The following is a 576,716-nucleotide window of genomic DNA, read 5'->3' on the forward strand; positions in this document are numbered from 1 at the left end:
AGCCCTTTTAATTACCTCTTCCGAAGTCCATTCTAGTTTATCGATGGAGACTTGGCAAATCCCAAGCCTCTAGGACAAACACGAATCAATCAGAGACATACGCAGAGTGAATTTAAAATGGGAATGCACTGCCATTTCCAAGAACGAAACCGAAACACTACATAAAACCATCAAGAGAAATCTTAGGCACCGCTTCCCCCTCTCTCCAAAACCTGGGTGCCATTCAACCCCTCAGCATTAGTGGCTTTGCACCTTCCCCACATGGGCCGCTCACATTCATACCCCGAGTCATTGAGCTTCTGGTCGCCAGGATCCAACTCAGTCTCAACCCTCTAGGAGCTACAACTGACCCCAGCCCAGACCAGAGGGTCTGAAATGGGCTGTTCTGATGCAGACAGCCCCGAAACCATATCGAGTGCCCTACCCTGGAGTCTAGAAGGTGGGGTGTTCCCACAGAGCTCAGTTGGGGTGGGGGTGCGTAGAGGCCCTCTTGGATGTGTGGCCGATGGTATCAGGGACACACAACCCAACAGCAAGGCTTTACTCTCTGCAATTCCTAAACAAATTCTTAGCAGCAGAGAGCTTGCTTCAACCACAAGGGGGCTTCTCCTGCTGACGGAGTGAGTGAGGCAGGGGGGTGAAGGCTTGCTTTGCAACATTTATCCTGTTTAATTCTCACAATGGTCCAGGCAGAAACCCTTGTCCCTCACTTCACACGTGAGACCTTAAGTAATTGCCCAAGGTCACTGCTGGGCAGGGCCCGAGCCAGAGGAGTTTGAGCGACATCTCTGACCCAGCTTCCCCACCCAGGCTCTCTTTTGTAATCCTGTAGGGTCACCAGCCAGGGCAGCAACTATTCTTTACTTCGTCCCTTGTCACTCTTCAATAGCCAGCTCAAAAGCCACCCGCTCTGAGGACGGCCCCCTCCCCCATCAGCCTCCATCCCGTCCTCAGCATAGTCCTGCCCCTACTCCTACCAGAGCCCTCTGAGTTGTACTGTGTTAATCCTCTGTCCTGAGCTTGACATAGCACCCCCCACAGCACGTGCTCCATCATGCCTGTTGAATGAATTAATGAGTGACTTTTCCTTTTTTTTTCCCTCTTGGGGCTTTTGCGAAAAGGGACACACACACACACAACACACACACACACACACACACACACACACGTCTTCTCTGGTTCAGTTTGATGAAACAAATCATCACCAAATATTATTAGACGTGTTTGGGCATGGGGTGGGATGGAGCCAGAGGAAGGTACCATTTGAATCAAGCCTTGAAGGGCTGAATTAATTCTTTTTTGTTGTCGTTGCAGTAAAATATACAGGAAAATTTACCATTTAGACCACTTTTAAGTGTTCAGTTCAGCAGCATGAAGTCCATTCACGTTATGCAACCATCGGAACCATCTACCTCCAGAACACTTTTTATCGTTCCAATCTGAAACTCTACCCATTAAATAATAACTCCCCATCCCTCCACCCCAGCCCTGGTAACCCCTAATCCACTTTCTGTCTGTATGGATTTGGCTATTCCCGGTGCCATCTCATATAAATGGAATTATATACAATATATGACCTTTCATCTGTTTATTTCACGTCCTGTAATGTCCAAGACTCAGGCATGGTGTAGCATGTATCAGAATCCTTTCCTTTTTCCTTTTTAAGGGCGAATAATATTTCATTGTATGGATATACCAATGTTGTTTACCTATTCATCTATCAATGGACATTTGCGCTCTTTCGATCTTTTGGCTGCTGGGAATAATGCAGTTATGAGCACTGATGTATAAATATCTGTTCAGGTCCCCACTTTCAAGTCCTTTGGGTGTATAGCTGGGAGAATTGCTGAGTCACGTGGTAATTGGTTTTAACTTTTTGCGCAATCACCATCCTGGTTTTCCACAATGGCTGCACCCTTTTACATTCCCACCAGGAGTGCACAAAGGTTCCAATTTCTCCCCATTCTCTCCAACATTTGTTGCTTGCCAGTTTTTATTCCCATCTTAGTGGGTTCTTTCCCATTGAAGACTCTGAAGTCAATATAGCATAAAGTTAACACTTCTTAAATCTGCGTGGTCGCTACACGAGTGTGTTTGATATTATATAGTGAGGGACCCCTGGTGGGGGTCTGATCCTTTCCGAGTGTCCACTTGAGGAAACAGAGGCCGGGATCTCGAAGATGGAAGTGTTCCTTAAATACCCAGGTGATGGCCCCCCCAGCATGTTTGAAAAACTCCAGAAAAACACCAATAAATATTTGGCTTAAAGAAAGAAAGCAAAGGCTGGCAGGAAGGGGAGTAGATAGATGGAGGAGAGGAGAACAAGGAGGCCGGAGGAGGGGGCTCCTGGACGACCCTCTGAGTTGGGCTCTGCACCAGAGCCTACAGTGGGGGACAACAGGAAGAGAAACATGGGCACCATTGTCACCCCTCCCGGCATCTTTACCTGCACATGTCCCCAGGTCTAGCTGGCACAGTCGAAGGTCAGAAGTCTACAAATAATCGCTTTTAGCTGCATCTCTAGAAAAACTTCAGTGTAGACAAACACCCCTAGTCTATTCTGGGTCACTATTCTATAATGATAGAGTTTATGTAAGGGACTATTTATCTTATACATTTCCTTTTTTTTTTAAATGTTTATTTTTGAGACAGAGAAGAGAGAGCATAAGCAGAGGAGGAGCATAGAGAGAGGGAGACAGAATCTGAAGCAGACTCCATGCTCTGAGCTGTCAGCACAGAACCCAATGAGGGGCTCGAACACACAAACTGTGAGATCATGACCTGAGCTGAAGTTGGATGCTTAACCAACTGAGTCACCCCAGGTGCCCCTCTTATACATTTCCTTAAAATACTCCTATGAGGTAGAGTAAATGAAAGGTGATGCTCTAAAGACCTACATAATGAAATCAAAGCATCCAAGGATGTTGGTTTGGGGAGCAGTGGACACGGGACGCCCCATTTCCTACGGGGACGACAGCGATTCCAGGAATGAGTATGCTTGTCCGGGCTACAGTGGGGCAGGCGCTCACAGCCCAGAGTCAAAGGCTCCAGTGGGTTCCCTCCTGTGGCCTGAGCGTCCTGTCCCCTCCTTGGTCCCCAGGACCATGGAAGGGCAGGGCTGCTGGGTTTCCTAACTCTGTACAAAGGCTGTGCTCTCTTCTCAAAGCTCTGCACTGCTAACTAGCTCCCACCTTTTCTCTCCCACTCTAGAAAATCCCACCAATGTTACTGCTGCTCCCCACCACCCTCAGATGCTGATGTGTCTCCCCCACTCTCCGGGAGGGACCAAGGATCGGCTCCCTCATCACCTTTCTCACCTTCCTCCCCAAATCACACATCTTAGTTAACATGTAGGAGTCTGCAGTGCTCTGTCGGGGCTTCTCTCCAGTCAGCTGGGGTCAGGGAGAGCAAAAGCACCGGTTCCCCATCATCTTCTCACCCGGATCAGAGGCTCTGTAACTCCATGGACAAACGCAGCCCTGTTCTTTGTCTTGGCCCATTTCCCTTTTGTCTCTGCCTAACACGTCCCCAGCCTACCTCCAGGCTCTTTGCCTCCCATTTTCTGCCATGATCCTGAATCCATCCATGTAGAAGATTTCAGAGCTGTTTGGAAACTTGGGACCAATAGCGAATCCAACCGTGTGACCTGATGTTAAGGATGCAGCGACCCAGAGAGATGCCAGCGCCTGCCCAAGGGTCCCCGCAGCGGGTGGGTGGCATCAGAGCCCAAACACAGTCTCCAGCAAGAGCTGTTCTTCCAAATGCTTCTCCCCAGGGCTCAGCTAGCTGCCTGTGCTCCCTGGGGGAGTACAAGCCGGTGTCATCCTGAGTGAGTCATACAGTGCTCCTGCAGTTTGCCAGCATTCTAGCCTCTGGGGCGGTTGCCAGGGTCTGAATCTTCCTTGATTGTCTTTGCTGACTTTTCTTGAGATTGCTCAGATCACCACTTCCCAGAGGAGGCTCAGGCAGAAATGCAGCCGGACCAGATCTGGCAGCCCCACCGGCTCCACGGACCCCCAGACAAGACCTTGGAGAGGAATCATTCGTTCATGCCTGGAAGCAGAAAGCGCTTCCTGTTTTCCCCCTTCCGGAATGCCCTTCCCTACCTGGGCAGAGTCCCAGCGGGTCCTTCCGGGCCCAACCCAGACGTCTTTCTCCTCCATCAAGGCTTCCCAGAACGTCTTGAAAGGATCAGAGAATTGAAAAGGATTCTCACAGTCCTGCAACACTTTCCCCTAAGAGTCGTTTCTCATTTAATAACAGAAAATAATGGCCATCGTTTTAGGTCTTATCTCTCCAAATAGACTCTAGGATCACGTGAGCAGGAGCTCAGTAAAGGCCCCTTGGTAGCCCGTCAGGGCTGGCAAGCCTCGGGTGTTTTGGTTTATAGGTTTGTGGTGGGTCCGTGGACCCCCGCTGCAAGCTGGCAGCGCTCACACTGAGCCATGGGCCTCTCTGCCCTGGGTGCCTCCCCGGCGCTGAGCTGACAGCCAGGTTGGCTCCCCCACCCCCCCCCACCCCCCGGGTCTCTTGAGGCTGCCTGGGTGCCTCAACAGGCCAGAGCAGCCCAGCCTTAGTCCCTTGTCCATCCAGCATGGCTGGGCTTCCTCCAACCCTCATTCTGAGGGTCAGAACCACCCGCTGCCTCCTGTTTGCCATGCCCGGCTGCTACCTCTTCCAGCTCCTTGACACGCTCCTCTTGGGTCCCTTTCGGGCGGTTGGATGGATGGAGTGGAAACTGATGTCTCTTCCCCAAAGTCATTGACTGGGAGAAGGGGTGGAAAGGGGAAGAATTATTTAGGGATTGACCAATCTTGCAGGAACAAGATTTTAAAAAATGGAAATATAGTTGACAAACAATGTTATATTAGCCTCAGGTGTACAGCTTAGTGAGTCAACAATTCTACACATTACTCATGCTCCCCACGAGAAGTGGGGTCACCACCTGTCACCGTACAACATTATTACAAGATTACCGACTATGTTCAAAACAAGATTTTATTAGTATCCAAGGAAAATTGAGGTTCCTGGCCAAGCAGCCCCTGGGGCAGGCAGGGGTGAGGTGGAAAGCTCTGGAAGGCATGGGGTGATGGGAAACATAGGTCCTGTGTGCTATTTTCCAGCTCACGGATCTGCTCCCCTTGGAGTCACAGCATGATTTTTCTTTAAAAGTGCCAATTCAGTCCAAAACCCCTCAGTTTCAAGTCTGGAAACAGAGGTGCTGAGAGATGGAATGACTGACCCAGAGCCATGGGAACAGGTAGTGGCAGAACTGGGGCAGGACTTCCGGTCTCCTGATTCACCCAGTCCGGGCTCTTCCTGTAGCAGTCACTGTGCTCAGGGTAAACCCAGGCTCTCCATGACGGGAGATGTTACTGCATCTGGCCAAGACCCCTAAGCCTGTTCTTTTGCTCAAAACCAGGCTTTCTAGGGCCCCAAAGACTACACACCTACTATGAGGACAGCTTAGCACATAGTAAGTGTCCCACAAGTTATTCATAAAAAATGGAAGCAAGGGGCGTCTGGGTGGCTCAGTTGGTTAAGCCTCCGACTTCGGCTCAGGTCATGATCTCGCAGTTCATGAGTTCGAGTCCCACATGGGGCTCTGTGCTGACAGCTCAGAGCATGGAGCCTGCTTTGGATTCTGTGTCTCCCTCTCTTTCTGCCCCTCCCCAGCTCGCACAGTCTCTGTCTCTCTCAAAAATAAATAAATGTTTAAAAAAAAAAATGGAAGCATTTTCCACGGGAGTGATCGTATCCCCCAAGGGGACAAAAGTTGGTTCTTCAGGGAGAGTGAAAAAAAAAAAAAAAACGTACATAAACACACACACAGGGAGAATATAAACAATACAGTATGTCCGTGGCATTAAAAATCTCTTGGAGGAGTAAGATCCTGGCCACCAATTACAATGTGTATGGGGTGAGGGGGGTTCCCAGCCCCCACCAAGTAATTCTCAGATACCAGCTGGGGGTCCTACAATTCACCTCCATTCTGACAATATCTCTCCGGAGACAGCATCAGATCCCACAGGTTAAGGGCTCAGGCCTGCAAGACTGTCCGAGCCCTAGTCCCCCTTCAGATGCCAAACCCAAGACCAGGCTGTCACCTGTGCTTCTGACCAACCTCCTCAGGTCTGATTACTTTGCTAGAGCAGCTCACAGAGCTTAGAGATACATTTTGCTTACTAGATTACTGCTTTATCATAAAAGGACGTAATTCAGGAGCAATCATAAGGAAGAGATACACAGGGCACGGTTTGGGAAAGGAAGGCATGGGAGCTCCATGCCCCCCTCCGGCCACTCTCCCCAAGTCTTCACTGACCTGGAAGCTCGGAGAAATCGCTCCTTTGGGGTTTTAATGGAGACCTCGTTCCGTAGGCAAAGTTGATTAAATCACCAGTGATTGATTCCACGTCCAGCCCCGCTTCTCTCCCCAGAGTTCAGGAGGGTGGGACTGAAAGTTCCGAGCCTCCAATCACAGGGTGGTTCCCTTGGCAACCAGCCCATCCTCAGGTGCTTTCCCCAAGTCACTACGTTAACTGAACTCAGGTGTGGTTGAAAGAGGCCTATTATGGATCTGGACACCTTGATTGCTCTTATCACGTAGGAGATTCCAAGGGTTTTAGGAGATTGCTGCCAGAAACAGGATCCAGACCAAAGATCTATTTCTTATTATGAATCACAACGTCACCCGGCAGCAATTGGGACAAAATGCTTAAAAAAGGCTCCTGGAGGGAGGTGATAATAAATGTGGTGAGAAACACCGGACTATAGGCTCTGGCCAGACTCTCCCCTCCATCCTGTTCTAGCTGGGTGACCTTGTGCCGCTTACTTAACCTGTCTGGACCCCACTTTCCTCTCAGTCAAGTGGGAACAAAAATTATATTCACCTCAAACAGGGCTATCGTTGTTTCTGCAATCACTCTACATGCAGAAGGGCCCTAGTCGGTGCCAAGGATTGGAATTGATGTTATGACTTCAACCACCTACCCTCTACCGGCTCACCCACTCAGGGCTCCACTCCCCGGTGAGCTGGTACCAGGTGCTTTGTTGGATAATAAAGTGCACAAAGCCCTTAAGGGCCCTCGAAGGGGAAACCAAAGCCTCCGTGGTTCCTGGCAAAAGAGCCTAATCTACTGTTAAACAAAAAAATTCAACTGAATAATTTAAAGGATTAAATTGGCTTTATTGAACCATTCGCGAATCGGGCAGCATCCCATCTAGCAAACAGAAAGGAGGTCTGTTGAGCTGTAGAAAAAGAAAGGTTTTAAAGGCAGAGAGGGAGTGAAAAAAAGGAAATTATTAGCAAAGAATGTATTGTTTTAGGCAAGGTCGCCCTCCTAAGGGGAGAGGAAGGGGTCTATCAGTAAATTTCCTAATGCTGACCAGGAAATTCCATGCTGATTGGTTAAAGGTTACATTCCTGGGGGAGGGGGTGGTGGTGAAACTGCAGTTAGGTTAGTTATCAAGTCTTGGTTTGCCGATGTGAGGCCTTAATGTCCGCGAGTCCATTTTGGATCTGTGGTTTTCTTTATAGTACTAAGCCTGTGCTTTCAAACATTAACATAGGGCTCACCTGGGGATCCTGTTAACATTCATATTCTGATTCAGCAAGTCTGGGGTGGGACCAGAAATTCTGCATTTCTCTTTTTTCACTTTCAAATTTAAATCTTTGTTTGTTTTCCAGCTTTCTGCATTTCCACCAAGCCCCCCGGGTGCCCCGAAGCCACTGGGCCAGGACCACAAATCCACAAATGGAAGAGCCACGTATTAAAGAAGCTGCTCTTTTCTTTCCCACAGTCAGCTGAACTGAGGAAATGGCGTTTCCCTTTCTCTCCTGATGGCTGCACCTTGCTTTGCCGTCTTATGGGGCCCACAATAAAGGGTGCAGACGCGCTTACGCTGGTAAATCCTGGAAAATCGTCAAGGCGGGTTCATCTTGCAACCTGGGGTCACGGCCGGTCTCTGAGTATTTTGAACGCCGTGTTACAAGGAGTTCGCTTCAGTGCTCCTGCTGGATCACACAGAGGTAACTTGTTTTTCTTTCATGATCAAAATACTTAAGGGAGAGGGAGGGGGAAAAGACAAAGAGGCCAGGAGAGAGAAGAGGATCATTGTAATGCAGCTTCCCGACATCCTTTTGGAAACGGCCTCAGGTAGCCACAATTTCTCCTGGCAGAAACAACTGAGAGAATGTAAATGGGAATCCTTTGTAGAGGAACCTCGGGCAGGACACTTGAAATCAGGCCACTACAATCATGCAGTGTCTGGGGATCTCGGCCCCGTCACTCGATTAGAATTTTAAGTGTAACTCAAGTAATGTTTATGGAAAGTCCCAGAGCAGAAGGGATTGTGGTGTGGAGTTCGGAGCCAAGAACAGACAAGTCCTAGATGGCAAAGAACAGCGATCTTTTATTATTAATCATTATTGTTATTACTAATGCATTTGCAGAGCAGTTTGCTCAGAAAAAAAGAGGAACCTGTTAACACAAAAAGATGTGGCCACGCGGAGCTTTCAGAGAACCAAGTTGCAAGTGTGTTTGACTCGTGGATTGAGGGCTATGGGTAGCATCCCAATCTTACCGCACACAACTATTATTGCTTGGTTCCAACAAATCAAGCCCTCGAATCAAACTGGGAACACCAAGCCTGCCCTAGAATCCCTGGTCTGGTCGACACATGGGCATCCTCCAGAGGGTGCTGTACAGGTGGGACAGCTTGGGAAGCTATGAGAGAGGTTTTCCCGAGCAGGGTCCTGTCTTGATTCCAACATGACTTAAGGGTGCTTAGCTGGCCCAGTTGGTAGAGCTTGAGACTCATGATCATGGGATTGTGAGTTCAAGCCCCACACTGGGCGTGGAGACTACCTGAGCAACAAAACACATGTCCTTCCGGCTGAAGACTGGAGTGTCCGGGTTCGAGTCCCAGAGCCATCATTTATGATCTGGACACCACTGGGCGTGGTTCTTCATGTGTAAGATGGGAATGATAATACCTACTTCATACACACGTCGTAAGGATGCTGCGGGATGAAGCGCACAACATACGTGGCATTGAGTGAGTGCTCAAAGAACGGTAGTGGGTGCCTTCAGAAGTGCTCAGTTCTTGAGGGTGGTGGTGAAGGAACAGGTGGAAGAAAGAGCTAAGAGCTTAGAAATCTGCTTGTCTAACACCTTCCTCCGTGCGCAGAGGATCAAATTCAGCACCCCTCACCCTAAGCCATATATGTACCTGCCACCTGCCTGAGCTTCTAGCCCATTCTCCGTCAGGGAAAAAGCCAACACAGCCACTCCTGAGCCTTTCACGTCAGAGCTCTGGACACGCCCTGGCCTTGCTCCTGGTTTCCACCTTTGCCAATATCCTCCCCTTTGTTCATCTCTGGCTGACACGTGGCTGGATCTCGATCTCCTCCAAATCGATGGCACCTTTCTCCACTGCATAGATTTTGTTGTTTACAATAAAATAAACTTTATTTACATCTTTCCAAACTAATTGCCCTTCTTTGTCATTGGATGTGTTTTTGATTGTTTTGTCCATTACATCTTGAGATGTCATAATTTCTATAACCATCCTTCCATGAAGGGATATTTCTAGATTTCGAGATTCTAAATAGAGCATCTCAAATATCTTTACATATCTTTCTTCCTTTTTAAAGGACAGTTTTATTGAGCTATAATTGTCATGCCATACAAGTCACTCATTTAAAGTATACAACTTAGTGGTTTTGAAAATATTAACAGAGTTACGGGGCGCCCGGGTGGCTCAGTCAGTTAAGTGCCCGACTTCGGCCCAGGTCATGATCTCGCGGTTTGTGAGTTTGAAACCCGCGTCGGCTCTGTGCTGACAGCTCGCAGCCTAGAGCCTGCTTCAGATTCTGTGTCTCCCCCTCTCTCTGCCCCTCCCATGCTCACGCTCTCTCTCTGTTTCTCAATAATAAATAAGCGTTAAAAAAATTAAAAAAATATATTAACAGAGTTGTGCAACCATCACTACCATTAATCATTCAAAAGTCTTCATCGCTCTGAAAAGAACGCTCATATCCATTAGCAGTCCCTGTATTCTCCCCGTGTCCCCAGCCTTAGGCAACCTCTAATCTATTTCCTGACTCAATAGATTTGCCTATCCTGGAAATGTCATATAATACAACATTCCTAAAGACCGTTCCATTCCATGGTCTTTCGTGTCTGGCTTCTTTCACTTAGCATTATGTTTTCAAGTTCACCCACGTGGTGAAACGTATCAGTACTCCATTCCTTTACGTTGCCAAATAATACTCCATTGTATGGATAGCTCGCATTTTATTTATCCATTCATCAGTTGATGGACATTTGTTTCCACTCTTTGTCTATTATGAATAATGCCGTTATAAACATTGATGTACAAGTGTTTCTGTGGACGCACGTTTTCATTTCTGTTGGGCCCACTGCATGGTTTTGCTCTTAATCAGGTGTTTCCTGCAGCCTCTTGTTCATACGCTGAATTCGTGGTCTTCCTCCCTGCCCCAAATCTGCTCCTTCTCCAAAGTACACTACCCGTTCCGCCATCTATCTTGTTGCGCAATCCAGAAACTTACCAGCCATCCTTTGCACCGCCCTCAGCTCCCCCAGCCTCCACCCCACTGCCGCCTCTGTCCAGTTCAAGCAACTCAGAGAGAAGCGTTCCCCAGAGAAGCCTTTGCTGACCTTCTAGAATCAATCGGAAATTAATCAGTTCTTCACGCATTTGTACCCCTCCACTTCCATTTGTGGGATTATTAGATCAATATCTGTTTGCTCACTATTTTATTTCAAGAGCTTAGCATAATGCCTACTTTAGAGCAAGGCTCTCAGCCTCTCACGATTGGATGTGGATCACATCTCTTTTATAACATCTCCCAGATCCCAAGACAATATTATTGTCAATGAACACTTGTTGACTTGAACTGCTTTTCCGTCTTTTTTTTTTAATTAAAAAAATTAAGTTATCATTTATATACGGCAAAGTTCACCCTTTTTGGGGTACAGTTCTGTGAGGATTGATTTCAAGTAGGCTCCACGCCCAATATGGGGTTTTGAACTCACGACCCTGAGATTGAGTCACATGCTCTACCGGCTGAGCTAACGAGGTGCCCCCTGTTCTGTGAGTTTTGACAAATGTCTACAGTCAGGTAACCACCACCACAGTTAAGATGCAGAACATTTTACCACTCCCCAAATTTCCATGTGCCCCTTTGTAGTCAACCCTTCCCCTCCCCTGTTTCCTGAAAATGTCTGATTTGTGGGGGTTTTTTGTTTTTTTTTTTTTTTTGTTCTTACAGCTTTGCCTTTTCCAGAGTATCATACCGATCTAATCATATGTTATGCAGCTTTTATGATTCTGGCTTTTCTTTCACTTGGCATAACGCATTTGCACTTCACCCATGTTTTTGCAGGTGGCTTATTCCCTTCTATCGCTGAGTACTAGTCCACGTACGGATGAACTATCGCTTGCTTATCCATTTCCCAGTTAAGGAACATTCGGGGTGTTTCCAGGTTCGGCAGTTTGAATTAAGTCAGTGTAAATACTGATGTACAAGTTTTTATGTGAAGCAAGACATTTGGTTTTTACTTGGACAGATACAGTGGGACTTGGGGGTCATGTGATAATTGTATAACTTCATAGGAAGCTGTCAAACTATTTTCCAAAGTGGTTGTATCATTTTACATCCCTGCCAGCAGTGTGTGAGGGGATCCCGGCTGCTCTGTATCCCCACCAGTGCGTGGCATTGAGAATTCTCAATTCCAGTCTGGATTCCAGTCCTTTTTCAGATATGTGATTTGCAAGGTTTTTTTTTTTTTTTTTTTTTTTTTTTTTCCCCCACCTGAGGCTTGTAATTTCATTCTCTTTAGGACATCTTTCCAAGAGCACAAGTTCTTAATTTTTTTTTTTCCCCACACACATTGGTTCTTCCTTGGAAAAGGTGGCTCAGACTCATTGATATATGCAAAAGGGTAGGAGGGCAAAATATGTGATGGGCCAGAAGTTCCTAATTTTGATTAAGACCAATTTATTACTTTTTAAGCTTTTATGCATCATGCTTTTGACGTCACATCTAAGAGGTTTTTTTTGGCTTAACTCGGGGTCGCGAAAATTTTCTCCCAGAAATTTTATAGGTTTAGGTCTTTGGTCAATTTTATTTCTTTTTTTATATCTTGTGAACTTTTCATCTGCTCTAGGTCCCAAATCTAAGCTACGGTTTACTCCTCTATGTTGCTCTCCAGCTTTAAGCTTAGGGAGGGGAGGGATTGAGTCTTCTCGGGTGGCCGGTGCATGACCCTGAGAGGAAGCCCTTCTTAAGCTGTGAGTCCGGCTGCTCAAGTGACTCACCCTCGTCCCGCCCCTGATTTTATTCAAGTTCATATTTTCCACAACACCAAGCATTGTATCTCTCACTTTAGATACTCAATAGATGTCACTGAAATTATATATATATATATTTTTTATATATAAATTTTAATATATTTATATATATTTATATAAATTATATATATAATTTATATATAATTTATATATATAATTTATATATATAATTTATATATATAATTTATATATATATAATTTATATATATATTATATATATATAATTTATATATATATAATATATATATAAATATATATATTTGGAGCACAAGTGGTGGAGAGAGGGAGAGGGAGAGAGAATCCTAATCGAGCTCCATGCTCAGCAGGGACCCCAAGGCGAGGTTCGATCTCATCCTGGGATCATGACATGAGACGAAATCAAGAGTCAGATGCTTAACCCACTGAGCCACCTAGGCACCCCAATGTTACTGAAACTTTATTTTATTATATATTTAAATTAAAAAAAAATTTGTTTTTAATTTTTGAGAGAGGGACAGAGCATGAGCAGGGGAGGGGCAGAGAGAGAGGGAGACACAGAATCTGAAACGGGCTCCAGGCTCTGAGCGGTCAGCACAGAGCCTGACGTAGGGCTCGAACTCGTGAACTGTGAGATCATGACCTGAGCCGAAGTCGGATGCTTAACCGACTGAGCCACCCAGGTGCCCCTGTTATTGGAATTTTAAAATGAGATATTAGGATGGCTTTAGGGCTGTTTATGCCATTGACAATTCAGGAAAATTAGCACAACTAGTAAAATCATTTCTAGTCCTTCAACAAGCACTGACTGCATTGGGCACCTACTATGTGCCAGGTACTTGAACACCTCCCGGTGGCTCAGACCTCCAGGAAGTTATTTCATCCTAGGTGACCTTCTTATAGCAGTGTTTATCACATTACCCAGAAACCAGGAATACGAAGTTGTACGACCAACCAAAGTGCCCTGATAGGACGTTTTTAAAATCTGAAATACTTACAGGTAGAAAGTAGCAATGGATACGGAAATAATGTGTGGGCCCTAAAAGTGGAGCGATAAGGGCCCGGCTTTCAGGGCCACTTCTCACCAGTTTTCCCTCTATTGCCCCACTCGTTGCACTTTTATGCCCCCAACACGAAAGAGTTTTCATGTGCCATCCACTTTTTGGCTACATGGGGAAGAGGGAAGGAAACTTCTCCGGTCAAGGGTCGCAGATTCACATTTATTCTCTTACACGGTTCTAGAGTCCAAAAGTCCAAAATCAAGGTGTAGGTAGGGCCGTGCTCCCACTAAATCCTTTGGAAGATTCTTCTTGCCTCTTCCAGCTTCTGGTGGTTCCTGGATTCCTCAGCGTGTGGCCACACAGCTGGAATCTAGGCCTCTGTCCTCACACGGGCTTCTTCTCTGCATGTACCTGTGTCTTCTTTTCAGTCTTATAAGGATCCTTATCGTCAGAGTTAGGGCTCACCTGAAGCTAGAGTGATCTCATCTCCAGATCCTCTTCATTACATCTGCCAAGACCTTTATTCCAAATAAGGGCATATTCTGAGGTTCCGGGTGGACATATCTTCTGGGGGTAGGGGTCACTATTTCAACCCACGATAAATGCTTTCATATGTTAGGGTTCAAAAATAAAAACAACCGGGGGCACCTGGCGGGCTCAGTTGGTAGAACATATAACTCTTGATATCGGGGTCATGAGTTCAAGCCTCATGCTGGGCATAGAGATGACTTGAAATATAGACCATACATATACACATACATACTTACAAGTGCTTTCATGTAAAAGAAGAATCTTGTAATCACAACTCCTGGCTTCCTGGTTCTTATTTCCACTCCAGCCAGGTCCTGAAGAGAGTTACTAAATTTCTCGAAGTGACTATCTCGATAGAAAATTTAAGAGTGGAGTTCTTTCCACTCTCTCCCTAGCACACAATAGGCTGAAGAAACAGTGCGCACACTGGGGAAAAAAAATACGTCTTCTGATTACAGTAACAGGATTTCTAGGTCATTTTTTCAACATTCAGAGGTTTCTTAAAGTTGTGAGTGGAGAAAGGAGAATGGATGACAGTGGATTGTTTTCCCTTTGAGCACAAGTGAGCCTGACTGCTTCCCTCCCATCTCATGCTTCTTTCAGTCTTCTTTCAGCCTCCTTAATCTCCTTGCAAATGAGGCGACATCTGAGCCGGTTCTGATGTAATCTGTTCAGAGGACTGGGATGTGGATGACTTGGGGACTCTGTGGGAGGCCACCAGGGACTGTCTGCCTCTCTGTAAGGGCAAACTTCCAGGCCTCGTCTGACTGCTGGTTCCATGAATTAGGGTGACAATGAGTAACAAAGACTGGTGATAGATGCTCCTTTAGTCATAGACCAGCTCCGATCTTGACCTGAGACTATGCCGCCATGTGAGGCAGGGTGTTCCCAAAGCTGGTTGATCATCAGAATCATATGGGGGACGCCTGGGTCGCTCAATTGGTTAAGCGTCTGACTTCGGCTCAGGTCATGATCCCACGGTTTGTGGGTTCAAGCCCCGTGTTGGGCTCTGGGCTGACAGCTCGGAGCCTGCTTCGGATTCTGTGTCTCTTTCTCTATGCCCCTCCCCCACTCACACTCTGTTTCTCTCTCTTACAAAAATAAATAAATAAACATTGAAAACAAATTGCACAGAGGCTTTTCAATTTGGTTTAAAGATACAGCTTCCCAGCTCCCACCCTAGAACTATGGAATCAGAAATCTCCTTGTGGACTGAAGCATGAGCTTTGCAGTTAGACCTGGGCTAACCTTGGCTCCTCCCCCCGCCCGAGAGCCTGGGCAAACCAGGCAACCTCTGATCTGTGTATCCAAGGTTAACCCTTACCCGGATTGCTGGTGGGGAATCACTGGAAATGCATGTAAAAGTGTGCATCTGGTGGAAGGCATTTGATTATGATTAAGACATACCAGCGTTTCACTCTGAGTTGCCTGCAACACCTTGTTTTTGTGGGAAGAAGTAATTGTTCTATTAAAACAAAAATGAAAACAACAACAACAAAAATCCCCAGGAGAATCCAGCTGATTTTTGCTCCTATCTGATGGGAAGTCACTGCCACGAATATTTTCTCGCTTTCATTAAGAAAAGTATGTTCCGAGACAAGAGCAGGAATGGAAGGACGTATACTCTTTTCTGTGCCAACATCTGTCCGGTGTAGAACAAAATGTTGTTCACGGCCAGGCTCCACTTTGCGGAGAGAGGCTGGTGTCTGTCTTTGCAAAGATGGTCCTTTTGACAAATCGTCAGAAAGTCGCGTGTGCCAACGTGGACACCCCAGAGAACGATGGCAGCCTTCAGAGGAATGTAGCTTTTGGACTTGATGGGAGGGGTGAGAAGCCTACCCACCTGCCAGAGTCTTGGGTTTACCTCCACAGATTAAGTGAAATGCTCTACACAAATGCTCTACACAAAAAACTCAGGAGTTCCAAAGGCCTTCACCAATGTCTGCTGCTGCCACCATCCGTCCTTTCCTTATCATCTGGACTCACGTGCACTTGAGCTAGATTCCCCAGGTGTGTGTCTAGAAGCCACCCAAGTCTTTGCCCTTTGGGATGTTCTGGGAGGTCCCGCCACTAAAACATGCTGTGGGCAAAGCAGAAACTGCCTCTTCTTTGGAGGAGAGGTTTTCCCAAGCCAACTTTTCTTTTTAGCTGAGGGAAGGGCTGAGGTAAGAGACAGCCACAGGGGGACAGCACAAATAAATACGGAAAACCCTCTCCAGGGGCTGCCATTGTGCTTAGTACAATGGTGGGCCCCGGAGAGCATTTTTATCCAGTTGAGATGAGAAAGTAAAATAAATGTAGACATACTACACCCTCCTCCAGGGGCCTGACTCATTACAGCCCACCCCTGAAGGCTGTAGAAGTGAAAAGGGAGAACGCTCTGAGTTTTTGTCAGAGTCCTGGCCTACCGTGGGGGAGAAGGAAATCTAGGGTGTGGAGGTAGGTTCTCAAGCCTGGGGTTGGGATTCCCAGAAGCTTTGGGCACCGGTCCTCTGACCACCCTGGGCTTTCTCAAAAGCTGCCAGCACCAAGTCTCCACCCTTCCCAAGGCTTTCCGGCCAACAATGAGCACGTCCAACAGGGCAGGGCTGGAGGCACACCCAGGCAAGGCTGGCCTGTAGGGAGGAGATCCCCCCCCCCCCCCCCCCCCCCCCCCGCTTCCAGTGATGGGCAGGAGGGGCCGAGGAGGACCGGTGGCTTTCTGGAACTGAGGAAGTATGCTCAAACACTGGAAGGACTGGCAGCTCAGCCTTTGCTGCCTTGGTTGTTTTGAAGTAAAACAGAAAGATCTTTCCGGAAACAAAGCCATCTTTCATGAAAACGAGTCTCTGCTCTTCTGCAGGTGGAGTTTCTAAGCATCCCTCAGGTAGCTGAAGAGAATTGTCCTGACCGAGGAAACACTGGGGCCCAACAGCTATGAAACCCCTCGGGAGGAGCTGAGTCCCGAGCTGACATCTTCGGATGCTTCTACGTTGAGCACCTACCACCCTGGCTGGCCACGGTGCCTGTGGGGCCCGTAAGCCTTTCTCTGCAGGACACTTGCCTACACGCTGAACTTGAAACTGGGGAGTTGGGGACCGAGGGTGGCAGGGGAAGGTAAAGAGCAGCCTGGAATAAACCACATAATACACTTAGCTTGGGACTGGGCACATAAAGGTCTTTATTACACGGCAGCAACTTTATTAATAAAAGCTTATGTTTATTGGTGGAGCTGGAACTCAAACCCAGACAGTTTGACCCCATAGCCTGCACTTAACTGCCGTGTAATCCTTTCTGTTGTTACGATGCCTTGGCACATCTTCAGAGGATCTCAATCTTAGACTATTATTAGACAAAGAGAGGGCTGTTTTTGAAGCGTATAAAAGAAGTTGCGGGCTTGCTTTCATGCTGCAGTATTCATATAAAGGCTGGGGGAGAAAAAGCCCAGAACAAAAACTAAACTTCTTGAATGATTGAACTATTTAAAGTAGTACCTAGAAACTCTCCATAGCCAATATCACCTATCGATACAATGCTTTCCTGTGCCTGAGACTAACAAGCCCAGAACGTAGCCAGAGAGCAAGTATTCACTCCTAATTTATTGATGAGGAAACTGAGGCTCAGAGTGTATGGGGGTCTTGAAATCGAAGTGGGTGACTGCTCTTAACAAAGATCACTGATGTTTTTGAGTAATTACTACGTCCCGAGTGCCGTGCAGTGCTCGACGTGCGAGGAATAATGTAGCAATGATCTTCTGATGGGTGCTAGTATTCAGTCCATTTTACAGATGAACAAGTTGAGGCCTAGGGAGTCTAAATAATTGGCTTTAAGATACAGAGCTAGTGAGCACCTCCCAACCGTTGCTCATAACAGCACCTTGGCGGGCGGTGCTGGGGCTCACAGCCTACTGGAGGGAACTGGCTGGTCTCACGGGGAGACCCTCCTCCGTGCAATGTGCCCTGGGGAATTTAGAATGTGGGAGACGCAGTCCTTGCCTTCGGGAGGTCATGGAGATGGAAGCAAACAGTGTGGGATTTGAAGACGGGCCTCAGGAATCCCAGTTTTGCCCCTTACTGGCTGGTGATCAAGAATGTTTCATTAGCCACGGACTGAGTTTGCTCTCCTCACCTGTACGGTAGAGCCACAGTGATCTGTCTTTTAGGCCGGACATGAGAAATTCGGTTAACTTAAACCCTGGCACTCAATACAGAGGCCTCATTACAGTTGACCTGAAGAGCAGAGACACATGCGAAGCTCATAGTACTAGGCAGCGTTCGAACGGCGTCACACATGATGTTCAACCATAGGCCCTCGAAGAATTTTCTGGGGCAGGTTGGGCTGGGCCCATCAAGGAGGTTCTTAGAGAGGGTGTGAACTCAGGGCAAACGGAGCCCCTGGGAAATTCCCACGGGCCACTCCAAGGAGCTATGGACGACTGATCTCAAATAGTTCATGTTGCCATTACCTCTCGTTCCTGGGGCCAGATCCTCCTGCTCTCTACCTCCTTGAAGAATTGGACGTTGACAATGAAAGCCATTGTCAAGGCTGCAGAGGTAGGAGACAGCATGGTGTGTTCAGGGAAACTGCAGAGGTTTGGGAGAGCCGGAGGGCAAGATTCGAAGGCGGGGCATCGTGGGAGGAAAAGCTGAGCAGTGGGCGGGGCGAGGCAAGTGCCATTACGAGAGGCCCTGGACTCCCGGCATAGGCTGTGAACTTGGCTGTCAGCGTGTGAGGGCTAACCGCTGACGCGACACAGGGAGTCAGTCTTCAATGCAATGGTGATCACAGTGGCAAAAGCCACAGAGAGCTCAAGATAAGGGCTGCAGGTAAACGCTGGCTGTGGTAATCAGCCCAGAGAGGTGATGCCGGTGCAGGTGGAAACAGAAGCGACCAGAACACAGACCTCAAGCTGGACCTCCTGACCTGTTTTCTGCACTAGTACACTCAAGGTACCAACTGTCTGGAGCACAGTCTCGGTTTCCAGCTTGGTGATGAGGGTCCGCGTGAATGCTAGGGTGACTGGCCCCTGCACAGGTGTTACGGGTGGCACGTTTGTGTCCCCCCCCCCCCACCCCCCCCCCCCCCCCCGTGGCTCTCCACGAATTTATACACTGAAGTCCTAATCCCCGATGGCATGACCTCAGGAGGCGGGGCCTTGGGTAATTAGATCACGAGCACAGAGCCCTCATGATAGGATTAGCATTCTTCTTATTTTTTTTAATGTTTTTATTTTTGAGAGAGAGAGAGACAGAGCACAAGTGAGGGAGGGGCAGAGAGAGAGACACACACAGAATCAGAAGCAAGCTCCAGGCTCTGAGCTGTCAGCTCAGAGCCCAAGGTGGGGCTCAAACTCGTGAACTTCGAGATCATGACCCAAGCCGAAGTCGACGCTCAACTGACCGAGCCACCCAGGTGTCCTGGATTGGCACCCTTATAAGAAGGGACATGAGAGCTTGCTTCCTCTCTCCCTGCCATGTGGGGACACAACCAGAGATGGCCATCTACAGACCTAAGCAGATTCTCACCAGACACCAGATCTGCCTGGATCTTGGACTTCCCAGCCTCCAGAACTGTATGAAATGAATGTTTACTGTTCCAGCCACCCAGTCTATGGAACTCTGTTAATAGCAGCCTGAGTTGACTAAGACAACAGGCTTGACAGACCCACAGTAGAATGGCTATGGTCAGAATAGGGCATCTCGAGTCTACATCCTTGTATTTTCCAGCGAGCCCCAAATTGTGGCAGTGAGAACAAGTAAATCAAAATCTAGAAGACTTTCTTCACTTAAAGTCGGTGCTTTGAAAGATGGGTTTCTACCAATGCACTGCAGTTTCTTAGTAAATGGTGAACCACTCACGCTAGTTCAGAAGCTCTTGTCCTCAAGGTTCATCAATCCCCCTTCTTGTCCAGATGATGAGACTGTCACTGTTCTTTGTCACAAAACCAAATACCAGGTAGACCAGCACAGCCCCAAAGCTCTTTTCAATATTTTTCCTTTAGTCAACTTGGCCAATCCGGTCTGGATTCCTGGACTGTCCTGGAACACACCATTGCTATTCGTTGCATTCCCCCCCCCCCCCCCAAAATGGCCTTCCTATGTGACAAAAATGCATTCCTAAAGCTTTGGTATTCTGACTTTGTTCTGGTCATAAGTCAGTCTGGTACTTGTTCAAATGGGACAGACCTTTCAAGGGAGCAGGGGAGCAAGAAAGGCAACACGGCGTGGAGGCATTTATGAACAGAATAAAGCACACACTTTATTCACTGAGTGGCAAGTGCACAACAGTGACACAGAGTATGGGGCAGGGAAGCGGCAAGTGCTGCTTGCGACAGGAGCGTGGGGCAGGTCGGGGCCATAAAGCACAGCGACGTGGGGCCAGCTGGCCGCCCCTGCCTCTGCATACTAGTATGTGGTATTCGGGGCACAGACGGACACCCACTCACTTTCACGGGGGACACGACACATCTTTCCAACAGCAGCTCTTCCAAATATTCACTTTCATATTTCTGAAAGGGAGGGAAGAACTGGACATCTTTTGACACTTGCAAAAAAAAAAAAAAAAAAAAACTCCATTAAACCAAACTCAAAAGGAAAGGATGGTAAGAGATTTGTCGGCCACTCACAGAAACCACACACATTTGTTACCGGACGGGTCTGTACACGGAACCCAAGAGGAACATCGATATCGTGGACAACTGTTTTCTCTTCCACAGGATAAAGAAACATGGGCATAGACCATCATCAAGTGGCTCATCACCTTTCTGGATGTTGGCGTAAATAGTATTGTCTCCTGCTACCTTTGGTGAATAGGTTCCAAAAGTGACTCATGGGATCTCCACTCTTGAGAAAGACACTTTGGGGAAGAATTTTATTTAATGATAACAATTGCCAGCCGATTACATCAAGCGTCAGAAAATGTTGGATTCGATTTTGTTGTGTCTGCATACATTGTTTCGAAAGTTTCTTTCAGCTTAAACGGACCACCTCCCCCTTTCTGAGTTTGCCATAAGTTACATTTGCCCAAACGAAAACACAAAAATCCACATGCAAAGCATATCCATCACCATCTCCTCATTGCTTCCTGGGCAACAAATGGAAAGCGATTTTTTTTTTTTTTTTTAAAAAGGCCAAAGTCAACGTTTCGCTTTCTTTCATTACGACACAGTCGGGTAGTTTCCTTAATGTACATTCACTCTAAGGTGGGGTCAACTGTAAATCTCAAGCCTGAAATCATCTTTTTTTAAGAGAACATTCTTCAAAAGGGAGTACAAATGAGTGAGTTGTAGGGGCTTACTCACAAACACTTGGTTTATCAAAAGAAAATAATTTCAAAGATCAAGAAGGTCAAGGCTGGCCGAGGAAGTGTAGACTGAACAGTGACCAGGAATGCAGAAGACGTGATCTAAAAATCGAGCTTGCCTCAGAGGACACAGAAGGGGGGACGACACGGAGTTCCTTTCCTTCCACCATCTTTCCTGACAGTCAGAGAGAGGGCTCACCTGCCCCTTCGACGCGCAGGACACTAACACCAAGCTTTTTGAAAGAATTTTTAGAAAGACCTACCTAGTCAAAAGTAGTGAATTTGAATTTTTTTTTTTAACTTGCAAAAGCGTATATATTTGATATAATCATCTGAGAAGCAATTCTTTAGAAAAAGGTGTTTGCTTTCAAGTGTAAAGAAATTAGGTGAAAGTTTTATAAACATTTCCAGCAAGACTTCTCTAGGTAGAGTTGACGGGCACAACCAGACTGAGAACGTGAGCTGCACGGGGAGTGTGGGCCACAGTGCCCATGAACTCTGGCTCTTCTGCGTGAGGTTGCACAGAACAGGCAGTTTACTGCTAGTTATTGAACGAGTCACATGAAGAACATTTCCTAACTAACCCAAACCAAAATGTGGGTGCACAGCGGGCTGTACAAGTTCCCAAATGATCTTCACGTCTCCTCTTACACCACACAGGAAGACTAAATGGTAACCTGGCTCTCCTGGGAGAAACCATAAAGGAAGCACTGACTTTCATGTTGCCAGAGGCCTCTTTTGCTTCATGCAATCGATGTGTGCTTAAGGAATTGCAAGTAGGCCCAACCCTCAAAAATGGAGCCCTTGGGGTATGTGCCAGGAAAGTTTGCCAGCTGTGGGAGTCCTTCCCTAGAGGGAACAATCTCTGTTCCTTTGGCTGCGTTAACAAGTGGAATTTTTATGTGCGGTGCAGAGTGGGGTTCAAGCAGAGAACGCGGATGTCCTGCACGGTGGCCTGGACGTGCCGAGGACAAGCATGCTGAGCCCGGTTTTTAAAAAAAACGGAGTGGCCATTGTAGCCTATAGAATAGATTTGGCAGTTAGGAGAACCAGGTTGCCCCACGGCCCATCCCTCCAGCTGGAATCTTCTGCCGGGAGTGGAGTTGGGGAACCCGCTCTACGTTATGGTTGTCTACAACCCCTCCCCAGAGCACAGCACTGCTCTGCCCGCAGACGGGAAGCTACTGACGTTTTCTGGTAATGCATTTTTGCATGGTGCAGTTTAAATGAGCTAGTATGCTCAATACGGAAAGAAGCTTCCCACCCCCGATCCCCAAGTTGGATGCAGAATTGAATTCAGAAGATACAACAGAAGTAGAGTTTCATTGGTGGGAGGTTTTGGTTCGGATCTTTAACTACCACTGCAATTTTTCTCCCACTGACCTTTGATCTATGTGCACAAGGGTCATAATTCATTAACCAATGAAAACATGGAGGGCCCTTTCTTATCCCCGTAATGAAAACTTCTCTCCACCAGCCTAGCACGGGCACCCATTTGGCCATGCTTGTGACTGATTACTGGGAATACCCTCTGGTCTCCACTCCTCCCACTGGGCCAGGGCAAAGCAAGGACTAGGATACGCGGGCCTGAGGCGGCAGGTGCAGGAGAGGTCGGAGGGAAGTTGGGGCGGCAGAAATACTGAACGAGGCAAGAGGCACTGAACTGCGAGCTGCGGTCCGGAGGCTTCAGACCCAGGAGGAGCCGGTCTTCTTTCGTCCACTCCATCAGAGCCACTTGCAAAACGCGTTAGTAGGTCCAACACACGCGCGTGCGCGCACACACACACACACACACACACACGCTCCTATTTGTGAGAACAGTCCTCAAACATTCAGTGTCTAGCACTGAAAGGACAGGTGGCTTTCGATCCCCTTGGGGAGGGTGCAGGACAGTGCTACTGAGCAGGCCCAGAGCTCAGCACAGCACCCGGGTGATGGAGTGCGTCACAAGTTAGAGGTTCGCAGTACAGGTCCTGGAACTAGTTTCCTTGCTTTTTACCACGGGAGTCCGTTACCAACTAGTTCAAATACTTGGTGCCAGCAGGAAGAACTTCTGAGCCTTTATTATCACAGGCATAGGAAGAGAATTCGCATGATTTCTCCTTTGGCTTTAAAACAGAGTTTCAATTCCTAGGCAGAGCCCCCAGCGCACACGAATAAATGTGAAAGCCTCCCGTGTGTGGAGCTGGAGAGACCCTCCCTCATCCGACTCGCAGGTCATTTGAGCCACGGCCGGAAGCTGCCGGGAACCGTGATGCGGTCTTACACGCGCGTTTTGGTGAAATCCTAGGCCCCGCTTTAAATCTCGTGGCGCCAAATTGGTGAACTCTGGTGCGATGCTCCGAGCTCCACACACAGCCCGATCGGAGGTCTGTTTCCTCCTCGGCGTGCTGACCTGAGCTCCATCAATCACGGAGGATGCTGGCTTCTGACACCAACACCCTTCCACGAAGGATGCCTTGTTGGGTGCGGCGTAGCCTCACTCTTGCCCTTTGAGTCAGGCGCACGTGTGCAAATGTTCCTTGGAAAAGCTGCCGCCCGGCCGGACAAACGTTCAAGCAGAAATGAGATGTAAAAGTACACGCAGACTCCCCAAACTACCCTGGGTGCGTCCACGTCCACACACACGCGCACACGCACACACACACACACACACACACACACACACACACACCATGAAGTCAACAGAGCTAGGCAAAGAAGGAAAGCTGAAAAGGCCAAATTAAATGAGTCTGAAGCAATGTACCCTGCAGTTGCAGAGATTGTAGAGAGAAAAGCGTGCCCTTTCCTTAGCCGACTACTGAAAAGACCTCAAACCCCCCCCCCCGCCCCAAAACGCCGGTGGGCTTGATCGGATTCAGAGGATGCTGGGTGGAAAGAAGGACTAGCGTGGGCGGGACACATTTCTTTGTTTTTTTTTGTTTTTGTTTTTTTTTGCCATGAGTGCCGCGGCCCCCTTGGGCAAAAGTCATCTAACAGCACACAACCGGAGAGAACCTCTCCCTTTCCTTTCTGGGCGGTGGGGCCCGGGGGGGGGGGGGGACAGCTGCTGTCCGTGGTGGGGAGGCTGAATGAAGCACACAGTCTGAAGCAGGAAAAGAATGAAGGGAGATATTCCTTTCATTCCATTTCCCTCTCTTTCTCTTACAAAAAAAATATTTTTTTTGTTTTTAAATAATAGCTAAGTAATTTGCCAACCAGGTCCTAGCACACAGTAGAGAAAAAGGAGCCTGTTAAAAATGACTCTGGCTGCTATTCAGCCCCCTCAGAGCAGAGCTTGCCCGGTGCCCCGACTCTGATTTCCATCCTGCTGGGGGGCGCAGGTCGGGCTTCGCGAGGCCAGTGAGGACAGGGGTGTGCAAAGTGGTGTGCCCGCATGGATATGTCCCTCAGGCTCTTCCTTCTTAGCCACAGTGCTACATAATAAATATATTCCTACCTCGGAATTACTACAGCTGCTTTTTTTCCATGCGGCGTCCTAAGGGCACTTGCTGGCTCTTACCCATACGGTCAGCACTATTGTGACACAACAGTTATAGGAACTGTTGCGTACATAAGGTGATGGAAAAAGGTCACGAGTGTGGGGAACACAGAAATTTCTATCCTGTTGCTTCTTGGCAAGTGTTGCCGGTGGTGGGTCCGAAGTTTGGCTCGTGGGTGTTTTCACCAGGTTTCCCCTTTCGTCGTTGCTGAGGGACAGTAGCTTGCAAGTTCTCCAATCAAGTTTGGGCCTTAACACAACATCTTATGTGTCACTGCCACGTCAGTCCTTTTTTTACCTGCTGTCTACGCGGGGCGGGGGGCGGGCGGGGGGGGGCGGTGGGGGAGGCCTAGAAGAGCTTCGCTTTCTTCTTCATGTCGTTGCGTCTCCAAAGAGGTAACTTGTCAAATTCCTGTATGGACATTCCAAAGATTTCCCGAAACACTTCTGGGGCTAAGTGGCGCTGTGACGGGAGAAAAGATCAGTGGTTAAGTCCTGATGGCCACCCGGATGGCCTTGAGCCTTGAGAGTTGCTCTCAAGTCTACAGGGGATCATTGTGAAGAGCAAGACAGAATGATGGCAGAGGAGTTTACTTCTTGAGCTTATTAGCAGGCCCTGGCCTCACTGGATCCTTACCTGGTTGGCCCAGGGGAGGCACCCTCGCCAGGAGACAAAAAAGCTGGTGGAGTATTGATGGTTATTGAATATACTTAATGGTGATGGGACATAGGAAGGTGACCCATCACCCTAGAGGCAACTCCATTTCAGGTCGCTGGGATGTTGAGGAGATGCAGGGAACATGGACCATAGTAATAAGAAAGCCAGAGAGAGACTTCCAGAATGGTCTCCGGGGAGCCCAGGGGCTCCCTCCTGGCTCAGCGGCAGGAGTTTTGGTGGATGCCTGGTCTGTGAGGAGAACAGACTCCATCTGTTGTCTCTCCTAAAAAGTTCCCTCAGGATAGTAGAGCCTTTATTCTCTGTGCCAGACTGACTTCACATACAAAGGTACTGCCTTTTGTCAGGGAGAAGTAATGATTCTTTTTAAGACTGGCAGCCAGAGTTTTTCTTCATTAAAATCACTCAGATGGAAAGTATAAAGATCAGCATTCCATGTCTAAGGAGGTCTCGGGTGTGTGCACCCAGAGAACCCTTCAACAAGGAATGTGGGGACAGCCGAGAGAGACACTCTTCGTCCAGCACTCCCTTCCCTCTCACGATGAGCTGGACCCAGGCTCAGGGAAAGGTTAGGCTCTAGGGTATCTGAAGAAGGATGGATTCCACTCTACAACCCCGGCCACCATGATGACGACATCGTTTCCACAAAAAATGACTAAAATCATACTGTGCCTCCTGGGTCATCTTTGGGGTTTCACCACACATTTAGGCTGATCTCTTAAGTGTATATTTGGGTTTTCATCCCAAGTTATCGTAGTTCCACCTAACATATGAGGTTGATTCTTTTCATTTTTTTTTTGCCTGGGGAAAGTTGGGGGAAGTGCACAGGTATCTGCAGTTGGGATAGTTATTTATTTATTTATTTAGTTAGTTAGTTAGTTAGTTAGTTTACCTCCAGCCTGGTTCTGTCCACATCTCTTAGGATTTTGTTGCGCCCTCTGTTGGTCACCATCAGCATTTCATATGGAAATATCTGAGAAGCAAAGAAAAATACCTCTTCTAGAACACCGTTGTCCATTTTATTAACAAGCAGAATCTACCTAAAATCTAGCACTCCCAAGACAGAGCTTCTAAGACATTGTAATTATAGAATCTGAATGATGGGTGTTCCTCAAATATCCAATGGACAGGGACCAGTTCTCATACATTCTCAACTGACCATGTCTCATGTGACCCTGTGCCTTTGGAGGGCTTTGTAGAGTGAAAGAATACAAACCTATTATGTCTTGGGGGTAAAGGTAAAAATTAGAAGTGAAATGATAGGAATGTGGTTTATATGACAGGGTACCCTTGCAGGGTTCAACGGTCTTGTTCCATGACCGGCTCATGATTCCATGCAGCCAGGCAGGCCCAGAAGCCCTCTGGTGGAGGCCACTGAGATAAGTCCCAGTTATGGTCACCAGGGAGCATAGCCTTGGACACCTCTGGAGTTTCAGGATGGTCTGGAGCTGGGGTAACCAATCATCCCAGTTTGCTCGGCACTGAGGGGGGTTCCTGGAATGCCAGACTTTCAGGGCTCACGCTGGGAGAGTCCTGGGCAAGCGGGAGGTGTTGGTCACCCCCTCTGGGGTGGTCTGTGGGTGTCTGACTTTGCACTGGGCGTGCCTCGCAGTGCTTGTACCAGGGCCAAGTACGGAGCTCGTAGGAGAGGTGTGCTGTATTTCACTGTGAATACATCATGCCGTACCCAGTGAGGGCTTAAACCTGTTGACTCAGTGTGACAGAACCAGTGGAGAGTCAGGGTACTCTGTGATGTGGCTTGTGTGATGTATCAGCCTGGAAGCAAGTGGACCCCAACACTGAGTGTGATGGAACGGCAGAAAACCAAGTCTCTTCAGGGTGATGGCCCGGTGTGCTATTCCCGTATGAGAGCCGGGAGAACGGCTACACTTGCCTTTGGTTCCAACATGTTGGGCATGGACACCCCCCGGTCCATTCTTGTCCCGGACATGTGGCCATCTGGGAGAGTCTGCAACAGAAAAGCCGCTTTAAGGAGCACATGACAGCGTGGGGAGCTGAGGGGGGAGCCGTGTGGCCTCCCCAAACTCCCTGTTTCTGTCTCAAATCCTGTTTTACAGATGTGCCATTGTGATCACCATAAATATTTCAAAAATGAAATCCTTTCTGCATAAGAGCAGGGATACTGGGAATACTGTTCTTCTGTCATTAAGTGGGGAAAGACCCTGGCTTAATAACTATTGAGGGGCCCCTGGGTGGTTCAGTCGGTTAAGCATCCGACTCTTGATTTCGGCTCAGGTCACGATCTCCTGGTTCTTGAGATCAAGTCCCAGGTCCAGCTCTGCACTGACGATGCGGAGTTTGTTTGGGATTCTCTCCTTCTCTCTCTCCACCCTTCCCCTGCTCATGCTCTCTCTCTCTTTCCAAATAAGGAAATAAACTTTAAAAACAACAACTATTAATTCCTAATTTAGGCTCCACACATGAAAGTATACAGTATATTAAAAAATTTCCAAGTCTGTGATTATTTTCTTACTTTACTCTGAGTTTTCTTTGCATTCCCCCCCGCCCCCATCCTCCACCATGATTTTATAAGGCTAGGGTCTAGGAAAAAAGAAATGGTACCAGACAGGACAGGAATTTCTTTTCATTTGGGACCATGGGAAGGAGGGGAGGACCCAAAGCTCGGAGTGGTTAAAACTGAAAGGGAAAACTGTATGTGGGCAGACCCTTGATGTCGGTCCACTTCTGCCACAGAGAGGATGCTCTGAGGCCAGAGCAAGAGTCCTCGGACACCTGGCCTGGTTCATGCCACGTCCCCAAGGCCTGCGGGGCCAGCTGGACGTGGACATCAGGCATTCCTGATCCTTACGGCTCCTCACATCTCCGGGCTAATGAATCAGACCAATCAACCCAAGTTAAGAATCTTCTCGACAGAAACCCTTCCCTCGAGCCGCCACACGAGTCTAGACTGGTAAATGGCTGTTTTGCTGGCGTGGTCAACAACTTGAGAAAGACAGTGTTCCATACCTGGTAGTCTAGAAAGGAAAGAAAAAGAAAATTTCAGAAGAGAAAGATCAGAGAAAAACACGACACATTAATATACAATATTCTACTGCAATTCCGCAGACATTCTACAAGGCACCGCGTTCTTCTCTCTGCTGGGGTCTCTGGACACGCTGTCTCCCTGAAGCTAGGAGATGCCTACTCCTGTTTCAGTTATCAGTTAAAAACACCCTTTTTTCACGGAGGCTTTCCCCAACACCCTGAAGGTATTTCTGCCTTCTCTGCTTACAGCATGTATCTCTGGAAGCTTCTCTCTTGTCACCTCAACCTGTCCCTGTGTCTCACTCAGTCATGTGCATTTTTTTTAAATAATTTTTTTTAATGTTTATTTATTTTTCAGAGATAGACAGAGTGGGGGAGGGGGATAGACAGAGGGAGACACAGAATCTGAAGCAGGCTCCAGGCTCTGAGCTGTCAGCACAGAGCCCGACGCGGGACTCGAACCCACAAAGTGCGGGATCATGACCTTGGGCTGAAGTCAGACACTCAACCGACTGAGCCACCCAGGTGCCCCACTCATGTGCATTTTTTTTTAATGTTTATTTATTTTTGAGAGAGAGAGAGAGAGGCAGAGCGTGAGCAGGGAAGGGGCAGAGAGAGAGGGAGACACAGAATCTGAAGCAGGCTCCAGGCTCTGAACCGGCAGCACAGAGCCTGACGCGGGGCTCGAACTCGTGAACCGTGAGATCATGACCTGAGCCGAAGTCGGACGCTCAACCGACTGAGCCACCCAGGCGCCCCTCATGTGCATTTTTGACAGGAGGGCCGTGTCTTGCTTAGAGTGTGCCGTAACTCCAGAGATCTATGTGGTGGAGTGCTCGGCACATGGCAGGAGCAACGAATTCATTCTTACAAACTCTGCTTCTCTGGTCTCATTTCAGTGGTGACGCTTTGCGATTTTAATACATGCTCCGTGAGCTCCCACAGGCTAGCTGCGATCCGACTTTCGGAGGGCAGACTGCACGAACAGAGACCATGTATTTGTGACTGCACAGCCAGTCAGTCAGCAGTGTGACCGCGATGGCCTTACCTCGGACTCCGCCGCTGACGTCCCCATAGCTGTTGTACTGAGCAAAGTCTGTGGAAACAGGCTGAGATGAGGAAGAACAACACATCGTTAGAAAATCCACTCCACCGTGACGGTTTTAGAGCCAGGTGAAAAGAAAGAAAGGATTTACAAAATCCTAAGAGTTCTTCCCAAGCTGAATTCCCGGGCCCTTGTTATTTTTCGTCTACTATTATGGAATCTCTTTGTCTTTCGCGATGCCTCCGATGGCAGCAGGACCTGGGTAAGCAGGTTATCTTTTGCCAATAAATAAAAATACGTTTCTTCACACAGCTACGCAATTACATTTGTCCTATGCTTTGGGGGGAGGGCGACTGCAAGGAACTTTCCTGTATCTTTTCACAGCAGAGATAAGGGCTCAAGTTATTACTTTTAGCTTGAAATATTTGCCACACGATCAATTAATGTAGTCTTCCCACGAGCTTATAGAGGTTATTTTTCCATCTACAGTCAATTTCTCTTTCTCTCAATAGAACTATTTTATTCTGCCCGTAACTCAAAGTGATTTGCCACGATATCAGAGATTATAATTTTCTTCATATCCTAGGACTGAGATCATGTTATCAGACACACTCAGACACTATGTCAGCACTTCATACCAGGTCTGAAGAAGGAATAAACTCAGGAACAGTTCATTGAGAAATCTTACCCGGTGAAGCCCATTTTTTCCATAGCCTGGGAGAGATGAGGTTTTAGATGATAGAGCATGTGAAGCTGAATGAGAAAAGGTAAAAAAAAGAAAAAAAGAGGAAATCAGAAGTCCAATTCTTAAAAGCTTCTTTCTTTTAAAAGTAAACTCTATCCCTAATGTGGGGCTTGAACTCACGACCCCAAGATCAAGAGTCGCATGCTCTACCGACTCAGCCAGCCAGGTGCCCCCAGAAGTCCAGCTGTAATGAAACTGACAATTTATCTTCTACCTTAAAGAAGAGAAGATCCATAGAAAAATGGAAAAAAATAACCCAGAAATGTTCCTGAAAGGCCACCACATTTGGGTGATGCAGGGAATGGATGGAGAAGGAAAGAGTTGCCTGATGCTGCTTTATCTCCGAATCCTCAATACAACCCTAATAATACCATTATTATTTCCATTTCATAGGAGGAGAAATAGGGGCTAAGAGAAGTTAAGTATCTTGCCCAAGGTCGCTCATCTTATAAACCGCTAAGCGATGATATGAACCCAGGGCTACTTGGATGCATACGTTCATGCCCCCTTGGTCTGGCAGCAATAAGTGACCTGAAAGCCAACCGTGTCAATGTCATGCTCTCCTGGCCCACCAGGAGAGGCGTGGGATAAGCCACCCCATTAATGGAGTCTCCCCATTAATAGCCCATTAATCAACAGCCTCGCACTACATCAACTATGGGGCTTTCGGGGGAGCAGACCTGGGTTTGAGTTCTGGCTCTGCAACTTGGCACCTCTCGGGATTTCATCTCTGTTAGTCTTTGTTTCTTGACTCATGTAGATACAGTGCTATATATTCTTATAGAACAGGGCTATAGAGTTAGACGGAGCTCTGAAGATTAGTAAACCACTCAGTGCAAGATGGATGCCAGTGAGGCATCTCGGAGAGGCAGCCGGGCATTCCCGTGCACTCTGGGGTTATAACACTTGGACTCCTGAATCCTAGTTTTGCTAGTTACTAATAATGTGACATTGGGTAAGTTACTTAAATTTCCTGCTCCTGTCTTCTGATCTATGAAATGGGGATGATAATAACATCATCGACTTCATTGGCATGTTGTGAGAATAAATGAAATGATGTTTAACACAAGGGCTTGAACGTAGTAAACACTAAACATACTGTTAAAGAGACTTTAAGAGGGACAAGTACACACTAGTTCAGAACACGGGAGAAGAAATATTGTGGGTTAAGAGGGCACTGACTTATGACAAATATAAGCAGGGGGAAATATACTGATCACCTCTTTCAGCCCAGTGTGTAAGTAATCTCCTTCAAAAGTATCAAAAACAACTCTGCTTGTCTTCAGCTCTTTCAGTGAATATCTGAATGTAAAATCACAACGTCTTCAAAATGTTGTTCAAGGTCTCTATAATCAAAAAGCATTCTATTCTCTCCCTCCCTTTCTTTTTTTTAAAGTTTATTTATTTTGACAGAGAGAGAGACAGAACAAGCTGTAGAGAGACAGAGAGAGGGGGACAGAGGATCCAAAGTGGGCTCTGTGCTGATAGCAGAGAGCCCGATGCAGGGCTTGAACTTAGGAACTGGGAGATCATGACCTGAGCCGAAGTTGGACGCTTAACCAACTGAGCCACCCAGATGCCCTGCCTTTCTCTTTTTTTAAAGAGTAGAATAGTCAAAATGAAATGAACTATAAGGGCTTGATTCACATTGTCATACGGTGTTCCAGATTAAAAGGGTAAATCAATTTCATCAAATGTTAAGAAGTCTCTTGCAAAATCAAGTTCCCTTGAGCCAAAAATCATAGTTCTTCTCTAACGGAAATAAGGTAAGAGGAGTTGAAAGTACATGGGTTTAGAAAGTCTGAGACCCTTTCTAGGGTAAGAGAATATCAGTGGCTACTTCTGTGTATGTGGATGTCCTCCTCTCCCAGCAGGGGGCATAAAACCCAGAAAGACAGAAGATCCTGATTATGTACCTTCTTCCTTCCCTGCCTGATCTAGACCTCTCAGTGATTGAGCTTTCCCTTTATGTTTACTTCTAATTGTGTGTGTGTGTGTGTGTGTGTGTGTGTGTGTGTATTCCATACATTACAGATATACGTGATACACCCGTGTCTCTAAATGCTCCAAAAGCATTTGTTCTCTGTAAGGATTTCCTTTCATGGATTCTCTCTAAGATGAGTATTCTGAACAGACCCTCAGAAAATCCTCCCAGGGCCCCCCCCCCCCACTTTCATCATGAAGAAGATACACATTTAAGGAAGAACTACGGCATCCTCGTAAGCTAAGCTGACACGCAGTGGGTTTCCTGTACTTCCTTTCACGGAGAACACACCAGAAGCGTCCCTGCCTCTCCTGGAACAGGCCAGCCAGGCTTCCTGCAGGCAGGGGGCCGGCTCCCGCTGGGAGAAGGCAGTGGGTCCGCTGCTCACCTGAGTTGATGGGAGAATCGTAGCGACTGGCTGACAGGGACGACCTCTCCCGGCTCTCCTTCTCCATCTCCTCTTTCAATATCAACTGCCCCAGGCCTGAGTTGAGCTATTCACAGAGAAAAGACACATAAAAGAGGAGTCCACAATTATGGTCAGAGAGGGCAGTTTCTGTTTGAGAAGGTCCTGCAAGAAGTTTCTGACTCTACAGTGAACCACCCAGAGGCCGGTGGTTCCCCAGCGGGTAGGCCAGGTTTTGAACTTTGAACCCCTCTTAGCCTTTTTTAATATCAAGATACCATTCCCCTAGGCCATGTCAGAAGAATGTTCTCTCTCCTCCGCCCTGCCCAGCGTGCCCTGAGGTGACCTCAGGAGGCATGTGCCTATGCCGATTTTTGAAGCACAGAGGGGAGTTTGGGGAGAGTATCTTTAAAAAAAGAAATTACGCTGATTTGTTTAAAAACAAGAAAACACAAGTAATGTATGCTCGTTGCACAGACTTTAGAAAATCTAGAAGGAGAGAAGAGTAGCCCATAGTCCACCACTCAGAGATAACCACCATTTACGTTTTGATTTCTATCCATCCTGAATTTTTCAATGCGCATATTATACAAAACTGGGCTCATGCTGTAAGTACAAGTTTGTATCCTTTCCCTCCATACAACTAGTATCTTGTGCGTTTCCCATATGCTTAAGTATCTTTGGAAAATGTCACTGGAGCGGATTCATTAGTTTCTTATTGGCGGGAGAGTATATAATTTCCTGGCTCCCTCTACCCCAGGCTATAATGGACTATCCTTCTTTTGGTCTTCTGGGATGTTGTGGGAGGGGTATAATGCGGGTTTCTTGGTGGCAGCCCATTTTGTCCCTTCCCTCCTGGCCCACATCAACATATTAGGTCCTACAAGTCCTGAGGAAAGACTTGGACAAATACTCAGTCCCGAGGGAATTCCTTCGGCAGAAGCTGCCCTGGGGGAAGGAAGGCAGGTGTTGCACCACATGGGTGACAGCTTGGCTCCACCTGGCCCTTCGGCACCCTTTCAACGCGTGCACTGCACACACGTGCCCCACGCGGTCACGCTCTCCTCACAGAAGCTCGAACATTCCACGTGCCCCTGACCTCCAGCTTCCAGGCCATCTCTTCCGGAACCCACTAAGTACCCTGTCTTATAGTCACCTGAGGCCCGTCTTCGGTCGCCTACCGGATCTCGGGCCCTTTGAGGGCCGGGACCACCTCTCACTCCCTTGGTGGCTCACCCCTCGCATTCACTGAAACTTCCGGGTCTGTGGAACTGAATTGGAGACTTTGCAGCAAAGTAGCTTAAGGACAAACCTTCATCAGTTGCTCTTCCTGCAGCTGCCGGCGCCTCAGAAGCTCCTCGTCATCTTCCTCTCTGCCACTAGATCTGCGTCTCATGTCGGCTCCTAATTCCACAGCAAAGACAACTTCTCACATGAGCCCCATGGCAAGGGGATCTTAAGGCACTAGCCCACCTGCGCTCAACTTGTCCAGATGGCAAAATCGGCAGCAGTCTTTAACGCTCACGAACAACGCAAGGAAAAGAGGGCCCACCGCCGACTGAGCCCTGCGGGTGGGTTTCTGGCGACGGGGGCCTCCTTTGACAGGCCAGCTCAACGCGTGATCTGGTAAGGCATGACCTTTGGCCTCCCGACAACTGATCTGCTCAGTTAGAACTTGGCGTGCCCTTACGGCTGGGGCTCAGCCATCCCATCAGCCACTGGCCGCAGCCCTCTGTCATAGGTGGGAAGGCATCTAGAGTTATTATTTGGATCTCTCGGAGGTCAATTTTCAAAGAGGGGAACCCAAGTTCACGCACATACCACCCAATAGGTAAGATCGTCACTCTCTCGTGTTCTCTTTTTCTGAACAGACTTGTCATACAATCACCCTCCCTCTGCCCTTAAATTCACTAAAAAGCATGCTTTTATTTTCCTTTTAAGGGATGAGTCTCCAATGTTTTCCTTCCCTCAATCCTTGGCAAAAATGGTCATGAGAGAGTTTTATGCTAATAGGTCAATAAAATAGCATTAATACAGCTAAAAAGTTACTTATTTCATTCCAATCTAGCAAATCACTTACAATTTTTAAGCTTCTTGGAAAAGGGGAGACAGGGAGTGAAAGGGAGGAATCTGTCCAAATGGTTGTAAAATTAAGATAATTATTGTTTTTCCTAAATTGCTTGGATTAATCTGGCTGTGGGAGGAAACAGGCAAGCTTGCTAATCTAATCAAAATAAACTTTAACCTATAGTCTCAGTTTTCATCCTTTTGATTAATGGGCCAGAAATTTTCTTCACTTTGGAACCCAAAAACTATTTAGTGGTGATGATTTTAATCACAAAATATTCTTCTTCCTCTGCCCCAAATTTAGCTGTATGTGTCCCCACAAAGCAACATGACTGAACTGAACCTCAAAGGCCACAAGAACTGCCTGCAGGGCACAAACTGGCAGGGAAAAGCTGAGGATTGATTGATTCTTAGTTCCTAAAATCATAAATGTCAATGTGAATTTACTCTCTTTAATCTATGCTAATAAAAATGAAAAGACACAAGTTTGCAAGAATTAAATAAATCTTAAGTCAGCATAATATACAGAGTACTTGGGAATAATGAACTAAGGAGGGAGATTTTCCCTCAAGTATTTCTGTAAATATAGATTGCTTTAAAGTCCACTTATACTGTTTGTAAAAATTATTCCGGAAAATGGCTTGATGAGAAAAAGCATGATGAAGAAAATTTGGAAAATTGAAGGCCTTTTAAAAAAGGTTGTCAACAGACATGTGAGAAGATAGTTCTATCTTTGCAAAACTGACTCACTAAATCTTCAGTATTAGCTTCTGTGTTTGCTAAATACCCCTTTTTAGGCCAAGTGATTTCACAACTTGCAAAACAGGAAAGACACAGACACGGTTCTAAAGCATAAATTTGTGGTTCAAAGCAAAGAATGAAACAGCTCGAACGTGACATGTTAGCACAGAATTCATGGAAATGAGATGGAAAATCACATAACTTCATATGAGTGGTTATTCCAGAACACCTACTACTCGGTGACAGCCTTTCTTAGTAAAGGAGAACGTGATCTCACGAGTAAGGTAGAAGTGCTTCAGTGTTAGGACTGGCTGTTAAGAGAATTGTAACTTCAACCCAGAAATAACCTAAAACAAATGTCACTGAGAGAAGTCACACCTCTGTGGACACTTGGTAAAGTCACCCACTAGACTCTACTTATAAACGGTGTTCCTGGCGGGAGGCTTTGGTTCAACTAGTTCAAAAGTTACTGATTCTGCAGTAACTCTGAGAGTCCCTGCATATCATCTGTTTCAGACCAGTTCTGGCTGTCTCTCAGCGGGTTGGTGAGTGCAAGGCTCTCGTGATTGGGTTTTTGTAATTTTGAAGCATTTGGCACCCAAATGCTCTGGTCATACTTTTCCTAAATGTCTTTACGATAGGACACATTTTTTTTTGCATAGTTTTAAGCATTTCGTTTTGTGATCTCCTACCAATTTGTCCATTTTGGCTTAGCCACAGCAGTTGCATACCTACGGCGGCAAGTGAGGGGGGCCCAGGCCAGTGATCCGTCTCAATCTTTGGTATCTCGCTGGGATCTGGAGCTTGGGCTGCTGGGAACTTGGAAAACTTGATGATGTCTTCTGAAGACTTGCTCTGGGCTGCTAAGGCAGCTGCATCTAGGCGGGAATCGGGGGGGGGGGGGGGGGGGGGGGCGGAGCTTAGCTATCGGTCTGCAAGGCCATGGTGGTACAACCCACTTCCATAGTTGTCTTGTTTTCTGGCAAAAGTTTCAACTCCAGAAAGCTGTTTATGGCTCTTAGCAATTGCCCAGTCACTCAGTGGTGCCTAGTGACAAGTGATTTTCCTTATGTTCTGTTGGATGCCAAATTTCATTCTACATCTGAAATACCTTATTGTAGAGCTGGGCCATCCGATACTAGCTCTAGCTACGCATGGCTACTTCAATTAATAAGATTAAATGAAACCAGAAAATGAATAAAATTAAAATCCAGTTCCTCAGTTGCACGAGCTACATTTTAAGCGCTCAATAGCCCCGTGTAATGAGTGGCCACCATATTGGAAGCACCATCGTAGAACAAACATTTCTGTCATCACAGAAAGTTCCATCAGATGATACTCTTCTAGAGCAATCAGAAATTTGAATTAGTAGTTTGAAATTAAAGAGCTAAGTTAAAAGCATGACGCCGTCCACTGACCGTAGTTGTTAACCATAAGAGGGCTGGCTTTGTATGTTTGTGTATTTGTATCTGTTCATTTCAGCGATCATCTGTCTAGTTCATTCTACTCTTTACATATTATATATGTGTCTGGAGTCCTAGGAGAAATGGCAATGGGAAAATCCTCGCTTAGCTTCTAGGAATTTAGCATTGTGCCTTGTAGGAATTTAGCATTGTGCCTTTCGTATGTTGACTTATGAATGTATGCAAAACACTCCTTATTTCCCTCAAGGGTCTGCACGCCTAAGTGAGCCTTCCAACTTCAAGACAACAAAAGCCAGACTAACGATGGCCTCAGTTCACAGGGTTCTTAATGGCTCTGCTTAGAGTTGTCGCTGGCTTAGAACTCCAAATCTAATCACAGAGCTGCAACAAAACAAATCAGGCTAAATGGTCAGACCCTGATTCTGGCTAATTTGGCAGACTGGCCTGGGATGCTACTAAACATTTAAAATATAGTCATAACGCTTTAAATAAAAACTATCCCCCCCTCTCTGGGCTCACATATTTTAAAATCTGGAAATAATTTTTTGAACCCTTAGCTCAAATTCCCCGTTCTTTTAGTAACCCTCTGGGTCTCGTTTTCCTTAAGTGACTTGACCACGGTCACCCTATATGCTCATAAGGGGTGAAGTGTTGGCCAAGCACGGGGTAGTGCTTCTGAGTCTCTAACCTCATGAGAAAAAATAAAAAAATTCAGCTGGGAAAACAGTGCCTACTACATCACCTTCTTAAAGATGTGTTAGCATATTAAAGACTGAGATGTTCTGCGTTACAAAACAAAAAAACAGTGACTGTATTTAAGTCTAGCATTTTCCAAATGCACTGGGGCCCAGACACCGGGTTTGATGTACCTTCTATTTCTATCACATGGGACTGCTCTTTTGCAGAATGTTCTTTGGGAACTGCCACTCTGGCTGTGCTATTCTTAATTACAACAAACTGAGAGTCAAGTCAGACTACATTTCATTAAAAAAAATAGCCAATCTCTTTTAAATAAATAAGCCAACCCTATCCAATCTCTTTAAATCTTAATCATTTGATTATTTTTGTTTAGAGAGGCAGGGCCTTAGAGATTTTAGTAATAAAAACAGTTTCTACATTGATAAATCAAACTCTTGGAGTCTCATTTGTAAATTTAGAAAAAAAAAGCATGACTTCAAACATAAGTACTTACGCATTAGAATTGGTGAAGTCAGTAAACATTCACATGTTAATGAGTGGGTGAGAAGACATTAAACCATAAAAAAACAAACAAAAACAATGTTAACAAACTTAAAAAAGCGAGCACACGGTGTAAAATCTTAAAAAAAAAAAAAGAGAAAAAAAATCACAGTGGTAGAACCATTACAATATGTACAATCTTTTTTTTCCCCCTAGAATGTTGGCCTCAATTTTTTCTTGTGTGCATTTTCAACTTTCTTTGCTTTTCAGGTCATCCTAATCCTTAAGGACTCATTAATGTCAACTAGATTTTAATGGCAGCCTTCAACTTTCCAGGCATGTTATGTGTATAATTTTCTGATGTCACCTGAAGACCAGTCTTGGCTTTCTATCCATTCACAAAGATTTATGGCATCTAATCTATAGAGACCTAATGATGGTGGAGGGAAATGTGATCTACCTATAGTAATATGATTTCCTGGGTTTAAAAATTCTCTATTTCCAGAAAAGGAAAACACAGTTATAAATCCGTTATTAGGGATTTTCATTTGCAGGAATTTCAGAGAGTGGCTGGCCTAACTTACTGGTTTTTGTCTAAAAGAAAACTGAGGGGCAGAGAAATCATGTCCATGATATCATAGAGCCATTGAGGGGAAGGGCTGGGGACCAGGGCCTTGGTCTTGGGTGTGTCCTATCCATTCCACTGCAAGGTGCAGACATCTGGGGAATTGGACAGTCAAGTTAATGTAGACTTAGTCCAGCTAAGTTTTCTAGGTTGCTGGCCTTCACTATTTTAATTACTTAAACTAATTAGAAGCTCAACAAAATTACTATAGAGGCTGGTTAAATTATTTGATGGCACATACAAAAAACCGGTATTTGTGAATTATTGTGTGAGCAGTACCTTCCCTTCTTTAGGAATGCAACGATACATGGTTTCATGGGCTCAAAGATTGCCTAGGAGTTTCCTAACCAAACTAAGCGTTCTCCATCTAGGAAAACCAATCTCACAACATTTGCGTGTTAGGGAACCATAAAGGCATAACACGCTGGGTGCCCCAGTTTGATTCTCAAAAGCAGCAGCAGGGAAGCCTTTCAGAGGACAGACAGCAGAGAGTTCAGCTGATATCACTACTTAAAAGCTACGCGGAGGAAAGAGGGTTTTACCATGCTGTTTGTAGATGGGTGGTTTTCGGTAAATGTTGATCCCTTGATCTGTGGAAATGAAAAGCAAAGGTGTGTGATTATGGGAACCGGTTCAGCGGTGGGGAAAAATAGATCAACCAAGAGGCAAACCAAACTGAAGACTCTTGAACAAAATCAACCCAGAAGGTGAACTTTTGTATTACAAAGATTAGGGTTACTAGAAGAAGAGGTCACAGGAATGAGTGAATCACTATAGACAAGTGATATGGAATCCTTTGTAATACATCTTAGGATAGATAGAGATGCAATTCATTCATGAGCCATTTATTGCAAATACACACTTCACTAAAAGTGAGATTAAAACAGGAAGAAACGCAAGCAGTGGAAGGGACTCTAGTGGTGAGGAAGACATAACCAGTTTGGGGAAGATCCCCAAATTGCTACTGTCTAGAAATTGAGCTCCCAGTAGATACCAGGGGCTCAATTTACTTTTTAGCTAATGAGTGGAACAGTGGGAAGCAATGTCATATAGTTAAGAGTAGTTATTTTAAAACATAGAAATAGTTCTTATGTGCAAGGCTAGTCTGATGTCCTGACAGGATGAATGTCTGAGAAAATTCCAACTTGTAGAGGGCAAATTTCAAAAGAAAGAAAGAAAGAAAGAAAGAAAGAAAGAAAGAAAGAAAGAAAGAAAGAAAGAAAGAAAGAAAGAAAGAAAAAAAGAAAGAAGCCAAATATTATTCATTTGTTATACAGGACTGCATCTGATTATGCTACCATTTCACTTTGACTGCAAATGCTCAGGAAATTTCAAAAGGTTTGCTTCCTCAGAATCATGGCCACTGTATCTTGGTGGGGGCATTCTTCATGCAAAAAAAGTTGCAAATGTACACAACACTGATTTTAAAGTTCAGTGAAGCTTTATTTTAAAAGGCAGCTCTATCTTAGTGGTATGAATCTCATTGAGCTTTCCTCTGTCTTATCAGGTAAGTTTGGAATGCAAAAGACAAAAAAAAACGATTATAGATTCTGAATATGTTATCCCTAATGGGTAAGGTATTGAACCACTTTCAGTAGCTAAAGAAGTAAAACAATGTACTTCCCATAGAAAAATAACATCGTGACCTTGGATGGCCAATCTTGCCCTTACAAATTGAGCTGACCCTAAACATTAAGAGAATGATGGGTCCTGAGATTTCCAGTTCTTGATGGCAAATTACCATTTGCACCGTGACAGCAGATGCTTATGACTTCAGCAAAGCTTACAGCACCAAGCCTAAATTGCAAGATATCATTGTGGGCTAAGGAGGTAGTCAGTTGGTTACGCACTGCAGAAGGACCATCCAACTAACTGATCCAATTTTACACCTCTCTGAAAAGTCCATAGAAAGATTCTCCGCATGGGAGACAAACAGGAAAAAAAAAACAAAAGTATTCTCGAGATGTTGTGGTTCACCTAAAGGTTCACCTTTAGGATGAGAAGGTAACTAGGTTGCCATTGCGAGAATTGTCAATGACACCAAACCACAGACTGATATCTCAGGAGGCACTAATATAAAGGTAAAATTAAAATCTTAGTCCAAAAAAAAAAAACCCAAAGCAACTCAACCCTTCTTCCTTCACCCTCTGCCTCCGACCTCCCTTCAAAAATTTTTGAGAAAACGTAAACCTTCCATACAATCCTGGCATTTCGCATCCAAAACTTCTGAAAGGCCCTCTAGGTCAGATCGTGCAATTTAGGGTTTGTCCACTGTGTGCATCCCAATGACGAGAGCATGAGAAATGAGACGAGACAGGTAACAGGGCTACGTTCTACACCGTGACAGGACACCCCAACAAAGACCGTGTCAGCTCCTACCTGGAACATGGAAATGTTTAGGGGCCTGAGCGTAAGTTGGAGTGACAGGGCGGCTGTCTGGCCGGGAAGGGAGAGGGGAGTTCCGGCCGCTGGACGGCTCATTGCCTCCAATGAGAAGAATGGAGAAAACAAAATGAGGGAAGGGACAGCAATAAAGAAAACAGAGCAAGCATAATCAAACTTCAACACGACAGACCGGGAGGAGGTATACCAAAAAGGAGAAACAAAAGAAACAAACTCAGTTTATCAACTTGGCTCACAAGGTGATAGAAGGTTACGTTTTGGGGCAGGAGAGACTTGAGCTCACGTGGGACTGGGTTAGAAGCAGCTAGCGGTAGGGGGCGTCATTCCGATGGCATGCGGTTGAAGGCCGTGAGCTAGCAGCAAACTGATTAGATGGGAAGTACATGAAGAGTCATGGAAGGTCACTTGCTAATGATTCAGGATCAGTTGTCGGACGACTAAATCCCAAGCACGTGAAGGGGCAGGATAGGCAAACCCAAATACGATCACTTCCAGGCATGATGGCAGAGGCTGGCAATTGCAATATATTTCTCCAAACGGAAGGCCACGTCTGGGAGCCCGCGTGGCCACCCAGTCCCTCCCCTCAGCAATGCAAAGTGCCTGCACTACAGCAAACGTTTCTGTTGCCTCACTTTGAAATACACACCACGGAGACAGAGCCCTTTCTTTTAGGAACTTCAGGACCGCTTATACCACTCTCCGCCTTTCTCTTTAAAGGCTCCGCTCCACTCAGATGCCACTCAGTCCAGCAATTCCCCTCTGCGAATGGACAGCTACCGTGGCTGGGCACTGAGCTCTATGACTGGGGACACGCAGGTGACTGAGACGTCATTGTGGTGGGGAGTGGGGCTCAGAATCTACCTAAGGAGACCGACTATGACACATAAATGCATACCTAGGGGAAGGTGCCCTGAGTTCTTTCAGAAAGCTGAGATATTAGACGGAGTGGGGCGTCAAAGAGTAAGCCCACCAGGTGGGTGGGGGGGTGGGTCAAGGGATAACCAGACCCGGATTCCAGAGGGCTTGAACATCACGAGGAAGGAAGGGCCATGGTGTGTGGGAGCAACACTGTGGCTGGACAGCAGGCTGCTCTTGGATGGGAGAATAGCGAAGGGGCTAGAAAAGATGGCTGGCAGGTGGCTGCAAAGCCTTGAGTGCCACCAAAGCCACCATCGCTCCCTTGTGACCAGGATGAACTGAGACCTGGGCTCAACTGGCCAGAGATCAGCTACTGCCCTAAATTGTCCTCCCACCTCGTGTCTGAGTAAACATCGGCCCCGAGAATACACCAGAAGATGTACTAGCAAAAATTAATGGATTACAATGCAATTACTTTTGTTACTGAGTTATAGGACTGCTTTATATATTCTGGACGTAAGTCCCTTGTCAGATGTTATGATTTGCAAACATTTCCTCCCATTCTGCGGGTTGTCTTTCACTGTCTCGATAGGGTCCGTTGAAGCACAAAAGTTGTACGTTTTGATAACGTGTAATTTATCTATCAGTTAAGGCTAACAGTTTGAAATAACTCTAGATCTTTACAAAACAGAGCACGAGCCGATTTCTTTAAATAAGCCACGCCGTTCTAAATCTGGCCGGCAAAGTATGAAAGATGTCATTTGCTGGAGTTTTAAAATCACGTGCTTACTAGGGTTTTAATTTCTTAACACGTGTATTTTTAGGTAACCAGAGCACATATCTGGACTGAATGGGCAGTGCGATCTTTCCAATACGATCTGAATTTGTCCCTGGCTTAAATGCAGATGCCAGGTTTTTAGTTGTTATGGTCTGAAGCCTTTCTCTTTTTTTCCTCAAGAGTCACTTTCACATCTAGCTCCCGATTCATTATAATGTAGACTTTATTTAAGTTAGATATCAGCTTCCAAAAATGATGATGCTTCACCCCAAACTTCTGATCGATTATGGTTAATTTTTTAAAGTTATTTTTTCTTTTTCTTTTTCTTTTATTTTTAATTTTATATCTATTTTATTTTCTTAAAGTTTCATTTACTATCACTCTCCTAACGAGAAATAACCAGCTCGTGTCTGAAAAAAAAAAAAAAAAAGAGTATAAAAGACACAGGTAGAGGCAAGGAGGGGAAGGAAGAATGTGGTTTTACATTTAGAAGTAAATCCTGTTTTCAGTCGCAGGGTGGATTAGAACTAGGTCTCATTCATCTTCGTGGGCTGAGTCTAGTGCGCAGCCTAGAAGTCGGTCCTAATTAATGTCTGCAAATGAATGACCGAAGTCGCCTGCTAGAGAATTCTATAGCTATTAATGGCCTAATTTAGTCAGGCACCACTGCAGGATTAACCATCATGCTGCTCTTGATTAAAGGCAGCCAAATGTTTGTATAGAACCATGGGGTCACAATAGCACCCCCTTTTTATAACTTTCCCACTAGATCCTCGATAACCCCCATGTAACCATTTCACTGCAGAGGGATTATTTACTCCTGTAAACATCAGAAATTATTCACAAGAGTAATCCAGAATTGAAAACCAGAATACTTCTTGTGAGCTGTTCTCAAAAGAAGGTCTAGAAAAACGGTTTTCTCGCCTAATTTGAGGTTGCCTTTTGAAGACTCTTTTTGCATATCCTGAGCACTGGCTGCTATGGCTTCTGAACCACCCTGCTTCCTGCCCGTCAACTCTAACCTTCCTGTACTTGTAGAAGAACGTCAGATATCTCAGGGAAATGTTCTCACAGATTTGGGTTACAATACCCAATCGGATGAGACGCCGTTACATTTGTTTTGACAGTTATTAGCCAGTGTCATGCACACACAAAAATATCTGCATATGTGGGGTGCAAAGGCTGAAGGGTATCAGAATCAGCATTTGCCCAAGCATTAAAGTCTATCATGTGGAGGCTGTGATGAGTGGTTGTCTGAGCTCCGGATGGGGGAATTCGGGCCGAATGCTGTCTCTTGTTGGGCATAGTTCTTTATTTGGCTGCATATTTCAGTAATTAGTGACCTTTCTAGTTGCTTAAAAAAAAACAAAAAACAAAACCCTTACTCCTATGTTCAAGTCCTTGTAAATAGATTTAATGCTAAAATCACTTAAAACCTCCCACGAAACATTTTAAAACACTAGGTGAAGAGAGACTCAGCAACACATCCGTTTAAGGGATTCTGTGCAGTATGATTTCCACATGTCATCATGGCTCATTAGGGACAAGGTTCTCAGAATACTCTTGCTAGATACCAAATTCTTAGCCCTTGAAATACCAAAGGCATTAAACATTTTTTTTGGTGATTTTTAAAAAAGCAAAACTCTCAAGATGAGTCCTCTTTCCTTATTCTAACTTAAACACCCTATCTTGAAGTGGTAAAACTTTATTCTGGAAGGAAATAACTGATAAGGGCCCTAAAACAGTTATTTGTACGCTTAGTTCATTACTTAGGCAAAGTAATACATGAGGTGTTAGATGAAAGATGATATACGGAAGGTATTTCCATCATCAACATTATCATCACCATTAGCTTGGGATGTAGACACTGTTTAAAAATTATATAATAGCGTATCTATCGTAGAATATTGTTATGTATCACATTCATAGCCATTTTGTTCCTTAAATAAGTCCTTCCTTGTACTGGATTATTCTTGGTTGTGAGTGATCTTAGCTACTATGATGAGAATTTACCACGTGGGTCACCTGGGTGGCTCAGTCGGTTGAGCGTACGACTTTGGCTCAGGTCAGGATCTCGTGGTTTCGGAGTTCGAGCCCCACGTCGGGCTCAGTGCTGTCAGGCTGTCAGCCTGTTAGCATGGAGCCCGCTTTGGATCCTCTGTCCCTCACTCTCTGTCCCTCCCACGCTTGCACTCACCCAAAAATAAATAATGAAAAAGAAGCTACCGTGTATTTATGTTTCTTAGCCTTCATTTTTAGCTCCTTCCGTATCAGCCTACTAAGCCAATTTTTCAGTCCTTGAGAGATCAATCACTTACAGGATTCTCACTGTCCTTAACACATTCAAATGCTCTGTCCTTATTTTCAATCTTTTTTTTGGTACCTGAGAGCCCAAGTGACAAATCCTAAGACAAGTAGATCAAAATGGCCATGCATGTGTCTGCTACGGGAACATGCTAGAATGCTGCCTAATTTTCTGGACTCTAAGTGCTTATATTCCAAAATATAAATGAGTCCTTTGAGGGGACCTTAAAGTTGGCAGCATCTAGATTTCATGACAGAGTTTCAGGATTGCTGGTTCTTGTCTAAAGTTTCAATAAGCATCATGGTTTTCTTGAGCAAGTGTCAGATATTTGCATCACAGTAAATCACTTCTATGGTGAAACAGAAAAGATTCCTTTCAAAGAGACTGAATATATGTAGCCCTCCTGTTCACAAATCTGATTTATACTTTGTGGACACAGAACGTAATGTCTAAGAGTATTTCAAAGGGGAGGGAAGAGGAACTCAGCAAACATAGCACAGACCAAGCCCAAAACAAAGTGTTTCCAAATCTCTAAGCATGCACTTGTCCCAATGGCCCGACAATGACAGACCAATACAGAATGCGGCTGCAGGGAAGGTTAGAGAAGAGACACAAAGACACACCGGAAAACAAGATGGACGTTACAGAAAATGGATGGAGAAGCCAATGAAATAGAAAGACAGCCTGTGATGTGCATCTCAGCTTTCCAACATGCAGCATCCCCGGTGCCATGAACCCTGGGGGCCGGGGCCCGTGCATCAGCAATAAGGACCAGGAAGTGGACTTGGGAATTGGGGGGCTGAACTTCTGGTTGCCAGAGTGGTGCTTCTAGTGCTCTGAGATACACATTCCTGCGGTGGACATCCTATCCTGGCATCCTCAGACTGCCCAGATTACATTGGCTTTGTAAGTAACTGCCCCGAGACCATAAGGCGAGCTCCACGATAAAAAGTGAACGTTCCCATGAAGGGCCCTGGAGGACTTGGTTCCATTTTAAAGATGCCTTAGATTTGCTTCTCAAGTGGTCATAAGTTCCCTCTGTGCTAAATTTTCCAAGTGCTGGAGAGGCCTTCCTGGTCTAATGGATGGATACGTGCTTTTCAGAATCACTAAGAAGTAATTCCTTAAAGAATCAGTATTTAGCCAATCGACTATATTAAGCTTTTAGAGCAGTATCTTTAATATACAAATTCTCCATGATTTATTTTGTAGTTTAGCAAAAAGCTCATCTGATTTTGAAACTAAGCATTGTACTGTTATGTACATTACATTTCGCATCTGATGTATGTAGACTATTTTATAAGAGCGGACTATAGACATATGGAAATGGACCATTAGATGCCTTTTAAGTGTGAGGTCAAGTTCAACCTAATGCGTCTTGGGCTAATGCTCTCTACAACTTAAACCTAGAATATTTGTGTCAAAAAGTTCAAATTCAGTCTGAAGACAGAAAAGAATGGACCTCTGACCCTTGAACGATCCAGGTTTGAATGGCATGGGTCCACATATGCGTGGATATGTTTTCACTGTAAGTTATCTTCCTTTTCTCTAGCTTACTTTACTGTAAGAATATAGCATATAATACATATAACATGTGTGTGTATGTGTTAACTGTGTTAAACGCGTTAATTGACTGTGTTATTGGTAAATGTTCCAGCCAACAGTAGGCGATTTGTAGTTAAGTTTTTGGGGAGTCAAAAGTTATACAAAGATTTTTCCACTGCGTGGGGCGGGGTGGTCGGTACCCCTAACCTCCACGTTGTTCAAGGGCCGACTACATATCTACATTTTTAATAAGGTGCCATTTAGGCACACAAAGGTACTGTTGAGAAGTAAAAATTTAAGTGGCTGAAAGCAGCTGTTTGCCTTAGGCTCAATAAGAATGCAATTTGCTAGTTAAATAGAGATGGGAAAAAAAGTTTGCTTTAAAAATGGTATTTCATGTATATTTATACTGAAACAGACGCCCCTAATATGAGTGAGGGATGGGGGGGCCCTGTCGCTCCATCGGTGTGACCCTTGACCAGGGCCCCTTCACCAGAGAATGGAGTGAAACAGCACAGTCAAAGGTGCTTTAAGGGCACGAAGCCGAGGGGGAAACCGTCACAGACAAGGCGAGCCGAGTGCTTGTTACACACCAGGGCACTTGACCTCACGTACCCCCAGTGACCTAGGAGAGGTTTCGTAGATGAGGTAGCAAGTGACATTCCAAAGGTCAAGTTGACAATCCAAGGTGCCACCGCAGACACAGGGCACAGATAATATTTGAACCTAGGACTCCGGCGTTCATTTGCGTATCCCAACTCTCCATAAAGCTGCTCACAGACACAAGATGTTGTGTCTCGCTATCTCGTGATGTGTGTATTTGTACAGACTTTGTGTAACTTTACAGGGCACGTGGCGTTTTTCTTCCTACGGGAAGCATCTCTTTTGAAAGGTAAAACATGTAATAACCAAGCAAGGCAGTTTACCTCTCTGAATCAAAAATCTATTTTCTCTGGCATATTCGAAGCAAACAAGTCTTAGTTTGGCCAAGGGTTTCTATATTAAAGTCTCTTTAAAATACATCTCTGAAGTTTTTCAGTAATTTCTTACGGCTTTATAAACATCCTCTAAAGTATTTTGGTACCTAGATAACAAAAGGCCCCCCAAATACTAATTAGCAATAATAATTTTAAGTAATCTGTCAAGAATTTTAGAAAGTGCTGCTCCAACTGGAAAATGCTCATCTCTTTGCTAATGACAAAGCGTGTGTGACTTCAACAAGCATGTCAGCAACATTATTTTTACAGCACAGAGAATGCTAAAGTGGCACACATAGGATAACTGCATGCGGATTAAGGGCAGTGCATCTATATTTTAGGACTCGGTGGCTCAAAAATCCAAGTGAGCCATAAGAAAATAGCTTGGGTAGACGGTAAATGAACGCTCGGTCAGCTGGATCAGCATTTTGGCTACTCAGTAGCCGCGCTCGTGATCTGAGCACTTTGGAACACCGAGTTGGGATCTGTTAGGTCTGCCTCAAGCCTTCTAACAAAACACTTAATATAACAGTCCGGTTATAACAATGTACTGGCCTGGCACTCCCTCCTTCAGCTACTGTCATTGGTTACTTGGGTTCAAATCAAGACTATGGAAAAAGTTAGCATCCTTCTGGGAGCTCATACTTATTTTAAATGATGGCCCCTTTGAAGCCCCTTCAAGGCTCTCGGATCCCCCAACATACGGAGGGGAACAAGGGCCCCAGTTGAGGACTGCTTCAGAAGCATAACGGGCAATGAGGAAAACGATGGGAATGCCATAAAGGGAATGGGCAGGAATGTGGGGGCAGAAACAGAAGACAGAAGGCACGGCTTCTCTTCAATGTCACGCAGAAATCAGGACCAGTCAAAAGAGGATTACCCTTAGGGTTGGCTCAAGGGGAGACATTCAAGTTACACTGCCATCGATCTTTTTATACTCTCCAAGTGTTTCAATACCACCGAGTGGTTAAATGGCTTCTTACCATTAAGACAAGTTTTGGAGATTTGTTGCTAAACAGTGGTACATTTTGCTGAGCCATGTCACGCATCAAAACCAGGAACATACCCCAACTATATATTATATTTTGCTTTTGACACACGGAAAAACAAAATGATAATATATGGGGTTTTTTTTCCCCCCTAAGCAGTAGATAATGAATCTTCTGGTCTTAAACATACTTCCTGTTTCTTCATCTAGAGCCCTTAGAAATGACATATTTCTCCTACTGAGAGATGCCATGCCAGTTCTAAGACGCTGGGTGTAGTTACGACACACGCAGGCATGCGGAGAGGTCGAAAGCTGGGAGCTAACTCTTGGAGATCCACCTTATTAGCCTTCCCAGGGTGCTAATAAATCTCCACTATGCGGGGTGCCGCCTGGGGAAGCCTGCCTCCTTACCTTTGATATGGGGAATGAAGTGGTGTCGGAAGGGGGAGTTGGGGCGGGAGTCGCTGTGGGTGGAGCTGAGGCTGCTGGTGCGCAGGCGCACACCAGGAGACAGCAGCTCTGTGCGGCAAGGAGTCAGGGGCAGGGCGAGGTGGAGACAGAAAAGAAGAACAGAAATTAACACAGGAGCAGGGACAGCATCCTCGTTCCAAGGGAGGGGGCGGGGCGGGAAATAAAGAACGTTAATCAGGAGTCTGAAAAAGGAGGAAGGCAAAAGGGTTAAGAACGCACCTGCTAAGGGTCAGGCAAAGTGGGGAGAATGTGCAAATTGGTTCAGGTCGGTAGAGAGTCACTCTCTGAGAATAAATGGCTTTATCAGAAGGAATGGCCACCGGGACATTCTCTGTCAGGATGACACCAGCTACTGTTGAGCCAGTACCGGTGCATCATCTAGATTCAGAAATAGCTGCTTTTAAAAAAAGACACCTGGCCAAACAGAACCCCCCTGACGCACATGTGAAAAAAAAAAAAGAAAATTATTTCAAGAACCTTGAAAAGAAGTACTTATCGGTAAGGGTCAGATTCTTTTTGTTTGTTTGTTTGTTTTTAAGCTGCAAACTTCTCCCATTAGAAGTTTAATTTTATTCTGCCTGCGGAGAAGGAGGGACCTGTTCATGCTCCCCAGGTGGCGGAGAGCTACTTAGGATCCTGCGAATGGCGTGGTGGCGGCCCTGGGGGACCGGCGGCTTCCTGATCTTGGAAGGAGAATGGGCCATTAAAACCAAACCCGGCCCTGGGCGGGGGGGGGGGGGGGGGGGGGAGGGGGTGCGCGCGCCACCACCTGGCATCTAGGACCCACGGAGTGGATAATCAGAGGTATCCTACACCGACCATAACTCTGCTGTCAGAACCCTGCCGACTCCACGTGACAAGGACAGATCTTGAAAAAATAACCGTAAGCCCTAATAATCAGATGTCCATAATATACTGTGGAGAGGGGGAAGTGCACTTAGAATGGGGAACGTCCTAAAGGCTGCTAACATCAGAACCACGGCTGGAACAGACAAAAACTTTCAGTGCTGAACAATGACATGATCTTTTAGGGAAATAATTTCCCTGGCTGACCACCCCCTCGCTAATCGGGGGCCTACGGAACAATAATTTCCCTGTAGCCCCACGTCATCCTGACAAGGTCATGGCCATGGCCTCAGTGACCTCAACATATGCCCTATAAGGACAGGCAGTCACATAGAGGATTTCTTGTCCCCCCCGTAGACAAGGGCTTAAATCTAGACCCAGGTCCGGGACATGAGTAAAATGAACATAGCTGCAGACCAAAAAAAAAAAAAAAAAAAAAAAAAGAATCCATTTCCTGAAAAATTCTCATGTAACATAACTCAACAAATACCAAGTACTTATGACTTAGGGGGAACTATACATTACTGAAGAATCATATACTAAAAATTCGGTCCTCTATGAGGATTAAATCTATAGCCTTAAGGAAAAGACTGCAGCCTTTTTATATTCTGTTCATTTCCTCTGGTTTTATTTTATAAAATAAGTTAGCACATGTCCTGTTCTCATCAGCCTGTGCAGAACAAGAAGCTTAACATGAAGTCTTCGAAGATGTACATGGCCACCAAGTTTGTCTAGAAGGCCAGAATCTCCCTGTGGGAATCTACTTCTCAGAGAACCCTGAATCCGTGCTGCGATCTCCATTCTTCTATTCCACACATGAGACACCCACTAATAGTCATAGGGACTACACTGTGCATAGTCACCTGAAGTCCACACTATTTGATACTCTCTATCATAATATAGCCATAAAGTCTGGCTAAAAATCTCAGGGCTAGAATGGATCTGAAAAGTTATCAAATACAACCCTGAGGTTGTATATAATACTTCCTTCTAGAAGGTGCTTACCCTGACATGCTTAGTAACACCGTGTGCCTGGACCAGGGAAACACAATAAACACACCAGCAAATGGCTAATGCTGGATTTTAGACGATGCTGATGTGCCTAAAGGGTGCATCAAATTATTTTCTTTGGAGATCTTCATTCTAAGTCTCCAAGTGATGGGATCTTCTTCAAGTCTAAAAATATTTTTTAAAAAGGCTCCCTTGCTTCTTGTTGTTCACTGTCAAAATGTAATTATTTAATAAATCATAATGAATAGAACCATAAAATAACACAAATTGTAGTTGGATTTAAGTGTTGTTTTTGTTTTTTTTTTCTGGGAAAAGAAGAGATCTATTTGGCAGCTAGATTCTTAACGCACTGTCAGTGGTGGGGAAAAGAAAAATCACACAGCCAACACAGACTATCATAGAGAGTGAATCTCGGGAACAGGTGCCCTTACCAGGTCTGTGAAAATGCTGGGGAGAGCGAGACGTGGTTGGAGTGTAGCTATGGCGGCTGTAGACGGGGGAGTTGATGGAGCCCTGGCTGGTGGACCGGTGGATCACCCGGTCCCGAGCATCCTGGTAGCCCTGGAAAGAGAGTACGAGAAAGCAGGAGCGTAAGACACTCATTCAGGCTATCATCAGGTCCAAGGGAAGTCAAGTTCTACAAAGGCTGCCCCGGAACTATCATGCCTGTCTGTTCATGTACACATTTTAGGGCCATATCCTTAACTACGTAGGCAGAGGAGCATTCTGTGGTTAATGCACTTTGTTTGAAACCAGCAGTACCCGCATTCGGCCAACTTTTAAGAAGGAAAACGATAAATCCCAGTGTCGACAGAGCTCTGGCGAAAGTAACTCCGATGGTCACGTTTATACTGTGCTTTTCGGTTTTACAAAGTGTGTTCACATACGTCATTTCATCTGATTTGTGTAACAAGGAAGGTAGAACACAAGGGCTGACCTCCCTTCTCCACAGAAGCAGAATGTTTCAGAGCAGGCAGGAGACCCCTGTGTAGGCGTGTGGCTCGTGAAGGCAGAGCCCGCTTCAGGACCAGCCTCCCGGCTCTCATCTTACTCCTTGTTCTGACTGCCAGCCCACACTGTCCCTGACATTGATCTGGTGACACTTTAAGTTGATTTGCCTGGAGAACAAGCCGGTAGTGGCCTCAGACCCAGGAAATTCTACTTCCCACTTAGTGAAACATATCCCCAGGAAAAACAGAAAGGGATCTTCGAATGGAAAAATGCGCTCAAAGATATCTATCATACCACCACTTACAAGGATAGAACTTCCTCAACAAATCGGGGAATAATTAAGTGAATCAGTCATATCAATTCAACGGAATAATATACCACCACTAGTATTTTACAGACTAGTGGTATTTCTGCTGTGGTTTCGTTGAATGTCCTCCTTCAAAAATTCCAGTCTAGGAAAAGTCCAAGTTATTCCCCAAATCCCACCCGTTACAATTTTCAAAAACGGTACTTACTTCTGCTGATGGAGTCGGAGATAAAGTCCTTGGAGACTGGAAGAAGAAAAGAGAATTTAAAGTCACAGCGCGTGTTAATTCGTTTTCAGTTTCCTTAGCTGTTTATCAGACTCACCTGCAAACAGTATTCAAACTCCAATGCCAGCTCCCTTTGCCCATCCCCTCTTCTGGTTCAGTGAGTTGAGAATGGGGCTCAGACAGGGGCACGGAAACCAAGATTCTGGGAGGCTGGCGCACATCCCTGCCTAAGAACGGTGGGGTCCTGATAAATACATTATCGTGCTTGAGATGCTTAAGCTACACAGATTGGAACGATTTTCCCCTCTAGGCTCAAACTATGCTCAATTTACTAGTATGAGTCACCGTGTCTGCCAGAACACAGACTTCTATAAACGTTGGCTGTCGACTGAGGTACAACCACGGCAATCATGTAAAACTGTTTGCTAACCGGCTAGTAATAACCAGGTCTGTGGCATCCAGCCCTTTTTCTTTTGGACACCTGTAGGACTCACTCCCCTTCCTCGTGAGGTCTCGACTCACATGTGGTGCCACACAGTGCTTTCTGTGACTCCTATTTAAAGGAGCGAGCCGGCCCCACGTGCTTGTGCCTCATTCTATTTCATTTTTCGTCTAGCACGATACCCTGTACGCCTGTATTAGGTATCGTTTGTTGTCTGTCTCCCACATTCCGCTGCAGGCTCCACGAGGGCAAGAACTCTGCCCCTTCACGACCAAGTATTCCCAGTGACTAGAGAGGCTCCTGGCACGTGTGAGGTGCTCAACAAACATTTCCTAAATGAATGAATGAAACGTTTACAATTAAAATGCCAAAAGTATTCAAATAGAATGAAATGTAAACGAAGCACCTGGCCAGTGGTGGACTTCTCGGCTTCCGAATTTGCCTCTTACGCCCAGTTCACAAAAAGCACTTGGGCTCTCTTGCGCTGTAGATTCTTCGAGCCCCGCGGTCTCGGCTGCAGCGACAGCCTATCCCTGGGGCGTCTTAGCTGGGTGAGGATGGGCCCCGTGAGGGCAGGAGCCAGGCCTGACCCTGCTGACAGAGGCTTCTGGATCTTCCCTACTCATGCCTTCTGAAGGCACAAATGGCTACACAGAATGTCAAGTTCATTCCTCCGGTGCTTCTAAATTGGCACCATAGGGATTCTTTGGGAAACGTGTTAATAACAACTAAAGGAATGAATAATCACATAGCTTGTAAAGTTTTCTAAGTCGCAAGATTCATGTGTTGGGGAAGAGTTCCCCAATATGTCTGATTTCTGATCCGGGGCCATCCTCCCACCGAGATTCGGTCCTCAGAGAAACGCACAGGTCACCACACCAGGTAAGGACCTGAGATCCCCGCTATGAGAGAAGCCAGCATTTCTGTTGAGCACGTACGTGCCGGGTGCTGTTCTAATCGAAATATTTCACTTAATCCTCACAGAAGTCTCTGAGGCAGGTATTAATTACTATCGTGAGTTTACACGTGACACTGAAACACGTGCTTTTCCCAAAGTCGTACGGTTAGTGAATATCGGAGTCTGACTTGAAACCCTAAAATGTGCGCTTCAAAGCCCAAACTTGTAGTGCTTGATGTTTTCCTGCTCAAAACGGAACCACTGGGAAACACACACACATACCCCCAAAACCTAAAACGCCATAATACAACTCACCTCCCCCCACTTATCTGACTTGAATATTAGCAAATTCTCATCCACTTGCTCCAGGACCAGCTCCTGCGCACTCTGTTCAGGAACTTTCCTTTTTCCTTTATCCCCCTATGCAACTCTCCAGGGGCCAGGGGGACCTGGACAACCCAGGCCAATCAACCTGCATTTGAACAGCTGTAGATGCAGTTACAGACATGTGACCACTAGGGGGAACTACACGAAAATGGATACCCCTCCTGCCCCCGGGGCCATTTCAAGGCCGAGCTATGCTCTGGAATAAAACCCAAACTGAAAGATAAGTAAATACAAAGAACAAGATATATTACAGTTATGGATAAATATAAGCATCGTATAAAACAAATACTCTATATGGATATGACTGAGAACAAATTAAACAGAATCACCGTGCTTTCACGGCTTTTTTTCATCTAAGATCTCAAAGCGCCGTGTGCTGTTAAATAGTTTACAGTCTGTTTTAACCTTGGTTGAACAGCTAATTTCAGTTCGGTACTCGGGCAACATCTCTCTGATTGGACTCAAAAGAGTCTACAGATGATTCCAATTTTCAAAATAAAAAGGGAAACAAGTTTAGATCAAGTTGAAAATGCCAGAGGAAACAGACCAGAGCCCACATGACTCAGGCAGGAGGTGAGAGCAGGGAGCCCCCAACCCTGGGAAGGGATGGGAAGGACCCTAAGGGGCTGAGAGGCTGTGCTTCAGCCTCTGGACCATTGATGTTGGGAGAGCATTAATAAGCCCCAAGGCCACAGGTAACGACTTCAGTTGTAGCTGTCATTTGCTGAACATTTACCAGGAGTCTGGCTCGGCTAAGTGCTTTAATAGATGAGTTTAGGGGCGCCTGGGTGGCTCAGTCGGTTGAGCGTCCGACTTCAGCTCAGGTCCCGATCTCACGGTTTGTGAGTTCGAGCCCCGCGTCAGGCTCTGGGCTGATGGCTCAGAGCCTGGAGCCTGCTTCCGATTCTGTGTCTCCCTCTCTCTCTGCCCCTCCCCCATTCATGCTCTGTCTCTCTCTGTCTCAAAAATAAATAAACATTAAAAAAAAAATTAAAAAAAAAATAGATGAGTTTATATGGATTAGTTTTAATAGATAATAAATTATCTAGTTATTATATAGATATTAACCTTTAACAGACAGTTTATTTAATCCTTACTAACATCCTATGAGGTGAATTCTGTCATCCTGTTTTATAGATGAACAAACTAGGGGTCAGAATGGTTGTTACATGGCCAAAGTCATACAAACAGCATGTGGGAGTTCCCAGGTTGATCCCAGGTAATTCGATTCCAGAACCCTGGCTCAGGTCACTGTGCCATACCGCGGTCTCCACCTCTCTACTCTTCCTGTTCTTGCACATTCTAACTGTCTTAAGGTGCTGCAGACTGTAGCTGTCATAATTTAGGGTGCGTGCTCTCTTTCCTCATGAGCCCCGTGAAGAGGCTTCAGTTTGTCCCCAGATCGAGACCCCAGAAGACTCTCCCTCCATTATTCCGTCTGCCCAGCTCACAGATTCTCCCCTGACAACTTTGACTTCCTCCCCAGCTTGCCCGTTCTGCTATCCCACAACCTAGTACTAACGCTTATTCAATCTTCACTGTTTTCTCTGGCTGGCCTACTCTTTCACTCCTCTGTCACCTCCGGAGCCCAGGGATGGTGTGATAGGTTTTTGGGTACCTCAAAGCTGGTAGGGAAGTCTGTAAATACTGGGCAGTCCAAAGGACCCTCTGCCTTATTTTGATTCCAATCAGTTTTTCTTACACACGTGATAAAAGAGAGGTTGTTGTATAACTCACAGCTTCTAGAATTTATTACCTCTCCCAGGCTCTGCCTCTCCTGTTTGTCCTCATAGCCCGAAGTGTAGAAAGGCTCATAGGTAATGAGATCTGGACGTTCGATATCATATATTGCCTTGACCTTGGGAATGGCTGCTAAATCCTTATAATCCAGGATTTCATTGTCCACCTTTGCCTGGCAAAGTTAAACAGAAAGAAAAATTCCTCTTCAGTCTCATTTCTTTGGGGAACTATTGTTAGTACATTTCACATCCTGCTGAAAAGGTGAAGACCTTAAAAATAAACAAAACCCAAAACATTTTGCTTAGTTTTAAGAACAAAAGCATTCTGCTTTAGAAAGTTGCCAATTTATACCATATATTAATCACTTTTTTTTTTTAAGTCCTCAGAAGCTTAGGAAAAAGTCTATGCAGAATAAACCAAGTAGAAAAGCCTAAAAACCTTCAGGATAATTTTCCTAAATTTATTACAGAGATGGAAAAGCTCAAACAGATGGTCAAAACAAATCCTCCCAGATGGCTAAAAACAAGAACTGCATATTTGATAAACTAAATATTTAAATACCTTTGCGGCAGAATTTAAGAATACTCAGTATCAGCATTCTGGAAGGTATAATTAATCCCCAAGTATCTATACCCCACTTAGGCACAGCAATTTTTAAACTCCTGCATAGCATTGTTGCATTTTATGGGTCACTGACATTGATGGCCACATTCGCGTATCAATTTAATTACCCAAAGGAAAACATGATTGAGAAGGCTGATCTTCAAAAATGAAAACTAGATCTCATAACAGAAACAGAAGTCATTTCCAATTATTCTATTTTGGATTACCCCCTCCACTATCACAATCTGCTACTTTACCTGCCCCGGAAGCATCTTTTCCAGAAGCAAATACTTACATAGATAGTATGACCTGGGGAGCCAGGGATACTGGAACCTGGTCTAGAATAAATGCTTTCAGAGGAAGTCCTGGTGGGCTGTAAAATAAACGGCACCTTGTAAGATTTCACACCGTGGCTTCAGAATCAAGACTGGCCTGCATCCCTAGCATTTACTGAAAACTAAGCTGGCTAAAAAAAGATCTGTGACTATTCTGAAGAAGGGAAAATATAACCTAGAAAGACAGAAAAAGGAGAACTGGCTGTGCAATCAGCCTTGAAAATGCATTTGGGGACTTTTCTTTTTACCGTCTCTTCCTGGTCCCCTCCAGTGCCTTCTGGCTCTACCGTCAGGCACACACATTTCCCTCCACCTCTGTCGCCACAACCCCAGCCCCAGTCACCACCTCCGCTCATCTGGACGATTCCAATGACCTTCTCTGCAGGTTTCCTGCCTTTGTTCTTGCCCTCTTCAAATCCCCTGGAGCCCAAGGGCCAGAGAACTCTTTTAAAAACAGAGTTTAGATGGTTACTACCCTGTTTTTGGCTTCAGCAACCATTTAGAATAAAGTCACAACTCCCAGGGCCTCAGGGTTTTGCTTCTGCCTTCCTCTCCCTTTTCTCACCCACTACCCACCATCACTCATGGAACATGGTGCACGTCCCTGCTTCAGGGTTCTTATCTCAGCTCTTCCCTCTGCCTGAAATGCTCTGAGCCCCAGTTTTACTGGATTTTTTTTTTCCTCCTTCAGTCTTGGCTTTAAATATCACCTCCTCAAAGAAGCCCTCCCTGATCTTTCAATCCAGAATGGTTACCCTTATCTTCTCTCAGTGTCACTCTTAGTTTTCCTTCATGAATACAATTTATAATTCCCATGTTTTTTGCTGGTGGGTTGGTTGGTTTTCTGGATCATGTGTATTTTCCTTATGAACTTTAGTTACCACCTCTGACCTCACAGGATATGCCTAATGTTTCATGCAGGTAAGTAGAAGGCGTAAATATTAGTTGAGGGAATGAGCCAGAATTTGTTGTCTGTAAACACTCAGTTTGTGGATACTTGACTCACGTTAATTCCGTGACTCCAGCCTATCCCCACAGTCACTGAGTCACTGAGGTAAGGTTAGTGGTTGGCCACTCAGAAAGAGAAAAGAAACCAGACTTTATAATATATGCCTTGAGGACCCTGAGAGTGAGTGGTGGTGACGGTAGTGGGCTGGAAATGTATAAAGTAGGGTTAACTGCCTCCCACCCTGCCCAGCACATTCTGGAAAGCTCTGCAAAGAAAACCCAAGGACTAGTCTTGAAAGACTTGCTGCCCTCTGTACAGCTACTTCTTGGAGATGAAAATTTGCAGTTCTACATTAGAAATAGGATTTTTCCTCTTCGGTACTGTTTCTACTGATATTTGTCACCTTGAACATGAGTGTGACTGAGCCAAAAACCTCCCCTAAAAATAAGTATGTTGCATCACTATGTAATTCACGTCTGAAATAATGAGAGCAAACCCAGCCGGCCAATTCAAGTCAGGCAGTGATTAGACTCTAATAGAATTCACTTGAGGGGTGTGAAGTATCATTCTCATGTCTTTGAGATACACAGGGTGGAGAGGGGTTGGAGAAATCACATTGTGCACTGGCCCACTGCTTCTGGTCCCCTCCCCCCAAACCTGCCACATACAACTACCTTCCTCCTAGACTTCAATTTTCAAATCACGTGCATATCTCGATAATGAGGAAATTCTCAATACTAAGTATACAGAGAAAGGAAGGATTCACATAACAACGCTACTCAAGAAGCCCAGTTCCTCGATCTGCTTCCCAATGAAATGTAAGGGTGACTCAACCAAAGCGTCGCCCTTCTTTAAAAAGAGAGGCCACCCCTTGATAAAGTTGAGCCAGGATGCCTCTCTGTGGGGGAACTGTTCACTACAGGTAGCCCTTCAGCTTCAAGTGGCCAGGAGCGAAGACGTGCCAACTCAATATCAGAATGAAACCTGGTAAGTAACCACCCAAGAATATTAACAGGCGCTAACGTGGGGCGTCTGCTTACTATGTGGCAGGCTCCGTGCAGGCTTGATCTCACTTCAGTCTCCTCCATAACCCCTTGAGGAAGACATCTGTTTTACAGATGAGGAAGAAGGACGCAGGCCCCAGGCTCCGCAAGTCCTCAAGTGTCCGGATATGAAGCCAGACACCCTAGAGATGGAGCCCAAGCTCTTAGCCCCTGCACTACAATCTCCCCCCTATTGGAAGGTAAATGCCGCCATTTATTCCTCATTAACACAGCTATGGGACAGATGAGAAAAAAACAGAAAAAAACTGGAGATCAACTACCAGAAGAGCCTGCCAACTGAAAATGTTTTCATTGCCATTAACACCAGAGGAACCCTGCTGTGGCTCACCGTGTCGGGGTGCGACAGGAGAGGGTGCAGTATGGGACAGCCAGACGTCTTCAGTCTACTGGCGTTGCTATGACAAAGTATTGTTTTCATTAACAATTAGGACATTGTGTGAACAGCCAAGGAACACGCTGAGCTTTGGGGTCTCGCCCATGTCAGTCACCCTACCTCTGCCAAACATGGGTCAGGGGACACTTTCTGCCTTTCCCGTAGTGATGCACCTGGGGGTGGCTCTGAGGTCTCTTGCTCCCTCGTGTACTGCGCATACGGAGAGGAATGTCGCTGGAGAGCCACGTGAACACATGCCCCGGACGGGGTCTGTAATGCTCTCTTCCGGGATGAGGAACTCCATGGAAGAGAAACGTCCCTTGGCCGAACCAGCCTGTTTCCATTCAGGCTCTCTTTCCATTCTTCTTCACCAGATTAGAGTGTGAGCTGTGCAGGTTCCATTCAGCTGGTTCATTTGCACCATTAATATGGCGGAGCTCAAGGTTTGAAGGGTTGTCGGTCGATCTGATTTCCCGTCAAGTCCCATTTCATTCCTCGGGGTTTTCAGATCTGAACCACCTCCATCTGGCATACACCTGCCCTGGGTTCTCTGATTCTAAAATACATATTTTAGATTTTTATAGGCAGACAGTGTTCAAAATCAGTTCGGCTACTCGCCAAATCCAATGATGTTCTGGCTCTTGTGGAGAGACCAATTTTCCGTGAGTACCTTCAGACCATCTAGCACTGGGAAATGCTCAAGATGTCTCCTGGAGGTTCAGAAACTTCTCCTTGTTTCATTGCATTTACTGTTGCTGCTTTTGCTTCGTTCTGGTCTCCTAACCTTCCTGTAAACTCTATTTCCATAGGAATCCTGCTTATGGGTTGAGTTACATCCTTCTTTTCTTACAATGGCCCTTCTTCCGTCTGTTTTCCTGTCTAAAATGAAATAATGGGAGAAAACACAACTCTGTGTAGTATAGGACAGGGGGGGTGAAAAGGCTAGTTTTGGGTCAAGAAATTTGGTTCAAATCCTGGCTTCCCTACTTGTGTGACACCAAAGGAGTTTTCCTTTTTCTTTCCTTTCTCGCGTTCTCTCCATTTTTCTTTGGACTTTCTTGAGCTTCAGCTTCTCATTTATAGAATGGAGGAGAGGGTACTAATGCCTAAGAGAGGGACAAAGGAATCAATAGCTATAAAGCTTCAAACACCTTGCCCAGCATACGGCAAGTACCCATTTTCAGCATTTTCCGGACATCGGACATTAGACGGGATTTCCTCAGTCTGTTCATCTCACATAGTTTAGGAGAGCACTGCCCGTTTTGCTCTTCACGATAGAATAGTCCTTTCAAATCTGAGCTACATGGACTAGATGTCTCTAGAGCTGTCTACGGCTACTGCACTTGCATACTTTCCCATCAGAACTCTGATGTGTGAAGTATGTCGGACGAACAAACTGACAAATGCCCTTCCCCTTTTCTGAGAGCTCTGTGAAGTGGCTGTACATCCTTCCGCGATGGTGACTTCCTGCTTAGGTCTCAGCTTTACCGATCAATGCCCCTTCCATGCCTGATGGCAAAGACCTTGCACAGGCCTGTCTTATCTGCCAGAACGGTTCTTGGTTTGCGGCTTCTTCAGCTATGCTCAAGGCTTAAACAGCACACGTGGATTCTTGCCTGTTTTGCCACAGTTCCTAACGGCTCCTGAAGCGTACGTGCTCCACCAGCGGAGGTTAGAGGTCCCTCCTTTACGAAGATAATAAGATTAGTTTTTAAAACTGAACTATTGTTTTGGGTGTTTTTACAGGGGGTCTTTTAATCTTAAATATTTGGAATTTTACATTTCAATGCTAAATGTCTCGAGTTTGAAACAGGTTGAACTTTTTATTTTTATTTATTTATTTATTTTTTTTCAGGTTGAACTTTTTAAATGAACATCTTTATTTTTAAAAGAAACCCTTTTGGGGTGCTTGTGTGGCTCAGTTAAGTGTCCGATTTTGGCTCAGGTCATGATCTCACAGTGAGTGAGTTCTAATCCCACGTCGGGCTCTGTGCTGACAGCTCGGAGCCTGGAGCCTGCTTCCGATTCTGTGTCTCCCTCTCTCTCTCTCTCTCTCTCTGCCTCTCCCCCACTTGCACTCTCAAAAATAAATAAATGTTAAAAAAAGAAAAAAAAGAAACCCTTCAATTCTTTCAGCTGTATTCTGCCCCCGGATTAACCGATAAATAACTTGCTGGGCGTCTCTGACGGCCGAGACAGGTTCAAAAGGCACACAGCTATCTTCTAATAGAGCAGCCCAAATCTACTCCAATTGAAACTCATTTCACTTGAACAGCGACACCTTAACCACCACGCTTTCCCTCTCTCAAATCCCGCTGACGGTTTCTTCTTTACCTGGAACGGAACCCTAGTGTCACCGTGCTGGGCTACGGCAAAGTTTTACAAGAGGATCCCCATTTCCACAGATGATCCTTATATGCAATTATTTAACCTACGTTACTATTTCAACCTGTTCTGGTACCCAGGGTAACAACAGTGACCCAGCAATTACTAAACAATAGCCCAATGGGTCAGCAGGCTTTGTAAGCCTCTAGGAGAGTTATGAGGAACTGAAGTACTCTCTTGCCTATACTGCTCTCCCTTGAACAGTGCCCAGGTTCACAGCATCGACCCACTGTGCGGTGGAAAATCCACGTGTAGCTTTTGACTCCTCCAAAACTTAATTACCAATAGCCCACTGTTGGGCAGGAAGCCTAACTGAGAACGTCAACAGTTGAATACGACATGTTTTGTATGTCATATGTATCACATACTATATTCATACAAGAAAGTAAGCTAAAGAAACGCAATTAAGAAAATCCCAAAGAAGAGAAAATACATTTACAGTGCTGCAGCATATTTATGCATTAAAAAAGTGTATGCGTGTGCCCATGCAGTTCAAACCTATGCTCTTCCAGAGTCAGCTGTATTATAAATGAAGGTAATTTCAAATGTTTATCCTCAAAGGTATGCCCATTTCTGTCCTACAGAGGAAGGAAGCAGGATCTGTGATTAAGCTATTAGAAGCTGATGCAATTTACTTATTTTCCTTTAAGCACCTTTTCCTTCATGCCTTATGGAAAAACCCAATTTGAAAGCACTGTAGGAAAATTCGATTCTTTTTTTTTAATGCCATCTTTGGAAAAAAAAATGCAAGGCAAGAGTGGAGAAGGGACAGTAGCGAAAGGATTATAGACTGGCTGTGATGTCTCGAAGTATTTTTCTAATAAAATTAGGCAAATAATTGAATCTTTATTTTGGCTACAGAAGGAAAGGAACTTCACTAAGAACCTTCTGTTGTACGTGGTTGTCCGCACTCATACTCAGCAAGCAAAGGGTCCATATGACCTACATTTATTTCCCCAGCACATGTTCAGGGACTCACTTTTGATTTCAAAATAGTTTTTCATTTTTCTCAAAAAAAAAAAAAATCAACCAAGAGAAGTCTCACCAGAAGACTAGTAGTTCATTCCAATGGGGAAGAGAAAAACCCCACGGCCTTTGATCACTTATAGTAAATACACGTCTTTTGAAAACACACGTCTTTTTGTTTTCTGCATGAAATCTTTTTTAAAAGCCCTCTAACTACCTTGCAGCTGACTTTTCCTCTATGCCTTGACGTGGTCCATCTGTCCTACCATTAAAAGGCACAGTCACAAAGTGAAAATCACCCTGAAGACATCTTTTTATGTTCCCATCCGGCTCTCATCATTCTACTGACTATGAAACACTTACCAGAGCTCTGCCTGGTGAAGAAGCAGATAAATTATATTTTCCATTTACTTTCAATATGGGCCACCATAATGTCTGGTCCCTTCTCAGTTGGGGGGTGCTGGAAAAGCTCTCTGCTTCCCTGCCCTCCCCCCACCCCCTTTCAGCAGGAGCAGGGGTGCAACGACTACCCATCTACTTTGCATTCCCCCAAAGCCATGCTCTAAGAAGGGAGAGAAACTACAGGCAACTGGCAGCCAGACGGGAAAGAGTTTATGACCACCTAGGGGACAACTAATGATATAAGGTGACTGCCACCTTATACGAAGTGCTGCTGTGATTGACAGTACCTGCCTTGGGTTTTTGTCCCAGTTCACTAGACAAGGTGGTGATAACAGCTGCAGAAGAAGGAATACTTTTAAAATCTACATACATTGAGCGTTCACTGCTAAGTCAAGAAAGGGTGAAATTAACTCCTTTGGAGAAAGGAACTTTATGTTTCAGAGGAAGCAGGAAGGACTCGTGGGCACACATTCCCTTCTCTGCAGTGTGACAAATGCCATCAACCTTTACTATGGCCAAGAGCCTCAATGTCTTTTTGTCATAAGTCATAGCCCCTAAACATACTCATGAATTATAAAAACACACCAAAAAAGAATGAAATATTCGAATAAAGTGAAAGCCTGGAACGAGGAGGCGGTATGTTATCGTAGTGATGTTAATAAGACAAAAACCAACATTATCCCTTTGAGATATATGTACAGATTCTAATTAGCTCTTTTTTAAAAAATATACACACACGGTACATGTTTGGTATATTATAGGTTTGCAGGTGCATACGTTATGCTAGTGAATGTTAGTTTCAAAAGACAAAAATCTCATGCCCATTTTGTACGGCAGTCCGTTCATGCTTTAGTCTCCAAAGGCACATCAGAGAAGCTCCTTTTAAGAATATAGCAAATGATCCACTCCAGATTATTACAAACTGAGTCCTGGGAATATCATGTGCTTTGTCTATAATGAATTACAGCAGACATTACAAAGGTTAGTACTGAGTTTTACCTATAGACAAAATTTGCTATTCATATACAACTTTTCCAAGTAAATAAGACTGGAACATGTTTTCCTTAGGTAATTTTCTTTTCATCATTTTCTTTTGCCTATACCTCAGCATGAGGAAAGAAGGAACAATAATGAATATAACAATTCATTATTATATAAATAATGAAATGTCTTTCCTCCTATAAATTTCCTCCCGGGGCACAGGGTGCTGACTATCCTGCAGGAGTACAGTTGGTTTACCTAATAACTAAAAAGGTTTGATATTACTTGGTGAAATGAGCCGCTTGTATAAGGCAACTAAGATCCACATATCTGTGTGACTTGAGTTTCCAGGCTTCTTCAAAGTGCTGGTGAGCTGTTCCTCAGTGGCCAATGGGTGAAGGGAGACCTTGTCAAATGGCCTATTTCTTTGCCAGGTCCCAAGCTGTTTACAACTTTCTGTGATGGAGCTCAAGCTGACTTCATTGAGATTTATGGCTGGATAATGGGAATCAGATGTCCCTTTTGAACAGGATAGGAAGAGAGTGGTTATTAAAAACAGAGCTCTCTCTCTCTCCTCTAACTCACCACTGCTTACGATGCGCCCCATCTTTAAAATTTAAGGGTCTGGAGCAAACCAAGAATTTCACACTTGATGATGGTATTTTTGTTCAAGTCGTGAAAATGCATCATTTGGCTATAGCCTTCGGCTAACAAGATAGAATCCTATTTGAGTTATAACGTATACTTTTGGGAAAGAGACCCCAAAACTGTTGAAAAAGCAACTTCCTGCCAAACAGAGGTACTATTTGCAGTGGGGGCAATCTTTGGCTGTTGTGCTAGATTCATGAGACCATAACTTCATTACGTGTGAAAACCCTGCTGCTGGAGCTGAAGCTTTAAGACAGAATGAAGATCACGTGACAAATGCAAGTTGGAGGCAACCCGGTATCATGGGCCAACACCACATAGCCGAGGCCTGGAATCTGCAGTTAAATCTTGCCCGCTGATGCCCAGGGAGCCTTGGGCTGACCTCCTTCTATAGATGAGGAAACTGAGGGGGTTGATGTCTAAATTAGGTTTCTTTCCACTCTAAAAATATATACTTCTAACTATCTTCCAAACCATTTAATAAAAGAAGGTAAACTTTTAATAAAAGTAGACTGAGCAACACCTCTCAGCCTTAGTGCCGTTCTGGCAGGCATACACGGAGCCCAGGCTAAAATGCTCTAGTGTAACCTTGAACTGTTAGCAGAGCTAAAGACTGGGTTTCATCCGGGCAGAGAGAGGATTGTGGAAAGTTATTATAATTTCACAGCTTTCAGTGGGTTCTCAAGACCCCCAAGGAAGATATTGTGTGTGTGTGCAGGAAGCACAGTCTCCTGCCTCACTGCTCATCTGGAGGGCTGGCTGAGCTCTCGCCTTGCTTCTGCGTCGTCCTGCGGGGCATGCTGCTCTCCTTCCTACCCCCAGCGGACTTAGTCCGTGTGTAATGCTCCTCTCCTTCTGCCTTCCTGACTTCCTCTCTGATGCCCGGTGGTGTGCTGGAAAGAGCATGAGTTATGGGCTCAGAGACCCGGCTTCCAATCTCAGCTCTACCCCTGACCAGTGGTGTAACTCTGGGGAAAGTACCTGTGATCGGTCTCAGTCTCTCCATCTGTAAAATGGGAGTGAGGATAGCTACTTCCCAGGGATTCTTAGGGAGAGCAAATAGAGTACATTTAAACCCTTTGGCCTCTGCAGAGTAGGTGCCTGGTCTCTTGTTTCCTTTCTCCACTTCCCTGCTGCTTTCTTGAGATGAACCACTCCCTACGCAGGCATTGTGTTCCCCTAGTTCCATGCTTCTGCGATCCCCCTCAGCAGCCCCACCTTTCTCATCATGTCCATCCAGGCTCCAAAATTCAACTCAAGGACCACTGTTCCCAGGGAGTGCCCCTTGGGACCCTTTCTCTCACCTGACATTCCTTGGTCTAGGTGATGTGCTTCTATACCATTTTATAAGGACGTATCTGTCTTCCCTGCTATTCACCAGCATCCAGCCCAGCACTAACTATACCTGGGTGCCTGGCAAACATTTGTTCAACGAACAAATGTGTGAACCCGGGACCCAAAGGGGAGCTTCTAATGTGCTCGCTTTAACGAAGGTGACGCTTTAGCCAGTACTCTAAATGAAAACAATAATGAGAGAAGAAAACAGCCAGAATCGGAATGTGAGATGCACTCTGTGGGGTGAGAAAAAGCATCTGCCTCTGCAGGAGCCGGAGAAGTTATGCGGGACGAGCAGCACGAGGACGGCAAGCCACAGAAGCCTGGGGCCAGGACAGCGGCTCTAAGCCTCAGCCTTAGACACAGTGCCAACCTGCAGAGACGGAGACCGTCCTGTGCGTCGAACCAGACTTTTGGGATAAAAGAAATCGGATGAAGAACGATGAATGTTTGGCGGCTGCCACAAAACATGAGAAAAGGAAAGAATGAGCAAAGAAATATCCTCCATTTAGAAACACTGCACAAAAAACAACACAACACAAAACCTTTGGGAAAACATATTTGATGATAAACATCAAGTGGCATCACTTTAGAGTTGGGGTGTGTGTGTGTGTGTGTGTGTGTGTGTGTATGTGTGTGTGTTGGGGGGGCCCATGTTTAAAAGCATATTAACTGGCCTTCAAGTTACAGTTTATTTACCCACATTCTAACTTCCCATGATTTCTTTCCATTTATTTTGGCTGAGACATTTTTATATATGAAGAGTAAGGAACCAGTGGAGCCATTGACAGATGTCTTTTAGAATCTGTCATTACAAACGCCCTGTGAGTTCTTAAATACCAAGAATGTGGATTACTCAGTGGGGTGGCAGAAAGAGTCTTAAAACATTTTCATTTTGCTATGGTAACTGCACTGATGTGACACCCTGTGAAAGGCTTGGAGATCTTGGCTCAAGGTCTGTGATTTGTAGACACACCCTTAAGAGAGCACAACGTTTACTCCCTTATTCAAAAACTGATTCCTCTTTCAGCCCCAAGAGCATCAGTCAGCAAGTGCCCCACTCCGGGCACACAGGGACCTCCTCCCCTCTGGAATGCTCCATCCTTCGCACTACTGAGCTTCCCAAAGGTGAGCGAGCTGAGGGCTGGCCTGACCGCCCAAGTGGTTGAATGTTGGCTTTAGGAGAAACGTTTTGGAATTTTCTGGAAAACTTTACTAAAGGAAGAAAAACTAATAGCTCTTCTTGGCCAGAACGAGTAGAAATATTTCACTAGTTGTTTTCATAAGCTTATACAGAGAGTTCTATCAAGATGCAATCAAGAGTGTTTTTTTCTTTTTCTTTCTTTTTTTTTTTTAAATATTATTTTAGCAACACTATCTGCAAACTCAAGCAATCCTTACAGAGAAAAGACACACATTCCATGTACTCTGGTCTCATTGACATTCTCCTCCTCATGTCCCAAAAGAGTTCATCAGGGATGAAGTGAAAATGATTATTCAAAAAACTGAAAATAACACTGCAGAGATAGTATAAAGTCACTAGCTACTTGGGTGGTTTCTGGGCAGCAGCCCCAAGCTATGCTATGAATTTTACATTCTTATGATAAAAGTGACAATAACTATCTTTCACGGTCCAGGATTTTATAAAGATAACCCATTTCCAAAGCACCCATGGTTCCTCCAAACTCGCAGACTCTGGTGCCCAACATGGGTGACCATTCCAGCGGGCATCAGCCTGGTGGATGCACTTGAGGGTTACACGCACGTGTTCAAGCTGGAGTTGTTTTGTAGAAACAGAGACCAAAGCCATCCTGGTATTGGTGGACAAATTCCTTTTCAGTTTGTCTGGTTTTTACTCAGTTATTCTGAGAAAAGGTGGGGTTTTTTTTTTTTTTGGTTTTTTTTTTTTTTGTTCTCCTCCATAAAGGTATGATGCTGATGGGATTACAATGCACAGCTGCTGATGCCTACTAATGGCAATTCGAGAAGACGTGACACCACACGCTAGAGTTTGGCTTCCAAAAGCAATTCAGACCATTATTTTCCCTGAGATGCCAAGTGTAGCAGAAACTAGTTTTTCCAAGGGTTGGCCAAACCAGGAGGCCGTGGACTGGGATCCAGTGTGATTATTACTCAGGAAATATTTCACAGTCCAGGGGAAAAACTAGGGGCCTCCGAACAGGCTACAGACAATGATGATGCCTTACACGTGTGCACAGCTCTTTGCTTCTGAAGCAGATAAAATAGTGTCACCTAGAGGTGTTGTCAGGCTTGAGCAAGGCCGGGGAAAAGGTTCTAGAAGGGAGAGATGAAGAGGGTCTACCCTTTTGCCCGTGTGCTTGGTGTTCAGGGATAGTTACTAAACCATTCTGATGTCCCCTAAGAGTTAAGTTACAAGACCATCCAGGATGCTTATTCACACTGACCCTTCTGGGCTCATCATTATTTCCCCAAAGGTTTTATCCGACAAGCCGTCAGCTTCTGGAGACAGAGGCCCTTCGGTGAATTTGGATTTAAGAGGTCAGTAAAATGCACCAGGAGCTAGGCACGGATGCAGAATTTGGGTTGAGGTGGTACATTATGGACCGAAGTACAAAAAAGTCTGGTGAGGTCACCAGATGTTGGGCCTAGAACTGGATGAATCATTTTTTCACGTGCGTATGGTTTGATTTTTCCCTTGAATGCTTTCCTACGAACCGGACTAGTGAGGCTAGGCTTACTTTCTCCAACACGAGCGTTTGGAATAAAAACCACAATCGATTTAACAAAGGAGGGAAGGGAACTTCCTTCTCTGGCTAAATGGTCTTTCAGCTTGGTTTGTTAATGAGAGAAAAAAAAAATCATGAGAAAGTAATTTCCCCCCAAATTCCAGCCCTGAAAACTAGTGACTGTGACACAGACGGCCAATAAATGCAGCTGGCATTACAGCTCTAATTGTCTCCTTACCCGCAGCTTTTCCTCCGTCTTGGTAGATTGCTTACAGTCGGGATGCCAAACGGTGGAACCTGGAAAGACACAGTGCCCCGCAAAGAGTTAAGGGAAATGGAAAGAAGCCATAGTCCTATTAGATAGAACTTCAGAGAATGGTTCAGATCCTTCTCTCCCTAACACAGGGGAGTGTTAAAACCCTGTGCCCAAGTGAATTATGACAACTCCAACCTCCAGGTGAGTTTTCCTCATCCAGTCTGAGCTTGCTCTATAAAGGTCAGAATTCTAGACCACAGAGACCACTACCTGGGCACAAGTGTTTTGATGTAAGAGATGTTTAGTTCTTGACTGAGTGCTGTTCTTGTTTTGGGCCATACTATTATCCTTTAAAAGTCATGTCTGGGGGCGTCTGGGTGGCTCAGTCGGTTAAGCGTCCGACTTCGGCTCAGGTCACGATCTCGCAGTATGTGAGTTCGAGCCCCGCGTCGGGCTCTGTGCTGACTGCTCAGAGCCTGGAGCCTGTTTCAGATTCTGTGTCTCCCTCTCTCTCTGACCCTCCCCCGTTCATGCTCTGTCTCTCTCTGTCTCAAAAATAAATAAACGTTAGAAAAAAAAATTAAAAAATAAATAAATAAAAGTCATGTCTGTGTGCTTACTATAAGCTGTGTTGAATTTAAGTCTAAGTAATAAGCCATGCTTCTAGAACATCCAAACAACCGAGCAATTTAGAGGGGAATAAAGTCAAACCATATCCAGAAGCAAAACTCACTGAATTTTTTGTTGATCCAATTATACATAGTCATCTACAAAGATAGGGAAAATCAAGCCAACTAGTAGAAAGGTTGAAAGTTATGGTACAAATGCAGAAGTTTCCTTTAACTTTTAACCCTTTAACTAACCAAAAAAAGCCTTCGCTCTGAAATGAGTGGAAATACTACCTGTCATTTTCTGTTTCGGTGTCAATGCCTCATGTTCCCAGGGTACGAAGCTCTTCCATGGATGGTACGAGTATCACAGAACTAAGCAAAACACTTATATCCAATAGAAAACTCTAGTAAGAATCCACGCCCGCCTACATGATTTTGTATACCTAGATATATATGTCATTTATCTGGTTGTGGCAAAGACCTGTATTAAATCCTGTGTTTACACAAGGCTACAGGCAGATATGAAGGAGCACTTAAAAAGACTTGAGCAGGGGTGCCTGGGTGGCTCAGTCGGTTGAGCGTCCAACTTCGGCTCAGGTCACGATCTCACAGTTTGTGGGTTCAAGCCCCGCATCAGGCTCTGTGCTGACTGCTTGCTCAGAGCCTGGAGCCTGCTTCAGAGTCTGTCTCCTTCGCTCTCCGCCCCTCTCCCACTCACACTTTGTCTCACTCTGTTTCTCAAAAATAAATAAAATGTAAAAAAAAAAAATTAAAAAAAATAAATAAAAAGACTTGAGCAAATAAAGTTACTAAGGTGACAGCAGCGAGTAAATGATACGAATCTGTTCAGTCTTGGTATGAATATTAGACTTCCCACATTTCACCGTTAAATCTTTCTCTCTTCAAGCAACAAACTGTGTGTCCTCGAAGTCACTAAAGTACCTCTTGAGTCATTTTATACCACTGAGCTAAAATAGCTAAAATAATATTAATGACAAGGATAATACCCTTTATTATCAGAGGACTACTTTAATCCCTCTTTAACAATCATTTCTATCTTGCTTTATTTACCCAGAGCCAAAAAATAAACACTAAAATAAAATAAAATAAAAAGAAGAAAACGAAACAAGCCAGATTCATAGTCCCGTCAGCATTAACATTTACTCAGAGGCTGGCCACAAAGCGCAGGAAAGCCGCCCAGTGTGGAGAGCTAAGGGGCAGGGGTGGGCTCATGGACAGCATTCGCTGTGAAGGTTCTACCAAGCGGGAGTTGTTGGCCAGAACACTGGGTTTGCACACAGCGTCACATTGTTCTCCAGGGGTCAGACACACAAGGAACGTGACTCAGGGAGAGTATGAGATACTGAGGAAGACGAACTACTCATTCGCCAAGGATGCGTCGAGAGGGCAGGCAAAGAGCGCCAGAGCCCAGCTCCAGAAGATGTTCAGGACGACCGCTGGAGTTCTGAACACAGCCCATCTGGACGGGTAGTTGTTTATTTGTAGCACGAACGTGCTGTATTTGTGCACAGCTTGAACCCACTCCCTATTCAGGTTCCAGAACCATGTGCACGTGCAGAGCTGTGCCCAGAGCCTTTCAGTCTTCAGTGTCTCGCGGACACGGGGTTGACACCCACTCGGTGTCTTTGTTTTTGCAGGCTGCAATCGACACACTAAAATCTAAAACAAAGCCTGGACACCAAATGGAGAATAAATCTGCTCCATGCTGAAAATGCAAAGCGACACCTGCCTATTGCTACACAGATTCACAGCCTGCCCCCGGGGAAATGTGTCATATAAAGTCCACATGAGACCAGGGATTTGAGAGCTTGTCACTTGCCTTCATCGGGCCCTTTAAAATTCAGTGGCTTCTTAAATCAAGATTTTCCAGAGTGATCATTAAAACGAAGGGATGTTTGGGTTGTCCAGTTCTCCTACCGTGAGCACTTTTTAGAGGACGGTAGCTAAGGCTTTGCTTTAATACTCAAGAATCTTTTCTGTAGACTTTTCTTAGTTGTATAAGAACAAGACAGAGAGCAAAGCAAACCATTCATTAAAAATACACATAATGTTACGTGCAGAGAAACAAAGAAATGAATGTGAAGGCAGATGAGACCCAGTAATTACCAAACCGAATGAGTACCAGCTCTCATGGTTCTTGCTAATTTTACTGATAAGCCCTTGTCTATTTAATGGCTCTTTTTCCAGCTAAAAATAGAAAAATGTTTGTGCAGATGGTGCCGTTTGACTGGAAGAGAATCCTTCCCTAAGCTTCTCTCTGAGAAGTTTCAGCATTTTAGGGGAGATAAAAACTAGTCATGGTTGAACACTGGCAATGTTTCTCAAAATGATTTTCGATGAAAAAAAACATCTAATGGCCCTCTGGTAATACATATTTCTTCGCCACCAGAAATCTCTCCGTTTCTCTTTCAGGGACTCTGGGTATGTTCTCTCTCCTTCTTTTGCCGTCTCTCTTTCTTTCAGGATGAGAGCTATGCTATCTTAATGGGATGAAATACTTCTGTGATGCAATTCACCAAATATTAGGGTTTTCTTCTTCCTGAAAGCGTGCATAAGAAAGAGCCGCCTGGAGGGGCGCCTGGGTGGCTCAGTCAGTTGAGCGGCCGACTTTGGCTCAGGTCACGATCTCGTGGTCCACGAGTTCGAGCCCCGCGTCGGGCTCTGGGCTGATGGCTCAGAGCCTGGAGCCTGCTTCCGATTCTGTGTCTCCCTCTCTCTCTGCCCCTCCCCCGTTCATGCTGTGTCTCTCTCTGTCTCAAAAATAAATAAACGTTAAAAAAAATTAAAAAGAAAAAGAAAGAGCCGCCTGGAGCTTGCAAAAAAAATAAAATCCTTCTCGCAGGACAGTGAAAGAAGCAAAGACCAAGTAGCATCCAGAAATGCTTTCTTTTTGCCTTTTTTCCCAAGCCTATTCCTGGGGGGGAGGGCTGGAAGGAGGTGTCGCTGATTTTCATCCTTGCCTCACCTCCACGGCACCAAACATCAAGTCCTATTTGTTCATTCCAGAAGCATCACATTCCTTTGTTTAACAGACTCAGGGGCTCACTGCCAGCATGCCCACTGCTTGGCTGATGAATACTAATTGCTGAGGTAACTTTTGGCCACGTTCATTTTGGATCTGGGGAGCCTTGCGGCTAACGAAAGGCCTCCTTCTCTGAAAACGAGCAGACAGAGCAAGGTTTTCTTTCCTCCGGTGGGGAGAACTTACTGGCTTCTCGAGCCCATCTTACCTTGAAGATACATTTCCTCTCCTTCTGTGAACATCTGGTTGCACCTGCTGCATCGTGCACAGCTGGGGTGGTAATGTTTGTCACCTGCCTGCAAGAGAAGAGGTAGGGGTTCTTAGTTTATACCTTATCACAGCTCTCAGCCTCTTTTCTGGATTCGGGGATTTGGAGGAAAAAAAGAAACAGCTGAGGCGGGAAAAGTAAGTGCCCAGTTGACCAACGCCTCCTACATCAACAGCCCTGGAAGCTGAGGCCGCCCCATTAGAACGGGAAGGGGCTCACAGACCAGCTACTTGTGCCTGGATGATGGGGCAGCTTTGCTTCTCGGGGTTTCTGGAGCCCGTTTGTCCCCTGGCCTGGGTACTCATGGATGGTTGCCAGTGACTCACCATGTGCCTGTGATAAGCCCACTCCATCTCCAAAAAACCCTACCCCCACAAAACAACACCCAAATGGATGCGAAGACTAATACTGGTTTGTATTAAAGAAATAAAAAGACAGGATTCTCATATTTAGCAGGTTTTTTGCTTCCTTAGCTAAACTGTCTAAAAATAATAAAATCTAGCTTGCATCAAGAGGAGAAAAACCATGGTAAGAGGCATCATCCACAACTTTTACCTCGGAAGGACCCCAAAGTCTCTTCTGTGTTGCTTATAACGATCTTTTATCAAAGTCGTACATTAAGTGTTTTCTGAAGAAGGCACTTTACTGAGGTTGGCCCTGCATTATTCATGAGCTTTTCACATTCCTAAATATGACAGATGCCAGCACAGCAGGTGTTGACTTCCCCAAAGCAAAATGTCACTGGACACAGGGACAATTCTCCAGACAGGTGCCAAGTCACATTAGAGTCACGCTCCAAATGCATGCCTGGCAAAATGGAATCTTTTTTATCACTTAGCAAAAAATCCTTACCACTTAAAAGTCACCAAAGGTACTCTGCGATGAAACCATTTTCTCAACCAACCGTGCAACACTTCTTTCGCATGGGCCACATGCAAGGCAGGGCTGAGAGCACAGAGTCAGAAGTGGCTGCACCCTGCGCCTGCATGAAATCTCAACAGGAAACCAGAGGTCAGGTAGTGATTCCTTTCTCACACCCTCCAGTAGAAACTGCAAAAGCCACTTAGCAACCAGAGCGTGAGATGCTGGTTGGTTGCTTAAGACAATCAAGTGGAAAAAAAAAAGGAAGTTATTTCAAAATAGAAGCCAGGAATGAAATCTGGCCAATAGTGCCCAGTCAGAAAATTCTAGAAGAGGCATTCTTGTTTTGGTTCACACTTACTTACTTACTTACTTATTTATTTTTCCCTCAGGGGATGAAGGAAGCATAGGAAATGTCACACAAAGTAGCTCCTTCCCTTAGACCATCCAGGGTCAAATGTGAGTGAAAGAAGGCACCTTGACAGGAATCTTGGGTGGTCTCCAGCGAAAAGCACACTCCTCAGTAAGCTGGGAGTGGGAAGAAAGTTCTCCAAACTGATATGGTGTATCTATCCTATTTAGTGGTACAACATTAGGTGGATTCTCAACAAAGATAACACCAAGACAATGACTTACACTTTCACCAAAGGTTTTCTACCTTGGTCTAGTCCTAGCCAACGTGATAAGAGACGTATAAAGATTACTAATGAAAGAGTTCCAAGAGCTAGATTAAAAATTAACACAGAAAACCCAATAGCTTTCCTACTGACTAGCAATACAAATTCGGTCAGCATAATGGGAAAATGGGACTCCGTTTCTAAATCACAACAAACAAAGCCTTCAACGTGAGACTGATATAAAGAAAATGGTAGAACCTAGTTGACGGACATAAAAGGCGAAAAAACATGCAATATTTCTGGATGAGAAAACTAAATATTTAAAGATGTCAATTTATCTAAAATTATCTAAAATAAATCTATTATTGCAATGCATTCCCAATTAAAATGATCACAGGGGTTTTGTCTATAGACAAGCTGATTCTGTAAGTTCATATGGAAAAAAAATACACAAATATACAGACATTTTTTGAAAGACAGAGAATCAATAAAGATTTTCCCTTCCTGACACAAAAAGTTATTCTTAAAAAAATTTTTTTTAATGTTTTTTTATTTTTGAGAGGGGGCCGGGCAGAGAGAGAGGGAGACACAGAATCCAAGGTAGGCTCCAGGCTCTGAGCTGTCAGCACAGAGCCCAACACTGGGCTCAAACTCATAGACCGTGAGTTGAAACCTGAGCTAAAGTCGGATGCTTAACTGACGGAGCCACCCAGGTGCCCCATGAAAAGTATTCTAAAGGCGCAAATAATTAAAGTGCTTCAATGTTGGTACAGGAATATAAAATAAATTGGTGAAACAGATAAGTCACAGGAACCCATTGCACACTATACACAAGAGAATTTAGTCTGTGATTATGGTGGCATTTCCAATGAGTTACAGAATGGATTATTCCATCAATGGTGAGAACAATGGACTCTCCATGTAAAGAAAGGTAAATCTAGATTCCTGACTCATAACTTATCCAAAAAAGAATTCTAGAGAGTTACAGAGCTAAACAGAAACAAAAATGTAGAAATCTTAGAAGGATATATAGGAGATAATTTAGGAAACTTGGGGTAGGAATGCCTTCCTGAACAAGGCAAAATCTAGAAACACAATAAACACAAATAATGACAGTGCACACACAGGAAAATGTCTAGACATAAAGTTAAAAGAGAAGTAACAGGGAAAAAATACTTGGCACACATTTCAGATACAAGCTTATTACCCGTAATATATAAATAGTGTCTCTAATAAAATTAAGTGGCAATAAGGGCAAAAGGCAATTTCCAGAAGACATGTAGATGACCCCTCAAATAAAAATTAGCTCAGCTCCACCAGGGATCAGGGAAACACAATTTAGAAAAAAAATATATTTTTCTTCACCAAACTGGCAATGACAAAAAGACTAATGTCAGGAAATAGGCTTCTCACACACTGTCGGTGAGCAAAATTCTTTTTGGAAGGAAACTCTGGCAATATTTATTAACATTTAATATGCACAAACTCTCTGACACACAATTCCATTTCTAGGAAGCCATCCTACAGAAATTCTCATACCTGTGCTTAAAGGTGTTTGTATCGACGGTCTTCAGTATTATTTACAACAGGAAAGAACAAAGAAACAGAAAGCAACCTAAATCAGAAAGTAGTCAGACAAAACATTCAATCCTACATAGCCATTAAAAGAATGAAATAAACTTACATGGAAAGAGTTCAAAACTAACGTTACCAAGGGAAAAAATCATGCAGAAAAGGAATGCCTATAATGTAGACGCATAAAGCCCTAGTTGAAAGTGTGGAGACGCTGGGGTAGGTGGGACTGGATTCAAATCCAGTTTTGGCACTGTGGGGTCTTGTGAAGGTTGCAGCCTCTCTAACCATACAGCACCACACTGCTAGAACTACCTCGGAGTGACGTTGCGAGGGTGAGCGATGATGTAGTATTTTGAAAATGGTGTGGCACGCTATCATAATAAATCACAGAAACAACAGCAGTAATCCTCAGCACAGAGGTGGTCTCAGGGCCATTCACAAAAAGGCTTCTTAGTGCAGTTTGGGATGCTGGTAAAAGGCCTTCTCGGTGCCTGTTCTTGCCCAAGGACAAGCACAGAAGAGTAATGGTGCCACCTGAGCTGTCACACAAGGTGGATGGAAGATATGCCAAGGCCCCATGTGCCAGGCTGTGGTCTATGAATTATTGGCAGAAAGCACTGCTAAGAAACAATACTATCGTAATGCCAGGGACACTGGTCTTGACTCATGTACCTGCTTCGTCTCCCAATGCTGAACATGTCAAGTAATGCGGTCGGCCAGACTCAAGGGCCATTTCACAGCCATTTAAAAGTCTGTTTTTGTAGCAGTGCATCCTAGGGGACCACGGGGCCAGAGGCTCAAGGCCAAGGGAGCCTCTGCTTTGCATGTGTGAGCCACCTCTTCTCTTTCATTTCTTCTTATACCGGCACCATGACGGTTCACAGTCAAGCCCTGCGCACAGGGCCAGGAAAAGGATCAGAGCTGAACAAAGACGCGGGCTCATATGCAAACTAACTCCCCAAACGGACACAGTTGAATCAAAATCGTTTACACTGCAGTCGTTTGTAGAAGAAGGAAAAGTATATCGGATCATGAGTAAAATGGAAGGGTATATAGTGCCTACGTTAGAACAGATAGTAAACGTACGATTCATTGTGGAGAGGCGGCTATTGATCATCAAGTTTTACAGCACAGTGTGGGCTTTGTTATGACAGGTGACTTCCTAAGTGACAGTTAACCAGGTACCTGGCCCCAAGCGCACACCCTGCAACTCTAGCTGTGCCTGAGCCTGTGGGACCAGATGTGCCGTGGGGCTCACCAGAGCTCTGCAATCACTGTTCTCCGCCCGTCTGTGTATCCCGCTGTGTAAAAAAACTTATAACCTATTTTCTTCTTTTTCACATATTCAAAGTGCACATGTTAAGCATCTACATTCTGGCTGGCATTAAACTCTCTAGAAAATAGACAACTTGCTTATGTAGCTGAGTTTTATAAAGCACCTGCCTGCACATTCAAAGTGCAAAAAACTCCTTTGCCTTTCATAGTGCTGATTATGTCAGATTTCTGTGGTAATTATTACTATTTGGTTAATCTCTGAATTGGAGTAGGAACTTTAGCATACAGACTAGAATACCATCTGGAGTAATACTATCTACTATAAGGCAGGATTTAGCTTAAGGCACCACGCTTTTGATAAAATCCATCGTCTAGCAGAGCAGATAGTTCTGAACTCCTTGTGGATGAGGGGGTCCCCTGGGAAAGGGTTACCATGTTTGGAATCAAGAGAATGGGTGTCATTCTTTAATGTGTTACCCACAAGACCTCAATGATGCCACTACATACCCTCTCCAAGCCCCAGGCCCCTCATCTGTAAAAAGTGAAGGGTTGAACTGAACAATTTCAAGTCCCATGCAGCCATAAAATTCTGTGATTCTGTGTGAAACCCCATAGCTCTACGAGCTCACACAACAGTGTTAACAGAAAAGCGATTTGGGTAGAGAGAGGAAATTCTTGATGGTAGGGAATGGAGTTTAAGCAATGACTCCATAGTGCCTTATACCCAGGAGGATTTCTGGATGCCCTACGCCCTGTGCTGACTGTAACAGCCCTCTGGGAGTGGCGAAAGAGAACTGTAATTACAGAACCCATCCTTGGACAGATAATCTGCTTGCCTGATAATCTGCTTAGCTCCTGGATGACCAACTGTCCTTTTTAGTTTTTCTTTACCCTCTTTCCCTCAGAGTGCCCTACTCCCGACACGAGCCTAGGCGATGTGAATGATGGCTCTTGAAGTCAACCTTCAGCCATTTATAACTTATGCCCTACCTTCTTCCAAAAAGGACTTGCAGATTCTTATCGGAGAAGGTCATGATCTGTGAACAACTGGACAAAAACCTTAGAGGAAAAGAAAATATCAAGGCTCCACACTCAGACAAACCTACTGTGATCTGAGTTTCTCACTAGATGAAGACAAAAGGGAAAATGAGCCACAAAAGTCTCACTGTGTGAAAAAAATGGCCACATACAACTGTGACTAGAGAGGTGAGGTTTCCTATTCTAAATAAACGAACAGTCATTGTAGGCTGAACTGCCATAGGGTCTTACTCTGTGCAAGGCATTGCATCAAGGACTTTAAGTGACTGGTCTCACTACACTCCCGTGATGTAGGTGTTATTTTATTGTCTTATACCGGTAAGCAAAGAAACTAACGCTCAAAGTGGACAATGTCCAACACTCAAAGTCCCTAAAGTAGAGCTCGGCTTTGTGTCCAGGCCTCCCCTCTAAAAGCACCAAGAAAATTCTTATGGAGGACCCTGGCTCTGGAATGGAAAATCATCTTCCACACTAATTTTGCCGATGGTTGGAAACATTCAGGTAGTTTCTTATATAGACCCCTGAGAAAAACCAGTGGTGTGGAAATATAGTCATTTCCCTATGGGGAAGTTAAACTATCAAGGTCTAGGTTGCCGTTTCTTCTTAAAGATCTAACTTGATTTACAGATGATTTGCTTAGAATACCCAAAGGAATAAACAAATTGCTTTTCTGTCCCCAAGACTCTTGCAAATACAGCTCTGATTGACAGTGACTTTAGATGAAGGACATATAAACACGTGAGGTAAGTATGTTGGCCTAGATCAGGAGTTTTCTAATGGCACTGTGCATAAGCAACACCCAAGATTCTTTTAAAAATGGGTTCAATGGTTTTAAGGCAGGGGATTTAAGAAATCACCTTCTTTTTTTTTTTTTTTTTTTTTTTTTTTTTTTTTATAAGCACTGAAATGAGTATACAAATCATCAAGAACTCAGGAAACACCAGTCTGGGTGGTCCCCAAACCCTAAACCTGATGGTAGATGAAGAAGCCAAAGGTGTAACAAGGATTTATTGCTTACATGGCAGGTGCACGGGTGGGGAGGGAGAGGCAGAAGCACGCAAGTTCCGTGTTTTACTCCTGCAGAAGGGCAGTGTGGGGGCTGACTCAGCCATCTTTAAGTTTGCTGGTTTTTTCTCTTGAAATGGGAGAGGTTTCCAATGTGACTGGACTGGCTTGATCTCCAAGTTGAACACTCACCTGTTCCAGGAGGGTGTTTCCCATAATGCAGCACCCCGAACAGGCAGGACAATGAGGGTGTGCCCTGGCCCAAATTTTGTATCCTGGGCAAAGGTGAACAAATTAGTTTGCCCAGGCAGCTTTCCCAAAGCCCGGAGGGTTCTACACAAGTCTGTGCAAAGCCAACCTGCACAGATGAGAACATCCTGCAGCCAGACGGCCTTAGCCACCCAACTGCGGCTGCAACCGTGTGCTGTGTCAGAGGGAGGGGTCACAGCTCATCTACTCCAGTGAAGATGCACAAAACAGAGCAGAGACAAATACACCACCGCCTCCCAATGATCTGGTTCCCTTTGACCAGCTGCTCAAAATATAAAAGAACACCAACTCCCTTCTTTTAATGAGGGGTAAAGAATGAAAAAAGTGGCAACATCTCAGTGTAAATGCATATTGGATTTTTTGGAGATGGTTAGTGCTTTCTCATCTCCTTCCAGGGAATCAAGTGTAAAAACTTTAAAGCAGTCTTTACAATTTAACAGTGCTAGATACATGTTATCTGTAAATGTGTGCATTCCCACGGGACATAACCAGTCTCTTTAAATCGACCTATAGGTTCAGTGCAATCTCTACAAAATCCAAGCCGGATTATTTGTAGAGATTGAAAAGCTGACCTACGATTTATGTGGCAATGCAGAGGACCCAAGAGAGTAAAAAAAAAAAAAAAATTTAAAAGAATAAGATAAAGTCAGAAGACTTAAACTATATGATTTCAAAAGTTACTATAAAGCTAGAAGTTATCAAGATAGCATGGACTGGTATTGGGATAGACTTATAGGTCAACAGAATAGAAGACAGAATTCCAAAATAAATTGCCATATTCATGGTTAATTAATTTTAAATAAAATGCCAAGGCAATTTGATGGGGAAGGCGTAGTCTTTCCAAAAAATGATGAGGGGACAATTAGATCTATATATTCAAGCAAACCCTACCTCACACCATAAACAAAAAATTAACTTAAAATGAATCACAGACCTAAATATACAAGCTAAAAAAACTATAATGCTTCTAGACAAAAACATCAAAGAAGAATTTTGTGACCTTGGTTTAATATTTCTTAGTCTACAAAAACATAATTCATAAAAGAAAAAGATTGATAAGCTGAATGTCATCAAGATTAAAATCTTTTTCTCTTCAAAAGGTATCATTATACCTCTGAGTCACAGATTGGAAGACATCGCTGCAAATCGCATTTCTAAAAAAAAGACTGGTATCTAGAATATACAAAGAACGATGACAATGCAAAATAAGTGGCCAAGCAACTCAACTGAAAAAAATGGGCAAAGATTTAAATAAACACTTCACAAAAAGAGATATATGCATGCTGAATAAGCACATACACACTGGTTACAATGGCTATAATTAAAAAGACTGACCATACCAAGTGCTGAGGAGGATGTGGGGAAAGTGATACACTCATCCACTGCTGATGCGAATGTAAAATGGTACAGCTAGTTTGGAAACTTCTGGAAGTTTCTCAAAAGGTTGAACATAAATATACCTTGCGACCCAGCATACCACTAGGTTTTAAACTAAGAGAAATGATAACATAGGTCCACACAAAGGCTTCTGTGCAAAAGTTCACAGCAGGGTTATTCCTAATAACCCCAAATTGGAAACAATCCAAATGGCTCTCAGCTGGTGAACAAACAAAATGTGGAGTAATGGAACACTGCAAAGCTATTGTTCTTATTGAAAGGAACAAACTATCGATCTATGCAACAAACAGATGAACCTCAATGACATTATGTGACATGAAAGGAGCCAGACCCAAAGGACTATGGATTGTATGGTTCCATTTATGTGAAGTTTCTAGGAACGGCAAGATGAAGGCAATATAAAGTAGGTGAGTGGTTGCTGGAAATGGGATTGGGGTAGGACGGGAGTAGGATGGACTGCAGATGAGCAGTCGAGATGGGGTGACTGAAAAGTCCTAATATTGCATTATAGTGATAGCTGCACAACTGTATACGTGTAATAAAAATAATCAGACCACACACTTACAATGAGTGAATTTTATGGTATGTAAACTATTCCTTGATAAAGAGACATGCCAATAGAAATAAAGAAGGGAAGGGAAGGGAAGGGAAGGGAAGGGAAGGGAAGGGAAGGGAAGGGAAGGGAAGGGAAGGGAAGGGAAGGGAAGGGAAGAAGGAAAACAGTGAACAGTGGAGTGGGGGGCAAGGGACCTGACTGGGAAGATAGGAGGAATTGTTCTACTCACTGTCTGCAATGACACATGCCTTCGTTCCTTTTGGGGTGGGGGTGGGGAGTTCAGATTCTTCTGGAGAGTTGTTGAAAGGAATGGATTCTTTCTCCAGAATCAAATGTGCCTTTATATATAGAAAGCTAGATATGCATACATAATATTGCATTGTTAGCAATTATCTGAAGATTTGAATGTTTACAAAGGGCTTACAAAAAAGTAGTTCACTAATCTAATTATTATTTCTCTGTCTTCAGAAGAAGTACCATTCTTCTCGTATAAGAAGAGAAAGCAGACTACAGACAGATGAAGTAATTTCCCCAGAACCACATGAGAAGGAGAAATGAAAACCTGGGTGATTCACCTTAGCGTAGCTCCTGGGACTCTCCCGGGTTGGCTCTTTGGCTGTGTGCTTTCACACACAATATCTAATTGGATTCTTTTCTGACCCTTTGAAATAGACGACATCATTCTTTTTGTTTTATGCTGGTTAAACAGGCTCAGAGGACAGATGATGTGCTGCACCAAGGTCACACGGCTAAGTGTCAGAACTGGGAAATATCCCCGATCTTAGGATACAAATTCGACTCTCTTGGATCAATACCATCACAACACCTACGTTGTTTCTTTTTCAGAAATCTTAGGCAACTAGAAAAGTGATTCCTGTATGATGCAAAAAGATGGTTAAGATGAGTGGTAAGAGACACCTTACTAACATAACATCTATCTTGGCTATTTTGCCAAACCGAAGGCAGAGCAAATAACTACGTTGACGACAAAACGCAAATCTGAAACTAATCAAGGGAGTGTCTACATTTGAACCTCACCTCTCCCTGATGTTCCCACGGCTCTGTGCTTCCACTGTCAGACGTATTTAATTTTGCCACTAGTTATTATGGCTGGACTGTCTGCCCCACCCCACTGTGCAACACGGAAGGGAAAGAGATGGGCTTTGGCATCAAGAGAACCCGGAGGTCTGCCTGCTGGTCTTGCAAACACTGTGGCCTTGGGTTCTCCTCTGGAATCATTTCTTTATCTGTACAAACTGGCATTAGAAAAGCGGCCAGGTAGGATTATTATGAAAATGAAACAACCAAAGGTATGTTGATCACCGAGTACCTGGTACCAGTCGACGCAGGTGAGATTTTTCTTTTTCTTTCATGTTGGATTATGCATGCCTTTGAAGACATCGGTCCCACCGCTATCTCCATAACTCTAGGATCGCTCTTGCTTTCCGCACAGCAAGTGCTCTCGCAACGTCTGGCGAGTTAGTATCAGAAACCCTATCAGAAAACCTCTACGTTGATGAGCCTTCTATTCCCCGCACCATTACGGCCGCCCAAAGAGAAGTGATGGATGCACTTCAGTGCTTCAGCTATAATTTCATTATTTACTTGTTTCCAGACACTGTGCTGAGCACCCCATAAGCCATATCCCTTCTGACACTCCCTGCAGCACTGTGAGGTAGGTGTTACACCCAGTTTAACAGGTGAGGAAATCAAACATTAGCAAGACCAAGAAATTGTCCGAGGTTACTTGGTTAGCAAGGGATAGATCTGTCATCTGAATTCAGGTCTGTCCAACTCCAAGCTGTGTAGAACCCCCAGGTCCTGCAGCTTTCCTAGCCCTTGGTTGTTCAGGTTACAAGGGAGGCCCCCGCTGAGGTCCACCCTGGCTCTTAGGATCATCTTTCAACTGCCTTTCCTTTCTCTAAGAATACAAATAATAGTGCATCATACAAAATTAAGGCCTTCGCATTTTACAATTTGCTAATGCTAAAGAAAGACTAGATAATTTAAGTTCTTAACAAAAACTTTACTTCCACTGTCCCTCCTGCTCCCAGCCATCAACAGTGTGATCAAATGTTATCTATTTATTTTTTATTTCTTTCTTTTTTCACTTAAAAAATATATATATATATATAATTTATTGTCAAATTGGTTTCTATACAACATCCAGGGCTCATCCCAACAAGTGCCCTCCTCAATGCCCATCACCCACTCAAATGTTATTTTAAAAAAACACCATAAATGGGGGCACCTAAGTGGCTCAGTTGGTTAAGCAACTGACTCTTGATTTCAGCTCAGGTCAGGATCTCACGGTTCATGAGATCAAGCCCTGTGTCGGGCTCTGTGCTGACAGCGTGGAATCTGTTTGGGTTTCTCTCTCTCCACTCTCTCTACACCCCCCCCCCAAATATATTAAAAAAAAAAACTTAAAAAAAAACACTGTAAATAATACCAAGGCCTTTAAGGCCAACTATCCTAAATGTTATTTCCTGACATAGGCGATCTTCACGGTACGGGACAGTGTGACCCTAAACCTTTACAAAGCAGGCCTGGTAGTTCCAGCCTGCCTGTCGTTTTCAGATTCAATAATAGCAAGGTCATGTCTCCCAGGTGCCAAACTTCCTTGAAACTGATTAAATAGCATGGAACTGATTAAATAGCATGGAAAACATCATCCCATTATTCTCTTCTGGTAAGTAAGTTATTAAGAAATAGAGCATAGTTTAGAGGGTAACCAGTGACCTGAGGATCTGGTGTTGAATTTCCTTGGGTGTTAGCTGAATTTGGTATTCCCCTACCAGGTGCTTTGTCAGCAGTTGGTACAATCTAGTCTATGCTTTGTTTTTCTTAGCTATCAAAAAATGCCATTTTATATATCATATCAGATTGTTCTCCCTTACAAGGTAGGTAGGAAGTCTTGAATATACTTTCCCGCCTCTTCTTTGGAGTAGGAAGGAGGAATGCCTTTATTTTTTCATTTAGGTAGACTTCTTTGTTGAGGTATAACATGCACTAAGACAAATGCCCCAACTGTGTACATTTGAGTGAATTTTCATAAATGCATCCAAAGCAAGAAAGAGAACGTTATCTGCAGGCAGAAGCCCCCCTCAGGCCCTCTCCTAGTCCTATGACTCCTATTCACTATGCTGACTTCTAACTCCATATGCTAGTTTTACCTGGTTTTGAAGTTTACGTAAATGGAAGCAAATACGTCTGGCTTCTTTTATTTGATTTGCTGCGAGAATTATCCATGATGCTGTATGTAGTTGTACCTCACGACATCTCATGCTTGCATAGTGCTCCCTTATGTAAACATGCTACATTTATTTACCCATTCCACTCCTGATGGACATTTGGGTGGTTTGAAAGTGTTGGCTGTTTTAAACACTGTTGCGGTGAAAATTCCTGCCCACGTCTCTCGCTGAATTATATACAAGTTCCAGTTGTGCTTATACGTAGGAGCAGACGGCATATGGCAAGGTCACTGGGCATGTTTATGCTGAACTTCAGCAGCCACTGCCAAACAGTTGTCCAGAGTGGTTTTCCTTTTATTGCATTTTTAATCTGAGAGGAATTTGAAGGAATTAAATAAGAAGAATCAAATTAAGAGCTCTTTGCCAAATGGATTCCCAAAGTGTTTTTCTAACCTCTGTGAAGTGAATGATCTTTTTTTTTTTTTTTTTTTTTTTTTTACATAAAATGGCCTCTCAGTCGAAGCTCTGAAGCTCTGTAGCTTAATCCCCTCAGGTCTCCATTATTCCAGGCCCTCCAGAGTGCCACTGAGCCATTTTCAATCCTTCTTTCATCCTTGTCCTTCTGTCTGCTGTATCCTTTCAACTGATGGGGACATGTGGATGGAATGCAAATAATGCTTATATTTCAATCCTAAACTGACTCGAAATCAGCAAACAATGGCTGGTGTTGCCTGGATCGTTTTGCAGAAGGCTTTACCTTAAAGCCTCAAGAGTGGCTTCTAGTTAGGGCCAAGGCACAGTGGAAAGAGTAAGCAGAAATTGAGTTTGGAAGGTTGGGGACTTCAGTGGCTACCAAAAGATCTAAGTTTTCCTCTCATGAGTTTAAATATTTCTTATCCATTATTTTTACTGTTAATAATACCCTTTACATCTGTTCTATAGCAGAACATTTAGAAAGCATGTTCCCATTTAATTCACCCAGTGCTTTGGAGGGTATCACTTTTATGCTTCATTATGGGCTCAGAAAAGTTTTCAAGTGACAGAGCTAGTGTTCAAATCTATGTTTTTTTGGTTTTGTTTGTTTGTTTGTTTTATTAAGTCTACTCTTCCCTCCTCTCCCCCCCCCCCCCATCCTGCTATATTTCAAGCGTCAGAAACACTGAAAATTACTTTGGTAGCTTGGACAGCTTAAAAATAAGAAGCTTCTATCCTCCCTCCTTTTCACAAATTACCATGAAGGCGTCCAGAAGCTAACCACCCAGGTAAAATCCAGTGGAACTTCGTAAGTCTATCCTTCACACAAATAGCAACTCACTTGAGGATGATAATTTGAGATCATTGACAAGAAAGGGATCTTGGTTCCTATAGACTCGGTAGGAGCGAGTCAATTGGCCTGTTTTAGACATATTATTAGGCTGCCTCAGTTTCTATGTGTGCAATGTCAGGAATGATTAAAAAGGTGGATGTCTGAGAAATCTGTTATATTGAGCTTTCAGAATGAATGGATACACTGGGCCCCAAATGCTCATGTCCCTCAATCCTGTGTACTTTCTGAAAAGATTTGTATGTTCTAGAGTGTTAAAAAAGGTGTCAGAGGCTGGTTCTACCCAGCTTGCGAGACTGCTGTGTAGGTAAAGAAATGTTAATTATACATAAATTCACTTTGAGCAATATGACACAGGGAAGGGATGGACAGGGTTCCAAAACACCGGATGACTCTGGGCCATTTTCTTTCCAAACACTATACCTTGAGGGGAATTTTAAAGGGGTCTCTTCAGGAAGCTGAACCCCAGAGGGAGAGACTCTTGGAATCCGATGGAATGTTACCGGAAATATGTAGTAGGATAGCAAAGTCAGGTGCCGCTCTGCATGTGGTAAAAACTATTAGCATAGTTCCTGGGAAGGAACAGTGAAAAATGCATCATGCTTCCGGCTCAATACAATTCACTCTCCAAACTCAGACACCACCCTACAGTCAAGGTCAAAGGTTTTACATCCTTTCCTTTCTTAACACCAGAAGATAAATATTTGCCTTCAAGTTCAACACTCCTGAAGCCTACTCCCAACTGGATAATTTTTTGTGTCTTGCGCAAGGGCAAACACTTAAGGTTCCTTATTACTCATGATCTCATTCCTGGTCTCCTTTCCAACACCAGAGCATGTTGGAGTCAGGAATGTACAATAATAGCAATCCAAAGGGTCTCTTCCATGAGAGCTGCTCCAGGGGAATCAGTGATCAATATGCATGTCCTGGCGGCCAAATGGCACAATTAAATGCATGGAAGGTGGGTGGGAAGAAGTATGGCAGTATCAGATTACAGGACTGGTACCCTTTATTTAATGTCTTGGTAATGACTTTATGACCCATAGGAAACATACAGAAGGCAGGAGGCTTTTTTTTTTTTAATTATTATTATTATTATTAAAACTTTTAAGTTTGTTATATAGCGCACAGCAAATGTGTTATCCCAACTCAGCAAGATTCCAGTTCGTCAACTGCTTTTCTTAGCCAAGTTGCTATCTCTAAAATACATTCCAGGGGCTCCTGGGTGGCTCAGTCAGTTAAGCGGCCGACTTCAGCTCAGGTCATGATCTCGCGGTCCGTGAGTTCGAGTCCCGCGTCAGGCTCTGTGCTGACAGCTCAGAGCCTGGAGCCTGTTTCAGATTCTGTGTCTCCCTCTCTCTGACCCTCCCCCGTTCATGCTCTGTCTCTCTCTGTCTCAAAAATAAATAAGCGTTAAAAAATAATGATAAAATAAAATACATTCTGGTTCTGTCATTTCTTTCTCCAGGAATTACAACGGATGCCCCGTCCCACCCCTCTCCTTTTCCTTCCTCAGTATTTCTATTCTAAAACAATTCTTAAAGTACTTTGTAGAAGTTGGGTAAGACACAGAGCGTTGTACGTGGCCCGTGCCTCAATTTGGAGTCCTGGGTGATCCCTTACATGTTATTTCCACTAAAACCATTGCTCTGAGTTATCAACTCCTGTGCAGATGGTTCAGCTCTTGGGCTGCCGAAAGCACGCTATCAGACTAAAAATATTTTTTCCTCCCCAGGGTTAGAGGAGCCTTCAGGGTGGAAACCAATACTGGAGCAGTCAGAAAAACACAGCTTGCTTTGAAAAACATCCTTGTCTGATTTCTTATCCCGTTGTCGCTGGACTTCACCCCCTTTAATAAACAACCCCGCCTTTCAGCCCCGAATCTACGGAGCCCAGGCTCTGTCATTTCGCTGGGAACAGTAGGGGTGCTTCTACCCCTCACCCCATCACTGGGTGTCAGTTCTAATTGCCAGGAGGAAGAAAAAACAGGGTGAGAAGTAAATTCTAAGAGGGGAGGCATATGAAAGAATTCAGGACCCCCGGGTTTGGAAATACCACAAATCAGAGCCCACTGAAGGCAAGGCTCCTACCTCTGGATGACCACTACGGCATTTCCGCATCCCGCAAAGAAACAGACACACAGGTCTACGTTCCAGAGTCTACACGCCGGCCGCGTGCCTTCCCTGTGCTGAGTCCTCTGGATTCCTCTGGAAGGGCAGGCCTCAGGGAGTGGAGCCAGGATAAGTGGTGAGTGCTGTGCAGCCAGGTTGCCCCCCAAAAGTACCCACCACACCTCAACCAGTTGTGGTCAGGTGACAAGGGACCTGCCAGGAGGAACCAGTGACCGTGCCGTGGCTGGATGCCGGGACCCAGATGACAGCCGGAGCCATATACATCACCCAGTGATTTGGTGCACTCGGGGTTCCACTCTGTGTAGTCCACACAGCTCTGTAACACTCTAAGTATCAGACTGCACAGCCAGAGCTGATGTAAGCCTGCATTTTGGCCGCAGGGCAGCAGACCAGCCTGAGTTCTTCGGTGCAGCTCTCTAAGTGCTCCTTAGCAAAGTCTACCAAACGTAAAAGTCAGAGCCGGCCAGCTCCTCTGATGACAGACAGACAAACAGACAGAAAAAGCCCCGCTGCCCAGGTGTGCCGCTTGGGTCAGTCCTCTCTCCCCACTGCTAACCCACATAGACTCAGAGGCCTTTTACTGAGCTAGGGACATTTAAACACCAGGTTAACTTTTATTAAACATCCCATGGATCACAATACACAATTCTTAACTCTAGATAAGAAGCCTTTAACATTGTCCATTGCCTACTGTCAAGGTTAAACGCCCTAACTCTGGCATTCGACACCCTCTGCAATCTGGTCTCAGCTACCTGTCCAGCTGTCAAAAGTTACAGGGAGCCCTTGAGACAGATGGAGTAGGTCTGGGGAAAGGCTTGGGCATCAGCACCTTTAAAAAGCTCCCCAGGGGGTCAGATTCTGTCCCCGTCCCTCTCTGTCCCTCCCCTGCTCATGCTCTCTCGAATATAAAATAAAATATTTAAAAAAAAATTTTTTTCAACGTTTATTTATTTTTGGGACAGAGAGAGACAGAGCATGAACGGGGGAGGGGCAGAGAGAGAGGGAGACACAGAATCGGAAACAGGCTCCAGGCTCTGAGCCATCAGCCCAGAGCCTGACGCGGGGCTCGAACTCACGGACCGCGAGATCGTGACCTGGCTGAAGTCGGACGCCCAACCGACTGCGCCACCCAGGCGCCCCTAAAATATTTCAAAAAAAATTTTTTAAAAGGGGCACCTGGGTGGCTCAGTCAGGTGAACGCCCATCTTTGGCTCAGGTCACGATTTCACTGCTCATAGGTTTGAGCCCCGCATCGGGGCCTACTTCAGATTCTGTCTTTGTCTCTCTCTGCCCCTCCCCTGCTCATGCTCTCTCTTTCAAATATAAAATAAAACATTAAAAAATATTTAAAAAAAAAAAAAAGCTCCCCAAGGGGTGCCTGGATGGCTCAGTTAACCATCTGACTTTACCTCAGGTCATGATCTCACAGTTCATGGGTTCAAGCTCCATGTGGGGCTCTGTGCTGACAGCTCAGAGCCTGGAGCCTGCTTTGGATTCTGTGTCTCCCTCTCTCTCTGCCCCTCCCCTGCTCACACTTGGTCTCTCTCTCTCTCAAAAAATAAGTAAACATTAAAAAAAAATTTTTTTAAAAGCTTCCTGGGGTGCCTGGATGGCTCAGTCGGTTGAGTGTCTGACTTTGGCTCAGGTCATGATCTCACGGTTCGTGGGTTCGAGCCCTGCATCAGGCTCTGTGCTGCCAGCTCAGAGCCTGGAGCCTGCTTCAGATTCTGTGTCTCCCTCTCTCTCTGTCCTTCCCCTGCTTGTGCTCCCTTTCTCTCTCTCTCTCTTTCAAAAATAAATAAGGATTAAAAAATTTAAAGAAAAATAATAAAAAATAAAAAGCTCCCCAAGTGATTCCTAGGTGTGCCCAGGTTGAACACTTACAGGTTAGAATGAGCCTTCCCCAGCTCCCTCAACTTAGGCACTCCCTTCTATTTGCATTTTTTCTTGTTCCAAATATATACTTTTTATACATTACTATGAAGTAGACACACATTTATCTAATACAATAAATTATACCGTAACTGCTGGTTATGTAACAGGTTTTCCTACTAGACTTTAACTTCTCAAAAGCAAGGACACTGTAGGGTGCCTGGCTGGCTCAGTCGGTAGAGCGCGACTCTTGATCTCAGGGTTGTGAGTCTGAGCCCCATGTTGGGTGTAGAGATTACTTAAAAAAATAAAATCTTCCAAAAAAAAGCAAGAACATCGCCGTGTTCAATTTTGTATTTCCAGAGTCCAATAGATGTTGAGCACCTATTAGGTATTTTTCGTAAAAACAGTGTATTTTATATGATAGAATACCAGTGTTCCAAGCTTGCTTTGAATGCTGCCTTTTCTAGGGACTCTTTCTCATCGGTCTCACCTGGACATGATCCCTCCCTCCTCTATAATACTCTGATGGCATTTATCTATTCCACTCAAATGGCCTTGAGCTTGTAGATATTTATGTGTTAGGCAGTGACTGTGTCTTTTATAATTGCATATTATAACTATAATTATGCAATCAGCTAGCATAGTACAAGTATGAAATGTTAAGTTCTTGTTTAAAGAACGCATTAGACATCAAACTAGTAGACCAAAAATATGTCATCTAAGTATAGTGTGGGGAAAAACTATAGCACCAAAGAGTAATCGCAGAGTACATTTTTGAGAGCGGGTTATTCTGGCGAAGCCACATTAGGATTTTGTTCTATTCTAAGCTGTTTTCCTTTTAAAAACTCTTTTTAGACCTCCTCACCTCTTTCTAGAATAATCCTAGCTCCTGTAAATTTTCTCCTCCTGCCCTTCCTGGAAAAGAGTCATTCGCATGCTTCCAGTAAGCAACAACTAGGTCACCTGCACAAAATACTCACAACTCGCAGCGGAAAAACCACCGTCTGTAGTCTCCAATATTCCCCTCCCGCTACCCGGGACATCATAAAATGTAACGGCCTCCCTTTCATATCGGACCAAGCAGGTCTCCCTCTGCCACTGTCTCAAACTTGACCACGGTGGCATCGCTTTTTAGCGACACACTATCCTAGGTGGACAGATGCTCTCTCAGTGTCTTTCTGGAGCAGAAAAGCCAGCTCAGGCGATCCTCATCCAAGACAAGTCAGTTGCCTTCTGTCCAATTAGGACAGTACAGCTGTCCCACTTCCTTGCTGCAGGCCGGCCGTGATGAGCCCGAGATGACTCAGATGAACATTGTAGGGAGGCGGGGAATGCTTATATCAAAAGCGATCAGGCTATTAGAGGCAGGAGTGCGGACAAAAGGCCGTTTTCTCTTGTGCGTAAAGAGGGCCAGTGTTAGCGAGCTGAGGAAAGAAAATGCACTGCAACCCAACGCAGCACACCCATGCTGAATACCTTATGTCACGCTACCTCCTCTCGGGCCAGAGGCCTGTCCGCAGGAGGCCAAAAGCCTTTAGGCAGGAGCCTAATTCGTCTCTGCCCCCCCTAACTTGTGCAAACAAGAAGTGCTCAATAAGCATTCACTGAATGGAGGACTCTGCCGGCGGATCAAGGAGAGGGGACAGTGGCTCATTACGGCTCAAGAGGTCAGAGCAGGCTTCATGGAAAGTAGACCTTTACACGGAGATTAGAAAGAGAAGCAGACTCTCCCTTTCATTCTATATGTACCGAAACACTGCGATTTTTTTCCTATCACTTGTGTGGTAGTCAAGAAAATACCACCTGTAAAAAGAAAAAGAAAATATCACGCGTACTGTGGTGGGGTCCCCTCCCTAAGGAGAGAGAAAAAAAGGGAGAGAAAACTTCAAGGTAACCTGGCCGTGCGCCTACGTGACAATATCCCTCGTGACCTTGTAAACTGAGACTGCTTAATCAGACTACATGTTTGTGTGTGTTACCATATATGGGAGACAAAGAAATAGAAAATGTATAAAAAACTAGGCCACGTGACGTTCGGTGCTCAGTTCTTCGGGTACGAACCCCACTGAGCAGTGCCGGCACGAATAAAGTTGCTTCCTGGAAATTAAAAAGCCTCCGTGCCACGACTCTCTGTGTGGGAATCCTGCTACATTGCTATCCCATTCACCCTCTGTTTCCCCAACCAACAAAAGTGGACCCAGAAAGCCAGACATTTCTTCACCTAAAGTTCCTTTTCCATGGACAACGATCACCTGCAAGTTCATTTCTTACCCCTTGTACCTTCAACTGATAAACGGGATGATTTACAAAACAAAAAATTAAAGAAGGGATAGAAAGAGAAGACAGAAGAATACTGGTTCTTTATTGCAGAAAAGCAGCTATCTTAGGGGGAAACTGTATTTCCAATGTCACTACCATACAATATAATGCCTGAGAACAAGAAGAAATTAGCTTTATTTCAGTAATAGCCTGTTTTCTACTGCTTCTTAAATCAAGGTAAAGCAATTCTCTCTCTCTCTCTCTCTCTCTCTCTCTCTCTCTCTCTCTCTCTCACACACACACACACACACACACACACATACACACACACACACACACACACACACACCACCCACTGGCAGGCAACATCTGACAGTAATGGTTTCACACTCAATTTATCCTGAGCTGGTTTATACCACCTCACAGCAATTTCGTCAGGTCAACACACTTCAATTTACCCCCTCCCCCCCAACCTACAGTAAAGGACCAATAGTAAAAGTCCAGCCCAGCCTGTGGCACCTGTGTGCTTACAGTCAAGGTGAATTGAAAGCCCTTCACTAATTCCGGTGGCTGGCGAGAGCAAAGGGTGACCTTCATTAAACAGGAATGAGAAAACCACTGAACAGTTCTTAGCAATTCCTGCCTAGTCCAGAGCTCGTAGGTATGAGCAACCGGTTTTTCCCTGCGAAGTGATGAACCTGATGGTACCAAGAAATATATCCCTTACCAAAGAGACAGTAAGGATTAGTGTCCTGGTGGAGTCTACTTAGTTACGGGGATGCTCACGTTGGGGTCATGTTTTAAATTTAAATTTAAACTCCTGAAAATGTCATCACAAGCCTGAAAAGTTTTCAAATGATGCCATCCCTCAAATGATGATACCCAAGAAGTTGCTATGTCTGGCCTGTAGGCTGTATGGACGTTTCTGGGATTGCCTACCGATTGTTTATCTCAGGTGGCTTTCTCTACGCTGATCACAGGGGACTCGGAATAAAAGTTATTTTCCGATATCAGCTAGAGGCAAACATAATGAAGAAGTGAAATCAGCTTTCTGAATTACGAGCTCTTTTGATAATTTATGCAGTCATTCCTCTGAATTAATTTTAATAGTTGAAACGGAACAGTACCTTTTCTTCCCACAGGCCATTTAGCAGAGTTTAAAATGGTTGCTGCACTAGTGTGATCCTATTGAGAAGTTTAAAAACTAAAGAGACAAGAAGTACCTGTTGTGGGTACCTCACACCGTCGAGTCCTTAGGGATTAAAGATGAAATTACTAGTCTCAGTGTGCTTTCTGCTTGAATGCAAATGAACTGACCTTTTAGAGAAATTAAAAATCTAATAATACATCTGAGGACATCTCCCAGAACCCGAAAGTGGGTTAGTCTAGGTTAATGCACAGGGGATGAGAAAGAACAAATCCATGCACAAGATCACATTAACAGCAAGGCAAGACAAGGGTCGTTATAAAGTAACACGTGACTACAGCTACACCAAGCTCACAATCCCCCCGTGGTCACATCAAGGCTACCCTGCTTTTTGAGGGGAGCCTCATTCCTCCCCCAGCTCCCGACACAGGAGCTGCCATTTTCTCCATGACGGCCTCCGGCCATGATGAATGGTCAGGGCTGGACAGGTGACCACACTGCAATGGCATCTTCCCCAGGGCTTCCCGATGGGAGCAGGGGAGAGAGGTGCCACCACCACAGGAGTAGCACAGCTCTGAGCTGCTGCAGCCTTGCCCTTTCCACGCAGGGGGCACGAATGCACACTCAGACACAAGCTGGCAAAGCTGAGGGCACGCCAATGGCGCCTCAGGGCCCGGCTTTGGTCCTTTCTGTCCCCCACAGCTTGGTGATGTTAGTCCCTTTCTGCTCTAACTGATGTTACGGGTTGAACTGTGTTTCCTGGAAAGATAATTTTGAAATGCTAACCCCCAATACCTCAGGATGGGACCTTATTTGGAAAGTGGGTTGTTGCAGATGTAATCAGTTAAGAAGAGGATGTTCTAGAGGAGGCCCTGATGCAATATGACTGATGTCCTCATAAGAGGAGGGAGGAGAGCTCGACAAGGAGAGGATGCCAAGTGACAAGAAGGCAGAGACGGGAGCTAGGTTGCCAGAAGCCAAGCAACGCCTGGGGCTATCAGAAATTGGAGAAAGCAAGAGGGATCCTCCCCGGGAGGCCTCCGACAGCCCGGCCCTCCCAAAACCTTGATTTCAGACCTCCAGCCCCCGGAATGGTGAAAGAATACACTTCTGCTGCTTTAGAGCCACACCCGCTTTGCAGTACTTTCCTGCAGCAGCCCCAGGACACTAATTCAGCTGCCCTGAGAGGGAGTTTCTGTCACTTGTGACCAAAGGGGCCGTCGCCCAGTCTGAGGTGCGAAGGCATTCCTCGCTGTTAAAAATGAAAACGTTTTTGTATCCAAGTGCCTTGGGCCACCCGAGTAACAGCTGTTTCTTCAAACCCTCAAAAGCAGATCACACACCCAGGCACGGTCTTTTATTTCCTCATTAATATAACTTTCTCCTGAGAAGTTACACACATAAAGTGTATGCACAAACGAGGGGATTGGTTATCCAGGCCCCACGCTGGATTCAGACTTCAGAACCCAACAATTAGTGCTGGTGAATTCCAGGGAAAGGCTGGCACCCACTGAACTAAGAACCCCTGGGGATTACAAAAGACAGTTTCCTTCTGCTTCCTTTTCAGTTAAACTAGCAGGCATGCAAACACTTTTCTCATTAGCTTCTCATTTTGCTAAACTCTGTAAGAAAATTCCTAGAAGCCTTGCAATTCTGCCTGGTGGTGTTTTGCAACTGGGTTGAGATTTGTAAATGACTGACAGCAGATGCCATCCCCTGGACTCCCAGGGCTGCTTACGAGGATGAGAATAAGGCTTTTGCCCTTTTCCTCGCAAACTGGAGGAAGAGCCTGAGGGGGACGAACCCCAGTTTTCAGATAGAGAGCATGCGGCGGGTAGAATTGTGGTCCTCACCAAATATGCCTACCTGGAACTTTAGAAGGTAATCTTGCTTGGAATAAGGGATTTTGCAGATGTCATTAAGGGAAGGATCTTGAGATGAGGTCATCCTGGATTCAGGTGGGCCCTAAATCCAGTGGCAAGAGAAGGGGAGACAGATGCAGAGATGCAGAGAGGAAGGCCAAAGACTGGAACGATGTGCCCGCAAGCCAAGGAACGCCCAGGATCGTTGGAGGCCATCAGGGGCTAGGAGAGAGCTGGGGATCGCTTTCCCATCAGAGTTTCCAGAAGGAACCAACACCTGCCTACACCTTAATCTCAGCCGTCTGGCTCCCAGAACTGTGAGATAATAAAGTTTCTGGTTGTTCTGTTTAAATTTTTTTTAATGTTTCTTTATTTTTGAGGAAGAGAGAGACAGAGTGTGAGCAGGGGAGGGGCAGAGAGAGAGGGAGACACAGAATCTGAAGCAGGCTCCAGGCTCTGAGATGTCAACACAGAGCCCGACACAGGGCTTGAACCCAGAAACCGCTAGTCATGACATGAGCAGAAGTCAGACGCTTAACCGACTGAGCCACCCAGGCGCCCCAAAGTCTCTGTTGTTTTAAGCCACCAGGTTTATGGCGCTCCGCTGCGGCAGCTCTGGGAAACAAACACAGGGCATCTCTAAATGCGCAGGCCTTAAAGGGAGAGCACAATGGGTGGTATGGGTTTCTCCCGCTCACCATGACCCACGGTCTACAGCATTACAAAACCCTTGGAATTTTCAAGATTTCACAGAAATCTCCCCATATTCAACGAGGATGCTGGCCCCCAAACTTGCTCTGAACCCTTCACAGTCACGCAAAATCACTTATTAACACACCACACGGATAGGGCGCTGGGCTGGGAGTAATTCGAGCTAAAGCCATCCGTCCCCCCTTCAGAAAGGCCACCGTGGAGTGTCCCCAAACACATGGGACAATGTGAAGCAAACAAGGCATCATCTTTGACCGTTGGCCAGTCATTATTTACATATACGGTTATTCTTTTGTACTTCTCGGCAGAAGATAAAGATTGAGGCCACGGTGTACCCCTTAAAAAGGAGTCACAAACCAGTAAGCACAGACTCTGAGTCACTGCCAAGAGAAGAAAAGGAGACTGTAGGAAAATATACACAACGTGGTCATATTTGTATACAAACGAATATATGCCCTCCCCTGTTGACAGGAGCAAAGCAAGATACAGAACTACATACTCTGTGGGACCGAATTTATGTGACAAAACCCCGTATCTGTAAACACCGTGATGCATGCCAGGGAGAACAGACTGGACGCTCGACAACAGCCACTTCTGGGGAGCGGGGTTGGGGAGTGAATGGAGGATGTTTGCTTTTACCTTAGACCAGGGTCAGCAAACTAGCCTGCGGGCCTAATCTGGCTCACAGCCTGCTTTTATAAATGAAGCTTCGTTGGAACACGGTCACGTGCATCTATTTACCTGGTGTCCACGGCTGCTCTGGCCGTACCCAGCAGACTGGAGTAGCTGAGACAGAAACGGTACGGTCCACGAAGATGAAAATCTTTACCATCTGGCCCACTACAGAAAGAGTTTGCTGCCCTCTGCTTTTTTGGGTACAGTGAGCAGAGAAGTTGAAGCGTGTCGCCCAGGTTGGGGGAGCACTGAACTGCTCTGAGGTCTACTCTTGGCTCTCGCGCCAGTGAGCTCGGCCTTCTCGTGTTTCTTAGGTTTCAGCGTCCTCAGTTTTAAGAAGGACGGACCAGATTAAATCTATGGGACTTCTTCTGCCATCATAGTTCGGTCTTGAGCAGGAATTACCTTTAATACAGAGAAGCGGTTCGAGAAGAGATCTTTCTCGCTGGTGCAAGGCCAAGTCTGGGAACCAGCCAACTGAGCTGCAGCTCATGTCGGTGTGAGTTCAGATTAGGCAAGGCCCCAATTACCAAGTGGCTCTGGTCTGGGCGTGGCATGAGTGAACAATTAACCAGTCAGAAACTGCTTTCTAATGCTCTCATCGCCCAGTAAGTTAAACTGCAAATCACAAGACATTTACTAGGGAGCGTATCCAAGGCCATTATGCCACTTGAGAAGCTGTACTAAAAGTCAAAGTCCCCCCCATCCCCCCTGCCCCCGCCTTGCTCAGGGATGGTTAAAGGGCCAGTAAGTGGCTGTTTTCTTTGGGATGGATAGAGAAGCTGGATGACCCATTGGGGTTCACCCACAGATGCCACACCCATGCCATAGCTGAGCACTCAGCGGTCCTATCCCAGTGCTGGAGGGCCTCTGGAGTTTTGTCCCATCCACAAATTGCATGTGGCACCACCTTCCTGCTTATCATGCCTCCCACTGAGGGAAATGGGAACCAGCTGGGTTGGCCCAAACCTGGGTGAAACCTGGTTATGTGCCAAGGAAAGCGTTGACGGACCAGCCTGACAAGGCTTCGGACTCTGAGCTCCTAGAGCTGTCATCAGGACTTGTCCCGTGCCGGGAAGTTCAGCCATCAGACAATGAGGGACCCGCACCTGACATGCCAGCACAGGCTACCCGTGTGCCAGCTGGAGACTCGCGCCACAGACGTGGAAACCTCTGGGCGTCAGCTCTGCGGAGAGACCACAGTTTTACCAGCTGAGAATGCGCTTAGAGAATTACATCTCTAGGTCAGCAAAGGCTTCTGATCTTGGCTTTCTACTTCAGCAGCGGAACTTGCTGGGGCCAACCCAACTCATAAGGACTGGTGTCCAGACCGGTGTTGAGGAAAACCAGACAATTGGAAGCACTTGGAGATGTGAAAAATACAGAAGAAATGCTGCTACTTTAAAAACTTTTAGGCTTTTTCCCAGTCACTTCCCCCCCAAATTTCTACCTGTGGTGTTTTTCTCAGTATAAGCTTTATGTTTTAAAGCTAAGGGAAATCAGGGTGATGTCGAGAGCCAAAGGGAGGAAAGCCGGTTCCCAGGGCTGCTCAGTGGAACCCCTCAGTTCGAGTACACACGTGTGACTCAATGGCAGCCAGCATTTTTACGAATAGATTTGCTCACATGAGAAAAATCAGATTTTAAACAACCAATTAAGTTGTCAGTTAAAAGGAAGTGACATGATCCACAAACTAGCTCCTTAGAGACAACTAAGCTCACATTTATAATATTTATATGATATTACAGATATTGTAAATGATACTTATAAGCTCAAACAATAAGGAAGGGAGGGAGAAGGTGAAGCCTTAGGTTTCCTTCATTGGGCAAATATGACGGACCTGTGAGCCAGATGCCTGATGAGGAGAAAAAGGCCATAGAATCCAGGCTTTGAAGGCAGACATCTTGGATTCAAACTCTGACCCTGCCAGTAATCACCGATATGCCATCAGGCAGCTGCTCTGAGCCTCAGTTTTGTCATTTGCAAAACAAAGAGGAGGGTGAAACTCATGGAGTCCCACGCACTGTGTTGGTAGAAGGGACTCATATGAGACAGGTTGATAAAGTACCAAAGGCAGTAAGGTTTACAACAGTAACTCCAGCCATAACCACCCTTCATTAGAAACTCCTGTCCTCAAGGAGCTCACCCTGCAGAGGGGTAGCTGAGCCGGAAACAAGTGCCTACCACAGGGTCAGACTGTTAAGTTATGCACCAAGTGAGGCGGGCGTCAGAGAGAAAGTTGTCCAAGGCTACTGTGAAGGGGAGTCAGGGAGACATCACAGAAGCGGGGCACCTAGACTTAAAGAGGAGTTAGGCGTCTACTAGGCAGAAAGCTCTTCCTCCCACTATCCCATCCCATCCATCCATCCACCCACCCATTTATGGAGCACCTACCTTCTGTCAGACAACGTTTTAGGTGCCGGGGATATGGCTGCACCTGTCATGAAGTTAACTACAGTATAGCAACAGGTGACAGAGAGTAGACATGTATGCAAACACAGATGAGTTTCAGATCGTTGGGGGGGAAAGTGCCATGAAGAAAATAAGGCAGGTCGAGGGGTAGAAAGGGACCTGGAGGTTGGAGGTGGAGGCAGCTGCGGACAGGGTGGTCAGGGGAGGCTTCTCTAAGGAATGGCAGGCAGGTTGAATAATGGGGACACCAAGACTTGGGGGAAGGATGTTCCAGGAGGAGGGACAGCGAGCGCAAAGACCCCGAGATGGAGACCGCAAGTGCTTGGGGCACAGAAAGAAGGCCAGTGGGGCTGGTGTGAATGAGGAGGACAGATGTAAGTGACCAGGAGCTTACTCACAGAGGGCTGTGTAAGCCGAGATAAGATTTTTCAGTATAATTCTGAGGTTAAAGTCAAAACAAAATACCCAGTCGATAGCATTTTTTTTTTAATGCTTTCAAACTCTTTAAAAAAACACAAAGGAAGCCTGGAAATCTACCCTCCCTCCCTGCCCCCCCGCCCCAGTCCTTAGGCCCCCAACTTTGTTACGTAAGAACCAACACCTTCTTTAATCTACTGCCAGAACCAGATACACTTTGCATCCTAAACAAGCTGCCAAAACAAAGCAGAAAGCTGGGCTTAAACTCTCTGTTAGAGGATGTTCTAAACTCTGCAAAACACATTGCTTTATCTTTCAAGTATGTTTATTTGGACAAGGTATACGGATATAAGCGGATATAAGCACGGATGCAAGGAGCCAGCTGCAGAGAAGCAAGACAAACTAACAAAATGATTATTTAGCAGGAGGAAAAGATAAAAGCAGTCTTAAGTATAAGCAAACATTTCTGCCTCATCTAACGTTTCTGAGCAGAACACGACCCCGATGTGACGCAGCGCTGAGGAGGACACAGACACGTATTTGCCCCAACCATTCTGGGCTTGACGGGCAGGAAGAGTGGCGGGGTATGCTTCCTTTTTTACTGGGGCCCTCTCTCCCCCAAGGCCACACCTTAAGCTGCTGACAAGACCCGTCCTTACTCATATGGGCTCATACCAGGGACTTCTCTTGGGAAAGTGGAGCCGGGGTCAATACACCCATTACAGCACGAAGACTACCTTCCGCTTCTTTATCTCCCCCATTTCAAGCCATCTGCCTCATCTGGACACCCCAGGTCCTGACATCTGGTTCAGGAAATGGAGGCTCTTTGAGCAAAACCTGTCCAATTTCTTAGAAGACACAGCCAATCCTCAAAGATGTCATGTTAGGATACACAGCGTAAAGCAGGTAGATTCTTTTCCTTTGTGACCTACAAGTTCTTTCTTTGGACTGGATAGTTTTCAACAAAGAGGCTGAGAATACCACGCCTTTGGGTCAAACCTCAGGGTTGGTCATGCTTTTTAGGCTGTTAAATCCATGTGGCAGCTTTTGCAGGTGGGATTTTAAATAATAGCAGAAGTTTAATTTCTAGGCCTCATGCAGAAAAATTTATAAGGCTCCCCCATTCCATATCCTGCAATAAATAGACCTGCTTTTGCGGTATTCTTAAAAGATTCCGCTGGTAGTCCCTCAAACGCTAAAAGCTGCTTTCACGGGGATTCTATTTGTCCTTTTGAAAAAAATACAGACAGACTATATGAACACGGCATGCGAGCTTCTCACAGATAAGCTCCTGGGTGGTCTTTCTATCGAAATCATTGACATTCACTTGTGTATTCATCAACTACCGAGCAGCCAATATGGATAGACACTGTGCCATATCTTGGGGATAAAGTGGACCTAAATTACTAGCATTCTCTGTGCTCATGGATCTCAGGTCTAGTAAGTGGGGCGGTGGGGGGGGGGGGCGGGGAGGAAGTGAATTTTAACAATGAGAAAATGTTTCCTCCAAGAGAGTACATGAGCATGATACACTGGCACCCCTAGGTAGAGGTAAAAGGAAGGTTTTGGAGATAAAAGGAAGGTTTGCTTTGGAATCGAAAAGCAGAAAACATAATTTGTTGATACCGCCATGGGCCAGTCCAACCATATCACCAAGAATGGACTCCGACTAGCAGAGGCGTTTCCTGATATTTTCAGCCAATGCCAAGTGCTGCCCCCTACCCCAGCTGGGCTTGAGGGGAGTGCTCCCCAGAGTAACCTGTCTCATCCTGTTTGGGTGACTTCCTCCTGGAAGTCATGGTGCTGAGTGCAATGTATCATGTTCTTGGAGAAACGCCCTGAAAATATAACACATATAACTTAACTATTTTGTGAGGTTATGAAGGTACACTTATGAAATTGAACATGGGTCCACCAAAAGAAGTAAAGGGGAACTATGGGAAATTCGCTGTTCTACATGTCTTATATCAGTATTTGTTTGCAACAGCTTCATTCATTTGGAAATCTGTTAACCTTTGGGAGCAAACAAGCAGCAGCTTACGCTAAAGTTTTAAGAAAAATTTTAAATGAACGGGCACCTGGGGGCTCAGTCCATGAAGCGTCCAGCTCTTGATTTTGGCTCAGGTCATGATTTCAAAGTTTGTGAGTCTAAGCCCAGCATCGGGCTCCATGTTGACAATGTGGAGCCTGCTTAGGATTCCTCTCTCCCTCTCTCTCTGCCCCTGCTCATTCATATTCTCCGCCCCCCCCCCTCAAAAATAAATAAATAAACTTAAAAAAATGTTTTTAATGAAGAGAAAATTCTAGCTATGGACTTTACTATTATCTTTGAAAGGGGAAAAGGCTGTGACTATTCTATTTCATCGACAAAAGAAACCTAATTTCTAGAAAACCAGAAGGTTTGAGACCCATTGGAACAGAAGGGGAAAGGAAAGAGAAACAAAAGCACTCAGCTGCAGGTTCCAAAAGAAAAACCCAAATAGGCGTGCCCAGATTTACTCAAAGCCCACATATCAAAAAACCTGTATTTGCAGACTTGATAAGTTACGGGTAGTTATTTGCTTTATAAAGTGGGCGATTACACGGGATTCTTTTTTAAAAAATAGTACATTCCTGGGATGCACTTAAGATGCAACTCACTTTAGAGAAGTCTGACTACTACGCAAGCAAGGCAGTGTATCAAACAAGGCCCATAAGGGATCACGAGGCGGGCGGCCAGGAGCAGAAGAATGTATATCCAGAACAGTGTTTAACCCCTGCTTCCCCACCCAGCGCAGGATGTGGCTTCAAACAAAAGCAGAACAAAATAAAAACCAACATGATCAGGGTAAAGTATCTGTCTTGTCATTCTTCGTTTGACTCAACCACCCTCCCTTGGGGTCTGCCCTTCCTCTTCAAAGCCCTCTCTTCCTCTCTGTGATAGTTGGCCTCGAAAGTGGTTTCTTTACAGCAGTGGTTCAACTGGCGGGCAATTTTGCCCTGTGGGGAATGCTTGGCAACGTCTGGAGACATTCTTGGTTGTCACAACTGGGGAGGAAGTGCTATGGCCAATAGGGGGTAGAGGCCAGGGATGCTGCTAACCATTCCATAGGACCGTCCTCTGCAACAAAGAATCATTCCGTCCAAAATGTCAATGGTGCTGAGGCTGAGAAACTCAGGTCTACAGGAGGCAAGATCACGATGGTCCCTCTATAGAGGTGGGATGCAGGTTCTAAGTAGTTCGGACTTTGCTCTCCTTTTAAGTGAGCTATTATTTAGCTGGAGGGGAAAACATGCAGAGCTGTTGTCTTGATACGATATGCCCTGAGTCCCCTGGATAAGGCACTGATTTAAGAGTTAGACTCTGTGACACATTAAAATGGCTAAGCACCCACTTGAAAACATTTGGTCAAAACATGCATTCAAAGAGCAACAATGAGAGGCTTGGCAAAGCCACATACTTGGTCTTAAAAAGCCTTTTCGAAAGTAATTTATACCAATGAGCCGTGGCAAATTCACCTATTCTCTAAGTACATCGTGACTCAACAAGCCTTTTGATCCATTATAGAATGGCAACAATTATAGTTTAATGAGTTATTTTCACTTACTTGTCAGAACCTGTTTGGATAATCTAAATAACTTCACATCCTCTTAACATTCCTTGGGAGGCAGTCTTAGGCAAAAGAGGCTCAGTTTTCTTTTCGATCCCCAATCCTGGTTAAGTGACAGATGTAGCTGCTATGGCGACCAGTCTCCTGTTGGGGTTTGAAACCTACTCTTCCCCCCCCCCTTTTCCAAAATCATAACTCTGTTTCTTTCACAGTTGAGATTTTTCTTGCCTCCTTCCTTCCTTAGAGCTAGTGTAGCATACTTTAAAACTTTTTTCTTTTTTTTTTTAAATTTTTTTAACGTTTTATCATTTTTGAGACAGAGAGAGACAGAACATGAACAGGGGAGGGTGAGAGAGAGAGGGAGACACAGAATCTGAAACAGGCTCCAGGCTCTGAGCTGTCAGCACAGAGCCTGATGCGGGGCTCGAACTCACGGACCGCGAGATCATGACCTGAGCCGAAATTGGACGCTTAACTGACTGAGCCACCCAGCTGCCCCTAAAACTTTTTTTTTTTCCTAAAAAATAAACTTCAGAGCATGGTTTAATAAACAGGAATACTGTTTTCACCCTAAGGGCAAGAAGCTCTAGGCAGCTCGCACTTCATGCTCAAAGATGGTGGGACAGGTCACCATCGAGCTTTTTCCATCTGTAGCTACAACAAAATAGGAATAATCCCCCAAACATTTTGCTTCCTCATTTTCATTCATGGGGGAACTTCTTAAAGAAAAAAAAATACCCACACATTTATAGTAACAGATACATCTACTCAATTCTCCATGCCACTAAATCCTCAAACAGGACTCCCAAGCCCTTTTCATCTCAAATATAAATCCCACAGAGCTCCACAAGCCACAGACCAAACACACACACACACACACACACACACACACACACACACACTCTGGAAGCCACACTCTCCTTTCAATCATGGGGGGAGTAGCCTGAAAAAACACACACACTGTTAAAAGGTCAATATACCAGAACTCTCAAATAACCTGCCTTTCCTGCTCTTTACTCCAGTACTGTACCAATGAAAAAAAGCTCTGTAGCTCATTTCGGATCCTAAGAAAAACAAGAAGTTTAAGTAAAATGTATCTCAGGCCAATGCAAAGTGGCTTCCGTCGCCAGCATCAAGCCGAGCACATCTGCGGGCCCCTCGGGGTCTCTGTGGTCACCGAGGAAGCCAGGAATTCCACGTGTGTCCTGCAAAGCCAAGGACCCCTCGCGCACTGACTGCTTTACCTGATGCCAGGGTTCCTTTTCTTCTATTTCTGTTCCTTGGCTGTGCTGAGCTGGGAACGCCTCCGGGCTTCAAACTCAGAACACGGGCGAGAGGCTTGCGAACGCCAGACCTCGGCTCCGACAGACCCGGGGGGTCCCTGCCTGCCTGGGTCACCTAAGCAGGCTTCTCTTGGAAGCTAGGCGAAGGCAGCCCGCATCTCCCTAGGGGCACACGCCGGAAAACAGAACAGAATGGGGCCGGCGTTCTCACGCCTCCCTCCCCGCGCTGTCCTCACTAGTTACACACACACCAGTAAACCACTACGGGCCAGTCCAAGTTCCCACGGAAAGGAGGGGGGGAGCTTTTCTTAGTTTGGAGGCAGGTTGGGGGAAAGTACCATTCCTTCACAGCCGCTGAACAATTGCCTGCACCACAAATCTGACAGTAATTGTCCCCAAGGCAGAGGCTTGCGCCGAAACCAGGTTCGTGGGCTTTGGAAGTTTCTTTCTTGGGGTCGGGAGGACAGAAAGGTGTTCAGCTGAACACAGCGATCAAACAGCTGGCAACCTGCTCCCTCAAGTCACTGCTCTGGAGGCCCATATTATGAAATCCTTTATGCGGTAAAACAGCAACTTGATTTGGGTTCCCATTAGTGATTCAGAATTTTCTCATTTTCAGGTTCATAGATTTTTCAGGGAAGCGTGGCCAAAAAACGACTGTGCTTATCGAGCTTCCCTGAGACATATTTTTGGTACATTTTGCATTGTGCTCTTTCTATGGCAGACAAAAAAACAAAATCAATAGATACCTTCTATATTCCAGGCACTCCATACCCACAACCTCACGGCCAACTAAGCCATTCTGCAGAAATCCTGGATGAGCCAGTGACAGAAGGTGAAGCCACAGGCTTCTCATATACGTGAACAGAGAGAAGGAGCCAGAAACCTTCTACTGTCATAGCACAGCACTTTTCACGTACCCCTTCCTCGGGACGAGGGCAGAATTCTGTTACAACTCTTGTCATTTTCAATGTGACTGAAGTGATTTAGGGGAAATTTTCCTGGAGATTATTTGCCCACAAAATCAGCTGGTAGAAAGACCCCTTGTGTATGTGTGGAATCTCTCTAAGCTGGTTTGAGCAATTCCTAACAATTCCTAACATTGCTCAAGGAATGTAAGGTGTTTAGCAACAAAACAGTGCTTCTAAATGAAGAGGAAGCTACTGGATTGCACACCATAATAATTAGCATTTTTTTAGTGCATTTTTCTTTCAAGAAGTCAAAAGCATCCATGATTGTGCCTTGACCGCACCCTTGCAGGGCCAGTTTCTCCCAGTGGGATCTGTTGCTGCCCTCCCACATGCTGCTCCCCCTACCCCCTGTCCCAAGTCACCCAGAGCAGGGCAGATTCCCGGGCCTGGGGCCTGGACTCCGGGAATCAGAATTTCTGGGTGAGGCCTGGGGATCCACATTTCACACCAAGTATCCAGATGATTCTTATGTACAGAGGTTTTAGGATCCCAGCCTTAAAACCTTGGCAGTCAGGGACTATACCTTTTACTTCTGTGCCTCGGAACTTTGTCCCGTGTTTGGGACATCAGCAGGCAGTCAACTGTTTGCCTGAGGAGTGAAGGAGTCCCTCCTTACAAAGGCAAAGGGGAAACTCAGTTGGGCTCTCAGTCATGGCTAGAAGTACTGGAACATCAGAACTGGGATCACTGATCCCCAGATTTTATCTTTCTACTCTCCTGTATTCAGAGTACTGGTCCCTCCTTCAGATTTTATTTAACTACCTCTATATCTTCCGGGATGGGGAAAGAGAAGGTGGTTCATCTTCAAATTTACCAAGCAAATTTCCAAACTGGTGAGTTTCCAAGTAACAGGGGCCCAAGATAATCCCCACGTGGAGTCAAGAGGTTTGAGAAGTCTGCCTGGTTGGACGGCCATTGTGGAGCGATAATGAGAAGGCTTTCCTGTTGACCTGCCTCTTGTCCATACACATGGATGTGATGTGGGAAAGAAAATAAAGAATCAAGAATCAAAGGAAGGGCACAGGGATCTGTTTGAGGTGATTCCAGAATCTATCCACGTTTCCACGATGCCTGCAGTTTTGAGTTTTGCGGCAGAGCCATGGAATAGGTAGTTTATAAATCGTTTTCGTTGGAAGGCCACTCCAAAGTGCCCTTTTGGGGGAGGAGTAACTGTACCAGTTCATTTCCGATGGGCTGTATGGGCCCCAGCCCTCACCCTCACTCTTCCTGACTAGCTGGCAAACCTAAGCAGGTCCATCTGCTGGAACTGGCATAACATCCCTCACAAGGTGGGAAGCCGTGAGGTTCAGGAAGCAAGCACATTCACGTGGAAAGCAGAAGAGAAGGAAGCCTGTTCCCAACAGGACAGGGAGGAGGGCAGCATTGCTGCTTGGGGCCAAGCGGACCAAATGCTCCCATGTCCCCTGGAGCACTCATCTCCTGGGCTTCATGGCAAATTTCACATCCTTACTTAGAGAAAGCTATGCCCAGTATGGAAGTTGTCCTGGTGACCTTTGGGTGGCGCCATTTTTCAGTGTATGCGCCCAAGTTCAATGCTCACTGCAAGAGGCTTTGTGGACAAAAGCACTAGGACAAAATAGAGCAGAGGTAGCTTGAGACGCCACCTTTTGTCTGAGTTGTCATGAATCCGGAAGCTAGAGAAGATGGCTTGAGACCCAAAGGACTGCCATAATGCCCACCAGAGGCACAACCCGGACTCCGGGAGAAAGGATGTGGAGAGCCACTGGGCTCTTTTGCCATCCACTACTGGCCGGGTAGGCAAATCCAAGGGATGGCAAGCACTTTCTCATAGGGATGATCTTTCAGGTGGACAGTGGGTCCAGGGGAGCCCACAAAAGCCAGTTTTCATCGTAACCAAACTCAAATGATGCTAGGCTGTAATGGAAAGTATTTTTTTTTAATTTTTTAAAATTTATAACCTGACTACATACAAACATGATTTGAAGTAGAAAACAGCATATTAAACCAAACGGTAAAATCAGATCATACGTTTAAACCAAAGAAATAAAGCTGAAAAAAAATGACCGAAGACTTCAATAACAACAGCAAACGGACATGAGCTCCCCACTTGCACCTGTCTGTAACTACCCATGCCTCAAAAGCCAAAGCTGACTGCTTTTCTAGTAGTTGACAAGAATTTCTTTTAAACCCAGGGCATTTACCGTGTGTTCCTCTTACTTGGCCCTCACGCTACTGTGGGTCCCCACTTATCTCTTGTGTGCTGATACACATTGCCCAAGATGAAGCTCTTTTTCTGCTCCACCAAGAAAAGGTCGCGGAAATTACCTTGGAATTCATCGCACGTCACCTGCGTAGGGCGGGTGAGGCACGTTGGAATCGATCACTTAGAAGAAGGAGTATGACAATCCTTGAGGTGAAGAGCGGTAAAAGAAGTCGTGAACAGGGTGGGGGGTGGGAGCAGGTGAGCACCAGCTGAAGCTCTGGGTCTGTGAGAAAGCAGACGCGTAAGCCCTTCTGAGGCCCAGGAAGGGTCCTGGAGAGTAGAAAGGACAACTCTGAGGGGTCATCACTTCTGTACCCAGAACACTGGCCACACCAGGAGACTCATCGCCTCACTGTGCTGGGTGGCAACCTATCTAGGAAAGCGGTCTCTCTGCTGTTGGATCCTAATCATTTCTCAAGTTCAATACCACTGCTGACAGTCATCCTCAGACTCTGAAGATGCTGTAATGGCCGTTGTCACTTGAGTGCTGGAGGGTTGCCGGGACACTACAGGGGGTATGGTTTTAGACTTGAACACCCTATTACTTTTAGAAATGCACATTTCATCTAAGAGCAAGTCCTAGGGGTGCCTGGGTGGCTCAGTTGGTTGAGCTTCCGACTTCGGCTCAGGTCACGATCTCGCGGTCTGTGAGTTCGAGCCCTGCGTCTGGCTCTGCGCTGACAGCTCAGAGCCTGGAGCCTGCTTTGGATTCTGTGTCCCTCTCTCTCTGCCCCTCCCCCACTCATGCTCTGTCTCTGTCTCAGAAATAAATAAACATTAAAAAAAAATTAAAAAAAAAAAAAGAACAAGTCCTAAATCTTACATTTTCTTCTGCGGCTCCCAATGTTGGGCCACCAGCATAACCTCAATACTACTTGTCCACTTCTCTGCAAGAGTTACATTCTGCCTCTTGGTTCAGCTGTCACTCCCTCCCACCCCCACCCCCATCTCACCAGCAATAAGCTAAACTCTCTGAAGTTAACGCTGCAACACAGAACATTGTTTGAACTCAAAGTACAAATTCTTTTCAAAATGTCATTTCCGGGTAAGGAAGCCCTCCTATTTGTGCTGACAGGAAATGGGGTGATTTTTTTTCATAACTATCGAAACTTTACTGCCTGTGAACATAGTCGTCTGTCACCCTAGCAATACATTTCCTTTTGTCATTAATGTAGGAGAAGGAGGATAACTTTGGGTGAATCAGATGGATTTTCCTCAAATCATTTGTTGTGTCAGTGTGTTTATGCCCTCCTGGGTCCATTCCAAATCTGTTAACGACGGAGGGGACAACATATAGCACCAGAGTTATTCTTTGCAAATAAGCAGAAACCATTCGATGAATTTAAACTTGAGGTCTCTCTCCTGCACCAGGAAGATTTTATATTAACCAACTCATACTTTGTCATCAAGGGCACATTTCTGCGCGATGGCGGCCTGTGGCCACGCAAGAGAACAAGTCCGAATGCTCAGGAAGGGGAAAGACCTGGCATACGATGTTGCAGGAAGACAGGTATTGACTGAATCCCCAATTCTTGTCCTTTACCTGCAGTTCTTCTATATAGTAAGTTAAACTGTCAAAGACTGGAAGGAAGGAGGAGAGAGAGGGAAGAGAGGGAGCTTCCCTGACTATGCCAGTGGTTTTTGCCTGCTTTCTTTTTTCCAAATCCTGCACCCCGAAGAGGCAGTGATTAGTGTTCTCATTTCACAGAGAAGGAAACAGAGTAACAGGATTCCAGCTCCCTATCACCTTGCATGTCTCTGCATAGACAGACAGATGCACATGTATATATGCATGTATGTTTACATTGGGGCATTACCCACATACTTTAAAATTCATCCTTTTAAAGTATATAATTCAATGGTTTTGAGTCTATTCAGAGTTTTCCAACCATCACCACTATCTACTTCTAGAATGTCTTCATCGACCCCCACAAAGACACCCTGTACCCATTAGTGGCCATTCTAGTCTCCCCGTTCCCCCAGCAACCACTAATCTACTGTTTCTGTGGGTTTGCCTATTCTAGATGTTTCATATGGATGGGATCATATAAATGAAGTCTTCTGTGCTTGGCTCCTTTCACTTGGCATCATGTGTCCGAGGCTCATCCCTGTGGTAGCACACTATTGGCACTTTTTACTGCTGAGTAATATTCTGTTGTGTGGATGGATGTACCACATTTTCCTTAATTCATATACGAAATGAGGCCATTTTTATAAATGTATTGTTAAGTTTACGTTTATTGTTAAGTTTTAAATTCGGAAAGATGACTGGTGTCCCTATATTGGTCCTGCTTCCCAGGACCTTCTTGTCTATCTACTGAGCTCTGGAGAGTTCTAGGCTAGAGCTCTTTGAGGAGCTAACCTGAGACAGCTTCATCCATCTATACTATTCTCCAAGGGCCATGCCAGGTGCCCTCGGGGAGCCAATGGTTGATTAAAGAAGACAAGACACTATGAGGTACGACTGCATAGATGAGACCCTGGGACCCATGACTCCATAGACGAGACACTGGGAGCTATGACTGCACAGACGAGACACCGGGAGCTATGACTGCCCAGAAGTACCACAGACTCCATGACAGGGGTCGCTGACTTTCAGTGGCATTTTATACTGGTAAAAAAGTAAACCAAACAAACAGCAAATGTGTATCACCCTGAAAATAGGTATAACAGGGCTGCTAGTGAAACAGACTTTCTCCATTTCACCAGGAATGATAAATTTTGGTCATTCGGCATGTTATTTCGGGAAGCAAATTAATTACTTGTGTTCTGCAATGATTACTGCCAGGTGGTTCATGAAGCAGTGTGCGTGTGTTCCTGTCTTCTGAGAACCGCCAGACCTGGCTTTTCATCGTGGTCTGTTACTAATTAGCCCCCAAGTTGCTGGCACTCAGTAGCCTCATCTATAAATGAAGGTCAGTAGTAACTGCCTTGACCACTTTATAGGCCTGTTGTGAGAATTAAGTATTTATGAGATCATTTGCAAGTGTTAAAAATATTATGCAAGGGGTGCCTAGGTGGCTCAGTCGGTTAGGCTTCCGACTTCGGCTCAGGTCATGATCTCACGGTTCGTGGGTTTGAGCCCCGCGTCGGGCTCTGTGCTGACAGCTTGGAGCCTGGAGCCTGCAGCCTGCTTCACTTTCTGTGTCTCCCTCTGTCTCTCTGCCTCTCCCTCACTCGCACTCTGTCTCTCTCTCAAAAATAAAATTAACACTAAAATTTTTTTTTAATATTATGTAAAAGCAAGATACCGTGGTGTTTCACTGTCCCTCCGGGACATGGACCATCTCAACCAAAACTACTAAGATTCCCTGATTCTTTTCCTCTCCCTAATCCTCAAAAACATTTGGGTTCAGAGTTAAGTGGAACAAAGTACGAATTCCTTTGAGCACAGTGGGAATGAAAAGGGTGCGTTCAGTTTTCGGTGGTCGTGGGTTGCTGCACCTGCTTTGCATGTATATGACATACCCCGAGTAAGGAAGGGGGAGTTGGCATTTCAGCCTCTCTTTTGCAAGTTAGATCTCTGGTGGTTACAAACAGACCATCGATCATGCAAGTGCCATGGAATAACGGCGTTTCTTCTCACTAGAAACCAGGTTAGCCCAGAACAAGACCGACCCCCCTGCTTGTGGCTAACACAGCATAACACGCTTAGAATACCTGCACCAAAAGTTAAGAAGGGGCCGAGGGCCTTCAATTTATGACATGAATTCGTTTCACAGGAATATTATAAGCATTTGTCCCTGGGCTTTATGAAAAAGCAGTCAGAAAGTTAAACAAAAAAGCCACTTGTGTTTAATCCCTCTGAGAATCAAGAAAAAGGATTTGGCTGAATCATGTTGTGATTCCATTTCCTCCACTGCAGGAGATCAGCAGGAGGGGTCTAAAGCAAGTCTAAGTCCTGTCCTTTTGTGTGTCCATCGTTCCCAAGCTAACAGAAAAGACGGGAGAGCGTCACCCAGGAGGTAGAAGTGGAAGGGCAGTAAAGGGACAGAAGAGCCACTCAGGTCGCATGCGAGGGCCTCTCTCTTACAGTACAAGGGTCTCTGCAGTATGCAGGCTGCACCATCACGCGCTTGTCCCCAGAGGGCCCCAGTAGCACCGTAAAGACCACGCCACATAAAGACATGTGCCACCAGCCTTTCTGGAAAGAAAGACACCCAGGGCGGAGAATGGATTTCCCGGGTGTGTGACATGGGGAAGAAGGGAAAGGCAAAGGATAGGAGACCCGAGCAAGAAAAGCAGAGCTCCGCCCTCCTGCTGTAAGAATGCAGACAACACAACTTTGCTTTGTCCCCGAGAGAAGAGTTGCAAGAGGAAGGCTCCGGGGTGGGGTGGCTTGTGGTCTAGCAGGTGTCTGCTCGGGGAGGCACCATCTGCAGAGGGAGCCGAGCTCCCTGGGGATGCAAGCATTTGTCTTGAAAGGATCAGTGGAGTGCTGGGTAAACATGGAGCCCCTGGGGGGAGGGAATTGTGCAAGAGAGCTGAGAGAGTCAAGTTCACCCTTGGTTTGCTGATAGAACAGCCCAAGACCAAGGGGAGGGACATGGGACAAACCCTTTCCTTTACCTTCCACACTTCTGTCTCCAGTCTGACATTTACTTTTCTTTCTTTTCTTTCTTTCTTTTCTTTCTTTTTTCCCAGTGCTGCCTTCATTTTGGAACTATTTTGCTGCTGTTTTCTTTCTTTATGAAGATGGCAGGTAAAAACGTTCCCATACCCAGGAAAGGGATTTTGCTAGAGTCAGAGATCTCTGAGGGCCATTCGGCAAAGACGGAAGGAAATTTATACCAAAGGGAAGCCCGATGTCTACTGACATCTGTAACCTACATCCAAAGTCTCGTGTGGCTTCCTGTACCATTAGTCTGCTAAAGCACAAGCAGGGGAGAGGAGTGGTCAGGGGTGGGAAGTAAAAGGAGGAGGAAGGTTGCTTCAGAGGAGAGGTTAGAGGTACAGATGGAGCTAGCAGGCTATTGGCAGACTCGAGTATTTCACACTAATTTGATTCCGGACTTAATTAGGAGGCAGGTGGCAAACATCTTCAGGATGCTCCTGAATTTATAGGTTAATTAGCATAAGCTTTTAAAGATGTGCCATTTACAGCAAGACCTCTCAAAAGAGAGACTCTTGTTGCTGAAAACAAAATTGAAAGCCAGCTGATGATAAATAAAGCTACACTTTGCATGCTGCATGCCAGCTTCCAGGAAAATCTCTCCAGGAGAAAGAAACGCTAACTCTGACTCCTTAGACCGAAGACATGAGAATTACAGAACTTGGGTCCTAAGAGCCAGAGAAACTTGGAGTCAAGCAGTCCAGGCTTGGATTTACGTATACATTTTTAATGCTTGTCTTGGAAAACTGAGGCTCAAAGAAGTTGAGAGATTGGCCTGAGGTCCCACAGCTGGGAGTTCCAGAGCCAAGAGCAGATCCCTAATTCCCTATCACGTGGAGCCCTCTGCACTAAAACACACGAAGGCTCTCTACCCAGCCTGTCAAGCCAACGTGATCGGTGGGGTTTATGGCTATTAAATTAGAAATTAGTGACATAGCTGAGCCCGGACCTTCTCGATCATTCCCCAGTGACCTCGTTCCCTCTCAAAACTTCCTCGGGTGTCTGCCGACATCTCAGGCGAAACCACCCAGACAAGAGGCTGTACAGCACCTGATACTTCGCGACAGTCCCTGGAGGACACTTGTATAAGTTCCCAGCTTTACTGGAGTGGGTTCGAAGGGTGGCCCATAAAATCTCTGGAGCCTGTGAACGTTTGGGAAAAGGGTCTTTGCAGGTGTAATAATTAAACTAAGGATCTCGAGACAAGATCATCCTGGATTATCTGGGTGAGCCCTAAATCCAATGACAAGTGTCCTTCTAACAGCAAAGCAGAGGGAGGGGCGATACAGAGAGAAGACACAGAGGGCAGGTCATGTGAAGATAAAGGCAGGGATCAGGGTCACAATGCCACAGGCCACCACAAGCGGGAAGGGGCAAGGAAGAGCTCCCCGCGAGAGCCTGGAGGGAGCATGGCCCTGCCGCACCTCAATTTTGGACTTCTAGCCTCTAAGCACACTGGGAGAGAATAAGTTTCTGCGTTTTTAAGCCCTCGCTGTTGGAGATGTAGGAAACGAATGCATTTACAATCTTTATGAATAAAATCAATCAGAAAAAAAAAACATTAACAACAAAAATAAGGATCATGGATGGACAAGCGAAATGTGGTATATCCATATAACGGAATATCACTCAGAAAGGAAGGAAATTCTGGCACGTGCTACAACATGGATGAATCTTGAGGACACTGTGCAAAATAACATAAGCCAGTCACACACACAAAACCCCAAATACCATATGATTCCACCTGTACGACATGCCTAAAGTAGTCAAATTCACAGAGACAGAAAATAGGATGGTGGTGGTCAGGGCGCGAGGGGGAGAGGGGAGTTGAGATTTGGTGTTACATATGGGGTTTCAAGGCTACAAGATGCAAAGCATCGTGGAGGTGAGTGGCCATCATGGTTGCACAAAATTACGGATACATTTAATACTACTGAAATGTACACTTTAAAACGATTAACATGGTAAATTTCATGCTACGTGCATTTTACCGCATTTTTTAAAACTGAGGGGAAAGAATCCCAAAAGGCAAGGATCACAGCATTTACAAATTCACAGTCACCATGTTGCAACAATGGGGTCTGAGAACAAAGGCACAGGAGGAGGGCGGAGTGTTGAGACCCGTCCTGTTTTATATTGGTAACCAAGCCAAGCTGACTCAGAGGCCGTCCCATGTCAGGGTGCTACACGTGCTTTACATTTTTCTAGATCACACCCATCGGCGGTCAGTACGCCCACTGGGTGGGTCTTGATTCTGCTATGAAGCCAGCGCAAATGACTCCCAGAAGTCCCGAATCTGAAGGCACCGTGCGGAAAGCCTCCACGACTTGCACCTTCCAGAAGGCTCTCGCCGAAACCCGAGGCCAATCTGGCGAGAGCCTCCAGCAGCCACAGCCAACACCCGCTCCGGGGAGGAACTTGACTAAGCAGATGTTTCTTCAAAATGGCATGTTCCTGGATCGGGTTTATTTTACATATCCCTTCTCATAGCTGTTGAACTAAACCGGAGGTCATCGACAGCGCCCCCGCCCTGCCTACTGCCTGCTCAACTCTTTTTGGGGAACACAGTTGCATACGTGGACCGAGACAGCGGTTTCGATCCGCGCCTTCCGTAAACGTGGCTCAAATCTGGGGGCTATGCTCGGGATCCTCCCACCGCTTTCCCTACAGCTGCACATCCGCGAGATGGTTCTGATGTTTTATTATTGCTCTTTCGAAATGCAATTTCCCAATTGCTCCCAAGTCAACAGGTTTATTTCAGTCCTGCACAGATCACACTTGGGAACCCCTATGGAAATGCCGTGGGCCTCTCCCCCTGGGCTCCGGGGAGGGACAAGGGACATGTTCAGGGGGCAGGTGGGGAGCACACGCCCGCTGCACTTTGACTCTTGTGATCTGACCACCTGGACTTCATGCTGCACTTTGGTTAAGCCACGACCGACTTCCCCAATAGCTTTCCTGCGACGTACTTCACGGAGGGCCGAAAACTCAGCACCGACCACACTTGGGCTGACAATGAAAACTATTGGTGGAAAGGCCGCGGAAACTCCTCCTGAGCCCCCAACTATGTGGGAGAGTGGGCCCTCCTCTCAGGTCTCCCTGCCGCCAGTGCTCCCATTGCTTTGCGCCCTGAGTCCTACAGTCGTCTCCAAACTGGCCTCCCTGACTGCGGCATTTAGGACAGGTACAATGCTGTGCATTTACCGCCTCTGACTTGTTCCAGAACACCTCATACCTCCAGTTGGGTACCAACAAGCTACTCTTATTCCCCCCTCCCCCAACCCCAGGCAACCATTAATCTGCTTTCTGTCTCTATGGATTTACCTGTTCTGGGTATTTCATGTACATGCAAGCAAACCACGGGTAGCCTTTTGTGTCTGGCTTCCCTCACTTAGCATGACGTTTTCAAGGTTCATCCATGCTGTAGCAGGTATCATAACCCCTTCCGTTTCAAGGCTGAGTATTATTCCTTGTCTGTATATACTACGTGTTGTTGGTCCGTTCACCCGTGCGTGGACACTGGGTTGTTTCCACCTGCTGGCTGTTGTGAACAGAGCTGCTATGGGTGTGGTTTTACGTGCATCTGAGGACTCCCGCGCATTCTTTATACAGCGATGTAATCCAGTCGCTTTCAGCTCCAGCCATCAGGGCTTCAATGGCTTCCCAGCATTCTTAGGATAAGGCCCAAATTCCTGAATAGGACTCTGGAGGTCCTCTTGCTCTGACCCCTCCCCACTCCTCTAGCATCATCTCTCACACCTGCGCTCCTGCCCATCTGGCTTTTTGTTTCACCCTCTGCTGTGCCTGTCCTCGCCTCTGGGCCTCTAGGGAGGCTGTTCCCTCTCCCTAGAACACCCTTCCCCTGGGTAAGAGGCAAGTGCGTGTTAACAGTCACTTCCTTATCACCCGAATCCAATTAGCTACCCTGGGCCCTGGTGCAGAGCCAACGCCGGCCCCTCCGTGTTTCCTGGAAAGAAAGGCACCCCAGAGCTTGCTGTGGGATTAGGAAAACTAAGCTAGACCTTGCTGTGCAATCCCACGGAGGCTGCCCAGAGACACTTGGGGGCCTCTCAGATTTAGGTCTCGGAAACGCCCCGCTGGGGGGGTTTGAATGTGGTCATGTGGACTCGGTGGCCTGTGTCTGTCAAAGCTGCAGGACCAGTTGGTGGCCTTCCCAAGCTGCTAGGCGTCCTGACTTACCTCTGCCCAGGACACATTCTCCACCCCGAAATGTGTGATGGTATGAGGCAATCTTTTCTTTCGTATCAGAGCGGGTTAACACCCCACAGGCCTGTAAGAAGCCGGGGAGGGGGGGGCGGGCAGTGACTCCCTCTGCCTCTGAACTCCGGCCCCTGATTCCACAGCACGGGCTCCGCTCAGCCCAGAGGCGGCAGCTGGTGGGGCCGCTGCGGAGAAAGCAGGAAGCAGGTTCTGTGGCACAAGGCAGACACACCTGAACCCGCCAGACTCTGGTTCGGCCCGAGCCGCAGGGAGTTCTGGGTCACGCAGGATGTGGTTTTCTTAAGGGTGGGGAGGTGTAGGCCTTCACTTTCCACCCGCCCTTTCTTTTCCTCACTTCGATTCTGAGCCCTTGCCCCCCGAGTCCGTGCACTCTCACGTGCACACGCGCACAGTGCAAGAGCACGCCTGTATACGCACACACCCCCCCGGACAAGCCCACACACGTGTGCTCCCACACAGGCCCACACACTGACACACAGGCGGCTCGAACGCGCTCTTTGTTTCCCATTTTCTGACTCCTAAAACCAGTCTAATATACCTCTTCCTTCTACATAGTTCCTAATAGTCCCCTTATCTCTTTTGATAAATTGTCCCTCACTCCAATTTCCACATGAACAATTAGCAGCAACCGCCTGAAAGGCAATACACGTTAAATCGCGAAGAGATCGGTCAGCTCCCAGTACTTTCTTTCCTCCACGGGTAAAGATAAAAGAAAAAACAAAACAAAACAAAACGGTGGAAGAGCCTCTTTTGTGGTTCTGCCGACCTCTGAGGAAGACGATGGTAGCTTCGAAGGCATCCCGTGTGTCACTTACCTCCAGGACTTTCCCTGTGATAAACTGGTGACAGGCTTCACATTTCACCCCAAAGAGCCCCTGGTAGTCCTTTTCACAGTAGGGAGCGCCGTCCCTGCAACACAAGAGTTCAGGTCCTGAGAGGGCCGAGGGGCCCGGAAGATGCCAGGCCCACACTTCCCGGGGCCCTTTTCCACAGAAGGTGGTAGGGCGTGATGCTCTCCCGCCCAGCACTCACAGGCCGGGAGATCTGGTCAGGCGTGATCAAAGTGCACGAAGCCACACGACGCGGAGGGACGGCTGTGGTTCTCTGGGCTCCACAGAAAGAACGGCCAAACCGCCACATGATTACCACGGCTGCTTCCCTGTTGTCTCGGACCCAACGAGCAAAACACGGGCGCCATTCTCTTTCACCACCAGGCCAGATGGGCTTCAGACGTGGTGTCAGCGTGCACCCTCCCCCCACCACCTCCTGGAGCTCACAGGCCGGAGCCTGGGACGCCAAGTCCTCAGCCCTCAGGAGGCCCCAGGGGCACAGGGCCTTCTCACTCAGCCTCTCCAACCCTCCTTATTTATTTACCTCTGAGCACAGAAAAAATACTGTTTTCTATGTGTGCCCTTGAGTGGAAAAGTTCAGAAGCACCACGGTAGACATCTCAATGACCTACCCCCCGCACAGCCTTCTGCGTTCGCTTAACAGCTGGGCATTTTTCTCTTTCTTCTTACCCTGGCTGTGTGTCAGAATCATCTGTGAAGCTTTTTCCTTCTGATACAGGCGTTTCAGCTTCACCCAGGACTACAGAATTAGATTTCTAGGCGGTGGGGCCCCCGCTACTTTTTTGTTTGTTTTTTGTTTCACTGTATTCTTAAATTTTTTTGAAGAGCGGATATATATTTACCTGGTTGGAGAATATTTTTTAAGCATAGAAAGGTTTAGTGAGGAAAATAAATTTTCCCTCATTGCCTTCGGACCCCCCCCCCCCCCACTCATTCTTCCCTCCTTCAATCAAAAGGGAGCCACTGTAGGGGCGCCTGGGTGGCTCCTGTCAGTTGAGCGTCCCACTCTTGGTTTCGGTCAGGTCGCGATCTCGTGGTTTGTGGGATCGAGCCCCGTGTCGAGCTCCACGCTGACGGTGTGGAGCCTGCTTGGGATTCCTTCTCTCCCTCTGCCCCTCCCCCGCTGTCTCTCTCAAAATAAATTTTACAAACTTAAAAAAGAAAGGTAACCACTGTAACTCGTTTCTCCAAGCTACCTTATAAAAACAAAACAAAATAAAACTTCACTTTAGCTGTTACACCAGCACCTGACTCTAACACGAACCCGTTCCCTGGTGGGTTGGATTATGCATTGGTCCCAATGGGCTCAGTGCTTAGACCCTGTGTGTTTTGTTTTTTTTTTTAGGGCAGGGCGGGGTGGGGAGAGGTGTCAAATACATTCAAGACCAGAGGAGGAGCAAGGTCTACTAGTTCCAAATAGGAAAAGAAAAAAGGTTAGGGAAAGTAAAATTACTAAAGAATTGATTATAACATACAGTGTAACATTATGTCAGTTTTGTTCGTTAAATTAGGCAGTGACTGACATCTCATTAAATTCATTGTAGGCAAACTATAGGGACGGCAGAAGAATAAAATTCCTTTTATAAAACCAAAAACGTAGCACAGTGAAAGTTCCCATTGATTATGGGGTGTGAATGCCTTTATGTCCAATGGGGTGGGGTGGGGGTTCCCCTCCCCAGAGCAGGCCCCACTGGAAGGATCCCACAGCCTGTGCCCCGATCTTACTTGCTGATGTACTCCCCGGTGAGAACCTTCCCACAGGACTTGCATTTAAAGCACCCCAAGTGCCACTGCTTCTCCAGGGCCAGCAGCGCCTGCCCGTTCTTGATGTCCCTTCCACAGCCAGCACAATCTGGAAAAGAGCAGAAGCCAGCAGTGACTCCCACGTTTGTTCCGCTAAGTCCACGCACGCGGGCCAGCTCTGAAGCCCAGCCTGCGCCCGTCCCACACTCAACAGATATTTACCGAGGCACCACGTCCTTCCCCTCTTTCCTGCACCAAGTCCTTGCCATCCTCACATAGCACGGAACCTTCACGAACCTCAGTGGATCCACGGGGAGGGATGTCCTTCATCCGTTTATTTCCTTGGGGATTATGTAAATACCCTCTGAGCTCCAGCTGGCCCAGAGGATATTTAATTACGTTGTCTTGGCCGTGATTTTTCAGGAAGCTCTCACAGGCCTTTATTAATTGAGGGCACGTGTGAGAAGCTAAAGATCTCAGGCAGGATGCCTCACTTCACAATATATATGCGATTCCTGGAAAGGAGCCCATGAATTTCATTCTTGTAAATGGGCCTCTCGACTTCCTTATCATCCTAAACCAGACTTTGGAAGATTTGTGATCACCAGTTTAACAGCTCTGAATGCCCTAGCTTTAAATTCTCCATGGCAGGCTCCTGTGAAGCAGAGGAAGGAGAAAGTGTTTCTTTGTGGGAAAGGGCGTGGGCTCTGGAAGGAGCAAGGTCTGGTTCTGAATCCAGCTCAGCAACTTGCTGGCTGGCCAGCCACGTGACCGGGCCGGTTCTCCCCCTCTCTAAGCCTTGGTTTCCTCGGATGGAAGCCGGGATGCCACTAACACGTGTCTCAAGCCTCCAATGAGGATTCGATGAAATAATGGAGTTAACGCAGCGGCTGGCACATGGCAAGTGGCCCTATAAACGTTTCCCAGTCTTGTAATTGCCATTATTCTGATTATTAAATACTTCATTGTTAGAGAAGTTGAGCATTTAAAAGAACCCAGGAGAACGTCAACTAATGCAACCTTTTTGAAAAGCAACATAAACGTCCACAGACATTTAAAGTCAATGTATCTGAGCAAATGAAACGGCGCATTGCTGGGAGACTGGCCAGCACGTCCCCCAGCTGATTGTAGGAAACACCCATGGAATGAAGCGATGCCCAGACAAGGCCACTCGGGCACACAAAACGATGAAACACCCCCCTCTTCCGACCACACGTGTGACTGCTGCTCCTTTGCTGGTGACACTCCTGACCCTACTTTAACTCTCCCTCCTCCCAGAAAAACTTAAGAGATGCCCACTGACCTGCCTCGGCATCTTGCCGGTACACGGCCCAGAACTGCTCCTGCGGCCCCGACTCCTCCCTGCTACCACTCAGCAAGAGCTCGCACCCTATGACAGTCCTCCGGGGATGGCTCGCCATTCCCCTGTGTTCTCCCTTGGAGCAGTTTCACTTAACTGGGCTTCTCCTCCTCCTGGTCCTCGTCCTCCTCCTCCTCTCCTCTCCTCTCCTCCTTTATCTTTGTGACTACAGGCGTGTTTCTGGTGATCTTGGCCAGTGGGTATTAACACACCTTTGGATCCGGCAAGTTCATGTCTAATACTTCAGTCTACAAATACGCTTGCAAATGAGCGTGCGTGCGTGTGTGTCTGGCGTGTATGTTTTCCCTGAAGAAAATAAACGTATTCCCTGCGGCACTTTTATAACAACAAAACCGAAAATAGCCTATATGGACGTTAATGACGAACTGGTGAAATTAATTATAGTACAGTCCGTAATGGAACACTATATCCTATTGAAAAGAATGAGGTTGATGTGTGTCTGACATGGAAACGTGTCCAAAACAGACGAAGTTGAAAAAGGCAACCTGTGGAACAGTATGCGTAACAGAAGCTCCTTTATAAAAAATTAGCAAACTGTACGTGTTTGTACACATGCCTGTATATGAAATAAAACATTTCTTGGAAAAAAAAAAGAAATTCCTAACATAGTTCCTTCTGTGGAGAAGGACTTTTTTACTTCACATCCTCTGTGTTGTTTGAATTATTATTTTTGTTACCCTGAGAATGTAAAAAAGAAAAAAAAAGTTAAGCAAATATTTATAAAGTTAAAAACATAATTGCTATACAAGTTCTAAATATTGCAGATTAGAATTTCTGTAAGTATAGCCCATTATTAGCTGAATGTGTATTATATGATCACAAAGGATTATTATTATTATTTTTTAAAGCAGGAGGAGTTTATAGGTTTCCCGGAAACTCCTGGTAGTTTACTGCAAGGATAAAAATGGAAGGCCATGATATTTGTCCATAAATACAATTTTTAAAGGTTAGGAGCACAGGATGAGTTTAAGATGAATTGACAGTTTTTAATCCAAGTTGAACTGAATTTTTCATTCCTCTGGTTAGATACGTCCACTAGGTGGCAGTAAAGATTTAAAGTACCAAGGAAGCTGCTGCTTGGTAGATTTTTTTTTTTTAATTCAGAAAATAAATTTTAGAGATGGCTTTCAATTCTACAAACTGAAGACAGTTGGGCTCAGGGGGGGTTGGTGGAGCCATATGGGGTCTCCTCTTGCGCAGCGCTGAGATCTTGGGAGACGGGAGGCCTGGAATGGTAAGAGTCCAGGCTTTGGAGTTGGCATCGACGTTAACTCGACGTTAAGTTGGGAAAGTGACAGTCTCTGAACACTCCCTTCTTCATCTGTGAAATGCTGGCCCTCTTCCTAGGTTGTAATGAGGACAAAGACCCTGCACTGGGATGTGCTTTGCACGACACTTGGAACCCTCGGTTCCTGTTAGCTTCTCAACGTGGCTCCACCTTTCCTTGGTAGGAGCGGAGCTGGGACTAGAAACCATGTTTCTGGGTTCTAAGTCTTGTTCTCTGTGCAAACGCATTAATGCCTAGATGTCTCGGAGCTCTGAAAGCAGATGAGACACAATTCGAGAGCAACAGCGACATCTCTGATCATTCTGCGTGGAGGGCTTTGGATGAACCAGGCACCATGTGAGGGCTACGGAGACCTGGTACCATTTATTATTCAATCAATTTAGTCCAAGTACCTTGCAGTCTGGAAGCCTCTGACCTCACAGGTGGTGTCCCATACCTCTCAGATCCTCTGTGCCCTGCAGTGTCCCATGGAAGGCAGATGTTCTGGAACTGATTTTGATAATGGTCTGTAGAAAAGCATTCACCGAATGCCGAATGCCTAGAGCCAGGCAGCTGGTAAAGCTGGGCTGGAAACAGAGGCTGGGGATGAGCCTCCTTCATCCCAAACCTTAAGTCATAAATCAAGCAAATCAAAGACCACCTTCTAGAAAGCAGAATACTGGTTCATATCATCTGGTTCAAAGGATTCTGGTACATGTCACAGAGGCTACCCATTCATTCCTCTCTGGGCAAAACCATAAACTCTCCACTTAAGCCTGATGTCACACATGGCCTGATGGGCAAAGTGGGAAAGATGCAGGGACAAAATGATTCGTGCTGGACTGTTCCCTTCTCCCATGCTCATCCCAACTAAGCTCTTTTATAAAGAACAAAATGTCCTACTCTGTATCTTCATGTTTTTCAGCTGTTGAGAAAATTGTTTCCACATCACTGAAGCAGCTGCCGATAAATATAGAAAGCTGGTGATTGGCGCTGGAATTATAGCCAAAGTCAGAAATAGGTGAATGTGAAGCAGCATCAAGGAATTCAAATCCTCTAGCAACTCGCCAATATCCCAGCAAAAGCAACTAATGACCAAACGTGGCAATAGAAAAAAAAAAAACCAACTGTAAATATTCTGCCCCAAGCCTTTCATTTTTGGCAATAAGAGCCAAGAGAAGAGCAAGAATTTGGCTACTTATGTCCATGTTAAACTAACATCCAACTACACACCTCGTTCCATATTTGTATCATTTTGTTCAAAGGCAATAAACATCCTTGAGAACAGGGGTCCTGTCTCTATTTTTTTTTTTTTTTTTTTTGGCATAGGGTCATGGACACCTGGGCTTCAAAAGTTTTGAAGTCGGAGAAGGTGACAAATGGCTCTCAGAAAATAAACTTGCATTCCCAAGCTGAAAAAGATGTCATCACTTGGGCAGCACTTAAGGTCCTATCAGATTGGGTACCTCTGATCTCCTTGAGAACTACTTCTGTCTTCTCAAGAATTCCTCACTTGGGAAAAGTAAGGGCCCCAAAGACGTCTTACTCTGTGAAGATGCCTCTCTGGAGATGACGGTTGAGGACACGGAGGTCTAGGAAAGAAAACCATGTGGTAACGAAATCCCCACCCCCACCTTCCTAGGCCTGCCGGCTTCAGTCATGCCCAGAACCATTAACGAAGCTGGACATTGCCATTCATAGTAGCTACGCAGCCGGGATCAAAACTTTTAGAAGACAGAATGGGAATTTTCCTAGTGTCTTGGCATCTGGGGCCACGGTCTCAGAGCTGAAGACGATGGTGATAAATATTCCATCTCCCAAGGAAGGGTGCCAGGAATCCCTACAGGACTTTCCAAAAGACAGCAGGATCCAACTGATGACTACCAACCCCTATTACCCACCTACCTCTGAAATCAGAGATTTGGAAAGGCACAGAGGAGTCAGCGGGGAGCTGTCCACACAGCAGGAGTGTGGCGGTGTTCTCTCCCCTCTGCTGTGACAGGGATTTAGAGGCCCCGGGGAGAAGGACCTAGATGTTTACTGAGTGGGAAAGCTCAGGCTCTAGTGCTGCTGTGGGTCCGAGAGAAGCTTGATGTTAGAGTTCTTAGAACAAACCGATTGGGGTGTCCCGGAGCCTGGAAGCATTCATAAACAAAAAACCTAGAGCCTGATGAATTTGGAAGATTTGGAAAGCAGGAAGCTGGTTGGAGCCCCCCCGAATGGCAGGCTAAGGAGAGGCTGGAGTGGGACTGGCATACACTGCCACCATTTGGCTCCCTGGGGATGCACTCGTGTCCTGTGGCTGGTGCCTATGCCCAAGCATCTGGAATGAACCCACAGGAGAAAGCTGTCTGCGGAGGGTGGGGGACTTCATTAGTAAGAGGCTAGGAGACCACTAGGCAGCAGGACCTGAGTTTGTTGCAAGAGGCTAACCAGAAATTGCATGCTTTTGTTCAAGAACTCAAATTGCACCCCATAAAAAAAGGTCTCCAACCGTGTTAGCGGAGACAGAAGCATGACCATACCAGATTTCTAACACCTTGTCCCTTCTACCTCCAAATCCCTGCCCCTGCCTGGTCCCCAAAGAGCCACAGGATAGGAAGGAGGTATAGAAGGAGGTAAAGAAGAGGTTGTGCCCACTGTAGGTCTCCGGTTTGGGTCGGATCTGAGCTGGGAAAAGGTGTGGCTCTGGGATGGATGAGAGAATCGAGTTTTCAATAGGTGAGGACTTCCAGGAGCCGAAAGTGACCAGAAAGCTATGGGATCTAAGACACGATCAAGGGTGGGAAAGGGAATTCTGGATAATAAAAGTAATGATAGGGAAAAAGAAGGCTGTTCACTGTTGTGTCCAATGTGTGCTTTGGCCTGTTCTACACACAAATTGTGCCTGTCCCAGCGGTCAAGGGCTTTGGAGGCAGAGAGACGTGGAGTGGAAGTCCAGCTCGGACGCTGAGCCAAGGGACCTTGGGCAGGCTAGGTATCCACTGGCCATCAGTTTCTTCCTCTGGAAAATGGGTAGGCTGGCAGCACCCGCCTTCCTGGGCCACCGTGAAGACTGGAGAGAGTGTGGGCACACGTAAACACTCAGCGTCTGTTCTCAAAGGTGCAACAGTCTCACAAAACCTGCATTTCATCTCCCCCTTAACAAACAGGCAAGGCCCACTGTCAGCCTCTGGGGGAGGCATTTTGGTTTCTCTGGATCCATCATCATCATCATATGAACATTACTATCATTGTAGTTATTGTTCAGCTCGTAACTTTTGAAAGGTCTTGTGCGTCTGTTCTCTCAACCCCCTCTCAGGGCTCACGCTCACCTAGAAGGGCGGTGATTATCTGGATTTTACAGATCACAGAGCATTTGAGAGCCGGAGGGACCTTCAAGCCCATGTGATGCAAACGCTTCACTTTACACACAGCCGACGAAGGCCCAGGGTGGCCCTTGGCTTTTCACGCAGCCACACAGCTCAACAGTGTCCGATTAACTGCACAGTGGGAATCTTCTATTTGCAAAGGCACATGAACCCAGGACTTTACAGTGGGCGGGGCTTCTCAGAACCTAGATGTCCAATCACAGGTTTGTTTTCCTGATTCTAGTCTCTTGTGCTATCAGTGGGCAAAACCAGCCAGGAGGGAACTGGAATACGAAGTGTTCACCGGAGGGGAAAGCCTGTGTAAGTGGAGAATTATTGTGAAAACGATGTAAATCATAAAAGGGACCAGAAAAAGACTTTCCCAATTTAACTGATGCTTGCTGAGATCCTGTGAGGTTATAAAAAGTCCACGGAGGGGCGCCTGGGTGGCTCAGCCGATTCAGCGTCCAACTCTTGATTTCAGCTCAGGTCACAATCTCACAGTTCCTGAGTTCGAGCCCTGCTTCAGGCTCTGTGCTGACGGTCTGGAGACTGCTTGGGATTCTCTGTCTACTTCTCCGCTCCTCTGCCGCTTGAGCTCACTCTCTCTCTCTCAAAATAAATAAAGAAACTTAAAAAAAATAATAAATAAAATGTCCGCAAGTATTTTGAGTCAGTTCCGAGTATCTCTTTCCTTTACTGAAAAAAAATTTTTTTAATTAAGAACGAAAGGAAATCACCTTCAAGTATTTAAACTGCTGCCCATGTAAGTTCCAGAAAATTCAAGCTTTCCCTGGAATCCTTTTTTAAAAATAATACTGGACAAGAAACTCGATTTGTCATCACCGAAGATTAGCACACAAGTTCATGGCTATACACGGGGAGGAAAAATAAACAGAAGCAAAATCATTTCAGATTTAGATTGTTATTATTAGAAAGTAGAGTAAGGCTTTGGAGACCCTATAAAATATTCAAGTGGTGTCCTTTTAATAGACTGCTAACTAGAGGCACTTCATCCCTGGGCCAGGACTCAAGAGCTCCGGGAAAAAGAAAACAAAAACCAAATTTAAGTTCCAGAGTTTGGCTAACTTCAGATCCTGAATTTTGATGACACTGGATCTTGTCATTCAACTGTTCCTACAGGACACGGATTTCTCATTATCTGTGTGATAACATGGTAACAGCAGAAAGCTAGAGAGCAGCTGTTCTATCCAAAACAGAGGCAAAGGGGGGACGCAACAGAAGAGTGACCTGATTCTCTTAGGTTAACAAGCTGCCTTCTACACAAGCCTTTAACACATGTCGGGTCAGCCTCTGACACGTGGGTTCCTTCATGGGAATAACACTTTGGAGGCCTGTGGCTCACTTTGCTAGGGTTTCCATCCCTCCACAGAGTCTAAATGTCAATTGCCACCTGTTGTCACTTTTGAACTGACACTGACTGAATCTGTGTTAATAGCCTGGCCTTTTTTTTTTTTTTTTATAGACCTTTCAGTTTGCAACCCATAGATTACAAAATGAAAACATCCAGATTCTCCTGAAGTTATTTTTAAAACTAAGAGTTGGCCTAGGGTTTAACATCTTTAAGATATAGAAGATTTGGGTATTTGAAAACACTTCTCCTTGACCAAAAAGGGCACATTATACTGAGTAGTGACAGGAATGTCAATCGAACACATGGATAGGGTGGAATGTTGATTTCCTTTCATCGTCTAGGCTGTTCAGTGTGGTCACGTTCCAGACCAGACCTCTCTGAGTAGACGGATGTTGACTGTCCACAGGCCAGTTTTGGAAAAACGACCAAGTCACAGAAATGAGCCCACAATTGACTTTTCTAGCATGTCATGGCAGATACCATGGGTGTGGGGTCACCGTAAGAAAGGGCAGGGAGAGGCCCAAACACAAGGTGAAACTGTGAGCATGTTAGGCTAAGCACTTCTCAAGAATCGGTTTTAAAAAGCACTTTCTGGGGGCGCCTGGGTGGCTCAGTCAGTTAAGTGGCCGACTTCGGCTCAGGTCATGATCTCGCGGTCCGTGAGTTCGAGCCCCGCGTCGGGCTCTGTGCTGACAGCTCAGAGCCTGGAGCCTGTTTCAGATTCTGTGTCTCCCTCTCTCTGACCCTCCCCATTCATGCTCTGTCTCTGTCTCAAAAACAAACGTTAAAAAAAAAAATTTTTTTTAAATAAAAAAATAAAAAGCACTTTCTGACTTTTGAAATTCTATGCTGCCAGTAACCAAAAAGCAGTATGAAGTCATAAGATAAATACTGGCGGGGGCAGGGGGTATGTGGGAAAGTTCAGGAAGGTACAACGTACTTGCCACTCTGTGGCCAAAGGGGTCTCAATGCCATAAGTAATTTACATCTCAAATCTCTAAAAATGAATTATTTTAAGAGGTGATGTGCTGCCTAATATGTCACCTTGAATCGGACTTTTCCATAATCTCTCATGTCCCTGCTTAGGTCAGCTGTGCCCTTTGCGGTCTCGATGGCCACGATGGAAACATCACAAGCCAGAGCAGCCTCGGACCTGCTATTTTAAGTGAAGGTTCTTGTTGTCTTTGGAAAACAATACCGCGCAACAAAACACGTTTTCATGGGCCATAATAGCAACACTTTGTCAGCCTTCCTCAGGAAAGCTGAAGACAGGCCTGGCAAGCCATTTTCCAAGTCCTATAAACCCTATCTTTCATTCTTTTAAACGGAGTGTCATATATGCTCAAGGAATTTCAGTTACTTGGCCCATAATCTTCATAAATACAGACCATTTACCCATTGAAAACTTCCAATTCTGATCCCTAGGCCAGCACTCACAGAATTCTGCGGGGAGTTATTATGGATTCTCAGGGTTAGGAAGCCCTCTCCTCTACCTAGTACCGTGTGTGTGTTTTTCCCATGTTCATGACCAGGATCTGAACAGGAAATTCAAAGGAGCCAGACCGTTTGCCTTTCTTCTCCATGGATTTGGCACCAGCCCAGACCTGCACCCCGAAAGCATCAGACTGGAGAGTCTGCGAATCTCCGCTAGTTGCCTTTCGATGATGGCTTTGAACGGCCCATAGACATGCCATGGCCCTCGGCACCGGGCTCAGCACTGGTTCCAACGGGCCTTATTTCCCACTGTGCTTCCCGTGGCCTGCTTGCCATGGGTGAGCGCTCCGGGTGCCTTACGTACAGGGAGAATGCCAGATATTTGAGACCATGCATATTCGAGACTGAGCATGTACTTCGGGAAGGGTATCGAAAGCTGGTTAGCACTGGTTAGGACGCTCACATCCGCTGCCTTGCATAACAATCTCCTGAACAACCCCTCTGCCATTCTCCAAGCTACGAATAAAAATTATCACATGCTTGTACTTTCCAGAGATGGGATGAGATTCTTTGAGGGGAAATAAAAAACGTGAGCATAAAATGTTAGTTCTGTTTGTCATCTACTCTAATTTTTAGGTTAAGGTCCTCTGAAAGAGAACTCGGCACGTCTGCGTGCGTGTTCCCACGCCCGTCTTCAGAACTCTAACTAAAAAATGGAGGGGGGGGGGGCTACGTTCATGGAGTAAACCATCACCCTGTTCGGTACATTCACAACTTCAAAATTCCTAGCTAACAATTTCAAAAGCCCAGCGGGTGGAGGACAGGCCCGAAGGCTCACTGCTTTTCGGGCCCGTCCCCTCCACTGTCAGCCTCCATTTGTCTCGTGTGGTCGCTCCGCGTCGTTTCTGATGATGCAAACATCACCGGGATTCACCGGAGATCAAGAGTAGGATTCTCTTTTGACTGCAGATGCCACCGGGACGGCCAGAGGAAATTGGGGCGTCATGGAAACAGAGCCGAACACTACCCGATCGTGGGACGCTCCTGGAAAAGGTTACGGTCACATGGCGGCCTCAAGGATACCGATTTCCAACCTGCACGGGTGAAGAGCTCAGGCCGTGGCTTCAGTGGAGTGGGCATCCTTGCCACGGGGCCTCCCTCGGGAGAGAGTAAATGACTGCTCCCCCAGCCCTCGGCTCCGTGGGCTTGTGGCAGTTTTTTCTGCCTACAGTGAATAATCCAGACAGGCCTTGTGAACACTGCTCGATCCCTGAGCCACCCCTCAAACGGGGAACGGTGAGACGGATGCGTGCGGGAAGACACAACTGACATGTCTGAAGTTCAAAACCTGAGTCCTCCGCACCGCTGATACTCTGCTAGACAGGGTTTAGAAAACTAGGGGTCAGACTTCCACCAGCAGGAGTAAGTAGTCCTCTGCTCAAGTTACGGCCAGCAATGGAGGAAGAAAACGAGTGGGAAAGAAGAAGAAAGAGTAGGAGAGGGAACAAACAAGGTGCCCAGACAAAGGCTGCCCCCTGCGGCCATTCAGCGGTGGTCACGCCTCAGCCTGCCACACTGTGAAACATTAGTGGACACCAGCCCAACACTCGCCAGGGGGAGATTCACTGTTTTTGATATTTGGGACAGTCCTCAGCCAACCCCTCTTAAAACTGTACAAGGAGCCACGTGAATTACAAAGAGGAGCTCAAATAATCATCCATGTATGTTCACAGCAGCACTATTCATAACAGCCAAAAAAGATGAATCTGACCTAAATGCTTGTTAACAGATGCACAGATAAACAAATCATGTTCTAGCCACATGAAGGAATATTATTCGGCCACGAAAAGGAACGGAGTACTGATAAATGCTACAACCTGTAGGAACCTTGAATACATTAAGCTAAATGGGAGAAGACAGAAACAAAAGGCCACTTAGGTATTCCATTTATACAAAATATTGAGAATCCATAAATATCCAGAAATAGAAGATTGGTGGTTGGCAGGGGCTGGGAGGAGGAAATGGGACTGCTTTATGGATATGGGGTTTTCTTTTGGGGTGATAACAATGTTTTGGAACTAGATAGAGGTTGTGGTTGTATAACATTGTAAATGTTTACTAAAATGTTCACATGAAAATGGTGAATTTTGTTATGTGAACTGCACTTCAATTAAATATGTACCAAGAAGGGTTGTTTTTGTACTGATTCCTCTAATTTAGTTGTAAACTTTAACCTGGTGAAGAGTTTTGTTTTTTTTTTTAATGTTTATTTATTTTTGAGAGAGAGAGAGAGCAGGTGAGGGGTAGAGAGAGAGAGGGAGACACAGAATCCGAAGCAAGCTCCAGGCTCCAAGCTGTCAGCACAGAGCCTGACACGGGGCTCGAACTCATGAACTGCGAGATCATGACCTGAGCTGAAGTCGGACGCTTAACTGACTGAGCCACCTAGGCGCCCCAACCTGGTGAAGAGTTTTATGATAAATCTTTAACTGGCTACGGTCACTCAGCCTACTGGAGCTCTTGCCAAAGAGGAAATCGCACTTGAGTTCCACGTCAGCTTCTAAGGTTCAATACTCATTAGCAAACATCAGCTCGTTCACTCCCTCCCAGAGACAGGAAGAAAAAAAGAAGGGGTAGGATGTCTGTTTCAGGACTTTCATTATGTGACCAATCACTTAATACAGACACACTGAAGGTCACAGCAAGGGCAAAATGCACTGAGACTTTAGTCTGGACTAGGTCTTTCATTTTACTTTATAAAATTAGCATTATTTTATTATTTATTCTACTTTGGTTTTAAATAGATAAGATATACACATGGTTACAATTTTTGCTTTCATATAGTAAAAATAATTTCCTTCCCTCCCTCCCTGCTGGAGACAAGTACTAATAGCAATGTCTCAAATATCCTTCTGGGATAATCTATAGGGACATACAACTCTAAGTACACACAGCTAGATTTTTACTGCTACTGAAAAATTAAAAAGAATCTGAAGAATGACTGCTGGTCCAATCATTAAAATCCTAGTTTTACTGACACATTGTTAGAAGGTGTGGATCTTATTATGTAAGAGGCATAGCTATTGAAACAAAGCGAATAACAAAATGTCATTGACTTTCCATTTGCTAAGAGGCTTTTGGTATTCACTTTCGCTTTCTTCCATGTAAGTTATACCCATTCCCTAATAAGCAGAGACTTCTCCTCCTTTCCTAAAACTAAGATGATCGAGGCTCTGGTTAAGTGAAAAGATGTGTCACTCTGGGATCTTTACGTCTGACTCATAATCGTTATAGATTTCAGTCTGAAAAAAGTCTGAATATTAATGTTCCTTTTTGCAACGTACTTTGCCTCTCTGCAATGACCCTCTGGCTACCATGTACATTCCAAACTCTCTCAACACCCTCCTCCATAGCCAGTAAAGCAATACGGGAACTGACACACGAGGTTAGACCCCTGCCCCTCGGGCCAGAACCCAAGACTGTCATCACCAAATTTATCTGAAGCAATAACCACATCCCCTTTTATTAAACAAGGGAGAAAACTTGTAAATAAGAACGTAAAGGTGAGTTTAAACATGCCATTATCCTTACTGCCCAATGCACCCAAGCTGTACCTATATGATTTCACCACATCACAAAAGTCATCTCCAGTCTTCAATTTCACGTATTCATTCAAACAGTAGTCAGAACTCAACATTCCAGACCTGGGAGCTGAGATTTACTCTCTCAAAGCCCCCCCCAGGGAAGGCATGGATTCACTCACTAAATGAACATTCATGCGTTTACTGTGAACCCAGGGAGATTCATAAGGACCAAAAACCAAAAAAACAAACAAAACAAAACAAAACAACTGTCCTTGTTATTAAGTAGCTCACAGTCTGGTGGGAGAGATAAACATACAAAGAACTAGCAGGAATCTAAGGTAATAACGGCCATAATAGAGAGGCAAAGCATCTTTGCCCAGGACACATGCATGCTAGTCCTGTTGCCAAGGGGCCTAAGCAAATTCAAGGCTTTCAGTCTTTGTGTGACAGTCAAAATAATAAATGGTTTTTGAAAAGACGACACGTGAACAAAATGCTATGGGACAAATTTATGTAAAATTGCACACATCTGGAGGACTTAGCAAAATCCATGCATGGAGATGATCTCTAGGTGATGGGATTTCAGGTGCTTTCTATCTCCTTCTTCGAACTTTTCTGTAAGATTTTTATTATTTTACGAGGAACACCTAAACCCCTTAAAAAAGAGAAGATTGTTATTAGCCCATTTAGAGAAAGAGATGGCTTTGATTCAGTTTCCAGGATGCTTATATAGGGCTTGACATGCTAGACCTTGTGGAAGACAGAGAAAATAGGGTCCTTGTATTAATGAGTTCATTATCTTGGTGCCGGAGGTGGGTGGGCACACGTCTAAATAACTAAAATGCAATAGGTTTTGTCCCAATGTTGGTTTCTCAGGTGGGACAACTGTCTTACAGTACTATGTTAACTATATAATAAAGAATTTGCCTGGTGGAACATTGTTGGTACTCAAAGAAATGTTTGTTGAATGAGTGACAACCTGTATCGTTCTTTGACATTGACATTCATCGTCTTTGTTCCCTGCTATTACCTCTACCCACAATCAATGGGTAGATCGCTGATCCCCAGGCATTGATTTTGCATGCCAAAATCATAATTTTGCACTGACTTTGCACTGATTTTGCACTACCACCATTACCATACTGATCTTTCTAGAACATTGTTTTCATCTGGTCATCCTCTAGATTAAAAACTATTCTCAGAAGTTCCACCTTGCCAAACTCCTCAAGGCCTCCCGAGACCTGGCCCTGTCACTCCATCTTTCCAGTTTCATGTCTCGGGACACAGAACAACAAGTCCTTTGGGGTTTGGGGTTCCCCCTGCAATGCTTTTACAAGAACCCTCTCCATATTTAGACTGTCCTCTCTTGCAGTATTTCATTCAACTCTCATAATAACCCTTAGAAGTAGTTATTTTCCAATTTTTAGATGAGGGTAGTAAGGTTCTAAAATGTCAGTAACTTGTCCAAGGCTCCCTGGTCAGGCAGAAGGAGGATGAAGATTCCAACCCAGGCTTTCTGAAGTGGAGAGGCCATATTCTTAACCATTATGCTGTGCCCTCTTTTTTGGTTCCTTTCTGGCTCTAAATATCTCTAAAGCTCAAGTTCTAGTCTTGTAACTTCCGTAAAGAATAATGGTTAGCATACAGATGAGCTTATTAAATGTCATGAATCTTTCAGACATGTTATTTATATGAATCTGCACAGTCCACTGAAAAAGGAACTATTATTGTGTCCTGTTTTGTAGGCAAACAAACGGAGGCAGAGACTGAACTCTCAAGGCTACACAGCCTGTGCGTGGTAGAAAGGGGTTAGAACCAGCCACCACATGCCCAGAACCCATACATCCTCTCGACAGGCAGTGTCTAAAGCAGATCTGATTTTGGAGACCCTGCCCTAAAATACATCACCAAGAGTCAAACTCCAAGAATCCAGGGGCTATCTGTGTTCCTACCTTCACTGGTTTTTAAACTGGGGCAAAGTATCAAATGAGCACATAAAGACATATCGTGAACACCAGAGTGAAAAAAGCAGGGTCACAAAAAGTAGTGATGGTCTGACACAAATATTCAAAAATAAATGCCCGAACAGTAGGTTATTGTCTTATAACTAAACAGCACTTTCATATATGTATCCGTGTAATCCTATAAGGTAGGTAACTATTACCATCCCATTTTACAGATAAGGCAGTGGGGGCTGGAGAGGTAAAGAGACTGCTAGCAAGTGGTAGAGCTAGGATGTGACCCAGGCAGTCTGAGGGCAGCGTCGGATTATCACCACCTGACCTATTCTTAGGTGTCTCAGCAGACAAGTCCCACTCAACCTGCAGATGATCTGGGGGAGAGAATTTAAGATAAAATAAAAATTACCTTGCAACTATCAAAAGCCACTGCACCGCACAGAAATGTAAAATAATGGAAAAGTTCTTCCTCCCCTTTGAACACATGCAGGTGATTCTTTATCTGAAATGACTTAAATTCGGGCCGACTAGAGCATTTGCCCCGATACCTGTAGAAGTCTCTACTGCAGTTGGAATCGTGACAATGCTGTGCAGAGGGGGAGAGAGAGGAAGATGGGCTGGCATGCCTTTGCGTGGGGGTGGTCGCCCCGTCAACCCACCAAACCCACACGCAATCAGAGGCTAGTCAGACACCCTTGGAAATGGAAAAGGTCATTGCAGACAACAGCCACTCCTGCTCAGGTGCCTGAAATAGACAGAAGCCGTGTGGGAAACGACGGTCCAAACCCGATTCCCTACACTCTAGGATGCCACACATGTACGTCCCCCCCACCCCAGGCTCCTTAACCTGTGTGAATCCCGTTCCCCAACTGCTGGCAAATACGTGAAGGCTGGAGAAAAATTAAGCCTCAGTGGAGTGCATGTGACCTTCTGGGAGGACTTAACGTCTCCTGGACGTCACTTTTTAAAGTGTGGATCCGCTAGACATGGGCAATTGATTTTTTTTAAGTAGGAAAAACAACTTAATTAACATTCATCACAACCCTCTGAGGTAATTTTGACCATCGCTCCAGGGTACGGAAGGTTTATTGCTTATTGAATTCAAATTGTAGCAGACCGGATGCCGCAAGAGTTTTAGCTAATTCAGGGGCGATCATCTTCAAGGGAAGTAGTTTGCTTCTGCGAATAACTTCCTGGTGGCTTCCGTTCATCAAACCTGGCTACAAAAGCAAGGCAGCTGTGCCGTGTAGAAAGCGCACAGCCCCTGGAGGCAGGACACTCAGGTAAACACACGGACGAGTCAGGCCATCGTTTGAGGCTCAGCAGAGAGTGAAGCCCATGCTGTGGAATATCATCAGGCACGCGGTACGGCATCTGGAGCCAGGCAGCCCAGGTCTGTAACTCAGCCCCACTGCTTACTGTCTGCGATCCTGGGTAAATTCACCTCCATGGCCCTTCGTTTCTTCCTCTGCGTAAAGGGGCTAGTTTTAGTGCCAACCTGGTGGGTGGTTCTGAGAATTACATGAGTTAAAATTCGTGGACCAGGTACACAGTACCTGATCCATAGTGAGTACCAGAAGGGTGTGTGATGAAGTAGACAAAACACATATAAAGGTTAAAAGAACGTAAGGTGGACGGGAGCACCGTGACGTCACGGGCATGCCACCGGGAGTCCTCTCTAAACCAGAGCAGTGCAGACAAGGTCTCCTCATCGGTTGTAGCAGAAACCGCACCTCTATCCAGGAAGCTCAAGCAGAAATTATTCTGCGTGAATTCTCATCGCATCATTGATGTCGCTTCTGTTGACCACCCTTCACTTCTTCTCTTCCTCTCCCACTGTCTTTCCCCTCCTGTTCAGTGATGATGGGAAACCAGCCACCGATAGTGAAATAAAAATTGCAGTTCAGAAGAGCAGATTCGTTTTTGAAAGAACATTTCGAAGGGGAAAGAGGACCTTGGCTCTCTGATCTACTTCAATGGCTCTGTGAACAGTTTCAAAGAGGCGTTTCATTTTTTGCTTTGATGTAGGGGAGATTGGCCCAGTTTAAGATTTTTTTTTTTTTTTAAAGTAGGCTCCACGCCCAGCACAGAGGCCAATGTGGAGCCCAACACGGGGCTTGAACTCACGGCTCTGAGATCAAGACCTGAGCTGAGATCAAGAGTCAGAGGCTGAACCGACTGAGACACCCAGGTGCCCCAAATTTAAGAATTTTTTCAAAATAAGAATTAAAGTCACACCAGGATAGTTTAACGTACATGACAATTCTTAAAAGAATTACAAAGAGTAAGCAAGTGTTTTCCAAGCATGCTCCAGTGAATTTCAGCAACTTGCTGAAAATTCCCTTGCCACATAGTATTTGTGTGCCCGCCCAGCTTGGGTATTTTGCATGTGTGTATCCATATATAAGAACTCTTTTTTTAACAGACACCCACATGCCCCATAAATGTTATCTGAGTACTGATCTAAATAGACCAGTACTTGTTGAAAATAAAACTGTTCTGATCAAGGCAGTTGCATAGAAAAGAGATTTCATCCTTTGAGAGCAAAGGAGAAAATATGATTTTGTCCAACAATCTGCACACAAGCAATTGTTATTACATCTAGCATTAAGGATATAATGAATTTGAGTAGGATACATTTTTACGCTTAGAATTTTTATTTCTTTATTGTGTGCATAACATGTATGTCATATAAGATGGAAAATACAGGTAAAGCAAAAACATGTTTGATAAAAATTGGAATAACCATTTTGGTAGCACTCTGATGAGGAAACCCATTCCCAAATTGCATGGGCAAAGAGGACAGGGGCCTTGAAAAATATGTATTTCTGTTTCTTTCTCTTTTTTTAATGTTTATTTATTTTTGAGAGAGAGAGAGCATGAGAAGGGGTGGGGCAGGGAGAGAGGGGGACAGAGAGGATCCAAAGCGGGCTCTGTGCTGACAGCAGCAAGCATGATGCGGGGCTCGAACTCATGAACCATGAGATCATGACCTAAGCTGAAGTCAGATGCTTAACCAACTGAGCCACCCAGGCGCCCTAAATCCTTTGCTTCTTAGCTAGACTGAAGAACTCCTCCAAAGTTTTTGGTAGTGCACTTTCAAAGCAGGCCTTCCCAGATAACGGGGTGATAACCTTCCCAGTGACCTTCCCAGATAACCTTCCCAGTGACCTGCTTGGGGCAGGGTAGATATGAAGAGTAAAGCACTACAAACTCCCCTAGGTGTCAAAGACCGGGGTCTACTTTATAGCTCTTGTCCTATTCAGGCTGCTCATATTTATCAGCAGGACATATAAATTCATGCTAAGGATCCGGTTGTGTTGAATCAGACGCCCTAATACATTTATTTTCTTCTTTCCTCCCAATGGTCAAATCTAATTTCTATGCAAACGCTTTGGTCAAAACATTCTCTCTTTCTCTCTCTTTCTCTCTAAGTATAAGGATTATTCTTTAACAAAAAGATTTAGAATCCCTGCTATAGATTGCATAGAATTCCTCCAGACCAGAAGTGGCTGAGTTCATTCTTATGTACCGAGACTGGGGGGACTTAGTGGAATAATTTATTCCAACCTCCCAAAAGACTGGAAAAATCCCCAGAAACTAAGGCAAACCTCTGGTCTACTTCCTAATGTCCCAGGGAGGAGACAGAGGTAGAGGTTCATTGATTGTAAGTAAGTTAACTGACTTACCCAATGTTATTTATCAGAAGAAAGAGTGTGACCGGCCTATCAGGGAAGTTAGCTGGGGGAAGGATTGGGGGCAAGTTAGTTTTCTCCAGATTCCCACAGGTCAGACAAGACCTCGTCACGAAGAATGATAAATCCCATGACACATATGTATCTCGTTCCCACACTTTCTTCAGATGCTCCTTAGGTTTTTAAGAGAGGTCTCCCCCAACTATCCCCTATGAATGCAGCCCCTTTACCCTGCTTTTTCTTCCTACTTTCCTTTTCTTCACATATTAAGTATTTGTGTGTATGCATTTATGGTCTGCTCGTTCCTGCTGGCAAGTAAGCTTCCCAAGGATGCTGAGTCTTTGTTCACAGCCTGTATCTCCAGTGGGAACAACACTACACACTGTAGGTGCTCAACAAACTATCTGTTCAGGGACGCCTGGGTGGCTCAGTCGGTTAAGCATCCGGCTCAGGTCATGATCTCACAGTTCATGAGTTCGAGCCCCGTGTTGGGCTCTGTGCTGACAGCTCAGAGCCTGGAGCCTGCTTCAGATTCTGTCTCTCTCTCTCTCTCTCTCTCTCTCTGCCCCTCTACCACTCACACTCTGTCTCCCTCTCAAAAATGAACAAAGGTGAAGAAATATTAAAAAAAAAACCTATCTGTTCAATGAGTAAGTGTCAGAAACCCTCTAAGTGAATACATATTTAAAGATAACAAATATAAAGAATTAAGGGTAAGGATAAATCACCGCTGGGGACAGCTTCTTTAACACACAGAGCTATCGATCACTTTGCCACCAGATGTCCGCACATCTCAACCTCCGAGACTAAGGGAATGGGCATTTCTCACGTAAAGTCTTATCATTCTTTTTCCTTTATTTACCCTCAAAATGCACAGTTTGACGTCCAGTTCTATTTATGTCTTTGAAATAAGGGAGATGCTTCTCACTCATGGGTTTTAGCAAAGGCTTCACGTTTTACGATTGCCAGTGCTTTAGACACGACTACGCTTGTCTCCAGCTACAGCAACTTCACAAAAAGGAAGGCACTTGCCTAAGCTACCTTTGAGCTACGAGGAGCTCAGGTCAACAGGTGGCCAGGGCACTTACTGCTGGGGCAGGAGGCTTCTTTAGGGCTGGACGACATTGGCTGCGCACACAGTTGACAAAGGCAGTCTCTCCCATTGAACGTGACTCGGTCTCCGGGTGGAAACGGGCGCCTGGAGACAGAAAGACATTGCCCTCAAGGTTATTCCAGCAATTTAATTTCTTTCCCTGCTCCTTCGGCTTGCTGCCCTCCGGTGCCAATCCATTTCTTTGAGGAGCACCAGCCAAAATGTCTGAAATGCGGTCCTAACCGAGCCAGCCAGCTGGATATAGTCCAAACAAATAAACGTGCCTCATTTTGAGAAGAAGCGAGAACGTATTGCTTCTGCCGGCAACCAGACAGTAAAATGGAATAATTTACCTCTACTCATTAGTGGAGGGATGTTCCAGCAAGTCACCTAGCCAGGTAAACACACAAAACTTTTCCATTTTCCAAATGGAAAATCCTTCAAGAAGAAATATTTTAAATGCCATAAATTCCTATTCAAGCGTAAGGCCCCTCCCCAGGAGAACTGGTTACAGGTCAAACATTAACTCCTTCAGTTCCCTAGAGCTACGGGGCCATGGTGCCCAACTAGACTTTGTCCTAGACATCTGAGTGGGTGAACTGGATGTCTCCCTCCAGAGCTGGAGTGCTGAAGACCCAGTGCCTCGTGGAGAAACACAACAGTGCTGTAAATACTTGTTTAAAAACCGTTAGCTTCTAAAAATTTTAAAAAAAAATCTGTTAGCTTCTTTTCAGAGAGATAATTTCCTTTTGCTTTAGACATTTATCAGTAACAGACATTTTCCAAACATGTTGCCTCTGCGTGTATGTTACCAGTCTCTTCTCCTGCCAGTTCAGCAGGCAGCTAGCTTTTCAAAAACAAAAGTCATTAACAAATAGGTATATGACCGTTTCCACACCTGCTTACTTGTAATTGGCAATTTGCCGATACTCTTCATTAAGAGGAGTTTTCAAATGTGTGATTCTGTCAGCTAGGAAATGCAAAACTCCCAAGCAAAACATCCCCCCACATGTGAGTCAGGAACAATTACTTAAGAACAAACTCCAGCTCCTTGACAGGAATATTACTTTCACAGCTGCGATCGCTCCTTTAAGTGGCCCTTCGGCTGCCTCACACTTGGTAATGAACCGTCATGCACACACAGGTAGTAAATCTGGACTCAAAACCATGCCACAGAGGTGCGTGGTGGAGCGTTGTTAAGTTCTTACGCTCCCCACCCCCCCCACCTCATTTTACAAGTGCTGAGCTGAGGCAGTCTCCTCCCCTCTCATGGTGCTGTGTTACTTTCCATTGTTCAGATAAGGCCCAGAGAGGTTAAGTGACTTCCCTGGATCGATCAGCTCGGGAGACTGGGCCACCGGCAGGTACAGGTGGCATCCTACTCAGGACTTCTCTATCTTTAACAATCAAAACTGCACTCTGGTAGATGCCAGTGGGCCTATTGCATCATTAATGAAACCTGAACAGGCCCCCAGTCGGCTCTGTGGGCGAGGCATCGGGAGTTGGGGGGCCATTTCAAAGCAAGCACAGGTTCTTTGCCTCCGATGAGGGCCAGGACTAGGGTGAGGCCAGTGAGGCGCCTGGGGCACAGGCTTTAAGGAGGTACAGGCCCCGCAATGCACGGCCCTGAGCGTGAGCACCCCCTCAAACTGTGCCCCCTAAGCCGCCTCTCTAGCCTCTGAGCCAAGCTTGTATTTTCAGACTTGAATCCCACCTGGATCCACGAGGGGATACATCCGAGTCCAGGTCTCAACATGAGGCCAGGTCTTTTAAATTTGGGGCTTTGTAATTTTATAAATGATCCGCATACCTCCCCCTTCTGCCCACTGGGTCCTCTGCCCACATGGGTTCACTTCCTTCTGTGTAAACACAAAGAGAACTGGATTTGGAGTCAGGAAACCTGAGTTCAAACCTTGCAGTGTTACCTTGGGAACGTCCGTTAAGCTCCGACACTCCGCGGCACTCATAATTAGGGACACTAATTCCTGGCTGACTTCACAGAATTGCTACGTGGGTTAAAGTTTGTAACCCACAAGGAGGCCCCTCCACTTCAGGTACAATGTTGTCGGGTCAGCGGTAGCAGCATTGAGTAGCTGTTCACGGGCTCAAACATCCAGAGACGGGACTAACACTAATGTTTTTCCTTCATCACCAAATTTAAAACAATGATCTCTCAAGGCCAGGATCGGGAGGGCTCTTAGAGTGTATCTGGGCCAGGGCCTTCCAACCTGGTGAGTTGGATGAGTACATCATACTTGGGAATCCTCCAGAAAGCACTAAGTCAGCGGGAGAGTTTGGGGGGGGGGGTTGGCGGGGGAAGCTAGAAACAGGTATTTGTAAAGAGACCTTCCCCACAGAAGAAGTCCAACGCTCATCCTAGCTTGGGGGATCACTCGGATCACGGCCTCCTATTTTATAGATGAAGCAATTGCCTTGGAAAAGTTACTTCACATAGGTCTCAAATCAGCCCAGGAAGCTGGACCAGAACTTGGGACTCAAACGCCAGGCAAGGGCTTTTAACCAGGCTGTGGGCTACAGTCTGAAAAGGGACAGGTCAAGAGGAAACTTTACTTTGGATTAAATGCAGAACAATTTTCAGCCCAATAATTCAGAATTTTTAAATTAGGATTTAAAAAAATATAATTGAGAAATGGACTGATGGCTATAAAAAGTTACAATAATAATTTCACCATGACTATGTCATTTGAATCTTAGGATTTGTCTCTGAGTATTACCTTGTTGGTTAATTATATAAAATTAAGTTTACCTTTTTTAGAGTTTACATCTCTCTGGCCTAGAAACCTGAAATGTTGGAAAACAAAGCAAATTCACCTCCTCTGAACTGTAGTTTTTAACAAAGCCATAAAACTGGACCACACAGCAGTCAGCACCACACTAAAAGGATCGATCGACTAGGATCGATCAATAAAGTAGCTGACCCTTGTTGGTGACTCTCCTAGCACAGGAATCAAAGTCATCTTAAGTTCAGTTATGTGTAGCATTCAACACAACACAACGATGAAACCACATTTCCCCACTCACACTTCACATACTTGCCTTCTTCTCTCTGACTGATCATTGTAACCAAGCTGGTTTGGGCAATTAAGATTTAACCTTGCGAGGTGATAGAAGCCTAGAGAACAGGGGATGGTAAACGTTTCCACCTGAAAGTTCAGATTGCAAATAATTTTTTAGACTCTGCAGATCCTATGGAGTCTGTCACAACTGCCCAGCTCTGACCCTGTAGCCAAACACAGCCCATCAGCAGCCATCTGGAAACAAAAGGGGGTGGCTGTGTCCCAATAAAACTTTATTTACAAAGACAGGTATTGGGTCTCATTTGGGACACGGGCAGAGTTTGCCTCGCTCCGCTATAAGGGAGACTATTTCAAACACACACAACCATATGAACTTCTTCTTCCAAATCAGCTTTATCTTTCCGAGCAGTTATGCTATTTCCTCCTAATGTTTTCACTGCTCAAAAAGCTTCAAGACCTAGGGGTGCCTGGGTGGCTCAGTAGGTCGAGCGTCCGACTTCGGCTCAGGTCATGATCTCACAGTTCATGGGTTCGAGCCCCGCATCAGGCTCTGTGCTGACCGCTTGCCCAGAGACTGGAGCCTGCCTCAGATTCTGTGTCTCCCTCTCTCTCTGCCCCTCCACCGCTCACGCTTTGTCTCACTCTGTTTCTCAAAAAAATAATAATAATAATAAATGTAAAAAAGTTTCAAGACCTAGAGCCGCTTTCCAGTTGCCTTCAAGCCCCTTAAAATCAGTCCTATTATTTAGTAGAGGACATCACGGGTAAAGTTTCCCAACTAAATTACTTTTTTGACTAAGACTGATATAATAATAGGAAGATTTTTTAAAAAACTTTAAGGATACATCAGAAAAAGAGTATGTCAAGACAGTACATCTCCAGACAAAAGGCGTATATCCCAGGCCTGAAGAGCAGAACCCAGCGCTTCTCCGTTAGGGGAGCCCCCACTTACTTGCAGATAGTACACGCAAAGCAGTTGGGATGATAGGTCTTGCCCAGGGCAGTGACCACCTCTCCTTCCACGAACTCCCCACAGCCATGGCAGCGTGTCCCATACATCCTCTGGTAGTCCAGGGTGCAGAGATACTCGCCGTTCTTGATGAAGAAGCCCCCTTGTGCCAGGTCACAGCCGCACACTGTGGAAAGACAAGTTCACATTTGGTCATCGTCTGCCACGCTGCCGGGCAGCAAATGCCTTCCACTGCGTGCTGCGAACTTACTCCATGATCTCAGTGGGCTGGGGTGAGGGGAGGGGACTGGTACAAAGAGCTATTTATTGTGGGGCTCTGAGTTCTCTCTTGCCTCCTTCCCATTTCGTATCCCTCCTTTCGGGAGGGATGGAATATCTCATATGAGTAAAATTCATTGGCTGGGTCTCAACAACTTGTGCGGTATGTCTAAGATTCAGAGATAATCCGTCTCTGATGGAAAGATGCCGTTGGTTCAGGCTGTCTCGAATAGGAACAAAGGTATCTCTGGCAGAGCGATTTAGGAAAGGGACCCACTGCTGGCCCACACAACTGTTTGCTTTGGGCCAAGACGATTACTGGGCTGAGTAATAAATTCCCACCATACCAAAAGCAGCAGCAGAAATGTCTGAGTCCATTTTTTTCACACTCTGGAAATACTTTGCCACAGCTATGAATAATTTGGACGTTTAATTTTCTCTTTGTGCGGTAAATAGGATAAGTCGATTGTTTATATATTATAGGGAGAGATAAAAATGAACAGGCAAAAGGGGGAAGAAAAGGGAACATGTCCAAGATAAAACCATCGTTCAGGACCTCAGTACACGCAAAAGGGAATGCTTTACTGCGTCCGGATTTTGGTGTCTCTTGCGCAGCTGTGGACCATGGACAGGGTGCAGAGAAGCAGGTCCCCGGGTGCCAGGGGCTTGGGCGTGGCCTACGTGTTGAGACAAGACCAGAAGAGGGCACGGCCACTTGTCCAAAAATAAAGCCCAAGGCTGACCCGGAGAGTAGAGTTTGCACTGTCAAAGGCCTGGGAAGCAGCAGCCATGGGCAGGAACCTCCAGTCTCAACCTCTCGATGCCCAGGGTTGGGTGACTCCATATAGTTAAGGGCCTTAGGCAAAGAATCCCGGATTCTTCCTGACTCTTCCTGCAAGCAGCTGGAACAGGCACCCAGTGGGCAGGGAGAAGGGGAGCTCGACCACTAAACTTGCTTTCCTAAGAATCCTGCTGGAACACCTCCAGCGTTCCTCTAATTAGTTCCCGTGACTCATCAATGCCTCCGGACGACCTAGTGCTGAGCACAGTGAGGTTCTGCCAGAATATGGTGCCTACTCTCCCACCCCTCCGGTAGCAACCTTTCCTACTCCGAGCCGTTAGAGATTTTCAAGGTGACACAGAAGCCACAAAGAAGCTTTCCGCTGTGGAATCATCAGCCTTTGTTTACATCAACACTCCACAGCTACGACCTCTTTCTTTGCAATTTATAATCAAGTAACCCAAGATGATGGCCTGAGTCCATCATGCCTGAAAATGACCACCCCTATAAATATGACTCTGATCACATTACCTGGAAAACAGCTCGTTCACCACCTGCTGCCTCCTCTAACCTGCCAGTGCCCCCACTGCTCACACACCTGCTTCTTCCTTAACAAACGGGTCCTTCGGGTGGGAGGAGCTCAGGGATGGACTGACTGCACTCTGACCGCCAATTCCTTCAACAGCAACAAACACAATCCTGGGGTTCACAGAACACCCCAGAGAGGTTTCTTCAATATTGCTCTACGTACATATCTTTTTTTCCCCGAAGATGACAGAGCATTTTATGGTAAGAGTCCTCATCTTCACTCCTTTTGATTCTTCTTCAGGAATCTTCAGCCGTGGTATCTAAGGTATTACTAGGAACATAGTGAATTAACTTGAATCCGGCATCAAACTTGGCAAGCTCCCTGCGATGTCACTCCTCAGTGGCATCAGCAGTTTTGATGACTCTCTTGCTCTTGCAAATGTGGGTATTTCTTAAAGCCATGAGAAGTGACAAAATAATGATTTTGACTACTGGTAACTCTCTCTATTTTCCCCTCCAATCACCTTGGGTAAGTTTAAAAATTCACAGGGGCACCTGGGTGGCTCAGTCGGTTAAGCGTCCGACTTCGGCTCAGGTCATGATCTCGCGGTCTGTGAGTTCGAGCCCCGTGTCGGGCTCTGTGCTGACAGCTCAGAGCCTGGAGCCTGCTTCTGATTCTGTGTCTTCTTCTCTCTCTGCCCCTCCCCAATTTGTGTTCTGTCTCTGTGTCTCTCAAAAAATAAATAAATGTAAAAAAAATTTTTTTTAATAAAATAAAATAAAAATTCACAGATCCTTTATAAAAAGAAAGATCCGGTGGCAACAGGGTGATCTTTATGCCAATCCAGATTGTGAGATAGCTTCAGAGCTACTTGTAAACGTTGTAGAAATTCACTGTATTTGGTGCAGCCTTTCTACGTCACATGGGCTTGTGAAACTGACACGGACCCTCCTTTAAAGGTCCTAGTCGATATAATCCTAATGTAGTCTTAAAAAATGACTTTGTAACTTCTGTTGAGAGTTGCCAAATTACAATTGAACTCTGAGCCCCTTTGAGATTTGATATGGCCTAGTTCTTAAATTCAAAGCAGTGGCCCAAACTGGCTTATCAAATCGTGCCATTGGTTTTGGTGGTTTATACACAAGGAAACCAGCATTTGAAGAAAGGCTCACAGGCAGGGGTCATCAAAGGTCTTTACTCGCTATTCCTCCTCTGACACAGCTTCTCAGTCCCCTTAGCCAGGCCTTTAGACGCAGGTAACTGCCATGAATGCTACTTCCTTCCTCTAGAAGAAGGCCACCCTGGGGACAGATCTCATCTACTCTCATAGGCTTCAACAACGACTTTGTGCAAAGGACCAATGTCTCTATCTCTGATGTCTTCCCCAAGCCTGTAGACCCTTATTTTTCACTGCCCAGTGGGCATGGACAGCATGCCTATCTCAAGCCTGGCATTTTAAAAACATACTCTGTGGGGCACCTGGGTGGCTCAGTCAGCTAAGCATCCAACTTTGGCTCAGGTTATGATACCACGGTTCATGAGTTCTAGCCCTGTGTCAGGCTCTGTGCTGACAGCCCAGAGCCTGGAGCCTGTTTCAGATTCTGTGTCTCCCTCTCTCTCTGCCCCTCGCCTGCTCATTATCTACCTCAAAAGTAAATAAACATTAAAAAAAAAATAAAACAAAGTCCATCCTCTTGCTTCTACGTCATCTCTCTATAACCTTTTGTTTTTCTTCTAGTCCTTCTTTCAGTAACATGCCAGCACTGTTCATTCTCCACTCTTAATACCAAAATGTTCAACTACCCCCCCGAAATCCTATTTGTTTTCCCAACAAAATGTTCCTTTGAACCATTCCCTCCTCTGCCTTCTTGCTGTCACTACTGAGATTCTGGCCTTTACCAATTATAAATAATTTTATAATACAGTGTACTAGCAAACAAAACACAACACAACTGGAAACAACCAGTAGGCAATAGTTGGTTCCATGTTAGTCAGGTTCCGTTATGCGTGGAGCCTGCTTCTCTTTCTCTTTCTCTCTGCTCCTCTCCCCTGCTCACGCTCTCTCTAAAATAACAATTAAAAAACTAAGTTAAAAAAGGAAAGAAAATAACACTTTGACAAAGGGATTCCTCTCTTTAGCCAAAAATATCCAGTGCTCGCTTCCACAGCATATATACTAACCAAAAATATCCAAAGCTTTAAGAACCCTTCGGTGTGTTTCATACTAACAGCTTAGCAAATACTTCTAACTGATGAAACAAAGCAAAACCTTCCCATCGAAATGATCACGAAGTCTCCATTAGGCAGGTCAAACTTCAGTAGGATATATTTAGATCTTTAGCGTGGGGTGCTCGATTTGTCTTCGTTCTAGTTGATAGTTAACACCGGCCCAGGGAAATGCACAGATTCGTTTCATTAAAAAGAAAGAGCCGCCAGTGAAAGAGATTAACTGCTTTTTTCTCAATGATCAATTATTTACGACACGCCCCAGTCGAGGCCCCACTGAACCCTGCCTGCTTTGCCGTCGCCTGGCATGGCCACCATCAGCCACGCGCCTTGTCGATCGTCCGCTCTTGAATTCACTGTCTGCAAACTACTGAACCCCATGAACTGGGTAAGAATATGTATGTCCAAGCAATTTCATATAAAAGCCGTGAAATTAGTAACAGGCATGTTTTAAGCTCTTAAATTTAAAAAAAACAAAAAACCCAAAAAACTAACGAGAGCTGCCCGGTTTGTAAACATCCCATGGAATAGGAGGGTAATAAAGTACGGAGGTGCCAGATAAGGGGGAAAACAGAACAGTAGTTTAGAGGCATGAACGGGGCTGTGGTAGCAACGACTACTTCAACTTTCTAAAAACAGCAGTTAACATTTTATGTTACAACGCATTGCAGTCACATTCCAACTGCCTGTCAAGCAGCTCACGTTGCCAAAAACTTAGAATAGGTAATACTTAAAACTCTACCCAAAGGTGGGCTTGGGGGTAAAATGCAAATGTTTGCTTCTTTTAGATCAGCAGACGGAGCATCTCTGCTGGGCTACTGCTCACATTGGGGCTTTAATCAAGTCATACCAGCAAGAGAGGGAGGGTTGTTAAGCAAACGGGACCAGTGTCTTCAATGTGGTGACACAAGAATTTTATTTGGGGGCCAGGAGCCGCGGGGGTGGGGTCCTTTCTTCTCGTTTTTTTAGGGCAGGCATGGGGTTTTGGTCTGGCACTCTGCCAGCGGTCAGTCCATCACAGGCTGTGTGGGGCCCCTCTGAACTTGCCAGCATGGCTGCTGGGCCGTGGCCGTGGCCTTTCATTTCTGGTGATCAAGACCATGTGCTCCAGAAGTGCTGCTTTACCAGTAGCACTCAAAACCCTGTCCTCAAAACCCCTCAAAACCCTGTCCTATCCTGCGTGGGGCAGCACTGCTCCTGACTCCTCCTAGGGCGCCATGCACTAGAGCTGGGGGTGGGATGGACGCGGGGTGTAGACCTCCCAAGCTCTTCATGGTGGATTAGTGGTGTGAATACCAAATACTTCCCGTTCTCTGCCTCTATCCTCTGCTCAAACTACATGTTAAAAGAATCTTTTTCATCCAAGATGTTATTCTATTCATTTCCATTTCCTCAAATCCTTTCTTCATTGAAAATATAAAAGTAGACTTCAACATAGACTCTTCCCAAACCACAAAAATTCCATTACAGTGTGGGGTCGCATTGAGTCTGCTTTTGCTCCGAAACGGAGAGCCATGTGTTTGAAAATACCATACCCTGAAGCTCAGAAGTACTATCTGCTGTAACCCAGAGCTCAAAATAGCAGAACAGAGACTCGAACAATAATGTGAGGGGGCAGATTCTCACCAGAAATAACTATTTGCTAATGCACCATCCTGGAAGCAAATACCAAGCCTCAAAAAACATAATTAAATAGTTTTTTTACGTTAATTTCTAAATGATCTTGGATTTTTTTTTTTTTTTTTTTTTTTTGAGAGAGAGAGAGAGAGCAAGCTAGAATGCAAGCAGGGGAGGAGCAGAGGGAGAGAGGGAGAGGGAGACAGTCCTGGGCTCCATGCCCAGGGCAGAGCCCAATGTGGGGCTTGATCCCACAACCCTGGGATCATGACCTGAGCGGAAATCAAGAGTTGGACACTCACCAACCGAGCCACCCAGGCACCCCTGCATCATATCTGAGAAAGAAGATAGTCACAGGTCGGTCCAGATAGCAGAATGAGTCCCCAAAGCAAGGCACTTGAGGGCTTGTATTTAATTCAGAGTCTGAACTTATAATAATAAGCCAAGAGCTTTAGATGGAAAGAAATGACTCTGGAACCTCTTTATTAATAAAATCTTTGACCATACTTTTTTTTTTTTTTAACATTTATTTATTACTGAGAGACAGAGAGAGAGGGAGACACAGAATCCGAAGCAGGCTCCGGGCTCTGAGCTGTCAGCACAGAGCCCGACGCGGGGCTCGAACTCACAAACCACGAGATCACATCCTGGACGCTTAACCAACTGAGCCACCCAGGCAGGCGCCCCTCGTTGAGTTTGTTTTTTTAACACTTGTGGAATTCCATGTGCAAACAATACTAATTATAACGAGCTCGAATAACACAGATGTTATTCAGAAACGTATTTCTCGCTCAATGTCTACCAAATGTTCATCTTCTCTCTTAACACCAGTGCTTTGCTCCAAACCGGGTCTCCCACGACCCTGCAGGACAGACTCCTCCCCTCCCCTCCCCTCCGGCCCCCCGCCCAGGGTCAGGCTCAACCTCCCGATGAGGCCTCCCTAATTCCCTGCAGCTGTGCTTCCTCAGGGCTCGGCGCAATTGCTGACATTTGATTCCTATTCAGTATTTATTGTCCTGTACCTTATACCTGCACAGTTACCTCAATTACAAGCTTCCTGAAGGCAAAGACCATTTCTCATGCCATTTAATGTCCTCCACAATACTTAGAGAGATGGCAAATTCTTGCCCCTTTCCTTCTATTGCATATTGCAGGTGTCTGGCCAGTGTGAGCAGAGCCAAATTGGCAAGCATCAGGAGAGATCACTTCAGCATGACTTTGAGCCAGCCAGCCCGTCTCTACTTCTTTTATTTTTTAATGTTTTATCTTATTTTTGCTGTCAGCACAGAGTCCAACGCAGGGCTCGAACTCATGAACCGCGAGATCATGCCCTGAGCTGAAGTCGGACGCTTAACCGACTGAGCCACCCAGGCGCCCCAGTTCACTATCCCTACTTCTGAAAGCACCTAACTGGCATCATGACAGTGGTGCCGAGATAGCAACCCCACCCTCCCCAACTTCTCAAGTGTTTTAAGACTCTGAACGTTCTTAGCAACTAATATTAACTGCAACCCAACAATCAAGAGACCTTCCAATGCACATGTGCTATATACAGGACCAGACCCTGCCCCACTTTGCATTTAGCAGTACCAGGAAGGACCCGATGACACAGAGTAAGACGGTGACTGGTTAAGCACTCGACCATCTCAGGCGCACGAGAAGGAACTGGAATGGGTTCACAGGGTGGCAAGAGGAACAATTAAAGGGCGGGGAGAGAACACTTAAGAAAGAAAACAAAGCAGATGAAACTGGGATTAGTCTAAAGAAAAAGAGGTCAGGGCAATAATGGTCTTTACGTGTACAGTGAGTTACTTTAAGCCAATCAATAATCAGCTCTTTTCCAGCTAAGGAGGACAAAACGGGGGGAAAGTTTGTTTTATATGTACCAAGAGATGGAGGTTAGATAAACTCACAGCTCTTGCCACAGAGGTGATGACAGCTATAGTACAGCTGAAGGAGGCTGTACTGACTCTACGGCTGGGAAATTTTTATGATGGAATAAATGGCCTCTCTATCCAGGATGGCAAACGCCCTTATTCTTTCGGATATGGACAATGTGATAGTATCACTTTCTCGGCCCTTTTTGCTAGGTCCAACCACGGGGATTACACTGGAATGGAAAGAGAACCGAATTCATAATTTCACCACTTCCTAAAGTTCCACTTTGGAAATGAGATATAAACCTAAAGAGTTAGTTCTTACAGCATATAAATTAGATGATACAATTCTCCTTTGGAAAAACTAAATACAGAAAATCCCGAATCTGTACATTCAACTCCCCACCTTACAATTTTCATCCATCTTACTCCATAAAGATCCTTGCATTGTATAAACGCACATATTCAACGTGGAATGATCCTGACCTGGGAAACATCTCCAAATCCTAAGATGGCAAATGTGGAAGGTGCTATTAGAGATGGGATGTTTATCCCAAGACCCTTTACAAAACCCAGGCTTTAAAGAGTAATTCCTAAAAAATGTATTGCAATTCGTTGACATTAGTTAAGAGTTGTAGCCTGAATTTTCTAATAGTTTCACATAACCTTTTTAAAAATAGTTTGATGTTGGGGAGCCTGGGTAGCTCAGTTGGTTAAATGTCTGACTCTCGACTTCGGCTCAAGTCATCATCTCAAGGTTCATGAGATCGAGCCCTGAGTCGGGCTCTGCACTGACAGCATGCAGCCTGCTGGGGATTCTCTCTCTCCGCTCCCCTCTCTCTCTCTTTCTCTCCCTCTCTCTCAATATATAAATAAATAAACAAAAATAAGTCTGATGTTTACAGGCTCTCTTGGTGAACTGACCATTATAGGGGCCAAAGGGTTTTTAAAAGCCATCAAAAGGCGGCATTTTCCATATCCTCTAACACAGAGCCGAGACTCATATTGCTATGTGGTAACGGTCTCTGTTAAAACATAATCCGATATGACAATTTCTGCAATGCTACCTTGAGGGAAGGGTTTACATGATCAGAGTTTAAAAATTTTCCACAGACACCCAATGTTCAGAAGTCTTTTTAAAGCTATGTGGCTATAAATAACATATTAACAGTAATTCCATTTTTGAAAAGGAATAGCTACTATAATTAATGTTTAAAAATGCCATCTTTCAAATGGCAATGGGAACATCGTGGTCCCATTTGCTTTTGTAGGCAGGTGTTCGCCTGAACGAAGGCCAGCGTCACCTCTCGCTGCACCCTCTGTCTTCACCATCCGCTGCCTTGAATAACGCAGCCCCTACCCCTGAACCAAACTGGCACGTGCCCCACTTCCAGTCCTGGGAAGGTTATTAAGTTTTCTGGAGGGTCCGTTCTTTATTAGATGCTGTTTCCTCCCTGGCAACATCCAGACCGCTGAGCTCTGGGTGGCCTCTGCAGCCCCCGACTCAGCACGCCTGGACCCTGGACCACTCGCTTGCACCTGTCTGTGGCCAGTGACAGTCCCATTAGTAGGCGCATAGCTTGCCACGAGATCGCAGGTTCTTTAGAGGTAGGTACCGTGTCATATATACCTCTCAACCCTCTACAGAATGGCACGCCAAATGGGTATGTGATAGATGCTCTATAAACATTTCACATGGTAAAGATCTGAAGGCCTCAAGCGTCAACATTCCTGGGTTGATTTACACAAAAGTCAAGGGACTTTTAGTAAGAAAAGAATGCAAATCTATTCTTTGGAATAATGAAGTCCATTTAGTTGACTTTTATTACTCGGAGGAATTAAGTGGTGGCTGGATTTTTAGCCATTATCTGTTGGCTCAAACTGCTCTTTTTCGAGAGGTGGGGGCGGGGGGATCGTTCCTGACCACCTGCCCCTCCCCCCACCACCACCACACCAAGATCGTCCTGCCGCAGGCTCGCGGTCTTTGTTCATGCAGCTCTTTTTATTTTCCCTTTGTTGGACTGATCACAGTTGGTAAGTCACATTGGTATGATTATTTGCATGTCTGATTAATGTCCTGTCTTCGTCCATTCAGGTTGCTATTGCAAAATACTGTCGACTGGGTGGGTGTCTTATGAACAACAGTTTTGCAGGCTGGGAAGTCCGAGGAAGCAGACAAACAGGTGAGGCCTGAGCATGAGGCGCTCTAAGGGTTCAGTGTCAGGAGATGAAAAGAACCACCATATAACTGGCTCAAGGCTTGCTTTAAAAATGCCTGAGGAGGGGCACCTAGCAGGGCCCAGTCAGTTGAGCATCCGACTCTGGATTTCAGCTCAGGTCACGATCTCATGGTTTGTGAGTTGGAGCCCTGAGTCAGGCTCTATGCTGTCAGTACAGAGCCTGCTTGGGATTCTCTCTCTCCCTCTCTCTCTCTGCCCCTCCCCTGCTCATTCTCTCTCTTTCTCTTTAATGTTTAACAAACATTAAAAAAATGCCTACGCAAAGTCTCAGTTTTCCTCCCTCCTCTATAAGCACTCCCATAACCTCTGTTGTACAAATCATTTTCTTAGAAATAGTCTACTTTTTCAATCAAGCTGGGTCAACTTCAGCCTACCCCGTCTCAAGAAATAAGTTTTCAAGGGGCGCCAGGGTGTCTCCGTCGGTTAGGCATCCGACTTCGGCCCAGGTCATGATCTTGCGGTTCGCGAGTTCGAGCCCTGCGTCGGGCTCTGTGCTGACAGCTCGGAGCCTGGAGCCTGCCTCAGATTCTGTGTCTCCCCCTCTCCCTCTGCCCCTCCCCCGCTCACTCTCGGTCTCATTCTCTCTTTCAAAAATAAATAAAAACATTTAAAAAATTTAAAAAAAAAAAGAAAGTTTTCAAGGACATGAACTGAGAGTTGTCAAGAACCGTAAAGAACATGAGATTTGCCTTAGACGCTAACAGATGAGCCTGCCCTAGTTTTATGGGTGCCGGCAGAAGACATCGACCCCTGGGTCAGAAGTGAAAGACTTCAGGGGCGCCTGGGTGGCGCAGTCGGTTAAGCGTCCGACTTCAGCCAGGTCACGATCTTGCGGTCCGTGAGTTCGAGCCCCACGTCAGGCTCTGGGCTGATGGCTCGGAGCCTGGAGCCTGTTTCCGATTCTGTGTCTCCCTCTCTCTCTGCCCCTCCCCCGTTCATGCTCTGTCTCTCTCTGTCCCAAAAATAAATAAAAAATGTTGAAAAAAAAAAAAAAATTAAGAAGTGAAAGACTTCAATACTTACAGCAGTCAGTGTAAGCTCCGTGTCCCTGACTGGTTTTCCAAGCCCCGTAAGTCCCCAGAAGCAAGAGAAGTAAATGCGTGTGCGATGAGTGTGTGTCACAGCTGAAGAATCGTGAGCTTTAGGAAATCCCAATCTTTTACAATGAGCTACAAGCAAACCTGTCCATGTGTCTATGACACGAGGCAGCAAACAAATCTACCCTCTGCTCCAGGCGGAGACACTATCTCTATCTTCCAAGGCTGTTGGCTGTACAAACAACCTTGAAAAGAAAATTCAGAACAAATGGCTACTGGCACCCCTGCTCACAAGAGGCCCCTGGATAATTCCGTCCCAGTAAGAGTCAGTTGAGCAGCGTATTTTGGAGAACTCAGGAGCGCTCATTCTGTTCCAGCTTGGAATTCAAAACCTCAACTCTTCAAAAAAATCTACCTTGTATTTACTTCATGGGTAACACTTTCAGATGGTACAAAATTCAAAAGGATTGTCCTTTATAAACAAAAGATGGCATACAAGTGGTTCCTCGTTTGCTGTGAGAAGGGACCATATTTGTAAAAGAATGATTTTCCTTGCATGCTGGTTAATTCTGCCTTTTAATCAATTTCTGAATGACTAATATTCTCTAAATAGGTATTAAAAGCCCAACCTCGGCTCTTAGGAGATACAAGAAACTGCTTCCATTCTACTCACTGGGGTTTCATCGGCTTTCTACTTGGGCCTGAAAATAACCCATATCCAGTCTGCCCAGGCAAACCCAGAGGGGAAAGCACAGGATCTAGAGCAGTATAAAAAAAACTCAGCAGCAGCAACACCTACGCCACAGCTGCCTGGCTGGAGCCTTCGGCACAGTCTCTTAGCTGTCCTACCTGTCAGCAGGCACGCAGCTCTGTCGTCAATGACAGAAAGCTGTGCTCACACCCCTTCTTTTATTGTATTATTTATTTAATTTACATCCAAGTTAGTTCGCATACACTGCACTAATGATTTCAGGAGTGGATTCCCGTGATTTATCCCCTATGTGCTCACATCCAGTGCTCATCCCAACAAGTGTCTTCCTTAATGCCCCTCGCCCATTTAGCCCAACCCCCCTCCTGCAACCCTGCCAGCAGCCCTCAGTTTATGCTTTGTATTTAAGAGTCTCTTCTGTTTTGCCCCCTCCTTGTTTTTATATTATTTTTACTTCCCTTCCCTTAAGTTCATCTGTTTTGTATCTTAAATTCCACATGAGTGAAGTCATATGATATTTGTCTTTCTCTAATTTCGCCTAGCATAATGCACTCTAGTTCCATCCACATTGTTGCAAATGGCAAGATTTCATTCTTTGTTATTGCTGAGTCATACTCCGTTGTGTGTGTGTGTGTGTGTGTGTGTGTGTGTGTGTGTATACACACCATGTCTTCTTTATCCATTCATCCGTCGATGGACATTTGGGCTCTTTTCCATACTTTGGCTTTTGTCGATAATGCTGCTATAAACATTGGGGTTACACCCCTTCTTTTTGGAAGATGGTGTTATTGTCTAATAACCAGGTGAGGACATTTATCACCTTAAGCACTTGATCAATCTCGTTGACTAGCTATGCCATTGGAAACACTTACGAATACTCATCCAAAGAAATACATGGTCATCGTTCTTTCGTTCATTCACTCAGTCATTCATTCCCCTTATTGAGCATCTACCATGTTGGGCATTGTGCGAGGCTCCGGGTATACGGCAGTGAACAAAACAGACCAAAATCTCTGCCCTCTAGGAGATTACTCTCTAGCAGAGGGTGAAGATAAATGAGTAATATATGTTACATAATGATGAATGTTCAGAGAGAAATGTGATATAGGGAATAGTTAAAATCTCATATAGGACAGTATAGGAAAGGCACACTGAAAACAAGATATTTGCCCAATGGCCCCTCTTGATCCCCTGGTCCTCAATCTTTTCTAAATGCTCTAGAACTTTGGGGCAGAAAAAAATGAATTCAGGGCATCACTTTAAACAAATGCTTGAGATAAATAATAAAAATTATAGCAAACAATGTATCAATATGATGAACTGTACATAGAATTATAATATTGAATATAAAATTCATTAAATATATAGTTAACTAAATATTATCTATATAATATTTAAATGGATTTCTCATTCTCTCATTGAGCATTATTACAACTATGATGAAGACAATGTGATAATTAAAAAAACTATCATGTCACTGGATCAATATCAGAATGAGCATTAAGGAAAAAAATCTCTAAGTTGGTGAGATGATCGCTGCTAATTGGAAAAGACGAGAAACACAACTACCGAGTACTGAAGACAGAGCACAGCACCGCCCAGAACCCTGCAGCTGTATTTTACTCCCATCGGGTTGTTACAAAGAATAACAGAAGCTTTGGGGATCTCCTTTTCTTTTAATTATAGAAACTATCTGTTAATTGAAACATTTTCCTCATCTCGTTAGCAGGTGGGTATGTTTCCCAAGGTTACAAATGGAAACTGGTTCTACTTCCTTCAGATGCTGGCATTCTTTATTGCCCTTTCTGAGGGCGATGCCACTCGCAATCATCTAGCTTCAGCCACTACCTAGATGCCAAAACATTGTCAAATCCTTCTTCCAGAGGAGCCTGGCTGGCTTGGTCAGTAGGGCATGTGACTCTGGATCTCAGGGTCATGAGTTTGAACCCCACGTTGTGGGTAGAGTTTACTTTTTTTATATACAAGGAAGAAACTTTTATTTATTTATTTTTAAGTTTATTTATTTATTTGGGGGAGTGGAGTGGCAGAGAGATAGAGACAGAGAGAGAGAGAGAGAGAGAGAGAGAGAGAGAAAGAGAAAGAGAGAATCCCAAGCAGCCTCCACACTGTCAGCACAGAGCCATATGCAGGGCTCGGACTCAAGAACCTGTGAGATCCTGACCTGAGCAGAAACCAAGAGTCAGATGCTTAACCAACTGGTCCACCCAGGCACCCTGGGGGTAGAGTTTACTTAATAAAAAGAAATAATTAAAAAAACAACAACCTTCTTCTCAACACAAACCATGATCTACCTCTTGAGTGCTTAATCTACTGGACTCTGAATGCACCACGTGTCTTCAACCTCAGTGTAGCCCAGAGAGGCTGAACTCTCTGCCTTGAACTACCCTGTCCAGGGCTCCTGTACTTCTTTAGTGGGCAGCAGCCATCTGTCCACACAGGCAGTCCAACTGGAACCCTGGATCCTTCTTCATTCCTCACATACGGTCACCAAATCCTATCAACCTTAACTTTCAGTGTCTCTTCAATCTCCCCCCATTCTCCTGCTGCTACCCTACACTATTTCCACCTCAACTACTATCCTCTCACCCCCATGTCTCTCTGACTCTTATCTATTTCTCCATCTCAGCACTTACTACCCAGTATCATAAATGTTGCTTATTTGTATGTCTCTCGAAATACCCTATGAAATCTTCGAGGACAAGCATGATATGCTGTCTCTTCCTATTTTCAGCACTTAAGCATAATATCCCACAAGGAGTATGTGTCCAGTTAACATTTTCTAATCGGATAAATAACTCCTACACCATCAGATCCCAAGATGTCAGACATTTTAGGGAGTGAGATGGGTTCACCAACAAAATTCCGGCTCACCAACCTTGATCCTGTTAGAGTTAACCCTGTGAACTCATGGACTGATCACTGGCTTAAGTCTGTGCTCTGAACTCTAGTTCCTCCAAAGTAACCCTTTCCTACCTTCATACACATCTGGCTCTCATGTAAGATGTTTGGTGTCCTCTTTCTCTGTCTCCTTTCAAAACCCAATCCTAGGGAAAGAGTTCATTTCTGCTTTTTATTCCCATAGGTATCTGCATTTTAGGACATTCTTTCTAATTGTGGAAGGCTACTTCTGGTCCCATTCAAGAACTATGAGGCTTTGGCAGCAAGGTATTTGAGTGAAGGAGAGTAGGGCGTGAGGGAGGGGAGAGAACTTGAGGGAGAAACTCTGCCTGGCCCCCAAATCACAGTCAGAACCTGAATGTTCTTCCTCTGCACTTGGCCAGCTCTCGCCCAAAAGCCCAGGCTGGTTTTAGCAACTTCTCTCTCCCCCAAATCCTCTGTCCTGGGATATTAGCTCACTATCTAGACATGGCATTTTTGCTTTAGATGTAATGGGAAGAAAGAAAAAAACTTGTTTTGAGACTTAGCTGCAGTCTGGGCCATGTGGGTTAAGAGGAAGACCACATTCCTTAAGGAGAAGACTTCTGTTTCTTCCGGGAAACCATCCTAATGGATTCATAAGAAGTAGAAACTCTAAGACAATGTAGAGTCAGCAGGGCAAGGGAGAAGGAAATGGGGGTCCCAGGGACCGAGGGGAGAAGGGTCTTTGTAGAGAGAGGAAGACCTACCAAGATGGTGGCAGGTGGAAGTTCTGAGTAAGTATGAGAAATGGCCCCGGTCTGTACTTCCTGTTCACTTTTTATGTAAACCTAAAACTACACCAAAAATCAAAGTCTATTAATAGATAGATAGATAGATAGATAGATAGATAGATAGATAGGAAGGGCACCAGCTAATGAGAAACTTCTTGTTTTGGACATGGCCTGAGAATATCAGGACAGTCTTGCCTGTTCTGGGCTATAACTTCCTTCCATTATCCCAAACCTTCAGTAAAGTCTGCCGCAAACAGCGGCCTTATGTTAGTGGGATCTTGGGAAATAAAGAGGCATGGTGGCCAGTGTGAGGTGAAGCAATGCCCAAGGAGCAGCATTCAAAAAGGGAGACCAAGAATTTGGTATTGGCAAGGAGTTGGAGCAAGAGGGGACCACAAGAATGCCAACCTCAAGGGCTCTCTAGAGCTGGGCTTCCCATACTATAGCCACTAACTACAAAGGGCTATTGAGCACTTGAAACGTGACCAGTCCAGACTGAGATGTGCGATTAAGCACGTATGAAAAAAAATAATGTCAAATATTTCAATAATTTTTATATTAATTACATGTTGAAATAACATTTTGAGTATGTAGAGATAAATAAAAGACACTACGAAGGTTCATTGCACCCATCCCTTTATGCCTTTTTAACACAGCTATTCAAAAATTTAGAATTACGTACATGGCTCGCATAGTATTTCTATTTGGGCAACATCACTCTAGAATCTTGGGGAAAAGGAATGGACTTGCTAGGGTATAAGGAATGAGGTGCATACGCCATTTTCTTTGGGTATTAAAGAAAAGGGTAACCCCAGGAATTGGGGACATAGGAAAATAGACACTGACCGATCAAGTGTGAGAAAATAGAAATTTATAGGAATAGAAGACATTTATTTTAGTAAAGATCTGTTAAACTAAAAATAGTTCCTACAAATAGCAAGTTCTCCTAAAGTATGATTCAATTTATATGAACACTCGACTTTTCAGGAACACATTTGTAGTATGAAATAAAGTATATGGGAAAACGTCCCAACATAAGTAACTTACATTCAGCCCTTGGGTTTAAACTAGAAAAGAAAAAAAAGCAAGGAAGCTTCCCATGGGGGATAAACAAACATGTCTTCTAATACCTTAGTGTGCTGAGCAGTGACAACCCAGACCTGAGACTAACGCTTTGTACTTTCCATTAGAAAGATAGAGGGCACCTGGATGGCTCAGTTGGTGAAGTGTCGACTCTTCATTTTGGCTCATGTCATGATCTCACAGTGCACGAGTCTGAGCCCCACGGTGGGCACTGTGCTGACAGCTTGGTGCCTGCTTGGGATTCTCTCTCACCTTCCCTTTCTGCCCCTCCCCCACACTCTTTCTCTCAAAATAAACATAAAAAAAAAAAAAAAAAGAAATACAGAATACATGCAAAGCCACCATTGTTTGTGGACCATATTTATTTCAAACCAAATCTAAATCTACTCCTTGCGCCATGTCTCAGGCAATTTATGAGCAAAAAATGAAACAGAATATAATGCCTGGCTCTCAGTTAACCAATCTGGATGTAACCAGAAAACACCTCTTCTCTGACATGGTAGGAGGCTCTAATTCAGGACCTCTGGGTTCTCTATTATACACATTGTTATGTGTATACGGAATCGGCAAACCTCGGACATAGGATGACTTAAATATCCCACGGTCTAGTCTCTTTATTGTACAGATAAGGACATGGGGCCACAGAGAGACGGAAGTTGCCTGAGATCACAGAGCTGCTCGGTGGCAATGGTAAGACTCAAGCCACGCAGAGTGGCAGCACGGTCAGCACCCTGGGTGAGACCGTGATGTTTCTGGATGGCCAACTTGAGTCATCTGAAAATGATATGTCCGGTACTTACTCCTAGGTGTTTGCGGAAGGACTAAAGAATCCTTCTCTATAGAATGCGCATTGCAGCCCTTTGTCATGCTCAGTGGGAGCTAAACTGATGTCCTCCCCGCCCCTTCCATCTTCTCACCCAGCCATTTGTCAGTGCTCTTTCTCCTGAAAAGTTTACCCACGGTGAAACAATCAGCTGTGGACTCCAGATAAGGCCCTGCCCCTCCTGTTTTCATGTATTTCATAGTCACTCGGTAGCCTGGAGTCCACCTACCAAAGATGGCCAAGGATGGATGGCTTATGATGACAATGCTGAGTTCATACCGTGAGAAGACACCAAGAAGGAAATGCTCATCCAGGGAGGAGAGAGGCCAGGGTGTGCAGAGGGCAGGGTGAGCTACAGAGCAGGCTCATGGTCTTGTCCCTCCTCCTGTACCCCTCAACCCAGCCTGAGCTCCCCACCTGCCCTCAGCTCAAACAAACACACAAAGCCACTCTCCTCTTTCTCTCTTTTCCCGCTCAGTCCTGCCCTGGCTCCGGAATAACAGGGCAGCGTATTTCATCCCAAGACGCCAACAGTTAGAAACCCCAAAAGGGAGACTTGTTAATGGAAATCAGTCTCAACTTGCTAGCTTCTTGGAGGCCTTCCAAGTGTTGTTGATTAATTCTCACTTCTCAATACACACACCCACACACACACACACACACACACATGCTCATGCACACACACATGCTCCCCACTTACCCCACAGGATCCAGTGGGTTAGAACCCTAATCTTACAAGCTTACCAGCCCTTCTGTAAATAATGGCTGTTGGGACAAGGTGACTTTGGGGTAAGAGTTTCTCATTTCAGGGGAAAAACACAAAACTGTTTTTACTGTTCTCCCTCTTCCCAGGATCAGGGCCCTCAGTTAACATTCAAAGGCCTGTGTACCATTAGTCTTTGGGGGACTTAGCCTCCCCCATGAGTCGGCTCCAAGCAAATTAGAGAAAATAAGTGATGCCCGGGCTTTTGAGCACTCACGTATCACCTGGTGGCCTGGCATGGGGTTAAAGGGAAGGGACAGATCCTGAGGTTGAGCACAGATTGTGACATGCCTTTAGACCAGGAAGCTGGAGGCACCATACCTTTGCAGGTGAAACATTTTATGTGGAAATGTTTGGTCTGGACCCGAAGCACTTCACCCTTGCATGGCTCCCCACATTTATGGCAGTGAATGACAGGCTTCTCCGATGGGTGGTGAGGGTCCTGAGGGTGTGCCACTGGAAAAAACCAACAAGAGACCCATGTGAGTAGAAAGCATTCCTACAAAAGGCGTCAATTACGGGCATACATAAATATCCGCATAATTATGTTACCCAATGAGCCACACGTTGATTCAAGAAGGATGAACTGAGCCCCTTCCCTGTGCCATAATCATGAGGATACACTGAAAAATAAGAGAGTTGTGGCTTTAACAGTCCAGGGGGGAAACACTTGACTTGTCCCTCTGGGAACCAGCAACCCTCTTTCTTCCTCCCAAACCTCTGTAGGACTACATAAATGGGCCATTAAATATATGATCTTGTATGGTTTAATATTTTGTAATATGTATTTGTCATATGTCTTTATTTTGGTCTAGAAACACCTTTCAGTAAGGAGTTCACTATTGACTGTAAGCTCCTCAAGGATGGGGACAATTTCTTACAATTCGTATTCCCCCCCCTCCCCCTCATTTTGTATTCTTCTTCCTTCCCCCCAGCTGGTCAGAGCACAGCAGAATGCTCATGCCCCAAAGGAGCACAGCAAAGGTTTATTGACTCATTAGACAGCATGTGCTGGCTAGTTTCTCATCTGGTCTACCAGAGTCACCCCTGACCTTCCTCTGGCAGCTCATTTCACCCGCTGGAGGCCTATGAGGAGCCTCCTGCCGTGTGCACATGACCTGATACACACAGTGTGGGCGCTAACTTTTAAAAAAATAAGTTACCAATAACTATGGGGGTCTCTCCGAACCTCAGTTTCGTTTCCTGTAAAACAAAAGCGATCGGTTGGACCAAGGGACTGCTAAGGTCTTTTCAGGCTCTAAAATCATATGCTGCGTCTCACTGGCATTGTTCTCCCCGTTTCCAGAGTTTAGCCTTCAGAACGTGGAAGTTATTGAGACTGTCCTGGCCCATAAAAGGCAGAGAGATGACACTGTGGCCTGGAGCTGACCAAGGGTCTTCATTTAACCTGCAATTTCTCCAGCCAAAGAATGCAGAGAGGCACTTTTTGCTAGTTTTTTTTTTCCCCCTGATTTGAGTCCTCGGGAGGAAGAACCATGGGATATACAGAAATGTATGACATAAGTATCCACAAACGCAGGAGATGGGATAGGAACAGCGAACCTAAAAATTAATCAGCCAACACAAAGAACAAAGATGACTTTTTTTCCTGCAACGGCAAAGCCAGGTAGGACAGGGGAGAGCTGTGGGCAGATATGCTGACACTTGATTTAGAGAGCCCGTTACAGCAAGGAGCTCGCAGGACACCACAAGTATAATGCTGTATTGTTTCTCTCAGACCACTCTCACGTTCTCATTTCACCTGGAAAGAGGAAGAACGACCCAGTCCAAATAATCCATTACTAGCTGAGTTCTGAGCAACAAGGTGGTCCTTGGGAGATTTTGACTAGGAGCAGGTGTGGTTTCAGGTTAAACACCTGATCCGAATTCTCTGCCCCGGACCTGGGGAGCGTCAGCAAAGGTACCACCATTGTGACATGCCTGCGTGGCCTTCTCTGCCCCCTGGGATCGCTCTTGGAAACGTGTATTTACACCAGAAGTCAGCGTTACCAAAGGCAATTAAGGAGGGGCATCGTTTCCAGATTGCTAAAAACAAACAAACAAACAAACAAACAAACAAACCACTGACTTTTAAAGTGATGTGTAACAAGGCCCCGAATCTATTTACCTGGGCATTAAAAAAAAAAAGTTTCGCTTGGGGCGCCTGGGTGGCTCAGTCAGTTAAGCATCCAACTTAGACTCAGGTCATGATCTCCCGGTTCATGAGTTTCAGCCCCCCATGAGGCTCTCTGTTGTCAGCACAGAGCCTGCTTTGGATCCTTTGTCTGTCTGTGTCTCTCCGCCCCCTCCCCAGAATAAATAAACTCAAAAAAAAAAAAAAAAAAAGATTCTCTAGCAATATTTGCTTTAAGTACTGGTGGAAAATATGACTATGAATTTTTGTTTTGCTTCTTAATCCTGCTTCCAGTGAGAATGGAGGAAAGGGATATTTATTGAGCATCCATCCACTAAATGGCAGGCATGGTGCTGAGTGCTGATGCACAAGTCATTCTATCCCATCGTCACCACCGCCCCCGCCTCTCGGTGATGTGAGTAATACTGTTCCCATTTGACAGATAAGCAAATGAAACAAGTTCTTGTGCAACCTGCTCAGGGAACAATAAGTAGAAGCTGGAAGCTCGACACCCAGGCCTTTCTGCCTCCCAAACTTGCGCTTCTCTCATACTATTTGTCTGAGTTGCAAACTGTTATGAGTCAGGCAAGGATTTATTTATCCAAGCTCCAGGGCGGTTCTGAAAGCGGCAACTAGGACTTGGCTTATGAAGGGAACGCACATAGTGTGCGTGATAAAGTATCGCTAGTGGGCGTGGCACCCCGGTGAGAATCTGCAAAGCAGCTCTGCGGACCCCCTGAATCAGAACCCCCGGGGCCATATATCCAAAAATTCCTCAGCCCCACTGAACGAGGGGTGGGAATTAGGGATCTATCATTTTAGTAAGCTCCTCAGGTGATTCTTATCCACCTTCTAGTTTCAGAACTATTTTCCTCTAGAATTGAAACAATACGGATAAGCAAGTTACAGGAAAGTTAACTGAAAAAAGCAATCCATAAGACCATCCTCCTCAGCAACAATACTGGAGCAGAGTGGATCTCTTGGCCATAAGGGAGAATGCATTTTTTGGATACTGTTGTGCAGTTTCTCTTGATGCTTGAATTCCTTATAGCTAAGCAAGTAAGCCGTGCTGAGTAATGATGAGGGAAGGAAAATATCATTTCACTTCTTGGCTTTCCCCTTTGTCTCAACGAAGGTGCCAGACCGACTGCCGGCACCAGCCACAAAGGTCAGAATTGGGATCAGCATCTGTATTTTGCAAGCGTTTCCCTCTGGAAATATATATTACACTATGTCCTCCTGCCCAGAGGTGACCTTTGTTCTCACCCAGAGATGAGCACAGCCTACATCGTGTCTACTTGCCTTTCCATCATACATCAGCCTCAGTAGGCAGACACATATCAGATCAACGCCCTTGTGAAGAAATGGGCTTTCCTTATTAGAGAATGACAGAATCCAAAGACCAGAAGAAGAGTGTTCATTTCACCCCAACAACATTGACAAAAGAATCTCGCTCCTTTTTAAAGAAGAATAAAGAAGTTCGTTTTACCCAAGTGCCTTTGGCAGTTTGGTTAATACCACACGTATGTTCGTTGGCTCAAGTCTACGCTTTTTGAAATACGCTGAGTCAGTCGCGATATGGCAATGACAGTAATTCCACCCTCCTCTTAACGCCTGCTGGCTCTGTTGCTAATTTTTCCGCCACTGAGCCATCTTTCAGAGCCTGGCTGGTCCCTTGTTCTACTGATAGGGAGACTGGGGGGCAAAGAGCTTACATCCCTTGCCCAAAGTTACTAGCAAGTTACTGGCAGAGTCACATCTAACAAGCTTCCTGACTCTTTCTACTGTACCAAGTCAATGATTTACCCTGGAACTTGCATGGACATGCTTAAAATCTTTCATGGCTCATCAGTTCGTTGCTAAAATAAGAATAGTACAGGGGCGCCTGGGTGGCTCAGTCGGTTAAGCGGCCGACTTCGGCTCAGGTCATGATCTCGCGGTCCGTGAGTTCGAGCCCCGTGTCGGGCTCTGTGCTGACAGCTCAGAGCCTGGAGCCTGTTTCAGATTCTGTGTCTCCCTCTCTCTGACCCTCCCCTGTTCATGCTCTGTCTCTCCCTGTCTCAAAAATAAATAAAATGTTTAAAAAAAAATTTTAAATAAGAATAGTACAATGAAATACCAAAAGCATGGTCGCATACTTTCTGAATAGTGAGGAAATATATATGAAGAGCCACGAGTCCATTTGCCCATAAAGGTAAAGGGATTCCTCCACTATGCGATATCCAGTTTGGAGGGATTCTGGCTACTCAGATAAATAGCCCACTGCAAGCTGAAAAGTTTCACGCTGCCTGTCACAGGGAGACAAGGCAAGTCAGTCACATCTCTGAAACTCCATTAAGGACAGAGAGCAAAGTGCCATTTTGGATGCATTACTTGTGAAAATGCCTATGAGGTATTGCAGGTGGTGAGGCTGGGGGACCGAGATCCGTAAGGCAATTCCAGTAACCTTCAGTGTCCCCAAGCAGAGGCCACTACAGGTATTAAGGCCACAAAGACTAGGCGAAGTCCTTCCTTTTAATCTACAACCAGCCTCGTCTTGCCCAACAGACCAAGGTACTAGACCCCCAGAAACAGAACATCTGAGAAAGCGTATCTGAAATAGAAATCTCCTCAGCAGGTGACAATCACAAACCCATGACAGAGTACGCAGCGTGAATCATGTTGTCCCGGATTATCTAAGACATTCAGAACCCTCTCCTGGGTGCCCTCCTCTCCCAAAGGCCCCAGCACTCCCTTAGCCAGCCTTTGAAACGACAACGCTTTGTGCCTGATGGCTTTCTGAGCGCTCACATCTGCATTTTGTCATTTCACTCTCAAAGAGCACTAGGAGGCAGGAAGGACAGGAACGGTCAACCCCGGTTAACAAATGGGCAGACAGAGACTCAGAGGGATGAAGTGACTCCGCCACGGTGACACAGCCAAGAAATGGAGTTGGCCGCCAACGAATGCAGTGCTCTCTACACCCAAACAGTCCCCTGATCACTGCCACTTGGAATCCTGTGATCATCCTTGATTCCAGCCTCTTTTCATGTCCCACTAAATTCTCTCCGCTGTCTGAGAGACAGTGCCTGAGCACCCCCTTCCTCTTGCCACCCAGATCCAGCCCTTCACCCCTTTTTCTCAGAGTGTGGAGAGTTTTCTACTCCCTGGTTCTTCTCCAATGTGACCTGCAAAGAGGTGGCACATAAATCCCCACTAAGTGTGGGCTGTGCTTGGTGACTTCTTCCAACGAGGGCAGTAGGGACAGGAGGGAAAGAGGAACCCTGCAGTGGGAAAATCTGGTGGGCACTACCTCAGCCAGGTGCTCAAGGTCAACATCAACAGTGACAGTCACAGTGATAGTCTGTACCTGTGAGATGATGTGGTAAAAATGGGCACTTTGCCTCTGTGATCTTCTTTCCAAAAAAACCCATAATCCTACCCTAAGCATGAGAAAATTCCCAGATTGACATTCTACAAAGACCTGACCAGTACTCTTCAAAATTGTCCAAATCACCAAAGACAAGGAAGAAAGTCCTCTTGTCACAGCCATAAGAAGCCTAAGATGATGTGGTAACTAAACCTAATGTGGAGATCCCAGAACAGAAAAAGGACGTTGGAGAAAAACTAAGAAAATACGGATAAAATATTGACTTTAGTTAATAATGCATCAATATTGGTTAATTACAATGCAAGGATCATATTAATGTAAAACGTTACTGACCTGGGAAATTTCAGGTATACAGAAATTCTCTGTACTAACTTCCAAATTTTCTACAAATTGAAAAGTGTTCTACAAAATAAAGTTCCTTAAAGTAAAAACAAAATACTTCCGATAGCTCTCTCAGTCCCAATCCATCAAGTCTAAAGTGCTCTGAGTAGCTTCAGAGATCTTCAATAACACGGTCCCCACTAGCTATTTAGATATCTAAGCTATTTAGTATTTGCAGAGTACTCAGCACTGTGAAAAGTGGTTCTGAACCAACCGCAAAGAATGCACACGATACTCTATTACTTGTTTATATAAATATGCCAATCCCCTTTTGGTTGGGCCCTCTGACCACTCCCTGGTCTACGATCTTCAGCATCCCCAGAGCCTTCACACATGGCTCTGTGCCTCACCTAGAACGCTTTCTTCTTTTCCCACTTGTCCAAATCCAACCTGACCCATGGGGCCGAGCCCAGCTGCTGGCTCTTCTCTGAAGCTGTCACTCTGGTCTGTGTTGATCCAATATTCCATTCTCCCCCACGTCCTCCCGCACTTAATACCTGTATTGTCACCCAGCATCTGACTTTCTCTTGTTTTGTGCTTATTTTGCTTTTGTCTCACAATGCGTCAACCCTGGCCTTATGCAACCGCAAGCTCAACAGTCAATTACTCCAAATTTCTGGTTACTTCTCACTTCACGCATCAAATAATCCGGGTTGCCATCTCTGGACTTCTCAGTTCAATTTCTGGATCAGGGAAAATATGGTTGCCACCCAAGACCGTTATTGGAGCATCTCCCACGTGAAGCTACGGAGTTCTGAATTCACGGCATCTCAGTAAATAACTCCACTCTATTATTACAGCAGGTACTATTTATTGAGGACTTACTATGTTCCGGGCATTAAGAGGACTAATTTATCCTTGTGATCACAGATAATTCTCACAGATGCCTTATGGGGGTGCTGTCTTCTTATTCCTATAGTGCTGAGGAGGGTACCTCCGCTGAACTGGATCCCTTGTTCAAGATCACACAGCTAAGAAGTAGTCTGACTCCAAAGCCCGTGCTCTGGAGCACTGCACAGGGGATTTCCACAGGAAAGCCGTATCCAGCACAGAAGGAAATGAGACCAGTGCAACGTACTAGCTAAATTCTGATTACACAGCTCACAGGCAGTGAACACCCAGCTACATCATAATCCCAAAGGTAACACCTGCTAGTAAATAAGCAGATGGGAAATAGCACTTCAAATATAAAAGGAAATTAGTCCAGGCTGCAGCAATTTATGGGAAAAGAACACTCACAGGGTGAGGGTGATACAGGGAGGAAACGCAGCCTGCCACCAGGACGGCCGTCCCTGTGGCCTCCGCCTTGAGCACGGGCCTGGATTGGAAAAGGGTCTCTTGTTAGGATTCATCTCGATCTGCAATCACAGAATGATATTCTGCTGGTAAGGTTGGTTGCCGCTTAAAGGTGGGCTTCCTATTCTCCTAGGAGTCTACGTTGCCGAGACTGTTGGATTACCTAAAATATTTTCTGAGCTTCTACCCCATTAGTTCCCATTTAATGGTAAACACACATCACAGAGATGCTCCGGCTTCTCTCCACCCCTACTCCCCGTCTTTGTGCTAGAAGGGCACTGCTATTGAGCCCAGGAAACAAGAAACTCAAGAGTTTACGTAAGTGCATAGAGTGCTTAATTTGCAGTTTACCTAAAAGTCAATTTCCTGCTGTGCCAAGTGGTAGTTCCTTGGAGCTACATACCGTAACCCTGCCATTAGCTGCTCAAAATGATCTTCCTCTTTAATTGGCTTCCACGACCTAATTTTTTTTTTATACCACGTTAGTTTGTTAATCAGGATTATTATGTGGGCACAAAACGCAGGGCTGCCTTGGCACTGACACTCCCGGCAGGCGGGCAGCAGGACGGCTGAGTTCTGGCTTCCCTGCCACCTGTCACCCTCCACTTGTAAGATGTCCGCACACTCAGTTCGCCTTTCTGACTCGGCGCAACAGGTCTTTGCTATTCCTCTCAACTAAAAGGCACAGTCAGCAACCGGTCAGCCGGGCTCCTGCTTATAGAAACATCCCAGGCTCAAATCCAGTTAATCTGATTCTCGCAAGGCAAAGAGGTCCTAGGATTATGATGATTCAGCCAGGAAGTTTCCTCCTTGTAAATTACATGACGCTTTGGCCCGGATGTGCTACACCTGCCTTCTGTAGAGGAAGGCAAATCTCAGAAAGGGACGTAAAAGTCACCTTGGTGCCCTCGCCGCCTCCTAAAAGAGTGAGTCCTCAGACACACCTCTAGGCTGAGATAACTCACTGAGGCAACACCCTTCTGTGACCTCCGCTAGCCTCTCTTTGACGCACTCAGTAATTTTACTTTGGGGTGCAGTCATTTGCTTAGAGTCCTGCCTCCCCTCCCTCACAGTAATTAGAAAGGACTTTGGATCAGGAGGCCGGATCCCTGCCTCTCAGGCCTGCGTTCCCGCCATGTGCTTCTCTTCCCCCAAGACGGTAAAGGGGGGCTAAGAATACAGGTCTCGCCTCCCAGGTGACCACATGTCGTCATCCCCTCCAGTACTACCCTAGCACACAGAGGTCCATGTCAGCAGAAACTGTCACCAGCCTGCATGAGCAGGCATGTCTCACGTATGACAAAAATCCCTTCTGAAATTTGATAGAGCCTTTTAAGGTCAGCCAGGAATCTCACATTGTTCCTTCCCCAGAAAGCCCATTTAGAAATGGATCAAGTCAGGGGCGCGTGGGTGGCTCCGTCAGTTAAGCATCCAACTCTTGATTTCGGCTCAGGCCATGATCTCACGGTTCGTGAGTTCCAGCCCCGCATCGGGCCCTGCACTGACAGTGCACAGCCTGCTTGGGATTCTCTGTCTCCCTCTCTCTGCCCCTCCCTGCTTGCTCTCTATCTCTCTGTCTCTCAAAATAAGTAAACATTTAAAGACATTAAAAAAAGAAAAAAAAAAAAGAAATGGATCAAGTCAAACCAGTGGGCAGTGGCTTCAGTCGGAACCGGGCTGGCAAAACCCTACATCTTTACAGGCTGCTAGAGAGTGACCTCCTTGCTGACCTAGAGACTGGGACAGACCGTGGTCCCCCTGGAGTCATTCTGGGAACACGAGTTTAGAGACAGGATCACGGTCTATTAGCATCTGGGCCTACGGTCACGGGACAGGGTTTAGCTTAGGCACGATACCAATATTGGCTTCCACCCCCACAACTCCAGACACCTTAGAGGGGTTAGAATGGAAAGAACCAAGACGTAGGTCCAGGCATCCCTGTGAGGTACAAACTGAAGTCTGACAACAGCACAGGAAGCTCCCGGCTGTCTTTGCCTTTTGTTTTGGCTGCTTTTACTCACGGCTCAGGATACTACGGGAATGACTGATTAAAAATAGCATTTTAGACAAACTAATGAAAATGACGGATATGTGCATTCGTACTTCACGATTTATAAAAGGGGTCCAAGTATATTATCTCCCTTGATCCCATCGACTTCAAATTCGCCTCATTCTACAGCTATGAAAAGTGGCCTTCAGAGACGCTAAGGGACTTGCCCCACGAGTGGGAAGCCGGAGCTGGTTTTGCTGTGGAGAGCCGCCTGTGCACTGCCCGCCCAACTGTGCGGCCAGTGACTTCACCTTGTAGTTTGAGATAGGCCGTGGGGGGAGAGTCGGTGGGGGGGGATTTGCACCGTGGTTATTGGCAGCCTTTACACATCCAGGCCTTCTCCTGCCCCCCTCCCAGAGCATTTACCAGCACACCACGGTGTCCAGGCTATAATCCTAGTAAACAGCAAGATGAGCCTTTTGGTTCAGGTAAATTCCAAATTCTCGAAATCAGAATTTGAACCCTTTCTGAAAAGGCACTCCCACTAGCACTTTGTGAACAAACACAGCAGCTCACCTTGCCCTGGTTCTCTCTGGTGTCTGCACCCACGGCGAGGCGGGGAGGGGGAGACAAACGCAAATAGTTCGTGTTCCCAGCGTCCAACACGCAAAATCAGACACGATTTTTACAAATGCTAGAACTGCTCTCTGGGTAGTGAGAAGAGATTCTCTTCCGGAGTTTAAGAGAGCACAGACTTCGCAAAGTCTATCACCGGGAAAGAAAAAATATGTTTGAAGTCCTACGCAGGACTGGGGGACAGGGAACAGAGAGACATTAAAAATATGCCTCCATGAAAACGAAATGCAACCTTAGCATCCTCGGGAAATAATCTCTCATCAACAGAGTCAACAAATGTTGACCCAGTGATTGCTGCTGCGTGTGCTGTGTTGTGCAGGCACTGTGGGGACTCCAGAGACAGACTAGCCAAGCCATCCCTGCCTCTGAAGGCGGGGATCCCAGACATGTGCACAGCCCGCAGCAAGTCCTACCTGGAGAGCCGATCAGAGCAGAGAGAAAACCACTCGGGGGCTTTCCTGGGAGATGGAAGGGTATAGGACGGGCACAGACAATATGTAAGGACTTCGGAAGAGACGAGCAAGCACTAGGCTGGGGCAAATGGGTGGAGAAAGTTCCGCTAGGGAGGAGAGAGTGTGATTTGACACTGGGGGGTGGGCTGCAGGTGACAGGGTGATGGGGAGGACAGTTCAGAGAGCAGGGGCGCCATGAGCCCTTCGGGCCTGAAGAGGGGAGAGCCCGGAGCATGCTGGGGGCATGATAAGTCAGGCCTGGCCATCTTCTGAAATAGAGGCTTCAGAAGGAGAAAGGGGCAACGTTTCTAAACCCTTGACATTCCTATAAACCCTAGATCCTTACAGCTTACTTAGTAGGGTAGCTAGAGGGAGATGGGAGGAAGAGGGTGGGGAGAGAGAGAGAGAGAAAATGCATGAGAATGAATGCATACGAATACAAGGTAGCAAATAAATCGTGTGCCAGAAGAAAATTATAAGAGGAGGAAAGAGAAACCAGAAAAATGCTTCAAGAAGGAAGCACTCCTATGGCTGTGCGTCAAAGGAAGGGAGGGACTTAAATGAGTGGGAAGGAAGAGGAAGGCATCTTAGACAACGAAGGGTGGGACAGGGTGTGTTTGGGGGAACATCTGGAAATCTGGTTTAGCTGGAGCACAGAGCGAAGGGCATCGTGGAATACAGGACAGTGAAAGACGTTTGCCCCTGTGCCTCCTTGGAGGGCAGGTTAAGGAACAAACTTTACAGTTCCTTAATTCTCTCTGGGTGGAGGTCTTGAGTGGAGTGATAGAATCAGAGAATAGTCTAGCTTATCTCTGACGAGCTGTGGTAGGGCTGTTTTTCAGCCCACAGTGTAGGCAAACTGGGAGCCCCCTGCCCTCACAGGATGGCGTGCAGGGAGAGGTCACCCCAGTGGGTGAGCCAGTCACCGCACAGGTTCTGCTCAGAGAGATTTGGTGTGAATCCCGGCCGCACCCCTCTCAGCAATATGATCTCGAAACAAGTTACCTTTCTTCCCGAAGCCTCAATCTCCCCTCCTGTAAAATGAGGATAAATCCTACTTTTGATACTTGGGAGGATACATGAGTTAATGTATGTAAAGTGCTCAGCACTCTTCCTGACGGCTCGTGAGTGTTCAAGAAATGGAAGCCATCGTTGTTTCCATGGGGTTTCAATGCAGCCACATGGTGGGTCACACCTTAAGCTCCTTGGTCATAAATACCCACGCACTCCACCTCAAAGTCAAATATGCTGAATTTCCTGTCCTGCTGTCTTCTGTGACTATTGGCAATGACACTTGCCTTTCTGCTGTGCGATACCCAGCGAATGGTCAATTCACCCAAGGAACCTTACGGCTTCCAGTGTATCCATTCCAGCTTATCCCATCGGGCTGTAAACAGTAGGATGTGCCTTATTAAATTCACATTTCATACAATTCACACAAGTCACCTGTTTAAAGCGCACGATTCGACGGCTTGGGGTATTATTCACAGGGCTGTGTGAGCATCGTCACAATCTAATTTTGGAACATTTTCATCACCCCCAAAAGAAACCTCATACCCCTTAGCAGTTACTCCCAGATCCTGCCCCTGTTCAGTCCTTGGCAACGACCAATCCATTTTCTGTCTCTGTAGATGTTAATCAGCAGGTTTGACTAGTGTGTGTTAGTCTCAGCTTTTCCACATTTGCTCAGCCATCAAAGGGAACGACTGTAGATACATAAGCAGCTAGGATCCACCCAAACCCTCTACACATCTCAGACCTTATTGAGGCACGAAATCCTCCCCACTCCCCAGCGCATCCCCACCCTAAAAAAAAAAAAGCCCTCATTATCATTTCATCTCCGCTGCCCTCTTGGGAAAGACCCCATGAAAAGAAAAAAAAAATATGAGCAAGATACCATCAGACCCAGTTCATGACTCATGTGGGAATTTTCACACTCATCGCTTGCCCAGAGGGATGTCAACACCAGTCTCGGCACCAGAGATGGGTCAGAAAATTAGAAACAATGAGATATGCCTATGAGTGATCGATCCCCTCACCAAGCAGGGTGTCTGGGGGGCTTACTGAACAGTTAGGGGGAATGTGTCTTCACTGTGGGTCCGTGACTCATTCGTGCAATCCCTGTGTCACACAGCAACCACAATGATAGTTTAGGACAAAATCTGAGCACATCGTTCCACTGACCAAGCCCTCCAAGTGCTTTCATCACACTGCCCAGGATGCCCCCTGTAGCCCCAGAGCCCTGCCCACCTCTTCAGCCTCCCCAGGAGTCTCCAGCTCCCAGGCTCCAGTTCCCACAGCTTCAGGATCTCCAGATGCCCCTATCCTGTCCCCAAAAGGCTCGTCCCCTAGCTGCTTCCTTCTTCTGGTCTCATCCTAAAGCAGCTTACAGCTCTCAGAGGGCTTTCCCCAAACTATCTACGTAAAGACAGTCTCCCTGCTTCCCCACTTACCCTATCTCCTTCCTTGCTTTATTCTCATAATCTAAACATCCTGTGTATTTTCTGTGCTCTCCACCACAAGGCAACTGCCACTGTGGCCCCAGGGTCTCGCACAGTCCTGGCATAAGGTCCATGCTCCCTAAATGTGTGTTCAATCCATTCATTCATTGAACATGAGTCTCGTTCTCTTTCTTCACAACAGCCTCCAGGGGAAACTGCAAGCAAGTTGAATACCTTGGGTTCACGACAGTGTCTATCCATTAGGTAATTCTGGTGATGTCAATACACTCAACTAATGACATAAGAGACAATGCTTGCTTAAGTCTCAGGCTCAGAAAAAAAAACAAAAGCTGAAGGGATGAGCTTACTGACGGACCAGTCTCAAATCAAGTCTGGCTAAGTTTCGGAGAACCACACAGCAAAGCACAATGGCCAACCGAACAGACCTTTGAGGAAGAACCGAGGTGGCACCAGAACCTTGGAAATGCTCCTTACAGTGTCCCCAGGGCATGACATGAGGCTGTGGAAGAGTCAGCAGGACCCCTGCATGCGGGTGGTCCACTTCCTCCAGGAAGAATCCGGAAGAACTTTAAAACCACTGCTTTTACTGGGTCCCCAGGGTCCTGAAACCAAGTCATTATTAGATACCTCATTTCATTCCACGGCAGAGAGACAGGGTAGAGTCGTCAGTTTGCTTGCCCAGGGCATGTGGGCATCACAAACCCAGCTGAAGAATTCCTGGGTGAAGTTCTATCACAGGACAGGAGGTAAGAGGCCAGAGGAAGCCACTCTTGTGGTCCTGGAGCAGCTTGGTATGACAAAGGTTTATAGTGTTGCTCTGCTTGAGGCAAACTGCAAAGAGATTGCCCAGCAGAAATGGGGGGGGGGGGGGCTTCCCTAGTTCCTTAATTTATCTATCTCAGTTCTGTTTATTTACCTTGAGTCCTGAAACCAATCTGATGACTTAACTCCACCACAACGAACGCGGTGCCCCTGATTTTACTCACCCAAGAGGTATGATAACAGTAATAGCAAGAACAGACCATCACGGGGCTCTTGCCTGTGCCAGGCATTGTTGTAAATGCTTCACACGTATCAATGGATTCAATTCTCACCATAGCCCTATGAAGTTGGTGCTTACAATATCTTTATTTTCTGATGAGGAAATCGAGGCACAGGGAAGCTAAATGCCTTGTCCAGGGTCACATAATCAGTAAAGGGTAGAGCTGGGATGTGACCCCGGGCAGTCTGGCTGCAAATCTCCCACTCGTAAACACAACTTGTTTCTCACGTAAACCTCTCAAATCCTGAAGGCTCAGGGGATAATTCTACAAAGCCACAAAGGCGAATGGCATGATAGTTATACCACAAGCAACAAATGAGAAAGAAACGGACATACACGGGGAAGCGTGCTGGAAGTTCAGGCTCTGAACCTTGTCTCCCCTGGAAATCCTATCCGAAGGCGGTGTGACACTGCCCTCCATCCATTGCAAATTTCATTCTTCTAACCACCCACGTGTTACTCTCATTTTCTCTGCAAGGGATCTTGGGCCATTCCCTTTCGCTCTGGACTGTGTACCTACCCTGCTACTTTAAAAAAAAAAAAACCTCTCCAGGTCAACTGACCTTCATTCACTTTATTGAGCACCTACTGCAAGATCCATGTTTGAAGCCTTTGCAAATATCATCTCATTTAAATTAATCCTGACAATAAAATGTGGAGATGGTCAAATGGTTCTTCTCCAGTGTTTTTATTGCTTTATCAAAGTTTAAGAGACTAAATACGCCTATATTCATAAAAAACCAAATATGTTTCCAATGCATGACAGCAACACTCTACTCCTCCTCCTGCCAGATGTGTTCAACGTTTGGTGTTTTTCTGGCCTTCAACACTACATTTCTTTTTTTTTCTCTTTTTTCTTTTTTTGAGAGAGAGACAGATTGTGAGCAGGGGAGGGGCAGAGAGAGACGGAGGCACAAAATCCGAAGCAGGCTCCAAGCTCTGAGCTGTCATCACAGAGCCCGATGTGGGGCTTGAACTCACAAACTGTGAGATCGTGACCTGAGCCAAAGTCGGACACTTAACCGACTGAACCACCCAGGCGCCCCTATTATTATTTTTTTAAGCGGGTTTTTTGTTGCAGACACAGCAATAAGGCTTTCCAATGCTTAAACTCATCAGATAGCTTACCAAACCTCCCCCACCTGGAGAGAAAAGGGGGCATTCTCAGTACCGTTGTTCACTGAAGAAAAAATGGAATCTCCGGCAGGGTAAGAGTTTGGCTCCCTGTCCTCTGGGAAGTAAGCAGCGGAGACGTGTTCATCTGATACTATTTGCCAGCATTCACCCCTGGGCAGCGCGCCGCCTCCAGGTAAATAAGATGTACCGCCTATGGGCTGCACAACGCCAGAGGGTCCTGCTCCACTACAGGAGGATCAGAACAGCGCCCTGGAGGGAAGCGACGCACAGGCTGTGTAACAAAAGGGCCTTCCCACCTCTCCAAATACCTTCAGATTGCTTGCACGGTACCGGCCCCCTACCTAATAGTTTGTATCGTCTTCCCTCTGTACTAGCAAGCTGCAGCTCTCTGTCTGGCCTTGTTGGCTTGATTCATGTTTCGGCTCTGCCTTCTCTGCCCACTTATTATGCAAACCCACAATATTAGCGCCGCCACCCTGCGGTCGTGTGGCTTTCGCGGTGGTCGTGGCCTTTCCCCGAGGGGTCTCCAGTCACACCAGCTCCCTCCGAGGGCAAGAGGCCACTCTTGGCCTCTTGTTTTGAAAGTCCCAGCTCACTGAGAGTCCTGTTGCACACTGCAGGGGTGCCTCTCACTCGAGACAGGAGTGATGGCAGAAGTGTCCTGAACCGGAAGAAGGATCACGACTTTCCTGCTATGCTGAAGGCTTGCTATCACAACTCAGCTCTCAGATGTTCCTGAGTGAGGGGTGACTTCTCTCCAAAGCCCCCAGACTACAGTATTTCTGGAAGCGCTCGGATATGTCAAACACGAATGCTATGTATATTGCACACGGTGCCCCACAGACGAAGCAGAAGAGCGGCTGCACTGATGGTGGGTGAGACCATGCCCGACAGGCTGTGCCAGCCCTGAACTTGCCCTTCTCTCCTTGGCTGAGATGCAAAACCAAGGAAACCCAGTGAGCAAGGTGACAGGAAGTGGTGATGTAGAAACATAGGGCTAAATGAAAAAGCAGTTCCAGAAATACCAGGCTTAGAAGCTGATGAGGCCTAAACAGGGGTTTCCTTTGGCTTTGCTGCTAAACTTGAGCCAAGTAGCATTTTACTCGGCATTTAGCAGCGGGGTCAAGTCTTAACTGTTTCAAGCGCCCAAAAAGAGGACACCAAATTCTGGCCAACGTCTGTTGAGGATAAAACGATCACTAAAAGATTCTACAGTTATTTTGTCAAAACTTTTCCAGCTGCAAGGGAAGAAACCCAACTTCACCAAAGCACACCCATCGTATGAGTATCCAAGATAGAAATGGGGGTATCCAAGATAGAATGGGGTGCCCAGGAAAGTACCTTATTCTGTCTTCATCCAACAAAACTTTAGGTTTTCAAACTTCACTTTGACCTAATGAAACATGAAATCGGTTCAACGGATCATGACCAGCGTATTTTAAAACTAGAAGAGAATAAGGTGCCTGGGTGGCTCAGTTGGGTAAGCATCCAAGTCTTGATTTTGGCTCAGGTCAGGATCTCACGGTTGTGAGATCCAGCCGGGCATTGGGTTCTACACGGACAGTGTGGAGTCTGCTTGGGATTCTTCCTCTCTTTCTCTGCCCCTCCGCTCCTCATGCACACTGGCTCGCGCGCTCTCTCTCGAGATAAACTTGAAAAAAGGTAAATAAAAAAGATAGAATATAGAGTAAATGTATCGTTTCACGTGACTTTTATTTTAGTCATTGCTATGCATATGCGCAGGAGTCCTGGGTCCTGATGTGTGCATGCCTGCTGTGGTTAGATTTGGTGAGTGGTGTTTTAAACCCCAGACCACAACCTGGAGGCCCTGAGGCTGAGTCCTGCCCACAGACGTGTTTCGTTTGGCCCACACAAAGACTTTTTGTCGTTGTTGTGTTTGAAGAGAAAGTTGCATCATCTGCTTGAAGGGCTGATCCTTTTACCCACAGAAACGGTGGATTAGCTAGACCATGTCCAAGTGTGGTCCCTGGACCAAGAGCATCAATACCGCCTGGGAACTGCAAAACCTCAAGCCGTTCTCCAGACCTACTGAATCAAAAACTCTGGGAGCGGGGTGCAGAAATCCGTGTTTTCATGATCTCTCCGGGTGGTTCTGATGCCTGCTAATGTTTGTGGACCACTGCCCTAGGCAGTAATTTGCCGGAAGTATTAAGAAAGCCAGGATCTTCACGGTTAAGTCCAAATAGTCAAACAAATCAGCCTGTTGGATTGCATTAGGGCATAGAAACTAGCTCCTTGTGCCCCCCCTAGGGCACACTGGGCCATAATAGCATTAATCATGTCAATGTGAACACAAATACAATGTTTCAAAGAAAAGAGGTCAGGCATACAAATATTCACCCTCCCCAGTGTTAACAAAATTTGCCCTTGAATACACAGCTCCTGCCAATTTGGGATAAACATACCTCTCAGTATGAGTCACCATCAGGCCAACACACAATGAAATAGGAAGCTGGCTGGTTTCTACTGTGGTGTGCCCAGATCAGGCTCAACCACAATGGGAGAAATCTGCACCACTCACCGATCACTGAACCTTCTGAAAAGTTCTCTGGCTCTCTAATGCTGGCTCAGGAAAACACTCGGCATTTTGACTTTGGCATACTAGAGACAATATCAGGACTCTCCTTCTTGCCCCCCAAGGGCCGTGAATATGATGTCACACAGAGGGTCCCCTCCTCCAAGTGAATCAGAGGAGATTTTCATCTTGGTCGGATGAGTCTACCTTAGGAGGCCGTTGCTGTGGGAATTTGGAAAAGTCTATTTGTTGTTCTGTAAAAGAAGGTGTTTGTGATGGAGTACAAGCTGTTTTATCCTTTCTAGCCACCTGACTGGGTAATTACAGAGGCAAGAGGCAGGGCCACCCAAAGTCTGGGAGTGGTTGGCTCAAGCTGCAGCGTAGATGCTCACTGTCTCCATGTTCTTAAGTCCACTCCCTCATCAAAAATTGTTCTCAAGAGCTCCAGGTAAATTTAAGTCACTGTGTTCCTCCTCTTAGATTTACTTATATGTGCAGCCTTAACTCTAATTATAGAAATGAAGTCTTCTTGAATTTCTGGGTAAACATCTTTTAGACATCTGTGAGTAAATGGCACAGGGAAATGGGTTTATTATTTTTTTAATGTGAAATTCTTTCCCGTAGCTTTGGAAGTCCCAGTATCTGGACAGCCCTACTGTAGTGAAGGTAGGCTGGGCAGAGTCTACTTCCGATGAGAGTAGCACTTTCATTTAGATCATAGTAAGAGCAGTTCACACTTGGATTTTTTTTCCTCTAAGGTGGAATATGACTGGAGCTTCCTTCCTTCCAAAGACGCAAAGTTCAAAACCGAGCTGCGTGCATAAGTCACCCATCAAGACCATTTATTCCAAAACCTGTAACATCAGGTTGTCTCCCTTAATAGACAGCTTCTCCTTAGACCTTGTTTAGGAAGTGTCGTTGTCATTGGTGAAAAGCTTGGGGCTTTTCAAGTTAAGGAAACAGTGAAGAAGCTAGACAAGCCCAGGAGTGGGGAGGGGAGGGGCATTAAGCATTAATCTGGGAAGCCGAGTTGGAAAACTGAACCGAAAAGAGGCTGTTAAACACCAAAGCGAGGCCTGAGGGGCAACTTGGACATGAGGAATAGCTACACCACAGAGAAAGATCTACTGTTCTCAGACCTCCCCAGAGATGGAACAGAAATGGATTTCAATTACATCAGGCAGTGTGCACGCACCTGAGTGGGTAGTGGCTGTGTGTTTCGGGGAGGGGTGGGGGGGCAGATACCACTAGAGGCAGCAACACTAGACGCCTGTAAAGGTTTTTTACAAGACTGTATACGAAGTCAACAAATACTCGAGGAGATAGCACTTTCTTAAGTCGCACAGGTGATTCAGCTGTTGTTTCATTTTCCGTGTGTTTACTTAGGTGTACAGAGTAATTCTAGAAGAATTTACAGAAGGGATGGGCCCTTGAGAAGCATTAGAAGGAAGCTGTACTTGAGTTAGGTCTTTGACAAATTCAGAAAAGGAGAATACAGGTATTTCCCGCAAGGGCCAAAGGGGCAGCGTGACACAGGCTGGAGGGAGGAAATGGCCTCCATGATGACTCAAATAGGACCAATGTGGGGAGAAGGGGAGCAGAAGTACAATTAGCAGAGGTTTGGGAGCCAGACAGGACTGGGTAGAAAATCAGCTTCTCTACGTTCCAGCTAAGTGATCTCTGGCAGGTTTCTAAACCCCTGCGAGCCTTCCCTTCCTCATATATTAAAGGGGAGGAATACCACTGACCTTGACGGTTGAGAGATTAGAGACCATGTATTTAAAGCTCTCAACACAAAGCCTGCCATTTAGTATGTGTTCAATAACCAGTGGATATAATAACATTAAAAATAATAAAACAAGACGGGCTTGGTCAGGGGTGTGGAGGAGGTAATTTAAGGACTGGAGGAATCCTCAATGATCGGTAGGAAGCTCTGAATCTTACCTTGTCACTCATTTAGGTTTTTGAGCCGGAAATATGAGGACATCGGTGCCCTGAGAGGATTACTTTGGTGCCAGTCTGTAGGACACATGGGAGACACAAACACCACTGTTCTCAGAAGCTACCAAGAAACAAGAAACAAGCGTCTCTACGTTCCAGCTAAGTGATCTCTGGCAGGTTCTAAACTGTGTGTGCTGTGTGTGTGTGTGTGTGTGTGTGTGTGTGTGTCTCCCGTTCACCTGAATGTCAGGTGGAGAGTACACATATCTCCCTCGAGGGTGGACTAAAAGGAGTTTCCCTGGGTCCCACTCTACCTTAAGAGCAGGTTGAGCCACCCAACAGTCTCAGAAACCAAACAAAAAAGGGTGTGCCCAAATGTAAAACTCTATTTACCTTGATGTGTCTCCCTCACTGCTAAATTCTTATTCTCTCACATGGTTTCCAAACCGTAAGCCTCCCTTATTATTTAAATCAGATGAGTGTTCACATAACTCAGTCTCTAGGGCGTATTCTTGTTTTCTCTGACAAAAACCATAAATCCCTTTCGTACTTTTAAAGCGGGCACTAGAACACACACAGAAGCTAGACAATTAGAGCTTTTAAATGAGGAGAGTGGGCCTCTGGAGTTTAGGTCGATGAGAGCGTATTCAGGAAGGCACATATTGACTGATAAACCCGCCAAACTCTCTCCTGCTCATCTGTCACAGGATGCAGCAAGGGTAAGACGTCCTTGAACACATCAGAGAAATAACCATTTCATCAAGATTCTGGGATCAATAAGCGTCTACAACTGGAAGTGGACGGGCGACCGGTTAGCAGAAGAAAAGATAGCGAGGGTCCAAATGTATCAGCAAATGCTATTCCACACTAGGAGAGGTATTATCTGCAAGCAACCTTTCTCTCCCGTCAGGGTCAACCCCAAACCAGATACATGCAAACTTTGCCCAGGAGAGAAAATAAGGGCTCGAACCAATGCGAGCTAAGCCATCCTACGTGGTGAGCACAACGCAGCATCCATTATCCCTCCTTTACAAGGGCCCCCGCGTTCCTCAGGACGGACGTGCCACGAACTAAACCCGCTCAGGGGAGACCTGCGTCAGCTCCGGGAGGAAGATGCGAGGCGTCTCTGGGAGCAAGAGGAAACGGAGAGGACTAGAAGAGTCCGGGGATGGAGAAGACAAAGGTTCGGGTCCCACCTCTGAGCACAAGCCAGTCTGTTTCAACTGTTGAGAATCTAGGATGGGCAGATACTAGGTAAGCTGTGCACGAGAAAATTACAGATGGAGACGCGGTGCTGCTTCAGAGGGGCTCACCATCTAGCGAGAGAGCCAGCGGACGTCCACACACTGTCCTAAGTGCAGTCACCGCTCCACGCACGCCATCTGATGGAACGCAGAGGATGAACCCTTGGTCCAACCACCCGCTGTGTGACCTTGAACAATTTCCTGACCCTTTCGGAACCCCCGTTTTCTCCTCTCCAGGATGGATGCCTGGACCACGTGCTCCCCCGTGCCCGGCTCACTTTAAAAGCTACGGTGGTAGCCTTCTTTCCACAGAATCTCTCGTGTACCTGCCCCACATCCTGCCTTCCTCCGTTGTTGGCTGAGGTTGTGGAGAGCTGGGAGGTGGCAGCACGGACTGGCACAGACCTCAAAATAAAAAAGGAACGGCCTTTAATCGGTGGCGAAGGGCAAAGATAGTACTCGTATGTGACCTCTCAGTGGCCCATCCCCACGTTCCAGTTAGAAAGTGGCTACTCACTTGTAAAGTGAGCGTGAGCCCAGCCGATCAATCTGAGTTTGGGGACACCTGCAATGACTCGGAAAAGGAGTTGCTCTTTGGGGATCCCTGATCCGTGGTTTAGAGCAGGTCTGGGGCTTCCCTGGGCTCCGTGGGAATGGAATCAAGAAGCGGCTTTTGTAATCCCCTTTCCCATCACCCACAAATTACTTATATTGGGGAAACAAACTCCAATCCATGAGCAACAGAGATCAGGGCTGGGGTTATTCTAGTCGGGTGGAAGGTACAAACGGAGAACCCTGGCCTTTATGAAATGTCAGCATCTGTATATGCTGCTCTGAAAGTTCCTGAAAACATCCCCCAAAGAGAGGGAACATCATTAGAAGCATCTTTATTCACACCAAAACATTTCACTCGATTACCACCTCCTCAGTGAAAGACCAAAGCTAATTCAAGGGATTATTAAAGACACACAGGAGCAGAATGGATAGAGCAGAACCACGTTTCTCTTTGTCCCAAGGTGCAGCTTTAGCACGGTTAGCTGTCATGATCCCATTTCTCCAGCCATCCGTCAGTATAACAAAACCAAACTGAGTTTCCAGCAACAAGAATCCATTTGCGTTTGGCGTGTTTACCTCAAAGTTACTCCGTGTAGGGGCTCTCAGTGAAAACGGATGCAGATACATCATTGAAATGGTTCAAGGAAGCCCCAAAAGAACAGACATCCGTGTTGACGGAGAAAGTCATGGCCCACAGCAAGAAAGCGTGGCAGAATAAATCCAAGCTTACCAAAGAGCAAAATTAAAGGGTGGTTACTCACATTTTAAAATCATGTGTTTAAGGTCCCTAAGACATATTATTAAGAGGGGGAAAAAAATCAAGTCACAGAAAAACGACAGAATGGTCCCGTTTTTATACTCCTTCTATCTCTCTCCCTCTCTCTCTCTTAACCTCTCTAGAAGGATACACAAGATTGACGAATGATAAGGGGGAATTGAGGTGGACAGGGTAGGGGCAAGACGCTTCCACTTTTCGCTCTCTATTCTCCTGTAGCATTTCACTTTCTTAAGATATATTTTATGTATTAGTTGGATCATTAAAACCAAGGATTGCTGTGTTCTTTTTACATTTTTCAGATAAGCTAATAATTTAAACTAGAATTCAATTCTGAAAAATTTACAATTCAGGACCACACCCAGTTCAAAAAATAACGCACACCTGCGCGGAGTGCCCCGCCTTCTCCCTTTTGACATTCTCCTCGCCACCTGATTTGCCACCTTTGAGAGCGCATCCTTCACAAAGGTGTCTGGAGGGGTGATCAGGGATACCGTGGGAATGCCAGGGGATTAAAACAGCACACCTGAGACCCTCCAAACAGCCCGCTTCTCTGCTCAGCCGGTCCCAGCTAGGCCGGGTCATGTCCCAACACGGCACAAATCTGGCAAAAGGACCCCTTCGTTACACATCGTCAGTAACTTATTGATTTGAGGGGGGCGGGTGGTGAGGAAGAGAATGAAGGCTCGCTAGGCTGGGGGGTGGGGGCAGGAAGGCAACTCTCAAACACAGCGAAACATTCAAGATGCAATTCCAAATCAAAAGAGACACACATTAAGGAGCTCAGCTGTACAAACACTCCAGAAATAGGATGCGCTTCAGACGCCGGCGGCTAAATTAAAGGTTCTTAATGACTTCACAATACAGAGGGTCTCGCCCCAAGAATATGTCTGCCTGGCTTTCGACTGATCGTCCCCCATGAGGTGGCCGAGCCCCGCAGCACCAATGCAACTCCTGCAACCATGCACAGGGATCGATATTTATAATTACCTTTCTCCTTCACCATGGCAACCGGGTCCTCTGGCGAGCAGCGCCGAAAGAAACAGCAGTAAAGTCTGGGAGCGGGAGCGCTCCTGGGCGGACAGATCCGCGGTGCAGACGCTGCGAGGAAAAGCCCCCCGCATCCACTCGCGGGGTCTGGGGCTTCTTTCTAAAATCCCGCCCCCATCCCGGGGGGCCGAGCTCCAGCGCCCGCCCCGCGATCGCCGCCGAGTGGCGGCCGCGCCCAGCTCGGGGACTCTGCCCTTGAGCCGAAACCTCTCGCTACAGCAGCTGCTGCCGTAACAAATGCAAAATTCCACTGTCCTAATCTCTGGTCACTGACACCACTTTGCATTCCTCGCGCCCAGGCCCGGGAGAACGGGCAACAAAACGCTCCCTTCCCGGAGCCTGATAAATCATTGCCAGAAGAGGGGGGCCGAGGAACGGCCAAGGGACTGTTTCAATAAAACTAGTCAATTGTTAGCTCATTAGTTGCCTATCACCGCTGCTCCCTATTCTTATTCCGGCTTCGTTCGGACACACGGAATAAATAAAATTAACCGTAGTAGAAAAATCGAGAAATAATGCTAGTGACTCCAAGCTCATTTTCTTCAACTTTGGAGGCTCAACTATAATGAGTGAAGATTGGCCCTGGCGCTCCCCGCCCCCGCCGCCCCCCAGCCCGGCTCCCCGCCCCCACCCCCCTCCTTGGTTTTCCTGAATGGGGGACAGAAGCCGGAGGGGATCGAGACAATGAGAGCCAGCCGGGGAAGAGGATCTTTCAGGATTCAGTTCCTTCCAGGATCATATTCAGGATCGAAGCAAAAATCTGACTTATCCAGTTAGGTAGGATTCCGACTTCCACCTTCTGCTTCATTAGCGTTTTCTAGACAAGCCCCTCGGATATGTGTATGCGAGCCGGAGGGACACTATCCGCAAAGTCGGCGGCCAACAGCCACACCCGCGCCCCTCAAGCCCCTGAGCCCGGCGCGCAGCCGCACTGGCTGCTGACAAGGCTTTGGATTTCTGACCCACGGGGTCACAGGTCAGTCTCCGAGGAGCAGGGGGCTTCTGGGTTCCCAAAGTCCACGCCCACCCCAATCCAGCACCTGTCTCCCGAACCCAGATCCTCCGGCCCCACCCCCAGCCCGGGCCCCACGTTACACATCTCCACCATGTGGGAGAAACGTGACGAGCAAGAGACAAAAAGGCAGACGCAGCCCCACTCGGGGAGAACAGCAGATGGCCAACACATCTTTCCCAACTGGAATGCACAGCCAGTATTAGACTGTATTTACTGCAAATATTGTAACGTGTTGGGTCTAAGAGAGCCAGGGTAACAGAAAGGAATGAAGTCAAGCAACCTGCCTGGGAGGTTGTTTATAGCCGACGTGAGGTTTAGTGGGGTGGGGAGGCCCTTTCCTGCTGGTTTTCTGATGGGTAACAGTAGCAGATCTCGAGCAGCTGTGACATTCCTACATCTGTGACTCAGGGTTTTACTATTAATAGCTTGAGTGTCTCAGCCGGGAAGGGCTAAGTCCCCTCCAACCCCTGAATCGTCTTTTCTACAAAACGTACTTTGCTCCCACTGCTCCCTGCCCCCGCTGCAGCCCCACGGGTCATGTTTTTCCTAAGTCAGCAGCCAGCTGGAGTCTAAGTGCTCCTTGAAGCAGCTTTACCAACCTCCATTCATACACAGGAGCCAAGCATTAGAGCAACGCCCCGCAAGTCCAGGGAGATGGGCGGGGCTCAAGAGCGGTGCAGGGAGCAGGGAAGGAGTCGTTGATAGTCCCCAGTTTTCATGCACTAAAACTTCACCTGTCTGCTCCTGCCCCTCTCCCCCCAGTCACCCCCAGAGCTCGTAAAGAGACGCTGACAAGCAAAATTAACCTCAGAGAAGTGGAGTTAGTTTGGTGCTGTGAGCCTAGCAGGTGAATTTATTTTATTGTATTTTTGCTGCATAGGCACCGAGGCACTTCTCTCCGAGGCTTTCATGTTATTCAGCTCAAAGCTGAGGGAACAGGGCTCTCTCATCCTTCTCCTTCCTTCTGCGGCTCACTCTGTCCCTCTCTCCCGATTGGAATGAGACAGAAAAACACCACTGGGTTTCTAGTCCAAATCCAATCCTACCTCAATGTTCCCGGTATTGTAAATGCAATTAGTTCAACTTCTCTCTTACTCGGGATGACCATTTTTAATCCTGAGATTTATTAACCAAACTGGCCCCTATTACAGTTCTGAACCTTCCTGTATACCTCGGTGGATAAAGTGCACAGAAAACCTGATTTAGAAAGGCTCTCTGGCAGCTTTAGAGACTAAGCTAACAGAGTGACAGTTGGTGCCTATTCATTTTCAGAGAAGCCTTTCCTAAAGGAAAATACTACATAGTGGTTCAGAGAGATTCCCTCCCTCCTGTGTTTTCCATGGAAAGAATTTTCCTGCACCACAAAGTGAATGAGTCACCGGGCATTTAGTTGCTAAATAGCAGTCATAAGTTCCCCCCAACAATCAGGCACTGCTACTTTAGGATAAAAGCATTCACTGGGTACTTTTAAGATAACCAAAGAGGGTATTACTAAAGTTATTTTTGGAATGTGGGAGAGTAAAACTAAATTGTTTTTGTCTCCTTGCCTCTGGCCGACTGGTTAAGAGCTTAGAGAACAGAACCAAAGCCTGGATATTTTCTCCTTTACCAGTAAAAGCTACAAGCGGTGCGGCAAAATAAAATGCAAGAAAACTATGAAAACTATAAGGTTCACAAGATGGCAGGCCCTTTTATTCTTATTTTTAGAGATGATTTCCATAGAACTTATCTCAATCTCATTCCACTCAAATGAGATAAGACTTCCTAATAACTGACACCAACCCAAGGTTTTATTTGTTGTTTTATTCACCCAAACTGACTCAGTGCTGTCGTCCTTTTTCATTCACTCACAAAATGAAGCAAGCGTTGTCTACAAGCGACCAAAGGACAGCAACCATTTTGTGGGAGAGAAAAGCCATGCTAGCACACAGCCACTCTTGGCAAAAATACAAGAGTGCATCATTTCAATAGAAGCCACGCCAGTCGAAAGGGAAATGTTGCAACCAGAAAACAGACAACCTGGCGGAGCCCTCTTCCTCGTTGTCTTCTCTATTGCCTATTGCTTGGGCACCTGTACGGCGGGAATTTCAGGACCTCTCTGTGACTCCTGGACCCCAGGCTTCCAGGGATCGCACATCCCTCAACACATCAGGACCCACTGGCACAAGAGTGTGCAGAATCCTTTCTAGCAGAATCCAGCTGAAAGAAAACTCAAGATGGAGTTCCTTATTTGCTTTCTGTTTGATGTTGACATCGATCAACCTCACTGCAGACATTTATGGAGCACCGCCTGTGTGCCAGGTACAATGGGGCTGGCAGGTCAAACACAAGAGGAGAGAAACCACTGCTCTGGGGTTGCTTAACATCTAGTGGAGGAAATGCACACACACTAATATTCTCAATAAAATAAGGAAGGTGTTAAAGATAGAAGTAGGGTGCAACGGCTTCCAGGCAGTGCTGAGCACCAACTGGGAGCCGGGAGAAGCTTCCAGAAAGAGTGAGAAGGCAAGCAAAAGCTGCCAAGTGAAGAAAGGGGGTAAGATCATTCATTCCAGGCAGAGGTAGCGGGGAGCAAGAAGACGTCAAGTAGCTCACTGCTCATGGAGAACAAGAAAAGGCTCAAGCCAGGGCTGGGATGGTAATTCAGAGAAGGCTCTGAATGCTGCACTAAGGAGGCTGGACCCTAGAATTGATGTGGTTACAGTCTCAAACCTGAGCTACCTGTTTCTTTCCAAATTAAGTTCAGAACACTTTCGCTTCATCTCAAAGTCTGCTGTGGTCTGTTTCCAACAACATTGCCCCCTTCCTCCAAATTAGGTGTGCGGGTGTATGCATATCCAGGGAATGTCTATGTTTACTAGTTTATTTAAATATTTCCCCGATAGAAATACAAATCAAAGCCACACTGAGATACCACCTCACACCGGTCAGAGGGGCTAAAATGAACAAATCGGGAGACTATAGATGCCGGAGAGGATGTGGAGAAACGGGAACCCTCTTGCACTGTTGGTGGGAAGGAAACTGGTGCAGCCGCTCTGGAAAACAGTGTGGAGTTTCTTCAAAAAATTAAAAACAGATCTACCCTATGACCCAGCAATAGCACTGCTAGGAATTTACCCAAGGGATACAGGAATGCTGATGCATAGGGGCACTTGTACCCCGGTGTTTATAGCAGCACTTTCAACAATAGCCAAATGATGGAAAGAGCCTAAATGTCCATCAACTGATGAATGGATAAAGAAACTGTGGTTTATATACACAACGGAATACTACGTGGCAATGAGAAAGAATGAAATAATGGCCTTTTGTAGCAACGTGGATGGAACTGGAGAGTGTCATGCTAAGTGAAATAAGCCATACAGAGAAAGACAGATACCATATGTTTTCACTCCTATGTGGATCTTGAGAAACTTAACAGAAGACCATGGGGGAGGGGAAGGAGAAAAGTTACAAACAGAGAGAGAGGGAGGCAAACCATAAGAGACTCCTAAATACAGGGAACAAACTGAGGGTTGATGGGGGGTGAAGGAGAGGGGAAAGTGGGCGATGGGCATTGAGGAGGGCACCAGTTGGGATGAGCACTGGGTGTTGTATGGAAGCCAATCAGACAACAAACTATACTAAAAAAATATTTCCCTGATAAATAGAAGGAAACGGTAGCCATGTACATCTCACACACAGCATTTTAAGTAACTCGGACCATATGGGATTGTAGTGATGGCTTCATGTCCATGGCTTCATGTCACAGCCATGTAGGCTGTGAGCTCCATGAAGGCAAGTAGGGTTTCACATTTTTCTCCCTTCCCAAGGGTACACCCTGCAGGCCTCCGGGGATAGAAATACTAGGGGTGCTTTGAATGTAAACACCAAGACATCTTGGTCCCCACCCAAGATCTGATGATTCAGATTCTCTGCAGAGGAGGCTGGAGCTATAGCCAGTTCTCTAAGTGACCAAGAATCACTGCCCTAGCACGCTGGCCTGTAAAGCAGGCGAATGTGAGATGCACAAACACAGCTACACACCATGCTGCCACATCTAAAAAGCAACAGCCCAGTTGGTTAAGCGTCCGACTTCGGCTCAGGTCACGATCTCACGGTTCGTGAGTTCGAGCCCCGCGTCGGGCTCTGTGCTGACAGCTCGGAGCCTGGAGCCTGCTTCGGATTCCGTGTCTCCCTCTCTCTCTGCCCACCCCCCTCCCCCTGGAGCTCTGTCTCTCTCTTTCTCTCAAAAATAAATAAACATTAAAAACTAAATAAATAGCAACAGTGCAGTCAGTTAACCATCAGACTCTTAATTTCAGCTCATGTCATGATCTTGTGGTTTGTGAGTTCGAGGCCCGCATTAGGCTCTGCACTGACGGTGAGGAGCCTACTTGGGATCCTCTCTCTGTCTCCCCCTACCTCCCCAACCCCCCGTGCTCTCCCTCTCAAAATAAATAAATAAAATAAACTTTAAAAAAATAAATAAAAAATAAAAAGCAATGCCTCTTGGTCAGCTAAAATAACAATCATCCGGACATTCACTGCGAACTTAATGGAAATTTATTGGAAGTGAGGATTCCAGAGTTTCTTATGGCCTGAGACAAATTCCTAAATGTCCAGGCCCTCTTGATCTTACTCTCATGTCCTCAACAGAGAATTCCGAGGATTTTTTCCACATGAATCTCACTGACTCGAGGCCCAGCAAAGTTCTTTTCCATGAATTCTTCAAGTCGAATTATTTCACATTTGTATGCAAAATTCCCCCCACTGTCCTCCTCAGAAGCCAATGTTGAATTTGGATCTGAGCAATAGTTTGCAGCTTAAGAAAAACTACTAAGGTATAAAGCTCCCTATAAATAATCCACTAAAGATATAAACTGCAGAGAGAGCATAAAACAAGCCATTTTCCTACGTGTGTCCTAGAACCTATTACCAGAATTCACAGGATCTCTTGATAGTAAAAGCGTTTCGCGGAGGAGTTTAGCCTAATGGAGGTATGTGAGAAGTTCACAAGAAATACAGAAATAGGTCTGAATTACTTGGGAAAAGACCCCTCAAAAAAAAAAAAAAAAGGCAGTTTGTTTTTAGCTTTATCTTCTTTCCTTAATAGTTTCTAGGTAGAAATACAATGAGTGGGCAAGAACAATCCAGATGCTAGATCATCTAGAAATCCAATGGCTTCCCTAGGAACGTTCTCTTTTTTCTGGTATTTAGTGCCGCCAGCGTCCTGAGCTTGACTACATTGCAGTGAAGGATTTACATGTCTATTTTTGCAAAAGGCTCTGGGCTTTCTGAGGGAAGGGGTCACCTGTGAGTATCTGTATTCACGTAGTGACAGGAGCAAAGTAGGAACGCAATATTTGATGAATATTAAGAATAAATGGCCCTAGCTTATCATAGTAAGTCAAAGTAAGTATTCATTTTATTTTTTTCAGTTTGATAATCAAATAGACTGATTTAAAAAATCTCACTGAAATACAATAAAAGTAAATTCGGTCTCATAGGTAAGTCAACCTAGCAGTTGCGTGAAAGATGCAAAGCCATAATTCACCTTGGAGAGAAAGCAAGCTGAAAAGAAATGTAACCAGGCAGTCGTCTTACCGAGTCCCGAGTCCCGTTAGTAACTAGCCCTCGATACCACTTTTGTCGCCATTTACAGAATGTTCGTAATGCGTCAGCCACCATTCTATCACCTCATTTAATCCTTGTAACAACTGGATGAGATAATGTTATTACAGCCTCACACATGAGGGAAGAGATTTGTCAGAATCCAAAGCTTTGTCGGGCCTTCCCTTCCACAGAGGTGGTGAAAGAGCCTTTCCTTCCCCGTCCCAACCACACACACACACACACACACACACACACATTTTTTTGAGTCAAGATGCTCTCGATGTACATTGACTTCTTTGGCATTTCCTTCAAACTTGGCACAATAGAAATGACGTTGCATTTTGCCTTCTTTGTACAGAACAGTCTTCCCTTGATAGCTTACCCTTTGTTAGCTGGACTTCTTATGAGACGATCTGCTAGGTGAACAGCATCCTAACCTTGGCCTGGTGAGCTCATCCTTGGCTGGCCAGGGGAGCACGGTGTACCCAAATCCACATATCACGTCTTTATTTAAAAATTTTTTTAGGGGCGCCTGGGTGGCTCAGTTTTAATGTTTATTTATTAAAAAAATGTTTTATTTATTAAAAATGTTTTATTTATTAAAAAATGTTTTAATGTTTATTTATTTTTGAGAGACACAGAGCATGAGTGGGGGAGGGGCAGAGAGAGAGGGAGACACAGAATCCGAAGCAGGCTCCGGGCTCCGAGCTGTCAGCACAGAACCTGATGTGGGGCTGAAACCCACGAGCAGTGAGATCTTGACCTGAGCCAAAGTCGGATGCTTAACCAACTGAGCCACCCAGGTGCCCCAACATATCACGCCTTTAAGGTATAATTCACTCACCCTGTGGAATCATTCTCAAGGACTAGCATTCCTATGGTTTCCGTAGAAAAAGAATTTTACAAATTTGTGGTGTGTGAGTGTGTGTGTGGGGGGGGTGGATCAGAGAATTTTTGCAGGGTTTACAAAGCCTACGTTTGCCCCCGACCCTTTGTTTCACCTTACAACTCTAATTACTCCCTGGCACGCTCCCGGAAAACAACTTCTCTCTCATTCTCCCCAGACATCTCCGCCATCATCTGTGGGACAGGCCAAAGAAGGCATGCAAAGTGCACAGCCATTAGCGCATTTGCTGCCACCAAAAAGGGTGACATTGTCACCCAACACACGTCTCAGTGGGTGTCTCCAGTTCTTGGTGCAAGGAGAGAAGGGGCCATGGGAACTACGGTGTAGGCAACACTAGAACACGTACGAAAACATAGGCATTAGTTTCACGCATATGTAAGGGAAAACGAAGTCCTGAGGCAAACATGCCCAAGGTTACACAGTTACTTAGAAATGGGTCAAGACTCCTGATGTCTTACCTCTCTCTACCCAGTGGCTAGTCTGCTATGTCACACCGGCCACATGGGCAGCCTGATCAGACACAGCCAGGGTTTGAATTCCAGCTCCGCCAGAGGCAGAGTGACCTTGGGCACAGGATTTTCTGTCTCCGGGTTTCAGCAGTCTCATCCGGGACTGGTAGTAATACGCTCCGCTTGTAAGGAGGTGAGAACAGGGCTGCTTCGAGGGCACGCGGCCTGTGCAATTACACAGGGCCCGGGCTCAGAAGGGCCCTCCATTTGGTGTGATGCTTTGATCACATCACACTGATGTCTTTAATAATTTTATCTCTGAACTTGTGTTTTACAGGTGACATCCACTGGGAGAGTGGAGCATGTGTGTGAGCAGAGGAGACAGACGCAGAATGGTAATGCCATTCCTTTGCATGTGGTGTTCGCAGGGCTCCATGAGTACAGAACTCCAGGGGACCAAGGTTCATGCTGGGAGCTCACGGAGACTCCAGGCGATGGCAAGGTAAGGGTGTTACACCCACCACCGAATAACCAGGGGTGCTGAGAGGTCAGTCTCCATTCAGATCGGAACACTCACTTCAAGTGCGGAAAGACGGCAACGGTGAATGGTCTTCTGGAAAACAATCAGCCAAGGAACCCTATCTCATCCTTTCCGACTCCTGTTACCTGTGTTAGCCAACCGTGTACTGAACATGATGACATCAAACAAAGGGAAAGGTAGGACGACCCATTTCCTCCTTCCCTCCGTCAACAAGCCAAAGACAGAGAGCGCTGGGACGTGCATGCATCACGAAGCAAAAGAAAAAACAGCTGAGTTAGTTGTGTGCAGAATTCCCGCTCTTCTTTAAAGAATGAAATACATATGTGTCTACGACCTACGAGATATAAATTGTGTAACTTTGGTGATTCTACCTCAAATTTGATTGTCTCCTACTTGCATTTAAAACGGGCACTGCACAATATGAACATGAAAGGTCCAATTCATGTTAATACTATAAAATTTCACTTGGGACATTAACTAGCAAAGGAAAACACTACACCAAGGTGAGAGAGAGGGTGTGAAATAAGGGAAAAGGCTTTATATTTTGGTCCCTTTAATGGGACTTTATTCCTGCACTTTACACAAGGGGCCCCACGTTTTCCTTTTGCACCGGGCTCCGCAAATTCTGTGCTGGGCTCGGGGTGAGGATTAGGGACACGAGACAGAAGAGCCCTGCGCTGAGACCCACTATGAGAAAAGGCAGTAACGGATGTTATTGTTTAGTTTCTCATTGCCTCCTCGATTGACAACAAAATAGGATAGGCTTGAAAACTGTAAAATTCCAGTTTTCAAAACCATTTGAGGATATCAGGAGCCTTTTGAAAACATCGAATCTGGGGGATTTAACTTACAACGCCCTGAAGGATTTTAGTACCTCCTGATGCCTCGGTGTATGACCTTTGCTGCCAAATGAGACAAGGCATGTGATGCCAACCATTAAAGAAAGAATGGGCATCGATGTAAGGAATCCTCCCAGGAAGACAAAATTACTCTCCTCAGCCCATGCACTCATTCAGCAAGTATTTACTGAATGCTTCCTAAGGGTCAGTGCCTGTTCTAGGAGCTGGGATATCACAGTGAACAAACCAGAAATCTTTGCTGGATGGAGTTTACATTCTAGTTGAGGAGGGGGAGGGGGGCTGATATAATAAAATATATACGCAAAAAATATATATAGGATATAAATGATAAGAACTATGGGAAAAAATCAAGACTAGGGGATAACGTGTTGGGGAAAGGAATTGGGGTTCCGAGCGGGTACCCCAAAAGTACCATTTGAATAAGCTGACGTAGGTAGGAGCGTAAGCAAAGTGTCATCTGAGGAAAGAGCATCTCAGACAGAGTGAACGATAAGCCCAAAGGCCATAAGGTCGAGCTCACCTGGTATGTTCAAGGCACTGAGGAGGCCAGCGAGGCTGGAGGCAGGGACCTTGCAAGGAACTTGGGCTTTAAATGTGAGTGAGGTGGAAAGACCTGGAGGGTCTGGGCAGAGAAAGTTGTACTGTCGACTGGTCATTTCCTGGCCAGGATGCTCCCGGCTTCTGTGTGGTAACCAGAGTAAAGCAGAGTGGGCACAGATGTAGAATGTCGAATTTGTGCGTGAGATTAAAAAAAGAGCTTAAGAATGAGAGGGTGATACGATACAATGAGATGAAGGAAAAGATTATAGAAATAAGGAATGAAAACTGAGGACCGAGAGAGTATCAATAGCAATGAATGAAACACTAAAGAACAGAACAGACACTGATAAAATATCTAATTCCTAGCCTAGGAAAAAGCTTGAAACGATCTCAATGGATGCAGAACAAAGCATCTAAAACCAAGAGAGAAAACCAATAGATGTTCGAAATAAAAGAAGACTTAAAAAGGAAACCAAAACTTTATGTCCTAGATGTGCACGTAAGAAGCAGAGGCTATATTCAAAGATGAACCCACCAGGACCTCCTAGAAATGAAAATAGGTATGAAATTGCAGATTTAAAGAGTATAGACATAATATTTTGGCAAAATTTGATACAGAATGCGACCTCCAAGTCCTAGCCCAAGCTTCTGAACTTCCAAGGGTATCATTCTCCATTTATCCAGGCAGAAAGAAACCTATAGGAAGAGAAAAGGTTGGGCTCACCTCAGATGTGTCAACGGCAACAGGGATGTGTCGAAGACCAGGGGGCAATACCTGGAAATCTTGAAGAAAGAAGGTGTGTATCCCAAGTACCTTCCACGCAGCCAAAATGTTCAGACAGAAAGGCAATGGGTAAAACCATCACAGACACAGAGGCGCTCAGGAGATACAACACCACACAACCTTCTTGAGCAAACAGCTTGACCACAACACCTAGCCAATTGAGAGATGAGTCCAAATAAACTCAGGGGTGCAGGTATTGTAGTAAAAGGACTGGCAGTGAGAAGGAAGTTCTAAGGGAGGTGACAAGGGCGCCCAGGTGGTTCAGTCGGTTGAGCATCTGTCCGACCTCAGCTCAGGTCATGATCTTCTGCTTCGTGGGTTCCAACCCCGCGTCGGCGGGCTTTGCGCTGACAGCTCAGAGCCTGGAGCCTGCTTCGGATTCTGTGCCTCCAACTCTCTCTGCCCCTCCCCACTTGCTCTGTCTCTCTCTCTCAAAAATAAATAAATGTTTAAAAAGAAAAAGAAAAGAAAAGAGAGATGGCATGCCTTTTTCCTTTTTACTGATTTCCCCCCCCCCAGATTATTAGCCCAAGAACCGAAATTATTGCTAATTTCTTTATATCTAGGATATCCATAGCATCTTTCCTCCAGAAAGATGACAAAGGATAGCCACGTGGGGGTTTTATTTTATCTTTCTAGTTATTTAGCCTACAAATTCATGAAAATGCCATGAAATTCCTCATGACAAGACTTTCATTTGTCAACATATGTCTAGGTGTAATGCTATGCCTTGGGGGACCTTGTCCCATCCATTCCCCTTCTGTTCCCATTCTCCCCCTCTTTTGAATAGGCACTGAGCCTTATGACTTCTCACCTTGGCCATGGCTGACTGGGTTATTAGTAGACTCTGGATGGGCAGGGGCGGGGGAGGGGAGTGGGATTGGGAAACCCATATACCAGCCGGCCAAACACTTACAATTTATATTCTGTCTGGAAAAAGATGAGCCGGGGGACACCCGGGTGGCTCAGCTGGTTAAGCATCCGACTCTTGATTTCAGCTCAGGTCATGATCTCACAGATCTATGCTCAGCCTGGAGCCTGCTTTGGAGTCTCTCTCTCTGCCCCTCCCCCACTCACACATGCACTCTCTCGCTCTCTCAAAATAAATAAAGCTTAAAAAAAAAAGAAAAGAAAAGAAAAAGATGAGCTGGGCTAACTGGGTTTTCACTCTTGGGAATCTGAACTAAGAGATATATAGAAAAGTTCCAATTAGAGGTGGGTACTTGCATTGAAAGGTCAAGTGAGGCCAGGCCAAGGGTACACATCGCAGAACCATGCGAATACCAAAATTCTGAGGGGTAGAACATCAGAGGAAGCCGACTGGAAGGGAGGAGAAAAGGACATTTCCCAAAACTCAGCTGCCGGTCCTGGAGGGGACTGGAACTTTATACTTCTGAGACCTGGCTGTTCAGCTTTCCCGGGTTCCTATGAAACTTCTTTCTGTTCTTAGACATATACATTCTCTCCTTTTTTGTTTTGCTCATTTCTCTTTGGCATTCACTTCTACAATTCAAACCCAGTTACTAGAAACATCTCAGTGATTTAATGCCCCTGGAAGCAGCTTTCAACAGATGACACATGGGGATAGTCAGCGGGACTGTCTCTGAGGTACGTTCTGCACTTATCTCCCCAAGTTCCCAAGTAGTTCAGCTTTGGCTGCCCACACTGGTTAGTAGTTTGATAATTCACCTTTTATTACCTTTACTCCCCTACAAGTGTTTCCTGAGATCACCTTCTTTTTTTTTTAATGCTTATTTATTTACTGTATGTATATATATATATATATATATATATATATATATATATATAGAGAGAGAGAGAGAGAGAGAGAGAGAGAGAGAGAGAGAGAGGTGGGGAGAGGGAACATGAAGGGGGGTGAAAGGACAGAGAGCGAGGGAAACAGAATTCCAAGCAGGGCTCATGACTGATGCAGGGCTCAAACTCATGAACCATGAGATCATGACCTGAGCCAAAATCAGGAGTCAGACACTTAACTGACTGAGCCACCCAGGCGCCCCTCTTGGGATCACCTTCTAAATAGATAACTTGTCCTCAAATTCTTGTCGCAGGGTCTGCTTTTAGTGGAGTTCAAAACAAAAGAGAATTTAAGTTATCCATTTCATCTTTTATGGTTAATGAAAAAAAATTGTCTCGATCCTCTGATCATTTTCAACTAGTCCTTCACTTTAAATCAGAGACAACTTCTAAATAAAACAATACCCTGAAGTAACCAGATATGCCCATCAGGCAGAACATATTTTTTTTTTCTTAAGAGAATCAATGATGAATTGGGTCATTTTGTTGTACAGACAATGGAATTTGTATGCCCACACACTGTGCTAATGCGTCTCTTCCTTTAAAATATGTAAATGAACCTACTCGGATGAACTCTGGTAACAACTGCCTCATAAACAAATATGACCCCAAATTTCCGTTAAGCCTGCAATTGTGTTGTAGGGGGAAGGATGTGATTTATAACCTTTATCAAGTTCTACAGAAATGAGTCATTTCATAATGATGTCCTATTATATTTACATATATCCATGAGCTCTCTTTAAAAATTTCTAAACAGCTGCACATTTCTACAATCCAACCAAAGTTTGTGCTAGTATTATATGCCATGTGTCAAGTTGGCTGTGTTTCTGAAAGAGGTATACAAAGTCGTTTTATTCCCTTCCTCCCTTCTCACTGCTCCCCAGCTAGACAGAAAACACTGCGTATATACTGGATTTCTTAGGGTTTGAGAAGACTAGAAGGGAGGACAGGAAGAGAAACATTTAGAACTTAAATTCTTCTTGCTTTTGGATCTGGATTACACAATATAGCTTTTCCCTTCCTAAATAAAATATACTAAGAGTGCTGAACATTTACCAGTATGCTTCACTGGCTATTGCATTTGTACCCAGAAAAAAAGCAGTAAGCCTCACGAGTAGCATTAAAGCATAGCATCCTGCGATTGAAAGCAAAGCGAGCAAAAATTGGGGAATACTGAGGAGAAATAAGTTAGAGTTGACTTATTAATTATGCTAACAAATATTTACTGAGCATCTGTAATATGCGTAACATCACCTCTGAGGGACTGAAAGAGGCTACAGATCAAGGATGCCTAGATTAAGCCCTCAGTGAGCTCACATTCTACTAGGCAAATAGCACAAGGACATAAATAACTCTAAAAAGAGGTTAGCAAGGGGTTGGAATCAGAAAGACTGAGAAAATCCTACAAATGCCGCATTGAGCTCAACATCTCACCAGCTGCTACACACAGAAAATCAATTAGACCACTCCCGGTACCTAGATAAAGAAGCTAACCAAAAATGTGTTGGAACCAGCTGCTTACATCCTCTTGAAACTCTTAAAATAGACCAACTGAACCATGATCTATGCTAGATCACGTTCAGCCGATAGTATTACTAAACAAATTAACAGCACCTAGTATTTCTCTCAAGGATAATACTGGACCCGTTGATGACCTCAACAATTAGGCAGTTATTTATTAAGCAGCCTGTACCTCTGCAGTAGCTGGCGACCAAGTGATTTACAGAGATTGACTGTACCCTTCAAGGACAAGTCTGGCCCGAGGAAAAGATAACAGATGAATGTACCCAGCTACATACTAGAATCACATGATAGCACTTCAGGGAAAATGGTGATAGGAAACAGAACTGGGAATTGTCCCACAAGAGGAGCAAATGTTAAACGCCCTGGAATATTCTGGTGATGTCAAAAATGACCTTAGAAAATGATCTGGGTTGTGATGGACAGAAAGGGAGGAGGAAGGGCTGGCAGTGGCCCCAAGTACTTGGCGTTTCTTCCCAAGCTTATCTTTTTCCCATAGGGACTCATTCTATGTCATGAGAATTCTCGCTCTCTGCTTGGCCGTACGCAGACCTTTGTGAGCTGGATTTTTCTGGGCACCGTGAGTCAGACCATCTCTGACGTCCTCTGATCCATTTCAGTTGCTATCTATGGCTACAGAACTTAGATGAGGAAAGCTCTCTACTCTAAACAGCAACCAAACAAAACTTGGGGGCACCTGCAGAATAAAGAAACCAGAGAATTAATGTCTCAGAGCAAAGATCCTACCTACCTGTGCGTCATGTGTCTGCAGACCCTTAAGTGGTAGGGATATAAGGGGTTTTGAAGGTCAAGACATGGGACGTAAACAGACATGAATGTCCATATGAGATTTTTTTATTGTAGTGAAAACTGGTTATTCCACTTTTGGGGAAGAGCTTTGACTTCATTTAGAATTGTATTAAGTGGAATGTTAATGCAAAACAGTGCAGTCACTGGGGAAAGTGGTTTGACAGGTCCTCAAAAAGTTAAACATAGAGTGACCATATGACCCAACAATCCCACTATTAGGGACATACCCAAGAGAATTGAAAGCATATGTCCAGGGGTGCCTGGGTGGCTCAATTAAGCATCCAACTCTTGGTTTTGGCCTAGATCATGATCTCACAGTTTGTGGGTTCGAGCCCCACGTGAGGCTACTTGCTGACAGTGCAGAGCCTGCTTGGGATTCTCTCTCTACCTCTCTCTGTCCCTCCCCCACTCACACGTGTGTGTGTGTGTGTGTGTGTGTGTGTGTGTGTGTGTGTACGTGCTCTCTGCCTCAAAATAAATATTAAAAAAAAAAAAAGAAAACATATGTCCATATAAAAACTTGTACTTATGTGTTCACAGCAGATTCATAATACCCAAAAAACAGAAACTCAAATGTCCATCATCTGATAAATACATAAGCAAAATGTATATCCATACAATGAAATATTATTTGGCCACAAAAAGGAATGAAGTACTGACACCTGCCACACCATGGATCAACCGTGGACACATGATGCTGAGTGAAAGAAGCCAGACACAGGAGGCCACATGTTGTGTGACTCCAATTATATGAAATTCCAGAAGAGGCAAGTCCACAGAGACAGAAAGTAGATCGGTAACCGCCGGGGTCTGGAGAGTGCTGACAACAGGGTGTGACTGCTAATGGATGTAGAGTTGTTTTAGGGGTGATAAAAATGTCCTGGGATTAGGCAGGAGTAATGGTTACACAACGCCCCGAATATCCTAAACAAGCCACAGAATTGTCCGTGTTAAAATGGTCTGTTTTCATGGCGTGCGAATTATACCCGAATTTTTAAAATGTATGAAATGTACTAAGCACTGTGTTACACGCTGGAAAAATGAGGCCATGTTCCTGCCTATAAGAGCCTTACTACCTGGTAGGGAGAGACACGTACACACATAACCATCTGCGAATGAGCACCTGTGTGGTACAGGAAGTGCCCCCAAAGAGGGGAGGTCTTATATGACAGACCTGGGAAAGTCGTTTCACTTCTCTGAGCCTCAATCTCCCAGGCCCTTAAGAGGGTGTTGATATCAGAGTTTTATTTCTACCTGTAAGAGGCACCTGGGTGGCTCAATCGGTTAAGCGTCTGACTCTTGATTTCAGCTCAGGTCATGATCCCAGGGTCGTGGGTTTTGGGCCCTGTGACTGGCTTCACGCTGAGTGTGAACCTGTTTAAAATCCTCTCTCTCTCTCTCTCTCTCTCTCTCTCTCTTCCCCCCCCACCCTCGGTCCCCCCACTCTTGTGCCCATGCTCACTCTCTCTCTCTCAAAAAAAAAAAAAAGCATCTAGAATTCTAAGGCACACCAGAGTCCATCTAGAATTCTAACATATTTAAATTTGAAGGTCCCATGAATTCTGATTTTGCAAAGGATTCCTCTACTGCATTCTGTGTGGTGTCTTCCCAAGGCTGACAAAGGAGGCCTCGCTCTCCTGGCTATCTCTGCATCCTAACAGCACGCAACTATGCTACCTTCGCGCTGGCAGCCTTCATCATGCATTCCAAGGACAGAGTCACTCCTGGGTTGTCTACCTGTCTACTCTAATGAATAACACATCATCTCCCATTGCTTTCCCATTGGCAGCCTTCGTCTTGCATCCCGGGGCCATTCCAGACTCATGTCTGACTCACTAAGTTAGCAGGAGTCTATAATCCTAAGCACTGGGCTATACCCCACAATCATTAGGATCGAATGATGCTAACTCAGGGGTTTCTGTGAAGGTAGGCCACTCTGAGTAAGAACCTTTTTTAAAAGTTTTTTAAAGCCAGGATGAAAACAAATTTTTTTAAAGTCAGTATAAAAACAATGCCAGACAATAAATTTAAACAGACTGCCTTATCCTCTGACTTTAAATAAGATTCATTTTTAAGTACATATAATTAAAATTAATGGAGCATTTCAGCATATTTAGTGACTCAAGGAAGTAAATTAGATGAGAACATCTCCTGTGAAAATAGTTACTTGTCCACATTCCTGAACGTGAATGAATGAATGAATGAATGACAAAGAAACAAAAAACAAAAAGGCTGGACCAAGCAGGGTCAGGCAGGGTAACTAAGTGAAAGATGTCCTCGATTTTTTTTCTTAGCACTTTCATACTACTGAGATGTTTCCCTTCTGTTCGTATTTTGGGTATATCTTTTCTATTTTCCAGCTCAAATCCTATGTCCTCTTGCCCAGGCCACCCCAGGCCTGAGTTACTTTTCCTTCCTTTGACAACGAGTAGTATTTATTACCTTGCCATTTATTTGGCTTCTCACACTTTTGGGGTTGAGAGACACAGAAAAGGGGGCAACACTGATTGAGAACCTGCTGGTATATTTTCTTCTTCTATGTTTATATTTTCTTTTAGTCTTCATAATATTACCGTAATGTAGGCAGGATCATCACATTTGCCACGTGATAAAGCCAAGGCTCAGAGATGTTAAATAACATATGGTCGCACATCTCATGAGGAGCAGTGCTGGACTTTGAACTTGGCCGGGCAGTCTGACCCCACAGCCCGGCATTCGCAGCCACTGCACCACGGAGCCTCACCCAACCTCAGCTACTTGAAGGCAAGGAGACAATTTTATGCCCCTTGTGTTCGAACGCAGTGATCTGATTTCGGCAAACGTTCATTCATTCGTTTACTTGTACACTTACGGACTCTTCCATGCCAGGTACTATAATAAAATAAAAATATGAATGTGGATCTCTCCCCACCCTCGGTGAGGAACTCACAACGCATTAGAAGAGAGGCTTGTAAATAGGCAACGCTAGCAGAAATCCACACAAGATGCCATGGAAGCACAGAGGGCGATGAGGCCAGAAGGAAGACAAACCTGCCCAGAGGAGGAAAAGCTTAAGCCCAATCTTGCTGGAGATTCCGAGGTACCAGGAAAGTTACGCCAGGCAGCAGAGCAGCACGTGCAGAGAGAAGCCGACGGGGAAAGGGGCCTTCAAACATCTGTGACAAGGATGTCTGATGTGGGCGTTTGGGCGTTAATGGTTGGACACGAAAGAAAGGCAGGGCCTGACCGTCAAGAGCTTAAAACTATGATTCTGGGAAACAGAATCAAACTAATGCAATAGGAAGCCTTGGGAGGCTAACAGGGGTCATTGAGAACTGTAGATCAAAGAAAGCTTTACCATACAGTAAAGACTGGAAATCTCCAGTCTCCTTCGGTGCCTTCCCGAGACAGAAGAAACTGTCCACCATCCATCATTTCCTTCTCCAAAAGAATAAAAGTCAAAGTAAGCCTGCTGTTGTAAGGGAACCACATCCCATCATCAAACTGGACGTGGCCCTGGTGGCCCGGGGTGGAGAGGAATTGAGGCCAGCTCCTGGAGAGCACCAGATTCCTGTTAGTATTTTGTGTTCAGGACAGCCCCTTGTCAAAGCCGCCAGACAGGAGAGCAGGGCTGAAGGGAGGAAGGAGATGTGCTTTCTTGCAGTATGTCTCGGGATACATTTTTTTCATGGCCAGGTCGAACACTTCTCCCAAATTGAAGGGAGGGTCTTTACAAATGAGTCTGAGGTTTGCAAAGTATTTAAAAAAAACCATTTTCCCAACATGGTGCCTCAGTATCACCAGGAAGATACAACTGAAAAGCTCTATAGAGTCTCGAGGGATATCTCTTTGAACTAGACAACAAAGTCCCTCAATACCTAAGCCCTTCCCCTGGCCATTTGACATACATGTCTGACCTATGGGGTTGGGATTAGTGACAGTAAATGGAGTGAGAAAGGGACACAAAAAGAAATGTTACAGAATCATAGTATTCTATGTCATGGTCAGTTTGAAAACAGGTTGATATCACTTTAAGAAACAAGAGTGTGCAAACACCCAGGAGGTTCTCTCAGTCATGTGAGTGTTTGAGTCTTGGGGAGACCATCCCAAGTGAAGACAGCCCCTAGGGCTCTAGTAAACATAATGAGGAGAACACAGCAGGTGCTTGAACCAAAGCAAAAACACCTTTCTATCTTCAGGGATACGAATTATTTTTCTGGGGAGAGGACTGCCAAGTCTACTTCGGTCCCTGGTCTCCAGTCCAGAACATTCTGCTTTGGGATTTGGACTCAGCTGACAACATAATCACTGAACCCTTTCCAGATATCCTTAGGGCTTTTGAAAACAGTGCCAGTCTCTTCCTGTTTGTCAAGAAGATACTTGCCCTAAATATGCTCCTTCGTTTTTACCAGACGCGGTAGCTCAGAGAGACAGAAAGAAACACAGGTTTGGGGCGCCCGGGGGGCTCAGTTGGTTGAGCGTCCGACTTCGGCTCAGGTCATGATCTCGCCGTGTGTTCGTGAGTTCGAGCCCTGTGTCGGGCCCTGTGCTGACAGCTCGGAGCCGGGAGCCTGCTTCAGAGTCTGTGTCTCCCTCTCTCTGCCCCTCCCCCCCTTGCGCTCTGTCTCTTTCTCTGTGTCTCTCAAAAATAAATAATAGTTTAGCACCAGACAACAACAGGATGCTGTAGCACCTTGAGGTCTTTCTGGCAGCTGCAGGAGGCCTTTGCCAAATACCCCGAGCATCCTGCCGGGAGCTGCCTGCTTCAGAGCACTTGGCTTTGCTAATACTGCTAATACATGGCTGCGGGAGGGGGCACTTCCTCCAAGCACCTGTCCTAGACGGGATATTCTGAGCACACATGGTGGCTTCTTGGGAATCTCACCTCCTGTACTGCCCTGGGCCCCACCAGCACGAAGTCTGGGCCTTTATTCCTTCACAGCAGTGGAAGACAAACAATAGCAATTATTTTTTAAATAATAAACTATTTTATCGTATTATTATCGTAGCTAAAATTTAGTGGATGCTTGTATGCGCCACACAGCTGGGAGATGCATGTGCTCATTGAATCCCCATAATCAACATTGCCCTTAGACCTGGCTCCTGGTCCCAAACCTCACCTCCCTCAAAAATGTCTAAGTCCCCATCTGGTGCCTGGGATCAGCTAGGGCCAGCAGTGATGTCCGGGTGGGGCATCCCAGCCTGCTCTGCTCTTTGGAGGTCTCGCTGATGATCCTCTGTCTCTACCATGCTGTGCAAGGGGGGGCGAGGGGGGAGGGGGGGGAGGGGGAGAGGTTGACCAGATGCCCTGGGGGCATCTGGAGGAGCTCCCGGAGGAGCTCTAGGACTCCTGTCAATGGGATTCTCATAGGGGCCTGGAGCTGACTTGATTCCAGGAAGGGATTTTGATGAGTGATCACTCCTTCAGGCTGGCATGATATTACTTTCCCATGATTGAACAAGATCAGGCTGTTGACACATTGATTTGCGGTGACTCAGAGTGTTCATGTACACAGGGGCTCCACAAAACACTATTTGCCCAGGGACTCATACACCCTAGAGGTGGACCTACTCACAGCATTCAGAAGGTATGCATTCTTCCTTCTAAAATAGAGAAACTGTGACTTAGAGACACGAATTTCCCCAAATAACACATTTAGTAAGTTGAAGAGCTGGGATTGAAATTCTGGAAGGTCCAACTCCAAAGCCACACACTAAACCGATCCCCCAGATTTCCTTATCTGCCTTCACTAAGATATGGATATCCCAATGATGGTTATTCTTTCCTCTACCCAGGGCTCTCTCTGATACGGTTTGTTCTCTTGTTCCCATGTCATCGAACCTACTGACAAGCAATTGTCCAGCACGCTCTCACTCAGCCACAGTTTACTGGTCTCCCCTTGACTTCCTGCCTTCTCCCACCAGCAGACCTTATCTCTTTCATGGGCATCAACAGCTCATTCCAAAATTCCGATTCCAATCTCTTTCAGGGGAGGCATTCAGTAGAAGCGCCAAACAACGTTCACAATAAAGTATTAGCTCCGAGAGAAACCTACATGTTTAGTTTTTATCCTTGGCTGTGGAATAGACTGGGTTTTTCCCTCAGTAAAGGGATTTGGGCGTCTGCCAGCGTGGAGGTGTGATATCTTGCAGTTCAGGGCACCTCTCTCAGCCTGAACTGCAAGAGGTGTGGTCCGCTGGTTCTGAATAAAGTCCTTCTAGGGTAGCTAATGAGGTGGCTGGGAGCAGAGGTCATGGTTTCTCCACCCCCACTTAGGCTCCCCTGAAAAGGATGAAGTGGAGAATGAGAGAACCAAGGAACCATCCCGTCAGCATCTGTCAGGTCCCCACACGGTCCTGCCTTAGCGCTGATCTGCTGGCCACTCCTCCCCGTCCCAGCCAACACTCAGTATAGCCACAGTGAAATGTCACTGCATCCCCACTAGGATGGGTAGAATCACAAGTCAGATAATTACAAGTGCTGGCAAGGATGGGGAGAAGTTGCAGCCATCATATGCTGCCGGTAAGAATGTAAAGTGGTGTAGCTGCTTTGGAAAACAGCCCGGAAGTTCCTCAGAAGGCTAAACATGGTTATCACGGGACCCACGCATCTCCCTCCTGTCTATACACCCAAGAGAAATGAAAACATACGTCCACACAAAAACTTGTACACGAGTGTTCATAGCGGCATTATTCACAAAAATTATGTGAATATGAATTCACATAATTCACAAAATTATTCCACCATTTCCAGCCAAAATGGTGGAAACCACCAGATGTCCATCAACTGATGAATGGATAAATCAAATGTGGCTTAACCGTGCAGTGCAATAATATTTAGCCACCACTATTGGCACAAAGCAGTGATATATGACACAACATGGATGGGTCTTGAAAACATGCTGAGTGAAAGAAGTCAGGCACAAAAGACCACATGTCATATGGTTCCACTCATACAAAATGTCCAGAATAGGGAAATCTATAGAGACAGAAAGTAGATTACTGGTTGCCTAAGCCTAAGGGTGCGGTTGGAGACGGGAAGGTGGTGGGATAATACCGAAAGGTCCGGTGTTTCTTTCTGAGACAACACAAATATTCCAAAATTCACCGTGACGATGGTGGCACATGTCAGTGTATATCGGTGAATATACTAAAATCGTGTATACTTCAAATGGGGAAATTGCATGGTGTATGAATTGTATCTCAGAAAAGCTGTTAAAAATTAATTGTGAAAAGCAAAATAAAACACCCCAATATAGGTTGACTCACCTACCTCACCTTGCCTTAATCCAACGCTGCCTTCCTCTTAGCTGGCCAAGAATCACCAGGTATGTATTTGACTTTCTGGCTCCTTTGGCTCATGTCCCCGTGTTTGCAGGGACCATGTCTAATAGCCTTTGCCTCCCGTACTGATTCTAGCCTGATTTTGACCAGGAGCGAGCAACTAGGTCACACAATCACACATTCCAAGTGTGCAAAGTCCCTGGTGCGGAAACTCTTGCCCATAGGCTACGTCTGCCCCATCTCTGGAGGTGGACGAGTGGCCCCGTTCTAACGCGCTTCCCTGAAAAGAAGCCTCCACGCGTTCTCCAAACATTACAGATCTTTGTTTCTAAACATTGCACAAGAGGAGCACACCCTGGGCGGTAACACAACTGCGATCTCGCCTTTACATAGGTCATCCTTTCCCATGGTCGATTGGCTGCCTCGGATGTATCCTTCCGATCCATGCCTTAACATATGACAGAACAGCGTGCGTGGATAGAGAGCTTTCCTTTTCCTCACACTTCCTATTATAGACGAACGGGAGTACCAAGTTTGGAAAGAGACACCCTGGTTACTGAGATTATAAAATCATAGACAAAAATATCCTCAGAACTTAGCTCTGCAGCCGTACTTTTGTCACATTCTCCTTTCCTCCCACCCTCACCCCATCAATTATATACAAGGGATAGTGTTTCTTTTGAGGAACACACTACCGAACGGCTCTACACGGTACTTCCTTACGGAAGCCAATCATGAAACACAAAGCCGTGAGCAGAGTGGGCTCCTTCACTTACCGGGAGGATCCAAGTTGCTAATCAAGTGCTCCAGCGTGCAGTAGGCCTCGGGGTGCAGGTACAACAAGTGAGTGATGGTGGCACGCCTGTGCGCAGGCTGGGGGGTGCTGGTGACACGCACATCCTCGACAACCCGCGTCCTTCTGCACGAGCCCGTGGTGCCGGCTCTCTCGGAGGAGGACAGGCCGCTCTTCTCAGAGCTGCACAGTTTCCCCAGACACTTTAGACCGAGGAAGGAGGGCATCTTGGCACGGGTTACAAATGAGAAAATGAGGGGCGCCTGGGTGGCTCAGTCGGTTGAACGACCGACTTCGGCTCAGGTCACGATCCCACGGTTCGTGGGTTCGAGCCCCGAGTCGGGCTCTGTGCCGACAGCTCAGAGCCTGGAGCCTGCTTCCGATTCTGTGTCTCCCTCTCTCTCTGCCCCTCCCCCGCTCATGCTCTGTCTCTCTCTCTCTCTCTCAGAAATAAACAGAAAAAAAAATTAAAAAAAAAAAAAAAGAAAATGGACACCAGGAGCCCAAGAAGCTGTGCTTGCCCTTCAACTCTTCTGGCTCCTTCTTGTTTTGTTTCGTTTTGTTTTTCAAACCTCACTGCCCGGTAAGGAAGATTAGGGGAGATGGATTTAAGTGATTACCCTCAGAGCTTAGGGCTGATCAGGTATCAAAACAGTCGCCACCGGGAACTCGAACCTAGGTCAGTCTGCAACGTGAATGCATATTCAAAAACCAGAGCAAAATGCAGAGCAAGAGAAAGGACAGTTGCAATATCTAGAAGAATTCACCTGTAACTATTCCTAGTATGGTAATATCTCCTGGCATTACTGTGCCATTACCGCAGGTACTGTGAACAGTTCTAAGCATATATGCACCTCTTGTATGTAATCTAAAAATGCACGGCAGAAAAAACTCAGACAATAATTCCAGATTCTTCAGTCTTTCACATCTCACGGAAGAGAGACCTCAAGGGAGATCTTCACGTTCAACTACCGGCAAATCTAGCTCCGGGCCATAGAAAACAATCCTTTCCATTGTCTTTTTTTTTTTTTTTTTAATTTTGAGAATGAGACAGAGAGAGAGAAAGAGAGAGAGGCAAAGGGAGGGAAAGAATCTTAAGCAGCCTCCACACTCAGTCAGTGTGGAGCCTGACACAGGGCTCGATCCCACGACCCTGGGATCATGACCTGAGCTCAACCGACTTAGCCACCCCGGTGCCCCACAATCCTTTCCATCTGCTACAGTGCCATGAAAATCTTTTTGCCTTGTTCCATTAATGCAATGCTAATAATATGCTTAATGTTGCTTCTTTGGTTGCCTGCTGTTGCCGAATCTCTAGCTGAATCACATAATGGAGGCAGAATTACCATGGAGGTAGCTGTGTGTTTTCACAAAGTGACAAGCCAGCTGGGCTCTCACTCAACTGGGGTGCTGATATATAAGGGCAACCCTAGTAAGGAGCATTTGCCCTCTGACATCCACTCAGGGATGTTAAGCGCAACGTATGACAGTCTGAAACCCCACACATCAGAGTGTCATTGGGCCACTGTGTTCTAATACCATTTTCTTTTCATTAAAACCCTTACACACTCTAAACAGAACAGAATTATAGAGCTGGAAAGGCCTTCAGAGATGATCTAGTCCAGTGCTTCTCAAATGTCATTGTGCCTAAGAATCTTCTGTTGAGCTTTTGAAAAACAAACTCTGGAGCACTAGCCCAAGACCTGTGAATGAGATGCTGCAGGGGTGAGGCCCGGGAACTTTATTCCTCGAAGTTCCCCAGACTAGGGCCAGCATTCAGGAAACACTGAATCTACTTCAGCCCTTTGACTTTAAAATGAGGAAGGTAAGTCTCAGAGATGCTAAGTGACTTGCCCACGACAATACAGCCAGCCCATGGTGGATCTAGGTCTCCTGACTCCCAGGTTATGATCGTTCCTACCAGGCATCATGTCCTTCCACAAAAGCTATAGATAGATGAAGCACAGAAAGGGCACTGGTTTTTGATCTTTAATGCAAGATTTGGCAACAGAACTCAAGAACCAGAGAATCCAAATTTGCTTAGAATGACTCTAGCCCAATGGAAGGCACAGGAGGAAGGGAGGGGTAGACTCAATCCCAGAGGTCTTCCAGATTAGGACGGACTTGGGAGGGTGGAAATACGGGAACTGTCTACGATCACAGTCATTTACTGAAATTTCTGTTCTCAAACTTGGGGAATGAAACCCTAGACCAACACTGCCCCCCAGAAAATAAATCCTTCCAAGGTCTCCCTCTAAAAACAGTTTACAGAGCAGGTAAAATCATCTGTAGGTGTTCTGTTTCTTGCTTGTCTATTTCAAAATCCTTAGGATATACAATGTAAGATATTTTAGCAATGTTTCCCTAAGTGTGGTTCCTCAGCCAATTTGTTTAAAACACAGGTGTCTGATGCCCATCTCAGACCTAGGTTCTTCTAGAATGTTTCTCTAATAAACATCATAGAGTGGGAACCTCTGCCCTATACCATTAATTGCTTCTTCCTATGGTTAGTTTCCTAGAGCCCTGCTCTTTGCAAACTGAGAATCCAAGCAGCTCTATCTGTTTAGGTATGTTCACATGGCTTGTTTGTGAAGTGTGTGTGTGTGTGTGTGTGTGTGTGTGTGTGCGTGCGTGTGTGTGTGTGTTTATAGAGAGAGTCTGGATGTAGAGCCTTTAAACACAGGCTCTAGTATACATTAACAATGTACCAACATAGACTTTGGACTGAGAAGATGATTGCTTTCTTCAAATCCAGCGTCTTCCTGACCAGGCTAACGTGTAACCATGGAATACTTATTCCACGGCAAAGCTGTCGTGCCTTCTTGGTCCCTAAACTTGTCAAGCACTGCCCCCTAAAACAAATTCTATAATATGGCCTCTACCTCAACACCTATCTGTTGTATCAGCAGAACATATTTCAGGCCACCCCCTACAGTTCAAGAAGCAACTGTGTTCCAATAGATTATATGAAGGAAAGCATTGAGTTCTTCTTCAATGAAAGAACTATATGTAAGAAGCTTGATCTATTTTACGAATCTTAGATCAGGGTGGAAAGTGAGCCATATGTGGCTGATGAAAATAACAGAGGCTTGTTTGCTTTTAAATGTTTATTTATTTATTTTGAGAAAGAGAGAAAGCACAAGTGGGGGAGGGGCAGAGAGAGAGAGAGAGCGAGAGAGAGAGAGAGAGAGAGAGAGAGAGAGAGAGGATCCCAAGCAGACTCTGCACTGTCAGCACAAAGCCCGATGCAGGGTTCAATCCCATGAACCATGATATCATGACCTGAGCCTAAACCAAGAGTCAGATGCTTAACTGACTAAGCCACCCAGGCGCCCCAAGGTTTGTTTGTGTTTAAAGATAGTCTGACTACGTGTAGATGACAGGGTGGCTCCTTTCTCGGGTGGTGGAGAAGGTAAAGCTCAGATGATGGGTGGTTGGGATTCAGAGTCAGTGCTGACATTGGACACTCACGAACTAATTTCCACTCACCAGGATGTCCGGAGCTCTTAATCTAACCTCATTTACATAGTTCAGGGTAAATAACCAATAGAGGCCAAGTCTCCTATCTGTTTTTTTTTTTAAAACAAAGACCTACACATTTTTTTAAATTAAAGTATAGTTGACATACAATATTATGTTAGTTTCAGGAGTACAACATGGTGATTCAATATTTACATATATGATGAAGGAATCACAATAAATCTAGCTAACATCCATCACCATGCACAGTGGTTGCAATATTAACTATATTCCCTATGCTGTACATTGTATCCTGTCTCTTATAACTGGAAGCTCATACCTTTTAATCCTTTCCCGCCATGTTACCCAGCCCCCTGCCCCGCTCCCCTCAGCCAAGCCTCCAAACTTAAAGATATGCTGTCAGAGGTATCTGCCTGATGGCAATGCCTTCAGCCATGAGAGCACAGGATGGAGAAGATCCCTGAAGAAACATCAGTGGATCCCTTTCTTCCACTGCTGCATGAATATCAGTCTCTTGCCACAGCCCATGGAAAATTACAGTCAGAGCATTTACGAAGAGGTGCAGTGCGTTTGGGGACATTTGCTATGGTTGTATGACAAAGTATCACAGGGCGTTACACGGCAAAGCTAGTGTTAATTACAAATGCTTAACATTCGCCCAAGATTTGGGTGGCCTGCATGTCTCATTGGGTGGGACATTTCTAATTCCTCTGGTAACAGTTCCACGGCACCTGCACAAGCCCTTCTTCTAAGATAAACTATGAAAAGAAACCATTAGTGGGCAAATTCTCCCAGTGGCTTCGCCCCGCACCGAGAGGCCCTGAGCTGTCTGCGTGCTACCGTTGCTCAACCACGAGGCGGACCCCAACCTCAGAGCCAGGCGTTTTGAGGCCACACAGTGTTCAGGGGACGGATGCCTTCATTACTGCTGTTAATGCGCCAGTCACAGGTCAATTCCCGCAGCCATGTTTTTCACAAATGAACCCTGACCTTCCTTTTGCTCTGTTGTGGTTTAGGTCTTTCCCACACCCCCCCGCTCCCAGACAAATGCCTACCTCTCCCTTGAAAATATCTGCTGAGATCCACCTGCTTCTTGCTAAGAAAGACAATTTTTTAAGAGAGGAAAATCACCACCTTCTAGCGTGACTATTTAGGGGATTTCGTTCTCTAAAGGAATGGTCTGAATTGGCAGCCTGTGGCTTCATCAGTGGTAAGGGGGTTCCTTGCTTTTCAGTTTTTGTTTTGCTTTTCATCAGAAACGAGCAAACAAAAGAGCTCAGCAAGCACACTGAAAACACCTGCAGTAGCTCCCAAGAATCAGGATGATCTTTGCTGCTGGACGGAACAGAAGAAGCGGAGAAACAGCTTTACAAGTGGGAAAGGTCCCCCGAGGGGGCACAGTGGGACTTTGAGATACGCCTCGACCCACCTCTCTCTGCTACCGGCCAGCCTCAAGTTTCGTCCTTCTCTTCATCTGCATTGTCAGCCCTGGGCATCTCTTGTGCGAAGCCCACTGTTGAAGGGGTCTTACCCTTTCCTCCAAAGCAGGCTGTGATTTTCTGAGCATACTGGCCCAGGCTCCCGCCTGGGGAGGGCTCCTCTGGAAGGCCTGCTTCTTCCCTCACTCTGCAAGTGGCTGCCTCTCTTCCCGTAATGCCACCCGCCCAGGACCTGCTCAGAACAGAACCAGCAGCCCAGCCCCCTCTCCCATATCATCTCCATTAATAATTCAAATACTACACAAAATCTGCTGAGCGTTCAGGATTGAGAGCACTGAGGCACTCTGAGGACTGAAGCATAATTAGTTGAACAGACAGCAAGCCTCTCAGATCACTCTCTGACAATACCCCCCACAGGCAAGATTTCCAAACGGCAATGAGAGCCGGGCTTGGAGGGCCTTCAAGGAAGAAGCCGCAGACGGGGATCAGCTCTGGGAGGGTCACACGCATCCCGGAGCTCAAGGCCTATATGTTAGACCGGGCTGCCCCATGAATCTGTTCCATAGGGTCAGAGGACCAAATTTCTGACCACTGTGGAATTTATTACACCCTGCTCTGTCATATGGTTACCTGTAGCCTGTTATTTCCTGCTAAGCTTCTAGAGGGCAGGAGTCTTGTCATCCTGCATCTGAACTGTATGCCCCACACACTAGGTGTTCAAAGCCTTGTAAAGAGAATTTGACCATTCTCGGTAAGAACTCTGAGTGAAACGTGAATATCCAATACTTGGGTCGAAGGCAAGTATCAAAGACAAAACACACTTCGGTCATTATTAACTGCTTAAATAGGGGAGGACAATAAAAACATTTTATACTGATTGGCCTAAGAACTCCTATTCCTACACAGGCAGGATGTGATTACCTTCCCGCAGATCACAGCTTATCAAAGTGCCACTGAACTGGAAGGCAGTAAGTGACGGGCACAAGCCCGGGAGGCCCAAGCCAGCTGTGGCCACAAGAAGCTGTCCCAGTGGTTGGTTATTAGGAGACAAGCTGTCCTTGCTGGTGGGATAAATAGATGAACGTGGACCCAGAAGCCCCAGCGTCAGCGTTTCTTGGGACCTCCTCTGCCGGAGGTGCTGGCCCTGGAGCAGGTGCACGGAGCCTGCCTGATCCTACTTCCCCCTCCACGGCCCTCCCAGAGGAAAATGCAGAGGGGACCGTTTCCAGTGACAAAGTTTGAGGTATTTATAATTCATCTATCTCAACACAGAATAGCTCCAGCTCACCCTGGCAAACCTCATGTTCACGGTCAGTTTACTAGAAAACGTCAACCATCTCCCAATAATCTATTTCCTGACTATGCTGCAATCAGGGCCTCTTGCTCCCCAGGGTCTTTTCTTGCAATCATTCACCTCTGGACCTAAACTTGGACTTCAAAGAGGAACTGCTTGTAGTTTATGGTCATAAGAAATATGCAAGACAGATAAGGAAGAGAATAGGAGACCTGATTAAAATCAGTGCCAGGTTTTTCTCCATCCATCACGTAAGGGAGCTATCTTCATTCTACAAATACTTACTCAGCACCTACAATATGACAGGTCAGGCATTAGCTGCCTTAATGGTGAATAAGACCGGGCACTCAAAGAGCACATAAATTAGTGGGCGATTCAGGAGATACAGGCCCAACTGTAATGCAACATAGTAAACACCACCCCAGTGTAGAGTTAATAGCAATAAAAAATAGCAATAGTTCGGGGTTGGCTTAGAGATTTTCGGATATGGTTGAGTGGTCCCTCTTAATTTTGTGTCTTAAAGAAAACGTGTTTCAGAAAGACAAGTGGTTTGTCTTTCACATCTTTTTTTTTTTTTTAATGTTTGTTTACTTTTGAGAGAGAGAGAGCGTGCTAGCAGGGGATGGGCAGAGAGAGAAGGAGACACAGAATCCAAAGCAGGCTCCAGGCTCTAAGCTGTCAGCACAGAGCCCAACCCAGAGCTCGAACTCACAAACCATGAGCTCATGACCTGAGCCGAAGTCGAACGTTTAACTGACTGAGCCACCGGGCGCCCCTTGTGTTTCACATCTTACATGGACCATTTTTATGTATTTCAATTACATTCCCAGCAACAGCACACAAAACGTGTTTCCCTTGGGGAGTCTGCAGGGGGTATGTGTCCAATGTGTTCCTTCAACCACGCTCTCAATGCCATGCTCTGACATTATAAAAACGCATGGGAGGGAAAGACTGAGTCAGCCTGATACTGGTGGGATTATGGAAAATATGAAGTTCGATCTGAACCTTGAAGAAGAAACTTATTAAGAACATAAGTGGATTGGGGGAAGGCAGAAAAGAACAATTCAAAGAGAGGATGCTCTTGAAGAAAGCTTTATTCAGATCACAACTGACGATGGGAAGGAAACTCAGGAAACTGGGAAGGTCTTAGAAGGAAGAACCTATCCATCCACATATGAACAACTCTATTGAGAGAAATGACACGGCATTACCTTTGAGCGAGCACCAAAAAAAAAAAAAAAAAAAAAAAAAAATGCCTCCCAACAACCTGCTCACTGCCATTCTTTCTTTAGAATGTCAGAATTCTGGGAAAACCTGGCACACATCCACAGATGCATTTCACCCTGATTCATTATCAACTGCGTCTCTCAGTACTTGTTTTTGTCCAAGTACATTATCACCACGAATGTGTTAATCACAGCAGCAGTCCTGACAGATGAAGGGTGGAGCTTGCCACACGAAGCCCCCACATCTCAGACTGAGAAACTGAGACCCGGGGGTTACTGCTCCCTTTGAAACTAAACCCGCTGTGATGGGCATTGAGGAGGGCGCTTGTTGGGGTGAGCACTGGGTGTTGTATGTAAGCCAATTTGACAATAAATTATATAAGAAAGAAAGAAAGAAAGAAAGAAAGAAAGAAAGAAAGAAAGAAACAAACTAAACCCACTGTCAGAATCAGATGTTTGCAGAGTAGCTACATTCCCCAAAGGCAAATCCGAGACCTTAATATGAATAAAGGATGCCTCTGGCTATTTGGAATTTCAGGATTTAGAATGCAGTGTTTCTAAGTGTGGCTCCAGACCGACAACTACTTTTCTAACAAAGGGGAATTTGCGCTTCTCGTCTCCATAGTGTGACCAGCTCTGGTGACTTTCGACCCCACCCTCGATCTGGAAGGGATGATTTCACTGGATACAAAATTGGGAGTTTCTGATGTGAAAGATGCTTTCAGGAAGAATCATCATCCAGGCGTCATTTTATATTTTATATATTGTTTGCCAAAACAGGCAATGGCTAAAAGATAACATCACGATATAGAAAGAAAATTGTGTGTGTATATATATATATATATATATATACACACACATATATATATGTATATAATCTTTTTAACATTTTTAAATGTGTATGCCTCTGAATGTACACAACATTAATGTAGTCAAGTGTATTATTTATCAGTAAATAATATACATAAATATGTGGGGGGTTTTCTTTTTTAATGCTAGGGATGCAATCAAGAGACTTTGGAGACCAAGTATTATTCTCTCAAAATAAACTGTAAGGAAACTTACAAGAATTTGACTAACCAGAGGTAAGTACGAAATAGTGGATGAATTAAAAATACATGAAAAAGGGGCGCCTGGGTGGCTCAATTGGTTGTGCGGCCGACTACAGCTCAGGTCATGATCTCATGGATTGTGAGTTGGAGCCCCGCATCGGGCTCTGTGCTGACCACCCAGAGCCTGGAGCCTGCTTCCGATTCTGTGTCTCCCTCTCTCTCTGCCCCTCCCCTGCTGGCTCAGTCTGTCTCAAAAATATGAAACATTAAAAATTTTTTTAAAAAATACATGAAGAAGGAGCGCCTGGGTGGCTTAAGCGTCTGACTTTGGCTCAGGTCATGATCTCGTGGTTTGTGAGTTCAAGCCGCACATTGGGCTCTCTGCTGTCAGTGGGGAGCCGACTTTGGATCCTCTTCTGTCCCTATCTCCCTCTGCCCCTCCCCCACTCTCTCTCTCTCTCAAAGAAATAAGCATTTTTTTTTTTTTTTAATACATAAAGAAGAACAACAACGTGGTGGGTAAACGCCTGGGCTCTGGAGTAAGAAAACCTCATTTAGATCCTGACTTCACTGCTTACTGCTGGGCAACCTCAGGTGAGTGTTTCACTTATTACCTTGATTACCTTGTCTGTAAAATGGATGTAATAATAGTATCTCCCTTTTGTATCTACTAAAGCCCTTAGCACTTCCTAGTACATAGGAGGGACTCTATACATATTAGGGCAAAGGCTGCAAATTCAAAGACTCACGGGGCTAAAAATAGAAATTAAAACAACGACTGAGGCTGTAGGTTGCTTCTGAGATACTTGAGTGGTAAGATATGTGTAAAGTACATCCCCTACTCAGATCCAGGAAATCATTGCTATTTTGGGAATGCAGCCCAAGAATTGCCAGCTGTTCAGATTTTTATGTGAAATCTCCCCAAATTTCAAACATTTGCAACTAAGTTTAAAAAAAAACAAAACCTGTCTACAACCATCCCCACGTCCCCCCACACACAAAGAAAGAAAAGATAACATGCTTACAGGCCTGCCGTGGCCTGTGGGCTACCGGTCTGGAACGTGTATGTAAGTTATGGATACCTGTGGTGTAAACCCTCCCACCCACCAAGCTTAGCCCAACAGCTGTGATTTATTTCAGGTACTGGAGGAAGGCAGTGGGGTGCAAAGTTTTGAGAAATATTGGAAATTTTCACAGAAGAGATTCATACCTTCTCGTTTGTAAAATCAGATTTTAATTACGACATCTCTGCTGTGAGCCACTCATAAGGGTCCACGTACCCCCCCAACAGCTAAGAATATGATCCTAGCTGGACTTTCAGAGCAAAGTTTATCTATCGCACTTTCTTCCTTGCCACAAATATAAGGACATGTCCCTTCTCCATGATATTATTTTGTTTATCTCCACATTATATAACCTTTTCTCTTTCATCACTAGTGGGGTACTATTATACATATTAATTTTTTGTTTCTTTTATACAATTAAGGTCTAACTCACACACAGTGAAAAGCATAGATCTTAGGTATGCAAGTCAATGAGGTGTGCCAAATGCATTCACCCTTGTAACCCACATCTCTGTCAAGATACAGAATACTTTCGTCACTCCGGAAAGTTCCTTTTGCTCCTTCCCAGTTATGCCCACCTCCACACCAGAGACAACCACCGTTCTGATTTCTAATACCATTTCTGCAGTTCTTAGAACTTCATAAACATAGATTATCCAGTTTGTACCCCTTTGCCTCTAGCTTCTTCTGCTCAGCACGTGTTTGAAATTCATCCAAGTTTCCCTGTGACGTTTTACCTCTAACATTTCTCTTGATGCAAAAACCATAGCTTCTCTCCAGTATGCCATAAATCATAATCTGGTGTTATTACCCCAGGGTAAACAGCCATCCCATGAGCTTTTGGAACTGCTAACAAATGCAATACCTACTTTTGGCATCCCAAAGCATACCGGTATCGATACCTTGTCACTGTTTGGGGCAGGCCATGATTTGGGAGGGCTGCCTGGATGGGCAGTATTTGGGGACGGGAAGACTTCAGACTGTGCCAAATTAGAAGGGGCAGTTCTTGGAGGAGGAAGAGCTGTCTGTCTCTGGAAATATTGAATCTAAAAGGAAGGTGGAAATGGGGAAGTAGTCAGTGATGTGTCAGCACGTGGGAGAAGGAAGCCGAGGGATAGTGCCAGGCTCAGGTTGAGATGGGAAGAGAGACAGATGAGCTTTGACAACCATGGGGCAAGTGGATTAAGACAAAGTTACTAGTAGCTAAGGAACACAAGATAGCTCTAACAACTTCCCACAAATATAGAGTACCCAATGGAGCCATCCCTTTCTTGCGTGGATTCCTACCCCCAGTCACACTGAGGATGGGCAGTGTTTATTTACAGGAGTTGACTCCAATGGACAGATGGCCACAATACAAAGCTATGGATACTTACAAAGGAGGAAATAAATCTGAGATAGAAGGGGTTTGGTTAGAGCTCCAAAGAATAGAGCCTGAGTGACTGGAAAAAAAAAATAGAGCTGTTGAGACAAGAAACACAGGAAAGAGACTGAATTTTGTTGACGATGAACTAAGTTCAGATATAATAATGAGTTCGAGATGTCACCATAATATCTCTGGAGTGGTCTCCTGCAGGAAATAGGACTGCTCCTCTGAGTCTCAGGGGAAAGGTCGAAGCTGGGGCTGTATCTTTGGCAATGTCCATCAAAGTGAAGACTGGGGCCATAGGGATAGATGAAAGAGAGGGGGGGAATATCACTGGACCATGAACTTCTTGAAGGCAAGGTAGCCTTCCATCTCTGTGTCTGCTTCTGCGGAGATGCTTCACAAATATTTATGAACATTGGACCCGAAGATGAATCTTCATGGAGGTTATCTGGGAAAAATATTAGAATTGCCCATCTAGACTCGAGTTACTCAAATTGACCCTCTGTGCAGAAATGCTTGACCCTCTCAGCTCATCGCATTAACAAAATGACCCAACTCAGCAGCACTTCCTAGCCTTCTAATTAAAGACACGTGCATTTTATTGATTAAAATTTCCAGTAACATAGCATAATGCTATTACTTATCTTGCCAAGAAAAGGAGAAAAGCAGTTACAAAAAAAAAAAAAAAAAAAAAAAAACCCGACTCAGACAAGGCTTCAGTTCATCCTTCAACTCATCACAGATCATTTGAAAACGTAGTAATTAAACTCACCTAAGAGGATATAGGTTTGCAGAGAACAGATGAGGAAAAATACTGGATTCTAAAAAATAGTACCCTTCCCACAATTCACTTCGTAATTATAAATGTGCACCCATCGGTGAAGCTGTGCCTGGGAAAATCCGAATGTAGCATAAACCATGATCTGTATAATGGCAATTCGATCAGCATTTATTGAACGTCTCTTTGTGCACAGCCCTGCAATAGGTATAAAATAGAAAAACAAAGTGCTTTGCTTTTCATTTTCTGGTGGACACCAAAGTCCTCTATAAAGGCTTCCAATATAGGAGCTCTCAAGACAGAGCAAACAAAAATAGCCTGCACCAGGATGAAGTGGGTGGTGAATATCTTCAACAGGACAGATGGATCATTTGGAGCTCCGCGTGTGTCTCTGTATGTGTGTGAGTGTGTGTGCGCGTTTCCGTGGGTCTTTTATTTATTGATTTTTTTCAGGAGGAGAGAATGGCTTGGCACAATTTTTAAACTCACATTGGCATATGGAGAAGCAGAGTGGGGGGTGTGGGGAAGGAGCCTCAAAATAGAGAACAGAGCAAATGGTAATGCCTAAGGATGTAAAAGGATAGAAAAAGAGCTTTTTAAGAATATGAATTACAAATGGTTTAAAAGATCATCACGTTAGAGTCGTAGAAAAAGCAATTACATACTTGAAGGTCCAGAGTCCACCAAGTGGATAGAAACAAAGTCAGACCAGGCTGAAAGAAACATCACACAAGGTTAACTGACCAACCACCATCCCTGATTTCAACCATACCCCTCCCTCAAAGCTGTTCCTCCTCTGTGGGCTTACTCCATGGCGAAGCCCTCTGTAACTCCACGACCCTATGAATTCACCCATCTCTGAATTGTTCATTCACCCCTAAAATTGCAAACTTCATTTATAATTGAGGGACAAGTTATGTCAAACATCTTCTTTAAAAATTTTTTTTTAATGTTTATTTTTGAGAGAGAGAGAGAGAGAGAGACAGCATGAGTAGGAGAGGTGCTGGAGGGGGGCCAGTAACGGGGGGACAGAGGATCCGAAGCAGGCTACGTGCTGTATGTCAAATTTCTTCCCAGCTATAGTTACTTCCGTTTCATTTTCTGATATTGAAGTAATATACTTCATTAGAGAAAGTTGGAGAAACACTGAAAACTATAAAGAAATGGAACTAACATGAACCCACCATCCAGAAACCACTGTTAATACGTCGGTACATTTTCTTTCAGTTTTTTCCCATTAATTTTTTACGAAGTTCAAATCACATTACATGTGCAACTTATAACTATTATCAAAAATGTCTCCCATGTCATTCAAACCTTTTGTGATCATTTCCAATGTTAGATTTTTCATTGAAATACTTCTTATGGTAAAGTTCATTAACTCTCAAGTACACAGCTCGGTGAATTTTTACATGTGTTCAACCATGTAATTACCTCCCAGATCAACATCTAGAACATTCCTAACACCCCAGAAGGTCCTTTGTGCCTCGAAAATATGCATTGTAATACTGCCATACTCCCTCCAGGTAACCACTATTATCATAGGAGATCCGTTTTGCTTGCATTTGAACCTCAAGATAATTCACACAGTGTGTACCCTTCCATGTACCCTTTTGTTCAGCATAATACCTGTTCATTCATCCATGTGTATCAACAGTTCTTCCCCCCGGGGTAATATTCCACCCAAATAGTACACCATAACCACAACTAATTCATCCATTCTCCTGTTTGGGGATGTTTGGGTTTTTCCAGTTTGGGGCTATTATGAATATTACTGGACGTGGCCATTTGTGGACATTCATGCTCATTTCTCTTGAGGATACACCTAGGGTATGGTCGGTGTGGATTAGCTTTTGAAGGTATTGGCAAACGCTTTTCCAAAGTGATTGCTTCAGTGCGTACTCCCATCAACATGGCAGGAGAATTCCAGTTGTCCCAGACCCTCGCCAAGACTTAGTGCTATCAGGCCTTTTAATTTTAGCCATTCTGGTAGATGAATAATGGTACCTCATTGGGGCTTTAACTTACATTTTGAAGACTCACAATGGTGAGACTTTTTCCATATGCTTATCAGCCATTTTGGATATCCCCTTTTGTGAAGTATACGCCTTTAAAAAAATTTTTTTAAATGTTTATTTTTTGAGAGACAGAGCACGAGCAGGGGAGGAGCAGAGAGAGGGGGAGACACAGAATCAGAAGCAGACTCTAGGCTCTGAGCTGGCCTCACACAGCTCGACATGGGGCTCAAACTCACAAACCATGAGATCATGACCTGAGCCGAAATCAGACATTTAACCGACTGAGCTAGCTAGGTGCCCCTGACATATATGCCTTTGTAAAGTATGGATTATCTGCTTTTTCTTTACTGATTTGTATGAGTTCCTTATACACATCAGATAGGAGTACTTTTTCAGGTAAACCTAATGCAACTACTTTCTCCTAGATGGTGGCTTGCCTATTTATTTTCTTCATGATGACTTTTGACGAACAGTTCCTAATTTTAAGAAAATTCAATTAAACAACTTTTTCCTTTTATGGCTAGTGCTTGCTTTTGGTTCTTTAAAAAAAAAGAAAGCAGCGTTGAGTGATGGTTACAAAGATATCCCATGTTTTATCCCAGAAGGTGTATTAGTTTTTATGTTCTATCTCAAATGAATTTTTACAAATGGTGTGAGGTAGGGATCAAGGTTCATTTTCCCCCCACATGAATACCCAGTGGCTCCAGCACCATTTATTGAAACGCAGTGGCCCCTTCGTTGTAAATCAAATGACCATGTGCGTTGGGGACTATTTCTAGAATCCATTCTCTCTCATTTTCAAAGATCTTTCCACCAGCATCACAATGCCTCTCAATGAACTTTTAATCACTTTCAAAATTAAAAAAAAAAAAATTAAAAAAAAAAACAAACGTTACCACATTAACTTGTACAGCAACCCTTCAACAGCTGGTCATTGCACAATGCAATCCAAAGCTCTTACTGTGGCATGCACTATGAAGTGTCCCTTCCTTCATCTCTTCATCCTTTCTCACTGTGCTACAGTCACGGAGGTTATCTTTCAGTTCTTTGAACAAGCCACACTTTGTTTCCACATCAGAGACCTCACACACGCTCTTCCCTCTTCCAGGCAATCTGTATGGTTCCCACCACCGCCATGCTCACTCCTATTTATCAGTTGGGCCTCAGCTTAAATGCCACCTCCTCTGTGAGGCCTTCCAGGGTGCCCAATCTACAATTGTTTTTCAATGTTTATTTATTTTTGAGAGAGACAGAGTGTGAGTGGGGGAGGAGCAGAGAGAGAGAGAGGGAGACACAGGATCTGAAACAGGCTCCAGGCTCCGAGCTGTCAGCACAGAGCCTGACGCGGGGCTAGAACTCAAGACCAGTGAGATCATGACCTAGGCTGAAGTCAGATGCCCAACTGACTGAGCCACCCCGGCATCCCAATTAAATTCTATTATACTATATATTTTCCCACAAAGGTCACCACTAGAGTAGGGACCACATCTATTGTATCTCCAGTTATCTAGCCACTGTAGTCTACAGCAGGTGTTCAACAGTTATTTAAGTCTATTTTTATTTTCATTAAAGATGAAATCCCTAGGGTCGTTTTTTAAAATTTATTGAAAAACAGGCATTGTGGACAAAAGTTCCCACAAATGTATTCAGAGGAAAAAAAATTTAAAGGTGAAGCAGCTTAGCTGGTTAGCAGATGTTGGTTTAGGAGGGGCATTCTATATGCCCCTTTGGCCTAAAAAGTAAGTGGAATAGTTACCATTTAAAATGTACACTGTAGCTATGAAAATCTTATACTCCTAGCCATTTCATATTTAGGGATTTGAGAGTTAATGAGAGAATAAACTTTACAATTAAACTTGGGTTCAAGGTCTGGGTCTGCCACTCACCGTGGTGTCGGACAAGATATTTCTGGAAGCGACAGTTTCCTCGTCTACAAAATGGGGATAATACTAGTGTGTCCATCCCAGAGTTGTTGAGACAATTAAATGAGATGATACGATATATAACCACTTGGCAATGCATGTGCCACACAAGAGGCACTCAAAACATTTTAGCTATCTTAATTCTCGTTACTCTAAACGTGAATATGGGTGTGAATGATGCAGAAAAGCAACAAACAGAAAACTTGAGAGCCAGAAATTTATTAAAATGCTCTGAGGATCATAAAGAGACTAAAACCAAATATTCCTTCTTCATAAAGACAGAACATCTGCAAGTTTATTGGAAGGCTAGATCCTAGGAAGTTTCTTGGCATATCCTTGCCCTAATCCTTCTTGTAGCCTCTCTGTGGCTCTCCTGCTCTCTGAACACACAGCTCCCTCCACGGATCTCACATGACGGCGGCGAATCCTCTTTATCTGCTTGGTGATAACCAGAGGTCCCCTGTGTCCCAGGGGGACCTAGGTATCCACAGTCATTGGAGAGCTGTCATCATTGGGTCGATGGCCCCATGTTGGTGCCACCCAGGCTGAAACCCACAGTGTCATAAAATAATACTGTGTGACAGCCACTTTTGTGCACATTTATTTACATACATTAACTCTGGAACGCTTACCACGACATTATGCATTAAGTAAAGGTTTTCGCTTCCTGGGGCTGCCTTAAGAAAGTAGCACAAATTGAACTGCTTAAATGACAGAAATGTATTGTCTCACACTTCTGGAGGCCACAAGTCTGAGCTCAAGGTATCAGCAGGGCTGGTATCTTCTGAGAGCTGAGAGGGAGAATCTGTACCCAGCCTGGCCCTTGGTTCACGGTGGCCTCAGGTGTCCTTGGCTTGTAAATGGCTTTCTCCTCCCTGAGGCTTCACATTGTTTAACCTCACTGTCTGTCTCTGTGTCCACATTTCCCATTTTTAGAAGCTCATCACACTGAATTAGGGCCCGCCCTAATGACCTCATCTGATCTTGACTATCTGCAAAGACCCTACAGCCAAATAGGGTTACATTCCCAGGTGGTAGGGGTTAGAACTCAACACCTTTTTTTTTTTAAGGTTTATCTTTGAGAGAGAGAGCATGAGTCGGGGAGGGGCAGACAGAGAGGGAGACACAGAATCTGAAGCAGGCTCCAGGATCCGAGCTGTCAGCACAGAGCCCGACGCGGGGCTTGAACGCATGAACTGCGAGATCATGACCCGAGCCAAAGTCAGATGCTTAGCTGACTGACTGAGCCACCCAGGCACCCCGAGAACTCAAAAACTTTTATAGGGTGACAATTCAACGCATAACACTAGGAAAGTGGCTGACTTAGCGGAAAGAGAACTCCCCAAGAAAAGAAGAAAAACATGTATATAAATGTATCTTACATAAAGATGTAAGATAATAATCAGTAACAGAGTAGACTTACATGATTGCGTTACCCTGGAAAATGGTGTTTTTCCAAGAAACTCACGGGATTTCAAGTTATTGTGTCCTCGAAACCTCCCGAGGTATTTCTTTTTAATTTTATCACCAACTTCAGGTATAAAGACTAGGAATGGAAAATTCTAAATCCTTTTTAAGGTGCAGTTTTATTTCAATCATCTGTATGTAAAATCAGGAGGGAGTTTATTTACCTGGGAAAAATCCCTCTTATTTCTGAAGGAGACCGGTTGCGTCCCCCTGGGACCCACGGGCACGTCTGACATGCTGCGGTCCACTTGTCTACAGCTACTGCTGTCCTGTGAGCACCACAAAGGTGGGGGGGGGGGCACTTAAGCTTTTTCCTTGTGATGATTCCACGTCCTAGGACAGTGACTGCCATGAAGCGAGAGCTCAAAAACAAGTACAAAATGACTGAAATCGAACAATACGGTCTAGTCCCTGTCTTCCTTGTATATTTTGACATCTTCCACAGGGAAAGAAAAACCAAGAAGCACCCAAGAAAGTATGAAGCTTTGGGAAACACTTAACGGAATTAAGACTCTTATCCAGGGGGCATTTCTTCTTCCCACCTTTCCAAAAGCTACACTCCAAGTTTCTGTATCTGGATTTAATGAGCGGAAATCTACCCAAGTACAGGCTACTGACAAGCTGAATGTAAATGAATAAACAGGTATTGAAGATTTTGAGAGAGGAAAAAAAAAAACACAAAACAAAACACAAAACCCTTTATTTCCCACAATATTCTGAGATTTTTTTTCTATCTTCAAATACGGGAGAAAACATGAATATTGCTAAGTAAATGCTAAGTGAAATACAACCGTGGTGGGAAAATGCCCACTTGATTCCTGCATATTCTTAACAGTTAAAAATAAACCATCTCTATTAATCCCCTTAGTTCCCTTCTACAAATCTAGGTCACATCGGTCAAATAAAATTTTCAAAATGGCATAAAGCCAAATCATTTTAATTAGGTGTTCCTGTTACTTTCTTTCTAAACCTTTTCCCCCCTCATTCTCCAGCTAAAACAAAAACATTAACATTCTTGGTAAGCGTGTTTTCAAACCGGCTTTTAAAAGCAGAAATGATTTGTCACAAGTAGTAACACTGTTGAAAAGTGTGGCCTTTTCACTCAGACTGGACCACATTAACCTGTTGGAAAATTTATCTATGGAATGACCAGACAGGTTTTACTGGCTTCTGTAAAGCATATCTTGCTAAGTTAAATTAATCTTTACGGCCTTTAAAATAGCTGTTCCTGGGGTGCCTGGGTGGCTCAGTCGGTTGAGCGTCCGACTTCGGCTCAGGTCACGATCTCACTGTCCGTGGGTTCAAGCCCCGCGTCGGGCTCTGTGCTGACAGCTCAGAGCCTGGAGCCTGTTTCAGATTCTGTGTCTCCCTCTCTCTCTGACCCTCCCCCGTTCATGCTTTGTCTCTCCCTGTCTCAAAAATAAATAAAACGTTAAAAAAAAGATTTAAAAAAAAAAAAAAAAAGAAGGTATGACAGATTGCATTAGTGACTCCAATGCGTCCCTCCTTGTGGCCAAGTCTTTTGCCACGTCGGTTTCCGACGCCCGCTCACTTTGAGACTGGGCTCGCCCACGTGACTTGCTGGGGCCTGAAGAGGAAGGAGAATGTGCCCCAGCGCCAGTTCTGAACTTAGGCCGTAAGACGTCATGCGTGTCCGTGCTTGCTCTCTTGTCCTTCTCCGTCACTGAGATGAGGACATGACTGGGATAACCTGCTGATCCCAAGAGGAGGGGGAGGGACGCACAGAGCGGAGCCAGCTCCCAACGTGCAAGTCGGCCAAAGTGCCCACTAATTCCACCGAGAGCAGCTGGTCCTCGGCCTGCAGGCTCGCCAAACATAACAAATGATTGTTGCTTTAAGTTTCTGAATTTTGGAATGGTTCTGAAACAGCAATATGTAACTGATAGCAGTTTACTCTGTCTGAAAATCCTTGCTGCTAACACTGACGTTTCCTTGGAATCTTAAAGGCAAAAATGAGAAAGTTGCAATTTTCTTGGTGACCTGGTTTTTATGTGACTCTACTGTTAAAGGTAGGATACATCAATGTCTCTTGCCAGCCCAGTAACCAAAGATCAATAACCAGTCAATAAGATTTGGTGAGCTCCCACCATGTGCTCAGTACTGAGATGTCTGAAAGACATAAAAATCACAGTTTTTCATATCCATGACCTTACGATTCTGCTGTAGGAAAGACCATTAAATGTGAGGTAGTTAGAGCATCAGACAGGAACTGAGTGCCCAAATCTACACAATCTACATGGTTCAACATGGTGCTTTGATCATGTGCTTATCTCTGCATCTTCACGGAGCCCCAAAAAGAACAAGAGAGGAGGAACTGCAGACGAGATCTCAACGCAGCTCTGGAGCCTAGAAACTCAATGAATGATAAATGCGAAGACGGGGAGGCTGTCGCTTAAGCTGAGGGGAGTGAAGTCAACTAGGGGCAAACCAGGAAGGGCCTGGATTGGGGGCACCAGACAACCGCTGAAGGCAGGATGAAGGATAAGACGGAGCAGACTTGACCGTCTTTGTGGGAAGGAGTTGAGCCCCCATTTCCCCTCCTCACCTTCTTTCTGCCTGGAGACTAATCCTCACAGGCGCCAGCCGAAGAGGACGTGAGACGCTGCGACAGGCTGGAAAGTCCTTTCCCCTGCGTGTGCAAATGGGGTAAGAGAGAGGGGGCTACCTATTTGAGCTCTTTTTCGCTATTTCGTCTGGTACTTAAATCCGTCTCTCTAAATAAGATGTTTTCATGGCCGTCTCTCGATACTGTTTTTTCATTGTCGACATTATCCGTTGATTTACTACAAACGCAAGGTTAGGATTAACTCTTCTCTACTCTTAACAATTGACAACGTCTGAAACACAAAGGCAAGAAATGGCACCCCCAACTTTTAAAAACCACGGTGTGTCCTGTGTCCAAAGAAACTACTGAAATCGATACACAAAGAGCTGAACTTAGGAACAGGGAGGGATGCGTCATCCCAGGAAGTCAGGCCGGAAACACGCTGGAATCCTTGGCTTTCATTCCTCTGTCTTCCGTTCATGGGAGAAGACACTATTTCATTTTTAAAACTAGGAGCATGAGTTACTTTGGTGAAAATAAAATAAATAAATATAACCAATAATCCGAGTTACCCCCTTGGTTTGGATGGTGGTCAAGGGAAGCTTTTGCCTTTCCTACACTGTTTGAGATGTTTACAGCAAAAGCTTCCGCTCGAACGATTTGCATAATTAAAAGTAAATAAAATAAAATGCACACATAAAAAATAAAACCAAACTAGAACCAAGGGCTTGGATTCCAAAGCACTATTCAACAAAATAAACAATTTGGAAGCACCTACATTTCTCAGGTGAAACTACAATCAGTAACCGTAGAAGTCAGTCATTATTATTTTTTTTTACATGTATTTATTTTTGATAGAGACAGAGCACAAGTGGGGGAGGGGCAGAGAGAGAGGGAGACACAGAATCCAAAGCAGGCTCCAGGCTCCGAGCTGCCAGCACAGAGCCCGACGCGGGGCCCAAATTCACCAACCTCGAGACCATGACCTGAGCCGAAGTCGGACACTCAACTGACTGAGCCGCCCAGGCGCTCCATAAGTCATTCATTATTACATGCAGGGCATTGTATTGTGGGTTTTATGAACATAAACATCCTCGTTTAATGCCCACAATCTTATAAAGCAGGTAGTACTATTAGCTCCATTTTATAGAGGTGGAGACTGAGGCTTGGAGAAATTAAGACATTGCTCAAGATAGTAGGTATCCAAGCCATGATGGGAACCACATCTCTCTGTCCCTAGAGCTCAAGAGCTTGACACTGTGTCCAGAAGTAACCTGCTTTCCTTCTGCAACTCCAAAATTATAGGTTTACGCTAGAAAAAATAACCTGGAAATTCAAAGAATACCACTTTTTAGGAAGGGGAAAATAAGTCCCCAATCCTTGCGGCACTGGCAGTAACGATGGGCACAGATGGTCCCTGAGAACAAGAGGCAAACTTCCCCCGTGCTAGAGCCATGGTGAGAAGAGATCTGTGGTCAGGTGGTGGCCCTTAAAACCACTGGACTCATCTCTATCCCAGAGAACCCCTGGGCCTTCCCAGGATCCGAATCTCCTTAGGTGACTCCCTCCCCTTTCGTCTTATATTCCAACACTTGCATTCTTCACCCTAATCAGGTACTTGTTAATTTATCATGTAGGTTAGGTGCCCAGCTCATCTCTGGCTCATAATGCCAGTGGTCCTTCCAAGGGTATAGATTCTGAATGACAGAGATTTATCCTGCACAGTACCTAGCCCCTAGCACAGTGCCTGCCACCTGCTGACAGATGCTTAGTAAATTAATGATAACACAGAGAACATTAAAGACCTGCTTTCCTGCCAAGTCCAGGGAGGGCTCAATGACACATCAGTAGACCCTCCTCGAGAAGGAAGAGCTACCAATTAGAGAGAAACCATTACAGCGAGAGTGCCTTTAAAGTTGAAAAAAAAAAAAAAAAAAAGAAAGGAGACATGGGTGGGGCCAAGAGCCTCAAAAGTAAAATGGCTAATTAAATTCATGAATCTGTACACCCATCTGAGGGTTCACATAGCCAACAACACCTGATATAGGGAAAATAGGGGAAACAGACCATTTGAGTCACTTAAAAATAGTCCAGAGATGTGCCTTCCACAAAATAATACACCCCACTAACACAGTGACCTTTTTTCTAAGAACACGGTGCAGCCCAGTTCACCTTCTAGCTCTCTCTACCACTTTAATCCATGTGTCAGCATGAGGTATGATTCTCGTGAAAAGTATTATAAAGAAGAGTAATACCAGGCTCAGGGAGTTTCTATTCTATTAAGATCTTCAAGATACGTGGTCTTCAAGGGCGGTCAAGGTAATGTGGTCCAGTCAGAAGCTAGGGAGCCTGCAAGCATCGAGTGCAGAGGGGGAGGAGAGACAGGGACAAGACCTCTCAAGGCCCATTCTGTTGTCGACTGTTCCATGAAAACCCAATCGCCAGTGTTCCTGCAGCCCGCTCCCACTGCTGGGGCACGTCCCTGGCAATGTCATGCTCTAACTGACCCACTGGTCACCGACCTTGGCAGAGCTCATTTGCTGTGGCAGCTGTAACTGCCTCTTAAAGCAGAAAAACCTGTCCAGCATTCCACCCTCTCAGATGAAATCTAAGAGGCGTGTTCATCAGCACGTTGCCCTTTCCCCCCTTTTTGGAAAGGAATGGCATTTAGAGACAGGCCCTGCAAAATCCCAATGTTCTGAATTGATATCCTGACTACCACCCCAACCTTTAAAATATGTTACAATGGAGAGGTACATGTCAACAAACAGATCTTTTAAAAGATTTAATTTCTAAGTCATCTCTAACCCAACATGGGGCTCAAACCAAACCCACAACCCCCAAATCAAGAATCACATGCTCCCCTGGCTGAGCCAGCCAAGTGCCCCAATGGTTAAATTTTAATATAAAAGAGAAGGCTGGGTGTCTCCAATGCCTAAAGTACTATTAATTGTATGCAAACACCAGCTGTAAGTGTATCGTTTAGAGCAGAAGGTAGTAAATCAAGTCATCTAACTAGCTAATGCTTTTAAGGTGTGCCAGGAGAGAAAGGACAGGATGAGGTACTCTTATTAAAGAGGGATGGGTGGGCAGGGAAAGCTTTGTTAAAACTTTAAAGCATCAGGGAGGGATCCAGCTATAAGAATAAGAGACAAAATTTAAGCATGGTTAAACTTGTTCATTACATAGCCATTCAGAATATCCTTCTCTTTAAAAAATAGGTAATTAAAATATATTATCAATTTTCCCAATGGAGAATACTTTTAAAACAATGCAGAGTAGTGAAACTCCTTCTGTTTCAAACATAAGGTGTGCCTGTTTTTGAGTCTCAGAATAATCTGCCAACCTTCCAATTTAATTATGACCGAGATTCAAGTCAACTGTTGAGTGTTCTAGAGATACACTTTCTGTAAATTCCAGCTGGCAGCCAGTGGAAAGACTCCAAATCCCTTAAAAATATGCCATGGAGTGGAAAGAGAGTAGTCAAAAAAAGGAAAAAAGAAATGAAATTCTTTTGAAGAAATTTCTTCCCCCCACCCCTCCCGCCAGTTTGACCTCAAAAAATATAATCAGATATATGGCTCACTCTGTTTACTTATAATCTCTCTATCATGTAAGATTTTCTAAAACCTGCCCTATCTTTCCTGGAAATCAAAACTAACATCCACTCTTCTTCCAGTCCAGGGAAAACAGAGGGCTTCAAGTTTATTCAAAATAGAGACATGCAGACATCTTGAGGTATTCTCATTTTATCCCTTTCGCTTAGGAGAAGGGATAGAATCCTAGTTTCCAACTCTGAATACTAGTAATACATTAATACTCATTAATATGCACGGTATCATCATTAGCGTTTAGATTCTATCTTTGAGGAGAGCCCAGAGATTACCCAAGAATTTAGGGGCCTTTTGTGACATCAGGTGATGTCACCCTTCAGAAAGAATAAGGGGGAACTAGTTTCGGCACAGCTGGCTTACCGCCCGCTGTCAGCTTTAAACGTTCTTATTCTGATGTGTGTCTACTTTTGTCTTCCCAGGAAAGGTCTAAGGCAGGTCAATAAAGAATATGAAACATTTCCAGATTTTTAAGTCAGCGCCGTCTTTCAAAATAATGTTCATTTGCCGGAGAGAGTTTCGCGGCACAAGAAGCCAGCACGAACACTTCATCACGTATAGAGTGTGCCAACCTGCGGTCCCTGTGTGTGTCTCAACAAGCGTGTACTTGTGAAGTGCAACGTAGCCGGGCTCCCCGGTCCCACCTGTCCTGGGTAGGAAGGCAAACCCGAGCTCACTGGAGGGCCTGGTAAACCGAGAAGAGCAGCGTGATCAGTGATCACAAGTGAAGGTGGGAGGGTCCAGGGCGTATCTGCCTTCCACGGATTTACCCACCAGCCTATTCGCCAGAAGCCAAAATAAGTCACCATCCCTTATCTTAAGGGGTCCAGCATCAAAAGAAGCATCAAATGAATCGACACAGTCTGCTGGTTTCGATGGAGCAGCCTACAAGATTGTGTCGGGCCGCCTCTGAAGTTGGGGTGTTGTCTCCCAGTCCCTGGCGAAGCTGATCAGGATAAGCTGGGTCACCCCTGAAGCCAGCCTCACCGGGGAACAAACTCCCACAAAACACAACTGTAAGGGGAAGCTTTCTAGAGATGGCCTCCAAAATCAAAGCACCTATGTTGCCTCAGGCAGGGGCAGAAAAACTGCTTCATAAAAAGGAAAGAATTCATCTCAAAGCTAGGTTAACACAGAAGTATTGTCATGGAAATGGGTTATAAAAGAAAAAGAGAGTACAGGAGCAGAAAGGGGAATCACAGATTTACTCACAGTCACTAAGGGCTCTTTTTAAAGTGCTCCGGGCACCTGGGTTGGCTCAGTCTTCAAGCGTTCTATCAGGTCATGATCTCGAGCCCTGTGCTGCCAGCTCGGAGCCTGGAGCCTGCCTCAGATTCTGTGTCTCCCTCCTCCTCTGCCCCTCCCCTCCTCACGCTCTGTCACTCTCTTCTCTCTCTCTCTCTCTCTCAAAATTAAATAAACATAAAAAAAATTTTTTTTAATAAAAAAATAATGCGCTTCAACAAACCAATCTAAAGTTAATTTAATTTAGCTGGATTCCTGCTACAAAATACTCATGTTGGTTGTAAAACCCCACTATATTAATAATATCTTTAAATATGCTGATATATATGTATTTTATACAAAAACATGTTATGCACATAAACAGAGTATTAACGTATTATAATAAGCATAAAACTATTTTAACCAATGGAAATGTCCCTGAATCTCTCCCTTATTTTTTTACTTTTCTTTTAATATTTATTTGAGAGAGAGAGACAGAGAGAGTATGCGCGCGCGCGCGCGCACACACACACACACACACACACACACACACACACACACGAGTGAGCGGGGGATGGGGCAGAGAGGGAGGGCGAGAGAATCCCAAGCAGGCTCTGTGCTGCCAGCAGAGTTCAAAGCGGGGCTCGATCCCGCAAACCTGTGAGATCATGACCTGAGCCAAACCAAGAGTGGGACACTTCACTGACTGAGCCACCCAGACGCCCCTGTCCCCATCTCTAAAGATGTGGTCTACCCCAGGCGGCACATGTGGCCAGGTTTACAAAATGAACAGTCAAACAAACCTTGGTTGTCTTCAACCGTTTGATGAGGATCCATGAACTCAGTTTGCTCCCAGGTCATTTACATGCACAAACCTTAGAGCTAAGATTTCAGCTTTTCTTCGCAAGGTGGCTGGGCACACGGAAGGACTACATCCACTCCTCAAAGGAAAGGCTGGCGCCCTGGCGTTCCTCCCAGGAGTTCGTGGGCTGAGCTGGACTCCAGAGAGGGGTGTGCCATCCAGAGGGTGTGCCGCAGCCAGCTCAGGAAGAACGAGAAGTTTCCTGCAGGATTCTAGCTCCTTCCTCCCATACAGAATCCTCACCCCCTTCTCCCTGCTCTGTCTCCTACCAATTCTAAAGACCAGTCTTAAGAACACATCCATTCACCTGAAATCACACCTGCAGAAAACCATCCTTCCTGGGAAGCCACCATTAAAACACGCCCGGAATAGTCCTCGGATTTTCCTCCACTCTGCACAATCCAGAATCCAGATTTTGGTCCCCATCATTTCACAATAACTCAAACACAGGAGGCCAAGAGAGAAAAGATTGATCTTCCCAAGCCTTCTGCCTTCTTTTTTCACTTAATGAATTATTATCTCACCAGATGGGCTCTTACTGCTTTTTTTTTTTAAATACAAGGATTTAACAAAAATACTATAACTCCGGGGGGTTCCTTTTACTAGCAGCCTGACTATTCCTCATGGCTTTGGATGTTGTTCCCTGATAAAACACTGGTATGAGGCAAGCCATGGACTTTGAGCCTGTTTATATTAGGTACAGGCTGTCTGAAAACAATGACCTCATCCGGAAAGGCTCAGGAAAGAGGCATTTTTCCCTTCAGTCCAGAATGCGCTGATGCTGGGTTGGATTACCTGCCACCCACAGTCCAGCCTTTTTTGAACACCAGGGCTTTTGCAAAATGGAAACGTTATGAGGAGACAGTTTAAATGGAAAAAGACACTTCGGATAAATATCCCCAGCGTCGGATACATTTACGGGGCTACGAGGAAGGAAACTGGCCTAATTGTTTTAAGCGTGAGGGTAAACATTTAATAACGGTCATAAAGACACAGGCACCAGCACCCATTCTGAGATATCAGGTTAATCGAAAGCCCATAATCTATCCACTGGAAGGAAAGACCACAGGATCACTTGTTTCAATGCAAAGTTTGATTAACTGCACGTCCCCAGCTTACTTTCTTCCTTGTGTAGGTGGCTTTTTGGTTTTGTTTTGAAACGGCTCTGGAGATAGCCATGCTCCTGGATTACCCCATCGGCCCTCCTCCTAGTCCAGGCCACTGCCTGGAACTCTGTGCCTTTGATAATGTCCTCCTGACTTGGCCGAAGCACCAGGCGCCCGACACGGTATCACAACTGGACCACTCTTCGATAAAATGCTTGGCATCTGCAGAGCTGACTTCTGTCAGCTGCTGCCGAAAGGCCAGTCACATTGATTGAAATCTTCTGATTATGCCTAATGCCTAACATTCTCATGACTGTGATTTCATGCTTCACCCGAATGTTTTTTTGGTGAGTGTCTTGGGATTCTACCAAATGATGGAACAAAAGTCTTTCATGACTGCATAAAAAAATTTTTTTTAATGTTTATTTTTGAGAGAGAGAGAGAGAGAGAGAGAGAGAGAGAGACAAAGGGAGGGGCAGAGAGAGGGAGGCACAGAATCCGAAGCAGGCTCCAGGCTCCGAGCTGTTGGCACAGAGCCAGACGCGGGGCTCGAACTCACAGACCGCAAGATCATGACCTGAGCCGAAGTTGGATGCTTAACGGACTGAGCCACCCAGGTGCCCCATGACTACATGTTTTTCTTTTTTAAATAAGCTTTATTTCAAATGTAATGGAAGCTGGTTTTTTCTACTCCCTTGAAATCTCAGATTCTGATTCCTACTGGATTTTAAAGGAAAGGGGGGAGGAGAAACCATGTGTACTGGGCGACCTGTTTTCTGGGGCCAAACCGGGACTCTAGTTGAAAGCAACTTGCATGGGTTCTTTCCTTTTTGCAACGCAAGGCTGGCCGGGGGTGGGGGGCAATCCAGTATTGAAACTTTGGCGTTTTGAACAGTTAGCCCATAAAGTAGCTCCTTCTAAGCCATGAACCCCCCAGATTTGGCTTCCGTTGTGATTTATTAGAATCCAGAAACCAATTGCTTAAAAACTGTTTAAAATGTTCAACAACAGGGGAGCCTGGGTGGCTCAGTTGATTAAGCGTCTGACTTTTGGTTTCGGCTTAGGTACTGATTTTGCAGTTTCGTGGGTCCGAGCCCCACATCGAGCCCTGTGCTGGCAGCACGGAGCCTGCTTGGGATTCTCTGCCTCTCTGCCCCTCCCCCACTCGCACTTGTCTCTGTCTCTCTCAAAGTAAACAAATAAACTGAAAACATAATAAGAAACTAAAATGCACAATGATTTTCTAATTAACATGGCAACAGTACTTCTACAAGGTCATTTCAAGATCAGAGATACTGCTGTGTGTTCTTTTCCTTGTATCAGTCATTTAGGAACCTGGAGTACAAGTGTCTCCCTCAGAACCCCTCGAAACTCTTCCCAGGAAAGTGGTCATCAGTCAGCAAAATTAATAAGTAAAAAACGCTTTAATTTGCATATTCACCTACAGTCAAGAAATGCTTGATTGTGCATCGTTAGACAGGTTTCTTAACCACAGGACTTCTCAGAGACATTAATAGGCATGTGTGCCTTGTTAACTCTGTAAGACAAGAATAAGGTAAGAAGCATTTCCTAAATTTATTTGGCCAGAGAACCTTAACCCCGGCACAAATCATAACTCAGCACAACACGCCGTTCATAGGAAGAATGCTAGATGGGATTTTGGAGATCACTCACTTCATAGCATCAGAGATGAGAAATCTGAAAGCCAGAGGCATTTAGGGACTTTCTCAAGGCTGCAGAGAATGTACAAGCAGGTCAATTCTGCCTGGGAATGTTCAGTGCTGCTGTCTGGGGGGCTTCAACGGGCCACAGTGCCTGGCTCCGTCTGCAGGGAAGGTGCGGTCCCCAGCCATGCTACCATGCTCTGGTGACAGAGATGCCCATGTTCTTAGGCAAACAGGACATCTGACAACAGACCACGTTAAAAGATCTGGCCAAGGAGATGAGGCCTACCATAATACAATTTACGACGAGAGCTGAGAGAGAAAAATAGCAGGTATCGGGAGCAAAACATTCACGGGGCCCTGACCTCACCTTTCAAACTCAGCAGAAGAGAAAGAAACATACTGCAAACTGAATTCCATACGAAAGCTGATTCCGTTGGGAAAGACGCAAACTACATTTCTTCAAAGGTCGTATTCAGTAACGAAGAAGGCCCTTCCAGACCCTAACTAGAAAGGCATAGGGAAAAAAAGTTAAGAACACTTGTCATTTCCCTTAGCTTGGATTCTGATGAGAACTCTGTTAGCAGCCCGGAGAGCTGGCGCCATTCCAAGCTCAGCGATGTGACTCCGTTGGAAGGATCAACTTTAAGAACTAAAAGAAGCCGCTGTTCGCTCAGCTCTTAAACACAAAGCGCTCTTGCTGGTGGCTGAATCTAGAAATGGTCTTGACATCACACGGCTGTCTCTGTGCTATCACGCCTAGTTTCTGCTTATGATCTCCAGGTGGATCCCATGCAATGATCGTCAGAACGGGAAACGAAATTTTACGGGCTTTACTAAAATAATATCAACGCAGATTACATATGGTCATGTCTATCAGCTTTGTAAATTGCAGATAGAACAGCCTCATCACTAGTCATAGCTCACATTTACTGAGCTCACTCTCTGCAGGCACTGAACAGAGACTCCCTCACGGATTTCTTCTAACTCTCCGAGGCAGGGCCCGTTACCATCTCCATCTCAAAGATGAGGCAACTGAAGCCGAGAGAAGTTCAAGAAATTGTCCAAGGTCACTCCCCCCCCCCCCCCCCCCCCCCCCCCGTGAGAGACACAGCTGGGGCTTGGGCACAAGGATTCTGAATCAGAGGCCATGCTCCGGATGCTAAAAATTTCCTCACAAATCCTAAAACAGCTCGGGGGCGGGGGGGGGGGGGGATCATTACATCAGAGAAAATGCCAAGCCATCTCCACACCTGAAATTATGAAGGGTTGATCCAAAACACGAGTTTAGCACTAGAAGAGTTAGCATAAACCCAATGGCTGCTAATGCTTTTTTGCAAAAAGTCTAAATATGGAAAAACGTGTGTGGTGGGGAACAGGGGACAGGGAGGAGGGGCATTCTTATTATGGATGTTGAAAGAATCATTTTTCTGAGCCATCTTCTGTTTTCATGAGATTCTCCTGAATTAATCTCATTCACAAAGAGACCCAGCCGATGGCTAGCGCTGGTCTCCGCTAGGGCTGCGGTGAGGGGAGAACCATCATGGCAGACTGCTCCCCACACCTTATGCCCATTAGCCTTCCATGTTCAGGTTGGAGTTGCCAACCAACTCACTAGACCAGGGGGAGGCAGAAGACCCAAATGCTTGACCTGGCTCTATTGCTAACTCACCAACGATCCTGGGCAAATCACCAAGCTGTCTTCTAAATCTAGAAAGCGGGCCACTAACAACCTGGTCTATCTCCTGGTCTATCTACATCAGAAGATGTGAGAGCTGACAGAGTTTGCCCATATTTTCTGTCAGCTTTTTCTTCTCTCCTTTCTCTCTCCTCCTTCCTCCCTCTCTTTCTTTTTCTCTTTTTATTTTCCCTTTCTTTATTCCTTTTTTTTTGGGGGGGGGCCACTATTTGTCAAAAAGGATTTGAGACGAAATCTCCAGCACACAGACTCTGGAGTCCCCACATGAAACAATACGCTGGATGGGACAGGGTAGTTAGTACGTGGGGCTCCGTCACCTGACCTTCTGCTTATCCCAATCACTGCGTGACGATGCCTCCTAACATCTGCTGCCACGACCCCGAAATGGGGCCGCTATCTTCCTAATGGTTATTCTGTCCCAGGGACTATGATAAGCATTTCTCACGTGCCTCTCTCAGTTTTTTCCTCACAGCAACCTTAGAAGGTAAGGACTTAGAAGACGGGTGTTACTAATTCCTCTTTAACAGATGAGAAAATGAAGCCGAGAGAGAAAGTAATTTTTCTCAAGACCGCGTGTAGGCAGAAGATCAGGGACTATGGTGAGATGTGATGCAATGACTCAGTCTGAACTTCTTTCAGCCTTTTCCCCGTTGTCCTGCTGAAAAAATCCACAATTACCACCTAACCAATATCAAGGATGTTGTTCATGCAAACCTTTTCTCTTTTTTTTCTTGATAAAGAAATATTCAATTTATTAAGGTTACAAATATTTCAATGGAGTTCTTCCTTTTTTATTGTATTTTATTTTTTACTTTTTAAAATTTACATCCAAATCAGTTAGCGTATCGTGCAACAATGATTTCAGGAGTAGATTCCTTAGTGCCTCTGACCCATTTAGCCCATCCCCCCTGCACAATCCCTCCAGCAATGCTCAGTTTGCTCTCCATATTTATAAGTCTCTTCTGTTTTGTCCCCCTCCCTGTTTTTATATTATTTTTGTTTTCCTTCCCTTATGTTCATCTGTTTTGTCTCTTAAAGTCCTCATATGAGTTAAGTCATATGATTTTTGTCTTTCTCTGACTAATTTCACTTAGCATAATACCCTCCAGTTCCATCCACATAGTTGCAAATGGCAAGATTTCACTCTTTTTGATTGCCGAGTAATACTCCATTGTATATATATACCACATCTTCTTTATCCATTCATCCATTGAGAGACATTTGGGCCCTTTCCATACTTTGGCTATTGTTGATAGTGCTGCTATAAACATGGGGGTGCATGTGTCCCTTCGAAACAGCACACCTGTATCCCATAGATAAATGCCTAGCAGTGCAATTGCTGGGTCGTCGGGTGGTTCTATTTTTAGTTTTTTGAGGAACCTCCATACTGTTTTCCAGAGTGGCTGCACCAGCTTGCATTGCCACCAACAACGCAAAAGAGATCCTCTTTCTCCGCATCCTCGCCAACATCTGTTGTTGCAGGCAAACCTTTTCAAACAAAGAGGCAAGAAGTAGGAACAGAATTCTCTGTTGTCCACCCAGAGCTGAGGAGTTGACAGCAAGGGACTTGTTATCTCCTCACCCCCTTATCATTTCGTCCGCGTTGACTCTCACACCCACCTGCCTAGCTGGGAAACAGGGGATTAAAAGGTATTCTGTATCCCCTACAAAAGAAACAGGCATTTCTCTTCAGTGACTCATTTGATATAAATAAGCTGTAGGAAGTGGGGAATTCCGATCTTTCTGTGCCTTTGAAAAAGTGGTGAAGATAAAGTCTGAATGGAAGAAAATTACTGCACAATGAAGAGATTCTACCCTGCTTTCATGGTAAGAGGATCAAAGATTAGGTTAAATCATAATGATTTACTAGAGTCTGGATTTAAAAAAAAATTTTTTTTAATGTTTGTTCATTTTTGAGAGGCAGAGACAGAGCGCAAGCAGGGGAGGGGCAGAGAAAGAGGGAGACGGAATCCAAACCAGGCTCCAGACTCTGAACTGTCAGCCCAGAACCCGACTCAGGGCTCGAACCCATGAACCGCGACATCATGACCTGAGCCGAAGTCGGTCGCTTAACTGACTGAGCCTCCCAGGCGCCCTGCTAGAGTCTGGATTTTTATAATTTCTACACTAATTACCACTTGGCCCACAAGTGATATATGAGCACAGTAAGCGCCAAGTATTCATTCACACGTAGCTTCACCCCTAGGGAATGAAGGAGGACATTTAATGACTGTGCTATACACAGAGGGCAGCATTTTTTGTTGTTGGAGCATAAGAAAACAGAATAAACACCCAAAAGACACATACTTGCCCCGGCAATGCTACTACATCGCTCCATCTCACCTATACCTTCCACCGTGTGTATGACTCCCGCGCTGGTCCTCCACCTCTTTGGAAGCTACATTCAAAGTTAGCGGGAAGAGAAAATACGCCACATTTCAATAAGGATGAGAACGCCTCTTCAAACCACTGGCTCTGATTCAACTTCGCAGCTTAGTTTGGGGAGCTGTAAATTGAATTTAACATTCTGTATGATCCCACCTACTTCACAGTTTACTGACAGTAAAACATTCATACTTAGTCTCTAATGCAAGCAACCATTTACTTACGGTCCCATGCGGACTAATTATTCCAAAGACTTTCCTTGAGAGTCAAAGTCTTTGACTTTTGAGAGTCTTAATGGTTCATCTCTGCCCACTTTCAACTTTCCTTTGAAAATCCAAAGGGACTTGGACAAGTCTCTAACTACAGATATGACAATTTTACACACACAATCAAAAGTCAACACAAAAATCTTTCCACCCTGTCCCAAACTCAAGAGGTAAGTCTAGTTTAGGCATTTTAAGGATGCAGCAAAAACAACAGCATGCATTAAGCCTTTCAAAATAAGCCAACACTGCGGATGCCTTGCTAAATGTTTTTAGGCTTCCTAAAATCCAACCTCTGGGGTCAAGACAAAATTGCCTTTAGCAGTCAAACATCCCTTGCAAACAGAAGCCTCTGGACACCCCGTGTTCCCTTCCTTTAAGCACACAGACCAAGAGGGCGTGGAACTTGGGGGGCCTTTAGATCATCTAGTCTGGGTGTTTTGAAGCTCATATATGCATCATCAGGCTTTTCAGGGTTTGGTGAGGGACTGGGGGTGTAGGGTTGATTCTGGGTTCCACCCCAACTTCCACCGAAGAAACTGCCCCTCGTCTGCTTCGTTTTCTGAGCTTTCAGATGAGCCTTTGTTGGGAGAAAGGGTTCCACAGCTAAAAACAAAACATACTCTTTGAAAAATGCACATCCTGTCAATTCTTTCCATTTTGGAAAGGAAGAAAAGGAAGGTCAGTGAGTTAGTGACTCGTCCCAGGCCCCAGGATGAGTGAGCGGTTCAGGCAGGGGTTACAACAGCCACAGACTCTCAGCAGCGTTCTCCGCTGCACGTGCTATCCCCGAACTGCCAAGCACACAGCCCCCAACTGACAGGCCCCCCGTCCTTGTCCACGAATGCGCTCGGGTCCGCCCGCTGCGGCTCTTGCTGGAACCGCCCACGGCCCTACAGTGCAGGCTTGCAGGTGTGCTGGTGGTCTTACTCTTGTTCTTATTCTAATATTTATCTGTATTCTTATTCTTACTTTGGCATTTTTAGAATACGAGGTGGGGGCAGGACAGTAGCAAGAGTCCTGCCAACGTAAAGTGAAAAATGAAAACTTTCTGAAGTTTAATGGAAATCAATAAAAAATAATATTGGGGAGGGGGCACCTGGGTGGTTCAGTCGGTTGAGCGTCCGACTTCGGTTCAGGGCATGACCTCATGGTTCCTGATTTCCAGCCTGGCATCGGACTTTCTGCTGTCAGGGCAGAGCCTGCTTTGACTCCTCCTCTGTCTCCCTCTCTCTGCCCTTCCCCTGCTCGCATGCGCACTCCCTCTCGCTCTCTCTCCCTCCCTCAAAAATAAGTGAACATTAAAAAAAAAAAGAAGTCATATTTGGTTGATAAAAGTTGAATTTACACTCACGTTAGGTGGAAGCAGGATCTGTCCTGCTTACTGTGACCTTCACGCTCAAAGTTTTTGTTACTGGGCAAACCACAGCTGAGCTGACGGTGTGGGGTCTAGCCCCAGGTGCCCTCCACAATTCCAGGCCTCTGCACGTAGTCTGGGATTGCCTTTCCAATAAACGCCACGGTCACTGGCTTTGGCAGGGTGGATGTGCATTTTGTAAAACGTGAGGAAACCAAAGCGGGAGTCACAAAAACTGATAAATTAGAGTGAACCATTCCAGCTATTCCTAAGGGCTCTCATTTACACAGGGCTCCTTTACATAAACTCATAAAATGATCCTGGTTGCCATGCACCAGGTGAGTGCTCTGAGCAAGTTATTTTATCTATGTGTGCCTCAGTTTTCTTACCTGTAAGACGGGGGATAACTATAGCACCTACTTTATGGGGTGTTCTGAGAATCGAAATAAACAGTTCCTGGTACATAGTGACCTCTGTATAAATACTAGTTATTATCGTATTCTTTTTTTTTTTTTTTTAAATTAAGTACTAGACAGAGAGGCCAGGGCAAGGAAGTAGCAAGACCCCTGCCAATTTAAAAAAAGAAATGAAAACAAAATTGTTCTGAAGTTTCAGGTAAATCAACAGGAAATAACCATTGGTTGATAATAGTGGAATTTACAAACCAACTGGGATCCTACTCAGCCTTACCGTCTACTCTAGGGCCCTACTGTTCCAAGACCCCTGGGGCAACAGCATGGCCGTCACCTGGGAACTCTCGAGAACTGTACAACCTCAGCACCAGCCCCTACTCCCACCTACCAAATCAGAACCTGCCTTTTAACGAGGTCTCCAGGCAATTTACATGCATGTAAAAGCTGGCGAAAGGCTGCTTTATGGCATCTACTGTGATTTCACCATTTGTAGGTTAAAGGTAGAAGACCTCATTCTATAGTTACATTTCCATACATTATCCTAAATCCTACACCTCTGTCCATTAGCCCTCATGTTACCTAGTTTCACTAACCTGAGTCTCAAGGCAGATGTTCCTTTTGTGGGACAGAACGATAGTTCAGGACAGCATCCAGAGCCACAAAGTCACCGCTTGTTAATCACGTCCATGATTTTAAGATGTCATTATCATGATCATCCATCGAAGGCTAACACTTACCGAGCTCTTACGTATGCGAGGATTAACACAAGGTGCTTTCCATATGTTCCTGCTGGGTTACTCGCATTGCCCTTTCAAGTGGGCATGACTATCCCCATTTCACAGATGAGGGAACCCAGGCTCAGGGAGGCAACATCACACTTTCTCAAGGCCAAGTTCGATGGGGGAAAAGGGCCTTTCTGAAGTCCACTCTCTTACTACAAATTAATGCCTACAACATCCAAATCACATCTCTGTGACATGGGGAGTAGCAAGTAGCTCCCTTTTTCTGTAAGGAAAACTGAGAGCATGGGGTGCAAGAGCTATGTAGAATCAACAGCCGGAGACTGAGGTCGGAACTAGGTCCATGAGGGTTCAGGTTTTTCAAATTGAAGAATTCCGCTGCGAGAAATGCCAATGATAATGCAACGGCACTGAAGACACGGGGAGGGAAACCCCGTATGAAGTGAAAAGGACAGTTTCCATTCAGGAAGCTTTGCACAACCAAATCAAAGGGCTTCCGATTTTCATCTCGGCGGTCAGTAGCCTACTGGGGTGTCGGAGTCTTTGGCAAACCAGGACATCCAGATTTTTACTGCCATGATTTAAAAAAAAAATTTTAACATTTAGTCGTTATTGAGAGACAGGGACAGAGTGCGAGTGGGGGACGGGCGGAGAGAAGAAGGAGACACAGAATCCGAAGCAGGCCCCAGGCTCCGAGCCGTCAGCACAGAGCCCGACGCGGGGCTCGAACCCACGGACCGCGAGATCATGACCTGAGCTGAAGTCGGACGCTGAACCGACTGAGCCACCCAGGCGCCCCGTATCGCCATCATTTGTGGCAACTGGTCGCATTTCTCAGTTGACACCCCGCACAATTATTCTCGCACCCCCGTGAAATTCTAATTACGGTCTCTCTGATTTCCCTCGCTACGGCTCTATAAATCTTTGACCCCAAATTGCTGAGGCCTCAGCGAGATTCGTCCGAATCTTTCCCTGATAGCGCCAGCATCGGAAAGACAAAGACACCGGTTTTATTTATTTATTTATTTATTTATTTATTTATTTATTTATTTATTTTAAATGTTTTTATTTATTTTTTAGTCAGAGAGAGACAGAGCATGAGCAGGGAAGGGGCAGAGAGAGAGGGAGACACAGAATCGGAAGCAGGCTCCAGGCTCTGAGCCATCAGCACAGAGCCCGATGCGGGGCTTGAACTCACAGACTGTGAGATCATGACCTGAGCCGAAGTCGGACACTCAACCGACTGAGCCACCCAGGTGCCCCAAAGACACCGGTTTTAGAATCAAGAGGTCGGGGCTACCGTCCAGGCCCCCCCAGACTTTCCACCTGCATCCCTGAGGGCAGCAGGGAAAGGAGTCAGGATTCGTTGGCTTAGGATTCTGTACCAGTTTGTGAGGGTCACGACCACCACCTACCACACGCCGGGGCTCTTAAGCAACAGAAATGCCTTTCCTCACGGTTCCGGAGGCCAGAGGTCCAGCGTCAAGGTGTCGGCCGGCGGGTTTGGCTTCAGAGGCCTCTCTCCTGGGCTTGCAGACTGAGTCTTCTCTGGGCTCCTCACATGCCCGTCGCTCTGCCAGGGCACGTATTTGCTGTCTCTGTGTCCGAATTTCCTCTTCTTACAGGGACACTGGTCATGTGAGACGAGAGACCACCCTAATGACCCCACTTTAACAATTGCATCTTTAAGGACCCAATTTCCCCAAACGGCCACATTCTGAGGTACTGGGGTGGGGGAAGGGCTACGATACGTGAATTTGGGGAGGACGCAATCCAGCTTATAACACACGCCGACTGGACCTTGTCGTCCATTCTCACCAAATCCTAGTGCTGCGCTGAGGCCGACTCCCCCGGTCTGGGTTCAGTAAGAACACGAATTCCTAATGATCTGAACCTCTCAGGCCCACGATTCGGAGCAGTCCGCAGGAGGGAAGAAGAGAACAGGGTTCCGGGCCAGACCTTTGCTTTTCTGGTCTGTGCTATCAGAGACCAACAATCCCTGGCCTCACTGTTTTACCATGTGGCCTATCTTCTTCCCCACCCCCTCTCATCACACACTTATGGAAGGTCACGCTGACGTGGGTTTTTAAACAGTGTGAGCGCTGCTCGTAAAACAGTCTGGGTCAGAGATGAACGGTTGCTCTGGAGGACGTATTGGTACACGCTGGAATGAAGGGCTGGGATCTGGCAGGCCGCGAGGCCTCTCGTGTCCCAGGGAGCAGGGGGTGTGTGAGTCCTGGGGGGCCGGCGCCCCCACCTTGGGCTTCCTGGACAGCTGTCCCGCACAGCAGGACAGCCAAGCGGCCAGAGTCAGCCCCAGGCTGGCCCACTCGCACCAGCAAATGCCAGCCAGTAGGAGGGAGGAAAAAAATCAACCCGGTGCGAGCATGGCAGGAGGTTCCGGGTTCACGCAGGGCGTGTGCAAACGGCTTCTAACAACGGATTGGACATTATGTGTTCGTGGGCACCTAAATCACGACGCAATAGGAACAGAGCAAGACAAAAGTGAGGGTGGCACTTGCTGTGAAAAAAGAAAACCCACGTGCATCATTTAATCTAATAAACTTTAACTTAGATTGCTCTAAATTTCGATTTTAGTAATTCAGCTTTTGTTTTTTTTCCTAGAGAGAGAGTGGATATGCGAGTGGGGACAGGGGCAGAAAGAGAGACAGAGAGAGAGAGAGAGAGAGAGAGAGAGAGAGGGAGACAGAGAAACTCAAGCAGGCTCCACGCTCAGCACAGAGACAAACACAGGGCTCAATCCCAAGACTCTGGGATCATGATCTGAGCTGAAATCAAGAGTCGGTGGCTCAACAGACTGAGCCACCCAGGGGCCCAGTAATCTAGCCATTCTTTACATCATCAATTTTTAACGTTGGTTCTCAAAACCTGTTCATATTAATATAAAATCCTATAATCTCCCTTAGGGTTTTAAAAGATGATTTTGGGGGCGCCCAGGTGGCTCAGTCGCTTAAGCGTCCAACTTCAGCTCAGGTCATGATCTTGCAGTCTGTGAGTTCGAGCCCCGTGTCAGGCTCTGGGCTGACAACTCAGAGCCTGGAACGTGCTTCAGATTCTGTGTCTCCCTCTCTCTCTGCCCCTCCTCTGCTCATGCTCTGTCTCGCTCTCTCACTCTCTCTCTCAAAAATAAAAATAAAAGGGGCGCCTGGGTGGCTCAGTCAGTTAAGCAGGCGACTTTGGCTCAGGTCATGATCTCGCGGTCCATGAGTTCAAGCCCCGCGTCGGGCTCTGTGCTGACAGCTCAGAGCTTGGAGCCTGTTTCGGATTCTGTGTCTCCCTCTCTCTGACCCTCCCCCGTTCATGCTCTGTCTCTCTCTGTCTCAAAAATAAATAAACGTTAGGGGCGCCTGGGTGGCGCAGTCGGTTAAGCGTCCGACTTCAGCCAGGTCACGATCTCACGGTCCGTGAGTTCGAGCCCCGCGTCAGGCTCTGAGCCCCGCGTCAGGCGCTGGGCTGATGGCTCGGAGCCTGGAGCCTGTTTCTGATTCTGTGTCTCCCTCTCTCTCTCTGCCCCTCCCCCGTTCATGCTCTGTCTCTCTCTGTCCCAAAAATAAATTAAAAAACGTTGGGAAAAAAAATAAATAAACGTTAAAAAAAAATTTTTTTTTTAATAAAAAAAATAAAAATAAACATTAAAAAAATTAAAGTAAAAATTATTTTAGATTAATATATTAAATGTATTAAGGATCACATTTTAGAAACCTCTTGTACATGCAGACCCACACAACTATAGGGGAAAATAACACCAGTGAGGAAACAAAAAAATTAATCCCCCAAATAGAAATTTTCTTATTAATTCATTAACACAGATGAAGAAACGACTAAGAATTACTAGATGTTTCAGGAAAACAAACAGCACAAAGTGGGACCAAGATGAAAATACAACCACAGGATTCTAGAGAAAACATATAATTTATGCAACACGAGAGGACCTAAGTACAAATTCACACTCAAGTCATACCTCTAAGGTATTTGAGAACACATTGTATCCATGAAATTAAAATGGGGAAAAATTTAAAGGGGCCCAAGAAAAACAGAGTTTTGGGAAATTAAAAATCATTATGAAAATAAAAAGAAATTCAATGGACAGGCTAGAAATAAAATGTCAAGATCTCCAACAAGGTAGAGCAAAATATAAAAGGCATTGCCAATATGAAAGAAGAATTAAGAGAGATGAGCAGGGTCTATAGCATCCATTTATTAGGAGTCTCAGAAAAAGAGAACAAAGCAGAGGGGAGAAAATAATAAAAGAAAATTCCCCACTCCTGGAGACATTGGTCTTCACGGAGAATTGGAGAAGCCAGGTGCCAAATAAGATGAAGAAAAAAGATAAACTACAAGACAGGTCCTGGTGGAATTTCAAAATTCTGAAGGTACAGAGAATATCTACAAAGAGATCAAGAGTATCTATCAGAGACCAAATCAGGTTACCAAGAAAGAAAGGGATTCAAGCTGCCACCAGACTTGGCCGACTCTCTGGATGTCAGAAGATAGTTAGAACAAAAAGCCTTTCAAGTTTTAAGGAAAACACAGCCTTGCATCTGGATATCTTTACCAGGTCCATCAAGCATGTGGGCAAAGTAAGACATTTTCAGACATGCAAGGATTCGATGCACCTCTCATGCACCCTTACTGAAAAAATTAGCTGAAGCTTAACTCAAACAGAAGGAAAAATTAATCTTCAAACATAAAGCTACTAATTCCAAGAAAACGTAGAATTAGTTTAAGAGTCAAATGGGGAGGGGTGGGAATCCCATAATGGCTTTTCTGCAACAGATCTAGAAGCCAGTGAGTCCAAATTAGAACATGGTCAGAGGGCTCCAAGAAAGCATCTTTAAGAAAGTATATTTCATTCAACAAGTTAGTATGATTAAGAGGGTGGAAGATCGTGGTGACGTTATTGACACATACATTTTGCTTACAAAAAAAAAAAAAAGAGCTGGAATTAAAAGCTGTATGTAAATTAAAAATCTGAAGAAAAAAATCACAGTCCAAATATGAAGCAAACTAAAAAATAACATAATTTTGAGTAAAAAAAAAAAAAAAAAAAAAAGAATTTTGGAAAAGGGCACTTTGATGATGATGCTTTGATAATAATGCCAGAACATTGCCTCACAGTAAAACAGACTGAGTGCACAAAATTATAATTCCTTCTCTACAGGTCCAATCACATACCCCTTCTGAAGTTAAGAACATTTACAAAATTTCAATATTACAAATGCTTTCTGCTGGTTTTCAGAGCTAAAAAAATCAACTTATAATGAATAAGAAAGCATAAAAGTTAGAAGATTTCGAATATTATAAACCTTGACAGGGTAAGCAGAGAGCAGTGGGAAGGCAGGGCAAATGGGGGTTGGAGGAAAAAGAGATAGGGAGTGGGGCTAACTCGCTCATTTTATATCCCAGGGAGTCGAGGGGTATTGTCTAAAGTCAGAAGAAAACCAGCATGTCATTTAGAGTGATAAAGACAACCAATCGTAAATTTAAAACTAATGAAACTCTGGACGTGAGTATTAAATCTAGTTAAGAAATATTGTTGAAAGAAGCGTAAGAGTTACTTAGAATATTATTACAATTACAGTGGTGCCCACTGAGAGTAAAAACTAAACTTGTCCAAGACAGTTACATATGTTATAAAAGGGCAAACACAAGGATCTTTGTGGTGGTGGAGCTGTTCTTTGTCTGGACTGAATCAAGGTCAATATACTGGTTGTGATATTTTACTACACTGTTGCAAGGTGTTGTCCAGTTCCAAGACAGAATGAAGCAATAAAGTTACTTAAGTGAGTATATCCTTTTTTTAAAATATTTTTTTAACATTTATTTATTATTAAGAGATAGAGTGAGAGCAGGGGAGGGGCAGAGAGAGAGGGAGACACAGAATCCTGAGCAGGCTCCAGGCTCCGAGCTGTCAGCACAGAGACCAACACGGGGCTTGAACCCATGAACTACGAGATCAGAACCTGAGGTGAAGTCAGAAGCTTAACCAACTGAGCCATTCAGGCGCCCCTGAGTGATTATATTCTTAATTCTACCAGAGGATTCTACCAAGCTAATCCACGTCTTTTCTTTTGCCAGCTTCACTGAGATAATCACTGAAAAATAAAATTGTAAGGTATTTAAAGTATACACCAGGATGGCATGGTGTATAAAAGATTCCCACCCTCAAGTTCATTAATACATCACATAGCTACCTTTTTTTCCCCCAGTGAGAATGTTTAAGATCCACTCTCTTAGCAAATTTCAGTTATACATTACAGCAGTACCAGCTACAGTCATCATACTATATGTTTGATCCTCAGAACTTATTAAACTTACAATTGAAAGTTTGTGCTCTTTTACCAATCTCTCCCTATTTCTCCCACCCACCCCGGGAACCAACAATGTACTTTTTGTTTTGATGAGTTGGATTTTTTTTTTTTTTTTTAGATTCCACATACAAGTGATTCCCTAATACATTTCCAGATTGTATAAGCAATAAGTTAATTCATTGCATATCATATGATCAATTGACTTTTCACAAAGGCCCCAGTGCAATTTAATGAAGGAAGGGGTCTTTTTAATAAATGATGCTGAAGCAATTGGCATCCACATGGGGGAAAAATGAGCCTCAATCCCTACCTCACAGCACACACAACATTATTCTAAGCTGGATCATAGATGTAAACCTAAAACCTAAACCCGTAAACCTTTTAGAAGAAAACAGAATCCCTGTGTTACCTGGGGCTAAGCAAAGTTTTATCAGACAGGATACAAACAACACAAGCCATAAAAAGTTGATAAATCAAACTTCATCAAAATGAAGACTTCTTTATATCAAAAGACACTCTTAAGAAAATAAATGGACAAACATCAGGCTACCAGGAAAAAAAATTGTAAAGCATAATGTGCACAAAGAACTTCTATCCAGAATGCTTTTTAAAAATCCTACAAAGCGAGAAGACAAACAACATAATCAAAAAAGTGGGGGGGAAAGAGCTGAACAGGCACTTCAAAAGACAGATAAGCAAATGCATGGGTGGCTCAGTCAGTTAAGCATCCAACTTCCGCTCAGGTCATGATCTCATGGTTTGTGGGTTCAAGCCCCACATTGGGCTCTCTGCTGTCAGCACAGAGCCTGCTTCGGATCCTTTGTCCCCCTCTCTCTCTGCCCCTCCCCCACTGGTTCATGTGCATGTGCGTACTCTCTCTCACTCTCTCTTAATAAATAAATAAACCTTCTCTCTCTGTCCCAAAAATAAATAAAAAAACGTTGAAAAAAAAATTAAAAAAAAAAAAAAAGGGGCGCCTGGGTGGCGCAGTCGGTTAAGCGTCCGACTTCAGCCAGGTCACGATCTCGCGGTCCGTGAGTTCGAGCCCCGCGTCAGGCTCTGGGCTGATGGCTCGGAGCCTGGAGCCTGTTTCTGATTCTGTGTCTCCCTCTCTCTCTGCCCCTCCCCCGTTCATGCTCTGTCTCTCTCTGTCCCAAAAATAAATAAAAAAACGTTGAAAAAAAAATTTTTTTAAAAAAATAAATAAATAAACCTAAAAAAAAAAAGGATAGATGAGCAAATGGCCATTGAGTACATGAAAAAGTTCACAAATAATTAGCCACCAGTAAAATGCAAATTGAAATCACAATAAGATGCCACTATACCCAATGAAAGTACTGAATGTTTACTGATGTAAAACAACCAGAACTCTAATACAATGCTAATGAGAATATATCATGATAATTTGGGGGAAAAAAGGTTTGGAATTTTCTTATAAAGTTAAACGTACACCTACCCTTTGACCTAGTAATTCTACATCTGTATGGTTATCTAAGAGAAATGAAAACACAAATCCACAAAAAGACATTGAGAATGTTCATAGCAGCTTTATTCATGTTAGCCACAAAATTATAAACAAGTCAACCGTCCCTGAATAGTATGGATAAACAAACTGTGGCATAGCTTTACAGTGGAATACTATGCAGCAATATAAAGGGATAAACTATTTCTATATGCAACAACGTTGATGAATCACACAGTCCTTATGCTGAACCCTACAAAAAAGGGTACATAATGTCTGAATCCATTTTTATGAAATTCTAAGACAAGCAAATGTAATTAGAACTGTAGTTGTCTGGGAATAAGAGACTTCTCTGCCAAGGGACATAGGGACTATCTAGAGATACGGAACTATTCAATATTGTGATAAAAGTATGGGTTACATGATGTATCCATTTGTAAAAATTGTGTAGGCAAGATCTGTACATTTCAATGTCCATCAATTATACCTTTAAAAAGTAACAATAGGGGCGCCTGGGTGGCTCGGTCGGTTAAGCGGCCGACTTCGGCTCAGGTCATGATCTCACGGTCCGTGAGTTCGAGCCCCGCGTCGGGCTCTGTGCTGACAGCTCAGAGCCTGTAGCCTGTTTCGGATTCTGTGTCTCCCTCTCTCTCTGCTCCTCCCCTGTTCATGCTCTGTCTCTCTGTCTCAAAAATAAATAAACGTTAAAAAATTTAATAAAAAAAATAAATAAAATAAAAAGTAACAATAGAGGGGGGCTCCTGAATGGTTAAGCATCTGACTTGTGGTTTCCCTCAGGTCATGATCTCATGGTTCCTGAGTTCGAGCCCTGCATCGAGCTCTGAGCGAACAGTGCAGAGCCTGCTTGGAATTGATTCTCTGTCTCCCTCTCTCTGCTCCTCCCCTGTTCTCTCTCTCTCAAAAATAAATAAACATCAAAAAAAGTCTTAAAAAATAATAAAGGGAGTAGAAGTTTAGATAAAACAAGAACAGTAGAATATTAATGACTGTTGAAACTAAACGATGGCTATGTGAGGGTCATTATATACTATTTTGTTTATTTTTATGAGAGAAATCTTCAAACATATACAGAGTAAAAAATGTTCACTGAATTTTAACTTTATATTACAGCAACGTGATCAGATGTTTAGAACTCTAATATTTTGAGCTTAAAAAATTCAACTGGCTGATTTTTATTCTTTTTATGCTTTCTTGTTTGAATGACAAGCTAAAAACTAAGATTTCAGTCTTCTATTTTCAAGCTTTCTCTCTCAACACCACATTGTAAATGAAGGAAGTCTTTATTGCTAGTAATCAAAAAGAGAAATTGCAGACAATCACTAATATATTACCTTTCTAAAACATTGGCTTTTGAAATACCATAGATATTTCAATGAGTTATAGGAGACTTTTAATTAGATGAGTACAACTTATATCTACTTGAGAATAGAGTTCGCAGAATTACACATTTGAATGATAAAAATGACCTGCTTGTATTTTAACATCAATGTTTTCTATATTTCTTGTCTTTAACTGATGATCTGTCATGACTGTACATTGAAGAGTACATAAGAAAAAGTAAAAACACTTTAAACTTGCATAACACTCAGTATCACTAAAAGTGTTCACATAAATAGTAAGTCAACCTCACCAATTAAAATGCAGAAGCTCTCAAACCATTCATTCTTAAAAATAATAGTATTTAAATGATTACTTCATTTGTTAATTTCTTAAATAGAAATTATATCAGACACCATTATTGCTTTTAAATACACGAACTTGAGGAGTATCTAGATAAACTAATTCAGATATTTGTAAACGGTAATAGGGAAATTCTCCCACATATAATTTGTGCTGAGTAAAACTTGATAGTTACCACGTATGGAACCGCCTTTGTGAAACACTATGATTCCGACGATCTTAGATATCAACAAAATAAAATCATCTGTGTGCCTCCAGCCTGGAATGCTCTTCAACTCCCCTCACAGACATACTCTTTACCTACTGATCCAAAGGATTTTATTCACCTTCAACACAAAGCTCAATGACCACTTCTTCCTTGAAGCTGTCCCTTTGAATCCTACTCTAATTCGTCACTCTACCTCTGTCACTATGGCGGTTTATCTAACCTCAATTATAGCACATTTACGTTATAGGATCACTTGTCTCTGTGTGTGTCTTCTAACGGATGTATATTTTCAGGAATGGTGGAAGAAGTGGTAGGCATGATTGTACCCATTCTACAGACGTGAAACCAAAAACTGAGAAAGATGAAACAACTTTTCCTAAGGTCCCACAGCCTTCAGTGGCAGCACCAGGATCCCAGCACAAGCTGTGTCCCAAGCCCGCGCTCTTAAAGACCACAGAAAGGCTGCCCTCTGAGCTGTCTAAGCAGCTCAGAGTTCCATCTTCATTGCCTCCCAAGTATCTGACCTGTGCTTTCCACATTACACGTTCTATATGTTGAATTTGGTCTTCGTTCACATCAAGTGCCTTGAGAGTAAGATATTTAATTAAAATAGCTTCTCAGTTCACTCATTTAAGCAGAGCACAGAAGGCTCCCAAACCAGGGCTGGGGGCATGGTCCACTACCACCCTCTACTGGAGGATCAGCTTGTCACATGACACTTGCATGCCTTCTCCCCAGAGTGAGCTGGACTCCTTTTTAGAGTCAATGTACTCACTCAGTCTTTATCCCCAGAGAAATCTGTGGATTCTCTTTGTAGAACTAGCGTGTGAAGTGTATACTCCCGTGTCCAGGAATGCCAGAAGACAAAAGCTACTAGACTTATGCTCCCAGGAAACATGAACCACTTCTCAGCAGTGTGGTTGGATCAGCAAGGACCGACTTTTGAAGAATAGGGACACTCTATGCCTGTGAGACTCTGTGTCTAAATTCAGGCTGCTACCTGTGATTTACCGGGCATTTCTGTGGTTTGACTTTTCTAGGTACTCAATGACTCGAACAGTTTCTCTCTCTCTCTCTCTCTCTCCCTCTTCTTCCCTCCCTCTCTCCCTCTGTCTCCCTCTGCCACACACATTCTCTCTCACAACATTACATCTCTAAGGTACCTTGGAGTAACGAGAGCTTAAATTGTTACCATACAACCTATGAAAAATTAAGTGGATAGTGCTTCTCAGTAGAATATTTTCAAAAAGGGAGATTATCTATAAGGCTGCTGTAGCCGGCTACTAAATGAGAAGCTAGGATATGCATTACATATTGGCAGAGATTTCCTAACGCCCAATTTCAAGCTTTCCTTAAATTGATTATAGCTCATTTATTTTTCATATCATTTTCAATAAAGTGACTCACTGGCAAAGCCTGCCTTTGCTCATTCTGAGGGGGAAAAAGATTAACTTAATGGCAGGGCAAATCAGTCTCCCCCATCCTGAGTGGCAGTGGGGTCCAATGTCTTTTTTCTGGCATGCCCAGAAAAGTGAAAGTACACTTCGTTATAGGCTATTTCTACAAAGAGAATCCACAGATTGTTTCCAAGGATAAATATTTAGTGGATCACTGACTCTAATAAGGAGTCAAGTCCAACTTCAGTGAGTTCTGATTCTCAAAGACAAACTCATGAAGAGTTCATAAGCCAAAATAGAAAAGCTGCTTTATAATTGCTTTCATGTATACTAGTCTTAAGACTTTTTCAAAGGATTGGGTAATTGTGCCAAACCTTTCTGAGCTCACTGAAGTATCTGAAACGTACCAGCCTGAGCCATGTTTTAAAGCAGTAATTTATTGACAAAGGCTTAAGATTAGGCTATGAAGTCAACAAGTGTGCTTGCTGGCCATCACCCTATAGCCCAAAGTCAACTGTGGGCGCCCATGAGGATCTTGCTATGATTCGCCAGGCGACAGGTCCCTCGTGGGCAGGATGCAAACTAGGAGGGAAAGGCAAAGACCTGGAATAGTGGAAACTGGAGGGAAGGTTCCCAAAAACACTGTTTACAGAGGTTGAACCTGATGAATAAGGATGAAGGAAAAAGGAGCTGGGGGTGGTTTGGGGATAAGCAAACACAGACACCAACATGATGACGCCTGAGGCTAAAGACATCCAAGGCAACTGCTCAATTATGATCGGCAGAAGAAAGGTCATAAGAGATGACCTTCGGGGGAAATATTTTCAGAACAAGGTCTCTTGTTTGACCTGCTACATCCCCCAAGGAGTTTCATTATCCTAAGTCTATATAAAGAGAATGGCCTGCTACTCTGATTTGTTAAATGCTTCAGAGTTTTGTCCAACAGTAAAAAAAAAAAAAAAAAAAAGATTGAAAACCCTGCCTAGTCCCATGGAAAACCAGAACAACATCTCCCTTGACTTCCAGGAAGCCTATATACTTTCACACATACAGAATGGCACATGGGAGGCCAGCTCTGCTGATAGAAAATTAATGCAAGCCACTGATGTCATTTAAGTTTTCCTCATAGCCGCATTTAAAAAGAAAAACACAAGGGAGATTAATTACAACAATCGCTTCATCTAAGCCAACATATCAAAATATACTGTCTCTTCAACAAATACTCAATAGCCACGTATGGCTAACGGCGACTCTATGGCCACTGCCGTCAGAGGCCACGATACCTCAATGTTCTCCAGTTGTTAGGATTTGGTTTTGGTTTCGAGGACAAATCTCCTAACCCAGCCGGGGCTTCCTGAATACCAGTCACCTACTGCCAACTGATCACCAACAGAGGTTTCAACGTCTCACTACGCTCTTTTGCTCATCGCTAGTCTACAAAGCCTGTTTGGATGGCGGGTCGTGTTATCGGTCCACCTGTGGTGGTGCAGACAAAACTTGGACAACTCCACTGTGTTGGTGACGGGAAACCATATTAAAAGCTTCTTTAGCCACCAGGAAAAAAGGCGTCTTCAAAAGGAAGGACCAAGAGAAGGATGGCAAGGGTGAAAAGCATGCTGAGCTATCTGTGAAGTGACCCAGCCGCGGGCACGCTCTGCGGCAAAACCATGTCAACGGGCAGCGTCCCAAGGCCGTCGTGTGACGGGGTGGCAGCCTCACCCTCCGAAGCTGGCACGAAAACTCTTGGCCTAAAAAACAGCAGATGCTTCCCTGAAAATGTTTCCTCCCACCTGTCAAGTCCTCTCCCGGACTCTCTCTGCCGCAAACATCTCCTTGCCAAGCATAAGGCAAGAGTGAGGGACCCTCCTTTCATGGGACCCCGAACCACATGGGACTGGTAAGTAGAGGCAGAAGTGATACACATGAAAATGGCGTATTTCTGGTGAAAGAAGAGGTCAAGCGAAGGGAGAAGAAAAAAGTGGAAAAAATGAAAAAAAAAAGTGAAGGAAAGGATAGCAGATGCATCAATTTTAAAAAGAAACACTTGTTCTCTCCCCCATATTTGGGGAAGAAGGAGAGGAAGGAAGGGAGAGAGGGAAGGAGTGAGGCAAGAGGGTGGGAGGGAAGAGGGAACGGAAGCCATAAAATCTACCTATCCTAAAAGTCAACTCAAGGTAATAATAAAAATCTAGGGTCAGTTTCTTCACGGTTGACTGAGGGAGCACACAAGCTTTCTAATATAATTAACAGAAGTGGTTTTACCATGAGGCTAATGATGCTTAAGCTTCAGGGACTCTCCCTTGCAAGGACCCCTTTCAAAGTCCTAGGAGGAGCCCTTATATTTTTCATATGGTCTCATGTTCATCGAATTTGTGCACGTGCATGCACGCGCGCACACACACACACACAGGTATTTTAATTGGGATACTTAAAATAAAATCTTTTAAGATGGTCATCTCTTTGCACATTGACCCCCGTGCACACCCCTTCTGTAGGTTTGTACTGACGTGGCACAGGCCATATTTGAAGAATCTGGCTGTGGAGAAGCCGAGTCAGAAACGTTTTAGTTCAGGGTTTCATGGGATATATTTCTGGGGTTCATGGTCACTTCTGGGTTTGGTCACACGATTGCTAGCTATTATTGCAAAGTATAAGAAGGACTTTCAGGAACACTCCCACTACCTGTGATGCTGACTCACCTACTGTCATGACATGATGATGTGAGACCCGTGGTCATATGATACAAATGTGTCCCAGTGGACCATGACATCCAGCACAAGAATGACATGGGTACTAGAAGGGAAACAAAGGTTGAATCATCCAAAGGAGAAAAATGGTCTATGGAAAAAAATCTTCCAGCAATCAGACATGTAAAATCAGAAACAGAGGATTCGGTCTTTATGAATAACAGGGGTTCTCTCCTATCATGAATATACTTGGTAATGAAACAGATAGAATTATAAATCTAGCAGATATTTTTAAGCGAGCACTATGTGAAATAGAATTGACCAAAATTCTGGGTTTTGTAGACCCCAAACTGTAGCGGTGATACTGCTTGTTTTATGTGTTCTAGCTAGCAGTAACAAAAATGCTGACAAACTATGTTAGAAGGAGGACAAAAGTACTTTTCTTTTCTCCACACAGAAAATATTAGAAAACCATTGTCATGTGAAGAGGTAATCAAAGAGTATGCACTGAAAATGGAGGGGGAGAAGTATTATAAAGGTATGTCATCATATGATTATTCACTGTCGGTTATTCTATGTTTTCTGATACTTGATAATTGGCATTTAAAAATATTTGGTATTTCCTGTGATTTTTTTTCCTCCTCCTAAACAAACATTCACTTTTATGCCTAATTTTGTATTCATAATTTGCCATTCTTTTACCTAAAGGAGGCTCCTCAAATTATATAAGCTTCAGGCTTCATAAAACCTGGATCTCCCCCTAATTAGCAAAAATAACTACATATAGCATCATCCCCACCACGCCCACACATATGGATACACATGAACACACACACACATGCACCATACATGCACACATCTACTTGGGCAAGAAAAACCATGTAACTAAAATCTGTGACTCTCTGAAGTAAATGGTTTACCCAGGTCAAGGATATCCACTAGAATTCCTATCCACTCCTTGGCCCAACTGATCCTTGGCCCACTCAATGGCCCAACTGATCCAGAGTTAGAGTGAGTCAGTAGGGCTTTGGAAACTATCAGAATTGTATTAAAGAAAATGCAATCTTGACAAAATACACACTTTAGCTTTGCAGAAGAAAATACATGGGTCCATTACTTGCATACTGTTTGAGTTCCATTATCTCTGTAGAAAAGGTGAAGCTCTGGAACATTTGCTTGTCCCTCACTCACTCCTTAACAGTCCAAAGACATTCTGATGTGTCCTACTCAAAGATGACCTACAAGCTCATAACTATCATGCAAGCCCAAAAAGGCCAGTCGGTGATTCTAATGATAATATTCAGGCAATTCTTCTTCCGTTTTGGAGTCTCTAGTCACTATAAGGTGTCTCTGCCCCAAGGCATCATCTATTCACCTGTCACAAGTGGATTTTTACCCGTCACAAGAACAACAGTAACATAAATCATCTTATTTCTAGTTGTTATAAGGCAATGGATGTAGGGCAAGTGTGAATCTGCTCAACAAAACTATCAATGATTTTATAGTTTGTCCTTACTTATTACCAATCAAACCCTAGGGCAATGAAGTGCCTCCCTTGCCAACAGTTCCATCCACTAAGGAAATACTACACATCTTCTCTTCCGCTTATTTTCATAAGCTGACTGGACAGAGCATTTTGGTACATGACTCGGGATTTAATAAGGAGGAGAAGAGTAGCTGAGGATACATTATCCTGGTATAAGAAAATGCCTGGGAAGGAAGAAGCCAGTTTCTCCTATGGCGGCCTCTTCCTGGGACACACGTGTTACTTGCCAAGGATGGCCAAAGAACAGGAGTGAGGTCTCTGCTCTGGAACTAGTATAAAACAACCCCCTTCAGATGGAATGCCCAAGACTGCCCACTAAAAACCTCTACATTTTGCGGGGTGTTATAAAACTTTGAATCTGTCATGAAGAAACAAGGGACCATGTCCTCAAGGGACTATGTTTTTTAAGTACCCAAAATAAGATCTGGCAATACACTACACGTCTCAAAGAAATCAAAATCAAGGGCAAGATGAAAAGAAAGGGAAGGTTAAAAAAAAGAGATTGTCAAGAAAGCACCCCTCAGTGCTTCTCTTACCTCGTAGAGGGAAAGACATCTCTGTCTGTCCTTTTTTAGTAATGCTAAAGAACTCTCAGGGAGTCATAACTTGTTTCCTGTTTCAACCAGTCAGCTTCGTTCAACAGGATCGTTTCCCCTCAATGGGCAGCTTTGAAGAAAATTATACTCCTTCCAGCAAAAGTAATAAAAACAGTGAGTAATTCACATACATCTTTCTCTAAATGCAAACAATAGTTGTTGATAAGTATCACTATTGCACAGAACACCATGTGTCCCTGCTTTAAAAAAAAATGCATTTGGGGCGCCTGGGTGGCTCAGTCGGTTGGGCATCTGGCTTCAGCTCAGGTCAGGATCTCACGGTTCACTAGTTTGAGCCCCGCGTCAGGCTCTGGGCTGACAGCTCAGAGCGTGGAGCCTGCTTCAGATTCTGTATCTCCCTCTCTCTCTCTCTGCCCCTCCCCTGCTCATGCTCTGTCTGTCTCTCTCTCTCAATCTCTCTCAGAAATAAATAAACGTTAAAAAATTTTTTTTCAATGCACACAATGGATTGAGTGACAACTAGAAGGGACTCAAATGGGACAAAAATGGGACGCTGCCTTCCCCCTACTCTGTGCTAAATGCACTCTGTGCCGTAAGGTGCTGCATTTACTTGGTCAACACAGCAAGATGGACCTGAAACTCCTCTCCCAGAAATGCCTAGGAGTAACGTCAATAAATATACCATAATCAGGCCTCACAAACATTTTATTTTTCCGGAACATTCTTCCCAAAAGAACATTCTTTGAACGGCCCTCCTGTTACATTTAGCCTGCGATTGAGTGCCTTCTCTTCCTGTTTATTAATCACAGGATTGGAGCTGGTTTTTTAATTAACTTCATTTAGATCATGAAATCATCCATTTGGGAGCGCGGACTTTACATCTCATTTGACAGATGAGAAAACCAAAGTTCACTGCGGTTAAGGGACTCGCTGCAGATCAGACAGCGGATCAGAGTGAGCCTGGAACACAGGTCTTTGGACACGGACTCAAGCGCTTTTTTCTGATGTAATACTTCTGGGTCCCTAGCCAAACACAGCCATTCAAAGAGAGGCCGTCAACAACCAGCCTTGAAAGGAGCCGGCAATCCTGGCGTTAGAAGTTGAAAGCTGCACTTGGCAAAGATTTGGGGACTCTGGAGGTCTGACATCCTTGTGACTAATGTTACCCAAAGATCCCCGAGTCGGAGCTGGATATGTCCAACAACTACTGACACTCTGCCGCTCTCCAACCCAAGGAGGCAGACCCACGGAATGTAAAACACTCCTTCCGTTTATCTTGGAATTTCACATCCACTTGGAGGAGTTCGTTTTGGCTTGTTTCAATGCAGCCTGCACAGAAGTCAATAGTAGATGACTTTACGTAAACTATTTACAGATTCTGAAAACTAAGGGAAAGCCTGAAGGCAATTATCCATCTGCCATAATAAGAAGTAGATAAATTGACCCGTTATACTTTTACAATAAATAGAAAAAAGGACTGTTATTTAAAAAATTTTTAAACATTGGAATTTCTCTTTCTCTCTCCTTCTTCTCTCTCCCTCCCTCTCTCTACTTCCCTATTCTGAAGGCAAAAGTATTCTAACATAGACCCTTGAGTATTCCTAAAGAAAGAAAGGAGGAAAGAAAGGAAAAGGAAAGAAAACACCCACAAAAGCCAAAGCTGAAACTACCTCTAAAATTTCAATACTACGAGGGGCCCCTGGGTGGCTCAGTTGGTTAAGCGTCCAACTCTTGGTTTCGGCTCAGATCATGATCTCACGGTTCATGAGTTCAAGCCCTGCATCGGGCTCTGCCCTGAGAGCAAGGGGCATGCTTGGGATTTCTCTCTCTCTCTCTTTCTCTGCCCCTCCCTGGCTTGCTCTCTCTTTCTCTCTCTCTTTCTCACTCTCTCAAAAAAAAAAAAAATATAAAAACAAATTTAATTTCAATACTTTGAAAAGTTACCCATGTTTAAAATAATATTGTTCTTAATAAACTTACTAACTTTCATGGAAGCACAGACTTTTCTTATGGGATGCAAGGGAAAAAGGCAAAAAGATTTCCCAGACAGGCTGAAGGCCAAGGGAACTGAAAGAGAGAGCCAAGAATGAAAATTCCAGTCATCTTTGCAGCTGTAATTACAGAGCATTGCCCTTTCCTCCTAATTAGCTAGCCAAACACCATTAATTTTTACAAACACACCTAGGATAAGTATGTAACTCTCTTCCTTCAATTCTTTCCTAGTAAAATCAGTTGCTAGAAAAGGACAAGCCTGGGAATTTGGGAATCTTCTGCTCTTTCCCTAGTAAGAACACATTTAGAAAAACAAAACAAAAAACAAATTACATTCCTTCAAAGACACGTATTTCCTAATGATGCCTCCTCCCTGATAAGCGATCCGGGCTAACAGCGTGGTTAACCTGCCGACGCTCGGCCACTCAGCCCAGTGGGGAGCACTGCCCGACTACTCACACACAGTCAGTTCTCCCAGGAAGACAAAGTGCAGAGAGGACCGCATTCTTCTTGACCTCCACCTTCACTCTGACCTTCCTTTTCCATGATAAACATATTTAATACTTAGAATTTGGGGGTTGGTTAGGCTTAAAATTCAAATACATTCATCTAAAACACCTCTTCTGAACACTAATTTTCAATTTTCAACCAAATATGATACTTCAGAATTCCTTTTTTCTTTAATGTTTATTTATTTGTTTATTTATTTATTTATTTATTTATTTATTTTAATATGAAATTTATTATCAAATTGGTTTCCATACAACACCCAGTGTTCATCCCAACGGGTGCCCTCCTCAATACCCATCACCCACCCTCCCCTCCCTCCCACCCCCCATCAACCCTCAGTTTGTTCTCAGTTTTTAAGAGTCTCTGATGCTTCAGCTCTCTCCCACTCTAACCTCTTTTTTTTTTTCCTTCCCCTCCCCCATGGTCTTCTGTTAAGTTTCTCAGGATCCACACAAGAGTGAAAACATATGGTATCTGTCTTTCTCTGTATGACTTATTTCACTTAGCATAACACTCTCCAGTTCCATCTACGTTGCTACAAAAGGCCCTATTTTATTCTTTCTCATTGCCATGTAGTATTCCATTGTGTATATAAACCACAGCTTCTTTATCCATTCATCAGTTGATGGACATTTAGGCTCTTTCCATCATTTGGCTATTGTTGAAAGTGCTGCTATAAACATTGGGGTACAAGTGCCCCTATGCATCAGCACTCCTATATCCCTTGGGTAAATTCCTAGCAGTACTATTTATTTTTGAGAGACAGAGAGACGGAGCAGGGAAGGGGCAGAGAAAGAGGGAGACACAGAATCCGAAGCAGGCTCCAGGCTCTGAGCTGTCAGCACAGAACCCGACGCGGGGCTCGGGGTTCTAACTCACAAACTGCGAGATCATGACCTGAGCTGAAATCAGACACCCAACCGACTGAGCTACCCAAGTGCCCCACTTCTGAATTCTTTCACTGACATACCAAGAATAAGGAAATGTTAACAGAAGTATAATATGGAAAGAAACATAAATAAAATGAACATGTTATAGACTACCTTTAAAATTAGTCCTAAGAGTTAGGTACACAGGTCAGAGCAATCAAATTCTACTATATCACCATCTGGAGCCAGGTCATAGAAGTTCTATCTGTCCCTCGTCCCTCCGTTTACCAACCCGATCAATCAAGTGTTTCCACACACAGATAGTATGAAGATAATGCAGAAAATCTCCCTGGTGCCATCAGTAGTGCATTTTCTGCCTACCCCAAGAGTCACTATTTTCTCTCTTAGACTCTCTTCTAGGGTCCTCTAGGCCAGGGGGGTAGCTACCCAACAAGAAATGGAGAAAACACAGAACATTTCATCAGGATGGTAGGTAGATGTATGCAAATTCACAGATAGGGTCTAAAATTAGTAGAAAGAGAGAAGAACAAACAAACAGACAAACAAAAACTCCCCACAGTCTCAAAAGGAAAAAAAGAAATGATGCCAAGGCAAACGTGTCCTTCTGATTTTCTTACGCGGGGACCCCCACCTCCTGGATTTATATTATCTTAAGGATAATCCCTTTTCTTCTGGTTGACGGACTTCATCTGGAACACATATGCTAACTGTTAAGATCATGTAAATCGTCCAAGTTAGAATCCTCCTGTTTAAATGATATCGACGATTTGGGAACCCAAGGGAAAATTGAGTCCTGTAAACCTCCAAGAATAAATGATCTTCTTCCTGAGTGGTTTTTATGCAAGTCTTCAGCAACAAGTTCATCACGCGTTAGTTACTTTTGCAGGTGCCAGTTATGTATACGTTTCTTCTGTCATTGCTTGCACTTGTTTGGAATTGTTAATCACCAGGAACAGCAGGAAAATAAAGGAGAAATGGTCACCTCCATTAACGGAAACTACCAGATGAACAGAGAGCTGTCATGGAAGTCACAGTCACCATGAAGACAAGCGTATGCAGGTGCCAAATGTCTACTCAGGTCAGTACCTCCAGCCCATCAGCTGATGCCAAAGCATCTACTACTGAGACCCTAGTAGGATCTGGCACTGGGGACAATACAGCAGATGAGAAGCCTCATCCATGATCGATTCACCGGTAGGGTAATTCTTTCCATTGATGTTTGTTAGGAGCAAGTGAAGTGCTCTGCCCCAAGGTCTATACCTACTGATACGAAGAGATTCTGAGAATCTTACACCTGGAGGGAATGTTTGCGGTCCGAAGGTATATGCAAAAACAACAAAATTGATTCTGCACAGCAAAGCAAACCACCAACAAAGTGAAAAGGTGACCTCTGAGTGGTAGAAAATATTTGCAAATTACATACCTGGTATGGGGTTAACGGCCGCAATACATAAAGAATTCAGACAACTCAATCAGCAAGAAAAACAATCCAATTAAAAATGGGCAGAAGATCTAAATAATCATTTTTCCAAAGGAGACATACAGATGCCCAACAGGTATATGAAACAATACTTAACGTGACTAATCATCAGGGAAATGCAAATCAAAATCACAATGAGATATAACTTCACACCTGTTAGAATGGCTATTATTAAAAAGACAAGAAACAATGAGGGTTGCTGAGGATGCAGAGAAAAGGGAACCTTTATGCACTGTCAGTGGGAATGTAAATTTTTTTTTTTTTTATTTGAGAGAGAGAGCAGGGGAGAGAGGCAGAGGGAGACAGAGAGTATCTTAAGCAGGCTCCACACTCAGCACAGAGCCCAACGCAGGGCTCAATCCCACAACCCTGGGATCATGACCTGAGCCGAAATCAAGAGTCAGACTCTCAATCAGTTGAGCCACCCATGTGCCCCATGGAAATGTAAATTTGTGTAGCCACTATAGAAGACAGGACGGAGGTTCCTTAAATAATTAAAAACAGGGGCGCCTGGGTGGCTCAGTCGGTTAAGCGGCCGACTTCGGCCCAGGTCACGATCTCGCGGTCCGTGAGTTTGAGCCCCGCGTCGGGCTCTGTGCCGACAGCTCAGAGCCTGGAGCCTGTTTCCGATTCTGTGTCTCCCTCTCTCTGACCCTCCCCCATTCATGCTTTGTCTCTCTCTGTCTCAAAAATAAAATAAACGTTAAAAAAAAAATTAAAAAAAAAATAATTAAAAACAGAATTACCATATGACCCAGCAATTCCACTTCTGGGACTTTATCCAAACAAAATGAAAACACTAATTTGTGAAGATACATGCACCCTCATGTTCACTGCAGCATTATTTTCAATACAAGATATAGAAACAATCTACGTGTCCATTGATGGATCGATGCATAATGAGGCACTCTTCTGCCGTAAAAAAGAATGAAATCTTGCCATTTGTGACAACACAGATGGACCTTGAGGGCATTACGCTAGATGAAATAAGTCAGATAGAGAAAGATGAATACCTTATGATCTCACTTATATGTGGAATTTAAAAACAACGACAAAACAAGAGATAGATACAGATACAGAGAACAGATTGGTGGTTGACAGAGGTGGGGGCTGAGGGTGGGAGAAATGGGTGAAGGGGATTAAAAGGTACAAACTTCCAGTTATGAACCAAATAAGTCATGAAGATGTAATCTGTGGCATGGTGAGTATAGTTAATAATACCATAAGAAAGTAGGTCTTCAAAGCCTTCATCACAAGAAAAAAAATTCTATAATTAGGTATGATGACAGATATTAACTAGAATTGCTGTCATGATCACTTTGCAATATATACAAATAGCGAATCATTATGTTACACACCTGAAACTAATGTAATGTTTTATGTCCGTTCCACCCCAATTAAAAAAAAAAAAAAAAGAAAAGAAAAAACTCCAGAACAACAAATTTGAAATCATGCAAAGAGAGCGCTGAGTTGGATCGATCAACTAGGAGTCTTCACTCTTAGCACCTTTGACACTTTGGACCAGATAATCTTTTGTTGTGGGGGATGTCTGCACATCGAAGGATATGAAGCTACATCCCTGGCCTCTGCCTACTAGATGCACCCTTACCCTAGTTGTGAAAACCCATAATGTCTTCAGACATTGTCATATGTCACCTGGAGGACAAAATTGCCTCCAGCTGAGTACCATTGAAACAGATAATCACCAACATCTCTTGAAATAGGGATTTTATGATATTTTAAAAGGCAGGAGGCTGGAAAGAGGGAAAATGCAGACAGTGTCCCTTCGAATAAGACTTCCAAATTATCAGGAGATGATCCCAATGAGTTACCTTACCCCACACACTTTTTATTCTCTATTTTATGATAGGAAGCCCAATATGGAAACACCTTTATTATGAACTGCTGTATATTCTAAAAGGAATCATATGTGGTTCCATTTTGTAAGAAAAGCTTCCTTCTCCAAAAACTATTGGTAATGAGGGCAAAGAATGGAGCATTCTCTCCTGATTCAGGCTGGATGATTAATTACTTCTGTGGAACAGCAAAGCAGCAGCTGTGTCTGCCAAGTGTCCCTGGGACCCATAATTAACCAGAAGGTCTTCCAGAGGGAATCAGACTAGAAGCCAAAGGAATATAATTAAATCCCTTGCAGTTTTAAAGGTGCTCAAGTCCTAGATTCGCAACAATATTTATCTTTGCCTTGAACCTTCCGTTCTCTTCCCATTTTTCCCAAGATTTTCCAAACAATCTAGTTTTGTGTTACACAATATTCAAGTACTGTAAAGTTAAAAACAACAAAAAAAAGCAAAGGTGGAGGAGAGAGTGTTTGTGCTGCTCTCATTTTTATAAAGAACGAGGCCCATATGTGCACAAATAAAGGGAAAAAATGTTTGGAAGGAAACAAGGAACTGTTAACATGGCTACCTCCAAGAAACAGAAGTGGGGTCATAGGAAGCTCATTTCACCACATAGCCTTTCATGCTGTGTGAACTTTTGTTCCCATGCAAATTCTATTAAATAATAATGACCAACCATCATGGGGCAAATTTGGCAAGAATGGCCTGGGATATAATAAAAAGTAGGAAAGATAATAGAAAACCAATGGATTCCATGCTGTCCCACCCCCTGCAAAGGCCATTGATTTCCATGGTTTAAATTTTTTTTTAATGTTTTATTTATTTTTGAGAGAGAGAGACAGACAGACAGACAGAGTGTGAGTAGGGAAGGGGGAAGAGACAGAGGGAGACACAGAATCTGAAACAGGCCCCAGGCTCTGAGCTGTCAGCACAGAGCCCGACGCGGGGCTCAAACTCATGAACCGTGAGATCATGACCAGAGCCGAAGTCGGCCACTTAATCAACTGAGCCACCCAGGCGCCCTGATCACCATGCTTTGAATGACAGAATTTCTGTTGGCTATAGTTCCACAGTGTCTGAAAATTAAATATCTACGCGTTCTCCATAAAAAGCATAATCAACAATTTTAGACAATCTACTATGTCCACGATATGATATTAGGCAGTTCACACAAATGAGCTCAGTTTAACCTTAACCCTGGGAAGCAGAATCTCTGTTCTCATGTGAGCCGCAGGACTTTGCCCAAGGTCACTTAGTTGGTTAAATGGCCACAGTGAGCCTTGAGCTTGATGCCAAATCCTGTCCTTCTACTTCACCGCACGTCTTCAGAGTGCTGGGTGAACATAAGCTATCAAAGCCATTGACCTCACTGCTCCTTAGAATATATTTGACAGATCAGTGGCCTTTCCATGGCTGGAATCAGGCTCCCAATCTAATTCTAGGTGTTGCAGTTATGAGGGCGTCCACCTTTGCATCAAAGTTTGTATGTGGTAGGGCAGGCCGCAGGAAATAGAAAGTCTTATGTTTGTGCTCATCATACTCCCATCGTCGGCAGGGCAATCCCAGCTGCTCTTTGCTGGCTGTTCTGCCTGAAGTCTGGGGCCCCCTGCTTTGGCATTCTCGTGGCTTCTGTGAACGATCTTATTTCCCGATGGTTAGCATTTTCAGAATCTCCATTTTTTAAACAGATATACCTGCCTTTTCTTCCATTCCTTCAGAGGAATTCTCGATAATTTATCCTATAAACTAAGCCATGAAGAAGTGTCTATGAGGAGCATCTGGGTGGCTCAGTCAGTTAAACATCCGATTCTTGAATTTGGCTCAGGTCGTGATCTCACAGTTCCCGAGATGAAGCCCGCGATGGGCTCTGTACTGACAGAGTGGAGCCTGCTTGAGAGTCTCTGTCTCCTTCTCTTTCTGCCCCTCCCCCCTCTCTCAAAATAAAGAAACTTAAACAAAAAAAAAAAAAAGAGCCTGTGAAAAATCCACACATGTCCAACTAAACCCTTCTTCAGTAATATATTGTCACAGGACTTCTAGGAGACTCAAAGGCCACTCTGGTCAATGGGCAAATACAGGGAGACGTCTTTAGGAAAGAACAGCTTCTAGTACTCTCTGAATCACAATGCTCACTCATCCTGAAACCTCTTTGTTGACCACTCTTTCCAGTCCCTTAAGGAGGTGGCAAGGCCAGGGAATTGCATTCAGGTCAACAACAACAAGCATGAAAACTTTGATCCAAAAATAAGACAACCAAGTCCACTTTCCACACAACATGAACCATAAAACTTAGTCCTTCCCATTCTCTATGGGGCATTTGCCCGTCATTTACCTTCAGTCTTCGGTTCCCACTGTGCAAAGAAACAAACAAGGGTAATAAACAGTGTGTCTAAATGAAAACCTTTTCCCATCATGGCTTAAAACCAAACACAGAATGTCCGAGTCCCCAGTCCCTCCTCTGCTCCTCCAGAGTCCTGAGCCAGGGTCAGCCCACCTGATAAATCTGGTCACACCACAAGTCAATTACCCTCCGAAAGGCTGTTGGGGGAATTAATTGGAAACTGCTCAGTTAAGATAAGGAGGGATGCCACACTGTTTATTAATAGGTCAAGTAGCTTTTCAAAATCTGCTTTGGTGGCAACGGGGATTAACTGTTTCTTCTCCAAGCACGTTACTGGCATGATCCCTTTTGGGGCAACTTCCTCTCAGGAAATCTGGGCATCAGGAATAAGCACTGCTACAGTTCCGGGAACGTTGGCTGGTGGGCCCTGCCGGGTCCGAGGACTGACTCCACTGAGCACTGACGTCCACCGAGGTGTCTAAGCAATGTCTCCCCACTAGATGCAGACATTCAGTGTGGAGGGTCATTCTCAGTGAATGGGCCAGCAGGCCCTGAGAATAACTACCTGCACTTAGAAGATACTTTTCAAGTCTTGTAATCAGATCTCAATGTCTAGTCACAATTTTTTTTTTTTTGATACAATTGCAGAGATCTCAACTCTGGAGATAAAATTTCAGAGATCTAACTTCTAAATTAATCGATTAGCCTTAATTAAGAAATAAAAAATGGGGCACCCGGGTGGTTTAGTCCGTTAAGCATCTGACTTTGGCTCAGGCCATGGTCCCACGGTTGGTGAGTTCGAGCCCCGCGTCGGGCTCTGTGCTGACAGCTCAGAGCCTGGAGCCTGCTTGGGATTCTGTGTCTCCCTCTCCCCCTACCCCTCCCCTGCTCACATTTCTGTCTCTCTCTCTCTCTGTCTCTCTCTCTCTCAAAAATAAATAAACATTAAAAATAGGTTAAAATTTAACATAAATAAATAAAAAATACTTGTCATTACTCACAGTCTCCATCTCATATTACGCACACACACACACACACACACACACACACACACTTCACAGGACAAGGGAGGAAGAAAATTTGTTTTCCTGGGATTTCTTTTATCTCCATATCATTTTGCTTACAGGAATCCCACTGGTGTCCCAAGAGGCCTCTCTACGCAGAGATGCTCTGTCTTTGCCTGGACAGATGGCTGCAGAACTGAGGGAGTGGCCGCCTGCCTGTCACTGGCAGGCTAGGAGTCAGCTCAGCACCTGGAGCTCCTTTTCTGACCAGCAAAATTCCACTCATACTTGAAGACTAGTTCAGGCTGAGCCCACCCCTCCCTCTTCTGTAATCATGGCTCGAGGTGTATATACCGAGGAGCACCCTGTCCTGTAATGATTATTTACATGGCTGTAAATAATTCATGTCCACCAGACCATGAATCCCTGCCCTAGCTTTTGTTCCCCCAGCACCTTGGACGGTGCACGGCCACAGTGCGGCAGAGCCCCTCTCCGTTGAATAAATGGATGCTTACCTAATACGGTTTGCTTACTCAGTATTTCCAAGTGTCTGACTTAGATTTTGGCAAGGAAGAGAAAGTGACAGATCCAAAGGACAGGAATTCCCAGGGGAGGCAAGCTCAGGAGGGGACCAGGGCTACAGCAGGCCCAGGACTTCTGTGGTGCCAGCAGGGACATGCAATGAGTTGGGGACACGCCCCTACTGAAAACACTCAGGTTCTATCTAAGAGCAAGCTGTACGCTGGCCGAAAGCTGGGGTCTCTGGAAATGGAATGCGGAGCCAGCAAATGTTAACGGCTGAAAGAGGAATAAATGAAAACACAGGCCACCAGCCGGGAGGGCACGTTTGGACGGGATTACACTGTAGGGCCGAAGCAGACAAGCATGAAAGGCCTGGAGGAAAGGTCAGCGTGCATCTTGACCTTTTCAGAGCCTTGAAAAGCATCATCAATCTACCTTGGGCCGAGTCTTGCCCATCACCCTCCTTCCTGCCAATCTACCAGGGAGGCGGCCACTCTGCTTTTTCAGCCCATCTGACGTGCCTACAGAAATTGTAGTGTTTCCTGGAAAACTGAGGCACTGGCTACACACATCACAAGCAAGAGGGCTATTCGATTCCAGCCTTTTTCACGGTCTTTGAGTCCTTCTGAATTTTTTGCGTTACAGCTGACCAAGAGACACACAATCTCGTGGGCTGTTTGGCAGAGATTGAAGTGTCCTCCCTCCGGCCCGGTGGAAAACTCGGTCCGCCTCCGTTAACATGCTCGTTTCGATATTCCCGAATCCAGAGACGTATCTGGTTTTCAACTCTCTTTTAGACGGGTTATAACATCTGCACGCTTCCGTCACTGATTAATGAGTAAAATAAACCCTGTGACATGTATTCATTGTGATATCTGTAGGAGGGTCACTATTTTGCCCTTTCCCGAAAATGATCTTTTAACAGTTGTTATGGCCTCTGCTCAAAATTTCAGTTGCTTTTGAACAGGAAGACCCCCCCCCCCCCCCACCATTTCACATCTGGAAGGTTCCTGATGATAGGTAGATCGGGCATTCTTTATTACCGCACAGTGGAAGGAGTCCTCGGTAAGAGATTCCTGCCAGTTCTGCCACTTATTGTCGTGTGTCCTTGACTAAGTCAGTTGACGTCTTTGGGCCCCTGTTTCTTCATCGTAAAACAGAGTCAGTGGGGGGATGCAAGGAAAATGTGTATGGAAGCGTGAGCCAGTATGCAGAGTACCTCAAACAGGAGCCATGACCTGTAGCATCATCTTAATCTTTATGCAAGTCAGGAAGTCTTAAAACTGGAAAAACTCAGCTCCCCTTCTGTTTCTGCCCAAGGACAAAGGAGGTAAATTGCCTTTGGCAACATACTCCCTAGCATCAAGCCTGACCTTCTCTCTCCCAGGTCCCTTCTCCTTCCCTTCCTTACCTGGAAACTACACTGAAAGTATCTATTTTGTACTTAACTCATTCAAGGCCTTCCAAGGTGAAGAGTATTCCCACCCAATTAACAGAATAGAGCTCAGGAAGCCTTGAGAAGTCCCACCTTCCTCCAAGAGCACGGCAGGAACATTTGACAAAGACCTTCTAGGGCTAGGCCCTCACCTGCATCGTCCAACCCTAAGGAGAGGCTGGGCGGGCTGGGGGGCAGTGAGGGCGATTGCCTCACCAGGGGAGAGGCAGCTGGGCCTCAGTGAGCTCCTGAGCCACGCAAGAAATCAGCCACCAGGTACTCAATGCCTGCCATGCTTCTGCTGGGAAACGAGCCTGCACACTCTTACTGCAAAGTGAAGCACATTAAGTGAAAATATGCTTCACATTTTCATATATTTAGATTCTCCATGAGTAAAATTATGTTTCTCTTTTCTCTTCTCTCCCTACACCCCTAACCATACAAAATAACTCAATGTTTTGTTTTTTTTTTTTTAAAGAAGAAAGCTTCTTCAATGAGCATCAGGCCTTCGATCCAAAATTAGCATTTGGGAATGTATTTTTTTTCAATCTCCAGTATTAAAACTGAAAAATTTCAAAAGCACATCGCTGGAGAATGCAAAAATCCCACCACTAGCAACTGACGTACAGATATACCAGAAAAGATGGGCCAAAGATACGTGTACAAGGATGTTTCCTGAAGCATGACACGGAAAAGGCAAAACTCAAACAGAAACAAAATGAAAAATCCTAGGAACACCTAAATATCCATCAATAGGGACTACAAAAGTAGTTTTTAAAAAATTATTTTTGAGAGAGAGAGAGAGAGAGAGACAGAGAGAGAGAGACAGAGCATGAGCAGGGGAGGGCCAGAGAGAAAGGGAGACACAGAATCCAAAGCAGGCTCCAGGCTCAGAGCCCGACGCAGGGAAAGAACTCACAAGCCATGAGATCATGACCTGAGCCGAAGTCGGACGCTTAACCGACTGAGCCACCCAGGCATCCCCAGAACTCCTTTTTAGAATACAAAGAAAACTCTCTCGGTGGAAATGCAGTGGATGTCAGGAAAGGAAGAAGTCTGTTCAGATGTAAGCCATACGTGTCTACCACATTTCTTGCTTTTAACATCCGTAGGCATTATCTGGACTGGGAGACTTGAGTTCATTTTCTCTTCTGTGCACTTCCATATTTAATTGCTATTTTTTCATACCTCTAAAGAATATCAGTGTGTGGTTTGTACAGAGTTTTAAGGAACAGGCTTAGAGATTTGTTGTGCTGGTTACAAAACAAAACAGCTGTTACAAGTATGTGGGAAAGCTATTTTCTGCAGTTTTTACAAAAACGCTTCATTTTGCCAGTGGGCAAAAGGTTTTTGTGAGCTCTAGCAAATCAACTCTGTCTACCTTGCAGAAACAATGTTAAATGTGAATTCATACAGATAATAGCGATAAAGCAACACCCCAAATTCTAAAGAATCTCAAAATGTCATCATCAAAGATATTTATGTCCCTTTGGGAGGCTGACATGTCCCAGGGCATAAACAAATCAACAGGCCCATTTCACTGCCTTGCCGTCTTTTCCAGTGTGATAGCCTACTAAGATAAAAGTATGGTGTCACCCTATCAAAACAGATGAATAGTTTAAAAGCTCTCACCAGGAAAGAATAGCTTCACCCCAGGAACGAGATAAAATTTCAAGTGACAATTCAAAAGTTTCTGTTTGTGTTTTGATATGATATCAAAAAAGTAGAATATGGGACTTCAGAATATGTGGGGGAGGAAAAACACCTTTGTTCTATTCATCTTGGTTGAGTTTCTATAACAAAAGACAGATGAACCAGAGGAAAGTGAACAAATTCATTTGACATAAATTCTACGTGACACAGGAACCTTCAATAAGGAAATGAAGACCTCCCCGCAAAACGGTTAAACCTGAGTGTTTTTTACAGCAGGTTTTCTTTTTAATTGAGGTGTAACTGACTTATAACATTATGTTAGTTTCAGGCGTACAACATAATGAATCGGTATTTGCATGCGTTGTGAAATGACCCATACAATGAGTCTAGTTAAAGTCCATAGTTACAAATTTTTTTTGTGATAAGACCATTTAAGATTTACTCTCTTAGCAACCCTCAAATATACAATACAGTATTATTAACTATTGTTACCATTACATCTCTAGGACTTACTATTTTATAACTGAAAGTTGGTACCTTTTGACTCCCTTCACCTACTTCATCCGCCCACCACTCCCTGCCTCTGGCAACCACCTATCTGCTCTCTGTATTTATGACTTCCGTGTTTTTGCTAGGTTTGAAGAAGAGTGGAAAGCTGTGAGAAAATAGAACAGAGGATATGAGCTCAATGCAGGAAATGAGGAAACAGCAAGATTTGTTCGTTCAGATTACTCTCAGCATCCCTGGTCTCGGAAACAGGTAGGTACCTCCGGGCAGAGGAAGACACCTCTCACAAGAAGGTCTTGTGACCTGCTCCAAGGGAAGGTCAGAAAGTCCTTCCTGCACCTGCATTTCTCAAATTTTTTCAGCTTAAAATAGTCAATATGTCAAGGTGACATATTTTGGGGTAGCATGTCCTGAACCTTGTCAAATACCTAAAACAAATGCAGAAAAGTATTACTATCTGCCATCCACAAACTGAGAACTTCCTCAATGTTCAATAAAGCGGTCTCCTGTCAGTTGGTTTATGCCCACCCAAAGAGAAAAAATGCCTACGTTATATATATACACAAGTAAATCCCCCAAATGGATTAAAAATCCTAATAATAAAAGCAAAACTGTAAAGCTTTTACAAGAGAATATAGTTTTAATGAGCTTGGGGTTAGAAAGGATTTCTTAAGTAGGGGTCCAAGAGCATAGGTCATAAAGGAAAAGCTTAAAAAAACATTAAAATTTAAGGGTGTCTGAGTGGCCCAGTTGGTTAAGCGTCTGTCTTTGGCTGGGGCCATGATCTCATGGCTTGTGAGTTCAAGCCCTGCCTCAGGCTCTGTGTTGATAGCTCAGAGCCTGGAGCCTGCTTCAGAATCTGTTGTCTCCCTCTCTTTCTGCCCCTCTCCTGCTTACACTCTATTTCTCTCTCTCTCTCTCTCTCAAAAATAAACATTTAAAAATTAAATTAAATTAAATTAAAATTAAAATTAAATTAAATTAAATTAAAAAACATTAACATTTAAACTTTCTGTTCAAAACCAGACACCATAAATAAAAACAAATTGAGAGATTTGTAAAAATATGATAAAGACTAGTACCCAGAACTTATAAACAACACCTACAATTTAATAATAATAATAAAAAGACATAGTAATCCACTGAAAAAATGGATATATATATATTTACAGGTAATTCACAATGGAGGGAAAACAAATGATCTTATATGAATGTATGAAAAATGTTCAGATTCATCACTAATCAGGAAAATGCAAGTTAAAACTAACGTGAGTTATTTCACACTCAGCCTGACAATGACAAGTGTTGGCAAATTTGTGAAGAACTAAGAATGTTCTTACAATGCTGGTAATATAAACCCAGACAAGCATTGAGGAGAGCATTTCTTTAATATCTATTGAAATTGAAGATACACACGCCCAAAGCCCTCGTGGTTTCTCTTCTTTTTACGCACCCTGCATCAGGACACATATAAGAATGTTTATTGCAATGTTATAATAGCAAGAAACTGGGGAGAAGGGAGCCTAACCATCCAGCAACACCAAAAGTAGATAAATTGATATAATCATAAAATACTATAAAGCAGTTAAAAAAAAAAGAATGAACTATAGTAACCTATATCAACATGAATTAATTTCAAAGACCTAATGGTAAGCCAAAAAAAAAAAAAAAAAGCAAGCTACAGAATAGTACATAATGCTTTTATGTAAACAGTGAAATATGCAAAGCTGTGTTCTATGTTGTTCATTTACATACATACGTGGGAACTCTGTAAAAGCATGATGGCAACAATAACACATTTGTGATAGCACTTATCTCTGGGGAGAGAGGATTAAAGAGGTCTGGGAGGGGTGCCTAGGGGAACTCACCTGTATTTGTGCCATTTGATTTCTTAAAAAAAAAAAAATCTGAAGTATAGCCAAGTTATGTAGCTCCATACGTCAGTGTGTATATTATGTTTTTCTTTCTTTTTTGTATGTGCCAAATACTTTCTAAAGTGTTCATGTTTCCCAACCAGTAGTTAGGACTCCATTCATCCACTCACGCCTTCACTCAACACTTACTCACTGAGCATGTGCAAACCCTGGTTCTAGGTACAGCAACAGCATCATTCACTCTGTGTAACGTGTGCCGGGCATTGTACTCACTACCTTTCATGTTTAACCCTTGACTCATCACTTCACTCCCATGCTTTTATTTACCTTATTTTGCTAGTGAGGAAACTGAGGCTTACGGGAAGTACTTGACCAAGTCCTTAGAGCTAGCAAGTAGTGGAGTCAAGAACTCAAGGTGACTCCAAAGCCAGTGCTCTCCCCAAGGCACTCCCTGTCTGCCTCCAGAGGTTTCAAGATATGGATAGACTCCGAACTCCCAAACAGGCAAGAGTTTTCTGTTCAACACAGTGCCACCTGCCTTGCTCCCAAAGCTGACCACCCCATCAAGCTCTGGGGTGATATCAATGCCTCAGGGAAAAGGGGATCCTTTTTTAAAAAGATTAAAAACTTCTGTTCTGTCATGGCCAGAGCTAATTATCTCTGGTATAAAAATAGACCAAAGGAGAAAGTCTTGAAGTTGTCTGCAGGGTCTGATTCTCAAATCGAAACAAGAAACAGCTGAATGAGTTTTTAAGTCCTCTGAATGTCCATAGCTGCTCTCAGAACATAGAGCATAAGAAACTATGTGGCATGCCTAAGGAATAGAGTCCAAACATAAATCTAGGGTGTTTCTTTTTTTCCCAAATGTTTATTTATTTTTGAGAGAGAGAGAGCATGCAAGCAGGGGAGGGCTAGAGAGAGAAGGAGACAGAGAACGCAAAACAGGCTCCGAGTTGTCAGCCCAGAGCCCAACTCGGGCTCAAACTCACAAGCCCTGAGATCATGACCTGAGCCAAAGTTGGATGCTTAACCAACTGAGGCACCCAGGTGTCCCAAATCTAGGGTGTTTCTTAAATCCAGGCCTGAGAAAATGAGACTGTAGTACAGTGTTATTGGAAACAGGGAAAAGACAACAGTTGATGGAATAGAGGTCTGCTATGCAGAACTCTTTTCTGATCTGATTGTTTTGCTTCAGGTTCTACTGTTGTTCTAGTTAAAAGCCATGCCGGCTGGCTCCGTCAGCACCATTACTGTGTAAAACTATTAGCCAATTAAAAAGTAACAGTGTCCTCTCTTTCAGCCAGTTCACTAAAATGTAAACATTTTGCGAACAGAGGTATTATTCTATCAGTAAACTTTCATGCACACAAATCAACCTAATTCAGTAGCTTTTCATTCTTCATTCAAAAACTGCATTGCTGTTCATACTGCTGGGTTATGTTTCTTTCCTAAAATACCATGTAAACAAAACATGTATTCCTTGACGAAAAATGTGGAAAATAAATAGCTGCAGTGCTGTTTCCTCCGGCGAAGGACAGAATTCCACTTAGAGTGGAATGGTTGATTGGTCACCGTGATAAAATCCTGAGCCACTGGACTAATGACACTATGGATTATGTATCTGATCCATAATTTACACAAATTAAAGCTAAGCTCGTAGCCAACCAATTGTAAGTATATGAACCTTTAGAGGATAATACCAGTTTTATTCCCTGATCCAACTGATGTCTGTATGCTTGTTTCAATACTCTCACCTGCTTTGTTTTGAGATGTAATACACACACTGTATGTAATTCACTCTTTTAAAGTGTATCAATCAGTGGGTTTTAGGATAGTCAAAAAGCTGTACACCCATCACATGTAATTTCAGAACATTTTCATCATCCCTGAAAAAAAAACCCCAAACAAAAAATACCCCTGTGTCTATTATAGTCCCTCCCCCATTTCTCCCTCACCCCAGCTCCTGGCAATTAATTACTCGTCTGCTGTCTGTCTCTATGGATTTACCTATTCTGAATATTTCAAATAAATGGAATTACACACTATGTCACCTTTTATGTCTGGCTTCTTTCGCCGAGCACGTTTTCAAGCTTCCTGCATGCTCTAGCATGTATCAGTGCTTCATTCTTTTTTTATTATTATTATTATTGCTGAAAAATATCTCGTGGTACAGATAGGCCATATTTTCTTTCTCCACTCATCAGTTGATGTCTATTTTGGCTGTTTGCACTTTGGGACCAGTATGATAATGCCGCTATAAATATTCCTGTACAGGTTTTTGGGCGAACATGCATTTTCAGCCCTCTTGGCTAGACAGCTTGGAGAGGCATCGCTGTCTCCTATGGTAATTCTGTATTTGACTTTTTGAGAAACTGCCAAACAGTTCTCCAAAGTGGGGGCACCATTTCACGTTTCTGCTAGCAATGTACTAGGGTTCCAACTTTTCCATATCCTCACCAACACTTTTCTGTCTTTTCTATTATAGCCATCCTAGTGGGTGTGAAGTAGAATCTTGCTGTTTTGATTTGCATTTCCCTAATGCCTACGATGTGGAGCATCTCTTCATGTATTTATTGGCCACTTGTATATCTTCTTTGGAAAAAGGCCTATTCAAACCCTTTGCACATTTTAAAATGAGGTTACTTGTGGGTTTTTTGGTTGAATTTTAAGAGTTCTTTATATATTCTGACAGATAGACTCATATCAGATATATGATTTGCGTATATTTCCTCCCACTTTGTGGGTTGTGTTTTCACTTTCTGGATAATGTGCTTTGAAACACAAATGATTTTAATTTTGATAAGGTCCATTTTATTTCTTTTTCCTCGGATGCTTAGGCTTTTGGTGTCATATCTAAAAAATTGTTGCCCAATCTAAGGTCGTGAAGATTTATGCCTGTGTGTTCTATCTCATCTACTTTAAATTACGCTACGTGGGTATATTTTGTGTATCCTTACAAACCGCTTTAAATTACTTCGAGAAAAAAGCAAGCTGTTAATGAATTAAATTTTTAAGAAGGTACAGTCACTGAAAGAGATAACTATGTTAATTACTTTAACATATGGAAAATATCTGTGACAAATACTTAGACTAAAAAAGTCTAAAACTCAAATACGAAAGTGAATTTTTAACATTGACCTTGGGCTCCAGTTGAACTTCAGGTGATAAACACCTCGTTTAATGTTCAGATTCTCTAGTCTATATTATTGTGTTTGTTTAGTATTAGCATAATAATTAAGAGTACGCAGGCAACATTGATCTCATGTTGTAAATCCTAAGAGTGGATGAGGACCATGTTGCAGAGGGCCATCAGCGTGAGGTTATAGACTTGGGACTTTGCTGTGCAAACGAAACCATTTAGAAGGTTTCTGCGCAAGGGAGGGACACATTCTCTGTGGTGTTTTAGGAAGAGCTGGTGGGCTGCCAGGCACAGGGTGTGTTAGTTGGGTGTGGAGCTAGGTGGGGAACACAGGGAAGACAGCCCTAAATAAGAGCTGCAGGGAAAACCGCAAACTGTTCTGAACCCTTTGACTGAGTTGTCTAACAATGCAGAGCCGGTCAAACGAATTGCCCTTTGGCACAAAAATATTGTAACCCGTTGCTCACGCGGCTTGATCGCACGTAACTCGGCCACCGCGATGATGCACCCCAAGCGAAAACATGCTCTTTGAAGATCTAAAGTTTAGTCTCTGGGATTAACTTAATCAGCCATACTAAACAATCTAGAAGTCAGCCTTCTTGTAGCATGCTGGGCTGAAGTTATTTATGTACTGAACTGGAGCCTGCTGAGATAAATCCTTAGAGATGTCTCACCCCATTTTCTTCAGGACCCAAGGAACACAAGCGGTGCATGGGAAAACTGATTTACAACACCCAAATCCAGTCTCCTTAGAATTAGATAAAGGACTCGTTTGCTCCCAGTAAGTAGGAGACCAGGTATTTCTGCCAAATACTACCCGTATCAGAAACACACTCCTGCTGTGTCATGTTCTAGTAAATGGTTTTGGCATCCCGTTCTTCCTTTTTATTCTTCACCACTAACTCCCTGTTCCCGGGGCATTGGGACTTTACGAGGTGGGTGCAGTAACCCTCACTGGTCTTCCCACCTCTGATCCTTCCCACCTCTGCCACCTGATTTAAATTGCCCTGTTTCTGGCTCCCCACCAGATCTTCCCAAAACACCACTTCGCTTATCAATCTTTGGTTCAAAAACCTTCAAAATGGTCATCGGTCTACACGGCAAAGTCCAAACAGCATAACCTTACACTCGTGGACCTCCATAACTCTTGACTCACTTTTCCAATCTTCTACAGTGATTCACTCTCTGAAAGTCTCCACTCTGGTCAAATTGGTCTTCAGGTTCTCCTAAACACTTTGTCTATTCACCCCCAACTACCACACTTTGCTCCCTTCCTCTTCCTTTTCTGGAAGGCCCTCCTCACATCTGCATCTTGCAAATCCATCCAACCCATTGATACCCAGCTCAGCTCCCTGAGGGAGGAAGCCTTCCCTGACCACTGGGCACATCATACAGTTATGTGCTTTCCTGTCTCTGACTTGACTTATCATGGCAGCAAATTCTCAGCAAGTCATTTTACATGGATTATTTCATTTTTAAAAGGGTTAAGTCTTCTCTTTACAACAAAATGGTAAGTTTCCTGAGGGCAAAGTCCCTTTAGTATGCCTTTCATCTAGTAAAAACTTAGTAAATAGCTAAGAAGTAAATTTACTCAAGAAGTTAAGAAAGTTCTTGCCTGGAATAGTTGTTAAGTGAGGACATGCTATTTACATGGGGATTAAATCCCTGGAAGGGATTTAAAGCAGCTCACGGGACTGCATAAAATGTAGCAAGTTAGCAAGTACAGCTTTGGAACTTTTTTTTTTTTTTTTAATGTTTTATTTACTTTTGAGAGAGAGAGCATGAGCAGGGGAGCGGCAGAGAGAGAGGGGGACAGAGGATCCGAAGCGGGCTCTGTGCTGACAGCAGAGAGCCCGATGCGGGGCTGGAACTCACAGACCGTGAGATCATGGCCTGAGCCTAAGTCGGACACTCAACCGACTGAGCCACCCAGGCGCCCATGGGATTCTTTTTGTTTTTCTCCCCGCTGATGCAACTGTAAACTGCAAAGGTTTACAAAGCTAAGGTAGGTCCTTGAGTCCCTGACCTCAAGAAGTTTGAAATCTAGTAAGCTTGCTCAAGCCCCCACTTAATTCCCGTATAGAATATGTTCCAGGTAGAGGGAATGGCAGGAAGGGAGAAAGTCGGGCTCCTTAGAGTAGTACTGGATGGTCTCAGCCTGAATAGCAACAATTTTCCCAGGAATCTAAGAGTATTTATTTTGTTATCTATAGAGCCCATCAAGTCCTGTCCTTAATTTCCTTTGGACACAGATAAACAAAAAAAATTTCCATTTTCCATATGTTCCAAGGATTCGGGAGCCAATTGGAGTCCCGTCTATTTTTTTTTTTTTCATTTATAGTTTTTACTATATTAATAAATATATGTAATTGGCCTTGGGACAAAAAACATATTAGTAAAACTGCTATGTGGCCAAGTCCAAGTTGTGCTTGCAAAGCTGAAACAGGAACCCAATAGTCCAATATTACAACATAATGTGTGTGCCTCCGTCACTAAGAAGACTAGGTGAAGAAATATGGACAGGTAATCACAAATCTCTTCATAACCCTCAAAATATCAAACCACACATCCTTTACCAACAGAGGGCCAGAGAGCTTCCTGCCTGACCATCCGGGGAGCAGTGTAGCCAGCAAAGGAACGTTTTTACATAATACACCCACAAAGAGAGTGTGAGTTTCTGCAAAAGAGATTTTGACAGGTGGTGGTGTTTTTCTAGAACCATTTCTGTAAGCCTAAGCTGACCCCCCGAGGAACCAGAAGACACGGGTTTTGAAGTCCACTATTATACTCTCTGTCCTCTGTAAAGAATAGCCTGGTCCTAGGACATGAGGTAAAACAAAGATAGTGCTGGCAGTTAAGCAAAGACCTCATAAATAAGAATGTAATGAATGGGTCATAGTGATTTAATCTCATTGCCATTCGGGGTTTGATTATCAAGCCGAGCCAAACAGAGACAAAGAATTAGATGAGGGTGTGTTGGCTGACTGGGTTGTACATTAACAAAAACAAAAACAAAAACAAAAAAAACAGCCACAAGGTCACCATTTTAGTCCCTGCTTAAAAAGCAATAAAACTGACAATTATACACTTTCATTAACGACTGTTTATAAATAATAAAGGAGACATTTGTGCTGGGAAATACGTAAATGGTACCTCCAGTGGCGGCTATCTGAACACAAATTCAGGGACGATCTTGAGATTAACAGTACACTGGACAGGGTAGACTATAAAAATATACAACGCCCTTAAATCTACTGAGTGACATGTAGACAGACATATCATTTTACTGCTTTGTGCTTTTCTCAAAAGCCAATTTGGGGCTCCTGGGTGGCTTGGTCGGTTGAGTGTCTGACTTCGGCTCAGGTCATGATCTCACGGTCCCTGAGTTCGAGCCCCGCGTTGGGCTCTGTGCTGACCGCTCAGAGCCTGGAGCCTGTTTCAGATTCTGTGTCTCCCTCTCTCTCTGCTCCTCCCCTGTTCATGCTCTGTCTCTCTCTGTCTCAAAAATAAATAAACGTTAAAAAAAAAAATCAAAAGCCAATTTAATGCCGTGATGCTTACACTATAGGTATCTGAAATCAGTTTCAGACTATACATTGCTGAACATCTAGTAACTCCAGAAAAAGAAGACACCCTGGCACGTCCCAGATCCATCTGTGGGACAGTGGCAGCTACCATCCACACGAAATGAAAAGGCAGAAAGTGGACAGTCCCTGATTAGTTTGGGAGAGCCACTTTTTCTGACCTCTTGAACTCTAGGCACTCTTCACCTTGATCTTTGCGACTTGCATCATCCTCCGCGCTTCCTGACTTCCTGGTTTCCACACAATGGCAGTTCTAAAGCCAAACCCCTCCTAACCTGAACCTTACTCACCCCGGGGCTCTGAATCCTAACCCTGTAAATGGGCTTACTCCTAGCCTGCTGAATCCTTACCCTAAATGAAGAAAGATTCTACCCTTGTATGATCAACACATACAAATATCACTTAAAATTTTATTCTAAGAATTTTATCTCACATTTGAAGATGAGGTGTTAAAGACACACAAAAAGATAGAGTTCAAAGCCACCCAGTGGGGGGGGGGGATCTCTAAGCTTGTTGCTACACAAGGCAGAGAACACTCAAACAGATCTGAATGATTATAGTCTTAGGAGACGGTGGCCAAAAATGGAGTGATTTCACACTTACATATCCACACAATAAAATACTCTGCATTCTTAAAAGAAATGCAGTTCTCAAAAGCTAACGGTTCACAACAGTAGTTCAGCCTTTGGGGCGCCTGGGTGGAGCAGTCATTTAAGCTTCTCTCTCTTGATTTCAACTCAGGTCATGATCTCACGGTTGTGAGATGAAGACCGAGCCCCTTGGTTAGGCTCTGCACTGACCATGCAGCCTGCTTCAGATTCTCTCTCTCCCTCTGTCCCTCTCCCCTACTCGCTCTCTCTCTCTCTCTCTCTCCAAAAAATTTAAAACAGTTTAGCCTCAGAACTAGTAAAAAAAAAAAAAAAAAAAGATACTATTATAGCTGTTCATCCCTGGATAATGGATACATATTCACACTACTCCTGTATCCACTTTGGTGGATGTTAAAATATTTTACTAAAAAAAATTAAGTCACAGAATCTTGTGACTTTACCAAAAATAACTACACTGTATACTTTAAAAGGGTGAATTTTAAGTGCAAATTAGATCCCAATAAGAAAAAAAAAAAATAATAAAGCATTTTGCTTTCCAGACTGGAGATGGGAGAAAATTTGAAGCATATGGAGAAATAAAGTCATCTGTTTAAAGCCAAATAGGGCATCCAGGGGAAAATGTGCAAATGTGGACAAAATCTAATGCAGCACTTTGTCCCCTCCAGGCTTTCAATTAAAGAGAAAGGATAATTACAAAATCCTCTCATTCTCCAGGTTTGGTGCACAGTCTCCTCCAAGAAGTTCAGAAGACAGCCACCAGCCCTCGGTGACTTGTCACGAATAGACAGGGTCTTCCGTAGGCCCTTCCCCTTGACTAGTGGGAAACCGAAAAGGAAGAAAAGAGAACAACTTCATGAATAAACTCCTACTTGGCTCTATAAGAAATAGAAACTAAAGCACAGTAAGGAAAATTGGGACAGCCAGACGACAAAGGAAGGGAAGACAGACTTGCTGGTTTTGTAAGGATGTTCCAGAACATACTCTGTGTAAGACAAATAAGGGAAACAACTCTCTTGCAACGAGAATAGGATTAAGAAACCAAATCTTAGGGGTATGGGGAAAACACAACATGTCTTCTCTAATCACAAAATAAGAAAGGCACCTAAAACCTTCGGAAGAGGCAGAGAAGGTACAAGAAAGCCCCTCTCTGAATAGAAACCAATAAAAAAGGTGATGTGATTTTGAGTAATTGTGGAATGCAAGGAGAGGAAATCTGTTTGATCTCAATACTTTGAACATTCTTTAAGAAGGACAGGTTTGGGGGCACCTGGGTGGCTCAGTCAGCTAAGCATCTGACCTCAGCTGAGGTCACGATCACCCCGGTTTGTGAGTTTGAGCCCCGTGTCAGGCTCTGTGCTGACAGCTTAGAGCCTGGATCCTGCTTCGGATTCCGTGTCTCCCTCTCTCTCTGCACCACACCCCCCCCCGCCCACACACACACACACACTCTGGCTCTGTCTCTGTCTCTCTCTCTCAAAAATAAACATTAAAAAAACTTTTTTAATAAAAAAAGAAGGACAGGTTTGGTTATATGGAGTTGCATTTCCTTCTCCGGGTTCCAATGTGTAGAACGAGCCTATAGACAAAACAAGGTAAGTTTAATAACATCAGAATGTAAATGTTAAATTTTGATAATGTAAGAATAGTGATAGAGTTGACAGATTTCAGGAGTTGAGTGAAAAAGTTGAGAGCGATTTAGAAACACTAGTTCTCCCACTTACAACCTAGTGAGTCTGCACACTTTAGAGTTGATAGCACAGGAAGTTGGGATTAAAGTATAATTGTTAAAAGTAAAAATAATTTACGTTATAAAAATACTAAAATACCACGTAGGGCAAAGAGAGGTAGACATATAAGAGGCATACTAAATCTTTTGTTGTTGTTGTTGTTTATTTTATTTTTGAGAGAGAGAGAGAAAAGCAGAGTGCAAACAGGGGAGGGGCAGAGTGAGAGGGAGACACGGAATCCGAAGCGGGCTCCAGGCTCTGAGCTGTCAGCACAGAGCCTGATGTGGGGCTTGAACCCACAAACCGTGAGATCATGACGTGAGCTGAAGTCAGATGCTTCACCGACTGAGCCACCCAGGCACCCAAAGCATACTAAATCTTTACCTTTCTTAATGAGGAGTCTAAAGTTAATGAACGAAAAAAAGAGCAACATGGTTTTTAGATGTTATGCTCTAGAACGACACATTGTTTTTAAAGAGTTAACTTCTGATGTGCAGAGCAATGGGGCTGGGATATTTTTTCTTTTTACCTAATACCACTCAGTATTGCTTGATTTTTTTTTCTTCTTATACATACATTGTTTTTATAATACTTACTTGATTCTTAACTCACAGAATCAAGGGAAAAAATGATCTACATAACAACTAGCACAGTGAAGGCATTTTTGCCATCAAAAACACGAATCCTCTGGATATGGCAATTTCCTACGTCAATGCAGACGGTCAAATGCCAACGGGGCTGTTGCTTCGACACTACAGAATAAACGGAATGCAGGCTAACAGGCTCAGAGGAAGTTCAAGCAAGATATCTTCTTGGTAAGGCCTATTTCTATGGGTAAAAAATAAAGTAAAAAGAAAGAAGCAATAAATGCAGTGGCCTTGAGTATAATGGACAGACTCCCGATTTTCAGCGAGGATAAGGACAGCTATTTCTAAAATAACAGCAAATCTGGTAGCACCAATGTTTTAAAGTCCTAATCGGAGCAGACAGTATGCGGTTATGGCACACACCGAAAGAATTGTCACCAAAATGATTTAACCGTGCTTCCGGTAATAAATGGAGAGCCCCTGATGATGTAGTAGATAGTTTAATAAACACTTACATGATTCTTCACTAAACCTGGCAAATGCTAGGATGTGCCTCAAATTTTTAAAAATACCCATTTTGGGGCACCTGGGTGGCTTAGTCGGTTGAGCAGCCGACTTCGGCTCAGGTCATGATCTCGCCGTCCGTGAGTTCAAGCCCCGCGTCGGGCTCTGTGCTGACAGCTCAGAGCCCGGAGCCTGTTTCGGATTCTGTGTCTCCCTCTCTCTGACCCTCCCCTGTTCATGCTCTGTCTCTCCCTGTCTCAAAAATAAATTTAAAAAAACGTTAAAAAAATTTTTTTAATAAAAATGCCCATTTTGTATAGTTATTCATAAGAGTTCCTTTTAAGAGTGGATATTTTAGGCTTTTCATCCATGTAGCTTATACTGCATGGAAGAAAAAAGCTGGCACACTGACAGAAATGGACAGTCCCAGGTTTTAGCAGAAGCTTTACCCCTTCTCTACATTCTCTCAGGGAAATCTGTTGTTGCTTTGCTTGGGACTGCATAGAAATAAGTGATCCTCGGGGACTGCCATCACTTCCCCTGGAAATCCTTCTTATTCCACCCAGGAGGAAATCTACCCAGGCATGATTAAATCTCAATTCCTACATAGCCTCCTGGGGGACTTGTTAAAATGGAAAACTGTGGGTACGGAAAGGAAGTGACTACAGCCTCAACTTTACATTTACGAGAAAATTAGTACACTACCGATTAGAAGTGGATCGTCTCCTGGACAGAGCTGATATGGAAACAGACGTTTGAAGTAAGGAAAAGTTCTGCTTTCTGAGGTGATGTGCAGATGGCAAATCAGGGAAGATGCTGTCTCAGCCATCTGGAAACCACTTCACGACAGCGGTGCACTCCTTTTGAGTCACCCTCATGAGTCCTAGGAGACAAACAACTCGAGAGGCTTATTCTTAATATGAATCCTTTAAAAGAATGAAAGAGCCTTAGACTTAAAATCAGAAGAGCTGTCAATAAATGGGAAGGTATAGGTACCATGTATACCAGAAAAAAATAGGTAATATATTTTTATATTTTACTTACTAAAAGCTTATTTATTTATTTTGAGAGCAAGAAAGAAAGAGAGTGAGTGGGAGGTGGGCAGAGATACAGAGAGAGAGAATTCTAAGCAGGCTCCAAGAGCTTGACACGGGGCTCAGTCTTACAAACTGCGAGCCGAAATCAAGAGTTGGATACCTAACGGACTGAGCCACCTGGGTGCCCCCAAAATGAATAATATCTTTGGGAAGAGAAATGGAGAGACATCCCCAGTCTCCACCCCCATCCTCTGCGAACTGTTCCCCCATAAAAAAAAAAAGCAGCCAATTCACTGAGTATATGGGAAAAGGTCAGAATCAGTCCTAATCAAAATCATGTAAATTCAAATAAGATTCTTTTCGTTCCCCTCCAAGTAACTGACAGAGATTATTGTAAGTTAAAATCCAGAAACTGGGAGGGTGCTATTACACACTGTTGACATAAGTCTAAAACGACACAGCCTTTCATATTGCAAGATGGCAATATGTCTTCAAATTACGGTACATTCGTTCACTGCAATACTATGCAGTCATGAAAAGCATCCTGTGGAAGTCTGTATACGCATGTACACTTGTGTGTGGAGAACTATTAAAAAAATGTTAAGTAAAGGGGCACCTGGGTGGCTCAGTCGGTTGGGCGTCCGACTTCAGCTCAGGTCATGATCTCACGGTCCATGAGTTCGAGCCCCACGTCGGGCTCTGGGCTGATGGCTCGGAGCCTGGAGCCTGCTTCTGATTCTGTGTCTCCCTCTCTCTCTGCCCCTCCCCTGTTCATGCTCTGTCTCTCTCTGTCTCAAAAATAAATAAACGTTAAAAAAAAAAAAATTAAAAAAAAATGTTAAGTACAGAAGAATTACCTTTTTGTCAAATACACGAAACACAACCAATTCGTAACTTGTGGACATTCTACATTTAATAACAATGGTCCGGGTTACTATTAGGACAAAGCAGATTGCTTCTACCCATCATTCTCATAGATCTGGGTAGAAAGCTTGCTCATCTCAAGCTGATTCCCTTCTTATGAAATATGAATGCTCTAAGACAAGACAGTACTCAACTTTTATTTTTCTCATTATAAAACAAATGCTGGAAGTATGCTGTGAAAGTCCTTGAATATTTTTATTTGGTGGGTTCATTTTATTTTAGACATTCTCAGATCAATTAATTGCAAAATATGTAAGTATCTCTAATGATTAACAATTGCCAAAAGTACAATTGGGTTCCACACCAAAAAAAAAAAAAATATGTGGAGAGGTACAATTTTTTCTTATTTTTTTTAATGTTTATTTATTTTTGAGAGAGAGAGAGAGAGAGAGAGCGCACATGCCAGCGGGGGAGGAGCAGAGAGAGGGGGACAGAGGGTCTGAAGCGGGCCCGTGCTGACAGCAGAGAGCCCAACGTGGGTCTCAAACTCACAAGCCCTGAGATCATGACCTGAGCTGAAGTCAGACGCTTAACCAACTGAGCCACCCAGGTGCCCCAAGGTACAATTTGTCTTTGTGTCCCATCACTGCATTTTTTATTTCCAAGCATTAACAAGCAAGACAAAACAAAAAATGCCATCATTTGCACTCTACATATGACCTACTTCCAATAGTAAAACATCCAGGCCAGCAAAGCAAAGTGAATATGGGAAAAAACCTCCTCCTGACTCAGTGACTTTGAGCCAGTTGCTTAACTTTGCAATGCCTCAGATTCCTGGGCTAATGGGGCCATAATAGTATCTACCTTGTCAAGGTAGAAACGCTTGTATCCGGCCCCCAAATTCATATGTTAAAATGCTAACCCCCCAAAGGTGATGGGGTTAGTAGGTGGGACTTTTGGGAGCTGATTAGGTCACGTGGGTGGAATTCTCCCGATGGGATTAGTGCCCTTATAAAACAGGCCACAAAGAACTCCTTTCCACCTTATGATGGCGCAGCAAGAAAAGAGCTGGCTGTAAATCAGAAAGAGGCTCTTTATCAAAACGTGGCCATGCTGGCATCCTGATCTTGGACTTCCCAGCCTCCAGTACTGTGGGCAATAAATTTCAGTTGTTTATAAGCCACCCCATCTGTAGTATTTTGTGACAGCAGCTCAAATAGACTAAGACGTACCTCAAGGATTGTAAATTAACCCATGTAAATATCTTACAACCTTGCTTGGCACTTGGCATTTCAATAAATGTTAGTTTTCAGAATAAATAAGTAAATAAATAAATGTTCGTTTTCATAATTATTTTTTAATTGAAACGTAGTTGACATTAGTTTTTGCAATTATTACCATTACTGCAACTACTAAGATCCAGCATGCTTCTAAAGTTGTTATTATTACTGTTATTATATGTGAGGATATAAGTAATAGAAGTCATGTGGTAAAAGCACATGGAAAGCAACTAGAGAAAGGAACATCAAGGTAATTTGGCCTAAAAATGAAGCTCTAGAATAGTTTCTAGAATTAAGGATGTACATTCCATTGGCGTTGACTTAGGAGCAAGAAAACCTACATAGTATTCAGGTTGTAGACAACATATCCTGGACATCTGTAAGGAAGGACTCTCAGAGTAAGTGACTCAATTAGCCACTAAATTGCCATATTTTGGAACTCAGGAACACTAAAAAGCCAATAGTTAGAACCACTTGTACTTTTTTAAGTTCAAATTGCCAAACTCAGACACACTGCCAGATTTCTTGCATAAATTAGATAAAATCATCTTGGATCTTTCTGTGAAATAATAACGTTCTTAAACTCAAATTTTTAATCACTGCAAGTGATAAGATAGTACACTTTTTCGTGCTTCTCTTTATTTTATTTTTCCTTTTTCCAAAGCATGAGAAAATCTTAAACCTCTAAAAACCAAATCTGTCCGTTTCAAAACTATTTCAGGGAAGTAACTATGTTAGCCAATAATACGTTTAGAAACAAAACCCCGGGGCACATGGGTGGCTCAGTCCGTTAAGCCGTTCTTGACTTCAGCTCAGGTCGTGATTTCACGGTTTGTGAGTTCAAGCCCTGCCTCAAGCTCTGTGGAACCTGCTTGGAATTCTCTCTCTCCCTCTCTCTCTGCCTCTCCCCCGCTTGTGTGCTCTGTCTGTCTCAAAATAAATAAATAAACATGAACAAACAAACAGACAAACAAACCTTAGAGTTTGTATTAAAGATCAGGCCAGGCTGATCGAGGCTGCCAGCTGTCTCTGCCTCCTGTTCCCGATCACGGACCTCATGCGCATGGGCTGACATGCAGGAGAGAGAGAGAACAAGTCCTGGGGAAAGGAGGCAGGATGGCCCTGTTGCTCAGCTCTGCTATAATGACAGGGTCTGACCCCTATAAACACAAGTGCTGATGTAAGAGAAGAAAAAGGCTGCTTTCTTCAGGGACTTTATAAAATATTTAAAAAACCCTAAAGTTTAAATAGGGTCTCTCTGGTGACAAAGCGGGGACAAGAAGGTGGGGAGAAGGACCAGCGTGGACACCAAGAGACATCACTTGGACATGGAAACAGAAGTTTCTTGATGGGCTCACAGCTCTGTTGTTGTGTCATAGGCCTCGTTTTGGCCCCTGCCTGGGAAAGAAGGCAGTACAAAATTGCAGTGAAAGGGGCGCCTGGGTGGCTCAGTCGGTTAAGCAGCTGACTTCAGCTCAGGTCATGATCTTGCGGTTTGTGAGTTCGAACCCCACATCAGGCTCTGTGCTGACATCTCAGAGCCTGGAGCCTGCTTCACATACTGTGTCTCCCTCTCTCTCTGCCCCTCCACTGCTTGCACTCTGTCCCTCTGTTTCTCGCAAAAATAAATACACATTAAAAAAAAAATTGCAGTGAAAGACCTACACTTTGCAGACAGACAGACAGATTGGGTTCAAATCAAAGGAGAATCAGTTTTCCTTCTGCCTCACTGGCCTTCGATTCTCTGGCTCTGCTTCTGTGTTTCCCTTCTCTGCTCAACTTCTAAACTTCAGAGCACTGTCCTTCAACTGCCTGGGGAGACGGGCCAGGTGCTTTTTTGTTTCAATTTGCAATCCACGGCAGGCTGACGCTGTTGTAAAATGTGATAAAAACAGATTACCAAAACAGTGAAACCAAGAGTCATGCAGAATACAAGCCACTGACCAGGCCTTTGCTGCAACTGCTATTAAAGTCCCCCAAATTCACTCTTCATTCTGTTTTTATCCCACTGGGGACCACAAACAGGGTGTGGGCAGGCACCGGGCAGTGGGCCACGTTTCAGTAGTGTCGCTCTGGAGAATGTACATCTCCATCCACGTGCCCTTCCTAGGTATTGTCCCCAAACTTTACGCTGATAAATCCCCAGTTGAAAGCTCTCCCCTCAACCCGTCTCTACAATGGAGACTCCGATGTCCTGCCACCTGCCTGACCGTGGAAATCGGGGCATCTCAAATGAACGTGCTGCCAGAACTCGCGATATCGTCCCCACCCGGAAACCTGTTCTCTCCTCTCCCTGAACAGAACCCTCCTTCCTCCAGGTGCCCTCTCCCTCACTAGACGGTAACCCCCTCCGTCCGTATTTCCCGTCTCCAAAATTCCACCCATCTGTCCGCTTGACCTCCCTTCACCGCCCCCGCCTCCACACTGCCATCCTTTCTCCCCTACATCACTGAAGAGGCATCGCAGCTCTTCTCTCCGATTTCTCTCCTGCCTACCTGAAACTGACAATCCACAAAGGGAAATTTTAATACGTGAATCGTGAATCGGATCCCCAAACCCTCCACTGGGTTTTCATTACTGGCAGAATAAAATCAAAGTCTGTTCAACCACGGCACACAAGACCCGACCTGGCCTGGGGTCTGCTTCCCTCCAGCTTTCTCTCTGATTTCATTCCCCTGGGCAACAATGTTCTGGCTACACACACCTTTCTGTTCCTGAAACACACCAGGCTCCTTTCTGCATCAGGACCTTGACATTCGTCGCTCCCGTGGCCTCTCGCACGGTTCTCCAGATCTCGAGGTGGCGAGTTCCTTCTTCTCATTCTGATCTCAGCTCAAAGCCTCCTTCTCAAAACGGCTTCCCCGACACCTCCAGAGATGCCCAATCCACTGACACTGACTGTTGTAAAATGCAGTAAGATGACCTCCCGCTCCCTCTCCCGCCTGCACCCTCATCACAGTCTGAAACTCCACGTTTTGTTTCACACCCCCTAACGGTTACAAACCTGAGAAAGGGGGACCCCCCCCCCCCACCTGCACTGTTCACTGCTACGGCCCGACGCGTGAACAGTTGGTTTCCCCCCAAAATATCTGTTGCATCAGTAAATGAGTGATTCTGACCAATGCCACTTTAAGAACCCTGTAAAAGTCTTTAATCTCGGTGCCTGTTTCTTCATCTGTAAAACAGAAATGCTAATGCCTACCCTGCCAGGCGGCTGTGAGAATTCATTCATTCATGGACGAAATAATGCGTGCCGGGCACGGGGGCTGGCGGGAACATTCTGTCGATCGTGCCTAAAAAGTGGTCAGTGGTCAGGGGTCAGTGCCTACACCGTGTGCAGTGGTCAGCAATACGGAGCTTACGCTAGAAGAGAGTAAGCTCATTCACAGCACAGAGGAGACACGCCCTTGCTCGGACAGAAAAAGTGGAGACAGAGATTCAGGGTGGAAAATAAGGCTGGGTTCGCAGGCTGGTGGACCCTGGGGGAATTTGGAATGCATTTGCATTTATACATCTTTCATACTAAAATACCATCCTAGGTTTGCAGACATCTGGACAGGACCCGGAGATTGCATTCAGTTTTATATTTAGAAGGAACCTTACTTGACAACCTCCTGTTTTTCTCCAATGTGCCAATATAGAAATAGGACTCCGATTTTAGAATCTTTCTTCGCGGGAAACAGGTGATAAACAATCATGCCCTTTTCTGCGACATCCAAATTATACGCAAAGCAGCAGGGAAAATAGAACACGTGTACTCTCCAGTTTCCTCAATTCATCCTTTCATAAAATTCAAAGTGCTATCGCATTGCATCACTACATCCAGCCAGGAGTAATAGTGTCACTCCAGCAACATCAGGAACTCATGCCTTCCCTCCTCAACGCGCCTGATCCCGCCCACCCTCCAGAACAGATCTGACCGAGGGCCAGCTTACTTCATTCAGTGACACCTCGCCCTTAAAATGACCTATCCTTCCTTTGCCCTTTGGTATATTTTTATTATACTTTTATAAATCTGTGTTTATCACTAACTTTACTTGAATGAATTTTAGCGAATTAGACAAGATTAGAAGTCCCCAGCTAATGCGGTACATAGGGATACATCAAGCATATTAGAGAAGGGACGATGGTCACAATTCAAAAATTCCCTGGGGTGCTGACGCCTTTCTGAGTTGTCCCCTTGCTGGTTACAGCAGATAAGACACAGGCGTGCATCTGTGCAAACTGGCTGATTTTTTTTTTTTCATGCCTAAAGAAAAGAGAATGGTAAATTAGGAGCATTTGCGAAAACTGTTACTGCAGGACTTAGTATTTCAACAAATTGCATTTCGGCCTCCCAGTCCTGGCATTGCAACGTGATTGATGCAACTCGATTAGATACTCAGAGAGCCGGGCCCAGGCTCTCCTTCTTCAACCCACAGGCACATCAGACGGAGGGAAACACGCCTGTCGGTTCGTAAGAGGTCAGCGCTTGACACGTTAAATCAGAAGACACCATATGAAATGTGAAGATGAGTAGAATAACAGCAGCATTGTTACAAAATGGGCGGATTCCAAGAAGGACAAAGATGATAACCAGACTCTCCACTGCTCTTTTTTAGGTGAGAGAAAAATCAAAGTGAAGTCTAGACTTCATCGACTTCATGTTGCTACAAATGTTTAGCAACACGCATATTTTACTCACGAATACTTTAAGGCCCTATTACAGGGAGGAGCTATTTTTTTTTTTTAACATTTATTTATTATCGAGAGACAGAGAGAGACAGAGCATGAGTAGGGGAGGGGCCGAGAGACGGGGAGACAGAATGGGAAGCAGGCTCCAGGCTCTGAGCTGTCAGCACACAGCCCGACGCGGGGTTCGAACCCACAAACTGTGAGATCATGACCTGAGTCAACGTTGGACACTCAACCGACTGAGCCACCCAGGTGCCCCAGGGAGGAGCTATTTCTGTTAGATGGATGTGTCCCATGGGATCAGGTGGAAAAGGGAGCTCGGTATTGTGGTCAAATGTTATGTAAGGGTTAATGGTCCAATTGCAGGGTTACTCTGGCTGTAAATTCTCTCTCATCCCCCTTCTAGGCCCCCTCCTTTAGTTCCTGTGTAGGTTTCTCCTTGTAACTTAAAAACTCCATTTCCCTCTTGCTTCCTCCTCCAAACTAAAGCTCATTTCTCCTCAGCGCTGGCTGCTTTAAACTAAGTCAAAAGAAGAACAAGCAGATGAAAGGAACTTTCCATGTCACTGCATTTTGAAAGAGGATACTGGCCAGCCCAACCCCAAACTTCTAAATCGTGCTCCCTAACATAAGACTTCCCCCCTCATGTTGCACGGCCATCACTAAAACAACAACGACCAGCATTTCTTTTTTCTGAAAGATTGATGAGTCTTATTGGAATTATGTCTCTCGTGGTATTCCAACTTGACTAACACAGTGACAATAATTTAATAATAACAGTAATAATAATAATGGAAGTGAGGGAAGGAACTACAGGGAAGTCAAACAAACCAAAGTCTGAATCTTGGCTCGGCCTCTTACTAGCTGTATCTTTACACTCACTTATCTTTAAAATGGGGACACTATAGGGGCGCCTGGGTGACTCAGTTGGTTGGGCGTCTGACTTCGGCTCAGGTCATGACCTCAGGGTTCATGGGTTCAAGCCCCGTGTCAGGCTCCAAGCTGACAGCTTGGAGCCTGGAGCCCACTTCAGATTCTGTGTCCCGCCCCTCCCCTGATCACAATCTGTTTCTCTCTCTCAAAAATACACATTAAAAAAAAAAAGATTTTTTTTAAATAAATAAAACGGGGATACTATAAACCTCGTAGAGTTTTTGTTAGGATGAAATATTATGACGTTTGCAAACACTAATATTAATGGAGTGTTTACTGTGTGCTAAGCACTGTCCTAAATGGGCTTTCGGGTGTGAATTCACGTAATTCTCTCAACAATCCTATGAGACACTTGCTATTTATAAGGAAACAGGCACTTATGAGGTGATGGCACTTGTCCAGGGTCACCCCGCTGTAAGCATCAGTGCTGGGATTTGAACCCAGGCAATCTGGCTCTAGACTTGTTTTAACTCTAGTGCTATAATGCCTCTCACCGCCTGGCACATAGTGAGGACTCGATAAATAGTAACGATGTTTCCTTTCTAAATACAAGGAATACAATTAAAACCAGCACACAAATCTTCACGATGCAAAGGAGGTTGTTACTCAGGAGATGAAAAAAAGCAGAAGTGATCTCTCTCAGAAGAAAAGACTTCATAGCATGTTAAATGGACCTTAAAAAATAGTCACCGTTTTGTCAGAAACTGGTGAAAAAAGGGCATTCCAGGTAGAAACAGAGTCAACAGCTTAGTTGTGTATGGAAAAAGATGAACAGTCTAGCTTTACCGAAGCAAAGGTTTCAAAGACAGAAAAGTGAAGTGGGCTATCCAGGCCACGAAGAGCCTTGAATGCCATGTGAGAGGAATCTAAAGGCAGTTCAAGAGGCAACTGGGGTCATGAAAGCTTTTGCTGGGGGAGCCATGCAATCAAGGCCAAGTTGTAAGAAATTCATAACCATGATACCTATAATGAAATAGAAAGAGACTATGAATGATATTGATAGCAGCGGTCTGTATGTTCCAATTGCTTTCTTTACACATTCTCAAAATTTAGGAAGAGCGATTACCTGAAATTAATCACTCAGTAGGTTTTATTAGACTGAAAACCACGACATGATAGCACTTGAACTACTGAACTGCCAAAACAATGAGAAAAACCATGGGAAATCCTGTGCTTGAATAACTTTCATTTTAATGGGAATCACGAACTAAGTTTGGCGAGCTGGGCTGATTTTATGTTTAGCTATCATTCATCTGTTATTTCTTCAGTTCTTAAAAAACACACATAATGGGAAACAGACACGGAATTAGCTACTGTCTCTGGCTGACCAGCTTACAATGTATACGAAAGTGATCTGGAGGGAAAAAGGTAGTTCAATTCTGAAGTCATGCTTCAACTGTCAGATATGCAGAGACAGATGCAAAGACAGATGCAAAGACAACAACGTCAATGTTATCCGAGCATGTTTTAATATAACCCCAGGCCGTCGGAAGTCCTATCTGCTGTGTGTGCCCATCTCTGGCTCTGTTCAATGTGTATGCATGTCCGATAAATTCACCTCTTCCCTCCGTTTTGTTTGCTTTCAAAAAAAAAAAAAAAAATTGGAACGTCCTGGTACATATCAGGAAAGACTAGGCAAGGACGGCAGCTGAGAGGTTTGACAGCGGTCACACCTGTACGTAATCTCTGTCCCAGGGGATTAGTCCCTAGCTCACATCACATGCTAGAATTAAGACCGCCTAGGAATTTCATTGATGTATCATTCCAAAATCCATGGGTACATTGAGAATATAATGATTTATCATCACACATCTTGATTTCTAAGCTTAGTCACACCCTTCACAGCATGGTTATCTTGTTTTACAGCTTTTCCTTTCTGAAACCACAGAAGGAAGGGGTTTGCCTTCCTCCCCTAGCTATTCTTCTGGACTATAGCAAGCACTCCCGGCCAAATGTTAGGCAATGGCGACCCATTATCCATTGGCTACATTTGCTTTTTTCTTGTTCCCACAATGGAAGTGATTTGCAATACAGGATATATGCTTTGTTTGCTAGCTACAAATTGTAACAGTAGCCGGAGCTAAATTTTATTCACACAGTTATTCACAAATTAAAACAACGCACACACACGTGCACGCACACACACAGGCAGGCAGAGTAGGATGAGGGGAGGGGAATTAGATGTGTAGAGTACGAAAGATAAGAAAGCATCATTCTCAGGGTCATGGCTCACTCCCCTCACCCTCGTCCTGGCTCTGTGTGCATGCATATTCACACACCACAAAAACCAAAGACGACCGAACACAAGCCTAAAGCCACAGATCAGGGTTTCTCATGTGCTCTTACAAGGTACATTCAGTTCAGGTCAATGCTTAACTGAGTGTGTTCATCCACTCAACATCTTCCAATGGTTCACATCTCACTCAGAGTAAAAGCCAAAGTCCTTACGGTGGGTCACAAGACAGCACATGACCAGTCCCCCAAGCCCCCACCACCTCTCTGACCACCCCTCCTACCGGCCTCACTGTGCCTGCACATTTCCTGCTTGGGGTCGTAGTCGCTGTTCCGTCCACCTAGAACACCCTTCCTGCACATACTCACATGGCTTGCGCTCTCTCCTTCTCTTTGTTTAAATGCCACCTTCTCAAAACCATCCCTGATCTCCCCTGTCCTGCCCCCTCCAGCCCCCATCACCACCCCTGCTACATTTTCTCCAGAGCACTTATCACCAGATGACATGCTACCCATTTTACTTACTTATATTCCATGTAGTTTTTACATAAATGAAATAACACAACTCAAAACGTAATGCTCCCTTGTAAGTTCTCATTGGTAAGGATTTTTTAAATCTCTTTTGTGCATTGCTGCCTCTACTGCTCCAGAATAGCAGGTGCTTAATAAATATTTGCGGAGTGAATGTACTAGGTGCTGGGCAGACAGGTTTAATTAAGATATTATTTCTACTATCCAGGTGGCAACAGTATCCACAAATATCGCTCCCCAAATAAAGTCAAGCCTGTCAAATTATCTGCACTCGGGTCTCCATCAGCCTGGTGATGTCAACCTTATTAAATCAATATCAAAGCTTCTTTAAAGAAGCAAATATAAACACTCTCCATAGTCAGTGCACATATATGCATAATCTAGTTTAAGCAGAATACAAAACCCAAAGAGTGATTAGGAACAAAATGTGAAAAGAGACAGTTTAGGCAAGTAAAAATGTTGTTGCTGATATTCTCAACAAAGCGGAAGGCGGAGTACGTCCCTTCAGCCATAGTTCATATCATCAATATTCATAAGCTCCAGAAGCATTCTGCTGAATTTTAAAAGTATATTACACGTGACAACAATTTCCCATGAAACATCTTTCTTCGGGCATTCTATTAATGAAATATATTTCCCCCAAATGTCATCCCTTTTTTATGACCTAGTCAATAAGATAGTAAAAATAGTTGGGGCGCCTGGGTGGCTCAGTCAGTTGAGCGTCCGACTTCAGCTCAGGTCATGATCTCACAGTTCGTGAGTTCAAGCCCCGCATCGGGCTCTGTGCTGACAGCTCAGAGCCTGGAGCCTGCTTCACATTCTGTGTCTCCCTCTCTCTGCCCCTTCCCCGCTCATGCTCTGCCTCTCTCTGTCTCAAAAATAAATAAACATTTAAAAAAAATTAAAGAAAAAAAGATAGTAAAAATAGTTTTCAAAATAAATGCGTCTTCACAGGCATTAACGTCATATTTTACAGGTTACATTTAGCATCCCAGCATCAATTTCATGAGGAATATTTTCTCCTGCCATGGCTAATACCAAGGTAGAAATCATGGTGTTTACTATAAAACAGTCAACAAGTGTACAGGAGCCTTCTTCCCCTCACCTATCTATTAATGCTTCCTTTTCTTAATTGAGAAAGATGCTGTATAATTTGACTACCACGATCCTGAAGACTGCAGTGCTGATGGAGAACCTCTCTTTACTAATAAATTCATCAAAGGAAGAGAAAGAAAAATGTTCAGTCACTGATGCTTTACTGCAAAGTCAAAGGGCTGTATACGGTAGACTAGTGCTATTCTGAACGGACGCTCAACTAGGTGACCCTCACCTCCCAAATGTGCCTTTCCTCTTTGCCAAATAAAATTTTGGTCTTTTGTTTGTTTGTTTGTGTGATTTGTACCAAAAACAGCAGGAGGAGGCATGTAAAAAAACAAACAAACAAACAAACAAAAAACGGAAAAAATAAAGAAGGGGCACCTGGGTGGCTCAGTTGGTTAAGCGTCCGACTTCGGCTCAGGTCATGATCTCACATTTCGTGAGTTCGAGCCCTATGTCAGGCTCTGAGCCGACAGCTCGGAGCCTGGAGCCTGCTTCGGATTCTGTGTCTCCCTCTCTCTCTGCCCCTCCCCCGTTCACACTCTGTCTCTCAAAACTGAATAAAAGTTTTAAAAAAATAAAAAAGAAACACAAAGAAGATAATGACATTTTGCTGGTTCTATTCCATACAAAGGTTGACATTCAAAGTCTTTTATAAGTTAGATATGATATTCTTATATTAAGTCTTATCAGTCAATGCTCCCAATTGAATGCATCCAGCAAGCCTAATGAACATTACATGACCCTTTCTAAGATCAAAGTAGGCTCTCTGTTAGTTTAATATTTGGGCTCTTTGACCAGACTGTTATGGGCATCATTTAAAATGGTGCACAACAACCAAACTCAAGAAGGATGTTCTCATTTCCCTTACATTTCATTTTCATTTTTGTTGGGTTGACAGCATCGAACACATCCCAGACTTCTCGGGAATTATATCAGCTCTCCTGGTAAACTAGGAGTCACCTCTTGCAAAAGCAAAAGTGACGAACAGCCTAAAACTTTAGTGCTGTGACTCAAGATGACAGTCAGGCCCTTCCCCAACCCCTCTGCCCAAGTAACATTCCACCAGATGCTGCCAGTTTCGGCCCCTGTTTGCTGAAACTCCAGCTGAGAGTTAAGCATTACAGGAATGTAGTCAACGTAATATCGAGTCATCCGATCTGGAAATTCATTTTTGGTTTCAGGACTTGCCAAGTGGGAGGTTATCTAGGAAACACATGGCAAGAGGAGATGGGGCTCTAAGAGCGGGTCTGTCCTGTGCTGTGCCCGTGATCACATCACATCGCAGGAGAGCAGAACTCAAGGCAGAACTCAGGTCTCCCACTTCACCATCCAATCTTTCCACACCTGCTGTGGAGCGCCTGCCATTTTGATTATTTTTAAGGGGGCACATTTGGAGTCATCCTTAAAAAGAATTAATTTTCGGGTTTTTTTTTTTTTAACTGAATGTAATAAGAGACCGTGAATAAGAATAAAGGACCCAGCCTTTGAGAAATACATCAGCACCAGACTATTTTGTGATTATCTTGTCCTAAAAGCAATGGATCTCTTGCTGTCAATCACTCTGGGGAAATTAATCCCATAACAGGCCATGAGGTTGGCTTTTGATGAAGTGAGGAGTCCTAAATATCCTTTCTTTCCCTCAGGGCTACAAGTGGTCTGTGCCTTGGTATAAATGAAGGAAGTGTCTGTAACATTTTCTAGTGCGAAGAAATAAGGTCCTCCTCGCTGGGCAGACACTGAGTCGAGGGAAGGCAGGAAGCAGCCTAGGAAAGAGTGTAGGGCAAGTCAACCACAGAGGAGTATTTGAGGTATTCTCTGGACATGCTCTCCTTCCAGTTTCTCCGAACCATCAGCAAAGCCTCATTAAAAGTTACAGTCTAATACCTCTGGCTGTGTTCTTAAAATGTCAACAAGATATACGCACAAAGATGTTCAGTGTCGCAGTCTATTAAAGCAAACAAGCAAAGTATATCTGTCAAGAGAGGACTATTAAATCAGGTATGGTGCACCCATATGCTTGAACATGCAATCATAAAAAATGAGCTATTTCTGTATGCACTGGTACGGAAAAATCTCAAGATATATTATGTAAAAAGGCAAAGTGGGTTTTTTTTTTAAGGAAGCTGGTAGGCAGATCATAGTTTTATAGGTAATGGATGGATTGACTTTAGTGTCCTAGTATATACATAACTTTTCTCGAGAAGAGAATCTCCAGAGAATGGTAACAGTGGTTACTTCAGGGGATGGGAACCTATCACTTCTCATTTATGTTATTCAAATGTTTCCGTTTGAACTTAAGTATATGTGTATATTCATTTTTTACATCAAAAAGAGCTTCCCCGGGGCACCTGAGTGGCTTAGCTGGTTGAGCGTCCCACATCAGGTCAGGTCATGATCTCAGTTTGTTCGTGAATTTGGCCCCACATCGGATTCGTGGATTCGCACTGTCAGCCTGTCAGCGCAGAACCCACTTCAGATCCTCTGCCCCCTGCCCGTCCCCTGCTTGTACTCTCCCCAAAATAAATAAATGTTAAAAAAAAAAAAAAACAACGTTTCCCTGGATGGTTAAGATTATACCTTGTAGGATTAAAACAACCTTTTCCTTTCCTAAGTTATACCTTAGTCTTGGTTATGCTACAGGGAAGAGATTTGGGCCATGCTTGGCTCAAACCAGTTCAGGGAAACTAGTGGCCAGACTGGTGGGGAGTGACCAGAGGCCCCCGCAGACCAGCAGTTCCCAAGAAAGTGGTATGCACCAATGCAGCGGGGTTTCTGCTAAGCTGGATGTCTGAACATAGCTCGTTCCCAGACATGTGGGAGACAGTGCCTCAGGGATCTTTTAGAAAGAGCTGAGGGACACTAGGAAGGGGCTACTCTCCAGCTGCAGTGCAGTGGGTCCCAACCACAACAACACAACAAATGCATACCCCAGTATCACGGCCACATCCTGGGCCCTGCCGATGGGTGGGAATGGGGAGCGTGGGCATAAGCAGGGGCAAGGGGAGAGGTTCAGGATGCCTGGAGTACCCATAACATAGCGAGGTGAAATGCAGGATCGCCAGACAACCACATCTCCGTGCCCAGCCTCACCCCTTGTAGGACGCAGCCCACTCAAGAACCTAACTGGCCAGGCTGGAATCTGTGTGTCTTTGCTCCTCACTCAAGTAGGAAAAACACAACTGTGTCCTCGGTCAGGTATAAGGGCAGAGGCATACGAGCAAATGAACTTCCAAATCACATCCAACTTAGAAGAATTCAGCTCAAAGCACTAAGAAATTTCTAGAACGAAACCTCCTCTGCCCATTCCCTTCATGTGTCTATCCCAACAGGCTGTGGGTTGTGTGCACAGCAACCCTTTTTCTCTCACTTCCCTCAAGGACCGCTCATCAAACGTCTACTCAGGTTCAGGTTCTTGGGAAGGCCAGGATCTGGAAAAATGCAGGTACCACTCGGTTCCTGGCTCTTTGGAATTCACAGTCACAGAGGGTACAGCCACCTAGAGAACTCTGTATACGTGTCAGCATAATAGACACAAAAATGTAAGAGTCCTGGGCGGGGAGGAAGTGCAGCTGTCAGAAAATAAGCCATGACACCACCGAGTTCAAGTTATGTTTATTAGCAGAGAAATCAGGGCAAAAGGGTGTGTCCACAGCAAGGCCCTGATTTAATCAAGGGGGCTCAGGGAACCAGGGCAGGCTAATCTTCAAGAGACACTAACAAGAGGCTCACTCACTTAAAGCAAATGAACACATATCCTTTACCCCTTCGGACAGCTTGGCTGTGGCAGGAGAAAAGGCTGAGCTAAATGATTTCCTTAGGCTGCCACTTCTAGCCAGTCCTCCCTCCCCACCTCTCCAACCCCCCCCCCCCCCCCCACCTTTGTCACCTTTCTTAGGAGTCGACGTTCCAGGAGTAGAGCATACCCACCTTGCTACCTCTCTTTCTATGACATAGGCGTGCTAGGGTCACAGGGAAGCCTGAGATTGACCTTAAAGGAGACAACCCCTTAGGGTTCCTTCCTACAACTGCCTGGAAAAGGATTAAGGCCTCAGACCGCACTAGCCTAAAGAGAGCGAATGTTCCGGAAGTCAGGACAGAGTGGAAGTGACCATAATCTTCCATTCACGGATATCAATCCCTGGTCCAATGTGGCCTCTTGAGGCAACGACTGTGCCTTTGTCGCTGCTGTACCCCTTGCTATCCCCTTTAATGCTACAAACTCTCCCTCCGTGTCTGTGGAATGAATAAGTGAATGCCATTGTCACAAGTCTTGTGCAGCCTGCTTTGGGCAGACAGTAAAACTTCAGTCAAGCCCTCAGGTGATCCCTAACACTAATGCTGTCAAAGCATTTGCCGAGCTTTCAAAAAGGCCCTCAGTGGTACCTGTGGCTGTCCCTGCCTCTTTCCCTGCTCCCCGCTGGCTGGACTTTTCTGGTACAGGAGGCCCGGTTCAAGCCAGCTCTGCTGGGGTCTTGTGAGAACTGCAAGCCAGAAGGAAGAATGTGGTATTTTTAACCACACAACGGTCTTTTATTCTTATGTAGCTAAATTTATCTCCCTCTTCTTTTATGACTTTAAGGCTTGGTATCCCGTAGAAAAGGTCAGGAACCTTCTAACGCTCTCAGGTCATAAATTCACCTGTGTTTTCTTCCAGGGCTTCTATCGCTGCATTTATTTTACACTTAATTATTTAATACATTAGGAATTTTGCGTGCGCAGGCGATAAGAAACGGGTCCAGGTTGATTTTTTTCTAAACAGCCAGCTGTACCAACATTAAGGGAATCATCTCTCTTCTCACAGAGATCTTAAAACGCCCCTTCACTCTAACCAAATTCCACATCCATGAATTCACTAATCTTTTTCCACTGCTCGAATTTTTCTCCAAAATAAATTGTTTTAATTATTGCAGTGTCCTATCGTTTTAATATTCAGTTAGGCTAATCTCCCTTAATTACACTTCTGTTTCAGAATGCCACACACTTCATCGTGCGAAATGAGTAACAGCATCATTTTGCCATATCTCTAAAAAAAAAGATTCTGTTGGTATTTTACTCAGGATTTCACTTCTTTCATGGAGAGATTTAGAGGAAATGAACATTTTTACAATATGGCGGCTTGGTGCCCAGGAGCAAGGTGGCTCTCTCCAATGGCTTAACCATTGCATATTCCCAAAGGTAGTTTTTCAACTTTCCTCATGGCATTCCCGTATGCTACGTTTCACTTCAAACGTGTTCTTAATGTTTAATATACTTCATTAGCATTTTAAAAATTCTAATAACACACTGTTTCCAGTTTGGGGAACGCTTTTCTACCATTTCTCCATTTCGCAAATGCCACTCATTGTTCAAGGCCCTATTCCAATGTGACCTGCTTGTAAAGTTTTCCTTGGCCGAATACCCATCAGGAGGGACCGCTGCCCTTCCTTGGTGCTCCTACGACATCTCGTGTGTACCACCATCACACCACTGGTCCCAGTGGGTTGCAACTTCTGTACACAGGTCTCTCCCCTTGCTTTGTCTGGGAGCTCTGCAAGTGCAGAGCTTGTAATCGCCCTCCATCCCCAAGCCTGGCTCCTAGCAAGCGCTCAGTGATTCCATCGGGCAAATGAGTGAATGAATGAATGAATGAATGCCATATGCTTTCACATGTTTCAGTAGCAATTCTGCAGTGACAACAATAATATTGATAAACGGTAGAATTTGCAATAATGGGATTATGAGGTTTCTTTTCCTGAAACAGAAGCCATGCTTGAAAATGCAAAAACATTAGCTCATAATGACAAGTCATAAATAATTAAGAAATAACAATTAGACACATCATTTTCCTGGCATGTATTTCAGCCTAATATAAAGAGGCAGCGTTGTGGTGGGTACAGCACACTCGGGCATTAACAAGACCTGAATTTAAATCTTAGATCAACCCCTTATGTTAGGTGAACTCAGGCAGGTTACTTCTTCTCTGCCTCATTTCCTCTGTCTCTAAAATGGGCACAATAAATACCTTCAAGATAGAATGTCTAAGAAGCACCTCAAACTTAAATGTCCAAACAAGGTGCTTGATTCCCTGCTCCCCAAACCTGCTCCTCCTACACTCTTCCCCATCCCAGAAAATTACATGTTGTTCTCCCAGGTGCTAGGATAGGGAAGTGAAGGGAAGGGAAGGGAAGGGAAGGGAAGGGAAGGGAAGGGAAGGGAAGGGAAGGGAGAAGGGAAGGGGGGAAGGGAAGGGAAGGGAAGGGAAGGGAAGGGAAGGGAAGGGAAGGGAAGGGAAGGAAAAGGAAGCAGAGGGGAGGGCAGGGAGGCGAGGGGAGGTGAGGGGAGTGGAGGGAAGGAGAGGAGAGGAGAGGAGAGGAGAGGAGAGGAGAGGAGAGGAGAAGAGAAGAGAAAAGAAAAAAGGAGGAAGCATCCTCAATTTTCTCCCTTTTCCTCCATGTTTCAATCCACCAACAAGTCCTATAAGCACCTCCTTTGAAATATTTCCAGAACCCAGTGACTTCTCACCAGTTGCTCTCCTACCATCTGGTCTAAATCACCACTTTCTCTTGTTCTGATCATTATAATAGCCTCCTAACCAATCTTTCCACTCACTACAGTCTATTCTCCACGTTGTTGACCAAGTGATCCTTTCACACTACATCAAATAAAGTCACAACTCTGCTCGGAACTATTCCCAGGGATGTCCTATCTCTGTCAGTCTCACTTAGATGCAAACCTCACAGTAACCTGCAAGGATCAATTTGACAGCCCGCCCCCCCCCCCCCCCATCTCTCTGATTTCATCTTCAACCCTCTCGCCTGTCCTCTCTGATCCAACCACACTGGCCTCCCTGGGAGTCCTCATGATAGACCTCAAGGTCTTTGCATTGTTTACCTCACTGTCTAGAAAAACCCTCTACCGGAGCCTGCATGGCCCTCCTCACTTCCACTGGGTCCCTGCTCAAATGTCATTTTATCAAAGAGGCCTTCCACTATCATCCCATGTAAAATAGCCCCTTCCTGTCCCCCATCTGCCCAGCATCCTCTCCTCTACTCGTTCTTCTGTATTTTTATTTACAGCACTTCATCACCACCTGTCCCATTACATATTTATTTGGTAAGTGGCTGTCTTACCCCAATACCTGGCACAAACTGAGCACTTAGCGGGTGTTCAACTAACACTTACTGAATGACTGGATACACGAAAACATCACCTATAACTACAATTCTACAATTTATCTGAATCTACAGAATAGACTCTCCTAAAATAAACAGTAACTAAGGAGCTGGTGAGAAAACCGAACCATCATGGATGCTCATTACTTAACCCAATTGCTTAAATGAATCAAAATAAAGCTGCCCTTGTTTTACACAGAACAACAACAACAAAAGTCTCCCAGGAGTCCATTAGAGATTGCCAACCTACATCTCTTTTCAACATTTTTTTGTAACATTTAAAAATTATGGCTTTCCCCCTCTCCCCTCCTCCTCCCCCCCCCCCCCCCCCCAGACTCTGGGACTCCCCTCCTTCTGTTCATTCCCATTCGGAGCTGAAAGCCAGAAATAGCTGTTTACTTCATTGTCCTCATTTCCCTTCATTGTTACCATTAAGTTCTCTGGTGGCTACCCTGGTGTGGATGTGTTTTGTAAATGAATTCTCAATAAGTTGGAGAAGAAAAGCATGAGTAAAGACCTTGGACCCAGTCTTAAAAGCAAAACACATTACAGGATATTTTCTTTAGGAAAAACTATAAACTCACTCTAACAGTTTCATAGATAACCATCAAATATTATTTTCACATGTAATGATATTCTAGAGCTGGAGAAAGAACACTCTGTATAGAAACAAGAATTTATTAAAATGTGAATAAAAATAATTTTATATGTAGAGTGTTTCCTCTTATAAGCCTGAAAAAAATTATCTAACAAAAGACCAAAGTCGTATGATCTCTGGTCAATCAGCAAGTAATTTTTGAGTGCTTGACCCACAACTCCTGCTTTCTTTTTTATTCTAATGGAGGGCTCAGTAAGACAAAGGATTTTATTTTATTTTATTTTTTAATGTTTGTTTACTTTTGAGAGAGAGACAGAGGACGAGTGGGAAAGGGGCAAAAAAAAAAAAAAAAAAAGGGAGACACAGAATCTGAAGCAGGTTCCAGGCTCTGAGCTGTCAGCACAGAGCCCGATGCAGGCTTTGAACCTACAAACCATGAGATCACATGACCTGAGCCAAAGTCGGACGCTTAACTGACTGAGCCACCCAGGTGTCCCAAGACAAAGGATTTTATATGTACATTTACTGAATAAGAACTTGCCCATCCTATAATCATAAAACAAAATATGGACAAATTCCTTAAAGTGGTAAATGCACATTACACAATTTTCCCAATAAAATAATGCAATGTACTGGGGAAATACATCTCCAATACGCTGGACAGAGTCATAAAGCAGTAGTGAGCCCAAGAATAACCACAAGTAAATTGAACATTTTAAAGCTGCTTCAAAACTGCATTAACTGGAGGAAACAGAACCATTCATTTAACATGACTACGAACTAAACATTCCCATTCCACGACAGCTTTGCAGTAGATAGTTTAACCGATATAAGATAAATTCTATTTTAGAATGTGAATTATCATTCCCTTCCCCCCAAAAAACCCACAAATGCTCCAAAAATTCATTTGGGTTTGACTCTGTACTAAATGTTATTGTTTGTCTATAGTAGTAATTATATCTGAACATACATACCAAGTTCCCATGAGAGGAAATAACCCGGAAAAGTGCTGTATTGAAGGGCAGGAAATAGCCAGCCCAGGATTTAATTTAAATGATGATGATAATATACAATGTAGCTAATACTACAAATAGATATTCAGAAATTGACCAAAATTCTATCTTTTGAGACAAAGGGATACATTTCCACCAAAGCATGTTCTGGCCAGAAACTATTAGTTAGGAAAGCCACAGTTCCAACTTGCCTGGGATAACTCCACTATTAATCTATTGTCCCAGTATCCCATCAGGTTTAGCATTTGTCCTAGACAGAAATATTCCATTTGGAGGCACCTGGAAGGCTCACTCGGTTAATTGGCCCACTCCGGCTCAGGTCATAATCTCATGGTTCGTGGGTTCGAGCCCCGCGTTGGGCTCGGTGCTGACAGCTCAGAGCCTGGAGCCTGCTTCAGATTCTGTGTATGTCTCTCTCTGCCCCTCCCCTGCTTGCTCTCTCTCTCTCAAAAAAGTGAATAAATACTTTTTTTTAATTAAAAAAAAAAAAGAAAAGAAATACCCCCTTTGGATGACCTATATGGTACATGCAAAATATACTATATACTTAAATGTGAGCAATATACGTTGATCAGCCCCTAATTGCCCAAGCCTCATTCAATCACAAATTCTAACATCCTTTAATATTTTTGTACCTCCAAATCATGACAATCCTCACCCCAGAGTGTTCAATAAATATTTGCTATAATACTTCATTAATTAATATATTAGTATCATTGGTGCAGAAATGGATGAGAATTGGAATAAATCTGGCTACTTTAGGAAAAAGGTTCAATGAACATTATCTGATTGAGTATCAGTGGGAAAGGTCAAAAGATCAAAAGATTAACTACTGTCCATCACAGTCGTCTTGCTTGCTGTGAAAAAATTTACAGATAAATGGTTGACATTTCTGTTCTTAGTGGAAGAGAAAAGAAAGCATATATTTTCTGAATTGTGGCATCCTCTTTATAACGAACATAAATTACAACTCCATGGGCTTCTATTCCCTTCTCAATAAAGAACAAAGGTAACAATTAACTTATACTAGCAAACACTTTTTTACTCCTATCCAATCTGTTTTCAATTTTTAATAATCTTGTTTGAGCGACATTAATCCCTCTGTCGGTCTCATATCTTCTCCTTCTCTCTCTTCCTCCCTCATTCTCTGTCTCTGTCTCTCTCTCTTTTTAACCCTTAAAACAGCTTCTTCTCCAGTTTGTACATGGGTTGGTTTGGGCCTCCGGCTGTTGTCTGTGACAGAATGATGACATTTGTGCTCTAGACCACGAGGCACTCACAAAGGCAGCAAAGAGCATACCCTACCCTGCATGGGAGAAAACAAGAGGTAAGAATGGGAGTGCCTCAGGTGAGCCTGCAGGAAACAGAGGATTGCTCTTTCCATAGGGTAGAGTCACAGGTACCCATGTAGACTTGCCATGCTGTCTCCAAGATGGGTGGACAAGATAGGCTACAGGAGAAGACCGCCAAGCTTCAAAATGCTTCTCAAAAAGCCCTTGAGAGAACTGAACAAAGCAGGTTCTTTTGGCACAAGCTGCACATTCTGAAAGAGAACAATCCCAAATACCAGTATAGGGAAAGCAACATGCCAACTCCTCGTGACAATATAAAATATAATGAGTACAGACAGCTGGATTTTCAATGATGTGTTTGAATATGGACTCTAGGAAGGCTCAATAGATGTCTATGGGATGGATAGATGGATGGATGGATGGATGGATAGATGGATGGACAGGTGGATGATATTCCTAGAGACTGCTACTTGAACCAGGGTGAAACGCTAACCACTCACAACCTTTTCCCTTTCTCTTCCCAAGTACATTGGAAACCAGTGATTAAGCAGAAAATGGCAGCCACAAGTGAAGTACCTTTGAGGTCTCAACAAGCAGCATCTTGTGAACGGAGCAAGAAAATATCAAACTGTATCAAGTGATTAGTACTACTTATATCAGTGAATACTAATATAGACCAAGATAGAGAAGAACCCGAAACTACAGGCTCATGAAAAAGAAATCTCTCTCCCATAAAAGGAGATAAAGACCAATTTACCATCTCAGAGGAAATATGCCATAAATTCTACAAAATTTCATCTTTCATTTTAACAGTCTCTATTAATTAGTGCTGTTTTGTTCTTCCCTAGAACTGAGGGAACTAGTAATGTGCATGTAAAAATAGGATCAAGTTAAGAACACACACTTCTCTGGGGGGACGGCCTCACTCCTTCCTCTTGCTATAGTCAAACATGTTGCTTGGCTATTCTGTATTCAGCCTTCCCAGGTGCCGGCATCCTCAGTTCTGGGATGATCTGGTGCTAAACATAAGGCTCAGAGAGCCTAATCTGCCATATGAAAGGAAACACAAGAGCAGGCTTTCGGCAAGATTTCTACCTCCATGAGAACCCTGGTCAGGATGAAACGTAACTCACTGCAGCATTACTTGGCAATAAAATACCATCTCTAATATGTATTGTGGGCAGTTGCACAACCAGGGATGAGTTTACTCTTAGTCTTACCAAGAACAGACCTCCCACTTCCCTTCTCTGCCTTTGTGTTTCTCTGTTTAGGAAAAGACTTTGATGTAAAGGCTTACCAGGTTCATACATCTCCCCTTGTCTTCCTGTTCTTCCTCTCCCCACGCAAATCTTGGCCCCCTCATATATCCCAGACTTCTTCCTCCCCACACACCCTGCACTTCCACCCCTCCCCTGCACTGTCCCTTCTGAAAGAAAAGCACATCTCTCCGCATTCCACCTGCTGTATTCCCACTCATCCTTCAAGGTCCAACTCAAATTCCACCTCTTTTCTGAAGTGAAAGTGCCCTTGTTATCGGCAGCCACAATTAGTTTATCAGTATGATCATTCCTGGATGATAATCTTTGCCACTTTGTTACATTCTGTCAGCTGTGTGCATAACTTTATACACACACACACACACACACACACACACACACACACACACACACACACCCCTAACTCAGTTTACATTCCTCTAAGGTGAGGCCTAAGATGATAAGATAAGATGAGATAAGATAAGGGTCTGATGAACTGATGAGAAGAGGGAGCTATAAGCTAAGAAATATGATTAACTCAGGGCACCTGGGGGGCTCAGTGGGTTAAGCATCCGACTCAGGCTCAGGTCATGATCTCACAGCTCGTGAGTTCAAGCCCCGCGTCAGGCTCTGTGCTGACAGCTCGGAGCCTGGAGCCTGCTTCGGATTCTGTGTCTCCCTCTCTCTCTGCTCCTCCCCTGCTCACACTCTGTCTCTCAAAAATGAATAAATCTTAAAAAAAAAAAAAAAAAGAAATACGATTATATCAAACTTCTCCACCTGAAGAATCAAAACTAAAAAACGGTAATGTTGTTTATAGATACAATGTGGGAACAATTTAACCTTCTGAAACATAATTCTTCCACTTGTAAGATACTGATGTCAAAAACTATTTCTCTCAGGTAAAAAAAAAAAAATCTATTGAATTACAACCTATTTATTTTAAAGGCAAAAAAAAAAAAAAAAGACTTCCAGGAAGTGTAATGTGTTGCTCTTTTGAATTTTTTTCATATCAAAGTTATTAATGGCTAAACTTGGCTTTCACAGATAGCTTACTTGTCTGCAGTTGGATAAACTCCTTGAGGCTCTGTAACTCAAAGAGAAGAAAAACCGTAGCTAATACAGGCCAGAAAAATGGGCCCCATAGAACACGAAATAAGAACCCTCCATGCGTTAATCTGTGTAGCATCACCATGAGAGAAAATGATAAAGTTTGAGTAATGCAACGGGTAGTATAACAGCCAGAGCCATCCAGTTCCAGGAAGAAGTAAGAGAGAGAAAGCAGAAAAAATGGAAGTGGCCCCTTCATCAATTAACAGATGCAAGTTTGCTGAGCCCCACTGTAAACCCCACCGTAAGCATGGAAGCCGAAGAAGTCAGCAAAAACGAGTGTAGCTCTGATTCTCATAGTCCCTCTGCACCCCACCCCTGCAGAAGAACCATTGTCCAGCACAGGGCTTTGCTGCTACCCTAGAAAGCTGACAACAGCCCTCACCGCCCGCTGCCTTCAGCAGGTGCTGCCCAGGACTCAGCACGGTCTGCAACCGAAGTCCCTAATGCCAAAGTGGGGACACTTGAGGCCAATCTTGCCCAACCGTCTCCCTCATTCCTGCGGTCCGCCTCCTGGAAATTATGAAGGGCCCTCGTCCCTGCTCATTTCCTCTCCCTTCTAATCTCTCTCTGCCTTGTGCTTCTTCCCTCTGGCTGCCCATCTCCCACCACCCACAAGCTTCCACTGTGCTGTCTAGAACTACAGCTCCTTGTACGCAAAATTCCCTGCATCGTCGGCCTTTCCCCAAAGTGCCCTCTGCACCTCCTGACTCAGCTCAGATTTGGCTCTCCTTTCCCTGGCAAGCATGCGGTCCGGCAGCAATATGCTTTCCAGGTCAACACACATTGTACAGCTTCTTTTCTGTGCCCCTTTCCCTAAAAAACCCATTCCTCAATCCCATCTTCTGTCAGCTGGCTCATCCAAGAATCCAACTCATTCTCCAAGAAAACAATCCCCCCCCTTTTTTTTTCAAGATCCCATGGTCGTTACCCCAACAGCTGCGTTCAGGGCCACTTCTGTATCACCATAAGACTCTCTCTACATATTTCGTGTTATCCCTCTTTCCCTCTGCACTCAGTATATCCTATTATAAGAATGTATGTAGGGGCGCCTGGGTGGCTCAGTCGGTTGAGCGGCCGACTTTGGCTCAGGTCATGATCTCGCGGTCCGTGAGTTCAAGCCCCGCGTCGGGCTCTGTGCTGACAGCTCGGAGCCTGGAGTCTGTTTCGGATTCTGTGTCTCCCTCTCTCTGGCCCTCCCCCATTCATGCTCTGTCTCTCTCTGTCTCAAAAATAAATAAATTAAAAAAAAAAAAAAGAATGTATGTATTTGTTTCTTCCACAAAACTGTGAGCTCCCTGAGGGTATATACTGGGTCCTATTTTCACCAATTGCTGGTACATAACAGGTGTTCAATAAATTGTGTTGAATGATTGAATAAAAACCTATGTCCCTGACTTAAATAAATGAACAAATGGGGAGGCACTATGCATTTTTTAAAACTTTTTAAAAATGTTTATTTATTTTGAGACAAAGAAGAGAGAGAGAGAGAGAGAGAGCATGCATGAACAGGGGAGGTGCAGAGAGAAAGGGAGAGAGAATCCCAAGCAGGCTCCATGCTGTCAGTGCAGAGCCCGCTGTGGGGCTCAATCTCATGAACCGTGAGATCATGACCTGAGCCAAAGACCGAGAGTCAACGCTTAACCATCTGAACTACCCAAGTGCCCCAATACATTTTTTCTTTACTGGATTTTTCTCTCAGTCTATTAAAGCTATGTCTACCTGCTAGCAAACAACACAAAGATATATTCATAGAAAGTTCAGCTGTCTCCTCTCCTCACCCTTGCCTTTGCAGTAACCTTGGTGTATACTGTTCTATGATATTCTCTATGCCCACAGAGCCCACACATTTGCACACATATGGATTTTCCTCAGTTTACAAAACTGGGATTCTGTATTATATACACTTTATTCTAAAACTTACCCTTTTTCATTTGACAATGTATCATGACCATCCCTCCAGACCAAACACATTATGGATCTAACTCATTCTTTCTAATAGTTGCAAAATAGTCCATTATGAATGTACCATAACTTAGTCACTCATTCCCCAATGGATGGACATTCATATTTCTTCCAGTTTTATGGAAGTTCTGAAAACGAAGATAATGATCTAACATTTCTACAGCACACATAGGTTGAGGTATTTCCCCGCCCAGTGCAATGGACTCTATCCACACATACCTGCACCTTTTTTTTCAAGACTCAAGCTTCTGAAAAGCTAGTGGGTTCACGAGTGATCTCTTATGTTACACTGCCATGTGTCTTGTACATACTACGTATTTAATATTTATTATGTTTAACCAAATCTAATTAGAGAGAAACTTCCAGACAGTATGCACAGTATGTAATGCTTGCCATGCTTAATTCTGAGGATTTGGTAGGAAGAGAGTAAAAATAGGGAATTTTCATTTTTAACCTTATATATTTCTGTTTGAGTTTATATTACTTTATAACTTAAACATTTAGTATATCCATTAATTTGCTAATAGAAGGTATTTTGATGATATTAATATGTCACTAGTGAATCCTAATATATTACTTTTATAATTCATAAGCAGCTTTTTTCAAAACTTGCTGGATAATACAGAACCCTGACTTAGAGGAAACAAGCTCTAATTTAATAGCTGCCAAATCTGCCTATACATAAAAATTAACTGGGGGCTTATGAACCATTCAGATTCCCAGGGCGAATATTCAGATTCGCCCCTGAATATTCTGACTCAGTAGATCTGAAAAAGAGCCCTCATATCACTGTTAAGTATTCCAGGTGATTCCTATGATCCTGCTGTATTGTAATGGTTTTTAGAATTACCTGAGGAGCTTTTCACATACATGGATCTGGGTGCTCTGCCTTCAGAGTTTTTGAGCCATTAGATGTGGAATGAATCCTGGGAAACAACATTTTTAAATGATTGCCTAGACTATTCTCCCCAGTTTTAGAAATTCTACTCTAAGTGTTATAATTTCCTCTAGTCAGCAATCCAAAAATCAAAGATATGGCAGCTCCATTTTGGCCTGTAGTAGTAAAAATACAACACCAAATTAAAAATCTTTGATGAAAATATTCTAAAAGACTACAAGATGGGAATGTCTTAACTTGCTGTATCATGGAATTAAAGAATACTTTTTATTGTGAGTTTGAAAAGTGAATTAAATTTTAGGACTCTGTTTATATCTTTTTTTGCTTAAGTTTACGTATTTTGAGAGAGATAGAACATGAACAGGGAGCTGGCAGAGAGAGAAGGACAGAAATAATCCCAAGCAGGCTCCACGCTGTCAGCACAGAGCCGGACGGAGGGCTTGATCTCAGGAACCAGGAGATCATGACCTGAGCTGAAACCGAGTCTGACGCTTAACTGATGAGCCACCCAGGTGCCCCTAGGACTCCGTTTATATCTTAAAGACCAGATGAATTAAATAATGGTAATTTTCTCCCTAAAATTTTTTAATAAATTCACTTTTTTAATGAAATGCAACAGTTTTCAATGTTTAAAAAATATTCCTACCCCTACCATAACCTACAAGCCTAGATATTAGCAATAAGCAGATCATTTCTTAGATTAATGAAATTTATCTTTCCAAATATCTAACGACCTTCCTATTTATAAATTAGGTATTTAAATAGAGACATTAACCTTCTGACCCTGAAGCTTTAGCGCGCCTTTCAGGAGTACAGGTGAAACTAGATACTGAATTAGAAAACATAGCAAAGCTCACAGTTTTGACATCTTTTGTAAAAACTAAATGGCAAACAGACATTTTTCCACACCGGCTCAATTCAAAGTACTCTACTAGGTACTTTGCTAATCACTTAGAATTGGTTTTGTTGTTGCTGTTGTTGTTTTAGAAATTCACAAACACAAAAGTGTTTCATAAAAACATTAGAAAAGTCCTCGGTTATTGGTAATATGTAAGAAGTTCTGGTCTTCACAACTGAAGTAGGAGGAAACAGAATGGGAACAGCAAGTTAACAAGGGCAGGGATCAAGTGGCCTTGTCTCCTTCACTTCGTCATTACCAAATGCCCGTGACAATGTTTCCAGATGCACTGGGAGTTCCAAGTTACTTACAAAGGCCATTTCCTTTAACTCTCAAGTACAGGGCATTTTCTCTCTTGGCAAATCAATGACTGGGATGTTTACTATAACATTCAAAGGACTAATAATGAAAAGGCAGTAAAACAAAGCGATGTGATCACAAGTCAGGCAGACCTGGACTGGAAATCAGGATCCGCCACTTACCAACTGTTTGGGCTCAGGCAAGTTACAGACTCTTTCAAAACCTCAGTTCCTTCATCTGTGAAATGGGGAGGTAAAAACAGTATCGACTTGATCTTGCTATTATGAAGCTTACATGATTTAATACATGCAAAGTATTTGGCACATGGTAAGAATGCAATAACTGATATTAATTATCATGCGGTTTTGCCCCTGCAGTATTCTTAAGACTTTAAACTGTTTTCTTTTTTGTTTTGTTTTGAAATGTTGATTTATTTTTGAGAGAGCAAGAGTGGGGAAGGGTGATGGGGGGGCGGGGACAGAGGCTCTGGTGCAGGCTCTTCGCTGACAGCAGTGAGCCCCATGTGGAGCTCGAACTCACGAGCCATGAAATCATGACCTGAGCGGCAGTCGGACGCTCAACCAGCTGAGCCACCTGGGCGCCCCAGCCTGTAAACTGTTAAATACAAAATTACCAACATAGTTCGAAAAGGAAACAAGACAACTGAGTGACATGTCTACGACTACAAATCATCCTGCTTGAAACCAGGTTCAAGGAGAAATATTTGAGAAACATTGAGAATAATCATATCGGTTCCACCCTCTTTTTTTCCTTTAATCACAAATCATTAAGCAGGTAGTATCTCAGGGCCTCCTGTCACCTCGGTAGCCCAGAATTTACAGATGTAAATTCTGTCATTACCACCAGGTATGGAACCAACCAACCTTACTGCCAGATCAACAGAGACCAGTCTCCTTAAAAAGGAATTGAAGCGTTAGAAATTAGTCTATTCATTACATGCCCCAGAATGAACCCTCAAAAGCAACACTAAATTATCCAACAGATGTTACCGAATTCCTAAACTGTCCCCCTCCACAAGCAGGGTGAACCCTTCAGAGTTGAAAAGGAAAGAAAAAGACCCAAAAGCAACTCTGCAATTCCTCTTTTAAGCTTCAGGGCATCAAAAGGGGCGGAACTCATTGCTTTGCAAATACGCTATCTGAAGATAATCAATATTTTCCTTAAACGCTTATGGCAAAACAACCAAGTCCCTTCATTTTAATTGCTGGCAAAGTGCACAATGACTTGATCTCTTTAATATTTCACTCATAGTAGCAGCCACTGAGCTATGACTAACCCACTCTCCCCAGCATCACCACTGGCTCCAGATGGCAAGAAATACATTCCCTTCGCTCCTGCCTGGAAAGCGATTTGGATTTTTTTTTTTTTTTTTTTTTTTACTTTCACCCAGTTTTACCTGCAGTGATTGTTTCACCCCCGAAAGAAAATGGGTGGCGGACGAAGATTAATGCTAAGAGAAGTACAGGTAGGGAATTTACTTTTTTTTTTTTTTAATGGGGTATAAGCACTGCAGCTTTAAATCATACTGCATCAAACCCTGGATTCCTTCCATAACCGAGCTGCAAAATGGTAACAAGAAAGGAGGAAAAAAATACCTCTTCCTCTCTCCTGGACAGCCCTTCAGGCGGCTCCCCAGCAGGACGGGCAACGGGAAGCCCATCCCCCACGCCCTCCCAGCCCCGCCTTACAGCTTGTACAGGTGAGCCAGGCACCGACCTCGGCCCTCAGGCTTTGCCCGCATCCGGGGATCAAGGTCAAGGGCGAGGGCTTCCTTCCCCCCCCCCCCTCCCGCCCCCAGCCACCCAGAGCCCACGGATCCGCTGCCAAAGTTTCAGGCCGGGTCGGGGCCGGCGCGGCTCCCGCAGCCCCCTCGCCCTTCCGCACCTGCCCGGCCCGCCCCGGTCCGCGCCCTGCCCCGCCGGGCCTGGCCCGGGGTCGGGAGACAGTGCCCACCTGGTCCCCACTCACCCCTTGCGGACATGGTTCAGGCGGCAGGAGCCGAAGCAGGGAGGGCAGAGGAGAGAGCCCGGCAGGGCGTGGGGAGGAAAATATCCTCGAGACGCACACCAGCGCGCCCTCGCCCGCCGCCCGCCGTGGGGAGGCGGCTGGCAACGCGGGGACGCCGCCCGCAGGACACCTGGCCGCCCGCTGGGCGCAGCGCGGCGGGCGGGCGGGGACGCAGCGATCGCGGGGACCCGCCGCCGGGCGCGGCAACGCTGACAGCCAGCGGCCTGAGCTGGGCGGGGCCCGCCGCTCCGGCCTCCCCCGCCTCCCGGCCTCCCGGCCTCCCCCGCCTCCCCCGCCCCGGCCGGGCCCACCCGGTCCAGCGGCTGCGGCGCCGGGCGGGGCTTTTGTCCCCGGACGAGGTGGGGGCGTGCAGTAAGGGTCTGCGTCTTCCCTCTCCCTGGCTGGACTTCTTAATTTAAAATAATTAGTAATAATATTGTTGCTATTATTAGTGACTTTCCAGCCTTCTGCTTTGGTCCCAGAGAAAGAAAGTGGGAACGAGCTGTTCTGCTCCCTCTCCTAAGCGATGCCCTTGACCGGAGGGTTAGGCCACGACTGCCCCAGGGGGCTTGGCCCTCAGTGGGAAGAAGGCCTTGGGCAGTTCACGGGAGGGGGGGGGGGGGGTGCTGGGGGCGTCAATGCCAAATTAGCGACCAAGGAGCTCCTTCAAAGTCGTCTGGGTGGGCTGGGCGGGACTTTTCTTCAGCGACCTTAGAGGTAAGCCCTGCAGAGAAGGGCTGAGCCCCCTTGGCATCTGAGGTCAGCAGGCCCTCAACTAAGGTCAGTAGACACATTTGATTCATGGTTTCTACCCTGAAGCGTCAGGGCTGGGCTGGGTTGGAGAGTAGGGAGAACGCTCCAAACCAATACACGTTTCCTATATGCCAGGGTGAAAAACAAAAAACGAGAAAAACACTAAGTCCCCTACTGTTCTGAGATAAACCTCAATGATAGAGCTTGGTGGTAGTAAGCAACCTAACCACCACCACCAGATCCACAAGCTATAAACTGAAGAGGTGGGATTCTAAGCTTTGAGAACACTCAAACCTGTAAGACTGGTGGAAGAATTCCTAGTTTCAGGAATTCACACTCCCTTCTCTGGCAACTGTTCCTCTGTACACTCTCGCAGCAGATATTCCAGTTATTTCCTGTGTAGGCACTTCCCAAATCTATCCTGATACGATAGACTTCGTATAATACGTCCGGCAACCGAGAAGTATTCAAAGAACGGGTGAACATAATAGCTCTAGAAAAGTAATGAATTGGTGGATAATTGAGCATCATCAAAGAATGCCCAACCAAACGATCATGTGGAGAAGGAAATACTAGAAGAGAGAAGTAATGAGAATAGAAGTTCTCAAATGCAACTGCCAACTACAAAATTTAACTCACTTATCCATCTTGACAGCATCTTTGTCCCTGTCTTCTAGGTGAGAAATTTGCCAGTAAATCACAATCCAGTTGGTTCAGTCTCAAAATAACTCTTCTTTCCTGCTATCCTCAGTTCACTATTAACCCTTCTCACCCAAAGGCTGAGTACATGAGTAGCCTAGCTTCTCTCCCTACATCCAGCCTCCACCTCCTTCTCGTCATTCTGCCTATTGCCCTGAGAATAGTTTTCCTAAAACACTATTTATACTCTGACATCTTCGTAGTCTAAAACCGCCAGGGAATTTCCGCTGATCTCCGGATAAAGCCCCAACATTGCAAAGTGTTTTCATCTATGCGTTGAATCCATTCAGTAGAATGTAATTGAACATCTACTATGTACCATTCACTATGGTGAGTACTAGAGCTACGATGGTGAACAAGATAGAAATGTCTATATGGAGTTTAAGGACTACAGAGATTTTTAAAGTCTTCCATAATCTGTGCTCTCCTACCTGTCCAACACCATTTCTAGCTAATCCCCTAAATAAACACTGTCGCAGACAGAATACTATCCCTTCTGTTTCTCAATATCATAATATCCTGTCTCCCTCATTCCCATTACACATTCTTATTGCTCTTCCCAAATTCCCTTCTTCCCCAAATTAACTAGTAGATTGTCTCCTCATGAAATGTTCTCCAGCTACCTTAACCACACTGATCTCCTGATTCTCTTAACTTCTGCAGCCTGTATTTTCAGCACCACCTATCTTTACTTAATGCAATGCTGTGTGTTGCTACTTAATGGTTTTGTTATATGTGTTTCCTATCTCCCCAACTGTTGTAAGTTTCTGGAGAGTCTTGTTGAATTGAATTTGTCCTGGAAGTCTATTACAGGCCATATGTTAGAGCAGACACCATACTAGTAAGATAGGGAGGTCCAGGACTGTGTGCTTTTCTACCTTCATCCTTTAGTTAATATCCAGTCCTCTTCTCAAACTGCCACAATAGTTCTGGCCCTTATAACCTCACGCTTAAAATACAGGTACAGTGCAAAAGCCTCGTAATGAACAGATCATACTCTTATCCTTAAGGGGCTTATATTAGACTACACAGATGCCTGTAAAACATACTCCAATGTATATAATTATAAGTCTGAAATAAGACACCTTACACAATACTTTTAGGCACACCGCTAGAATTCAGTACCTGATTGACTGTCAGGTTAGAAAACTAAGTTTATTATCAAAGAGTATCTTTGACTAAATAAAGTTTTCCCTATGAATTTAGCTTTAACCTTCAGGTTATGTATCAGTTCAGATTTTAAATTATGTATTATTTGATTATATTTTAGAGTTATGATACTTTGAAATACCTTTCAGGGTCAATCATGGTTTCCGAGAATCTCTTCTTAGAGACTCTTAGAAATCTGAAACTAGTTCTTCCAACCATACAGCAACCAAGTTCCTGTTAGTAGCTTAACATTCCAACAAATTTCTCATCTAAAATAACTGATAATACTTTAGAGATCAGTGTAAAAACAAGCTGTAAGTTGCAAGGAATTTTAAGAGAAATTCTAAGCGCCACTTTTTAAGATCAGAAAATATAGTATATGCTGCTGGTTGAAATTATAAAAAAGGAGTTTACATAGACCAAAGGGAAAACACACATTTCCGTCTGTGTTTGAAAAAAGGTGTTACTATTAGACTCTTGCCCAAAAATACCCTCTCAACTTCTAAAGGAAGGAATGTTAGTGTACATTATCGGCAATTTCTATTCTTTATTGATTTTTTAAAGTTTAGAATTTAATTCCAGTATAGTTAACATACAGTGTTATGTTAGTGTCAGATGTACAATATGGTGATTCAACAGTTCTATACATTACTTTGTGCTCATCATGAGAAGTGTACTCTTTAATCCCCATCACCTAGTTCGCTGATCCCCCTACCTGGTAACCATCTTCCTTATTGATTTTTTAAAATGATTGAATATGGATTTTCACTCCCACAGCTTTTCAATTGCTGACTCACCATCGTTTCTCATTCTGAACCTACATGTCTCATGAGTAGCATGAGAATAACTTTGCATTTTGCATAACTTCAAGTAAAAAACAAAAGGCAGGCTGAGCTACTCAATGATTTTTTTAGCAAATACCTTTGTAAAATCTACCATGTACAAGCTAGTGGGGAAGGTATGCCAAACAAGTTAGATGAAGTCCCTGTCCTCATGACATTTACGTTCTAGTCAAATTACATTTAGTCAAATTCCAGTAGGAAAGCCAAATATACAGACAAGTATACAAGCTGGAGAAGCTAAACCTGAGACTCTTCATTACACCAGGCCACTAAAGGGCAGGAGCATCCCTGGCTCTCAAAAGAAGTAAGCAGCCATCCTATTTTGATAAAAGTATTCCGATTTAGACCCCCTGGCTTCCACAGATGATCAACTAAAAATGAGGTCAGAATAAAAAATTACAAAATACACAAGGAAACAAGCCACTCTGAGCGAGAGTCAGCAGAAACAGCAAATAGCCGCTATAGATACTAAGTACTTCTGATACTGTAGTTCCCAGATAACAAATATAAAATAAGAAATGAAATATATAAGGTAATACAATGAAATAATAAAAGATATGCCACAAAAATGAGCCAATAAGAGACTATCAAAAATGATCAAGTACATTTCAAAAAGAGCCAAATCGAAATTTAACATATCCATTTAGATTTTTTTGAAAAGAATCAGTGGATAGGGAAAACAGAAAGTTAGTTGGAATGAAAGGAAGAATTACTGAAATGGAAAGTAGATATTCAAAAATTAGTAAGACTACAGCTCTGAAATATAAGGAGATGGATAATACCAGAAAGGTTAAGATATATGGAGAATAGGATGAGAAGATCTAATGTATAATTAATACTTATTTATAAGTAAGAGGAGTCTTACAAGAGAATAGAAAACCTGGAGGAGACACACCATTTGAACAAACAACAGCTGAGAACTTTAGAAAAAGACATGATCCCATAGATTAAGGGAATACAACATATATCAAGCAGGATGAATAAAAATCAATCCAGACCTAGACACATTGTCTTGAAACTGAACAACACTAAAGACAAAGAGAAGATCTGAAAAGAAGACGAAGAGAAAAGACATAGCCTACAAAGAAATAACAGACTGACAACTGACTTCTTACTGGGAATGATGAAAACCAGAGGACAATGAAATTCTGATTAGACTATCACTAGCCATTTAAAATTGCACAAACAACTGGGGCACCTGGGTGGCTCAGTCAGTTGAGTGTCCGACTTCAGCTCGGGTCATGATCTCACAGTTTGTGAGTTCGAGCCCCGCGTCAGGCTCTGTACTGATAGCTCAGAGCCTGGAGCCTGCTTTGGATTCTGTGTCTCCCTCTCTCTCTACTCCTTCCCTGCTCACAAGCTGTCTCTCTCTCAAAAATAAATAAAGATTAAATTTTTTTTAATAAAAAATTAAAAAATAAAATTGCACAAACAACAAACATACCTTTCAAAAATGAGGGCAAAATAAAGATATGTTGAGATTAAACAAATAATGATTTTTCCACTAAATAATTTCTACGTTATATATATAATGTAAGTATACACATACAGAAAGAAATTATATATTTATTATATATATAATGTAAGTATATACATACTTAAATTATTATATATACATAAATTATTATATATACATACATACATAAATTATTATATATACACACATACATAAATCATTATATACACATTATTATATACACATACATACATAAATTATTATATATATAATGTAAGTATACACATACAGAAAGAAATGACCCCTGTTAATAGGTCATTAGAGGATGAGAGGAAAATATTTGTTTACATGTAGACAAATTTAACTGTTAACACATTTTACATAAAAAATTAGAATAAAAAATTAAAAGATAAAGTTTTTTAAAAGATAAAGAAAATGTAGAATATTTAGTGAAAATGATTAATATAAAAAAGCAGGCATAAATAAGCAATATTAGAAATAGAAAGAGGTAATTAACTACAGGCAGATAAGATGTTCAAAAGAGGCTATGGACCAGGGGTGCCTGGCTCGCTCAGTCAGAAGAGGATGTGACTCTTGCTTGTAGAAGAGAGAACAATCTTAAAGGAAGATAACAAAATCCAGCACTCAACAAAGTAATTGTTACCATGTTCAACATCCAGTCAATGGTTACTAAGCATGCCAAGAAACAGGAAAATGTAGCCCATAACTCAAAGTAAAGCCAATCATTAAAGCAGACTCAGAATGACAGAGATGATGGAATTAACAGACAAGGATGTTAAAATATCTATATTAACTAGATTCCAGTATTTAAAGGAAGACAAGAAGAAGGCAAGAGGGAAAATGAAAGATTAAAGAACAAATGAATGCAATTGAGGCTTTAGAAATGAAAATACAGTATCTTAAAAAAGTTCACCAAATGGAGTAAATAGCCAATAAGACTCTTCAGAAGGAACCATCAGTGAGCATGTAGTCAATAAACTCCATTTGAAGTGAAACACAGAAAAAAAAAAAACACTGAAAAAATAATCAACAGACTTTCAGTGACTCATGGGACAATAACAAATGGTCTAACATATGTATGTTTGAATCCTAGAAGGGAGAGGAGCAGAAAATATATATGAAGAGATAATGGCAGGTAACATCTCAAATTTGAAGAAAATAATAAACCCACAATTACAAGGAACTCAGGGATTCCCGAGCAGGATAAACATAAACCTACATACAAAACAAAATACACCCAGACATATCGTAATCAAATTGCTGAACACCAGTAATAAAGAGAAAAACAAATAAGTGGCTAGAGTAAAAAGATAAACTACATGCAAAGCAACAAGGATAAGAAGCAGAACAGACTACATAACAGAACTAAGCAACACACAAGACAATGGAAAGAATCTTATAAGTGCTGAAAGAAAAAAAAAACCCTCATACCAGACTTCCATATCCAGCAAAAGTATTCTTCAATAACATTAAAAACTTTCTTCAACAAACAAAAGCTGAGAAAATGCATTACCAGCAGACCAGTACTCTAAGAATGTTGAAGTTCTTTAGGAAGAAAGAAAATACCAAATAGAATCAATAGAACCGGATTGAGACATAACCCGAGTTTTGGAACGACCAGACAAGGGCCTTAAAATAACTCTGAATCTGAATCCGGTGGAAAAGAAGGACAGACAACATGTACAAAGAGATGGGGAATTTCTGCAACAAGATGGAAACAATAAGAAAAGTCAAATGGAAATGCTAGATACATCTGAGATGAGAATTTCTTCAGTGAGCTCATCAGTAGATTGGACACATTTGAAGAATCAGCAAATTTGAAGATATGTAAAACAAGGTATGGTTCAGTCACATCTTGGAATATTATACATTTATGATAATGAATGTACCACAGCTGTACCCAACAACATGGTTGGATCATAGAAACATAATGTTAAAAACAAGCCAAACTAGAAAACGTATCATCCAGGGGCCCCTGGGTGGCTCAGTGGGTTGAGCATCCAACTCTTGATTTTGGCTCAGGTCTTGATTCCAGGGTCATGGGATTGAGTTCCACGTCAGGTTCCATGCTGAGTGTGGAGTCTGCTTAAAATTCTCTTTCTTCCTCTGCCCCTTTCCCCTCTGCTCATATTCTATCTCTCTAAAAAAAAAAAAAGAAAGAAAGAAAAAGAAAATGAAATGTATCGTATCATTAGGAATACATACTTGTATGGTAAATACTTTTTTAAACAAGAGAATTCTTTAAACCACACTATAACTCAGTGATGTAGCAGTGTCTGCTTGATAATAGCAGACTGGACTGGAGTGAAGACTTGACCCAGGCTGGGCCAATCCAGTTCCCTCTCTAGAGAATTTAGATTGATTGGGAGAGAGGACACTTATTATTCTACTGTTTGGCCTCTGACCTGAGAAGTGAGGTGTTGTGGACTGAATTGTGTCCCCCCAAATTAGATGTTAAAGTCCTAGTCTCCGGCATGATGGTATTTGGACAGGGGCCCTTTGGGAGATAATTCGGTTTAGACAAGGTCATGAGGGTAGGATCCTCATGATAGGACTAGTACTCTTATAAAAAGAAACACCGGAGAGTTTGCCCTCTCTTTCCTCCAACCAAGAGGAAAACTGCCATCCGTCACCCAGGAAGAGAGCTCCCAGCAGAAATAAACCATACTGGTACTTGACCTTGGACTTTGGTCTCCAGACGTGTGAGAAAATTAATTTCTTTGGTATGAGCCACCCAGTCTGTGGTATTTTGTTATGGCAGCCTGAGCTAACTAAAAACGGATACACAACTCTGTGAATTATACAAAAAGACAATGCATTTTACATTTTAAATAGGTGAATTGTATGGTATGTGAGTAAAGCCATTTTGAAATAAATCACCAGAAGCCCTGGGCTCAATTCCAGTCTTAAGCTTCCTGGCTGGGAGACCTTGGGTAAATCCTTGAACTTCCAAACTTAATGATTAATTGCTTAGGATCTTTAAATTCTGGCTCTCTCTCTCACTTGCTACCTCCTTAGGCACAACCTCTGTAAGCCTCAGGTTTCCTCATTGGAAAACTAGGTGCTTCCTCTGTGGGATTTTTAATGGATTAAATGAGGTAACATTGTTAAGTATATCGCCATAATCTGGTATATGGTAAATACTCCATAAAATTAGCTGTTATTTGCTGGGTTCAAAATGCACATAATAAAAATAATATCCACCTCACAAGGTTATTGGGAACCGAAAGTGCAATAATGTATTTGAAACAGCTTTTTCATATCAACCATTGCACAGATGGTAATTATTTGCTTGGTTAATAATGGGCACTTTTTGTGCATCTTACCCCTCTATACCCTCAGCAGAGTCCTATTTTTCACCCAGGGAGCTTCTGCACCAATGCATGAAGACATCAACCTAAGTGTCTACTTAGGTAGACTCCATTCTGGAATCTCTGTTCAGTTCATCTCAGCCTCTAACTGCCCACGTTTCAGAAACTTAAGTGATCTCATGCTTAAAATGGCTGGATGTGAAGCCTATCGCTGTGTCTGAGATCAGCCAGTTTCTTGGGAATTATGTTCTGAATGGGCTCTGTTCTATTCAGTAAAATAGTAAATGCTTTACTTCTGATTATGTGGAAGGCCTACCATAATGACACTGTTAGTTTGAAGCAGACGATTGGAGGCTGGTCACGCAGCATGCTGAAAAAGTTACACATAAGTTGGCAGTCACTGGGGGGATATTGAGAGAGAAATTGGACCAAAAATGGAGAGAGAAAGTCAAAACAGAGGAAGGAGTAATTGAGTCCAGATCCAAGCCAGAACGTGAAACTTGAAGGGCCTTTAATTTAGGCGTGAGGGCCAGCGACAGGGTTTAGCAGGGTGGGGATGTTAACTGTTTCAGATGTAGGCTCTGTCATTGAAGGAAATCAGCACAAGGGAATCAAGGTAGAAGTAAGAAAAAAGTTTATTCTTTAGCAGGAGACCAGCAAAAAAGTATTAGCTGTCCAAAGGCACCCACCCCAGGGACTAGTGTCCTCAAAGAAAAACACCAAAAAGCCCACAACAAGAAACAAGGTATTCACACAGCCCAAAAAGGGATCTGGATGCTGAATGGGACATTTGAGGGATGGGGAGTGGTGACTGGCTAATTCAAACCATCAGGGGCTACACATCTTCGGACTAGTATCTCCTAGCTAGTTCCAGAAAAGAGAGGAGGCACCCAAACAGTCTGTAACTGGAGGCTCGTTCCTAACACCATAGATAGGCCAGAAAGAGTATATTAGCCACAGGAAGCTCTCACTGTTCTGCTTCACTTACAACACATCTATAGGAGTTTTATTTTATTTTATTTTATTTTATTTTTTAATTTTTTTTAACGTTTATTTATTTTTGAGACAGAGAGAGACAGAGCATGAACGGGGGAGGGGCAGAGAGAGAGGGAGACACAGAATCGGAAACAGGCTCCAGGCTCTGAGCCATCAGCCCAGAGCCCGACGTGGGGCTCGAACTCACGGACCGCGAGATCGTGACCTGAGCCAAAGTCGGACGCTTAACCGACTGAGCCACCCAGGCGCCCCTATAGGAGTTTTAAAGACACGCATTTTACACACCCTCTCAGTCAGTATTTAGACTCATTAAATCTTTGCCTAAAGCCTACAGCCCAATGATGGCATTTCTGCTCATAACACTGCAAGTGTAGGAAATTCTTAAGTAACATGAAAAAAAAAATGATTTTTTTTTTGGTTTTAATGGCCTAAAAAAAATGTTCCTAATCACTAAAAATCAACGTTCTATGTTACAAAAATCAGAATAAACGCTTCCAAGATAAGTAATATTCCTGATATCTAGGCAGAAAGGTCTGGCTAGTTGGGTCGAAGCAATGTCACCCCTGCTGAGAGCACACTGATGCTATGATGTGATTGTGGAGTCAAGCCCGTGAACTTCAAGAGTAAAGGAGCATAGAGCTCCAGTCTGCATAACCTGCTGTAGGTGATCTTTGCGCCACGCATTTGCAAAAGGCCAAGTTACGTAATATTCAGAGGGTGGGAACCCAAGTAACTCAGTTTCAGGGGACCTATAACCAGTCCTAAGTATGAGATGGTGGACAAGAAACAAATCCATAGTTAGTGCAGGTAAGATCATTCGAGACACCCTGTAAAACAGTCTTCCTTCCACCAGTTTAAGGATGCCATTCCAGGGGCGCCCTGGTGGCTCAGTCAGGTAAGAGTCTGACTTCGGCTCAGGTCATGATCTCGTGGTCTGTGGGTTTGAGCCCCACGTCGGGCTCAGTGCTGTCAGTTCAGAGCCTGGAACCTGCTTTGGATTCTGTGTCTCCCTCTCTTGCTCTCTGCCCCTCCCCCACTCACTCATGCTCTCTCTCTCTGTCTCTCAAAAAATGAATAAACGTTAAAAAAAAAAATGCCATTCCACTATCTTTCCCCATAGTTTCTGTTGAGAAGATTTCAATTAGTCTTCTTGTTGTTTTCTTTGAAGGGGAATGTTTGGTTTTTTTTTTTTTTTTCCTGTCTATTTTTAAGATTTGTCTTTATCTTTCTTGGTTAGCATCAGGTTGGCTATGACATGTCTCTGTGTGATTTTCTTTTCTTTTACCCTATTGGGGTTCAGTAACCTTTCTTTTTAATCTTTCGGTTAATGTTTTTACAAATTTCTTCTGCCCCATTCTCTATTCTCTCTCTCTCAAGTAATAAATAAGCTAGACCGTTGTTAGACCGTTTGTGTTCCACATGTCTCATATGCCCTGCTCTTTTTCTTTTATAACTTTTCCTTTATATATTTCAGATGATTTCTGTCAACCTGTCTTCAAATTCACAAACTCTGCTTTCTTCCGTCCTATCAAACTCATCCAAAGTGTTTTGAACTTCGTGTAGTGTATTTTTCATTTCTAGAAGGTGCCCTTGATTCTTTCTTACAGATTCCAATTTTCTGTTGGGCTTCTCCATCTTTTTATTCATTTTTCCATATTTTTGTTAACTTGTTAATCATTATTCTATTTCATGTCCTTGTCGGTTAACCATAATACATAAACATCTGTGGCTTCGCTTGTATTTTTTCTCTTGGTTATTGGCCATATTTTCCTGTCTTTCCATACGTTTGCTAATTTTTATTGTATGCCAGACTCTGTATACAGGAATCCAGAGGCTTTAGATTGTCCTCCTCGATTAAGCAGGTAGATCACCTCAACCAAAATAGGGATATCTTTGTCCTTATTCCTCAGGTGTGGCTCTCCTGGATTTTGATTGAGAGCCTACTTACTGGGTCTCTGTCTCTTCAGTTCTTCAGAATCAGTTCTGCCATTTAGAGGTTTGGAGTTTAGCTTTTTGCCTTCTGACCCCTTGCACCTTCAATATTTAGCAAATGTTTTAAGGGGGTAACTTGACTGTATATTTATAGGAGGATGTCTCCTACTGGTGGGACTTTGTCTCCCAAGTTCTATGAAACCAGGATATTTCATTCTCCTTTTATTTATTTATTTTTAAATTTTGTTTAATGTTTTATTTATTTGTGAGAGAGAGAGAGACAGAGTGCGAGTGGGGGAAAGGCAGAGAGAGAGGGAGACACAGAATCCGAAGCAGGCTCCAGGCTCTGAGCTGACAGCACAGAGCCCGATGCGGGGCTCGAACTCAAGAACCATGAATCATGACCTGAGCCGAAGTCGATGCTTAACCGACTGAGCCACCCAGGCGCCCCTCAGTCTGCCTTTTAGAGGCTCCCAGCCAAGTCCTCCAGTATCGAGGAATAAGCAAATGCTCCATTAGTTTACTGTCTGTCAAGCCAGCCCCACACAACCACCAAAAGCTCCACTACCTTCTCTTTTCTCTGGAGGGGTCATGCCTGATTCTTACTCCTCACCTAGAACTGGCCAATATGCCCGAGGAATAAAATGGCCAGAGATTGTCAGCTCACCTAAGAAGGGCTCTTCCCTCTCTGGAATTTTAGTTCACATAGTCTTATTGTATCCATAGCTCTCTGATGTCTTTTAAACCATGAATTTCGTAACCTCCTTTCCCCCTCCCCAGCTATTGCAGCAAGGGCCCTGACCTGTAATGCCATATTTTATTCTATCTAGACGCAAAAGTCAGAAATCAGCCTATAAGATTTCTTCGAAAGTTTGTCAAAATTGAGACCTCTTACATAGAATCCCTTGATCTGTCTGAATAGGCAGGTTGTTTTCAACAATCCTTCCACTGCAATCTTTCTGCTCTTGTTTCACACTGGTATTACATAATTAAGATCACCTTTCGTCGTCACCATCTTTCTAAATATGTTACTCTTCACTTCTTCCAACCATTCGTTCCCACCCCAATCCATTTGCTACTCAAACACACATACACATACATAAAAACATACACATACTACATTTTAGCAAAACCAAACCACTGTAGTTCTCTCAGATAAATCATGGTGTTTCCTCTGCCTAGAATGCCCATTTCTTCCTTATTTTCAAAGGTAACTCTTCTTCATCCTTCTAGAATCTTCGCCTCTTTCTGGAAGCTTTCCTTGTTTCCAGCCATTCCTTCCTTCTGTAACTCCATTCATTGTTCTGTATTCCTATCACAGCACTACACTGTGTTAAAATGATCTGTTTACTGATTGATTCTTCCCTCCACCACACCCCCCATCACAGAAAGTGGGATCCTTAAGAGGAGAAAATTTGTCTCATTGGTCTTTTTGTCTCCAACGCCCAGTGGAACAGGTTGATGTGAATGTCGATTGGGCTATAATGCATTTTGTTCCAGGATGACTAGGCAAAAGCAAAGCCATTAGAAGCCTGATCTCCAAGGCCGTTTGACATTGATTTTTTAAAGGTACATTTCCTGAGGTCTCAGTAGTGCCAAAAGATGAAGAAAGGAATAATTTCTCTCTGACTAAAGTGGGATAACTAATGACTTATTCTTTACCTAATCAATAACACTAGCTAACACATCACTCATACAAGGTGCCAAGCATTTTACATATAGCATCTTATTTCATTCTTTACAGCCACTTTCTGAGGTTGGCACTCTTGTTACTGCCATTTTTCAAAGGAAAAATCTGAAGCACAGAGAGGTTAAATAAGTGGCAGGCTACTACCTGGACGTAGGTTATCTGGTTCCAGGGACCATAAAATTAACCACTACACGGCACTGCACGTTTTGTTGTCTTCCTTTCCCTCTTGGCTCTTTCTTTTAAATGTTAATTATATAAATAGTATGGGGGCGCCTGGGCGGCTCAGTCGGTTGAGCCTCCGACTTCGGTTCAGGTCATGATCTCACGTGTCATGGGTTCGAGCCCCGTATCAGGCTCTGTGCTGACAGCTCAGAGCCTGGAGCCTGCTTCGGATTCTGTGTCTCCCTCTCTCTCTGCCCCTCCCCTGCTCATGCTCTCTCTCTCTCAAAAATAAACATTAAAACATTTTTTAAAAATTATATAAATAGTACATTAGTACATTCATTGTGTTCAAAATTCAAAAACAAAGCCCCCTTTTATCTAGCTTCTACTCAAGTCCAGATTTCTTCTGCAGAGGTACTCACTGCTGTTTGTTTGATGGGTGTCCTTCTAGACCCATTTTTCTTTGTTTACATACAAATATACATCGTGTATATGTGTTACATAAACACAGAGAAATATTTCTCTACAGATTGCTACAATTTGTCTTCAGGATCTTTCCTTGTCAGTATCTGTAGATCTATCTTATTCTTTGAATGCTGCATAGTGTGGACATATTCTTTAGTATGGATGTATTATAGTATAATTAACCATTTTTCTTTGTTTCTTTTTTTAAATTTTTTAATGTTTATTTATTTTTGAGAGAGAGAGACAGAGCACAAGCCAGAGAGGGGCAGAGAGAGAGAGGGAGTCATAGAATCTGAAGCAGGCTCCAGGTTCTGAGCTGTCAGCACAGAGCTGGACGTGGGGCTCGAAATCACGAACTGGGAGATCATGACCTGAGCCAAAGTCAGACGCTTAACCAACTGAGCCATCCAGGCACCCCAACCACTTCTCCCTTGTTTCTAATTTCACTGCTACAAACTGTGCAGCTGAATACCCTTGAACGCATTTCTTGACAATCGTTTGCAAGTGTATGTCTAGAAAAAACACTTAAAAAATAAAATTGCTAGGGAGGAAGGTTGTGTCAACATTTTTTTAATGGCCACTCACAAGCAGCCCTCCAGTGAGAATGTAACTGTTATTCTTTGTCATTCACAGATAAAAAGGGTTGAGGCTGCTGTGTTTCCAGGAAATCAATTCTGTATATAAACATTGTCAGTCTCTAATACATGAAAGAAAGCCCAGGTCTTCTCTCTTAACAACTTCATCTTCAGGAAGGGTTTTGATCTAGGTTGTAGAGCAAACGGGGTCCTTGAGAACACACAATGGGATTCCCAAAAAAAGGAGGCGGCAGGCCAGAAGGAAGTGAATTTTCTGTAGGGAAACAAATGAAGTAGGTCAAAGCTTTCTTTTTCCTCTTGAGTCTCTCTTTTCTATATTTTGTGACCTGTGTGGTGAGACCAAGCTAAAAGCGTGTCCCTTTACCCTTGAAAGGTCACACTGGATGGTGCAAGGTGCAGGGTGAAGAGAGCACAGGGTGAGCAGTTCGGGAAAATTCTACTCCAATCCCCTAAGGAAGATGATGGCAAGAGACAAGAGACGAAGAGGACTGAGGACTTGGCTAGAAATAGTGTGCAATTGCTTGGAGGGTCCACCACTCTAGGAAAGTCACAGAGGTAGTGGCTAGTGATTCTTGGTGACATCAGAACCACCTCTCATGAGACACAACCAACAAATACTTAAATAAACATCTTTCCTTAAATGGCTTTAAAACGTGATGCAAGTATTGGTATTATTTTAGATGTCATTTATGTTATTTTAGACATTATTTACAATGCTATTTTTAATTTTATCTTACTTGAATTTACTCTGAGTATAGTGAGTTGATATTACTCTCTGAGGCCCTTTTTTTAAAAAAGTTATAAATACAGCAAGAGTTTGCTGCATGCTCTAAGGTTAAACATGCCACATTTTAAATATAAGACTAAAGTTGCAGAACTCTCTGACAGCAACTAAATGACTAATTTAGTAATCATATAACTAAAGCATATCATCGTCACTGTCTAACCTATCACATTGCCAAAATCCAAATGTGCTCTTTCCATATGTGTTTGATCAGGGAAAAACAAAAGGTATTTATGGCCTAATTCTTTAATTGGTGTTTTTCTTCCCCCTCTTATCCTATTTGGGTTACCATAAATATTTCAATTCCTATCAGCAATTCTAGCTCTCGGTTTCATAAGTACACATTAGTAATTCAAAGCAGAAATGCTAGGGATGTTCTGTTTAAGTAAGGTTATCCATCCGTGCAACTGGGAAGCAAGAACATCCTGAGTCTTAATACTGCCACCTTCAGGACATGAATCTTTATTCAGAACTCTGAAATGCTGAAAATTAAATTAAATTTTAAAACAGTTGTCCCCCTCTAAAAAAAAAAAAAAAAGTTGCCATTTATTTAACCCATACTCTGTACCAGGCCTTATATATTTCACTATTTATATCTGTAAGAGGAATCCTTATTTATATAAGTAGATTCCTTCATTCATTCAACCAAGAAATAAATAGGGCAGCACCTGGGTGGTTCAGTCAATTAAACATCTGACTCTTGGTTTTGGCTCAGGTCATGATCTCACGGTTCACGAGTTCGAATTCTACCTTGAGCTCTGCACTGAGAGTGCAGAACATGCTCGGGAATCTCTCTCTTCCTTTCTCTATGCCCTCCCCCACTTTTGCTTGAGAGCACTCTCTCTCCTTCAATATAAATAAACTTAAAAAAATGGAAAAAATAAGGGGCTGAGATAAAGATAAGGAACAATGAAAAGATAGATTTAAATTGATTTGTAATTAAAGAAACAGAGTTAACCACAAAGAGAGTAAGGAAAAGATCATTTTATGGTTTTTAAAGTTTATTTATTTATTTTGAGGTGGGGGGTGAGGGCACAAGCTGGGGAGGCACAGAGAGAGAAGGAGAAAGAGAATCTCAAGCAGGTTCCATACTGTCAGTGCAGAGCCTGATTCGGGGCTCGAACTCATGAACCATGAGATCATGACCTGAGCCAAAACCGAGAGTCAGATGCTTAATTGACTGAGCCACCCAGGAGGCCCAGGAAAACATCATTTTAGACAGGGGGTGCATATACAGAAGCAGTGTATGGGGGTGGGAGGGGTACTTGGCCCATTCAAGGACTAGAAAAGTAACCACTGTGAGCTTGAGCAGAACATAATGAACTTGAATGATCACACTTCAAGTCGGACAGGTAAGCAGGGACCAGTTCAAAAACCTGAAAGCAGATTTTTATTTTTTTTATTTATTTATTTTTCAATATATGAAGTTTATTGTCAAATTGGTTTCCATACAACACCCAGTGCTCATCCCAAAAGGTGACCTCCTCAATACCCATCACCCACCCTCCCCTCCCTCCCACCCCCCATCAACCCTCAGTTTGTTCTCAGTTTTTAAGAGTCTCTTATGCTTTGGCTCTCTTCCACTCTAACCTCTTTTTTTTTTTTTTCCTTTCCCTCCCCCATGGGTTTCTGTTATGTTTCTCAGGATCCACATAAGAGTGAAAACATATGGTATCTGTCTTTCTCTGTATGGCTTATTTCACTTAGCATCACACTCTCCAGTTCCATCCATGTTGCTACAAAGGGCCATATTTCATTCTTTCTCATTGCCACGTAGTACTCCATTGTGTATATAAACCACAATTTCTTTATCCATTCATCAGTTGATGGACATTTAGGCTCTTTCCATCATTTGGCTATTGTTGAGAGTGCTCTGAAAGCAGATTTTTAAACTAAATGTAATTGAAGACCACTTAAAAGATTTTAAGCAGGGAAATGGTCATCTGATTTACCTCTTATGCTCATTTTTTGCTATGTGGAGATCAACTGAGGGGAGGGGAGAGAATTGAAGTTCAGAGATCAGTTTGGAGGCCATTACAGGCATTGAGTTGAGAGATAATGGCAGCCCAAAAAGTGATGGCAATAGAAATGAGGGATAAAAACAAGAGTCAAAAATAAAGAACTCACCAAACTCCACACCCAAAAAAACAAATAATCCAGTGAAGAAATGGGCAGAGACATGAATAGACACTTCTCTAAAGAAGTCATCCAGATGGCCAAAAGACACATGAAAAGATGCTCAACGTCACTCCTCATCAGGGAAATACAAATCAAAACCACACTCAGATATCACCTCACGCCAGTCAGAGTGGCTAAAATGAACAAATCAGGAGACTACAGATGCTGGAGAGGATGTGGAGAAATGGGAACTCTCTTGCACTGTTGGTGGGAATGCAAACTGGCGCAGCTGCTCTGGAAAACAGTGTGGAGGTTCCTCAAAAAATGAAAAATATATCTACCCTATGGCCCAGCAATAGCACTGCTAGGAATTTACCCACGGGATACAGGAGTGCTGATACATGGGGGCACTTGTACCCCAATGTTTATACCAGCACTTTCAACAATAGCCAAATTATGGAAAGAGCCTAAATGTCCATCAACTGATGAATGGATAAAGAAGATGTGGTTTATACATACAATGGAATACTACTTGGCAACGAGAAAGAATGAAATCTGGCCATTTGTAGCAACGTGGGTGGAACTGGAGGGTATTATGCTAAATGAAGTAAGTCAGGCAGAGAAAGACAGTTACCATATGTTTTCACACATATGTGGATCCTGAGAAACTTAACAGAGAACCATGGGGGAGGGGAAGGGGGGGAAGTTACAGAGAGGGAGGGAGGCAAACTATAAGAGACTTAATTACTGAGAACAAACTGAGTGGTGATGGGGGGTGGGGGAGAGGGGAAGGTGGGTGATGGGCATTGAGGAGGGCACCTATTGGGATGAGCACTGGGTGTTGTATGGAAACCAATCTGACAATAAATTATATTTAATATAAAAAAAAGTCAAAAGATATTTTGGAGTTAGAATTGACAGATACAAGGATGGATGCGGAAGAACCATAGTTGATGTTGGAGTAATCAAGTAGATGGTGGATCCACTTACTGAAATGGAGAACGTTGGGATGGAGAAGAGAAGAAAGGGAAAGGTGTGTGGAATTCAATCTGGAACTTCGTTTTGGTCATGAGTTTGAGATGTCTGTGAGACATCCGGTACAAGTTTAAATAAGTAGCATGACATTTGCATTCGAACCTTAGACGGGAGGTCTGGGCTGCAGATACAAATCTGAAACTGATCAGCATAATGGTAGTATTGAAATACATGGAAATTAGAGAGATTATTTTTTGAGGCTAGTGTATGAAAGGAAGAAGAGAGGGTCCAGGACTGACCCCCCAGGAATGCTAACATGTAGCCATGAGATAGAGGAAGAGCCAGCAAAGGAGAAGATAGAAAAGCTAAAATGGGAGGAAACCAGGAAGACGTGGTACTGAGTAGACAAGAAAAAAGGGAGTCCCATGAAAGGGAAAATGGTCACGTATATGCAGCAGCATGAGGGTGAATGTTAAACAAATGGAAGAAAGGCTCTGATTTGTGACATTTGCTGATTTCTGTGATGTGAACACACTGATCTTGGCGAATTTCATACTACCAACGTGTCTTCCGCTGAGCTTGGAACTGGAAAAAGCCACACACAATTAGCTGTCAGGTACCGTTACTACTGGGCTCCAGGACAATACTCCAGCAAGAGACGCCGTCAGGAAAGTGTGCCTTGAACTTGACAAAATGCAGGTCATTAGTGACTTTAATAAGGGGCATTTTCAGATTCCGGGGATAGAAGTCAGTTTGAAGTGGGTAGAGGAGCACAATGAAGGTAAGAAAGGAAAGACAGTGCATCACTTTCCTAAAGAAATGGATGGAAGCTAAAGGAAGAAGAGGAGTCAAGATAAAAAAATAAATTTAACTCAATGAGATTAAGAGTTTTGCCTTAAATTATTTATTTTTTAATATTATAGGGGCCCCTGGGTGGCCCAGTCGGTTAAGCGTCCGACTTCAGCTCAGGTCATGATATCACAGTTTACGGGTCTGAGCTCTACATTGGACTCTGTGCTGACAGCTCAGAGCCTGGAGCCTGCTTCGGATTCTGTGTCTCCCACTCTCTCTGCCCCTCCCCTGCTCGTGCTCTATCTCTGTCTGTCAAAAATAAACATTAGAAAAAATTTTTAATGATTTTTGCCTTAAAATGCATCAAATAGGCATAAGCGAAGGGGATAGGATTTGAACCCAGCTTTGTTTGACTCTAGAGCTTATGCCTTATTTGGAGATTCCTGGACCTTAGAGAAAAAAGTTGTGCGTAAGCTATCTAGCCATAGAATTATAGATGATTTTTAAAATCCTTTTCTGTGTTTTCCAATTTTTCATTAACAGAATAAATTACTTTTATAATCATAAAAATTCTTATAAAACGATAGTGGATTTTATATTTGCAGAGTAACTACTGAGATACAGCAAAGTATATGAAAACCATTAGTTAGTCAAGTTAAACATAAACAGCATATTAGCAAACAATGCCACCTAGTGCAAAGCTTACTTCTCAGATAAATATTTAAACTTTGATTCCGTTTTACGGCTTATAAATCAACACATTAAACTATCTGTGAACTAAAATACCTAAGGGTGCGACCTTCAAAACTCATGATTTCATAGATTCTAATTCTTAGGTGGTTTCACAACGTTAGATATGGGAAAGGACTGTGTCCTGTGTTTTGTGTACTGCTAAGTACACTGCCATAGCTGAAAAAGGTAATGAATAATGGTAGGAACCAGAAAGTGATGTAGCTCTTCTATAAAAAAAATTGAAGTCTCTTGCATTGAAATTCAAAATAAATTATAATTATTTCTCTCTAGAATTAGTTACTTGGGGACTTGGATTTCATGAGGATGTTTTTCCTTTGGCTTTGCAATAAGATGGATTTCTGTGATCAGGGTAAGCATTCTTAGACCAGGTTGGGGGTTGGGACAAGGATGTAGATACAATGAACAATTGCAGTTGCATTTTATAATTGTATATTGTATCATTCATGGCTAAATACAAACTTTCGGGTTATGCTGTATTTTTAGATTATAGTATTAAACTATTATGATGATAATTTTGAGTGTATATAACATGTCATACTAGAATTTCATAATACATAATGTCATACATACATCATCTGTAAAATTTCATGATAGAATAGATTTTAGGACCATCCATATAATCATTTCTTTTCCTTTTAATACTACATTTAGCTTTTTTAATGATTATTTATTTATTTTGAGAGAAAGAGAGTGAGAGTGCAAACAGGGGAGGGGCAGAGAGAGAGAGAGGGGAGAGAGAGAGAGAGAGAGAGAGAGAGAGAGAGAGAGAGAGAGAGAATCCCAAGCAGGCTCCTTGCTACTAGCACGGAGCCCATCTCAGCTTGGTCTCACGAACCATGAGATCATGACCTGAGCCGAAATCAGGAGTCGGCCATTTAACCGAATAGCCACACAGGCGCCCCACATTAATTTTTTTTAAGTAGAAGAAACAAATTAAGTGCTATTTTTTAAATGAGAGAAAAGTGTATTACTTGCTGATAATTCATCTACTAGAAAATCCAAGAGTATTTACACTAATACTACTTGAACTATAGAGTATGGTTTAAAACAAAAATAAACATATAGAAGTCAATATCTATCTTACACATCAGAGGTAGTGTGTTAGAAGATATAAGGGAAAAAGATCCTATTTATGGTGTCGTGGAAAACTACAAATTTCTCAAAATATCATTAGAAGTGTTAAAGGCTCTGTCACCCACTAGGATTAGACCACCTGTGCATTTGAATCTGTTTGATGGTGAGTTGTGGGAAAGTTGGATGAGGACTGGCTTATCTTTAGGTTTGTGCACCTTCAAAATTTATCTTTCTTTTAGGAAAACTTACTTTGTATGAAAAACAAGTGCTGTTTTTTTGTTTTTTTTTTTACTTAAAAAACAACCTTATTAATAGATGGACAAACAATACAGTGTTACACTTGGATTGGCCAAACGGGTCCCATGAAATGATTTGATCAGACTGCCACCTACAGGTGGCAGGAAAAGCACAGTCGCCAGGAAATATCACCTACTATGTATCAGGAATGGTATTAATCATAAGGTTGCCAGATAAAATACAGGACTCTCACTTAAAATTGCTTTCAGTTAATTATCAGTACTTCTGTAGTAGAAGTATGTCCCAAGTATTTCCTATAACATATCTATACTGGAAAATTATTCACTGTTTATCTGAAATTCAAATTTAACTGGGCATCTGTAGTTTTATTTGCAAAATCTGGCAACCTTTGAAAATAAAGATAATAACGTTGACTACACTCTGCTTGCTGCATAAAACGTTTCATTGGCCTCAGGGGAGGGTTGGAGCATCTTAACGTAAGAACATTCCTGTCTCTGCTCCCATTTTGCTCCTCTATCCTTAGTACAAGCTTCCCATCAACATCAGAATCTTTCTTTTCCTTAGGTACCTTGTGTGGCTTAGAATACAAAGGTTACTCGTTTGTCTGTTAATATTGCTTGTGATAATTTTGTTATGTAGTCACATCTTACCTCAGGACTTCTTAAGCGAATGTCAAAATTATCATAGCAGATTACGATTGAACGATACTCCAAGATAAAAACTAATATTTTCCAGCGTGACTTTCCAAAGTAATGTTTTTCTGTATCTTTGGAAAGACACGCTGGAAAATATTTTATCTCCAGAGAATTTCATGTCCTTATTTAAATGTTAATGAAAGAAAAGTCCTATTGAACTTACAGTGCATGTTTGTATGTATCTGGCTCTGTAACTTGCAGAGCCCTGTGCAATAATAAAATGTGGAGTCTTTTGTTCAAAAATGAGTAAGAATTTCAGTATGGTGATGGCTCAGCATTAACTCAAGCATGGGACCCTTCTAAGAGCAGGGTCCTGACTAGTCAGGTCACCTGCTCTATATATGCATTTTCCCCCCAACCGAATGTATTTAGAATGGAAATTTCTCTAAAGGAAGTTCCTTTTTGCTTAAACTAGAAGTATAGGAGAAACATAAAGTTTGTGATGTTTTGAGATCTTTCTAAATGGACCTGCGAGACAATTAAGAAGAAAATTAAGCTTATAACAATGTGGACTTTGCAGTCAATTCAAGGCCTGGTTTCATGGCAGCCTGGAGGACTCATTGGTTGGCTTTAGGGATGCACAGATTCCCTGTAATTATAATCAAAATTGTGTGTGTGAGTGTGTGTGTGTGTGTGTGTGTGTGTGTGTGTACATGTGCGTTCTTCAGGAAAGAGCTTTCATCTAATTTTCAAAGGGATAAATAACCCAAAAGGACATAGGAACCACTGTTCTTTGAAATGATTTCTCTTTATTTTGGCTTTATCTCTATGGCCAGCCATGTTCTGCTTAAAGAAAACTCTGCTGGTAACTGGCTTAAAGTTTTTGAAATGAAAGGGATTGGTGCATATTTTTAAAACTGCGTTTATTTCAAAATATAGAAAAGAAATATAAAAAGAGAAATATAAGGAATAAACAGGTATATCAGGGTCCCCGTCAGAGAAATGAAGTCTGAAAGGATCTACATTAAACCCTTACATCTTAGCTGCTGCCATCAGAAAGCTTGAGACAGTAAAATTGATCTTTAATTGCAATTTTTCTTGTGTTATAATATACAACATTTGTTGAACATTTACCACGTATTGGGCACTGTCCCAATAATCATTTACAACCCTAACTCACTCAATCCTCTTAACAACCCTATAGTCTCCATGGTAGAAATGTGGAATCAGAAGCAAACATGTTAAGAAACTTGCCCAGTTACACATAGTGAATGGTGGACCACTGGCCACAAAGTCAATATTCCTTATAAGCTTTCTTCCCCCTCATTATTTAGTAGGTCCATTTAGATATCAATAGTTCATAGAGCTTCCAATTAGGCAGTATGAAGATTAAAGAATTAGAACCCTGAAAATGTATCCTTCCAGAAAACGTTTTTCACTCGGCTCCCAGGTTACCACTCCTCTGTGGGTTTCCTCCTGTCTCTGCCTGGCTGAGTCTTCTCAGTCTTTGTGTGGGAATCTCCCCTTCTCCCCGTCAGCCCTTGAACCTATTCTCTCCGACTATATACACTATATATACTCCTTAGGCAAACTAATCCAGTCCCATGACTTTAAATGCTGTCCATACGTTGATGATTTTCAAATTTGTATTTCCAGGTTGGGACACTTCCTTGAACTCTAGATTCATGTATTCAGCTGCCTTCTAAACCTCTCCATCTGGGGTCTATTCAACATCTCAAGCTAAACATGGCCAAAACAAATGCTAATTCCTCCCCATCAAGACTCCCACAGTCTTCCCCATTCAGGAAATGGCAACCCCATTCTTCAGTTAGAACAAAAAACTTTGGAGCCATGGTATCTCTTCTCCCTCTCTCATACCTCATGCCAAATCTATTGGCAAATGAGGTCAATTTAACCTTCAAAATATGTCCAGATGAATAGAAAGCCAAAATCCATCTACCTTTCTTAACCCGAGTCACCATTATCTCTCTTACCTGGATTATGGCAAAACCTGTGTGATCATGAGAATATGCTTCTCGGAGCTCCCAGTGTGGAAGGATACTTGATTGGTGGTCCCATCCATCAGTGAGTTCACGTGGAGGCCGCACTTCCCACAGACTGTTTCCAGCTTCTGGCCAGTCAGGAGCACTGGGGCTGGCCCATTCCTGGGAGATGGGGGGTTTCCCTGATGGGTGACTTTAACTCAAGGACTCTCTGTTGGCCTTGCCAACTTTTCATAGAATTGCACTGTAGTTTCAGACTGCCCCATCTAACCTTCCTGCCCTGTTCTGTCCCTTACCTGGGTCAGACCTACATTGTAGTCTGGAGGCTCTTAATGTCTATTCTGGCCCCTCTCCATGTGCCCTTCCAGGTGTCCCTCTTAATGAATCTCTCACACATCTAATCCCAACAGGCCTTCTCACAGGCTGTTCATTGGTCTTCTTGCTTCCACAATTACACTCCGACAGTCTCTTCACATAGTAGCCAGAAGGGATCACGTGAAAACCAAACTCTTCGCCTCAGGCTCTAGGCTCTACAAGATCTGGCCCTTGCTTCCCCCATGGATCTCATCTCCTCTTTGCTGACTCTGCTTTGGCCCCACAAATCTCCTGGCTATTCTTAACCCTTTATGTATAGTTTGCTTCCCTTTGCACTTGTCTTTCCCTCTAGAATGCTTGTGTCCCAGACATATACATATCTTGATCCTTCTCATCATTCAGGTCTGTCACTGTCTATCATCTTATCCTGCTTTATTTTTCCTTCATAGTATTTAATCACCATTTGGTATATGATATATCTATTTTGATTATTTATTTGCTTGCTGACTCTCTCTCCCCACTACAATACAAGTGCCATGAAAACAGAGACTTGGTATTCACTCCCGTACCCCTAACACGAATAGAAGTGCCTGGCACATAAGTACTTAATAAATTCTATTGAATGAATAATAAACTTATTAAAAATCATGTAGAGGGTCATAAAAACCAAAAGCATTTACAAACATAAGTTTGATTAGGAACATCTGAGTTTTCTTTATTATCATTATCATTATTATTATTATTATTTTTAAGTTTCTATTTATTGGGGTGCCTGGGTGGCTCAGTTGGTTGAGCGACCAACTTCAGCTCAGGTCATGACCTCACAGCTCATGAGTTCAAGCCCCGCATTGGGCTCCGTGCTGACGGCTTGGAACCTGGAGCCTGCTTTGGATTCTGTGTCTCCCTCTCTCTCTCTGCCCCTAACCCACTTGCTTTCTGTCTCTGTGTCTCTCAAAAATAAATAAACATTAAAAAAAATTTTTTTTAAGTTTCTGTTTATTTACTTTGAGAGAGAGAGAGAGAGAGAGAGAGAAAGTTGGGGAGGGGCAGAAAGACAGGAAAAGAGAGAGAGTGAGAGCGAGAGCAAGAGCGAGAGCAAGAGCGAGAGCGAGAGAGAGATAGAGAGAGAGAGAGAGAGAGAGAGAGAGAGAGAGAGAGAATCCCAAGCAGGCTCCACCTGTCAGCACAGAGCCCGATATGGGGCTCGAACTCACGAACCGTGAGATCATGACCTGAGCCAAAATCCAGAGTCAGACATTTAACCTGCTGAGTTACCCAGGCACCCCAGGAACATCTGAATTTTCTGAAGAATGAGAACACAACTAGAAAAATTAGTACCATAAGTAATTAAGGACACACATTTTTCTTTTCTTTTCTTTTCTTTTTTTTTCTTGCTGATTATAAAAAACAATGCTATTTTTTCAAAACAAAATTCAAACTTCACATTTATCACTAACCTACTTAATGTAAAACATGAAATAGTATTTTATCTCAAGCAAGCTCAAGCCATACTTAATTAGCTGGATTATAACCAAGAAAGTGCTAAAATGTCAAGGGAGTGGACGTTGTCTTTCTACGATTTTTGAGAGAGTAAGTGATACCATGGAATATTTAGCAAATCTATTTTTTTTTCAAGCCTAGAGAGAAAAATATATAGGAAAACATTCAAAAATCTCCCTAATGCTGGGAATATATGACAGCAAGTTAACTTACTAACTGTAATGAGAAGTAATTGGAAATATATCTGAATTTTTGTGAGATTTAATGAAATTGGAGTCTTGAACACACTTGAGGTTCATTTTTCAAAGGGTCTGTGTTCTCATGAAACCCAAACGTATTTTTCTACTTTTCCCCTACTTTTCTCCTTTTCCTCTCCTTTTCTTTTTTTAACATTTTACTTTTCTAACTATAGTGTTAAGGAAGGAGAAGTAAAATCAAAATGTTACTTAATCACGCTTGGAAAATCTGAGTCCCAAACTGTAAGTCAATGGGTCACACAACATTTCTCTGACATAATAGTCATGTGCATCCAAATGGCAGACTCTATGGCATGGAAATAGAAGCCACAAAGTGCCTTTCTGGCAATCTGCCCTTCTCTGAATATCACATTTAGAGACAACAGACAGAAATGCAGACTCTAGGTCCTGTCATTGATTCACTGCACAGAAAGGTCAGAATTACTGAAGCATTTCAGTGACATAACTACTACTGGGAGTCTATGCTATTTTTTCAAGTGATTCAAAGAAGCCAAGTAGAAATTGCATTTCTGGTTTTATCGCCAAGCTATTGCACACATCTGAATTCGTCCTCTCAATCCTTCCAAAAATGATGGCAAAAAAGATGTAAGCATGCTTTAGAAATGCTTAAGTATTATTATATGCTGGAGACAAAGAAAATATTTACCTCCCTGAATTTTATTCTGCATTCCAGGAGGAAGCATCGTCCAGTTTTCATTTGATTTTCAAAACTATGATCCATTGAGGTTTTTGTAGTTCCTAGCAACTCCTCAGTGTGTTCAGTGTGTGTTCAGTGCCAAAGAAGTCCAAGATACATCAGAACACAGCATGATCTAACCAAATACTGAGTTGAGAGTCTGGAGCCCTCTGTTCTCATTTCAGACTGGACGCTAACTAGCTTTCTGACTTCGAGGAAGTTACAAAAACTCTCAGTATTATTTATCTGTTGTTAACAAATCATCCCAAATCTAGTGTCCTAAAACAACAGCGAGCGTGTATTATCTCCGAGTTTCTGGGAGGGATTCTGGAGTTCCCTCACTGGTTCCGGCTCAGGGATTCACATGACTTTGCAGTCAAGATGTCAGCTAGAGCAGCAGTCATTTGACGGCTCGCCTGGGGCTCGAGGCTTTGCTGCTAGACTTACTCAGATGTCCGATGGAAGAGGCTTCAGTTCCCCACCGTGTGGGCTTCTCCATTGGGTTGTTCATTATAGGGCAGCTGGCTTCCCTCAAAGTGAGTGACCCCAAGAGTGAAAGAGTAAGTAGGCAGGTGCTGTGATACCCTTTGTCACCTAACCTCAGAAACAACTACCACCAATTCTGCTGTATTCTGCCGCTCACGTAAGCTAACCCTGGTGCACTCTGGGAGGACTATACGAGGGTGTGAACAACAAAAGATGGGAATCTTGAAAGCTGTCTACCACATTCTCTGATCTCATTTTCTTCATCTATAGCGTGAGGTCTTCTAACTAGATGATCTTTTAAGGTTTATTTATTTATTTTGAAAGAGAGAGAGGGAGAGCATGAGCAGGGGAGGGGCAGAGAGAGAGGGAGAGAGAGAATCCCAAGCAGGCTCTGCACTGTCAGCACGGAGCCTGATGTGGGGGCTCAAACTCATGAACTATGAGATCATGGCCTGAACTGAAATCAAGAGTCAGGCACTTAATCGCCTGAGCCACCCAGGCGCCCCTAACTACATGATCTTGAAGGTTAGTGACTTCCTCTCTCCCCAGTGCCACTCCCAGACCTTGATTTTCACTCTCACATAGAAAATGCTAAGCCTCTTAGCTTTAAGCCATATGGCTGTACCAACCTCCACCTGTCCATGTTGCTGTCATTTATAGACTTCCTGGTCACTATCCTTCATCTCGGGAACTTAGCACCTGCCCTACTGTTGTCCTTCTCACTCCAAGTCCTAACATTATTGTAAGACCGCCACATCCTCATGGATGGCCCATCCTTGATGACCCATGGCCTTCCATGAACCACTCTCGGGATAGATACCTCACACCCTTTGTCTCACAGTCTTTCTTTCACATCTGCCTGGAAGAGCCTTAGTTCTGACTGATTTCAACAGATTATCTTACATCTTCTCTATCACCTACAACCAGGTCACTGAAGGCTTCTGGAGAAGATCGCATGCTAGTGTGGACTGGATAGATGGTTATCATATTCACACAGGCTTCCAAAGTTGTCTGCCAGTTTCATAGTCAAAGTCCTCTAGTCAGCTCTCTCTTTCTGGTCTCCACACGGGCTCTTTCAGATACTCTCCACTTTCCTCAAAACTCCGTATCTGCTTCTGCCACCTCTCCCATCGTCCTCATGTGCATTTTTACTTTCCAAAGAAGATAGAATCCATGAGCTGAGACTCTTTGTCTCCAGACCTACTCTTTCCTCCTTTCCTCTTAATGAAAGAGGAGCTTCACCTCTGATCTGAAGTCAGTCCTTCTGCCGGTGCCTAAAACTCCATTCCCTCTCACCTCCTCGGAAACTCTGATTTTTTTAACCCGGTGCAATCTCACTTCCACCCTCCCGTCTTCCCTGAAGTAGTCTCTTAGTTTATTCTGTTGACTTCCTCTTTTGTCTAAAACTACTGTCCATTATGGTACCACTAGCCACAAGTAGCTAGTCCCGAATGGTAAATCCTCACCAGGTTTCAAAAACTTAGCATTAAAAAAAACAAAAAAAAAAGAATGTGCATTATCTCTTTAGTCACTTTCTGTATTGATTATATATAATCACTTTCTGGGGAGGTGGGAGGAGTTGAGCGGGACAGGAGAGCTAGACTGGCGAATTCCTAAATATTCTATTCTTTGATCTGGCATTATGAAGTCATCTGGTCTACTTTATCTGAATGACACAACACTTTTTTTTCTGTATATATACAGAAACATATTCTGTATATATATATATACAAAGATAAATTCCTCACACAGTTGAACCCATCATAAAATATGCTATCTTTATTCATGAAGAAAAAAATTAGTGGGGTCCCTGGGTGGCTCAGTCAGTTAAGCGTCTTACTTCGGGTCAGGTCATCATCTTGCGGTCCAGTCCACTGGTTTGAGCCCCGCATCGGGCTCTGTGCTGACAGCTCAGAGCCTGGAGCCTGCTTCAAATTCTGTCTCTCTCTCTCTCTCTCTGTCCCTCCCCTATTCTCAGTCTGTCTCTCTCTCTCAAAAATAAACATTAAAAAATATTAAAAAATTAGTTATCTGTTATATTAACTGTGTTCATAAGGTAAATAACTATGTAATGACTATTTTTTCCAGCAGACTGAAATGACTATTTTATCCTTTATCTCGCTTATAGCATATACTATGATACGCCATATTATATACAGTGCATAGTATGGCACACTATTCTGTGTGCAATATTTATATGTGAGATTAATAATACTGCAGATACTGCTAGTATTTGAACACAGGACTTTTTTGAATTTTAGCCCAATGGAGTGAGCCCCTTCCAGACCTTTGACCTCCCGAACAATAAGGTAATAATTTTTTGTCCCTTTAAGCTACTAAGTGTGTAGTAAACTGTTAAAGCAGCAAAAGGAAACTACCATACTAATTTTAGATTCTGAAGTCTTTTTCTTTTTTATTTAACAACATGCATTTATTATTACGAAGTTTCCGTGGGCCAGGAGTTGGCCTAGTTTAGACTGATCTTCTGCTCAGGGTGTTGCAGACTGCACTCAGGCATTGGCCTCGCCATGCTTTCTTGCTGGTTTGCATTCAGGGGCTGCTCTCAGCTCCCAGAGGCCCCCCAAGTTCCTTGTCGTGGGACCCTCTCACAACATGGCTATCTGATTCTTCCAGGCTAGCATGAGAATCACTCTGACCTCTAGATGCAGATTTCTTTTAAATTTTTTCATCATGATAAGTGTACTCTTTAATCCTCATCACCTATTTCACTCAACCTCCCCCCCCCCCGCCCACATACATGCCCCACACAAACTATTTCCTATAGTTCGTTCTCTATAGTTAACAGTCTGTTTCTTGGTTCGTCTCTCTCTCTTTTTTTTCCCTTTTCCTTGTTGTTTTATTTCTTAAATTCCACATATGAGTGAGATCATATGGTATTTGTCTTTTTCTGACTTATTTCACCTGGCATTATACACCCTAGCTCTATCCATGTTGGTGCAAATAGCAAGATTTCATTCTTTTTTCTGGCTGAATAATATTCCATTATATACATACCACATCTTACATATCCATTCATCCATTGATGGATACTTGGGCTGCACCCATAGTTTGGCTATTGTGAATATAAGGGTACATGTGTCCCGTTGATTTAGTGTTTTTGTATTTTTTGGGTAAATACTCAGTAGTTTGATCACTGGGTCATAGGATAGTTCTATTTTTATTCCATACTATTTTCCTCAGTGGCTGCACCAGTTTGCATTCCTTTGAGCAGTGGAAGAGGGTTCCTTCTTATCCACATCCTCGCCAACACTGGTCGTTTCTTGTGTTTTTTATTTTAGCCATCCTGACAGGTGTGAAGTGATATCTCCTTGTGGTTTTGATTTGCATTTCCCTCGTGATCAGTGATGTTGAGCATCTTTTGATGTGTCTGTTGGCCATCTGTATGTCTTCTTTGGGGAAATGTCTATTCATGTCTTCTGCCCATTTTTTAAATTGGGATTATGTGATTTTGAGGTACTGAGTTGTATCATTTCTTTACATATTTTGGATGCTAACCCTTTGTTAGATGTGTCCCTTGCAAATACCTTCTCCCATTCAGTAGGTTGCCTTTTAGTTTTGTGGCAAAACTAAAGTTTCCTTTGCTGAAACTTATTATTTTGATGTAGTCCCAATAGGTCACTTTTGCCTTTTTTTAAGTTTGTTTGTTTGTTTGTTTAATCTCTACACCCAATGTGGGGCTCGTGGTCATGACCCTGAGATCTAGAGTCACATACTCCTCTGACTGAGCCAGCCAGGTGCCCCTATTTTTGCTTTTATCTCCCTCGCCTCAGGAGACATATCTAGAAAACGTTGCTATGGCCAATGTCAGAGAAATTACTGCCTGTGCTCTCTTCCAAGGATTTTTATTGGTTTAGGTCTCATATTTAGGTCTTTAATCCAGTTTGAGTTTATTTTTGTGTATGGTGTAAGAAAGTGGTTAGGTTTCATTCTTCTGCATGTAGCTGCCCAGTTTTCCCAACACCTTTGTTGAAGAGACTATATATTCATTCCTCCTTTGTCGAAGATTAATTGACCATGTAATTGGGTTTTGTATCCTATGTGTCCATTTTTACGCCAGTACAATACTGTTTTAATTACTACTGCTTTCTAATATAACTTGAAATCTAGAATTGTGATATCTCCAGTTTTGTTTTTCTTTTTTCGAGATTACTTTGGCTATTCGAGATCTTTTATGGTTCCGTACAAATGTTAGGATTGTTTGTTTGAGCTCTGTGAAAAATGCTGTTGGTATTTTCGTAGGGATTACATTAAAAGTGTAGATTGCTTTGGATAGTATAGACATTTTAACAATAAATTTGTTCTTCCAACTCATGAGCATGGAATGTCTTTCCATGTGTCATCTTGAATTTCTTCCATCAGTGTTCTACAGGTCTTTCACCTCCTAAGTTTATTCCTCGATGTTTCCCTGTTTTTGGTGCAGTTGTAAAAGGGATTATTTTCTTAATTGCACTTTCTTCTGCTTCATTATTAGTATATAGGAAGGCAACAGATTCCTGTACATTGATTTTGTATCCTGTGACTTTACTGAACTCCTTTATCGGTTCTAATAGTGGGGTCCTTAGGATTTTCTATGTATAGAATCACGGCACCCACAAATAGTGAGTTTTACTTCTTCCTTACCAATTTGGATGCCTCTTGTTTCTTTCTGTTGTCTAATTGCTATGGCTAGGACTTCCGGTACTCTGTTGAATAAAAGTGGTGAGAGTGGACATCCTTGTCTTGTTCCTGACCTTAGTAGAAAAGCTTTCAATTTTTCACCATTGAGTATGTTGTTGGCTGTGGGTTTTTCATATGAGATCTTTATTATGTTGAGGTATATTCCCTCTAGACCTTCTTTGCAGAGGTGTTTTTTTTTTTTGTTTTTTGTTTTGTTTTGTTCTTTTTAATTGTTAATGGTTCTGGTTTTTTTGTGGTGTCTTTATCTGGTTTGGGTAGCAGGACAATACTGCCCTCATAGAAGGAATTTGGAACTTTTCCTTCATCTTCTACTTTCTGGAATAGTTTGAGAAGAATTAGGATTAACTCTTCTTTAAATGTTTGGTAGAATTTGCCTGTGAAGTCATCTGGTCCTGGACTTTTGTTTTGGGGGCATTTTTTGATTACTGATTCCATTTCACTGCTGGTAATTAGCCTGTTCAAATTTTCCATTTCTTCCTGCCATTGTTTTGGCAAGTTATATGTTTCTAGGAATTTATTCATTTCCTCTAAGTTGCACAATTTGTTGGCATATAGGTTTTCATAATACTCTGTTACAACTGCTTGTATTTCTGTGGTGTTGGTTGTTATTTCTCCTTTTTCATTAGTGATTTTGTTTATTAGGGTCCTCTCCCTTTTAAAAAAAATTTAAAAAAAATTTGTTGATGTTTATTTATGAGAGAGAAAGAGAGAGAGCGTGAGTGGGGGAGGGACAGAGGCAGATGGAGACAGAATCTGAAGCAGGCTCCAGGCTCTAAGCCGTCAGCACAGAACCCGAAGTGGGGCTCAAACCCATGAACCACGAGATCATGATCTGAGCCAAAGTCGGATTTAAAGAACTAGCCCCTGGTTTCATTGATCTGTTCTATTGTTTGTTTTTAAAGTTTCTATATCATTTGGTTCTGTTCTAATCTTTATTATTTCCTTCCTTTTGCCGGGTTTGAGTTTTGTTTGCTCTTTTTTCTAGCTCCTTTAGGTGTAAGGTTAGGTGGTTGGTTTGAGATTTTTCTTGCTTCTTGAGGTAGATTCTAAATAGTCTTTTGACAGTTATTACCTATCCAATAGTTTGTACATTATGTCTGTTGCTGAACAGAGAGAGTTAATTTTGATCTGGTAAAATCCCTCAACGTTCCTCTTTATGTTGACTTTTGGGGTCTTGTTGAAGAAAATCTTCCCATTGTATAGTCTCCTACATTTTCTTTAATTTGTTTATACAGATTTTCCTTTCATGTTTATGCCTTTAAACCATTTGGTGTTTGTTTATATATACGTTGTGATAAAGAGATTTAGCACAATTTTGTTCCTTATAGCCATACAGATTTTTTTTAATGGTCTGCATTGTTATATTGGTTTATCGGGCCCTTCCTCCATTATAACTATGCAATCTTGTTGCTTTGGCTTTACAGTTCGTTTTTTTTAAATTGAGGCAAAATTCACACAACAGAAAATCAAACATTTTAAAGTGCGGGGCACCTGGCTGGTTCAGTCAGTTAAGTGTCTGACTTCAACTCAGGTCACGATCTTGCAGTTCATGAGTTTGAGCCCCACATCAGGCTCTGTGCTGACAGCTCCGAACCTGGAGTCTGCAGGTATTCTGTGTCTCCCTCTCTCTGCCCCTTCCCTGCTCTCACTCTATTTCTCTTTCTCTCTCAAAAATAAATAAACATTAAACAAAAGTTTTTTAAGTGAACAATTCAGTGGCTTTCAGTACATTCACAGTGTTATGCAACCACTACCCCTATGTATACAGTTGCTTTTAATATTTGGTAGGATATGTTCAACTTTGACTCAGTCTCATCATCCTTAAACAAAGACATAACCTAACTCATAGAGTGGCTATTAATATTTTTTAAAAGTAGTATATATTAAGTGCTTAGAATTGGGCTTGGTATTAGTTATTATAATATTATTATATCATATTATTGCAATATGGTAAAAAAAACACAGTACAAGATGAGTGATATTATTATCTTTGTTTTTTTTTTTTGTTTATTCTTATTTTGAGAGCCATAGAGTATGAGCGGGGCAAGGGCAGAGAGAGAGGGAGACATAGAATCAGAAGCAGGCTTCAGGCTCTGAGCAGTCAGCAGAGAGCCTGATGCGGGGCTCGAACACACGAACCGCAAGATCATGACCTGGGCCGAGGTCAGACGCTCAACCGACTGAGCCACCCAGGCACCCCATGATGTTACTATCTTTTGTCAGCACCTCTGCCTCTTCCAGACTCTGTATCTTGTAGTAGCTCTGGTCTTGTTTCTTCAACCTCTTCTCTTCCCTATCTACATGCATCCCCTTGGTGACTGCATCCAGATTCATGTATTCAAATTTTCATGTAAGCCTTGACCTCCCCACTGAGCTCTAGACTGACATTTCCAACTGCTTCTTCAGCATCTTCACTGGGAGGCCTACTAGAGAGCTCGCAGTCCGAAAACAGAACTCTTGATTCCCCTCCTATAAGAGTCGACTTCTCCCTTAGTATTTCCATGTTTAAAAACGATAACGTTATTACGGTCATTCAGGCCAACACTTTGGTGCCCTCCTTGGTCTTGCTTTTCCCCCCATTCATATCCAATTTTTTAGCAAATCTTGTCTGCCGTACCCTTGAAATGTATCCAGAGTCCAAATACTCAACACTTCCTCTACCACTCAAGCCACCATCGCCTCCTACTGGAATAACGTGAGCCTCCCATCTGGACTCCCTGCTTCTATTTTTGCTTTCCCCACAGTCTATTTTCCACATAGCAGCAATCAGAGAGATCTTTTTAAAAACACAAGTTAAACATTTCTGTTCAAAACCCTTCAATAGTTTCCAGTTTCACTCAAAATAAAATTCCAAATCCCTATGCCTTTGCCCTGTGCTAAGATCCTCTGGCAGTTGGTCTAATTGAGAGGTGTTACCATAACTGAGCAGGTGTTTTGGAAATTCATGGAGGACTATGGCAGGGAACAGTATTAGACATCCTGCAATATACAGGATATTCCCATAAAAGAAAGAATTGTCTCTTGTCCTATAGAATTCTTGAATTTCTGGCTGGATATTCATGCAGGTGAAAAACCTATTTACTATTACTTGAGTACTTAATATGTAATAAAATGTCCAGGCATGCACTGCTCTGTAAGTTAAGGGGAAGTGGCACATTATTTTGTTTGGAACATTACCAACAATTTTGCTCACCGCTTTGCAGAATCACATTATTCTTGGCGACACCGTGTGCTATTTGCATCCTTTGCATAACATACCCGAACAAATTTATAGCTAGAATCTTCACGCTGATTTCACATGTAGATATAAACACCTTTTATCATGTTCTCTGTTGTAATTCAGTGTCTGCATTTATGTGTTAAGACCCACATAATCCTCTTAAATTTGGTCCAAATCCACTCTCCTCAATTCCACTTTCTGGTATAGGTGTAGGTCTTTGCAAACTGCATTTCCCTTTTCCAGGTAACGCTGTGTTCACTTCTGCCAGCAGGGGACGCTAGAGGCAGGAGAAGAAAAGAGACTGCCTCTTCCTGTCCTGAGCAGTTCCCGCCATTGCGACTTCAACAACACTGCTTCCCTCTGGTGGCAGCCCTCGGCTACAGTCTTTCGCTTCCTTGGCACTTCCAAAGTGAACCTTAAGGTGTTCCCCTGAACTGGTTATGAGCAGAAAAGCACCTCTTTCTCAGGGATCTAAGCCCTAGCTGTATGGGGGGCTTCTCTTCCAAGCCTCTAGTCTCTGAAAACACCAGTGTCTTCTCTTTGTTCCTCTGACAGGTTATTATATCTGGGCCTCAATGCTTGCTTTTTTTTTTAGTCCTCTAAGCTCCATTGCAACACATTTCTTATATCAAATTCTCTCTGCTGAACTGACTGGTGTAGTCTCTGTTTTCCTAACTGCATTCTCATGAATACTTGGTGCCAGAGTGGTTCCAGGAACCAGACCCTCAAAGATGGCATTTGGGATTGTTTGGTTATGTTCATAACTTTGCAATCAGTGCTGAGCTCTTTGCTGATAAAAAGTGGGGATCTGGTTATCTGTGGTCATACAAGGCGTCATGATTACCTAACGTGTCACCTATCGTTGACTGTGAAAAAGTGCCCACTGAAACAAGTGGCCTGGAGGACCACGTGGTGGTTGCACATGACTGCTACGGTAATAATGATGACTACAAGAACTGTGGGCTCAATGGCTGCTTCTAACCATGCTGGAGAGCTTATGGAAAGGAAATAACAAGATCAGGGTTTTAAATTTTCATCTCAGGTCACAGCCAAGGAACTAGAGTATCTACGGTGGCCCTAAGATAATCTATTTCTTATAGCTGCAGGGTCAAAAATCATATCCAAAATTTAGTTGTCTGGGTTGTAAAACAATAATTTAAGCTGAATTCACAGACTATGCATGCCTCTTATGTTAAACTGATGGCATTAAGAAGGAGCAGACCTGAGGCTTGAGATGGGTACCTCGGATGGAACCGAACAAAGATGAGAATGTGAACTTCCAAGTCCCTCTGAGTCCCTCTTGCCAGCACAGCAGTCCCTCTTGCCTGCTCTCCTGTGTCTGAGGAGAGGTGATTTGCTCAAAGATCTTGTGCAACCTCACCTTAGGGAAGTTGCCTCGCAAAGACATGCCTATCATTCTCAAGACACCCTGACCAGCCCTGAATGGCTCTAGACTCCAAAGTAGAGTCAGATCTCAGCATACTCCAAGGACATGAATACAAAGCTTGGCCTAGGATGACATAGCTTATATTCTCCAAGAATTTCCAGATTTTTCAAACATATAGAGAGATAAAAAGTAATGCATGTAAAGACTAAAACTAATATGTATTGGAAATGGATTTGAAGAGTGTTACTCCAAAGAGGAAAGAATACAAAATAGGATTAGGGCAATGTACTGATACAAATGCCCTTGCAAGAGATTCTGGAGATAATGTATAAACTAGCAAACCTATCAGCTTCCCACCACACTGCTGGAACTGCTTGACTGCTTGATGATTACAAGGCAGAAAACTCAAACCCCTAATCACAGATTAAGCCAAATGCAGGACTAAGTTTTTTACCTGACAGATACCGCTCAATAGTGACAAACTTCAGGATGAGGTCCTTATCTTATTTATTGTTTAATGTTTATTTATTCTTGAGAGAGAGAGGAGGTGTGTGTGCGGGGGAGGGGAGACAGAGGATCTGAAGGGGGCTTTGCACTGACAGCAGGGAGCCCGACGCGGGGCGTGAACTCACAAACTGCGAGAGCACGACCTGAGCCAAAGTTGGATGCTTAACTGACTGAGCCACCCGGGCACCCTGAGGTCCTTACCTTAAAAGGGACTTTTCTTAGGAAGGCTAGTTTCTGCTAAGGGTCAGTGTTGTTAGTAGCGGACCCACTGCTTCTGTTATCCCTACCATGGCTCCTTAAACAGTGTCAGTGTCAAGGCGCACAGTGTAGATCCCACTTTCTCGGTTCACAGCTGTCAAGTCAGTTCTTGCAACAACTACAGGTCTGATTAATCCACAAATACGGGGACCCCAAACAGCCTCATCACCGCTAACTCGGTTTCATTTCCTCAAGTCGTCAAGCGGTGGAGAGCAGCAGGGACCAACTGAAACCCACGAACATGAATGGGAACTCATGAGGACTGACGGGGACCTGTGTCAGTCACTGTCTCCAATTCCAATGGTGGGGGCACCCTGCTGTCGCCCTGTGTCAAAGAGATAAAAAGCACACCTGGAGGAGGAGCCAGCTGAGGGGAGATCCAGGTGAGGTGACACAGCCGTGGCCTGGCTGCCCACACCCTGGAGGTGAGTCAGCAGGTAAACAACAATGTGCATGAGCTGCAGAAGCACCCCCAGAGACCCTTCCCCAACCCTCTGAGCATAAACAACTACATGGCTGCTGCCGTGCGTTTGCCCTGCAAATCTCACACAAAAATGTCTCTCGTGGCACACCCTAGCTGGAAACGTAGAAGGGAGGGAATTGTGGGAGATGTAGTTCAGCCACCGATTCCCCACACTACAAAGCCTCCAGCAGTCAATGGATTCCTTGTCACCTTAGCACAAACACACATCTCTTTAAATTACAATTTCCAAATGAAGACAATTAAAACATCAAGTTTCTACCTAACATGTACAATTATCCCGTATATAACTAAAACCACATTAACCATATTTCCCAGAGAGGCTACGGGTGATGTTCATTCTTCTTTGAGCTAATTTATGCTCTCTCTATTATATATATGCTATAATTTAAATACTGAGATGATAGGGGAATAAGAGGGGGGGAGAAAACAACTTCTTGGTACCCACACACATACAGCAACATATATAAAAATAAGGAAGAATTACTCACCACTGCTTTAGCCCTTATTTCTGCAACTGGTCGTATGGTTGTAACTTGTGTATACCACCTTCTACTCCTAATTTCGTATTTCCCTTACCCTCAGCAAGTGCCTCAGGCTGGCTGTGGTTTCTTTTGACTCAAACCTTTGTTCCAGAAGAGACTGGGCCATTGGCAATACAGCCTGAATTGATTGTTGTAATTTTCCACTGACTGTTATCATAGGACATGGAAGCAGCCCAGGGGATATCCTGCGTTCTAGACATATTTCTCCTTGCTCCTACTGAGTAGTAGCAACCCAACTCTCCTTTTAGAGTCAGGATAAATGACCCCAGCCAGTGCAATCCCCTCCTTGTTTGCTTGTTAACTCGTTGGCAAGAAACCCAGAGTGGGCAGGTCGCAATCCTAACTTCCAGGTCAATGGAATTGCTATTGTGTCTCCTTTTTGGAAACATTCCTCTCTTTACAGCTAAGACTTTTAAGCCAGCAGAGTCTAAAGTTATGCAGATGAAAAACAAATTTTACACACCCATTTCCACCCTTAATTTCCAGACCCATAAATCGTGTTCCAGGAGAAACAGCTCCAAATATTGCTGATTTATTGGCGCATACACTGCATCCTAGAACACGCTGCCCCAACACTGCATGACACCGTCACTTCACTGTCACCGAGCTTTTATTTTTATTTTTTTTTTAAATTTTTTTTTTTTCAACGTTTTTTATTTATTTTTGGGACAGAGACAGACAGAGCGTGAACGGGGGAGGGGCAGAGAGAGAGGGAGACGCAGAATCGGAAACAGGCTCCAGGCTCCGAGCCATCAGCCCAGAGCCTGACGCGGGGCTCGAACTCACGGACCACGAGATGGTGACCTGGCTGAAGTCGGACGCTTAACCGACTGCGCCACCCAGGCGCCCTGTCACCGAGCTTTTAAAATGTGATACCACTGTTTAGCAAGCCAGCTGCCTCAGGATTATAAGAAATATGGTAAGCTCCGGGAATTGCATGAGCAGTATGGACCAATTGCCACATTTCATTTGCTGTAAAATAAGTTATTTGATCAGAAGCAATGCTGTATGCAACACAATAACAGTAAATAGATTTTTAAGTCCATAAATTATGGTTCTTGCCAAAGCACTGAGGGATGAAAAGCAAATCCATATCCAGAGCAAGTGTCCATTCCAGTGGGCACAAAATGCTGCCCCTTCCATGATGAAAATAGCGCAGTTGAATCAAGCTGCCACAGGAAATTGACTTATGCCCACAGGGAATGGGTTTATATCAGGGGCTCAGTGTTGGTCTCTGCTATTGGCAGGTTGGACACGCTGCAGTGGCTTTGCTATATTGGTCTTGGTGAATGGAAGTCCACGTTTCTTATCCTATGTTAACCTCCCATCCTTGCTGAGGTGGCCACCTTGTAAGCCCGCTGGGAAATAATAGGAGTGGTTGGAGACATAGGCTCACTGATGTCCACAAAATGGATCACCTTCTCCAGCTGATTAAAACTCTGTACAGCTACCTCTGAAGAGCATTTACATGGGATGCAAATATATTTATACTCTGCTCCCCTTTCGAGAGCTCTCTCTGCATACTTCTTGTCTAGTCCTCCTTGTCACCAGTCTTTCAGTCGTGTTCTTTCCAAGTTTCTGACCATGCAGCCAAACCCAGGAGCCAGTGGAGACCCACCCATATCTCTGGCCACCTCTACTTTCAGGAAAAGCTAACGACCTGGTGTCCTGTTCTAGGTTCTGCTCTCCGGGAGGCTTCCCTTCACTGTTTTGCAGGCTCATCTTGGAGTGGGGCTAGTGCTATAGCCGTCCGCTGTCAGGTGGTATCATGTAAAACCATCTGTAAACCAAACCAGAATTTCTTCTTCCTTGGCAAACTGGTCAGAGAATTCTTCATGAGGCCATAAGTAATAAATGGGAAAAAACGTTGTCGTTGAAGTCAGTCCGTGGTCATCTGGGCCACTCCCTCATGCAACTTAACTTGCATCTTCAGAATCTTCTTGAGCCCTGTCTTGTATATATGGAGTGCTGCTATGCATGCCCAAATTAATGGCTGACTTCATGCATCACACAACACGCAGGTCATAAAGCAAAGCTCAGATCTCATGGTAATTTAGTGGTCCACTGCCAAGCATTCAGTCTATACTAAGGCCTCATAGTAAGCAAGAAGTTGCTTAAAAAGAAAAAAAAAGCATAGTTATATATAGAATGTTGTATGGCTTTGCTCCAAAATCCTGAGAGTCTGTACTGCAGTTCATGTAGAAGAGCCTGCCAAATGCTCCATACAGTCAAAAATCTTCTGCTGAATTTCATACACCATTGAATCTGTTGGGTCTTATGGCCCATGTGGCAAAGCAGCTTATACCGCAGCCTGAACCAGTTACAAAACCTTCTATTGTTTGAGGACCAACTCAAAATTGGCAGCTCTTTGGGTCATTTAGTAAATGGGTCAGAGTAGTGGGCAAAAATGAGGTGTATATTGTTTCCAGACTCCAGAGGGGCCTACTAGGCATTCTACATCTTTATCGCTGGTAGCATGGGGCCAGATGTCGCAACTTGTTCTTCACATGGAAAGATATCGTGATGTGCCCCAGACCTCTGATTCCTTAGTAATGTCACCAAGGTGGCAAACCTCTACATTTTGGGGGGCTTTATTTCCCATGTATCCTAACAACATGCACGAAGTTGTTATTACTGGCTGTTCGGCAGTCAGCAGAATATCATCAATGTATTAAAGTAGCATGATGTGCTATGGAATGGAGGGGTAATCAAAGTCTCTGCACACCAGATTATGACAGAGAGGTAGAGAGTTTATATATCTTTCAGCTAGAACAGTGAAGGTGTATTGTTGGCTCTATCTGCTGAAAACAGATCGTACTTTGATCTTTACAAAAGGTCAGCAAACCATGGCCCAAAGACAAAATCTGGCCCACCACCTGTTTTTGTTAATAAAGTTTTTTTTAAATTTTTTAACATTTATTTATTTATGAGACAGAGAGAGGCAGAGCATGAACGGGGGAGGGGCAGAGAGAGAGGGAGACACAGAATCTGAAGCAGGCTCCAGGCTCTGAGCCATCAGCCCAGAGCCCGATGCGGGGCTCGAACTCACCGCGAGATCGTGACCTGAGATGAAGTCGGACGCTTAACCGACTGAGCCACCCAGGCGCCCCAATAAAGTTTTATTGGAACACAACCATGCCCATTTATTTACATATCGTCTATAGATGCTTTTGCACTACAATGCAGATTTGAGTATCTGTGACACAGATCTATGGCCCATAAATCCTAAAATATTTTCCATCTGACCATTTACAGAAAAGTTGCTGATCTCTGCTATAGAGGAAAATACATTTGCCTTATTAATAGCTGTGAGCCAGGTGCAAGAGGATCTACTGATTTGCTTTAGCGACGAAAGCACATCTGGAACAACAGCTGCAATCAGAGTTACCACCTGATTAAGTTTATAAAAATCCACTGTGGTTGTATAAGTTTCATCTGCTTTCTGTAAGGTAAATAGGCAAGTTGAATGGAGACATGGTTGGAATCACCATCGCCGCATCCTTTCGATCCTTAATAGTGGCACTAGTCTCCGGCACTCTAGAGGCAGTTCTGGTAGCTTCTACCTGGTCTCTTCTGCCATAATAGCACTCACTCCATGAGTCAGGGAATCAGTGTGGATTCTGCCAGTTGCTGAGTGTGTCTACTCCAGTTATGCATTGTAAAACTGAGCAAATACCCACAGGGTAGATCCAGACACCCACTGGGAGCACTATGAAAAGAACCTGAGCCAAAAATCCATTGATCACATGACAATGATTTTTTTTAAGGCCCTACTCTGACTGTTGGGCTACAGTCTGTTGGGTGTCTAAGAATTAGTGTTAGTTCAGAGCTAGGATCTAGTATTCCCTTTTAAGTCTTACTTTTTCTCTTTCCCCAGCACATAGTCACCCTGCTAAAAAGAAAACACATCCCTTGGAGGAAGGTTAGAAAGAATACCAACAATATAAATATTTGGCAGCATGGCATGGTCCTTTCTCAAGACTGCCTGGCTTCCCCCCCCCCCCCCCCCCCCCCCCCCCGCCACCTTCATTTAAGTGACTTCAGATCAGTAAAATGACTCAAGTCTGGGAAATGACTCAGATCTGTGAAACAACTGAGGAGATGAGGCTCTCTGTCTTGATGATTCAAGTCAGACTTCTGTTCATTAGACTTTGAGTAAGAGATCAAGTAAGACTTAGTAGGGATACCCATCTACCTTAACTGTAGGGACACCATAATTAACTAGCTAATGCCAAACATCTCTTCAGATTAGGCTACTGTAATTACTCCTTTCCCTCTGTTGCCCATTATGGTAGCTACATCTACCCTGACTTTGGTAATTAAATGCTGCACTTGGTCCCTGCCAACCTAGATCCCATCATCCCCATTTCATTCAGGGGATGCTAGTAGTTCCCAACTGCAGTTACTGGCCTCGAGAAGAACCACCACAGAACCCTTCAAGGATGTGGGTCTCCCCTCATGACTCTATTTCTCACTGCTTTGGTAAAGATTGTGTCCTGTGGGTCCTCTGGGATATAATGGGAGGGTGGGTGAGCAGGTTTGACATGATTAATCCACTAGTATTCCAGTTTCCTTCAACCTTCCAATTTCCTGAATAGCTTCCTCTACAATATATGAAAGAAATTTGACATTTCTATTTCATTTAATGGAAGGTACCTTTGGGTCCAGATTTTGAGTCAACCAACCAACCAACCAAATAATCAGATCTATTCCATGCTTATCCAACACACTGAATCTGGAATCTCTCATTAATGGCCCAATATTTGGCTTCATCCAACTTTATATTCCTTCCATCCTGACCTTGCATTCTTAAGATCTATTTCCATACATAACAATGGGATACTACTTGGCAATGAGAAAGAATAAAATCATGCCTTTTGCAGAATGTGGTTGGAACTGGAAGGTATTACGTTGAGTGAAATAAGTCAGTCAGAGAAGGACAGATATCATATGTTTTCACTCATACGAGTGAAAGTTTCTCATCTTGAGAAACTTAACAGAAGACCATGGGGGGAGGGAAGGGGAACAAATAGTTACAAACAGAGAGGGAGGGAGGCAAACCATAAGAGACTCTTAAATACAGAGAACAAACTGAGGGTAGATGGAGGGGTGGAGAAAAGGGGGAAACAGGTGTTGGGCATTGAGGAGGGCACCTGTTGGGATGAACACTGGGTGTTGTATGTAAACCAACTTGACAATACATTATATTTAAAACAAAAATAAATAAAAATAAAAATATTCCCATATTCTCTAGGTTTCCTTATAAATTGGCAAAATCATGCTGCAGGATACATTACCTTCAATAAAGCAATAGTAAAACTGACATCTGACTTCTCAAAAAAAGGAATGGAAGTCAGAAAAATGGAATAACATCTTTAGGATGCTAAAATAAAAAACTATGTACCAATCAAAAATCGCAGCAAAATATTATTCAGCATTGAAAGTGAAATAAGTGAATAAACGGATAAAGACAAAATAATACATAACGGTAACAATATCCTTCAAAATAAAGGTGAAATAAGGATGTTTGCAAGCAAAAAAAGAAAAAAAAAACCCAAAAAACAAAACTCAAGGAATTTCTTTAGGCTAGAAAGAAAATAACCTAGAGAGAAATCAGGAATTGAAGGGAAGAATGAGGAGCAAATAAATACATAGTAAATATAAGTGGATGTTCACTGCTCATAATAATGATAGTAATGTCTTATGGTTTAAACTATATATATTTGTATACAATGTCTGACAATGATCCACAGACAATTCCAAAAGGTAATTGGTGAAATTACAGTATTCTAAGGTCCTAGCATTATCATAGAAGTGACAAAGGTAATAATTTATATTAAAATATGTCAAAGATATATCTTATAATCTCTAAGCTAACTATTAAAAGAAAAAGAGTAAGCGCTTGGGTGGCTCAGTCGGTTAAGCAACCAACTTGGCTCAGATCAAGATCTCAAGGATCATGAGTTTGAGCCCTGCGTCGAGCTCTGTGCTGACAGCTCAGAGCCTGGCGCCTGCTTCAGATTCTGTGTTTCCCTCTCTCTCTGCTCCTCCCCTGCTTGTGCTCTGTCTCCCTGTCTCTCTCTCTCAAAAATAAATAAACATAAAAAAAATACATAAAGTTTGGGGCACCTGGGTGGCTCAGTCAGTTGAGCGTCCGACTTCAGCTCAGGTCACAATCTCATGGTTCATGGGTTTGAGCCCCATGTTGGGCTCTGTGCTGACAGCTCAGAACCTAGTGACGGCTTTGGATTCTTTGTCTTCCCTCTCTCTGCCCCTCCCCTGCTCACACTTGTCTCTCACTCTCTTTCAAAAATAAACATTTTAAAAAAAGAACAAAAAAAATAAAAGAAAAAGAAAAAAGTATAAGTAACAAATTTTGTTAATTTGTTACATAAACATCACAATATTAAAATATTAATATTAAATAATTATAACTAACAGATTAACAAACAAAAAGAAAAAATGGAAATAAAAAAAGTCTTGATTAATCCAAGGAAGGTAAGACATGAATGAAAAGGAAACAAAAAACAGATAACAGAGAAACAGATGATAGACAAAAATCCCAAATAGATCAGCAATCACATTAAAAGGATTAAATATTCCAAGTAAAGAACTAAGACTGTTCTGGGTGAAAAAAAAAAAAACGTAATATGTTGTTAACAGACCCATCTTATTTTTTAAGCACACACAAAGTTTGAAAGTAATAAAATGGGGAAACACACAATGCAAACAGTAACCAACTATACTTACATTGAAACACAGAGTTTAAGGCAAGAAGCATTATTCTCATAAAAGGGACATGCATAAGGATAAAGGAGTCAATCCATCAATAAGTTACCAAAAGTCAAAATCTGAATATACATATAACAAAGCTTTAAAATATATAGAACAAAAATTGTCATGACAATTAAAAAAAAAAAAAGCTACACTCATAGTGGATGACTTCATCACATCTTTCAAAAGCTGACACAACAAGCAATCACTAAGGATATAGAAGATCAGAACCATAAACTTGACTTTTAGAACACTGCACCCAACAATGACAGAATATATCTTACATTATTTCGTGTATGTAAAGTTCAAACTGAGGCAAAACTAACGTATGGTGTTAGAAGTCAGAATAGTGATAGCACATGGCAAGGGTTAATGGTTGGAAATGGGCATTAAGAGGCTTCTGAAGCAAGGGGGCCCCCCGGGAGGCTCGGTTAAGTGGCTAACTTCAGCTCAGGTCATGATCTCGTGGTCCGTGAGGTCGAGTCCTTCGTCGGGCTCTGTGCTGACAGCTTAGAGCCTGAAGCCTGCTTCGGATTCCGCGTCTCCCTCTCTCTCTGCACCGCTCTGCTCACACTCTCTCTCAAAAATAAACATTAAAAGAAAAAAAAAAAGAGGCTTCTGAAGTGCAGGCAGTGCGCTCTCTCGATGTGGGTGCCGATGGTCCTGGATGTTCACTTTGTGATTATTCATTGTGTTTTACACATCTGAGTTTTCTGTGTTTGTTATACTTCTATTAACATTTTTACATGAAGAAAGGGGGGAACCTTTGGATTTGACAGCATTGAGAATCACTGCTCTACTCTACTGTTCTGACTCCCTGCCACCTCCCTAATTGCATATTCAACTATTTTCCTCTCCTCAATCACCTACCGACTCCAGCCTCCCTGCCTTCCTCACATATGCCACAAAGTCTTTCCCATCATAAGGCGTTTGCACTTTGCTGTTCTCTCCTCCAGAAATGTTCTCTCTCCTATTCACAAAGCTCATTCATTCATTCATATGGCACCTCCTCAGAGAAGACTTCTTTGGCCACTTTATGTGAGGTAAGACTTCCCCTGAGGCACCTGGGTGACTCAGTTGGTTATGCGTCCAACTTTTTGGCTCAGGTCATGATCTCATGGTTTGTGAGTTTGACTGAGCCCGCATCTGGTTCTCTGCTGTTAGTGCAGAGGTCACTTTGGATCTTCTGTCTCCCTCTGTCTCTGGCCCTCCCCCACTCATAGGGCTCTCTCTCTCTCTCTCAAAAATAAATACACACTTAAAAAATAAAAGACTTCCCCAAATCATCTCTCCCCTTACTCTAGCTTATTCTCTTTGTAGTTCTTTCAGTTACTGCTTTATATATTTTGTGTCTATATCAAGTATACTTATGAACATAAGCATTGTGTCTTCTTGATCCATTATTATTTTATCAATACGTTATATCTGTTTTTACCTTTGTGATGATTTTCATCTTCAATTCTGTCTATAGTTGTTACCCTAGTTTTTCTTTGATTCGTATTTCTATGGTATATCTTTTTCTATTCCTTTATTGCAGGCTTTCTCTTCCCTTTTTAAACATATCTCTTCTGGGCGCCTGGGTGGCTCAGTCGGTCAAGCGGCCGACTTCGGCCCAGGTCATGATCTTGCGGTCCATGAGTTCGAGCCCCGTGTCGGGCTCGGTGCTGACCGCTCAGAGCCTGGAGCCTGTTTCAGATTCTGTGTCTCCCTCTCTCTGACCCTCCCCCGTTCATGCTCTGTCTCTCTCTGTCTCAAAAATAAGTAAACGTTAAACAAAATTTTTTTAAACATACCTCTTCTAGAAAACATAGTACTAGATATTTTCAAAAATCCAATCTATATGTCTCTGGCTTTCAACTGGTGAGTTTAGTCCATTTATGTTTATTATAATTAATACAAAAGCCCATTTTATGTTTTCTATTTTTCATGCTTTTATATAGATTTTTTTCTTTTTTCCCATATTAAGCACTGGATTGAGCAAAATGTTTTGTACTGAATCCAAAAGTTATGCTTTGCATCTTTATTTTTCTGGTGGTTACTCAGAATTAAACACTACATTTCCCAACTACCAGGTGTGGTTACATAAATTCTGGCTGATGAAATATAAGCAGAAGTGTGGAACTTCCAGAAAGAATTTGTTAAAAGGGAAGAGGTTCCCCTTTCCCCCTTGCTTCCTCCTGCTACTTTCCCCCAAACTGGAAACTGGAACACCTACATGGGACCCTGAAGTGGTCATGAGTGTGGCAGTGCTGAATGGTACGCAGACAGTTGAGTGTGTCTCTCCATGATAATGTGCTGATGCTAGTCCTGGCTACCTACCAGGCAAAATTCTTTCACCTGAACGAGAAAGAAACTTCTTTAAGTCACTATTATTTGGGATTTTTTTCTTAATCACATGCCACTGGACCTAATAGGGCACTGCTCAATTCCAGGAATTGTTGCCTTTACTGTAATTAATTTTCTAGCCTATGGGATGAAGGTGTATCTTCCTTGGTCCTTACCCAATTTATGGCACTTGGCCTTCTCCTCTGGACTTCTGCTACTCGAATTCCCACACACGGTGGGTTTCCTCAAAAGCAGAGCCCGAGACGAAGACCCGACTCTAAGTAGTTGACTTCAGATCTTGGGAAATGAGGGTGCAGACAGAATAAGAAGGAAGGAAGAAAGGCATAAGAAGGCTACTGAGATCACTACTGTGGGGTACTTGATTTCACTGGGACCTCCTGAAAAGTGCTCAGAACACCTCTTAAAATTGCTTCTCACCAGATAGACAGGGCACTGGAGTATTTATCTACTAGATCCCATCCCCTGTCGGCTAAGCGTTGTCGGCTTAGAACCTCATGGGTTCTCCATCATGCATTTGGAAGGAGCAAGCTCCCCATACAGAATTTTCAGTGGCAGAAATTCTAAAGAGGGTGTCATGAGACCGAGATGAGATGCTGTCACCGTGAGGTGAGTCTGAGCTTGTTGCACAGAACTGCCCACTGCAGCTACAACTACAATCAGAAATGGGCGAAGGGAATGTGGCACCAGATACCAGAGCTGTCTGCTCTACTGACCAAGGAGTTTTCACAGCTGCTATGTGATTTTCTGAGCTCTATTGGCTTCCCTTTTGTTTCTATGGCAGCTATAGGGTTGAGTTCAGGAAATGAAACCTATAGCCTATGCCAATTCACCATTTTATCTTGAACCAAATTCCCAGTTTTAGAAGATCACTTCTCCCTGAACTTTTTCACGACATGTTTCCCCATCTCTTTGCTCTTTTCCAATGAATTCCTCCTCTATATTGAAACCCTTAAATTGCAGGGAGTCCTCAAGTTTGTATTGATTCTTTTTTTCTTTCACTGTACCATCTCCCTGAAATATCTCACTTATTTCTCTATCTCATTTACCACCTATAAAGAGAACTTAACCAGTCTTTATTTCCAGTCCAGAGCTCCTGACTTCCTAATCCAAATTCATCATCCTGTACTAGATGTGGTCACCTAGATTCACCATATAGGTAAGCAAATCTAACATGTCTAAAAAAAAAAAACAAAACAAAACTCATTATCTTTCTATATCTCAATTAATGGCATCTTCACCTAACTCATCCAAGCTAGAAACTCCAAGCTAGCAACATCTCTGCTTTTTTCTTCCTTCATTCCTATTTAATCACTTGCAAAAATTTGGTTGCTCTTACATCTTTCAAGTGTACCCTCTTCTTTATCCCTATAGTAATTAACCTTTATAATTTTGTATGAGCTTTTTTAAAGGACCAAAAATGGTCTCTTGCCTCTCCTTTCTCCCCTTGCCAAACAAAGAGGAGATCAGTCACACCAGGATATAGTTTAGTCAAGAAACTTCACATGGTTTGTTTTGAAAGCCCCTATCCTTCCTCCAAAATTCCCAATTTCCTGCTCCAGAGAGGCAATCTATTTCAACACCTTGAGTAGACTCTTATTATTTACTTACTTTCTTTAAATAATATGCCTGTAATTTCACTTCATGATATTTCAGTTTTAAGCAATATCTAATGTTTCCTCCCTACAGATGATGAGGATTTAGCTTCCCTCTCTCTCCCCTCCCCACCTCTTTCTCACACACATTACCCACCCCCCCCACTTCAACACATATCCATTCTTTCATCTTCCAAATATAGCAGCAATACCATAAATTTAGTTAGTGTTTACATTACTATGTTTATACAGATGTATTTACAGTTGAGCCATGTATATACTATGATTACTTATTCCAATAGAGTATTTTATTTTTTTTGGTGTTCATAATGATCTAGTTTTTTTCTCTGCTTGGTTCTCGTTGTATTTATCACTAATTCAACATCAGACTCTCCTATTTTGTAAATTTTCTCAAACACGTAGACAATTCATCTATCAGTTTCACCTTCAGACCTGCTCCAATCTGGACTGGTTGGTTAGCTGTCCCAGTCTGATGCATAGTTGTCATGCTGGAGTTCTGCTTCACCATCATCCTAGGAATTTCCTTCACCTCCCTTTTATGATGGGCTCTGTTATCTGATTCCTTTATCTTTTTTTCCCTTAGGTTTGCTCCCTGAGTTTTGATGGAACACATCTTCTGATAGTTCCCTGAGAAAAACTGCAAGGTAGAAGAAATTTTCAATAACTTGTATGTCCGAAAAGGTATTTTTTATCCTCCTACTTCACTGACCATTTCTTGGTATAGAATTCTGGATTGAAATTATTTTACCTCAGAAATATACATATATATGTATGTACGTGTGTGTGTGTGTATATATATATATATATATATATACATTTATATATACATATAAATAAATAAATATAAATATATATATATATATATATATATATATATATATATATATAATTTATTTAGAGAGAGAGAGAAAGAGAGCAGGAGGGGGAGAAAGAGAGAGGGAGAGAAAGAGAATCCAAAGCAGACTCCTCACTACCAGCACCGAGTCCAATGTGGGGTTCAAACTCTGAACCATGTGATCAAGACTTGACCCGAAACCAAAAGTTGGACGCTTAACTGACTGAGCCACCCAGGTGCCCCTACCTCAGAATTTTAAAGGCATTGCCCCAATGCCTTCCCATTTCTCATGATGTTGTTGAAAAGTGTCATGCCATTGTAATTCTTAACTCTTTGTAGGGACTTCTTTTTTTCTGTCATTGGAAATCGTGTAGGATGTTTCTTTGAACTCAGTGTTCTGAATTTCACAACAACAACCACTGGAGTGAGTCCATTTTCATTCATCGTTCGGTATTTAATTGAAAATTCATGTCTTTCAGATCTGTAAAATTGTATTGAATTGTTAGTTCAGTGATTTTCTCTCTTGACTACAATTATTCAGATGTTGGATCCTTTAAACTAGCAGTCTGACTTTTGAAAAAATTTCCCATTTTTCATCTCCATATCATTTTTGCTCTAGTCTTGGAGAAAAATTTTCAAGTTTATTTTCTATCCTTTTAACGTTATTTTTCATTTCTGTTATCATATTCTTGATCTCTAAGATTTCCTTTTTTTGTATTCTAAATGCTGCTTTTAAAAAATAGCAATGCCATTCTTGTTTTACAGATGCTGTATCTTTTATCTGAGAATATTAATGATCTTATGTATTTTTTTTAAGTTTTCTTTTCCATCTCTCCCTATCTATTGAGTGTAATCAATTCTGTTTCTTCCGAGTTTTTTTCCTTGTCCTACCTTTTCTTTGTTCTCTATCATTAACTTTCCTCAAACTGTTGAGGACCCCAGACTCTCTGATTGCATTTAAGAGAAGTGCATGAAAAAACTCAGTGTGAGCTCCAAGCATGCATACAGAGCTTGTCAACTGGAAACTGTACTGTAGAATTATCTGGGTTCTCTTCAGACTCTAGGTCTTTTCCCTTAGACAAATCAGATTCTCCAGAGAAGACTCTCCCTATCTTCTTCCGGGGGGGATCAGCCTGATGCCTTTATTCTGGGGGCCAAAAAGAGGATGAGGGTTGGGGATGTGTGCTCAGTATATATAATATCTACCTTCACTTTACCCTCTTCTTCCCTCCCACCTGGTCAATATGGAGCCTCTGATCTTTCCTGGAATTGGTCTCAAATCTAAAACTAGGGTAAAAAGGGGGCAATCTTGTGCAGTGGTAATGGATCGATCTACTTCCAAACAAACTTTCAGTCCATCCTGCTATATTCAGTCCTACTTTTACCTCTATTTCCAGAGGTTCTTACTGCTACGAATTTCAGAGCTATTGGGAGGTTCTGTGAATATGTTAATATATCATTTTGGGTCTTAGTTTTCTTAATTGTTGCCGTAGGATTCAGCTTTCTTAAGGTACCCTGTCAATTATTCCCTTTACCATAAATTTCCAATTTTCAAATTTTTGTTACCATTTCCTCTCTTAATTTGTGTGTTGTTCATCTGGCTTATACTCTGAGAAGTCCCTTTATTGTAGCTGTAGTGGCACTTTGGAAAGAAATGTTGTTAAATTCAACTTAACCAGAAGTCTGCCAAACTTTGGAAGTAGGTATCATCTGACTCTCCTTCCTCTTTTTTCAACTTCAGCCTGCATTTCATTTTTTTTTTTTTTTTAATTTTTTTTTTTTTTAACGTTTATTTATTTTTGAGACAGAGAGAGACAGAGCATGAACAGGGGAGGGTCAGAGAGAGAGGGAGACACAGAATCTGAAACGGGCTCCGGGCTCTGAGCTGTCAGCACAGAGCCCGATGCGGGGCTCGAACTCACGGACCGCAAGATCATGACCTGAGCCGAAGTCGGCCGCCTAACCGACTGAGCCACCCAGGCGCCCCAGCCTGCATTTCAATTTTGTGGATTTTTCTGTGTCCTCACTGATCATTCAGAAAAAAAACTTCACAAGTTCATTCATCCTGAAGTGTAAGGAATGATAGGATTTGATGTGTTCTCTCTCCCAAGAGTATTTTAATTTTTAGCATGGACTAAATTTCTTATCTGGCTTAAACCAAAGGAATAAAGAAATACAGTTCTAATTAAGAAACGTTAAGTTCCCATTTCTAAGTGTTTTGGAAGCCAGGGAAGCCTGTATGCTTCCCTGAAATCACACTTTGTTGAAGGAGGTCCAGCTGTGCCCATGCATAAGGCAGGTGGTAATGTTGGCATCACTATAGGCTTTCTAGCATGAGAAGAAGTAAGGGCAGCTGCTCAATGACAATTCTAGTCCCAACCTGTATGTCTTGGAACTGAGATAATCAGGTAGAGACATCATCATCCCAAATACTGATATTAATCTGAACAAAACATTTTTTATTACGTTTATAATAAGTATACAAAGACAGGCATCATCAAATCCAAACAACTCTAAGTAAGCCTGTGTTAAACAGACCCCTTTATACAATTAGTGGTTGTGAGGCATTATGAAAATACAAGACACCACATAACTGTATGACAATTAGGTCAGGAAAATAATTATGGCTAATAATATGACTAACCACCTTAAGCTGTATGCATAATAAAAAAAGATATGTGCTCTTGGTTGAAGCAGGCACAATTAGCCAAAATTTGGTAGGGAGCACATTTTCATTTTTAGCAAACAACAGAAGGATGCCTCCAGCACTCTGGAGACCTGTACACAGAAAATTAAAGTCAGATTTATCTGCAAGGATACAAGCAACAGAAACAGAGGAGAAAAGAAGACAAAACTACAGATAGTCCCTTGTTTACAACAGTTAGACTTAAGATCTTTTGACTTTTTGATGGTGTGAGAGTGATACGCATTCAGTAGAAACCATACTTTGAATCTTATGTGGATCTGTTCCCAGGCTAGTGACGTGCCGTAGGGTATTCTCGGGACGCTGGGCAGCAGCTCCCAGTCAGCCACTAGATCACAAGAGTAAACAAAGGATGCACTTAAAATCATTCTGCTTTTCCCTTTCGGTACAGTTTTCAATAAATTACATGAGGTATCCAAACACTATTATGAAACAGGCTTTGCGTTAGATGATTTTGACCAACGGTAGTTAATGTAGGTGTAGGCGTAGGTGTTCTGAGCGCATTTAGGTAGGCAGGTAGGTAGGCAGACTGATGTTCAGTAGGTTAAGTGTATTAAATGCATTTTGACTTCAGACCTTTTCAACTTAGGATGTAATTATGGGGACATAACCCCACCGAAGGTCAGGGGAGATCTGCAGTTAAACCTCCTCCTTAACCTTGATTTCTGGTCATATTATTTTGTTAAATACTACTGTTACTACTAATAATAATGGTAATAGCAAATGCCAATGTATTGCTTTGCTATTTACTGGACACGTCTACGTAAAGCATCCTACATAAGTTAACAAATCCCACACAACCTCCTGTGACAGGTGCTCTTCTCCCCAATTCTGCAGGTGAAGAAACTAAAGCGCATAGAGATCAAGTAATTTGCCATGGTGAGTGGCAGAGCCGGGATTTAAATTTAGGCTACCCACCTCCAGAGACTGGCTCTTAACACCACTCCACGCTGCTGCCACTTTTCTGCTTGTGTTTCCTATTCAACTAATTCAATTACAAATACACGGTTTCATCACCGGTTATGCAAAACTTACTCCACCCTCACCTTATCGAGAACTTAACGGTCCTTTTGAAAAAATACCAATACTAGCAAAAACAAACACGAAGTTCTCCAGGATCTGAACATTTTCATAACTTGAATCAACCCAACCTAAAATTTACCAGCCCGAATTGTGTTTTTCAAAGCTTGACTAATATCCTGTCACATGGTATTTTTTTAAGAAACCTCCAGCCTAGTGATTACATCGTAGCCCCTCTTACCTGTTCTAGGCATTTAGCAGACAGAAGCCCTTCAGATTCTTTCCCTGTTTTCCAGTTTCATCTGATAAACAGAATAGAAAATGCAATACCGAATGCCCTGCACCGAGCAAACATGTTACCAACTATTAACTGAACCACCTTACCATCGGTCCATTTGGGGCTTCCTGTCTTAATGTTGAATAATCAACAATTAACAATAATGTAATTTCCAGTCAGCAAAGCCATTTCACCAACATGAGTTGATTTGTTCTCCTTCTTAGCATTTAAATGCACGGTCCATTTTTGCCTTAGGAATACTTTGTTGTTTCTTACCAGTCTTCCAAATCTGCCCTTAAAAGACGAGCCTCGGAATATTATGTACGGGTATGGCTACGTTTCCCTACAAAATACACCTGCCACTTCCCCTGGAGAAACAAAACGGAGGCTGGCTGAATTTTTCAAACGTGAGGACGAGGCTGGCTGAATTTTTCAAACGTGAGGACGACCGTGTCCGCTCGCCCGGCTCCCGCCCCCAGCCGGCCGCGGCCTCCCGCGCCTCCCCCCCGCCCCCGCGGTGTCCGGCCGCCCCGCCGCTGGTAAGGCCCGGTCCGGGCCTCCCCGGGCCGCGGCGGCGCCCCCTGCAGGCCGCGGCGGGCAGAGCGGGCGGAAGGAACCCGAGCCGGGCTGCCACCGTGTCCGAGCCGGAGCCGCAACCGCCGCCGGAGCGTCGCGGGACCCCCGAGTCCGTGCCGAACGCCCTCCTCGCCGCCCGCCGCGTCCCAGCGCCCGCCGGAGCCGCCGCGCCGCCCGCACACCCCGGAAGCGGCCGGGCCCGGGCCCGCCTCGGCCCTCTGCTCGTCCTCTCCGCCCGCACCGGCCTTCACTCTGGAGCGGCCCCGGCAGCCGCAGCAGGGGCGGCGGCGGCGGATCGAGGAGCTCTCCAGGTCGTCCCGGGAGAGGCTGCTGCAGTCCCGGGACAAGATGTTCTCCAAGTTCACCTCCATCCTGCAGCACGCCGTGGAGGCGGTAAGGCCGCGGGGCAGCGGGCGCACGACAGGCCGGGGATGGCGGCGGCCTACGCTCCCTGCGGCCTCGGCCCGGGGCCTCGGCGGCCCGGTTTCCGCGGAGGGGCGAGGCCGGGGCTGGCGCTCCGGGGCACGGCGGGGCCGTCGGGGCGCCCGGGCCGAGCGGCCTGGCTCGGAGCAGGCCCCCTCCTCGCCGTCCTGCCCCGGGCCGGCGCGGGTCCCTGTGCGTCCACGGGGGAGGGGGTGGGCGGGTGCCCCGGCCGGCGCGGGGTCGCCTGATTCCTTGATGGGCCGGGGGATCGGGAGCACCTGGCGGGGCCGTAGGGCGCACCCCGGGACTCCCGGACCGTTAACCTGCTCTGGAAAAAAGTGATCACCGTGGAGCAGGACAAAAGAAACGGCCAGACACGGCTCGGGCTTGGGTTTGGCTTGCTGTCGTGTTGACTTTGGAAGGTGGGGTGGGGAGGAAGGTGTGCCCCTGCCGGGGGCGTGGGGGAGGGAGCGGGGGGCGACTCAGGGAGGAGGCCGCCCGCGGACCCGGTTTCCTAATCCTGCCGGTCTTGCCTTCGTTGGCCTCGCGGCCCAACTCAGCTGCATCGTATTGATTGTTGTGAAATGGGAGTTTGGAGGGTCTGGTCGAGTACGTGGTCTAGACCGCTTCCAAGCCTTCGCAGAGCAGCGAGGCCATCTGTTTCCTTTCTTGTTCTCTCTTCCTGGACGCTCTCCTTGGAGGATTTTAGGCACCAGCATAGACAGACATTCAGATACCCTAACAGCCTAACACAAGAGTAGTAACTAAAGAGGAAATGTCTTGCTGCCTTTTTAATAATAAGAGGTCCAGTTTGCTCTCCTTTGGTTGTTTCTCCTTCCTCAGGGAGAGTTGCCCAAACTGAAAAATGCATCCTGTGGGAGAAACCAGTACTTTGCTAATTTAAAAAAAATGTCATTCTCTTTCTGTGTTTAGAGTGTGTGATATAGCACACTAAAATTCACCCAACTTAAAAAACAAAACCAATAAACCAACTGCAATAGAATAGTTTTTATGGTCAGATGAAAATCAAATGGGTTTTTAAAATTAAGTATGAGAACGAAAGCAAATTTAGTACAGTTGTTATTTTAAGTGATATGTGGGAAATGTTTAAAAATCATTTAAGCTCTACTACAAGCTCTTGGGAAAACGTGTATCAAATCAAGAAAGCGTTTTCTTGAATGAAGAGCAGTCATTACACTGAGGGAGATGACGGTTTTAGACTTGAGGACAGCTTTTAATTTTCCTTTCTTATACACAGTCTGCAGCACCTTTATGTTAGAAGAATGTAACTGAAATTTATGAAAACAGTGACATTTACATTTTATATTATTTTTTAACTTAAAATGCCAAGAATCCTTTAATTTTAACATTGAATACAGGTTAATATTGAATTAAAAAATGGGAATTGGAATTAAAAAATGTATTTCATTATTTACATCCTTTACCTATCAGGCTGATCCTGCCTTATTACAGAAATAAGTACTTAGAAAAAGAAAGATGGTTTTCATGTTCTCCCAGTAAAGAGTCATTTTTATCCCGAGGCCTGTGTTTTCTGTCCTTGTTTTCTTTTTGTAACTGTATATGCTAGCATCTACCAAATTATGCACGTCAATTGTCTGACTGGCTCTGTAATATCCAGCTCCCCTACTTTGCTGAAGTGAGAAAAAGTTTAGAGTGGATTATAATCATCTAGTTCTAGTAACTGATACATTGCATTTAGAAAACTAATGTTTTTATTTTCTTAGAGTTAATGTTTTTAGCTGTGATACCTTCCAATTTACCTTGATAGGAGGTTAAATCTGAAAACATTTTGGCCGTACTAACTTTTATTTTTCCTTTTTACATTCCCTCTTGGGAATGAACTCATACATAATGATAAGTAAGCCATCTTTGTGGTATTTGAAGAATGTTTTTTCCTAGCCGAAGATTGGTTTCCATTTTTTCAGTTCTATTTTATTTGCCGGGCGTTTTCTTCTATAAACTACTTTTACCACTCATCAGTTCATTTCACTGGCTTTTCTCTGTACTCCTTTTAATTTGTACGCCCAATTAGCATTTTCTTTTCTGTCCGATTAGTATTTTCTGATAACAGTTTTGCAATTAACATAATTATCCCTGTTTTTCAGAGGTGGGACATTATCCTATGTGCAGATGCTGACATGACCTTTTTTTCAATTGTGTTGCTGTTTTCAACCATTTTGATATTATTACTTTATAGGTTTCTTTGTTCAATTGGATCAGCCTTCAAATGGTTTTTTAGGGTTGACCAGATTAACATTTAAATGAGGTTTACAGGCAGAGTTTTCCTTTTTGTTTACTTAATGGTTTCTCCTCGCTTCCTGTTAACATTATAAGGAAAAAATATATGAGGTATTTTCAAGATTAATATTTGAAAATGAGTTGTTAAGTGGATAGACTTCATTTTGAGTTTAGGAGACAAATTCATACCTTGATCAAAACCAAGAACTGTAACATACCTCTTGCTTCCCTTTTCAGAAATGAATCTTCCCTCAGAGTAAAAATGATTGGCCAGTACGTTTTGCAGTGAATCCATTTTGTTTAGCCTGTTGCCACATGTCACAAGGGTGAAATCAGGCCTCTCTGGTAGTTAGTTCCGAGGTTGGACAGGATCATGCTAGTCCAATTTCTCCAAAGTACAAGTAAAACACTTTCCATTTAGTACAATTCAATGTTTGTTGAGGGCCTAGTCTGTCCTAGGTAATCTGCCAGGGGCTGGTTCTTTTTAAATTTCAGCCAGTTTCACCCTTTCGGGGGCAGATTTATTCCAAGAGGGTAAGGGAAGGAAGTTTTATCCACTTTAGCTAATTAATTCAATGGAAGTCATTTTTCAGGATGTGAATCTTTTCAAATTACAGTTAAGAGTTGATGATTGTTGAAACCAGTAATTTTTGAAAAACTATTCTGCCCTGGCAATTAAAACTTCAAATCGAACATCTGTAGTGTTTTCTTAGGCGTATTCTTTTCTGACAGGATCTCTAACTTTAGTTGTTCAGCAAACGTTTTATGAGCCTACCGTGAAAGCGTGGCACAGCGCAGAGGAAACAAGGTATACCTGCGTCCTTGCTCACAATGCTTACAGTCTAATTTAGGAGACAACAAATACACAAATTAAAGATTAAACAGTGCACAAGAGTGCGGCCTAGCCCCTAGAGCTGTATAGAACAGGGTCTCCGTTCTACGGCCGACCCTTTCCTCCCAAGGAGGACAAGTTACTTAATCCTTGTACATTTCAACTTCCTCATTGTAAAATGGAAATAATGATACCTATCTCATGGGATTATTGTGAAAATTTAAACGAGACAATATATATGAAATGCCTAGTGCAGTACCTGGTACATTGTATGTGCTTCATAAATGTGAACCATTATTATTAATTTTTGGATGATTGTTCAGCCAATGAGTTCTGTGGGGGCACACAGGCTCGCAGGGCTTGGAGAAGGCTCTCTGGAGGAAGGGAGGCTTGGGCTGGCCTTGGGAAAGGCAGGGAAGGTAGGAGAGGCCTTAGGGAAGAGGTTAGGAGGAAGAAGCACTTAGAAGATTAGGGCGTGGAGTGTTCACGATGCACGTGGGAGAGTGAGCAGATGGGGCTTTGGTGGCAGATGGGGAGCTCTCCTCTGGGTTACCGCTGTGGGTCTTTCTATGTGCTCCGGCTTTTGGAAAAAGATGGTCCGAGTGTCTAGTTACAAGCAGTGTTTCCCTTGGGTGAGGCAATTAACTGGCTTTGGATCTTAATAGGGGTTTGGGAAAAATCGGAGTTTATTGTAAGATAATTTAAGACCATCTAGGAAGTGTAAACTTTGCAGCACTGTGCCCGGCACATAACTGCTCATTAAATGGGAACAACTGCTGTGTCATTTGCTTCTTCACTCTGTAAATACTCTGGAGTGCCTACTCTGTGCCACGAGTCGGAATCCGGGAATTCAGTGATGAAAAAGATGCCATAAGCAGTCCCAGCCCTTGTAGAGTTGACGATGCAGTGGAGGTCAGCAATGACAGATGTGGGATCAGGGCTAAGAGAGAGCGAGCCTCAGAGAGGGTGCCACAGAGCATGTGCAGAGAACTGTATCCTTGGCCAGAAGTCTGGCAAGGCTTCCCAGGGAAAGCCACGTCCAAGGTAGGCATTTGTGTCAAGTTTTGGTCGAGAGTGTTACTGCATGAATTTTCAACAATTTGATCTCTGTTTTGTAAAAAGTTAATGCAAATTAGAATCCCCTCATGCTGATTCTAAATTTTAAAATGTTTACCCATTGCATAAATGTTTATTTTACATAGTGGTAAAACAGGTGATTTGCATGTTAGAATTAGTAACGAAAGACAATTTTAGTGGGAAGTTTTACATATATAAGGAAATTTATTCATATTGTAACAAGATTGTTACTAAACTAAGTTATTAGCAATTTGGAACTGTCTCACCGTCTACTTAAACATAAATAGGTTTCTTATTTAAATCAAACTCCTGGGAGAGAGAGAGTCACAGGTAAGCAACACCAGCCTGCTTTGAATTTGACTAGAACAACAAAGGTCGCAACATCAATCCTGTAAGATCCTCTGATTTAGTGACTTGGAAATGGAGTTAAGTCCCACAGGTAAAATAATCTGGAACAAGGATGCTGTAATTACTTATATACCAAGGAGATGCCCTTGGAAAAATTTAACAGATCGCAATATTTACATTTAGGAAATTAAGTACGTTTTTTCTTTCCTTTTTTTTTTTTTTTTTTTTGAAACACCAGATTTCATTTGAGTTTGTACCAATTGTTAATACATTTAACTGTATAAAAGGTGGTGAATAAAAAACCAGGTCCCTCAAAACAAGAGAGTGTTGATATCTTTGAAGACGATCCTAAAAACAAGTAGCTGATTAAAACAGATTTTTTTTTTAAATCTAAAAGTTTCAGAACGTTATTCTGTTTTCCAAAGGTCACACTTTCTAATTTTCTTTCTAATTTTTTTCTCAGTGTCTCCCAAGTACTGCCCCTCCCCATGTTCTTCTTCAAGGATAATAATCCCAAAGGTTTAAATTCCTTTTGTTAAAGATCTGAAAGCCTTTTTAAGAATTTCACAGCTCTCCATTTGGAAATGAGGTGCATCTCTTAACCCAGTGCGATTCAGAATGGTGCACACAGGCAAGCACGAGAGCGTGAAAATGTTGGCGATGGCGAGAAATGTTCTTTCCTAAAGACATTTCATCTTCTGGGTTGACACGCTGAAGGTGTCCAGGACCAATGTTTATAACTTGCCCAGTAGTTCTGAGGTTGTTTTGACAGGATTTCGAACTTTAAGAGAATTGAAGGTCTCTCTGCTTGAGGCCACCAAGAAATCAAAACGGAACAGGTAGTACGGGAGTAACATGACCTCTTAGGTCATCGGTTTAGATGAAGTAGATGGAAATGAAAGATAGTCGACTGTGCCATGTTTTAGGTGCCCAGAATAGAAACCCATTTGTTTTTAAGTAAGCCGGGGCAACTGTGAACATTCTGACCAAAATTTGTGGGCGATAGTAGGACTGGGGTGGTGGGTGGGGGAGCATTCTCTCTATTTTAGGAAAAGACAGTGTTGTGGAAGGTGCATCCAGGTCTTTTTCCATCCGTTTAACACACATTTGAAATACTTGGCAGGTTTGCAGTGAAACGGCCGGAGGGATATACTTTTGGTCTTAAAAACATTTGAAGTAAATTTTATTTAAAAAAAAAATTTTTTTTTCAAACATTTATTTAGTTTTGAGAGCTAGAGCATGAGCAGGGGAGGGGCAGAGAGAGAGGGAGACACAGAATCCGAAGCAGGCTCCAGGCTCTGAGCTGTCAGCACAGAGCCCGACGCGGGCCTCGAACCCATGCACCGTGAGATCATGATCTGAGCCGAAGTCGGACGCTCAATTGACTGAGCCACCCAGGTGCCCCTGAAGTAAATTTTAAAGCCAAAATATAAAACATTTATGGCTCTGTGGAATTTAAATTGGTAGTGTCTTGTTCACATAGGTATTTTGCTAAAAATATGCGCTGCCTAATCCAGGCTTGAAAAGATTCACATCTGTGTGTCACTGAACGTAGGGAACAGTTTTAATCTGATTACAGGGTTGACTTTGGCATATGTGTTCGTAATGGTGACGTGTAACTAATTACACAGCAGCTTGTACAGTTTTGCATTTCAAAGTCCTGGGTACGAAGATCCCTGGTTATTGATCATTTCATTTTACTGATAATTTAAATAGGATATTGCATCTTTTCATTTCACACTGTTACTTTTGAAGCCGTACGTAGTTACTAGTTTCAGGGAGGAAAAAAAGAGTCCCAGTTCTTGTAGTTTAATAATAATAGTGATAAATGTGATAAATGTGTTTTTCCTCTTTCTTAATAAAGCGTTGTTACTTTCTTGACTGCGTTTCTCTTTGATATCTGACATATAGAATTGAATTAAAGCTCATCCTTTATTTTTATGCTGCTTTGGTATTATTAGTAGACAAATACAGAGTTATACTGTACAGGAAACGTTTCATGCCATTTTCTTAATCGTTGTGGTCTTTTTGTGTGTGTGTGTGTGTTTGTGCAGCTTGCACCTTCTCTTCCTTTGCAAGAAGATTTTGTTTATCACTGGAAGGCAATTACCCATTACTACATAGAGACTTCGGGTAAGAAACAGAGCTAATGTTAATTGAACAGAAAATTTATGAAATACTAAAATATGTTTCAAATTAGTTTTCAAAGTTGTTTTATATGTAAAGTTATAGCCAAGTTGTTGTACTTCTAATTCCTCTTTTAGATTCATTTAAAAAATGTGTCTATTGAGCACCTGCTATGCATAGGCATTGTTCTAGGCACTGGGTGATAGAATGAACAGTAGATCAAACAGGCAAAATCCCTTTCCTAATAGAGCTTATATGTTGACTGCGTAGAAGCGAACAATAACTAGACCAATACACATAGTGTGTCAGATGGTAGTTACTAAGGGGAAAATGAAGCAGGCTGAGAGGATAGAAGTGTATACATGGGAGGAAGGGGTACAGCTGGCTATTGTAGGTTAGAGAAAGCCTCATTGCCCAAGCCGACCTCTCAGTTGGAATCGGAAGGAGAGAGCGAGCAAATCTGGGGGGTTGGTTTCAGGAGGAGGACCTAATGCAAAAACCCTGAGGCTGGAGCATGCAGCATGCTTGGCATAGTCTAGGAACCTCAAGGAAGCCAGTGTGGCTAGAGCAATGTGAACAAGGAGAAAAGCGTGAGGAGATGACATCAGACGGGAGCCGGGTGCCATCGCGAAGGGCCTTGTAAGCTGTTGTAAGGGCTTTAGCTTTTACTCCAAGGTAGAAAAAAAGGTAAGCAAAAAAAAAAAGCAAGGTAAAAACCAAGCTTGGGTTTAGAGGGTTTTGAGTGGCGGTGTAACACAATCTATCGTAAAGGTACCACTTTGGCTTCTGTGAAAAAAATGAGATCGAAAGGATGCAGAGGTGAAACTGTAGAACCATTAGGGGACTTTTGGAATGCTGTAAGCAATGGTGGTGGCTGAAGCCAGGGCGGAGCTGGTAAGAAGTGATGGTTATTCTGGATATATTTTGCAGAAAGCTTTGTTGATGGATTGAATGTTGGGTATGAGAGACTGAGTGAAGGAAACTCCAAATTTTTGGACTCGGGCAGTTGGAAAATAGACCACTTAGCAGAACAGGCCGACTGTAGGAGGAGCAGGTTTGTAAGAATATTTTGGACGTGTTAAATTTGAGATGCCAATTACAGATCCAATTGGATGTGTCAGGTAGACAGTTGGAAGTAGGAATTTGGAATTTAAGGTGGGGGTCTAAACCAGAGATGTGAAACTGAAATCATCACCTTTAAGTAGGGTTTAAAGCCTTGGGATTGGATGAGATGTTGTAGGGAGTAAGGATAGATGGAAGAGAGAAAGGGTTCAGAAATGGAGCCCTGGGGCTCAATGTTCAGAGGTGAGGATGATGAGAATAATAGCAAAAGGTACTGCGTTTGCCCATGGGGTAGAAGACACCCAAGGTAGAATGGTGTCCTGGGGTTTAGAAGAGAGAGATTAATTGGGTCAATTGACGGTGATGTCAGGGTAATGAAGACTAAGAAAGGATCTTTGGACTCAGCCATGAGGAGCTCATTAGTGGACTTGATAAGAGGCATTTTGATAGCAAGGAGGAGAGAGAAGACCTGATTGCAGTAGGTTTAAAAGAAAATGGGCAGAGAACCTGTGTAGACAATGTGTGTGGACTGCTCTGTTACGTCAGTGGAAAGGGGGGCTGAGAAGCGGAGCAGTAGCCGGAGGGAGATGTGATATCAAGAGACGGATTTATGTATGTGTGTATGTTTGTAATCTCTACACCCAATGTGGGGCTTGAACCCGCAATCCAGAGATCAAGAGTCACATGCTCTTCCAACAGAGCCAGCCAGATGCCCCTCAAGAGAGGGCTTAAAATATGTTTTTTTTTTTCAATGTTTTTTTTTTTTTTTTTTTATTTTTTTTATTTTTGGGACAGAGAGAGACAGAGCATGAACGGGGGAGGGGCAGAGAGAGAGGGAGACACAGAATCGGAAACAGGCTCCAGGCTCTGAGCCATCAGCCCAGAGCCTGACGCGGGGCTCGAACTCACGGGCCGCGAGATCGTGACCTGGCTGAAGTCGGACGCTTAACCGACTGCGCCACCCAGGCGCCCCAAAATATGTTTTTAAAGATGGAAGATAGTGCAATTTATACATTGTTGGAATGATGTAGCAGGGAGGGAAAGGTGGACAACAAGAGTTAGATGCGATCATTTCTGAGCAATACCCTTAACTAGGCAAGGGGATGGGGTCTAGGGCACACGTGCAGGCTTAGCCTTAATAGGCATGTGGACAGGCCATCCATTAAATAAGGTAGAAAGCAGAACATATAGGTATAGATTCAGAAAGAGGGTGGATGTGGTTGATGTACGAAGTCTTCAAAAGTTATTTTCTGGTTGCTTCTGTCTTTCTCAGTGAATAGGAAGGATGGAGATTAAGGGGAATATGAAATAAATTAGGTCAAAGGTGGGCAAATTTTTTCGGTAAAGGGCCAGATGGTAAATATTTTAGGCTTTGTGGGCCCTATGGCCTCTGTTGCCACGACTCAGTTCTGTTGTTGTAATGCAAAGGTCGCCATCAACAATATATAAAAGAATAGCTTTCCTTTGTTCCGATACACCTTAAACACATGGCAAGACTGGATTTGTCCCATAGGCCAAAGTCTGGCAACTCCTGCGATAGAGTATTCAGGCAAGCCAATGGGGTCACAGGTAATTCTTCTTTAAAGGAAAAAATCCTTTACATGTGTGTAATAAGGAAAAATTAGGCAAAAAATATGTATACCTTTCCATGTAAAATGGGATTTCTACCTTAATTTGGATATTTAGACAACAGACCTATAGGAAAGTTTTTTTGAGAGGAGCTGCCTTTTCAAATGACTATTCTTGCCCAAGTTTTCACCCCTCCATAGCTTTAAGGGAAATACTTTAAAGGAAGGGCCTTAAGTTCTTGCTTTATTTATTTATTTTTTTAATTTATTTTTGAGACAGGGAGAGACAGAGCATGAACAGGGGAGGGTCAGAGAGAGGGAGACACAGAATCTGAAACAGGCTCCAGGCTCTGAGCTGTCAGCACAGAGCCTGACGCAGGGCTCGAACTCACGGACCGCGAGATCATGACCTGAGCTGAAGTCGGCCACTTAACCGACTGAGCCACCCTGGCGCCCCTTAAATTCTTGCTTTAAATGATTTTTTTACACTGCAGGAGCAGAAATAAGTATGTACTTTATAATAAAGTATGGGACAAATGCGTCTGCATCAGGCACAGAGAGAAAACAAAGAAGGGAGAAATGGAAAGAGGCAGAGTCTAGAACCTGGATTTTATTTTTTAATTTTTATTTATTTATTTTGAGAGGGAGAGGATCTCAAACAGGCTCTGCACCGTCAGCGCAGAGCCCAGGGTGGGGCTCCATCCCACGATCCTCGGATCATGACCTGAGCTGAAATCAAGAGTCAGACGCTCAGCTGACTGAGCCAGCCAGGCGCCCCTCTAACCTGGATTTTAAAGGATGAGTAGGAGGTTCCAAGATAGATAAGGAGGACAAAGGCATTTCAGGTAGAAGGAATAGCAAAATGCGGCACACGGAGACCTACATACAGGTTCGGAGGGATGAGGGTAGACGGCAGAAACTACGTGTTGCCTTCTAGGGAGCCAAGATTTTAATTTGTCAAGTCAAATTTACAATTTATTTGCTTCTCAATTTAAACAGTCTTTCTGGTCATTTTTCTCCATTAATGACTGTAAACAGACCATGCTTGAACATTCATTCTTCCCTGGAATGTTTATATCAAGTCAGCAATTAAAGGAGAAAAATCATTTAAAAAAATAGATTTCAAATAAAATTACTTCTCTTCTATTAGTGCCAGACTACTCATTTTAGAAGAATACAAAATGAGACATCGTAAGTTAACATTTCTTGAATTCTTACAAAGGCAAAGAACATGGAACTTTACACACGTCATTTCATTGAAATCATTCAAAAACACTTACTGGTGTTGATTAGCCCCATTTTACAGGTGTTGGTGACTGAGGCTTGAATAGTTTGCCAAGGTCATCCAACTACAAGTGACTGAGCCAAGATCTGAATGCAAGTTGTCTAATTCCAGGCCCCATGCTTTTTTTGTTTGTTTTGTTTAAATTTTTTTTTTTTTTTACATTTTATTTTTGAGAGAGAGAGAGAGAGAGACAGCACAAGTTGGGGAGGGGCAGAGACAATGAGACACAGAATCTGAAGCAGGCTCCAGGCTCTGAGCTATCAGCCCAGAGCCCAACACGAGCCTTGAACTCACAAACCATGAGATCATGACCTGAGCCGAGGTCAGACGCTGAACTGACTGAGCCACCCAGGTACCCCTCTAGGTGCCATGCTTTTAATACCTGCCAGATATTATATCAGACTTGGTACATATGTCCTCCTTGGAAACAAGGGTGACTCTTGTCTTTCCATTGTTTTCTATGTAGGGCTTAGTGTTATAGTTTAAACTGTGTGTTTACAAAAATGTGCACACATACAGACAAAGCAACATATCATCAAATAAATATATAGCATACTAGGATTGTGTTGTACATACTATGACGGTACTAAGTAAATGACAATAGAAATGTAAGTAAGAACTTGGCATTTCCAAGTATATTTTGATGTTTATTTATTTTTATTTATTTTGAGAGAGAGAGAGAGAGAGAGAGAGAGAGAGAGAGAGTGCATGCAAGCAGAGGAGGGGCAGAGAGAATCCCAAGCAGGCTCCACAGAACCCGATCTCACAAACTGAGATGACCTGAGCTGAAATCAAGAGTTGGACGCTTAACTAACTGAGCCACCCATGCCCCCCTCCAAGTATATTTTGCATTTAAATATTCTAGAAAACTTCACATTTCATTAAGAGTAATTTAACCCCTTTATTAAGAGTAATTTTAACAATAAGGACAGGTTGATAAAACCATGTGATTTTCAAGTTGAACTGTGAACTCTGAAAAGTATCGATGAAATTTTATCTTAAAAAATCAATAGGATTTATAAGAACTCTCCTGAGGAGAAGCTTTAGCTTTGTGAATAGTTGTCTGTTAATGAGAGATGTCCAGAATTTTTCTTTGAGCTCCTCATGCGTTCACAAATGGAGATTAATTAGGGGCTATAAATGTCTGACTTGCCAGTGTTACGGTGTGATTCAGTAGCAGTCCAAAACAGAACCTGCCCTTTCTACACATCCTGCCTGATTCGGCTCAATGTTTAAAGGCCAACCTGTTTCTATATAGACTTAAAATTCAGATCTTCTGAACTGGCTGATTGAAAAAAAAAAAACAACTTTAACTGCAAGTGCATACAAAATTTTGATTTACATGTATTTTTCTTGGTCAGGTTCCCATTTCCATATAAATGGCTCTTATTTTGAATTCTCGTGCATGGACATTAGCTAATAGAATATATTTCAGAATATTGATTCAGTTTTTTTATAAGAATATGGCAAAAAGAATCATCTGAATCCCGGCAAAGATAATTATACCATGGATATAAACTTAAGTGTGTAGTTGAGATTTTTCTCAGTTTGAATTAGAATAGGGGAAATATCAAGAGTATTTGGGTACAAATATGCAGTTTTAAAATGTTTGAATGTTTGATGAATTTTTTTTTTTTTTTATTTAGATGATAAAGCCCCAGTGACAGATACAAATATCCCTTCTCATCTGGACCAGATGTTAGGTATTTTGCTGCAAGAAGAACGTGAGCGAGAATTCGGAGTGACCGGGCCATGCATGGAATATTTGCTTCATCACAAGATCTTGGAAACGTTATATACCTTAGGGAAAGCTGACGTAAGTTCCTAATCCACATCGTGTTCTTGGGCATGTAATACATGCATTAATGTCTTAGAGACAGAGAAGCTGCCAAGTACGAAATTTAATTATAGAGGTACCTATTAAGCATGTCTGGATTCAAGTCAGGATTGTGAAAAACAGAAAGCATGCAGGCTGTACGAATTACAGTGCTTAGAATTACTGCTTAGAATTACAGTGTAAACATTTGTGAAAATAGAGTCAAGTGCACATACTCAGAGCCATAGGACATGAGAAGGAACGCAGTGAACGTTGTGTTACGGAAATAGGAATTCTTTTTCACAGTCCTGAAAGAGAATGTCACTGATTGTTCCAGCATTACCTCTACTGATGAGTGGAGCCAGGTTAACTTTTTAGGCCTCGTGAATCTTGAGAAATCTTTGCAAAACTGATGTTATGGTATAAATAATATTCTTTACCAAGAAGCTTTCAAATTGTGTATGAAGGCACGTTTCAAAGCCTGTGGGTTTTGTTCTGTGAATTTCTGTAATATGTGTGAAAATCCAACTGACGAAAAAATTAATAGACATCTTGAAACACCAGACAGGGTCACGAACAGTGGTGTTAGGGACAGTTTGCTTTTAACCGAGTCTGTAATACTCGCAATTCATTTTAAGTTAAATTCATGTAATTTGTATTTTAGAGACAGGACATCTGCTTCCAGTGCCCTGCAATTCATTTCCTTCCTCCCTTTCTCCTGTCATGTGGAGAGAGGGGCTTTGCAACACTAAGTTGAATATAGATTAATTGATTTTTGAGTGAATGTTAATAATTGTACCACTGGCAAATTAATTTTTATATTGGTGATTAAAACATTATTAATGTATTATCTGAATAATGCAAGGTATTTGCTATCTAAAAAAATATTGTGCTTAAGATTATAGTTTATACTGTTTCCAGATAACGTGTCTGTGGTGATGCTGTGGAACTATATTCATTTTGTGACTGTTTTCATTGCGAGGCAGCATAAGCAGGTCAATCATAGAACATAGAACCTTGTTAGTTCGTGCTCTCTTAACCCACAAAGTAAGTAATCATTTACCTCCTTTTCAGCAAAGATCGAAAACAGCTGACATGTCATAAACACTTCTTCATTGTTTATAATAATCATAATGTAAATAATTTTGCGACTAATGTAAAGCAGCATTGTTAGAATGAATCACAGCATTTTATACCAGAGGGTTCCTTTTATTTACATATACGTGTTGGAAACGTATATACATATACGTTTACTCCTGCATCTCTGCGATGGAGGGTTATTGATCACCCATCATTAGTGTAAGTAACAAGATTCTGCTTTTGCTTTAGCCGTGGATTTAACCATAGTAGTTTCACGTTTCTGTAGTATTTGGAACATAAACAGGTTGATGTTGCCTGAACCAGCTCTGATCTCAACAACGTGTTACTATCAGGCTGCTTGTAATTACATTAGCCTGTGGTTCCATAAGCTATATTGTAGTCCCAGATGTAATTTTATTTCCAGAATACCAGTCATTAATATTTGGTTGAGAATTTGATTCTGACGAGCTCATTAGTTGGCCGATTGCCTTGGCTTTTGAGGGTGAAATACATTCACGTATGCATTTCTCCTCTTCTTTAATTTAAAGGCTTTTGAGTGTGTCTGTATTGCCTGTTTTCTTCTTGTTCGTGTTTCTTTTCTTGCACACCCAGTGTCCTCCCGGAATGAGACAGCAGGTGTTGGTGTTCTACACTAAACTTCTGGGAAGAATCCAGCAGCCACTACTTCCACACATTAATGTACACAGGCCAGTGCAGGTATTTTGTCCCCCGTAAATTTGATTGGATTTCTTTGAGCGTATACATTATTTCATACAATTTTTCTGAGAGGAAAAATCACGAAGTTATTCTCAAAATAACATGTAAACGAGCAAATCCTTGAGCTTTTTGTCTACCCGACATGGTATTACGTATGCTCTTGATGTTTTTCTCTTAAAAATTTATACGTCAGTTTTTCCTTTAACTTACCTCTGTGATACCTCAAGGAGAGTTTCTTGTGCACCTTATTACTTTTTTAGGGCAGTTGAAAAATTAGTAAATCTGTTTCGTTATAGGTGATTTTAAGTAGTGTTCTATCTGAAAAATGCAAGGTATTTGCATTATTTGAAAAATTTAAATACACTTAAGGCAAACAGACGACTGTTTACATACTTGTAAAAAGTAACCTAAGTTTCAAAATTTGTTTTAAATTTTTTGACAGAAATTAATTCGACTGTGCGGTGAAGTCCTTGCAACACCGACGGAAAATGAAGAAATCCAGTTTCTCTGTATCGTGTGTGCAAAGCTGAAACAAAATCCCTACTTGGTTAATTTTTTTCTGGAGGTACGGTATGCTTCTTGTCAACCTTCAAAGCATGCTTATATTAAAACTATTTTGAGAATTGAATTCTGTAAGGAATATTAGAAGGAATTACATTTGTGGGTATCATATGGCTTGTTTTACCTCCTAGAATTATTTTTCACTTAAGATCACTGTTTTAACTTGAATCTTCTGAGGAAAACAATTTTCAGAGAAAATAGTTGAGCCAGATATATAGGGCAGCACGGGGTCTCGACACACAGAATCAAGGCTTAGCAGGAATGCAGCTTGAAGGGGAAAGTCAGGGAGAGAGAAGTCACAGAAGTTTATAAGCTATCATGTTTTCAGCCAAGCATGCTCTAGTGTGGAGCATGGGTGACCCGGACTGGGGCAGGGATGGTGTGTGCAGATTTGGACAGATGTGCAAAGTCACGAGTTAACCTCTCCAGCCTGGGATCACAGTTGGGATTGCTTTCATGTTCTGTACTGTCTTTTCTTAGCCATAGTCATTGAATCATACTTTACTTATGACATCAACTAATATGTTGGGTTTTACTTCTAGTTTTAAATCAGACGATTTTTTTTTAAGTTTCTTTATTTTGAGAGAGAGAAAGAGAACGAGCACGCGTGTGCACATGAGCAGGGGTGGGGCAGAGTGAGAGCAAGAGAGAGAGAGAGAGAGAGAGAGAGAGAGAGAGAATTCCAAGCAGGCTCCACGCTGTCAGCACGGAGCCCAATGCGGGGCTTGAACCCACAAACTGTAATAGCATGACGGGAGCTGAAGTTAAGAGTCAGATGCTTAACCGACCGAGTTAAGGCGCCCCTAAATCAGACAATTTTTGTGTACTTTCTTCTTTCATTAACTTTTTGTTTTGTTTTCAGCAGTGAAATTATTAGGAATATGGTAGAAAAAACAGTTTCGATTTTTTAGTTTTTTAAAAAATCTTTTTCTCTTTTTTCTTTTCTTTTTTTCCCCCTAGATTAGGTATAAGTTACATATAGTGCAGTTTCCCCTCTTTGGGTCTACGGTTCTCTGAGTTTGACACACAGTCACGTGGCCACCACCACAGTCGAGCTACACAACAGTCACGCCGCCCTTCGCACGTCCCTTGTAGCCATCCTGTCTCCACCCCTGTCCCCGGCAATCACTGATGTGTCTCCGTCCCAGGTTTCCTCTTGTACAGAAAGTCACAGAAATGTAATCAGCCTTTGGGGTCTGGCTGTTTTTCCTTGGCAGAATGCATTGGAGGTTCGTGGACGAGTTTGGTCCTTGATATTGTTGAGTAGTATTCCATCGTATGGATGCATCACCGTTGTTCATGCATTTAACCAGTTGAGGGACTTGGGGTTGTTTCCCGTGTGGGGCAGTTATGAATAAAGCCCCTCTGAACATTCACACCCAGTTTTTTTGGTGCGTGGATTTAGGTTTTCACACACTTGGGTCACTACCTGAGAGTAGGCTTGCGGGATCGTGTGGCAAGTGTATTCTGATTTTCGTAAGAAACTGCCGCACCGTTTTACTACATGGGCTTATCGTTTTGCGTCCCGTCAACAAGGTATGAGAGTAGTTCCGGTTTTCCACAGCCTTGTCAGAGTGAGTGTTGTCAGGGTTTGGTTTTGTCTTTAAAAGCTTGAGCCAGTCTAGTGGGTGGGTTTGTTTTCTATCTCACTTTACGGAGTTAAGCCACCCGAGATCCGCTTCTGCGCTCCTGATGAAGACGGACAGGCAGCCGAGCTGCACCATTGCATGCATTTAAGTTTCTGGTGGAAGATGAGGATTGTGAATGCCAGTTTCTCATGATGCGCCTCGTATTTTGAAAGTTTGCTTCAAAACGGCTGGAATACATTTATGAATTCAGATTTCAAGGACTTACTCATTAGAGTGGTATTACAGTCCTTTAGTTTTCGATATAAATATATCAAGTATCTCAGTCTGGCCAAGTCAGATGTTTCTTCTCAAAGTGCACTTTTACTAAAGTTTTCTTAGATACCCTAGTTACTTAAATGCATGGATTTTTGCCCGAGCTTAAGCTTTAAAAGCACTTTTTATCATAATCTCTGCAACTTACTCAGAAGTACACAGCCATAGATCAGAAGCAGGGAAAATTTGTGGGCATATGTAAGGTGATGGTGAGATACCCTTTGTTTACCTGTCCTCAGAGAAATGTTTATATTTTTTTATAAAAATTTTTTTAAATGTTTTTATTTATTTTTGAGACAGAGGGAGACAGAGTATGAGCAGGGGAGGGGCAGAGAGAGGGAGACACAGAATCTGAAGCAGGCTCCAGTCTCTGAGCTGTCAGCACAGAGCCCGACCCGGGGCTCGAACTCACGGACCGTGAGATCATGACCTGAGCCAAGTCGGACACGTAACCGACTGAGCCACCCAGGTGCCCTGAGAAATGTTTATATTTAGACCTCTCTCCAAAGAACCCCCGGAATCAGTGACATGTCTGCTGTAATATGCCAGTCTTACAGCACATACCTCTCCACAGCCTGAGGTGGTAGGTATCTTCATTTTCTCAAGACTGTTCATAAGCTTTTAATGTAATTTTTACAGTCTCCCTGGCATTAGAGTTATTTAAGTGCATTTTCTTTTCTCCTGCTGGCCAATAAGTTCCTTGAGGACGAGGACCCTGTCTCATTAATCTTTGGGTTCCCACAGCTTCTCTAATATCCGGTATAATGTATAATAACTGCTTAAATAACACTATTGAATGAATGAATCTTCAGAACAATGCAACTATATTACTCGTAAGTGTAGAGGATAACAAAAGTACTTTGCAATTCTCATGCATGTGTCCCCTAAAGTCTAATCTCTCTTTTCATTTATATCAGCCACAGTTTACATCTCCTATGATTTAAATGCATATGGTAAATGAATTAGAAACAGTCTTTGTCCTAAAGGAGCGTATAGTCTGGTGACAAGGGTAAGGCTCATACTCAGACTATAATCTGAGGTAAAGTGAGTATCTTAAGGGTACAAAGTAAAAGTACCTTAAGCCTCGATAGGCTGAAAGGATTACATCTGCTCTCGGTGGTCAGGAAAGACTTCGTAGAAGAAACTACCTTTGATGTGAGCCCTGAGAGATGTTTAGAGAAGAATAGATGAACATAAGTAAGGGAAGGAAGGTACAGAAGTGTGTGGTGTGGTCAAGAAACAGTACACTTAGGATATTGTGATAAGCGAAGGGCCTGAAGAGACAGACAAGGAGTTGGTGGAAGGCTTTGAATGGCAGGACGAGGAATGTGAACATGCCTGCAGTCACTGGGGAGCCATTGAAGATTTTGGAGCAGGGACGTTATTACACGGTGGTATCTGTGCCTGAAGTTCAATTGGCGGCAGCATCTTGTACAGTGGATTCCTTTGAGTGGAGAAGGAAAAGCAGAGGAACTAACTCGGCAGCTGGGGGAGTAACCCCAACGAAAAGTGACATGGACTGTAAGCGGGAAGCAGTGGGTTGGAATGAAGTGCATATGTTGAGGAGACGCCAGAGGTAGATTCGGTGGGGTCTCGTGCAGGAAGAAGAGAAAGGACGACGAATGTGTGAACTCCTGCACCAGCAAGGCTGTCGCTGACAGCAAGAACGGAGCCCTGGGGGAGCTTACGTTGAGGGGAAAGATGGTGATTGCGGTTCTGGAGGTTCCGAGTCCTCCTGGTGTCCTGTTGGAGAGAATTGGCAAGTATCTGGTCTCGCAAACCTGCGATTTGGGAGAGAAGTCTGTGTTCAAGAGATCTGACGGTTGTGTGTATGAATGTGCTTTGGCTGTCATTAAGATCCCTAGAGCAGAAAGTTTCGGGAAGAACCAAAGTGCAAGAGAAGGCAGCATTTCCTCATCGCCTACGGAACTTTTAAGAGACGCGGATTCCACCACGCTGTTGGACACTGACAGGAATCGAACGTTGTCAACCATACTCAGGAATGCGAACAAACAAATAAAAATGCAGCTTCGTTGGCTCCTCCTCCCAATATTCCCATTCGGCAGGTCTGGGTCTGACGCAGGCGTCTGCGATTTTCTGTAGCCCCACGGAAGACCGTGACCCTGACAGTCTTGAGTCCTACTTTGAGAAACGCTAGTTTAAGGATTGAATGCAGTCCTAAGAGTATCCTGCCCTTTGCCATTCTTATCTGAGATACCACTTCCAACATTAGTAGAATTTTAGATGGAATCGAATGTTTTACATTCATAAAGATTGTGATACGCAGTTTTCTAGGAAACGGGACGGTTCTGTCGTTCTACAGAAGCGTTTTCTTTTAACGTGTGCTGCGGGCTCGATTTCTCAAGAAGATTGGTCCAAACTATATTTTTAACTGTAATAAAAGTGATTTATCATAGCTATCATCTAACTTTGGAAATAGAACTTTGAATTCATTCAGCATTTAATGCACCTCTGTGCTAGGTGAAATTTGGTGATCGGGCCTGTGGAGAAGCTGGTTTATGATGACGTCTAACCTGTGTGTGTGATTTGATTTTTGTTCTTGTGTTCAAATGGAAAACAAAATACTCTTTGCCTTGAAACGAATGGTTAGCTTCGGTTGAGATTCTCTTTGTGTCTGGGTGTGTGTGTCGGGGGGGTGGGGCCGACATGTCCAGTAAATCTGTTTCCATCAAGAACACTAATAAAAAGGTTCTGAAGAGGGGCACCTGGGTGGCTCAGTCAGTTAAGCGCCTGACTCTTGACTTCAGCTCAGGTCAGGATCTCACAGCCCATGGGATCGAGTTCTGGTGTCGGGCTCCATGCTGACAGCACAGAGCCTGCTTGAGATTCTCTCTGTCTCCCTCTCTCTCTCTCTCTCTCTCTCTCTCAAAACAAATAAATGTTAAAAAAAAAAAAAGTCCTGAGAATATTGAGTCCTTTTTCTAAAGTAAACATAGGAAGCAAAGGAAAACACAGAAAAATCATCTTAGAAAACCAGTCCTAAAAGAATCAATGTGGAGGCTATGTATTTTCAGTAACCCAGTGAGGAGGAAACATTTAATTGCAATTGAAAACTCCTGAATCTTCTTTTTCCCCCCACTAACATGAGTTGTTTGTAGCAGTAGTCAAATAGTTACCACTAGTACTGTTCATTGCTGTGGTCATGGTACATTCTGCAGTTAGTGTGACAAGTGTTCTAGATGCCTCTGCAATTTAAAAATATTTAGGGGTGCTTGGGTGGTGCAGTCAGTTGGGCGTCCAACTTCGGCTCAGGTCATGATCTCACAGCTGGTGGGTTCGAGCCTCACGTCCGGCTCTGTGCTGACAGCTCGGAGCCTGGAGCCTGCTTCAGATTCTGTGTCTCCCTTTCTCTCTGCCCCCGCCCAGCTCGCCCTCTGTCTCTCTCTCTCATAAATAAATAAACATTAAAAAAAATCTAAAATAAGTAAGTAAAATAAAACATTTAAAACACAGTTTGTTGAAGTCTGAGTATTTTCATTTGTTCTAACACTTCTTCTATCTGTTGCTACGTTGGCTAGACTTTATGTTAATTATAGAATTGTAATTCTGTAGAATTATAGGATGTTAATTACAGAAAAACCAATAAAAATGTGACTTCTGTTTTATAAGTGTTTTGAAAGGAATCTTACAGAACATGTATTCTTTTTCAGAATAAGTTGAAATCACTGGCTTCCAAAGGAACACCAGATGTAATTTCAGAAGACACATCGAAAGGTCAAGGTCAGGATTCCTTGTCAACAGACACGGGACAGTCGTGTCAGCCAGAGGAACTGTCTGGTGCCACGGGGCTGGAGCACACAGAGTTAGATGATGAGCCTCCTCACCAGCTAGACGACCTGTCCACGAGCCTGGATAATCTCACCGTCACCTCACTACCGGAGGCCACCGTCATCCGTCCCAACCAGGATTACAATTTAGTGAATTCCCTGTTAAATCTTACTAGAAGTCCCGTGAGTCTCCTTTACTCTTCCCCCCCACCCCCCACCCCACATCCTGATCACAGTTACATGCGTTTGAAATAGAAAAAATATATATATATACATATATAGAGATCCTTATTTTCGTGTAAAACATTAAATCTATTTAAGTTGAATTTTTTCCAGGCAACTTGCCTCACATACGTCTAATTCAAAAATTGAAGGGGTGTGTGTTCTTCCCATCAGGATGGCCGAATAGCTGTGAAAGCCTGCGAGGGCTTGATGTTGTTAGTAAGCCTGCCGGAGCCTGCGGCCGCCAGGTGCCTCACACAGAGCACTTGCTTGTGCGAACTGCTGACCGACAGACTCGCCTCGCTGTACAAGGCCCTACCTCAGTCAGTGGATCCGCTAGATATCGAGACCGTGGAGGCAATTAACTGGGGGTGAGCACCGTTATTGTGTTTTCCCCTAGACGTGGCTTCTTCCACCTACACTTTCAAGTTCACTTCTGTTGGCAGTGACATAAACGTTTAGTTTTGGAAAGAGGGACATTACTTGCGATCATTAAATGGGATTATGTTCGGAGACCCATTTTAAATTTGTTACCAATCAGGAATGAGTTGGTATGGGAACAGTACAGCTGCTGCGTAGTTATTTTTCCATTGTACTGATCAATTAAGACCTTAATTGCATTAAAACCAATAACTGTATCTGATTTTTTTTTTTCCCTCCGAAAGACATCCTTTTATAAATACTTTCTGCAGCCTCTAGGGGAGTCTCATGTTTGGTGGCCTGTGTATATGGAGTCTCTCCTCCTCCCTTATTTTTTTACCCCCTTTACCCGTCTTTTGGGGCCCCCCCTGATTCTCATTGTTAGATGTGATCATCACAGAACATTTATAAGTTTATAAAGCAGTTTGAGGAAAATTGCCCCTAATCCCATCATCTATAAGCAGCCTAATATTTTAGTATAATAACCTGATGTAATTTTTCTGTGTATTTTTAACTCTTCCTTGGTTTTTACCTGTCTTTTTTTTTTTTTTTCACTTTTTAAAATATTTATTTGAGAGAGAGAGAGAGAGCAAGTGTGAGCAAGGTAGGGGCAGAGGGAGAGGGCAAGAAAATCCCAAGCAGGCTCCGTACTCAGCTGACCCCCACGTGGGCCTCCATCCTGTGACCCTGGGGCCATGACCTAAGCCAAAATCAAGAATTGGGACGCTCAACAAACTGAGCTCACCAGACCCCCCTACTTGTCTTTTCCCCCTGATATTCTGCCAACATCCGTAGGGCAGACCCATGGGTTTACTTTACTACTGTGTTGCAAGGCAGGAAGAGAAGCAGGCTGCTTGTTTCTTTTTGCACACCTTCCTTTACCTTCCTTTTCTTCCATCCCAGCGGCTGAGAACCTCAGACACTTCATTCCTGCCACTTGGTCATATTTATGGCGGAAGCATGAGGAGCCGTCCGTGTGTTTTTTTCCTCCACAGCTGCGTTCTTGTTAGTCTCTCTCTTTCCACTTAATGAGTGAAATTATTTACAACTTTTGATTTAAAAGGTTTTCTTTTCCCCTTGGCTTTCTTTAGTCATCCGGCGTTGCCTGTGTAAATATATCTTACTGTGTAAGTTCATTCACATACCTTTATCTTTCCATATGTACTGAATTGGATGAATGCTTTCAGATAACTTTGGACTAAGCATTTCTCTCCCATGTCTCCCTACAGCTTGGACTCATACAGTCATAAAGAAGATGCTTCAGCATTTCCAGGAAAACGAGCCTTAATTTCATTTCTTTCCTGGTTTGATTATTGTGATCAACTCATAAAGGAAGCACAAAAGGTGTGAATTTTTTTTTGTTATTTATTGATAATTTTTAAATGTAAATGTCTATTTTAGGATAGCACAGTAAAATAAATACAAACAAAAAAACATGTGCGTGCGTGTGTGTGTGCGTGTGCGTGTGTGTTGCCACTCTGGAATAAATCACAGCTCAAGCTCTGACCTTATATGTCTTTAAGTATTACAGTGGAAAGCTTCATAAGGTGACATCAACCTCCCACCATTTCAACTCCTTGGGGAGATGCTAATACTGTAATGTGATTGGGATAATATTTTTGTCCTATCTGTCTTGTTCTTGGAAATTTAGATGAAATGTAAAGGACCAAGTAGCTAACATCTAAGCCAGGTTTATGTGCCATCAACAAGATGGTCAATAGGCAAGTTTGTTTTTCCACATTAATTCAGATGGAGGGTGCAGACTGGCTTGTCGATGTTACAGATTAATCTCTCTTTTCCATGAAAACAAAAGAAGATAATGATGCTCCTCCTATATTCTAGACTGCTGCTGTTGCTCTTGCCAAAGCTGTTCATGAAAGATTTTTTATTGGCGTTATGGAACCTCAGTTGATGCAAACGTGAGTGGCCCTTTTCCATTAAAAAAAGAAAACGTTGCTATGTTCATGTTATTTTTGCCCACTAATTACCTGTTTGTTATGCCCAGTTCTGAGATGGGTATTCTGACATCAACTGCCCTGCTCCATCGCATTGTTCGGCAAGTAACCTCTGACGTTTTGCTTCAAGAAATGGTGTTTTTTATCCTTGGAGAACAGAGAGAACCAGAAACTCTGGCCGAAATTAGCAGACACCCTTTAAGACATAGGTTAATAGAACATTGTGATCACATATCTGATGAGGTATGCTATGTAATGATTTAGAATTGGACTTCCATTCTTGGAAATATGACTTTAATGTACTTGTGATGCTTTGAGTGCAGCCTCTTCACGTGGCTTTAAAAATTGAAAGCGTGCGGGGCGCCTGGGTGGCTCAGTGGGTTAATCTTGGTTTTGGCTCAGGTCACGATCTCACGGTTTGTGAGTTCGAGCTCTGCATCAGGCTCTGTGCTAACAGTGCAGAGCCTGCTTTAGATTCTCTCTCTCTCTGTCTCTCTCTCTCTCTCTCTCTCTGTCTCTCTCTCTCTCTCTCTCTCTCTCTCTCTTTCCCTCTGCCCTTCCCTGGCTCGTGTGCTCTCGCTCTCTCTCAAAATAAATACATAAACTTCAAAAAATGATTTAAAAATACACCAGTAAATAAAAATTGAAAGCATGACTCACAGGATGGCAAGAAGAATAATGTATTTAGACATATTTCTCAGCCTTTATTATCATTTTTGGTTTCAGATAAGCATAATGACATTAAGAATGTTCGAACATCTCTTACAAAAACCCAACGAGCACATTCTTTACAACTTGGTCCTAAGAAACCTAGAGGAAAGAAATTATACTGAATATAAGCCTGTGTGTCCAGAAGATAAAGATGTGGTGGAAAACGGATTGATAGCAGGAGCCGTGTAAGTTCCCATCTAACTCTGCAAGTTCAGCATCTTATATTGAATCCCAATTTTCTCTCTCCTCCTACTTCTCTCCCTTATTCATAAAAAAACAAAAAAAAACCTCTTACCGTTTATAAGATTTTCAAAAATAAAGTTTAGATGCCATGATAGCACCATCCCTTTAAGTCACAAGTGGTATTCATTAAACCTAACAAAATCAACGCGTTCTTGAGTTTGATGTGCATGTAAGATACTAATATCCCTATAAAATGTAATTGTCTTACTGGTAAAGTTATGTAATGTTTTCTAAGACATTAGAAAAGAGAATGGTAGACCATCTTCTGGTTTAGAAAATGTACTAAAATTTCGTCTTTTTTTTTTTTTAATACATCATTAAATTAAACATAGAGATCTCGAAGAAGACCCGTTATTTACTGACATTTCACCAGATAACACTCTTTCAAATCAAGAGTGGCTTAGTTCTTCACCTCCTGCTACTCCAGACCACCCCAAAAATGATGGGAAAACCGAAGTCCATAAAATTGTAAATAGGTGAGTTGCCATGTAAATGTGACTTACATCTCTTTTGCTTGGTTTTATAACCTATGATAGCTCTGTTCTTAGGTTGTTCTAGTGATATATTGTGAATTCAATTTTCCCTTCTTTTATCTAAAGATTATATCAGCTTTTTGTCATGTTTATGTAGCAAGTGACAGCCTAGGGGCAACAGTCAATAGCAGAAGAGAAGAGCTGTCTGAATATAGAAACAAAAACAATAGTGGTTAAGTAAACCTTCAGAGTACCCTACTTTGTTTTCATAACAATCATTGTAAGTAATTCCCAGTTGGAACAACAGGGGGAATTTCCGGTTTGACAGATTGTACTTAGTACACGTGAACTGACCTACACTAAGCCTAGGACTCTACCTTTTTGGTAACTGTGGTTTTTACTTTTTTTTTAAGTGCGCTTTCTGTGGCGATGTTCTCTTTCTGCCTTTGCAGTGCTGTCACTGCTGTGCCTGGTTCTGGCAGGTGACTTTAGAGAGATTGCCTGTGGCTCAAGATGTAAAATTAAGGTGCATAAAAATCTTCGGTTCAATTACTTCGAAGCCGGTTTCCTGAGATGAGCAGATAACGGTGGTCTCTCATTGTGCTGTAATGTAGAAAGAAGTTGTCGTCTTAGGCTTCCTTCTACTTTAAGTGAAATGAGTGATTTTTAAATAAAACCTTTGAGATAATGAAAGCGTAATCAGTAAAACCGATTCAAGATTAAGTACTTATGCCTATGTCATTTTGTTTTTCGGGTTTCCATTTGCATCAGTGTTTGGCTAAACTGAAGATATTACTCCATAGTTTAAGACATAAAGATACTGAATTGTCAGAGTATTTATGTTACTGCTTGTGGCTTTTTTCGTTGAAGTTTTCTCTGTCTGGTACCCGATGAAGCAAAATCATCCTACCATGTCGAGGGCACTGGATATGACACCTACCTCCGAGATGCTCATAGGCAGGTAAGTGAGGTAGTTATTTTTGGACATGAAATCTAGTAAGAGTGTACATACACACCTTGTCCTGTTACCCACGGTCATTTCTCCAGAGGTTTCCCTTTCTCTGCAAGACCTGAACTCCCTCTGCGACATTAACTTCCGGCAGGTGACCTTACTATGCCTTTTACTCACTGTGTCTCTGTCCCAAGATTTCTTTCTTTATGTTTGCTTCCCTCCCCCCCATCCCTCTGCCTTTTCCCCATTTCTCCCTTTCCCGTGTCTCCCTCCCCCTCTGTCCCCACCCTTCTCTTTCTCTCCCCCACCGTCCCCACCCTTCTCTTTCTCTCCCCCCCCGTCCCCACCCTTCTCTTTCTCTCCCCCCTCTCCCCTTCCCCTATGTCTCCCTCCCCCCACTTTCCCCTTCTCCTCTATCTCTCACCCCTCCTTCCTTTTCTTTTCTTTCTTTCTATACTTCAAATTGTATCTCCCCCCAATCCTCTTCCCTGCTGATCCAAAACATAACTTCTAAATGTTTCTATCTACCACCCACCCTTGCTCTCAATCCACAGGCACTGCCCTGACCCCCTCTCCACCTCTGTTCTCACCCACACCGTTATTTATTTACAAGTGCCCGCCCCCTCATGCCCTGCCCCTGCGCGGGATTTCTCTGCCTGTCTGGAAGGACTCTCTCAGAGGTCATCTGTGAAGAAGTGAACTAAACAGCCTTCTGTCAGTCTTCTTCCCTCTCTGGCGTTTCACAGAATTCCCGGTTTTGAAAAGTCTCAAGTCAGAACAATACACATTTAATTTTCATTTAAATCCTTGAGATTGAAGTGTGTTGTTATGTATAATTAATTTGCATGCACCTATAGTTAATTCACAGTACTTTAAGCCTGAATGCAAGTCCACATTACTGCTTGAGTAACTAGAGTAATTCTGTAGCTAGTGATGTGGAGAACAAAGGCAAAAGAAACACAGAAAAAAAAGTAAACTCCCTTACTAGCCCGTCGGCAAGTCCTTGAGACAGGCAGAGTGACCTTCCTCTAGGAACCCAGCTGCCTCGATGTTGACCCTTTGCTAGGGGCAAAAGGCGGTCTCAGCTTAACATCATCCCAACCTCCAGGATCCTGTAAGTCTTCTATAAAAATCCTTGTAGAAACTTCCTTTATCTCTGCCCCCCAAGAATATATGTTAGCAATCATCCTCCAAACATATGGCCCGCTAATATATATCTGAAGGGTCTCATGACTAAACTTTTACTCTTAGACAGTAGTAAATGACCTTTTCCTAACAACAGCTAGCCCCCTCAAGGTCCTGGAAACCTTGCTTCCAAATTCCTTAGAGACTTAACGCTGTCCCTGACCCCCTCCCAACTTGAAAGTATAGAATCAGTCACTCCTCACAACCCCAGTGCAGTCTTTCTGCCCACAGGTCCTGTCCCCATGCGTTAATAAAACCACCTCTTTGTACCAAAGATGCCTCAAGAATTCTTCTTGACTGTTTGCTCCTGAACCCCAGTATTTCACATCAAGCTAGCACTTTCATGAACGAGAAAGTAAAGGCAATACAATAGTGATCCCAACCTCAGTAGTCTCCCCTGGAAGTTTAAACTGCTTTTATTCTTTCTGTGAAGTTTCATTTCCATTTTCTACAAATGCACTTATTAGGATTATTTCAGAAGTGCTAGAAAACAGATGAGAGATAAACAATTTTTAAACTATTGCTGTCTAGGTCAGAATTTCAGATATGTTAATGGAAAAATGCTTAATTAAATATTGGTGAGTGGTTAAGGATAGAAAATGGTCTGTTGAAAGCCAAATCAGTTAAAACTCACAATATACTGAAGAAGCTGGCTTTTTGGTGGTTTTAAATATGTTTTTCTTTTAAAGATCAAAGTTAGTGCTTCATGGTGAGGACATGTTTTGTTTCAAATTCAGGTAATTTCCAAACTAGAGACGTCAAAGTAATGTCGCTTTATTGAGTAAGGAGAATCTGAAAAGTGAAAGAATGGGGAAGAAAACTATGCTCTAAATGTCTTTTGTTTAAACTTAAGTAAATTGTATATTGGGGAAGACTTTTCAAATTTATTTTTATTATGTGAGATCTTATGCTTATGAAAATCCATGTTGTTTATCCCAGTGGTAAACTGAGGAGTGAAGGGCCAGTTCCTTATTATTTCCAGCCTATTTACCAGCACTTTGGTAAAAGGTGAAAAGAAAAAACATAAACTACCAGCCCTGATTATTTTATGTTCAACAGACATAACAGTTACTCAGTTAAATGCAATAAAGGTTTTTGTTTTTTTTTAATTTTTCTTAATGTTTATTTTTTGAGAGAGAGACAGACAGACACAGAACGTGAGGGGGGGAGGGGCAGAGAGAGAGGGAGACAGAATCGGAAGCAGGTTCCAGGCTCCGAGCTGTCCGCCCGACGCCGGGCTCTAACCCACGAGCTGGGAGATAATGACCTTAGCAGAAGTCAGATGCATAACCGACTGAGCCACCCAGGCGCCCCCAATAAAGGTGTCTAAACGCTTACTCTGGGTTTTGAGGTCCTTTTCACTGCGAGGGTAGCAAACCATTTGCGGAGCACGCTCCACGCAGCACTGATGTGTCCTGTGACAGCGCGCCCCCTGTAGGTGCGCCATGGGAAAGCCAAGCCTGCCTTCTCCGACAACGTACATCTGTTCATCCGTTTGCATGCAACGTTTCCAAATCAGTTTGAAAATGTGGCTAGGACTTACTTTGCTTTTTAAATATTCTCTAAATCTGTGATTAAAAATAAGTAAAGAGTTACGTTCCTCTAAAGGAAAACACATGCTATTTATTCATCAGCATATGTTGGTACAGGTGTTAGAGTCTTACCTGTGCTTCTAGTGAGGGTGTTGTTACCCAAGTCATCTCTCCCTCCCTCTCCCATGGGCGCCTCACAGGGAACGCTGGGCACGCAGGTGGATATTTACATGCCTCTGTGAGGAAATACTTTCTATTTAATCTCCATTTGTTTCGGTTTGTTCTTTAATGATGCAAATGCTTTTCCCTAGTTCCGGGACTACTGTGCTATCTGCTTAAGATGGGAGTGGCCTGGGTCTCCAAAAGCATTGGAAAAGTGCAATTTAGAAGCTACTTTCTTTGAAGGTCATTTTTTGAAAGTTTTATTTGACAGAATGGGAAGAATTCTCGATCAGGTAATAAGCTTTAAAATATTAATTGTCATATTGTTTTGTTACTATTCACCGTGGATTCATCTCTAGTCTTAGTTTAGATCTTTAATAAAGTAGTTCTGTTTTCGTGAAGCTCAGCTGGCAACAACCAGTGCGTTTCTGATGCATTTGTTATGTTCAAAGCCTTCATTTGGCCTGACGGCTGTTGTCAAATTCTATATTTCCCTTCTCATTATAGGCTGTTGTCTTAATATCCTTAACACATTTTGGAGGTGATTAGAGTGCTTTCCTTTTACGATGAACTTAGAAAGCCTTTTAGTATAGTTAGTACAGATACAGATTGAGTCAACCTTCAATTCAGAAGACCTTAAATGTCATTTCAAATTGAATCTCCAGCACTCTGGTCTCATTAACATTACGGAACAATATTAGATGAATCCGCTTCCTCAGACAAAGGACTTAGGAATAAGACTCATTTTCAGAAGGGGGAGGTGAAATAAAAAAGGTAAATTTACTTATTCCAAGGTAGATAAAAAAAACTACCATCCTCTGGTCTGTTGCTCTGTGTGTCTCACTGACAGCCAGGAGAAATGAATTTGGGATTACGGAACCCCTCCCTCCCTCCCTCCCTCCGTCCCTCCCTCCTTGAAAAATGAACAAAGTGAGGATGCAGCTTTGAAATGCCTTACACTCTGGGATGTACGCTTGAAATGAAACCACCTGGCATGGTACTTGCCTTAACACAGAAATTGACTTCACCAATTTGGAACTAATTTAAAATTGTATATTAAAGTAGTTGTTCTTTTTCAGCATTTTAGTTAAATATTTATGTGAGCAGAGGGAGTTAATAAAAGAAATTTACTCCATAGGCAGGCTGTCCTCAATAACCAGAAAGCCAAATAAAGAAATTATAATTTAAGAAGTATTTCACTGGGTTCCGCTTCAGACAGGACTGTTTCTGGTAGTAATCAGTAAAGAGATAGAGTAAGTCCTTTTTTCTTTTAACCTCTTAATAGCAAGTGCTGTATTTCTCGGGTTTGGTGGGTCGGTTGTTCAGTCCAGATCTGGTGGGTGTGCTGTTTGCATGATGGCTGCGTAAGCCTCCTGGGTAGCAAGCAGGGTTTATCAGTTCGTTGTGGTGTTTGAGCTGGTTTGCTAGGCTTTCTCTGGATCTTGGGTATTTTTCCCTTTAGTTTGCAGAGTGCCGATATAAAAGGGAATTCGGAGACAAAATATCCTGAAATGCTGCAGAGTTTTTCTTATTTCAGCGGGTCGCTCGTCACGGTGCAGAACCGGTTCATCCACCCTGTCTCCACCATTCTTCCGTAACCCTGAATGATAGGCAGGACAGACTTCTGCTGGAATTTTGTCAGGGAGGAATCCCTAGTTTCAGTTCGTGTGACTTAAGCTCCTACGCTGCGGGGCACGGCCTCAAGCCTTTTGTCTTTAAACGCGTGGTTTTTCCAAGCCTTTTTTGGTAAGAACATGATGCAGTCAGATCTCAGAGATAATCATGAGCCCCGGCGTGCCAAGCGCGCTTGGTTTCGTTTCATTTTCTTTCTTTTTTGAATGTGTTTTCGCTGAGGGTGATGTTTGCTTGTAATTTTCTTAGTGTACATTTCTGCTAGGGCGGGGCTTACCAGTCTGGGATTAAACATTGACTGCAGCTAATTCGTAAAGTAGCTAGTTTCTGCATGTTCAATTACACTCAAGTATTGTTGGTACTATTGTGTTGTCACAATGTTAATTTTTATAAAGTACTCTATAACACATTTAGTACCGTTTGTGATGATTTTATAAAGATAGCAAAATGCCGAGGTCCATGAGCGGAACGTAAAGAACACCCGAATGTAGGGAGGCTCAGCTTCTCTCTGCCCTGACAGGGAAGGGTTTCGTCTTGGGTAACTGAGCCACGTGTCACATTTCCTTCTTCTAAGGGGAAGCTGGTATTATTTGCCATCACCTCCTACTTAGATTTGCTTGTAAAAACTGAATGAAAAAAACAATTTAATCCTTTAAAAAATACAAAGCCTTGTTAAATACACGAGTTTTTAGAAGTTTCAGAGGCTATTAAATTATTGAGATAGAGGCTGCCTGGGTGGCTCAGTCGGCTGAGTGTCCGACTCTTGATTTCAGCTCAGATCATGATCTCACGGTTCTAAAGATTGGACCCAAGCTCAGGCTCAGGGCAGAACCTGCTTGCAATTCTCTCTCCCTCTCTCTGTGCCACTGCCCCACTCATGCCCGCTCCTTCATGCTCGCTCTCTCAAAATAAATAAGTAAACTTTAAAAATAAAGAGAAGTAAAAATGTAAATAAGAAAACTTTAAACTTGACTAAACAGTATTGTTTTGGTTGTCGGTAAATTTAGCCTTTTATTTTTTTAATTTTATTTAATTTAAAATTATTTAATTTTAATTTTTAAAAGTTTATTTATTTATTTTGAAGGAGAGAGTGTGAGCAGAGGTGGGGCAGAGAGAGAGAGGGAGAGAGACAATCCCAAGCAGACTCCACACTCCACGCAGAGCCCCACGTACGGCCCGACTTGGGGCTTGATCTCCCGACCTCAGCCAATATCGGGAATTGGATGCTTAACCGACTGACCCACCTAGGCGCCCCAGTTTATCCTTTTAGTAGAAGGGTGGAGACTGAGTTTGCTGGTAACCTCAGTATGCCGCCTTTCTTTCTTTTTTCTTTTTTTGTCATCAGTATGCTTTTAAGTCCAAAGTGTATTGTCCTAAAATTCCAGCTTTGTATGTAACGTGAGCGCAAAGATGCACCAAGCCCATTTGACCTGTCAGAAAAATCTGGCCAGCTTTCATTTCAGGTGAATGCTGTACAAAGTAGAAAAGAGGTCCAAAATAGGTATAAACACTTCTACTAACCCAAAAAAGGGATATTTGTATTAAAGAAAAAAGGCCAACTTGTTTTAAAGTTATTACCATTGTGAAGTAGAGACCATTTCGGAGGTAAGTTTCTATGTAGCTGAGATTTGTTTTCATTTTCACGTTAAAATATAATCTCAGTCAGCCTTAAACGTCTTAACGTAGAACATAGGTTCTTGTTCAAACAAAGCTAAAAACCAAAGTAACACCTTATGAAGAAAATACAAAGTTTAAGTGGCAATTTCTATCCTTGCCGAAAGCCAAATTTTGACTTCTTTATTTAAGCTCCTATAAATGGAAGAATTTGTGACCTAAAAACCTGAACTACCTGAAACAAGTCACATCCCAAACTGTACTTAAGTTGTATTTTAAGGGATTTTGTTCACATGCTTTACAAATGCATTCTTCTAAGGATTTGCAAAAATGTTTCTTTTGTGCCTCAAACACAATTTAATGGGAGTTCATTGTTCCTTATGAATGGAGTCCTGGAGGCTGTTCTGTTGCAGATATTATCAAGTCGGAGAATATGCTTTCCAAACTCCCCTTCCGTAGGAATTGTATCTCCCTTCATTTATCTTGCTCGAGGCCCAATTGTGAATAAGAGAGACTTAGGGATGGTTTTCTGCCCTTTCAGAAAATCCATGTTCGTGGATCTCGTGTTTAAAAACAAAAATGGTACAGTTGGACTCACAACACAGGACTTGAGGTCTTTTTTCACGCGAAGGCACCTTTGCTGTCTTCTGGCACTGTGCCCTCACATTCGTTGTCCTCCGAATGCCAGATGTTCCCTTCTTAGTTGGTGTTCCTTGTGTCAGGCGCTTTAGCGTCCGCTCAGTGAATGGGAGCGAAACAGGCAGAGTCCACGGTTAACATTCACTCGTCCTGAATCCCTTTTCCTTTCCCCGGGCTCGGCGTGTGTCCCTCGCTCGCCCCCAGCCCTCCCACGGAAGCCAGTTTTGTCTCAGCCACTCAGTTTCCTTTGGCTGCCTAGAAGGAAACTGGAAGGAGCAAGACTTCTGTTGAAAGTTCTAGAGACGGTAACAGCAACCATTTTTGTACAGTGTGCCCTTTTCTTTGATTTTGATGCACTTTGTAAAGCACCTCCAAGCCATTTTCCATGAGGAGGAAACAGATTAAAAATTTTTAAAAACCGAATTCAAGTAAAATTGTGATACTACGTATAAAAAATGGATGAGGAACTGTACACAGATGTATAATTATTTGGGGAGAGTTAATGCTCTTGTGATAAAGGAGATGATCCTTGTCTGTAATCACCGTTTTGAACCTTCTCATTCGCTGTGAGGCTTCTGGTGGTCATTTCTGTCCCCAAACACTTCCCTTCTGCCCAGAAGGTTCTGGGCTGGTGATGCATAGGACTTTATTTTATTGTGTACAGGCTCTTGATCATTGGTGGTAGTTGAGTAATCTAAAAGATGAAGAGTATCACTTCTAAAATGAGCCTACCGTATTTTAAAAGATCTTAATGACTGTTTTCATTGGAGGGAGGAATAAGATGGGATATTTTCCTTTCTTGAAAAGACCAATTGAAATGGTGAATGAAGTGCTCAGGTATATATACATGTATAAACAATGTCAAATGTCTTTGTTTGTTTTTTTTACCTCTCCACAGCCATATGATGTAAATTTACAAGTCACTTCCGTGTTATCTAGACTTTCTCTCTTCCCTCATCCACACATACACGAGTACCTTTTGGATCCTTATGTAAACCTTGCTTCTGGCTGTAGATCCCTCTTCTCCGTAATCGTCAGGGTGAGTTCTTAGTTTTGTTATATTCTCTAGGATTGGCAAACCTGTCCAGTTAACATCTGGATGATTAATAGACGTGGTCAACATGTCCATTAACATTACTTATCATTGTATGTCGTTAGTGTCACATGATGGAAAAGATTTTACATCTGCCGTCTAGAAGTCATTGCTGTACGATGGTGTGTGGAGGAAAAAAGAGAGTTTATTCTTTTCAATAATACATGTAACTTTTTTAAAATTTTTAAATTTTTCTTTTAAAGTTTGTTTATTTTGAGAGAGAGAGAGAGAGAGCATGAGCCAGGGAGGGGCAGAGAGAGAGAGAATGGGAGAATCCCTAGCGGACTCTGTGCTCTCAGTGCAGAGCCCGACGACGTAGGGCTCAGTCTCACGAACTGAGAGACCATGACCTGAGCCAAAATCAAGAGTCGGATGCTCAACCGACTGAGCCACCCAGGGGCCCCATATGTAACTTTTATATTTTAGGGAACAGATAGGACTCCTTTGCCAAAGACGGTTATGTGAATAGTGAGAGGTGACGTTTTTTATTTAGTAATAGGAAATCGAGTAATAGGCAATTTTTTAATCCTGAAAAACCCTAGGTAGTTGACCCCAAGAACCCAGTTCATTTTGTCTCTGATGCAGGTTGTTGGAGACCTCATGGTTAGAATCCAGCGTATTCAAGACTTTACTCCCAAGCTTCTGTTAGTCAGAAAGCGATTGCTTGGTTTGGAACCTGAAGGCCCTGTGTAAGCCAGTGTTTTACATGTTTTTATCTAAAAATTTCACCAAAACTTCATCATCTGCCGGTACGATTTGATTGCTTGCTTGCTTTCCTTTCCCCAGTATTGACCACATCACATTGCTGGAGGGTGTGATCGTGCTAGAGGAGTTCTGTAAGGAGCTGGCGGCCATCGCATTTGTGAAATACCACGCTTCCTCCACCCCGTAAATAGCATCCTCCAAAGAACAGAGGGAGCAGAACTGCAGTACACGTTTCATCAAAAAAAGACTCAGCTGCACCCAGCCGAGAGGATAAAAAAGCCTTTTTAAATGAAGCACTGCTATAAGTTGGACAGAACCTTTAAGAACACATGGAGTGGACATTCTTAGTAAAATGTTGTATAATGTTGTTTTCATTGGCGTTACCGTGATGGTTCTCTATATGAGATGGCACATCCTTGAATCCAGGATACAAAGGAACTTCAGGAAATAAGCATCTCTAATGCCTGTGTGAAAAGCTGCAAAATTTCTGATGTCACGACTTTGAAGATATTTCTGTTATTTTAATATCCTTTTAGGTAGCAAGGCATTTTGACTCTGGGACTCAAATGCTTCTATTCTTTTGGATTAATAAGTAGCAACAAAACAAAACAAAACAAAACTAATTTTATAACTTTTTAAGGTCAGAATTCTTATCAAACAAAATATGAAAAATAAAAAAACTGTAGATGAGAAAAAATACAATTCAGGAACCATCGAGTGAGTTCAGTTAATATTAGGAGATAAAAATGTGTAGAGCACCATTAACTTTCCTCAGCTTTTCTAAGAATAACAATTTAATATGATGAAGAAATTCTTGATTAATATAATATATATATTTTTTAAAGAAACGTTCTTTTACTCTTTTGTGCACATAGCCATGTTAGCGATTGATTTTCACGTATGGGTCCCAGTGTATTTAAACTGTGTCATGTTTGCAACAATGTTGAATTTGTGCTCACCATTGGTAATGTTTGCTAAAATAGTATTTTTTAGGCTAATTAACATACATTGGGTTGAGAACTTTTTTTTTTCCTTCTATCTATCCCTCTCTGAAAGTTGCTTTATAAAATTGCTTTGTAATTTGATTTCTTATTGAACTACATAGGTGGGAACTGACTGATAACTCTTAGGCAGCAATCAAAATGCCAGTGGCCTCCTCAGTGTTTACATTTATTTTTTCATTTTGTTCAGTCTCTCGCTTTAAATGATTCTAAAGAGATTTCAAAAGAAAACCAGCGTGTCCTGTTTACATGTGAAAGAATTTGGGTAAATTGGGTATGTATGAAGGACCAGTTCAGGAAGGCTGCGCTGTGCACAGCATGCTTATACTTGATTTACAAAATGGTGTTTGCTAATCCGCTTTCTGTTCTTTTAAGTGATGCTTATCACTCAAATACGGCTTTTAATTTCCTCTTCTTGCTCTCCTCCTCTTCCTGAAATGTTAAGCAGCAGCACTTTGCTCTTTATCTTTCTATTTACTGATACTTTGAGGGAGTGGACTGTCAGGCTTCCCAGCCTGGAAGGAGCTGTCCCTGCTCCTTGTAACAAGTTGTTTCATGGAGCACGTTTGCATACATAACATCACGTGGCATGTGCATCCAAGCATGTTTTACCCCTACTGCTAATTTTGTTGTATTTGTGTTTCTGATTTATTTTCTAGTTAGTTTTGGCTATTTATTAAGAGCAGAATATCAAAAGATTACGAATATTCTTGGCTCTAGAATGCTTACCCCTGTTAAACCGAGAAGACGACATTTCTGATTTAATGCAGATCTTTGTTAGCTCAGTCTAAGCACATTTATTAAGCAAAACAAGGAAGAGCAAAAGTGGGAGATAGTCACTTTGTGCATGATTTTCTTCAAATGATTTTTTAATGATGGGAAAGCGTTCAGTTCCCTGTGTTTATTGATCAGCCCACGCGAAGGAACACTGCAGCATCTCTGTTTTTAGACATAGTTGTAGTCTACTTTGATGTAGGTTTATTGAAAATAAGGCATGAAGAGATACTAGATATTTCTTGATGTTTTCATAGTGTTCAGTGGATGTAATAGCGAGGCTATTACCTCTAAAGCCAAATACTACTTTATTCTTGATTTCACAATGGGACCTTATAGCGAATATATGACACCAAGCTCAGAAAAGCTTTAACTCGTGTGTGTGTGTTGCTTCTTAAAACATAATTGTTTTCCTAAGTTATTGTAATGATTTTGATCTGTAGTCAGCTAAAGCTTAAGGTGTAAGTTGTCTCTCTTTAAGTTTCTTTTCCTTCTTTCTTCTTGGTATTTAGTTCAGACAGACCTCGAGCCAGCCAGTTCTCCCAGGGAGCTGGATTTGTCAGTGAAACAATGTGCTACGTTCCTAGTCTTTTTCGTACTGTCTTGTGGAAGCCAAATATCTCTGTTAGTGCTTGCAAACCAGTGACTCAAATGCACTGTGCTGGGCGGAAAGTACCGCCTTCACAGCCGATCGCCGTAGCAGGTTCCAGGCCGAACATTAGTCTTGCTTCATATCAATAGGAATGGGTGTGCACGTTTTCTTTTAACCTTCTAACAGGAGAGTCTTTGATTTCATTTTTAGTAATGAGCCACGTTCTTTACTTGATAGAACTGAGATTTGTCCTTAGGCAGTTATCACGTAGTACTCCCATTATAACTCTGTAACGTTTTCATAATGTATCTGTCTGTGCAATATGGAAGCTGTGAGAGGGTTCATAGCTCTTTGGTTTAATTGTACATTATGTGTGTGTACATGTGTACATATATATATATGTGTGTGTGTGTGTATATATATATGTATATATATATATATATATATATATATAAAAGGACCAAAATCCTTAGCTTGCTTACACTGTTGCTAGTGTAAAGATTGTTACACTTCATTTTACAGGGCACAAATTATGGAATTACTTTGTAATTCAGGGTGACATATTTCCATAAATTATTGCATTAATATATAACTACCATTTAATTATGAAGTTCACAGGCATTGACAAGTTGCAGTGAAGTGAAAAAACAAGTTATATGGTAGTTATATTTTGGGTTTTACAATTAATCAAAATATGCATGTCATTGAGACACTCGATGTGTTAAAACATGATAGATAATCATATTTCTGGGCCCTGTAAAAATAGTGTTATTGCAATGCTCTGTTTGGCCTCCTGCCTTGTTTACATTAAACAAAGGATATTTGGTAAATTTTTCTATCAAACATTGTGTAGGTTACTGACAGTGTTACCATGGCCTGGAATTCTTGGGCCACCTATGAAGAAAAAGTCTTCAGATGGTGATCGTGTACCTACTATCTCTTCAAAAGGAGGTTGTGATCAAGTTCAACTTTTTGTGCTGATGATGCATGCAGGACTAAGAGGGATAATCTAAAAATAAATAATGTAATTTAAGCAAAGTGTCTTATATTTTTATAGAATTCTAATTGAAAACATTTTATTCACTGATAAGTCTGAAACAATCACTCGTAACACACAAAAGGATATGACACATGTTGGGGCGCCTGGCTGGCTAAATCAGTGGAGGATGTGACTCTCGATCTCAAGGTGATGAGTTCAAGCCCCACACTGGGCGTAGAGCTCTCTTACACGCACGTGCGCGCGCGCGCGCACACACACACACACACCAGTTAATGGGTCACTATAACATTGATTCCTAGGAGAGAACAAGAAGGGATAGAATCAGAATGTTTGAGGAGGGGGAATGTATAGCTTGAAAAATCCCCCCCAAGTGTATATCCTCCACCCAGCTCCTTGGTAATCACGTCTGCAAAGGAAGGGATGTTTATACAAGTCTTAGAGAAACAATTCATTATAAGTAATCTTAATATATTTGTAACACATATAAAAACTTTTTCCCTGACATCTGAGACCATTAGACTCTAGGCTTGTTCCATCCGTTTGAGTTTTTGCCAAATTGCTGTAGTTGGAAACTGAAAGAAACATGTACTACACGGCACAGCCAGCGAGAGAAAAATGGGATTATTAATCCCACCTACCCAGGATTCTTTGTAGCCAATGTTACTGAAAACAGTTTTAGAAGGACACAGAGAGGATAGCAGGTTGAGTGGATGTAGTGAGGTAAGTTTAGGCATCGAAGACTTGAAACTACCCTCCTTGCTTTGAGCTGCTTTAAAGGAAAACCGCATTTGAGGAATGCACAATCCAATCCCTAGACCAAAAACCTGGTTCAGACTGCCATTCATTAAGAAATTTGCAGTGTTTCATCTGGAAAACTTATCTCAAGGGACTTTAAAGAATTCATGTAAAATTGTTCAAGTTGAAATTTTATAGGAGTGACTCAAACTCTTTATCAGGAAAAAAGTGAGCAGGTAGAAGCAGCCAATGCATGAAAGTTTGATGCCCAACGAGCCATGGATGGAAGAAACGGAAGAACTTTTAGTTGCGGGGACGTTGTTTCTTGTGGCCCTCGCTCTTAGGAAGCTGGCTTTTGATTTTACTTGATCTATACCCCACTATCCATATCAGGGACACTCACCTAAGTCTGTTTCACATACACTCACTCCTCGTACGGTTTGACTGTTGTGTGCGTTAGAGGTTTTTTATAACAGCATTTCTAAACAGGTATCAGAAATGTGATGTCATCAAGACCAAAACGATAATTTGGTTTATTCGACACATATTTGTTGAGAACGTGTCATGAGCCACGTTGTAAGGTGCCAGGAAAACAAGAAGAAGCAATTTCTGCCCTTAGGAAGTCACAGTCACAGATGAGGGCTCATTGTGCTTCAACAAATAAATTCCAACACACATCGGTGAAGGTCGTCAGAGAAATAGTACCCAACTGTTGTGAGAGCACAGGGAGAAGGATGTAGTGTTAACTCTTGAACAACACCAGAGTGTTAGGGATGCTGATCTCCAACCACCAGCCCCGCCCCCGCCCAACACACAAAGTCAAAACTTTGTATATAATGTTTGACCCCCCAAAACTTAACTACTAATAGCCTATTGTTGACTGGAAGCCTTACCAATAATGAAAATTGTCAATAACATGTATTTTGTATGTTATGTGTGTGATATACTGTATTGTCTCAAGTAGGCTAGAGAAAAGAAAATTACTGAGAAAATCATAAAGAAGAGAGAGTACGTTTTCAGTACTGCACTATAAAAAAAAAAAAAATCCACATGTAAGTGAACATTGTGCTGTTCAAGCCTGTGTTGTTCAAGGGTCGACTGTAGTGTTGCAGATCATCTAAAGGGAAAATCTAAAACTCAAGTCTTGACCGAATCATATTCTTACTTGGACCTAGAGATGTGCTGGATATTCTGAGAACTCATGACCATAAAGTCAAGTCAGCAAGAAACGGAACATGGGTCTGTTTCCTGTGATGTTTACTGCCATTAGCTGTTTCGCCTTACCTTTCTTATTTTGAGATTGGTATACAGCACCAGCCCACACAATTGTGCTTTCGGGCCCATAATTTCTCAGGTGATGACCAGTAATAAACTGTTCTGATTTAAATGATCTCTTTCCAGAACTATTCTAGACGGAGAAGGCAAAAAGTCCATTGAAATATTAAAACCAAAAGATTTAAGTAGGCTTAAAAAAAATGACCCGAACATGAGGCATAAGATTTGGTTGAGTAAAAAAACCACACTCTTCTCCTTGCTTGAACACACTGCTCCCTTGATCCCCATTCTTTACTGGGCACAAGGTGGCTACATATCCCACTGAGAAGCAGTTGGGGTTGATGGACACAGGAGAGGTGAATTCAGAAGCCACATGCTGGATATGTGTGAAGAGACAGGATGTGTAAACCCTCACTGGTTCTCAGTTCAATACTCCCTTCCAATCCTGACATTCAAGCCCGAGGTCAGGCTGCAAGGCAGGACAACCTAGGGGTCGTACCTGCCAGGGAGCAACATGAAGAGCCCTGACCTGTTGCCGTTCCCATGTCAGTCTTCATGAGGTAGCCTAATCTCCCAAGGGTGAATCTGAGGAACTGAAGGAAATACAGCACGCTTCATAGTTTTATAGTATGATCTTATTCTTCACTCTCGCTAGACTAGTCAGTATATCAAGGAACCCACAGAAATTCTCTTTTAAAAAAAGGTAGGGGAGGGGGCATTAGGTAATAATTCTCTTGACTCTTGATGACTAACAAGATCCTGACATGAAAGTAGGACCCAGGGGGACTGCCAGAAACTCAAGCACCACCATGGGGTACTTTGCTCTCAGCTGAGGAGATGAAGGCAAGGAAAGAAGGAAGACATCCTTTGACATCTGTAGCTGCTAGTTTCATAATGGTACCCATGTTGTTAGGTGCGTGCATTCGCATGGCAGGGTGGTCATTCCATGAATTCTTAGGAAAACGTTTAATTCCGGGGCGCCTGGGTGGCCAGGTCACGATCTCGCGGTCCGTGAGTTCGAGCCCCGCGTCAGGCTCTGGGCTGATGGCTCGGAGCCTGGAGCCTGTTTCCGATTCTGTGTCTCCCTCTCTCTCTGACCCTCCCCCGTTCATGCTCTGTCTCTCTCCGTCCCAAAAATAAATAAAAAACGTTGAAAAAAAAATTAAAAAAAAAAAAAAAAAAGAAAACGTTTAATTCCAATAAGGTGCCAAAGCCTTCAGGGATAACATTTAGGTTAGAGGATCCAAACAAGGCAAGAACACATTCTGGGTATAGCAGACCACTGTTTCTCGAAACACATTTTTTTTTTCAACGTTTTTTTTAATTTATTTTTGGGACAGAGAGAGACAGAGCATGGAAGACAGGAAACAGGCTCCAGGCTCCGAGCCATCAGCCCAGAGCCCGACGCGGGGCTCGAACTCACGGACCGCGAGATCGTGACCTGGCTGAAGTCGGACGCTTAACCGACTGCGCCACCCAGGCGCCCCTCGAAACACATTTTTAAGGTTGAGAACTCTAACCTGAATTGCAAGCTGGAAGAGTTAGGTGTAGTTCCGAAAAAAAGCAAGTGACACGCCCAGCCTGTGAGACTAGGAAAGACAAAGCAAAGGCATTTCCAAGTCTGTGACTGCCTTAGGCCTGTAATTTATGAGTAAGGAATCATAAAATCAATTTCACTGTAATGCAGACAGATGAGATGGCATACAAATTCACTACGGTCTGGATGAAGTTGTATTTCAAAGCCCTGAAGATGAGATTCATTTATGTAATAACACGAGAAATGTATTTCTCATGCCCCTCACAAATGGAATAGCATGTTGGGTTTTAATTGATTAGACTTCCCCAGAGAACCATGTACTGAAGATTTCTAGAGGGAAACAAATTAGCCATTCCTTAAACATTATTCTTCCGTGTTTAAAATACGCTTTCCTTCTTAAATCTCTTTTTCCCCCCCGTTCCTCCTATCAACAAAGTAGCAAGTCACAGAGCATTTTATGGCTCTGAAATCTCTGTTGCCTGCTTCAATTATTTGAGTGCCCTACAATCTTTATTTCCGTTCTGTTTTAGAAACTATTAGACAATAGATCATCTTTTATTTCAGTTGAATCGGTAGTGGGCTCCCACAGAAATGGCAGTGGAGGAGAGAACATCTACTTTTAGGATATAAATATTAACCCAATAGTCCAGGTACCTTTGGGCTCCTTGACAACAAAGAGCTTCCATTTTATAAAGACTTGCATTTTCCCTAAAATGATCCAATGTGGTGCAGCTATAAGTATATCTTTCCCTGAGAATACTGTTCACAAAAGCACATGACTCATTGGAACTTGGGTTCAAAACCACATCCTAAAAATAATAAGAGCTGTAAATGCAAATGTGCGTAGCAATTTCGGGATGTTTTTCTTGGGAACTTGACATTGAAATAAAAATAATTTTGCAGTTCTTAATGGTTGGAGTCTTTTCATGCATAGCGTATAACATAATTGATATTCATTGAGTTGAGTATTTCGAAGAAAAAGCTGATATATATCTTGCCAAGTAGTGTTGCTCATTTATTATCATTTTTTATTTCAATAGAAAGAAAAAGATGAAGGAAATGTAATTAATTTGACACAGATAATTCTGGGCTGAGCATTTCACTATCAACACCATTTTGAGGCCATTCTTTGTCCTCATACAGTGTGCCACTGCTATGCTTTCTGATACAAGAACATTGTATTTTGGTCTTTCTTCCAGTGAACTATGTGATCACGCATTCGGTTAAAGCCATTAACTCCTTAGAACAGAGATCCTCACTATTCGCCTTTTTTTGGTTAAGAAAGATGTTGGACAGCTGTAAATGCTGACTTTTTCTACCGGTTTCCAGATTATATTTGGAAAGACTTTCCAAGTTTCTCAGATTCTGTACTATATTTTTTTTTTATCTGCAAACGCTTCAGAAATCCCCACATCACCATGGAAGCTGATCCCTGCCTGTTACCATGATTAAAAAAGAAGAAAGTATTTCACAGGCATTACTTATATTCATCAGGCCATGGACAGCAAGAACTACTCCACTTACACAAACACAGAGCTCTGCCCTCCTGACTTTCCCAAACGATCCTGCTTCGAGTGGAAAAAACGTTCTAGCTAGACACAGAAAACATTCATCGAGTACTATGTTCATAAATGTTGAGGTCTGAGGTCCAAAATGGATTGTTTGTCCCAGGATTACAGTAACATCATCCGTGAAACTCAACCGATGTTTACTAAAATCCTGTCTGGCTATGGCAAGAGGGGGGAATTTCAAGAAAGCACCTCTCTTTGAGAGGATTGCTTTTTAAAGTAGAGGGGATAAGGCAACTTCTGTGCAGGTTATCGAGCCATCGCCCCCCCGTTCCAAATCGACTCTTCTAAATTCTGTTTTATGATGCTGGGCTAGGATCCCACAAGCCAGATTTCTCCTTTACTAGCTGGCTTTCTACTAGGTTTGGTTGCTATGAGTTTCTATAGTGAGAAGGGGACACAGGAGGAGGGGAGGAGGAATTTCTTTCTTTGAGTCGGCTTGCTGCTTTTCACCTGTCTCCTCAGCACTAGGTTTGGAGCAGCTGGTCTCAGCCTCTGTATTCTTTTTTATTTTTTTAAGTTAAAAAAATTTTTTTTTAATGTTTATTTATTTTTGACAGAGAGACAGGCAGAGCATGAACGAGGGAGGGGCAGAGAGAGAGGGAGACACAGAATCCGAAGCAGGCTCCAGGCTCCGAGCTGTCAGCACAGAGCCCAATGTGGGGCTTGAACTCACAGACTGAGAGATCATGACCTGAGCCGAAGTCGGACGCTCAACCGACTAAGCCACCCAGGCGCCCCTTTTTTAAGTTTTTTAAAGTGTACTTATTTATTTTGAGAGAGAGCACGCACAAGCAGGGAAGAGGCAGAGAGAAGAAGAGACAGAATCCCAAGCAGGCTCTGTGTCATCAACTCAGAGCTCAATGTGGGACTCGAACCCATGAACTGTGAGATCAAGACCTGAGCTGAGATCAAGAGTCAGACGCTTAACCAGTTGTGCCACCCAGGCACCCCCCAGGCGCCCCCAAGCCTATGTAGTCTTTAAGCTCTCCCAGAGGCAGCATGGCAACCCTCTGGTGGGGGGCCTCGGCCCCAGCTTGCCAGAGCTTCCTTCACACTGCCAGGTCTGTAACCCCTGATTCTTCCTTTTGCTATCTCAGCCCCGGGTTCCTGCTTCGTGGGTTAGTATTTCTGGGTGAACTCAGTAAATGACCCTGGGCCTGGGTGGCTCAGTCTGTTAAGCATCTGAATTCAGCTCAGGTCATGATCTCACGGTTTGTGAGTTCTAACCCCGTGTAGGGCTCTGTGCTGAGAGCTCAGAGCCTGGAGCCCGCTTCAGATTCTGTGTCTCCCTCTCTCTCTGCCCCTTCCCCCTCTCACACTCTATCTCTGTCTCTCTCTCAAAAAATAAACATTAGAAAAAATTAAAAAAATAAATAAATTCCCTCTGATGAAATGCCTATGACATAGTTTCTATTTTCCTGACAGGACCCATCTCAGTGGAAGCTTCTTCCATTATTAACCCCAGCCTAGGGAGGATAGTCTCCACAGAACTTTCAAGGATCCCTCATTAATATCTTTCTTAATCCTTTGGTGAGGACATGGTGACCTGGACCCTATCGGGAGATATGGTTGGGTATTCATGCCCCACATAAATCCACATTCCTATCTCCCTACATCTTTGTAGTCGTCCTCTTCATTATGCCAGGAAACTATGGCATCTCAACTCATTGGCTGTAGGCCACTCATGAGTATATATTTCATTGAATCAACCAAGAAAACCCCCAGGGCCACTTCCAACTGGGTGAACTAACACATTAAATCCAGATTCAGAGAAGTATATCCAAGTCCGCACATTTGGTCTGATCGAATGTTCTCTTTTATCTTCGTTGGACTCCCAATAAAGTTCCCAGTAAAGTTACACCCCACCTCATCCCATACTGTCCTCTTTGGAAGCAAGTCACTATGCAGAGCCCATACTTTTCTTTTTAAAAGTAAACTCTACCCCCCAGTGTGGGGCTCGAACTCATGACCCCGACATCAAGAGTGCTGTGTTCCACTGATTGAGCCAGCCAGGTACCCCCAGAGCCCATACTTAAGAACTGGGGAGTTATACTCTATCTTCTTGAGGCTGGAGAGGCTGTGGTAAATGATTTGGAATTCTTCCCTAAGGAAAATTTGTATCCCCATCTTCCATTTATTTATTCAAGTGTTTCTATCAACATCAACTCTTGGATATCTAGTTTATACTTTGGGTTATAATCCAATACAGCTTCATTGGTTTTGTGGCCTAAATTGTTCCAGACTGGCCATTGGGAGCTTTTTCAGTTGGCTTCTATGCCCCTTTGACATATCCCAACAAGGAAAGGGCTTCTGTTTGTTTTTTGGTTTGTTTGTTTCTTTTTAAGAGAGAGAGAGAGAGAGCGCACACGTGAGCAGAGGAGGGACAGAGAGAGAAAGAAAGAGAGAATCCCAAGCAGGCTCCGTGCTCAGCCCAGAGCCTGACACTGGGCTGAATCCCACAACCCAGCGATCATAAACTGAGCAGAAATCAAGAATCAGAGACTCAACTGACTGAGCCACTCAGGCATTCCTCTGTTTGTTTGTTTTAATGTTTATTTATTTCTGAGAGAGAGAGAGAGAGAGTGAGTGAGAACGAGCAGGGGAGGAGCAGAGAGAGAGGGGAGACAGAGGATCCCAAGCAGGCTCTGCACTGACAACAGCCAGCCCCATGTGAGGCCCGGACTCTTGGACGGTGAGATCATGACCCGAGCTGAAGTCAGATGCTCAACCCATGGAGCCACCCAGGCGTCCTCCTCTGTTTGTCTTTGAACATGTCCTTACTTCCTGGCACTGCAAGGGGCCCCAAGCTCATCTCATGCGTTTCCTGCCCCCCAATCCTGGAATCAACAGTTTCTGCACGGAGCACCAGGGCCATTAAAAAAATTGAGTTCTGCAGCAATTGCACTGACGTGCCATGGTGCCCCGGGGTCAAATAGCCTAGGAAAGTCTGTGGGACTGGTTGCGTGGTATTCGTAAAGCCCTTCCAACCCGAACGTTCTTAAGACAGGCTCGAGGACATTGATATACTGACAGAACTGTTCAGAATGGGTGACACGGTGAGAAGAGCAGAATTTGTTGGGGGACGAGAGTGTTTATGTTAAGCGCACAGACACCCCCAACAGTCACCGACATTATCAGCACAAACATGGCTGCAACAAAAGATTTCGATTTTAGAGTTAGGTTGTTTCCGAAGGAATCCTAAACTGACAGGATCAAAAGAAGTTTTTCAGAACACACCTTTACACCTGTATCCCATTTCCTGTGGTGCACTATGAATTATTACTTTATACAAATCCTGCAATTGGCCTGTAACCACGACAGTTAGATTACCTGATATCTTTTGTGTTAAAAACGTTAAACTGCTAATGATAACCGTTCGCAACCCACTACAATTTTTACGACCTTCTCTTGGCATTCCTTCATTTTAAAACTTCTGGGAGACAAAAAAACGGAAGCGACCGCGGCCTCTCTAGGCCACAGGGGCTCATGTGTATATGGATTTTTTCCATTCTTCTGACAGAACCGGTTTGCTTAAATCTGTACAGATGAGAACACAATTATTGTAAAATAGGAAAACCCACCTCGGTTTGTATACTTGTGTTTGTTCGGGGAAAGGGCAGCATTTATGTATCTTAAACTGTATCTTGAAAGCTTTTCTGTCTCAGAAGCTGCTTGCATTAAACATGAGGCACTGATAAGTGCTGTTGCCGCAGGGAATTGTAGGCAGCTCTTGGAGGCCACGATGATCTCAGCTCTGGGGGGAGGGCGCCGCCTGAGGGGGCCTGGGGCCAGGACGGGGCTGGGCGCACCAGGGGGAGGAGGGCAGGTGCAGGCTTTGAATGCAGACAGCACTGATTTTGATGTTTTTCTTTACTTAAACGATTGATTGTTCTCCCCTTACATCCTGTGAGGACACGCTGTGCGGACATGCCTTGGATCTGTGAGGGAAGATAAAACCCCTCCTCTGTGGCGAAGAGAAGAAACAAGAAGAAAGGATGTGGGAGAAGAAAGGAACATGAAAAGATCCGGAAGAAAGAAGGGAGCTGAGGAGCTGGAGGAGAGAGGACTGCGGGAGAAGGCAGGGGAGACCCGAGGCCCCCTCCTCTCAGCTTGCCAGAGCTTGGTCTCCCCCAGGTTATTTCTGCAGTACCTGGTTTCTGGGCCCTGCCTCCTCCCCTTCCTCTCTACCTTCCGCTCCTCCCTCTCCCATCCCCAACTCAACCCCAGCTTTTTCTTCCCCACCAACTTAGGGGTGGCCTCACCCCAGGCCTCAGGCCTGTCCTCAAGGAAAGTAGAGAGTCCCCAAGGAGTTCTGTGGCCCCAGCGTGCAGGTCGCACCTTGGTCCTGCGCTGACATTTGGCACGAAGTCTAGTAGTGAAGGATTTGGCTTGTTCTTGTGACTTCTTCCTGTAATCTGCTTCCTCCCGCTCCCAACCCCGTCCTGGCTTCATCGCTGCCCCAGCTAGGAGGCTTCAGGCACCTAATGCCACCTCCCTGGGCCTCAGCGTCCTCATCCCTAAAATGGGAATGGTACCATCTACCTCCGAGGGTTGTTGTAAGGACTCAGTGAGGGAGTAACATTGTGGCACCAGGCCTGGAACCCTCTACTGCTTCTCAAAGTCCCCTTAGATCCCTAGGCCAATTGAGTCATAACTGGAGGCGTGGACCTTTCAGAAGGCTTCTGGACAAACTTCGTGGGCGATTCTAGTAATAAAGTTTTTGTCACACAGGTTAATCTCCCTCCCCCCCCCCCCCCCCCCCCCCCCCCGCTAGCTTCGGGACCCAGGTGTGCAACCTGGACCATTGTCCTTGTCCATCGTGGTGACACTTACTCTCCTCAGCTGTCCCCTCCCTCCAGTGCACCCCAACTACCTTGCACTTCCAGCCCACTCTAGGGAAAGAACTAAACTGAACATTCTAAAGAGTTCGTTTTGTTAAATATTTACATTTTTCCTCCTTCCCATGCCCTACAACTGTTGATGTGATTTTTTTTTCCTATAAAGTTACAGGAATAGTTCTAGCTCAGCTCTGCATAGAGCAACTCTGCAGCTTTCTTCTGCAACTGCTAATCCCGACCCTTAAGGACCAGTCTGGAAACTTTGTCCCAGGTTTTAACGGTTCCAAGTCTGGGGCTGACATGTCAGAAAGAGTCAAACATATTACTAACTCAAGGGAGCTTGCAAAAGGCAGGCCCCCACCCCGCCAGTCATGGGCTGAAAGGGACGTAGACCTGATGGGAGGCTGTGCCAGGCAAGGTTCAGAGCCACCTTTGGGCCTGTTCCTGGAGATAGAATCAATGGGAAGGAAGGGTGAACCCAGGCCTGGCTAAACAGTTACCAAGTGCTGCCACTGGAGGGCGATGTCTCCAAACAGTCTCTCACCACCAGGAAAGGCACAGCCCAGGGGGTGGGTTCCAGCCTGAGTTCCCAATTCATTCAGTTCGTAGGGCGTTTGAAAACCACGAAGCTTCTTCTGACACCCTAACAAATATGGATATGAAGCTTCAGACAGCGAAACAATTGAATATAGAATTTTGCATTCAACTAGATATTCAGTTAGCGGTTCCCAAACCTGCCTGACGATTAGAATCTCCTAAAAAGGTTATAAAACATAGCTATCTGGAGCCCACAAAAGGCCAATTAAATCAGAATCTCTGAAAGATGGAGCAAGGGCATTTGCATATTTTAAATCCTCAGTCATTCTCCTGTTCGTTCTAAGAGATTCTGGTTGAGACATTGGTAGTAGGCATCGCGGGAAACTCTATGGGAAAAAATTTTAACTTTAGAAAATTGTCATGTTTCCTTCCACACATTAGGAAATCACTACTGATATTTGACTTTAGAGGTAGACCTGCTTAGCCGAGCCCTGGAAGGAACCGGTGGTTGAGAACTTCTGCATGAAGTCCTCTTGCCTCTGGAAGCCCATTTTCTTTTTCTTTTTTTAATATAAGTTTATTCATTTTTTGACAGAGAGCGAGCAAGCGTGAGTCAGAGAGGGGCAGAGAGAGGAGGACAAAGGATCCAAAATAGGCTCTGTGCTGACACCAGTGATGCCAACGTGGGGCTGGAACTCAAGAACCATGAGATCATGACCTGAGCTGAAGGAAGTCAAGACTCTCAACCGACTGAGTCACCCGGGTACCCCCTGGAAGGCCATTTTCAATAGCACCCTTAGAGAGCTAATAAGTTATTAACACCTATGTGCAAATTAGTTTACCAGATACCACAAAAGCTAGGATTCTGATAGAAATGAGGCCAGAAGAGCTTAAGTTTTTTAAAGAGAAAGGGGAAGAAGAATTGACATTCGCTCTTCCCCTCTATGATGTAGACTTAACCTGAAACGTCAGAAAGTATTAAGAAATAAATAAAATCATTCAGAACCCCACTCTCCCTATGGACGTTTGTAGGTATTTCCAGTATTTTATGCACATGTATTATTTTTTAAAGCTGTGAGGGCTACGAAATTTAGTTTTATCCTTTTTCACCTTTACATTATAATATAAACATATTCCCACGCTTTAAAAAATTCTTTCCAAGCATTGTGAATTGTTGCCCGGAATCACACCGTATGGATGAAGACACGGCAAATCACGCAATTGCGGTGGAAGACGAGAGTGTTTGTGTTATGCCCATACCTTGTTTTTATGCTTCTAGCAGAAAATAGCTGCCTACTATCATAGGTTTACATATTCTCTTCCCCAGAGACACTGACTGGAGTCCTTTGGTCCCAGTTGCAAATTCCCAGGACAGGGACTCATTGGCCAAGTGTGGATTGGGTGTCCCCACTTTGTCCAACCAATTACAGTTGGTGGTTGGCGGGGGGGTGGGGCACACTGTTATGAGAGCTGCTGGAAACCCACTTCTATAACCTTCTAGATGGATGATGGGGTCAGGGTAACCCTTCGGAAAAGAGAGCCAGGACAAGTGGCTCAGGGGTGTCCTCTATAACCTGTCCTTCCTCCTTGACTCTCTTGTCTTTTGCTCATAATAGGAATATATAAAACTATATAGTAGGTTTATATAGGAACTATGTAAACTACAATAGGAACTATGTGGGGATCAAAGGACTATCCTCAAAGGAGTTAGAATCCAAATGAGGAAACATAAGGCGTATGAAATGAAAAGTTAAGAAACAGTAACATTTGCTACTTTTTACTGAACAGATATTTTGTGCCCTGTTATATACATTTATTATGTCATTTGCTCTTCAGAATCATTTGAATTTTTTTTAAGTTTATTTATTTATTTTGAGACAGAGAGAGAGAGAGAGAGAGAGAGAAAGAGAGAACGGGCAGGGGAGGGGCAGAGAGAAGGAGAGACAGAATCCCAAGCAGGCTCTGCATCAACAGCACAGAGCCCAATGCGGGGCTTGAACTCGTGAACTGTGAGATCGTGACCTGAACCGAGATCAAGAGTCAGATGCTTAACCGACTGCACCACCCAGGCACCCCTCTTCAGAATCATTCTATGGGCAAGGCACCAATATTCCAAACCTCTTGGTTGAGAGAGGTAACAGTTATTAAAGGTAGACCAGAATTTATTTATTTTATTTATTTTTTATTTTTTCAATATATGAAATTTATTGTCAAATTGGTTTCCATACAACACCCAGTGCTCATCCCAAAAGGTGCCCTCCTCAATACCCATCACCCACCCTCTCCTCCCTCCCACCCCCCATCAACCCTCAGTTTGTTCTCAGTTTTTAAGAGTCTCTTATGCTTTGGCTCTCTCCCACTCTAACCTCTTTTTTTTTTTTTCCCTTCCCCTCCCCCATGGGTTTCTGTTAAGTTTCTCAGGATCCACATAAGAGTGAAAACATATGGTATCTGTCTTTCTCTGTATGGCTTATTTCACTTAGCATAACACTCTCCAGTTCCATCCATGTTGCTACAAAGGGCCATATTTCATTCTTTCTCATTGCCACGTAGTACTCCATTGTGTATATAAACCACAATTTCTTTATCCATTCATCAGTTGATGGACATTTAGGCTCTTTCCATCATTTGGCTATTGTTGAGAGTGCTGCTATAAACATTGGGGTACAAGTGCCCCTGTGCATCAGTATTCCTGTATCCCTTGGGCAAATTCCTAGCAGTGCTATTGCTGGGTCATAGGGTAGGTCTATTTTTCATTTTTTGAGGAACCTCCACACTGTTTTCCAGAGTGGCTGCACCAATTTGCATTCCCACCAACAGTGCAAGAGGGTTCCCGTTTCTCCACATCCTCTCCAGCATCTGTAGTCTCCTGATTTGTTCATTTTGGCCACTCTGACTGGCGTGAGGTGATATCTGAGTGTGGTTTTGATTTGTATTTCCCTGATGAGGAGCGACGTTGAGCATCTTTTCATGTGCCTGTTGGCCATCCGGATGTCTTCTTTAGAGAAGTGTAGACCAGAATTTAAAGCCAGACAGCCAATGCTCTCATGATTTCCATAATGCCAGGAAATCTCAAGTAGTTCATAATTATGTAGCGACCTGTTCTTCATTCCCATCTTATCTCCTTCCCCGGGATTTGGCTTAGGCAAACCCCCAAATCATGTTATAGAGGCGAACTGACCTCATCTATAAAAGTCTAGCTCCGGACTAAAGCATAGGTGACTGTTTATGGAATGGTAACACACACACACACACACACACACACACACACACACACACACACACTGGAGCACTAACACTTTTCTAGAAAGGTAATGATATGGGAAAATACATCTCTGAGTTAGAGCATTTGGTAGTGATTCCCAAATACCTGTGGGTACACTCCCTACATGAGAATCATCAGACACAGTTGCCCAGATATCTGGGCCCCACAGGAGATTTATTGAAACTCTGGAATGGAGTCTCCCCCCCTCCCCCCAATATCCAGAGATGGTTGCTCACCTGCCTTGCAAGGAGCAGGAGGCATGGTTAACTTGTGGGGTTTTGGTCTCTCTGAGTAAAATTTTGTTTTTCAATAGTTTTCTCAAGATGTAGTTCATCCACTTAAAGCGTAAAATTCAGTGACTTTCAGTATGGTCACAGGGCTGTGAGTCCATTTCCACAGCTTTATAACATTTTCATTATCCCGGAAAGAAACCCCACTTCCCTTAGCCATCACCCCCAACTCCCCTAACCCCAACCCCTAGCCCTAGGCAGTCACAAATCTACTTCCTGTCTGTATGGATTTGTCTATTCTGGACACTTCATATAAAAGGAAACATACAATATGTGGTTGCTGAGCAAAATTTGCCAGTTTGGGACAAGAGCAGATTTGCTACAGGCAGCAGGGGAAAGTCTTCTCCATTTAACACCAGGCGTCTCTCCTCTAATCAGGTGTTGAATGCAATATTTTTAAAACATTGGCTTGAAGGAGGCCAAACACTCATCTTGCCGGGACCCCTGTGGATCTAGCCCTGGATTACCCCAAGCAGTCGCCAAGGGTCCTTTGAGCACAAAACATCCAAGGGAAAGCTCTCACCTGCTGTTTTTTTGGCCCTACTGGGCAATTGAATCACCTGAAGGGCTTGTTAAGAACGCAGAATCCTGGGCCCATTCTCGGATTCAGTGTATCCTGCAAGGGGTCCAGGTACCTGTGTTTTAAGTTCTCCGGTGATTCTGCATGTGGGGCATCAAGCATTAGGGAATCACTATCAGAGGTTCTGTTTCAGAGACCAGACAAAAGCTTCCTTTGCTCCTACACTCCCCTTTGTCAATCTGTCTTTCTTTCTTTGCAGTCCCTGCAACAGGGACCTGACGACTGTACGAGGCCACCTCAATTACTATATGGAAATTCCATTCTTCCGGAGACCAGAGGAAACTTTCAAGTATAAAAATAACAGAAATCCCTGGAAACAATTGCAAACTGCTGACCCGCTGAATGTTACGGATTTGCTGGAGGGTGGCTTAGGGACTTCAAACAATCATTGTGCCTGAACTGACGTGAGTGTTTAGGGAGCTGAAGGTGCCTGAAATTTCCCCTTAGCCTCCCAGTGCCCCTTCCTGGGCCTGAACCTCATTCTCCCAGTGAGCGGAAATGCTTCCTTAGCTGAGTCCCTTATTATGACTCTGATTTACAGAAGCTTCCCAACAAATAAATACAGTTGATTAGTAGGTCACAGCCTCTAAAGAGCTTTCCAGAAGCCTTCGAGGGTAAGGAAGATAAACTGGAACAGTACTTGCAAAATAATTCCTGTCGCTCGTCTCTCACTCTCCCAGGGGCTGAGACACTGATCCTATCGTGGCTCCTCACCATCATCTTATGAGCTTGATAGGGATTTTTAAGCTTTCTATGGATGAAGAAAGGAGAGTCGGAGAAGTTAAGAGATTTGCCCAACATTATCCAGTTGGCCAGCGGTAGCCTCATCCTCGGCTTTCGTCCCAGATCTGCAAGCCTGTGGGCTTCCCATGTTGCCTCTGTCCCATAAATATTATAGAGAAGCCTGCCAGGATGTAGGAGACTTCAAAGATTTTTGTCCCAGCTGTTTAGCCACGGAGGCTGGGTTTACAGAGCCACTAATTTAGCGTGGCAGCGCCTTGTGCTCCACAGAGCTTCAGCAGGAAGAAGGAGGAAGATCAGTAGATTTCGAGAATGGCCAGCCCAGTGGTCCTCCCCAGATGCATCTCACAGCTCTGCTAGACACACACACACACACACACACACACACACACACACACACACACAGCAACAGACACATACATACACACAGCCGGATACACACATACATACACATGTACACACACAGAGACGGTCACATCCTCTCTCTCTCTCTCTCTCTCTCTCTCTCTCTCTCTGTCTCCTGGAAAAACCAAATATGACCTGTTTTATTTGTATGTTTACTTAAAAGCCCAGTGGCCAGTCGGTTTCCGAAACAGTCAAGACCTAGTCATTGAATCGTATTTGTGAGCACACACGTGTGTGTGTCTGGGTGTGTATTTTTGTGTATTTGTTTGTAACGTCTTTTGGCTTACTGAGGCTGTTTACGGCTCTTCCTGTCTGGCCCGAACGTAAGCAGCGAGCCAGGCCTCGCCGGCTGGAATCAGCACTGCGCGCTGCTGTGTGCACAGGTCTGCCCACCCGTGAACAGAAGGGATGCTCGTGGGCTTCTTCTGAGCAGCCTCAGCCGGGTAGCAATCGCTTGCCAGCTTCAGGGAGCCAGGAAAACTCCAGCAGCCACTCAGCCACGCACCTCTCAGCAAAGGGGGAGACAGAACCCAGCTTCCGCATTGCTGTTCCTTTCACAGGACAGGAGGAGCTCACGGGGTGGGAGAGCCTACTATGTGCCACGCTCTTCACTTGCCTTATTTCCTTCTATCCTCTTACCAGCCTCACACGATACACACTTCCAACATACAGATGAGGACGCGGGCTCTGCGAGAGGACACAGACACGAAGTAAATTCCTACTCGTGCAGTAAGGAGTACAAAAGACATGCCGGGGGTGCTGCAGTAGTATTTAGAGGGAAGGTTCGGTCTGAAGGCCAAAGTCACATTTATAGCTAGATTCAGAAGGATGACTAAGGGATAAGGAAGGTGTGAGATAAAGATGGGGCAGGAAGGAACGATCCAAGGGAAGGACTCGGGAGCGTGAAGCTTGTAGCGGAGCAGAGCATTGGAGGCACGAAGAAGGTCAGCGTGATGTACTTGGTGGACAAAGTAAGGGAGAAAGCCGAGAGATTGGAAGGGAGAGTAGGATCCAGACTGGGGAAGGCCTTGGAGGCTAAGGATTTGGGATCATTTTGTGATATTACAGGGTTAAGTCATTTTTTTGCAGACGCTACTTGAAACAGCAGGACCTTCTTTAACATTCTTCCTATGGGGAAATAGTCCAAATTTCACACAGTTTATTTCCCAAGGGACAGTTGGAACACCGCCAACCAATTGCTAAGCTGTAGGGTGTCTCTACTAATTGTGCCCGTTCTCATCTTTTCATATCTGTGTATCTTATCTTCTTATCTACGGTGTAATGCCTTGGCTTCAAAGACATCATGCTTTTTAGAACATTCTCCCCCCAAAATGCACCCCCTACAGCCCTAGGGATTTACTCTCTGTGTAAGCAATTGTTGATTATGCCTCTCTTTGTGAGTAGTAAAGATAAGGCATCTGATTGGTCTGAACCGGGTAAAAATAAAAGGAATATTCCATCCCAGCTTGACGGACTACACAATAGATTTTCTTATTCTACAGGTCCACTTATACTTCCCCCTGAAACGTGTGACTATATAGTGTAAAGATTGGTTTCCGTCACACACAGAGATCTATCTGATTATGGTTGTATCATGTACAGATTAATACGTTCATCTTACTGTGTAATATTCCAAGAATGAATTAATGCCCTACCCCATCATTAAAATTGCAGTGGGGAAGGAATTGGAATACATTAGGTTGCGAGTGTCAGAAACTCAACTTGAGTTCCCCTAAGAAAAAAGCCAATTTGCAGGAAGATTCCTGGTATGATGAGGAAGGTCAAGAAGGTAGGCTCTGAATAAAAATGGTGACTCCCACATGGTTAGAACGAGCCCTTCTCAGGAAAAAGGAGGTATTCTCTAGACAAAAAAAGTTAATGTCAACTATAGGGGTCTACTGTTTAAACTTTGGGGCTTGTTCCACAATGTTATCAGAAGAACACAGTGTGGTAAGGAAGAGCATGACTCTTTGGGGTGAGACACAACTGAATTTGAACCACTAATCGGTTACTTATTAGTGCTGAGACCTTAGCAAATAATATAAACTCTCTAGACGTGCTTTCCTTCAGCTGAAAAGGAAAAAAGGCCATTTAAAGATTTAGTGAGAGTATATTTAAAAAAACCTAGCACAGTGCCAGAGACTTACTGAGCTTAATAGATGTTAGTGCCATTTCTCTGTTCATTAGGAAATGAGGATTAGCCACCTGATTAAATGACTCGGTGTGTGGAAAGTGCTAGGGCAGTTGACACATGGCAAGAGCTCAATAAATGTTGCTGTGGTTATCATCTTTTTGATGCTTGTTTCCATTTCCCTGTAAGAATACCCGTAAATGAGTCCGTTGGCTTCCCATACTGCCCACCTTCCTGGGAGAAGTCGACATGACAAGATGGTGACTTTTCTCTATTCTCTTTTCACCTTAATGCCAGGAATTGTTCTTGCTGTGCAATACCTAACAGCCTCTGGACGCTTAGTCAATATTAATTAATGATGTTGGTGTTGTCATGCCAGCTCTTTGACACGAAACATTTTTATGCCAACGAAGCCAAGGTAGAATCAAACAGCTGTGCTGCCATCTTGCCTCAGATCTAATTACTGTGCACTTTGTTCATATTCCCCATGTTGTTCATGCCACTTAATTAGCCCTGTTGTGTTGCCCTTACACCGATGGTGTTGATGCACTTTCGGAAGCCCGTTCAGGAATAATCCTCCCCCATTTTTCTCTTCTATAGCTGTGGGGATTGCAAGACCCAATCTCTCCCTCAACTATGGCCTGCATACAGCCTGTGGCAAAAAAGAGTGTAGAGAAGCCATCAGGTTTTGCTACCATGGTGCATGGGGTATCTCAGGGCTTTGTTTATCCTGGTAGTTTACCTGTCATTAGTGGTTGTCAAAGAAAACCTTCCTAGCAACATGAAAGGGAGCATGGACGTGGTTCCACGAGAGGGGCTTCTCAGGTCAAAGACAATAATCTTCTTGATTACCAGTGGTATTGTCTTAGTATCTCCTCTAGTGATTAATTTAGTGCTTTGATCAAATCATAACAACAACAATAATAGAAGGAACAGACAACACTTACTAAGTGCTTAGGGATGCTAGGCATTATTCTACTCACTTTGCGTATTATAAATTGTTTACATTTCAAAACAGCTCTAGGACATGGATACTGTTATTATCCCCACAATACAGATAAGGAAACTGAAACACAGAGAGGTTGAGTAGCTCACCGAAGGCCACCCAGATTTCGCAGTGGCAGTCCTGGCTTTCCGACCCCAGCGGCACACTTTGAATCCATGACAGCAGACATTTAGGAGATACGTATTGATGGATTATTCTTATTTTTTATTTTCTTTTTATCTGTAAAGTGTCCTTTACCATTTTCTCATAAAGAAAGAAAGGAAACATTTATTGTCTGTCATAGATCAAATATGGCATAACGTGTTAACTCTATCTCGCTTCGTCTTTGAGTAACTCTACAAAGTGGCGACGCTGCTATTTGCTATTCTATGTCCATTGGACACCAAGGACCAGAGAAGGAAAGGATGTTCTTAAGATTATATAGCTCTAGTAGGGAAGGTGGGGATGGGCTTTGAATACTCATAAGGCTGTCTGGCCCAAAGGCCATAATTCCATGCATTTTCTGCAGCTGCTGGCTTTGCCTCACAGATGGAAACCATGGATCCATTTTCTGTAAACTTTTCACAGCACTGTCCTTTTGAGGACACGAGCTTAAATAGATACTTTTATATATATGCACATTGCCACTATTACTAGACTGTGTGAACACTGGCCAAAAGGTCCAGAAGCACCTCAATACTAGAAAAGCAGTTCCTTTTCAAGATGGACCACAATTACAGCCATAGAAAACAATACCAATAATTACAACATTTTACATGTTTGCATTATAATTTCATTACTAATAAGCACCTTACATTTTCACGATGCTCACTATGCACATCTGCTTGCTTACTGATACTGTTCCAAGTATTTCACGTGTATTAAATCATTTAATCCCTATGAAGGGATTAAAAAAAAACCTATGAAGTAGGTCTAATAGTACTTCCATTTCTATAATGGAAACTGAGGCACCAAAAGGCAGAAAACTTGCCCAAGTCTGCCCAGTTACAACGCAGAAGCCAGACCTGAACCCAGGCAGTGTGCCTCCAAAGTCTGGGCTCTCAGCCATGCCCTACACTGCCTCTCATTAATTATCTCAGAAATGGTAGCTTCATTCCTCTCTCCATACTTTAGGCGATGGAGATTAATATGAGAATTAATCATGTATAGTGCATGATCTAATAAGTGTACTGAATGAGCTAAGTATTTATTCAGCGTTTACATATATGGGGCACAGTACTAGGACCTGGGAATGCAACACCTGACTTCAAGGAGCTAAAATCAGCAACTCAGCAAATACAACAACATGGGATGGAGGACGACAGCAGCACTATTTGGCTGTTACCTATTTCCCACCTATTCTCTATACCTCTCCGTCAAACCCAATGTCCCAGGAAACGGACCCAGGCTTTGTTGCCCTCTGACTTCTTTTTAGGTACAGCCTATGGAAGGAGACAGAAGATAGTATATTTATTCTCCGGCCACCCAGCACTGCCTGACCTCAGTTCTGGCAGCATTATGACCCTCTGTGGCTGTAATTTCTGTTGGGTGACTACTCTCCCATGGCCCAGCTCTTGCCGGGGCACCTGTAACACCATTTCCTCCCTTTTCTCCTTCAGGCTGAAGGGTAGGAGCTTACGGGTGGCTTTATCATCACTTGTTGGATTCCTTAGCTCTTCAAGTGTACATTTGTTTCCCGCAGGGAATCTGACTGATACCGGGTGTGAGCAGAGGATATTGTGGGAGGAACATACCGAAAGGTACCTAACCTAGACTCAGAGGGAGAGGGAGGCTCCGCAGAAGAAGTAAAATCTAAGATGACTTCTTTTTTTTAGAGGATTATTTTATTTATTTATTTTTAACGTTTATTTATTTTTGAGAGAGAGAGAGCGAAAAAGCTGGGGTGGGGCAGAGAGAGCAAGAGATGGAGGTTCTGAAGCGGGCTCTGTGCTGACAACATAGAGCCTGATGCAGGGTTCAAACTCATGAACTGTGAGATCATGACCTGAGCCAAAGTTGGAACGCTTAACCAACTGAACCACCCAGGTGCCCCTAAGATGACTTCTAAAGGACAAGTAGGACTTATCCAGATTGGAAAAGGAGAGCATAGCAAGAGGAAAGAGAAGAAAGCTAGAGCGTAGACACTCCAAAAAACCACAAGTGGCTCCAAGATGCCGTTCAGGATGGAGAGCAGAAAAAATTAAGCCTACATAAGCAGGTTTCAAATCATGAAGGCTGGGACTCTGATGACATTTTGCTCAATGGTTTGTCATGTAACCATTCCTTGCATTTCCTTACAAAGCATTCAGTAAAATCTCTATGACTTACCAGAAGTTCTGGAATTGTGTTTGGGGAAGCTGAGAGAGATGAAGTGCTGAGACTGGTGGCATGGAGAGCATGGGGGTAATCTGGCCATAGATTTTGGATTGCTCTGTCAGATTCCAAAATTTACGAGCCCACACATACCACTGCTGATACAGAACTGTGGGCGTGGATAATGGATGAGACCAACAAAGCTCATTTCGGACGAATGATTTGGACACGAAGAATCAGCAAAGGAGAGCTCTGAGGAAAAAGGGGGCAATTAATGCTCAATGTTACAGAAGAAGCCTTGCTCTCTGCCTTTATTTGCATAATCCTTAGTAAAACACACCTGAATTATTGGCAAATACCATTTAAAAATAATACTGAGTTCTGATGAGGAGACAGGAGATAGATCCTTTCTTCTACTGTCTTATACTATCCCCCTCTTCTTGCTTTTTTTTTTTTTTTTTTTTTTGGTTATGGATGTTAAACACCACCCTTGTTGGCTTCTTGTTTATTTTAAATAAAATACCTATAGATGCCATGCCCTATTAGTTATTTCCACAATTCCTTACATTCCAGCCACCTTGGCCGCCCCTTCTACATCACTAGTCATGACAGTAATTTTGGCGTAGTTTCCGGTGGGTAAGTGCTACCACTTAGCCTCTGTAGCTCCGGGGGCCCCATCACCCCTATGAATATTATAAGCCCAACTTGGAGACCATCTTTTCCACCATCTGAGAAGCACCACCACTGAACTTGTTAGCAATGCTCATGTCCCCTCATTGGCACATTCCTAACGAGTTTGGTAAATGGGACGTCCTCTGGCTCTCTGGGTAAATGGCATGTCCTCTGGCCCTCTGAGGATTACACTCGGCAGGGGAGTCCGCTAGCCTTACACTTAGCAGCCATTCTGCCATGCCTTCTTCTTTTAGCCTCTGTCCCCTTAGCATTCCTTCCTTCTTCAAGCATTGGTTAGGGCAGCTCTGGCATTTCCACATTCTGAGTGTTGGTCATTGCTTTTGCCAGGCTTCCAAGAACCACCCATCCCTGGGTTTGACCCATCCCCTGAGGTTCTTGCTAGGTGTTGTGAAATAACAGAAAAATATATATATTGGTCTCTGCCCTCAGCTCCTGGCAGAGCTCCTCAAACCCTTGGAATTTCCTAAGTAATAACAGCATTAGGAACATCTTTCATCCTAGTATTTGGTCTTTATCTTCAGTTCCTGGCATAGAGTGCCTAAGTCCCTTGGAATTTCCTGGGGGATAGGAGCATCTTTTGTTATAATGAGGCAACTCATGCTGGGTTCCTGAATAACTTGAGGGGGGCTGGTCACCAGAAAATTCAAGCCATGACTAGCTTGGAACTTGGAGCCCCCTGTCTCCCGCCCACCTCCCCCCCTCCCTCCGCGCCCCCCCCCCCCCTCCAGCCCCATCCTCCAGGAAGGGGAGAGAGGCTGGAGATTGAATAAATGATCGATCATGCCTACATGCTGAAGCCTCCATAAAATCCCAAAAGCACTGGCTTCAGAGAGCTTCCAAGTTGGTGAACACATCTACGTGCTGGAAGGGGACATTCCAACACCCCAGGGACATAAGTTCCTGTGCTCAGGAAGCTTCCAAACCTTGCCCGATGTATCTCTTTATCTGTCTGTTCATCTGTATCCTTTATCATACCTTTTATTATATACTAAACCAGTAGATGTAAGTATTTCCTTGAGTGTTGTGAGCCAGCCCAGCAAATTATTGAACCCAGGAAAAGGTCACGGGAACTCTAATTGAATGCCAACCAGTCAGAAGTACCTGTGACAACCTGCGACCTGGTGGTTGCTGTCCGAAGGGGGGCAGCCTTGTGGGATCTGATGCTAACTCCAGGTAGATAGTGTCAGAACCACATTGACTTATAGGACACCCAGCTGGTGTCACAGAATCGCTTTGTGCCGAAAACCTACACACCTAGTGTCAGAAGTGTTGTGAGCATCACAGAAGTTGTGAGAGAAAAATAAAACACCTTGCACGGGCGTTAAATCCCACGTGCTGAGAAAGTGCCTCCAAACCAGTCACCTCATCAGTCACCCTCAAAATTCGTTCCTTCTACCAGGACATTTTTCCAGGTCACCACAGTTGAAATCTTTAGTGACCGAGCTGCTATCGATTGTGTGTGCCCCACTCCCCAGGGACGGTGACATGTTTATTCAAAGTCTTAAAACTTTGCCCTACTACTTGACTCAGAAATTCAACTTCTATAAGGTGCCTAGGTGGCTCAGTTGGCTAAGCGTCCGACTCTTGGTTTTGTCCCAGGTCGTGATCTTGTGGTTTGCGACTTCAAGTTCCGAGTTGGGCTCTGCACTGAGGGTGTGGAGTCTGCTTGGGATTCTCTCTCTCTCCCCCTCCTCTGCTTGTGCTCTCTCTTTCTCTCTCTCTCTCAAAATAAATAAATAACATTAAAAAAAAAAAAAGAAATTCAACTTCTATGATTCTATCTTAAGACAATACACAGAGATATACGCAAACATTTAGTTACAAATACGTGTAGTAAGTCATAGCATTAAAGTATACATCATAATATTAATTATAATAAAATAAAAAGAAAAGCAGGAAGATAGGCAGGCAGGTATGAACACCAAGAAAGAGAAACGGAGACCTGAGTATACAACAATAAATAAAAGGTAAAGAAATTGTACTACATACAGATACAGATACACACAGTATTTTTTTGGCCATTAAATCAGACTCTAGTATGGATGGCAAGGAAAGATATCCAGGACAACTAATTAGGTGAAGAAAGAAACTGAAAAAAACTACCAGGATTCTTATTTGTGTTTGTTTGTATACTTCTACAGAGGCACAGAAAATGGACTAGAAGGGTAAGCACTAAACATTAAACACTGATGATATGGTGGGGAGGTGGGTGGCTTACAGATGATTTTAATTTCCTTCTTTTTATGCATTTATATTTTCTAAATGTTCTATAATGAGCCTGTATTACTACTATAAAAATTTTTTAAAAATTATGTTTATTTATTTTTGAGAGCAAGAGAGACAGAGCACAAGCAGGGGGTGGGGCAGAGAGAGAGAGAGAGGGAGACACAGAATCGGAAGCAGGGTCCAGGCTCTGAGCTGTCAGCACAGAGACTGACCCGGGGCTCGAACCCACAGACCAGGAGATCATGACCTGAGCTGAAGTCTCCTGCTTAACCAACTGAGCCACCCGGGTGCCCCATAAATTAAAAAAAAAAAAAAAAAATTCTGCTGAGGTGCCTAGGTGGCTCAGTTGGTTAAGCCTGGGACTTCGGCTCAGGTCATGATCTCGAGGTTTGTGAGTTGGAGCCCTGCCTGGGGCTATGCCCTGACAGTTCGGCACCTTGACAGATCAGAGCCTGGAGTCTGCTTCAGATCCTCTCTCTCTCTCTCTCTCTCTCTCTCTCCCCCCCCCCCCCCCCCACGCTCTGTCTCTCTTGCTCTCAAAAATAAATAAATATTAAGATTGTTTTTTAAAAAATCTTCTGTGGAATCGACAATCCACTTCTAGGAATCTTTCCGAAGAAAATAACCAGAGGTGTGCTCAAAGACTGGTTAGGGTGGTCACTGCAGCGTTATTTGTAAGAGTAAGAAAATTGTAAATCATATAGTTATCACAATTATTCCACAATAAGAAAATGATTAAACAAATTACGGCATTGAGAATACAAATATATCTCATATCCCTAGGAAAGTGCTTACTGTTCTGTACGCATGGTAACAAGTACTGCTATACGCTATTTTAAATCCCTTCTATGATTCAACGCAACCTGTTAGGCGAACGTGCTCTGGCAAACCAACCAATAAGCAAACCGTCTCTTGCATCCCAGTCAGCCAATCAGGAACGACGTTAGGTCAATAACTATGCTTCTTATTACCAACCAATCAACAGTAGTCTCCCTAGAATAGACACTTTCTGGAGTTGATGTCACCCTATTTATGCTCCTGAAAGTCTGCCAATCCCTGAACTCCACATTTCCCCCGAAACCCTGTATGAAGTCGTCAGTCTGTTATGATCCTCGAGATTGTGGCTGGCCGGCACATTTGTCCCTTACTGCAGTAGGCAACAAATTCAGCTTTGTATTGTGCCGTGTTTTGTGTGTGTGTGTACCTTACTATAGAAGTCAGTTCAACTGTGTGTATGTGTGTGCACATGCACATGCGTGTCTGTGTGTATATTCACACTGAGGGAGCACACACACACACACACACACACACACACATATATACAAACAGATGATGGAATGTCATTCCATGCTTAATGCATTCATTACAAATTTTATTTTCAAAGACTCTATGATGGCAAGTAAAACTGTTCAAAATATATTATGTGGAAAAGCTGAATACAAAACTGTGTATTGTATGATTCCAATCAGAGGCACAGAGAGGGAGAGAGAGAGAGAAGAGCTAGAAAGAAAACACACCAAAATATTAAAAGTGATTATATCTGTGTCGTGAGACTATGGGTAATTTTTATCTTCTTTCTGTTTTTTCTTTTATTGTCCAAAAAACCTACAATGACCTTTTATCACTTTTCACAGTGAGGGAGGAAGATTGTTTCAGAAATAACATCTTGGTTTAGTACTAAAGCAGTTAATTTTAAACGCCATCTGGAAAGTTTAGGACCTCCTTATGAGTCCTTTGGATAAGATTCTTTCATTGAGGAAGCAAGCCATGTTATGAATATAAAGGCCTACATTCAACAAATATGCATTATGTGCTTCTGCCCTGGACACCAAATTAGGCACTCAGGTACTAAGAGAGTGTCCCACTTTAATGACGTAACCCTTCCCTGAAAGCCATTGGGTAAGGGACATTTTCATAAATTGCACTAGCATCTGAAATTCTGCTTTTCCCTTCTGACACGTTCAGCCACTTGTTATTAGTGTGGGCCATCATTGTAGCAAGTGAAGGCAAGAAGAGAAGTGTAAGGGTTTGTTAGACACAGGACTGGGGATCATGATCAATGAAATGTGGAACAATTTAAAAAAAACGGCAGCAGTATTAGAGAGTGCAAAATAAATTGTAATTCTCCTACTATCTTTTTCTTTATTTTTGGAGGAAGAGAGCTTTAGCTTCTTAATAAAAACCGTGTCAATGTCCTAATTGCATTTAATTAAGCCATATGTCTGGTGCTGAGAATGTGGAAAGATTCGCCAGAGCCTGCTGGTCTCCATCTCCTAATTCATGCAAGCAGCTCTTAAATGGGTAAGAAATGATGATTGAATATTGTGAACAGGCACAATAGTTAATCTCGTATGAATAGGCAGTAGGAGGAGAATGTGTTTGTCTTGGGTTTGTTAGAAAGGTTTCCATGATCAAACACTGAAAGAGGATTTTCCTCATTTTCTTCCTGCTGACAACGCATCACTGATAGTTTGACTTAATGAGGTTCTTAGGTTTAATAAAATAGGAAAAGGCAGTGAGCCGCTTCCCCAAATGACTTGAAAGAAATATTTGGCAAAAATAATTGAGATTCAGAGACCACTAGTACAAAGAACTCTCTCAGTTTCTTCCACACCAGACTATACCCACTTGCTCTAGGTTTCCTGCCGATTTTAGAATTTACCCCCATTTGCTGCCAGGGTGGCAGGAACTCCCCATAACAGAGGTCATTCTTCATAAACTATGAAGTGCTATGAAACTAATCAAAATCTTCAGAGGGTGAGCAGTAAACGGAGGGTCTGTACAATGCCTTATAACGATACTCTACCTTTGTAAAAATCTGCCAGAATTTACATAGTGCTTTCACTGACCGTTAACTCATTCAATTCTCCTTCCAATACTGTGAGTTGGGGACCATTATCCTGGCTTTACAGCTGAGAAAACAGAGGCTCTGAATATGTAAGTGAGTTGCCCAAGGTCTCACCGTGAGAAAGTGTTAGAATTCAGACCTAGGTCTGGTGTTTGATCCAGTCTGCCTGAACTACCACACCTAAAAGAGCAGAACAGAAAGGAACATTCCGAACTGAGGTCTGAGGACCTGGGACCCTGCCTTTTATTAGCAGGTGACATGGGGCACATCAATCAAATCTTCTCTCATTTGAAAAACAGAGATAATCATGCCAATTGTCAATTTGTTATTATCTCTCAGCTCCAAATCCGCCCTTCACTGCCATGCTGGAAGATGAGACTGCCTCCTAGCCTCTCAGGTCTCTGTGTGTCACTGGGCCAAATAGTGGATAGACACATCGCTCCGCTGGCTGAATGACTGACCCCAATTGCCAAGGGGAAATTGGGTTGCTGCTATGCAGTGTGGGTGAGAAGGACTGTCTGGAACCCAGAAGATTCTCTAGAATTCCTCTCGATACTTCCATGCTCGGTAGTAAAGGTTAATGGAAAACTCTAGAACCAAACTAACAAAAAGCAGGCATATTGAGGTCTCAGACTCTGATAGAATGAAGATAGAATTTCATCAGGTAGAGAATCCTGACCATCTGAGGCTCTTCCTGAGGGTAAAGGGCTACCTCCATCTGGAGGCTCTAGGAGGAGAATCTGCTTCCTCGCCTCTTCCATTTACTAAAATCCACCCACAGTCCTTGGCTCATGACCCCTTTCCAGAAATGTCATCATTCCAGCCTCTCCTTTCATCCTCATAGCTCCTCTCTTGAGTAGTCTCTACACCTAACATGGGGCTCAAACTCATGACCCCGAGATCAAGTGTCACATGCTCTACCAACTAAGCCAGTCAGACACCCCCATATCTCCTTTGACTTTGACCTCCCTTTTCTAAGGACACTTGTGAGCGTTGGGCTTCCCCAGATTATTCCAGGGTAACTTCCCCATCTCCAACTTCTTAACTTCATCACACCTGCAAGATCCCTTTGCCATGTAAGGTTCAAATTCACAGATTCCAGGGATTAGAACATGGACACCTTTAGGGAGGCCATTATTCAGGTTACCACTGGACCAGTGTCCTCATTCACTTAAAAAATTTTGAAGTTACCCGTTTAATGGAAACGTTTGTCTTCCAAGCAGAAGTATCTCTAACTCAGATGTTTGTCATTCTGTTTTTTCCTGGGGGGAGGAAGGATGCTAAGATTTGAGGCACATTTGCTTCTTCTGCAGAACTGATACTGCTCATTCTTCTCTTAAAATATACTCACTTTAAGTTGTACGGGCCCTCCGAGCAGTGTGGAAAAGTAAAATAAAGCACAAGAAAAGAGAGAAAGATTTGAGCAAGGTGCAGAATAGAAGGCAGACAAAACTTCAGAAGCAGCTTCTCCGCACCGCTTCAGAAAGGGAGGGAAAAAGGGAAAAAAAGCAAAGACATACCAAAAATATTTGCCATTCTCCTAAAATGGAACTTAAGTGAGAGGAAAGAATAACCTCCGACTTGGAGGGCGCCGAGGGCCAGGGAGAGCTTCTTTCGTTTGACCACATTTCAAAACAATACAAAGTAAGTGAGTGTCTCCTAAAGTAAATGGCAAAGAGGATTGATTTTTAAATTACTTTTAAATCATAAAATACCACAATTGTAACAGCATTTTGGGTAATCATCCGGCAGTATACCAGGAACTTTGTTGGAGAAAAAAATCCAGGAAGACATTTCACGAGAAGCGCTCATAAATGCATGTCTCTGTTGGACTGGAGCCATCTGTTGTCCTTAGTAATTGAGTTTTCACACTAGAAAAGGATTCTTCGTGAAAGGTGAGCATTTGAAAAGTCTGCCCTGAAAGTCTAGTGGAAAACACGACATTTTATGAACGCTTAAAACCATACATAAAAGATGCCTGGCTGGGAGTGGACTTCAAAAGTTTTTGCAACTTTGGTCATTGGAAGCTTTAAAAATTACCCATTTGTTTCTCTAAGCAGGTTGTATTTTTCTCAAAAGGCAGAGGCTTGAATTCAATATACATTTTCAACATTTATGTCAGTGTTCTTTCTTCTTTAATGGAAATTGAACCACTTCTGGGTGAATTATCTGAAAATCCATCTGCCAAATGCTGGTTCACAGAAATCCAATACGCTCAATGACAATTTACCAAATAAACACCTCTAAATGCATTGAATTTACTGATCAAAAAAACTTAACATTTTTTCAATATTGGGGCACCTGGGTGGCTCATTTGGTTGTGTCCAACTCTTGCTTTCAGCTCAGGTCATGATCTCACAGTTTGTGAGTTAGAGCCCCACATTGGGCTCTGTGCTGCTCAGAGCCTGCTTGGGATTCTCTTTCTCCCTCTTTCTGCCCCTCCCCTGTCCTCTCTCTCTCTCTTTCAAATAAATAAACTTGAAAATAAAAAAACAAAGATAGCAATGATAGCACATTACACATTGTTAATAACATCTTAACATTATAAAAAAATTTTTTTCAACATTATTTCTTACTTCTCCAAGATTAAATTAACATTAGATTAAAGTGTATTCCAGGGGCTCCTAGGTGGCTCAGTTGAGCGTCTGATGTCGCCCAGGTCAAGATCTCACGGTTTGTGGGTTTGGGTCCTGCATCGGGTTCTGTGCTGACAGCTCAGAGCCTGGAGCCTGCTTCAGACTCTGTGTCTCCCTTTCCCTTTGCCCTCCCTCCCTTGCTCGCACTCTGTTTCTCTCTCTCTCTCTCTCTCTCTCTCTCTCTCTCTCCCTCCCTGTCTCTCTCTATCTCAAAAATAAGCATTAAAAAAATTAAAAAAATTAAAGTGTATTCCAAATGAATTAGAAGTGGATGATACAATCGTGTCATATATTAAATGCTCAAAGTTTTATTTCTAGCCGCAAGGTATTATATACATTGACTTGGTAGCAGTTGCAGAAAGACTCAATGTGGTAAGAAGAAAATTATTTAACTAAGTGGAAAGAATGCCTAGAAGGAGTTAGCATAATGTACTGTATGATTAATACTTCAAACTTGAGTTACCTTAAAAATAAACCTGAAGTTGTAAAGGAAGAATTTAAAAAGGGGTTAAAAATCCTAAAAAGTCTAAAAATGAGAAATAAACCAGGAAGTGACAACAGCAATCACATAACATAATAATTTCAAGCTACAAATAGTTGAATTTACCAAACACTGATCTGTTACTTGAAATAATGGAGAAAGTATCTTAAACGTGCAAAAACATTAGAAAAACAAAATTATACTTTGAAAATGACATTAAAAAGAACTAGAAATCAATGTAAGCATAAAACAATGTTGAAAGGTCAGCTACGGGTAATTTTTGATATTAAATGGATTCTTGAAGACTAAACCACTGTATACATCAGGGGTGGTTGACCAGCTGACCATTCTGTAACACGTTGCTATGGAGACAAAACAGAACCAGTCAACCAACACTTCAAGAAATCTTCAAAAACTGTTAAAACTATCACATCCAATTTGAGATGCTGCAAAACTGGGCTGATAAATTCCACTATGTATTGCTCTAATTTTTATAAATAATTTTTTATTTTGTTTAATGTTTATTTATTTTTGAAGAAGCGAGAGAGAAAGACAGAGCATGAGCGTGGGAAGAGCAGAGAGAGGGAGACACAGAATCGGAAGCAGGCTCCAGGCTCTGAGCTGTCAGCATACAGCCCCATGCGGGGCTCGACCCCACAAACTGTGAGATCGTGACCTGAGCCAAAGTTGGATGCTTCACCAACTGAGCCACCCAGGCGCCCCTATAAATAATTTTTTAAAACAAGGTTTTGGTCAATGGGTAAATTTATTGAATGGGTCACCTATCAATGAGACCCCATGACTCACATGATTGAAATCTGTCCAATGGCTCCTCATTGCCTTACAAAACTCCACAGTCTTGACCATACTCTACTAGGTCTCCCACCGTCAATTCCCAGAATTCTCAATCCTCACTAACCTTCAGCCAGGCAGGCTGGCTCCTTTATGTTCTAAAAGTTTCACTTCTTTCTGGCTTCATGATCTTTGTTCTTGATGGTCCCATTGCCTGGAATAGTTTTCTCTCACTTCTCATGACCGTCTCCTTCTCATCTTTCAGGTTTCGGCAAAATGTCACCTCCCCAGGGAGGCCTTCTATGATCACTCTATATAAAGCTTCTTTTCCCAGTTAACATCCAATTATCCTACTCATTTCTTTTTTTCTACAAAACCTATCACTATTGGAAATGACTGGGCTTGTTTGTATCTTTAAACCTACTTTAAACCTAGCACCTTTTCTTGACACATAGTAGGTACAATGTAAATATTTGTTGAATGAGTCAAAGGATAAATACATTTATATTTGAGAACAGACTTCTTTTTTATTTAAAAAATAATCAATTGGCTGGGTCTTTTAGTAATGTGAAAATAGAGCAAAGAACTTTTGCAGTGGAGACTTTTGAGACAAAGCATCTTTGGCCAACCATCCGTACTCATGTCCAAATGAATGGAAGATTTCCTTTTGACTTGAGAACCATTTCCCCACCTCATGGAAAAGTACTTGACTCTTGAATGCACTAACTGCAGGGATTTGGAAGGATCTGTAACAGGCTGTCTATGAAGAGCCCATGGAAGAATGACTCATCTTGTAAGAGTTGTCATTGAAAACAAATCTGTGACAGTGTAGATGCATGGATCAGCATAAATCAACCAATGGCTCATCTGGGAATTGTGTCTGCTTGTATATATCAATACCTTCTTTGGGAGACTTGGTTCCAAAGCATACTTTAAAGACAACAATATTAATCCTTGGAATTGCTTCAGGAGACGACATGAAAGGAGTCCCATTACTTTTGCAACCTGTGTGCCCCAGGCAACCTCTCCCGACTGTTTTCACTTCCCACTGAACTCTTGTCATTGAAGACAAGCTAATGAGAAGTCAGAAGGAGGTTAAAGTTCTCCCAAAGACAGAATTTCAAACAGAAAATTGAGGAAAGTTTCCCAAGCTTGACAATAAGAAGGGTTTTGATAGCTATTAAGGTGACCTCAGGTTCGCCTTCAAACAAAATTTTGAGGAAACCGGTGTAAGCCTCAATCTATTTTTACTCAATGAACTGAAAGAAAAAAGGGAAAGAATCTAGACATTGTGTTGTCTGTCCTGGGTAAATCAATATGAAGGCTGCTCTTTTTGAAAGCTGGTGTGGGCTTCATGATCATCAAATCTTGAGCTCAGAATTCAGAATATGTATGATTTTAATTATTGCAAATCTCACTCAGAACCACTAGTTTAAAATAAAAGACTCAATGAAAATGCATGTGGCAAGCTGACTACAAATTATCATACACATTATTATCATCTATTCAAATATTTATCTTTTCTGGGGACTATAAGCCCATGGGGATTGGTAATGAGATATTGAGCCTTTTGCCATTAATATTCCATCTCAAACTGAGCCCAGTCTTACAAGGGCTCAGGGAAAAAAAAAAACATACTGTTGCCATTTCAGTTTTCACTGGTTGCTCTTTGTAAAGGGCGGGAAGATACTGTCAGAATTTGCTCTACGGGAAAGTTGCAAAGTTGACGTCTGCCTCCACTCTCGTCTCACTCTTCCTTGCCTCTCATTTCCTTAGAGTCTTCCTTTTAGCCCCCCGCATTCCTGAGGGTTTGCAGTATGTTGTACAAGGTAGCTCCTTTGCTGGGCCCTTTGCCTTCCTTCCCTCTGCCGCATCTGAGTACACTTTCCCTGCTCTTGTGAAGGCAAAGACACGGAAGAAAAACAAAATCTCTTTATTGTGACTGTCATCGTGTCCCTTACAACCTTGGGAATAAAGTTGCCTTCTCACAGTGAAACTGTAAATGAACTCCTAATGGATCAGTGGAGAGATTAGTGAGTATCTTAACTGGGGACCAAATGGTTCCCAAGGCAGTAAGAATGGACATTAATCATACAGAAAATATTAATATGTATTTAAATAATGGGGACAGGGGAGGGTTTTGTCAGCCAAGGAAGTAGAAGTCACTTGTCAGAGGTAAGACTAGCTGTGTCATCTAAGCACTGATTGTAGATGGAGCCCTTCTAATTGCCTTCTTATTGTAGTCCCGGGTGGATGCCACCAAATATGCAAATTGTAAATTCTGCCTCCCAACCTCCACCATCCAGCTTATTCCATTCTTTCCAAAAAGTGTGTGATGACTCAATTTCCCATGCAGCAGCTTGCGTACATGGGGAAGGATGCATTGATCAGGCCGACAAAACAATCAGCATGTCTAATGATTATTGTTCATGTTAAAAATGTAGAAGCAGGTGCCCTGATTATATGATAGTGTGGAGCCAGCGATACGGGCACGTCACTTCTGGATATCCATGTGGTTTCTGACACTATCAGGCTTGTATGGAACAAATGCCTCAATGGGACAGCCCACGGTGGTTTGCCATGAGTGGCAGGTAGGAAAATTCTAGAGATAGATGTCACGCAGTCTGTGACCATAAGAAACATAAGTTGCACCCTGTTATGGGTTGAATTGTGCCCCCCCCCAAAGATACGTTGAAGCCCTGCCCCCCCCCCCAGTACCTCAAAATGTGATCTTAGTTGGAAATAGGGTCATTGCAGATATTAAGTTAAAATGAGGCAGTATTGGAATAGGGTGGTCCCTTAATCCCACATGGCTGGCGTTCTTAGAAGTAGAGGAAAATTTGGACACAGGCATTCGGATGCAGAGGGAAGACTTCCATGTGAATACTGAGGCAAAAACTGCAGTGATGTTATCACAAGCAAGGAACATCGGGAGCTAGAAGACACAAAGAAGGATCCCTCCCCAGAAACTTCACAGGGAACACTGCCCTGCTGACACCTTGATTTTGAACTTCTAGAACCATCAGAGAGGAAGTTTCCTTGTTGTAATGCCACCCAATTTGTGGTAACTTGCTATGGCAGTCCTAGGAAATAATACGCACGTTTAAGAACCAGATACTAATGGCTTCAGAAGCCCATGGTGTATGAAGTGAAGCATGCCAGGAGGAAACAGTCTATCAAACCCAGGGCTGGGTCCAAGGAGAACTTTGAGGACAAGAGGAGAAGTTGGTGAAGTCCTCTCTGAGAAGTAAAATCTCAGAGCAAGGAACCCATCTGGGCTTCCATTTACCAAGACTGGCTGGAAAAAGGGAACCAGGAATTGGAATTTGAAAGTTCTTAAGATCTCTCTTGTGTGTGTGTGATTAGCAGGGAAATCCTTAAGAGCCACAAAGTAGCAAGAAAGAGTAAATGGGAGGAGCTGTGGGCCTGAGATTCAGGCAAGTGGGAAGACCGTTGCATCCTGTAGCCTGGTTTGGGGAGAAGAGTTCCAAGGGAAAGAAATCTGAGAGAGAAAGCAGGGTTTGGTCTCACGGTCGCCCCCTTGCCCGCTTCCTGAGAAGGCCTCCTGGAAAACCACACAGGAATCATCCCTTCACTTGCCTCATGGGCAACCTCGCCCTCACTGCTCAAGTCTTACCCAGAGCTGGAACTCACAAAACTACTCCATTTCTTAAGCCAGAAATCTAGGTATTGTCCTCCATTTTTCCCTTTTGTTCACTTTCTCATCTTCACGTATTAGGAAATCCTGGATCGATTAGCACCAAATGCCTTTCCTTTACCACATCTCTGTCCTTTATTCACCAGTTCCAATGCACCATCATTTGCCTGGACAACACAACAACCTTCTAATTGGTCTCCCCACTTTCAGTCTTCCTTCTCTAATCCGTTCTTCACTCAATAGTAAAAGTGATCTTTTTAAAAAAAATTTTTTTATGTTTATTTTTGAGAGAGAGAGGCAGAGCATGAGTGGGGGAGCGGCAGAGAGAGAGGGAGACAGAGAATCTGAAGCAGGCCCCAGGCTTCAAGCTGTCAGCACAGAGCCCAGTGTGGGGCTCGAACTCATGAGCTGTGAGATTATGACCTGAGCCAAAGTCAGACACTTAACTGATTGATCCACTTGCAAAGGTGATCTTCTTAAAACAAAAAACTGATTATATAATTCCCCTGCTTAAAACCATCCATTCACTGAGAATAAAACCCCAATATTTACAATGGCTTACCAAATTTTTACTATTGTATCCTGCCTCTCTCTGCTCACTGTTGCTTGGTTCTATCCGCACTGTTCTCCTTTCAGTTTCTCTACCTAGAACTCTTTCCCACCACAGGGCCTTTGCACTTGCAATTTTTTTTTAAGCTGGAATCTTCTACCTACAGTAACATGGCTAGCTAGTCACCTAGCTTGCAGAGGCCTTTCTTGGTGACCACTCGTGTCTATTAATCATCATCTTAGCTCCTCATTTTTTCTTTCACAGTAGGTACTAGAACTTGCAATTACTTGCTATCTCCCCTCCTCCATACCCATACACCTCTCTCTTCTTTGTCTCTCTCAAAAATGTAAGCTCCATAAAATTAGAGACCATAATCAGTCCTGTTTACCACTATATCTCCAGCATCTGGCACAAAACTAGAGTTTGTGTCCAATAACTATTGTTTGAATGAATACTTAGTACAGCTGTGATCCCAAAAGGCCCCAGGACTGGAAGTTGAGGGGATAGTTAGAACAATTTTCTGGGAAGAGGATTTTTTTCTTTAATGTTTATTATTTATTTTTGAGAGAGAGAGACAGAATATGACCAGGGGAGTTGCCAAGAGAGAGGAAGACACAGAATCCAAAGCAGGCTCCAGGCTCTGAGCTGTCAGAGTGGAGCCCGATGTGGGACTCGAACTCACGAACCACGAGACCATGACCTGAGCTGAAGTCAGACACTTCACTGACTGAGCCACCCAGGAGCCCTGAGGAATTTTTTTTTTTTTAATGTGAATATGGTAGTTAATTTTGTGTGTCTATGTGACTGGATCAGAGGATGCCCAGATATCTGGTTAAACATTATCTCTGGACATGTTTACAAGAGTGTTTCTGGATGAGATTAGTATTTGAATTGGTAAACTCAGTGAAGTAGATGGCCTCCCTAATGTGACTGGGGATCATCCAGTCTGGGGAAGACCTGAAAATAACAAAAGTCAGAGGAAGGAGGATCCCCCCCCCCTTTTTTTTTCTGCCTCATTTCTGCAGCTGAGACATCTCATCTCATCCTCTGCCTGGGATTTACATCATCAGCTCCCCTGATTCTCAAGCCTTCAAACTCAGATTGAATTACCGCTCCGGCTTTCCTGGGTCTGCAGCTTACAGATGGCAGATGGTGGGACTTCTCAGCCTCCGTAATTGCATGTACCATTTCCTCTTCCTAAATCTCCCTTTATATCCTATTGGTTCTGTTTCTCCGGAGAACCCAGGCTAATACGGTGCATGAAGGATAGTTCCGCTCAGTAGGACAGTAGCTGTATTTACAATCCAAAATTCTGGCCGAAAATATTATACTTAAATAGTGTTCATTGAGGTGTTATTTGTAACAGTAAAAAAAAAAAAGTTAAATAGTCTCTTGGCTACAGGTGGAGAAAAGGGCATATTTACTAATAGTCACCATATGGAACTTTTAAAACTATCAAAAAAGATATGTAGAGGCAAATCTCCATGTGATCTTTATCGGTGATATTAATCTGTCAAATAAAAGGTCAAGTGGTGTGTGTGTGGGGGAATATTTTGTATTTGTAGCTTCAGGGAGTAACAGATTTGTCTGTGGTTAACAAGAATATTATACAAAAATCCTGATGAAATCTCAAGCTCGGAAATATCTTTCACACACACACACACACACACACACACACACACACACACACACACACCAAAAACAAAACCAAAAACAAACCACAAGTGGATTCAGAAGTTTTCAGAGGGTAACAGTGGCCCAAAGGCATTGTAACTGCCTTGTAGAAATGAGAGCCTAGTGGCTCTAAGAGGGCCTGAAGCAGTGGTTCCCAGTGTGCTCCCCAGACCAGCAGAAGCAGTAAATTCTTAAGCCCCATCTCAGACCTAATAAATCAGAAACTCTCGGGGAAGGCACAGGGTAGCGCAGAGACCTGTGATCTGGGTTTTAGCACTTTCTCTAAGTCATTCTGACACGTGCTAAGTTTTGAGACCTGGTGGCTAAAGCTGAAAGCCTGGTTACCAGTTCTATGTTTACTGAGATCTACCAAAGGAAGGAAATTCCGTTCTTGAGCAAAGGAGCTAGTCTCCCCGTGGATCCTGACTCAGTAGAACAGCCCCCACATTCGCTTCTCCACCGTGGGCATGCCCCCCAGTCCTGCCAGGAGTGGTGAGATTCTGTACGCCTTAAACCTCCATATTTGGTCGGGGATCCTCTCCTTTCTTCCTCACTGGGTTCGGAAGGATGAGAGTCAATGATAAAGTTTGCTTTGCTTTACCCTTGCTCTGTGAACGTGTCTCTGGGTAAAAAGCCACTTATTTCAGGGGAAGGGTTGCTTTTAGCCCCTCTTTTGGAGTTAGAAAGCTAGTTGTTAATCTAATACAGTCTCTATATGAGTACTTGCATTAGACTGAACAAAACGAGCTCTAGAGTTCCCATAGCTGAAACAGAGACTCAACATAGTCATGTTATACTTCATCACAAAGGAGGGCACAGAATCCCAGAGAGCAGAAGTCTCTGAGGTTAAAGAGTTTGTAAGTGAACAGACTCAGGCCAGCTCCCCGGATTTGCTGCTTCTCATCCGTGTCTTTATGGCCGTACTCAGTTCAGTTCCCTTTCCGTTTTTCCAGACATAGTCAACTCAGGGTTCTACATTCCGCATCTATGGAGCAGGGAGGGCCTCAGGAGCAGGGCCAGCGTGAATGCTCAGGCAGTTTTATACTGATCAAAAAATACCCTGCTGAGGGGTTGGGATAGAGAACACAGCCTGAGCCAACCCTGGACACCTGGCTTGGGATGGCATCTGCCAGGACAGAGTCCTTTACAGATTTGGAGACCCTGCTGGCGACTTTCGAGTACTGATGTCTGAGCCACACCTTAGACCAATTTGATGAAAACCTCTGGGAATGGGGACTGCCATTCATGTTTACTTTTTTTTTTTTTTTTTTTTTAATTTATTTTTGGGACAGAGAGAGACAGAGCATGAACGGGGGAGGGGCAGAGAGAGGAAGACACAGAATCGGAAACAGGCTCCAGGCTCTGAGCCATCAGCCCAGAGCCTGACGCGGGGCTCGAACTCACGGACCGCGAGATCGTGACCTGGCTGAAGTCGGACGCTTAACCGACTGCGCCACCCAGGCGCCCCTCATGTTTACTTTTTAACGTTCACCAGGTGATTCTAAAGTGCAATGTGAGTTCACGGGGCACGTGGGTGGGTCGGTCAGTGAAGCGTCTGACTTTGGCTCAGGCCACGGTCTCACAGTTGGTGAGTTCGAGCCCTGCGTCAGGCTCTGTGCTGACAGCTCAGAGCCTGGAGCCTGCTTGGGATTCTGTGTCTCCCTCTCTCTCTGCCCCTTCCCTGCTCATGCTCTTGCTCTTGTTCTCGCTCTCTCTTTCTCTCAAAAATAAATGAACATTAAAAAAATTAATAAGAAAACCCACTGTTCAAAATTATTTCCAAGCTTTCTTTACCAAGCTTTTTTTTTTTTTTTTTTTTTTTTAAATTGAGGTGCAGTTAACATCCAGCATTTTATTAGTTTCAGGTGTACAACATAGTGATTCAATATTTGTATATGTTACAAAGTGGTCACCACAATAGTCTAGTAAACATCCATCACCATACATAGCTACAAAATGTTTTTTCTTGTGATGGGGACCACACTGTAAGTATCTAATCTTAACCTTATCATCAAAGAGACACTGGAGATTTACTCAATAATTGAAGTTAATATAATCTGGTCATCTCCACACACAAAGATGCACTGGTTGATGAAATGAAATGTTTCATCCAACACTGTCTAAGCCATGAATTGAATAGTGTACTTCATATGATCTTAAAAGCAAAGTCTGTTTTAAGGATAAAGACAATTTCTGATTCTATACCTAAAGACTACTAAAAACTGAAAAATTTAGCCCCTCGTTTTTGCAAAGCAATGGATTTTTGGGTAGTTGGGGATCATTTTCTCCTTGTCCTGGCTCTCCAGCCATGGCTCATGGAAGTTTTGGATAGAAGCTTCTGTCTTCCTTCTTTTTCTGGCTCTTTCCACAGTGGGATCTGTAGAAGAGTGTTGAGCTATGGACAGCCATCTTTTCTCAACTAGCCTGTCTAAAGATAGGTACTTCCAATGTGGGGCTCGAACCCATAACCCTGAGATCAAGAGTCACATGCTCAACTGGCTGAGCCAGCCAGGAGCCCCAATGATGTGCACTCTTAACCTCAGATGACAAACCTTGCCTTGCAGAGGGTCCTCCCTCAGTGTGCAGCTCAGGAAAGAATGGGAAGTCTGACTTTGTCACAGGTGCAAGCAGCTTATTTTGGTCCAGCTTTACTAGCAGTAAATTTCATATTTTGATCTTCATTTGACTTCTGGGTATATTTCTGAACTGATTCAGCAAAAGAATAAGACTAATTAGCCCGCTGGAGCCCTAACACTTTAATCTCCATGATCAAAATGACCGGCATGACTGCCCTATTTGTGGTGTTTCCACTAAAGTCACGCTGCAGGGTAGATACACTCGCCACAACATTATCCCTGCAGCTCTCAGTCAAACCAAGTGGTTTGGGCTGAGAGAAATGTTGGTGGGAAGGGTTTGTCATCCTCACTGTACTCTCGTGTTGATGAGCTGAGGTTGATTCATTCAGTAGAAGGTTTCTTTTGTCATGTTTTGTGAGGATTCTAGGATAAACACATGAACACAGCCTGAATTGATTTCTAGCTCGCACAAATTGTTTCAGGATGGGGTAGTTAGGATTGGTAGAGAGGATTATACAGGTAGGAGTCTTTGTAACATTTGCAGTCTGATTTTCATTATTACTCTTGCTCTGTTGGAAAGAAATAGTACCGTTCTTAGAAAAGGGCTGGGATACAGAAGTTTTGGGTGTATCGATAGGGACAACTGATTTCATCTATTTTGTACTGAGATGTCTCCAGTTATCAAATAAACTTTTACTGGCTGAGTAATCTTATAATCATTGCTACCATGGGACTTAGATTACTCAATAGACATAAAACTGGTAGAATATTAATGAAACTTTGTGCCCAAATCCATAAGTTGAGAATTTTAAAACCACGTATAACAAGCTTAGATGATCTTGAATTAAAGATATTACTTCAATTCTAGAAGCCACAGATTGATATTTAAAATACCGATTCACTTTTCTTCTTAAGAAACTGATGTAATTATAATGCTTAACAGTGGGCTCAAGTTTGGACCTCACGATGAAGTTCAATTTCTCAGATTTTGAATTCCGAGGGTTTCGCTTTGAAGGAAATTGAATGTTTTCAGCCACAATAATTGGCTAAATGACATTTCTGGGAAGAGAATATATTGATAGAATTACGTAGTCAAAGGTTTAGGTAAATTTATGGGCAAAAGACTCTTTAATGTCCTCAGCGTACATGATTAATAATTTAGAGCCAAATTTAGGGCCACTCCACCTAGAGAGAATTACATTATCCAATTTCTGTTAGGTTATCCTGAAGTGTAAGCAGCAAGCTCATTAAAAATAAATGAGGTAATCAGACAAATTCTATGACTATGCCTGAGCTCCTCATTAATGTTTCACTAGACAGCATTAAGAAAGACTAAATAGACCGCACTAGATTTAGAAGTAATAAATGGACTTCAAAAGCAAAGCAACTTAATGACCTTCCAGTAAACATGAAGACTTGAAACATAAAGGATGAAGGATTTTAGGAGCCTATCAGCTACACTTTTTGGCTGCATCTACAATGGGGAACACACAATAGAGTATGATCAATTACCTGCTTAATTTGATGAATCAAGAGGCCAGGTTTAAATATTACTTTGGAGCCAGAAATCACTGATTGGACTGTCATTAACAGGTCTAAGTGCCTAGTTCTCCCCTCACTAAGTATTGTTTGACTACAGCGTGGTTTCTCAAGGGCAACGCTATTGACATTTTGGCTTGGATAATTCTCTGTGGTAGGGCGCAGTCCTGAGACTTGATGTTTAGCAGCATTCCTGACCTCTCTCCACTAGATGCCAGTAACATCGCTCGTTTGCGACAACCAAAAATGACTCCAGACATTGCCAAATGTCCCCTGGCATTCGTCCCCCAAACTAGGGAGAGGAGACACACCTGTTGCATACAGGCAGAGAACTCTAAGCAGACGAATAGCACCTTTCCAATCAGAGTGGGAGGTTCCACACAGCATGAAATGAGAGGATTGGCTTGCAATTATTTGGTCAACTTTGATTTCACAGACAATTAAACTACTTAATTCAGATCAAAATTTCTTCTCCGGGATTTGACTCATCAGGATCGGCATCTACATTAACTCAGTTAGGGATCTCACTGTTCGGTATATGTTTTATTTTGACTTCAGGTTTCTGGCCCAGAAATACCTCCAGTGCAATGATCAGGACTAAAAAGCAGATGAGGCAGAGCTCATCAGCATGAGTATATTTCTTGGGCCTTGTTACTACCGTGCACACACACATCCACCCTCAAGGATTCTTTCCTCTGATTTCTGGTGACCTGGTTCTTTCCCTGGTGTTTTCGACTGCACCTCCCCCACTCCATCCCCGCCTAAACTGATAGACCATCTTAGCTTGGCTGACCAGAACGTATGTACTTTAGAGCCAGACAAAACTGTGTTTTAATTTTGAGCCCGTGATTTATCAGTCCCTCATCATGAAAAAAAGGTGAGATCAGTCATAATAATACTTACAAAGTGGTCGTGACAGTTATATGAATTGGTTGAGACGTGTTAATGCTTTTGCCGACATCAGGGACCCAAACACAATGTTAAAAGATAAAGGTTAATTTCTCACGTAGAATTTTAGATGGAGGCAGCCCAGAGCTGGCATGGATGTTCCAGGGAGTTCCCAGGAACCGAAGCACCTCCTTTATTTCTGCTCTGCAATCTTCAGTGAGTGGCTTTCAACTTCCAGGTTAAAAGATGACTCGGATAATTTCCTCATTCCCAGCAGAACAGAAGGCCCAAAGAGCAAAGGAACTTTTTTCAAAGTGTTTCTCAGTGAGTTGTTTTTACTCTCATTGGCCACACGTGTGAGAGTCAGGTACCATTGCCCCCCAGGAACATAGCGGTTATGGGCCTACGTTTCGAGAATTCAAGTCAAATATTTCCTTTTAGAGCTAAGGAAATTCAAACCGTCAACATACAAGCCTGGGTTTCTTTATTTGGAACAACAGAGGTGGGGACACATACACGGGAGCACACAAACAATGCTATTATTTGGGGGGAAAATAAAGGAAAATTTTACATTGATCAGTTAATTTCCTTAGCAGTTTAAGTGGAACATCCAACAAAAATATTTTTTCATCTATGTGGGCGAAATGCAAATCATTTGATGATTATTTGAAGTGTAGAATAATTGGGACTTTTTTCTTTTCCCCAGTGCCATTGCAATGCTAAAAGTATAACGCTTAATTGAGTCCTGATACTACCCATCAAAAGGTACCTTTCCTTTTATTTTCATCCAACTATAGAAAGAGAAATCTGTGCCTCTGTGTTAATGTTTAATGATTCATTGTCTGATCTCAGGCTTGTGTTTTGCCCTTTTGAAAGAAAATGCTAATTAAGTAATAAATGAGGTATCATGGAATTTCCTAAGTATGTACTACTCAGAATAGTTGTAAATCCGTGTTTTATAAAACATAGAATAAGTGTGGCAGACATGAATAGTTCTCTCTCCAAAAGCCAGTCTCCCTACCACCTTGACTACTTCCTTTCTTCCTTGGTAGCTGAGCCCTGGTTTTGTTCAAATATTTACCTTCCCGCATACTCAGCCCCAGGAGGGAATTACTGATTCATTACTGTAAGCCTGCTGTAATTTTATTACTCCCGCTAATGATTGGTGTAAACATGGGCATGTGATGCCCAGTTAGCTGGGAGGTTTCTTCCCTGAAGGGACACAGATGGAAACTTGCCCTTTCGAGGGTTTGGATGTTGTAATGGGAAGACACAATGCAGCCGTGTTTTTGGCCACAGAGAGAAAGACATTGCTGATATCTTTTTGAATGGCGTAGCAGAAAGTTGGAAGGTGCCCAGACCTTGATAACATCCTTGAGCTTCTGAAACAACTCTGAACCATCCTAAATTTGTAGGTTGCCATTTACTGTGTAGGTTCCTTCTTGACAGGTGTTTTGTGATTTGCACCTTGAGTGTTGAATGGCATAAAAGAGTTTGCTGTGGTCTCTTATGGGCTAGCTGCTTCTACAATATCTGCTGTCCATTGTTTCTTATTAACAGAACTGGGATTGTATTCTTAGTAGCAGCTGACCACATTTCCCAGCTTCCCTTGAAGCTAGGGCTTATCTGAGATGTGAACTGAAGTTGATGGGTGTGTCTTCTAGGATTGCTCCCTAACGGGCACTAACTCAGTCCAGATGCTCTCTTTTCCCCTTTTCTCCTTGCCAGGAATATGGATGTAAAGGGTGGTACTCTAATAGCCAAACTTGACCGGGTAAAAATTTTTTTTAATGTTTATTTATTTTTGAGAGAGCGCAAGCGGGGGAGAGGCAGAGAGAGGGTAACAGAGGATCAGAAGAGGGCTCTATGCTGGACAGCAGCAAGCCCCAATGCGGGGCTTGAACTCACGAACCGCAAGATCATGACCTAAGCCGAAGCCTGATGCTCGACGGACTGAGCCACCCAGGTGCCCCCCCTTCCCTGGGCAGACTGTTTAAGGATGAAAGACACATACAAATGATAGAGGAGAAGGAAGAAACTGACCACAGAAATGCCATGCTGGTATTGGACTATTTAGCTTTGGATTTTTTGTTTAACCCATTATTATTTGGGATTACTAATAGGCAACCAAGCCTAATCCTAATGTTGCAGCTGCTGGATGGCGTTAAAAGTGAAATTTTCTGAAAGAAATTGAGAAGCAGAAGGGGTTTTTTTGGCAGACAGATTTTTTTCAAATTAATAAATTGCCAGTTATTTTGAAAGATCAGAGAGCCACTCAAATTGAATTTAATAATTTGATTATATATTTTTTACACAACTATCGTAAAAAAACATTTTCTTTTGGAGCTAATTGAGAAAGCAAGGAATAGAGATAGATCCTTATAATACTTGTTACTATGTTTCTGTGAATGCCCAGAAAGGAGTCCAAAACTGGGTCACCAAATACATTCAGTCCAAACGTATTTATCGAGTGCATAAAACAGTAGAGACACGATGTTAGGCACTGTGTGTGTGTGTGTGTGTGTGTGTGTGTGTGTGTGCACGCGCGCGCGTGAGAGAGAGAGAGTAAAGAGAGAGAAATGATCAGATATAGACTCTATATTCATAGATCAAAATGAGTGCTTACTGGCAGGAAAGAAAATGAAAAAGCTAAGGCCGATTTAAAAAAAAAATAAAAATAAAAAAATAGAGAGCGTGCCTGGGTGGCTCAGTAGGTTAAGCATTCACCTCTGGATTTCAGCTCAGGCAGGATCCAGCCCCGCATTGGGCTCCGAACTGAGTTTGGAGCCTGCTGAAGATTCTGTCTCTCCCTCTGCCCCTCTCCCCAGCTCACTCTCTCTAAAATAAATAAATAAATAAACAAAAAATACAAATAATTGCCTAAAAATGGAAGGAAATAAGCCAAAATGTTAAAAGTTTTCTGTCTTACAGTTTTAATTTTCTTCCTTATAATCTTTTCATGTTTCCTATAAAAAACATGCAGTTTTTAGTCAGAAAAAAGACTTCATAAAAACATTTTTATTGTTCAAAAAACGTAGTTGTTATAAACAAGGAATTTGGAGCCAACGTCCTCCACCCATATGTCCTGGGAATTCTCGGCTTTCTGCATTTCCTTTCCACGGCTGCTTAAAATTCTCTAGTCGATCAGAGTGGCTTTAGTTGCAGGTTTTGAACCTATTAAAATGCAGATTCAGTGGAAGGTCAGTAATTCTTAATCAGGAATACTTAGAGTCTTTTAAAAAATAAAAATTTCTGTTTCCATTCCTAGCAATACTGATTCACTAAGTCTGGAGTAGAACCAGCCACATGACTTTTTCCTCCCCATGTGATTCTGATGTGCACTGTGGGTTAAGAACCATCGCTTTAGGTTGTTAACAGTAATGTGAACCTTAGTATACATGAGGATCCAAAGAAAAGTTTGATAGGGAATGAGGAGACGTTCAAGAGCAAGGGGACCTAACCCCGAAGGGCCAAGGGGCAGGCTGCAGTGGAGAGAAACTCAAAAGCCTTCAGCTCCTCCATTCTCCAGGGCCTTGCACTGAGCTTATAAAGAAACAAAATGTATGAAGAGAGGTGCACCTGGGTGGCCCGGTCAGTCAAGTGTCTTGATTTCAGCTCAGGTCATGATCTCACAGTTCATCAGATCAAGCCCCGTGTCAGGATCCTCACTGACACAACAGAGCCTGCCTGGGATTCTCTGTCTCTCCATCTCCCTCCGCCCCTCCCCTGTTCATGCATTCTCTCTCTCTCTCTTTCCAAAAAATAAACAAACTTAAAAATATACATGAAAATATACCCTTTAGGTATTCAACTTATTGAGACAATGAAACAGCCAGGCCCTTGTCTCAGAGAGGTAGAAGGCAATAAAGAGAAATAGCTTGGATCTTCTGACACACAATATGAAATCAACTTGAGTGCCTCTCATTTTTGAAGACTTAAATCAGGACCGAAAGTCAGGAGAGGGTCACTGGAGACAAATCCAGAGGGTGTGATCTGGGTGTCTCCAGATATCATTAAAAACTGGGAGACAGTGTTAAACACTGCTTCCTTAGGTGATTTAAGGGACCCAGCTGGGGATCATCACAGCTTCAACTGGCAGCTAGATCCTGCTCCAGGGTTCGCATAAATGACTCTCACTATGAATGGCGCGTATACATGCCAGGATAGGTCTTAATCTCCATCTTTGTTTATCACTGACAAAGGAAGATAACTATAGGAATCATTTTTCTCCCTCATATCTTGCCAGAACAAAAGAAGATCCATCATCGACCCTAACTAGCCAGTTGTTTATACGGGTGATTTTTTGAAAGCTCTTAAAGCTCCAGATTCCATTGTGTTACAGTAATTTCTTCCTCAACTCTTAATTAGACTATTGCCACTTGAAAAATGAACATATTTTTATTGCAAGTAGAATGATAATAAATCTTATAAATTTAAACCAGGAATCAAAGACCCACTGAGTTAGGAAGAAATCAAAAGGCTGTAAAATGTATTTCATCATTTTCCCCTGGGCAATCTGATTCTTCTAGAGTCAGGCTCTGCCTGTTCTCTCGTTGTAACGGGCTTGAAGGATGTGGGTATTCAAGATGAGGCATTACATTGTACATTAATAATTATACACACAGAATTTTGATGCTTACAGACGTTTAATTCATTGAAGGGGAAAAGACCTTTATTAAGGCCTTTATTTCACTTATCAGCTTCTAGGACTTATCCTCTCGGATTTAATTGAGGAAAAAATTATTCAATTGAAGAATTAATGTTTTAAAAATCAAAGTTTAAGGCAACTAAAGAACTTCCTAAACTCAACAGGATGAAAATGAGAATTTCTTGTAGGAATGGAGACGAATTCTTTAGTGACCTGGTAAGCCTGTATATTTCCCTTTACCCATCCCTTGAAATAAAAGAGAATCACTTCAGAGAAAAGAGGCCATTATCAATTCTATCCAGAGAAGTAAATACCATATTAAGTATTCTTACAGCATAGAACATGGCAGTATTGATGACAGGTGAATATTTTACGTTAGCTTCGGTAAAAACTAAAATCTTATTCTTACTGGATGTACCACGTTAAGTAGTTAAAACAATCACGGAAATGTGTGTGTGTGTGTGTGTGTACGTGTGTGTGTGTGAAGTGCAAGAAAAAAAAAGACATTGTGGTATATAATTCTAGGGAATATTGAAAATGGTGATTCCTTCTCGGGCAGACTAAAATGTAGTTCCTCCCTACAAAAGAGGAGCAAAGAAAAGGCTGTAGTCTTAAAATAAATCACTGAACACTAATACCCAGTTACAGGTTTTATTACTGTAATCACAAAAGGCCAAAGACCAATATCATTTCCTATAACAGCTGCGGCCAGTTAACAACCATTTAGAAAAGACCACGTTCCAAGAACACACACCAAAATAAGTGACGTCATCTGCAAAAAGAAAGTGCTCTGCAGTCTCCATCAGCAATCCTGAACCGTGGCAGTTATAAATAACTTCACTTAGCCCACACTGCCATTTCTGTCTGTGAAGCAGGCTCCCCGCCTCTACATCAACCTTCTGAATAACGACACGCAGCTCCAGTTACACATTAGAATCCACTGATACCCCTTCTTTGTATTTGTTCACACACAAAAAGGGGCGAAGTAGGTCTCTTTTTGAAGCTATGGTTAATTTCCAGTTTTCAAGATGATACCAAGTCATATCGTCTTTTTCTCCCCAATTAAGTAGATGTGTTCCAAAGTCACTCCCCTTCCTGTTCTGCATGCCTAGCGTAATGCTGGGTACGTTGCTCAGTAAGTACCCACTGACTGATAGATTGCTCAATGATTGCACTGTGGATTAGCCAGAGTGGGTATCTGATGCCAAATGAAAGATAGTGACCCTCCTTTGAACCCTCACTGGCTGCAAACCAAGGAATTTATGTCTCATCCATTCCAATTTCTGCAAGTTATAATAAAGCACCTTCTGAAACTCATTAAAGGGAGAGAAATCTTGATCTGCTACTGCTGATGGTGTCTTACTCCTTTGCTTTCTGTTTTCTTCTTTTCCTTCCTTCCTTTATACTCACCTCCTCTTCTTCCTTTTTATTTACACCCATAAGCATTTATTGTCGGGTATTGAGATAGCTACTGAGGCATATACAAAGAAGAGATGTGTTTTTCTTTTCCCCCCACAACCTGCTTAGAGGAGCTCCCGGTTTCGTGGGCTACCATTCGTAATAATGATAACTCCCTCTATGGCACATTTACTTCATTCCAGGTGTGTTTTATATATCACTGCATGTAATCTTCACCACCATCTTGAGAGGGAGTCATTTGACAAGCCCATTTTACAGATAGGAACAAAAGCTCAGCATGGTTAATTAGCTCGCCAAGTTCACACAGCTAATACATGACTGATCTGGGATTCAAACCGGGTCTGTTCAGATCCAAGGCCAATGTTTATTGTACAATAATATTCTCTTCCTAGGGAGGGGGTTGGGGGATATTTACCACTGCACTAACAAGTATGTGATCTTCCCTCTTCTGCAGAAAGATTTCTCTGAAAATGTTTGCATCACAGTTTGATTACAATTCGTAAAGGCATACACCGAAAGCGTGTAAGGGTATTTAAAGCACAAAGGCTATGATTTAGATCAGTGCTACTTAAAAGCCTGACTTACAGACCAGCACCGGCAGGTGAACTATGTATTATCAGTCTGTGATGAGATAAATACAGAAATTGGGAGTAAGCGTTTAGGAACTTTTATAGCAACTTGAGAAAGTACTACTAATAATCATATAATAATACATAGTAATATACAGTAATGAGGATGATAATAATACAATGTAGCATTCTATTTTGGGATTTTTAAATTTTTTTAAATTTAAATAAAATAAAACGTTTATTTATTTTTGAGACAGAGAGAGACAGAGCATGAATGGGGGAGGGTCAGAGAGAGAGGGAGACACAGAATCGGAAGCAGGCTCCAGGCTCTGAGCTGTCAGCACAGAGCCTGACGCGGGGCTCGAACTCACGGACCGTGAGATCATGACCTGAGCCGAAGTCGGACGCTTAACTGACCAAGCCACCCAGGCGCCCCTATTTTGGGCTTTTAAAAAAACATTTATCTTTCCTAGTACTGCATTTTTATTGTATTTTAACAAAGTCTTATTCTGCATAAATTGGCCATTAAAAAAAACACTGGTCCTTCACCACACATAGTTTGAGAAGCACTGGGTTAGGTCACTGTGAATATAAGTATGTAAAATTTAAATGCCATTAATAACCTATCAGTGTGATTTTCCAGACATACCACTAGGAAGCCCAGAATAGATCTTTTCTCCTTCCTGCTCTGTAAACCGCTAGCTGACTACTGCACCTGCCGTTGTGGCATCTGGCGGGATCAGGCCCCTCAGGAGCATGTCTGTCCCCAAACTCCTCTCGCAGGTGCCTGGAACAAAGGGGGTTTTCAGGAGCTGCTTGATGAATGTTGACTGGAACAATTAGTGACCAGTGACCCATGAGGTAAAAAGTCTCTTCGGAGTTTTAACTCCCATTTCTTGGGGAAAAAAGAATTAAGTGTGGGCATATCGGTGAACCTTCCAGCAATTTGGATCAGGGGACTTAGTGACAGACGTGGAGGACGCATTGAAGTGGTACCATTGACATACGAGGTGGATTCGCAGTTGTGTTCTTCATCCCACGTCGGTGGAGTATTTCAGGGAATAATACAAGGCTGTAAGATGATCTCAGGGCTCTTCCGTGGGCAGAATATAGACATATAATTTGGTACTTGGAAGGGACATCCTGGACAATTTATGTACCCAGGAACCAGAATTGGCTTATTCATGACTTTGAAGGGAAGCCATGCATTTAAGGATTTGGTTATTGCAACTGGTGATAAAATGCTGCTGCTGGCAGAAAATGGTATTTTATGAAAGCTTTTAAAAGAAATCTCTCCCCACACCCCGGATGATAATATATTGAGGACTCCAATTGCATGTGTCACTTCCTTATTTTCAGAGCAGTGTCCTGGCCATGAAAACATCTTCTGCGTCTAGTGACACCTTCACCGAAGTTGATAGGGTTGATTTTCCGCTGGCCGGCGACAAGCATGAATCCTTTATGGAAAAATCTGAGCTATGGAGTTGTTGCGTGGCTTCCCTGCCCCCAGAGACCAGCAGTGAGCGCACAGGACTGCTCTTTTACCATGACTAAGGAAGCTAACGGGATGACTCAGGGGCCAGGGGAAAACAGGCTCTAGGGATTTCTCCTTTCAGACCCCTAAAATGGGAGGAAGAGTAATGGCGGGCAAAGTCACAGTGCAGATTAGAATTCTCTTCAGGCAGGTTACAAAGGTGCACTGACAAGCTCCGTGCGGTGGGGGAGATGAGGAAAGGAAAAGTCTCATAGCAGCTTTCAGTGCCGTTTATCAGAAGAGAAAGTATCTCTTAATAAAATGACACCACATCTAAAAATTGTTACCTGGCACCCCCATCTGTCATATGCTACAGTGTCTACTGAGTATGCCTTCATAGTAATTTCAGAAAATAGAATTTACGTTTAGGATATATGTAAATATTAGATACATACGTTTAATAAAACACACTGGCTTGTTTTAGACTCTGAAATGAAGCAAGGCTACAATTTCATATATGAGTTTGGTCATCTGTTTGATGAATCACGCAGACTGGCAACTTTACGAACACTGTAAGTACCCCAGCTTCCTGATGAAACATGGAATATGTATTGTATACTATAGATAGGAGGATTTCATTATTTCAATTCATTTTTTCAAATTATACACACACACACACACACACACACACACACACACACACAGATATAGGGAGGAGGAGGGGGAGGGGGAGATGTTCCCCCTGGAATAGTTATTTATTATCAAAGATAAATTTGTTGGCTACGATGGGGTTCAGGATATGCTACCCCAAAATATGGCACCTTGGCATATTGAATATCTTAAGCTGAAGAAATTTGAGAAAATGGCAGCTGCAGAAAGGTCACTCTGACCTTCCCCTGCTCATTCTCTTTCCCTGAAAGCCAGAGATAAATCTCCCATGTGAAAAGTACCCTCACTGAACCAAGAGGAAGGAAGACATTCTTATCACTAGAGACAGAGAATTTGGGGCTGAGAAATCTGTACAAACAAACCCTCTTAAACTAAGCCTTATCTTTCTAGTTATTTCTTCATTATTTACTACCACTACCAAATCCCTTTGTCTTGTCAATTTTTCACAAAGTTATTGTTTCTTTGTCTAAAAGGTATAAAAGCTTCCTGCTATGACCACTTCTTCAGGTATTCCTTCTCTGGTGAAGATCCCTGTGTACATGTAAAAATTCAGTACCATTTGTAAGCTTTTTTCCTGTTACTCTGTCAGTTTAATTTTCAGATCCAGCCAGGAACCCTATAGGATCAAGGAAAACTTTTTCCTCCCCTACAGGTGGGAAATAACCTTTAGCAGGATAAGCTAAACTGAGTCAATTCAACCACTGACAAGGTGTCATGGTCAATTCACAAACCAGGTATTAACTAGGTTCCCACGTTACAGCTTAAGAAACAGATCAAAGCCCAGCAACATTGAGTATGACCTTAACTGAACTGAGAAAGAATTGTCCTCTTTCCTTTCAGAAATGTTTAAAAGTAGAAGTAAATTTTATTTTTGGAGAGAATGACCAGGGTGTTCATGGTTAATTAGTACTTGTTCAAAGTAGGGAGGTAGAATAGAAAAAAAAAATAAGAAAAAAAATAACATTTATTGTTGGTATAAGATGTAGATGAAGGTCAGAACTTATTCTTGAGGTTCCTTTTTTTAAATTTTTTTATTTTTTATTTAAAAAAAATTTTTTTAGCGTTTATTTATTTTTGAGACAGAGAGAGAGCATGAACGGGGGAGGGTCAGAGAGAGGGAGACACAGAATCTGAAACAGGCTCCAGGCTCTGAGCTGTCAGCACAGAGCCCGACGCGGGGCTCGAACTCATGGACCATGAGATCATGACCTGAGCCAACGTCGGCCACTTAACGGACTGAGCCACCCAGGCGCCCCTTGAGATTCCTATGGTAAAGTTTATGGAGTAATGAATGCCTAGTATATTATATGTAATTCAATGTCAAATAGTAAAAGTACTTTTAGAATTTCCTACTGAAGTTTTACTTTTTCTGAAATGTTTGTCCCTACCTAAGACTAACCACAAGAATCAAGAAATTTCTGGAGCCAAAGCATATCTGCATAACCAAGAAACTTAGACAGATATGCCTTGGCTCCAAAAGGAGAACATATTTTTATTTTCTAACTTAGCCAAAACATTCAGATGTTTTTTAAATTGTGGAATAGATGTTAATCACAGATTAGGAGGAATATATCCAAACATTCTTCAGGCAAAAAAGAAAAAAAAAATCAATCATACATTTAAAAACCTGTAAAATATTTAAAAGGAAGATTATGATTTTCTAAATTCAATTAAGTAGTAATAGGAAAGGTTGAAGCCTTCGGGAGTTTTCAGATAACAAATGACGGGGGGCGGGGGGCATAAATCCTTCTTCCTCTGATAGCTTCTAAGCATAGCCCAGGCTAAATAAGCGGTTCTTCATTCAACCTGTTAATGGGAAACATTCATCACCTCTGAGTCCAGCCTTAAAATCGTCCTCAAGTGGAGACCATTATTAAATGTTTAAAGAAAACTGAAATTACAGAATGACATTTCCCCAGCTTATGATAGCACAGATTAATCAATGAAGACAATTTGTACATTATCTTTGGAATGTGAATATAGAATGGTTTTAAATATTCCAAACCCTCAGAGCCTACTTAAAAGCTGATACTGATAATACTTTCTCCATGTGTTTATAAATGACTTTATTTGCACCCGTGGTCAATATGAACGTTATTTCACGTGCCTGTCACAGAGCAAATGCATAACAAACATTTGTTTTACAAATGGATGAACACATGAAGGTGAAGAAACATAAAAATGATCAAATCCACTGTGTTACTTTGGCAGCATTAAAGGTAGCATTTGGCCAATCCTAGAGTAGTCTATTCTATTGTGTTTGTAATTTACCTAACATGTATAATCACATATATTTTGTTTACATTAGACTATATTTATATTTTAATGCCATTTAATACAAATTCAATATTTGTAATTGTGTATATTGGTTTAATTTAGAATTTATTAAATATCCTTAATGTACCTTGATGACTGTGTACATTGTAGGAATCAATTATGTCCCTTGAGTGAATGTTCTGAGAGTTCAGGAGTAATTATAGGGATCTCTTTATGGACCTAAAAAGCACACACACACACACACACACAAAAGTCAAGTACTTTTATTTTAAACATTGTAAAATATTCCCATCATCTTGAGTCTTTCTGTATCATGTCCCCTCTTTTTCATCTCTTTGCACTTAAATTTTTTCACAATTGTTTAACTTGAACTGCTACACTGGGGGAGAGGGGGCCTGCCGTTTTCCTTTGCTTATTCCTGTGAAAATATACTTTCTTGATGGAGAGGTCCTATGAGCCAGCTAATGCACTGGCAGGTGAACTAGCTTTTACTGCCAAGTGAGTCAGCTGAGATGGGAACGTTAGTTTATTTGAATGGACATGAGTTGACAATGCTACAAAGAGGTATTGGTATAGCTTAATGGAACGAGCTGTCAGGAAAATGTAGGTTGGGTATGGTGTGATTGGCAAACATCAAGAATGTTTCATGTTTGTGAGTTTCTCCCTTTCCTAATCTAGACTGTTGTCTCTTGGATTCCTTTGCTGAAATGCAAATAATTAACAATTATCAGGTGTGAATATTAGATTAAAATTTCTGATAGTTAAATGTTTTCACCTACATAAGTGGTACTTTTATTTGATTCAACATCAGACCTTCCTAGGGATAGTTCATCAGATTACCTTGTTATGGAACTGAGAAGAGAGAGGACAAGAAACCTCTGAGACAGGGAAAGATCTGGAGTATGAAGTGTTGCCCAGAGTTGGCCATGTTATCAGGACCCATGACACCTCCGTCATTCTAGACATAATAATTCTGTTATTGCTTCCAAGATTGTGTGTCTTACACGGCTATTTTATATCCATGTAAAGTTTATATTGCACTCATGTAAGACTCAGTGTGGACAGAAATTTCCCAAATTTGTTCATTCAGGTTGATTCAAAGCCACGTGTTCTCTGGCCCGTCCCTGAAAATTAGTTTTTAACATCTAGAATTTAATGTTCACCTCTAAAAAATCATTTAAAAATTCAGCTTAGTTCTCCAGACTCTATAGACTGGTTAGTGGTTACTGAATACTGGTTAAGATTATGAACTTTGGAGTCAGGCAAACCTGGATTCTACTAACTCTAACTGACACTTATTGGTTATTGGAACTTTGGCAAACTGCTTACTCTTTTTGAGCCTCAATCACCTCATCGTCTCAGAGTCATTACATGAGTTCCATCTGGGTTACGTGAATTATTATGCCAATTCTGCACATTCCAAAGAAAAAACTAGTCCTTGACTGGTTCCAGGGAGATAACCCCTCACCCTTGGCATATCCAGCCTGATAAGAATATTTTAGTATGCCTGAGGTCTTGGACTACACTATACCAGTTGGACAAGATTGTTTATGCTAACAAGACAACTTAGGGTGATCGCCTGTTCTTGTATGCCTGAGGCCCTGGGCCACATGGTATCAGTAGGATTTCTGGGGGCTTGGAGACTGTGTAGCTGAGGTCTGTCATGCAGGTACTATATGTCTATATGACAGATCCCCAATTGAAACCCTGGATACAAAGGCTCAGAGGAACTTCCCTGAGGGGCAACACTTAACACACGTTGTCACATTTTATTACTGGAAGAATTAAGTGTTGTCCTTGTGCCCCCTACTAGGAGATGGTAACTAGAAGCTTGTGCCTGGTTTCTCCTGGTGACTTCATCTCAAGTGTCTTTTACTTTTGCTGATTTTGATCTATATCCTTTCACTGTAATATACCATGACCATGAGTATTACAGTTTTCCTGAATTCTGTGAGTCCTTCCAGAGAATCCATTCTGAGGTTGGTCTTAGGGACCCACCCCCCCAACACACACACACATTCATTTATGCTATACTAGCTATATACCCTTGGTCAAATGATTTAACCTCATTTAGTTCTATTTTCCTCATCAGTACTCTATTTTCTCCATAAGCATCCCTTAAGAATTACTATAGAAATTCCAGGAAAATGTAAAGTGCCAGCCCATAGCAAAAGTATAGTCAACAAAAGTTAGTTCTCTTAAGCAATCTCTTTCACAAACTGACCCCAAGATATAATTTCTGGACTAGGAGATCTAACCTCAACTAGTGTGGAAATGTCTTCTTCCAAACTCTTCAGCTCTCGGGAACATCATTCTCCTCTTATCAGTTGCTGACTTCTCCCATTTTCATGCAACTTTCTTGATCTTCTCTAAAAGCTTCTTGTTTTCTTTCAACCTTCCTTCCTTCCTTCCTTCCTTCCTTCCTTCCTTCCTTCCTTCCTTCCTTCCTTCCTTCCTTCTCTTCCCAAATCATTTGGACTTTTCTGGCCTTACTCCTTCCTGCACGTTTTTGATACTGTCGAGTATTAGTCTTTTATTATCTGCTCCTTCTTTAAAAAAATTCTTTGCTTAATTAAAAATTTCAAATTATTACTACTATTTTTCCTTAATTATTAAAGAAACTTATGATCAAAATTAAAACATTAAAATATTTATGAAAATATTTTAGAAAATAAAACTGTGTTTTAGAATTCTACCTCCAAAGAAACCACAAATATATTTCCTTTAGATACCTCAGTTCACAGCAGAGTCCAGTCAACCACTGGTTTCTTTAATTACCTTCCTTATTAGGATAATTTTCTTCTCTAGTAGGATAATTTGAAATGGCAGAAGTTGTGTGTGTGTGTGTGTGTGTGTGTGTGTGTGTGTGTGTGTGTGTGTGTTTGGTGAGTTTTCCAGGTCTCTCAAATCTCATGCTATGAGACATGCCCATCTGTTTCCTGAACTTTTAAAAAAAATATGCCTTTCTCAAGGCCATGATATGGATTGGAGCATCTCTGGCTTTCTCTTTTTGGTTACCAGGAACACCCTTTTGTGTTTCAGTTTTTATTTTTATTTTTTTACATTTACTTATTTTTGAGAAACAGAGTGAGACAAAGTGTGAGTGGGGGAGGGGCAGAGAGAGAGGGAGACACAGAATCTGAAACATGCTCCAGGCTCTGAGCAAGCGGCAGCACAGAGCCTGATGTGGGGCTCAAACCCACGAACTGTGAGATCATGACCTGAGCAGAAGTCGGACACTCAACTGACTGAGCCACCCAGGCGCCCCTGTGTTTCAGTTTTTTAATGAGGGTCTTGCACTATATGGTCTAGAAGTTCTCATCAAGCACTATTTTTCTATGATTCTGCTATCTACAGGAACTTGTACAGGTGAACAACTGGAGAAGTCTTTGCAAAGAACAGCCTTCCCAGGCATACATGCCTATGGTAAGGATCCAAGAAGTGTCCCAAGAAGGGCAACCGTGGTGGAGCCCGTGGGAGATTTAGAATCGAACCTGAAAGTGTTACCAATTTTTAAGTCCCATTATTTAACAATCCTTGGAGAGGTGACTGGGTTGAGGGCAGCATAGAAGCTGGTTTAGAAAGTTAGGGTCTTATGAAATAGCATGGAGTGATTGTATTCTCTCTTTGCATCAGTTCCATACACAGGCAAAAATGGAGATAAAAGCATCGAGGTAAGCTACGCTCGTTTTACACTCGAGGTAAGCTATTTTATGTGTCCAACACTCTACTTTTCTGGAAACTGGCGCTCACTCCCCTGGTTTCTGCTGGAGCTACCACGTGTATTCATTCAGTTATTCAACAACGATTTATTGAGTGCCATGTGCGACACTATTCCAGGCTCTGGAGACACAGCAATGAAAAAAACATACAGAAAATTCCTCATGGAGCTTACGTTCTGTTGGAGGAAATAAGACATTAAACACAATAAGTAAATATTTGGTATGTCGCATGAAACGTGCTATGCGAAAAATTAAGCAGGAACGTGAACAAGGGAAGAGTGAGGCACAGAGTGAGAGAAGCACTATGTTCTGTAGGTGGCCAAGAGGGACTTCATCCAGGAAGTTTCTGGAATTAGATAAAAACAGGATGGTTTAAACTAAGACTGTGGAATGAGGAGTAGAAAAAACCCAAAGCCTCGTAGAAGCAAAAAGGAGCATGAAGACACAAGAGAGTGGCAGAAAAAGGGAATGTGGGTGGAGAGAGAGAACCTGAGAGAGAACTTTTCAGGTTCTGCATAATGTCCCTGTATACTATAAATCCTTTTTCTAAAAGCCTTTTGATAAATTTTAAACTGGATCAGTTTCTGTCTCTCCCACCTAAAGGATCCTAACTCACTCCCATATTAAGTAACATAACTTGTAAATTCAAGGCTTCCCCAATGTGGGAGATGTTGGTTACCTCAGAAGATTAGAGCTCGATGCTTCTGATGACAAGGACACAGATTTCATAGCAGAATAGAATTAATTGTGCTGTTCCCTAGCATTCCAGAAATAAAATGTGCAAGAAATGTCCACTTTTCTGTTTTCCTTTAATCAAATTAACTCTGATTCTGCACTGGCATTGTGGAAAATTCCAATGGAAGCATTATTTTTCACCTCTATTTCTGTCCTCCCTCCACTCTCTCCACCCTGGAGGCACAAAAGAATTAGGGAAGCTTACTCATGTCTAGACCACTGGGGAAAGGCTCTGTAATCTCCAAGTTGTTATTGTTCAATTCTGCTTTATACTTTCTCTTAAAGTCCCTGACTCTCTGCTTCTTGCCAAGAGGAGAGTACAGAAATCTGTGCTGAGGTTAAAGGAAGCTTTGCTCCCTGGGTGTAGTTAACCCTTCTGAAGTTGTGGTATCTTTCTGGAAAAGGAAAGCTCTTGAAGCAGGCTCAAGTATCCAGTCGGGTAATCATGGGACCTGTAAAGCATTCAGTTTCTCTCTATTCTCTTCAGGCCTCCAAGGCACCCCCAGGCATGTTTTCATGCAGTTTCGGCTTTTGTTTTGTTGTTGTTTTTTTTTTTCTTAATTTTTTTTTTCAAATATTTTTGGGACAGAGAGAGACAGAGCATGAACGGGGGAGGGGCAGAGAGAGAGGGAGACACAGAATCGGAAACAGGCTCCAGGCTCCCAGCCATCAGCCCAGAGCCTGACGCGGGGCTCAAACTCACGGACCGCGAGATCGTGACCTGGCTGAAGTCGGACGCTTAACCAACTGCGCCACCCAGGCGCCCGCAGTTTCGGCTTTTGAATAGACCATAAGAGTGACTCCCACTTCCAATTCAGCTTTCCACCTTGCAAAAACTCCCCAAAGATCTTTTTGGCCTTTCTATTTGTGGCATAACATACATAACAGAAACTTTCCCACTTTAACCATTTGTAAGTGTACATTTCCGCGGCATTAAGTACATTTGCATTGTTGTGTACCCCAAAGATTTAAGAGATTCTGGTGATTGAAATGGGGAAGGATGACAATAGAAATAAATACTTTATTTGAAACATTGTTCTTTCATTACTTGTTGAGTAAATGGGGCAAGTTCCATAATTGCTAATTTTCAGTAGCAACGAGGTATTATTAGTATACTAGGTTCTTATTTATTTTTAAGAGAGGTCGGGGGCGGGGGGGGGGGGGAGTTGGGGAGAGAGAACATGAGTGGGGGAGGGGCAGAGAGAGAGGGAGACACAGAATTTGAAGCAGGCTCCAGGCTCTGAGCTGTCAGCACAGAGCCTGACACGGGGCTCAAACTCTCAAACCGTGAGATCATGACCTGAGCCAAAATCAGATGCTTAACCCACTGAGTCACCCATGTGACCCAGTATACTAGGTTTTATGGTATAAGAGGATGATGAGGAGAAAGGATGGCTGTAAAGAAACTTGGAGAAACTAAAGGAAATTAACGTGAAACTTGGGGAAACAACAGAGCCAAATTTTATCTGTTTCACAATACTCATAATACCATTTAATGTATCTGAAGCAGAAGAAGAATGAAGAATTTTTCTCCACTCTGCCTTGTGCCAGGATCAGAACAACGTTCCTGCATTTTGATGGATATGTAAATAACTTTCAGAGAGAAAGTCTCAAATCAAAAGTAAAGTTTAATTTTATGAATTGCCATAATACCTTTTGATATCTAAGCAGTGTATTAGTAAGGGATGCAATCCACAGAAGAGTTAGTATTAAAAATCTTAAAATTATTACGAATTACAGTGGGGGTGATAAGGGGCAAGGTGGACAAGAGGGCACCAAAATAAGCCCAAGTGATTTAGCACTGGCTTGGCCTAGAAGTTTCTTTTGGGAATTTGAAGAACTCGTATCCATTTATTCATTCACGAATATTCAGTTAAGTGCCTACTCTGTGTGAGGCACTGGGGATACAACAGTGAACAGGTGAATAGTTTCCTTTCTTTAATACAGCTTACATTTAGGTGTATTTTAATTCTGAATCGTGAATCCTAGAGCACCATACATCGAATGAAGCAGTGATCCCAAGGAGCCATGGTTCTTCACAAACTGCAGCAAAAACAGTATTTTAAGATTTCTATTCTTGGAAGCTGGGTCCTCTTACTAGTTCTGGGCAGGTGGGATGCAAAGAGATTGCCCGCCGAATATATACACAGACTTTGTGTTTGGGCTCAGCAGTTTGGGACTGGAACTCCAAAGCACACCTGCAGCTCTGAACTAACCCGACCTAAGAGACACATAGGAGTACAGGAGAAAAAATACTCCATGAGAGCCCCGGGAAGGCGCAGCTACCCCCAGCCTGCAGCAAAAGGCCATGGACTACAATTCCCACATGCCCTTGCGACTGCCCCTCCCGTCAGCACAGCTTCGAAGTATGGGAAAGATGGAGGGACGTCGGGCGCACTCCTGTTGCGTCATTAGCGTGCGACTCCAGCTACAAAACTGGTCTGGGTTGACAAAGTATGGCAGCTGCTGAGGCGGCGGTGGTATCGTCATCTTTGGAAACAGACACGGCCCGGGTCCCTGAAACTGCAGGAACAGCCGCAGCAACGGCCGCCACCTCATCAGCGACGGCTGCAGCCGCGGCGGTTGCGACCGCCGCCAGGACCGGATCCGAAGCCACGGCCTCCAAGGCCGCTTTGGCTACTAAGCTGCTGTCCCTGAGCGGCGTGTTCGCCGTGCACAAGCCCAAAGGGCCCACTTCAGCCGAGCTGCTGAATCGGCTGAAGGAGAAGCTGCTAGCAGGTACCGCAGCCCGGGTGGGGACCAGGCTGAGGCGATCGTCGCGAGAGCGGAAGCCGTAGAGAGCCAATGGGCTTTTTTTTTGCGCGTTTGTGCCTCAAGAAATAAAAGGAGGGTAAAGGGTAGGATGACCACTGAATTAGCCCTGGACAGACATCTGGGGCATCTCGAGCTTGGACTTGCCCTGACGTGAACTCCTGTAGCCTAGTTGGCAGTTGTCGTTCTCAAGGGAAGAACAAAAAAGAAAACACAAAAACCCCACACTTACACAAACACATCTCTTCCCTTGGGCAGGCCGGCCAGTATTCTGTAATCTGATCGCCCAGGAGCCTTTTCTCTGGTTCACGTTGATGAACATCTCCTGAAGGCAGAACTGGCTCTCTACCCCCAAAGTTGCCAAAGTTGCATTCTTAAAAATGGTTTGGAGATGCATATATCACTTAATTAACCAAGGCTTTAATGCAGTGGTTTTCACATAGTGGGCATAGGAATTATTTGGAGTCCCTTGTACAAATGCAGATTCCTGAAACCCAGAGGTTGTGATTTTGAGGTTCTGGGGTATTTTTAGGAAACCATTTTTTAAAGTGTTGTTCCAGGTGATTCTGTTGTAGGTAGTCTGCGGACCGCGTTTTGAGGAACACCATAACTTAAGAGCATTCTTTTTGTTCACGCGCACTGAGGGAATATCAGAAAAGCCTGCAGGATCTCTCAGTTCATCAGCCCAGTAGATTATTTCAGACAGTGGCATCCAGGAACCTTAGATTTATTGGACACCTACATTAAGCCAGATCTATGCTAGCCTATAGAGAAGTGAAGGTGAAAGATACTGTCTTTTCTCTTAGCTGTGCTCAAAGCATAGACATTCCTGCAGCCTTTGGTGATAAAACTATTTGGCAAATTCAAGGCTGTCCTGAATTTGGCTCTGGCCTGTCTTTCCACACGGGGAACTTTCTTCTTTTTTTTTTTTTTTTTTAATTTTTTTTTTCAACGTTTTTTATTTATTTTTGGGACAGAGAGAGACAGAGCATGAACGGGGGAGGGGCAGAGAGAGAGGGAGACACAGAGTCAGAAACAGGCTCCAGGCTCCGAGCCATCAGCCCAGAGCCTGACGCGGGGCTCGAACTCACGGACCGCGAGATCGTGACCTGGCTGAAGTCGGATGCTTAACCGACTGCGCCACCCAGGCGCCCCGGGAACTTTCTTCTTAACGTTGTTTAGAGTCCCTTGGCAAAGTTTATTATACTTTTTTTTTTTTGATGCAAAAACATTATTCTTATAGGAATTTGTTAATTAAAATGGACACAATCCAGATTCAGATGTTTAATGGCAGTAGGTACACTCTTGCGGATGTTTAATTGCCGTGTTCTATCTACTCGTTCTTTTGTTCCACTTTCCTTGCACTTTGTTACCTGTAAGAATGGGTCTTACAACAGGGAATGTTGAAGGAAGGAAATGCATCAAGAGCAAGCTTTGTGGTGTCATCATAGGGTTGTTTCCCTCACAGAATTGCTTTCATTTGGCCTGATTTGTTAGCTACACTGTGACTCAGACAGATTTTCATATGATCAAAGCCATACCCCTGCCTTCTGGTGAATCTGCCTCCAAGCCACTGAAGTTTCTTGTTGAAACTTGGTTAAAACATTGTTTCAAGACTGCGGGGGCTATCTTCCAGAAGCCTGTCACTCGGGTGCAGACCTTCTCATTACTCCATTTCTATATTGCTTTGATTGGTCTATTCTGTATTTATGTTAGCTAGACCAGGCTTTCCCAAATGCCATTGTAACTGGCTGTCAGAATTACCTGGTAAGATTCTAAAAGACACAGATTCCAAGGCACCACATTCTGATGCTAGCCAGGTTTGACACCCGCTCATTTAGACCACCGTTAATGGAAATAGCCTCTATTAACATTTCTGGCCTTTCCCTATAGTGATTCATATTATACTAAAGTCCTTCCTCTTCTTTGTCTATCTGAATCCTTCAAGGCCCAAAACATTGGGAGAGACCTTAACAAATATTCTTCCATAAATGTTACCAATAAGGTGAACAAAATTCCAATAGAGGTGGTGTGTCTCTGAACTTGAAAGAGGCAAATTTGGACACAAAGGGAAGAAGCAAACTTGGGGGCCTTCTTACTCGAAGGAGTGTCAAGTTGAAAAATCCAAAGAGTTCTCCAAAAGTTTTCTATAAACTTACAGATGAGAAATCCAGAATGCATTACGAGTGAAAGGTGAAGGGTTCGAAACCTGGACCTAGGCTTATGGGTTTGTGTTACAGCAGCAGCCATGCCTTTCCAAACATGGTGATATAATCAGAGAGGGGCCTTAGGACTGTGTTCTAACACACTGTGGTCTGTAATTACGTGGTCAGGCTGAGCAGCCCAGCACATCTTTTGGCCATCTAATCTGGCTTCTCCATTATTGTTCAGCTTCCCTCCTTTTCCTTTCTCTGTTCCCTCTTTCCATTTTCTTTGGCTCTCTTTTTTATCTTCTTGGTGTCAGTGGTTATAAGGGAAGTTGATGAGTTTGGGAGATGGAGATCAATCGAGCTGTTCTGCTCCTGCCCTTTCTCATTTGAACTTTAGTAGCCAATATTCTATCAATATGTTGATATATATAACAATAATACTGCTGCTAATAATAATAATTTATTGTCAGAGTGTCTTGTGGTTTCCAAAGCACTGTCAGATAACATGATTTCAATGTATCTTTACACTAGGAGGATGAGAGGGGCCGGGTTGGCATTTTCTTAAGTCTCAATGCTTCAGAGGTTGAGAGGCAACCTAACTGTTACCCACTTCCCACATAACCTTTTGTTGAGATTAGCTTCTTGAAGGAATAGTGAGGATTTTGATTTGGAGCAAAGGGCAATGAAGATACTTTGGGAACTTAGCATTCTTAGAAGTAGCCGTGTGAGAGGTACTCCCGACATTAGGTAACTGGGGGCACCAGCAAAGAATACCAGGAAACAAGAGAGAATTAGAAACGAAATTGAGGACTTGTAAAACTAGCTGCCTATGTAAAAACTAACTTCTTTTCATCATTCTCCAACAGCTCACTATTACTAGGAATTTACTAGGTGTTTCAGCGTTAGCCTGGATCTTTGCTCATGTTAAAAAAATTTTTTTTCCCTTCGAAAATGAATTCTAGATTCTAAACAACTAATTTTGGGATACTGTTTCTTTGTAATTTAGGGAGTGTCTGTACATTTTTAAGTATGTTCTTTGCTAGTAATGTTACCATCTTAATCTGTTAAGTTTCTGTAGTACTTTTGTTTTGAGGATTCCATCTACCCTCACCCCTTATTATAGAGATTCTATTTCATTTTTCTTGCTAATTGCTCTTTCTCACCTCAATTACTTTCATAGAAGCTGGAATGCCGTCTCCAGAATGGGCCAAAAGGAAAAAGCAGACTTTGAAAATTGGACATGGAGGGACACTAGACAGTGCTGCCCGAGGAGTTCTGGGTAAGAGATGTGAATGGAAGTTTGATGTAACTATCACTTATTACAGAAGGAAATATTGGAGTGCCTGGATGGCTCCGTCAGTTAAGCATCCAACTCTCGATTTTCAGCTCAGGTTATAATCTCATGGTTCATGAGACCAAGCCTCCGTGTGGGCTCTGCGCTGACAGTAGGGGACCTCCTTGTCATTCTTTCTCTCCCTCTCTGCCCCTTCTCGTGTGCACATGTGCTTTCTCTCTCTCTCTCTCAAAATAAATAAACTTAAAGAAAAAAGGAAGAAGGAAATATTGGTTAAGAACAGATAAGATTGACTAAAGCTGTGCCATTTCCAGTCTGCTTTGGAGTATTTTAGACCTACTGGATTTATAATGCCGTCTTCTAAAGAAGCTCTGAACTGGTACAAACTGTTAGAAACTTTTAGAAATAGCCACTTTTGTGTGTGGATGGGACTTTGAAAAAGGGTGTTGCATCTGTGAAGAAGAGCTAACATGTAACATAGCAGGTCTGAAATCGCTGTGTTTAGAAAGGCCTGCTCACAAGGCTTGCCCTTGGAAGGCATCTGGGAACTTGGATTTTGAGAGTGTTCCCTCCCTTCTCTATCTGATAAGGGTGCTTGCTGTCCCTCGGTTGTTGGTGTGAACAGTGCGGTTTATGTTGAACACCTGCTTTCCTTTTAGGAGTCTGGAATTTTGTCCTTCCGCTCAGGCAGATGTGCCTGAGTAACCATCCCTCTCATCCCCTCCAATAAGAACTTTGGGTGCTGAGTTTCCAGCAGGCTTCCCTGAGTGGGAACATCACACACATGTTACTGCTGTTTACATTTTGGAGGAAGGAGCATGCTCAAGTGTCCCGCTCATAGGAGGAAGAGAGAATAAGGAAACCGATGCATGAATTTCTCTGGTGTCCTTCTCCCATTTGATCCTGCCGTGTAACGTTACTATGTTACATTGTAAGTCTTAGCCATGTATGGATCTTCCAACATGGGGTGTGGTCATGGGGATTCCTGATAAGACATTTGGCTCTTTTTTCTGCCTATATCACATTTAATCTCAGAGTACAGCTCTCTTGAGAAAGTGAGCCTTATGGTTCCTGAGAGGAAGTCACACTTTCTTTTGGAGATACAGTGAGCATTTTATTGTTTGTTGAGGCAGATTGGTAGAATTGATTGACGGGAGAAAAATAATTTATCCCTATTTATTTATTTATTATGCCTCTGGTAGAGGTTCTAAAGTTTACCTTCACGGACTCCTAAAGTGTGTATCCACATAGTTTATGTGGTACAAACTTTTTGTATAACTATGTCCATAGTCACAAAAATATATAAGTTAGGATTCCTATCCCTACATCCTACAAAAAAACTTCAATAGGACAGTACTTACTTTTTACGTGGTCTCATGTTTTGTATTTTATTGTTTCTTTTCTTTTTTTTTTTTTTGAGGTTGTTGAATCTCTATTTTAATTTTATTTTTTAAATTTACATCAAAATTAGCATATAGTGCAATAATGATTTCAGGAGTAGATTCCTTAATGCCCCTTACCCATTTAGCCCATTCCCCCTCCCACAACCCCTCCAGTAACCCTCTGTTCTCCATATTTAAGAGTCCCTTATGTTTTGTCCCACTCCCTGTTTTTATATTATTTTTGCTTCCCTTCCCTTATGTTCATCTGTTCTGTGTCTTAAAGTCCTCATGTGAGTGAAGTCATATGATATTTGTCTTTCTCTGACTAATTGCACTTAGCATAATACCTTCTAGTTTCATCCACATAGTTGCAAATGGCAAGATTTCATTCTTTTTGCTTGCCGAGTGATACTCCATTGTGTGTGTGTGTGTGTGTGTGTGTGTGTGTATACACACACACGCACATACCACATCTTCTTTATCCATTCATCTATCAATGGACATTTGGGCCCTTTCCATACTTTGGCTATTGTTGATAGTGCTGCTATAAACATTGGGATGCGTGTGTCCCTTCGAAACAGCATACCTGTATCCCTTGGGTAAATACCTAGCAGTGTAATTGCTGGGTCGTAGGGTAGTTCTAGTTTTAATTTTTTGAGGAACCTCCATACTGTTTTCCAGAGTGGCTGCGCCAGCTTGCATTCCACCAGCAATGCAAAAGAGTTCCCCTTTCTCCACATTCTTGCCGACATCTGTTGTTGCCTGAGTTGTTGATGTTAGCCATTCTGACAGGGGTAAGGTGGTATCTCATTGTGGTTTTTGATTTGTATTTCCCTGATGATGAGTGATGTTGAACATTTTTTTCATGTGTTGGTTGGCCATCTGGATGTCTTCTTTGGAAAAGTGCCTATCCATGTCTTTTGCCCATTTCTTCCCTGGATTATTTGTTTTTTGGGTGTTGAGTTTGATAAGTTCTTTATAGATTTTGGATACTAACCCTTTATCTGATGTGTCGTTTGCAAATATCTTCTCCCATTCTGTCGGTTGCCTTTTAGTTTTGCTGATTGTTTCCTTTGCTGTGCAGAGCTTTTTATTTTGATGAGGTCCAGATAGTTCATTTTTGCTTTTGTTTTTCCCTTGCCTCCGGAGACGTGTTGAGTAAGAAGTTGCTGCAGCCAAGATCAAAGAGGTTTTTGCCTGCTTTCTCCTCGAGGATTTGGTGGCTTCCTGTCTTACATTTAGATCTGTCATCCATTTTGAGTTTATTTTTGTGTGCGGTGTAAGAAAGTGGTCCAGGTTCATTCTTCTGCATGTCGCTGTCCAGTTTTCCCAGCACCTCTTGCTGAAGAGACTGTCTTTCTTCCACTGGATATTCTTTCCTGCTTTGTCACAGATTAGTTGGCCATACGTTTGTGGGTCCATTTCTGGGTTCTCTACTCTGTTTCATTGATCTGAGTATCTGTTTTTGTGCCATATTGTTTCATTTTTTAAAATGTTGGTAATCCACTACATTGATTTCACAATACACTAATGGGTTGTGCCTGCTGGTTTATAAAATACTGTGCTACAGTGTCCAATCCATTTTATTAGAGCTAAAAGATTAGATACAAACAATAAACCCAATCTAAGCTATCCAAAGGAAATGAATGCTTATTTAGGAGAAAAGAATAAAATTGGTGAAGAAAATTCTATTTTTCAAGAAAGTTAGAAACAATGTAGGAGTTTGCACTTTCAAAACTTACAGTTTTTATTTCATTCACATTGGCAAAAAATATCTTTACTGAAGGTTTAAATAGATTTTTAAAACACTAGGAAATCCATTTTCCTGAATTAGAGAACTTGAATAGGCAATTTCTGACAGTTACTGTTTCTTGCCATAGCTAATGATAATCATTTATTGAACAACTTACTATGTGTAAAGTCTTCAGCTTAGGACATTCATAAATTATATACTTTAATCCTATTGTAGTCCTATAAGGTAGATGTTATTATTTGTCATTTTACAGACGAAGAAATGAAAACACAGAGAAGTCATGCATGGTCATGGTTTTTGGCAGAGTCAGGATTTCGACTCAGATGTGCTCAGCTCCAAAGCTTCTGCCCTAACCCGGCATGGCAGATACCTGGCTGGCCCTCCTTCTCCCATCCTGCTGCAGGATTACTGATCAGTCACCGCATTCTTAGCGATTGGTCCTACAACTGGCTTCTCAGTTCTTAATCAGTTCAGCACTCCATGAGTTGAAGCCTATTTGCTGTAACCATTCTGTTCTATTGTTTTCCAAGGCACAGCACCAAAATATAAGAAGAGACAGGATAAGGTCTGCTGTGTATTTATGAATGGACCAATTGTATTAGTTTCTGGTGGTTTTTACTCATTGGTATGCAGAAGATGATGACATTCAAGGCAGTGAATAAATAAGTTTAGTTTTTACCCTAAGCTAAGGGATCTTGTTGAAATTTCCATTTTAGAATTACGAAGGACAGGTATTTGGCTGAGATTTGTGTGAGTGGAAGAAGTTGCATTGGAATTAATTTCCTGTCTGGAGGCTTAATTTATATTTGATCATCCAGGGATTTATATGATGATATAATCTGTACATGTGTCAAATTTATTAATTTTTCTTCTAATGCCTGTAGTTCCCAATGAGGAATAAAGTTTAAAAAATGTAGGTATTTAGTCACAGAATAAAGGATATTCATTGTCTAAACTAGTAGTTCTGGAGACTGTTAGAAGTTGATTTTTGTTATATGGTAGAATAAACACTGGGTTCTAATCATGAGTCTGTGAACTAGCTGCTTTATTTACTAAGTACACATACCCCGGGAAGACCTATAATCTCTCTGAATCTCCATTTGTTTATCTCTTGAAAGGGGTAACATCTACCATAACTCTCAGCAGATTTATGGAAATATCATACAAAATATTCATAACATAATGATATATGCTGTACTCTGTAAAGTGCTTTATAAAAGGTTTTTTAAACAAAACTGAACCTGTGTGAAAAAATGTACTTTTACTTTCAACATATAGACTGTTTTTTGCTGTTTTTTTTTTCCTTTGTAATATTAATGGTACAGATTTAAGAATTTAGCTGACAATTTGAGATATAACCTGAAATTTAGGTTTATAATTCTGTTAACCTATGTTATATATAGTATATATGACACATAATTCTGTAAAGAAGGCTTGCAAGATTCTCAAAAATCCTGTGGTAAATAGAATAATGACTCCCTAAATATGCCCATGTCATAATCTTCAGAATCTATGAATATGTTAGGTTCTATCACAAGGGGGCATGAAAATTGCAGATGGAATTAATGTTGCTAATGAGCTAACTTTAAGGTAAAGAGATTATCTTGGAATATCCAGGTGGACCCAGTGTAATCACAAAGGTCTTGTGGACCTTGGTTTTCTTGGGTATAAAATGAGAAGAAGGTTAAGCTGGATAACTCTAAGATGCCTTCTTGTTTCAAATTCCATCATTCTGGATCACTGAACTAGCAGACATCAGCGTTTCAACCATGGTAAAGTCAAACATGTCAGCCTACGCTAAGACACCTGCACTGTGGTTGATAAAGCCACTGTGCTCATCCTTGTGTCTGAGAATGCGTGCAGTTTGTTCCTTTTTTAGAATGTACTTCTCTCTTCTCTGTATGTTCAAATTCTAAACATCCTTCAAGGCAACTCAAACTGTTTGAAATGCTTGAAAGAAGCATTATCTGGCCTCTTTAGCAGTTCAGAGTATTCCCTTCCTTGACCTTCTACAGCAGTTATGCTGCGTTCATTTTGACTCTTAATCATGTATTATCATACTGCTGTTTAGTGTTATTCACTCATTATGCACCATTTTTTTGAGCACTTGCAATTTCTCCTACCTGTATTCTATTTTCCCCATAAGGTAATATAAACTCTCTCAAAGTCAGGAAATGTTCTGTTTCATCAAAGTGTTGTTCTTGGGACTGTGCACATAGTACATAGTAGCTGCCCCAGAAATATTGACTGGGGATTCTTGAATGGAACAAAATTGGATTGGATCTTTGTTGTTACTATTATTAATGTTTATTTATTTTTGAGAGAGAGAATGAGTGGGGGAGGGGCAGAGAGAGGGGGACTGAGGATCGGAAGTGGGCTCTGTGTCGACAGCAGAAAGCCCGATGTGGGGCTCGTACTCAAGAGCCCTGAGATCATGACCTGAGCCGAAGTTGGATGCTTAACCAACTGAGCCACCCCGGTGCGCTGGATCTTTGTTGTTATTTTACAAAGTTTGTGCCTGGACGGCAGCAGCTGTCATCTGGAGAGCACTGTGCTCAACAGCAGATACTAAAGGCATACAGTTTTTTTATCTTAGTCTTTGAACTAGTACGATTCTACCGAAGAAGCTTAGAGAGGGTTTGGGATGATTTTGTAGAGGGGTTGAGATTTGAGCTAGGTTTCGAAGGATGAATTTTGAATAAAAAAGTGTTGGTACCGTAGACGTTGGGACCCAATTGAGTATTTTTGGGGGGGCTTTGTAGTGTGCAGTACAGGTTATTGGAAGTGGTTATGAAATGGTATGACTTGGGAGAGAAAGGGATAGAATGTAGAACAGACTGGTATTGGTTTAGGCTAATTCAGGCTCATGACAGTGGGAAGAAAGTCTAGATGAGTCAGGTAGCAGAAGGATGAAAAGGAAGGGGGTCCGCTGTTAGAGAGTCTGATCCGAATTTTAACTCTACTATTTACTAGTTGTGAGATTCTAGGCAACGTTCTTAGAGTCTCTCTCTGAGTTTCCTCATCTATAAAATAGGGATAATTGTATTATTTTTTAGCATTGTTATAAGGATTAAATGAGCTAACAAATGGAAGCATTTAGAGTGGAATTTGATACATGGTAAACTCAATGAATGATATCCACTGTAAATATTCATAATAATTCTTTCAGCTTGCCAGGCATTTCTCCTTGTTTTTTTCTTGTAATTCTGAATTGTGGTGTTTATATTGTGTTCTTTTACAAAATCACATCCATTAATGAGAAATACTTCAATTCTTACAAAAGCTTCTTGCTCTTAAGTGCAGAAATCATCGTAAACTCCCATTCTCACCTGGTGAAATGTGTTGTCATAAGGGCAAATAATGTTTGAAATTGAAGAGATAGGTGGGCCATTGTTGTACTTAATAGATGGTCTATATGAATATACGTTCTGCAAGCTCTCATTTTACCCTATATTCTTTTTTGTGTTTGGTTGATCTGTTATGTTTCTGTTTTCTTGATTGTATACTACTGGACACGAATCATCTCTAAATGGTTCATTAGCTAGGATGATGGCTTTTGGTTTGCTTGGTAATGAACTCTGTCAAAAGGCTTTTATATACCGTGGTTAAATTGTGCCATGTATTTTTCACTGATGCCCATATAAAATTCCAGTGAGTCTTTGGAGATTCTTCTAAAACTTCATTATCTAATTGTCTAGGTTGAGTCTTCTCTCACGTTTAACACTTTGAGAGGAAAAACGTGTGTCTCCCATAGTGTCTTCAGAATTTCTAAGTTGCATGACAGGTTAAACTGATTGGAGTAAGAGGAGTCCTCTAATTATGCTAAATAGATGTTCCCTCCAACTTTTTATTATACGTGCCAAGAAATTATGACCAAAATATATAGATATTTTAAAAACCTAGTTTTCAGAATAGAGTGTCATAATATTTCTTTCTTTGGTTTATAGTGGTTGGAATCGGAAGGGGAACAAAAATGTTGACCAGTATGTTGTCAGGGTCCAAGGTAAGAATACTGGAAAACTTTTGTTTTTCTTTTTTCTTGAATGTTTTTAATGACCTATGTTTTGGAATTTGATCAATTAAAAAATAAACTGTGTGCATTTATAGGTGTCATTCCTGAACATTAATTACATGTCGTGATATCTGAGATTCGAAATGTTGAGACTATAAATTGGAAATTCTTTTTTTTTTTCAATGTTTGTATATTTTTTGAGAGAGAGACAGAGTGTGAGCAAGGCAGGGGTGGGGTGGGGGCAGAGGCGGCAGAGAGAGAGGGAGACACAGAATCCAAAGCAGCTCTAGGCTCCGAGCTGTCAGCACAGAGCCCAATGTGGGCCTCGAACTCACAAACTATGAGATCATGACTTGAGCTGAAGTTGGATGCCTAACCAACCGAGCCACCCAGGCACCCCTATAAATTGGAAGTTCTTAATTGAAAAGCAAATTGATTTATAGAAGCAAAAATTCTGCAGTGCCTATAAATTTTAAAAATTATACTTTTTATATAAATCTGTTTCTTAGATGCAAGAGAACTTACGGATCCTAACTTCTATTGGCAGGGTTTTTTTTTAACCTTGGAATTTTTATAGAAACAATACCACTTTGTAACCCATGCACTTTTCTTTTTTTTTTTAATTTTTTTTTAATGTTTTTATTTATTTTTGAGACAGAGAGAGACAGAGCATGAGCAGGGGAGGGGCAGAGAGAAAGGGAGACACAGAATCCGAAGCGGGCTCCAGGCTCTGAGCCATCAGCACAGAGCCCGATGCGGGGCTCGAACTCACGGACTGTGAGATCATGACTTGAGCCGAAGTCGGATGCTTAACCGACTGAGCCACCCAGGCGCCCCGCCCATGCACTTTTCAACAAAAGACTTGCTTTGTTTAATGGTTAGAAAATGTTTACTAAAGAAAAGTGAGGCTTCTTTAGGATGATAAGTTACATCATTCATCTGTGAGAGTTACCTTGACTAAATCCAAAAGCACATTTTGAGGCATTTGATGGGAGAGAGAGGAAGCATTATGCAGGGGCAGGAAAAGCTGTAAATCTGTGTGTTGCTTCAGGCATTCAGTGAGAATCCTCACGCAAAACCCAAAACCTCAGGGCAGAAGGAGCATTGAAACAGGAGTCAACATGTCAAAGGGATTAACCTCTCAGAGCCTCTCAGTTTTTCATTAGGAAGAATGATTTGATCCCCTCTACCTGTCTCTTCCAGCTCTAAAAGAGACAATAGTATCTGTGTCCTAATTAGCAGTGAGGTGCTGGTTATAATAATTGGGGCTAAGGACCAGTGAAAATGCCTTTGGAGGGAAGATTAATAAGCTGCTAGATGGAGAAGAATTTCGGCAAGTCCCTAGACTAACTTTTTATTTAATAGTTGGTAAGGTGAATTTGTCACAATTGCTTCTTAAAATATCTATAATGGTCAAAGACTGTTTTAAAAAAAAGCTTCCAGTTTGTTGCAGACTAATTGATGACTTTTGTAAAATATAATTTAAATGTTATAGCAATGTCAGATTGCTAAGTACGTTTCTCAGCAGCCTCGTTTTCTGAACTTACCTCATCGTAGACACACTTTGAGTGGCAGCAGCCTAAGTAAGCTTTTCTTAAAATAAAAGCCCTGGAAAACACACGGTCTTTGATAGCCCCTTTTTAGTTATCAACTGGAATAGAAACCTGTATCTTTCAGTTGGAAAGGATCTTAATACCCTAGATAAGTATAAACATTACAGTGTGGCTTGCTGTGTAACCTTTAAAATGTTGGTGTTGAAAAATCACAGAATACCAAAATTGTGTTGCAATGGCAGAGTTTGACTGTTCTGCTAAATTTGTACCTTTGTGCTTAAATACCTCCACATGAAGTCTAGAATTTGTTTCTGATACAGGGTTTTGCCGTTTGCTTAATATTTGTTTCTTCAATATCTAAGTGGTTACTTTGATACAGGATTATGGATGATTTTTCTTTTCTTTTTTCACTTTATTTAGTATTTTCCCAAATCTTTACAATGAAGAATTCACTTTTATAATAATAAAAAAGATATGTTTGCATTAAGGATTTGTTCTTTTTCAAATATTCATTATTCACCTCTCCCCTCCTCTGGAAACTACAAATACAACACAGTATTGAAAGGTTTTACATATAAATTCCAGGCATATTTCTAGAAATATGACCGGAAATATAAATACATCTGGTTGGCTCTGGTTTAAGCTTTATTTATCACAAACCATTTTGGTATTCAGCTTAGAAAGCAGAATGTCATACAGTGAAATCGCTGATCCTCAGATGACTGTATCCCAAATAGAAAATCCCAGGTGCATCTTATTACAGAAACCTAGCTCTTGGGTGCCTCACATTTCAAAAATAGGCATTATTATCTTATTAGCTATTTGTTTTTTTATACTTTTAATTTTAGGTTATGTATCTGTTAAAAAGTCATTTAAATTTAATTATGTGGAATATTACATTTTTTTATCAAAAGTAGTTAAAAATTGTTAATAAATTAAAAAATTTTTTAATGTTTATTTTCGAGAGAGAGAGAGAGAGAGAGAGAGAGAGCGCGCACACAAGCGGGGTAGGGGCAAAGAGAGAGGGAGACATAGAATCCAAAGCAGGCTCCAGACTCTGAGCTGTCAGCACAGAGCCTGACGCAGGGCTCGAACTCACAAGCTGTAAGATCATGACCTGAGCCGAAGTCGGAAGCCCAACCGGCTGAGCCACCCAGGTGCTCCATGAATACATTTTTTAAAAATAGATTTTGTCTGTATCACTGGAAGCAATTCCAGAGATGGCTTTTAAACTTTTTTTTTTTTCCAAGACCCATAGTAAGAAATTCATTCTACATCGTGGCCCTCTATACACATACATGTATAAAAAACAAGAGTTTCATCCAACAGCCGTACCTCTATGTATGATGTCCTCTTGATATTTGTCCTTCTACTTCATTAAAAATAATTGGTGCCTGCAGATTGTGCCTAGCTAGGCACGGACCTACAGTTTGACCCAATGCTTTCTCTTTCTCCACTTCCTACTTTTACGATGAATTTTATTCACATCACAACGCTACTAGAAAAATTAGACTTCCGGTAGGGGTAGGGTGGAGTTACCTCAAGAGTAGAATTACTTGGTTCTTGGATGGCAGATACTCGATGTTCACATGACAGCCGATCACAGTACATCCTCCCCTCGCCATCCAGTCACGATCAGAGACACTGTTAAGTGAACGTGGCCTAACACTCTTCCCTGCTGACCCGAGGCACGTCCTTCGAATCCATTTCAACATAGTGCCACTTCATACAGCTACTCTCATTTAATGGGTGGAGTGCTGACCTTTTAAATAAAACCTCTATGCCATCAGATTATTTTGCTCCCATTCTTTGAAGGCCAGAGACCATTCAGACCACCCAGTTTCTTTCTTGCATTCCTTCCAGTTCAGATCAGTGTCAGATTTAAGGGTCCCTCTCTGTGTTCTTCATTGCTTCCTCTCCTATCTTATGGTGCTCTTTGCTTTGCCAATGATCATGTTTCTCTTGAGTCCTTTTTTGTTTTCACTGCATGCTCTTTTGGATTACATGTCTAGTGTGTATCCAGAGCCTGTAGGTTTTCCAAATAATGCATTGCATACAGAAGTTGATCGATAAATCCTATTATAGTTGGCCCTTGAAAAATGTGGGGGTTAGGGGCACTGATCCCGTACACAGTCAGAAATCACCATATAACTTTGACTCCCTGAAATTTTAACTTATTAATAAGCATTAGTGATGTCATAAACAGTTGATTAATACATACTTTAATAATACAGTATAAAATACATATACAGAGTAAGCTAGAGAAAAGAAAATGGTATTGAGAAAACCATAAGGGAGAGAAAATACATTTACAGAACTGTATTGTGAAAAATTGCATGTAAGTGGACCCATGCAGTTCAAACCCTTGTTATTCAAGGGTCATTAATATTACTATTCCCAAGTATTTCACGAATCCCCAAATCTCTCTCCTGAGTTCCAGGCCTGTTGGATTTCTAACTATATGTCCCATAGACATTGACATTTATTTTATCTGAGCAAGTTCTGTTGGAGACCTTGAGTACAGTTAATTTCATTCCTTTTCCTTATCTTTGATTTCTGGTAGCCTAGGCAAAATGTGGCACTCATCAGAAAGAAGCAGCATCAGCTTCCAGCTCTGGGCATTAAAGTGAGAAAGAAATTTCTTACTGTGAGGGATATCGCATGACAGACCGTGGTTCTCAAATATAGTTTTACAACAGATGTAGAAGTGGATCTATATAAAATGTAACTTAGGTAAAATGATTCTGAGAGAGGTTAGACTCATGTGTCCCTTTGGCCTCACTTGATCTAAGTGCGTAGAAGGCCTAGAAGGCCGCGTGCATGTCCCTCTGCTAGCTTCCCTAAATTATACTTTCTTTGAGCCAATCGTTGAGCAGAAGCTGGGTAGCAGATGTACTTTGAAGTAACGGACTTTGATGAGGTTTTGCAGTATTACCTTTATTAGCATCCTGTATTGCTAATTAAAGTCAGTTACTCATATATGTGCTTTAGAAACCACATGAGCAGGTGGAAGGGTTGCTGTCCTATTTTGAAATCACTGGTGCCATTTAAAGACTAACTGGCATTATCCAGAGGTAAGACTATTTTCCTATCACTGTGGAGATAAACTGAAGTGGTACCTGTAGGCAAAGCCAGTGTTGTCTCAGAAAGCAGCTTTGTATCCCCTCCAACAATTAAACAAGTATTATTATTGGGGTATCCAAACTTTTCCACCCTGGATGTGTTCAAAGGAGAGTAACTTTCCCCAAGTATACAGTGGCATTTTTAGGTTAACCAATCAATGTCAACTCTGAACTGTGATGTCACTATTGCTCCTATGAAACATAAGCCAACTTTCCAGGACTCTTGCATTTCCCTCATTTTCTCCAGAGCATGGTCCCAATTTGTACCTTGTCTTTACACTCTATTAATATTCATATATTCCGTAAGTACTATATTGAAAATTTGAAGGGCTTCCACTTAGGATCTATGAAGAGCTACTCCTTTTTAATGAAGACATTCAAAGTCACATGTTGTTGGTTTGGTAGATTTAAAAAAAAAATGTTCTTCCTCATCGTAAATAATATTCCTTTGTTTGTTCATGAAACTTCGAATCACAAGCTTTCAAAATAAGCCTCAAAAAAAGCAGTTGCCTAGTTGAGATGGAAATGATTATCTTTCTGTAATACAAAAACAGTTTCCTTTTTTCTGAAGAGTACAGAAGCCGGTTAGCTCTTAAGCTGTCTAGCTAGTGTCTTGCTGGGGGGTTCAGGGAGCTTGAAGAGGGGTGAAGGAGAGAGGAGAGTAGTGCTAGTATCAGTGAGAAACCATGAATCTCAAAGAGCACACAGTTCAGTGGAAACCTCTTTAAAAATTCCACAGGACCTCCATTTTCGTGTAGTCAAATTATGTTGTAACGTATCCATTAATAGATTTCAGAATTCCCAGGTATGCATCCTGTGTCTGTGTCGAATTTAGGCCAGTGAATAGAAATACTTTAGATCCCACAGGATAAAATGGTAGCATTATATATCTACCTTGCCATGTTTTTTTGTTTTTTTTTTTTTGTTTTTTTCTTCTAACCCATATCTTCTTGGTGGTAGGTTTTTGTTTCACTAGGAGGCTTAACTGTCCGGGTGGATTTTACTAAGTAGCTTGTGGACCATTGACTAGAATTAAAAGATAATTATCACTAGATGCCAAGACAAGGGAAAACTAGAAAACACCTATGATTTAGATGAGCAGTTCACCAACTGTGTTCCGGGGACTTCTGAGGGGGGTGGTCTGTTGAAGTCAAAACCGTTCTCATAGCTTTGCCATCACACAGGTGTATTGTGGTTTTTCAGAGGTTACCTGATGGTAGCATGGGTCTGATAGTTAATGGAATGTGTGCATGTATTTTAGTGTTTTAAACGTTGTTGAGCTTTAATTTCTAATACAGTCAGTATCAACAGATAGAACTCATATGAAAACAACACTTGCACCAGGGTTTCTCAGTAACTTCCAAATGTTTATAAGGGTTCTAAAACCACAGTGTTTGAGAATAACTGGTTTAAGTAATACTTCCCTTTAGAAGAATCCAACATGTAGCCAGATTCAGTGTAATTGCAGAACCTGAAAGGGTTTGAAACTTGGCAGGTACCATGTGGATGTCCAAAACTGTGGTGAAATGTGAATTGCACAGATAAGAACTTCTCCAGCATGTATATAATTCTATCAACAACTTTTTTATTAAGCTGCTACCATGTTTCCATCTAGTGAGAAACACAATAGAACAGCATTGCAAAATCCAAGTTAACAGTTTGTAATTGGGGAAGATAAGGATCAATATATATCTTTGTATCTCTCACAGGCACTTAGGAGAATATTTGGTACATTCACAATCCTTAAACATGATTCAATGAATGAATACACTAGTGAATGAATGAATACACAATGTGGGCTTGATATAGGCCTCCATTCTTCTTATGTATTGAACACCTACTCTTAGCTCTGCTGCCAGGTGAGCGATTGGAAGTTGAGATAAATTAATAGAGTGGCTTTGAAAGATAACAGGGTTTAGGGTTTGATTGCTGGAGAAGAGAGGAAGCTCAAGGCTAGGGAAATTGCATGTGCCAAGAACCACGGGAGCTCAGAGACTAGAATGAGCATTGCATACTTGGAAAGCATGTTCCAGAATTAAAAGGTGCCTGGTTAAAACTTGTTACATAGAATAATGCAAAAAGTTTCAAGGTTCAAGGAAAACCAGAAAACAGCGATGATTTCTAGTGATGTATATAGATTGCACTGTTTTTCTTATGCAACCAGACAGATGATTAAGGCAAAAATCAGAGCATTTTCTTGCTTTCCTGTTTCTTATGGGAACTCACTATAACCAGATGAGTCACTCGAACCACTGTTACTGTGAATCATTTTGTATCTCTCGCTCTTTTTCTTTGTTAAATAATAATGATGGTAATAGTATTGTTTTCCGTTGCTTACTGTGGCCAGGTGCTGTTCTAAACTCTGCCCTCCTGAGGTACTATTACCATCGCCATTCTAAGATCAGGAAAACAAGGCTCCAGCATGAAAGGCTCACTTAATCTACTTTTTGTGATGGCATCAGGATTCAACCCTTTGAGTCCACACTCTTCCCATTCACCCTGCTGTATATACTTCTCTCCATGGTTTGCTTAATCCAGGTTGACTGTTGCAAAATATGGAAGCAGGAGTGGAGCATCTCGGGTGATGAGACTGTTTGTTTAGTTACAAGAAACTAATTTTTGTCGATACTAATGAAACGTTTTTTTTGAACTGTTAAAATTTTATTTTAATTCTAGTGTGGTTAGCATCCAGTGTTATATTAGTTTCAGGTATACGACACAGTGATTCAACAATTGTGTACATCTCTCTGCTCATCATAAATGTACTCTTGATGCCCTTTATCTGTTTCTCCCATACCCGCCCCCACCTTCCCTCTGGTAACCACCAGTTTGTTCTCTATATTTAAGAGTCTGTTTTTCACTTTGTCTCTTTTTTTTTTCCGTGTTTGTTTTGTTTTCACATATGAGTGAAATCACAGGGTATTTGTCTTTCTCTGAAATTTTTAAAAAGTTAATTCAAATGCATTAGAACATTCCCTCCTATATTACATTGTTTGAAAAAATTATTTTGAGCTATGTAATAGAAGGCGATTTCATCCACGGGCAACTTAGACTGGTATAAAATGCTTGTTCATGGGAATTTGAAGTTCTAATATTTTTCTCATTTTTGTCTCTGGTTCCTTTGCTAACATAATAAACGTGTCATTAATAAACTTATATTTCTACAAAGTACTTTGAGCTTCCTCTTTAAACAGTTGTCCACATAACTACAGAATCTTTTCAGTGGGAATTATATTCCTGGCATTTTTCTCACTGCTTCATGAGATGTTCCAAATAAAACTTGAATTTGACCAAAAGAAAGTAGTATAAACAGTATGTAATACAAATGTGCCCTGAGGTGAGAAGGAAAATAGTCCTCCGTTAACTGTGAACGATCAGTTCTTAGATGTGACTTTTTTCCTTTCAGAGAGCTTGAGAAGCAGCTATTTCTCTTTATTAAGAAAACGCATGTAATATTAAGGACACCAGCTCTGCTGTAGTGGTTTGGCTCACTTTCTGCATATTTAGCTTTTGTTTAAACATCTAACCAAGTTACTAAGATTAGTCTTCGTATTTCCTGTAAGAAGTAGTAAATGGATGTATTTTAAAATTAATTTTAATTGTATGTGTGGTAGAATTGTTGAGTCTTCTGATGGCCACATGCCATTGGCCACGCCATTGTCCCATTCTCTCTACTCATAGGTATATCTGAAATTTTTCTCCCAGAATCAAAACTTCCCAGTTCCCAGAACTGGTCTTAGAAATTGGTTTGCAGCAAGCGTATGTTTATGAGCCGTAATTGTCAGTAAAATCCGGCTCTTCTGTGTCGTGTGGGCTGGTGTGGGAAGTTCGTGAGCACTCCTCAGTTTACATAAGTGCTTCCCACATGTCACAAATTAACAACACAGCTGCAGTCGCTTATTTTTGCCTTTATTTTGTCTCAAGTTGGTAGGATTAGTAAAATTCTGTATAAAGCTTTAAGACATGCGTAAGTTTTTCTCTACCTGATGACCTATTTTTCTCCCTTGCTTCTTTTCCTCTAGAGGTACACCGCCATTGGGGAGCTGGGGAAAGCTACTGACACGCTAGATTCCACTGGCAGAGTAACAGAAGAAAAGCCTTACGGTATGATGTTCGTCTAACGTAGTCCTCTTTGTTCGTTCACGTTTAGACAAAGTTTCTGTGAATCCAGAATTTTTTTTTTAAATGTTTATTTTTAAGAGAGAGAGATACAGTGTGTGAGCAGGGGAGGGGCAGAGAGAGAGAGAGAGACACACACAGAATCCAAAGCAGGCTCCAGGCTCTGAGCTGTCAGCACAGAGCCTGATGTGGGGCTTGAACTCACAAAGCATGAGATCATGACCTGAGCCGAAGTCAGACACTTAACCGACTGAGCCACCCAGGTGCCCCTGTGAATTCAGAGTTTTAAAAATAAATCTCTTACCTGATATTACCAGTGATTATGATAGCTTTTAGTACATTTCTTTGGGTTAATAAAATTGACAGTTTTGATCACATCGTTGCTTATTTGGTATGGGTTTGTTTATAAAGATTTATCATTTGTCATAATTGCCTCTTTTCCTATAATCAGTTTCCTTTAGTGTTCAGAATTCTGCCAAATAATTCTCTTGCCAAAAAACGATTTATGGCTAGGAATTAGGACATTTTCCCTAGTAAACGAAAAAGCGGAGACACGATCTTGTTAGATTTTACCTGTGCCTTCCCATGGCTTATTTATTTATTTTGCAGTTATTTCTTAGCTTTTGAAATGCACCAAGTTCAGTGCTTTACAACTAATTATGTTCCTGTGCTTTTGCAGCATATAAGACAATATGACAGAGGGAAAGCTATTTCTCTGGAAGTAAAACACAACTCACTGGGGCCCACCTTAATTTTTCTACCATTCCTTCTTTTCCTCCTTTAAGTAAGGATAGATAAGTGAGATGGTTTCCTAGCAACTCTCAGAGTGCAGCGCTATTCGTAATGCAGCCCTTGACGTTTTGTACAGTCCGTTCACCTACATTACAATGTCATCAGTCGTGAATTATTTGTAGGCTTTCTGCTGTGTGGGGTTTGTTTGTTTTTTTTGTTTTGTTTTCTGCTTGTGTTTAATGTTACCCCTTCTTAATTTAGCCATCTGGCTGTCCTGTGTTTTGTGTCGAATGCACTTACTGTATATTATGTATTGCCCCAGTGCTTAGGCCAACCTTCTCTTTGGTCATAGTAGCTTCACTTGTCCTGATAAGATTGATATATAACTTAGGATCCTCCTTGATAAATCAAGCAACATAATCAAAAGACAGATCACTGATTTATGTTGATTTTTTAAAGAAACAGATGTTGAGTTCTCCTTGAAATTATTAGGAAATAGCAGACCCTCACTTACTGGAAACCCAACCATAATTTTCAACCAGAAAGCTTTTAAAAAAGCACAGGGCAATAGGATGATGTCAGAGATTTCCAGAGTATATAAAATACCTATATAATCATAAAAATGGTGAGAAGGTGAAATTGATAAGACTTCTTGATGGGATGGGGTAGTGAAGGGGAGGACGTTGTCAACCATGACCTAGGTTTCTAGGTTTTAAAGCTGGTCATGTGATGGAGCAGTTCATTGAGTAGGGGATACTAGAATAGGACCAAGGTGATGAAAATACAGTTGACCCTTGAATGGCACAGGTTTGTCTTGTGTGGGTCCATTCATACACAGATATATATTTATGTATTAGAGAGAGAGAGAGAAAGTGTAAGAGTGGGATAGAGGGAGAGAGAGAATCTTAAGCAAGCTCCACACTCAGCACAGAGTCTGATGTGGGGCTCAATCCCACAATCCTTCGGGATCATGATCTGAGCTGAAATCAAGAGTTGGATGCTCAAACAGCTGAGGCACCCAGGCACCCCTATAAATGATTTTTTAAAATAAATACAATACAGTACTGTACATGTTTTCATTATGATTTCCTTAGAAACATTCTAGCTTACTATAAGCTATATATAATATAATATATAATATACAAAATATATGTTAATCATTTGTTTATATTATTGGCAAGGCTTTCAGTCAACAGGCTATTAGTAGCTAAGTTTTGGGGGAGTCAGAAGTTATACGTAGGTTTTTCACTTCATGCAGGTTCCATAACCCTAACCCCTGTGTTGTTCAAGAGTTAGCTGTACTTAAACATACCCTTTCTTCCTGCCCTTAAGCATTTTGGAGTTAAACTCTTCTTTGTATTGTGCAGTTTGTAACCTTACTTACTTTAAAGAAAACTTAGTTTGTTAAAATCATCTGATTATATGTTGAACTAAGTCATGGAAAAACTAAGTAACTTTCTTCAGGCCCTGAAAGGGAGACCTCCCTGTAGTTTATTGAATAGTATTTGTAGTCCCAGAAAAAATGACAGCTCATCGGGTTTGCTTATTGACATGAGTTTTCTTTGTGATTTAAATAAATTAGCAAATGTTTGTCATCTACTTAAACAGGTACCAAGGGGAAGGTAAATGAGACCTAGGCTGTGTCCTTTAGGAACTTGTGTCCTATGGAGAACTTTTGTGTTTAAATGGAAAATGGTCTTAGATTCTAGCCTCAGGCGATTCTAAACAGGTTTTCACCCACGTGACTATCTGGCCGACGTCCAGAAGTTATGTAGTACACAGAACAATTCATCGTGCTACCTGTCCTGCATGTTGTGAGACATCCAGCATCCCTGGTCCTCGAATATTAAATGCCGCTGATGTTGCCACCCTCCCACATCACTGTAACAATAAAAATGCAGTTTTTAATTGACTTTTGAGAACAGCTGACATATAGGTCAGGTAACTAAGGCAGTATGCAGTAAATGGCAAATGAATGCTCTTAAGTCATTTTTGTTCTATCTAGACAAATGCTGTTTTTAGCTGTTGTTTCAGATACCTGAAAGTTCGCTCAGAAGAATAAGAAAACAAGTGTGGCTCAGTAGACTCAAAGCTCAAACCATATCAATAATAGGGCCCTTCTGTTCTTTCACGCACCTTCCTTTATCCCTAAATAGCTTTGACTGTAAATACACATTTGCGTGTTAATCCTGAAACTGTGGGGCTGAGACCTATCTCTTTTGGTCCTCACTATATTCTTGGTGTCTAGGACAATGTGTGGCATATAGAATAAAGCACAGTGTACGGATAAATAAGGCAGGCAATAGAGGACGGCAAGACGGCAGCCGAGTCGCACAAAAGGCAGAGCATCCTCCTACCTTGTGCTGCTCTTTTCTTATCCCCATCCAGGTATTAAGTCTGGGGCACAATTGCTGGCCTGCGGACACTTGGCTTCATTGTGTTGATCTGCTCTTCAATGAGCTCAGGGCGTGAGGACCATGGCTTCCCAGGCTATCTTAGATGTGAGCCAAGCTTCTGGGAAGGCCTGACTGCTCCTGTGAGAATAGGTTTCTCTCTCTTGTGGCTTTTTTATTGGGAGGCAAGAAAAGTGAAAGGAAAGTGGTATCTCATGCTAATCCTCTGTTCTAAACACTGCAACCCCTAGGTCCCAAGATAGGATGTTACAAGGTCTTTTCCAGTGTGTGTAGCTAATGTGTCTCATGGGAGTGGCTCCTCTCGGACTGTGGTTTGCTGCCCACACTTCCTGGAGGAAGCCGAGGAGTTGAATTGGATCTCAGATTGCAATTTAAACAACTAGGGCACACGCTCTAGTACGGCTGCTGTGTAGATAGGTATCAGTCATCTTGCGGTGCCTTTTGTTTGTATTTAAACCTTTTTATTATAAAATATTACACAAATAAAGAAAAGTGAGCGACACTTAAATTTACAGCTCAGTGAAGTATCACGAAGCAAACCTCAATGCAGCTACCAGGCAAGAAATAGAAGATTCCTAGAAACTCCTTTCGAGCCGCATTCCATATATAACATTCTTCTGTTGACGTTTGGACTTTATGAATAAAGCTGCTATGTGTATTTTGTACCTGTTTGTTGGTGGACTCGTACTCATTTCTCTTGGAAATACACCCAAGTGGAATTGCTGGGTCATAGGGCAATCCTCCTGTACTGGAAATTATCGACAATTTTCAAAGTAATTGTGTAACTTTGGATTTTTACCACCAATAAATGGAGTTTCACTTGCTCTACATCCTGGGCAACACATGGCATTAGCAGTGTTTTTAATGTTGGCCATTCTGATGAGTGTGTAGTTTTATTTCATTGTGGTATTAATTTGATTACTAATGGGATTCAGCATTTTATCATGTGTTTTGGCTTCTTAGCCATATTCTTTTGTGTATTGTTCAGGTCTCTTGCCCATTTGCTTTTTGGGTTTTTTGTTTTTTTTTTCTTTCTGTATTGAGTTGCCTTTTTAAAAATTGTAATTTGTATGAGATCTTTGTATACTCTGGGTATGTGTTCTTCTTTTGTTACGTGTGTTTTTCCTACCCTGTGGCATATTTTCTACCTCTCTTGATTGTGTCATGGCAAACAGAAGTTTTTAGCTTAAGTTTAGTTTACTTTATTAAGTCTTTCCCTTTGTGATTAGTCCAGTCCTTTTGGTACCCACTTAAAAAAAAAAAAAAATTCCTCCCCCAAAAGCATGAAGATATTTTCCTGTATTCCAGAAGCTTTATTGTTTTGCCTTTCACATTACATCTATAATCCACCTCCCCCCCCCCCCCCCCCTTGTATGCATATTCCTGTATGGCCCAGCACTTTTCCCTACTGCATTGCCTCTTTGGTCACCGTCACGCACTTTATAGATAATGGGTTTGTTTGGAATCCATTTTGTCACACGGGTCTGTCTATTCTTGTGCTAACACTGAACTATCTTAATTACTATGGTTTTAGACTAGATCTTGATATCTGAAAGAGCAAGTGTATCTGATTTTTTATAGATTTTCCCTATAGGTTTTTTATAGCTTTCTTCTCAAAGTAAGAAAGTTACTTTCTGTACCTAACTTACTGTTTTTTATTTTTTTATTTAAACAGTTTTTTTAAGGTTTTATTTATTTTTGAGAGAGAGAGAGAGAGCTAGAGCTCCAGAGGGGGAAGGGCAGAGAGAGAGAGGGAGACACAGAATCTGAAGCAGGCTCTAGGCTCCGAGCTGTCAGCACAGAGTTGGACGAGGGGATCGAACCCACCAATCATGAGATGATGACCTGAGCCGAAGTTGGATGCTTATCCGACTGAGCCACCCAGGTGCTTCTGTTTGTTTTAAATAAGCTCTATGTCCAGTGTGAGGCCTGAACGCAACAATCCTGTGATCAAGAGTCACATGCTCTGCTGACTGAGCCAGTTAGGCACCCCAACTGTTTTATTTATTTATTTTTTATATCATGAGCACACATTGAATTTTATCAAATACTATGTCTTTAGCTGTTGATTTTTCTCCTTACTCAAATATTAAACTAACTTTACATTTCTAGAGTAAGCCCAAATTGATCATGATCTGTTATCCTTTATATAAATTGTTGGATTTAGTTTGCTAATATTTAGTTTAGGATTTTTGCATTTTTGTCTATGAATGAGATTACCTTCTGTTTTTCCTTCCTGTTAATATCCTTGACTGGTTTTAATATCAGAGTTATGCTGACTTCATAAAATAGGGTGGGGGGGGGTGGTATTCTCTCTCTTATTCTCTAGAATTTGTGTAAGGTTGGCATCATTTCTTTTTCAAATGTTTGGTAGAATTTATTGGTAGACATCTGGGGTTTTCTTTGTTAGGAAGGTTTTAATCATGGATTGGATTTCTTTTCTAAATATAAAATTTAGTATTTTTTTTATTTCTTGTGTCATTCTAGATAATGTTTTCCCTAGGAATTTGTCCATTTCACCTAAATTTTCAAACTTATTGGTATAGAGTTGTTTATAACATTCCTTTATGACCTTTTAATTTTGAAATGATATCAGACATATTTTTGTAGTTTTCAGTATGTAGATCTTTCACTTCTTTTGTATATGAAATCCCTAAATACTCCATATTTTTTAATGCTATTATAAGTTGAGTTTTAAAAATTTCAGTTTCTGATAGTTCATTCTTAGTATAGAGAAATGGAGTTAATTTTTAAATATTGGTCTTATGTCATTTGCCCTTGCTAACCTCACTAATTTGAGTCACTTTTGTGTAGATTCCTTGTCAGTGTGGATCTGAAGTAGGCATTTTTCCAGGTCTCCATTAGTTCTACTGCTCAGACACGGCTTCTCTGGGGTCCCTGTCACATTCCCTGTGTGTTCAGCCAAGTTTCTTCCTTCTGGATGGTTGGAATTCATCCAACCTTATAAGAGCTTGCAAGAGCTTTGGTGGCAGTTCTTTGGTTAATTTTCTGGCGTCTGTCTTATGTGCAGCTTGGAATTGAGCTGGGCTCAAGTAGACCCCTGTAGACATCTCCTTCTCTGTTTGGTTCTCCCAAGTTCCAGCTGCTGCTGCTTCCCCAAATTCTGATTTTTATTCAGTGAGATTGTTACTGGCTGGTGGATTGTAAAATTCCTTGGTTCTTGTCTTCTTGAAGGAAAGAATTCAGTCGAGAGACTCCGTAGAGAATTAAACAAAGGTTTTATTTAGCAAAGGGAGAGTACACTCCAGAAGGGTAGCAAAAGAGCTTGGTCTATGCGAGATGATGCGGTGTCTGGGCGGAGACTGGGTGGTCCCTGGCAGTTTCCTACCTGCCGTCCTCCTTTCTCCCCTCCTGCTCAGGTCTGTCTAGCTGCCTCCAGTAGCAAGATTACAGTGCTCTTTTGGGATTCCCTTCCTTACATCACAGTTCAGAAAGTACCTCCAAGCAAAACAAGTGATCCTCAGAAAGACCCTGCCTGTTTCTTTCTCTTCTCTCAGGGATGATAGTCCTAGCTGTCTGTTGTCTAAGGTTTGAAAACAATTGTGTATTATGTATTTTCCCAATTAAACAGTTTATAGTGGTAGGACTCATCCAGTAACAGTTACTCTGTCATGGTTGCATATTGTTTTTAAATCCATAGTTCAGTTAAGTATTGACTATTATGTTGTAAGTTCACTGGTAGAGTCAACAGATTTTAAGCAAATAATGTGATATGATCTTACATATGTTAATTTTATGAGAATGACTTTTTAAAATTAATTTCAGGGGCACCTGGGTGGCTAGGTTGTTTAAGTGTCTGACTCTTGATATTGGCTCATGATCATGATCTCACAATGGTGGGATCAAGCCCGACATCGGGCTTCATGCCCAGCGTGGAGCCTGCTTGGGATTCTCTCTCTGCCCCTCCCCCACTTGCTCACTGTCTCTCTCTCTCAAAAAAAAAAAAAATTAATTTCAGGGGTATGTAAGTGGCTCAGTTGATTAAGTGTCGGACATCAGCTCAGGTCATGATCTCAGTTTGTGAGTTTGAGCCCTGCTTCAGGCTCTGTGCTGACAGCTCAGAGCCTGGTGCCTGCTTCGGATTCAGTGTCTCCCTCTCTCTCTCTGCCCCTCTCCTGCTCATGCTCTGTATCTCTCTCAAAAATAAACATTAAAAATAATATATCATTTTCAAATGAATACTGCTGGCACATTGAAGATTATAAACAAAGAATAATTACCCAAGTCCTATGACACTTTTATCATACCCATCTTCTTTTACCAAATGTATTTCTTGGATAGTTATTGGATATAATTGCTTTAGAGATTTTATTCTCCATTTCTTTTTTTTTTTTTTTTTTTAAATTTTTTTTCAACGTTTTTTATTTATTTTTGGGACAGAGAGAGACAGAGCATGAACGGGGGAGGGTCAGAGAGAGAGGGAGGCACAGAATCAGAAGCAGGCTCCAGGCTCTGAGCCATCAGCCCAGAGCCCGACGCGGGGCTCGAACTCACGGACCGCGAGATCGCGACCTGGCTGAAGTCCGACGCTTAACCGACTGCGCCACCCAGGCGCCCCTCCATTTCTTTTTAAATCCTTTGGAGGTAGAGTCTTTATTGTTAATAATTATTATTTGGATTGGACTAATGGCAAGATTTAGAGATAGCCAGCATGCTTCACTACATACTCACGTAGTGAACATAATAATCATATGATAAAAAAATACTTATTTTATTCTAAAATAGTATATTCACCTTTATTGTAAAACAACTTGCTGCATAGACCTTCTGTCTGGTGATTCAAACTTCAGAAGAATCATTGGCCTGGGTGACTTTTATTTTTTTATTTTTATTTTTATTTTTTAACATTTATTTATTTTTGAGACAGAGAGAGACAGAGCATGAATGGGGGAGGGGCAGAGAGAGAGGGAGACACAGAATCGGAAGCAGGCTCCAGGCTCTGAGCCATCAGCCCAGAGCCTGACGCGGGGCTCGAACTTGCGGACCGCGAGATCGTGACCTGAGCCGAAGTTGGACGCTCAACTGACTGAGCCACCCAGGCGCCCCCTTTTTTTTTTTTTTGGGGGGGGGTGACTTTTAAATGTCCTTTTGACCTTGAGATTCTATTATTCCTCAGCTGATTCAGCAAGAATGTCTTGAGTGCCACTGTAATTGTGTACCTTATATAAGAAGAAAAGCTGCCTTTGCCTTTAAGGGCCTTGGAATTTAATTGGTGAGATAATACCCGCCTATGTATAGTAGGTAACATTTACAAATTGCGTATGGTTAACTGCAGAATGAACAGCACAAACCTAAAATGCCTGAGATGTTAAGTCAGAGAAAGAGACCCTGGCAGAAGTAATGACAAAGAACACGTCTTGTCATCTTACGTTGGGGAGTGTGAGTAAAAGACAACAACTGAAGCAGGAAAAGGAGTATACATTCACAGGAATGTTAGGAAAGAGGCCAGCCTAGCAGAAGTAGAGAGCCGTTTCAGTTTCATTTAGTCTTATTTTGAAAATGTGTGGCTAAGCCATGGACTTAACAGTACGTTGGGATTTGCTCTGCAGTGGTATCAGCAGTGACACTTCTTCAGCAGCCGTGCTTGGTGGTAGCATTGGCCGCCTAGACTTGAAAGCGTTGCATCACTAAGGTGGCACCAGTGATTGTTTTAATGTTGCGGTAGAGCAAAAATTTCTCATGGGAAAATCCTTATCCTATCATGAGCTACATCTGTTTGAAAACCAGTATGAACAGAATACCCATCTGAGAACTGTCTTTTTGGACTGTCAGGTGTTGGAGAAATTCTTTTGGGTTCTGTGGCTCTTCTCTGTTTGAGTCTAGTAGATTCTGGTCTTTTGTTTGACTTGAGACTCAAGGTCACACGAGGTTAAGACTGTCTCGCCGTGTTGATATTGAAACCTGGGCACAGTATTCCGTGCTGTTCTTTAATTTTTTTCTGGTGATACAGTGATAATTCAAGGCACATTAATTAGGTTTTGCTTAATGTTATTTTGTAAAATCAAATGTAACTATGTATTAGAATAAGAAGTTGAAATAAATGTCCTACAAAGTGAAAAAGAAGCGCTGTTATTTCTTTCCATTCACTGTGACTAGTTATACAACAAGTTATAGACTATTTCTATAATTATTGAATATGAAATATACATAGTCATCTATAAATATGAAAATCCCAAATACTGAGTTTCAATGTGTTATAGTTTTCATTTGTTAAAATTATAGAACTATACTTTAATATTATAGTAATAATATTTTATAGTTAATACAGTTGATATTTTGTGTGAAAGAGTATTAAAGGCTGGAAACATGATTAAGTAACATACCGAAAACTTGTATGTCTTCCTTCAAATTTTCTAAAATCATTGTTAAAAAATGCTTAATAATCATGGTATCCTTGCTGTGTATATTGTCTTTTCGCACTGGCTTATTTTGAGGCAAAACTCAGACTCCTAAGAGTGTTTGATGAAAAAGAACAGAGAAATTCCAAAAACAGTGAAAGGAGGGAAGGAGACAAATAAATACAAGTTTTCTTGGGGTCAGAACTGAATGTAAGTGTGTCAGTTTTATGCCACCGTAGAACTAGCAGGTAAACTTTTTGATGTGGTTGCTACTTAATAATCTTCAATGCTGGGGGCACCTGGGTGACTCAGTCCGTTAAGCATCCGACTTCAGCTCAGGTCATGATCTTGCAGTTCTTGGGTTCGAGCCCCGCTTCAGGCTCTGTGCTGACAGCGCAGAGCCTGAAGCCTGTTTCCGATTCTGTGTTCTTCCTCTCTCTCTCTGCCCCTCCCCCACTCATGCTGTCTCTGTCTCTGTCTCTCTCTCTCTCTCTCTCTCTCAAAAATAAACATTAAAAAAAAAATTTTTTTTTAATCTTGAAAAAAATAATCTTCAATACTGTGTACATTATTTACAGTATTTGATGCCTGGAGAAACTTAGATAACTTAAGCATATTTTTTTTTAAATTAAACTTTTAAATTGATTTTTTATTTGACATTCAGCGTTACATTAGTTTCAGGTGCACAACAATGCTTACCATCTGTCATGATACGAAGTTACCACAGTATTATTGACTATATTCTCTATGCTGTACATTTCATTCCCATAATTTACTTATTTCATAACTGGAAGCTTGTATTTCTTAATACCCTTCACCTATTTTGCTCATTACCACTTGTCGTGGCGAGCACTGCGTAATGTATATGTCAGATCGCTGCATTGCACACCTGAAGCTAATATTAGCATTGTATGCCAATTATACTTCAGTTATTTAAAAAAAAAAACTTATATGAATTTTTCTACTTGTTTTCCGATCCCCTCATTTTTTAATGCTGTGGTACCTTTTCTATAGCTAATCCCCCATTTTTCTCAGCTTTTCTAAAGGCTGTAGTAAGCACCAGCTAAATGCATATAAGATGATGGAGTCATTTATTGGAGAAAAAACTGAAGCAAAGGAAATTTAGTCTTAATATTAGACAGTATAAGATTTTCTCCCCCTCTTATCTCATTAATGTGTATGTTATTCATCTCAACACGGTAGAATTTGGCCTACAAATATGTGTTGATAGAAAATTTTTAATTGAGGGGCTCCTGAGTGGCTCAGTTAAGCACCTGACTTCGGCTCAGCTTATAAGCTCACAGCTTGTGGGTTTGAGCTGCGTCGGGCTCTGTGCTGACAGCTCAGAGCCTGGAGCCGGCTTCGGATTCTGTGTCTGCCCCTCTCTCTGCCCCTTCCCTGCTCGTGCTCTGCCTCTCTCTCAAAAATAAATAAACATTAAAAAAATTTTTTAAAAATTTAATTGAAATTTCAGAGCGTTCAATGCTATGAAAATAGCACATATTCTGTAGTTGTTTGTTACCTTTTTCATTTTTTGGCAGATAAAATAACACAAGAAGATATTGAAGGCATTCTGCAGAAATTTACTGGGAATATAATGCAGGTACCTCCCCTGTAAGTTCACTTACTGAATTTGAAGAAATGTTTAATTTTTATTTTTCAGTGTTTAACATCACTTTAATGAGAAAAAAAACAAACAAAACGGCTTCCTTCTGTGTATGGTGAAGCATGTTTTGATCCGACACAGCGCCTGCTCCAGTAGAGGTGGGCCTGACTTAGGCAGCTTGCAGAGCTTCCGGCACTCTCTGGGGCGGCGCGATGCCGTCTCCTCTGGCCCTGGACGCTGCCACGGCCTGACATCCGTGCCGTGCCAGTGCTGATGGGCTTCTGTGATTTGCACCCACACGCCTCAGGGCAGGTCTGGAGAGCAGAGAGGTCAGTTTTCCCCGAACTGCTGCGAGGGGCCCGGTCCTGTCCAGTGCCGCTGTCAGAGCTGTGATTCGTAGTCCAGTGGGTACTTTTTTTCAGGCATCGGGACCATTTCCTGTGGGCCCAGAATCGTATGCTTCACAATTCTCAGCAACAAATGAGACAGATGAAAGTTATAATTTATTAAAAGTATAAGAATATTGATTTACCACTTAACCATATCTTTTGTGCACATTACCATTTCAAGCAAATTGCTTTTTATTTTAAAAAAATGGCTGTATCGTTATGTGTCAGGCAAAGTTACTGACAGTTCTTTTAGCATTTAGTACTTTTTATTTTAAAATCTTGATTTTTTTCAAGAACGCTGAAATATCTAACAGGGAAATGGGTCTTCATAATTTTGCTTCAAATGGAAGTTTTAAAAATTTTGTAGGATATGGATAAAGGTTATTTTTGATCATTATTGTTATAAATAAAATATAAGTATGTTTAATTTATTTTAAGAGCAGTTTTAGAAATTTCTTCCCAGGACTGTTCCAAGGATTTCGTAGTCTAATAAAATTTTATCACACAAAGCTAAGATCTGTTAAGTAGATTATCTGCTTCTTTGCATTTTGAAATGTTTTGACAACTCGTATGTGAAAATGAATATTATTGTAATGGAAATTGTTTCAAGGAAACATAGTTGAGACCATTGTGACCAGAGGCCTTGTCACGGTGTCCTTGACCCAGAACCCGGACCAGTGAACGAACATTTGTATAGACCACCTCCACAGAGAAGGTGGAAGGGTAAAATTGACAATATTGCTCACTGGGTGCCAGATTAAGCTTTCGCTTCAAAGAGATTTAGGAATTCCATCCCTGGCACCATCATGGAACAGATTGGAAGGAAAAAAGGAGTCCGCCTGTCAGAGAGATTTTCCATTTAAGTGCCGCTCGGCATCCTTTCTTTCCATGCTGTGATCTGGAGTTATGCTCTCTCATTCTTTCTTAACCTTTTCTCTCTCCTTCACGCCCTGTCTCTCTCCCTCATCTTGCAAGCTATTCTGCATTAAAGAAAGACGGACAGAGACTTTCAACCTTGATGAAGAGAGGTGAAATAGTAGAAGCGAAACCTGCCAGGCCAGTTACGGTGTACAGTCTCTCCCTTGAGAAATTCCAGCCACCATTTTTCACACTAGGTAAGGTGGAAAGACTTGAGATCACGTGTAGTTACGTGTACTTTTATCTCGCATTCGGCTGCTTTCGTGTAGTTTAATGGATCCCTAGGATATTGGAGATTTTTTTTAAACTTGAATTTAGGCAAGGTTAGCATTTGTTAATACCTTTTCAAAAACACATTTGACGAACATACTGATAGCTACATGGAAGTTCAGAAATGCTCTCCTAAATGCTTTTCTTATTATCTTATATATAATAATATAAATATCTCTATATTGTAATATACCTATTATATTATAAAGTTGGAAATAACATACCTTCGATCTCTAATGGCAAAGAGTAGGTAAGGGATATACACTTTCAAAATTTTGTATTTTGTGTTTTTACTCTCTTATGGATGGGTGTTCCGCCATTTTGGCTAGTACCTGGTAGTGTACATTCAGCTTTAAAATTTAATTTGTCCTTTTAAAACAAAGCATTTTTAGTTTTTGGACAAGAAATTCTAAGGGTAGAGTCATTATTTCTCCCCCTTCTTTGTTACCTGCAAGTTACTGCTAAAGATCTTGACAATGTGGAGACAATGGGTAAGGCACAAGTATTTGCTTACACATGGGGTACATTTTAATTCAGGTTATCAATTTGAATGTATCTACAATTTATATTTGAAATAAATTTAAAAACCAAAACGTTTGTCTCTATTGTTTGGGAATTTGATGATCTCTTAGTTGCAGAAAGTAGTAGCTGAAGCCACGAACATCTATGAGCTGTGAAGAATTGAAAGCTGTGGTTCTTCTGAATTCTCAGGCTTCCTTAAACTGATCCTGCTCTTTCTTAATTTCACAGTGACTACTAACTAGGATTCCCTTGAGAAATAATTTCCCAAAACTTTTTTTTCCCTATATTCTATTGCTTTGACATACTATTTAAGGTGTATTAAGTTCCTATAGAATGTGGTTTTTGTACAGTTAAAAAAATGAAGTCACTTCTTTAGTTTCCTGATTTTAAAATATTTGACAAATAATGAGAAAAATATACTAAAAAATACCTCATTCCATGAAAACAAAGCAGCTGGGTCGGCACGGTAGATATTATCTATGAAAGGAGGAGAAGCTTGAATTTTTCTGATTGCATTTTAGTTGTAAATAGTTATTACGTTCACTTATTTTGTAATAGGCCAAAAGAGTGTCTTTTCACCAACGTCAAATATAGTGCAAGAGTGATTATATACCTACTTTGATCCTCGTGCTCGTTTTTTAATCTCAGCTGTGGTTCCCAACCTTGAGCCGATGGGGAAGAAAAAAGAAAATCCCCAGGTAGTGAGTTTTGATTAATTCCCTCAAGTGGCTTTCTTTGTAGGATAAGACTATAAGCACCAGGAATGTAGTCCTTTGTGTGGAAATTCAGGATGTCTTGTGGACGAATGAAAAGAATCCAGAGCCCTGCTCTTAACCAATAAGCACATAATCTACTGTGAAGATGTTTACATATGCAGTCACTCTGGAACATTGTGTAATTCTAGTTATTTTATGACTTCTTCAGGAATATTTCCAAGAGAACAGTTACATAGACTGAGCTCTCCACGTAGTATATTTTCCCAAACATAATTACTATCCCTGATATGGGGTTTTTGTTGTATTTTTTGAGTGTACCCATCTGACAATATCTTAAAAATCTACAGTTTCTGATAGCGAAGCTGAGATGTCCCACCTATTTAAAACCGACTAACTGGAAAAGGTGTAAAAATCTGAAAATGTTTTTTTAAACGTCCAGCTCATAATATCAAAGCTGAGACTCCTCACTATTTAAAACCTATTAAAGGAACAAGGCTAAAGGAATTACGTGGTGTGACTTGCCAGTTTTTTAAAAATGTGTTCATGAGTTTCTGCTGTTTGCTCTCTCCACACTCTGACTTTTCAATCTCACAAACACATATGCTATTGGATGAATAATTTATGTTTTAGCACATAAATATTTTATCACTCGATTGTTTGCATAGTGCATTTTTACATTTGTTTAGGGGCATCATTTCTATGTAAAGTGGATTTCATGGGAGGTTAGCAATTTACCATGTCACTGTTAACATTCCAGATGTTGAATGTGGAGGAGGTTTTTATATCAGAAGCTTGGTCAGTGACATTGGCAAAGGTAAGCATAAAGATGAATTATGAATTATCATTTAGAGAGTAATACTCGCTTTTGATGGGAAGAGGGAATTTTCTATTTTTCATATCTCTGAGTGCCGGCCTTAGGGAACTGTACCCTTGCTGCCTTCAGCTTCAAAAGCATTGTAGGTTTATGGCATACAATTATCAGCATCAGCAGCTGCAGTGAGATGCTTGTAACAACAGGAGACAAAGAGAGAGAGAGGAGCAGAAAATGAAGATGGGAATAATGAAGGCAAGAGCCAACATAATTGCAAGTATGAAAGATTTTAACTCAAATGGGATAAGATAAAAAGATGGATCCGTCTCAAAGTTACTTTCATTGATGCAGGTAACATTTTTTTTAGAAACTGGAAGGCATAGTCCTACAAACAGCTAGAAAGTTGCAGTCCTGGCCCTGCCATTTCCTGGCGGTTGTGGCACCGGACAGGTCAGGTTACCTCATCTGCAGATGAGATTAATAGTTCCCTCCTGGGTTTGCTTCACGGTTAAGTAAGAACAGTCTGTGTAAGTTCCTTGTGGCCTTTGAAGCAGTTTATAAGGTGAGTTACTAAATACCATTTTGCTACTTCGTCATTTGTCAAGGCTCTTGGTTCTTAGATTAGCTTATTACAGTTTTACATTTGGGGTGGTTTTGAGAGGTTTGAATCCGAGGTGTTCTGTCATTTGAAAAATCATGATGACTGTGGACTACTGAATCGTTGACCCTGTGGGTTTTCTTTTCGCCTTTTGTTTCCGTAGAACTGTCTTCCTGTGCCAACGTCCTAGAGCTGACCCGAACCAAGCAGGGCCCATTTACACTAGAAGAGCATGCCCTTCCTGAAGACAAGTGGACAATTGATGACATCGCCCAGTCTCTGGAACATTGCTCGTCTCTTCTCCCGGCAGAGCTGGCACTTAAAAAGTCAAAACCTGAGGAGTCTAATGAACAAGTTTTGAGCTGTGAATATATAACCCTAAATGAGACAAAGGGAGAAGAGGATATAATTAAGGCCTCTTAAGATTGGCTTGGGGTTGTCGTCATTTCTTGGTTGACATTTGAGTCCTGTGTACAGAATGGCAAGCTACATGCAAGAGATGAACAACTGTTCTTTTTTTCTTCCCGCATGATTTTTTTTTCCGCATGAAGAAAAATGTCCATCATTGACAGTTTCTCTGGTGTACAATTTATCTGCTCTACATTATAAATAGCTTTGCAGTGACTTACTCAGTTCTTTGCCTCACTGTGAAATGTTGTTTTAGGATGTTATGTTGTTCAGTTGGATTCAGGAAAATCAACCTTCTGATTTGGATCTTTCTTCAGAGTCTTTTTCTAATCAAAGAAAAAGAAATACAAGCCATATGTTTCTTTGGTGTCACAAGACTGAATGCAACTTTGACTTTGACTTTATTTTGGCTTCCTAGTGGCTCTATTATATTGAAGTTCTTATGTTTGAAAAGACCATTATTTAACTTACATTTTGGAGTTTACAGTTATTAACATTTATTTGACAAGACTTGTACTTAACCTGGTAATAGCTATGTTTGTTTAGCTCTTGGAAACGGATAAACTTTTATAATAAATATTTGTAAATAAACCAAATTGTTGCTGCTACCACTAACAGAATGTAAGAAGACTAAATATTTAGTTAGATTCACGTCTACCATGAGCGCAAAGGACAGCCCCGTGGCTTATACTTGGCAGCTACGTGATCTTTTCCTGGTGATTTCATCCATACAATCAACCGCCCTGTACCAAGTTACTAAATAGCATAATTTTTTAAAAAGTAAGCCAAGGAATGGGTCTTCAGTTTAAAATTTCTTTTGTCTATTTTTTAGTATTTATTTATACCTCTACAGGGCATTAATCCCTGTGATACGGTTTTTGTTTTCTTTAGTTTGCTCTTTCAAATTATATTTATAGACGTCGAGATAGCTGCCGTACATGTCTAGCTAATCCCTTCTGCTCTAAATATTTTAAAAGTTATTCGCCAACATTTTCATTCAAATAGCTTACTGAAAGTTCCCTAACCCTTTTTAACATAATTTTGGAAATGTAGTCACAAAATGGTACGTTTCACATATAACGAGTCCTTCATATTTTTATTATGGGAAAGCAATATATTATGTGGCCAGTCTTTAGAAATGTCCAAATTCTGCTTCGTTTATTCAGATAAATATAGTTTCTAAAGGAAGAATAGTTTAAAATTTCATAAATCAGATGTTTCTAGATTTTTATGGATTGCCTCTCTTTTAAAAGTAGTTGCCTGTTTGCAATCTCCAAAAATTTTAAATCTGTAAAGTCATGGGATTTTATTTGTAGTTAACTGAATATAAATTCAGTACGAAAATTTATAAAGCATATATAGCTTTTTATATATGGAGCGTTTTATCACATTGGCAAGGTATCTTAAATGAAAATATTAAAAGTAATTCTGACACACAAAACTGTAAGGAAAAGAGTTTGCTATCTCAATGCATTAACATAAAATACCAAACACACAAATTTGTAAGTTTACAACTTTACTTATCTTGTGCCCCGCAGTTTGTCCCACTCAGAAGTGGAGTCTGCCTCTGTCTGCTGGGGTGGCCCAGGTGATAGGTCATCAGGCATTGCCAGTTAAGGTCCAAATAGAGGAAAATTTAGGTTTTAGGAAACAGTTGGGGCATTTCTGCTCTATTTCTCAACTTAAAAATTGCCATGTATAAATTTACTGGTGGAGAAGAGTAGAGATTATATATCTTTTTCTTAATATTGAAAACATTGAAGAAAATTTTGCCAAATAGAAAAATTACCCACAATCCTCACCATCCTGATGCAGGGACTTCAGAACTTTAATTTTGTATTACCATTTTCCCTTTTTTGGTTTACATAATTACAGTCTTAAGACACCTAAATTTTCTAATCGACTGTTTTTTCATTTCATGTTCTGAGATTCTTTGTATTTACTTTTGATAATTATTATTTTAATCATATTACTTCATATTCAGTTTATTTAAACCATTATCGTAATTCTTGAACTCTGAAGTTATTTTCAGTTTTACTAGGATCAATTCCTGGGAGTGGGATTATTGGCAGAATAAGAACACTTTTATGGCTCTTCGTATGTTTGCCTTATTGCTTCCCAAAGAGTTATAACATTTTACACTGGCACCATTTAAGTATCTCCGTTCATTAAAAGTTTACAGCTTTGGGTGGATGTTTTATATGTTGTTGCTAAGGTAGTAAGTATAAGAGTTCAAAACTGCTCTTAATTTGCTTTTGTGTGACTTTTTCGTATACTTTGTTCATTTATATAAGTAAATGTCTTAATGGTTTCTTTATACATTTGTATGAATTATTTCTGCAGTAAATACTTGGTAGCCAGTATTTTCGTGGTCTGTTGTCTTTTTAATTATTTTCATTTTTGCTAACTAGATTTACGAATGTTAATAACTGTTCCCCTCTTATAGTGGTCAGATTTATGAATATATGAATAGTTAAAATTATTTTAACTTTAAAGTATTCTTAACTCATACACAGCTGAAACTGATCAAAATGCTCTGAAAAGTTCCAAACTCATCGATAAATACTAGACTCTCAGGAGAAAATGAATTTAAGTACTGATTGTTTTGTTTTTTTCATTATGTAATTCTAGGCCTAAATTTAATGACATGGTAAAGTTGTTTTACTTGTAAGAACTTCTTCCTGAAAATGTTTCAACCTGGAACATACCAAATTACTTTCTCCACTTTAGATTATTTTGTATTTCTGAAAAATATTTTCATCTTAAAAGTCATCACAGGTGGTCATAGGATTATTTTATGTATGATTTTGAAATTTATGAGCATTAAAAGTAATACAGATTTTCTAATTCAAAATCATGCTGACTAGATCTTTTCCTCTTAAATACTTGAATACAAGCTACTGATCCATCATCAGAAATGATTAATTTTGTAAAAAAAAAAAAAAAAAATAGTGCTTTATATATCAGGTCTTCAGTGCATTTTATACTTCTCTGACCAGTTTGAAATTTGTGTCAGACTTAAAATGGGCACTTAGAGGTTCATTTAGATTGTGAGTTCTATTTCAAAGGAAGAAAGTAATTTACCTTCTGTCATTATGTATATAATAGAGAAAATGTCATTGAAAAGGCACTCTAAAATGTTGGAAAGAATTTAAAGAGAGGAATATAATAGATAGCTTATGTATTGAAATCGTTATGATGGCCTTGTAGTCAAATCTTGAGAAGACTTGTCCCGACACTATTTCCTTACAGTATGTGTGGGCAGCCCTAGCCTGGCCTAATCATTAAGTATCATTTGTTAAACACTTACTACATGGCATTTGAATCAATAATGCCTCATATTTTCAACTTGAGTTCAATTCTCTTGATGAACAGGAATATTTCAGATTGCTGTTATAAATGGTGATACCAGCAGGAAAGTTGAAGTCAGAATTTACTATTTTGTTCTTCTTACCCATGACTCTTTTTTTTTAATTTTTTTTTTTTAACGTTTATTTATTTTTGAGACAGAGAGAGACAGAGCATGAACGGGGGAGGGGCAGAGAGAGAGGGAGACACAGAATCGGAAACAGGCTCCAGGCTCTGAGCCATCAGCCCAGAGCCGGACGCGGGGCTCGAACTCACGGACCGCGAGATCGTGACCTGAGCCGAAGTCGGACACCCAACCGACTGAGCCACCCAGGCGCCCCTTACCCATGACTCTTAAAATATAACATTAAGATAGTTTCTGTCTCCACTATTAATCACCTTTTTGATCCAGGCAAGTCAATCTTTCAGGGCCCCAGTTTTCTTATCTTTGAAACAAAGGGGGCAGACCAGTCCATCTCTAAGAACTTTTCCATCTCTAAAATAGTAGGCTTCTGAGTACAAAATAAATGTGCATTTCTTCAGAAACTCATAACCTGAATTTGTGTTGTTCATTAAATTCTCTTCCTTTGTCACTTTGAATAGTGCATTTCTTCCATCCAGTTGTATTAGATTTACGTCCCATCTTCTCATTTTGTTTTATGTGTCTAATTACTCTTTCATATTTTCTCTCTCTGCCCTCCGTGCTGTAGCATGGGGAATTTCCTTGAATCTTTTGCACGTAATGAATCCCTTCTGCTATTTCAGTTTACTGCTTAACAATATATTCATTTTAATGATTATTGTATTTTTAGAAAATTTCTAGAATATTTTTTTCAAAATCCCTCTTGTGTGCCGTCTTGTTCTTTCATCAGATTTTAGTTTAAATATATATATTTAAATACAGCTTAAATAGTATTTTTTTTTACTTTCGCTGAAAATATCTATACAGAAAATTGCACATATCATAAATGTATAGCCTGATGAATTTTCACAAGGCAAACACACGTGTAACCGGCGACCAAATCAAGAAACTGAACATTACTAGCCCACCAGAAGCCGCCTGAAGTTCTCTTCCAGTCACTAGCCACTGACCCCCAACCTACCACCAAGGGTAATCACTTCTAACATTATAAATTATTAATTTTCTTTTGTGCTTTATATATACAGAAGCATGCAATATATACTCTGATGTCTGGCTTTTTATATGGATTTTTTAATTTACTTCCAAGTTAGCATATTGTGCAACAATGATTTCAGGAGTAGATTCCATAATGCCCCTTACCCATTTTAGCCCATCCCCCCTCCCACAACCCCTCCAGCAACCCTCTGTTTGTTCTCTATATTTAAGAGTCTCTTCTGTTTTGTCCCCCTCCGTTTTTGTATTATTTTTGCTTCCCTTCCCTTACCTTCATCTGTTTTGTATCTTAAATTCCTCATGAGTGAAGTCATGTATTTGTCTTTCTCTGACTTATTTTGCTTAGCATAATACACTCTAGTTCCATCCATGTTGTTGCAAATGGCAAGATTTCATTCTTTTTGCTTGCCAAGTAATACTCCATTGTATATAGATACCACATCTTTATTCATTCATCCATTGATGGACATTTGGGCTCTTTCCATACTTTGGCTATTGTTGATAGCACTGCTATAAACATTGGGGTGCATGTGCCCCCTTCAAAACAGTACACCTGTATCCTTTGGATAAATACCTAGTAGTGCAATTGGTGGGTTGTAGGGTAGTTCTATTTTTAATTTTTTGAGGACCCTCCACACTATTTTCCAGAGTGGCTGCACCAGTTTGCATTCTCACCGATGTCTGGCTTCTTTTGCTCAAAATTACATTTGTGAGATTCTGCCATCTGGTTGCCTATGGTTGTAGGCTATTTATTCGCCTTATTGTTTAGTATTCCATTGTGTGAATATACCGCCCTTTATTCATTGTACTGAATGACGGGCACTTTATTAGCTTTCAGCTTTGGGTATTTTTTTTTTTAGTATTCCATTATATCTTATTCTATCTCAATTTTGGCTTGCTACTTCTGCCTCTTTTAAAAGATGCCTTAGTGTTTGATGTAGGATTTATGATACACGTCTTCAACTTATCACAAATTCCCTTCATTGTACCACCTCATCTATCATGTAGACACCTTATAATAGTATATTTCCATTTCTTATCTCCAGTCTTTTGTGTTTTCATATATCTTACTTTAACATATAAACCCTATAATATGTTGGGATTTTGTTGTTCTTTGTTTTTACTTTATCTCTTTAGACCATGGTTCAGCAAACCTTTTCTGTAAAAGTCAATTGTAAATATTTTAGAGTTTGCAGGCGTATGGTTTCTCTCTCTTGCAGCTATTCACCTTTGCCACTAGCACGAAAGCAGCCACAGACAATACACATAAATGAATTATGTTCCAATAAAATATATTTACCCTCATACTGTAGCTTGCTGACCACTGCTTTAGTCTGACAGTTATCTTTAAGATTAAAAATTGTAAAAAAAAAAAAAAAAAAAAAAAAAAGTATATTTATCTACGTCCTGGTGTTCTTCATTTTTCTTATGCAGAACCAAATTTCTTTCTGCTATCATACTCCTTCCTCCTGAGTAAATTCCTTTAATATATTTTTAGCACAGGTCTAAGAGCAATGAATTCTCTCAGCTTTTGTCTGAAAAATGTTTATTTCATCTTCATTTTTGGAAGATATTTTTGCTGGGTATATAAATCTAGGTTGGTTAACATTTTTTTTCATTCAGCACTTAAATTGTGTCATTTAATGATCTTCTGAACTGTATAGTTTCTCTGTTGTCTACAAGGTTTTATTTTTTATTTTTAGCAGTTTGACCCTGACGTATCTAGGTGTATTTTTCTTTGTATTTACCCTTTTGGGGGCTTCTGAATTTCTTGCATTTTAGTTTGTTTTCTTTCGTCAGTTTTGGAAAATTCTCAGCCATTTTCTTTTCAGATATTTATTCTACTCCATGCTCTCTTTTTTCTCCTGGGACTCAAACTATTATTATATTCAACCATTTAAGTAAGATTGGCATGTCGCTATTGGATGCTCTGTTGTTGTTGTTGTTTTCATTTAGATTTCAGTTTGGGTAACTTCTAGTGACCTGTCTTGAAGTTCACGGATTCTTTCCTCAGTCCAGTGTATAGATACACCTATTAAATTCATCTCTGATAGCGTGTTTTTAATTCTAACATTTTGATTCAGTTCCTTTTTTTCTCTGGTTTTTATCTCTCTACCGAAATTCCCTTTCTATTCATACATGTTGTCTACCTTTTCCACTGAGTCCATTAACATATTACAGTTATTTTAAAGTCTTTGCCTGTTAGTGCCACCATCTGGGTCATACCTTAGTCTAATTCTGCTGATTGTTTCGTCAAAGTCTTTTTCTTTTCTTGTGTGTGTGTTTCATAGTTCTTGATTCAATGCCAAATACTGTGCATAAAGTGGACTGAGGTAAATAGTATTTACATCTGGAAATGGGCACACATCTTCTATCCAGCCATTAGTGTGTGACATTAGGGCAGTCTAATCAATGGTTGAAATAGGTTTGGGTTTGTTGTTATTCTTACCATTAATGTACCAGACTTCTAATTGCTATAGAAGTGAGTAAGCTGCTGCCACTGTGTTTAGTGGAGTCGTGAACTGTGGGATGATTTTTCTCAGTTTTTCCCTGCATGCTCACATTTCAACAAGTCCTTCATACCTATGCCACAGAAGGAGTGTGACCTATGCTTTTTCACCTCTCCCAGGGGTGAACTGCTGTTGCTGGTTACTCGGTGGGCTTCAAGGAGGGATTTCTTGGTTCTCTCATCCAGCCTCAGTCTTGTGCTCTTGGACTTCAGGAGTGGGTTTTTTGGGGGTTTTGTTTCTTGGTTTTTGTTTTTGTGTGTGTGTGTTGTTGTTGTTTAGCAATTCTGCCCTTTCCCAGTAGTAACAGATCTCCACTTTGTATCAGTGCAGGATCCTGAGCCAAGCTCATTTTTTACCCTTCCTGCAGTGGCAGGCAGCTTTTGCTTCTGCCCTTCTACCAAAGGCAATGGATCTTTGCTTGGGCCTCTTTTTTCTCCCCTCAAAGTTTATGGTTTTTCTTCTTATAAGGGAAGGGTTCATGTAGTGGGTGGGTTTTGTGCCTGTGTGCTACCCCACAGGGTCTCTCTCAGGACTCCTGCCCTGCCCTCAATCTTTCTTACATGCACCAAGTGGAGACCCATGGAAAAGAACTAGAAAGAGACTTCCTTTCTGTCTGGAACTCTCCAAATTCCTAAATTGTCATTCTTGGCCTTCAAGAATTTATTACAATTTCAGCTGTTTTCCTCTTACCTGCTTTGATGAGCTTACCTGAGTTGCAAAACTCTAATGTTGTAGTTAATTTTATATCCTTAGAAAGTATGTTGATCCATTGACTCATGGCAGAGCATTTCATAAATTAGCATTCATGTGTTTAAGGTGCTTTGAAATCATATGACTTTTGATTCTTCCAGTATAGGTGAGAAAATTAGAGCGTAGAAAGTAACTTTTCTCAACTCCAAATTAATGCATTAGTCAGAACAGAACTTAGAGACCAGGTATCTTAAGTCATTAATAATCTTTTGGTTCACAGAATTGACCATATGAACCTAAAGGTGACGAATAGGTGATTTTATTTTATACAATTTAAATATGTCAATTGTCAAATATTCATGACTACTTTTGCATGGGAAAACCATATATAGCATACAAAAGAAGTCTTGAAGATATAGTCCAAGCCTTTAAGAGGTTTTCACTCACTTAGTTCACTTACTTCCTACATATAAAAAGAGGAGTATGGTCCAATACTGATACCCATGAGTATTGGTATTTGCCAAAAAGTGCTAATGATGTTTCGTGGAGCAATGATTAGTTTTGCAAACGTCTGTTGATCTCCAAATGAGAACAGAGGAGGGAAATCACCTATCTAGCGATGACAATAGGTGCATCGAGGAGGAGGGCCTTGAACAGTAGATAATATTCAAAGCATTAAGAAAGGAGGGGGGAGTAGTTCCAGCCAAGAGGGCAGTGTACCAGGCCTATTCAGTCAGGAAAGAGAAGGTCCAGGTGGAGAAGAGCAGTTGCATTAAGATGTGGTCGGAAAGGCAGACTGGCATTAGGTCATTTGGAACCTTGGAAGCCAGAAATGAGTAAAGCTCCAGAGGAGGGACTGGTTTACATGGGTGCTTTATTTTAAGGAGATTACTCTGGTAGTGATGTGTGGCAAGAGCTGAAGAGGTTGAAACAGGAAGCAGACAGCCCAGTTTGAATGGAATTGGGTGCACGGATTCAGGACTGAGACAATTAAAAAACTCCAAACTAAAGTATCATCAGCTAATCTATGTTCAAAGGGACAGTTTAAAGGAAAATTGACCTTATTCAGTGATTTATTAGGTAGTTGAGGGCTAGGGAATTGGAGGACAAGATGATTAGCAATAGCCATCAAATACTGTATCTAAAGGGAACGAATCTGAATTTGTGTAGAAGAGTAGCATTTTCTTGGGTGCCGGGTAATCGGTAGAGGCATCTATGCTAACAACAGGTATTGTGCTTTGTTCCTTTTGAAACCACTAATAGTTCTCCCCTAACCAAAGAGCCTCCTAGAAAGAACCACACCTCCTCATCTCTCTCCAGTGTTTGGCACATAGGTTTGTTGAATTTAATCTATGGTTAAAGATTCCCAATTATTATTTGAAATATTAAGTCATGCTCAGGGTAGGGAACATGGGCTCTGATGTCGTAGCTCTTCCAAGCTCTACTGCTTTTCGCCAACTATTAACCTTAGGCAAGTTAATTAACTTCTCTGAGCTCCCGTTGCCTCATTTGTAAAGTGGGGATATTAATAGTGTCTGCTTCGTAGACTTGTGAAGTCTCAATTGGGTCATTCAGGTTAAGTGTTTAGTATGACTCTTAGAACTTAGTAAATAGAAAACAGAAGCAAATGCCATATACCTGACTGATACGTAAGGGAAGGATAAACCTGAAATTCTCATGGCATATGGTTCAAAGTATACATTTCAACCATGCTTTATAAGATATTGTTTTGATAGGAAGAACGGAGTTGAAACAAAGAACTCCTGGCAACACAGATTATTAAATGGTGCAATAGGCCATTGGTGCAAGCAGAAAAAGTTGTTAGAGAATGTAGATGTTTACCTCTTGTATATTAAGTGTACTAAAGCATACTAAATATGTGTAGATATATCTACACACACATACACACACACACAAACATACATGCCATTAAAGTCAATAAATGTTTTGCATTTCTGTCTTCGTATTTGACCCTCCAACAGTCCTGTGAAGTAGGAAGGCTCAGTCTTTACTTGTCATTTAGGTAAAGAACTTGGAGTCGTGTTGAATACTAGGTGACTTGCCAAGGGTCACATCGCCAGCGTGGCAGAGCTGGGTCTCTGTACTCTTCTGGTTCCAAAATACTGTTTCTATTACATCTGGAGAAAAGTGATCTGAAGCACAGATGTTTAGTGGGAGGAATGAAACACATGCAGTAATGCCAAAAAATAACTGGGCACAAAAGCAGAAAATAAGACATTTGTTTCTGTTCTAATATGACAGAAAATAAGGCCCTTGTGGTTTGGGACTGAGCATTCAGAGAAGAAATGGGGAGTGGTTTGATTTGGGTGACACTGCTCTTGGAACGCTGCATCTGGTTCTGGGCTACTCATTACTAGGCTTATGGAAACCAGCTGGACGAAGTTCAAAGCCAAGCTCCGAAATGATTAAGAGGCTGAGGGCATTGATTAATAAGGAAAGACTAAAAGCATTAGATATGTACAGCTCAGCCAAGCAAAGACGAAGGCAAAACAAGCTAAATGTATACAAATATGTGAAGTGTGTAAACATTAAAAAGGAAGATTATTTAGCGTGATACATGAGTATGATATGCAATAGGATGAAAATTTAAGCAAAGTATAAAGGCAAATTGTTTGATAATCGATGAAGGCTATCTGTGGCATAGCCTTTCCATAGAGAAGCAATAGAAATCGCAAGTCTTAGGACGACTTCTAGCTATTACATGACGTCAGAGGATCGTTGTTCATTTAGTCAGGTGTAGTACTATCGTATAACCACAGCAATAGTAGTAATATAAGAAAATGTGTAGTGTATGAACCCCTGGCCTCCTTTAATAGAAAGGCCTTCCTGCCACACAGGCAGGCAGACTTCTGGTTGACCCAGGCCTGCAACATAGGGGTAAGTGTGTCCACCATCTTGCTCTGGCATTGCGGACTGAGTGGACTGAAGGACTCTGAAACGGTAGGTAGTAAATCCAAGAAAATTGTTAGAATTGTAGGCCTCTGGTTGTAGCTTCAGGAGGTAGAATTTCTAAGATGCAAGAACAGAGAGCTGGATTGTTGAACCATTAGCAACCGACCTCTTCTGTCTCTTGTTCACAGAAAATAGTGGCTCTTGAGTAGCGGTCTACATGCCTTGGGATGACCAAATCTTATCCTCTTGAATGAAGAAACACTTTGCCTTTTGTTTGTTGAATTTGAAAAACAAAAAGAGGGGTAATTCATAAGGTAAAGTGAAAGTTTTCAAAACCTAGCAATCATCTATGAAATGGAAATTTAAAAAAAAAAAAAGATTTAAAAAAACCATCTTCTCTCCTGTGGCTTCTCTAGGCAGATATGAATGTTTAGGGCCAGAGATTTAGGATGCTTTTGGAATGTGTGCCCTCACTCTGCTCTTTTGTTTGTAGAGGAATATAAATATTTTATCTGAATTTCACTGGTGGCAATCAAGCATGAACACAGACCCAGTATTTGAGGACCTGTCATGTCTGAATTTTTCCACAGTGCACAAGTAGGCCAACAAATGGCAGTTGGAGTGAGGCTGATTCCAGCTCGGTGTAAACATGGACCCTGTAACCACTGGGGCTGTCTGAAAATGAAGCAGAGGCTGAATGGCAGACGTATTTGGTAGAGTCTATCCCATGACCAGACATCCTTTCTGCATCCCAGGGTCATTATCTTGGCCGGGGCCCTTATCATTTCTTCCTGGAGCTATTGAAGTAGCTATCATTGGGTTTCCTCAGCTCCAGTCTCTTATGCCTTTATCCTCCACCTTCCCCCCAGAGTGGTGGTTCTGAAACACAGCTGATTGGGTCATTCCTCTGTTTAAACTCTTAGCACTCACAGAATAAAGCAGGACAAGGACTGTATCTTATTTTATTTTATTTTTTTTACTATTTCCCAGGTACCGCATACCTTGCCTGGCCCGTAGACATTCTTTGATGAAGGGCTGATTCAATGCCTGCAGCCTCAATGCCTCCCCCTCTCCCAGTCGCCTCTCCGTGTCTTTGTACTTAATTTCTGCCTAGAACATGGCTATTTCCCTTGTCCACCCAGCAATTTTTTAAGACTCAAGTTAGAGTTTATCGTAATGAAGTCTTTTTTGACCATCCAGTCCGAATTAACCAATCCCCATCTCGGTTCCCATGGCACCTCCTATATACGTTCATTACTATACTTAGCACCCCATTTTAATCATACATTTTCCTGTCCCCCCAGCCCCAAGTGGGCCTTTTGAGAGTACATGCCATGTTTTCATCTCTTATTTCTCCAGTGCCTGATACAGTCTAGGTGCTCATTATCATCAGATAAACCTTGGGAGCTAGTATGTTCCACATAGGAGAAGATGGTGGGCACTCAAGTTTGAGTGAATAAAGAGGCATTTATTCAGCACATATATACTGACTGTTTACTTCTTATGCAGGCTGCTTTCCTGTCTGTAGTATGAAAGAAACAAGACGATATGTAACTTATTCTAATTTGTGGTAGCATCGTTTGTTTGTTTCCTTTTTAAGGAGGCGGCAGAATTGGATTGTTTGTTTGGTTTCTTCTTCAATAAGAAGCATCTTAATAAAACTAGTCTGGACATCTGTCCCATTTTCAAAAATTACAAGTTTTGATCATTGCTAAATTGTACAGATCCCCGTCTGTCTGCTCTGCATACATTTGCATTTATAAAAGCAGAGACACACTAAAAGTCTTTCTAATGCAATCCCCTAAATGCATGAAGTATTAGATTGCTTGCCCCCATTGGTTCATGCATTGCTAAGGGCTTAAGAGGATCATTGATTTGAATTATTTAATGTGTACAGCAAGTTGAGTTTCCTTTTATTTTTTTTTTTTAAAGAAGCTTTGGGGACATTGCTTTATTTTTTTTCTTAATGTTAAATCTCATTTTTCTTTGAAAATAAGTTAAAGCTGTATTCACATAAGCTCCCAAAGTGCCAGATATTCATTGTGTTTTTAAACCATCTAGGAAATGTTTGATTCTAATGAACATTACTGCTGGAAATTGGACTGAAATTGCTGGGCTGAAGATATAGTTATAACTACATATTATTCTAATGTTGTATCATCCTTTTTCCTTTTTCAGAACTGATGCCAATGAAATAAGAGGGAGAGAGCTTGTGTCTAATAAAAAGCCATCCTGGATTTTTGTTGTTTTTAAAATTTAAGCTGGTTTTGACTTAAATTCAGTAAGCAGAGTCCTTGACTTTAAATGTTGAACATTTTTACTATGTAATTTAAGTTTTAGTTCCTATTGTTTTTGACGGTTTACTCTCTCCCCATGGAAAGGCAGCTGTGTTATCAGCACAATTTGGGATGGTAACAGCTGGGTGAATGGATTTATTTTAGTTCGTGTTATGTTCAGAAAGCTTGTCAAAAACAGAGACTTGTTTTTGTGAGGTCTAGTGTGGCTCTCTATAACAAAGCAAAGGATTTTATTTAATCCATTTGTCAGGACACTGGATAAATAAAAAAAAAAGAAAAAAAAAAAGGAAGTCCATCCACATGGGGCAGTCAGGTGATGTGAAAAATTTAGGTGGGGAGATTAATAGGGTGACTGTATACCTTATCATCTAAACCCAGAGATTGAGAGGGGAACGCTAGATAATTAGGAGATGTTACTTGATCTACAACAGGCATAAACTGGGACCATCCAGGACAAACTGGATGTCATTGTCACCCTAACTGGGAAGTTCACCACTACCATTAAAAGTCTCATTTACCATAATCTATAGCAAATTCTTTTGGGAATCCTAAATTCTGGTAAGTCATTGATGTAGCTCTGTTTCAAAGACTGATAGGATAGGATTTTTATGTATTTATTTTTTAGTTAAAAATTTCTTCACGTTTATTTTTGAGAGAGAGAGAGAGAGAGAGAGAGAGGCGCAGAGAGAGAGACGGAGACACAGAATCCCAAGTAGGCTAAAGGCTCTGAGCCGTCAGCACAGAGCCTGACATGGGGCTTGAACTCACAAGCTGTGAGATCATGACCTGAGCCAAAGTCAGATGCTTAATGGACTGAACCACCCAGGAGCCTCTGATCTGGTGGGAATTCTAATACATCAGGCAATGCTATGCTTTCTGGATTTGTGGCAGGTAAGAGGCATGTTAGGACAGAAGACAAAGCAACTGGGACTTAACAGAGGGTGTAAACATTGTCTGATAAACCTGCTCCAGCTGATGGTAGATTATGGTTATTGGCTAAACATCTTTCTTAAGAAATAAAATGCACTTAGTATGTACAAGGGCACAGAAATTGACTCCCCACTGGGAGAGCTGGGATTTGGGTTGCCTATGGCTTTGATTCCAGAGTCAGAAACATTAGCCAAGGATGTCCGCAAATGAAGTAGGTTTTCACTGTTCTTTGCCATGAGACGCAGCTCCTGTCCCGTTTTCACTTACAGTAATTCCTTCTGAATTAATATACCTTAAAATAGCTGCAGCTCCTCAAATCCGTAAGAATGGGATATGCTGCTTGCCACACGTTCCTTTTTCCTGAAGGTTTCTGAGACCTTGCCAGAACACATGGAATCTTTCAGTTCAGCAAATATTAAGGGGACCTACTGTAAGTCACGATGTAAGATGCTTCTAAGATACAAAGGGGAGAGTGACCCCTTCCCTCACAGTATTTTTTTCTATAATACAAGGAAATAAGGTGAATAAATAAAAACACGATTAGGACGTAGAACGTACCATTAACAAAGGACATAAATTAAAGGTGGGTGTAGGAATAAACATATTTATAACATTAGTCTATAATAATTTTCTGCATGTTTGAAATATGATTTCAAAACATTTTGCGGACACCTGCTTGACTCATTTGGAAGAGCACATGAGTCAATCTCTTGAGTTCAAGCCCCATGTTGGGTATAGAGATTACTACAAGGAAAGAAATGAAAGAAAAAAAAGAAACCTCTTAAGAGGGATCTGTATGTATGTGGTACCATGGAGTTTAGAGACGTGGGAAATCACATCTGGCTGTAAGGATCTGTGAGGACGACTTCCTGCTATATTCTATTCACTTTCACTGTAACGTGGCTTCTCTAAAATCTCCTTATGAAAAGAGACTGCTTTCTCACACACCTATTCAACGGTAGACAGCCAAACACATGTTCTTTTGGATGCCCAGGACCTTCCCTGTTGTTTTGTCTTAACAGTCTTTCGCGTGCTCTGCCTTTCTCTCTTAACCTTGCCTGTGTCACGGGCATTGAGTTTTGGCACCTGGCTCCAGGGTGACCTTCCTGCTGGCTCCATCACCTGCTGGGACAATCTGGGGACATTCCTGTTGGTCATCTTTCCATGGCACAACTCAGTCCAAGCTCCACACCTGTCTTGACTGCACACCTGCCGTGGGTTCCCTTCTCTCTCTTGCACAAGTCTGTTCTCTGCACAACTGGCAGAGGAGGGACTGGGGGAGAAACAGGCGTGAAAGTGCAGAGGAGAGTGAGACGCTGTTGTGCATATGCTTGCTTGAGAAGTGAAGCGTTAGATATTCACGACTTGATAGTCAGACTCCTCTGACTCCTGTCAAGAGAGATACGGGGGTGGAAGCGCTGAGATACTTGTGTATGACAGGTGTTTACAACCAAGGGATGGGATCAGGTCAGCATCTAGGTCATCTCCATGCATAGATGGAGAAGCTAGACAGCTTTGGAGTCCTTAGTCATTCCACGTCAGTCCAATGTAGTAGGAGGAAAGCCCAGAGACCATGGGATCTCGAGGATCGAGGGGTAAAGTACTTCAAGGAGGGACCGGTCAGTGCTGCTGAGGGAATGAGTAAGACCAGCAGAGAGGCAGTCATTGCTCCTGGAGAGCTGGAGTTTGTTAGTAATCTTGAAAACCCCCAAAGTTATTTGCAATATTTGTTGGGTGTGCACAAAAGAGACCAGAAAACCAATAAATCTGGGGCACCTGGGTGGCTCAGTCAGTTGAGCATCCAACTCTTGATTTTGGGCTCAGGTCGTGATCCTAGAGTTGTGGGATCGAGCCCTGCGTCCAGCTCCATGGTAAGTATGGAGGCTGCTTGAGATTCTCTTTCTCGGCCCCCTCCCCCACTTGTGCGCACGCACACGCTCTCTCTCAAATAAAACATTAAGTTAAAAAAAAAAAAAAGAAAACCAACAAATCCTTAGTGGGCAGTTCCTACATGTCTGGCACAGTGTTACTCCCATTTAAAGTTTCAGAGAAACCCTGTAAGTTCAGTACCATCGCCCCATCTTACAGATGAGGACACGGAGGCCCAGAAATGGAGCCGTTTGCCTAAGGTTCCACCAGCTGACTAGTGCAGAGCTACGATTCAAACCCCACACCGCCTGACTCCAGAGCCCGTGCTCTTAATTAGGAGACCGATGCTCACAGAAGACCATGGCATCCGCCAGCAGAGAGCGTGTGCACACCTCTGGACCAGAGAATTAGGATGTGTTCACATGGAAGTAAAAATGAAAGCAGTCCGAGCAGGTGAAATCAGAAAGGAAGAGTGCAGGAGACACGGAGAAACACCAATAGCAGAGGCGGGGAGCTTATCCCTGGTGGGGGGCTAAACCCTTACAATTATTATATACAGATTAGACACAGGTTTCTTAGACTTTCTAAAAATTTTCATCCCCTTTGATGAGCACAAGACTTTATATCCTCCCTTGAATGTTCTTTCTAATCTAAGTCATTAAATATTGTGACTGAAATCAAGGCCATGGGACAAAGTGCTCTTTGGTTTCAAATTGTACGCCCTCTCTCAGATTCTGACATATCTGTATACACAGACTGACCACACACACACACACACACGAGTATCTGTGATGCGGCCGATAGGAGGAGAAAGTTGAGCAGAATGAGCTGTTAAAGGCAGCGGCTGGCAGAGACGGAGAGAGATGAATGGGGACAGGACTTTGTAGGCAAAGCGCTGGAGGGGAGAGGTCTGGTCCAAGGAGAGCGCGGCCCTCGTGTCGGATGCAGCAGAGCAGGATCCCTCCGGGAGCTGCCAAGTGCCTGTTCAGCTCAGTACCAGTACCAGAGGGTCTGGTGCAGTACCAGGAAAACTTACAAGCAGAAAACTTGGTGGTGGTGGTGGTGGCGGCGGGATACATTTTCAGTCCCACAACGCGTGATGGAACGACAACGCACCTAAACCCCCGTATCCATTTTCTTGCTTTCCCGAGAGAGCCCATCGTTAGACATGCAGGTAACCTTGAGGAAGGAAGAGAGAACGCTGCCCTGAAGGCAGGCTCATTTTCAGCTGGCAGCAGAAAAATGGAGCTCAGCACCCGCTTCCACCAAACCTCTCAGGCTTGGCCAGTAGTTGTTTTCCAGCCTCTTTCCGTTACCTTTGAAATCCAAACGTTTCTCCATCCATGGCCTTCTGCTGTGTCAGCACGGGGCTAGCTAACTGCAAAAGTTTGCAGCGTCAAGATGCCACGGTCACTCACGCTGTCCCTGCAGGTGGGCGAGGTGCGCGGCTCCCACAGACCCTGGACCAGAGGTGGTGGTGGGGGGGCTTTTGAAGGGATGTGATAATAGCCACGTTAATTGTGCCTTAAACTAATGGGCAAAAAAAGAGGCACGTGACCCTCTACTCATGAGGGATAGTAATATAATAAATCATTTTTCTGTGTCAGTTTCCCACCTTGCCCTAATTTCATAGATGAAATCACATGTGCAGAACCGACTTCGCAATTTAGCTCTGAAGTCCAGAATGGCTACACAGGAGAGCACCGTGCCTTTTGATCTACTCGTTCCCTGATGTGTTAAATCACCCAGAAAGCCAGAGGGAAATGCTCCCCTGCCTGAGCAAGTTCAAGAAGGGTGCCATCTGAAGGGTATTCCAATATTTCACAGTTGAAAGGATGTGGAAGATCTAGGAGTATTAATAACTATTATTATCTTTTCATTTTTAACCTCAGATGCAGGAAGTTGAGTTAATTGCACTCCTCAGTTCATGGCACATTTTACATCGTTAGGTTTTCCAGTCCCTGGTCTGGTTTCACGCGTTTATTCCTCATTCCTGTCCTCCCACTGTCTGTTCCCCTTGCCACCTTGTCCCCCGCCAGGTAACTGGTCCAACACTTGTGTATTTATTTATTTCCACGTAGTCTTAGGAATTGTGTAAACTTGTATTATCTACATAATAGTGCGGTTATAGATCTTTGTCTTTATTCAGTCATGCTCCTTTGGGTCAAAGAGCAAATGATTCTTTGCAATCAGCTAGTACCCAAAGACCAGGGAGTTCCACGGCAGTGGGCATCTAGGTCCCTTCTCTTGGAAGCAAAATTTTCTGGAAGACCAAGTGTGGCTTTGGTGCCTCTTGAACATTGTGTGCTCCGCCCAGGCCCCAGCTTCCTGGTTCCAACAGGAATTTAGAGAAACTGAGTTTCAGGGCAGAAGCCACATCTTCAGCGGCCCAGGGGGGATGGAGAGATGCTGGGCTGTGTCAGGGAGCACTGCCTAACCAAACCAAAGAGGCTGGGAGCTCAATGGGTCACAAATATGCAAACGTTGATTCCTTTTCTATCCTGTGTGGATACAGGCTGGCCTTTGTGTCTCTATGCCTGCAGGAATCTGGTAGAGTAAATCTGCTCTTGTTCCTTTTAGAACTTTTTTTTGTCAACAGTTGCACTCATAGTACTGTAGCCAGTGAAACTCCTAAATCATACTCCATGAACACGTTCCAAGACCCATTACAAGGAGAGTTGTTTGTTTTTGTTTTGCTTCGGTGTTGACATTTCCTTTAGAGAAGCATTGGATTAGGTTTTCTCAGATCTTCTAATTTTGTGTCTCAAGCCTCCATTTCTATTTATTCATTTTCCAAGTAGTACAGTTAAGTAAGATTTTCAACAATGGCCTATCTTTGGAACATTCTCTGGTTCCTTTTTTATTTCTGCAAAAAATGTTCAGTACAGCCGATATTGTGTTTCTTTCAAATTATTCATTTTTCTAACTCAGGATTTAGAGTGTCTAATTCGTATCGACTAGTCTTCACTTCTTGTCATCAAGCTTCTGGTCTCTTCTTACCTTGTAGGTCTAATTGGCTGGTCTAATAAAGCGCTTCTAACGGATTCTTTTTCTAATAGGTCTTCTCTTTTGACTGCATGCCAGTAACGAACTGTTCACCGTTTTGATCTTTTATAATACTTTACACTGCAGGCTGACTACTCCTCTCTTGCTGAAGGCAATGCACTGTATACAGTGCAGTAAGATAGCATGTACCCAACCAGCAAAAATTAGTAGAGAGGCCCCGGTCTCTGGCCACACCACCCTGAGCATGCCAGACTTCGTCTGATCTTGGAAGCTAAGCAGGGTCGGGTGTGGTTAGTACTGGGATGGGAAAGGGGCCCCAGTGGACCTGAGAAATGGATGAGAGAGTCACTAGATCCAGGTTCCAAAAGGTCCTGAGGTGAAACAGACATAGCCGTGCCCATGAAACACAGGACAGATGGAGAAGACATGCCTGCTGAAGCTTGATGCACATGGGGATGGAGGAACCTTCCTGTAGAAAGCGGTCTTTGAGCTACCAGCTGATGGAAAAACCCTAGGTGAGATCCTCTGGTTCTCTAAGCAGCTCTTCCCCATCTGCTCATTGACATTGCAGCCCTCACCCCCTTTAGTGACCTACAGTTGTCAGATCTTCTCTGCAGAGCAGTTATACCAACATGGAACTGGGCTCCTAGGAAAGGACTGTCACCATCACCTACTCAGAGACTGGATCATTGGAAGGACCCATGGGCTACAACAGGACAGTTTTCTTGAGAAGGCCTTCTGACTCCAGGGGCCCATGAATATTTCCATCTTTTCCAGCCTACTTTTCTCCTTCTCTTTCTTACAATCACAGTTTGGAGCACAAAGTATACTGGAAAGTCATCCTTAAGACAAAGATCTTTCCTAGCAAAAGGGAGACAGCAGATGGAAAATTCGTCTTCTTTCTGCGGCAGATAGACTCTGACACCTGAAACGATTTGACACCTCTCCTGGCAACCAGCTTAACAGGAAAGGCATAAGTACATACTTTCCTTCTTTCATTCCTTCCTTCCCTCCCTCCCTCCCCTCTTTTTGGGGTCTGTACCTTCAGAGCCTATCTTGATTATGCTAGGATTTCTGCCTCTCTCTCTTCTCTGTCAGAAATGGAAAGTCATGGAAACCACTTACCTTTTACTGTATGAAGTAAAAGCTAAAAATTGATCATAAAAATTAATGAAATTAGGTAGATACTAACAGCAATGAAAAGATACCTAGGTTCTTTAAGTTTATTTTGAGAGAGAGAGAGAGAGCACACAAGCATGAGTGGGGAAGGACAGAGAAAGAGGGGAGGGGGGTAAGAGAATCTCAAGCAGGCTGTACGCAGTCAGCACAGAGCCCAACACAGGGTTCGATCTCACAAACCATGAGATCATGACCTGAGCTGAAGGCAAGAGTTGGATGCTTAACCGACTGAGCCACCCAGGTGCCCCAAGATACCTAGTTCTTAATTAAAAACTGACAGGGAGAAAAAAGGGGGGAAAAGAGGAAAGAGGGAAACAATATGTAGATGACATTTTTTGAAAAGCAACATCAGAGAAAATAGGTATTGTTTGTATTCATGTATATTTATATGGAATAAAATTTACAGAGAGATCTTCTCTGATCCTTTCTGACTAATCAGAGCTGTGAATACAGTTAAGGGGAGATTCAAAGATATATAAAACCAGGGCAGGTGCTGAACCCACCTGGAGTGGCTGCCCATCTCCTCCAAAGTATTAAGAGTTTTAGGTTCAACTTTAATATTATCAAGACACTATGAAGACAGAAATAGAAAAAGAGCAAGCAGGCAGTTCACTGGTAGAACACTCAGGATTTCTTACCACTTATTCTCCAAAATCACACTGTCTTATTAAAAAAAAAAAAAAGAATAAAACCACTCTATTAAAGAGCTGCTTTGTGCTAGAAGAAGTTTAAAATGGGGGCATCCGGGGGGCTCATTTGGTTAAGCGTCTGACCAACTCAGGTCATGATCTCTTGGTTTGTGAGTTGGAGCCCCACGTTGGGCTCTGGGTTGACAACTCAGAGCCTGGAGCCTGCTTCAGATCCTGTGTCTCCCTCTCTCTCTGCCCCTCTCCCTCACATCCTGGGTCTCTCAAAAATAAACATTAAAAATTAAAAAAAATAATAAGTTTAAAATGTATTCCTGAACCTTCTCCACCCTTCTAAATCCGTCCCAGTGTTATACACCAAAGGACCCAAATCCTAAGAAACATTAAATCAAATTTCTGTAATGGAAACTACAAAATATTAAAGCATATTATGAAGCAACAGTAATTAAATCAGAACTGGTGAAGTATGCCAACAGACCGTGAGGCAGACATCAAGTCCAGGAACAGACTCATATGCATAAAGTAATTTAATGTAAAATAACGGTAACATGGCAAACCCAGTGGGGGAAAATTGATCATGCACTAATTGGTATTGAGAGAATCGGCTGGTCACTGGGAAATAAGCTTATTCCCTGCCTCAGTTCTTATACTAAATAGAGATGGATAAAAGATTTCTGATTTTACTAAATATATTGAAAACAATTTTTTAGAATATTTGCTGGAATCAACCATGCCACTAACCAAATAAAGATGCAGAACTGTCAAGATACTTGGGTGGTTCAGTTGGTTAAGCATTTGACTCTTAATTTTGGCTCAGGTTATGGTCTCACGGTTCACGGGTTTGAATCCCGACTCGGGCTCTGCACTGACAACATGAAGCCTGCTTGGGATTCTCTCTCCACACCCCCCCCCCCTTCCCCTCTCCCTTGCATGCACGCTCTTTCTCTCAAAACAAACTTAAAAAATAAGATGCAGAACTGTCAAACAGACCCACTTTTCCACAGCATATTTTTTAAGTAATTTTATTTTTAATGAATTCTGCATTGACTCCCTAAAGCATTACTTTGGGACTTGGCTTATCAAATGATTAACTCAACCCTTCCATTCAATGTAGGAGCCCTTCAGATTTAAAAAAAAAAAAGTAAGTGGACCTGTCCTTTTGGTCCATGAAAACTAAACCTTACACCTAAAGCATCAAGAGATTGGTAGTTCTTTGCATAGCAGTCACATTATAGTTGAGCCAATTCTGGCATCCATGAGCACAAAGTTAGTAGAAGTACACCTTCTTGGAGACTTTTGTGATTAAATTTATTTATTGAACCAACAGATGTGGTTTATACTGGGAATTTTGATTGAAGTCAACTATTTTATTCAACAGACTGATTTTAGTTTCTTAGAAAAAAAATACGTACATACACATTTTCAAGTTATATTAGAATTCAGCCCTAAATGTCAAGGCACAAGACTATATCCTAACACCAGTCATATATGTAACATTTGTACTTTTGTGTTTCAAATATTGCTATTTAGAGGCACCTGGCTGGCTCAGTCGGTGACATGTACAACTCTGGACCTCAGGGTTGTGAGTTTGAGCCCCATGTTGGGTGTAGAGATTACTTAAAAATAAAATCTCAAAAAAATTACTACTAGTAATTTGATAATGATTTCTTAGACATGACAACACAGGCACAGGCAACAAAAGAAAAACTGGACTTCATGAGAATTTAAAAGTTTTGTGCCTCAAAAGACTATCAACAGATTAAGAAGTCAACCCACAGAATGAGAGAAAATGTTTGCAAATCAGGTGTTTAATAAGGGATTAACATCTAGAATATATAGAGAACTCCTAAAAGTCAACAAAAAACCAAGTAACCCAATTCAAAAATGAGTAAAGGAAGGACCAGACATTTCTCCAAAAAAGGCATACAAATGGTCAGTATGCATATGACGTGATGCTCACCAGGACTCCATTTGGGAAAAGCAAATCATAACTGCAATGAGATACTAATCACGTACAAATTAGGATGTATACTATAAGAAAAAGCAAAAGCAGAAAATAAGTGTGGGTGAGGACATGCAGAAATTGGTTCTCTTGTCAGAGAAAGACAGATCTCATGTCTTCACTCATATGTGGAACTTGAGAAACTTAACCGAAGACCATGGGGGAGGGGAAGGAGAAAAGTTACAGAGAGGGAGGGAGGCAAACCATAGGAGACTCTGAAATACAGAGAACAAACTTCCAGTGGAGTGGCGGGGGGGAAGGCGGGGGAAGGCGGGGGAAGGCGGGGGAAGGCGGGGGAAGGCGGGGGAAGGCGGGGGAAGGCGGGGGAAGGCGGGGGAAGGCGGGGGAAGGCGGGGGAAGGCGGGGGAAGGCGGGGGAAGGCGGGGGAAGGCGGGGGAAGGCGGGGGAAGGCGGGGGAAGGCGGGGGAAGGCGGGGGAAGGCGGGGGAAGGCGGGGAAAATGGGTGATTGGCGTGGAGGAGGACACTTGTTGGGATGAGCACTGGGTGTTGTATGGAAGCAATGAATCACAGGAATTTACCCCCAAAACCAAGAGCACATTGTATGTTAGCCAGTTTGGCAAAAATTTATATTTGAAAAATTAAATTAAAAAAGTGAAGAAAAAAGGAATCCAAGCTCTTCTTCACTATTGATGGGAATGTAAAATGGTAGAGCTGCTATGGAAAACAGTACGGTATTTCCCCCCAAAACTGAAAATAGAACTATTATACGCATCTGCACGCCCACAATTGTAGCGCCATTATTCACAGTAGCTAAAACGTGAATGCAATCCAAGGGCCCACTGACAGATGAAGAGACGAAGGAAATGTGGTTATACTTTCAATGGAATACTACTCAGCCTTCAAAAATAAGACCATTCTGACATTTGACGTGACTGAAACTTGATGACATGAGCCAGTGAAATCAGCCAGTCACAAAAGACAAATACTGTGGGATTCTACTTACTTGAGGAACTTAGAATCGTCAAAATCAGAGACAGAGTAGAATGGTGGTCGCCAGGGGCCGAGGGGAGAGGAGAATAGGGTGTTATTTATCAGGTATGAGTCTCAGCTTTATGGCTGAATGCCTTCTAGAAATGGCATTGATTGCACAACAGTGTGAATGGACTCATGACCACTGAGCTGGACAGTTGAAAGAGATTAAGCACACTTTAGGTCATGTCTATTTTACCTCAATAAAAATACTGGGGAAAATCACTAATAAGCAAAGTATCAATAGTTCCACAACCGATAATCAATTAACTGAGGGAAGATTAACATGGTTAAAGACTCAAAGAGGCCTAGTGAAATATACAAAAGGAGAGAATAAAGGGAATGAAGAGTAAATAAATGAGGACATCGGGGCACAGGCAAAATGAGGGCTGGGAAACACATAAAGCAAAGCATAAGACTAATCCACAAAATATCACAAGTTAATGGTTAACATTTGCTGAGCTCTTACCAAGTACCTGTCCTAAGCACTTTACATATATTACCTCTTTTACCCCTCATAGCAACCTCGGAGGCAGGCAGTTTTTGTTTTTGAGGAGTACAAATTAATTCAGTAGATTAAGCAGAGAATACTACACGCAGGGAGAGAAGATCAAATATGAAAACAAAAATTATAGCAGAATGTGATGTCGGAACAACCAGATCTTGTTTCCTCTTCTGTTTTGGGCATAGGAAGAAGAAAGGACTCACGTTGTACTTGTTTCTATTTTTTTTTTTTTTTTTTTTTTTTACCACTACCCATCATCTATTTGCTTTTTTGCTCAATCCCAGTACACAGGTAAGTGGTATCAGAATGATAACGTGTACGCTCATGGGAAACAACTTTATTAACTACAGTCCAGTGCTTCTGTGAGCTCCTGTAGTCCTTAGATGTGAGTAGATTCTCTAAGACTAAGTTACATGGGCCAACTTCCCTTACTCCCTTCAATGAAATTGTATCCTAGGTCTGTAACACAGTTTGATTCTTTAAAAAAAATTTCAATTTGTACCCCCCGCCCCCCTTCCTCCCACCCCTCCTGACTCTATGATCATGCCATTTTTACAGATGAGGAACAGACCCAGAAAGGCTGAGCCAACCGGCCTGATTTCCTAGCGAAAATATGGTGGAGGTGGGATTTGAACCTAAGCATTGAACCAGAGTCCACGTTCTCAGTCGCTGCCCTAATAAGTGCATACACGTGCCATCAGTGTTGGCAAAGGTGGGCCACAAATCCGACTCTGCTTTGCAATAGCCAAGCCAGAAAGCGTGATCAGATCTCACTTTAATAAGAAAACCTCAAGGCAGAGAAAGGACGAACATACTTTGGTCACATGTATTTACGTGTAATAAAACTTCATTCTCCAGGAGGCTTGTGCATTTATGCTCTAATGTCTTACAGAATAAAAAGAGTTAAGGTGTGGTTTCTAGGCTCTGCAGTTAGGACTGAATTTCTCTTTTTTTTTTTAAGATTTTTTTTTTTTTTTAAGAACAGTTTTAGAGTTACAGAAAAATTGAGAAAACAGTACAGAGAGTTCCCATATACCCCACACCCAAGGTCCACCATTATTAGCTTATTAGTGTGGTACATTTGTTACAATTAATGAACCAATTCCGACACATGATTATTAATTAAAGCATATCTTTTACTTGGATTTTCTTAGTTTTTAACCTAACCTTTTTCTGCTCCAGGAAGCCACAAGACTCCATATTACGTTTGATTTTCATGTCTGTTAGGCTCTTCTTGGCTAGGACTGAGTTTTAATCTGCTCTATGCAGAGTCTGAGGACGTTAGCATGGTTTCCTTGAAGCGTTACAGCTCAATATTGTCAAGCACCTGTACGAACAGCCTAATGTTATGATGGCTCATAACAGTGTTTCAAGGTAGTAAACATCTCTGTTTTCTGTGCCAACCGAAAGATCTGCTGCTTACTCTCCTGCCAGATGACTAATTGGGTGCACAGGAGCGTTTTTCCAGGTAAAGCATATTTCATGGGATTTCTTAAGCTGCAGCCTCATATGCAATAATTGTCCAATTATAAGACTTATGTTCACATTTCAGCCACTCTGTTTTCGCTAACTATATCTCCAACTTTGAAAAGTACGGCTTCAATCACTCAGAAAATTTAACATGACTATGATGTTCTTCATCATCAGTTTCCCCTCCATCAACTCTTTCCTCTTTGCCTATAAACATGCTCAGGATTCTCCCAGGCTTTAAAAAGCAAAGAACATAGCTTCTTACAGTCTAGTTACTGTCGGATTCCCTTATTCCATTCATTGCTGGAATTCTCGAAGGCCTGGCCTCGGTCATTATTTCCACTTCTTCCCCATCCTTTTATTCCTTAATCCAGGATAATCAGACTATTTAAAACTTCTCTCAGGGTCACCGAGTACAGTGACCTTTCCCGGGTTCATCTTCTGCTCTTGGAGCATTTGACTGTGTTGGTCATTTCCTCCTTTAAAGCCTCTCACTTGGTTTCTAGGCTATAAAAATGATCCTTTCCTCTTCAGCCACTGCATCATCTTTAGTTTCCCTCTTTCCTCCCATCCCCTAAATGTCATTGTCTCCCAGAATCTGCCTCACCTCTGACTTCTCCCTGGTCTCGCTAAACAATCAGCAAATGCTATCAATTATTCCCTGACAAACACTCTCTCTCTATAGGTCTTTCTCTGCTATTATCACTCATTCATTCAGCAAGTGTTTATTGAGTGCTTACTATAGGCCATTCTGCCAGCACATTTTTCTTTTGTTGTCTTGTGTGACCCTGCCAATTAATTCAAAAGTGTGCCAGGTATCTATTCAGAACATTCTATTCTAATTGTGTCATCTCCGTGCTTGCAAACATTTAATAGTTGCCCTTGGCCTGCTAGAAAATACAGGGCACTCTGTAGAGCCCTATGGGTTCCATGAAGCTCCTTAAAAGGCACCAACTTGTGAGAGTGTAGTGAAAGGAAACCCGTCAGCCAGAGTAGCTTGGCTATCATTTCATAATAATTTTGTAAAATAGATTTTTTTTTTTTTTGAGAGTGAGTACGTGAGTGGCTGAGGGCCAGAGAGAGTGGGGGGGACGCACAGAATCTGAAGCAGGCTAGAGGCTCTGAGCTGTCGGCACACAGCGGGCGTGGGGCTCAAACGCGTGAACCGTGAGATCGTGACCTGGGCCGAAGTCGGCCCTTACCCAACTGAGCCACCCACACACCCCAGTAAAAAATAGGTTTTAAAAGTACTGTTTCGGGCTTGGCCTTACACCTAATGCCCTCTTCTAGCAAACCTTAAATGTCTATCCCGCCTAATATGCTACTTGCCAACTACAGGCAACCCACTTTTTAACCAGACTGGACTACTGGCTGTCACCACCAGAAATCAAGTACCCCATCCCCTCCAAGTCTTTGCTCATGCCATTATGTTTTTCTGCAAAAGGTAGAATCTTCCTATGGACTCCTCTTTTTATGTCGATTTCTATAGTCAACTTTTAAAAGCTAGCTCAAATTTCAAGAGCTTTCCTTTTTCTGAAAGTCTATGAACTTGGTTGCATGAATCTTCTGGGCTCTTAGTACAATACTTGCTTGATTTCGTTATTTGTATTCATGCCTTACATGCCCCGAAGGGGTTTTGCCTCTTGAAGACAAAGAGGATGTTCTAAAATTTTAGTGTTTATTTTTGAGAGACAGAGAGACACAGTGTGAGTGGGTAAGGGGTAGAGACAGAGGGAGACAGAATCCAAAGCAGGCTCCAGGCTCTGAGCTGTCAGCACACAGCCCGACACGAGGCTGGAACTCACGAACTGCGAGATCATGACCTGAGCCAAAGTCGAACGCTTAACCAACTGAGCCACCCAGGCATCCCCAATGTATTTTTTTTTTTGAAGTTTTTTGTTTAATTCATTGAGGATGTTCTGAAGAACTTTCTATCTGCCACAGTAGCTAACATAGTAACTTATGTATAGAAAGCAATGGGTAGGCATTTGTTGAATAGACGAACAAATCTGTTTTCCTACAGTCTTGCCCTAAAAGGATCTAGGGGTTCCTATAGAAAAGGAGAAAAAAATATACAGTTTTTTGGAGTATCCATGTAAAAGGGACAAGGAGAAAAGAAGAATGATGAAAAGGGCAAATATGTAGGAAAAGCATGCTTTCTTACTTATTCAGTACTCCCCAAGAAGGTAAAAAGGGTAAGTAATAATCCTTTGCTTTGTGTTTAGTTCACTTTCTTTGCACCTTAGTTTTGATGAATTTCCAAGGAGACATGAACTTGTTAACCCTTCCAGTATCCCTGGAGATAAAAGGAAACACACTGAAACACAGATCGTCAACGACGTCCACAGGATACATGGCACAGAAATACAGCATAAACTGTGAGCTGCTCGTTATAGGATTCTGATTCCCAGCTTGTGACCCTTCGTGTTTTGTCACTCTCCCCAAAGTTATAATCTTCTTTTTGTGCATGGGACAGTCATCTTTGTTCCCTACCCTCCTTAGAATTGTAATAGCTGCTTTCAAGCCCCTTTTGTACACTCCATAACATCAACAGTTAGTGTTCTTTCAGCACTTACTGAGTGTATATCATTATGTACACACACAGCTCCCACTTTAACACAGAAAATCCACAATGCTAATACTCTCAGCAGATGCCACCAGCAACCCAGCTGAAGCAGGTGGCACGAAGAGCTAAGCGCCGTCATGCCAATCTTGAGTACTCGGGGGATGCAAATGACTCTTTCAATCCCTTTTTGCTGGCTTGTCTCTTTCGCTTGCGGAGGAGTGGTTACTGCATTTTATATCCATGTCGTGTGGCAGTGGTAGCATCACTTGACTTTTTCCAGGCAGAACTTATAGCTAATGACAAGCTATTGCTGAGAAAATGAGTATTTTTCTGAATTCAGTTCTGCATGGAAACAGCTGACCAATTTCCATTGCTGTAATGCAGCTCTTTTGCTCTTGGTTGATTTTGAGTAATAGCTTCACTTCTGTCGAAGAGATTTTGTTTGAAGTCCATTCAGAGATTTGGTTCAACAAACTGGACTACAGGTCTCAGAAAAAAAAAAAAAATCACTTTTAAACCTTCCAATAATAGACCTTCTCTTCTGTTATTCCTGGAACACTTCATCCTTCAGAGCCAAGCGAGTAGTTTTGTTGTTCACTGTATTCTGTTTGCCATTATGACCTACTTTTTCAACTTGCAGAACAGATAGAAATATAAAAGGGATTTTAGTCTAATTAATTGCTTAAATTCCACTTTCCCTCATCAGTAGGAAGTGCAGGATCTTCTTCAGAACTGCCTTTTCCCAACCCAGGAGATTGATTACTTGGTCTGTATGGTGTCAATTGTGTTTCCAAATATCAGGGAGACAAAGATTGGAACTGTTGTCACCTGCAGGACGTCACTTCCACAAACACCTTCTGGGTCAATCTGTGGACCTTTGTGCACTCTATAGGGGTACCCTGGCCAAGCCAGTTTCTTGCTCAGACTGCCATTTGTGTCCCATGTTTAACTTACTGGTTACAGCAAGTAGGATATCCAGATATTTAAGTATTGGTAAAGCATGGGCATCGAACAATTAGAATGAATTCTAGCCATCAGTATCTGGTAGAGTTCTAGAGAAAACTAGTTGATTGTTACTCCTGGGAAACCATCCTTTTTAGTTCCCATACCCATGGTCAGCCCCCCCCCCCCCCCCCCGCCGCAAAGTACCCACACTATGCAGAAATGGCTGGAACTATAGGAGTTTCCAGCCTAGACCACATGTGGCACCAGAGCCCTCCTCCAGGCCAGTGGGATGGTGGACCACAGTTCGTGACACACTTCTTCACTGTATTTTATTTCAGGGATATTTTTACTTTTATTAACTACAGAAAATCTTGGGGAGCAGAGGTGAAGTTCTTTTACTTTTAGAAGGTCCGTCCCTGTATTAATTTCCCAGGTTTGCTGTAACAAAATACCAAGAACCGGGTGGCTTCAAACACGGACATTTATTCTCCCACCATTCTGGGGGCTGGAAGTCCAAAACTAGGTGTTGGCAGGGCTATGCTCTCTGAAGTCTGTAGAGACGAATCCATCCTTGCCTCATCCTAGCTTCTGGGGGTTGCTGGAAATCCTTAGAACCCCTTGGATTGTAATACTTCAACCTCTGCCTCCATCTCATGATGGTCTCCCCTTATGTCTTAATTTTTTTTTTTTTAACGTTTTATTTATTTTTGAGACAGGGAGAGACAGAGCATGAACAGGGGAGGGTCAGAGAGAGGGAGACACAGAATCCGAAACAGGCTCCAGGCTCTGAGGTGTCAGCACAGAGCCCGACTCGGGGCTCGAACTCAGGGACCGTGAGATCATGACCTGAGCCAAAGCCGGACGCTTAACCGACTGAGCCACCCAGGCGCCCCTCCCCCTTGTGTCTTATAAGGACACCAGACATATTTGATTGAAGGCCCACCATACTCCAGGATGGCCACCTCTTAAGTAATTACATCTGCAATGACCTGATTTCCAAGTAAACTCTCATTCCGAGGTTCTGGGAGTTAGCACTTGAACACCTCTTTGGGAGGGACACCGTGTACCCCCATAGCAGATCCTTTATTTGTTCGCAAATAAGTACACCTCCCCTTCCCAAAGTCCTGCATAGCTGGAGGCAACTCTTGTAACAAGAGGCAAAATACCAGGTTATAAGACCTTAGCCTAAGATAACAGGCCCCTACTTGCCTGCAGTTTTGTAAGCTACAGAACCACCCAGGAAACTCATTAACAAGACAAAAAGATCTTCTCCAAGGAGATTGTTACTTCCTGTACAGAATCTCTTAGAAGACAAAAAAAAAGTGAACAAAGTAGATCATACTAGATTTTGACCAAATAAATTAGCTACATGAAGGCAAGGACTTTGTGCTCCCATATCACATGGGAGCTTTTCTCTGCTTTTCGGTTCCAAAAGAATCTAGGAAAATTGTCAGAACTCTGGTTTTTAATTAAGAAAATTAAGATTTAGAGACGTGAAGTGGCTGTCCAGTTTACTCAAATGGTAAATGACAGAAACGTGATTAAGAATCTTCACATCTAGGGGCACCTGGGTGGCTCAGTGGGTTAGGCGTCCGACTTCAGGTCAGGTCATGGTCTTACAGCTCGTGGGCTCGAGCCCCACTTTGGGCTCTGTGCTCACAGCGCGGAGCCTGGAACCTGCTTTGGATTCTGGGTCTCCCTCTCTGCCCCTTGTTTGCTCTCTCGCTCTCAAAAATATTTTTCTTTAGAAAAAAATCTTCACATTTATGTCGTAGCTCTGACCACCAGACCAAGCTGAATTCTAGCCATCTTTTAAGAGTCAGCTGAAGACCCACAACTTTGAAGATAGTATTTTTTTCCTTCCACTGATGGACCATCGATCTAAGAAAGGGAGATTAGAATGAGATCATGCAAGGCTTAAATGAGAGTCAGAGCAGTTTAAGTATCATTTATCAGGCAGCAAAGACTTAAGAAGAAAATTGACACAATCAGGATTGAACTTTCGGAAGATTAATCTGTAAGGTGTATTCAGGTGTGAGAGGAGAATCAGGGACCCAGTAGAAATCCAGTAGGGAAGTCCAGGAGGGAGGACACAACATGAGACAAAGACAGTGACAGAAGGCAAAGCTGGTTCCCAGGTATGAGCCTTCAGAAGATAACACTTCCTGAAAAATAAGAGTCACAAAAGGGGCTCATCTAGGAGCGAAGGTGAATTCAACACTAGAAATACAGAGCATGATCCCCTGGTTAGGTGTTCTAAAGGAGAGGTCCCGTTAATGGGCCTTTTACAAGGCGAGGATTGAGATGGGGTGCCTGGGTACTCAGTCAGTTGAGCATCTCACTCTTGACTTTGGCTCAGGTCATGATCTTGTAGTTTGGGAGTTCAAGCCCCGCATGTGGCTCCACATGCGCAGCACAAAGCCTGCTTGGCGTTCTGTCTCACTCTTTCTGCCCTTCCCTCCCTCTCTCAAAATAAGCTTAAAGAAAAAATGAGGGGACTGAGATTCTAAGTTTGGTCTTTCTTTAGAATGCAATCCTAGCAGCACCGGTCCTAATGGCACATGTACTCTTGTCGTATCTCTCTTGTGCTGGGATCTCTTCATTCAAGGAATAGCCTATTCACCAAGGAGCTGGGACTCAGAACAGACTACAGCATCCTGGGTTTCAAAGTTATTATAGACGATCTCCGGGCAGGAGAGCAATGATGGAGATAAAACAGAGGAAGGGACAGAGATGGAAAGAAGGTAGTGGGAGAAGGGGGTCCAGAGCGGCTTCCAGCGAGGTACCCCTGAGCTAGATTGTAAAGGAGCATTCAGAGCGGTGTTGGAGGAGAAACGGCTGAGGGTTTTAGCCATTAAAGGTCCTAACAAGAACAAAAGCAGCTGGGGAAAGGGTAATTTTAAGTGGGCTAACAAGGGTTCAGCCCAGGGAATAGGGAGGACGTCGAAAGACCAAAGGTGAAAACTGAGCCATGATGAGAAAAAAAAAAAAAACAAAAAACAAGAAATCAAAACTGCTCCAGTCGAGGTGAGGAAGTAGGAGACCAGGAAGGAGGAGCAGGAATCAAAGACAGAATTTCAATCCTAGAGAACATAAAGTTTTCATGGTTGTAGGAACCATCGGAGACCCTTCTCCTCCAACCACTGCAATTTAAAGATAAATAAAGCTCAGAAAGCTTAGATGGTTTGCTCAAGGTCAGACGTTGAGCTAGGACTTAAGCTCCCCAAAAAAATGTCCTGGCTCCTAGCTTCAGGGAGGGCTCAGAAAGGGCAAGTGAGCTGCTCAAGTCCGTAGGCAACAATGCCAGTGTTCCTCCCTCCACCCCAGGGATGGTTGCTATAGACTACGTCCCTCCCAAATTCGGATGCTGAAATCTAATCCCCAGAGTGGTGGTATTTGGGGGTGGGACACTGGAGAGGTGGTTAGGACAGGAGGGAAGAGCCTTCATGAGTAGATTAGCACCTTACAGAACACTAAGGGAACACCCCTCCTGCCACATAAGGCCACAGCAGGAAGGCCATCTTCCATGAACCAGGAAGGGGCCGCTCATCTGGCATGAGATTTACAGGTACCTCGATCTTAGAGTTTTTGGCCTCCAGAACGGGGAGAAAGAAGTTTCTTTTGCATAGAAGCCGTCCAGCGGGTGTGTTGTTACAACAGCTGGAACAGACTAGCACAGTCACAGAGATGAAGCAGCTCGGAGAAGCAATGAGAGCAATACGATCATCGTGGGGGTGAAGCGACTGGCAGGAGGCAAAGATAAAAGTGGTGAAAAGTAGAGAGTTCGGCCCGCTAGGAGCCAGAGCGTGGGGAAGACGATTAGCAAGGATCTCGGAAATCCTCCAGAGTACCACCAGGGGCAGAGGCCAGGAGCCTGGGTCTAGAATCACCCAGGAAGAGGAGAAAAGGTTCCAGAAGCAGAGGAGAGTGGGGGATGGGTAGGACACCCAAGAGCAGTTGTTACCCCCAGAACAGAAGTGGAAGCAGAGCTTGGAGGGGGTAGAGAAAAGCAAGTTCCCCTAAAGTCTTCTTCCCCTACAGGGACTTTGAGAGAGCAGTAACAGAGAGGAGCCAAAAACCACAGCGTTCTGAAAAAGTGGAGCTCCTCAGGACATACGTCACAGACTAGGAGTCTAGAGCTCTCTCTTGTCCACTGAGCGAGCAGATACAGGACTTGACACGAGAGAGCCTAATGGCCGGGAGGAGACAAGAGCCCCGAGCAGGCCTTTCGTCTCCGTATTTATCGGGCTCAAAAGATATTACCCACGTGGTGAACGGGAAGAAAACGAGATCTTACACACGTGAACGTGGGGAAAACCATCAGATAGTAATCATCAGCTTGTGTGTGTAAGAAGCAAAGGGTCCGGGGGGCGAGTGGAGTTTGTGATATTGGCGTCAGATGGAAAGTAATTTCCTGCCGGTGGTATCACAAGTTACTCGTGATCCCCTTCCGCTATCTCGCTAGCTCACCTCGGGCATTTTCACCCTGTGGTGGAGGCTTTCCACCCTAAGCTTTGTTTCAGACCCATTTATGTGAGTAGAACCTACTTCCCCACAGACATAGAGCATGAGATTGGAAGTTCTACCAAACATAATGTGAGGGAAGGTGTTGTTGAGCCAATAAGGAATGAGAATGGGGGGGGGGGGGTGGGAGACAGGGATTTGAGGGCAGGATGGTGATTTTCTAAGGTAAAGTCGAGGGAGGCAGAGCTTGGGGAGCCTCTGGATGCCTGTGCTTATGGCCAGTGAGACACGGTTAAGCACTTTTTATGCCAGACACTGGGCGAAGCGCCTGGCATGCTGGTCCGCTAACCCTTGCCCGATCTCTTCAGGTGGGTCCTCCTTTAATTTTTTCTTTTTTCAGTGTTTAGTGAAACTCCAGTTAGTTAACATTACGGTGCGTCGTCCTCATTTTATAGACGGGGAAATTGAGGCACGGAAAGTTGTGACACACCCAATGCCACATAGCTGACAAGTGGTAAAGGCAGAACTTGAACTCCATGTGGCTCCAGGGTCCCAAGTTCGTAACTACCACGCTTTACATCCTCCACTAAAAGAGGCACAAGTGTGAGAAGCACCGGGGAAACGGCACCTTCCAGCCCTGAAGTTGCGGTAGGGTGTTGTGTTGTACGACTCATTCCCTTAGGAAGAGGTCTCTTGGAAAAGACCATGTGGGTTTGCATCCCATCTCTGCCACTCGTAGCTTAGTGACTTAGGATAAATTACTTCACCTTACTGAGCCGACCTTTGCTTTTTATAGAGATGTTGTAATGAAAGTAATAATCAAGGTTCTAATTTTAGCAGAGCATCTAGGGCGTTTCTATTAAGACATAAATCATATCCTGTCATTGCTCTCCTCAAAACCATCCAAGAGCTTCTGAACTTACAGTAAAAACTGGCCTTCACAATGGCCTGCAAGACCCTAGACCATCTGGTCTTTGACCTCGACTGCTGGTCCCGGCTCCTCCCCTTCCTTGCTCCGGTGACCATCAGGTCGCTTGCTGTTCCTTGAAGACACCAGGCACACGGGCACCCCAGATATCTTAGTTCACTCCCTCACTCCCCTAATTCACTGATTCAATGTCTCAGTGAAGTCTTCTCTCTCCCTTGTGTAAAATTGTCCTGTTCTGCTTCTCCATGGCTCCGCTGACCTTGTTGCTGTGTGACAAATCTCCCCCAAAACTTAGTGGGTGAAAACCTCAACCAACATTTTATTTCTCATGGTCTCTGAGGTTCAGGAATTCTGCAAGGGCTTCTGGCTTCTGGATCTTTCTCTCGTCTGGTCGTAGTCAGCTGGTGCCTAGACCTGGAACAATGCAGGGTTCAAGCAGCTGGGGCTGATCGTGTCTTTCTTCATGGTCTCGGGTGCCTCCCTATGAACTCTACATGTGGGCTCATTTGAACTACCTCTCAGCTTGGTGGCCTCAGGGCAGTGGGCTGTTTATATGGTGGCTGAGGCCTCACAGGTGAGCATTCCAGCAAGTGAGACGGGAGCTAGGTCTCCTAAGATCTAGCCTTGGAATTGACACAGCGTCGCGGCTGCATGTTCTATTGGTGGAAATCGCAAAGCTCTCTAGTTTCATGGGAAGGAAACAAAGAACCCATCTCTAAATTGGATAAGGGTCAAAGTCACGCTGTAACGAGAGCCTGTGGGACGGGAGATACTGTTGAGGCATGTCTGATCAATTCAACCCTCCTTTACCCCTTTCTCACCTCACATGCCACTTACCCGACTTTTATTTTCTATGCTGTCTCTCTTCCTGCACTAAAATGTCACCCTGGTTGGTTCACTGCTGTGTCCCAGAACCTAGACCGGAGCCTGACCCATGGTATTCAATAAGTACTTGTTGAATTCATGAGTTGTGTCTTTTATTCCTAATAGCTATAGATCTCAAAGTCAGGTATTAATGCAGCCATTTTACAGATGTGGAAAGTGAGGCTCAGGAAGGTCTGGTAACTCAGCAGGATCCTCAGCTGCAAACTGGAAGAGCTTGGTTTTCTACGCGTGTCTTGCTTTTGCCACGATTCCAGACTGCTCCCCATTCAGCTGCCCCTCTCCGGACTCCCCTCCACCCTGTACCCCCAACCCTGCACACAGACACACTGCCCCTCGCAGACCACGGTTTAATTTGTCCCCAGGCTGAGAACAAAGCAATCACACTTTAAAACCCGGGGTAACCAGAACATTCTGCATTCAGATTTTATTTCGGGTTTGCTGCGAAGAGGCAATTAAACGAAAGGTTATGCAGCTTTTATAAATGGCCAACTCAAACTTCTGGCTTATTTTCGCCCTGCTGTCTTTATAGGCATTTTACCAATATTTATCACTACCTCCCTTAGGGAGCCCTCAGATCTGTGATATTTGAAATAACAAAGCCTCTCCGTTGTTGGCCCTTTAAAAGGTTCGTGGTAAAACTGCACCATTAACATTCACAGTTCCTCATTTATGAGGCTGGATTGCACTTATTTCCATATTCCTCACTGTTTTTCCAATGAGGGTTTCACGTAATAGTGTTTGAAGGCTAAAGACTTCAAAGCAAATTCTTTACCATTTTTGTCTTGAAAAATATTCAATATTTGTATAATTAAAGTGAAGTCTTCCTAGAGAAAATGACAACTCAAATAATCTTAAGAGTACCTCCAAGAAAGAAGCTGTCAAAATGACATTTAGCTGTACAGTCACATTCTCCAAGGCCCTTGCTTCTCCTCCTGGTTTCTTGTAATCTTTGAAGGTTATGTCATGGCTGACTTCAGATCACTTTTTAAATTGTTATGGTCTCCCTTCAGTGTGGGTTCTGAGGGTGAGGGGCTCTACGCTTTGCTCCAGATTTTGTCTACTGCGTTACCAAGCATTTAAAACAAAAGCCAAGGGCCCCTGGGTGGCTCAGTTGGTTAAGCATCAGACTTCGGCTCAGGTCGTGATCTCAGGGTCCCCTGTGTTCAAGCCCTATGTCAGGCTCTCTGTTGTCAGCACAGAGCCCACTTCGGATGCTTGTCCCTGTCTCTCTACCTGTCCCCCTTCCCCCCTCAAAAGTAAGTAAACATTAAAAACAAAAGCCAAAACACCAAAATCTTCCTTGACCCAGGTTTTGCCACTAGTTAGTATCCTTTTTTACACGTGTTCTTTGTACCAAAGTTTTTTAGTAAATCTGTGTGCTCTCCGTCTCCATTTTCTCATCTCCTAAATTATATGGCAAAGTTTTGCCAGTGACCTCCAAGCTCATTAGCAAATCAAAGGGAATTTGCTTTTTTTAATTGACTGCCCCATCTACCTCTCCAGTTTTCCCTTCATGTGTCTCACTTTGTACCCTACTCCGTGTCCAAGCATCCCTTCAACTAGGATGTCTTCAGGGTAGCGGAATAGTTGGTATCATAATTCATACTCTTTGTACCTGGGGTTTGCGATGACATTGTGGGGAAGAGGAAGAAGCTGGAAGTGGGTTGGCCAGGGCTAGGGAAATTGACCCATCTCCAGGCTGGGGAACATCGAAGCTTTATACTTGGTATTCAGAGGGCTTGGAAAACTTGTGCTGGACCTGAGCCAAAACTAGTTCCTGGGATCCAGTCCAGTGGTCCCTAGGGATTTCCGGGCAATGCCCATATTCATTCAATGAGAAGTTACTGTGTCAACTCTGTGTCAGGCCTTGTGGTAGGCTCAGGAAACATGAAGATAGGTAAACACAGTAGCTTAAGTTGCTCACTGGGTAAGCAGAGAGAGAAGTGAACATACAAATATAAAGAGAATATATAGAGAAAGTACAATTCAGCAATAGTGTTCTTATCAATGGTCATGGAAATAAAGATCATTGACTTTATTTAATCAATTGTTCTTTCAAGAGTTTGATATGGGACTTGTTAGGTGTTATATTGGAGAAGTATGATATTGTTTTGCACAATTAGGCACATGAATGAAATAAATAGGATGCATTGGTATTTTTATAAACAGCTGTTAAGGGCTACCAGAAAGCCTGGAAACTCTTAAAACTTTGCCTTGCTACTTCCTCTAAAATCGCTTATTTTATTTTGCACACTCTGTACTCTCACAAACACCTGTTCTCTTTATTGCTTAGTCTGTTGAAACCTCACACCCTTTCACCATCTCTTAATTAGCTAGTCCCATCCATTAATTCTCTGGTCCCAAATGAAACAAAAATGACAGAATGTCTAAGGAGGGTAGATTTTTGACAGCCAGTATTCACAAGTAGGAGGAAATCATCAAGACAGATATGGTAAACAAAATAAGCTAATGATCTCACAGTGTAACAACTTTTAGCCATATATTGAAGAAAAAGTGAAGACTTTAAAACATATGTCCAAAAAGGGAGAAACAAAACCTTTAACAGACAATTTAGAAAGTAACAAGAACAGAAAACTTTGAAATTTGTGGGATGTGGTCAAAGCTGTGCTCCTTTGCCCAAATTCATCATTATAAATGCTTTCTATCATTTAAAGCATAAGTTTTAGGATTGGTTAGACCTGATCCAACTCCCAGTGCTGCCGCTTGCCGAATGACCTTTAATGACTTTGCCTCAGTGGGTTTCTCCGTGTATACGGTGGAATGCTGACGGCTTGCAGTGAGGAATAAACTTCCAAAAAATGTCAAGAATAGCATCTGGTATGGAATAGGTACTTGACAAGTAGTAGCTGCAAGTGAAGATTTATTTAAGAGTTATCATTTTCTATTACAACTATTTAATGAATTTAAACTCATGCACAGGTTTTCTTTGTGATTCAAGAGCTTTGAAATGTGTCACACCTGTCTTCATCCAAGAACGTCGTCTGTGTTCACCTATTTTGACTTGATGTGTTTCTGGCAATTGTAATTAAGCCCTCACAGATTTTATATCCGTGGTACTATGCTAAATTATTTGTGAAAATAATATTCTTGCTTCCTTTTTGGAGAAATTCCTCTGTAGAAACACAAGAGCATCAAGTTTGATGGGCAGCACTGTCAGATGTATAAAAAGGAGCTTCATTTGAGAAGGGGTCCCTTTGGGTTATTTAGGTGCTCCAAACTGAAACTGCTTTGTTCTGTTTTTGTGGCTTCGGGGAGAGGAGGGGGTTTGAATTCAATTAGCACCTTGGTGTTTTCTTTTTCCTTCATTTCAGTACAGGAGAGGTTCATAGGCACCATGGTGTCAGGTTCCATCAAAAGGGAGAGAAACAGTTTCTTGGTTTTTAATTTTCTTCCAAAAAGGAAAGGCACCCATTTTGTTCCGCTCTGATTAGAAGGAGAGCTAGTGCGTGACTTTGAGGACAGGCAGATGTTTCAGGGGCAGGGTAACAGAGGTCTTCGTTAATTTCTTGCGGGAGTTGTTTTTTTGTTTTTGTATTTTGGGTTTTTTTTTTTGCTTCCACCACGTCTGGGCTGTGGGGAAGGGCTCAGGAAGATGAGTAGTCATCAAGCGCAGGGCAACCCAAGCCAGGTGTTATCAAGAACAGGTCAGGAGAGTGAGAAAACATTGGGTTCACAGTCTGTCGCTTCTTCCCCATCAGGGATGCAAAGTTGATTATTTTCATTGGAATTTAGAGATTTAAAAAAATTATTTTAAAGTCCATAACAAGTCTAATGATAAAGACATTGGCTGTGAAGGTGCTGGGATTAACTCTAGTTTGCGGCCGCCTCTTCTGGAAGAAGCCGGGATGGAATCATGTAGCCTGTTCACTCTACCACCAAGTCCTGCTTCTCTAGAGAGGAAACAGAGGCCCACGTGGCAAGCTAAGGATTAAATGGCTGTTTAGTGCTCTGGTCCTTTTATTAAGCACTGAAACCTTGATCCAATAATAAATTTGTCCAATAAAAGGAGCTTCCCTAGCTGGTTCTAACTTCTGTTCTTCAATAGGCCTATGCATCCTCTACAAACATCCGGAGGGGACTTCACTGCCTGGAGACCAAAGCCTAAACTGTTACCAGTGACATTGTGTAGCTCATGCCCCAGCAGCCTGAGTTCCAGCAAGGCTATCTAGATGTTCAATCTATTTAACTCCGTGAGTACGTCATTCTAGTTAACTGAGCATCTACTTTGGATAAGGCACCATGGAGGTTCAGAGGTGAGTAAAATACTAAGATTCTACCATAGCCTATAAAACATAACTTTGGGAAATTTTTAAAACATAGGGAAGCTCCAGGGCTTTCTTTGGGCTAGAAATAACAAACTCAAGTGCCTGCAGAGGCCCAGCTGACCACAGAAATGAGTGATTTTGGCTGGATGTAAAACAATTTGGGGTTGGTGGGGGAGGGTGGGTGGGCAGGTGGGGGCTGTGGGCAGTTTCCAGCTGGCGAGCACATGCTTGTTTTAAAGGGGCAGCTGCTACTCATTCCCAGCCAATTGTGTCCCCGTGCAGAAACGCAGGACTGGCAGAGGCAACACTGAAGATTTCTCAGGAAAAGCCGGCAATCTCGATTTTTGTATAAAATCCCTCAAAAGGACTGTGCCGGCCAAATGGACCCAGCTCAGTTTGCTCTCTCACTTAGCCATGTGTGGAGCAGTCCCAGAGAGCAGGGCACGATGCCCTTCGTAATAATTCTTTCTCATGCCCTATCTTTCTTCCTCCTACCTCTCCATAACCTTTCTTCTCCCCACCCCCACCTCTGGCCCAGGCCCAGGTTCAGTGAATGTTCTGGAGGAACACTGAGCATCAGTTGTGGGCTCAGTATCAACAAGCTTGAGCAACACTATTCTGGGGGTAAGGGCCTCCCTGCAGATTTGTAATCTTTAAAAAAGGCAATATTGATGATTTTCCTCTTTCAGGGAAGAGCTATATCTGTTTTGGTAAACACTTCAAGGCTGACACACGTTCGGGATGTGCGATGATGCAAAAGTAAGGACTCCATTCTGAAGTGAGTGAAAAAAGCATCAAATGCCACATGAAAGTCCCTGCCTGAAGGGTTACATTAGTGCTAAGCCTGGGTTAAAAAATTCTAAAGGGACCAATGGGCCAGCCATTAAAGGACCTGCGGGTGACCTCTCTCGGTCTTTCTCCGTGTTTCTCTCCTCTCTTAAGGAGATAATGTGCATGTCAGGACAATAAATACAGTGTCTACCATATTTAAAACACTGCCTATTGTACAGGCATCAGGACCTGAAGGTTAAGAATGTCAGCCGAGGGGAGCACATTAGGAGTTAATGAGAGGTGGGTAACCAGAGGAATGAAGGGGATCAGAGGAGAACATTTGAGCTGCCCACAAGTAGAGTCTAGAAAGGGAATGAGCAGACCATCAGAGGACTCGGCATGGAAGGGCAGCGTTACGGGGATCAGAAGAGATGACTCTGGAGTACGAGGTAGGAAGGTAAGCAATGGGGGGTGATGGACAATGGTGAGAAGGGCTTAGAGGTTATAGTGTAGATACATGTAAGCACATGCAATGTTATACTGTGCACCGGTTAACCACTGGCTCTCCTGGGGTGAGGGGAAATCGTGATTTGTAGCATCTGCTTATTATGTGGTATGAATATTCCCACAGCAACTGGTTTCAAGCTATCAACGTGAAGGCACGGAAAACAGAGCTGGGAAGAGGTGTGCACACTTGGGCCCCACAAGGTAGAAGGTAGGGAAGGTGAAATCAACAAGGTCAAAGGAAACTCAAGATCCTGGGGTGTACCAGGTCTAAGGGATAATGAAGTCTAAAGAGTGTCTGACGTAGAGTGACAGCAGAGGTCATGCAGCTGAAGAGGCGAACACAGAGATTAGAAGGAGCCCTCAGTCTAAGGAGGGTGACTGTGGAGAAAGGGGTGGAGGATAGAGTTTATGATCTAGGTCCCGCAGCCGTAAAAGGCAGTGTGGCATTGTGCTCAAGGTCAGTGGAGGTCAGAGTGAGATGTTATGGGCCATCCTCCATTGCTAGTTATTGAGCATCTACCATGGGCATGATGCTGTGTGGATTATAAGGGTGTAGAAGGGCACCCGGGTGGCTCAGTCGGTTAAGCGTCCAACTCTTGATGTCAGCTCGGGTCACCATCTCCCAGTTTGTGACACCCAGCCCCATGTTGGGCTCTGTGTGACAGGAGGCTGCTTGGGATTCTCTCTCTCCCTCTCTCCCTGCCCCTCTCCTGCTCACACATGTGCTGTCTCTCTTTGCCTAAAAATAAATAAACATTTTAAAAAAAGGTGTATAAGACAACATTCCCATCCATTTGGCAGGGAGATAAGGCCTGTGCACAGGAAATGTAGTGTCGTGTTACTGGTACAGACAAGGGATGTTGTTATAGATTAAAAGATGAGGCTCTTAACAGTCATAGTCAGTGGCACTTACTTGAGCCCTTACAGCGTGCCCAGAATTACGTTACGTACTTTACCTGCCTTCTTTTTAATATTCAGAACAACCCACTTTACAGATGAGGACACAGAGTCAGAAATTTTAAATAATTTATCCAAGTCCATGTATCTGGCAAGTGGCAAGAGCCATGCTTGGAACCCACGTCTTTCTAACGCCAAAAAGCCTGTCCCCCAATCACAGTGCCTACCAGCCCCCTCCCCCTGAAAGATAACACTCTGACGGAGACGAAAGATCTACTGTGGTAGGAGATTTGGAGTTTCTTTTTCAAAAATCCCTCAGCTTGCATATTCCTAAAGAGTCAATTCATGTTAAGAAATAATTTCCCTTGTGCTTGCATGTGACATGTATTTTTAGGATCTGCTGTTAGCAAGTGTATTTTTGTGTGATTGAGTGGGAGAGTGGGAAAGTTTTGCAGAGCTGTTGAAACCAGAATGCAGGGGGCACAGCAGAGACTTTAAAATCTCTGTCATCTAACGTCTTGGAAAAACCACAAAGAGCCGTGTTCTCAATTTATTATTCTATGTACATCCCCAGATGAATGACTAGTTAAAGGTATTGTTAAAGCATTTTTAAATGACCCACTTCCAGCAGCGAACAAAATCACTTACTGTGCCAAGCCAACTGGCGTTTCTGAGAAGATAAAACCACAAAGTGAGGAAAACATTAAAACTGCTAAAGCAAAAATGATACACAATAATGGAGGAGGATAAAAACTGAGCTGTATTGTCTGCGTAGGCAGATGGCTGACCACTAGGTGGGCCTCAGTGTAATGTCCAGGGTAATTGGCTGCTGGGGTTTTTCTGGCGAGGAAGCTTCAGACTTCAGCTTGGTACACAAAATCCTGGCTTATTCTTTCCTATGCCCTGCTCTCTGCCTCCTCGTCACAACGAGATCTGACAGTTGATCCCAACAGGCAAGTGAAAGCAGAAAGTTACCTTTATCTTAGAATGCTTTTCTGGAAATAGCGACATGAAAAGTAATTAAGGAACGGATTTCCTATGCGCCATTCTCTTCTGCATGTACAATTACCCACAGATATAAAATTGCCTGCTTTGATAATTATACCCTCCAAATGAGGGGCAAGTGGCTAATTATGCCCACATGTGGCCGATCGCACTCTCCATTAGCCAATTATGTGCACGATTATTTGTGCACATAAATAATTGTACTCATGGAAAATAGCGGCCCTCCTTTCAAACGCTCCTGCTTTGAGAGGCTGATGGAGTGACTGTCACACTGCAAATGGACTCGTTGGGAGCGAGAGGGTAGCAGATACCAGGAAACGCACAAGTGACCAGAGCTTGCAGGTGTTTGCGAAGCAAATGGCAGGAGTCAAAGAGAGCGGGAAGGACCGTGGATGGAAGGGCAAGGCTGTGGGTCAAGAAGGTGCTTCTGAGGTTGGCTGAGCGGCTCATGTGTGGTGACCTTGGGTGAGTCATTAACCTCCCCGCAGTTCTGCTTCCGCATACACAATGACAATGATAATAATACCCGAGTCCCAGCTCTTGTGGGATGGATCAGACAATTCAGAAGGATTTGCAGTCTACTCCAGGTTAAAGCACTAGATCATATGAGGCATTGTTATGTGGATCAGCACGTTTCTAATTGCCAAGGAAAGGTCATGACCCTCCATAGCAAAGCAAGACCTCGGGTTTGGAGGGAAAGGAGGTGTGATAAGGACAGGAGACTTGTTCCCCCAGGGCACTGATGAGATACCAGAAAATGACACATGGTCATATAGCATGCATGCAGCCATTCATTCATTCATTCATTCAACAAACAAGAGTCAGCCTTTCACACCGAGCTGCTCTGATCAGTAAATGAAGGGAATTTTCACTTCAGGCCTAGGAAATCTGGCATGGGTTTTCATAGTCTTGTTGACAGGCAAACTCAGTGCCAGTGAATGTTGTGAGGTAGGGTCACTTTTAACAACCTAAAAACTGTGGCTTTAATGCCAGTACTAACAAGGAGTAATGTCACACGTCAGGGGTAAGGCCCAGAGGCAAGATTGCCTCTTTGCTACTTGCCTGTGCCCCCATCTGTCCTTTCGCACACGGTGCAAGGAAGTTCTCTGCCTCAAGGGCATGAGGAGACGATTCCCAAAGGCAAAAATGCTAAGTTAGTTTTGAAAGAAGAGGTGTTTTCCAGATGGATGGGACATGGTGGGGATGCGGTCATATTATAGGAAACCAAGGTATAAAATAGCCTGGTCTAGAGTTAAAAGTGTGGACTCTGAAACCAGACTCTGCCTGGGCTTGAATCCTGGCTGTGTGATACTGAGCAAGTTACTTAACCTCTCTGTGCTTCAGTCCATTCTTATAAAATGGGGATTATAATAGACTTGTGCCATAAAGTTTTGTAAGGGTCAAGTTAATATTTATATAAATAGAAGTATTTAGAACAATGATGAACACAGAGTAAGCACTGTCTGCCATTATTTTAATTTCTTGACTAAAAATAGATTAAAAGCCCATCCAAGAAAAGCAATACCAGTGTTTCTCAATCTTTAGTATATCTAAAAATCACATGCATAACTTATCGAATAAAGCGAATTCTTGGGTTCCATCCTGAGAGATTCTCACTTTCCACATTGGACTAGAGTCCAGGAAACTTCCCTTCAAATAAGCGTCTCCCCAACGCCACCCGCTATGATTCTGATGCAGGTGATCTGTGGACCAGGCTTTGAACATCATCACATAGAATGACTCTGACCGCATCCCATCTCTTACCTGGCATATCTAACATGAGAGAAGAAGGAGATTCTAAGGCCTCGTGTCGAAAGGTCTCTTCCTGGGATTTCTGCTTACGAGAGAGCCTCTTCTGGAATAGGCAGTGAGAACCCGGAAAGGTGCAAGGACAGTCTCCAAAGCAGCACTGTGTCTGTGCTGTATGGTCAGGTGGGGCCACTAGCGGCTTCCTTCTCTAACTCTTCTGTAGTTTTAGGAGACGGGATTAAAAAAAAACTTTAATATTTTTATTATGAGATGAATGTCATTTCTTTAAATCTATAAATAAGGAAACAAAATCCTACCCATCTGCACTTAGGGGAACAAGTTACCAAAGCCAGATGCGCTCAGCTCTGGTGGTTCACAGCGGTGGGGACCAAGATGGATTTGCCCACAAAAATTGACCTGTGACTAGAGGCTCTGTGTTTGCCAAAAAGAATTCTGCGGGGTGTCAGTGCTTAAGGTGAGTGGTTCTTCAAAATGCTCGTTCTGAAAGGCTAGCTTTCCTAGATAGGAATTGTAATGGTAGCAAAAGTGAAAACTGTTTCTGGGTTGAAAAGGGACTCACGGCATAGCGGTTATCACACCTCCTCTCCTTAGATGATGAATGGATGGATGGCCTCAGATATTTCATAACATCTCCCAGGGTCCAAAATGCTGAAGCAATGGTTAAAGAGATACTAAGCCTGGGTGCCTGGGTGGCTCAGTCGGTTAGGTGTCTGACTCTTGGTTTTGGCTCAGGTCTCGATCTCGTGGTTCATGAGTTCAAATCCCTCATGGGGCTCTGCACGGTAGTGTGAAGCCTGCTTGCGATTCTCTCCCTCTCCTTCTCTCTCTGCCCCTCTCTTGCCCATGGTCGGTCTCTCTCTCTCAAAATAAATAAATACATTTTAAAAAAAGATACCAGGCATTCCAAACACTTCTCAGAGATATTTTGTTGGCGTAAAAAGAAAGATAGATAAATTACAATAAAAATATCTTGCTTAAATACTACCAGAAAAAAATAAATTTGCTTTCCCTCTTATCCACATCCTGAATCTTCCTGAAGACAGGTTCCCCTAAATGCCCACTAGTGCCAGGACGTGTTATACTTTGTAATGTGTTCACACAGATCTCATGAACTCTGTCAGGAATAGCAAAGGTAGTAAAGGTCATCTTCCTGTCTAATGCTGGAGCCTTCTACGTTACATCCCCTCTGGAAACTTCTCCCCTCTGCTACAGGGCAGTCTCAGCGGCCAGCTGGGGATGGCTCTGTCTGCAGCCCTGCTCTAGCCAACTTTTTCCTCCACGGCCTCCAGAGGAGAGCATCGGAGGCGTGCTGATCTGAAAAGAGCCACTCAGGCTGGAGGGAGGGACTGAGCACCACATTTTGAGACCAGTGGACACGAACCGTGGTGGCCGGGCTCTTCTCTGCCAGAGCAGCCCCGTGCCATCTGGACGGCTCCACCTGTTGGAAAGTTCTTCTCTACATGGTGCTCGTGTACCTTCAATCCATTCTTGCTGTGGTCGGGACCTCGCTTGCCCCGGCTCCCCCTATCTCTCCCTTATATCTCTGCCTGTGTTCCCCTTCTGTCTTATCCCCCTTCTCCTGATTACCATGTGCCAGCCACCTGGGGGCCTTTTCTCTGGTCCTAACTCAGTTAGTCGAGAGTAGACCTGTTCCTCCAGAGAGATCATTTTTGGTCCATTCTGAGTTGCTACATTTATTTTAACTGTATTACCTCATGCAGAGAGCAAGAGTATTTGTTCACCTATCCTTACCTATTGCTGCATCGAAGAAAGATTTCAAGTCGACATTTTGGGGGCCCAATATGCGTGATGCCCAGGCAATCTTATATTCCGGAATAGCCAACTCTTCCATTGCACTCTCCCAGCGTGGGCACGTCAGGCCTTGGGTCCTCTCCAGACTGGGTGGTCTCTGAATCTGTGGCTCTCCAGGGGTGGCAGTGTGGCACAGGATCTACCTGGCCACCTAGAATGGCAGTTACACAGTCCCGGGTCAATACGGCCCGGAACTGTCAGCAGCCGAGGAGGGGGTCGCTCTGGCTCTGAACAGCTTTCACCAAGACGGCCAAAGGGCCTTCAGACAGTGTTAATGACTTTTGATTTAGGTTTGAACAGAGCAGTCCCTTGGGGTGTTTACTGTGTTGCCTCATCCTCTTTGGAAAGTGCTCTCTAAGTAACTGCCCAGCAGACTGAGGAAATAAAATGCTCACCGAGGGGGGAGGAAAAAAAGCCACAACACAGAAAGTCTGACTTCTCATCACAGGGTGTTTAGGTCTAGAACTGGATCGTGGAAGTGTGCTTAAATGTTCTGCATTCATTGCAGGGAGCACTCGTGTATTCCTTCCCTCCCCCCACACCTGCCTGCCTCAGTCTCTCCATCGCACGCACACACATGCGCCCACGCACACACGGTCACTGCCAGCAATAATAGAGTTGCTTCTTTACCTCTTGGAAAGAAACTTCATTCTGATGAAAACCGTGCTGACCAACCTTGCTCTAAATTGTGGAGATGACGCTTTATGCCTTTATCTTTGCATAGCCCAAGGGCCTGGTGGAAACGGCGCTCCAAATGGAACAAAATAGATTCCTGCCAAGGGCTGGCAGGAGCGCAGCCTTCTCTCCTCTCCCCCACACTCACAGCTTCTGAGGGAGAGAGGAAGGTGGGGTGAAGAGCACCCATGGGCAGGGCCACCCGAAGGGAAGAGGGGGAAAATGTAGGTGGAGGTCAGGCTAGCTGCAGTGACCCTCACAGAAAGGATCTCTCCCTTAGTAAGTGCTTTACCCCCTTGGTAACTTCTCTGAGATAACTTGGGGAACGTTCACAGGGACCTATTGCAGGGAATAGAGGAACCCCTGAAGGCTGAGACATTTCTTTCTGCACAGACTTTTGAGAATGTCCCCTGCACATTGGTCAGTGTTCTCGTTCTGACAATGGTGAAGAGAGGGACTGTAGGTCATGGCTATACTCCCAGGACCATGATGGAAGGTGACATCTCCTGAGTGTTCGCCACGGGCCCAGGGAATGATCAAAGTGCTTTACTGTGTAATCACATCTAGTCCTCACAATTATCATAAGGGAGTGGGTAGGAAGCAAAAAACAGTAAAAGAGTAGAGGGATAGCTACGCTCTTTGGGCCCTTGTAAACACAGTAATTGTGTTTTCTTCTCCAAATCCTATGCATTGCTTTTATTGCTTAAGAGACAGTAATGATATAATAGGCTGCTGGTGACGACAGCTTCCAACCACAGTGTTCACCGAAGGCTGAACCAAAAATCCCAGCTTCTCCATCATCCAAGAATAAAGATTGCTTGGTTCAAGGACAAGCCAGGTAATTGGCTACTCTTCCTTATATAAATGAGTAGGCCTCAAGAAAAGTGTAAAGAGATGTATTTTCTGGGCTTCCAAAAACTGCCTCAGTTTTTGGGTGCCAGGTAAAGGTTATCCAGGTAAAGGAGACCCAGTGTATCTGGTTCTGGCAGGTGGCAGACACTGAAATGACATCCACACTTGGAGCCCAGATGCCCCTGGCTCTGTGCATGAACCGCAAGAGCTAATCACTAAGAGCTGTAACTTTGGAACAAGTGCAGCATATCCTTGGCTGAGGTTGGCCCTGACAGAAAGGGCTCTCCTCCGGTAGAAAACCACTGCATTTGTGCCTTCCTCTAGGCTAGAAAAGGCAGGAGCAGAACAATAAAAGGGCATCAGGAGAAGGACTGTGACATCCAGGGGAAATGGTGGCCCAAATAGCCTTCATTTTCATTTGGTGTTGGAAGAAAATAGAGCCATCTTCGTGCTCAGCAAAGCCCTAAAGCTCTGGGGAGAAGGAAAGCTTACAGAGGAATGTATTACACTCTCTGGGGGGTGTTGACGATGGAGAGAGGAAGGGCGAGTGCTGCTTCAGGCAGTCATTCAGGAACCCGGCTGACAGCACATGTGCATTTTTGACATGTGGTTTCCAAGGTTATTCTGGTCATTGATGTCTCGACTGCAGCCCACGTGAAAGAGGATGGCTTGGAGGAGCACGTGGGAATTTTTGTGGGCCACACGTGACATGTACATATACCATATCTGATACCTAGAACGGGGGGCTGAGAAATGTAGTCCCAGGAAGCAGATTTCGTGGACAGTGAGCAGTTTCTGCCACCTAAGACAAGGGGGATCTAAAGCAATTAATTAGAAAAGTATACAAAAGGTGATAACTAACATTTGTTCAAAACTGACGATATACCAGGTAGCACTCTAAGCGTTTCCATGGATCAACTCATTTAATCCTGACAACGGTCCTGTGAAGTCAGTGCTGTTATTATCCCCATTTCTTGGATAAGGCAACTGAAGTCCAGAGGGGTTGAGTAGAGGAGTGGGCGTAACTGTGCCCTTGGTCTTTGAGCAGTTCCTACAAGTATCACCTGGAATCTGATGTGAGAAATGCTCTAACAAGGTGGGAACAAGGAGCTGAACTCATTTGCCCCGTTGGAGATGGATGAATGAAGGGGTTGGGCTGAACATTTGATAGAGACACTGATGCTTGACCACTTTTGTGAAGCCTTGAAGGGTGAGAGGGACTTCACTCGAGAAACTCACGGGTAGGGAGGAGAGAGAGTGGTAGGGGAGGCACAGAGGAAACCAAAACACCACAGAGACACTGGAGATATTATAGCATGTTTAGGATATTAAAGGATAATTCTTTTAAAGGTAAAATCATGACCTTGTGCAAATACGAAATGAATGCATGTCAGAGATTTTATTCAACTAATGAAGGAAACAGGGAGATGTGACAACCGGTTCGAATGAAGATTCAAAGAGCCGTGCCAATAGGCAACGAGAAATGTTGAAATGAGCTTACAGATAGATGCAAAACTGGTTTATCCATAGAGTGATCATCAGCTATATTCTTCTGACACAATTCAGTTGCATTTCTATGGGCAGGAATTATTTGCGTCATTGTCAATTTCACACAACAAACAGAGTTGTAAAATAGCTCAAAGACAATGAGAGGTACAGCTAACCCAAAGACTAGGCTAGACAAGACGCCCCGGATTTTTTTCTCATTTCAAAGTCTTGCACGGTTTTTTTTCCTCATAAGGGAGTATCAATGAATCTGTGTGGCAGGAAGTGAGACTGGAAAGATAGATGAGCCAAGTTTTAGGGGGGTATTAAAAATCATGCAAAGGTATGGACTTTATCCCACAGGTAAGTCTCAAATCATTAATAGAGTGGATGAGCTTGTCCTGTATAGCTTGTTCTCATTCAAATGCTCAGGCCTGGCTCCTAAAGGGTCTGATACACTAGGTTTCAGGTGGAGCCTGCTAATCTGCAATTGCATAAAAAGCAACCCAGGTGATTCTAATGCACTTTGGGAAGCATCCATGGAACTAGGAGAGAGTCATCGAAGGCTTTTAAGCAGGGTAGAACCCTGGAGACATCTGTGTTGGAGCAGAGGGAAGTTGGTTAGAAAGGAGAGAAGCTCAGTGGTTTTAAAAGACTGCACGCACTAGTAAGAACAATCACATTTGAGAGAAGTTGATGGCCCTGGAATATACGAGGCATGTGGCATGTTTTAAATATGAGAGGGGCCTGAACTAATTCAGTGTCAAGGGGATGAGAGGAGGGGGAAGAAATAAGGTTTTCACTGTAGCCAGAGAACTCTGCCTCCTCCCAAATTCAGATCCAATGCTGCACCTGTGGGTGTGATTCCAGCCTCTTCCTGGGCCTACAGGGACTGGCCTGGGCTCCTGATAAATAGGGAAGACTTGCCCCCAAGTAAAGCCTGGACTTTGGAACGCTCTGGATGTTATTCATGCTTTCTAATAACAACGGAGATCTGAACCATAAAAAGAATTCAAGTTCCTCAACTCATAAAGCCGCTCATCATTTGGAAGGGGTAAAGCACTGTCACTATTTTCAGTCATCCGTGAAATGAACATTCTGGGGAGATACAGTAAGTTGATGCACCACCCTTGAGCAGGGCAAAATGAATGTTCACCAGGAATATTTGGTATTTTAAGAGGATGGCAAAGGGAAGAATAGTGGGAGTGGGATAAAAACTTAAATAGATTTCCCCCACTCATCTATTGCAATAGAAGATAATTAAATTATAATGTTAATTGAGTAAGCGCTCATGGGTCCCTTATTATTTGAAAATGAATTGCCTCCTAACTGTTCATGTACAAATATAATACATTGAACTGAAGCTATTTTAATAAAACATCAATTTTCAGAAGCTATAAGAGGTTCTCCCAGGTCAGATTTGATAAGCTATGAAGAATAAATGCCAACTCATATTTTTCTATGGTAATGGGAAATAAAGAGAACTGATTCAAACCAATAGTTTAATTTTAGACAATAGTTTGACTCCTTCCCTCCTGTCCTTTTACCTAGGCTGTTACCAAGTAACCGGGCTGGTTGGCTTGAGTTTCACTGTTGGGTGCTTACCCTTTCCCTGACCCTGTGTGCAGACACTTTTCATCTGTTAAATGAAAAAGTGGTTGTATAACTGGGACTATCCTGAGCTGGGATTCCCAGGGCCTAGGTTCTGATTGTCTCTTTACTGCTAAGTCTGCGGATGACCTTCAGCAAGACACCTAAGGTCTGTGGAGAACTGCTGGCTTATCATCTCAAAGATGGAGTGATAATCCCGTCTCTATCTTGAGCCCACACTGAGAAAAAGATGACATGACTGCAGTTATTTGAGAGCCTTATGGAAAGATGTCTTATAAATATTATAATTAATGTTATCATTAAGTATTGCTTTGCTGCAGATCTTCCAAGTATAAAGATCAGCGGAGTAAGAAGTCAGTTTTCCCTGATGCAAAATGGAAATTTGAAAATGCAACAATCCTATATTTTGCCATATAGGATTCCAGCGGTTCTGCAATACAGGTGTCATTTTTTTCTTACATGGACTATTGACAAATTTTGACTTAATTTTTTTGTATTTTTAGGATTGTCCAGAACCTTAGTAATAAACCCCCATGGAAGATTTCTAAAATATTTTCATACAACAGTTTTCAGGAGCATTAAATTTTCTATACAATCAGTCTTTACAAAAGCTAAAATATTTTCATACAACAGTTTTCATGACCATTAAATTTTCTAGGGGTGCCCGGGTGGCTCAGTCAGTTAAGCGTCTGACTTCAGCTCAGGTCATCATTTCACAGTTCGTGGGTTTGAGCCCCGCGTTGGGCTCTGTGCTGACAGCTTGGAGCCTGGAGCCTGCTTTGGATTCTGTGTCTCCCTCTCTCTCTGTCCCTCCCCCACTCACACTCTCTCTTCTCTCTCTCTCTCTCAAAAATAAGTATTAAATTAAAAAAATTTTTTTCTATGTAATCAGTCTATACAAAAGCTCAGAACCACTACATGTTTCTCTATTGGTTTGGAGAAAATATATGTTAATTATTATAAATGAGAACATTATTATATGTAATAATATTTACAAATATATACACAGTATCATCCTTCGGCTAGTTTAGAGGTTAGAAGAAACTATTGCAATGGATGGCAGTGGACAGAAGACAGGAGTAGGAGTCAGGACACCTGGGTTCCTTGGAAGCACTTAATTGGCTCACAGAACAGCTTAGGGCTATTCCAACAGCAGTCCAGCCTGGTATCATGGGTACCTTCCCAGGGAGCTTGCTAGAAATACAGATTCTTGGGTCTGACCCTAAACCTACTGAATCAGAATCCCTGAGTATGGGCCAGGAGATCTGCAGGCTCTCATGGGATTCTGATGTGCAGTAGAGTTTAAGAAGTACCGTGTAGTTGGTCCTGACTTAGACTTACTAGAGGTGTGACCTTGAATAAGTTCCATAATTTCGCTGAGTTCAATTTTCTCATATTTAAAATCTGCCCACTGATGTCTCCATTATAGGTTTGCTTGGAGGATTAAATAAGATGCTGATGTCCGGTCTGAGGCTGACATTCGATAAAATCGTAGTTTCCTTGTTTCTCTGCTCCTCCATATGCCGGCTGGTTAAGTGTGAGCAAGTGATTAAGCTGTTCTCCACATAGTTTCTTCGTTTGTAAAATGAGGGAAATATCCGTTCTACTCCATTCACAAAGTGGTAGCAAAAACCAGTTGAAATTATGTGTGTGACAGCTCTTTGTACACTATAAAAGGATTAGACACATCCGAGAGATGAATGGTCCTGGGTTGCCATCCAGGGAGGGTGATCTGTTCACCCAAACTAGTCCATACAGATTGGTCTCCCGGCGTTTTTCTGGAGCCAGCCTGTACCAGCTCATGAAGGCCAATGGTTAAGCTTTCAGGAACTTTGTAAATTGGTTGTTAAAAACAGCCCTTATTTCTTTCTTTCTTTCTTTCTTTCTTTCTTTCTTTCTTTCTTTCTTTCTTTCTTTCTTTCTTTCTTTAAAAAAATTTTTTAATGTTTATTTATTTTTGAGACAGAGAGAGACAGAGCATGAACGGGGGAGGGTCAGCAAGAGGGAGACACAGAATCTGAAACAGGCTCCAGGCTCCGAGCTGTCAGCACAGAGCCCGACGCGGGGCTCGAACTCACGGACCGCGAGATCATGACCTGAGCCGAAGTCGGCCGCTTAACCGACTGAGCCACCCAGGTGCCCCAAACAGCCCTTATTTAAAATTAATGTATATAAATAAACTTACAACATTATTAAATAAACTAAAAACAAAGGTAATAGTGATTCCACACTCTTCCTTTCATAGTTATTTTGCTGTCTCTACCTTGAGATTATTCACACTTCTTGCATACGTATGGCAATAATACTTTTAAATTCTGTGCTGTCTCCTCAACTCCACATAGACTGACATTGGGCCAGTAGCTCGAAATCACTCATGGTGGACGTGTATTTACACCACGGAGACGGCCCAATGCTACAAATCCAGGCTTTCTTTTCTGTGTTCTTTTTTCCTTTTTCTGGAGAGCCATCTGTCAAAAATTTACCAACACACCACTGGTCTTACCTTTGTTAATTTACAAGTTCAAGTTTTGACTCCAGACTTAGAAACAGATTTGTCAGCATGTCAATAGAACCATTTCTCTGGGAAGAACTCTTATTACCCAGGCTTACAGACTGTGTATACACACACACACACACACACACACACACACAATCAGAATATTCATTTATTAATTTATAGCAAGGAGAATTGCCACAGACCCTAGGGACATACCCCAGGGAGGGCAAGAGGAGCTCGTTATGCATTTTGAATGTTTAGTGACATTAGGCCAAGATGACACAGAACATCCTTCACAACTGGGACACTGGCTGCATTAAGGGCGGGACAAGCTGAGTCCTTGGCAGGGTCATCCTCTCCTTTGGACCTTACGTGGGCACTGTCCACTTTGCCCAGGGCCTCTCCTTTCTTGGCATGATGAACTTGCCCTTTCTTAACACAGGCAGTGCCTCCACTCAGGTTACCGTGTGCATCAGGATCATTTGGACGTGTCTTGAAAATGCAGATACAGAGACCTTCCCTGCATCCGCTAAGTCAGATTCTCAGCCAGTGGGGCACAGGAGTCTGTATTTTCACCGAGCTACTGGCGATTTCTGTACACACTGCAAGTGTGACAACCACTCCTTGAAGTTTCTTTGCACGTCTCCACTCAACACACAAAAATACTAATTTCTGGGGGCGCCTGGGTGGCTCAGTCGGTTGAGCGTCCGACTTCGGCTCAGGTCATGATCTCACGGTTCGTGAGTTCGAGCCCCGCGTCGGGCTCTGTGCTGACAGCTCAGAGCCTGGAGCCTGCTTCAGATTCTGTGTCTCCCTCTCTCTGACCCTTCCCCATTCATGCTCTGTCTCTCTCTCTCTGTCTAAAAAATAAATAAACGTTAAAAAAAATTTTTTTTAAATACTAATTTCTGAATTTAACTCCCAAGACACGTGTAGCTTTACGTTGCCGGGGGCACCACATTGTAGTCCCCTATGCCACTCATACCACGATAGTCATGGGAGATACTGCACCAGACAGTGTGGCTATACTGGTAGAAATTCACTCCCATTTAGGAAAACTAAGTTCCAATCCTGACTTTCGGGCCAGTAGCCACCCTTCCAGTCCCTTTCATTAAGGGCCTTCCCATTATTATTACCTTTGGTGACAGAGTCAGAGGTGCAGGAATGGAATTTGCCTTGTGTGAAATCTAAATATACATAGATGGAGGTGCATGGGTTTTGCTATTATCTCTAAGAAGCAAAAAAAATAAATTTTTGTGAGTAGCACATTATCAGAGAGCATCATTCTAGCTCTGTGGTTCTTAACCACTGAATTTGACTCCAGGCAACAGAGGCACTGTTTGGAAACATTTCTGATGGTCACAACTGGGGATGGGGGTGGGAGGGCCGTGCTACAGGCATATAGTAGGTGGAGGCCAGGGATGCTGTTAAACATCTTACAAAGTGCGGGACAGTCCCCAACCACAAAGAATTCTCCAGTCCTGGATGCCGATAGTTCCGAAGTTGAGAAATCTTGCTCATGTTTCCTTTTCTCTTTTACATTCTGGTCGGTTGTTGTCCCTTCAGCTTTAGGATTCATCCAACAGCTTCGTGTCCCAGCAGTTTCTGGAGAATTCTAAAAGGACTGAGTCATTTTAATGTCACAAGAAAAGAATCAATTCACATGAAAGGATGGGTCATTTTGTTTAATGATGTTTTGCCTTTCACCTAGCAGAAGCTCGATACATATTTTTTTAATTAAATGGATGAATAAGTTAAAACATTACTTTTACATGTATTTTAATAAATAACAGGAAGATGGCTTCATATACATATATAACTTGTTCTTATATTTGTCTTGAGTGGATCATCAAATGCAGGCTACATGCTTTTTTTCCCTTTGAATGGATCCAATAATAATGCTCTTTAAAAAAGAAAGCAAAGTGGCTGTTATTTGCTGAGAGTGTAATACTCATAAAAGCCAGCCCTGAATCCAACCCCCCAGATCTATTTAAGGAATTCAAAGAATGTCAGAAAAGCATGTGGCTTCAAGGTTAACATGTAAAATTCACAGAAACTTGAAAAATCACTATGACTAAAAAGAAAAATATGAGCACTCTGTATGCCTTTAAATTAGAATGATAGCCAAAGCTAGTTAATTAGAAAAGCAGCCAATTTAACAAGTTTTTAAATTTGCCTCATGCCCCATCTAATACTTAATCAATAATCCTTAAAGAGAAATAATGAAGAAGGGGGAGCTGTGATCCAGATTTGCTTGATTGCACACACCCAAGTCAAACACTGCATTTTCTGCCTGCAACTTGGGCGCTTCCATAGTTTACTAGGCACGAAGAAATGCAAAGAGAGGAAGACGTATAACCCCAGACTGGATTTAGTTACAGAGCATGACGACAGCAGTGAGTCGTCAGGGAAATAGAAAAACAAGGTAAAAGAAGCAGATAGCAGAAGATAAAGGATCCTCATCATTGTCATACCATAAAATCGTGGACTCCTGGAATTTTACAACTGATATGACTAGAAATTTAAAAATCCAATTTTTTTTTTAGTTTTCATCTGGGAAAACAGATGGCCAGAGAGGCTAAATAATTTGTTCAAGAACACAGAGCACAGACCACCCTAGAATATAAACTCCTTAGCAGAGCATACAAAGCCTTTGATCCGAGTCAGAATTAACCAGTATTTTCCAGGGTCTCATTTCTGCCTCTGCTTAGCATATTTGCCAGTTTGACTAGTTTAGGAGTTGTTTAAACATCTATCCCTTCTACTGTACCGTAGTCTTCTCATTCCTCTTCATTTTACAATGCCTTGGACTCAATAAATGTTGGTTAAATCAAACTGAGTGGAGCCCGCATTTGCTCATCACAGTCTGGTGCGCCAGGAACCAGGATAGAATGTGATTTGTCTTCCCTTTTTGTTTGTTTTTTGCTCATGTGCCTTTTCCATGTATAGAAATTCCACAAATGTTATTAAAGTCTGATACAGTGCTCTATCTGGACTCTTGTGATTACATTTCTTAAATAAATCTTGGTAATCTTTACACATCAAGTTGTTTTGAATTTTATTTTATTGTTTTTAATTAATTATTTTATTTTTTAAATAATCGCTACACCCAACGTGGGGCTTGAACTCACGACCCCAAAATCGAGAGTTGGATGCTCCACCGACTGAGACAGCCAAGCACCCCCGTTTTGAATTTTAAAATACAACTGGGTGAGGTTTAGGGATTTATAAGACACCCAAATGTTTATTTGTCAATTTTTAATTTTTCTTTTATTCTTTTTTAATAACTTTTTTTCTTATTACGATTATAATTCCTGTTCATTATGGAAACCTTAGAAAATAGTAGCTAAATAAAGAAATAAAATAAAAATCACCCATAATTGTACCATACATTTTGTTAAGCCCTAGATGAAGGCTATGAATACAATGTAGCATTAAAGGTTAAAGTCTGGAGAGGCATAATTGACTTAAGAAATTATCTAGGCTGGACATTTCTTGCTGGGTAATTTTGCAGATGACATTATTGAGAGAACAAGTGAGTAGCCAATCTCACACAGCTAGGAAGGATCTTAGGAGGATATTGGAAACAAGATTTCTAGTTTCCAAGGATATTCAAGGGGGAAGTGCTAAAAATTTAACAATGTCCCTCTGGACGGACATTTATTCTATTACTACAATAAGCCACATGGTAAGTCATAAGGGGCATTTCCTACTTCTAATCTGTCTCTACTGTATTTAGAATCTGATAATGCCACTATTAGAATTCATCTCTTTAAGAATAAAAGGAACCAAGGAATTAAAGAGAGGGTTGCAATAATCCATTAATTATATCCGTTAAGCTTCAGTTACAGCTAATAAGGAATATCACATGACCACGGATGTGTGCTTGTTCTGAACAATAAAGAACATGAAGAAAGATACGATTCAGGACTGAAATGTCCTTCAGCACTATGTAGGTAGTGGTGATGAAAGTCATTAAAAGAAAAATTGATTGAGGTATTTTAGTAAACAAAAGAACTCACTGCTTACCCATCAGGAAGTGTACTGTTAAGATAGTGCTGTTCAGCCTCTTGGAAGAAAATGTTTCTTCATGCTTCTCTCTTTAGCCTAATTCTTATCCTGTCACATTTCAGGAAAAAAAAAAAAAAAAAGACAAGATTGAAAATGATGGCCCTATTTTATTTGCTTCAAAAGAAACAGGCTGTTGCATTGTGCTTGGAACAGTTTACTCTTGGCCTTGACGTAAGTGTGAAAGGAAGACCATGTAATTGACTAGGCTGTCTCTGGGGAGGCGGCAAATATAGTGTTAAGAAGATGAACAGGCATGAACACAATGGCTATTTGATAAAAGTAAATAATTTCTGTAGCTAATGTGTTCTCAACATATTTTCTTTGATACTGATTTGCTTAACAGGACAATAACAGAAACATAAGTAGCTGTGGGCATTGCCTTTCTGATATGTTTCTTTCCGTTCTTGAATTTATAATCACTCACGTTTGTATTACCTTTGGGTTACACTGAGAATCTGTAACTTTTATGAAAATCTGGAGCCTCTAATGCCTGACACATATCTTCATTCTCTGAAATCTTAGGATTGGACTAGAACATTCTTGTGAACGTTGATAGAAGATGTTAAAAGAGGAGTTTTGTTGATTGAAGACAATAAGTATATCTGATTTCAAATGAATGACAGGCCACCATACAGGATTAAAAAAAGAGGTGTGGGGAGGGTTTGGGGAGAGGTGGGGAAAATCAGTTTTACAGTTCTGAGGTAATTCACCCTTGATAAGAATATGCGAGGTGGAAGTTGGAAATCACGAAGAACATTTTTGGAGAGGGGTGTTGGTTTGCTATGAATCAATCCTGCCCCTCCCCTGATGGAGATAGGCTAGGGGAGGATTGCCTTTCCCTTTACACACAGTTGGCCAGGGTCCTCAGGAAAACCACTTCCAGAGCCCATAGTTGGAAAACTGTTGCCTGGGGGGCATCATCCTCTAGACTCTGACTCTCAGCAAACGGGGGAGAGACAGTTTGGCTGGCTGCTTTGATGGTGGAGTCAGGTTGCCTGCACAGTGTTGCTTTAGGTCTTGCCTGAGAGGTGCCCCTGGAAGAAATCAGAGAAAACGGAGGTCGCTTCAGTGCTGAAGGAAGTGTAAGCAACCAGTTGGGAACCTGGATTCATTCTCCTCGTGAGGAGAAGGACATGGGAGAGATTCCCACTGAGGGGGAGTGGGGGAGTCTCTATCAATGACGACCGTCCGCCCCATATACACACAAGAGCAGTCAGCTCTAAACACATGCCGAGTTTTAGAAAACTTAGATACTAAATCCCTCCAGGATATCTGGCAAGTAAGAACTTTCCTGCTCCCCTTACCTCTTCCTTCTTGTCCTCTAGCTCTGGGGACGGCCAGTTGGGCTAGAGAGGAGGAAAAAACCCTGGGTGGGAAACAAGTCCAGAAGCTTCCCCTCCTTCTGCAACGGCAGGTTCTCCCTTGCCACAGGCCCGAGCTAGGGGAGGAAAGGAAGTGTTCCTTTTAAATTGAAATATAGTGTTATTTCATTTGAAAGAACTTATATATTGGGACTGGATATTTAGTTATTAAACTGCTAAGACCATGTTTTGTAGCTTGAGGTGATAATTCTTTTTTTTATTAAAAATTTTTTTTAATGTTTATTTTTGAGAGAGAGAGAGAGAGAGACACACACACAGAGCATGAGTGGGTGATGGTCAGAGAGAGAGGGAAACACAGAATCCAAAGAGGCTTCAGGCTCCCAGCTGTCAGCACAGAGCCCGTTATGGGGCTCGAACCCACAAACCGCGAGATCATGACCTGAGCAAAGTCAGGTGCTTAACTGACTGAGCCACCCAAGTGCCCCGAGAATTCTTTTCATTACTAAGAGCATCCAGAAAAGACGGGGGCTTGCCTGAGTGTTCATGCAGTGACAGCGGAAGAATGAGGTCCTAGAGCAGATTTTAAAAGGGTAGCCAGAGCCTTTGTGGACTTGTTTAATGCAGCGGTTCCATATGCAGGCTTGTGTACCATAGCTTGTGCAGAGGGGTGAAAAAAAGGCTGTCTTGTATTTTTTCCATTCCTTTTTAGAGAGGAGAGCTCAGCAAGCATAAAAGCCCAATTCAAAACCCAATGGGTATATTTGCATATTCAAGTCTAAGACACATCGTGTAAGCACTGAATTATGGCATTCATTATTTCAAATGACAAGCTGTGGTTTTTTTTTCCTTCTAATTTAACAAATTAATTTTCCTTGGAACCTTTTGGTTTGGATTTTAAGATTTTAAGCTTTCATCATGAAAAGATGACAGCCTTGAAGATTAAAGTGTGTGGTTCTTCTCAAGATGTTCTCAGCCCTGCCAAAGATTCTGTGCATACTCAGGCTTCCTTCCTCTCCCATAACCTGTGTTTCTTGATATTCTCCTTACATTCTGAAATTTTTTTTTGAAGAAAAAAAAATCTGTGGCTGAAGGACATTTCAAAGAATAGAGGATACAGTTTTAAATCAAAGGAAGTTTCATGATATGACTTCATTAGCTCATTTGACTTATGGTGCATCCTTTTCTCATGAAAGTGTTAAATAGCTCTGTATGATAAGGTTGGCAATCTTTCTGCAAAATTCGGGGCTCTTTTCTCCTGCCCTGCAGAATGTGTATTTCAAAATATGAACATCAGCAGCCAGAAAATGGTATATTATATACATGTATACAATACATGTATATAATATATATGTGTATATATTTTTTTAACTTCTTTTTCAAGGTCCTCAAAAACCTGTACCTAACTATGAATAGTTTCTCTCCTCAGTAGTTTTTGCTCTCGGAAACTTTGAAATTTCTTTGCATGACACCAGGACCAATGCCTTATTATTATTATTATTATTGTTATTGTTATTACATAGAGATAAAAGGGGGTTGCCATATCCCCAACCAGGCATATCAAATTCTAAAGCCCGCTAGTTTTTACTTTGTTTTGCAAAGAAGCCATTCTCTTTAAGAAAAGTAATTTGCTATTCACAGTTTCCTTGTCCTCATATTATCAAGGGAAAAATTGTAGATTTAAAGAAAGCTCTAGGCAATGTTTTTATCCCTGAATCTTTGGGGAGTTATAAAAACAAACATATTACCAAACCTACAAGAGAAACAATTGTGAAGTCATTACATTTAAGCATAAGCAAAATTTCCTCTTGGATCATTAAGTTATAGAAGAATAGAGAGATTACATTTTGAGATTCCGATAAAGCTAGGTAACTCATAAGTCAAACAACTAAAATTTTACAATTCAGGAATATTGACAACAGTTGAGTATAATAGACTTTGCACATTCCAAATTTAAGGCTTCCTTCACTGGGCTAATAGAGGTACTGCCACAGTAGGTATTTAAGAAGAGAATAAATAGAACGAGTCAACAATTTAAAACTAAAATGTGTTTTTTATTCATTCTCATTCACATAAAAATTTTATTATTTTTTTATTTTTTTTATGTTTATCTATTTATTTTTGAGAAAGAGAGAGAGACAGAGCACCAGCGGGGGAGGAGCTGAGAAAGAGGGAGACACAGAATTGGAGGCAGGCTCTAGGCTCTGAGCTGTCAGCACAGAGCCCAATGCGGGGCCCAAACTCACGAACCATGAGATCATGACCTGAGCCAAAGCTGGACGCTCAACCAACTGAACCACCCGAGCTCCCCTCACATACAAATTTTAAATCATCATAAGAGGTTTAAAAGAAGGAGGGGGGCAGAAAATCACCTACTTTCGTTCTCCCTATCTCCTTCACATCTGTGCCTTTTCTTTGCATCAAGACCCCCCACAAGAGGGAAGTCTAGGCAGCTCAGTACTAATCAGACCAAAGCCACTGACCCTCCTGCTGCCTCACCTTCAGCCTGTTCTCAGCCCTTGACTCTTGGCTTTGTTTCTGGTTCAAGTGCTATGACCTGATTCAGCTTCTCAGGGTGAATGGCTCATGTTCCTCCTTCCCTCTCAGATGGTTTAGCCCTATGGTGGGTCTAGATCAGACAGAAAACACAGCCATTCACAAGGACCTTGGTAAATTTCCTTCTGATCTTTTTCCAACATTTTTTTCCTTTGTAGTTACCACAGGACATCTACTCATGTATTTAAATCTCCTGTCTTTTTCTTTAAAACTACACTGTAAACATTTTATATCATCTCTGTAGTTATATTTTTAAGATAATAGAACACTCTCCAATCGGTACATAATAATTTATTTGGCCATTCTGCCATAACAGAAGACATCTGTTGTTCTTCCAGCTCAGCATCAGTCTTTCCTTTCAGGAAATGCCACTCCCCCTTAGTAAGGGATCTGGATGAGACTGCTCATCACAGTGTTTGCATTTTGCATTTTGTCTCACTAAGGGACAAGCAGATGACTCAAGCCAGGCCAGTCAGACATGACTTCCATATCCTCTGCTTAAGACAGAGTCCTAAGCATGGCATCACCCCACTCAAAGTTTGGTTGATACACAGAAAGTGACTGATGCTGGCTCATTCAAATACAGTACCCCCAAGAAAGACTGTCCATGAGACCATTCCACTAAGATTCCTGTAGTTATCCTGGTTCCCATCTTTCCTGATGCTATTGATTTGAGGAACTACCCAATCTTTCCAATGTTCTCTTTTGATGGAGACAGAATTGCATCTGTTTTTTTGCAAACAAGGAACTCTAAAGGATAGACTTGTTGCTAGACATTTTGGTTATTTTTACCATTCTGGATATTTCTGTGATAAACATCTTTGTGTGTGTGTGCTCATGTGTGTATAATGGGGTTTTGTATATTTTAAATAATTTCCCAGAAGTGTAATTACTTAGTCAAAGATATGAACATTTTTCTGATTCTTAACATAAATTGCTCAAATGTTTTTAAGAGGATTATGTGAATTTACATTTTATATATTACAGAAAGCATTACTAAAAACCTGCTTCTCCGTTCAGAAGGACCTTGTAATAGATGATATGTTGAAAGTACTTGATATAGGAACAGAGTGCCTTAACTTTGAAATAACTTCATTTTAACTTTAAAATAATTTCACTGGTTGTTCATAAGATCTTATGGAGTTATGGACAAATAGTCATTTAGAGGTTAATTTATACCAAACCTAGGCTAGTCAACAGATTGTGTGTTCAGTTGTCTTAAATCAGTAATAAAAAGCTGACTTTCACTGAATATTTAATATACACTTTGCTAGTGGCTTTGCATTATTCCACGAAATCCTCAAAATGACCCTACTCTTATCCCTATCTTGTAGGTAAGGAAAAGAAGACTTTGAGAACTTGATTAACTTCCCCAGAGGGTGTACTGGGGCTAGAACCCAAATCCATGTGGCCCTTAACCCTATGTTACAAAACTGCATCTAGCCATCTGTTCCTATAGAACTTGGGGTCAGAAAGCCAAGTTGGACTCCTGACCCCACCACACAGTAAGTGGATACCCTTGGAAAATCCACTCAACTTGCTTGAAAATTAGTTTTCTAAACTATAAAACTAAAATAATAATACCTACTCTACCTACCTCATAGGACTTTATGAAACACATAGAGATAATGTGAGAACATGCCATACAAATGCAAAGTATTAGCGTGATGACTTAGAGTAGTGAACCCTATGGATAAATATCTCTGATCTCTGTTAAGAGGTCATAAAGAATACTGGGGCTTTGGGATACCCATTCCTCTCTTTCTGCCTGAGTTCTAGAGCATTTGAGATACACACCCAAGCCCAACAGATGAGGATGAAATGTCAGCTGGATTGGGGGTGTGATTTAAGTGTGTGGCCACAATGGGCTTCCTAATACTTCATGACTGAATCAGGAGATAGATTTACTCACCCCTCGCCATCTGAGCTGGACCCTTCACATCTCTCCCATAGAGCAAACTCTTAGTGGCTGGCAGTGGAGGAGAAAGTTGGCTGAAGACAGGCTACTCCAAAACGCAAGCATGAATGGCACTGAGCCCACATGGTCAGGTCCTCCTTCCTAAGTAAATAATCATATCGTTTGTCCTAGAAAAGGTAGTGAGGTGGTGTGACGAAAAGAGGGCAAGACCCCCAAGGTTTACTCTCCTGGGAATCTTTATGGGGGTATGGAAAGATGAGGTTTGGGAGAATAAGGTTTCCCTGAGTAGTGAAGAATCTTTTTTGGTAATAGGAAAACAAAGACCATGGGGAGTCGTTCCTCAATTCTATCTGCCTCCCACGTGGCTGAGCTGAAGGGAGCCATCTGTGGCTGCTACATACAATTTTGTCAACTTTGTAATTCCACACCCACTCCTTAATTTATCACCATGTGGCCATAAGACTCCCTTCACATTATTCATTTAAAAAATAAAATGTGTTCCTCTTCTATAAAATACAATTCATTGTCAGCACTCTTGCACTGTTTGCTGTCTGATGTAACCCTTTCCTACCACTTCGACCACTTGGTCACTGTGTCTCTGTGGGGTTCCCTCCAGGTCCTAGTGTGTGCCAGCCTCATTTGGGCAGAAGCCCCATAGAAGGGCATTAGGAGAAAAGAGCTAATTGGAATTTTGTGATTAGCTGTCATGGATGCCTGGTCCTGTCAATAGTGCTCAATAAAGCCATGAGGCCAAACATTTCCTTCTGCATACTGATTGCTGAGTCGGATTTCTCTGTGCAGAAGCACTTTCCAGACAGTTGATTTTATAAATTTAGTCTTGGTTCTTAAGTGGTTAAAGTCCAAGTCTGGAGAATCGTTAGTTATGGCTGAGATTCTGCTATGATATTTTTGCTCTTCATATACACAAATCTTTCCCCAGTTTCTTAGATCCCTGAATCTCATATCTGATCAACTGTCTCTTTCCAGTCTCCAAGAGTGATCAGTACATATTCTATCAGGTTTAGAGGATAGGCCTTTTAACCGTCTTTCTCCTTGTCGCCTTTTCCTTCTTACTGCCTCCCTGCTGGTCCAGGCCCTTACCCCTCATCTACACCATTATGATGACCATGAAGGAGGTTTTCTGGGGCTTTGCTAGTTCCTGTCTTTTCAGAGGTCTGTGGGTCAGCTCTTTCTTCAGTCCTGTGAATTGCCCTTTCACTATATTCCTATTTTGGCTTGAGTTGGCCAAAGTCTCCTTGTAACTGGAGGACTAATAAAACACCAGCTTGCAATGATCTGCCTTGCTTCCAAACTTCTCCAGCTTTTCCTGTCTAATCTATCTACTGATTTTTAGTAGCTGCTTCCTTTTATTGGGTAATTGTTATTTGTGTGTATGTCTTGTCTCCCCAAATGGAATCTAGTCTTCTTAAGGGTATTGGACCATGTTATCTCCACTTATCGATGCCATACAGTACCTAGTGGTGCCTTTCACAACGGAAGTCCACAATAGAGATTGATTGGGTGATTACTCCATTGTCTTCTTCTTTACTTCCAGCTACTTCCCAGTCACATCAAATGTCTCCACGGGGGTACCATAGAAAGCATTTTGCTTTACCTGTAGCTATGGTTCTATCCCCACAGCAACTATAAGAGGACCCAGGGAGGCAAACGCAATCCTGTCCTGGTATCACATCCTCGGCCTTCTGATGGCCTATGGCAAAGAGCAGAGTGTATGTGGAGGGAGGGTTATTGCTTGATCAGCTCCTTTCCCTGAGTACCCACTCCACGCTTTCCATGGGGACTAAGTCCCTATAGTAAAGGAGTAAAGGGGTCAGATTAGATAAAAACCATTATTTTATTAAATAATACCGGTATAAATATAGAGTATTCTGGCGTGTATTCATGATAAGCACATCTTTCTTTGTAGGAGAGAAAACAAAAAAGAGTAAAAACTAGATTATCATGTATGTTATTCAGAATTCTTTGATTGCAAACCAACCAGAGTCAAAAAGGAAAATACACTGGCTTATGAAACCTTATCACAAATATGGCAGGGTAGGTGGACCCTCAGGAACAAGGGAATGGGATACTAGAATTAATCCAGTCTGAGTTGACTGCCTGCCTCAGAGGTCTTATTAGAGGAAGGGGTGTGTGTTAGGGTGGGGGGAGGGCCGAGCAGGTAAAGATAAGACCACCAACCATTTAAAAAATGGTTTCCTTTGATGACTTTCTAAATTTTGCAAATGCTTTCAAGCAGTGGGGAAAAGAACATGGAGACTATACAAGTCAGTGCTATGCTTGTATCATGAGTCTGGTGCTTACCTTGAACAGCTCACTCACTGGGTGTACCTGAGGCTACAGATGCCCTGTGAAAAGCTTCTACAAGGTTGTTCTCAAGCTGGTCTCCTCGTGTGGTTCTGTTCCTTCCCTATTCCTTCATTCCAGTGATCTCCCTCCTTTCCTGACCCCTGTGACTGATGGCTTTTTTTTGCATGGACAACCTAACTTTGCTTTTGTTTTCATCCTGGAAGACAAAGTCTTCAGATTATCCTAAACCTGATCAACTGTAGCCACTGGGCCAATATTCCCCTCCTCCAAACGGGCCATTTTCCTGGTGCCCTGTCGCCCTAGCTTGGGTCAAACACTCCTAGAAACGAAAAGGTATGGTTCACAATAGACATTCTAGAAATAGATTGTTTTTGACATGTTGTAAAATTTATTCACACCTTGGAACTAAAGCATTTTCCCACTGAAACCAACACCAGCCAGGCTGCCCCTGGAATGTAAGGAGGTCCAAATATGGGATGTTCTAGAGAGCTGTATTTGGGGCACTTAATGTATTCTCCAGAAGGTTTGCTTAGGGCACAGCACTGAAATTAACACCACTAGGTCTATCATGTCCACGGAGATGATCTCATGGAATGCAGCCTCAGAAGTGAAGCCAGCTCTTTTGTGTGGCCAGCCTTCCTTCCCTCAGAAGTCAGCTGTGTTTTCTGCTGATTCTCCCCAGGAAAGGCTGTGTCTGACAGTCCCAGAAAGCATCTACTGCTGGAGCCCCAAAGCTTGTGATAGAGGATGAGAGAGAAATGAGAAAGCTGAGTTCTTCAGATAAACCTTGCTTTTTACAAGGCCCCTAATTATTTTGAATCCACTGATAATTTGTACAATTTTCCTATAAGTCTTTCACACACAATTCCCTCTCATGCAACACTTGACTTTGTTAATACATATCTATTAACGAGAGCTGTGCTTCTCAAGTGCAAATGCTTTGTATGTGTTATGGCTCTTGGCTTACATTTGAAGGGATATTGAGTACTATGATACCAAGATCTTTTATCTACATATGTAAAGAATTCACTGGATTGGCTGAAATAAACTCATCTGTCAGTTTCTATACACACTTGTTAACAGAGAAGTCATTAGCTAAGGAACAAAAAAAATACAATCCATGCAATTAAAAAAACAGACTGACTTTGCCCAATATAAAAATAAGACAAAAGACAGTATTTCTTCAATCAGGTCTCAAGAGTCTATTATAAAATGTTTTTTTTCTCTATGGTGAGTGCTGTCGTGACTCAAGTGGGCAGTGATGACTTCTTTGGCCTTTTGTGTCTATGTAGAATGGTGACATGGCCATAAAAATCTCACCTGGCACAGATCCTGAGAGAAAGGCACAAGCTTGCTCTTAAAAGCAATCTAGATTGTGTTTTAGTCTTTCAGTGAATGAAAGGGAATAAAAAACAATCCCTCTGTTAGAACACCTCTTCCATTTGGGGGGAAGTCATTCTGCCAGGGTTCGATCTAGTAGTTACATTTTCCAGTTCATTTAAAGCTGTCCAAGGCCCCAACACTGCTAATTTTTCTCTCATTTGTGATCAGTTTCAGCTCGGGGAATTACATATTCAACTTCTTGCCCTTCAGGCAATGCTCAGCCTTATTGCAAAGATGTTCTAGGAAAGGAACTTAGATTTTTGCAGGGTCTATATCCTTCCTGACATTACTCAAGTCCATTCAATTGTTAATTCTGTCCACAGATTCTGGGAAACAGGCATGAGGAAGGTGTGTGTCCTCCTCCATTCCCTGTGCAGGAGAAAAAACATGTGTGGCAAGACTGACCTGAGAAAGGCACCTTAACACTCGATGACAGTCAGGACTTCTCTAGGTCATTCCTTTTAAGAACAACTACACACATGTGCACACATTCACACAATATTACTACAAAACAACTGTGATTGCACTTTACATACTGAAGCACCTATTTCCCTAGACTGGTTTTATCCAACATCCTCTCTAGACAGTGAATGCAGAAGACTTAGGTTAGAAAAGTGCATTAGCTTTTGATTAAAGGTTGGATGAGGGCCAGTTAAATTTTTAAATCTGAATGAGCTTGCTGACTCAGGCTCCTTAGCAGCATAATGGACAGACAGTCCTCAAAGCTTTCATTAAAAGGGTTTCTGGTAACTGATGTCTAGAGAAATGAGTTGAAATATAATTCACTGAACTACTCAGCTTTCATCTAAAACAGAATATGTAATCTCTGAGAATTCAACTGGTCTCTTGAAATTTTCAGGTAAAATTAAATTTAAAGAAGCTAGAGCTTAAATATTTTGAAGAAAGGAAACCTCCAGTAGCTTTGTGACTAAATCATTTTATCCTTTTGAATCCTGTATTTAGTTCTGTTTATTGCATTTAAGTGCAGCTGGAGTCACCAATCTGCTGATAATGAAGTCTGGAATGGTTTGTGGGAGGTTCTCAGGATGTATCAGAGACTGATTTGATTTGAATTTTATTTTTAATTTTGGGTCTTCTCTGAACTCCGCCTTCTCATTTTTGTCTTTTTTCTCCTTGGTGTTAAGAACATATTGTGTCTTTGCAGAAATCTCCCCAGGAAGCCTGGCTACAAAAAGGCCGAGGAAACTACTCTGACCTTGGAGGCAGTCTCATCAGTACTAATGACTCTCAACCTTTAGGCTGTAGCCTCAGATGTGTCCACCCTCCTTTTGCAATAACCCCAGAGATGAAGGTGCTCTCTCTCCTGTTTCTTGTGGAAGGATGTAAATTATATTAATTTATAAATAAATTATAAATTTTAGCTTCCTTTCCTAGTCCAGTAATGTTCAATGTATGAGATTCTATCAGTACTGCTGGAAGGGGTAGCAACAATGGCTACTTTACAAAATGGGTGACTTTTTTGCAGTCCGCTCTGGGTTGAATGTTTCTTATGCAACTTGTCCGCCCAATAAAGTTGTGAGCTCCTTAAGGCAGCAACTCTTTTACTCCTGCCCAATCTCCCCAGCCACTCCTATGCCACAAAATTCCAACAATCAGTTGCCAAGCCATTTAAATTATTTTTTTGACATGTATAATAGACACCTCTTAGAGTGTCTGCCCAGTTCCCAAAGACCACTGTCCTCTCTTGAAATCAGCTCTAGCAGCCATATTTGTATGATACAACTCTTTCAGAGGTAGTAGCTGATTGGAACAGTGATAGACAATTGCTACTACTGGGCCAATCAAATTCTCTCTTTTTATCTCCTTCTCTCCGTCTCTCTGGAATTTCAAATTGAGATTCAGAAACAGCCATTTTAGTCTCTGCGTGTGGCTAGAACTGTAACATATGAATTCAGGCTGTAGGGAGGCAATATTCTACCAAGTGGAGAGAGACGCAGAGGCAGCCAGCCTGCACAGAGAGAATGGAATAGCAGAGGGAAGCAGACATGAATTTAGAGAAGCCTGACACCTTTCTGGTTAGATTCCAGTCAGTTCAGAGACCCAGATGCATTCCTGTCCAGGAGCATTATGATCTTCTTTTGTAAATCTATAATAAATCCCTTCCTGCCCTTTTGCATGTTAGCTTAAGGTCTTTTGCTCTTGAAACCAAAAGGGTTCTAAGTGATAGAAATGGCTGTCATACAGAAAGTAAATTGGTGGTTTCCAAAGGCTGTGGGGATGGGGGCAATGGGGAGTTGTTTAATGGGTATAGTTTCTGTTTTTCAAGTTGAAAAAGTTCTGGAGATTGGCTGTACACCAATGTGAATGTTTTTAACACTACTAAACTATATGCTTAAAAATGCTTAAGATGGTAAATTTATGTGGTATGTGTTTTACCACAATTTTAAAAAGAAACAGTTAGAAAAGTGTCTGTTACAGTCAACTTCCTATAGGTTCCATTGCCCTATTCAGGTTCCATTGCCCCAAGTGTAGACAGTTGTGGTTACCAAACTGGTCTTCCTACTTCCATTCCCTTGGAAATTGGTCCCCAGCAATCTACTCAGCATACATGGAGCCACTCATACTCCTAAAACAGCTCTCAACTTGTACCTTTCTCTAGCATAAAAACCTTCATGCTACTCACTGAATTCAGGATTAAGTTCCACTCCCCAGCCTGGTGTACAAAACCTCATAAACCTTTCCAACCTTCGGATTTACTGGTTCCCAAAGGGAAGAAGACCCTAGCCCGGTTGTTCCACCTCCCCAGAACAGTACTCACTCATGCTATCTCTCCCACCTTAGATACCTTCATTCTGCTCACCACATATCATCCATCTCTCTTTCAAAACCCAGTTCTAGGTCCACTCCTCCCATGGAACATTTCCTGACCACTCTAGTTCTCTAGGGATATTTATTGTTTGAATCACACATGTTGACATTTGAATATACACAGTTTCCTATGCATCTATTTGTTATTTTGCTAGTTTACAAATTGCTTGATGACAGGGACTGGGTCTTATATTCTTTATTTTTTTCATTTCCTAAATTGCCTACCAAGATGCTGTATTCTGAGTAGGCTGTTAATAATGCTTGTTGAATGAAATCAGAAACAAGGGGGAGGTTGCCTCATCAGCTCGCGTTTTCAGGACAAACATTTGCAAAGAAGTAGCAGAAACATATATTGAATATTTAGTATTTGCCAGATACCATGCCAAGTGTTTTACATGGACTATATACCTCATTTAATCACCCCAACGACCACATTAAATAGATGTGATTATTTAAAAAATTTTTAAGTTTATTTATTTATTTTGAGAGACGGAGCAAGCAGAGAAGGGGCAGAGAGAGAGGGAGAGCAAGGTCCCAAGCAGCCTCTGCACTGTCAGCGTGGTGCCCGGTGCAGGGCTCAAACTCCTGGGCTGTGAGATCATGACCTGAGCTGAAACCAAGAGCTGGAGGCTTAACCGACTGAGCCACCAGGTGTCCCTAAATAAATATGATTCTTATCCTCATTTCACAGATGTGGAAATGCAGGCACATACAGTGAAACAACTGGCCCAAGATCATACCTACAGTGGGAGGCAGAGTCCTAATTCTGAGCTAAATCTATGTTCTTTCTACTATATCACCACACGTTCCATATTCTTTTGTTACTGCTAGTTTTCTTGTCTGGTTTTCCTGTGAATTATAATTTCCCCAAAGGCAGGGATCTTGTAATATGGGTAGAGGCTCACTAAAAGTCTATTAAAGAAAGGAAAGACAAGCTGCCTTTCTGTCTCACAAAGGACGGAAAGGAAAAAAGAGAGGGAGGGAGGGAGGAAGGGAGGGAGAGAGTGTGAGAGGGAGGAAGGGAGGAATGGGGTAAAAGAAACTTTTAGGTAGAGCTTGTCCTGCTCCTAAGCTTGGCAAGGTTCAATCTTGTAAGGGTCTTGGCTAGAAAACACTGGCTTAACTTTCTGAACCACGTTCCCAATGTCATTGATCCCTTTCCTCTGGGGAATTATTCAACCATGTGTTCACTGTGTGGATGATAGTTTATGATGAATATTCTCTTGCTCTGGTCTCTTCTGGCCAGGGTTCCTTGGCTTCCAGCCTGTTCCTTGCTTGTTTTGAACAGATAGTACATACCCTTTTTTTTTCTGTCCAGTAAATGCTGAACTCTGGCCTCTCTTAGGCATTAGGTCTCTAAATAAAAAGAAAATATGGGGCTCCTTGCCCAGCTCTGCCTCTTCTGTACCCCTGACTGGTTATGCTACAGATTATTGGGTGGTCACATAGGTTTAAGGATGGGTGGGCAGATAATCCCTAACTATAGTTACTGAAATTATACTATTGGGGATTATTATTTTTTGTTGTTGTTAAGAGTCTCCTCCTTTTCCTTTCCCACTGCCCTCTCAACATTCCAGTTTCCTTACCTATAAAATCAATATTTAGAGTTGTTGTAAGTATTAAATGAGTTAACACACATATGTGCTTAGCACAGTACCCAACACAATGGATAGTAGTTATTGTTGTTGTAATTATTAGCAGTAGTAGTAATAGCATTAAGATGCTTGATAATGTGGGAAAAGTAGCACATTAAGCCAGGATTAGTCATGAACTATCTCAAGGGAATTAGTTTACTAGCATTTTTGTGCTACTTCCCAAAAGAATGGTTTGCTGAGATGAGAAACTTGTAGAGATAACTCCCTACAGATTTGGATTCTGGAAATGAGGAATGCTGTGTATTCAGGTGCTGTGTGAGAAGATAAGAAGGAACTGGGGCAAGGCACAGTAGCGTTTAGTGAAAACTCTTTGGTTTGCAAGGAACAGAAAGCTAACTTAGACTAGTTTAAGCCATAAGATAACTTTTCAGAAGGGTACCGGGGAACTGCAGAGACCAGGAAGCAGGGTCGACCCTCTCACTCCCAATTTGCCTGAATTCTACAAGACCCTATTCTCTCTTTCTACAAACAAACTTTCTCTCCATGGTAGTGATAATAACCAACATTATCTCTTAAGTCTCCTCTTTGCAGCTCTGTGACCAAATACGCAAAGCTTCTTCCCCTCCAGCTTCAAATTTTAAACAGAATCCCAGGGCAGAACTTGTATTGACTATACCTGAGTTACATGTCTACTCCTGGTCTTCTCATCAAGAAATTCAGAACTAGGATTGGTCTCTGCACAAGACTCACAGGAATGGAGCAAAGTAGAAACTAGTCAAACAGAAAACAGCAGATGTCCACTGATATTATAGTATATGGATCTGGGAAAGCAGACATCCTGAGACTAGATGGCCTGAACATTTTCTTTCAGGCAGATGAAACCCCACATTCTTCTAGCTAAAATTTTTCCATTCTCTTTGTGAGGAGTTTCCATGGAGAGGCTGGCTCCATGGGACAGAGTAGGAAGGAAACAACTCATGCTGTTTCTCACTGGGGCTCATCCTTATTGCCACTTGATTTGGGTCCTTCCCACAACTCACACATTAGTCTATATTCTCGTGGCTTCGGGGCTTTTTCTTTTTCCTTTACATGCTGCTCATATTCTTTTCCCTAAAAGCTACTCTATTAAGAGGGAGATTAGCCAAATGGGCTGGTTTGATTATGTGCTGATTTAACTCATAATCACAGACCTGGAAAAGAAAATGTCAGACACACTTTAATAGCTCAGGATATAAAACAAGGAGCACAAAGCAAACTGCAGGCTTTCTCGTAACTGGAACTGTAATCCTACCAGAGCAGACAAGGAAAGAACAGAGTGAATAGTATTAAACATCAATTGTGGCAATTTCCAATTTTTGTTTGAGAAGACCATGACAGTGGGGGATGGAAGGGGATGACATGAAATATTCAGAACAGTGTATATATGTTTAGGGCTAAGGTTAAATAATGAGAAAAAAACAAATGGAGTACAATTTCATTGACTATCTGATTAAGCCAAGCACAAACTGTATCTGTAACGGTGCTCTTAATTTGGAAATATTGGACATTGTTCTTCCTTATTTGGCAAGGGCCTGACTGAGATGAAGAGAAACAATCATGCTTTTGCAGTTTACAAAGCACTTTCCTATAAAATATGCTATTTTAATTCTCCCAACCAGGTTGGGGGGGGGTGAGTAATGTCATTCCCATTTCACAGGTTGGGAAACTTGGGTTAGAGCCCAGAAACTTGGCTGATGAGTTTGAAAAGTTGAGCATCAATAGTTTTAAAATTTAGTGCACAGAAGTACCAAGTGAGCTTCTAAAATGCACGTTCCTGTTCTCTACAGCCAGCATCTAGTTGAGTCAGTTTGGGGAAGGGCCCAGGAGAGTGAATTTCTGTCATGGACAGTAGGTGATTTTGAAGTATGCATACTTATGAAACACTATCCTTGGTGCTACTCAGGCAGCTGGGTGAGAAACTAAAGCACACAAAACATATGACCAAGTCATTTAGCCTTTCTGAACCTTGGTTTCTTCATGTGAAAAATAGGTGATGATGATGAAAATAGCTAGGTGCTGTGCCGAGTGATTTATATAGGCTACGTCAATTAATCCTTTCTATAACCCTAGGAGCTTAGTGCTATCATTGTTTCCATATTACAGGATTCAGACACAAACTGTTTCTACCCTCTCTTTTGTGCGATGGCCAGGAAGAACAGAAGCAATGGGATGTACCTAGCACACATTCCTAATGTTGAACATTAGGCAGCATCTATTATAACTAACTATTAAGACTGTCAAAACCAACAATACAGCCACTGCTAAGATGCAAGGGCTGAACCACATCATCTTCAAGGCTCCTTCCAGCTCCACCATGCGTGATTTCAGCGTATCAAGTTTTCTCTATTTAAAAGGGTTCCTACAAAGAATGTAACGTAACTGAACTCTAATGAATGATCCAATTTTTCCTTGAAATAAAAATTTGTTGAAATTTTTTAAAGAGTGAGCCTATACAAAGACTAGACAGAAATAGATTAAAATGAGAGCTATTGTGCTTTGATAGTATGGTTATGGATGGTTTTTTAAAAATTTTATGTAAATCCAAGTTAGTTAACATGTAGTATAATAATGAGTTCAGGAATTGAATTTAGTGATTCATCAATTACATATAACACCCAGTGCTCATCCCAACAAGTGCCCTCCTTAAAGCCCATCACCCATTTAGCCCATTCCCCCACTCAACACCCCTCCAGCAACCCTCAGTTTGTTCTCTGTACTTAAGAGTCTTTTATGGTTTGCCTCCTTCTCTGTTTTTATCTTGTCTTTCCCTCCCTTCACCTATGTTCATCTGTTTTGTTTCTTAAATCCCAAATATGAGTGAAATCATATGATATTTGTTTTTCTTTGACCTAGTTAGCATAATACATTCTAGTTCCATCTATGTTGTTGCAAACGGTAAGATTTAATTCTTTTTGATTGTCAAGTAAAGGATACAAAATGTGATTCAAAGGGGCACATGACCCCAATGTTTACAGCAGTATTATCAATAGCCAAATTAGACAAAGAGCCCAGGTGTCTACTGACTGATGAATGGATAACAAAAATATTATATATAGTGTGTGTATATATATATATATATATACATATATATGTGTGTATATATATATACACACATATATATGTATATATCTATAATGGAATATTACTTGGTGATGGGTGATTTTTTAAAAAAAAATTTAACAGTTTCCTTTTACATATGTTAATATAGCTTCTATAACAAATGAAACTTCAGAAGAAAAGCAGTATATCAATTTGTCTTGTACTGCCAATTTATTGTATATTTCTTAAATGTATTTTTTATCACAATCAGCAACTGAAAGTTCTCTATTAAAAAGAAAAGTATCTGGTAGCAACAAAGGAAGATTTCACAGCTGATGGACCTAAACCTTGTTTATATGCTCATTAGCCTTGGCTTATCTCAAAATATTATAGGAAGTGAAATATGATCCAGTATGTATCTCCTGAACAGTGCCATGTTGCTTAAATAGAAAGCTCTCGGAACAATCTGTATCATCACTGAAGTGCCTCATTCAGTTCTTGGGCATGAAGTGTAATCTTCCGTTCCTGCCCCATATCACTGAACACTGCTTCCAACTTCATTGCGAAGGCAACTGCTGAAGCCTAATGCTGTACTTTTTACATTGGACATAAAGCATAAACACTTAAAGTTATGAACCTAAGTTTACTTTGCTTCAGAAATGAGAGTTGTTGGTGAAAGAGGAAATCCCATCCACCCTGTAACCTTACCTGCAAGTATAAAAAAATAATCTGTATTTCATTTAATGCACTCTTCAGAAAAAGTTAAGGTGTTATATGTATTTTCATTTGCTCATTAATTATCCTTTATGTTTAACAGAGGGAGTTGTAAATTCATATTTTGAGTTCAGAGAACAGAGTCACTGTAGCAATGAAGGAAATCGTCCGTGTCTCAATGTCATCAATGACAATTGGTGTGCACTAAAGAGGGTCTGAAGATGAGGCAGCATGGTAGAGTGGGTAACGGCATGGACCCTGACACCAGACCACATGGATTCAAATCCTCATCCTGGCTCTTCTCTCTGTGTGACCTTAAGCAAGTTAAAGTAAACTTTCTGAGCCACTGATTCCTCATCTTTAAAATAGAGATAGCTTAAATAATCTACTGGGCTGTCTTCAAAATAAAATGCTTCTGCACAGTGAAGGAAACAATCAACAAAACTAAAAGGCAACGTGCAGAATGGGAGAAGATATTTGCAAATGACATATCTGATAAAGGGTTAGTATCCAAAATAGATAAAGAACTTACAGAACTCAACACTCAAAAAGCATATAGTCCAGTTAAAAAATGGGCAGAAGACATGAATAGACATTTTTCCAAAGAAGACATTCTGATGGTCAACAGACACATGAGAAGATGCTCAACATCACTCATCATCAGGGAAATACAAATCAAAACCACAACGAGATGTCACCTCATACCTTTCAGAATGGCTAACAACTCAAGAAACGACAGATGTTGTCAAGGATATGGAGAAAGGGGAACTCTCTTGCACTGTTGGCCGGAATGCAAACTGGGACAGCCACTCTGGAAAACGGTATGGAGGTTCCTCAAAAAGTTAAAAATAGAGCTACTCTATGACCCACCAATTGCACTACTAGATATTTACCCAATAAATACAAAAATACTAATTCGAAGGGATACATACACCCCTATGTTTATA

General features: G+C 43.0%; 3 protein-coding genes and 2 long non-coding RNA genes across 35 annotated transcripts; 4 read left to right on the forward strand and 1 right to left on the reverse strand.

Moving 5' to 3' along the window:
• Window positions 1-20,716: 20,716 nt before the first annotated feature.
• On the reverse strand, window positions 20,717-313,848 carry ABLIM1 (actin binding LIM protein 1). Of its 30 annotated transcripts, none has more exons than XR_008424948.1 (26): window positions 313,627-313,848; window positions 159,827-159,961; window positions 141,874-142,057; window positions 137,879-137,988; window positions 118,729-118,855; window positions 116,968-117,061; window positions 72,547-72,634; window positions 68,667-68,725; window positions 66,094-66,177; window positions 63,044-63,091; window positions 56,578-56,655; window positions 55,696-55,851; window positions 52,195-52,230; window positions 51,160-51,289; window positions 48,812-48,919; window positions 40,926-41,030; window positions 39,089-39,136; window positions 36,050-36,196; window positions 33,823-33,914; window positions 32,493-32,598; window positions 30,064-30,128; window positions 29,379-29,439; window positions 28,155-28,320; window positions 27,219-27,293; window positions 26,217-26,297; window positions 24,998-25,111 (listed from the first exon to the last, which is right to left on the reverse strand). XR_008424948.1 is itself a non-coding variant. In XM_053909940.1 (24 exons), the coding sequence occupies exons 1-24, from the start codon at window positions 205,621-205,623 to the stop codon at window positions 24,998-25,000; spliced, it is 2,427 nt and encodes an 808-aa protein (XP_053765915.1). In that variant the 5' UTR covers window positions 205,624-205,660; the 3' UTR covers window positions 20,717-24,997. The 30 variants fall into 30 exon arrangements, 4 of the variants coding, with proteins under 4 accessions (XP_053765915.1, XP_053765913.1, XP_053765914.1 ...); XR_008424944.1 differs by lacking the exon at window positions 313,627-313,848 and adding an exon at window positions 230,710-230,871; XR_008424959.1 differs by lacking the exon at window positions 313,627-313,848 and adding an exon at window positions 229,895-229,989.
• LOC128779038 (uncharacterized) lies at window positions 60,713-61,118 on the forward strand. Its single transcript, XR_008424961.1, has 2 exons — window positions 60,713-60,816; window positions 60,859-61,118. It is a non-coding gene; the product is annotated as an uncharacterized LOC128779038 (long non-coding RNA).
• On the forward strand, window positions 313,070-405,391 carry FHIP2A (FHF complex subunit HOOK interacting protein 2A). Of its 2 annotated transcripts, none has more exons than XM_053909942.1 (17): window positions 313,070-313,123; window positions 374,598-374,676; window positions 380,232-380,401; window positions 382,094-382,198; window positions 382,641-382,763; window positions 388,332-388,631; window positions 388,845-389,041; window positions 390,320-390,434; window positions 390,933-391,009; window positions 391,096-391,288; window positions 391,772-391,941; window positions 392,332-392,475; window positions 393,343-393,433; window positions 396,453-396,596; window positions 401,087-401,227; window positions 401,867-401,970; window positions 402,068-405,391. In XM_053909942.1, exons 1-17 carry the CDS (start codon window positions 313,085-313,087, stop codon window positions 402,171-402,173), a joined length of 2,298 nt encoding a protein of 765 aa, XP_053765917.1. In that variant the 5' UTR covers window positions 313,070-313,084; the 3' UTR covers window positions 402,174-405,391. The 2 variants fall into 2 exon arrangements, with proteins under 2 accessions (XP_053765917.1, XP_053765916.1); XM_053909941.1 differs by lacking the exon at window positions 313,070-313,123 and adding an exon at window positions 367,833-367,997.
• A 59,645-nt stretch (window positions 405,392-465,036) lies between these two features.
• On the forward strand, window positions 465,037-502,893 carry TRUB1 (TruB pseudouridine synthase family member 1). Its single transcript, XM_019459543.2, has 8 exons — window positions 465,037-465,369; window positions 468,733-468,831; window positions 475,929-475,984; window positions 484,691-484,772; window positions 495,834-495,906; window positions 497,263-497,402; window positions 499,471-499,527; window positions 500,286-502,893. Exons 1-8 carry the CDS (start codon window positions 465,087-465,089, stop codon window positions 500,543-500,545), a joined length of 1,050 nt encoding a protein of 349 aa, XP_019315088.1. The 5' UTR covers window positions 465,037-465,086; the 3' UTR covers window positions 500,546-502,893.
• A 543-nt stretch (window positions 502,894-503,436) lies between these two features.
• LOC128779074 (uncharacterized) lies at window positions 503,437-506,318 on the forward strand. The gene is made up of 2 exons (XR_008425006.1): window positions 503,437-503,973; window positions 504,213-506,318. It is a non-coding gene; the product is annotated as an uncharacterized LOC128779074 (long non-coding RNA).
• Window positions 506,319-576,716: the final 70,398 nt, after the last annotated feature.

The sequence above is a fragment of the Panthera pardus genome, unplaced genomic scaffold, assembly GCF_024362965.1.
Source record: "Panthera pardus isolate Hobbes unplaced genomic scaffold, ASM2436296v1 HiC_scaffold_22, whole genome shotgun sequence".
NCBI classification, from domain to species: domain Eukaryota; kingdom Metazoa; phylum Chordata; class Mammalia; order Carnivora; family Felidae; genus Panthera; species Panthera pardus.

Excerpts from the sequence above, each read along its gene's own strand:
- ABLIM1 (XM_053909935.1), bottom strand. The coding sequence starts at position 205,623 with ATGCCCTCCTTCCTCGGTCTAAAGTGTCTGGGGAAACTGTGCAGCTCT. Across the intron at positions 29,440-30,063 it reads GAAAAAATGGGCTTCACCGG|CCTGTTTCCACAGACTTTGC; the intron begins GTAAGATTTCTC and ends TCCTCATCTCAG. Across the intron at positions 28,321-29,378 it reads CGTCAGCGGCGGAGTCCGAG|ACTACCAGGTATGGAACACT; the intron begins GTAAGGCCATCG and ends TTTCCTTTCTAG.
- TRUB1 (XM_019459543.2), top strand. The coding sequence starts at position 465,087 with ATGGCAGCTGCTGAGGCGGCGGTGGTATCGTCATCTTTGGAAACAGAC. Across the intron at positions 465,370-468,732 it reads GAAGGAGAAGCTGCTAGCAG|AAGCTGGAATGCCGTCTCCA; the intron begins GTACCGCAGCCC and ends TTACTTTCATAG. Across the intron at positions 497,403-499,470 it reads GCCACCATTTTTCACACTAG|ATGTTGAATGTGGAGGAGGT; the intron begins GTAAGGTGGAAA and ends TTAACATTCCAG.
- FHIP2A (XM_053909941.1), top strand. The coding sequence starts at position 367,953 with ATGTTCTCCAAGTTCACCTCCATCCTGCAGCACGCCGTGGAGGCG. Across the intron at positions 382,199-382,640 it reads ATGTACACAGGCCAGTGCAG|AAATTAATTCGACTGTGCGG; the intron begins GTATTTTGTCCC and ends ATTTTTTGACAG. Across the intron at positions 401,228-401,866 it reads TCTTCTCCGTAATCGTCAGG|GTTGTTGGAGACCTCATGGT; the intron begins GTGAGTTCTTAG and ends TCTCTGATGCAG.